This window comes from Crotalus tigris, unplaced genomic scaffold (genome assembly GCF_016545835.1).
Source record: "Crotalus tigris isolate CLP2741 ecotype Arizona unplaced genomic scaffold, ASM1654583v1 scf7180000017782.1332974, whole genome shotgun sequence".
Lineage (NCBI taxonomy): Eukaryota > Metazoa > Chordata > Lepidosauria > Squamata > Viperidae > Crotalus > Crotalus tigris.
In genome coordinates this window covers 4,516-492,102 of record NW_024096632.1, presented here as the reverse complement: position 1 = coordinate 492,102, position 487,587 = coordinate 4,516, and the positions used below count along the sequence as shown (strand labels likewise).

Below are 487,587 nucleotides of genomic sequence, written 5' to 3'. Positions count from 1 at the left end.
CCATTATATCAGATAATTTAGAAACAGCAGCAAGTACAAAGGAAGATATATTTCTGCTCACAATGGTTATCATATGTACTTAAATATATATTAGAATTCAGTCTCCTGGTTTCTAGCTTGGTGCCTTAACTGCCAATTGGATCTCCCTTTCATGTATCATGTACAGTATATAGTTTGAATAGAGTAATATTTGTACAGCATTTTAAGTTTTTTTATAAACTTGTCTCACTAAGACCAAACTTTATTGCTTAATTATGAAGTAGTGACAAAATACTAGCAATTGAACATGAAGATTACATAAACTATGAGTTTATTGTGCTGAACAAACTGTGATAATCCAGCAAAGTAACAAGCAAGCAATTCAAAATCATAGACAGCAACTCTAAATGAATAACAAAGCAACAAACTAGAAAACAGTTGAGGAAAATAGAAAAAGAACTGTACGTTTTTGCAAGCATATCAATTGTGCAGAAATGGCAGAAAAAAATAATATCCAGTCTTATCTACGAGTGACCAATGACAGCAAAGAACAGTCCTATAAAATTTATCTCCCATAAAAATAAACTATATATATAAAAATTTTATGATGATCCTTCTGTTTCAATGGCCACAAGGTTATTTTCAATCTGAAAATGAGGTATAGAAGACCCTGAGAGGTAGTAATGTGTTTTGATTGTTCTACAATATACAGAAAATGTAAGATTTGATCAAAGCTATAAGACCTTAGGAATATGATGCCTGCCCCCACTTGTCAATAATATTTAGTTCATCTCACACTGTTAAGCAGATTCAGAAACTCCAGTATAAGGATACTGATGCTCACACAGACCTCCATATAGATAAAGTTTACTCAATTTTCTTCAGTAATTCATGGTATATTCCCATGTGCAAAATAGGGATTTCCTATTGTATCCACACCATTTCTTAAGATTAAAAATAATACATCCCTTTTCCTGGATGGAGCTTTTGTACATACTAGAATCATGGAATTAGGGAGTGTGGCCTATACCAGTGTTTCTCAGTCTTGGTGAGTTTCCATGTGCAGACTGCAACTCTGCACATGGTAAATTTCCAAGGTTGAGAAACACTGGCCTATGCTATTAAAACCCAAAGTCTAAAGAAGCAAGGCATTTTTGGAGTCTTGAGCAAGTGTTCCTCATCAGTTACTAAATGTTTTATTTCCAGTAATATTCCTTATGTCTCATTCTAAGGAATTTGTTTGGAGGTCAGTTGGCTGCACCCACAAGGAGAAATCTGTATATTCGCATTGTAGTTTGTCTTTTAGGCCACAGCTTGAATAGTCATGACTAAGTCCCATATGCAGTTATTGTACAATTATTTACAAATTAGGGAACATTAAGATACCTAAAATACATTTTTCTTATATGCTCATTTTTACTGATCCCTAATGCAAGGCACTCATATCACCGGAGCAGGTGTTTGTTCTTAACAGTCAATCTTGTGAAGCAGCCAGTAAGTAGCTCTCCTTAGTTGCTTTGACTAACACTAAAGCCATATTGAAGAATGTTTTCCTGAGAATCTACCCCTGGCCCAAATAATGAAACAAGGTTATCAACAGATATTTCCACTGAGGGTAAGACAGGCAGACAAAGAGAGGAAATAAAAAGGAAGAAATCAAAGAAGTCAAAGTATTAATCTCTACATAAGAAGCATTTAAAATAAATCTGGTTGACACTTATTACAAAAAAAATCACATTTGTGAAAAAAATGAAAATACTTGATGAGTATTCTCATATAATCTACTAGTTTTTACACACATACACAGAAACATACACACACTTATTTGTGATTGCATTATGCAAAAAGCTGAGCTTGTTGCGTCCAACCTACAAAGATTCAAGTTTCTTTGAGGGGTGGTTTTAATATGAAACAAATTAATATGTGTTCATTTCCCACAAAGCTCTTTTACAAAAATAGTTCTAATTTGGGTTTTTCCTTGCTTTTGTTTTTGGGAAGACAAAAGTATTTCTTCTGAAAAACAAATGTTGAAAGAAACAGCAAGTTCATCCATTAATAGTCTGGAGGTAGGTCTTGTCAATTGACTAATCCATTTCTTTTTTTAAAAAGTCAATTGAGGTACAGACTTGGACAATAATAGTTAAACACTGCAGTTAATTATTTTTATGTAGTGTCAATGAAGAAAATTATCATTACAAACCTTATGAGCAATTTGGTACAAAAATATATTCAAGTTAATGGTACATTATATAGAAATTTAGCAGAGAAAGGCATAGCATACTTTAAAAAGAAAAAATATTGTAATGCTGGAAAACATTAACAGTATTGTGTTCTTAATTGCAATGAAGTTGACAAAGTAAAAAAAAAAAGATTGGGGGAATGCAGAATTTATCCAATAACAATGTCTTGCATTGTATGCTCATAGCAGCAAATGTTTATATGATTGTTGAGTTCAATGTAAATAACAGAGGTAGTACTGAAAAGTGGGATAATATTGCAGTTGTTAAAAGTGCTGCTTTTTAGTAAAAAAAAAAAAAATGGGGACATAGAACTGGACCAAACTGTCCAGATAAATATCCTATGTCAATGTATATTACTTAAAAGTAATAAGCCCACTTGAGGTACATAGTATTGGCTCTTGAATGGAGATGTATTAGTGAAGATGATAAGGCCATTCCTCTGAAGGAGTGGAATGGGCTGGCAGCACAGTAACAAATCAAACTAAATATCTAAGTTATTTCCCTTGGTTCCAGTATGGTATGATTTAAAATCATTCTGAGGTATTGTTTAAAATTCACTAAAATCCAAATTTTAGTTGCTAAATTTCAGTCCTGAAAGTCTGATGTAAGTCATTTCTAAACAACATGATAATCTCTAGAAAGCAGATTCCACTTCAGGGTGTACATTTCCAAAGAGGGTACTGTTGAGTTCCATTTGATATTACTTCAGCAGATATGTGTATTACTATTATACTATGTCATTTTCCCCTTTTGTTGCAAAGTACCTTTTTTTCTTTTGACTTTTCCTTCCTGATTATCAGCTGAATTAACTGAAACAAATTAATCTTAGATGTGTCTCAAAAGAACAATAACATGAGAAACAAATAAGCACAAATCTAGTCCAAGGCTATCAAAATAGTATCTAAAAGGGCTGTGCATACTTCAAAAATTATTTCAAAGAAGCACTTCTGACCTTCCAAAAATAAACTCTCTGCTGTTCACTAAAGTTATCTATTTCTTTTTGCAAATGTCTACTCAAGCCTAAAAAATTATGCAGCTGCTTTAAAGACCTGACTCATTGAAATTAATGTGAGACAAGCACAACACTAACTGGGTAGTCATTAAAGGCATTTGCATTTTTCTTTCAGGTTGCTTTAATGAACAGCAGAGAGGTGCTGTGCTTGCATGAGGTGTGAAACCCTCCTGAATCATCCTGAAGCATATACAATCCTAGCATCTACATCCTTATCTTTGGTGTTCTAAAGAGGGAATTCACTAAGCCAGGGAGTGGGTGGTCAGAGATGTTGTAAGAACTAGTGTCAAACACCAGTCTTTCCAATTTAAATGCCCATGGTAATCAATATTTTAAAATTATAGGCAGTGCAGTGAACAACTTGAAACCTGCTTCTGAGATTTACTGACCCATTCACCCTTACTTAGCAGCTCAAACTATTAGTAGATTAAAGAAAAATAAGAGAAAACAGTAAGTATATGTTGCGTTGTTAATCTGTGTCCCCCTGTGTTACAGCAGTTTCACGAAACCTGGGACAATGAAGGGATTGTAATAATTATTAATAAGTCCTTTTTAAGGTTATGTGGATTCCTTTCCTCCTCCCCACTCAGGCCAAAGTAGAAGATTGTGGAAACAGAAGTAAGTGGTCATGGCAGTGTCTTCTCTCTTCAAAAGATCCAACTGCTGATGAGGTAGAAATAGAAAAGTGTGGTTTTCTAATCATCTTCTGCTGATTCTTGTGAGGATGTCTCTTCAGGCTGATCCTGGAATAAGCAATCAGAGTAGTAAATTAATTATACAACTATTAAAAATACTTTAAGTTGAAGTGAATAACTGAGCCAGTTCAAACAACTGTATTTTAGCTTAATAAGAGTGAGATAGTCTCAGAACCTATGTCCATATATGCTTCCTTTCTTGCTTTGCAGTATGAAATATAAACCAGGAATTCATTATTACTAACTTTCTCAGAATTACTCAGACTTACTCAGAATGTCGTAGTCAAGTTTCAAAGGGTAACTGAGTTCACACAAACATAATTTGTCTTAGCTTGTTGAAGGAATCACAATGACTGAATTCATGTAAAATACTACATTAAGATTGACAAATTGCATTGTGGATGAAGAAGAAATAGGAAATGTGGCTACATTTTAAGATGTGAGCTAAACTGGAACTGCTAACAATGGGTTACCTCTTGGGGGTGTGTGGAAGGAATCTATGATTGGATTAATTCCTTTGCCCTGTTACACAAATCAAGGGGCCCCACAAAGTCATTAACATATTAACTCATTAGAAACAGTTTTTGCTGTTTTTAAGCTGTTTTCTATAAATACCAGGACTTAGAGATATCTTTCACAATTAATTTCTGCAACTAGAGCAACTATCAGAAGTGCTGTTTCAATTGTAAACTTTAGGTCATACCATTCCCATATCGCTCCTTTTAAAGATATTTGTGAATCTAAATATGGTATGCAGATATGCCTAAGAACAAGCTCACAGAGAAATATAGATGGCAAAAATGACTGTATAAAAGACTTCAGTTTTCAGGTTAAAGAAAAGGCATGTGCATCTCATGTGCATTGTTCTCTTGATATTAATCACATCTTCAGGACTTTTCAACATACAAAATACTTTATGGGCTTATCTCATTTATCCACTCAGCTAAGAATCTTGGAAGCAGGTTACGCTGAGAAATGGAAAGCTGCCCAAGGCCACCCAACAAGCTTCAGAGCTAAGTGTGGATGTGAACTTTGGCCTCTCATATCCCAACCTATCACACCACACATGACAGTACAACAATCTTACAATTCAGCTATTACTGAAATTTTTAACCAAACACCACGCTAACCCTCTGCCTGAAGCTTAAAACACATGTAAGCATAACCCTATTTTTGGAGACAATGTCTAAAATCTAGGTTAACAACACAAAACCAGAAACTGTCAGAGGGCTGTTTTGCTGTCTCTTTCATTCTTAGTCCCAGTCTCCACCCCTACCCTTTTCCTTTGGTCTTAAAATATGTAGGGCTATCTTCTGACCTTGCTCCACTGAGCCATTCTTTTACACTCATTCAATTAATGTGCAGTACCTTTCAGGATATGGGTGGTAAACTGGAGAAAATAAACACTGCTGATAAAAGGGGCTGTTAGAGAGAAGTTGATTTTTATCAAATCCTGCACATCATCTTGTAAGACAGCATGTGAAAAAGATCTAGGATGAATAGGTAAATATTTACCCATATAGCAAACTGAGACCTTTTAAGAATGACCAGCTTATAACAGTCTTCATATTTTAATAGATTTGATTTTCCACATGGCTTCATTTTGTCTGGGTGGCTATAGCTGACACAATTTATAACTCTCTTCCTTTCCCAGGCCACTGCCATACGCCACTCAGCAAAGCCTGCGATACAGCTTGTCTGCATTATGTGACCAAACTTCCATTCATTAGTGTTTGAAACACTTCAGCTGTGAAGGGGATGCTAAATGCTACCATGTGTGACACTACTGCACAAGAGCAGCATGGCGAGAAAAAAAACAACAGTAGGCTTTAATAATTGACCACTGCTTTCTGCAATCCTTTTTCAAAAGGTTTCAAACATTCACCCCCCCCAAAAAGGCTTGAAAAAAAGCTGTAAATCCAGGGAATAAACACAAGTAAAAATGAATGGATGACAGCTTAAAAAATATAACCATAGCAGCATCAAGTCATGAGATTTCACACTGGTTTTGTTTAGTCTGCTCAGGGTTATGTGGGAAATGGGGAAAGCATGAAGCAAAAAGGCCCCCCTGCTAAACTGTGGGCCTCAAATATTTAAGCCAGTAGGTTTATACCTCTTGACTAGGAAACAGGCCATGACCCCAAGATGGTCTCTGGAGAATGAGGCACAAAGATAGATGTAGCATGATCAAAGCCATGGAAAGGCAAAAGAGAGGGAAGCCAAGTGTCAACTAACCCCTGGCCTTATTTTTTCAATTAATATTTAAATTACAAAAAGGCATTCAACTATTACAAAGATATAACATTTTCCATAATCTCATTTCCAGTCACCTTCATACTTCCAGTTTACACAATCACAGAGGATGTATGAATACATAGACAGAAACTGTGGTTGGTATGAATGTTACCTAGTCCTTATGAGTTACTGTTCATTATTTCTACTTATTTTCTAGACTTTTCAAAATATTTCACAACTGTTGTCCAAAGCATTAAGTCAGGAACTTTTGACTTGCCATGGTATAATTTAAATATCAAGTACATCTGAAACTAAATTACTCTGACACATTACTTCCTCTTGCTTTTTCTGATGACACTGCTAGCTAGCTGTTCTATTGTATGTTTCTGTTTCAACTCTTCTGATCTTTACAACTGCCTCTGGACATCATCAGTGGAAATGACATCTTATGCTTAGCCATTGGATTACTGTTATTGGATCTGGCCTACCCAAAAAAAAAAAAAAAAAGATCATGGCTAAATGGGGGCAGGAAGTTAGACATTTCTGTGTCTCTTTGATACCAATTAGTGATCTTCCAGATATTTGCAATCCAGAATTCCTAGCCCTATGAATGGTCACTAGCATCCAAACCTACTGCATTTTCTATTACCAATTTTCAAATACATACAACAAGTCTTTCAGTCTATTTATCTTGTGTGCAGACTCTAAAAAAACTTAGGTCACAAAAATCTGTGCAAGCAGTTGTTCACATACTAGTTGTTCTGGGGTCATATTGTAGCACTAATAAACATTTTAACTAGTATACAGGGAATCTCAAAACTCACAATATGAGTGGTTTAACAATTCTTGAAATAAATTTGAAATTCCTCAACTTCCCCACATGCAGGTGAAGCAGAAAGAACTGGCACCTAGTAGTAGTGGTATTGTTTTCGTTATAGGAGTTAGTTCTTTTATGTATTATTCATGTGAATGGGAAAACAGGGGATTTAAGCCTGTCTGTAGACACCCACATTTTCACATTGCAGAACCTTTGCATGACCTGATACAGATTCAAATTGTAATCTGTGCCATCTCAAATACAATCCATGAATAGAAACTGTAGTCTAATTTTGTCATATCGGCTTGTAGGTATCTAAAACTATGCAAATTATCAAGGTTTTCACATTGCTTCATTAGGAAAGAGGGTCATGCATCAAAAGGGTGGTGATAGGATATTGGATTCAATAGCCTAAACAGTCTTTTTTGAATTGTACAATTCTTTGAAACTGTATAATACCTAAAACCAATTCAAATAAATGATTCAGGAGGACTATATGTCTGAAAGTTGCCCTGAGGTCAAGAAGAATAAACACAGTTGCATTCTGCCTATCTAATCCTCAACACAAATACTAGGGCAACCAAGCTTACTTCCATCCCAAAATAAAGCTTGACCCTGGATTAACATCTCTGTGTGGGATTCCCTTTAATTATTAGCTGCAGCAGCTATCTTTAGAAAGTAGATGTTTGTAATTTGTTCTTACCACATCTGCTCTCAATATGGTTGCTGCAGAATTATACAACAAAACGGGGCCTTTGGAAAGATATTTCTTGTGATCAAGGGTCAGACTAGATCAGGGGTGTCAAACTTGCAACGTCATGTGACGTGTCGTGACTTTTTTTCCATTGCTGGCAATGGGGTGGGCGCAGTTTCGCCATGACGCATCCGGCCCATGGGCCGGCAGTTTGACACCCCTGGACTAGATGGAAGAAAAGGATACAATGGTAGTTACTGCTCCTGTGGCTATATGGCTAGAGGAAAGATCTGCTGAACTCCAACTATTTACTTGAGAGTAAGTATACTTAGAACTGGATTTGAATGCTGCGCTGCATGTATGAAAGAGGTGGGAGGCACATTTTATGCACTAAAACTCACTATATATCTCTCGTCAAATATTAAAGGAATTGCTTTGAAGTAAAAGAGAAAGAGATTGAACACCTAAAGCCAAAAACTGTGCACACATCATTAGGACCTAGCTATGTGAAGACCAAGCTGTCCCTTCCTAGTTAAGCATGCTTACCCATTGGAAAGAGGGCTCAGAAATGTAGATAAAAAGAGTCTTTCAAAGTGGAAATACAGTGACATTATTGTGAGCATTAGTCAAGAAAAATTTCCTAATATTGAACAGCTCACAACATTACATAGTCTACTTAACAGATGAAAATTGAGAATTGCTATAATAGGCTATAATCACATTCTTGCTAGTTTAATGAGAGATACTCTGTTTTTAAGCAAGTGCAGTAAAAATGTTCCTGTTTGTATATTGAATTACTTTTGATGTTATAAATTATGACCATAGCTACAAACTGCTTGAAGAATGCTCAGGGGAAAGATATATCCAAGGTCCAAGACACCTGGAGTGACATGTTCATGAAGAATTTGAATAGTGTGTTGTGGTATTTCCATCTGGGAGAGGGCGGTGTTTTTGAAGTTAAAAAAGCATACAATATAAGCACCACAACAAATCACAATAATAATAATAATAAACATGTGAGATATCCTTGTATAAACACTACAATTAAGTATTTTGATCATAAAGAATGAAACAAGTACACAATCTGTTGCATATAAGTGATATCATTATGCATGTATTGTTATTCACCACTCCTACAGATCCCTGAATGCTTTTTAAAATAGCTGACTACCTTTGTCATTTGTCCCACCGACATATGGACCAGCAGGAAAAAGCAACAAAAGTATGTTTTTGTCCTATACCGGTATAAACTAAAGTGAAGCATAAACATTTGCTAAGTTGCACCCCTTGGCCCACTAGCAAAGCACTAACTACTTTTTTATATAAAGTGTTGTAACAAGAAAAGGGATACAATATTTTCTAGTGCCTACTAGGTGATCCTGTGTGAAAAGATGCTGGGGCCTGAACTTGAGTCCATTTATCTACAAAGTAAATAATGTCCCAGAGCTATGTATCAGCTCTTCACTTTAAATTATTGCTGATGGGCAGAAAGGCAGCCCACTCCTTTACATAATTCCCTTCCAATATTTTGTTCAGCTGGAAAGAGTAAAAATAGCAGTGTCAACTGGTATTTGGCAGCTTTCAGTTCACTGAATACTACTCAGAGTAGTAGTGCTTTTTATCACTAATGGAGTTTTCAGAATAATTACAGAAAAAGTCAAAACACCTAAACATCAGTATTCATAAATGTTTTGATGTGTACTAAATTATGATTTTATTCTTTCAGATAATTAAGAATAGTCATCTATTTACATCCACATATCAAAACATTGAAATAATACAGTACCTAAATGATAAAGATAAGTCTTCATTAAAAATGCATAATAAAATAAATTGGAATCACCAGTAGAAACCCAGTTCTTCCTGATGGAAATTCCATTATAACAGAATTTAGCCCTAGTGAGAATAATAACAAACCAATTGTATAATAGAAATTATGTTACCTTCTTTTTATATTGAAGTGTTCTTATTTATATTTATATAAATATATAAATAAAATAAATAAACCGGAGACAAATTCCTTGTGTGACCAACCACACTTGGCCAATAAAGTATTCTATTCTATTCTATTCTATTCTATTCTATTCTATTCTATTCTATTCTACTCTACTCTTGACCTAAATACAGTGGGGCAAAAAAGTATTTAATCAGCCACCAATTGTGCAAGTTCTCCCACTTAAAAAGATGAGAGAGGCCTGTAATTGTCATCATAGGTAGACCTCAACTATGAGAGACAAAATGAGAAAACAAATCCAGACAATCACATTGTCTGATTTGGAAAGAATTTATTTGCAAATTATGGTGGAAAATAAGTATTTGGTCAATATCAAAAGTTCATCTCAATACTTTGTTATATATCCTTTGTTGGCAATGACAGAGGTCAAATGTTTTCTGTAAGGCTTCACAAGGTTGCTGGTATGTTGGCCCATTCCTCCATGCAGATCTCCTCTAGAGCAGTGATGTTTTGGGGCTGTCACTGGGCAACACGGACTTTCAACTCCCTCCAAAGGTTTTCTATGAGGTTGAGATCTGGAGACTGGCTAGGCCACTCCAGGACCTTGAAATGCTTCTTACGAAGCCACTCCTTCATTGCCCGAGCGGTGTGTTTGGGATCATTGTAATGCTGAAAGACCCAGCCACATTTCATCTTCAATGCCCTTGCTGATGGAAGGAGGTTTGCACTAAAAATCTCACGATACATGGCCCCATTCATTCTTTCCTGTACACGGGTCAGTTGTCCTGATCCCTTTGCAGAGAAACAGCCCCAAAGCATGATGTTGCCACCCCCATGCTTCACAGTATGTATGGTGTTCTTTGGATGCAACTCAGCATTCTCTCTCCTCCAAACACGATGAGTTGTGTTTCTACCAAACAGTTCTACTTTGGTTTCATCTGACCATAGGACATTCTCCCAATCCTCTTCTGGATCATCCAAATGCTCTCTAGCAAACTTCAAACAGGCCCGGACATGTACTGGCTTAAGCAGGGGGACACGTCTGGCACTGCAGGATCTGAGTCCCTGGCGACGTAGTGTGTTACTGATAGTTGCCTTTGTTACATTGGTCCCAGCTCTCTGCAGGTCATTCACTAGGTCCCCCCGTGTGGTTCTGGGATTTTTGCTCACCGTTCTTGTGATCATGTTGACCCCACGGGGTGAGATCTTGCGTGGAGACCCAGATCGAGGGAGATTATCAATGGTCTTGTATGTCTTCCATTTTCTAATTATTGCTCCCACAGTTGATTTCTTCACACCAAGCTGCTTGCCTATTGCAGATTCAGTCTTCCCAGCCTGGTGCAGGTCTACAATTTTGTTTCTGGTGTCCTTCAACAGCTCTTTGCTCTTCACCATAGTGGAGTTTGGAGTGTGACTGTTTAAGGTTGTGGACAGGTGTTTTTTATACTGATAACAAGTTCAAACAGGTGCCATTAATACAGGTAATGAGTGGAGGACAGAGGAGCCTCTTAAAGAAGAAGTTACAGGTCTATGAGAGCCAGAAATCTTGCTTGTTTGTAGGTGACCAAATACTTATTTCCCACCATAATCTGCAAATAAATTCTTTCCAGATCAGACAATGTGATTGTCTGGATTTGTTTTCTCATTTTGTCTCTCATAGTTGAGGTCTACCTATGATGACAATTACAGGCCTCTCTCATCTTTTTAAGTGGGAGAACTTGCACAATTGGTAGCTGACTAAATACTTTTTTGCCCCACTGTATTTAGGAGGGAATATAGTAGTTTGGAGCTCAAGCTACTATAAAGGGGATAACACTGCAATAGATGAAAAACTGCTACTATAGCATTATCTAGGCACAGGCATAAATGTTCCAACCTGGAGCACTATATTTCTTCCCTCCAGCATCCCAGAGAGCAAGACATTAACAAATGATATAATAATGTAGAGAATATTTGAAGGAATTTTTTGTTTTGAATATGCATAAGGGTATCTCAATGGCTATGGTATGGGATGCTAGCAAAGCTTCTATGAGAGAGGTTTTGATTCACATGAATAATGCACATAGGTGCAAACAGGTGAAAAAACATGAAGAGTTGGAAGAAGAGATTAAAGTGAAAGAGAAGGCTTTTATTTTGAATCCATTGGATAACAGGTTAAAGGTTTCTGTAAATATGCTTAAGGAGCAATTTAACATGTTAATGGCTGATCAGGTTGCAATTAATTTAAGTTACATGAAACATAATACATTCTGTAATGCAAATAAGCCTGGTAGGTGGTTGGCTTATCAATTATGGAAGAAACAGAAGTCAAGGATTATAGAGAAAATAGATTATAAAGGTAAAGAGGTTTATCAACAAAATTTGATTAAAAGGATTTTTTAGATTTTTATTCAAAGTTATATGCTAGTGAAAGCATACAAGTTTCAGATATAGAAAAGTATCTACAGGCAGCATATTTTCCTAAACTTTCAAATGATCAATGAGATGAGATGAATTATTTAATTACTTCTGAGGAAATTACTTGGGCGATTAAACAGTTAAAGGTTGGTAAGGCTCCTGGTACAGATGGATTAACAGCAATCTACTATAAAATGTTATCGGAAGAAATGATAGAACCATTAAAGGAAATTTTAATAGTATTTCGTTGGCAACAGAGGTACCTCCATCTTGGAGAAGGGCTTTTATATCGTTGATTCCGAAAGAGGATCAAGATCTTACCCAGCTTAAGAATTATAGACCTATATCTTTTTTGAATACAGATTATAAGATTTTTTTGAAAATATTGGCAAATAGATTAATGCATGTTCTGAAGCAATTGATTCATCGTGATCAATCTGGATTTATAATTGGGAGATATATGAAATATAATGTAAGACAAATTGTTAACCTAATTGAGTATTTGGACAAGAACAATCAAATCCCTGCGGCTTTGATATTTTTGGATGCTGAAAAAGCTTTTGATCAGTTAAATTGGCAATTTTTATTGAGAGTTGTAGAGAAAATGAATTTTGGGGATACATTTTTGTATGCTCTTAAGGCTATATATCAACAACAATTGGCACAAATTATAATTAATGGGGGATTAACAGAAGCATTTAAAATTGAAAAGGGTACAAGACAGGGATGTCCATTATCCCCATTGTTATTTGTTTTAACAATGGAGATTTTACTTATTAAAATTCGTGAATCACCTACAATAAAGGGAATAAAAATAAATAAGAATGATTATAAGTTGAGAGCTTTTGCAGACGATTTGGTTGTGACGTTATCTCAACCGACAGATTCGGTAAGGGATTTGGTTGAAATCATAACCCAATATGGGAAAGTTTCTGGTTTTAAAGTAAATAACAATAAGACTAAAATATTACCGAAAAATATGTCTATGAAGCAAAAGGATATGTTAGCTAAATTAACAGGTTTTGAAATAGTGAAAAAGGTTAAATATTTGGGAGTATATATTACAGCTTCTAATGTTAAATTGTATAAAAATAATTATGAGACATTATGGGTAAAAGTGCAAAAGGATTTAAATGATTGGAAAAAATTACAGTTATCTTTGCTGGGGAGAATCTCAGCGGTTAAAATGAATGTTCTTCCAAAGTTTCTTTTTTTGTTTCAAATGATACCTATCTTGAAAAACGATGCCAACTTGGAGGAATGGAAGAAGGGTATTAACAAGTTTATTTGGGCAGGGAGAAAAACGAAGAGTTAAGTTTAAGATTATATAAGATGCATGGGAAAGAGGAGGACTTAAGGCGCCTAATTTAAAATTGTATTATGATGCGGTGGCTTTAACATTGATTAGTGATTGGCTTAACTTAACAAATAAAAATATACTTCTTCTTGAGGGATGGGATTTATTATATGGATGGCATACATATTTAATTTATAATAAAAAAGTAGATCAGGTTTTTAAATCTCATATTTTAAGAACCTCTTTATTACGTGTCTGGAAGAAGTATTTGTTGTTGTTGTTGTTAATTGCGAAGTCGTGTCCGACCCATCGTGACCCCATGGACAACGTTCCTCCAGGTCTCCCTGTCCTCTACCATCTTCTGGAGTCCATTTGAGTTCTCACCTACTGCTTCAGTGACTCCATCCAGCCATCTCATTCTCTGTCGTCCCATTCTTCTATTGCCCTCAATCTTTCCCAGCATTAGGCCCTTTTCCAGTGAGTCCTTCCTTCTCATTAGGTGGCCAAAGTATTTGAGTTTCAACTTCAGGATCTGGCCTTCTAAAGAGCAGTCAGGGTTGATCTCTTCTAGAACTGACCGGTTTGAACGCCTTGCAGTCCAAGGGACTCGCAGGAGTCTTCTCCAGCACCATAGTTCAAAGGCCTCAATTCTTTGGCGCTCAGCCTTTCTTATGGTCCAACTTTCACAGCCATACATTGCAACTGGGAAAACCATGGCCTGGACTATACGCACTTTTGTTGGCAGGGTGATGTCTCTGCTTTTTAGTATGCTGTCTAGATTTGCCATAGCTTTCCTCCCCAGGAGCAAGCGTCTTTTAATTTCTTGGCTGCAGTCCCCATCTGAGGTGATATTTGAGCCCAGAAAAATAAAATCTGTCACTACCTCCATTTCTTCCCCATCTATTTGCCAGGAATTGAGAGGGCCGGATGCCATGATTTTGGTTTTCTTAATGTTGAGTTTCAAGCCAACTTTTGCACTCTCCTTCTTCACCCGCATCAAGAGGCTCTTTAGTTCCTCTTCACTTTCTGCCATTAGAGTGGTATCATCTGCATATCTTAGGTTGTTGATATTTCTCCCGGCAATCTTAATTCCAACTTTTGATTCATCTAGCCCTGCCTTTCTCATGATGTGCTCTGCATATAAGTTAAATAGGCAGGGCGACAGTATACAGCCTTGCCGGACTCCTTTTCCAATTTTGAACCAATCAGTGGTTCCGTGTTCGGTTCTCACTGTTGCTTCTTGACCCGCATATAGGTTTCTCAAGAGACAAATGAGATGGTCTGGTACTCCCATCTCTTTAAGAACTTGCCACAATTTGTTGTGATCCACACAATCAAAGGCTTTTGCATAGTCAATGAAGCAGAAGTAGATGTTTTTCTGGAACTCCCTAGCTTTCTCCATGATCCAGCGTATGTTGGCAATTTGATCTCTAGTTCCTCTGCCTCTTCGAAATCCTGCCTGTACTTCTGGTAGTTCTCGATCCACATACTGCTGGAGTCTAGCTTGTAGGATTTTAAGCATAACTTTACTAGCATGTGAAATGAGTGCAATGGTGCGATAGTTTGAACATTCTTTGGCATTGCCTTTCTTTGGAATTGGAATGTAAACTGACCTTTTCCAATCCTGTGGCCACTGTTGAGTTTTCCAAATTTGCTGGCAAATTGAGTGTAGCACTTTTACTGCATCGTCTTTTAAGATTTTGAATAGCTCAGCTGGAATACTGTCACCTCCACTAGCTTTGTTGTTGCTCAGATTTTCTAAGGCCCATTTCACTTCACATTCTAGGATGTCTGGTTCGAGGTCAGTGACCATCTCATTGTGGTTATCTGGGATGTTAAGCTCATTCTTGTATAGTTCTTCTGTGTAGTTTTGCCATCTCTTCTTAATCTCTTCTGCCTCTGTTAGGTCCCTGCCATTTTGGTCCTTTATCATGCCCATCTTTGCATGAAACGTTCCCTTCATATCTCCAATTTTCTTGAAGAGATCTCTGGTCCTCCCTATTCTGTTGTTTTCTTCTATTTCTTTGCACTGTTCATTTAAGAAGGCATTCTTATCTCTTCTAGCTACTCTCTGGAATTCTGCATTCAATTGGGTGTATCTTTCTCTTTCTCCCTTGCCTTTCGCTTCCCTTCTTTCCTCAGCTATTTGCAAAGCTTCCCCAGACAGCCATTTGGCTTTCTTACATTTCTTTTTCTTTGGGATGGTTTTAGTTGCTACCTCTTGTACAATGTTGCGAACTTCCATCCATAGTTCTTCAGGCACTCTGTCTATCAGATCTAATTCCTTAAATCTATTTGTCACCTCTACTGTATATTCATCAGGAATATGATTTAGTTCATACCTGAGTGGCCTAGTGCTTTTCCCTACTTTTTTCAATTTAAGCCTAAATTTTGCAACGAGAAGCTCATGATCTGAGCCACAGTCAGCTCCTGGTCTTGTTTTTACTGACTGTATACAGCTTCTCCATCTTTGGCTGCAGAGCACATAGTCAATCTGATTTCTATGTTGACCGTCTGATGATGTCCATGTGTAGAGCCGTCTCTTGGGTTGTTGGAAAAGAGTGTTTGTTATGACCATTGTATTCTCTTGACAAAATTCTATTAGCCTGTGCCCTGCTTCATTTTGTACTCCAAGGCCAAACTTGCCTGTTATTCCGGTTATCTTTTGGCTTCCTACCTTAGCATTCCAATCCCCCATGATGATAAGGACATCATTTTTTGGTGTTAATTCTATAAGGTACTGTAGGGCTTCATAAAACTGGTTAATTTCATCCTCTTCAGCACCAGTGGTTGGAGCATAGATTTGGACTATTGTGATATTGAATGGTTTGCCTTGGATTCGAATTGAGATCATTCTGTCATTTTGTGGATTGTATCCCAGTATTGCTTTTCCTATTCTTTTATTGACTATGAAGGCTACTCCATTTCGTCTGAGGGATTCTTGCCCACAGTAGTATACCTGATGGTCATCTGAGTTAAATTCACCCATTCCTGTCCATTTTAGTTCGCTGATTCCTAAGATGTCGATGTTCAGTCTTGTCATCTCTTTTTTGACTACGTCTAGCTTGCCTTGATTCATGGATCTTACATTCCAGGTTCCTATGGAGAAAAAATCTTTACAGCATCGGACTTTCCTTTCACCACCAGATATATCCACAGCTGAGCGTCCTTTCGGCTTTGGCTCAGTCGCTTCATTCTTTCTGGCGCTACTAGTACTAGCCCTCTGCTCTTCCCCAGTAGCATATTGGACACCTTCCGACCTGAGGGGCTCATCTTCCAGCGTCATATCTTTTTGCCTTTTAGTACTGCCCATGGGGTTTTCATGGCAAAGATACTGGAGTGGTTTGCCATTTCCTTCTCCAGTAGATCAAGAAGTATTATTATAAGTTAAATTATAAAATTCCAATTTGGGGGATTCCTGGACACGTGATAGAGGGGGTATCTAGGGGTGTGACTATGGATAGGATTTCTTATAAAGAATTACTTAGTTTGGTAGGGAAGGACTGGCAATTAAAATCTTTAGCTGAGTTGAAGCAAGAAAATATTGTACACTCTTGTTTTCAGTATAATCAATTGTTAGTCAGGTGGAGTTTAGATCAAAAGGTTGGTATTACTTTAGATGATGTGAATTTGGTAAAACAGATTAAAGATCAAACTCAAGCCCACATAAAGAGAATTTATAATGTTTTAATAGAATTGGATTCTGAAACAGAGTTAGTTAAAATGGGCACAAAATATTCAAGAGCCGATTCTATTGGACACATGGGAGACAATTTGGGTAAGAAATGTAAAATTTACTCAAGCTCAAAATTTAAGAGAAAATTTTTATAAAATGTTTTATAGGTGGCATTTGGATCCTCAAAAGCTATCCTATATGTATCCTAATTTAAGCCCAAATGTTGGAGATGTGGAAGCTTAGATGCAACTTATTTTCATATTTGGTGGACTTGTAGAAATATAAAAGCTTTTTGGATTAAGATTTGGTGGAACATTCAAAAGATTTTTAAGAGAAAGATAAAGTTTACGCCACAATTATTTTTGTTAGGTGTTATTGTAGCTTTTGATGTTAAAGAGATTAATTTGATGTTGAATCTTATAACAGCTGCAAGATTATTGGTGGGACAATATTGGAAGAAAGATTCTTTGCCTACTATGGAAGAATGGATACTCAAGGTGTTTAATTTAGCAGAAATGGCAAAAATTTCCGCTTATTTGAAGGACTACTCACAAGAAAGATATATTTCGGTTTGGAGAAGATGGATAGATTATATTCAGAATAAATATGAGACTAAAAAGTATTATCTAGCTTATGAGTAAATTTCAGATTATTACTAATAGTTTAATATGGTAGAATTTATATTACTCTTAGTTTTATGGTTTAATTATATTATTATTTTTGTATTTAATTTGTTAGTATTTACTTTGAAAAGGAGTTAAAGCATGTTATGGATTTGACTGTTTGTATAGTTAGGTAATGTTAGTTAGATTATGATTGTTTATTTGTAACCCTGTAATCAGCTCTGGGAAGTGGGGGGGGAGGGATTTGGGATAGATATTGCACAAAATCTTTAAAACTTTTAATAAAAAATGATATAATAAGAACACTCTTGTAAGGTGTCTGTCTATCTCTCTCTTTGTGTGTGTGTATAGAGAAAGGCCTGCAAAAGAGGTCTTTGTTGCAGTGGCTTCAGGCCTTATGCCTGCCTTTTTGCAGATCCAAGTCAAGGACTATTTGGCCTCCATTAAGGCCTAGGAAGGGCAATATGATGAGAAATTCTGCTGAGAAGCCACAATAGGCAAAATTCTTGGCTATAAGTACCTGTTTGCCACACTACAGCTAACAACAACAACAAAACAGACTGAGCCAAGAGCTCACCCCAAAGACTAGTTGTATTCAACATTTTAATGACAGATCCTCATGCAAACCTTAACAGAGGCAAAACCAAATTCCAAGCAGGTAAGTACATTAAGCACCAAGTAAAATTCTTAAAAGATTTGACTTCATTCAAGTCTTTACATAGACAGACCTTTTCTGTTTATAAAATGAAGTCAGCACCTTTGCTCACAAGCACTTTCTTGCAGCAGCTAGGATAGTGATTGCGAACCTTTTAGAGACCAAGTGCCCAAACTGCAACCCAAACCCCACTTATTTATTGTCAGGTGCCGGGTGGGCGTGGTCACTGGGTGGACGTGGCTGCAGTGGTCATGGCAGACTGGGTGGACATGCCCAGGGTGGGTGTGGCCACCTTGATGTTGCTTGTGGGGAAGGACGCCTGTGAGGGCTGGGCAAGGTTGGGGGAGATCCAGGGGGTGTCTGGCAAGTGGGATGGTGGGCAGGAGGCGCATCCTGCGGGGTGAGGTGAGGCAGGGCTGGGTGCCATTTCCATTCAGCATTTCTTGCAGACTACTCATGACCCAAACTAGGTAACATCAGCAGTTCCAGAAGAGAATGGGGTTTGTGGAGTGGAGGAGAAGAAAAGGAGAGGAGGAGGGCGGTTGTGTGTTCCTTGGTCGACTATGGGCTTTGTGGCTTTCTTGTAGATGTCTCATGATCATTAGTTCTGATCGTGCCTGGAAACTTCTCTCCAGGACGTCCGGAATTTCCTTCACTGGTAGACCCCCCTAGGGGGTCGAAAGTCACCCTGGAGGAGCGACCACCGAGGAGGAGGCTGGCTTGTAGATAGGGGAGGGCGGCAGCTTCCTCCGAGTCTCCAGCTTCTCCTTAGGGCCAATGGAGCAAAGATCGGCCTGCAACATGGCCGATCACCCTGCTGCACCAGCCGAAAGTCACATCATCATCTAAGCATTAAAGACCCACCACAGATGATCCAGGTGAGACCTCTTTTGTTCCTCTCCATACCCCTGCTGTTTTTGCCTGTATAAGCTGTTTGTGCTATTATTTCCCCATCTGGAGAAAGCGGCTTTAGTAATCGTGGGAACAAACGCGTTTTACAAAAAGGACAGAATAAATAAATATTCATTTTAAAACTATATTCTATTCCTACCTACATTGTGCTGTAGAAAAAACTGTTTTTTGTGTTTTTTGGAGCGGTATTATATCAGCAGAATATTTCTTTTTCTATTCTCCCTTTAAAAGATAGAAAAAAGGGAAAATGGTGTTTGAAGAAGTCTTTTTAGCTCACTGAGGACACCTACTGGTCAAAAGTTAATATTGGATTGTTTATTTGGAGATGAGAGAGCTTTGGCCTTCAAACCGCTTTTCAAGAAAAAAGATAAGTTGAGCTTGCTGTGTGATCTGTGGGGGTGGATAATGTTCAACTGTAACCTTCACTAAAAAGAAAAAGGATTCTTCTTCAACTATTGCTAAAATGGAGAAGCCTCAATCACATTTAAACTGTAAACTTATACTGGAAAAGATCTATGAGGCAAAAGAAAAAATATGTACTACAATAAAAGAGGCTACTACAGAACTAAGAGCCAGAATCTCTACTTTAAAACTTAAAACTGACTCCCAGATTACACTTGACTACTCTACAAAACAGATTATAAAAGAAGAGGTTTTAACTGAGGATAAGGAGAATCTTATTTTGCCTTACAAGCAAGACCAGGAAAAGCAAAGACCGAACTTTGGACTTCTGAAGCAACGAGGCTTTATGGACAAGAGAAACAGAGATTAAATCAGAGATCAAGATGGTCTGTATCGAATCAAGTGACACCACAAGCAACAAAAAGAGACCTATTATTTGGAAGGGAAGCCCTGTTATGGAAATCTACCTGGCAAAAGAGGAAAGCTAGAATAAGATTGAAAAATGAAATTTAAAATTTCTTAAATTGGATTAAAGGCAACCTAGAACTATGGACTGATGTAAGAACTGAGATTTTGAATTTGAAGTAAAAAGATGTCTTAGAGTTGGAGTGAATCAATAACTAATTGAATGTTAATTAAATAAGATGACTTGTTTGTCCTATAACATGTGAAATTTAAACTTTACTTAAAGGATTGAAATGATTTAAAGTTTGATATTAATTTGTTAACTCAAAGAGATTGATTAAGTGAAGGATTAGATATCTATAAAAGAGTTTGATAAGTATATACACTTAGATGTGTCTAGGATAGATAAATATTTTTGTTTAAAAACAAGATATCTTTCTATATAAGGGATTAAAGACAATTTAGAATACTAAGAATGTTCTTTTTAGAATGTTAGGTTTATTTCTATGAAAATTATGATATAATGGAGTGACGAAAATTGAAGAGGTGTTTCAGATTTGAAGTGAACTAATAGTTAATTGAAATTTAATAAGATGATATGATTTTCTGATGATATGGACATTATTAGTTATGATAATTATTTGAAGACTTGAATTTTGTTTAATGGAATGACATGATTTAAGGTATGATATTACTATTTTTTTAGCTTGAAGAGATAGATCAATTGATAAATTTGATAGGTACAGGATAGATTAATATTTTACTCTAAATAAGGGAGATTAATGGAAGAAGAAACAAATAAGATTTTGATAAAATTAAGAAAGTAGAACATATGTGGAAGGGATATTTGAATTGAAAATGTTTTTATTTAAAGTTAATTTGATTATGGTAGAAATTGATGAAGCTTAAAAACAGGTTCAGGTTGAATAAATTTAAGCTAGAATTGGATATTCTAAATATACTATGCTATTTGAGGGAAAAAGAGAGGGAATATTTGATGTATTGATTATATTATGTATATATGTCTTGTTTTAAGATGTTTGATTACCCCAGCACCACGGTGTGTCCTGAACATGTTGCTTTAAGAACTTAAAAAACCAATAAATTTTGTTAAAAAAAAAAGACAGGTCGGGCTATAGTTTGAGGACCCCTGAGCTACAGCTTTGGTGGCTCTGTAGGCAGAGCTGCAAACTTCTCTTCTCTGACAAAGAAGAGAACTTTGAAGCTCTGCCTACAGAGCCACCAAAGCAGCAGGTGGAGTGCTGGAGGCTCAGGGAGGGAAGGCGCTGAAGTGGGCGGTCAGGCCATTGGCAAGAGCAACGTATCTGAGCAGAAAGCGGTCTCGGAACAAGTGGGGCAGGTAAGGAAAGAAATCCTCACCCAGAAATTGCCTTTCTTTCCTTACTTGGCTCCCAGCCCCGTGCCGTTTCTCCTTCGCAAGAAAAAAAAGTTCTATCAGACTTTCTACCTTGAGATCTCGCAAGAAGTTAGAAAGTATGATGGAACTTTTTTTTTTTTTTTTTTACCGATAGTCCCACAAACATGTGGCAAAGGCTGAGAAGCAAACGGAGAAACAGAATGCAGCTGAAAGGCAGGTTAGTAAAAAAACGCTTGGGGGAGGCATTACACACACACAAAATTACCATTTGGCATTCTAAAGACTTTCAGCCCTTCTTCTGCATCGGACCTCAAACTATCCTAAAGAATTCTTAAATGCACATTTTTAAGCTTTAGAAGTTTTAAAAATTATCACTTTGTTAATCACCATGTTTCTCTAAAAAAACCATTAAAACAATTCCCTTTGTATTATTTTACAATGTAATCCACCATATAGTATAGCACATTGCATATTGAACACAGCTGTTGTAAGTTGCTTGCAAATGAGCAAACTGACATTATTTTCTCTTTGTTTATAATTTAACCAAGAATTAACTATAGAATTCACTTGATAGTATCAATTTAATTTTAGTGACTGAGAACAATGATATGGGTATTTCCTGCTCTAAATCCCAAAATAAGTTTGTCCAGATAGAAAAAAGTATCTTACTTACTAGAGGCTTACAAGATGATATGGTATCTTTTCTAACATAAGCTCAGTGCTATTCTTCTGTCATTCTTAATCATTCCTCAGCTTTCATGTGGATGTAATATAATTTAACAGTTTGTATTAATACAAATAAGGAGAACTATTATGAAATTTTCCAGCTACAAGGCAGGAAATCTTCAGGGTCTGTAAGATAGTTTGGGATTTAATATAAAATATATTTAATATAAAATCTCCATAACTTTAAATAAAAAAGCATATGTCCCTAAAGCAAGATTTAGTGAATGCATTTGCTTTCTGCGTGTGAAAACTGAAATATAAGATCTGAAAGGTATAAAGGCATTTCAAATGTATGTTGGAAATGTGAACAACATAAGCAATATTTTATCATGCTTGGTGGACATATAAAAAAGTTGAAAAAAATTGGATTCACATACATTCAGATAGAGGATTTTATGATATAAATGTCAATGATTTACATATCTGCAACCCTCAGAAAGATTTAAACTTAATAAAAGTATTTCTGATTTTGAACACGATAAAACTATATTTGAAATTGAGCTATGTACTAATGGCAAATATCTTATAGCTAAAATGAATGTTTCTGTTAAGATTGGACATAGAAGATGAACAAGTTAAAACTGTATGATAAAATAAAGCTAAAAATTTTGGATATAATAAATAAATGCAGCAACAGGAAAATATGTGGACAAAAGGTTGAAATTTATAGTTTGTTAAGCTCTAAAGAACATTTCTATAAAATGATATATAGATAGCGTTTATCAAAAGAGAGATTGTTAAATATATGTCAACGCTGCTAATATTGAATATTCTTGCTTTGACAAAATATGCAGAACTGTCTGGTACTTTTAGAGTTAATTCAAATGAGAATGAGAGAGGAGAGAAAAACACGCGGAAGGGAAAGGAAGTGAATCTTTGCCCTCCAGGTTAATTGGAAGATGTGAATCATGACTCCAAAATAGGGGAGGGGAAATGCCTGGAATGTATGTGCAAAGGAAGGGAAATTCAGATTGTGGCATTCTCCATGCCGTGCTGACACTCCTTTACACTAATAAAGGCTTTTTAGGTTAAAAAATGCCTGAAAGTTCTTTGAAGTGTTTCATTAGTCAGACATCATGCCAAGATCCACAAATTTCTTAAACCAATTAAGGGGTCCTGGACCCTGGTCACTATTCCTAAACTAAAGGGATAGACTGACAAAATTCAGGAAAGATCTCATTATGGAAGGAGAAAGATGGCTTGAGGCCAGCACTTCGGCAGCAGCAGCTTCCCCAGGGAGGGGAACGACAGCAGCAGCAGCTTCCCCAGTGGCAGCCAGCCAGCCGGGGGAGAAAGAACTCTGGCAGATCTCCCAGCTGGGAGCAAAGACTTCAGAAGCAGAATGGAGAGATAACGAAGTTTTTGGTGAGTCACTGGAAAGAGTTCAAAACCCAGAGGTGAAAAGCAGAAATCAATTCCTGGAGAGAGGAGCCTATACCCCTCCCATTGCACATCAGAAAGCCTTTCAGATCCTGTCTTCCCCTGCCAGGGACCCCAACCCTGAAGAGAGAGGGAAATCCAGTTTAAGGCATCTGCAGCAATGGGGAGATTGGGTTCCCCAGCAGATCTTTGAGCTTGCCACAGCTAATAGAAGCCTTGCAACAGCTTGGGATGGTGCAGAAGCCAGGAGACAAGCAGCTGGTGGGAGACCGACCACAGCAGGGAGATTGGCCACAGCCCCCGAACGTGCAACCCCTGGGCATAAATCTGCAGCCAGGATGGGGCCAGCAGCAACAGCCACAGTGGGGCCCCCAACAACCTATATTTGCACCACTTTTCAGAGCAACCTTCGATGGGGACCCAGAGAAGCTGTTTTTTTTCCTCAACCAAGTGCGTTCTCATTTGAATTGCTGGGCCTATCTCTACCCGAACCCAGGGGCCATGGTCGATGTGATTGCATCCAGCCTAGAGGGAGAAGCATCCGAATGGCTGAACAATTTATATAATGAGCAAGCCCCCAAATTGGAGGACCCCACCTCTTTCTCCTAGAGCCGAGAGAAAATTTGAGGAGCCATCTATTGGTCTTAAGGCAAGAGAACAAATCCACAAAATAAAACAAGCTGGCAGGCCTGCCCTGGAGTATGTGTGGGAATTTTGCAAAATAGCAGGTCGAATAGAGGGGTGGCCTGAACAATCCCTAATCCATCACTTCATTGAGGGATTAGACAATCACCTCTCTCAGGCCTGCATCGATAGAGCCGTACCTGATCAGCTGCAAGAATGGTACCAGGCAGCAGTGAAGCTAGACATTCAGCTCGCCTGCTATAAGAAGCCTCCGCCACCTGAATCCGAGCAGCCGCCAGAGCAACTCAGACAGCAATCACCCCCATGAAAACCTCCAACTATTGCGATGGCTGAGAGACCCAGACCACCTGCAGGCCCGTCAAATAAGTGTTTTTGGTGTGGACAAGAGGGACATCGAGCGGCAACCTGTCCAGTCCCCTACCCCCGACTGCAGAGCAGACCGGAACCAGCGGTGAGAAGGAAACCTGCCCAGTGGCTAACGAGAGAAAAATCCAACCGGGTCACGCAAGAACCTGTTGCCCAGATTACACCCCCCACACAGGAGGACTCCGGGACTCTGGGTGGACCCGCCCCATCGCTCCTTTGACAGCGACGATGAAGGAGAGAACGACTCGATGGTGAGTCGACAAATCCTGTCTTTTTCACTGGCCACCAAACTTATAATTCCTAAGTCTGGGGCACAAATGGACTTAAATGTGTTAATTGATTCTGGATGCACCCGCTGCATTATTAGTCAGCCATTTGCCATGAAAATGGGCATACGGGCAAAACAGTTTTCCAAACCTGTGAGGTTTGAGCAAGCCGATGGCTCCCTGATGGGAGGGACTCTTGTTACACAATTAACTGAGCCCTTAAGCCTAGAAATAGGTGTGCACTGGGAATTTATTCACTTCCTAGTGGCTCCAAAAATGACTGAGACTGTGATCCTAGGGCTAGCCTGGTTGGACAAATGGAAGCCATTTATCTGGTGGGAGAAAGGAATGAGAACTGTGAGACTACCTATAAGGCTAAACTTCCCACTGATTCAACCAAAGTTGCAGAACACCTTAGGCCACCCAATGAGCGAGCGCACATGGCTACCTCACCACCGCCGAGTGAACCACTCATCCCCAATGAATACCGGGACCTGGTGGAGGCATTTAGTGAAAAAGAATGCTATGCCCTGCCCCCTCACAGACCCAATGACTGCTCCATTGAACTGGTGCCAGGAGCCAAACTCCCACGCCTGAGAATGTATGCTATGTCCCCCCCTTGAAATGGAGGAGATGCAGCGATACATGAACAAAAACCTAGCAAGGGGGTTCATCGAATCGGCCAAATCTACCGTGGGAGCCCCTGTGTTGTTCAAAGAGAAAAAAGATGGATCTCTTTGTCTCTGTGTAGACTATAAGGGTCTCAACACTGTGAGTGTGGAAAATAAATATCCCCTCCCCCTCCTAAAGGACTTATTAACCCATCTGGCTAAGGAGAGTATCTTCACCAAATTAGACCTGAGAGAGGCATATTACTGGGTGAGAATAAAAGAGGGAGATGAGTGGAAAACTGTCTTCAACTGTCCTATGGGGAGCTATCAGTTCAAAGTCATACCACTTGGACTAAAGGGGGCCCCAGCCATATTTATGCAGTTGCTTAATGAGGTCCTACATGATCACTTGTACAAAGGGGTTATGGTGTATCTTGATGATATCCTGATATACAGCATGAATATGACTGATCACATAAAGCTGGTGAGAGAAATGTTAAAGAAGCTATTGAATGCCAAGCTTTATGCCAAATTGTCAAAATGTGAATTTTACCAGACCCGATTAGATTACCTTGGCTACAGAATTTCCAACGAGGGTATTGAAATGGATCCAGCCAAGGTGAAAGCTATAATTGAATGGCAGCCCCCAAAGACTTGCAAACAGCTCCAGAGCTTTCTGGGTTTTGCCAACTTTTATCATCAATTCATCCCCTCTTTTGCTGAGATTGCCCTACCCCTTACAGAACTACTCAAAACAGGCAAAGGAGGAGGGAAGCCACGATCAGGCCAACCACTAGCATGGACAAGTGGAGATGGGCAATCTTTGAGAAAGAGGCCTTCGCGATTAGGTGGGCGCTATTAAACTGACGACACTATCTAGAAGGGAGCAAGGTGCCATTTGAAATATGAACAGATCACAAAAATCTAGAAACACTGAAAACTCCCCACAAATTGTCCCCAAAGCAAGTGCGGTGGGCACAGTACTTTAACCACTTCAATGTCACTCTAAAGTACAGGAGGAAAAAACTTCCTGGCTGATGCGCTATCCCGGTTACCCCAATACAAAAGCGAACGGGAGGATAATGAGGCAATTATCCCCAATCCACAAACTGTCGCTCAATTTACGCCTCACAGGGTCCCCAATCTTGACGGCCCTGGGGTAAAGAAAATAAAATAAGAGCTCCTCACCGATCAATGGTTCAAAGATAATCAAACCTCCCTAACGTGCAGGGATGGCTTAGCTTACAAAGGGGGGAAACTATATTTGCCAGAAGCCCTCCGTCTTTATGCTCTCAAACACAGCCATGATGTAAAACAGGCTGGACACTTTGGATATTTGAAAACCCTACATCTCACCCGCTGGCAATTTTGGTGGCTGGGGCTGAAAAGGGATGTGGAAAACTATGTAAAAAGTTGTACTATATGTGCCACAATGAAAAGAATCCCAGGGAAAATTCCTAGATTACTGCAACCTGTGGCAGACCCTTCTCAACCATGGGAAGAAATACTATGGACTTTATAGTAGACCTACCTGAAAGTAGAGGAAATACTGTCATCTGGACTGTGATAGACCTGTTTTCGAAGCAGGCTCATTTCATCGCCTGCAAAGGACTCCCATCTGCCCAAATTGTTCCTGAAACATATCTACCGGCTGCATGGTGCCCCTAAGCAAATAATTTCGGACGGGGGGGGGGTCGAGTTCACAGCGAAGCTTTGGAGGAGTTTTCTTAAATTAATTGGATCATCTCAAGGTTTATCATCTGCTTTTCATCCTGCCACCAATGGGGCTGCAGAATCCGCTAACAAAATGGTGGAGCAATATTTTAGATGCTACGTTTCTTACCAACAGACGAACTGGACTGACCTCCTCCCTTTTGCAGAGGTGGCGTACAATAATTCTGTGCACAGCAGCACTGGCTACATGCCTTTCAGAGTGGCCACAGGAAAAGAGTTCAGCCCAATACCTGAATACCCTCAGTTGCCCTCCACTTCCCAGACACTTGACCAATGGGTGAGGGGGTGGGAGGAAGTTTGGAGAAACACAAAAACTGCTTTAAAAAAGACTTTTGAAACCTATAAAAAGCAGGCTGATAGAAAGAGGGCTCCCCAAAGAACATTCCAAGTTGGGGAAAAGGTTTATTTGTCAACTAAATATTTATGCCTCAAATTGCCCAGCAAGAAATTGGGACCAAAATTCTTGGGGCCTTTCCCCATAGTAAGGACCATCAATCCAGTCACCGTAGAACTAAAACTCCCTAGACTTTTAGGGAGAATTCACCCAGTCTTTCACTGCAGCTTGTTGAAACCTTATCGGGGCTCCACTTTAAGACCTCCCCCAAAGAAGGCACCTGGGCCCCCGTAGTTGCAGGACAGACCCACTATGAAGTGAAATATATTCTTGACTCTAGAATTTTTAAAGGGAAATTGCAGTACCTAGTACAATGGAAGGGATACCCGTTGTCTGAAGCCACCTGGGTGAAATCCAGTGAGGTGAAAGCTGACAGGCTCGTCAAAAGGTTTCATGCGAAATACCCCAACAAACCGAAAACTAGTCATTAACTTATGCTTTTGTTTACATTACAGGATCTATCCTTTTTGTAATGGGGGCCGGATGTCAATGCTGCTAATATTGAATATTCTTGCTTTGACAAAATATGCAGAACTGTCTGGTACTTTTAGAGTTAATTCAAATGAGAATGAGAGAGGAGAGAAAAACACGCGGAAGGGAACGGAAATGAATCTTTACCCTCCAGGTTAATTGGAAGATGTGAATCATGACCCCAAAATAGGGGAAGGGAAATGCCTGGAATGTATGTACAAAGGAAGGGAAATTCAGATCTTGGCATTCTCCATGCCATGCTGACACTCCTTTACACTAATAAAGGCTTTTTAGGTTAAAAATGCCTGAAAGTTCTTTGAAGTGTTTCATTAGTCAGACACATGACAATATATATATAGGACTTCTAACCTGCTGGAAATATAAACACCAAGTAGGAACTTTTATTACCTTTGATGGACTTGTAAAAAAGCTAAAAGCTATTGGACTGAAATACATATACATGCTATTGTGCTTGATGGACATACAGTATAAAAAAGATAGAAAATTGATAAAGAGAATTTTAAAGATTAATATTCAATTGAAGCCAGAGCTTCTTTTCAAGAACTAATGGATAAATAGCTAGAAAAAAATAATGGAAGATTATTTCAATATATGATTATATGATGACTAGATTCATAATGGCCAACCCTATTACTGTTCTTTTTTATGGTTCTGGGTTAGCGTTAGGGTTAGGGAACTCAGGAGTCCTTGCACATCTTCTCCAATTCTTCCTGTATCCTCTGATCCTGCACCAGCAAGGATATGGAAATAGGTCAATGACTTCTTTCTGACTGGCAAGACAAGGCAAGGCAAGGCCATAGTGAATGTGACCTGAGCATTGCTGTTAACTGATATTTGAATGAGATGTTTCATGTATGCCAGACCTTGACAATGAATATTGTAATAGCCCACTGTATTTTCAGTCACGTCATATCTCTTTCTAATTTCTTGGAAAATGACTGGGCAGAATTGTCTTACTATCTTGCAGATGACTAATTTCTTTTCGCTTTGTACAACATAGCTGTCTGGGGCAAGCTAATTTGACTTGCAGCTGCCTTTGTGCAATTTGGATCAAAACTGCCCCAATCTTGTCCCAATAGTGATAGGCTTAGTATGTTCATACAATACACTGCGTTTTTAACTAAGGACATATTGTGTGGATGCCACCAACATTTATATTCTTGTAACAGCTGCTAGAAAATGATGCCAAATCTACTTGCAGGGAATTTTTAAGCAAACTATACAGAAACATGCATATGTATTTTATAACAGCAGAAATACAGAAATTTACTTTGCTGGATGAAAACATTTTTCTTCAATCATTTGTTTTCAGATTTAAACTATTCTTGGATTTGTTTTTTTCTCTAACTTGATGTTCTTCAGATAAGGTGGATGTCAGCTCCCATAATCCTATAGACACCACATATGGGAACTGAAGTCCAACATATTCAAGATGGTGGAACTGCGCTCTAGACTATTTTAGGCCACTAATTCAAAGGGCAAAAAAACATTATGGGTATGAAAGCTGGGTATAACATCTCAAAGCCTCATTGATCTCAACTCATTGATGAATATATTTCTGACTTAATTGAAAAAGCATTATAGAAAAAACATCTGTGAAGATATTAGAAAGAAACAGATATTAGAAATATTAGATGGAAAAGGAAGTGACTCTTCAGAAGGCAGCAAAAGATTTATGAACTTCCATGGAGTCCTATGTTTATATTTTTCACTCCTTCCTATTCAGATAACTCAGATTAAGAAGTCTGCATGAGCTCATCTTCTCATTCATTTTGAATATGAACTATATTTGTCTTTAAAAATCATTTTGATAGTAGGAAACAAAAGGGAGTAGTAAAGCACTTGAATGTAAATTATGACAGGATTCACATCCCTCTTAGGTATGTCATCCCTCTCAGGCTTATCCTGTTCTTGTCTATAGAAAACAGTTATGATTGTTTTGGGGCCCAGTTTCTGAAATTCAGAAAGGTTAAAAAAGATTTTAAAAAACAGAACACATTCGTCAGAGTCTGACATCTTGACAATTTGTTTCAAGGTTTTTTCTTTCCTATGCATTTTTGAAAAATATTTCTAAAATGTGTGTTCTTAGTGTTTTCCTTATACTTTTTTCACAGACAGAATATTTAATGAAAAATGGAGAAGAAAGCAGGAAGTGAAAATGTCCCTTGCCTTTTGATACTTTGTTCTGAGATAAATCTTTTTAAAAAATACTGAGAAATAGTTTCAAACTTGATATTTTGGATTAGATTCTATGGTCTGATATTTTGTCAAAAAATTTTCTATTACTAATAATTGTGAGTAGAATTGACATTTCAGTTCTCAAACAAAATAGGGAATATGTTTGGTCATAAATAACTAGAACTGTTTTGGAGAAAAGATAATCACTCAATTTTCAATAAAGCTGCCCTATCATTACTAAACAAATAGTACAGACAATTCCATCATTATTTTTGTAGCACATTATTTAAAAAAACAGTTTGTGACAAATTGAAATTTGTTAGTTTTTGAAAATGTTTTGCTTGAAAGGAGAGTGTGTGGTGAAGAGAAAACTCCAGCCTCCTTGTGAGTACACCAGAGCTGTAGGATATGAGTATCTGTATAGAGTATAGAGACAGTATGGTCTAGTGCAGTGGTGGCAAATCTTTTAGAGATCGAGTGCCCAAACTGCAACCCAAAACCAATTTATGTATCGCTGGATGCCGGGTGGGTGTGGCCCCCCACTGGGTGGGCATGGCTATGGTGGTCACAGCAGACTGGGTGGGCATGGCCAGGATGGGCGTGGCCAGCTTGATGTTGCTCCTGGGAAGGGATGCCTGTGGGGGCCGGGACGGGTTGTGGGAGATTCAGGGGTCTCTGGCAGGTGGGGCAGTGGGCAGGAGGGCATCTTGCTCAGCTGATGGCTTAGGGGAGAAGGGGGTGGCTACACCCCCTACCAAACGCTGCCATCTCATGAAAGCAGGATGAAAAAAAGTTAAACAGAAGAGTGTCTCGTGATGGTTTTCTTCCCTGGGGTGGTGCAGGGGTATGGGGGGAGGCTCCTGAGCCCCGCAGCTCTTCTGAGAGGGGGGAGGAGGAGAGTGGGGAGGGGCTGTGCTGGGATTTGGACTCCTCGTGCCTTCCACTGCCCACCTGTGCTCTTCTGCCGCAGATGTCATGGCTCGACTTGCCCGGAGCTGGGGCATGCTTGAGCATGGGGACACACATGGGGCTGTTGCCTCACTTTATGTGCTATGCCAGTACAGGGCTCGACTGGGTGCAGAGCCTCCTCATGGCTTCTTTCTCCGCAGACATCGGGAGCGCCCACCCCACCTACTGCTCATCCCAGGGCAGCTGCCGCCGTCCTGTGCTCTCCAGCCCGTCCCCAGCTAGCCCTCCTTCTCCATCCTCCTGCTCCTTCTGGGGGTAGACCATGGCTTATTGAGCCGGGCGGAACCTCTCCCTGCATGCGTCCTCAGGTGGAGGAGCCAGGCAGCCACGGTTCTTGCTTCACTCCGGTCTCCAATTGCCCGAGGCCCGAGCTTGGTGCGCCCGGCTAGCCAGCAATGGGCCGGAGAACACGGGATGGCAGCAGGTGTCCTGGGATGAGTGGTAGGTGGGATGGGCGCTCCCAACGTCACCGGGGGAAGAAGCGGTGAGGAGGCTCCTTGCCCAGTCAAGCCCAGCCCCAGCACAGCATGGAAAGCAAGGCAGCAGCACCATGTGCATCTGACCCAACCCTCGCAGAGTGCTGTTCTCCCGCTGCCCCAACCCAACCCTCGCAGAGCCCCAACCCGGTTCCTTACCTCCACCTCGCTTGTTCCGTGGCCTCATGGCAATGGCACTGGGCACAGGCGGCAAAAGGCCAGTTTAGGCATGACACAGTTGTCTGCCACCTCGCATATTGCGCCCAATTCTGGTGCGATGTGGCTCAGCCAAAAGCGACAGTGGAACAAGTGGGCCAGGTTTCGCCCCCACCTGCCACATGGATCGCCCTGCTGCTGCCGTTCAGGGGACTACAGCCCGGGTGGGTGTGGGGCTCTGCACAGTGGGACTGCTGCTTACTTTTGATGGCCCTGATGAGCGCATTGCTGTCCTTGACCATATCCTTCAGAAATTTGTTGGTGCGTTCCAGCTCCTGCTTAGAGCACCAGAGCCGCTTGCAGATGCCTGAACTGTCCAGGTAGCAGTCACTGAACTCTAGTGCCAGCTGTCCCATGGCCATCCTGCCCGGCCCCTCGCGACCTCAGCCCTGGTGGTGCACTAACCTCCCGCAGTGGAGGAGCCGAGGCGGCAGCTGGGGGCAGCTCCAGACAAGGCAGGCGGTGCTTCAGCGGCTGCAGCCGGGCCGGTTGTGAAAGAAGTGAGCAGGACACCCAGTTGGAAGAGCGGTTGGGTAGGGGCGGCTTTGATCCCTCCCCAGCGGGTTGCCCTTTCTTCACCCAGAGTCCTGCACCGGGCACATCCCTCACAGCCACTCCCCTTAAAGTGACAGGCGGCGCTGCTGGGTCTGCCACATGGCCGGGAGGAGGCAGCCAGAGGGCCAAGCAGCTCTGGCCACACCAGCGCTCCAGCCGCAATCCTGGCCTTACGAGCTGCGGGGGGGGCACTGGGCCACAGAACCCGGATGGCCAGCAGTGACGGGAAGCTGGGCTGTCTCCCCGCCATCAACCAATGGCTGGCCAGGGGTTCCAGACATGGGCGGCTGCCCTGCCCTGCTGGGCGCCCCTCTGCAGCCTCGGTTACGAAGGCTCCATCCTCTGCGCAGAGCGAGGCCTGGGTGGTGATGGCCAGATCCCCAGCGTGGCCTCTCCTCCTCCAACTCTGACTAGGTGCTGATAGGGTGGGGCCGCCAGACAGATTGCCAGCCAGGAGTTGGCAGCCTTTTGGGAGAGCAGAACCTCTGTCTGCCCCCGTAGCCAGTGCCTTCTGATCAGGGTTGAGGTGGTCACAGTCAGATTTTGACTTCTGGGGGGCAGGGATGATTGGTGCCCCAAGGAATGGAAAGAGTGGAGCGAACAGTCCCCCGAGCCCTGGCTGAGCCACTGCATGGATCGCCTTGCCACTGCCGTTTCCCATCGCACAGATCGCTCTGCCACCACCATTTCCCTCCACCCCCCGCATGGATTGCCCTGCCACCGCTGCCACTTGGAAAAGTCCTCTGCCGCCTGGATCTATGGCTGCAGAGTGATTTCAATACCTGTTGAATGCACTAGAATTATGTCCTAAAATCCAGACTTTCTCTCAGTTGGTCCAGCAAAAGAACTAGCTACAACTGAGAATGTGAATGGAAATGTGAGGTCCCTATCACCATTGAGATTCTTCCAAACATCTGCTGAAGTGGGAGCAATCTACAAAGTACCTAGCAAATGCAATGAAGGAAAGCTTTATACACAGGGGTGTCAAACTGTTGGCCTGCAGGCCAGTTGCATCATGCAGACGCTGTGCCCACCCCAGCTCCAGCAATACAAAAAAAAGTCACAATACATTGTGACACGTCAAGTGGTGAGTTTGACACCAATGCTTTATAGATTCCTTAGCAGACTGAATTTTGAATTGCTCACATATTTTTTTTCCCTGGGAATTGAAGTTACTAGCAGGATTTAAATAATATTCACCAGTCAACTATATAATATCACAAAATTAATCAATGAAATTTCATAAAATTATTTCACTGAGAGCTCTATCCTTCTTAGCATTTCACCACTGCTAGTACAGAAAAGGCTATCAATTTTTCATCCAAAATGTTATCTTTTTTTTCATTTTAGCAGCTTTATTTCATCCCGAAGCTAAGCTTTATCAAGGAGGTTGCTCACTTACAATTAATTACTAATATTCTAACTTATATTCTATCCCAGTGCTTCTCAACGTTTGTGTGACAGCGACTCCCGTCACACAAACGTGCTGCGCATGCGTGGTGCCGCCCCCATGCGCAGCGCGCATGCGCGGCGGCGCCCCCTGAGGGGGAAAAATGGCGGATCGCCTTGTTTGGCGACCCCCGAGAAATGATCGATCGACCCCAAATGGGGTCGCGACCCATAGGTTGAGAACCGCTGTTCTATCCTATGCCCTTCTCATTAACTTTACTTCAAATGTACACATATCAAATATTTTTCTATTCTAATTTTCAGTAAAGTGAAAATTTTGCACAAAAGTGTAAGATTTCATGACATTATGCCATGTTAGTAAATGGCCAGAAAAGGTTCACATGCTGACTGGCAATTAAATTATATTTATTTTGGAGGTGATTACAGTTTTGAGTTTTCTGATTTCTCATTGCCCCTGGAAATGGAACTTGATTTTGAGCTTCTCTTCCCTATTCATGTAAAAAAAATCTGCAATTGTACTTTAAGATAATCAAACTAAAATAACCATAACCTGCTTCTGTATTTCAAAACAATTAAACAGATCAGAGCATTTCTTGCATATTGTTTGAAATGCAGCAAAAAGAAGTCAGTGGGAATCTAAATTGATAAATTGATAAAATGATATGTCATGGTATATTTTTAGTCTTTGCAAAAGACTTTTTTAAAAAATATGCATATAATTATTTGGTCATTCTTTTGTAAGTACTTGTAAAATGTACATATATTTCCATTCATTTTATAGTAATGATTCAAGTAAAGAAGCACGACAAACTAATACAAGGAATTGAATTAATAATATTTTTTACCTTAGTTGGCTTCTTCTGGACCACTTGCTGTGGCTGCAAAACAACAAAACAAAAATAAAACCAGATGATATATATGTGTATATTAAAATATAATTTAAACAATTTACATAAATAAAACTTGCTATATTTTTTAATGTAATATATCTAGAAAAATGCTATTTTAGCATAATATGCAAGATGGCATATTTATCCTTGCTTACAACTATGCTGATAATCTGATTCATGCATTTACAGTACTGAGGTTTACATAGAATGGCAGGTAATTTGCATATTCTAAATCATGTCTAGTTTAGCTTTAAACATATATACTGTAGATATGCCATACTTAACAGCAGACTGAAATGATTTTATTCTTTGTAGAATTTTGAAATATTTGGTAGTCTGAAAAGATAATATATCACAGGGTGATGTGTGAGAAGTTAATTTTGGACTCAAAATCTCTAATTCAATTCCTTTTGGTTTTGATCAAGTATCAGGAACAGATGTAAATCTTTATGTGACTTATCATTCTGAGTCTTCCTTAAGATTTGTCTAAATCTACTTGGAACCTAAGAGTGGCAACTTTCAGCTTCATGAGTAGCTATTATAGCTGTTAGCCGAGGTGGCGCAGCAGTTAGAGTGCAGTACTGCAGGCCACTTTAGCTGACTGTGTTCAGCAGGTCAGCGGTTCAAATCTCACCGGCTCAAGGTTGACTCAGCCTTCCATCCTTCCGAGGTATGTAAAATGAGGACCCAGATTGTTGGGGGCAATGTAAATATATATATACATTGCTTACTGGTGTACACCGCTTAGAGAGTGCTTGCACTTAAAGCGGTATATAAGTCTCATAAAATAAATAAATAAATATTTTATAAAAGGGTTACCAGATCTATAGTTGAAGTATCTTCTAGAGCAGTGCCCCCTCCCCTTTGGCACCAGAACTGGTTTCGTGGAGGGATGGTTTTGAATTTGCTCACTCACCCGCCACTCACCTCCTAACAAGGCATGACCCAGTACCAGGCCATGGCCTGGTGTTTGGGGACTCTTGTCCTAGAGCAAGAATTAATTGTGTAGTAACGTTACTAGTATGCAGATGATACCACTCTAATGGCAGAAAGTGAAGAGGAACTAAAGAGCCTCTTGATGCGGGTGAAGAAGGAGAGTGCAAAAGTTGGCTTGAAACTCAACATTAAGAAAACCAAAATCATGGCATCCGGCCCTCTCAATTCCTGGCAAATAGATGGGGAAGAAATGGAGTAGTGACAGATTTTATTTTTCTGGGCTCCAAGATCACCTCAGATGGGGACTGCAGCCAAGAAATTAAAAGACACTTGCTCATGGGGAGGAAAGCTATGGCAAATCTAGACAGCATACTAAAAAGCAGAGACATTACCCTGCCAACAAAAGTGCGTATAGTCCAGGCCATGGTTTTCCCAGTTGCAATGTATGGCTGTGAAAGTTGGACCATAAGAAAGGCTGAGCGCCAAAGAATTGAGGCCTTTGAACTATGTTGCTGGAGAAGACTCCTGCGACTCCCTTGGACTGCAAGGCGTTCAAACCGGTCAGTCCTAGAGGAGATCAACCCCGACTGCTCTTTAGAAGGCCAGATCCTGAAGTTGAAACTCAAATACTTTGGCCACCTAATGAGAAGGAAGGACTCACTGGAGAAGGGCCTAATGCTGGGAAAGATTGAGGGCAATAGAAGGAGGGGACGACAGAGAATGAGATGGCTGGATGGAGTCACTGAAGCAGTAGGTGTGAACTTAAATGGACTCCAGAAGATGGTGGAGGACAGGAAGACCTGGAGGAACGTTGTCCATGGGGTCGCGATGGGTCGGACATGACTTCGCAATTAACAACAACAACAACATTACTAGTAGAGAAACATGACAAGGAGCTGAATCTAATATATGCCACAATAATTCACTTTTTACTTAGTTGGTAAAAGGTTTAATTTTGGAATGGCAACTTTAAGAAGTTTGGACTTCAACTCCCAGAATTCTCCAACCAGCATTCTGACTGGGCAATTCTGGGAGCTGAAATCCAGGTATCTTAAAGTTGCTAAGATTGAGAAATCATGCTAGATATCCCATATGAATGACTAAAAAATATTTCCTATTGAAGCTGAGGCTCTCACTGAGTAATTTGTGTATCTCCTACCCCAGCTGAGTACTCTCTGGCTGGCTGAAAATTCTGGGACATAATATCAAAGCACCAGGTTGATAAGCGTTGATCAGTTCATTTTTGTTTTGTTGTTTAGCTCTCACTAACTTGCTACTGATTAAGTAAGCCTCAGGCTTGAGCATCAAGCAAGGTGTTCTGTATATGTCAAGTTCATGAAGTAGTCAGACAGATCTCTATAGAGCAGTGGTTCTCAACCTGTGGGTCTGGACCCCATTTGGGGTCGAACGACCATTTCACGGGGGTCGTCAAACCACGCTGTCCGCCATTTTTTCCCCTTTTCCCCAGCTGTCCTACTCCCTCTTATTGGTGGCCACACCCACTTGGGGGTCACCACAACATGGGGAACTGTATTATGGGGTCACGGCATTAGAAAGGTTGAGAACCACTGCTATAGAGATACAGCTGATACAGTTTACCACATTTATGCTGGGGATATCAAAATAGTGAACTATTTTTTAATACAATCTCTCTGAATACTGCCAAATTTCATAAAAGTGTGTATCGATTTCTTCTGTATGAATGCCTAAGTTGTTAGTGGAAAGTTTAGGATACAATGAATTAAGGTATGGGAATAAGCACAAGGAATAAGCATTCACTGCCATCATAAAAAGAAATGTTTGAGAACTGCCAAGCTCTCATTTGTTCATGGCAAATTTGCTTTAGCAGTTAATATGCAACCAAGATCTATATAATCCCTCATTTCCAATTTTTACAATGGATTTTTGATCATAATGTTATCAAAAACTAAAATTTCTATTATTATGTATCAGCAGTAGCAGCTAAACAATTTCCCCTTGTATGATAGACCCCATTTTTCTTTGTAAAATTAGATAGAATATATGTAATCTAAATTTAGAAACTTATTTACCCCCTCCCCAGCGCATACAGAAAACCTGGATCAGCTTGCTGAAAATATAAAAATGAAATTGTAAAAAAAGTGAGTTTTTCTCAAAATGAGCAGGATAAGGAATAAAAATACAAACAGTGGGGGAAAGGGGGAAGAAGGCAGAACTATTTTATAGAAGAATAACCAAACCATCTCCAATTACAATTCTATGCTTTCTAAATCACAAACAGTAATCTAGTTGGCAAAGCTGTTATCGGAGTTGTTAGGAAAAGCCCTGCATGAGTAAGATTCCTCTAAACTTTGGTCTGCGTCCAAAGTACAATGTTTCCTTTTGCTTTTTTTCCATGAATGGCTGCAGTATTGTGCCTCAGTTCTGGCAGACTACTCTTCTGCAGTCATTCATAAAAATAAAAACAAAACAAAACAAATGCCTACAAAAACTTTCTGAGCCCAGTCTAGAGCCAGTGGGTGCCAGAGGCTGAGAAAACATACTGGCAGCTCCAAGTCTAAACAGCATTTAAGTATTCAAGGATCTGCTTGGTGGTCTGTAAAGTATGAAGAGTTGTGTAGAAGGGCAGCTGGTAGAATTATGTGACACATACTAGGCAGTAAGCCAGAGCTGGCCTTATTTCAAACACTGTCCTTCCTCTCATTGAAGTGTCAGGACCTAATTCATGGAACATTTGGTGAGTTGGCAGCTGTTTCAGAGGATTTCATTGAGTTGCAGTGTGCAGGAGTCACATGAATGCCAGGAACGCTGCCAAGAAAAAGGGGATTTTTGAGCAGTAGAAACCAGTTAGCCTACAAGAATGTACATGGGTTTGATGTGGTTTTGGAATAAATATGTGTACAGGTGTAATCAGCAGGAGAGAGAGGCAAGAGGCAAGCGGGCTTGTATGATCTGGATCTGCATGTGGCTCATTATTGAGATATATCTGGGCTCTAAAAAGCAGTTTGTTGGGTTTAGAAAGAAAAAATATATTTTACCAAACATGTTGTTTGATAAAGTAGACCAGAACCTACTACTGGATAAGATAGAAAAATGTGGGTTAGACAGCATCACCACCAGATGGATTTGTAGCTGGCTGACTGGCCGTACTCAGCATGTGGTCCTCAATGGAACTGCATCTACATGGAGGGAAGTGTGTAGTGGAGTGCCCCAGGGCTCTGTTCTGGGCTCAGTGCTCTTCAACATCTTCATCAATGATTTGGATGAGGGGATAGATGGGGAACTCATCATATGTTCAAATGACACCAAGCTGGCAGGAATAGCCAACACTCCAGAAGATAGGTTTAAAATACAGGAGGATCTTGATGACTTGAACATTGAGCGCTATCTAACAAAATGAAATTCAATGGTGAAAAAAGTAAGGTTTGACATTTAGGCAAGAAAAACCAAATGCACAAGTACAGTATAGGTGGTACCTTGCTCAATAGAGGTAACCATGAGATGGATCTAGGAGTCCTAGTGGACAATCACTTAAATATGAGCCAGGAGTGTGCTGCAGCTGCAAAAAAAGCCAACACAGCTCTAGGATCCATTAACAGAGGGATAGAACCAAGATCATGTGAAGTGTTAATACCACTTTATAATGCCTTGGTAAGGCCACACTTGGAATACTGCATCCAGTTTTGCTCACCACGATGTAAAAAAGATGTTGAGACTCTAGAAAGAATACAGAGAAGAGCAACAAAGATGATTAGGGGACTGGAGGCTAAAACATATAAAAAACAGTTGCTGGAGTTGGATATGTCTAGTTTAATGAAGAGAAGGATGAGAAGTGACATGATATCAATGTTCCAATAGCTCAGGGGTTGCCACAAAGAAGAGGGAGTCAAGCTATTCTCCAAAGCACCTGAAATCCGGACAAGAAGCAATGGATGGAAACTAATCAGAGAAGCAACCTCGAACTAAGGAGAAATTTCCTGACAGTTAGAACAATTAATCAGTGGAACAACCTGCCTCCAGAAATTGTGAATGCTCCAACACTGGAAGTTTTTAAGAAGAGACTGGACAACCATTTGGCTGAAATGATATAGGGTTTCCTTCCTGATCATGGGGGTTGGACTAGAAGACCTCCAAGGTCCCTTCCAACTATTGTTGTTGTTGTTGCTGCTGCTGCTACAAAACTATTATGAATAAACAGAAAAATACTTGAAATTAGCAAATACTCTAATTTTGTGAAGGACAGCCCAAAATCTTTTCATCCTAGCTATTTTGCATTTTCAGGTATGGAATAATAAATCATTAATGCTCAGCAATTTAAAAGGGAAACTGAGACCAGTTACTTATGACTTAGTTCCAAAACTGGACATTCCAGAACTTATTCCAAAACTAGACAAAAGTTGGCGTAGGAATATGAGATATAGATAGAAATGAAAAAAAGACAAGTTATGACAAAGGACCTTTAGAGCATTGAGAATGGGCCTTTTCCAGACACTGCATTGCTCATAAACATCCAGTTACAATAATACTTGTATTATTGAGCAAATAATATAAAGATATTTTATAATGCATTTCAAATATAACATCATTCCTTATTATTACGTTTTGGAAACAGAAACTATATCTCCTGAATGCCAAAGTCCATAAGATGAATGAGGAGAACATTCCCAAGATGCTTTAAAACAGTTTATTCACATATGCATGCTAAGGACTAGCACAGTGGTGGCGAACCTATGGCACGGGTGCCAGAGGAGGCACTCAGAGCCCTCTCTGTGGGCACACGCACTGTCGCCCCAGTCCTAGGCCCTCTGCTGGGTTTTATACAACCTTTTCGCTTTAGGCCTCCGCCGCCATGTACAAAAAAAAAAAAGGTCCAATCAATCAGTCAATTTCAACTTCTCGCTGGAAAAAAAAAGATCTTGCAAAGTTGGAATTGATTGATTGAACTTTTTAGTCCAACCCAGTCTGCTGTTACCACCACAGCCACGCCCACCCGGCACCCGACAATGCATAAGTGGGTTTTGGGTTGCAGTTTGGGCACTCGGTCTCTAAAAGGTTCGCCATCACTGGACTAGCAAATCAAAAGCATTAGTGGGTATGGCGATGTATCTTAAATCAGAGGAGGTTACTCAAATCTCCTCCATAATCTGTTTTGGATTTGCATTTTAGAGTAGTATTTTTCCTTCAAGAGAAAACTAAACAGCTAAAAATTGTAAGATAGCAGTCTTTAATCTTCATCTTCCCTTTTTAAATTTGTAAGCATGAGCGTAATAGTATACATGCAATAGCATCCATATAATAGGGAACTTCAAAAAAGCAATCCGCTACTTAAAATTTTCTTGCCCTAAAGACTGAATTGTTGATCTTTCTGCTGATTATTTTCATTTATCTGATGAAGTAAATCACTTGCATTTTACACCAGATTCTAACAGGAGCTACACCAAAATGGAACTGGATGTCAGAATTCCCAATTGCAAAATCATTCTAGAATGATAATGTTTTGTTCTGCATAGCTGTAATTAAAACCAACTGGCTTTATTCAGAATTCCAAAAAGTTTAAACATGTAGTCAGAGTCTTTTTTAACCTCAGCTTACAGACTAGGTATAATACCATATTTAGCAAAAGATGTATAAAAGATAGGGGTAGCTAAGAAATGTATTTCAGCCATTTAGTAAGTCACAATTACTTTTATTTCTATTTCTTAAAAAAGCCCTGGTTTGTGGAACAAGTAGTTGTAATTTCTGCTTAAATTCTATTTTTTCAGTTTAATACCCAACCTAGTATTCATAAAGCATCACAAGCAAACAGAATATATTGTGAATGAGATTTTTCTATATTTTCATTCTACTTTGCATTATTTTCTAGGTTTTAATTAATGCAAATGATATAAAAGGATTGCCCAACTTATTTTTGTGAGTATATGAAATGACTTCTTCCTATTTTTGTAGGAAATTTCACCATAAGATGGGAAGAGCCATGGTGGCGCAGTGGTTAGAATGTAGTATTGCAGGCTGACTCTGCCCACAGCCGGAGTTTGATTCTGACTGGCTCAAGATTGATTCAGCCTTCCATCCTTCCAAGGTTGGTAAAATGAGGACCCAGATTGTTGGAGGCAATATGCTGACTCTGTAAATCACTTAGAGAAGGCTGTAAAGCACTGTGAAATGGTATATAAATCTAAGTGCTATTGCTATAATGTCTGGAGTTGTACAGTGGGAATATTTATTTATTTATTTATGTGACTTATATACCGCTTTAAGTGCAAGCACTCTCTAAGCGGTGTACACCAGTAAGCAATGCATATATATATTTACATTGCCCCCAACAATCTGGGTCCTCATTTTACCTACCCTGGAAGGATGGAAGGCTGAGTCAACCTATTGTTTGGTCAATTCATATGTGACATTTCTGGGCAAAGCTCGGAAGTTATGCGAGCATTTTAGGGACCCCCAAATTACAATATATTATAATATGTATGCACCTTTTGGAGGGAATAACATTATGGAAAACAATACACCTCAAAATTATTTGTAAGGATACTCTTTACAAATTCAAGTGAACTCTCATAAAAAGCTCATTCAAGGAACCCATTCAAGCAATTAAAAGAGACTAACCAAATTGGTATTGGAAAATACTTTTTTTCTTTCTTTCTTCATTCATTCATTCATTCATTCATTCATTCATTATTTCAATTTATATAATTGCCCTCTCACATAGCAGCTTATACAAAGTTACAATAATACAAATCAATCTAAAATAAAAAAATACAAAAATATTACAAAACAATGCAAAAATTCACAGCTTTAAACAACACTCAGTACAACCACTGTATCAGCTCTACCACATTATCTGAGGCCGATTCTTTTGACGTTACTGGAGAACCTGATCCATCAGTAGAAACAGTAAAAGTGGCCACCATTCCCCTGCCCGATGAGCTGCACATCCCCAGCGAGTGCCAGGATTTAGTAGAGGTGTTTAGCGAGAAAGAATGTGATGACTGTGCCATTGAGATATTATTGGGGGCCAAGCTCCCTAAACCAAAAATGTATGCTATGTCCCCTCTCGAAATGGAGGAACTACAGCAGTATGTGAATAAAAACCTAGCCAGAAGCTTCATTGACCCAGCAAAATCCCAAGTGGGGGCTCCAATTTTATTTAAGGAAAAAAGGACGGGTCGCTGAGGCTCTACATTGGTTATAAAGAGTTAAACTGTGTGAGTGTGGAGAATAAGTACCCCCTCCCCCTCCTGAAGGACCTACCAATCCATCTGGTGAAGGGGCGTATCTTCACCAGACTAGATCTAAGGGAAGCATACTACTGAGTAAGAATAAAAGGAGATGAATGGAAAACTGCATTTAACTGCCCTATGGGAAGTTATCAGTTCAAAGTCATGCCATTTGGACTACAAGGGGCTCCAGCTGTTTTGTAGTGTGCTGCTATGAACGATGTTGTTGTAAGCCATCTCAGCAAAAGGGAGATCAGTCCAGTTCATTTGTTGATAGTCCAAATAGCATAAGGTATTGCTCCACTATCAGCCACCCCATTCGTAGACAGATGGAAAGCTGACAACAACCCCTGCGATGAGCTAATTATTGCCAAAACCCTCTCTAAAACATAGCCGTAAACTGCACACCCGTCAGAGATTATACATTTTGGTGAGCTATGCAATCTATAAATGTGCTTAAGAAACATTTTGGCCAGTTTCTGGGCCGACAGGAGTCCCTTGCAGGTGAAAAAATGAGCCTGCTTCGAAAAAAGATCAATTACAGTACATATTACTGTATTTCCTCTGCTTTCAGGCAACTCAACTATAAAATCCATTGCAATCTCTTTCCATGGCTGGGAAGGATCCGTGATGGGCTGCAATAGTCCAGGGGGGTTCCCTGGAATTCTTTTCATGGTGGCACATGCTGCACAGCTTTTGACATAGTTTTCCACGTCCTTTTTCAAACATGGCCACCAAAACTGCCGGCAAATCAAGTGTAGAATTTTCAAATAGCCAAAGTGTCCGGCTTGTTTCACATCATGACCGTGCTGGAGTGTGTGGAGGCGGACGGTCTCAGGCAAATATAATTTTCCCCCTTTGTAGGCTAATCTATCCCTACAGGTTAGGGATGCTTGGTTGTCTTTAAACCTTTGATCACTGAGGAGTTCTTGCTTCAGCTTTCTTGTCACAGAATCATCGGGGATTGGTTTTTTTCGTGGATTCTCTGTGGTGTTAATTGAGACACAATCTGTGGAGCAGGCATGATCAATTCATTGACTTGTTCTCGCTGGCTCTTATACTGAGGTAATCTGGATAGACTAGAGCATCAGCTAAAAATTCTTTCCTCCTGTATGTACTTTAGGGCAAAATTAAACTGGTTAAAATACTGCGACCATCGTACTTGTTTAGGGGAAAGTTTGTGCAGGGTTTTTAATGCCTCTAAGTTTTTGTGATCAGTCCATACTTCGGTAGGCACTTTGCTCCCTTTTAGGTAGTGCTGCCAGGTTGACAGAGCTTAATGGATTGTGAAGGCTTCTTTCTCCCACACTGCCCACCTCCTCTTGCACTCAGTGAATTTTTTTGAGGTGTAGGCGCAGGGTTGTAGGATTCCTTCATGATTCTTTTGCAAAAGTACTGCTCCGACTGCTACATCGCTAGCATCGGCACAAATTACAAATGTCTCCCCCGGGCAGGGATGCTTTAAGATTGGTTCAACTGCAAACAGTCTCTTTAAGCTCTCAAAGGCAGTTTGACAAATCACAGTCCATGCTAGCGGTTGGCCTGGTCATGGCTTTCCCCCATCTTTACCCATTTTCAATAAGTCTGTGAAAGGTAAAGCAATTTCAGCAAAGGAAGGAATGAATTGCCAATAAAAAGGCACTTTGCTCCCTTCTAGGTAGTGCCGCCAGGTTAACAGAGCCTAACGGCTCTGTACATGCTGCTGGTTCTCAGTTGTCAGAACGAAGACATCCATTGTCACAGCGTTGACAACTATGTTTTTAGGATCTTCATTTTGGCCAATCTATCCCACTGTTGTGTATTGTTGGAATTGTGTCTTTGTTCCAGAGCTGAACAAAAATTATTCTTACTGCTGTAAGCATAAATCTCATTAAATTATTATATTTCTTGTTGATTTTTTCCGACATAACTAAGAAAAGTTGTGCCTAAATTTCAAATTTAAATTCTATGATTTTCTGCATCATATGATGTATATCTTCTCAATACTATTTTTATATATTCATCACATGTGATAAGCCATTCTTTTTTATATATTCATCACATGTGATAAGCCATTTAATATCATAAGATTTGTCTATCTCAGATATTATTGATGGAATTGTATATCATCTATAAACCATTTTATATTAATTTTCTTTTACATTATGATGTGTAACTTTGGATCATTTTCTTCAATAAATAAATGAACACATATAATATTTTTGACCATGTGTAACTGAGTTCCCTTTGTCTAGCTTTGATTTGTATGGAGAACATATAATATTTTATGTCATATTTATGCAGAAATATTGAAAATTCAAAAGGTTTCACAAACTTTTAAACACTTTTGTAATTCCAATATTATAAAATAACAATTTTGATTGTAGAAAAACAAATATTCCAATACAGAATTATTATTTTCAATTGCATTTGTAATATAGTTGAGCTGTCCAGCTTTCTTCCAATAGAAATGATGAGCAAGTATAACCAGTCAATATAGAATAGAGCAGTGGATCTCAACCTTCCTAATGCCGCGACCCTTTAATACAGTTCCTCATGTTGTGGTGACCCCCAACCATAAAATTATTTTTGTTGCTACTTCATAACTGTAATTTTGCTACTGTTATGAATCATAATGTAAATATCTGATATGCGGGATGTATTTTCATTGTTACAAATTGAACATAATTAAAGCATAGTGATTAATACAAAAACAATATGTAATTATATATTGTGAAATATTTATTTCTAATTACAAATAAATGAAATTTTATCTTGAAGCATGGTGTAGCATGGGTAACAGGCTTAATAGAACAACAGTAAACTATATTGCTACATTTTGTGACAGTATGTGTAAAAAGCCAACGTCAGTGTGAAGGTTGAGATTGCTTCTTTCTCACCAAATCAGAAATTCTCGGGGCAGTCTTTGCAAGAGTACAACGAAGATCATCTTCCACAACAAGTCTACTTCTGTATTTAGACTTGATAACCAACTAGCTGGAAAACCTTGTTTCACAAAGATATGTTGTGAATGGGCTTCTGGCAAGTGCAAATGGGGTTCAGGTAGATTTGGAAAGTACGATGAAATTTCGTCTGAAAGCATGTGCAAGTGTTCTTTCACAGAAATTATCATCGTAATCCTTTTGTCTGATTCAATGTCATGTTCCTCAAAGAAAGCAGATAAGGTAGGCAACGTAAATTTTATTTTCATCCAATTTTTTTTGCCAAAGCTGAAGTTTCATTTGGAATGCTTGAATCTTTTCAGACAAATTGAGGCATGTTGCATTTGGTCCTTGCAGTGATAAATTTAACTCATTCAAGATGGCAAAGATGTCAACCAAGTAAGCTATTTTCTGCAGTTCACTTTTATCGCTGAAAAGTGCTTCGAACTGCGGTCTTGCTTTCTGATTAAAAAACGTTTTGAGTTCATCACGAAGCTCAAAAACACGTTTTAAAACTTTTCCTCTCAACAACCATCTCACTTCAGTGTGAAATAGCAGAGCATTGTTTGGCGCATTCAACTCATTGCACAGTTGCGAAAACAGTCGACTGTTTAAACTGCTCGCCTTTACAAAATTGACAGAACTTATGACGCTTTTCATTACTTCTTGTAACTCTTGTGGCAGCGCCTTTGTTGCTAATATTGGCCGATGAATCATACAGTGAGTTCCGATGACTTTTGGTGACTCATTCAGTACCAAATGTTGAAATCCAGATCGACATCCTAGCATAGCTGGAGCACCATCTGTGCAAACACCACAAACCTTTTCCCAAGAGATATTATGCTCTTTCAGAAATGAACCAACTGTGTCAAATACATCACGTACAGTAGTTGTCGTTTCAACAGGTTTGCAAAAAAGAAACTCATCTTTAAAGTCGTCATCATTAATATACCTCACGTAAACCAGTAACTGTGCAGTTTGCAACGTCTATAGATTCATCAAATATTGGAAGTGGAGCAGATTTAATTTCTTGGATTACCTGATCAAGGATATAGCAGACATGTCATCTATTCTTCTGCAGACAGTGTCGTTAGATAAGGAAATTGCACTCAATTTCGCAACAAATTTGTCTCCGATCATAACTCGAACAATGTCTTTGGCCGCTGGCAACAGTAAATCCTCAGCAATGGTATGAGGTTTCATAGCTCTGGTGATTCTGAGTGCCACCAAATATGAAGCTTCAACGGCTCCTACCTTTTGTTTGTGGTACTTGCCACCAGTGTCAAGTCTGGCTTTCTTGAGTTTATCAGCTTTGCTTCTAAAATAGTTGGTATCCTTGCCGGCAAAGCTCGGATGCTTGCTATCAAAATGGCGTTTTAGTTTGTTCGGCTTCATAGATTCGGCTGATAGAACTTCACAACAAATAAGACATTGCGGTTTCTCAATTCCTGCTGTAATTATTGAGGTAAAACCATATTGTAAAAAATCCTCACTATATTTTCTTTTCTTACCGTTCTTCTCTACACGATCCATTGTCATGGAATGGTTTGCTAATGAAAATAATATATAACAATAGCTTTAATAATACAAAAGATGATACATGGCATAGTATCATCTTTCATAGTCAATACAATAGTATCATCTATCATAGTCAATACAATTCATTAAAGTTTCCTCTGATTTGCCATTCTGTGTTGTTGTTTTTACATACTTGTTACTATCACAAGGGGGCAGTATTCACATCAACCACAGCTGAATATAAAAAGACCGATCAGCATCCAGATTAAGTTCCCATGGTACAGACATTATGGTGCCAACCCTGTCACATACACCTGTCATTTCATCTGTTTTTGGCTTAGAATCTTAGATGAAGTAATGAATGTTTCAGGCATTCACCAAATAAACTAGAATTTGTTGTGAGCATCTCCTTAAACACAAACAGCTCATAAGCCGGACCTACCTATATTAGCAACCACATTATTGATGGTGTACCATTTTAAAGATATGATCACATTGGTTCAAGTGAATGAGACGCTCCTATAACCCAAAATGCATGCTTAAAGTGATGTTTGAATCCAGTCATTGCAAAGCAACATTTATGACACAGTGTATGTCCTAAATAAGTCAGTTTGGGGCATACTCAGGAAACTAGGGCCTAATAATATGATGTGTGAACTTATATAGAATATCCTCCCCTTCTGCTTGCAAGGAAACCTGATCTTAACTTGTACTGAGGAAAGCCCAAGTCGCCAATCCATTCAGCCACCTCCTTGAGGGTCCAGGATAAATACAAGGAATCAACCTGACAAAGACCTTTCTCGTTTGCAGCTGGAGTTAGGCGGGAACTCCATACTGAGGAAGGCCTGAGAAGCAGCAGCTCTCAGAGAAAGCAGAGTGTGTCCGGCTTTTCCAGGCTGCTTCTCAATCTTTTCTGATGTCAGATGAACCGGCTGATGCGGCTGGGCCGGGCGTTGCTGGCGGAGTGGCTGTGGGTGCAGGAGGCAGGAACGGCGTCACTGCTGCGGTCAGAGGCAGCCGGAGCAGCTGGTGCAGCTGCCCCCACCCCATACCCTTGCCAGCACTATCGTCCTGCCACCCATCCCGCGCAGCCCTGCTGTGTAGAGTGAGCCCTGCAGCTCCCACACCATCGACCATGTAGGCGCACAGGGTGAGGCGGCAGTGACGCAGGTCCAGCACCGGGTAGGCCACCAGCTGGCCCAGCCTGTGGAAGGTCAGCCACCCGCCGTGCCCCACGCACACCACCTCTGCACCCAGCGCCCGCCGCTGCCCCGCCAGCACCACCTCCGCCTGTCCCATGCAGCCCCGCTGTGCCAAGCGGGCCCTGCGGCTCCCACAGCAGCAGCTGCAATGCACACTGATGGCACAGAGCTTGCAGTTGCCAAGCCAGATGCCAGTGTGGGGCAGCGGGAGGGTGCGGATGGCAGGCAGGCTGAGGCAGCAGCAGGAGTTGCTGGCCAGGTGCTCCAGGGTGGCCACATAGACGCACAGGCCGAGGGAGCGGCGTTGCAAGTCCAGCACCTGGTAGGCCACCAGCTGGCCCAGCCCGTGGAAGGTCAGCCACCCGTGCCCCACGCACGCCACCACCACGCCCAGCACCCACAGCCACCCCACCAGCGCCGCCCGTCCCACGCAGCCCCGTGTAGAGCAGGCCCCGTGGCTCCCACAGCACCGTGGCATTGCCGCTTCCGTCTCCTCCAGGTATCTTTGGGACTACCATTAAAAAGAGGTGGAGAGGGAAATTGTGTCCACCAGGCCTCGCTTCCCCATTGGGCCAAGGATCTCGCAGAGGGCAGGGTAGACTTGACAAATGCCAGTTATTTGAGGAGGGGGTTTCTTTACCACTGCGTTTTCTCCTTCTGACTTGTGGTAAGCCTGGCTGACACAAGATGAGCATGAGGCAGCTGTGCACATGTTTTCCGTGCTTCAGTGCCAGGCTCTCCATGCTGCAGCGTGACATGGAAACCCTGGCTGACACGGGTGCGCACGAGGCAGGAGTGCACATGGACTCCGCTTTTTCGGCAGGGCAGAATTAAGTGCTGCTCCCCACCTCCCACCCCTGGTCCTCTTTTATTTACAAGTAGGAGATGGCGTAGTTGCTCAGCAGGGAGGGGTGCAAAGATCCTGCGAACTCGCCTTTGCTGCAGACAACTTGCACGTGCAACGTTTGCCGGCTGGGTCTTTTGGCATGCTCAGCAGTGCAGAGACAGCCATTAACGACCAGGTCTGGACAATTCCTATTGGCTTTCGAAAGCCAACAGAATAGACTCTATTCAATAGACTCTATTGAATAGAGCCCATTCTATTGGCTTTTGAAAGCCAATAGAATAGAGGGAGTAGCACAGCTCATGGAAAAGTTGAAAAAATCCATCAAAAAAAGGTGCTGGAATGCCATTCTGAGTGTTCTATGAGAAAAAAAGCCCTGGTCTTAGGCGACCCCTCTGAAAGGGTCGTTCGACCCCCAAAGGGGTCGTGACCCACAGGTTGAGAACCGCTGGAATAGAACTAGAAGGGGCCTTAGAGTTCTTCGAGTCCAGCCCCCTGCTCAAGCAGGAGAACTTATGCCTGTGGTGGTGAACCTATGGCATGCGTGCCACAGGTGGCACGCAGAGCCCTCTCTGTGGACACGTGCGCCATCGCTCCAGTCCTAGGCCTTCAGCTGGGTTTTATAAAACCATTTCGCTTTAGGCCTCCACTGCTGTGTGCAAAAAAAAAAGGTTCAATGAATCAATCAATTTCAACTTCTTGCAGGAAGAAAAAGATCTCGCAAAGTTGGAATTGATTGATTGAACTTTTTAATCCTATCCAGTCTGCCGTTACTACCACAGCCATGCCCACCAATGGGCCACGCCCACCCAATGGGCCATGCCCACCCGGCACTTGATGATACATAAGTGGGTTTTCCAGGATCTTCCCAGGTATTGATGTTAGACTGATTGGTTTGTAGTTTCCTGGGTCTGTTTTTTTCCTTTCTTAAAGATGGGAACCACATCAGCCCTTTTCCAGTCCTCAGGTATTTCCCTGGTGCTCTAGGATTTTTGAAAGATATGATGCAATGGTTCTGAGATAACATCTGCCAGCTCCTTTAGTACTCTGGGATGTAATCTGTCGGGTCCTGGTGATTTATATTCATCAAGGTTGGATAGGTGTTCTCTTATCATTTTCTTGCTTATTTTTATTTTTGTTTCTAGTTTGTTTTTTGCAGTGGGTTTTTTTTTTTTTTTTGGTATCTTGGGCTATGATTTCTTTTTGTGTGAAGACTGATGCAAAGTATAAGTTAAGCAGTTCTGCTTTCTCCCTGTTGCCTGTTATTTCCTTGCCATCTTCTCTCTTTAGTGGACCTACAGTTTCCTTGACTTTTTTCTTGTTGCTAATATATTGGAAGAAACTTTTTTTTTTATTATCCTTGATTTCTGTTGCAAGTTTTTATTTGTTCTGAGTTTTTGCTTTCCTGACTTCATCTTTGCATGTTCTGGCTTTCTGCTGATAATTGGCTTTAGTTATTTGACCCTCTTTCCAATTTTTTGTATTTGTCCTTTTTGTCTTTCAGTTTGTCAGAGAGATCTTTGTGCAGCCATGCTGGTTTCTTCTTGAATTTCTTGGTTTTTTTCCCCCAGTGGTATTGTGCTGGATTGGGCTTTTATGATCGCATTCAGGGTTTCCCACACTTCTTGAGTTGTTTTCCCCTTTAGGATTTTCATCCATGGCATCTTTCCTAGATTCTCTCTGAGTTTGTTAAAGTCAGCTCTTTTGAAGTTTAAGACCCTGTTTGGATTGTTTTCTGTTGCTAGTGTTTGTGTTATATTAAATTCCAGTATGACATGGTCTCTTTGCCCAAGCTTCCGGTAACTTCAACTCCCTCTATCACTTCTTCTCTATTAGTAAGAATTAAGTCCAGTATGGCTATATGTCTAGTTCCCTCCTCCACCTTTTGGATGACAAAGTTGTCGGCTAGGTTGGTTAGGAATTTGTTTGATCTACCACTCACTTGCAGAATTTGTCTCCCAGTTGATATCTGGATAGTTGAAGTCACCCTATGATGATCCAGGGCACTGCACAGAGGAAAAACAGTCAACTGGCAGTTCAAACCGCCCTTTATTTGCTCCAATTTTCCCCAAATGCTCCAATGTTTCTGGCAAGCCACAGAACAAAGTAAGACACACAAACCTTGAGCAGCCTCTGGCTGCAAGTAGTTTCACAAGTTTTTTACTCTTCAGGCAGGGAAAGTGTGTGTATGGAACAAGCTGTCCTCCTTCAGGTTTTGACTCACACACAGTTAGATTAGAAGAGTAATTTACTCAAGGCCATGTAGATAACAAGGAAAGAAACATACATCGAAAATCTAACGAGTCTGTGAAAATACAAGCTTGCCTGAGCAGTTTCAGAAGAGAAGCCAAAATTCAATCCAAGGTCTTTGAACACCAAATCAAGTTTGTCAGCCAGTCCAATGGTCAGAGTTTCAGGGTTTCCAAGCAGAAATCACATCACAGGACAAGAGATTAGAGATTGTTTCCAAGATCAGCAACAGCACACAAAACTCCAAGCATTCAGCATTTGTTCCCGACAAATGCCCCTTCCCACAGCATCTCCTTAAGTCTCAATCTCCAGGTGTGCCTTGTGGAGAGGGGTGGGGCACTCTCCTCCCGAGTAGTTGAGCCTGCCTGCATTTTTCCCTCCTTCTCTCCACTCTCTGTGCTCTAGGATCAGGAGGGGGTGGCCCTTGCTCATCATCTGAGCTCTATGTCTCATGTTCATCCTGTCCCAATCCTGAAAGGCCCTGGTCTACCTCAGCCTGCTCTTCCCCACATTCCTCTGAAGCTACAGACACCCCTCCCTCGACCTCCATTGGCTCCAGTTCCAGCTCATTTTCCTCAGCAGATTCAGGCTCCAACAGGGGCATGACACACCCATTACTACTGTGGTATGCTTCCTATACACATTTGTTAACTGGTTGACAAAGAGTTCATCTATTTCTTCTAACTGGTTGGATGGTTTGTAATATACTAACCAATATACAAACTAACCACCATTAAAAATGCCAAACATATTTAATGGATTAGTTTGATGTTTCAAACATATCAAAAATAAATACTTCTTGAGGATTCTTTATGTTATTATTTTGTCCAGAGAACAAGAGAATAAATAATCGAATGCTAAACATCCAATGATTTGAATGCAGCAAATATTTTGGAATTCAGGAAGAATTATTTTGCAGAAAAATATGGACTTAACTATGCTTCAGTTTTATCTTTTGGAAAAGTGGGTACCCATTAATGATTTTATGCCTGTCTCCTTGATATTGGTTATAGTTAGCTGTAGTTCATCCAGAGGGCACCAGTTTATGGAAGGCTGGTTGATGGCATCATATGTTTCATGGCCAAACTATTCCTAGTTGTATCTGAATATTCTCATGGGACTATCATAAATCTTTATTTTTTATTGTTATGTTTGGCTGTTAATATGTTGATTTTATTTTAAATAGATCAATTATGTTTCAGAGGTACTTTATAGCTCCAAACATCAGTATCAGATGGTTTTATAACTTTTTATAATATGTTTTCCACATTTTCTTAAATGAATTAAATCAGAGCTCCCCAATCTTTTGGGCACCAAGGACCAGTTCCGTGGAGAGAGGTTTTTCCATGGACTGGAGGGTGTGTGATTTTGTGTGCTGCCTACATCTCGCGGATGAGACTTTGCTTGTTTGTGCAGACCAGTTGCTGGCATGCTGCGGACTGGACTGGTCCACGGACCGGGGTTTGGGGACCCCTGAATTAAATTATCATTAGATGATGCATGTAATTATTGTTTAATTTAATAGAGGGAGAGATCTAGCTTGAAGACCACTTATTTTCAATTATTTATTTTATCACAGATCTAACAGAGTGGGCATGTCTAGGTCCTCTCCATTGATTTCAGCAGGAATTCCTTGGTACCAAACCATACAAGCTTTTATAAATGAAAGCCATCACTTTAATGTGACCTGGAAATCCATGGTTAACCAATGCAAGACCTCAGGATAGGAATAATTTCATCATAGCAACAAGTGCAGTTCAACAATTTGTAGCTTTTGAGTGTTCTTCAAACAAACAACGTTAGAGTGCACTACAGGCACTAACATTGTAGTGATAATGAGTCATGGTAACCCATTTCTCCATTCTAGAAAATAATGCAATTCGGTCACATCAGTAGAGTAAAAACCCTCTTGATCACAGCATCCAGATGTCCATCCAGCAGTAATCATGGCTCAAGTTGTATCTTTCTCAGAGACAATATTGGTATCACTCAACTTTAGCGTCTTTTGTACCTGACAGCTTCCAAGACATGTGACAGACTTTCAATAGCTGTTTCATCTGGGTCTTGGTTACTAATATAAATATGACTTTCATCAGTATATTGATGGCATTGCACCCTGAATCACCACATGAATTCTCCCATCAGTTTTATATAAAAATTAAGAACCCAGTGGTGCACTACATAAGAGTCTGCCTAGTGGCCCTTTATGGCCACTAACAGAAAATACCCATTGAAATAAGAGAGGAACTATATAGTGCTGCCCAAGTCTCCAACAAAGGATTCTGGGGTACATGATAACAAAAGCCACTGAGGTCTGAAACCACCAAGTGGGGTATGCCATTTCCATAAAGGCTCTGACAAAATTTCTACTAGATAAAGGTAAAGATAAAGATTTCTTCTGTCCAGTCGTATCTTACTCTCATCTCAGTTCTTAGCTGAAGGAGCCAGTGTTTGCTGAAGACAATTCCATGGTCATGTGGCCAGCATGAATATATGCCAAGAATGCTGTTACCTTCCCACTGTAGTGGTATCTATTTATGTACTTATATTTGCATGCTTTCAAACTGCTAGGTTGACAGGAACTGGGGCAAGTAACAGGATCTTACCCCATTGCATAACACTTGAATCTCAAATCCAGGCAGTCAGCTTTTCAGCTGACAAGCTTAGCATCCAAGTCTGAACTCTAACAGAAAAGGATATAGATAATCTATTTCGTCTAGCACAGGCGTCCCCCACCCCCAGTACTGGGCTGCAGCCTGTTTGGAATTGGGCCGCGGAAGTAGCAGTTGAGTGTGCACGTGCATATAGCTACACATGTACGAGCAGTGGTCGAGCATGTGCATGCATATAGCTCCATTTGTGCAAGCAGCGGACATGTGTGCCTACTGCTCATGCAAATGGAATCGCGCACACACATGCATGCCACTTGCATATAACCATCCCCTCTCCCTCTTGCCAGTCTGCTGTGTCTCTAGCATATTTTAAAGTTTGATTTGTATTATGTGCCTCCCCAAGGAAGGCTGGAGATTTGTCAAAATTTGTCACCCAGCGATGGATCTATAAAGGCCTCATAAAAGGCAGCACATCACAACTTCCTTCCAGACTCCTTATATTATGTCTGCAAAGAGGTATTGACCATCTTTCTTTCTTAAACAAGTTTTATTAATTTTCCATTTTTACAAAGCTTCAGGTATTAGGGATTAAGTTATGCTAGTTATAACTCAATCATTTGAAACATTTATCAATAACTTTTGACTTATATGCCTCCAGATCCTGTTTTTAACTTTTATCTGATTTCAATCACAGTATTCCAGTTGACTAAATGTCCATAGTATTTAGGTTTCGGATAGCCCACGGTTCCCTTAATTCAGTGATGGCGAACCTTTTAGAGACTGAGTGCCCAAAAACTGGCCCCACCCCTGTTCCACCCCCTGCCCTGCTCCCATACCTCACCTGTCCGCAGGGCCACTCACCACCTCCAGGGCCCGCTGCATATCGCCCAGCAGTGCCATGGCAGCCACGCCCTTTACCCACGCCCCGCAGCATCAACTGTGTGCGATGGGGCGTGAGGGCAGAGTCTTGTCTATGCTGCCTGGCTGCCATGTCCTTGGCTGCACTGCTCCGCATGGGCCACGCTCAGGGGCGACTCTTCTCCAGGAGGGCTGCTGGTGAGGAAGGTTCACGGGGGGAGGCAAGGCTGGGGCAACGGCATGTGTGCCCACAGAGACAGCTCCAAGTGCCACCTCTGGCACCCATGCCATAGGTTCGCCACCACTGCCTTAGTTCATTACAAAATAGTTATCATGTCTAAAATACACTTATTATTTATTCAAATAAATTCTTAGTTTATTTCACAATCATATTCTATTTCTCATTCTAATATCATCACTTACTAAGTCTAACTCTGGCCTTCCTTTTGTACCAAACAGACTTCCATAGCAGAGCTTTTAAATCCTCGGGTGGATCTCCCTTCATTCCTGCATATGTCATTTGAATCAAGGGAGACCATCCAGTTATCAACTTGTCAAGGAAGCTAGTCCTTTCATAGTCATTAGATTGTTGGCCTGATGGTTTGAGTCTCCATATTTGGCTTAGTATATTTGTTGTGAGTTCAGGCTGATCTTCTTCTGGTTTCAGCTGATTTAGATAAAAAGTCATATTCAATGTTATAGTTGTTATTTGGTCATCTGGGTTATCTGAATTCTCAGTGTACTGTGTACATAAGTCTTTAGCACCTTCTTCAGTTTCTGTTGCTGTTGAAATTGCGGATTCTTTAAATGAAATCAAAGTTTGGGTATTAGAGTTCTGAGTAGATTGTAGCTGGTATTCTTTTTTTCCATCTTTTTTATTTTTTTTATTTTCTAATTTTATTTTTTTTTCATTTTTTTAGTTTTTTTCTTTTAATTTTTTTTATTAAATTTTTGAATTTCTTTTTTTATTGAAAGTTTTTTAAATTTTACAAAACAAATCCCCTCCCCAACCCCCCCCCACCCTCCCATACCCTCCCCCACCTCCCCAAACCTCCCAAACCCTCCCCCAACCTTCCCAGAGCTGAGTACAGGCTTAATTAAAATTTTTCAGAAAAAGAAAAGAAAAACTTAAAACACATATAAATCCTAAACAAATCTAAATACATTAAATTAAATAGGTTATCTTCTCTAAAAAATAATAATTGCAATCATTAAACACATTATAATATACTCTAAACATTTTCTAGTATCATACTTATATTATTATCCATCATTCTGTATAAACTCCCTCCAAAACACAAATTTAAACATTACTTTCTTTGAATATCTATACCTACAATATAAAATCTAATCTCTCCCTCTTTCTTTATCCTAGAACACAAAAATAAACATATAAACCTTCATTATACCATTAAAACTAAATACTCTTTAAATACTTAAACTAAATACTTAAACTTAAAGTTCTTATCTAAGATTTTCATTCAATCTCCATAATCTTCTCTCCTATCAAAAAAAAAAACTTAAAAGACATATAAATCCTAAACAAATCTAGGTACATTTAATTAAACAAGTTATCTTCTCTTAAAAATAATAATAATAATAATAATAATAATAATAATAATAAAACCCCAATCATTAAATACATTATAATACACTCTGAACCTTTTCATATCATACTTATGTTATTATCCATCATTCTTTATAAACTCCCTCCAAAACACAAATTTGAACATTACTGAAAACATTAGAATTCCCTTATACACATTTAAATCTTTACCAATAACAAATTCCATCCACAATAAACACATTCCTTATCAGTCTCTCTTGTCCACAAACCATTAAAATTCCCTTATACACATTTAAATCTTTACCAATAACAAATTCCATCCACAATAAACACATTCCTTATCAGTCTCTCTTGTCCATAAACCTCAAAAGAAGTGCTTTGAAAACTGCCCTTAAAGCGTATTCTTTAAAGTCCACTTTAGTGTTAATTCCTTCTTCTGTTGCCTTTTGGTTTGTAAGTTCATCTGTTGAAGTCAGGCTGCGTTTTGTAGCTTTAAGGTGGCACGTATATATTTCAGTCTGAAATTCATTAGCTCAGTAGTCTCTAAGATTTTTTCAAGTGTAAGTTTGCAGTTAAGCTGTGGGTGGTATTCCTCCATTTCTGTGGTATTTACAGTTAGTCTTTTAGTGGAGGCTATTTTTAATAAAAATCAATAAATGTCCACCTCCACTATAGAGAATTATTTTCACCACCCAACTGTTTCAAGTTCTTATCTTTTTTGATAATGTCAAGGACAAATTTTAGTCTCACAAGTCTCCCAGTCAAAAAAAAAAAATTCACTTGCTGTACCAAATTTCGCCACAAGATGTCCCCAGTAACATGCAAAGTTAAGCTTTTATCCGGTTCAAAAAAGGAAGAAAGAAATATTCCTTTTTTTTCCAGCTTAGCAAACAAGCAAAACAATAAGTCTCTGTAAGAATAAAGAACCTTTTGGGAGCCCAGGTATCCAAAAATTACAAGTCCAGATATTTAGTCATTTAGTCTAGTTGTTCTTTTTTCCCCCTTAGCTTTATATTCCCAGAGTAGGCAGGAGCTGCAAAATTGAGAAGAGGGAAAAAGGTATTTCCAAAGGCTTTTATAGGAAAGTAGTTGGGAAGCAGGAAAGGTAAGGTAAGGTCTCACCCAATTCCTCCACATTATTTTCATCGCGCTTAGTAGTGCTTTTGGCTTTCGGATGATCTTTTCTTCGTCAGCCCAAAGGAGCTACCTCGGATCCAACAGAAGTGCTGCTGCCCTTCTGTGATCAATCGAGAGTCCTCCTCAGCAGTGGTCGCCCCTCCAGGGCGACTTTCAACCCTTTCCAGGATCTTCCAACAGAGAAAAACTGGATGGCAGAGAGAGCAGTGTCCTCATATGCCCGCCGGTGCCGCGATCGCAAACCGGAAGCCCGGTATTGACCATCTTTCTAATCCAAATGGAAATATTCCCTAGCTTTACTCAAGAGCCAGGGGAGGCAGAAATCACCCTAAGCAGCCAAAATAGTCCTTTATAAGAGAAATAAATGATGACTCAGTTACCTCATTAGATTCAGCGAGGAGGATCAAGGCTTTGATGAATCTGAGCAATTTTGTTGGCAAAATGCTGAGCAAAATGGCCTAAACAGCCAAATAGGAGATTTTCCTACCCATTCCTCCCAAGGATATAGTTCAAATATAATTAAAATGTAACTGTTGATGTAGCATCATGCACTCTCATGTTTAATAAATAAAGTCAATTGACACGGATAATGTATAGGATTACTATTCTAAAACAACTGGGGGAGGCATTTGGCTATGGCTATCTCTAGTTAAAACATATTTTAACAACAGCAAAGATAATATCACACTTAATTTTACACATTCCACATAATCCAGCCTAAGAAAAATATTAAGTAAAAGTAAAAGGTCCCCTGTCGGTTTTGTCCAACTCTAGAGGGACAATGCTCATCTCTGAACAACCAGCATTGTCCAAAGATGCTTTTGTGGTCATGTGAGCAGCATGACTATACGCTGAAGGTGCATGGAATGCAGTTACCTTCCCACCGAAATAATACCTATTTATCTACTTGCATTTATATACTTTCAAGCTGCTAGGTTGGCAGGAACTAGGGCAAGTAATGGGAGCTCACTCCGTCACACAATATTTAGGTCTTAAACTGCCAACCTTCAGCCACCACACCTTAGGTTGGCATAGGAATAGGATCTTGGACAGCCTTAGCAATTTCTTTTAAATGGTAGGAACAATCTATTATTATCTGGAAAGTGAGTGGATGAGAGCAAAACTTATCATATAACATGGAGTGTTCTTGCTCCAATTAAGGCTTATCCTTAACCTTTCCTTTTTTTAAAATAATAACACTTAAAATTGTCTAGTTCACTTTAGCATATAAATGAAGTCAAATGAACTACAGGCATGTCCACTGTCATATAAGAAACTTCCTAGGTTGCTTTAAAACTCTTCTTCTTTCTGGAGAGACTGAATTCTCTGGTAGAAATAATATACTACCCCACAGAAAGTCTTAAGAGTAAATATTGTATCATGATTAAAATGTTAGATTAACCCAGATAAAAATCCCCCTCAGCCAATGAATGACTTAGGGCTACTCAAATCTCTGCCAACTCAACCACAGAAAGTCGAAGGGATAGAGTGAGAGGATATCTCCATCCAAGCTATCCTGAGCTCATGAAATAAAAGTGAGACATAAAAATCATCATCATTATCATCGTTGTCGTCATCGATTTTAGCCAAGATTACAGAACTGTGTTCCAAAAAAAACCAACAACACGTTATTGCACAGTTCACCTTCCCTGCAAAAGAAGTATGATTCTTTTGCACCTTTTAGAATCTCATTTAGGTGCTCTCAGGATGGTGCCTAACTGACCATCTTAATGCCCTCTAGGACAATGGAATAGTATCCATATGGTAATAATTTTTGCTTTCTGGAAATATAAACCCATTTGAATTCAGAGACCTAAGCTGAAAAGAGTGGTGTCTTATTACTTACCCTCTTTCCTTATTTGCTTAAACTTTTGCATTCTTTGCTTGAAGCTTCTTTGTAAAAAGAAAAGATGTTCCCCCCTCCCTCCCTGTTTACAGACAGCTATTTGTGGAGAAATCAGAACTGAATTAAATTCATGCAATTATCACATTTACTAGAAAGAAGAATTTAAATTTAAGACAACCTTCCCAGCCCCACAAAACAGGGAAAAGAATAAATTTGATTGACAAATAAATATACATATAAACAAAGACAAAAACCATCTTCAATACAGCTTTCATACTTATTCAGTTTAGGATTGCCAACACCAACTACAAACAATCCTGAAGATCTTTCCCTTCCCATTAAATGTGTGTCTGCATGCATATATATGCCTATATTTGCATGCATATATGAACCTGCAAGAGTCTACATAAAAAAAAAGTTTAGAGCTAGGACATTCTGCCAAAGAATAATAATTGAATATATTGATTAAGAATGAATTGCTGTAAAATTATATGCCCCATACTATAAAATTAATCCCACATCAATAGGCCAAACAATATAAATCTTTCTCACACAACCAGATTTCCCTCCCTCTTTCATAAAGAAACGTCAAAAATGGCATTGAGTTTCTTCAAAGGGAAGGGGAAGATGACTAGGGAAGGGAAGAGAAAATGGAAATTAACTGGATGAGATGAGGTAGAAGAAAGAGATGTAAGGAAAATGTTCTTTATGGTGTTTCAGAAACAGTTACAAATAAACTAAGAGAGAGAGAGAGAGAGAGAGAGAGAGAGAGAGAGAGAGAGAGAGAGAGAGAGCAAGGGCTAATCCTTCTTTTGTTTTCAAAAGCTTCCTTCAATCTTATCACAAGATAATTTTCTCAGTTCATAAAATGATTTCGGAGAAAAACATGTAATTGCTCTCACAATGGGGGATAAAAAAAGTGTTTATATGTGTATGTGAGCTCACATACAGAGAGAATATAAAATGGCTTCTCTTCTTCTCCCATATTTAATTGCTTAGGGTCTAAGGCCTGTGTAATAATGGAAAATAGGTCTTTTATCAAGTTTTTTTTTTTCCTTTAAATTCACCAATTTCAGTGATCAGCTGCTCCTGCTATAAATGTCCTACAAAATGGCCTAGGTTTTTTTTCCCATCAATTTCATAAAATTCTTTCTTAGCGTATTTCCCAGGGGAGAAAAGGGCTAGAAGCATCGTATTCAAATGAACATCTGTGATGCACAACTGCTCTCATGGGAAAGTTGTGTATCATAGCAACATGTAGACAGATCCTATCCAAGGTAAAAGTATTTAAGGCAGCCTATACAGTATATAATATGAAACTATATAAAATGAAAGACACCAAAATCAAAACTCATATTAATCACATGTTGTTAAGACACTATAATTTTGAAATATATATGTTTTTTTAATATATGCCTACATTGAACAGAAGATATGACTCTTCTTTTTGAACACAATGAGGCTAGACATTGTTTTGTTTCATCTGCTATTACAAACTGCTGTTTGTCTGCCTTACCAATTTGGAGCTAATCATGAAGAAGTTAGCTGTGTCTCAAGCTGAAATTTGGTCCACAGATGACTGTTGTCCCAGCTATGACCTCATGAGGAGTTTTTTAGTTGCAATGAAATATTGTTGGCTTACTGGCATGCTTTAGAGATGAGGCAGTCTTTGAACAAGATCCAGAAACTCTTGGTGGCTCAAAATAAATAGTATGGTTTTAATGTGTTTTAGTAGCTATTATCATATTGTACACAGGCTTTCAATAAATTTTTGAGCCCAGTTTGTAGTGCTGATATTAAACTATAAAGGCCCCAATTGCATGAAGCCAAGGCATCTCAATATCACATCCTTTTCTTAAATATGTGCCTGAATTTAGAATCTTCATCAGCTTCCCATCTATCTACATTCCCTTTTCAAAGTCCTGTAATTTAAAAAGGTGGGCAGCATTTACAAAGAAGGCCTTCTAAATTATGACACTCAATTTAGGTGATAGCCTACCTTTTGTGCTTTTTGTGGCATTAGACAACCCCTTTAAAAGTTTTAATTTTTTGCACAAAATGTAATGCCAGGATTCACTAAATATTATGCACATTAGCAAGAACTTATAAAATATCTGGCTTCCCTCCTCTGTTTTCCCCTTGTATTTGAGAAGAAGAGGAAAAAAAACCCCGTAATATTTTTAAGCAGATTCCTGAATTGTGCAATTGTAATGCCACTGTAAGCTAATTTCAATCCTTATATTCTTTTTCTAGTTTATTTTAGTGCAAGAAATTCTTAAAAGAGAGCGTATATCTGGTTAGCATGTTTTCTGACATACAGCAGAAATCTCCTATAGTCAAAATCAGTACTATAGATAGTCCTTGACTTACAACTACATCTGGGACCAGAACACTTAGTTATTGCAAAGTGCCAGGGATACATCAGCATTGTGGTGCTCTGGGGGGAGCAGAGAGGTGCCTCTGAGTGCCACCTCTGGCACGCAAAAACTGGGGGCACAAAAATGGGCCACTGTGCTGCAAGGTGCAAAAACGGCCACCGCCACACTGCGGGGTGCAGATACAAGGTGCTGCACCATGTAAGAATGGGGCAGGGCTAGTGAGTATCATGCAGGCAATAGCCCCACCCCATTTGCAGCAGGTGCTTGCTTGCAACCCCATCATGCATGCACGCATGTAAAATGCTTCCCCCTCCCTTTTCTTCCAGTCCATCAATTTACAATGGTTGGTGACCTCTGCTCTACCACCTCTACTTGAGCTTGCTAGTTGGCCGCTTCGCCTCCTTTGTGCTGGGCAGGGCTTCTGCTCTGGGAGGCGGCGGCCTGATGGACCTGCTGCTGGTGGTGGTGGCACACGTGCCATAGGTTTGCTGCCACTGAACTAGGGGGTTAGCCATTTTGGATCTAATTCTCACTAACAGAGATGAAATGATAGAAGATGTTGAAGCCATAGGAACCTTGGGAGAAAGTGATCATGCAATATTGGAATTCAACATTATGGAAGCACAAACAATAGAACACAGTCAAACTAGAGTCTTGGACTTCAAGAAAGCTAATGTCAGAATCCAATTATACTTCATCTCTAGTTATCAATTATAGAAAACCTCATTTCTGCCTTCTCTGGATTCTGTCATACAAGGAAGGGAAGGGAGTGAACAAAGGGGCTTTATGGCCCTCACTTCCTTCGGTACAACTTCAAAGGGATTGAATGTGGATAGCACCAAAAGGCCTTGTCATAACAAAGGAGGCTATTACCTTTCATATAGTTTTCTCTGAAGTCTCCATCCAGCCGGCAGAAAGGAAAAAGGGTGGGAAATGTAATGCCTGAGACTGTTGCTGGAAGTAGGGGGGGATTGGGTGGGGCTACTGGGAAACCCCTTAAAACCTTGAATGGGAGAGCTTGGACCCCAAGTCCTGTCTAGAACGCCTGCAACCATTTTCTCTTAATAAAGGATTCCTGTTGGAAGAATTATTCCAAGAGTTCTGTCTTCTTAAGAAGCAAAGTGGGGTGGGTCCTTACAGCTAATTTCAATAAACTTAGAGAGGGGCTTGGGAAGGATTCCGCAGATGAGAATCCTCGAGGGGAAAACAACTCAAGAAGCTTGGGAAATTTTGAAAAGTGAGATAATAAAAGCCCAGTCTAGTACAATACCAACAAAGAGGAAAAATAACAGCTCTCAAAAGAAACCAGCATGGCTGCATAAAGAACTCTCTGATAAATTGAAAGATAAAAAGGACAAATATAGAAAGTGGAAAGAGGAACACATAACTAAGTCAGAGTATCAGCAAATAGCCCAAGCCTGCAAAGATGAAGTGAGGAAAGCTAAGGCTCAAAATGAACTAAGGCTTGCGACCAAAGTCAAAAATAACAAAAAAACCTTCTTTCAACATGTAAAAAACAAGAAAAAAGTAAAGGAAATGATTGGTCCATTAGTGGGTGAAAGTGGCAAGAAGGTGACAAGCAACAGGGAGAAAGCAGAACTATTTAACTTGTTTTTCGCATCTGTCTTTACACAAAGGGAAAAAACAGACCAACCAATCAAAAATAGTGCCATAAAAACAGATTAGAAAAACAAGTTAAGATAGGCAAGAAAATGGTAAGTCCTGTCCAGCCTAGACGAGTTCAAATCACCAGGACCAGATGGATTACATCCCAAGGTTTTCAAGGAACTGGCAGATGTGATCTCAAACCACTGAACTATATTTTTCAAAGATCCTGGAGCACTGGGGAACTACCAGAGGTCTGGAAAAGAGCTGATGTAGTACCCATCTTCAAAAAAGGAAAAAAAAATGGATCAGGAAATTACAGACCTATCAGCCTGACCTCAATACCTGGGAACATTCTGGAAAAGATAATCAAACAACGAACCACAAATAGCTAGAGGCAAACAAAGTCATTACTAAAAGCCAACATGGGTTTGTCAAAAACAGATCATGCCAGACAAATCTTACTGCATTCTTTGACCAAGTGACAAAATTAGTGGATCAGAGGAATGGTATGACTATAATTTACTTGGACTTCAGTAAGGCATTTGACAAAGTAGTTCACAACCTACTACTTGATAAGATAGAAAAAGATGGATTAGACAGCATCACCACCAGATGGATTTGTAGCTGGCTAACTGGCTGTACTCAGCGTGTGGTCCTCAATGGAACCGCATGGAGGGAAGTGTGTAGTGGGGTGCCCCAGGGCTCTGTTCTGGGCTCAGTGCTCTTCAACATCTTCATCAATGATTTGGACAAGGGGATAGATGGGGAACTCATCAAATTTGCAGATGACACCAAGGTGGCAGGAATAGCCAACACTCCAGAAGAAAGGCTTAAGATACAGGAGGATCTGGACAGACTTGAACACTGGGCACTATCTAACAAAATGAAATTCAATGGTGAAAAAAAGTAAGGTTCTACATTTAGGCAAGAAAAACCAAATGTACAGGTATAGTATAGGGCAGTGGTGGCGAACCTATGGCACCGCTGCCAGAGGCGGCACTCGGGAGTCCACTCTGTGGGCACACGTGCCATTGCCCCAGCCTTGCCTCTCCCTGTGACACCCTCCTCACCAGTAGCCCTCCTGGAGAAGGGTTGCACCGGAGCGTGGCCCATGCGGAGCAGCGCAGTCAAGGACATGGCAGCCAGGCAGCGTAGACAAGACTCTGCCCTCATGCTCCATTTCGTACAGTTGATGCTGTGGGGTGTGGGCAGAGGGTGTGGCTGCCATGGCACTGTTGGGAGATCTGCAGCGGGCCCTGGAGGTGGTGAGTGGCCCTGCGGGCAGGCGGAACGGGAGCGGAGCTAGTTTTTGGGCACTCAGTCTCTAAAAGGGTCAGCATCACTGGTATAGGGGATACCTTGCTCAATAGTAGTAACTGTGAGAGGGATCTTGGAGTCCTAATGGACAATCATTTAAATATGAGCCAGCAGTGTGCTGAAGCTGCCAAAAAAGCCAACACAGTGCTAGGCTACATTAACAGAGGGATAGAATTAAGATCACATGAAGTATTAATACTACTTTACAATGTCTTGGTAAGGCCACTGCATCCAGTTTTGGACTCTAGAAAGAGTACAGAGAAGAGCAACAAAGATGATTAGAGGTCTGGAGGCTAAAACATAAGGAACGGTTGCTGGAATTGGGTATGTCTAGTTTAATGAAGAGAGGGATGAGGGGGGACATGACAGCAGTGTTCCAATATCTCAGGAGCTGCCACAAAGAAGAGGGAATCAAGCTATTTTCCAAAGCGCCTGAAGGCAGGACAAGAAGCAACGGATGGAAACTAATCAAGGAGAGAAGCAACCTAGAACTAAGGAGAAACTTCCTGACAGTTAGAACAGTTAACCAGTGGAACAACCTGCCTCCAGAAGCAGTAAATGCTCCAACACCGGATGTTTTTAAGAAGAGACTGGACAGCCATTTGTCTATAGGGTTACCTACCTGAGCAGGGGGTTGGATGACCTCCAAGGTCCCTTCCAACTTAATAATAATAATAATAACAACAACAACAACAACAATAATAATAATAATATGATGATGATGATGATGATGATGATAGGCCAAGAAAACAACTTAGAAAAAGATTAACCAAGAAAGTGATCTATTTTTTTTCTGACTGAATTTACAAAAGTAGCTTTTTTAAAGTCTTGAAATATCATGTGCAATGAAATAATGAAAAATGAAAAGAAATAAAATCCTACAATAATACTTGAATGAACTAAAGATTAAGGCTGTTAGAAGTAAAAGGAAGGAATATAAAGTTGATTTATTTGATCATGGTTAAAATAAGCTATGTTGTTGCTATACTTTATGGACTTTTTGCTAACACTGGGACTGAAATTTTAATGTTTTATGCATTTGTCTATAGATGAAGAACTAATCATAATCTTGAAGGGAATGTAGAGTTACTAAATTTGTTACATTTGTTATTTAAAAGTTTGGGAATCACTTCTTTATATATATTTTTCTCTTTTTTATTATATTCTTGCTTTTCTCTTTTTTTCCCCTCTTTTTGTTATACTATTCTTTTTTCTATTTTTCTCTTTAAGTTTAGTTTATATACATTTTATTATTATAAATAATCAAAATTATGCACAATACAACATTTTTAAGCACTAATATATAAGCACTATTATGTAAATGGAATATCACAAAGAGAACACTGCAAAGCAATGTATTAAAATACAGATATACAGTAGTTGTATTTAAATCTCTTATATACTACAGCCAAGAATAAAGGACCTATGCTGCATAAATCTAGTCTACTTTGCCAGCATATACCATCTCCATACCAGGAATCACTTATATCTTATATAAAATATGTGATCCCCCAATGCAGATAATGGATTTCCCAGTGAATTCTACCTATCAGGAATCTAGGGAGAGTTACTTTACATCTTTTATACAGCAATCAAATATAAAACCACAAAATTCCTGTTGAAGGGTTGCCTGACAGTGTTGTCAAGAACAATGGAATATTCTGGGGTTCATTCTCTTTGCTAGCTCTACCTCCTGAATCTCCACTGCTTAAAGAATGTGGCTTCGTGTTAATAATCTCTTTAAACATGCCATCCTAGAATATCTGTGGATTCATTCCAGTTCCAAATGATAGAAAACTTTTGGATGAAGAGAGCAAAATGCTAACAGATTACAAATAAAAGGCAGAGCTACTCAATTCTTATGTTGGTTGCACATATGTCCATCCAGCAAGAGAGCACGTGTTCTATCACTTAATTTTGAAGAGCAGGATGAAGGAACAGCACTGAAGCTTGAAACCGTCACTCAAGCAATATTTTACTTTGAATAGATTTAAATCTCAAGATCCTAATGCATTACATTCTGGGATATTTAAGGAATTTGTTCCTAGCTTCAAAGAGGAGAAAAGAGGAAATCTAGGAAATTACAAACCAAGCAAAAAGAGATCTTGATATAACTGTATGTTAACAAATTACTCCTAAAGTTCTATTGACAGATATTTTATACTTCCTTGAATAAACCTCCTTCTACCTTTAGATATTAATCCCTTCCTCTGCTAACTGCCAGTTAGTTACCAATTAAAAAAACATTCTTGCCTTGACCACCAATTATGAAACTTCTTTTTTATCCAAAAAGCATGAAGATGCTTCTGTTTGTGCTTCTTAATTCAATAAAATAGGCATTTTCAGACCTTAGGTATTTAATTTTCTTCCCCTCCCTTTGTTTTCTTTTTCTGTTTAAAGCTTTATTAGTTTAAAGAGCTAAAAACAAATTCTAAGCCAGTCTACAGCAACATATTATTTGATTAATCAATCTTTTATTGTATTTTTGCAATTAAAGCCTAACATCTTATATTAATGTCAAAAGAATATTTCTTTTTCCTGACTGAGGGGGTTGGACTAGATGACCTCCAAGGTCCCTTCCAACATTATTATTATTACCGATCATCGCACAGTCAGCCAGATGTTCAGACTGGATTTGGCATTTTGTCTACCTATCGAGTCCTTACCCAGGACCTGGGATAGGCAGATGTGGATGTTTGATGGTATTACAGATATCGTCGCAGGATGGAAGCAGTTCCTAATAAGGCCGCCTTTTGCAATTGACTAATAGCGAATTTGTCAATGCCAATGGTGTTCAAGTGGTGCTCCAGTTGTTTTGGGATTGCACCCAAGGAGCCTATGACTATTGGTACTACCCTTGCTTGCTTTTGCCACAGTCTTTCTATTTCTATTTGTAGGTCTTTGTATTTTGTTATCTTCTCCAGTTCTTTCTCTTCTATTCTGCTATCTCCAGGCACTGCCACGTCCACTATCCAGACTTTTTTGTCTTTCTTATCGACAATTGTTAAGTCTGGGGTGTTATGTTGCAGGTGCTTGTCTGTTTGAATTCTGAAGTCCCAGAGCAGTTTAATTTTATCATTTTCTATGACTTTCTCTATTTTATGATCCCACCAGTTTTTGCTTACAGGCAAATGATATTTTTTGCAGATCTTCCAATGCACCATTGTTGCTACTTTGTCATGCCGCTGCTTGTAATCAGTTTGTGCAATCTTCTTGCAACAGCTTACCAAGTGGTCCACTGTTTCTTCAGCTTCTTTGCATAGGCGGCACTTACTGTCTGTTGCTGTCTTCTCAATTTTGACTTTGTATGCATTTGTCCTTAAGGCTTGGTCTTGTGCAGCCAGAATTAGTCCCTCGGTCTCTTTCTTCAATTTTCCTGCTCTTAGCCATTGCCAGGTTTTATTATTATCTGCTTTCCCAGCTATTTTTTTCATGTATTGGCCATGTAGTGCTTTGTCTTCCCATGCCTCTATTCTGTTCTTCATTTGGTCTTTCTTGTAGGCCAGTTTGGTCTCTCCAGTAGTTAGTAAGCCTTCCTGATATACTAATTTCAGTGCATCTTCATCATTGTTCTTCAGATATTCTTCCAAAGCCATTTTTTCTTCTTCAACCATCTGATGTACTTGTAGCATTCCACGCCCACCTATTTGCCTTGGTAGATAAAGTCTATCAATGTCACTGCGTGGATGAAGGGCATGATTCATTGTCATTATTTTTCTGGTCTGCCTATCCATTGCTTTTAGTTCTGCTTGAGTCCAGTCCACTATTCCAGCTGTGTACCTAATGACTGGGATTGCCCAGGTGTTGATTGCCTTTATGGTATTTCCTCCATTGAGTTTGGATTTTAAGATCTTCTTCACTCTCTTGATGTATTCACCTCTAATCTTTTTCTTGACTTCAGTGTGCTTGATGTTGTCAGCTTGAAGGATACCCAAGTATTTGTAGTACTCTTCCTCATCCAGACTCTTAATGTTATTTTCGTGGGGCATCTTGATTCCTTCAGTTTTCATTATTTTTCCTTGTTTGATAGTAAGTGTGGCACATTTGTCCAAGCCAAACTCCATTACAATATCTTGGCTATTATTATTATTACTATTATTGTTATTATTATTATGCACAACAGTTTCTTAGCATTTATCATATTTAAAAAAGTTTCCTTGGATTAGTTTTATTTTATTTATATTGTTTTTCAGCTAAAAATGCTCCTGTTCTTTAAGCTATGACTATTTCTATTACATGAAAGTGATAAGTTTTCAAGTCTCTGAACTTTCTAGGGTGTTGGAGCACCTCAGACTTACTACTACAAGAATTTGAACAGCATGATGGAGCAAATGTTGTGACTGTATTGTGCCAGTATTGTGTGTAAAGCAAATAAGAGTCATTTGTTGAGATGGGCAGCTACAGCAAACAAACAAGCAATAATCCTAGCATCTCATAAGTGAACATGTAGCATCAGTGATGATTCTACAGTTTTCTTCTTTTCCTATTCCATTGTTTTTTTGTTTTCTTTTACTCTTTTCTCCATCATCTTAATTTTGGTGGTATTCTCTATCTGGGACTTGTTTAAATTTAATTGATTAGATCCAATTTGAGGAGGGATTCTATGAGAAATCAACTGAATGCATAATCTTCTTGCTTGCTTAGATATGGGATGGAAGCAAGCCAGAGATAGCTTAACAGCTTAATTCCAGAGCTCTTCTTGAGTCTTTTCTATTAAAAAAAAAAAATCTATTCCTGGCTGTCCAGTATTTCTTTACTTCTGCAGTATGTAAAAAGGGAGAAATCGGCCATTTAATTGCTATTATTTCAATATAGCCAGAAAGCATTTTTAATGGAAATTAAGCTGACACTGACACAGGTAGTCTGTGATTTACAACCTCAATTGAGCCAAAATTTCCATTCCATTCCTCAGGAAGACAGTTGTTAAATGAGTTTTGTTTCATTTTACAAGCATTCTTGCCATAGTTGTTAAATGAATCATTGCAGTTAAGTTAATAAGACAGTTGCTAGGTGAATCTGTTTTGCTTGTCAAAAGATTGCAAAAGGTGATCACATGATCCAAGACACTATAACAGTCATAAATATGAGTCAATTGTCAAGCATCTGAATTTATCAAATGACCGTGGGAATGCTACAATGGTCATAAGTGCAAAAAATGGTCATAAGTCACCTTTTTCACTGCTGCTGTAACTTTGGAAGATCACTAAATGAAATGTCGTAAGTCGAGGACTACCCGTATAGCAGCAGATCACAGCTTTAGAATAAATATTGCCAATTCTGGAGCTGCTACCAGTGACTGACCCTAGGTTTATTATTCTAAGGGTTTGATAATTTATTACTCAAACTGTGCATATGTCTCCACGTAATTCATACAACTTCACGTTTGAGTGTTTATCCATGTGGCTTTCTAGGTAAAATACAGGAATTGTTTACCATTTCCTTTCCCCACATAGTATAAAATGATGCCTTTGCTATTGTAACTAAAAGGATCATTCCTCCATTTGCTGGCATTTAATACATGCAAGTAAAGAAAACACAAAACTGTAAATTCAGAATCACAGTGGAAACATGGAGCATATAAGGAAAATGAACATGAGAAAGTTCAACATTTGAAAGATGAATAGAATCAACTTCACGTTGACAACAGGCATGAGTAAATTACTTGGGCTGGAAATTTGTCACTTTCATTAAGAAGATCATACTGTTTCAGAACATGAAAACTAAAAAAGAAATGGCATTGCTCAGAAAGAATATAGTAAAGACAGTAAAGATAGATAAAGATATGGGAAACAATAAAATCAGTGATCAAAAATATAAATTAGATTTCATAGGAAAAAACCAATGAAGAAGAAGAGGAGGTTGATAAATTTGAAATTGACAGAACATTCAAGCAAGATGTTCTGTTTGTGGTTGAAAGCTAGAATTCCAAAGTTACAAAGAAAATTGTAATGAGGAAATGCAGTTAAACATGACCAAGAAACAAAAATGAAGGAAAATGTCTTATCAATTTTTGCCAGTGATTACTAACACATTCTTCAAACAACCAAAACCTATGCTTCAAACATAGCAATCAAACTGACTGTATTAGTAGTATAGAGAGGTAGAAGAATTCAGTTATAACAACAAAGATGTGGTCAGATCAAGAACTGCTCATATGCAAATTTCAAGTCAAGCTAAAGCAGAAGAATAAAACCAGCCAGTTTTCACAATATGATCTTGAGCATATGCCTATCATTTTCAACATCAGGAATCAATCGGAAGTCCTGAACTCCATTGATAGGAAACCAAAGAAAGTGTGGAATAAAATCAAAGATGTTGTAAAGATGAATGTAGAACAGAATGCCAGAGACCATGAAACAGAGGAAAGAAACTTAGATATCAGGACAGACAATGGACATTGCCAAGAAAGACAAAAAAAAAAAAAAAATCAGAAAGAAACTTAAAAGAATTTCAAAAAGCTGTTAAAAGAAACAGGAAGCAGTATTATGTCTACAAAGACACTGAAGATGGAAAAAGAAGTGGAAAAATAAGGGAAGTATGAGAAGATGTCTAAATTCAGAAGGAACTTTCAACCTTGAATTGGTATACTAAAGAATGTGCTAAAAATACAATAGAGATATCAACATCCAAGATACCTTAGAACAGTGGTTCTCAACCTGTGGGTCAGGACCCCATTTGGGGTTGAACAACCATTTCATGGGGGTCGCCAAACAATGCAGTCCGCCATTTTTTCTCCCTTTTCCTTAGCTGTGCTACTCTCTTGAATAGAGTCTAATTCTATTGGCTTTCAAAAGCCAATAGGAATTGTCCAGGCTGTCTCTGCCCTGCTGAGCCCACCAAAAGTCCCATTCTGCAAACGGTGTTGCACCAGTTGAGTAGTCCTCGACTTACAACCGGTTGAGTAGTCCTCGACTTACGACCGGTTGGGGGGTCACGGCATTAAAAAGGTTGAGAACCACTGCCTTAGAAGATATTCCCTTCTTATTTATACTAGAAAATAAATTTTAAAGTTAGAGGAATTGGGCAAGAAACTGAAGAAGAATCAGTAAAGGCTTTAACCAAACTGTTAAATAATAGGTTCTTGCAGGCATGGACCACACTGATATAATGCAACAAGCCAAGAGTTAAATTCAAGATTATACAAGATATACGGGAAAGAGGAGGACTTAAAGCGCCTAATTTAAAATTGTATTATGATGCGGCGGCTTTAACCTTGATTAGTGATTGGCTCAACTTAAAAAATAAAAATATTCTTTCTCTTGAGGGATGTGATTTATTATATGGATGGCACGCTTATTTAATTTATGATAAAAAAGTTGATCAGGTTTTTAAAACCCATATTTTGAGAGGTTCCTTGTTGCGTGTCTGGAAGAAATATTATTATAGGTTAAATTATAAAATTCCAATTTGGGGGATTCCTGGACACGTGATAGAGGGAGTATCCAGGGGAGTGAATTTGGATAAGATTTCTTATAAGGAATTACTTAGTTTGGTTGGGCAAGATTGGCAATTAAAGTCATTGATTGACTTGAAGCAAGAAAATATTGTACACTCTTGGTTTCATTATAATCAATTATTAGTGAGGTGGAGTTTAGATCAAAAGGTTGGTATCACCTTAGAGGATGTGAATTTGGTAAAACAGATTAAAGATCAAGGTCGAACTCATATAAAAAGAATTTATAATGTTTTAATAGAATTGGATTCTGAAACAGAATTAGTTAAAGACTATGATCAAATGGGCGCAAAATATTCAAGAGCCGATTTTATTGGATACATGGGAGACAATTTGGGTTAGAAATGTAAAATTTACTCAGGCGCAAAATTTAAGAGAAAAATTTTATAAAATGTTTTATAGATGGCATTTAAATCCCCAAAAGTTGTCTCGCATGTATCCGAATTTACAGCCCAAATGTTGGAGATGTGGAGTTGGGTATTATTGTAGATTTTGATGTTAAAGAAATTAATTTGATGTTGAACCTTATAACAGCTGCAAGATTATTGGTGGGGCAATATTGGAAGAAAAACTTATTCCCTACTTTGGAAGAATGGATACTTAAAGTGTCTAATTTAGCAGACATGGCGAAAATCTCCGCCTATTTGAAGGATCATTCACAAGAAAAATATATTATGGTTTGGAGAAGATGGATTGATTACATTCAGAAGAAATATGAGATTGAAAAGTATTATCTTGCTTTTGAGTAGATTCTAGATAATTATTATTAGTTTTAATTATTTTATTATTTTTTGACTTAATTTGTTAATATTTGTTGGGAGAAGGAGTTAAAGTGTGTTATGGTTTTGATTGATAGTATAGTTGATTAATGTTAGTTAGATTATGTTTGTTTATTTTATTTTTTATCCTGTAATCAGCTCTGGGAAGTGGGGGAGGGGGGAAGGGTTGGGGGGTTTATATTGTAATAAATTTATAAAACTTTTAAATAATAAAAAAGAAAGAAAGAATGCAACATGCTTTATTGCTTTATTGTAAGAATAACAGAACTGAACTCAACGGACAAAATGACAGATATTTATACATGCTGCCACTAGGCGGTGACCAATCAGATTCAAACGGTTTTGCCCGCTCAAATATGAACTTCAGTTTCCCTCCAGAACGGTTGGAGACACATTTAAAACTAAACATATTAACAGTCAATCACAATACACAACACCTTTTCACCCTGGACAAATCAATCCCAGTATATTTTATGTATATAATCATTTCAGTATGCTGGTGGATTTTGGGTTCTTTCGGAGCACTGCAAAACCATTTGGGGCTCCCGATCAACTTACTCTTTGGCCTTACCCAGTTGGCCCATGCTGCTAAGTCTGTCCACACCAGGTAGACCGGTGCCACTGTTTTCGGCCAAACCGAGTAAACTGTTTCCACTCACTTCAATTGCCGGCAAACATGGTTCACTGTTCTGTGAAGATTCTGGATCTACTCGTACAGTCTCTGTGGGTCTGACTGATTCGGGAATGTCCACTTCCCTATACAAGTCTATAGTTCTCTCGTCCTCTGAACCCGGATTCTGACTTGCCAGCCGCCACAGCAATTGGTCAATGTGGCATCGTCCAGGGCCATCTCGTAGGATAGTGGCCCTGACACCTTTTTCATAATAACAACCACCCAAGGTGCCCCCTGCCCGTAGTTTCTTGCCCAAACATGCTCACCCAAACATAAATTCCTCAGAGGCTTGGGTTGTGATGTTTCAGCAGCTGCTCTGTCAGGATGGAGATGGTCCAAATTTGTCATTACTCGACGACCCATCTCAGCTCTGCTGGGCTGCAACCTATAGCGGTACTCGGCATTGTGTGCTGGCATAATAGGAAATTGGCCAGGTGATGATGTCGTTTTAAGAGACTCTTTAGTAGATCTCACCATCCGTTCGGCTTGGCCATTGGAGGCTGGATGGAATGGGGCTGAAGTGGTGTGCTTAATCATATTGGCTCTCAGGAAAGACTGGAACTCTGCTGCCATGAATTGTGCCTCATTGTCTGACACAATGGCTCTAGCAGACCACCTGTAGTGAAAACACTGCGTAGCTCCTACATGGTCCTGGCTGTGGTCATAGATTTGGACAGGTACTACCTCTAGCCATTTTGAATAGCTGTCCATGACAATGAGGAATACCTGTCCTTGAAATGGACCTGCAAAATCAATGTGCATGAGAGACCAGGAACTTTGCGTGGTCTCCCAGCAGTGCACTGGTGCTTAAGGCATTTCTGGCCAAGTTTCTTGGCAAACCTTGCAGCTCCTGACTTGAGTCTCAATGTTTTTATCCAACCCTGGCCACCATAAGTAGCTTCGTGCAAGTGGCTTCATTCTGACGATGCTAGGATGCACTTCATGCAGAGATTCTAATACTGCATATTGTGGGGCATTTCAGGAAGGTCCTGGATTTCCAGGATGTGAGCTGCTGGGGCTGAGGCTGGATCTGTTTGAAGTAGGGGCAGTCGGCTGAGTGCATCAGCATGGCCAATTTCCTTGCCAGCTTTGTGAATTAGCCTGTATGAATAGGCAGCCATAAAAATTGACCAACGCAGCATCCTCGGCGATAGGATCTGCGGAGTTTGCCTGTCTGCAGTAAAGAGGCTGAGCAATGGCTTGTGATCAGTGAAAATGGTGAAGGGTTGCTCATATAGAAAATCATGGAATTTCTTAATTCCTGCTACAATAGCGAGAGCTTCCTTGTCTATCTGTGCATAATTTCTCTTTGCAGTGGATAATGTTCTAGAACAGTGGTTCTTAACCTTTTTGAACGAATCACCCCCTTGAGCCAATGAGGAAGTTGTCATCGCCCCCCTCCCTCAACATAACCTCTCAATCACAACATAGGAAATAATTCTTCAACTTATCCAAACACTTTTTTTGTTTTCTTTAAAACTGTCATCAGGACATATCGATGCAAATACTTTATTTCCAGTCTTTTCCCCGTATCTCAACTGTGTGAAAAAAATTGGTGCCACCCGTCACTTTATTCCCAAACTTTGTGATACATGTATTTCATGATTATCTTATTTATTCAAGACACTTAAATGTAATGACCACTGAAAACAAAATTCAATTGCAAGAAAGTGAAATGCCCGAAAAGAAAAACAGTAACATTTAATGACTGAATTACAAGTGAAATTTAAGACGCAAAAAGAAATATAAAAAGGGCATAAGAGCAAACCGCAATGCGGGAACTAAGAATTTCAAGACGAAAACTCTGAAATTAAATTAAGATTCGGGGAAAGTATATATAGTCATGCACACTGTAAAAAAGATTAAAAAGACACAAAGAAAATATAATATCGAACTGGAGTGCACGCTGAAAAAGTACAATACAAAATGTTTTACAGAGCCACTCAGCATGAGATGTTTCGAAAGAAGCATTCCCCCCCTCCATCAGATATACAGCGATTCACTGTACGAAAAAGTCTCAAAAGTGTCCCCAAAACATCTCGCTCCATCACCCCCATATTGCCCCCTTTTCATTCCTTCGCCCCCGCATCGCCCCTTTTCGTTCCATTGCCCCCCTGAAAAATGAAATCGCCCCCTGGGGAGCAATATCGCCCAGGTTAAGAATCACTGTTCTAGAATAATAAGCTATGGGAGCTTCACAGCCATCTGCCATTTTATGACTTAGCACTGCTCTGATGCCATTCAGTGATGCATCATATGCTAACATCATGGACAGTTTCTCATTAAAATGTGCTAGCACGGAGTTAGACGATAGCAGTGATTTGACTGCTCTGAATGCTTTGTCGTGGGTGCTTGCCCAAACACAGGGTGCTTTCTTATCTAAGAGCTGATGGAGTGGCTCGGCCAATGCCGCTTTGTGTGGCAGGAACGAGTGATAGAAATTTAAAAGTCCCAGGAATGCCTGTAATTCCCCTTTTGACTTAGGTCTTGGGGCTTGTTGGATAGCTTTTAGCTTAGTTTCTGATGGGTGAATTCCTGCGGAATCTATTTGAAATCCCAAGAAATCAGTAGAGTCCACTCCTATCTGACATTTTTCCTTCTTTAGCTTCAACCCCGCTTCGTGAAATCGCTGAAGTACAGTTCTGAGGCAATTGGCTAGTACTGCTGCTGATTCACCTGCAATCAGGATGTCATCAAAGTAGGGGCAGACGCCTGGTATATTTTTAAGTGTTTGTTCCATTATACTTTGGAACAATCCTGGGGCAAAACTTACCCTAAACTGCAAAGGATGAACTCTGAATACCCCTCTGTGAGTGATGATTGTCTATGCCTCAGCTGTGGCATCGTCAACTGGCAGTTGTTGGTAGGCTTGCGTGAGGTCAAGTTAGGCGAACACGCGAACTCCTTGAAATGATGCGAGGATGTGACTAACCACAGGCATGGGATAAGCATGTTGCTACAGTGCCTTGTTGATTGTACACTTATAATCGGCACAAATACGGACGTCTCCATTTGACTTTACAGGGATCACTATGGGAGTCTCCCACAGACTACTGTCCACTGCTTGGCGCACTCCTTGTTACACTAATTTGTCCAATTCTGCATGAATTTTTGGTTTAAGTGCAAACGGTACTCTGCACGGTTTGATCCTGATTGGCGTGACAGCTGGATCAAGATGAAGTGATATGGGTGCCCCCTTATATTGCCCTAAGTTAGGACTGAACACATTGGGGTACTCTTGGCATACTGCTGCCAGGTCATCCATCTGAGTGTGATTTATGCCAGTTAATCGGATGCCCAGGGCCTCGAACCAGTCTAATCCTATTAGACTTGTACGTTAAGGGGTCCCTCGAACTCTTTGAATCTGACTCTCACAGTGGCTTTGCCTTTTACTGCAATGCGACATTTTGAAAATCTGTCAGAACAAGGATTGACGGTTTGAGATGAACTCGCTTCTTGCCCTGTCTGCAGATAGAACTGAAAGTCTTATACAAGATAATAGACAGAGCTGACCCTGTGTCTAGTTCCATGAAGCATGGAATTCCTTGTATTTTGACTTTAAGTCTCAGTTTCTCTTTAACAGGGCTCCCATTCTCAGGATGCTTCTCCTTCCTGAACAGTATCCAACCCTATTCTGCCCCAGGGCCCATTTATCTTTCTGCTGGGCATTTGCAGTCTGAGCAACTCTCTGGCAACCTCTACAGATCTGGTGATGTGGTCAAGTTTTCCACAGGCACGGCACATTGCTGTGCGAAACCTGCACTGAGTCCTTTTGTGTTGGCCACCACAGCTTGTGCAACTTTGAGGACTAGTAGTTTGTGTTGTCAGGCAATATCGTCTAACGGTTTCTCTCTGTAACCGGTCGATCTCATCGTCCTCTACCACATCTTCCAGCTCAATGGGCTCTTGGTGTATGGTCACCTGGCTGGGGGGTGTCTTTTGAGGCCGTAGAACCTTCATCCCCCCCCAACGGCGGCCTTGTCTGCCATGATCTCCTTCAAGACATCTTGGAAGGACAGCTTTTCCACAGCAAAGAGACGCTGTTGCAATTCTCTATTCATCAACCTGCATACGAGCCTGTCCCTGAGGCGATCTTCCAGGTCTGGAAAATTACAATGGTGTGATGCTTGGCAGAGTGTGGCCACGAATTCAGCTACCGACTCCCCTGCCTTTTGTTCTCTCTATTCGAATGCTTGGTGCCAAGCAATTACGGAAAGCTTGGGTTTGAAATGTTTTTTCAATTTTTTCTTTAAATCAGCATACGTTACTGATTCGATGCTGGCTGGCGCCACCAAATTTTCTGTCATGTCGTATGTGGCCTGTCCACATACACAGAGCAGGATCGCTGCTTTTAACCTTTCCTTTTTGACCTGGTTGGCCCGCAAGTAGGTGTCTATCCTGGAAATGTAGGAGCTCCACTGTTCTGGGTGGGAGACGTTGAACTCATTGAGTCTGCCCACATTTGCCATGGTGGATTAATGGTGAGATATTGGACCTGCCTTCCTTGCAACGAAGGAATGAACTGTCTGAATCCTGGGGACGGATCCCTCAGGACAACATGCCTCCAGTTCAATTGGCTGGCAGGCAGAGTTGGGACGTGGTCCCACCATGGCTCTGATGCTTGGTCTAAAATCCTGTGATTTCAAAGGGCATCATTCCTTCGGATCCCACCTTCGCCGCCACTGTTAAATAGTGGGTTCTTGCAGGCATGGACCAGACCGATATAATGCAACATGCTTTATTGTAAGAATAACAGAACTGAACTCAACGGACAGACTGACAGATATTTATACATGCTGCCACTAGGTGGCAACCAATCAGATTCAAATGGTTTTGCCCACTCAAATATGAACTTCAGTTTCCATCCAGAACGATTGGAGACATATTTAAAACTAAATACATTAACAGTCAATCACAATACATAACACAAACTGTGCCAGTAAATCTGGAGAATAACACAGTGCATGAATGTCTGTGGAGATTCTCAGTCATCTGGTGGATGATATATTGGAAATATTAGTCTACAAACCAATACCAAAGAGAGTCAAGAGAGTATGTAAGCAATTGCACAATAATTTTCACATACTAGGAATTAATGCTATGCTCTAATATGCCTAATACCCTAACCCTAACCTACATTAAAAATGAGATTTGAGATGTTCAAGTTAGATTTAGAAACGGCCAAGGAGCAAGAGATATTTACTAAAAGATATACCTTCTAATTAAGAAAGCCAATATCAGAAATAAGTTGGTTTGTATTTCGTAGATTATACAGTAAAAGCCTTTGATTGTGTTGACTATATTAAGCTGAGCAGGTGGCAGCCAATGGCTAGGAGTACCTTTGCACACCTTCAGTTGATGTGCCAGTTGCACTCATATTTGGATCAAGAGGCTTTGTTCACAATAACTCATACCCTTGTAACCTCTCTTTTAGATTACTGCAAGAGACTCCACAGGAGTCTGACCCTAAAGATCAGTTTGGCTGCGCTTTCTGCACCAGTTGAAGTAAATGGTGTCATGTATACAACACATGTAACACCACTTCTGCATGAGCTTCAATTCAAGGTGCAGATGCTTTCCTTTAAAACTCTACATGGCTTTGGATTGGCGTACCTGAAAAATCACTTTTGTCCAAGAGTTTTACCCATAGCAGAACGGGTATGCTGCAGTTCCTGTCAGCCAAAGAGTGTCAGCTGATGGGGACTAGAAGGTGGGCTTTTTCTGCAATGGAAGATCTGCCCTTCGGAGATTAGAATGGCCCCAACCCAAACTTTTGTAAAGTCTTAAAAATCTTTAAGGACCCATGTCTGGGGTGCTGAATGTGTCAAGGGCCCCATTTCCTGTCTGTATTGCTAACTGGTCAAGAATCTTGTTTTTATTTAAGGCAATGGAGTTCTATGACAACCACAGAGCTTTCATGGAAGGGAAAAGTTCGGAACCCCGTCCAGAGAAAAAAACAAAGAGACAGGAAGAAATGACAATCAAAGGAGCAGCTAAGCCAAGGAAAGAAGAAGAAATTGAAAATATAAAGACAGAAGAAGTGGTAAGACCAAGAGAACAAAGACAGATAAGAATAACTAGAAGTTTAAGACCTATATATAATTGAAAGAGATGGAGAAGGAAAATTAGATTCTTACACTAAATGTAAATGGATTGAACTCCCCTATAAAAAGGGAAAAAATTTTACATGACTACAAATGTAGTGTCTCCAAGAAATACATATTAAGAAATAACACTACGAACTGTTGGAGCAACCGAAAATTGGGAAATTCATTGTGCATTACCCTAACAAAAGAAAAGAGGAATAGCTGTATACAATAAAAAAATCATGAATCCCAAACAAATCTACGCAGATGAAGAGGGAAGAATATTGATGGTGGAAATAATTATAAACCAAAAACAAGAAAGACCGGAGATGCAGCAAGAAATGGATGAAATATTTAGAATTAATTCAAGTTACGCAAGGAAACACAAATTGTCCAGAGACGTCCATATAAGATTTATGAAGAAAACAACAAGGGATGAGATATTAAGAAGAGTTAGAGATGATCCATTACAATATAAAGATAAAGAAACAGTAGTGCTGAAACAGATTCCCAAGAGAGTAAGGAATAATCGAAGACAATATCATTTCTTGACTACAAAGCTGATTACAAAAGGAGTAAATTTTAGATGGCTGATGCCAGAAGGGATTTTAATCAATTGGAATAATACAAGATATTTATTGGATTCAGTATGGAAGGGAGAGGATTTTGATGAAAGATATAGAGCATTTCTGGGAGAAAGAACACAATATCAACAAGAGGATGGAAAAAGCCAGAAACAGACAAAACAAACAATAGAGGAAACAACTACACAGGTGGAAGAAGAAATAGAGAAGATGAACCAAGAAGATGAGGGAACAGTAAAAGAACAGAGGATTACGAGATCAACAAGACCTAAATATAAGTAAATCAAACCGGAGAAGGAAAATGGAATTTTTTCAGTGAATATAAATGGATTGAATTCCCCATCAAAAAGAAAAAGAATTTTCAAACAATTAAACATTGATATAATTTGTTTACAAGAGACACACATAAAAAACAACATCATAAATTTTTGGAAAATCCAAAACTTGGAAAACTTTATTACACATCAGCTCAACAAAAAAAGGAGGAGGAATTAGATATGTTAAAGAGACAATAGATTCTAAAATGATTTATGCAAATGAAGAAGGAAGAATATTAATGGTAGAAATATTTTTAAATCAAAAACAGATACTTTTGATAGCAATATATGCACCAAATAACAAACAAGAAGAATTTTATCAAAACCTTCACAGAAAAATAGTAGAAATGGAATATCAAAATATAAGCTTAATTGGGGATTTCAATGCAATAGTAGAAGGGACATTAGACTATAAAAGCAGTAAATCAGGGAAACAAGGAAGAAAAAGATTACCTAAGACTTTTTTCAACATGATAGAGGAAATTGGTATACAAGATATCTGGAGAGAAACGAACCCAGGAAAATCACAATACACATTTTATTCTAATAGTCATAAATTTTGGTCCAGAATTTATATGATTTGGATGACGCCTAAATTAAGAGTTAATATGCAGGAAATTGAAAGAGAATTAGATACTTGGGCAGATTATAATCCTTTAAAAATGGTGTGGAAAGGAATGCAGAAAAAATTAAGATGGACTTTGAATCAATCTATATTAAAAGAGAAAGAATTTATAGAATTAGCAACAAAAGAAATGGAATTTTTCTCCAAAGAAAATAAAAAAGAAGATGCAACATTACAAAATGTATGGGATACAGCCAAAGCATATTTCCAAGGCATAGCAAAAACATACATGGTGAAAAAAAATAAAGAGACAACAATGTCAGTTGTTAAGAATTTAAAAAATTAGAACTTGAATTACAAATAAACCCACAAAAGAAAATATTGAAAAGACAAATGGAAATAATAAAATATAAATTAAATTTAATAGAATTAGAAAAATTGGCATAGCAAATTAAAAGGGCAAAGCAAAACTTTTTTGAAAATGCAAACAAACCAGGATGATGGTTAGCTTACAAACTTAAAAAACAGAAGGAGAAAAAAATGATAATTTAGTAGATGAAAAAGGCTGCTTACAATTTAAAAATGAAGCAATAAAAAGATAATTAAAGAATACTATGACAAACTGTATGTCAAGGAAGAAACTCCATGGGAGAAAATGACTCAATATATGGAAGAAAATAATTTACCAAAAATTCCAGAAAACTTCAAGATTATGTTAAATGAATAAAAAACAATGATGGAACTGACAGAGGCAATAAAAAGACAAAAAAAAAAAAATGAAAAAACATCGATACCAGATAGATTCCTGGCAGAGTTTTATAAATGTTTACAAGATGCATTAAGTTCTCCATCGAAAGATGTATATAAGAAACTTTTATTGGACGCAAAACTCGCAAATACATGGACAGAAGCAAATGTTACTTTGATACCAAAAGGGGACTCAGATTTGACCCAGATAAAAAACTATAGATCAATATCACTACTGAATGTAGACTATAAAATCTTCACTTCAATAATAGCTGAGAGGCTGAAAAGATTTTTGACTGAATTAATACACCCAGATCAAAATGGATTTTTGCCAAAGAGACAAATAAAAAATAATTTGAGGGTAATACTAGATATATTGGAATATTATGAACTCCATCCAGGGATACAACTGGCACTAGTATTTTTAGATGCTGAAAAGGCATTTGATAATGTTTCTTGGCAATTTATGATTCAACAACTAAAAACAATGGACTTAGGTCAAAACTTTATAAATATGATTCAGACAATATATCAGAAACAATCAGCAAAAGTGATTGTAAATGAGGATTATACAGAGAATTTTGATATACGCAAAGGCACAAGACAAGGATGTCCATTATCCCCATTGCTATTTATCTTAACTTTGGAAGTTTTAAATAGAAACATTAGGCAAGATCCAGAAATTAAAGGATTGAAAATAAAAGGTGAAATCTACAAACTGCAAGCATTTGCAGATGATTTGGTATTCATTCTAGAGGAACCTTTAGAGACGATTCCTAAACTGTTTGAAAAGATAGAACAATTTGGTGAGTTAGCAGTATTAAAGATAAATAGAGCAAAAACTAAAGTGATAGTAAAGTGATAGATAAACAAAAAAGCAATTATCAGAAAAAATAGAATTGCAAATAGTCAAAAAGGTCAAATACTTGGTAATATATTTGACAGCAAGATGTTCAACAATAAAAGAAGATAATTACATTAAATTGTTAAATCAAATAAAGCTTGATTTGGAAAAATGGAAGAATCTTCAATTGTCGATGTTAGGAAGAATTGCTACGGCGAAAATGAATATATTACCAAAAACACTATTTTTATTTTAAATGATACCTATAAAATTGGATAATTTTTTTTGAAGATTTAAACTCTTTAATTCAAAAATTTATCTGGCAAGGAAAGAAAGCTAGAATTAAACTGAAAATGTTACAAGAAGCCAAGGGAAATGGAGGATTTAGCTTGCCAGATGGGGTTTTATATTATCAAGCATCAGTGTTAACATGGATAAAAGAATGGATAACTCTTAGAAATAAAAGATTGCTGTATTTGGAGGGACATGATCTGCAACTTGGTTGGTAGGCTTTTTTATGGCATGGAAAAAATAAAATACATAAATACTTCCAAAACCACTACATTAGAAATGCACTATTATTAACTTGGGAAAAAATAAAATGTAAAATTTATTTGAAAATTGCAGGATGGCTTTCAACAATGGAACCATTTATACATCCAAATCTAGTCAGTCTCAACAAAATATGGACATACAAAGATATTCTAAATTCTGAAGGGAACTTAAAATTCAGGCAAGAGATGAAAAATCACGGCACCGATTAACATGTTGGTCATATTTACAAACACAAGTCAGATATGATAAAGATATTAAACAGTATGGATGATATAAAGAGCAGACTATGTTTGATCAGACATTATTAACTTCCAATAAAAAATTAATTTAAAAAATGTACAATTTCTTATTACATTTCAAAATGGAAGATGAACAAGTAAAAGAGACAATAATAGCATGGGTAAAGAATTTTGGATATAACATAGACTTAGAGAAGTGGGAAAGTTTATGGAAAAGAAACTATAAACTGACAATATCAGCTTCATATGAAGAAACAATATTAGCAAAAATGTTTAAAAATATGTCAGAGAAATGTTGGAAATGTAAACACAAACCAGGTACTTATTATCATATGTGGTGGACCTGTGTTAAAGCAAGGAGATATTGGACAATAATCCACATTTGGTTAGAAAAATGATTGAACTCTGTACTCTCCTTCATGGACCAAATATCTATTTTTTAAATAATTTATGTTAATTATTTATTAGCAAATTTTATAGAAAAATTACAAGGTAAAAAAGAAATATGTGAAAATTTGTTTTATTTTTTATAATTTTGTACTTTTTTGCATATTTCTTTCTGTTTTTGTACTTTCTATTACATTTGTTAAGAAATAAATAAAAATAATTAAAATTAGGCAGAAATCTTTTGAATTGTCCCATTATTTCAGATATAATAGTGGCATGCATTTTTACCAACTGTACGCATAATCCACAACAGGTTCTTTTTAGTTGTGGTTCTTTTAATTGTGATAAGCTCTCTGAGTTATCCATTATACTGTTATTTGCACACCACCATCAGAAGGACAAGTTAGACCTTTTCTAAACAAATTGTTTAAAATGAATCTGTTCAAATAAAAAGAATAATTTACCGTGGATCAACGTAACAAAAGTTTAAAACTTAACATATTTTATGTTTGGAAGAACTTAGCTATGTTGCCTATTGTGACAAATATATAAATAGCTTGTAGTGATAATCTCTGTATAATTGAAAACCAGAATCAGAAAAATTAAGAGATGTGCTAGATCCAACCACAAGGTTATCTAAGGAGTATTTTGTTCCAATAGAGGCCAGCTAGATCTTAGTGGAAAACTGAGTGCACCAACACCAACCTATTAATATTTCTCTAGATCTGGAATGGAAGATGGAACTGCCAAAAATTCTGGTTATAATATAGCCACCAGCTTAGTCTTGGTTTTCATCTAAAACTCTCTTGTGAAACCAGATTATTTTACATGGAACTTTGAACAATTAATTATTTTTATGTTCAACATGCCTGAAAGGAAAGCTAAAAATAGGTACAGCTTTCAAATAAATTCTGGGTGTAATTTGAACATATGCTGATTGAGGCACTGTTTAAACAGACAAATATTTTATGAGTTTACTCATATGGAATGTAAAATGATCACTGGGGGGGAAAGTTCAAATGATTCAGTGACTACTGAATCCATTTCATAAATAAATACTTAAAAATGACTGAATAATTTCTACAATTGCCATCTGCCCATAATCTAAAGTGTAATTCATGCTATGAAAATTTAACTTTTTTAATAAAACTATTCTATTCTTTTGCGTATAAAAAGTTATTTATTGTAAAATTGCAAAAACTTTCAATAAAAAAAAAAGTTATTGAAACTATCTTACCAGTGGAGAAAATTTTATATATTAATTTGTCTGATCTAGACTGATTCAACATATTTCTACTACAAGTGATTCACAATTGAGCCCAAAAATTAGGTTGTTAAGTAAGAAATTTGTTAACTGAGTTTTGCCCCATTTTATGACTTTTCTTGCTACAGTTGTTAAGTTAATCACTGCAGTTGTTAAATTAGTAACATGGTTGTTAAGTGAATCTGGTTTCCCCACTGACTTTGCTTGTCAGAAAGTCGCAAAAGGTGATCACATGACTCCATTGTGACATTGCAACCATCATAAATATGAGTCAGTTGTCAAGCATCCGAAAGTAAATCATATGATCATGGTGATGCTGCAATGGTCGTAAGTGTGAAAAATGGTCATAAGTCACTTTTTTCAGTGCTGTAGTAACTTTGAATGGTCACTAAATTGATTGTTGTAAGTCGAGGACTACCTATATATCATTCTGAATATAAAAGAGCTATAATGCCTGGTGGGATTTTTTTCATTTGATTTGGTTTTGCAAGCTTTGATAGTTGCCCAAAAAAATTCTGAGGTCTAATCTTTTTGTTTTGTTTTCCAAATTAGGAAGATGAAAATTGTTTGTTTACTCTAAAGGACAGATCAAAAATCTATGGCCAACTGCAGTTAGCTTTAATCATCTCCTGCCTCTGACCACCAATTGTACAAGGTTGACTGTAATTCATCATTAATGTTTGGAAAGCAATACATTTTCCACAATTTTTGCAAATGTCATTTTGTTTTAAGGTTGCCAATAGTGTAACAGGAAATATTACATTCTGAGGGTGAAGTTTCGTTCTCCGAGCTTGTGGGTTGGTTTCCAAACGTTGACATCTTTAGTGGAATTCTGTTCAAAGATGTTTCAGGAATATTGTGTTTTTATCTTTTATACAGTTGTCATTTTGAATTAGCAATATCACATCAACATGTTAGAATATTTGACAACTACAGAAAGAAACCCCTTTATGGATTACCCCCTTTATGGATTACTGCCTTGTCGTGGCGAAGGGGCTTGCGTAACTCAATGAAGCTATAAGCTATGCCGTGCAGGGCCACCCAAGACGGACAGGTTATAGCAGAGAGTTCTGACAAAATGTGATCCACTGGAGAAGGAAATGGCAAACCACTCCAGTATCTTTGCCATGAAAACCCCATGGACAGTTACTAAAAGGAAAAAAGATATGATGCTGGAAGATGAGCCCCTCAGGTCGGAAGGTGTCCAATATGCTACTGGGGAAGAGCAGAGGGCTAGTACTAGTAGCACCAGAAAGAATGAAGCGACTGGGCCAAAGCCGAAAGGACGCTCAGCTGTGGATATATCTGGTGGTGAAAGGAAAGTCCGATGCTGTAAAGATTTTTTCTCCATAGGAACCTGGAATGTAAGATCCATGAATCAAGGCAAGCTAGACGTAGTCAAAAAAGAGATGACAAGACTGAACATCGACATCTTAGGAATCAGCGAACTAAAATGGACAGGAATGGGTGAATTTAACTCAGATGACCATCAGGTATACTACTGTGGGCAAGAATCCCTCAGAAGAAATGGAGTAGCCTTCATAGTCAATAAAAGAATAGGAAAAGCAATACTGGGATACAATCCCCAAAATGACAGAATGATCTCAATTCGAATCCAAGGCAAACCATTCAATATCACAATAGTCCAAATCTATGCCCCAACCACTGGTGCTGAAGAGGATGAAATTGACCGGTTCTATGAAGCCCTACAGCACCTTATAGAATTAACACCAAAAAATGATGTCCTTATCATCATGGGGGATTGGAATGCTAAGGTAGGAAGCCAAAAGATAACCGGAATAACAGGCAAGTTTGGCCTTGGAGTACAAAATGAAGCAGGGCACAGGCTAATAGAATTTTGTCAAGAGAATACGATGGTCATAACAAACACTCTTTTCCAACAACCCAAGAGACGGCTCTACACATGGACATCACCAGACGGTCAACATAGAAATCAGATTGACTATGTGCTCTGCAGCCAAAGATGGAGAAGCTCTATACAGTCAGTAAAAACAAGACCAGGAGCTGACTGTGGCTCAGATCATGAGCTTCTCGTTGCAAAATTTAGGCTTAAATTGAAAAAAGTAGGGAAAAGCACTAGGCCACTCAGGTATGAACTAAATCATATTCCTGATGAATATACAGTAGAGGTGACAAATAGATTTAAGGAATTAGATCTGATAGACAGAGTGCCTGAAGAACTATGGATGGAAGTTCGCAACATTGTACAAGAGGTAGCAACTAAAACCATCCCAAAGAAAAAGAAATGCAAGAAAGCAAAATGGCTGTCTGAGGAAGCTTTGCAAATAGCTGAGGAAAGAAGGGAAGGGAAAGGCAAAGGAGAAAGAGAAAGATACACCCAATTGAATACAGAATTCCAGAGAGTAGCTAGAAGAGATAAGAATGCCTTCTTAAATGAACAGTGCAAAGAAATAGAAGAAAACAACAGAATAGGGAGGACCAGAGATCTCTTCAAGAAAATTGGAGATATGAAGGGAACGTTTCATGCAAAGATGGGCATGATAAAGGACCAAAATGGCAGAGACCTAACAGAGGCAGAAGAGATTAAGAAGAGATGGCAAAACTACACAGAAGAACTATACAAGAATGAGCTTAACATCCCAGATAACCACAATGAGATGGTCACTGACCTCGAACCAGACATCCTAGAATGTGAAGTGAAATGGGCCTTAGAAAATCTGAGCAACAACAAAGCTAGTGGAGGTGACAGTATTCCAGCTGAGCTATTCAAAATCTTAAAAGACGATGCAGTAAAAGTGCTACACTCAATTTGCCAGCAAATTTGGAAAACTCAACAGTGGCCACAGGATTGGAAAAGGTCAGTTTACATTCCAATTCCAAAGAAAGGCAATGCCAAAGAATGTTCAAACTATCGCACCATTGCACTCATTTCACATGCTAGTAAAGTTATGCTTAAAATCCTACAAGCTAGACTCCAGCAGTATGTGGATCGAGAACTACCAGAAGTACAGGCAGGATTTCGAAGAGGCAGAGGAACTAGAGATCAAATTGCCAACATACGCTGGATCATGGAGAAAGCTAGGGAGTTCCAGAAAAACATCTACTTCTGCTTCATTGACTATGCAAAAGCCTTTGATTGTGTGGATCACAACAAATTGTGGCAAGTTCTTAAAGAGATGGGAGTACCAGACCATCTCATTTGTCTCCTGAGAAACCTATATGCGGGTCAAGAAGCAACAGTGAGAACCGAACACGGAACCACTGATTGGTTCAAAATTGGAAAAGGAGTCCGGCAAGGCTGTATACTGTCACCCTGCCTATTTAACTTATATGCAGAGCACATCATGAGAAAGGCAGGGCTAGATGAATGAAAAGTTGGAATTAAGATTGCCGGGAAAAATATCAACAACCTAAGATATGCAGATGATACCACTCTAATGGCAGAAAGTGAAGAGGAACTAAAGAGCCTCTTGATGCGGGTGAAGAAGGAGAGTGCAAAAGTTGGCTTGAAACTCAACATTAAGAAAACCAAAATCATGGCATCCGGCCCTCTCAATTCCTGGCAAATAGATGGGGAAGAAATGGAGGTAGTGACAGATTTTATTTTTCTGGGCTCCAAGATCACCTCAGATGGGGACTGCAGCCAAGAAATTAAAAGACGCTTGCTCCTGGGGAGGAAAGCTATGGCAAATCTAGACAGCATACTAAAAAGCAGAGACATCACCCTGCCAACAAAAGTGCGTATAGTCCAGGCCATGGTTTTCCCAGTTGCAATGTATGGCTGTGAAAGTTGGACCATAAGAAAGGCTGAGCGCAAAAGAATTGAGGCCTTTGAACTATGGTGCTGGAGAAGACTCCTGCGAGTCCCTTGGACTGCAAGGCGTTCAAACCGGTCAGTCCTAGAAGAGATCAACCCCGACTGCTCTTTAGAAGGCCAGATCCTGAAGTTGAAACTCAAGTACTTTGGCCACCTAATGAGAAGGAAGGATTCACTGGAGAAGAGCCTAATGCTGGGAAAGATTGAGGGCAATAGAAGAAGGGGACGACAGAGAATGAGATGGCTGGATGGAGTCACTGAAGCAGTAGGTGTGAATTTAAATGGACTCCAGAAGATGGTAGAGGACAGGAAGACCTGGAGGAACATTGTCCATGGGGTCGCGACGGGTCGGACACGACTTCGCAATTAACAACACAGAAAGAAATAGAAAAAATGATGGTTAAATTATTATGCAGATCACGTTGTATGAATGAGATGACAATGGGTTGGAAATGTGTCTATACTCTGATCACTGCTTTTAGCATTTTGTTTAAAAATATGGTGGAAAGTCTGCCTATTCACTTCTTAATGTTCTCCATGAATAGGTTTTTGCTCCATTATGGCCCAGAATAAGCTTGTTTCCCCTTTGTGAGATACAATATGATAAGTTGTAATTTTCCATAATGTAGACTAACATATAGCTTATGAATGGTAAGGTTTATTCTCTGTTCAGACTACCTAGAGTTAGTATTTTAAAGTATAACCACACTACTACATATCCAAAGCACAGCCATGTTTACACAATGCATGAACTCTGCTAAACAATGACATACACAGCTTCTGGCTTGAAATATGTACCAGGTACTACATTGTACTGATAAATAAGAGAATTGATAAGAGCATACCAAAGAGGTGAGAAATGAATGGGCTGAGTGTTTAGCAAGTTTGGATGACAAGAAGGGCTTAACTAATCTTAAGCATTTAGGTATGATGGCAAATTATAGGTGGACTGTTAGCATGTGACTGACCTGGGCCTGGGAAGGATGGACAAATGGCCAGCGATAGGAATGTATAAAACATGCTGAGATCTGTAATGGTGTGTTCTCTCTTGCTTGTATACTTGGAGATCCACTAGCTTTTGCAAAAGCTCTAATAAAACACTTTGTTATTTCCAACAATTTGAGCATGAACCTTGTTTCTCACATTTGGTGCCCAATGTGGGACTCGAGTAATTCTCGGGAATCCCCTAGCTGGCTCTGGTGGAATTCAGGGGGCATGCCCTGCTGATTTCAGCAGCCTGGAGATCTAACCCACATGGGGGCCTGAGGTCTACTTAAACAAAATATGTAGGAAAGATAACAAAGACAGGAGAAAAGGAATAGGAAAATGGGCTGAGATCAGCCGTGATCGGGTAACTCCATGCATGGACCTAGGTAAGAAAATTCAACAAGTAATTGGGGAAGTATTATTTGGGTAGTCAGGTAGGATTGGTATGTGTCTGAGATTTGGTTGACAAGATATGTGAGACGCATTAGGGATCAATAGGATCCTGGAAATGCAAAACAATTGCGGAGCCCTGATCTGCAGTTCCATACCTCCATGAGGAGATCGGTCAGAGAAAGGTGAAGTGTAATGGTTTGGTTAATTTGGAGTGAACAGAGGTCTCATATACAGGAAAAGACCAGTCATGGGAAACAGGAAAAGTAAACCTTTGAGTGAGGGGACCGATGAGTGAATATACGGATTCCCCCAGAAAGCCCATTGGGACAAATGCTAGCAGGAAGGGATGGACCAAGAAATCCTATTAAAGGCACTAGTGTATTTTGCCCAAAATATGGAAGGTTTGAAGATTGGTTATGTCAAACATTAAACATATACAGTATGTTAATAGAGGTTATATGCTTTTAGATCCCAAGTAGTTAAAAATCAGGGCTTTTTTTCTCATAGAACGCCCAGAATGGAGTTCTGGCACCTTTTTTGGATGGAACCTTCTAGGGTAGGCAAGGCAGGTTTATGACGTGTGTGACTTCCAGCACCTTTTTTTTTTTTTAGAGAAGTGTGAAAGTAGTGTATATGTGTGTTATGTTGTGTCATTTCCAAGACTTCGGAGAGGAGTAAGACCCTCTAATAACAATAAACAAAAAGGCCTTTTTTTAAAAAAAGGGGGGGGGGGATTTGGAAAAATGGAGCTCAATGGCTTGTGAAAATCTTCCTGAAATAATAATAATAATTGGTTGCCTGAAGAAAGCTTGAAATGAAATGTTTGTATGTGAAATTGTTTATGCAAGCAGTTTGAATGGAGGATAAATGTGTGAGTATGCTGATGTGTAAATGCCTGTGTGTGTTGAACCCCCAAACCCCAGGCTGTGAAAGAAACAATAAGTTGCAGATTTTTTTATTGTTGTGAAGTAAGTGGAAAGGCAATAACAAGTGTTTGCAAGGAAATGAGAAAAAGAAATGAGAAAAGTCCCATGGAGGATGTGGAAGAGAAGTTCATGTTAAAATGTGTGTGATTTATTGAAAAGAGAGAAAGGGAAATAACTATTTTGCTAAAAGAATGCTGAGTACGAAAGGAGAGGGTGAGATTTCTGTGTAGTCTTTTAAACATTTTGTTCCTGTCTCCTCTTTAGTGGTTGTTACTTCTTTCTTTTACTCAAGGACTTTGGAAGAGCGAGAGAAGTGTCTGTTCCTTTTAACCATTTTTTTCCTGCTTAGTTAAAACATTGAGCTCTTGCCTGAGAAAGGTGGAGTAAATGTGAAATCTGATACTTGCTTTTGCAGTTTCGATTTGCACTACTTTTGGTCTGCATATGTCTGTTCTGATCATTACAACACAAGTTAGAAAATCAACTAGGATGCCTATCTCCTAGTACAGCCATGTCAAACACAAGGCCCAGGGGCCAGTTGCGGCCCACAAAGTGGTTTCATGTGGCCCGCAAAACCATCCTGGAAACAGTGAGGGAATGGCCCCGATTGCCTTGGCCCTGGCCCAGGCTGGCCGGGAGCCAATGTACAATTTTATGGTGGCCATCTATGCTGAAATGCATTCAGTCTCAGCTCCACAAGGCTGTCTGGAAACAGCAAGGAACCAGGCCCCCACAGGCACCCTTGACACAAACGAAGTAGAGCCGGCCACACCCACCCAGTAGGCCACAGCGACTCCATCCACGCTCACCTGGCCCCCTGAGGGGAACTGCAATGCTGATGCGGCCCTCAATGAAATTGAGTTTGACACCCCTGTCCTAGTGAGTGGAATCTACTTACAAAAAATTTAAGGAAAGATAGTTTGCAATAAGGCAGTTGGAAGAAGTAGGCAAGTATTTTGTTCAACTCGGATGGGGAGAGGAGGCAGTAGAGATAATTGTATTGCTAGACAAAATAAGTCTTAATTGAACAAGAAATAATATTATTTGCAAATAAATGAGCTATGAGGAAAAAACTTGACATTGGAATACAATTTTAATTTTTTTTCTGGAAATCTTTGAGGTTTAAAATTTTTAGTTAAACCTTTGTATACATCAACCTAAACAAATTACTCTGAACGGTTTTGCTTAGATTTGTAAATGTTTTTCATATTAATATTTTTTATTTAATACATAAAATATAAAATACAAAGAAAAAATAGAAATAGGGGATGAAGGGAGGGAAAAGAAAAGAGAAGGTGTGAGGTACAAGGGAAAAGAAAAAAGGGGTGTTGAATTCCGACTCTTTTTAGTACAGTACAAAGTAAAAGCACTCTAGCCTCAACTTTTTGTTTTTACACTTGATTATATAACTAGCCATTTCTAAAACAGCACATCTATCTAATTGACAAAATCAAATTCAAAAATACATTTTTTATCACAAGCACAAAATCCAGAAGTGGTATCCAAATGAAAAACATACTCAAGTATATTCTCTTCTTTAAATGGAATGATCAATTTAACCATTCCTGCCTTACCTTGCTGTGGAAATAGTATATGTTTCTATTTTCCCCTACTAATCTTTGTAAACTATCACCATTTCTATTAACAATGTTAACTTATACTTTCTCAAATTCTTTGAGCTTACTGGGAAAAATACTCCCCCCCCTTTTTAAAGAAAAATGCAAAACTTTCTTTACTTTTCTAAAATCAAAACGTTCTAATACTTTTTTTTCTTTAGCTTCTTAATATACAGGCTTTGAATTTCAATATTGAATTTAGCTCCCACCCTTCAAACTATCCTTATAGAATAATATCTTTTTTTTCTTCCTTTTATAAACATCCATTCGGTTATAAGTATCAAACAAAGAAAAATCCATCCTAGATCCAATTCTCTTAATATGAGTACTCTCAAATAGATTTTCAATAAAATTTCCCTATTTTAAAAGTTACTTAAGCATATATATATAGTGTGTGTGTGTGTGTGTGTGTGTGTGTGTGTGTGTGTGTTTTCTGAGGTTTTCGCAGGTGTTTGTATGTAGGTCTTTGGTTGTTTGGGTTTTCTCCCGCGTAAAATTGGAAGTGTCTTGGCGACGTTTCGACGAAGTCCCATTCGTCATCTTCAGGCTGGTGTTTTCAGCTTCGTGCATCGAGCAGCAATGTGTGGTCTTAGCTGTTTCTTCCTTTTAACTGCCAGTGGGGGTATGAACTGATTGGGTGGGAGCTTGGCTGTGTTCTGATTGGGTGGAGGAGTGTTCTGATTGGTTAGGGGCTTGGCTGTGCTCTGATTGGCTGGGGGTTGGCTGTGCTCTGATTGGCTGGGGGAGTGTTCCGTTTGGTTGTGCTCAGGTTAGTCTGAGTTGCAGAGGGGTTTAAGATTTTGGGCTGCCTTGCTATTTTTTGGCTTCGCGTTCGTGGTCGTACCTCCTCTTCATGGAGGGTGTCAGTTTGTTTCATGTATGGATTGGAGGGGTTTAAAGTGGCTAATGATGCAGCTGTGGTCTGGCTTCTGGTTTGTGGTCGTGCCTCATCATCGGTGTGGCTTTGGGTTTGTTTTTTGCGTGGATGTGTGGTGGTGACATCCTGTGTGGTTTTTGTGAGTGTGGGTCTGGTATCATTTTTTGTGTTAGGGAGTCGTTTGTCAATAAGGGCGGGTTTCCAAATGGCTGGTAGGCGGGAGGTATCATCTTGCTTGTTCATGCTGTGTGGGCGTTTTTCTATCTTGATGGCTTCTCTGATTATTCTGTTATTAAAATGTTCACTTTTGGCAATGGTTCTGGTATTTTTAAAGTCAATTTCATGTCCTGTGGCTTTAAGGGTTGGACCAGGGAAGATGTTGGTTCCTCTTTTTTGACTGAGTTCTTATGTTCTTCAATGCGTGCACTTATTCTTCTGTTGGTTTGTCCGATGTATGTGGTGGGACAAGTGGTGCATGGGATTTCGTATACTCCTTGATTTTCTAATTCAATTTTATCTTTGGGGTTTCTAAGGATGGTGGATATTTTTCTGTTTGTGCAGAATGCTGTTTTGATGTTGTGTTTATGGAGGATCTTACTGATTCTGTCTGTGGTGCCTTTTATGTATGGGAGGAGGGCTTTGCCGTTTTCTTGTTCTTTGTCTTGGATTTTAGTGGGGGTTTCTTTTTGGATTCGGTTTGTAATCTTATTTCTTTGAATCCATTGGATGTTAGTACATTGGTGAGAGTGTGTAGTTCAGTTTTAGGTGATCAACTCTGTAGCCAAGACACTCATCTCCAGAACAAAACGCTTAGCTGACGAACAACACCTAAAACCCGAACTACACACTCTCACCAATGTACTAACATCCAATGGATTCCATAGAAATAAGATTACAAACCTAATCCAAAAAGAAACCCCCACTAAAATCCAAGACAAAGAACAAGAAAACGGCAAAGCCCTCCTCCCATACATAAAAGGCACCACAGACAGAATCAGTAAGATCCTCCATAAACACAACATCAAAACAGCATTCTGCACAAACAGAAAAATATCCACCATCCTTAGAAACCCCAAAGATAAAATTGAATTAGAAAATCAAGGAGTATACGAAATCCCATGCACCACTTGTCCCACCACATACATCGGACAAACCAACAGAAGAATAAGTGCACGCATTGAAGAACATAAGAACTCAGTCAAAAAAGAGGAACCAACATCTTCCCTGGTCCAACACCTTAAAGCCACAGGACATGAAATTGACTTTAAAAATACCAGAACCATTGCCAAAAGTGAACATTTTAATAACAGAATAATCAGAGAAGCCATCGAGATAGAAAAACGCCCACACAGCATGAACAAGCGAGATGATACCTCCCGCCTACCAGCCATTTGGAAACCCGCCCTTATTGACAAACGACTCCCTAACACAAAAAATGATACCAGACCCACACTCACAAAAACCACACAGGATGTCACCACCACACATCCACGCAAAAAACAAACCCAAAGCCACACCGATGACGAGGCACGACCACAAACCAGAAGCCAGACCACAGCTGCATCATTAGCCACTTTAAACCCCTCCAATCCATACATGAAGCAAACTGACACCCTCCATGAAGAGGAGCACGACCACGAACGCGAAGCCAAAAAATAGAAGGCAGCCCAAAATCTCAAACCCCTCTGCAACTCAGACTAACCTGAGCACAACCAAACAGAACACTCCCCCAGCCAATCAGAGCACAGCCAAGCCCCTAACCATTCAGAACACACCTCCACCCAATCAGAACACAGCCAAGCTCCCACCCAATCAGTTCATACCCCCACTGGCAGTTAAAAGGAAGAAACAGCTAAGACCACACATTGCTGCTCAAAGCACGAAGCTGAAAACACCAGCCTGAAGATGACGAATGGGACTTCGTCGAAACGTCGCCAAGACACTTCCAATTTTACGCGGGAGAAAACCCGAACAACCAAAGACCTACATATATATATATATATATATATATATATATATATATATATATATATATATATATATATATGGAATGAATAAAGCGCGTTCACCATCATTACTGAACACACACACACACACACACACACACACACACACACACAGAAAGTTTTCCAGACAGACCGGTCTAATTGATTGCACCTTGGCATTTTGACTACTATACTGCAGTTCTACTTTTTTAAAATAATTTCTTTTGCCTTGCAGCCCCCCAACTAGGGGTGTTAAGCAGGCTCAAGTTGCAACTGTGATCCTCATCAAATGAATCCGAAATAGCTATACTAGTCTCCCACTTAAACCTTTAACTCTTGTCAGCAAAAAGAAATCTGAATACACACACACACGCGCACACACGCACACAAAACATTACATTTTCAAATTTTAAATTGAACATTTCTTTCAATTACACATATTGAACAAAAAAAAAAGTCCATCCTGGTTCCAGTTGTCTCATTAAGTTTAAATCACTCCTTCCTACTTATCTTCTTAGAATAAAATATTTTTCTTGTCTAGAAGTTTTACCCTGGAGTTTCTCTTTATCATGGAATCCTCAGCCTTGTTAATGTTCTTAAAGAGAAGGTCCCAAATTTGTCTTTTTTCATGGTGATCTTCTTTCAGTTGTGTTGTGAGTTTTATATTAACACCATTAATAGTGAAAGTTAGTATCAGATTCTTCCAAAATTGTAATGTGCTGCTCTGCATTTTCTGCCTTTTCAACTATTTGTGAAGTTACAACTATTTGTGAAATTGCCTTGGTAGTATCATAGCATTCTCCACATGTTTGCATCTCAGTAATTTGAGAGGATTTATTATCATCCTTAGAACACAGCTGATCAACAAATTGGCCAATTTTGTTTAAAGACTTTTCAAGAATATCTCTAATACTCTGTACGTCCATCTTGGCTTCCACTTTTAGTCAAGATCAGAAAATTTTTGCCACCCACAGCAGAGAAAGCCAAGCTACAAGTTAGTACAATATTAAACTAAAATCACAGCCTTCATTTTTTTTATATCTCAGTCAGCTTTTTTTTCTTTCTTCACCACACTACCTTATTTAGCTTGCCTTAACAGCCCCTTGTTATTTAAAACAAAGAGAAATCCCTAAAATGGCATGAGTCTTCAAAAAGGCACAGCAGACTGTAACTAAAAGGAGCCTCTTTTTAATTTGGCTTGAAAAGAATAATAGTCTTTGAAGGTGATTAAGAAGGGAAAGGTACAACTTATTGTCTGTTTGAAAGGTGGATTTCAAACATTGGCTTCTTCAAACTTGAACAGATTACAGCCCCTCCCCCCAGCTTTTGGCATGCAGATTGCTTCGGATGCACTCCAGAAGCCATCTGCTGGCTTGCAGATGTTTTGGAGGGTTCTAAAGGAAAGTTATTCAACCCACACTGACCAGGTGGGTCTTAAAAATTGAAGGAATACCAGTCCCTTCAGATTGAAAGGTTGAAGAGCTGCACCCCAGGAAGAAATCCTTTAGAGATCTCTCCCCAGACATGCCACACAGTTTGCTGTCTTCCTGGAAGACAGATTTATAAATGGTTTTAACCTACTTAATGGGAATTTGCTCACATCTGAATGGAATCTGATTTTATTAAAAGCAGATGGGTCATCTAGTCCAACCTCCTGCTCAGGCAGGAAACCCTATACCATTTCACACAAATGATTTCTCCAATCTCTTTTTTAAAACTTCCAGTGTTGGAGCATTCACAACTTCTGCAAGCAGGTTATTACACTGATTAATTGTTCTAACTGTCAGGAAGTTTCTCCTTAGTTCTAGGTTGCTTCTCTCCTTGATTAGTTTCCATCCGTGGCTTCTTGTCCTGCCTTCCAGCGCTATGGAGAATAGCTTGACTCCCTCTTCTTTGTGGCAGCGCCTGAGATTTTGAGCACTACTATCATGTCCCCCCTCGTCCTTCTCTTCATTAAACTAGACATACCCAATTCCAGCAACTATTTCTTATATGTTTTAGCCTCCAGATCTCTAATCATCTTTGTTGCTCTTCTCTGTACTCTTTCTATAGTCTCAACAACTTTTTTACATTGTGGTGACCAAAACTGGATGCAGTATTCAAGTGTGGCCTTACCAAGGCATTGTAAAGTGGTATTAATACTTCAGGTGATCTTGATTCTATCCCTCTGTTAATGCATGTATATACATATATACATATTTGTTCTCAGAGGTTTTCATGGGTGTTTGTATGTAGGTCTTTGGTTATTCGGGTTTTCTCCCGCGTCAAATTGGAAGTGTCTTGGCGACATTTCGATGAAGTCTCATTCGTCATCTTCAGGCTGGTGTTTTCAGCTTCTTGCTTCTGGAAGCAATGTGTGATCATAGCTGTTTCTTCCTTTTAACTGCTAGTGGGGTATGAACTGATTGGATGGGAGCTTGGCTGTGTTCTGATTGGGTGGAGGTGTGTTCTGATTGGTTAGAGGTTTGGCTGTGCTCTGATTGGATGGGGGGTTGGCTGTGCTCTGATTGGATGGGGGAGTGTTCTGTTTGGGTGGGGGCGTTGTGCTCGGGTTAGTCTGAGTTGCAGGGGTATTTGAGATGGGGATCTGTCAGTTTGTTTCATGTACGGATTGGAGGGGTTTAAAGTGGCTAATGATGCAGCTGAAGTCTGGCTTCTGGTTTGTGGTCGTGCCTCATCATCGGTGTGGGTTTCGGTTTGCTTTTTGCGTGGATATGTGATGGTGACATCATGTGTGATTTTCGTGAGTGTGGGTCTGGTGTCATTCTTTGTGTTCGGGACTCGTTTGTCAATAAGGGCAGGTTTCCAAATGGCTGGTAGGCGGGAGGTATCATCTCATTTATTCATGCTGTGTGGGTATTTTTCTATCTTGATGGCTTCTCTGATTATTCTGTTATTAAAGTGTTCAGTTTTGGCGATAGTTCTGGTCTTTTTAAAGTCAATTTCATGTCCTGTGGCTTTAAGGTGTTGGACCAGGGTTGGTTCCTCTTTTTTGACTGAGTTCTTATGTTTGTTCTTCAATGCATGCACTTATTCTTCTGTTGGTTTGTCCGATGTATGTGGTGGGACAAGCGGTGCATGGTATTTCATATACGCCTTGATTTTCTAACTCAATTATGTCTTTGGGGTTTCTTAGGATGGTGGATATTTTTCTGTTTGTGCAGAATGATGTCTTGATGTTGTGTTTGTTGAGGATCTTGCTAATTTTGTCTGTGGTGCCTTTTATGTATGGGAGGAGGGCTTTGCCGTTTTCTTGTCCTATGTCTTGGATTTTAGTGGAAGTTTCTTTTTGAATTAGTTTGGTAATCTTATTTTTTTGGGAATCCATTGGATGTTAGTACATTAGTGAGAGTGTATAGTTCGGTTTTTAGGTGTTGTTCATCAGCTAAGTGTTTTGTTCTGGAGATGAGTGTCTTGGCTACGGAGTTGATCTATAGAGTTGATCTGTGCTGGTTGGTGGTGTGAGAGAGCATGCAGATAGCGGTTTGGTGTGTTTTCTTCTGGTAGATGATGTGTCCTAGGGAGCCATTGGATTTCTTGTAGACTAAGACATCCAGGAAGGGAAGTTGGTCATTAGCTTCTGTTTCCATGGTGAACTGTACTTTGGGGTGTAGGCTGTTGAGGTGTGTGAGGAAGTTGTCCAGTTTTTGTTTACCATGTGGCCAGATTATGAAGATGTCGTCTACGTATCTGAGCCAGAGTTTGGGTTTGTGATCAGATTTTTCTAGAGCTTGGGTTTCAAAGTGTTCCATGTAGAGGTTTGCAATGAAAGGTGAGAGGGGTGATCCCATGGGTGCTCCTTCTATTTGTTTGTATTTTTGTCCGTTATACTGTAGATGAAGTATGTGTTGGATAGGCAGTAGTTGGTCAGATCTAGGATGTGTTTGGGGGGGGGTTATATTTGTTTTGGATAGCTGTGAAGGCTTCTTTGATTGGCACTTGGGTGAAGAGGGAGATGACATCGAAGCTCACGAGTAGGTCGCTGGGCTGTAAGTTTTGTTTCTGTATGATCTCTATGAAATGGAATGAGTTTTTTACATGTGAGGTGATGGATTCTGCATAGGGCTGTAGTTGTTTGGCGAGAAATTTGGCTAGGTTTTGTAGAGGTGAGCCTATGGGAGCTGACTATGGGTTTAAGTGGGGTTCCTTCTTTGTGTATCTTGGGGAGACCATAGAGCTTAGGGCATCTGGATGATTTCTCTCTGGGAATGATTCTTTGCTGGATCTCTTCGCTAATGGGGGAGGCTTTTATTTTGGATCTGGTGGTTTTTTCCAGGTAGGTGGTGGGATCTATGTTTAGGGGTTTGCATGGAGTAGGTTGGTTTGGTAGTCAGATGTGTTCATAACCACCGTGGTGTTGCCCTTGTCTGCTGGTAGGATTATTATGCTGGTGTCTTCTTTCAGGTTACGTAGTGCTGTCTGTTCCTCTTTGGTTAAGTTGCTTTTGGATGGCTTGCTGGTGCAGAGGATGTTGGTGATTTCAAGTCTGATTCTGTTAGCGTCATCGGGGTTGATTTTGGTCAGGCTGGTTTCAACTCCGCATATTATGGTTTCAGTGGGGATGTGTTTGGGAGTGACTGCAAAGTTGAATCCTTTGGAAAGGACATTGGTTTTGGCTTTGGTGAGGATCCTATCTGAGATGTTATGCACTGTTTGTTTCATGTGTGGCTGTGAGGGAGGAGGGTTTTGTTTCTGGCGTTCTTGTAGTCTTCAGAGTTTGTTGGTGTGTGTGTTTGTCTTGAGGGTGGTTTGTGTTTCGGCTCTCCAGATGGCGAATTGTTTGGATTTGTCCCAAAGTGTGGGGTGGATCTTGTTGCTGAGTTTGAGGTGAAGTGTGAGGAGATCTTTGTTGATTCAGTCTAGAAGGAATCTTTTTGTGTGTTTTTTCAATTCTGTTCTTTTCAGGATGTGTTTGGTGGCTGCAGAGTTGGAGTGGAATTTCAATTGGAAACATGCGGGGATTAAATTTTGTTCTCGGCAGTTGCATAGGAATGTGAGGTCACATAAAATGGAAGCTCTTTGGACTTCGAGTTTTTCATAGGTCCTAGTCAGATGGTGGATTTCCTCCCCGTAGAGGTTCAATATTTGTTTTCTGAGGTTTTCGCGGGTGTTTGTATGTAGGTCTTTGGTTACTCGTGTTTTCTCCCGCGTCAAATTGGAAGTGTCTTGGCGACGTTTTGATGAAGTCCCATTCGTCATCTTCAGGCTGGTGTTTTCAGCTTCTTGCTTCTGGAAGCAATGTGTGATCATAGCTGTTTCTTCCTTTTAATTGCTAGTGGGGGTATGAACTGATTGGATGGGAGCTTGGCTGTGTTCTGATTGGTTAGGGGTTTGGCTGAGCTCTGATTGGATGGGGGGTTGGCTGTGCTCTGATTGGATGGGGGAGTGCCAAAGAAGGAACCCCACTTAGACCCATAGTCAGCTCCATAGACTCACCTCTACAAAATCTAGCCAAATTTCTTGCCAAACAACTACAGCCCTATGCAGAATCCATCACTTCACACATAAAAAACTCATTCCATTTCATAGAGATCATAAAGAAACAAAACTTACAGCCCAGCGACCTACTCGTGAGCTTTGATATCATATCCCTCTTCACCCAAGTGCCAATCAAAGAAGCCTTGACAGCTATCCAAAACAAATATAACCCCCCCAAACACATCCTAGATCTGACCAACCACTGCCTATCTAACACATACTTCATCTATAATGAACAAAAATACAAACAAATAGAAGGAGCACCCATGGGATCACCCCTTTCACTTGTCATTGCAAACCTCTACATGGAACACTTTGAAACCCAAGCTCTAGAAAAATCTGATCACAAACCCAAACTCTGGCTCAGATACGTAGACGACACCTTCATAATATGGCCACATGGTAAACAAAAACTGGACAACTTCCTCACACACCTCAACAGCCTTTTTATCCTCAAATTTGTTTTGAAGTCCTGGAGGATAAAGCATCTTTTTTTGTCTTCTTTATTATAATGAGGTTTTGCAGATTTTTTTTGTATTAAATTGTAGTTTTCTTCATTTGTTGCTTTTCTATTTAAGTCACTTTCATTTAATTTATGTTCTGTTGTCTGATTTGTTTGTTTATTCTTTGTTGTCATTTTTTGAGTGTTATTTAGTTGTAGGTTTAAGTTAGAGATATGTTTGTTTATATTGTCAAACTTATTTCTAATATCATCATGGTTTGAAACAATTATCATTTGAATCTGTTGCAGCATTGTGTATATTTTCTCCTGAATGTATTTGTTTTGTCTTGAGTCATTGTTCCTGCAGATCTTTGAAACTCCAAACTAGAGTCTTCAGGAGAAGGTATTGAGTATGGTTTTCTATCACTTTTAGATAGGTGTATATAATAGCCGTTTTATCTCTCCCCTCTAAGTAGTTTTTCATCGGTGTCATAATCTTTTTAATTAGCTTTATCAAGCCAGCCCATCTTAAAACCCAAACAGCCTGATATAATAATAATAATAACAATAATAATAATAATAATAATGATGATGATGATGATGATCATGATGATGATAATGATGATGATGATAAAGATGGAAGGGACCTTGGAAGTAATCTAGTCCAGACATGTCAAACACAAGGCCCGAATATGTATAAGGGGACTTCAATGTCAATGGTATGGGATGCAGGTAAAGCATTTATGCGCGGTGTTTTGATAAAAATGAATAATTTTTATAAGCGAAATCAGATTCAGAAACGTAGAGAACTTGAAGATGAAATTAAATTAAAAGAAAGGGCTTTGATTTTAAATCCTTCTGATGAGAGTATTAAAGAATCTGTAAAGTTATTAAGGTCACAATTTAATATGTTGATAGCAGATCAAGCTGCAACCAACTTATTATTTATGAAACAAAATACATTTTGTAATGCCAATAAGCCTGGGAGATGGTTGGCTTATCAATTAAGAAAGAAACAGAGACAAAGAATAATAGAGAAAATAAACTATAAGGGTAAATTAGTTTCTCAGAAGGAATTGATTAAAAAATCTTTTTTGGATTATTATCAAAACCTATATAAATCTACTAATATACAAATGCTAGATATAAATAAATATTTAGCTGAGGCAAGTTTTCCTAAACTGACTGAGGATCAGAAATATGAAATTAATGGTTTAATTACTAAGGAGGAAATTACCTCAGCAATTCAACAATTGAAATTAGGGAAAGCACCGGGTACGGATGGGTTAACAGCTGTTTATTACAAAGTTCTAATAGAGGAGATGATCCAACCATTACATGATCTTTTTAATGGTATTTTACAGGGTTTAGAGATTCCTCCTTCATGGCGTAGTGCTTTTATATCATTGATTCCAAAGGAGGATCAAGATCTTACCCTACCAAAAAATTACAGGCCTATATCTCTTTTAAATGTGGATTATAAGATATTTGTAAAAATTTTGGTAAATAGGCTTATGAGGGTGGTGCATCATCTTGTGCATAAAGATCAATCAGGATTTATAACAGGAAGGTATATGAAAAATAATGTCAGACAAATTATTAATTTACTAGAATATTTAGACAAGAACAACCAAGTTCCTGCAGGGCTCATATTTTTAGATGCTGAAAAAGCATTTGATCAATTGAATTGGCATTTTATGTTAAGAGTAATGGAAGAAATGAATTTTGGTGAAAAGATATTACAAGCCCTTACGGTAATATATCAAAAACAAACGGCACAACTTATTGTTAATGGAGGTTTGTCGGAGGTTTTTACAATAGAGAAAGGTACTAGACAGGGGTGTCCTTTATCGCCATTGTTGTTTGTTTTAACATTGGAAATATTATTGATCAAAATTCGAGAGTCTCAGGAAATTAAAGGAATATATGTTAATAAAAAAGAATATAAGTTGAGAGCTTTTGCGGATGACTTGGTTGTTACTTTGTCGCAACCTGATTATTCTGTAGTAAACTTATTACAGTTGATTCATCATTATGGTTTGGTCTCGGGTTTTAAGATTAACGTAAATAAGACTAAAATTTTACCTAAAAATATGTCGAGTCAGGAGAAGCAGATTTTGGTCAACTTGACGGGTTTTGAGATTGTTAATAAGGTAAAATATTTGGGGGTGATGCTGTCTGTTTCTAATGCAAAATTATTTAAAAATAATTATGAAAGGTTGTGGGTCAGGGTACAGAAGGACTTGAAGAATTGGGAAAAGTTGCAATTATCCCTCATGGGAAGAATTGCAGTGATAAAAATGAATATTCTACCCAAGTTTCTTTTTTTGTTTCAAATGTTACCAATTTTGAAAAATGAGATTAATTTAAATGAGTGGCAGAAGGGTCTCAACAAATTTATTTGGGCAGGGAAAAAACCAAGGGTTAAGTTTAAAATTATGCAAGACTTCCGTGAGAGGGGTGGACTTAAGGTACCAAATTTGAAATTATATTATGATGCGGTGGTTTTAACATTAATTAGTGATTGGGTAAATTTGACAAATTCTGAGATACTTTACTTAGAGGGATGGGATTTACTTTATGGGTGGCATGCCTATTTAATATTTAATAAAAAAATAGATTGGGCTTTTAAATCTCATATTTTAAGAATTTCTTTACTTAGGATTTGGAGAAAATATTATAAAAGTGATTTTAAAGTACCATTATGGGCTATACCTTGGCATGCGATAGAAGGAATAAAAAGAGGGGTTAAAATGGATATGGTGTCTTATAGACAGTTACTTAAATGGGATGGACAAAACTGGCAATTAAAATCACGGGAAGAGTTAGCACAAGAAAATTTTACTTATTCTTGGTTCCAATATAGGCAATTATTAGATAGATGGAAGATGGATTGTAAGGTGGGTTTTCTTAGAGAAGATGAAAACCTTATTAAGCAACTGAAGGATCAAAGACAAACCCACATTAAGAGAATTTATGGGGTTTTAGTTGAATTGGACTCAGAAACGGAACTAATTAAAGATTGTATGATTAGATGGGCGCAGAATTTTGGTGAGCCAGTTTCATTGGACACCTGGGAAACTATTTGGGTGAGAAATGTCAAATTTACTCAAGCACAGAACTTAAGGGAGAATTTTTATAAAATGTTTTATAGATGGCACCTTGATCCACAAAAAATGTCTTATATGTATCCTGACGTGCAACCCAAATGTTGGAGATGTGGTTATAAGGAGGCTTCTTATTATCATATTTGGTGGTCATGCAGAGAGATAAAAGCATTTTGGATTAAAATATGGTGGAATATCCAGAGAATTTTTAGAAGGAGGGTAAAATTTACTCCGCAATTATTTTTGTTAGGTATTGTTACAGATTGTGATACAAAGGAGGTTGTATTGATGTTAAACTTGATCACAGCCGCTAGGCTGTTAGTAGGACAATACTGGAAGAAGGAATCTTTGCCTACATTGCAGGAATGGTTTCTTAAAGTAGCTTATCTGGCAGAAATGGCAAAGATTTCGGCTTTCTTAAAGCAACAAACGCAAGAGAAGTTTTTTGCTGTTTGGGATAAATGGATAAAATTTATACAATTTAGATTGGGTATACAAAAATATTATATAGTTTTTTCATAAGTTTTATTTTCATATATATTATAGATAATTTTTTATATATATAAATATAAAGTTTTTAATTTAATTTTTATTTTTATTTTTTAAGCCTATATTCTGCTCTGGGAAGCTCAGGGGGGGGGGAAGGGAGGGGTTTTTTTTTTTTTTTGGGGAGGGCTGGGGGATGGGTTTTTTTTTTTTATTTAATATATGTATTGTTTAGTTTTATTTTTCTGTATATGTTGCCTCTTGTTTTGTATTATTTTTCCTTTTTTGTAAAATTTATAAAACTTTCAATAAAAAAAAAAAACACAAGGCCCAGGGGCTGGATGCAGTCTGCGACATGGTTTCATGTGGCCCGCGAAGCCATCCTGGAAATAGTGAAGGAACAGCCCCCACTGCCTTAGCCCTGGCCCAGGCTACCCGGGAGCCAATGTACAATTTTGTGGTAGCCATCTATGCTGAAACGCATTCAGTCTTAGCTCCACAAGGCTATCTGGGAACAGCGAGGAACCAGCCCCTGCCATGTCAGCCTCACCCCCTGGGTGCATGCTGGGGAGGTGTCACCCTTTGTGAGGAATGAAAAAATGCACCATTGCCTGGAAGTGGCCAGCAAATGGTCCTCGCCTACTTCACATATCTGGCTTGATGGGCTCTGGAGGAAGGGTTTCGGCAGGCAGCCGGGCGCTCTCCTCACAGTGCCAAGAGGCTGAGCTAGGTGGCGCAAATCCAAAAAGAAACGCGAGGCCGCCCAGCTCCCAGCCTGCCTGGTTTCAGCAGGCAGCGGGGCGCTCTGCTCACACCGCCAAAAGCTGAGCCGGGTGGCATGAATCTGATGATAAGTGCAATGCTGCCTAACCCCCAGCCTGCCCAGTTTCAGCAGGCAGCAAGGTGCAAAGCTGGTGAGCTTCACATCGCCCAGCTCAACCTCTTGGCGCTGTGAGGAGAGTTCCCCGCTGCCTGCTGAAACCGGGCAGGCTGGGGGCTGGGCGGCATTGCGCAGGTAATCTTGACTCTCACGCTGCTCATGACATCCCCTCCCCCAGAGTCCACCAAGCCAGATATGTGAAGTAGGTGAGGGCCATGTGCTGGCCACTTCCAGGCGATGGTGCATTTCTTCATTCCACATGAAGGGTGACATCTCCCCAGCTGTGTTTCTTGCCTGTTTTTCTCCCTCCCTCATCTCAAATATTTTCCCACCACTCTGTACTTAGGAAGGAAGAAAGGAAAGAAGGAGAGGGAGGGTCTGAGGGAAGTCCTGCCTTAGTCCCTGCTGCCCTTTCACATTCCCCTGGCCCCCTCCTCCTGGTCTCCCATCCTATTGCTAAGGAAGTTTTGGATACAAAGCTGGGTCTCCTCCCATGGAGAGGGAATGGGCCTCCCTCTGACTTTGCCCTTGTATCTATCATGAGCAACCTGGCTAAAGAGAACAAGCACAGCAGCAGCAGCCTTGAGGAGGAGGTAAGTGCAGCTGGTGCCCCCTTGGGGAAGTGGGGCTGGGCTTGGTGCCATGGGTGCTCAAGGGCCAGGCTGGGCATTTGACCTCTGCTGCCCAAGGGTCTGGGCAGCCCGTGCCACCATCCAGCCCCCCCCCCCCGCATGGTCTGAGAGGAACAGTGAAGCTCCTCCAGTGGATCATGCCTTGGCACTTGCCCTGGTCCCACTCATTTCTGCCAGAGACCCTCAGATCTGTCCCATTCCTGCCCAGGCCCCCACAGGCACCCTTGATGTGAACAATTTAGAGCTAGCCACAACCACTCCATCCACGCCCATCCAGCTGTGGTCACACCTACCCGGCCCTCCAAGGGCAACCGCAATGCTGATGCGGCCCTCAGTTAAACTGAGTTTGACATCTCTGATCTAGTCCAACCCCATGCTCAGGCAGGAAACCCTATACCAGTGATGGCGAACCTTTTAGAGACTCAGTGCCCAAACTGCAACCCAAACCCTATTTATTTATTATTGGGTGCTGGATGGGGGTGGCCCAGTGGATGGGCATGACCACTGGGTGGGCATGGCTTCAGTGGTCATGGCAGACTGGGTAGGCATGGCCAGGGTGGGCATGACCACCTTGATGTTGCTCATGGGGAGGGATGCCTGTATGGGTTGGGGAGGGTTGGGGGAGATCCAGGGGGTCACTGGCAGGTGGGACAGTGGGCAGGAGGCTTGTCCTGCGGGATGAGGCAAGACCAGGCAGAAGGCAGGGCAGGGGTGCCATTGCCACAGGGCAAGGCAAGGCAAGGACTGGAGCAGCTGCTGCCTAACACCATTGCCCCCCCACAGCGAGTGCATGGGGGCCAACTGTGTCCATCAGCAGCCACAGCCTGCCGACCCCTTGACCAGAGCACTCTAAGGCTCTGCAGCCCATGTGAATAGCAGCAGGCGGAGTAGGGGAGGGACGATCCGGTATACTGGTTCCTTACCTCCGCCCATGTTGTTCTGTGCCCTTATGGGAGTGGCATTGGGTGCGATGCATGAGGTGGCAAATGGCCGATTTCGGCATGTGGCAATTTGCCGCCTCATGCGTCGCACCCAATGCCACTGCCATGAGGCCACAAAACAAGCCGGACAAAGGTAAGGAACTGGTATACCAGTTTCCTACTATTGCCCAACCTCTTCCGCAGCCTCATGGCAACGGCATTGCGCAGAAGGCAGCAAGCGACTGGTTTCGGTATGGCACGGCTGTTTGCCACCTCACATATTGCACCCAATGCCACTGCAATGTGGCCATGGAACAAATGGGGTAGGTTCCTCCCTCATCTGCCCATTCAGCTACAGCTTTGTTGGCTCTGTAGGCAGAGCTGTGAAGTTCTCTTCTCTGACAGAAACGGAATGCAGCTGAAAGGCAGGTTAGTAAAAAAAAAAACCCTTGGGAAAGGCAAGGGCATCTGGGCGGGAGTGGGCCCAGCAATCTTACCCTGTGCAGCTTTGGCAGGTTTCTGGCAGGGGGAGGGAAGCAACTGGTCTACCACTATGCTAGCGTCGCTGCATTACTTCTCTACTCCATGAACAGGTCCTGCCCCACCCCTCACATGGAGTACCCTGCTCCCACTACTCCCCCCACACCCACGCGGCACCTTCTTTCCAGCTCCAATGTGTCACTTCCTCTGCCGCTATGTAGGACTAAAAATAAAGTTCAATCAATCAACTCCAACTTTGCGAGATTTTTTTTCCGCGAGAAGTTGAAATTGATTGATTGAATTTTTTTTTTGCACACGGTGGTGGAGGCCTAAAGCAAAAAGGTTTTATAAAACTCAGCTTAAAAAGCCACTTGCCCAGGGAGATTTTGATGCAGGTTGCTCATGGACGGGACTGAAAACCTAGGACAGGGGCAATGAAGCGCATGCCCACAGAGAACACTCTGCGTGCCACCTGTGGCACGCGTGCCATAGGTTTGCCACCACGGCCCTATACCATTTCAGACAAATGGCTGTCCAATCTCTTGTTAAAAACTGGAGGCAGGTTGTTCTAACTGTCAGAAAATTTCTCCTTAGTTCTAGGTTGCTTCTCTCTTTGGTTAGTTTCCATCCGTTGCTTCTTGTCCTGCCTTCAGGTGCTTTGGAGAATAGCTTGACTCCCTCTTCTTTGTGGTAGGTTTAATTCGCCACTTCCGTCTATAGAAGACGGTGGGGGTTAATCCCCTTCCTTCTCACTTTGGGAGACTTTTTGCTTCTTGGGGAACTTTTCCAGGAAAACAGATATAAAATAGGAGAGAGAAGATCAAATTCCTCACCCAGTTTCAAGCACGCTGTTCACTGTTGTGCTGGTTAGTACCTTTGGACCAGCCCAAGTAGCTTGGGCTGGTCAACAAAGTGTGACCAGACTTTCTCCTGTCGGGTTAGAAGGCTTCTCCTGAATTGAGCAAAATGTCCACCATTGTTCCAGAATTGTTGGGGCACCCTTCTTTTATTCGCCACCTCTCCAAGATGACTTAAACCCATTTAGGGTCCCCTGGCAGGGCAAAACTAGCCATGGGGTGCGGAGGTCCGCGATCCCACGACCAGGCGCTATGGCACAAAACCAGAATTCTCCCATGAAGTTGCTCTTTTTGTTTTACCTTTTTTTATGTCTTTATATCAGTGTGTGGGACACACTGATTTTAAATATCTAGGAGAAAAAGAGCTCTGGATTTCTAAGAACAAATTACAATATGTAGAAAGAGAGGTAAAATACTTAGGACACTTGATTAATGAAAAAAATAGAAAGATAATACCTGAGAAAATTGAAACAATTGTATTGCAATTGGAGAGGGAAAGAGGCAGCCAGTGGTATTTTTGTCTAAAATGTTAGACCCTGTCTGTCGAGGATGGCCGGATTGTGTTCAAACAGTGGGTCGAATAAAATATCTATCATGCTCAGAGCTCAGCTAAGGTGGAGTGTGCTAATGTCACTATTAAACACACCCTAACCAAATTGAGAATAGAACTGTAACTACCCTGGATGATGTTATTGCCACTGGCCCTTCTCAGAATTAGAACCAGACCCCGAAAAGATATTGAACTTTCACCCTATGAAATGCTGTTTGGTATACCATATATGGAAAAGAAGTCTGAATTCCCAACTATAGTAACTAAAGACAAAGTATTAAGGAATTATATACTTGGGCTGTCCTCTTCCTTGTCTTTTCTCAGGAACCAAGGATTGTTAGCCCAGACATATCCACTCGAGTTTGTGGTCCACAATTTCAGCCTAATAATTGGGTTCTGATCAAAATCTGGTGAGACAAAAAGCTGAGTCCAGCCTAGGATGGGCCCTACCATGTCCTCCTGACAACTGAAACAGCAGTACAAACAAAAGAAAAAGGATGGACGCATTACACCAGAGTGAGAGGACCTGTAGAAGAACCTAAGGAGTGGAGAGTACAACAAGGAGACAACCGTTTAAAATTAGCTATAACTTGAATCTAATGTGACTACTGTTTAATGGGAAATTAATCGCCTGGGTATTATTTACCATATTTATCATTATATGAATTGTGTCTTTGTATCTTTTTAGGAGAAGCTGCTGGCCAATGCTATTAAATCTCAGGAGTTCAGCTGAGACCAAAATAGGACTCCAAACACTGCCAGATGTGCTAGTTCTGTGATTGCAATTGTATTACCGAATGCTGTTGTTGCTATCATTGTTGTGATTGTGGGCCTGTATGTGAGTGTGTTGTCCCATGTGACATAGTAATAATTGAAGAGTGGATATAAAACCAATGTTTTATCCAGAGGAATTCATAATATTAGAGAGTTCCACTCTGGTATCAGATTTAAACACTGTAATTATGTCTGGTAGTCTTGTGTGGGAACCCCTGGAACTCACATCAGAAGAATTATTGGACTTACTACAAGTATGGGGTGGTTAACCAAGTGGTTGAATAGGTTAACCAAGGATTACTATTTGCTGTAGGCGATTGGTGGTTTTTGTGTGGTAACAGTGCTTATAAGGGGAGTAGGATATTTTCATGTCCTTTATAATGTGTCTATTTATGTTATTTTCAAAACAGGAAATTTAGATAGTTTACTCTAAATTTAATTCCTTCCTTTCTTACATTTTCCTTCCCATCTTTGTGCATGAGGGCAGGAGAGTACATACTTACATGTCCAGCTAAGAGAAGATCAAGATTTTTATTTAAAGGTGGGGGACTATTTTTCCTACAAATTGTAGTTTGAGGGCAAGCTAGCATTCCAAAGGAGAAATATATTAGAAATTTAATTCTAATTTGCACATACTTGATTGCAAAATGATGAACTGGGTTTGCTGTTAATAGAATCAGAAACTTCTAACCTTCTTGCCTTTGGCAAAGTGAAAGATAAATACAAATTATATAGGCCAATGCTTCAAAATAGGAAATATATCAGTTTATTCCACACAAAAAAATCCATATTTAAACAATCAATTATCGGTAAAAACACATTTATCATCTAAACAAGCTGTCCTGTAGTTCTAAGGAAAACTAAGCAAGGTATTTGAGAAAAAGAGACCCAAATGAGGGAGTTATATTATTTGTCAACTGACACATTGTAAGAGCAAACTCCAGTCCTTTTTAGCAATGATGATATTACCTAGTTTGGTAATGAAATGAATGCCAGAATAGACAAGGTCAGAGAGCACCAAGGATCACACAGTTCAACCCTGACCTACAAAGATTCTGAACTAAAAATATTCAACATCCCAATTAACAACTAAAAAGCCACACAACCAGGCATCACATAAATAGTATGCACAGAATAGCCCAATGCACACATTCTGGTAGAATGTTCTCTGAGTCTGGGCTCTAGCAAGAGTCCAAAAGTTCAGAAGACTAAACCTCTGATCCCAATAATTGATCAAGATTTGATCCTAAAAATATTATCTTCTACACTATTCTTAATTAACTTTTCAAAATCAGTATCTTATTTCCTCACAGATTAATTTGGATTTAATTGACTATATACTATTCTTGTTTCTGTATTAGGATTACCAAAATCTGAGGTTTTTTATCTTTTTGTTTGCAATTATCATTTTCCCTTAGAGATCCAGAATATGCAATAAAATAAATAATTTTACAGCAATCTTACCAGAAAGTGATGCATAATGGTATCTCACATCATCTAAACAAAAAATATATAACTTATCAAGATACATTTATTTGTATTAGTTAAATTATGGGATTGATATAGGTTAATAGTGTAATAACAAAATCATAATTATCCCATTAATCCATTAAGCATTATGCTCAGGATATAATAAGATAAGAAAAAATAACTTATAATTAAAATAACTGAAGAAAAATTGTACGACTTCCAAATTTTGTTTAGTGTGAATTCCAGTTCACACTGTTAACTATTTTAGAATTGTTAGCAAAATTTTTGAAAAGTTTTTGAGAAATGGTAACAGAACAAAACAGATTGAAAAATAGAAAAGGAGATTAGAAATAATATTGAATTCAAAATCTGAATTATTTTTACATACAAGAAAGGAACTTCATAGTGGGATAAACGCCTGCAAATAACATATGGAAGTGGACAGCTAGGAAACATTTACAGCAGTAACCAAGCATATAATCTATTTATGCAGAACTTGTTTTTAATTTGTATGATGTAGCCTTCATTGAAAATATTTATTTTTTATTTTCCATCTATTCAGGAAACAAATCCTATCAAAGGGTTTATAGATACTGTCAACAAATACAATAAAAGCTTGATTTTATGAACCAAGAAAGGGAGCATAATGTCCATTAAATTAAAATTTATGTAACATAATTATGTAACATAATAAAATTACATATTTCACATACTTTTTACATATAGTAAAGTGTATATGAACTGTACCAACATTGTCCTTACTGCTTCATCAAACAATGAATAAAATTGTTTGAAAAAGCAGATGGAATTCATATTTTGTCCACTGCAATAAGTCTGCAAAAGTCTGGTGTTTTATGCAAAAACACAATTATATTTAAAACCAAAAATAATAACTGTTAGATCCTATCCATAAGCCAGTTTATAGTAATGACCTTGAAGGAGTGGAGAGGAAGAGACATGTTGGAAAAAGTTAATGGGATGGTTTGGCTCCTCTTCTTTCTTTACTTTTATCTGGCCATCTGAGTTAGTATTAGCAGGATGAGGTCGAAATGCTACTGTAATTATACATATATTTTCCCTTCAGCATTTTATTTTGTAGCAAAATATAAACAAACCTAAATTTCATACAAACTTGGTTTCTATTTCTCAACTACCCACAAATACATGAAGTTGGGATCTATTATCCAAAGTGATATAACCCAAATATGACTTCTCCCCCCCCCCCCCAGGAAAATGCCAAGCATTACTCAACTGTCAGGAATTAAGGACACATTCTCAATTTCTATCCATGTACAGCTAGTCCTCAACTTACTATTCATTTAGCGATGGGTCAAAATCTGAAACAAGTGACTTATGACTTGTCCTCATACTTATGACCATTGCAGCATTTCCCCAGTCACACAATCAAAATCTGGGTGCCTGGCAACTGGTATGTATTTACCTATTTTCCTGGAAAAGCTGCTAATAATAAGAGTTAATATTAGGCTAAACGAATGTAGTCAATTTAGGCATCAGGCAGTTTCCTATGTTGTGGATGTTCACAGAGTAATTGTATTAGTTAATAAATATCTGACAGTTGGGACTTTCAATCTATGTCAGCTATACAAGGTGTGTGTTTTCATCTCATGAACGAATACATAAATACAACCTTAGACTACCTTGCTAGCAAGCTCTTAACTGTACATTTTGAACTAAAGTGCCATGGTGACAGAGGTGGTCTCTATAGTTGCTAATCTCGAACCATTTCAAGATTTATAGGCTCATGCTAACAGCTTACATCTGGAAATCCATTAAAGCCAGTACAAAGTATAATGTGCTCCATATGGAAAAAACTACTAAGTGCAAAAACAGGCATTTCCGATGGAAAGTAAATTTTCCAAATGGACACTCTAGAAAATGCACTTTGACAGTGACCTCACTATAGTCAAACACAGCTATCCACTTCAAATCAGAATTGTGTAATTGTTTTCATCAAACAAGGTTGATGCCAAGTTACATGCCAATAAATAAAGTAATTTTTAAAAGATGTGTCCTCTTTAAAACTGCATGTGTACACACACACACATCCCTTTCCATGTTATTTTTCCAAAACATGAAGTAGTGAATGCACATGAATGATTTTTTTGTGTGAATGTGCAGGAATTCTAGCAAAATTATATTCAACGTTACAGTTGTGAAGAATTATATATAATTGTGAAGAATTAACAATTCTTCAGTAATTTTAATAAGATTTGTTATTATTATCTAGGTATGTGAATGAATGCTCTACAATTTTAAAATTATTTTAATGTGAATCTTTGCATACTGGATGCATTATAGCAGGGGTGTCAAACTCAATTTCACTGAGGGCCGCATCAGCATTGTAGTTGCCCGGGGGGGGGCAGGTGGATGTGGCCAGAGTGAGTGCAATCTACTGGGTGGGCATGGATGGAATGGGTGTGGCCTACTGGATGGGCGTGGCCAGTTGTACATCATTTGCATCAAGGGCACCTATGGGGGCCTGGGCAGGAATGGGACAGAATGGCAGAGCGAGGTGGGACCGGGGCAAGTGCCAAGGCATGGTCCACTGGGGCAAGTGCCAAAATGGCTACCACAAAATTGTACATTGGCTCCTGGCCAACCTGAGCCAGGGCCAAGACAGTGGGGGCTGTTCCCTCACTGTTTCCAGGATGACTTGCGGGCCACATGAAACCACTTCGTGGGCCGCATCTGGCCCCTGGGCCTTGTGTTTGACATGTCTGCATTATAGCATTCAGAGCACACATCTCACACCGTCAATCTATGTCACAGGGAATAGCATAAGATTTTTTTGACAGGTATAATTTGCTTGTGTTCCATCAGTATTACTTAGAAAGACATTAACTCTTTTCCTGTGGGCTGTCAATACCCATACTTCTAATAACAATATTCTTTTCAAGTGTAAGCTGTCATGGTTCCGACTGACAGAGACAAATAAAACAGAACTCTGAGGCTTGGAAATTCCTCAATGAACATGTTTATTTAGTCTCCATGGAGACAAAATCTTGACCTGTTACTATTTTAAATGGGGTGGCTCCAGTGTTACTGTGCACTGTATCGTTGTAGGCTACCTCTGCGAAAGGCAGGAGGTCAGCCCAATCAGACTGCTGGTAACTTACATAGCATATGAGGTATTGATCCACCATTGTGATAACTGTCTCAGCAGCTTCATTAGTATTTGGATGAAAAGCTGATGATAGCCCCTGGGAGGACCCAATCATTTTAACAAACTCGCTCCAAAATTTTGCAGTAAACTGGATCCCTCTGTCAGAAATAATCCACTTTGGGCGACCATGGAGTTGGTATATGTGCTTCAAAAATAGTTTGATTAGGTTCTGGGCAGAGGGAAGTCCTGAGCAAGCAATGAAATGCGCCTGTTTGGAAAATAGATCAATCACAGTTCATATTACAGTGTTTCCCTTGCTCTCAGGTAATTCCACTATAAAATCCATGGATATCTCCTCCAAGATTGAGAGGGATCGGCCACTTGCTGCAATAAACCTCATGGTTTTCCAAGATGTCTCTTCATGGTAACACAAGTGGCACAACTCTTAACATAACTCTCAATGTCCCTTTTCACTCATGGCCACCAGAATTGCCTTCGCACCAGATGCAATGTTTTTAAAAATCCAAAGTGATCCACTAGCTTAGTGTCATGACTCCGTTGCAATGCCTGGAGCCTGAGGCCATTTGAGAGGTAAAACTTAGAATAAATAAATAGATTTGTTATCTTTAAACCAGGCACCAGTCTCTAATTTCTCCTTCAATTCCTTTCTTGAACGATCCTCAGGACTAGTAGGGGGTCTCTGTGTGTGCGATCTGGTTGTTATTTGAGAAGGTGATTGCGGTGGAGGAATAATGGAGTTAATTACTTCCTCTCAGTTGCTCTTGAACCGGGGCATTCTAGACAAGGCATCAGCCAAAAAATTCTTACCCCCAAGAACATATTTTAAAGTGAAATTAAAACAGTTGAAGTTCTGAGCCCACCGAACTTGCTTGGGGGAAAATTTATGGGGTCTTGAGAGCCTCCAAATTTTTGTGATCAGTCCATATCTCAAAAGGTATGTCCCCCCCTTCCAAGAAATTACGCCATATCAACAAAGCCCAACATACTGCAAAAGCCTCTTTCTCCCAAACAGTCCACCTCCTCTCAGCATCAGTTAATTTCCAGGAAATGTAAGCACAAGGTTGTAACTCCCCTCTGTGATTTTTTATGTAGGAAAATGGCCCCCACAGCCACATCGCTTGCATCAGCTTGAATGATGAATTGTTGCCCGGGGTCAGGGTGTGTAAGAACTGGTTCAGCTGCAAAGAGTCTCTTTAGTTTTTCGAATGCTGCCTGGCACTCTAATGACCATTGCAATGGCTGACAAGGTTGGATTCCCCCCCCCTTTGCCTGTTTTGAGTAAATTGGTGTTTGGCATGGCTATCTTTGCAAAAGAGAGAATAAATTGATGATAAAAGCAAATCCCAGAAAACTTTGAAGCTGCTTGCGGGTGCGTGGGGGTTACCATTCCAGTACTGTCCATCTCTACCTCCTCATTCGAAATCTGATACCCTAGATAATCTAAGCGGGTCTGGTGAAATTCACATTTTGACAGCTTTGCATACAGTTTGGCTTTCAACAGTCTCTTTAACACCTCACGCACCATTTTGATATGTTCATCCATGGTTTCAGAGTAAATAAGGATGTCATCAAGATAAAATAAAAACCCCTTGTATAAATGGTCATGGAGTACTTGATTTATCAATTGAATAAACACAGCAGGGGGCCCTGCAGTCCAAAAGACATCACTTTAAATTGGAAACTCCCCAATGGGCAATTGGATGCTATTTTCCACTCATCCACCTCCTTGATCTGGATTTGGTAATAAGCTTCTCTTAAATCCACCTTGGTAAAGATTTTTCCTTTAGCCAGGTGGGCTAACGTGTCCTTCATCAGGGGGAGGGGGTACATATTTTCCATGCTGAAAGCATTAAGGGATTTAAAATCGACGCATAATCTAAGAGAGCCATCTTTCTTTTCCTTGAAAAGCACAGGAGCAGCCACAGGTGATTTGGTGGGCTGAATGAAATCCCTAGCTAAGTTTTTATCGATGTACTCTCTTTCATCTCTTTGGGTGTCATACAGTACACCCTTGGTTTAGGAAGTTTGGCATCGGGCAGAATTTCAATAGCACAGTCCTTCTCACTAAATGCTTCTGGCAAATCACAGTACTCAGTGGGGACAAGTTGAGTCCCCTTCAGCCTTTTGGCTACAGTCTTTAGGGTTTCATAAGGTTCTTCTTGCATCTCGCAGATGGCCAGTGTCTTTGTTTTATTGTTAGTGTCAGGTGGGAGGATTCCTGTCCCCAGTTTTTATTTTCGCATTCCCTCCTTCCACCAGATATTAAGATGCCATTTATCCAACCATGCTAACCCCAAAATTACAGCTTTGGTCATCTTGAGAACCACCACAAAATGGATGATTTTCCAATGCCAACCCATTTCCAAATGCACAGGTTTGGTTAGGTGCCTGGCAGGGGCACCTCTGATGAGGAACCTGTCGGCCTCTCAAACCTCATGGGCAAGGGCAATAGCTTGGCCTGGATTCCCAGCTTGAGCACAGTGGGTAACTTAATTAAATACCGAGTGCAACCTGAGTCTATTAGGACATTCAAATTCACGTGAGACCCCATTTTGGGCAATATCAGCCTGGCGGGAATGGCAAAAGAGGGAATGGGCTCACTCACCACGTGGTCCTCCTCACCTTCCTTGTCACTGTCGTATGCTGCCAGCATCTGCTGTGGCTCAGATTGGGGTTTGGCATCAAGCTTGGTGGGAGGGGAGGCTTCGACACCCAAGCCTTGAGGTGCCCAATTGGTTTTCTCTCTTCCCCCCTGGAAGCTCTTTGTGGTTTCACGGCCATGACTGGTGCGCTTCTAGGTTGAGATTGAGGAGCTGGGCACTCCACAGCACGGTGACCCATCTGACTGCACCGGCAGCACTTGATTGGAGCCCTGGCTGGTGCTTGGGAGATGTTTGTGGCTGCAGAGGCTTGGGGACATCGGCCATAGAGGTGTTTTTCTTGGACACGTGGAAGTTTGGGTTTGGTGGTGCTTGACTTTCAGCTCGATGTCCAGCATCACTGCCATATGGTACCACTCATGCAACAGGTTGGGAAGACCTTGAATAATGCAGGCTTGAAGCAAGTTGTGATCTAACCCATTTGAAGTAGTTGATCAGTGACTGCTCAGGCCACTGCCTCAGCCAGTTAGCAATTCTAGTGAATTCATGGACATACTCCTTTGTGGGACAACCCCTTTGCTTCAGGCGGTGGATTTCTTTCTCGGCCAGTAGGACTCGGGATTCATCTTCAAACTGACCCCTCAGTTGCTCCATGAATAGATTAATGTGCAATTCAAGAGCCCCTTCATCGTGGAGGTTGGTCACCCAGTCAACCGCTTCTCCCTCTAAATTTGCCACCACAGCATTCACCATCATAGCTCCATCCAGGTAGGCATAAGCGTAGCGATCTAAATGAGCCCACATCTTGTTTAAGAAGAAGGTCAGCTTCTCAGGATCCCCATCAAAGGTGGGCTTGATGGGAGGTGGCTCAAACCTTGGCGGAACTGCCTGCACCTACTGCTGGGCTTGGGTGGCTTGCTAGGCTTGGACAGCTTGCTGGTCCTGGGGAAGTGGCTGAACCACTCTCTGGACTTCTCTTGACTGGACTCCAGGAGTGGCATCCCGAGGTTGTGGAACAAATGTGGCTGGGACACAGGGCTTGGTATCATAGCCAGTTGGGGGATGGGTGAAGCAACACGGACTCCAGTAGCTGGGATGGAGCTCTGGTGGGGGGGGGGGAAGAGATGGGTAGTTTTGGAATTTCCCCCCACGGCACCCACCTCCTGGGCAACAGGAATTGTATCCCTCACCTCCAGCTGGCCGAACTTCTCCTTCAGCTGTTTGAGTGAGGAGCTATGGATTACAGACTGAAATCTCCACTTGCCAGAGTTGTCCCATCCCATCAACCCTTTTCCTATCTTGCCATCGACAGACGAAGAACCCTGGAATGGCAGCAATAGGAGCTTGTCTCCAGAGGTTACAGGAGCACTTCTGCGCTGAGGGGCAGCCTTGGCTTGGAAGAGGTCTGCTAGGGCTGTAGCTCCTTCCAGCGGTGCCAGCTTCCCAGCTTGGATTAACCTGGCTTTTGGCCAAGCCCCTGCCAGTGACACCTTCTTGGTGGCTGGAGTGCCAGCCTACGCTCCGACAGTCTGAGTCCCGTTGCAGCTAGCAGTGGTTTCAATTTTCTCCTCCATCTCGAGTCTTTGCCAAGTCTTTACCACTCTCTCAAAAGTGAGTAGGTAGGCGGTTGGAGCCCAGCACTCCGAGAAAATGAAGTTTTAAGAGACTTAGTTTAGTGTCATGGTTCTGACAGACAGAGACAAATAAAGCAGAACTCCAAGGCTTGGAAATTCCTCAAAGAACAGGTTTATTAGTTACAAAGTATTGACACATCAAAAGTGAAAATAAGTCTGAAGATACATGTAACAATTCCCCAATACAAAGTTAAGAAATCCCACCCCTAAGGCTATGCAAACAACTACGTTCCCCAATATATCTTCTTGGTGGGCTTTTCACGAAACACCCAGCCTGCAGTCTCAGGAGCAGCCAATGATCTTGGTTCCCATGGGAAAAAAATTATTTAGACTAGCAAAACTCCTGGCAATCCCCCCTCCCTCCTTTCAGTGTATCAACTGAAAATGAATAAGGAAGAGGGTCTCAGCCATGCTCATTTTTAAAGTTGACATAAGCATTCCATGAAAGTCTTGATACCTTAGATAAATTCTGCCACATGTGCAATTAAGTGTACTCATGTGAAGGATATATGCATTATATCAAACATCTAGTATCTTATAGTTTATGGAAATTATTATAGTGAAGTCAAAGATGCCAACAACTTTTAAAACAGATTTATATACCATTTTCATGAGTTTATTGAATGCTAGTTTATGTAACTATGTATTCTGGGATATAATTTTATTTGCATAGTTTTAGTATTTTAATTACTTATATATTTGTCTTTTTGTTATCTGTAAGCTTTCCGGAGTTGTCTTCGAGGAGAAGACAGGCGCATAAAGATTTAATAACTCTCTCTCTCCCCCCCTGTTCCCTCCCCCCTCCCTTGTTCACTCACGTCTCTTACTATTTTTAAAGTTATTTTATGTGTACATATTGCATAGGTACTTTTAACAACTAAGATTGTTCCTTTTATTATTTTTTTATTTTATTGTGCATTTAAGTATTATTCAAAATTTTTCATTTGTGACTGGCAAAGTCCAGTTTGGAAGGACATAATATAAAACTAAACCATGAATCAACTTGTTACACATAAGTTAAGAATTACAAAAGAATTTAAACATTTTGTTCAAATAATTCTGTACCAAAATTTCCAGGAATTTCACTGATTATTTTTTTTAAATCATCACTAAAAACATAGATAGAAGTTTAAAGTTTGGACTAAATAAAAAGTTAAGTAGCCTATTACCTTATAAAAAGCATCAATGTATAGCAGTGATGGCGAACCTTTTAGAGACCGAGTGCCTAAACTGCAACCCAAAACCCACTTATTTATCACTGGGTGCCAGGTGGGCATGGCCCACTGGGTGGGCGTGGCTGTGATGGTCATGGCAGACTTGGTGGGTGTGGCAAAGATGGGCATGGTCAACTTGATGTTGCTCACAGAGAGGGATGCCTGTGAGGGCTGGGCAGGATTGGGGGAGATCCAGGGGGTCTCTGGCATGTGGGGCAGTAGGCAGGAGGCTCATCCTGCAGGGTGAAGTGAGGCAGGGCGAGGCAGGGGCCGGGGCGGCTGCTGCCTGACACCATCAGCCCCCGCACATAGAGGCCAGCGAGCACATGGGGGGTGACAGTGTCTGTCAGCAGCCACAGCCTGCCGGCCCCTCGACCGGCACACTCTGGGGCTCTGCAGCCCACCACCAGCAGTTCAGAGAAGCTGCCTCTGAGCTGGATGGACGGCCGACAGCTGAGGAGGCAATGCAGTGGGTCGTGCCTGGGAAAAGGAGAGCATGCGAGGCCAGGAGGGATGGGGGGAGGGAAACCAGCTGTGCTGGGATGTATCCGGCCATGTGGGACCTCAGCAAGTTAGTTGGTTGAAGAGGGACGGTTGCCATTTCTAGGGCATGGCACGTGTGCCCACAGAGAGGGCTTTGAGTGCTGCCTCTGGCACGCGTGCCATAGGTTCGCCACCACTGATCTATAGGAAGGAACGTATTTCTTCTAAGATGGCACAATCTTTTTTAATCAGGAAGTGTTTATTTTTCAAACACAAGGAAACAGAAAATGGATCAAGCTATTAAAATTCATCCAAATAATTATCTAGACACACAAACACAGATTCATAGATTCTTGATTGCCACTAAAACTGATGGTTGGATTCTATGGTTTAGCAGTATTTATCACTCCGTTATATCTACAGAAGAAATATTATGTATTTGAGCTGCTGTCTTTTATGATTATTAATAGTAAATTACACTTTCCTTGAGTTTTCAATCAATCACCTCTCAAAAGCAGAATACTCATGTCACAATACCTAAAGAATATAAAAAGAAATTATATACAACATCAATAGTGTCTCATAAATTGTAAGGTATATAGACAATACAGGTATCAGCAGTAACTGACAAGGTAATTTTAAATCTAAGTACCCCATTAAAGGACACATTTTTTTTCTAAGTAGGATAAGGATTCTTTCTCTTTCTTTCCTTTTGACACATTATTGCTATTCACACTCAGAAATGTATCCTGAATGTTTAGGCAAATACAATATGATCATTCATACTGGGGGAAATATTGCAAGGAGCTAACCATAAACTGTGCCAGTTTTAATTCTCCCCTCTCATATCTGGCAAGTGTGTCATGTAAATAAGCATATATGGAATACCTCAATGTAAGAGAGAAATCCTATGTAATTCAGGTTCCTGCCCTCTCCCAAATTTAAAGATGAATTTAAAGACATCCAACAGGTGTACCTGTTCAAACTATAATAAGCAGAAGTACAAGGCCAGAAAGTATGCTGGAAGAGGCTAACTAGCACAGTCCCATAATTATCTCATAAATAGGATGCAGTCCCATAATTATATCATAAATAAGATGCAGTCTTCACAAACATGTGAAGGATGTTTGTACTCTCTATAAGTATTATGTTTTATTTCCATACCGCCATTTTTATTTCCATTGTTTTATTCTAGTTATTCCAGCAAAATGAATTCTCTTAAACATAAAAGCTAGAGAGAACATTCCTGTTTCAAAAGTATTTGATGTTTTAAAAATGAACAGGAATGCCAAGTATGTCAAAACCTGGTCTAAACTCCATTTCTGTATTCTTTTTAACTAAATCATGGCCAAACCAATTTTTTTTAATTTTGTGGAAAAGAAAAATGTTCTCGGACTTAAGTTGGGAACTATATACTACATTTGGATCTGAGAGAATTTTATGGTTGCTAATAAGTCCTATAAGAATAGAACAGAAACATTGATGGGACCTACTGTAGCACTGCCAGAAAGAAGGACTGCTATAATAAATTTAATTAACATGTATTAGAAATTGCAATCTTACCACCTGGCAACCACTCTAAATGCAAGAAAAGTAGCATCACAAGCTTATAAAGATTATTTTTATTGTATAGAAAGTTTTATTATTTCTTTTATAAATATATAATATATATTATAAATTATAAATATAATAACTACCTATCTCTACTTAGACACTAACTAATCAGGATTTCACTAATTCCACTTGGCAACCCATTTGTACTTATAACCAATTGTCAAGTGCCCCACAATCATGTGATCACCGTTTGCAATCTTCTCTGCAAACTTTCCCAGAAATTCAATGGTTTCTACTTGGAATTCAGCAGGGAGAAATTTCAACGCCAGAGTGGAGAGACTCTCATTCATCTGTACTGAGCCTCTCCACCCCTGCAACACCTGCACTCCTCACTTTATTACACTATCTCTCTGCTTTGGCATTTTCCCTTATTCGAGACTCCATGTGTTTAACGATCATAACCAGGAGTGCCTGGATTGTGGTAATTGAGGAAAGCAGTCACATAACATCTTGCTTTTTGACTGCTTTGATCAATAAGATCAATAAGATTCTGGTGTCAATTGTGGTTGTAAGTTGAGGTTGAAGTTGAGGCTATTAGTTATTCCAGAATGCAAAGTATCTGGAAGATAATCAGACTCTGAAACCATACTTCTAGTTGGTTTCTAGACAAATTCCATTGTCCAACATACAGTTTAATTCCTGTATGTTGGACATGAGACTTCCTACATCTTTTTTACATTTTACAGGTTATAACATAACTGTACAGGACACAGCACATGCCTGTGCTGCTACCAGACATAGCAATCATTTTTTTAAATAGTAAGTTTATTAAAAATTACAATTAAAAAGATTAAAAACTTTTACAAATTAGGAAAATAAAAGAATAAAAAGAAAAATAAAACATGCATAAAAGAAAAGAACAGAAAAAACAGAAAGGAAAAATAAAATACATTCAAGAAAAAGATATATACAAAGAAATGATTTTCCCTTTCAGAACAAAAAATATAAACAATTATAGTAACCTATCTTTTCTTAAAATGCAATAAATCTCTTTTTCCCATATCCCATTTCTTATCAATCAACAAAGCCTTAACTACAAAGAATTAAGGGGGGGAGGGAAAGGAGAATTACAAAGAAACGGTCTACTTGCTGTCTCTTCATTCCGCTGTGGTTGTTGGCTGTACTTTTAATGGAGCTGTCTCTAGTTCACAATTTCTTCCTTGGAAGTCCCAGGCATAGCAATAACTTTGGTGTGTTCTATTCTGAAAGCACTCAACAGGAATCAAGATTTAGTAAACAGTGCTGCTAAAGTTAAATTGATAATATGATTTATGTATGTAATATGTTTTAGTGGGCTCAGTCAATTGCTGAGAGGGAAGAAAAGAATCAAACTAAAAATTAAACTTAAAGAACTTTTACTTTTAATCTTAATTTATATCTCCTATAAAAGTTTTAAACAAATGCATCTTCCCAAAGAAGGTGAACTTCAGACCTAAATTACAGAAGGTAGAAGTAATTCTATACAATGATGTCTCAGTACTCATCATTAATTGGTTCTAGGAGGTGCATCGAGTACCAAAAACAATGAGTACAAAATAATGAGTTTTCCCATAAGGAATAATGTAGTGAGTCACAAGGTAGTCGAAAATGGCAAGTTCTAGCTTGTGTGTTTAGTACCAAACAAATGATGAGTACCAGGACAAAAGTTTTGCATCAAAATGCATTGAGTACCAAATTCGATGAGTTTCAAAGCAGTTGAGTGTCAAGATAACACTGTACTATAAAAAGGTAATTGCAGTGGAATGTAAGTTGCTGTCAGAGAACAGAGAGTATGAGCATGTAGCGAAAAAACCCTGCTATATAACGTAGCACACTATGAAAGAGAATTAATGGACACTTCTTGAGCAACTTAACAAAGTCTAATTTTGGAGACTGGACCCTGGAAATCTTTCTGCCTCTTAACAATGATGGATCTAGAGATGACACAATGTCTCACAGTACATCCTATTCCATGTGGATGCCAAAAAACTTTTTTCACAGCTTTAGCTAAAAGAAATCTGCTTCACATGCTGTACAGAGGATGCAGAACAGCTACTCAGATTTGCTAGATGCAGTTAGGTGCTCAGACAGAATCATGTTGTACCTTAGAATTGACCTTTACAGTCTGATGAGGAGGTACTGCTATATGTTCAAATTGGGCAGTTATACACACACATACATATACACACACACTAAGTGCCCACAATCATTTAATTAATTAATTAATTAAATTGCATCTGAGGTATTCTGAAAAGTCTTTGTGAAACATATGAATGAGTTCTGTATTCAGAAACTCTATGAAGCTCTTCTTTCTTACACAATGAGTGACTTCTACTTTCACAAAAGCGATAATCTGCTCACAACAGAAGTTAACAAATGATGGTATTTCTCTCCAGATTAGGACTGAAAATTACAGTTTGATTTTTCTGTTGTGTTAATCTATGAACTAGATATTGGGCAATGTAAAGATATTAATAAAATAACGAACAGCTGTTTTTTTACAAGAAGTATCATGGGCCTGGGAAATTTTATTAGTTTGGGAGGCAAGCAGTTCCACAGAAAAGGAACCCCTCTACCAAATATGCCTAGGCCTCTTGATACAGGACATGATCTTCAGCAAGTATTATTTAGCCATCTATACTGGACATGCAGAATGCATAATGGATTCCCTTAATACTTGGGCTCTGAGTTATGTAAAGGCTGCAAATTTGAATTACATTCAGAAACACACAGTTCTGTTAATGCATTAACTCTCTGTTTCAAAGGGCTGACTATGCACTGACATCTTTGTGCTTCTATTTGCAACAGATTCTGCTTTTTATTAAAGGTAGACCTTAGGTTACAACCATTTGTTCAGTGACTGTTCAAAATTGCAACAGCTTTGAACAAATGGCACTTATGACTTGTTCTTGTAATGTTCTTGCATTCAGGTGATCGTGATGTGGTGTTCAACATCTAGTCTGTGATTATGATGTTGCAGCAAGCCATGATCATGTGTTCACAGTTTCCAAAATTCCCTGCCAGCTTCCCACAAAGTCAATGGAGAAGCCAGCAGGAAGTAAGAAATCATAAACATGTGAGGTCCTCACTTAATCAACTGCAAGGTCCTTACTTTATGCTGGCAAGCAGATGTCTGGAATTGCTGTCTGTGTGCAATGGGGTCATGTGACATCACACTTTATGACTATGCCACTTAACTATAAAAAGAGATTACTAAAAGGTAATGACCTGTTTTGAACAGTCCATCAAAGTTAAGCAGGCTAAGGTATAAGTTTCCAGACATTCATATTATATTATTCTTTCTACTATGTTACTTAAGGATTTACATTCTACAATTGAATTTTCATATTTCTGTTATTTATAATCTAACTTTTTTCTGGCTTTGACATACAAATCTTCTTTTTCAACTTTAAAGTGAGTCATGGACAACTGTGGATCAAAAGCATGCAACAGTAAGAATAAACAGTCTTTTTTTAAGAATATAAACCTGCACTTTGCTCTTTCAGACTGAAGTAATACTTTAACACATACCGTATGTATGCATTCCAAGTCTGCTATCTTTTCAGTTTTAGTGCTCTGATTAGCTCCATTTTCCCATGTCTAAAGGTTAACAGGATTTTTTTCTCTCTATTATATGGAATACCTTTCATTTCTGAGACCCTGCTGTGCTAACCTTTTTTAATACACAATTGCTGCTCTGTGGTCTCATGTTAATTAATACCGTTCAATGTTTTCTCTCTGTGTAATATAATCACGGGCTGTACATTAACAGTTTAATGTATTAAACAAGAGGAAGAATTTGGAAGGTTATATACATATTTATCATCTATGTAACAACAAAAGCACATATGCCACATGGATCATGCTGCAGTTACAATAATTTCAGATTTCTTTACGTTTTTAAAAGCAAATAAATGTATTCACATCTGTGTAATGCAGGATTTCAGTTTTTAAATAAAAAAAAATGTAGTTATTCACAGCTCCACAGCAATGTGGGTACTTCTTTCCCTTGCTGTCAAAGGAGAGAGGAAGCAAGACAATGACAAGGTAGCTACAATTCCTTAAATATCTGATGTGGGAGAAGGAGTGGCAGAGCCTGGAAGCAAAGTCAAAAGAGGGATCAGCCTAGAGCAGTGATTCTCAACCTGTGGGTCGGGACCCCATTTGGGGTCGAATGACCATTTCACGGGGGTCGCCAAACCACGCTGTCCGCCATTTTTTTCCCTTTTCCCTAGCTGTCCTACTCCCTCTTATTGGTGGCCACACCCACTTGGGGGTCACCACAACATGGGGAACTGTATTATGGGGTCACGGCATTAGAAAGGTTGAGAACCACTGGCCTAGAGTCTCTACATTGCCACAAGCAGACTATGTCCAACCCCTTTTGAATTCCATCCAACCCTCCTTGAATTGAATTCACACTTATCTAGCGCCAAAGGTTGTTCTGTTAGTTGAGAATAAATTCCTCTGCATTGGCATGAGTAATAGATCATTTTAATTGGAACTTAACATGTGACATATGGCCCTAGTCTTTCCCACATGACATCTTCTCTCCTTTCACCAAAGTGAAGTTGTGTTAAAATTCAAAAATAATTTTACAGTTTTGAATATACATCCATAGGAATTATAATACTAGGTTAGACTCAGTGGTCAACAATGATCAACTTTAATTTTTTTATAAAAAGAAAAACAAAGAAAGCAAGGAAAATAGAAGAATAATATCAAGAAAAAATGTTGATATATAGTGAGCCAAATCCTATACGGTACTTTTATGAAAAAAAGCAGATGTTTATTGGAATAGTCATTCTTTTAATGGACATCTGTGCACTCACTTATGGTTTTTGTACTGGCTTTTATAGCTATTTTTAAGGAAAACTACCCTTTTATACATGCTAAAGCTTAGTCCACACTTTATCTTCAATTTCCCAAGACTGAAGCAGTAATTCAGGATTCAAAGCACTTACACCGTAAGCATTTATAGAGAAGAAAGTGAATAGGTTGTGTGAATATGCTGATGACCTGCCCCCTCCCCCAAGTAGTGTCCTATATTCCTCATTGAGACCATACATATAATAGAACAGTAACTTTATTTTCAAGCAGATACTTTTTAAGGGGGGAACAGAAGATTTTACAATTCTACCAAAGGCAGTCTCTGCTTGCCCATATTACTGTATATACAGTGGTGTAAATAAATAAAGTACAAATTAAAATACTAATATGCTAATAGTAAGAAATATCAACTAGACATAACTGTGATGGAATATAGTAAGGAGTTGGATTCCCAGGAAGGGGGGTGCATTCCAGAGGGGTAAGAAGCAGCTCAATCCAATTACCTGTGAGAAACAGAGAGTAAAGATCGCCCCTCCCTAATAATTCGAAGTATACTGTAGAAGCAGACAGACGAGTGCTCAGTCTGGCAAGATTTTGTCTATAGTTATGAAATAATAAAGAATTCAGCTTGGAAGAATCATCATGTGACAGTAACAATGCTATCTCTAACAGATGCTACAATCATGTAGACCAAAATCACATTAAAACAACAGTTTTTAACATTGAAAGAATGAGATAAATCATGCCTGTAGTGAAAGCATATTCCTAAAATCCTCCCCCCCAACTAGTCCCTATTCATCAATAGACTGTCTTTAGATGACATCCATATTCAGTTCTTGTGTTGTCTAGTGATTTACAGTGTTAAATCATAAAGTGATCTGTGTAACTGGCATCCAACCCCAAACCCTTGCATTTTTCAATGAAGTAATTTTCCACTGCCACACTACAGAAAACCAGATCCAATATACATAAAATTCAACCTAATAATGTTGAACCTCAACAACATGCCAATTTACCACAACAGTCCATCATCAAGACCTATCTCATCAATTCAAATTAATGACACTTCTAAAGTCCACGTCAATATATGCACAATATCTACTCTAATACTAAGAACAAGATTATCAAACCCTCCACTGAGATGGCACAGATCAATCATAAACCCACTACTTACAGAAGCAATAATAACATTTTCTTCCTTAGAAATAAAGGAATTCAAATAATTTCAGAACAAGCTTCTACCTCACCACAAACTGAGCTGGTAGATCAGTCCACAGCCTCATTACTGGAAGGCAACAATGTCTACTAAGCAATAACTATAACTTCCTTAGGCCTGCAAATGCAGCATATTCTGGATTCAGTTCTTGACCTTTTCTTCCAAGTAGTGTATTTAAAGAATATATGTGCCAGTGACATAACCATTGCTTACAGTAAGTTGACAATATCTGTCAAAACTAGCATTTCTTCCCATTACCAAAAAGGTAGAAAAATTAGATAAATGACAACAAGGAAAATGTAAGTTATTTTTCAGGAACTGTCTGTCATACACATCTCAGAAGAATCAATGGATGAGAAGATGGAACAACTACACACAGCACATTGTGAAATAATGCCTAGAGGGGAATGCAAATGCCACAGTTGTTGTTTCTCTTTGAAAGAAATGTTTCTCTTTGAAAGAAATTCTTATGAATGTTTTAAAAACATTCATAAGAAAAATAAAAAAGACAAAGGAAGAGGGGAAAAAAGATGGTAAGAATAGCCAACACTGCAGAAGATAGGTTTAAGATACAGGAGGATCTTGACAAACTTGAATATTGGAATGAGGAATGAGCTCAAGCAACTTCTACCCCTAATTTTTGTTTCTTCATCAGAGATTTATTTTACCTGCCATCATCCAAAGAAAACTGAGAATACTGATAATTACATCTATGTAGCAGGAGTGCAATGAGTTTTAAGTCAAGCAAAACTGATTAATTTTCAAATTTCTGTTTTTGTAGATGCTGATTTTTCACTAGATCAACTTGACAAATCTTGAACACTGGGCTATCTAACAAAATGAAATTCAGTGGTGAAAAAAGTAAGGTTCTACATCTAGGCAAGAAAAATCAAATGCACAAGTACAGTATAGGTGGTATCTTGCCCAATGGAGATAACTGTGAGAGGAATATTGGAGTCCTAATGGACAATCACTTAAATATGAGTCAGCAGTGTGCTGCAGCTGCCCAAAAAACCAACACAGTGCTAGGCTGCATTAACAGAGGGATAGAATCAAGATCACATGAAGTGTTAATACCACTTTATAACACCTTGGTAAGGCCACACTTGGAATACTGCATCCAGTTTTGGTCACCACGATGTAAAAAAGTGTACAGAGAAAGAGCAACAAAGATGATTAGGGGATTGGAGGCTAAAACAAATAAAGAATGGTTGCTGGAATTGGGTATGTCTAGTTTAATGAAGAGAAGGATGAGGGGTGACATGATAGCAGTATTCCAATATCTCAGTGGTTACCACAAAGAAGAGGGAGTCAAGCTATTCTCCAAAGCACCTGAAGGCAGGACAGGAAGCAATAGATGGAAACTAATCAAGGAGAGAACCAAGCTAGAACTTAGGAGAAATTTCTTAGTTCTGGTCTTGCGTTGTAGTGACACGGCCGAGGGATTGTGGGGTTCCAAACCCCATGGCTGGTTTCACCCTGCCAGGGGACCCTAAATGGGTCTAAAGTTGCCCCAGAGAGGTGGCAAAGGAGGGGACCCCCCGATGATCGTGGAATGGTGGCAGTCGATCCGTTTGATCCGGGGGAAGCCCTCCAAACCGACAGGAGAAAGGCTAGCTACACCTGGGTGACTAGCCCAAGCTACCAGCAGCCGAAGTCCAAAAGCATTAACCAAAACAACTGTGAACAGAATGCTTGGAACTGGGTGAGAATATCAATCTTCTCTCTTCTATTTTGTAACTGATTTCCTGGAGAAGATCCCCAAGAAGCAAAAAATCCTCTGAAACTGAGAAGGGAGGGGACCGCACCCCCACCCTTCCATAGATGGAAGCAGTGATTTAATTTTATGGGGGATAGAAATATATTGAAATGAAGTTAATAATACTACAGTCTGGATAAATCTGAAAATTATGAAAACTGTTAAGATTCCACATTTGAAAGAGTATTGATGAAATGACAAGAAAATAATTCTTCATTTTAAAAGTTGGAAAATGAATAGCTACTGACATCTAGTGGAGGATTAGAGCATAGAACAGCAGCTGCATTGATTCAGAAATTATCTAGATGACCAGAAACAAAAAACAACTTGTTTCTTTGAATTTCAGTGACTTCTAGCTAAATAGGGAACAGCTGGGAACAGAGGAAAGAAAATACACTGGGGCATCTACTACAGAGTGAGAACTATACTTGTTTTAAAAATGGCTGACCTTCTGGAATTATAAACACTTACTGAGCTGTGATCTCTAAGTTCAAGAATTGTTTGCAGAAAAAGAAAAACCTTGACTTTTGGCTAATCTTCTAGGGGGGAATTTATTGGAAAGCTCTTAGGTGGTTAAATATTCTGGACTGCAGCACTGGCTAATAATTGTAAGATCCCTGAATTGAAGAACTGTTATAAAATACTACTTTTAGTGGTGTTTTGACAAATGGAAACACACTGGATTATAAAAAACCATATATAAAGATAAGAACTATACAAGATTTGGTTGTTTGGACTTTAAGATTGGCTGGTTTGCAAGGCTAATTACAGAGACTATGGTACCAGTGAAAGACTATCTGGAGAGGGGAGATAAAATGAATATTACATACCTATCTAAAAGTGGCAGGAAACCACATCTAATATCACCTTCTGAAGGCCCCAGCCTGGAACATCAGAGTTCTGCAGGAGCAAAACTCCAAGAGAAGACAAATATTTTCCAGGAGGAAATATATGCAATGCTGCGACAGATTCAAATGACAATAGTCTCAAATCATGATGAGATTAAAAGCAACTTTGATGTCATAAATGAGCACCTCTTTAACCTAAGCTTACAATAAAAAACTCTCAGAAAACAACAACAAAGAATGAACAAACAAACAAGATAACAGAACATAAACCAGAGGACAGTGACCCAAAGAGGGAAGCTACAAATGAAGAGAACCACAGCTTAATACAAACAAAAGAAAACTTGCAAGATTTTGCCACAACAATGGAAATGGAAAAGATATTTTATTTTTCAGGCTTTCAAAATAGACCTAAAGATAGGAAAGAAGATCTAACAAAATGGATTATAGAGCAGCCAAGAGAATCATTAGAGTTTGAAAGACAAAAAATGCACATCCTACCTAACTTGTCTTCCTTATACCCAACAACATTTACAAAAATACAGGAAGAATCCTCTGGCAAGGTGAACACACTGACTTGGAAAGCTAATTGTCAAAAGAAGAAGGCTAGAGTTAGATATAAGAGATTTGATTCGACCTACAGGTGGAGTACTATATGATTAAACACTTGTTTGAATATGGTTAAAAGAATAGATAAATTATGGATGTAAAGGGGCCCCTACAGTAAGAAGGATAAGATATACAAGTAGTATAGCACTTTTTATAATATATGAAATGTAAAAATATTGGGATGATGTATGTGAATGAAAAATTTGGCTATTTAAAGGTAATTAACTTTGAGAAAATTATGACTGATAAGAATGGTCTGAATACAGAGGGGAAATTAAGCTTAAATAAGAATCTTAAAAACAGGACATATAGTGACTTAATAAGATGACTTTTATAAATACAATTGAAATATAATCTGATCAGAAAAGATCTTATATGCTGATGTTACTGTTATTTGTACAAACACAAGAAAAATGTTTATATCTAACTTTGTATGTATTGAAAGTATTAAGAACTATATTTATTTAATGTTGACAAAAGGAGAATACTACTGGAAGAAGAGAAGATCAAGGAAATATATAATTAATTAATATATTGATTATGGAATTATAGAAATTAATTATTATTGTTTTTTAAATATATGAACCCAGACAACATGCTGTTTACTAAGCACTAAAGATTGTTATTGTAAAAAATCAATAAAATATATTTTTTTTAAAAAAAAGAACTTAGGAGAAACTTCCTGACAGTTAGAACAATTAATCAATGGAACAACCTGCCTTCAGAAGTTGTGAATGCTCCAACACTGGAAGCTTTTAAGAAGAGACTAGACAACCATTTGTCTGAAATTGTATAGGGTTTCCTGCCTGAGCAGGGGATTGGACTAGAAGATCTCAAGTTCACTTCCAATTCTATTACTATTAATAATAATAATAATAATCCCCCAGTGAGGCACTACCTTGACGTGGTTGTGGGGCTTGTGTACTCTGAGGAAGATGAGAGCTATGCCAGAGGTTCAACCATACTGGACAGGTCTCATCAGAGGAGTCAGACAAAGAACGTCTCTCCCATAAAAAATATGGTGAGACGTAAATTGCAGAATGCCATACCGGCTCAGACGTCCCCCGGGTTAACAAGGTCCGCGCTAGATATCGGAGTTCCTGGATATCTGGTGAAAAATGGGTTACAGGACTCAGGACTGTTGGCTGAGCAACCAGGGCCAGCAGCTGCAGAACTACTGGAAGAAAAGGTGTTTACCCGTCGCAGATACACAGTGATGGAAAACAAAGAAATAATGATCTGTTACTACAGATCAAGTCCAACAAGAAGAGGATATCTAAAACAAATGCACCAGTTCTGGAAAGAACAACATCCAGAATCAGAAATAACAGAACAGAGACTAGCAGATCAACGCCGATTTATAACACGAAATAAAGTATTCACAGAAACAGAATTGGACGAACTGCAAAGGTTTACCCAGGGCAAAGAAATCAAAGCCTTACCAGAAGTAATTCAGAATGTAGAGGCAAACCAGGGGGAGTTGGCAGTGAAGGAATCCAGCAGAGATATACAACTGTTCTCATTTGGAAACCAGGCACCTCTTCCTCAGGAAGAACAAAACCCTCTAACTAAAGAAATAAAAGAATTGAAACAAAGAATAACTGAGCATCTAGAACAGCACAAAAACAACAGAATAAGGCTACCTGCATTGAAGCTTGTTCCAAAGAAACAGCTAGCACAAGCATTAAAAGATGCAAATACTGCAATATCAAGTATAAGCACCAATTCACTGCAAGAAACAAACCAACTAATGTACAGCACAGCTGCAGTTATAACAGAATACCTGGGATGCAAAATCAACAAAGAAGAAAAACAAACAAACAGTGCACCAGAAAAATGGAAGGTTAGACTAGAAAATAAGATCAGCAAGTTAAGATCACATGCAAGCAAGCTAGAACAGATGAAAGAAAAGAAGCTGAAGAACAAGAAGACCAAAGAATACCTAATCAAGAAATACCACTTAGAAACAAGGAAGATCAAGGAAGCACTGGAAATAATAAAGCAACAAATAACAGCTATAGCCAGGAAAATCAGTAGATATGAAGCTCGAATTGCAAACTATAGGCAGAACCTCCAATTTCAATCCAATCAGAAACGTTTCTACCAATCCATCAATGGAGAAACTGCAAGGAATCAGTCAGTACCTGACAAGGAAGAAACAGTGCAGTTCTGGAAGCAGATATGGGATAACCCAAAGAAATACAACAAGGATGCGGCTTGGTTAAAAGAGGTGGATGCAAATAAAACAGAAGTTGAAATGAAAGAACTAGTAATAACAACAAAAATGGTAGAAAAAAGAGCAAAGAAAATCAAAAATTGGTCAGCACCAGGTGAAGATGAACTGCATGGGTTTTGGTTGAAACATCTAACTGTTATACACCCACTCATTGCCAAACAGTTCAACAATATACTACAAGGAGGAGAAATTGAAAAGTGGCTAACAACTGGGAAAACCTACCTAATAATGAAAAATCCAGCAAAAGGGGCAACACCAGGTAACTACAGGCCAATTACCTGCTTACCAACAACTTTCAAATTACTAACTGGTGTGGTAGCTGATGCAGTACAACAGCATCTAGTTGAAAACAATCTCTTTCCACCTGAGCAGAAAGGAAACCGCCCCAATAGCAGAGGAACAAAAGATCAACTCCTAATAGACAAAATGATCTTGGAAAACTGCAAGAGAAGGAAGACCAACCTGAATGTGGCATGGATTGACTACAAAAAGGCATTTGACTCTCTGCCACATGATTGGATAATCAAGTGCCTAGAAATAACAGGAGTCAGTAGAAACATCAGAAAATTTGTGCAAAGATCGATGGCACAATGGAAGACACAGTTGCAGATCAATGGTGAGAGGCTGGGAGAGGTTAATATCAAGAGAGGAATATTTCAAGGAGATTCATTATCACCATTACTATTTGTTATTGCACTGTTTCCTCTGTCAACAATACTGAATAACTCAGGACATGGCTATCAAACATCAAAAACATCTGCCAGACTATCCCACCTCCTTTATATGGATGATCTGAAGCTGTATGGAAAAACATCATCTGAAATAGAATCGCTGCTCAACACTGTCCGTATATATAGCCAAGATATTGTAATGGAGTTTGGCTTGGACAAATGTGCCACACTTACTATCAAACAAGGAAAAATAATGAAAACTGAAGGAATCAAGATGCCCCACGAAAATAACATTAAGAGTCTGGATGAGGAAGAGTACTACAAATACTTGGGTATCCTTCAAGCTGACAACATCAAGCACACTGAAGTCAAGAAAAAGATTAGAGGTGAATACATCAAGAGAGTGAAGAAGATCTTAAAGTCCAAACTCAATGGAGGAAATACCATAAAGGCAATCAACACCTGGGCAATCCCAGTCATTAGGTACACAGCTGGAATAGTGGACTGGACTCAAGCAGAACTAAAAGCAATGGATAGGCAGACCAGAAAAATAATGACAATGAATCATGCCCTTCATCCACGCAGTGACATTGATAGACTTTATCTACCAAGGCAAATAGGTGGGCGTGGAATGCTACAAGTACATCAGATGGTTGAAGAAGAAAAAATGGCTTTGGAAGAATATCTGAAGAACAATGATGAAGATGCACTGAAATTAGTATATCAGGAAGGCTTACTAACTACTGGAGAGACCAAACTGGCCTACAAGAAAGACCAAATGAAGAACAGAATAGAGGCATGGGAAGACAAAGCACTACATGGCCAATACATGAAAAAAATAGCTGGGAAAGCAGATAATAATAAAACCTGGCAATGGCTAAGAGCAGGAAAATTGAAGAAAGAGACCGAGGGACTAATTCTGGCTGCACAAGACCAAGCCTTAAGGACAAATGCATACAAAGTCAAAATTGAGAAGACAGCAACAGACAGTAAGTGCCGCCTATGCAAAGAAGCTGAAGAAACAGTGGACCACTTGGTAAGCTGTTCAAGAAGATTGCACAAACTGATTACAAGCAGCGGCATGACAAAGTAGCAACAATGGTGCATTGGAAGATCTGCAAAAAATATCATTTGCCTGTAAGCAAAAACTGGTGGGATCATAAAATAGAGAAAGTCATAGAAAATGATAAAATTAAACTGCTCTGGGACTTCAGAATTCAAACAGACAAGCACCTGCAACATAACCCCAGACTTAACAATTGTCGATAAGAAAGACAAAAAAGTCTGGATAGTGGACGTGGCAGTGCCTGGAGATAGCAGAATAGAAGAGAAAGAACTGGAGAAGATAACAAAATACAAAGACCTACAAATAGAAATAGAAAGACTGTGGCAAAAGCAAGCAAGGGTAGTACCAATAGTCATAGGCTCCTTGGGTGCAATCCCAAAACAAATGGAGCACCACTTGAACACAATTGGCATTGACAAATTCGCTATTAGTCAATTGCAAAAGGCGGCCTTATTAGGAACTGCTTCCATCCTGCAACGATATCTGTAATACCATCAAACATCCACATCTGCCTATCCCAGGTCCTGGGTAAGGACTCGACAAAATGCCAAATCCAGTCTGAACATCTGGCTGACTGTGCGATGATCCATAATAATAATAATAATTTCCACTCATTGCTGATGTATGAAATTACCAACTGCTGTGGGCCTTGAAAAGAATCTGAGAGAAAAATGAAAGACTTGCTGTAGGCATGTTATATAATTTAATCTTGCAAGTCTGATTGTGTTCCTCCTTTTGTCTCTTTTATAACCATGTAAATTAGGGAGATGATTGCACATACTTACCTTTCCTGGATTTCTCATTTCTTTTGCTAATATCTGCCCTTTCTCCCCCAAGGCAATTCACTTTACTCTGTACATTAGAGTAAGGTTGAGTAGGTTGGAAATACCAAATCTTACAAAAGATTTAAACTGATTTTCTACACATACACAAAACCTGTATCTGCGATGCATGATGATGATGATGATGATGATGATGATGATGATAATACCGTACCCCACTGCTCAGGCAGGAAACCCTATACCATTTCAGATAAATGGCTGTCCAGTCTCTTCTTAAAAACTTCCAGTGTTGGAGCATTCACAGCTTCTACGTTGCTTCTCTCTTTGGTTAGTTTCCATCCATTGCTTCTTGTCCTGCCTTCAGGTGCTTTGGAGAATAGCTTGACACCCTCTTCTTTGAGGCAGCCCCTGAGATATTGGAACACTGCTATCATGTCACCCCTCATTCTTCTCTTCATTAAACTAGACATACCCAATTCCAGCAACCATTCCTTATATTTTTTAGCTTCCAGTCCCCTAATCATCTTTGTTGCTCTTCTCTGTACTCTTTTCTAGAATCTCAACATCTTTTTTACATCATGGTGACTAAAATTGGATGCAATATTCCAAGTGTGACCTTACCAAGGCATTGTAAAATGGTATTAACACTTCATGTGATCTTGATTCTATCCCTCGGTTAATGCAGCCTAACATTGTGTTGGCTTTTTTGGTAGCTGCAGCACACTGCTTGCTCATGTTTAAGTAATTGTCCATTAGGACTCCGAGATCCCTCTCGCAGTTACCACCTATATTAGGTACCAAGTACCACCATACTGTATCTGTGCATTTGGTTTTTCTTGCCTAAATGTAGTGGTGGTGATGCTGTCTAGCAGAACTCTTGGAAATGATCTCTTCCAACAGGAACTTTTATTAAGAGAAATTGATAGCAGGTATAATAGACAGGATCTGAGGGATTTCCTTACAAATTGATGTTTTAAAGCAGTGGTTCTCAACCTGTGGGTCGGGATCCCATTTGGGGTCGAACGACCATTTCATGGGGGTCGCCAAACAACGCAGTCCGCCATTTTTTTCCCCTTTTCCTTAGCTGTGCTACTCCCTTTTATTCTATTGGCTTTTGAAAGCCAATAGAATAGACTCTCTTGAATAGAGTCTAATTCGATTAGCTTTCAAAAGCCAATAGGAATTGTCCAAGCTGTCTCTGCCCTTCTGAGCCCACCAAAAGTCCCATTCTGCAAACGGTGCTGCACCAGTTGAGTAGTCCTCGACTTACGACCGGTTGGGTAGTCCTCGACTTACAACCGGTTGGGGGTCACGGCATTAAAAAGGTTGAGAACCACTGTTTTAAAGTGTGCCTAAGCAGTTCCCACCCCACAGTACTTCCAGGCGATTCAGACCGGCAGATTTCTAGGTGTTAAATCCAGGAAAGATAACATCAATCTGTACACAATCATTCAACAGCTCCTCACACTTATTTTGATGATGGATAAATAAGCCAGATTCCGGAGGCTGTATCTTTTCACCCCCTTTTCCCTAGCTGGCCGGTAAGGAGGAGAAGTTCAGAGGGACGTAGGATAAAAGGCTAATGGTTACATTGTGATGGTTAGCAGATCCGAGGCGAATAAACAAAAGATTACTTTGTAGTGAATAGAGGAAGTGAAAGTAATAAAACCCTCATGCATACTCACCCTCCCCCTTAGGAGTATGGCAGGATCCAGGAGAGGATAAGAATTAGTTTTCTATCAGAGAAGATAGATAGAAAGGAAATATAACTGGATGCAGACACTGGATGCAGTATTCCAAGTGTGGCCTTACCAAGGCATTGTAAAGTGGTATTAACACTTCATGTAATCTTGATTCTATCCTTTGGTTAATGCAGCCTAACATTGTGTTGGCTTTTTTGGCAGCTGCAGCAACTGCTGGCTCATATTTAAGTGATTGTCCACTAGGACTCCGAGATCCCTCTCACAGTTACCATCTATGTTAGGTACCAAGTGCCACCATACTATATCTGCACATTTGGCTTTTCTTGCCTAAATGTACTGGTGGTGATGCTGTCTAACCCACATTTTTATATCTTATGAAGTAGTAGGTTGTGGTCCACTTTATCAAACGCCTTACTGAAGTCCAAGTAAATTATATCCACAGCATTCCTCCGGTCCACTAATTTTGTCACTTGGTCAAAGAATGAAATAAGATTTGTCTGGCATGATCTGTTTTTGAAAAACCCATGTTGGCTTTTGGTAATGACTTTGTTTGCCTCTAAGTGTTTGCTGATTTATTGCTTGATTATCTTTTCCAAAATCTTCCCAGGTATTGAGGTCAGGCTGATAGGTCTGTAGTTTCTTGGATTCGGTTTTTTCCTTTTTTGAAGATAGGAACTACATCAGCTTTTTTCCAGTCCTCTGGTAGTTCCCCAGTGCTCCAGGATCTGAAAGATATAGTTCAGTAGTTCTGAGATCACATCTGCCAATTCCTTCAGAACCTTGGAGTGTAATCTATGTAGTCCTGGTGATTTGAACTCATCTAGGGTGAATAGGTGCTCACTTACCATTTTCTTGCCTATCTTGTGTTTCTAATCTGTTTTTTACGGTACTGTTTTTGATAAGTCGGACTGTTTTTTCCCTTTGTATAAAGACGATACAAAAAATGAGTCAAATAGTTTTGCTTTCTCCCTGTTGCTTGTTAACTTCTTGCCATTTTCTCCCATTAATGAACCAATCATTTCCTTAACCTTTTTCTTGTTTTTTTACATGTTGAAAGAAGCTTTTTTTTGTTATTTTTGACTTTTGTCACAAGCCTTAGTTCATTTTGAGCCTTAGCTTTCCTCACTTCATCTTTGCAGGCTCGGGTGTTTGCTGATATTCTGCCTTAGTTATGTGCCCCTCTTTCCACTTTTTATATTTGTCCTTTTTGTCTTTCAATTTTTCAGAGTGTTCTTTATGCAGCCATGCTGGTTTCTTTTGAGAGCTGTTATTTTTCTTCTTTGTTGGTATTGTGCTAGAATGGGCTTTTATAATCTCACTTTTCAAAATTTCCCAAGCTTCTTGAGTTGTTTTCCCCTTGAGGAATGTCATCCATGGAATCCTTCCCAAGCTCTAAGTTTATTGAAATTAGCTTTCTTGAAGTCCAAGACTCTAGATTGACTCTGTTCTATTCCTTGTGCTTCCATAATGTTGAATTCCAATATTGCATGATCATTGCCCACCAAGGTTCCTGTGGCTTCAACACCTTCTATCATTTCATCTCTGTTATTGAGAATTAGGTCTAATATGGCTGATCCCCTAGTTCCCTTCTCTACTTTTTGGGAGACAAAGTTGTCTGCTAGGTTTGTCAGAATCTGTTTGATCTTCCACTTGGTACAGAGTCTCCCAGTTGATGTCAGGGTACTTAAAGTCCCTCATTACTATTGTGATGTGCTTCCTACATACCTTAGCTGACTAGCAAAAAGTTCATCTATTTCCTCAGTTTGGTTGGGTAGCCTATAGTATTCACCTATGGCAATGTCATCCCCCCCTTTTTATATTGACCCAAATGCATTTGAGACAGTTTTCATCATTGCTGTGCTCTATTTTTGTAGAGATGTAGTTATTTCTTATATAGAGAGCAATTCTACCTCCTCTTATGTGGTCTGTTTCTTTTAAATAATTTAAATCCCTCTAGCTGTGTGTTCCATTTGTGGGTTTCGTCCCATCAAGTTTCCGTAATGGCAACAATATCATATCTGTCCTCATTTACCTGAATAAGGATGACTAATTCTAAAAGTTCTTACATATAATAAATCAAATAAATTTCAATGAGGTTGGATAGACTTATACATGTTTACCCAGAATAAAAATTCTAATAGATTCTTAATGTTCAAAAATTAGATTATTAATTTTGTCTACAATCTTAACAGACTTGGTGGAAAGCCTTATTGATGTCTATGGAGCTTACTTTACAATAAATAACTACTTTAGAATAAATAAGTCTTTATTGAACATTTTAAGTCAATTTTTGTTCATTTTAAGTAACAAAAACACTCATGAAGTTAGTTTAGCATATATGTTTGCAATACTAAATAAAATTATCCAATCACATAACTTACAAAAGTGCTTGTTAAGCTATGAACCCCAGGGTCTTTAGGACCACTACATGCTTCTAACTTGCTAACCATGCAGGAGGGAGAGAGGGGAGAATTTTGAATCCACAATTGTCCTTATCAGTGTGAGAACCGGAGCTCTTGAAGAGTTGTTTTGGCAAACTAAAGTTTCTTCTCCAAATAATTACTGAGCAATGTATTTGACAATGTGACCTGAACCTGTCAGAGAAAAAGAGAAAGTTTCACCCTTTAAATTAACTTCTTCCCGCCATTTTCTCCGAGCTAGCTTTTCTTTAACCCTGCTGGTTTTTATTTGCTCAATAAAATAGACATTAGAGAATGCAATGGTTCTGGTGTTTTCTTTGGTTGGGCTTTTGAGCTGAGGTTGATACTAAGCTAGCTCTCTGAACAAATCCAATTCTATTGAGGGGTCCTGAATCCCTACGCCCCTCTGAAAGCCCCAGAGGGGTGGTGAAGACTCAGGAGAAGATGCCTGAAATGGAGAAGCCGGCTGGGGCCAGGTCAGGATCGATCAGCGGGACTCCAGCTGGGGCCAAGGGCAGCTTCATAACCCCACCAGCCTCAACATGATACAAGGAGCAAGTTGAATGGAGGGAGCTGGCCCCAGAGTGGATGGGGGAAGCAGCAATGTTCAATCAGCCCGAAGTAGAGAAGTGGAGAGAGGACTGATGGAGAGCCATTGAAGCTGAACTCCGATCATACTGTCCCCATGCTGAGGGGGGCAGGGGGGCTTGAGTGATGGATGCGTGAAGCCCCAGGGTGGGAGACCCCTGAGGAGTGCTCCTTGCCCAGGTGTGGCAGTCAATGGGTGGAGCATTTGAGGTGTCAGTTCAGCAGCTTGGAGATCCGTGGAGGGGAGTCGATCCCACAACTGGATCCCCGACATCGAGTGGGTTCAGGTCTGACCCTGAAGCCAGAGCTGGCCCCTTCACCCCAATACTCGATGGCAGCAGCATCCAAGACTTCGGGGGGGACAGTTAGCCTGCCACCTAGGCTGCCTTCATCGCCTGGTCTGAGCTCGGGACAAAGAGCCCACAGCCCACCACCAGAACTTGTTCCTCAGCGTGGAGGAGTAGGCTGGCAACCCCCGCTGGGGCCCAGGTATGGGCTCCAACCAGGGATGTACCAATGGCGGAACATGGATGCAAAGACTCAGCCAGCATCAGCACCAATACCGGTACCCAGGCCACCTCCTGCCCCACTGCTGAGGGTGACATTCAATGGGAGCTCAGAGAAGCTGGCATTCTTCCTGAACAAATTCTAGATCAGTATAGGGATGACTACCTGGATGACATGGCCTGAGTGGATATTGTCATGGCGAATCTTGAAGGGGAGGCAGCGAGTGGGCGACCATCTTCCATGATGAAGCTGCCCCTGAGTTGGCAGATCCAGATGCTTTTCTCTGTGGTCTCAGAGCCCGGTTTAGGGACCCCACGCAGACCCAGCAGACGAGCTGGAAGTCTGGAAGGTCAAGCAGGGGACAAACCCATGGTTGAATACATTCGAGACTTCAGGCGGATCACAGGGAGACTGAGCCACTGGTCAGACCAGCTCCTGACCCAGTACTTTCGAGAGAGGCTGAGCCATGACCTATTCCACAGGCCGCAACTCAAGTCATTGAGGACTCCCCTTCCAAAAGTGGACTGGATGGAACTCCAACCAAAGATGAACTGCTGATGGTCCTTTATGACAGCAAGAGTGAGGGCCAACATGACCCAATGGTGAGTGGGCCAGTAAACAACTTTGAGGTTAGCTTGGGCATCAAAACATCCCACTCAGGGGCAAGGGGAGTGGTTAAAGACCTTGTGGACTTTAACAGGTTAAAAAACCTGTGAAGCTCAAACATGTTGATGGTTCGCTGATAGGAGGCAGGGCTGCTTCCCATCTGACTGAGCCAGTGCAACTGAATTAGGAGAGCACCAGGAGACCATTCACTTCATGGGTGCCCCAAAGATGGCAGATGACATGATCCTGGGCCTAGCTTGGCTAGCCAAATGGGGACCCCGAATCTATTGGGAGAGGGTCATGAGGCAGATGATCATGGGGAAGCATGCCTCGAGCTCCCAGAAAAAAAGGGGAGAAATGCCCAGGAAGGTAAAGGGGATGAAGAGAGCTCCTGAGTGCAGCAAGGGAGCATTGGAGGAAGGGGAGGGACTGCAATCCATACTGAGGAAGTACTGAAACCATCTGGAAGTGTTCAGCGAGAAGGAATGCGAGGTCCTGTTCCTCCCCATCACCCCTCAGACTGTGCCATAGAGATCCTGTCCAGGGCAAAACTCCCCAAACCAAAGATGTATTCCATGACTCCAAAGGAATTGAAGGAGCTGAGGGAGTACATTGACCAGAACTTAGTGAGGGAGGTTATTCAAACCGCAAAATCTTGAGTCGTGGCCCCAGTACTCTTTAAAGAAAATAAAGATGGATTGCTTAGATTGCGCATGGATTTTTGCGGAATTAACGGAGTGTGAGTGGAAAACATGTACCTCCCTCCCCCTCATGAAGGACATGCTAGGCCACTTAGCCAAGAGGAAGATATTCATGAAACTAGACCTGAGGGAGGTGCACTACAGAGTGAGAATTAAAGAAAGCGATGAGTGGAAAATGGCATTCAATTCCCCCTTGGGGAGCTACCAGTTCAAAGTGATGCAAGTTTCACAAATCTAAACTGGACTACTTGGGCTACATGTGATGGAATAGAGAAGTACCTGGGGAAGGTGAAATCCATCTTGGAGTGGCACACACCTCACACCTATAAGCAGCTGCAATGTTTCCTGGAGTTTGCAAACTTCTACCGACAATTCACCCCCTCTTTTGCCAAGATTGCTCTGCCGATCACTGAGCTGTTAAAGACTGGGAAGGGGGGAATAGAAATCTCGGCCGAATCCACCCTTGAACTGGACAATGGAATGCCAAGCGGCATTCGAGAAATTGAAGGGACTATTCGCTGCTGAACCAATGCTGAAGCACCCTAACCCAGAGGAACCTTTTGTGATTCAGGCAAATGCTAGTGACATGGCTGTGGGAGCTGTCCTTCTCCAGCGCAATGAAGGGGGGGACTTGCAGCCATTCACATACACCTCCCGAAAGCTGAACAAAACAAAGTGGAGATGGGCAGTGTGGGAGAAAGAGGCTTTTGTAATACAGTGGGCGCTACTAAACTGGAGACAGTTCCTGTAAGAGAGCAAGATCCTTTTCAAAGTGTGGATTGATCACAAAACTTTAAGAGGACCTGAAAATCCCCACAAGTTTTGTCCTAAGCAGGTCAGGTGGGAGCAGTATTTCAAGAGGTTCAACTCTGAACTGAAATACATACCTGGGGGGAAGAACTTCCTGGCTTATGCCCTGTCCCACATGCCTCAGTACAAAAGCACTCAGCAAGAGGTGGTGAGTTTCATCATTCCTGATAGGCAACAAGTGGCACAAGCCACAAACCAAGGACAGGAGAGAAAAAGGAGTTCACCTTGCCAATGCATTTGCTCAGAAGCTGAAGCAGGAATTGCAAACCGACATGTGGTTTGGTGATTATCAGCCCAAATTAACCATAAGGGAGGGGTTGGCATGGAAAGGGGACACGTTGTATGTACCAGGCTGCCTTCAGCTGCATGATGCCAAGCAGGCAGGTCACATTGGCTTCCTGAAAACACTACACCTGGTGAATCATCAGTTCTGGTGGCCAAAGATGAAGGACATTAAGAGTTACATGGGGAACTGTGCTGTTTGTGCCGCCAGCAAAAGACTGCCAGAGAAAAGTCCGGGACTTCTATAGCAGGTGGCCGACCCAACTACACCATGGGAGGAGATAGCCATGGACTTTATAGTAGATCTACCGGAGAGTTGGTGGGAGCACCATGATTTGGACCATGATAGATTCTGTTTTCCAAGCAAGCTCATTTCATCGTCTGTACCAGTCTCCCCTCAGTGCAGAAGCTGGCGAAGATGTTCTTGCAACACATCTACCAATTGCACAGAGTGCCTAAGTGAATCATTTCAGATTGGGGAGATCCAGTTTACAGCCAAGTTCTGGAAAGAGTTTGTGAGGATTATCACCTCTGCGTTTCATCTGTGTACAAATGGATCTGCAGAACAAGCCAATGCTATAGTGGAGCAGTACTTGCATTACTATGTCAACTACACCGCTTAGAGAGTGCTTGCACTTAAAGCAGTATATAAGTCTCATAAATAAATAAATAAATAAACTACCAGCAAACGAACTGGGCAGAGTTGTTGCCATTTGCGGAAGTGGTGTATAACAATACAGTGCATAGCAGCACTGGGTTCACCCCTTTTAAGTTATATCAGGGGTGGATTTTGTGCCAATACCAGAGTGCCCACACTCCTCAAGTGCCCTGAGTGACTGGGTAGGTTTGTTCCAGCGGGTCTGGAGTGATGTGAAGAAAGCTTTAGTCAAAGCAAGTGAGAGTCAGAAAACACAGGCAGATAAGAAATGGACTCCCTAGGAGATGTTCCATATAGGGGAATAAGGTGTATTTGTCTACAAAGTATCTTAAGCTGAGACAAAGTTGCAAGAGCTAGGGTCAAAGTACATAGGTACTTTCCTCATAGTGAAAGTCATTAATCCGGTGACAGTAGAGCTAAAATTGTCACAGTGGTTGGGTAACATGCACTGGTGTTCCATTGTAGCTTATTGAAGCCATACAAGGAATCCACACTGAGGCCAGTAGGGATGGCAGCTCTCGCCCCAATAGTGGTAGAAGGGGAAATGCATTATGAAGTTAAGTGAATCCTCGATTCCAGAATCCACAAGGGGAAATTGCAGTACTTAATCCAATGGGAAGGTTACCCAATGTCAGAATCTAGGTGAATGAAGGCACAATATGTAAGCACAAATTGTTTGGTAAAATAGTTCCACAAAAAGTACTCCCAGAAACTGGGACCAGCGCAAGATTAGTGAGCATTAATGTGTATTTTTTTTTGTTTTCCAGGTTCCCTTTCCTTCCTAGGAGGGCAACCTATCAAGCTACGAACCCCATGGTCTTTAGGACCACTATATGCTTCTAACTTGCCAACAGTGCGGGAGAGAGAAAGGGGAGAATTTTGCATCCACAGATGTCCTTATCAGTGTGCAAACCAGAGCTCTTGAAGAGTTGTTTTGGCAAACTAAAGTTTCTTCTCCAAATAATTACTGAACAATGTATTGGACAATCTGACCTGAACCTGTCAGAGAGGGGAGGGAAAGTTTCACTCTTTAAATTAACTGCTTCCCACAATTTCCTCAGAGCTAGCTTTCCTTTAACCCTGCTGGTTTGTATCTGCTCAATAAAGTATGCATTAGAGCAGGGGTTCCCAACCCCTGATCCATGGACCAGTACTAAGCCGTGGCATGCCAGCAACTGGTCCGCACAAACAAGCAAAGCCTCATCCGCGAGATGCAGGCAGCACACAAAACCACGCTGGAAATATCCATGCAATTATTTTTAGCATCACATTGTAATATAGTATTAAAAATGAAAATTTACACCATGATGGGAACATTAAGTTACTTTTCTATAGGCATGCTTGCTGCATCAGAATCCATTTCATGTAGAAAGCATAATTCCTGAACTATGCAAAACTATCATCCGCTACATAAGGAAAGAAGAATGTGAAAAGATGAGGGATTTTTTGCAGGTCAATAATACAATTTATTATACAAGACTTTATAATACAAGAATTGAGGCCTTTGAACTATGGTGCTGGAGAAGACTCCTGCAAGTCCCCTGGACTGCAAGGCATTCAAACCAGTCAGTCCTAGAAGAGATCAACCCTGACTGCTCTTTAGAAGGCCAGATCCTGAAGTTGAAACTCAAATACTTTGGCCACCCAATGAGAAGGAAGGACTCACTGGAGAAGGGCCTAATGCTGGGAAAGATTGAGGGCAATAGAAGAATGGGACGACAGAGAATGAGATGGCTGGATGGAGTCACTGAAGCAGTAGATGTGAACTTAAATGGACTCTAGAAGATGGTAGAGGACAGGAAGACCTGGAGGAACGTTGTCCATGGGGTCGCGATGGGTCGGACACGACTTCGCAATTAACAACAACAACAATACAATTTAATTAGTATAATAATCTTCTGTTGCTCTAGTACATAAGAATCATCATTTTGGTGATACAGGTACTACCATACCCTGGCAAACCCTTGTAAGAATCAAATAATATGTGACAATAAAGTCCTTAATTGAGAGAACATTTGAGTTACTAAGGTATTTGATGCTAATTTTACCACAATGGAGTCAGAGAATTTTTTTTGAATAAAACCTGTTTGTTTCTGATCTTGTGGATTCCAGCCTCCTATATTCACTACTTCTAACAAAACTGAGGAATCCCATCTTTCATATAGGGTAGCTCTGAAATTTTAAGTCTGGGTCTCTTTCTTCCACCAACTTCTTGCAATAAAATCACATAGATAGTAAATATAAAATTATTGATAATTTAGTGCAAGACGAGAAGGCATTCAGGTCAAACTCAACATGCTACTGAGGATGTCTATGGAGATTCTCAGTCATCCAGGTCATAGTTATTCCAAAGATGCTATTTCACAAAGCAACTAGACTTTCTTATTTTTCTTTGAAGACATTTCACTTCTCATCCAAGAAGCTTCTGACTGGATGGTGGGGAATGGAAGGATTTATACTCCTTGCAGGCAGCTGGTCATTTGCATTCTTTTAGACAGTCATTGATGCCACCTGGATGTTTATCTGTGTCATCAGGGTTACATGAGTAGTGCAAATGGCTGTGGAGCCTTCTTGGAACTGTTGAAAGGGCTGTGTTGTAGACTGAAGGTAGTTCATGTCATATCCCTTCCCCTATGGGAGGGATTTTGACATAGATGGCCTCTTTGACCGCTCTTTCAAACCAGTGATACTCTCTGTCCAAAATGTGGATTTTGCTGTCTTTGAAAGAGTGGCCTTTGTCTTTTAAATGCTGATGGACTGCTGAATCTTTTTTTTTTTTTATAAATACATTTTTATTCAAATTTTTTTTAAAAATTTACAAAAACAAAACAACCCTTCCCCAAACCTCCCCAACCCTCCCATTCCCTCCCCCGACCTTCCCAGAGCTGAATATAGGCTTAATTAAAATTTCTTCAAAAAATCTTTAAAAAGATATAAACCATGAATAAATCTAAATACATTAATTAAACAAATTATAAAATAATTAACAATAATATATATAGAAAAACATAAATACCAAGAGAAAAATACTTAAAAGGAAAAAGAATAAAGAGGAAGAAAAAAGAAAAAGATAAAAGAAAGTATAATAAAAGTAAAAAGTAAAAATAAAAAAAATAAAGTCTATATTTTAAATTTTAAATATAAGTTATTAAAAAACTAAATAATATTTTTATATCCAACTTATATTATATAAAATCTATCCATTTTTTCCATACCACAAAATCCTTCTCTTGCGATTGATCCTTCAAAAAAGCCGAAATCTTTGCCATTTCCGCCAAATAAGAAACTTTAAAAAACCATTCTTGCAAAGTAGGCAAAGATTCCTTCTTCCAACATTGCCCTACTAACAACCTTGCGACTGTAATTAAATTTAACATCAATGTGGTCTCTTTAGTATCACAATCAATAACAATACCTAATAAAAACAATTGTGGGGTAAATTTTACCCTCCTTCTAAAAATTCTTTGAATATTCCACCATATCTTAATCCAAAAAGCTTTTATATTTTTACACGACCACCAGATATGATAGTGGACTGCTGAATCTTGATGGGTTTGTTCTATGTTGTGCCATGCATTTATGAAATGGTTGTTTTGTTTTCCAATGTACAAATGGCTACAAATAACTCACTGCATTGTACTGCATATACCATGTTGCTCAGTTTGTGGCTGGGTGTTTTATCCTTGCCGTGGACAAGGATGTTGCGTTGGCTGAGGATCCTACTGAGCTTTTCCAACATGGCGATATTCCTGCAACGTATGGAATGACTACGTTGCTTCATTTATTGTTTTCTTCTTTAAAAGAAAGAAGAAAACAATAAATGAAGCAACGTAGTCATTCCATACATTGCAGGAATATCAGAAAAGCTCAGGAGGATCTTCAGCCAACACAGCATATGTGCACACTTCAAACCCAAGAAGCTTGCTCACCCCAAGTAGAAAAGACCCAGTCTATGATTTCTGGGAATCAAGACACAGATTCAGTGTCTTCATTTATCTTACCAGAAATCAGCTAATAAAATCATCCATTTAAAAAAAACAACTCCAAATCTAATTGTACATGAGCTAAATTCTGAGGCCACAATACTATGAAGTAAACAATTTCAGTATTTTTCATGTATAACCATACACAATCTTTATATGCACTGAAGATACCACTGTCATGTTTTAATAAGTTGTCCCAATGTCTCCTACTCCATGTAAACTTAAAATAATATATTCAGTAAAAATCAAAACAAAAAAGCAGAGATAGGATGAAGAAAAAGGAAAACATGGCTCTTCTCTGAAACAGAAAATCTGATTCTCTCACTAAGACTACTTATTAGTCTGTTTTATTAGTGGTGAAAAGATCCCATTAAGGCCTCAGCTCTATCAAACAGCAGACCAAGACCATGAATGGCACCTATCATAGGCCAGACCAAATCCATGATTAGATGAAATTTGCCAAAGGGCCTTTGTAGCTGAGAAAATGCCTACTCCACAGAGGAATGCAGAAAATTCCTAGGAGCACAGGCCTTTCTTTGTTTGCAGTCTGGTGTTATTCTGTAGGAAATAAAAGCACACAAAAAAGAACTTAGATGCAATGAGTATTTGAAGAAAATGTCCAAGGCATTATTTAAAACTTGCTATTTTATAAAAGTGTATCAATTTTGTTTGGAATCAATTTGAAAAATGTTTTTCTCAAATTGCCATCCATTAATTTAAATGTTTCTTTTACAGAAATACCATATTTCCTTTTCTTGCTATTTGCCTAAATTAAATTAATGAATGCATTAGACTAGTCTTTTAATTACAAACCACAGGTTGTCTGCCAAGTATTAATTCTGCATCTATGCTGCTTTCTAGCTGTCTATATCAGGTTAACATTAAAATAATGTGTGACACTTCTTTACACCAATCAGATGTAACAAACATTTTATTGGGGAAGTTTATTCTCACCAAACAGTATAAAACTGATTGTGTAACTAACAAAAATGCACAATTACTGAAGAAAAACAAAAACCACTACTTCAGTTGACCACTTAGCCTTAGAAAAGGGGCGTTGTCCTACCTGAACACCTTTTCTCAGTATGGAGATGGAGAATCCACCAATGGGTTAGCTCTGTCTTCCTGCCCATTAGACTAAGTCAGCCAAACTTGTCATGCCCGTCCTGGACCAGGGCACACCCAGTCTTGACGAGGGTGAAAGCCACTGACGATAGTCCAACATGTTGGCTCCCAGACCCCTAACACTGGTGCTGACAGACCCTAAGGGGTGGGAGTGGATTCTCCATCTTCATGCTGAGAAAAGGCATTCAGGTAAGACAACGCCCCTTCTCCAGCATAGGAGATGGAGATCCACCAATGGGACATACCAAAGCCTCACTGTCCCTATGGGAGGGAAGCAGTCAGGACCGGTGTCTCATTTGTTGGAGGACCCTCCGACCAAAGGAGGCGTCCGCAGAGGCAAACTTGCCCAGCTTATAATGCCTCACAAATGAGGAAGACAAAGATCATGTCGCTGCCCTACAAACGTCCTCGATGGACGCCTGTGTGGCCCATGCTGCAGAGGTCACAGCACTGCGAGTTGAATGTGCCGTGACATGACTTGGAACTGACAAGGAATGCAACTGGTACGCCCCCGCAATGCAAGCCCTGATCCATCTGCATATAGTTGAGGCAGACACCTTCTGTCCCATACAGGAATGGTAAAAGGAAATGAAGAGGGCTTCAGACATGCGGAAGGTCGCTGTTCGCTTGATATAATAGCGTAACACCCTGCGAACGTCCAGTGTGTGCCATTGTTGTTTCAAATCATGAGACGGATTAGGACACAAATCCGGCAATACAATCTCCTGGACCCTATGAAAAAAGGTGTTGACCTTGGGAATGAAGGTAGGGTCCAAGCGAAGGACCACCCAGTTCTGGTAAAAGACACAGAGGTCATCCCTGACAGATAGTGCCGCAAGCTCAGAGATTCTCCTGGCTGATGTGATAGTGACCAGGAAGGCAACCTTGAGAGATAAGGACCGCAGAGCATAAACAGGCTCAAACAGCAGCTTGGTGAGGGCCTTTAGGACCCACGGCAACTCCCAAGAGGGCTACCTATGAACCATGGGAGTTAGGATCCCCTGGAGACGGGAATCAGGAGAAGAATCTCAGGAGTTGGGAGTTCGCTGGAGAAGTGAACAAGTCTAAGACCAGTTGGCCGAACCTCTCTGATATCTCTCTGAAGAGGTCCAGGTATAGGCGCCATTTGGAATGATCCAAGGTCAACCTGCTTAAAAAGTCCGCCTGTCGATTTGCCTCCTCTGAGATGTGCTCGGCCCTGAGGGAGGAAAGGTTGGTCTCTGCCCAGGAGCCCAACAACTGGGCCTTGGCCATGAGGGACCTGGACTGGTACCCCCTTGCCAGTTCACATGGGCCTTTGCTGCCACGTTGTCCATGAGGACTAGCACGTGTTGTCCCACGACCGTGTTGCGGAAGCGGCGGAGAGCCAGATGTATGGCTCTGAGCTCCAACCAATTGATATTGTGTCAAAGGTCTGCTCGAGACCATCGTCCCTGAGCCAACTGAGACTGAAGGTGCACTCCCCAGACAAACAGACTGGTGTCTGTTGTAAGTGTGAGCCGGATAGGTTCCTTGAAGAATGACCCTCTGGCTACCGCTAATGAGGACCACCACCGGAGGGACTGGAGGGTCTGAGAGGGAACCCTTACCTGTTGGTTGGATGAGCTGGTGCCCAATCTTTGAAAAGGGAGCAAGAACCACTGGGAGGTTCCTGGAATGCAGTTTGGCCCAAGACAATATTGCAATGCACAAAATCATCTTCCCTAAGAGTTGGGAAAGCATGACCAGTGTCACTACACTCTTTCTGCATACCTTGAGGACCAGAGTTCGGATGCTGTCCTGACGTTCCTGGGAGAAGTAGACCTGGCAACAGACTGTGTCTATGATGGCACCTAGGTGTAGGAGTCGGGTCGAGGGAACTGTCTGGCTCTTTTGAAAGTTCACCGAGAACCCGTGTTCCTGGAGGACCTTGATCGACAATGTGAGGTCCGACTGGGCAGCTGGGAGGGAGGACGACTGGATGAGAATGTTGTCCAGATAGCATTGAATGCATACTGGCAACAGTCTCAAGTGTGTGGCAAGCACTGCCAGGATTTTGGTAAACACCCTTGGAGCTGACGAAAGGCCGAACGGCAGGGCTTTGTACTGGTAATGATGGCCCATATAACAGAACTTGAGGAGCTGCCGGTGGTCGGGGGAAAAGGGGATGTGGAGATATGCTTCTGTGAGGTCTAAGGACATCAGGAAGTCTCCGTTCCTTACGCTGCCCAAGATGGACTGGAGCGTTTGCATCTTGAATTTCCGGTATGCAATATGGGAGTTCAGACCCTTGAGGTCGAGAATCACCCTCCATCCTCTCAAGGCCATGGGGACCACAAAGAGGATGGAATAGAATCCCCACCCCTGTTCACCAGCCAGCACCGGTTCTATGGCTCTTATCTCCAAGAGATGTCGAATGGCCTCTTGCATGAGGCCCTTTTTGACTGGGTTCTTTGATTACAAGCAAGAAATGAAGCACCCTGGTGGGTTGGACACGAATTCTAGGGACAGACCATATCGGATGGTTTGGAGGACCCAGGAGTCTGTGGTGGTGACTTCCCTCTGGTGGGCAAAAAGAGTTAGTCTGCCACCTATGGGAGGCGCGAACCGAGAGTCACTTGGCCCTTTTAAAAGGGTAACCCCCCCCCGAAAGGGCCGCTTGCCCTGATACTACTGCCTGGGTCTGGAGCCCGATCTGTCAGATGGGTGGTCCTGTCTGGCCGTGAAAGGACGGGGGGCGGGGCTATGTGGAACCCGAGCTTGTCCCTGACCGAAAGGATTGCCTGCGGGCATATGGGTTAGCATGCCTGTCAGCCCGCCTGCTGAAGTGGGTCATCACTTCCGCTTATCCTTATTCTCGGTCAAATAAGGTGCTAGGGCCTCTCCAAGCAGCTGACCACCCTGATAAGGGGCCGTAGCCAAACACCACTTGGATTTGGCATCAGCTTGCCAATGCTTGAGCCACAGCAGTCGTTGTGCTTTGATATTGGAGGCTATGGTCCTAGAAGAAAATTTGGCTGCGTGCAGTGTTGCATCGGAGACATACTCTGATGCTGCAACCAATTTGCTCAGGTCTTGGTGTGTGCGTACCTCCTCTGGAGGGAGCCTGGCCTGGAGTTGACGGAGCCAGAGGAGAGAGGTCCTGGCAAAGAAAGAAGTGCATGTAGCTTCTCTTACTGCCCACGCCGCTGCCTGGTGAGTCCTGCGGAAGGCCAAGTCCCATCTCCTGTCCTCAGTCTTCAATGCCTCGGCCATATCCTCTGACACCACAGACAAGGACAAGAGAGGGGCCAATGGTTCATCCACCGTTGGCACCTCGAGAGCGTCAGCCAAGTCTGGTGTTGCACTGAACAGTTTTCTGTCTGTTCCCCCCAGAGAAGGGAAGGTGCCAGATGAAGCCCATTGCTTCCGAATGGCATTCAGGAATAGAGGGGGACAGGGAACATGGTGCTGAGTCATGACAGGCTCAGAAAACATCAGACTTGGATCTGAACTGGTTGAAGGGTCTGGCTGAGGAATCCGATCAGGACCTATGTTAACGATCATGCTGGCCTTGCTAAGTAGTGGCAAGAAAAGGGCGGGGTTAAAGAGACCTCCAAATGGCAGGGGGTCTGGGGGGGTCTTCCTCCTCCAACAATGGTATGTCTGGTTGGTCGTGCTCCACAGGACATGAGGTCTTGCTATAAGAGGATCGGGATGGCGAGGGAGGACCATAGTACTTGGGTGCTCCCGACTGGAGAAGATATGATGGGGGCATGGATGCAACTGACTTGGGTCTGGGCATATGATAAGACCTGGCGGCAAGATCCCGGTTGACTGCTTGGGAGATTAAAGCCTGAAGGTGATCAGTGGAATGAATGGTTCCTTGAGGCTCATCTACCCTGAGCCTAGCAGCTGTGGGAGTGAAAGTGGCCTCTGGGCCTGAATATGGGACCCGCGGTGCCAATGATGGTTGGTGGATGATTGGATCCTCATTCTCCCCATAGGAAGGGAGGTTTGTGGGAATCCCCACCAGGGACCAAACCCCTTGAGCAGAGGTGGAAGACCCTAGCAGGAGGTCAAAGACCGAGGACTCTGTCCGCTCCGCCTCTGCCCTGGCCTGCCTCTGCGCTTTGGAAAATTCCTTCTCCAGAGCCTGGTGCCTCCTGCTATCCTGTTTTTCTGGCAGTTTGGAAGTCTTCCTTCCTGAAATGGTGTTTGCCTTGGCCTTGATCTTGCCAGCCGCCTCCTGTTTGGAGGACTTATGCCTCTTTTGGCTAATGGATGAAGAGGTGGTATCTTGAGGTTGGGGCACCGTGATGTCATCCATCCTAAGGTGAGATATCTCAGGTTGTGCTGAGAGAGAACTTGAACCTATGGAGCCAAGTACAAAGAGTGACAGTGAATTGTCTGGCAGATTAGGCTAGTATGGCTGGAGCAGGCATTATTGTTCATCCTGCTCCCCTGGCCACCGGATCGGTAGATATCCGTTAGTGGTCAGTCGTGTCTATGGCCGCGGCAAAATCATATGTGTGATGACAGCCAGCTTGCTCGTAGAGTGTTTGGTGGTGACAATGCCAAAAGTGGTGAGTGTCAGTGCAGTGAGTTGAATCTACGGAGGCGGCAAAATCACATTTGTGATGACAGCCAGCACACGCGTAGCCCGCAGGATGGTCAGATCAATAGAATGCGGTACTAGCTGAGGCCTATGGCTCAGGATTTGTAGGCCCAGTGTCTAATATGCATTTGAAACAACGGCGTTCCTTTAAAAAGATGTTTTGTTTTGTGTCCTAGGAGGAACTTTCAACCACTACCAATGGATTAAGAATCCTCCAAGTGTAAGGTAAGTGTTCCAACCACTAGGCCTCTCTCTTCAGGAAGGGATCGGCTCCGGCTATTCAGGCCCTCCAAAATGGCAGCAGTGGTCGCCACAGCCCCTGCTAGGCTGGGACTGGAATGAGCTAGAGGCTCCCACGGGTTGCCCAACCTCCTGAAGAGGACGGTCATCCTTCTATGCAAGGAAAGAGGGGAAAGTGTGAGCCCTCAGCAAATTTCACCGGTGGCAGTGGCAGGCCATGCAGTGGCCAAAATGGCGGCCGCCTACCGGGCTGTGAAGAACCAGCAAGAAATTAGAGGAATGCAGGGCTGAGGAAGCAAAGGGAAAAACCGCAAGCCCTCAAGGAGAAGCTGATCGACAGCGGTGGCATACCACGCGGCTGCCAAAATGGTGGCCGCAACAATCTGGCCACAAAAAGGGAGTCTGCGTAGGCTATGTGACAATGCAGGGGGCCCCCGGGCTGAAGCACTGATCTCAGCACTTCGTAATGGCAAACGGAGTGAATGGCTCGACTGTGGAGGAGCAGAAGCCTCCGCTCTGTCGAGAAGCTCTGTGGGAAGAATCCTAGCCTCCAGCAGTCAGTCCGGAGCAGCGCTGATCCCAGCGCTGCTGAAATGACTGTGGAGATAAAGGAGAATCCAACAATGGAAAGGCAATGTACAACCTGCTATTAGGGAGCCAAGATTGTCACGTCCATCTGGGCTGCAGACTAAGTCAAGACTGGGTGTGTCCTGGTCCAGGACAGGCGTGGCAAGTTTGGCTGACTTAGTCTAATGGGCAGGAAGACAGAGCTAACCCATTGGTGGATTCTCCATCTCCTATGCTGGAGAAGCACTGGATTTTCACTATCAGTATTTTGTTTTACTAACTTCTGCAGTAAAATAAATATAGCTATACTATCTCTAATATGGATTTACAAATTCAATAACTACTTTATCAGAATAATATAAAAGATAGTGTGTTAATAATACGATATTTCAATCTGAAGTGGGAATTCTGAAAAGCTATCTGAAATTTTCATAATCCTTTAACTTTGTTTGCTTGCATTTCCCCCCTAGATATCTAATTCATTTGACAAATCAAGTACCAGGGCTTTTTTTGTCATAGAATGCCCCGGAACAGAGTTCTGGCACCTTTTTTTGATGGATTTTCCAGAGTTGCGTTCTTTTCCTATTGTTTCCCTTCCAATCCTTGTTTGTTTTTGAAAATGACCCACTGGTGATATGGTGCAAGCAGGGTCCCCTCTGGCGCTGTCTGCCTCCTCCAGGAGGAGCCATGAGGTACCAGAGCACCACAGCCAGAGTGTAGTGGTGGCTTGATTGCCTGGGTCAGACCATGTAGTGTGGAAGCCGATGGTGACGATGGGAGACATATAAACATTAAAAGTAATCTGTTCACTGACAAAGTTTCAACTTTAATTTATTTCAAGTCAATATCTATATTAAACTCTAAATGTAAATTTTTTTCACCTTGTTTGACAACTTCTTAAAAATAATTCAATCTTTTACAAGCAACCAAATTTTGTTTTATTGGGCCAATTTCATTCCACATAGAAAGCTGACATTTCTACTCATTAAACTAAATGGGTATGCCAGTGGTAAATGTCCCAAAAGATTAATAAAATGCCTTCTTGTAATTTAAAGCCACACAGTGCATGGTAACATTAATAGTATTAACTTAATAATACTATTATTATTGAACAAAATCCTAGTCTTTTAGATACACTAAAAATTGAAGGGTTTTTTTTTTTTCAACTATAAAGGATAGGCAAGGCGGGTTGTATGACGTGTATGAGTTCCGGCACTTTTTTTTTTTTTTTTTTACAAAAAAAGGACTGTCAGGAACAATATGTGATTATTCAGCTATCAAAATCATGTTTAGAGGATTAGATTCTAGAGCAAGTTTCTTCCACTAAGTAAACCATGTATTCCTGTTCTTTAGTTTGTCTCTTTTTAAAAATCTATTACTGATTCATGAAATGTCTATTTTGTTATATTTCATGTTGCTTAAGATTTTTTCCAATGTAGAAAGGATAAATTTTGTTCCAGATATAATATGAAATGTTTATATACATCTATTTGATAGGCCAAGTAAGAATGAAAAGAGATATAGATTATCCTCAACTTATAACAGTTCAATTAGTGACTGTTCGAAGTTACAACAGCACTGAAAAAAATGACTTATGACCATTTTTCACACTTATGACCACTGCAGCATCCCTATGGGCATGTGATTTACATTCAGATGCTTGACAACTGATTCACATTTATGACAATTGCAGTGTCTCAGATCAGCTTTTGCAACCTTCTGATAAGCAAAGTCAATGGGGAAACCAGATTCATTTAATAACCGTGTTACTAATTTAACAACTGCTGTGATTCACTAAACAAATGTGGCAAGAAAGGTTGTAAAATGAAGCAAAACTCAACAAATTTCTCATTCAGCAACATAAATTTTGGGCTCAATTGAGGTCATAGGTTGAGGACTATGTGTATTTCTCCAGTTATTGTTTTGCTATTTTGTACCATCTCTATTTTGATAATCCCAGAACCAATGATTCTGCTAGATAATATTTCAAGGAAACTAGATGTTTTTACAGGTGCACCATCTTCTTCTATGTATCAGTGTTCAATCTGTTATTTTTAGAAACTCCTGCTTAACTAAGAACAATTCTTAGTCTCATAATATGAAGTGATATTAACCTTTCTCTTTCAAATCAGAAGAACGCCAACTGCAGAGCACAATTAATAAAAACCAAACATATAGAAATTGTGCAATCATATTGCTATGATTGATTTGTTACTCTTTCTGAATAATTCATTCTATTCTATACACTTTCAATTGATAATAGAAAGACTGATCTCCAAGCAGATCAATAGGTAGCTGTGGTGGCTCAGTGGTTAGAATACAGTATAAGGTTGACTCAATCTTTCATCCTTCCAAGGTTGGTAAAATGAAGACCCAGATTGTTGCGGGCAATACGCTGACTCTGTGGACTGGTTAGAGTGTGCTGTAAAGTACCATGAAGTGGTATACTTATAACTCTACTTGCTAGGTAAAAAAGTTCAGGTACATATATTAGTCTTTCTTTCTATTTTCTATCAGTAGCTGATAATACTTCAACATATTCCTGGCATACATTCTCATACACATTATATAGAGGAACATTTTATGTCAGATTTTAGAAAGCGACACAGCTTCATTCCAATTTACTTTTCAGACATACCTGCTTTAAAATTATTTTTGTTTTGTTTGTGTGTTTATGTGATTTGTAATTAACAATGAGATAATGATTATCTGACTATTTAAAATACTACTTCTGTGCTACTATATATTTTTGATACAATAAAACTGATATGTATGCTATAACCATAAAAATAATATCAGTGAAAAACTTGCTGCAAAATGATTCCAGTTTCTTCAATTAGCACTTTTGGAAACAGCGGCAGAACCACAGTTTTACACCACAGTATACATTTTGCAAATATTAGGGTTGGACAATGCTTCTGATTTCAATCCCCACAAGATGCTCTGGCTCATGGGAATGTACCATCTGCTTCCATCAACTGTACTGTACAAAACAGCTTACATTCATCTTACATTCATTAGTCAATCAGCAGCAATCCTGAGCTATATGAACAAATGGTCTGCCTCATATATGGTGGAATATGGTGGTTTCATATATTCCTCAAGCTTTATTGAAATATATCTTCTTCTGCTTTAAATAGAAGAATACATATTTGAATGATTCCTACAAACTGTTCTTTTTCTACATGTGCATAAAATTAGCAAATATCTTTGCAAATTTTATTTTAAAATTATTTAATTATTTTGAAAAAAAATGAAGAAACATTTGATGAGACTATGCAGGCTTCATATTCAACATTTGATAATTTTGATCCTGAAGATTTACATATAGCAGAAATACTGCTATAGGAGCCTTTTCAAACAAGGAGACTCCATATGTTTGTTCTTCTGAGGTTCTCAATATTTATGGACTAATAAGATACATGTGGAATGTTAACAACCTATTAGAGGTATTCTCTGAAAGGGGTGTTAGGATGGAGTTTGCTAATCACAAAAATTTGCTCCCTCAGAAGCAAAATTAGTGAAGCTAGTCTCTACCTTAGCAACACTTCTAAATTCTCAGGATGTCTACTATCTCACTTTATCTTTTTCCAAACAAAATACTAAACTTGTTTTATTTCTAAGAATGTTTAAAAGGCCTACATTGAACCTACAACTTAAGTATAAATTAGATATGAAACTTGTGCTTTGTTTAGTAGCATGCTGAATTTTTCATTTATATATTTTCAATTAGATAGAGAAAAAACTAGTATAATCTAAAAACAGGCATAAATATTAAATTCAAATTAAAGAAAAAAACTAAAATTATATAGAACTACTTTTGGCTTAAGGTTAACCATAAAACAATTTTAGAAAAAAAGGGATGGTCTTAACTGTTTTATTAGTTTGAAAAACTAAAATACCCAGCATTTTAAAATCAGTTTTTAACTAAAGGGTATAGCCATGAATATCCTCTAAACCAGGGCATTTCAAACTTTTTACCGATTGTACCACTTTTAGGATATGGCAATATTCGAGTACCACCTAGCAAGGTGTCAAAAACTTGATGACCAAAAAAAAAAAAAAAAAAAACCCTGTTCAAAGTTGCAATTGCACTGAAATGACTTATGACCATTTTTCACACTTATGACCATTGCAGCATGCTCAGGGTCATGTGATTTATATTTGGATGCTTGGCAACTGATTCATATTTATAATGGTCAGTGTTCCAGGGTCATGTGATCCCCTTCTGCAACCTTTTGACAAGCAAAGTCAATGGCAGAGCTGCTGGTGGCCAAGTGCTAAGACAGAACTTCCTTTCCTCCCTCCCTTCCCTGCTTCCCTTTTTCTCATTCCCATCTCCTTCTGAAGGAAGAATTTGAACCCCCCCCCATATTTTCCCTCTTCCATATATTGATCAAACAAGGAAAGGCCTTCAGAGACAGAAACTGCTGAGTGAACTAGCTTAAAAAGGCGCATTCCCCTTTAAGAATTAGCTACTGGCTAGAAAGGAAAGTAAGGAGCGCAGCCCACACTTAAGGAACAAAAAAAAGTAAGTACTGGCTGCCGGCTAAGGCAGCCTCCCCAAATGGCTCCATTCATAAGTAAAGGAATGCTACAGGCAAAATCCATTCAGGAGAAAAATACTTCAAAATCCCTTGCAGCAAAACTTACAGCCAACAACAGCAGAGCAATAGAAGCTAACACAAGACATCAGCCAAATAGAAATTGCCAAACACTCCTTAAGAACACAAAGCCCTCATATTGTACAGTCTTGGTTTCAGTATAATCAATTGTTGGTTAGGTGGAAGTTAGATCAAAAGGTTGGTATTACCTTAATGGATGAGAATTTGGTAAAACAGATTAAAGATCAAAATCGAGCGCATATAAGGAGAATTTATAATGCTTTAATAGAATTGGATTCAGAAATGGATTTAGTTAAAGATTGTATGGTAAAATGGGCCCAAAATATTCAAGAACCGATTCCATTGGATATATGGGAGGTAATTTGGGTTAGAAATGTAAAATTTATCCAGGCCCAAAATTTAAGAGAAAATTTTTACAAAATGTTTTATAGATGGCATCTGGATCCTAAAACGTTGTCTTGTATGTATCCCAATTTACAGCCCAAATGTTGGAGATGTGGTAGCTTGGATGCTACTTATTTTCATATTTGGTGGACTTGTAGAAATATAAAAGCTTTTTGGATTAAGATTTGGTGGAACATTCAAAAGACTTTTAGGAGAAAGATAAAGTTTACCTCACAATTATTTTTATTGGGTGTTATTGTAGATTGTGATGCTAAAGAAATTAATTTGATGTTGAACTTGATAACAGCTGCAAGGTTATTGGTAGGGCAATATTGGAAGAAGGATTGCTTGCCTACTATAGAAGAATGGACGCTTAAAGTGTCAAATTTAGCAGAAATGGCGAAAATTTCTGCTTACTTGAAGGATCATTCACAAGAAAGATACATTTCGGTCTGGAGAAGATGGATAGATTATATTCAAAATAAATATGGGACTAAAAAGTTCCATTTAGTTTATGAGTAAATTTTAGAGTATTATTATTATTAATAGGTTATTATAGTTGAATTTTTATTAGTTTTATTATTATTTTTAGTATTAGTATTGTTTAACAATTTGGATATTGTATTGTTTAATAATATTGACTTGTTTATATTATTATGTTTATTTTTAATTTGTTTATACATATACTTATGTTAAAGGGGAGTTAAAGCGCATTATGGACTTGGTTATTTATACAGTTGGTTAATGTTAGTTAGAGTTTGATTATTATATTTGTACCCTGTACTCAGCTCTGGGAAGTGGGGGAGGGAGGGGGGGTTAGGGTGGGGGGTTTTGGGGGTATATACTGTAATTTTTATAAAACCTTTCAATAAAAAAAAAGAACACAAAGCCCTCATTGCACAAATCCCAGAACTTCAAAGTCACAGAAGTACATAAGAATGTTTCCACTTTCCATCTCCTTCCCTCCTCCGTGCCTCACCTCCAGCCGTTGTTGCCTTTTTTCATTCCTCTTAGAGGGTGACCCCTCCTCCGCTGCATTTCTTGCCTGTTTGCTGCTGCCAGCACAGATGGCTGCCACAGCAGTTGTAGATCAGCTCACAGCCAGCCTGCTTGATCTCCTCTCCTCTCCCCCTCCCCTCCTTCTTCCCCTTCGTGCAGCTGACTCTGCCTCCTCCCAAGGCTGCTGATTTTTTCTCTCTCTCCCTCTCCTGCCCAAACTGCCTCCTTTTATAGGTATTCTTGTCTCCGCCCCCTCCTCCTTTCTCATGGGGGAGGGTGAGCCAGAAGTGAGCCTGGGGCCTTTGCAGCTCCAGAGGACTCTCTCACTGCAAGTCCTTGCCTGTGCTGGCTTTTTCCCTCCCCCATTAAACTTGGCTAGGCAGGGCTGCATACCTCCTGCCATTCATTAATGTACCACAAGTGGTACGCGTACCACCGGTTGAAAAGCCCTGCTCTAAACCATGGGTATCAAACTCGCCATGTCATGTGACATATCACGACATATTGTGACTCTTTTTGCATTGCCAATAATGGAATGGGTGCTGCTTCAGTATGATGAAACCGGCTCATAGCCGGCAGAATGAACTGAACAGCCTGCTCTAAACTGAACATGTTACTGTTACCACCTGCCCTAAAGTGTTTGATGAAATAAGAGCAGACATAATGTTCATTCCATCAGAAGCCAGATTCTCATGTTGCAAAAGACGTCTGTTAATTTAGCCCAAACCTTTTATTTTGTTTGTTTAAAATCAAAATGAAATATTATCTATTTACTATGCACAATTATTTTCAAGTTGTAAAGATGATTAAATAAGCAATACTATAAGTTCTGAAATCCTGAAGTCCATGAAATTCTCATCTAAATGCATTGAGTATTGTTTAATAATATTGACTTCCTTCCCATATCTCTTAAATTTCTGTATTTCATTGGTTTTAAAGGTTTTTCTCAATGTGTCTAAATTTCAATGTTTCCTCATAAAACTGGCTATAGACTTTTATATTGTTGGTTTTCCACCTCCAAGCTAGAATGAAGGAAGAGCAAAGCGACAGTAAAACTGCTGAAGACTAATTTTGCATTTGCATTTACCTAAAACCTAATAAAATGCTATTTGGTTTGGTGACTAATGTTCTCATGCTTTTCAAAATCATAATGAAGTTGTAAACTGTTTTTTAATGGTTTGCAAGTGTTACTCATATTACTAGCTATATAAAACACCCATTTTACTATTTCTGGTAGATATCCATTTATAAAGTAATGAGATGGATATGAAAGAACAGAGTATCTTTTAAACATACCAGCAGACTGCTTAACAAAGGTGTGCTAATTACCTATTTTCTCTGTTAGGTTAAATACAGATTTTTAAAAATCAAATAATGTAAATATATGACTCAGTGATACAGCACATGGTCTACATATAAAAGGTTTTAGACATATTTCCGGAAAAGGTTATGAACATCTGGACAGATGATTGCCAATAATCATTCAATAGCCATCCATTGCCCAGCATGATAGTACTTGGCCTTGTTTCAGTATTTTTTTTTATTAAAATTTTTATAAACATTTTACAATAAAATCCCTCCCCACCTCTCTCCCTCCCCCTCCCATTAACCCTCCTCCCCTTCCCAGAGCTGAGTACAGAGCTAAAAACAACAAAAAAGAACATAAAAAAATTAAATAAAGATCAATCAATTATACATAAATCCTAAAAAAAAATTTAAAACCCCTTTAACTCCATTAAAATAAAATCAACAAATCTAACCATAACAACTTTATACAACAAATTATTCAAAAGCTAAATAATACTTTCTAATCCCATATTTGTTCTGAACAAAATTTACCCATCTTTTCCATACAGAGTTGTATCTCTCTTGTGAATGGTCTTTCAGATAAGCCGATATTTTTGCCATTTTGATAAATAAGAAACTTTAAAGAACCATTCCTCTAAAGTAGGCAAGGAGTCTTTTCTCCAATATTGCCCAATCAATAACCTTGCTGCCGTAATAAAATTCAACATTAAAATAATCTCTTTACTATCACAATCTTCAATAATACCTAACAAAAATAGTTGTGGTGTAAATTTTATCCTTCTATTAAAAATTTTTTGAATATTCCACCAAATCTTAATCCAAAAAGCCTTTATATTTCTACAAGACCACCAAATATGATAATAGGTTGCATCCATACAACCACATCTCCAACATTTGGGCTGTAAATTAGAATACATACGAGACATCTTTTGTGGATCAAGGTGCCATCTATAAAACATTTTATAAAAATTTTCTTGTAAATTTTGAGCTTGGGTAAACTTAACATTCCTAACCCAAATTATCTCCCATGTGTCTAATAGAATCGGTTCTTCAAAATTTTGAGCCCACTTAACTATACAATCCTTAACTAATTCTGTTTCTGAATCCAATTCCACCAAGGCATTATAATAATAATAATATAATCAGCAAAATCTCTAATGTTAAAACAAACAACAATGGAGACAGAGGACACCCCTGTCTTGTACCCTTTTCAATTTGAAAAACCTCAGATAAGCCTCCGTTAATTATAAGTTGCGCTGATTGTTTTTGATAAATACTTCTAAAAGCTTGCAAAAATTTTTCCCCAAAATTCATTTCTTCAACCAATCTCAGCATAAATTGCCAATTCAACTGATCAAAAGTTTTTTCCGCATCTAAAAAGATCAAACCCGCAGGGATCTGGTTGTTTTTGTCCAAGTATTCAATTAAGTTAATAATTTGTCTAACATTATTCTTCATATACCTCCCAGTTATAAAACCAGTCTGGTCTGTGTGTATAATTTGACTCAATACAACCATAAGTCTATTCACCAAGATCTTTGAAAAAATTTTATAATCTGTATTCAAAAGAGATATAGGTCTATAATTCTTAGGTAGAGTAAGATCTTGATCCTCTTTTGGAATCAAAGATATAAAAGCCCTTCTCCAAGATGGAGGTACCTCCAAGCCTAATAAAATACTATTAAAAAGTTCCTTTAAAGGCTCAATCATCTCCTCATGTAAAGTTTTATAATAAATTGATGTCAATCCATCCATGCCAGGTGCTTTACCAACTTTTAATTGTTTAATTGCCTTAACAATTTCCTGTGAAGTGATTAGCCCATTAATCTCTTCTCTTTGATCATTTGTTAGTCTAGGAAAATGAGCATCTTGTAGATATTTATCTATATCCAAACTCTGAACCTTCTGGCCCATATATAATTTTGTATAAAAATCTAGAAAAGATTTTTTTATCAATTCTTTCTGAAAAACCACTTTACCATTATAATTTATTTTATCTATAATTCTCGTCCTCTGTTTTTTCCTTAACTGATAAGCTAACCACCTACCTGGTTTATTTGCATTACAAAATGTATTATGTTTCATGAAACTTAAGTTGGTTGCAACCTGGTCAACCATTAACATATTAAATTATGATTTAAGCAAATTTATAGAAGCCTTAACATTCTTATCCGAAGGATTCATAATTAATATTTTTTTCTTTTATTTTAATCTCCTCCTCCAATTCTTTACATTTTTGCATTTGTTTTCGCCTATAAGAATTATTCATTTGAATAAAAAAAAACCCGCATATAGGCCTTACTTGCATCCCAAACCATTGCCATTGAAGTTCCCTTAGACATGTTTAAAGTAAAAAATTCTTTTAGATATTCTCTAAGTTTCAATACATTCACTTCATATCTAAATAGATTTTCATTCAACCTCCATGATCTCCTTTCCTCCTTTTCAGGAGTTAGTTCCAACCATACAGGGCTGTGGTCAGTAAGTGTCCTTGGAAAAATTTTTACATTTTTAACACTCAAGTATAAGTCCGTGGTAATCAGGAAAAAGTCAGTTCTTGAAAACGATTGGTGCCTATCAGAAAAGAAAGTAAAGTTCCTATCATCTATGTTGCACTCCCGCCAAATATCTATCAATTCCAAATCTTCTTTCAGTTCAAAAAAAGCCTTTGGTAATTTAGCTTGCTTGAAGAAAGTGGACAATCCTTTCTTATCTTTATATGTATCCAAAACACCATTCCAATCTCCCATCAAAATCACAGATTTATAATCCAATAAAATCAATTTTTGATATAAAAACTTATAAAACTGTTCTTGTTGATGATTAGGGGCATACAAACCCACTACAAGCAATTTCTTTCCATATAACATTACTTCAATCATAACATATCTTCCTTGAGAATCTGACACGTTGTTCTTAACATACATAACAACACCCCCTTTTTTCTCTGGAGCAGAAGATGCAAAATGAGAACCCAATCAGGCATTTATCAAATATTTTTGATCCTTCGAAGTAATATGAGTTTCCTGTAAACAAACGATGTCATTATTATGTTGCTTCAAATAATGGAATATTTTCTTCCGTTTCTGAGGAGAATTTAAGCCATTAACATTCCAGGTCAGGAACTTTACCATCTCCTCCAGCTGCAAGCCTGGAGAAGACTGCTTGAAGATCTAACATCGAGGATCGAATCGAAGATCTCTTAGGTCTTGCTCCTCCCACAGGTTCAGAAACTGATTCTTGAGTAGACTCTTTTGTATCCATCTCATGTTGCTCTTTTTCTCTTCGTCTATGAGCTGCTCGGGTCATTCTCTGCTCTTTCACCTCAACAGACTGTGGGACAGCCTGTGATTTTCCAGCTTTCATTAAAGCAGCATTTTCAACCAATTGTTCTCCCTCTTTCACTTCATGAACTTTGAGACGTAAGGATGGTGGTGAGCATGCTCCCAGGACCGACATATAAAACTCTGTAGCCTTTGCAACTGTATTAAGTCTATAACGTGTCCCCACTTGGCTCACCACAATTCCAATTGGAATATCCCATCTAAATGGAATCTGCCGCTTTTTAAGCTCCTCTGATAAAAAGGCAAAGTCTTTCCTTCTTCTTAAAATTTTAGATGGAATCTCCTTTAAAATTATCACATCCTGAGCAGCAATCTGAAATCTCTGATTATAAAATGCTTGTATCACTTCATTACGTAGAGATCTTTTTCCAAAATAAGCCACCACATCTCTTGGTAAGAACACAAGGTAGTTCCCAAGATGGATACCTGTGTACTACCGGAGGTCTGGTGTTGAAGACTCCTTTCATAAAGGATCGGACCCTGGGATGATGGGACAGTGGAGTGGCGTTGGCAGAGGTGAACACCGTGGAAAGAGTGGCCACCTGTCTACGCAAGGTGTTGGGCGCTAAGCCTTTATCCACTCCATCCATGAGGTATTCAAGAATCACTGGAATAGTGACAGAAAAGATAGACAAACCCTTACAGGTACACCAGTCACAGAAGTTCTTCCAAGTAGCATCATAGATTCGGTTCGTCGCCGGCCATCTGGAAGCTTGGATCATAGCTATCACCCTTGAAGAGTAAGATCCGCACATCAGGAACTGGCGCTCAGATGCCAGATGGCTAGTTGTAGCCACTGTGGGTCCGGATGGCATATGGCCCCCTGTGTTAGAATTATCCTCTCTGGAGGGATTTGCCAAGGGGGGGCTACGGCAAGGTTCACGAGATCCATGAACCATGGACGCCTCGGCCAATACGAGGCCACAAGGATTAGCTCCACCTGTTCCTGTAACAGCTTCCTGATGACGGCCGGGATCAAGGGAAGGGGTGGAAATGCATATAGAAGGCCCACCGGCCAAGGGCTGCGGAGGGCATCTGCTCCTTCCGAACCCTGGGATGGGTACCGAGATAGAAACCGGGGAAGCTGGGTGTTCTTGGGGATGCAAACAGGTCGACTTTGGGCCGACCGAAACAGTGAGTTATCTCCCGAAAGAGATGGGGATGTAGACGCCACTCTGAATGATCTATCGTAGATCGACTCAGAAAATCTGCCTGGTCGTTTTCCACCCCTGAAATGTGTTCCGCCTTTAGGGACAACAGATTCTGTTTCGCCCATGACCCCAGACACTGGGCCTCGGACATTAGAATCCGCGATCGAGTGCCGCCCTGCCTGTTGACATGGGCCTTTGCCGCCACGTTGTCTGTCAGAACCAGCACGTGGCGGCCCGCCAACCTCTCGTGGAAATGGCGAAGTGCTAGGTATATGGCTCTGAGCTCTAACCAATTGATATTTTTCTTGAGATCCCGTTGAGACCACCGTCCCTGGGCGAATTGGGATTGCAGATTTGCACCCCATCCAAACAGACTGGCGTCTGTGGTCAAGGTTACCCGAGTCGGTTCTCTGAACAGCGATCCTTTGGACAGTGCTGGGGGCAACCACCAGATGAGGGACGTGAGTGTCTATGGTGGGACTCGCACCCTCTGTGGAAAACATGCTACACCCCATTTCTGGTAAGGGAGTAGAAACCACTGTAGTTGTCTCGTATGAAGCCTGGCCCAAGGCACTATGGCAATACATGAGATCAGTTTCCCTAACAGCTGTGACAGTAGGAGCAGGGTTACACATTTCTCCTTGCGCACCCTGGTGACCATCGTACGTATGCTGAGCTGACGCTCCTGAGACAGGAAAACTCGGCACTGGCTGGTGTCTATTATTGCACCTAGGTGGAGCAAACGGTTTGTTGGGATCAGATGGCTCTTTGGGAAGTTGATCATAAATCCATGATCCTGGAGTGTCTTGATCGTCAGTGCCACGTCTGAATGGGTGTTCAGTGCCAAGGACGACTGGATTAGGATATCGTCCAAGTAGCACTGAACGCGGACTGGTACCAACCTGAGCTGTGTGGCGAGAACCGCCAGGATTTTGGTGAAAACCCTTGGAGCTGACAATAGGCCAAATGGCAGGGCCCTGTACTGATAGTGATGGTTGGAATACCTGAATCTGAGGAAACGCCTGTGATTTGGATGTATGGGAACGTGCAGGTAAGCTTCTGTCAGATCTATGGATGTAAGAAAATCCCCCGGCGGAATACTGCCCAGAATAGAATGAAGAGATTGCATCTTGAATTTTTGGTAAATTAGGTACCGATTTAGAGCCTTGAGGTCTAGGATCACCCTCCACCCTCCTGAGGGTTTTGGTACCACGAACAGGATGGAGTAGAAACACAGTCCCCATTGATCTAGGGGTACCCGCTCTATTGCCTCTATGTTTAACAGATGACAAATGGCCTCCTCCATGAGACCTTGTTTCACGGGATTTCTGGATAGGGGGCATGAGATGAAGCGCCGAGGGGGGAGTGTGAGGAACTCCAGAGACAGTCCGTCTCTGATAGTGGTTAGAACCCAATTGTCCGTGGTGGTACTTTCCCATTTGTGGAAATATAGTGCCAGTCTTCCGCCAATGGGAGGAATCCGCTTCAAGTCACTTTGACTTTCGGAAAGGACGAGCTCCTCTGCCGCGAAAGGGCCGCTTAGCCTGGAATTGTGGCTTTGGCTTGTCTCTGTAGCCGGACCAGTCCGATGAGCGGTCTGGCCCTGCTTGAAAGGGCCGATACCCGCTCCGTGTCTGAGCCAGACTTGAACGACGGACGCCGGTTGTATGGAGAAAAACATCTGCCCGTTTTTTTGACAACATGAGCTAGTACTTTCAACTTTTCTTTGTTTTCAGTCAGATAAGGATTGAGAGCCTCTCCAAAAGGGCGACCCTTTTGATATGGTGCCGCAGCTACTCTCCATTTGTGCCTGGTATCGGCCTTCCAATTTTTTAGCCAGAACAACCGGCGTGCGGCCACGTTGGAAGCTATGGCCCAAGCCGAATATTTGGCCGACTGCAGAGACACATCCGTCATGTATTCCAGTGCGGCCCTTAGTTTAGTGACATCCTGGTGAACCCTTACCTCGTCTGGGGATAATCTGGCCTGTAATCACCTGAGCCAGATTAATGCAATTCTAGCGAAAAAGGAGTTAGATGTTGAGGCTCTTATAGCCCAAGTCGATGCCTGATGGGTCCTTTTGAGGGAAATCTCAGACTTCTTGTCCTCAGCCTTAAGGGCCTCTGACATATCTCCTGGGATTTTGGTGTCTGACAGTATGGGGGCGAGAGCCTCGTCTACACTCGGAACTTCGAGGACATCATTGAGGTAAGGGACCGTATCTAAGAGCTTACGATCTAATCCCCCAAGAGCAGAGAAACTTCCAGGAGATCCCCACTGATTCTGAATGGATTTGAGAAACATAGGGGGGCAAGGTATCTGTAGGTTCTTCTTGACCGGTTCCAGAAACAGTGGGTCAGAACTCTGTCCAGAGTCCTGATCGGTCGTCTGTGGTTTCACGGGTTTAATTTTTCCGGTGACATAGGCCTTTTGTAAAAGAGGATAGAAGGAATTTGGATTAAACACCCCTACCATAGGAGTGGCCTCCGCCTGAATGTCTTCCCTGTCTGACCACATGCCTTCTTCCAGAATCTGAGCGGATAAATACGATATCTCGCTCCCTTCAGATTGAGGTGGAGAACCGTGATCTGAGATCACATACTCCCTGAGATGCCTAGTTTCCGTGGGCATAGGGGGGGTTGACGGTCCTTGGACCGGAATGGCCCTCCCTGAAGCCGCCATTGCCTGAGCCACTGCCTGTGAGATCATGGCTTGGAACTGGACAGTAAATGAAGGATGTTCGGGGCTCCGAAGGCCCACCACCGTCGGCGTGAAAGATGCTGAAGGGATTGAAGGAGGGATGACTGTAGTAACCTCCCCCTAAGACCCACAAGACACTGAGGAAGGTCCTGGCTATGCAGCTGGAATTGAATCTTGGACCTGTAATCTCAATTCTCGGTCAAAGAGGGACAGATGGTCCCGTTCATATCCCAGCAAGGAACCCTGGTCCAGGGTCTGCTCGGGAGACCAAGCCTGTGTAAAAGGGGAAGGTCGATGCTCCCCTGATGTGGATGCAAGAGGAGGTGAGGGGATAAGCTGCGTCTCTCCTGTCTGCCGCTGGGCTTTGGAGAATTGTCGCTCCAGCGCCCTGTGTCTGCTATCTGCTTGCTTGTCATCGGCCTTAGAGGTCCATTTGACCTTGGCCTTGGCTTTTACAGGTGTATCCAGACTGGATGGCTTGCGTTTTATATTTCCACTGGAGGTGGAAGCCTGTGAAACGGTGTTATCCGCCATATTATCTGCCATATTGAAATAAACAATAGGAAATAAACAACAGGTGTTCACCAGGAGATCCCTGGATCAGTCCTGTTCTGCAGGAGAAGAAAGGGCAGGTTTTCACCAGGAGATCCCTGGATCGGCCCTTGGTCTGCAGGAGAAAGGAAGGCCATGGCCCACCTGGGTGGTACAGGCCTGCACGAGGGTCTGTGAGGTCCGGCCCGCCATTAAGCATGGAGTCACTACACGATATAAGCCGCGCTACGCTCAGGGGCTGTCCTCCCCATTCAATTTTTCAGGCCCACTGTAATAGAGACAATTTGGCCGAAAAGGTATCAAATATCAATTAAAGATAAGTCTATATATGAATATAGATACATATCTTGTTTATTTTAATTCTGTTTTATTTTAATTGATTTTTATTTATTTTTTATTTTATTTTATTTTTTGACCCTCATGTCTCACTTAGTGACAGCTAGGACAGTAAGTGCTGCCACTATGCAGACAGTGAAAACAGGCAAGGCAAGCAGCCGTCCAATCTGTTGGAACTGGATATTTAAAAGGTACTGGTAAGTCACACAGTCTGGAATATTACCAGATAAAATGGAGTGAGAGACTCAAGGTATTTTCCCTATGTCCACTAGGTAACCTGAGATGGTGCCTATTAAGCAGCTGAAGCACGAGGTAATGAAGATCTAAAGGAATGTAATTAGAACTCCTATTCCCCCCCCCAACTTAGGGAGAATCACCAAATAAGTAAGTTACTTTGTGACTGAAAAGGCTGTAATTAGGACAAAGCAGTCAATTTAATGTGTGCGATCGGGCCGAGCCCAAAATGGCGGCCGAGACGATCTAATGAGAGATAAAACAAGCTGAGAGAAAAGATCCTCTCCTGCAAGTAATCTGATAATAAGCTCTTTTAGTCAAACAGTTCACCTGCTGTTTTTTGTTTTTTTTTTGGGTTTTTTGGGTAATTTACAGCTGACAATCAACAGTAACAAGGAAATACTTGAGTAGTGTGAGGATCGAGCCTTCTAGAGGCTCAAAATGGCGCCCGCAGGTTGTTTGAACTGGTAATAAACCTAAGAAGGTGATTTCAGTTTTCAGCTGAAAATTAGTAGTTTAAAGCTTCGCATTCACAGCGAAGATCCTGGGAGGGGGTGGGGGAGGTGGATTGTAATGAGGAGGCAGCAATCTACGATCAGCTGTCTGCCTCTGAAAAACTCACGGAGAAGGGAATTGATTAAGAGAGAAGAAATGGTGCAGCACTGAGCTCAGAGCTGAACCAATCCCTCCCCAAAGAAGGAAAAAAAGGATAGAGAAACCATGAATGGCAATAACTACCTTTCTGAATCTAAATTAGGAGCCAAATTCTCATGTGTCTTCAGGGCTGAGACCAAACGAAACTGGGGCATGGTCAGACCCTGCAGAGGCGTGGCAACTTTGATTGTTTGGTCTGATTGGGCTAGAAGACTAAATCAACCCATCCTTGGAGTCTACATTCCTTTACATGCTGGAGAAAGTTCTTATCTTAATGTTCCAAGATTCCTTAGACTTGAGAGAATCAAGTGGTGAAGAACATCACAGCATATCATTTCTGGTGTAGTGCCATCTTTTGATTAGATGTAAATAGATATTATAAAGATGATCCTTGCCATTCTTTCCATTCTCTTATTCTGAGCCAGATTGAAAGTGCAATAAGTCTTTCTTGGGCTCTGCCTTAAAGCTGCCCCATATTAACTGGCTTAATACAACCCTATTTAATAATCTGTTCCTTTGTAGAACCACAATGTGACAAATAGAAAATCTAGTAGAAGAATTAGAAAAATTAGTGATCTAAGAATGACAAATCAGGGATTAAGATCACAGAAGGCTAAAGGGATTAGGAATGGGTTTAGGTAGAAGATAAGAAATGGCAGGAAGACCCATCTTAGCAAAATACCCTGACAATCAAAAGAAAGAACATAGAAATATAAATGGGCACAAATGTCAGAGGTGAAAGATATGTAAAGTTATATATAACTTGAAATACCAGGACAAAAATTTTTGCTTAGATGTCTATTAGTACTCTCTATTAAGTACAATATATTTTACTATTATTTGATAAACACAGCTGAAATGGATGCTGATTAAGGAGGCTTAAGAATCTCCAAATGTGGTGAATTGTGTAGACTTCTTGGGAGATTAGTTGCTTATTTTTTCAGTTAGCAAAATTTTTTTTGTAGAGAAAAAAAGATTTATAAAAAAAATCTACAACAGAAAAAAGAATGCTGACTGCTAGCGGACAGACTGGCTGCATACAAGATACAGCTTCAATAGGTACCAGCACTCAGCCAACCTTTATCATCTCCAGAAAGTTCAGCAGGGTCTGAACTGGTTAGCACTTGGATAGAAGATTATGAAGTATCAGGGCCAAGACTTGGGCTATTTGAAAAAAATAATAAAAAAAACATAGTAAGCTACTTATATCCTGTTGCCCAGAAAACTATATGCAGACAATACTAGGAATACAACTTATCTAAAGGGAGTTTTTAACCTTATCTCCATTTCTTGTTTCATTTAATGTAGCTAAACTGTATAAATACAACTATGTAATATCAAATCAATTATTTAGAAATCAGACAAAAAACATGGTGCCAGTTTGAGTCTGCTGGGTCTTTAAAAATCTACTCCCAGCAAATAAACCTTTTTAAATAAATAAAAGCTAATTTTAAAGGACATATTTTATTAAAACAACAATTAAACTCTATATGGGTATTTTAAGAACAATCTACATAGGCTCATTTGTTTGGATAACAAGACCTAAAGCCAAAAATCTATTCAAAGAAAAAATTGCCCCTTCATTACATTAGAGAAAGAATGGTGAGCACGTCTCTTCATTTGTACTGAAACAAGATTTAATCTTAAAGGTTTAAGGACAGTCTACCTCTAAAGAGCCAATTGCTTATATTTCTACATGCCTTCCACCACTTAAGTGAAGAAGTTACTGAATGATGCCATTGTGCACAAAACTTAATTCAACAGATTTCTTGGAAAGGATAAGAGAAGCAGAAGACTTGAGTAGAGAAGATGTATCATCCCTGCCATTTCAAAACAAAAGTAAAGTAGTATGTGATGGGAATAATCTTAGAATAGCATTCTACAATCTGTTGTCCTTCATGTCTGCTGGACTGCACCTTATAGTATCTTCAGCCAGGATATGCAGAGCATCACCTTGAGTAAAGCTAGATGACAGAACTATTGTTATTCAGAACTGACAGGACTAAGTTTGATGACAAACCATCTGACTTGATATCAGGCAACTTCCCATCATCAATCATTGTAAAGATGTGACACAATTTTAAAAAGAGAGTAGCTCAATTCACATGGAAGCACATTAGACAGCCAACTGAGTCTGAAAGTGTGGTTTCTCTGGGCTCCTCAATACTTCTTTTCCTCAGCATACTAATGTGCCTTGGCACAGAACTTAACAGTTTCTGTTGATAACTATAAATAAACTACAAACAAACCCAATCTAAAACTGTCAGATTTATGCATAAGTCCATTTTGACTTCATATTTGAGTCAGGCAAGATCCCATTTTAAAAAGAGCTTAGACACACCTCAGAACCCTTGCATCAGAGAAAACTGAGCCTGCAGCCTGTTTAAAAATGTTCACAGCTTCATGCAGACTGGTAAAAAGATTGCCAAGGTAGCCTTGAAAACACATTCACATATCTGACACAAAGAGGTACTACTATATTTCTCAAAGGTTTTCCTGTGCTGACAGCAATTAGAAAGTTCAACTGTAATTTCACCCCTTGTTCAAGCAGGACCTTGTCTCACTTTAAACAGGAAATAGAGACTGAGCTAGCAGAACCTGAATATAATGGAAGTCTGTGATGGTAGTGTAGGTAGCACAGCCATCAATATAAATCTGTCATAGACGTATTCTTGGAGGAGGAACTTACATATGCTACAGAGTCAACAATTTCTGATGGTACTAAATTTATGGCCTTTGAGAAATAAGAAGTCTTTGAACCAACACTGCCTTTGAAAATATACAAGATGTGCGTGTGCATGTATGTGTGCGGAAGCTGGCATTATTAGAGATCATAATTCATATCTTATTAAAGGATTTCAAATAGAAGAATAGATGGTTTCAATGCTACTGTTATAAGATGTAATTGCTTCGTTGTTCATGAAAAGAGACAGGTGAACACATCATTTTTCCATATTTCTGACTATGGCATTAAAATAGCTAAGAGTTTTTAGGAGAATTATGGTCTAGGAATTACCTTTGTGAAGTTCTCATTGCAAGGGAGGGAGGAAGGAAGATAGGAAGATGTGTCTATTGATTAAACTATTTCCTTTCCAATGCAATGGAGTTTTTTTTTTCAATTGTAGCATATTTCTCTGAAGCTACCTGGTTGATGTTCGCTTGATGCTGTCAATTGTTTTTCTTAATAGTATCAGCTGAAAACATTATTTATATTATTTGCTCATACATTGGTTGTTTTTTTAAATCTGCTTTGCTATGGATTGTTAATTTGTTTCGTATTATCTATTATCTTTTTAGATTTATTGTATTTGTCTTTCTTCTTTTGTTTCTGCCCATTCCATTAGGTCTAAGAAGCACATGCTCAAGCTCTCACCTGAATGGTGGGGCCTAGGAAGCAGGCCATCCAACTCCTGCCCTCTGAAACACCCCAGCCCCCAAGATTTGGTTGATCCCATCGCTTCTGACATTTCAGAAAACTTTTTAAAACTGCGGGTATTTTTCCTGGCATTGGGTATTTGAAAGTCCAATGAGTCCATGAAATTGACATGTCATCTGTGGATTTATGTTGTCTTTGGTTATATGCTACAAGAAGTTATAACATAAAAAAATGTAGATATTTATTTAAATCAGTTAATTCATTCAGTGTTATCAGTAGTGTATAAGTCTGGAATCACATAAAAAATATAGAGTTTTAAACAATATGAAACATTTTTCACCTGAAGCCAAAATGACCACAGAGATGGGTCCATGTCTGCAAAATTCATGTTGTGCACAAATTGTTTGATCTCAACTTCATTAAAATGATTCACCAGCTGATGGTAAAACTTTTATATGTACTCAGCAGGTTCTCAAGCACATCATGATTAGCTTTCCTGGCAAAACAAGGAAACAATTTTAACAATGATAAAAGGAATTATTACATCATCACAGAAGATCGGGAGTTCTGACTGCTTTCTACTTTGATTGTTTTGAATATTGGAGTTATCTTTTCCTGATGCATTGTATGTATTATGGTTCTTTGTTTTTTGTTATTTGTATTACTTTTGTTCACTGCCTTTAACATTAATATTTGCCTAGATACATTTCAGTAATTCTAGTGACATATATAGTCAAAAAAGAAAATAAATAAAACTAGCTTTTGTGAGAATTACCAAATAATGTGTACTACATAAATGGCTCAGGTATGTCAATATTATACCAAGCACTACAGCTTATCAAATGGTGATTTACCTGGCAGGCACAACTTATCTGCCTCATCTAAGAAAAAAAGATTTTTTTTAGATTTATTTAGCATGTATTTAGTTTGGTCGGGCTCTACCAATAGATGAAACTATGTCCACTTAATGTAAAATATGCATTCTATGGATGAAAAACTGAAGGAAATACTATTTTGTTCCATCAAAGCAGTAGGTGAAATATGTTCTCGTGGAATCATAATAATGGATATACCACGTAATTCTGAAAAAATCAGATGTACATTTTTAATAATTATTACCATTATGAGTAAAGCAATATGAAAATGCCTTAGGCTGAATAGGTTCGCTAGCTAAATACTGCCCATTCTTATTAGTAGCTGCTCTCTTTCAAATATTTTTCTAACATTTGCTCTCAATAAAGTTTTTAATTGATGGCACTAGGATTAAGCCAGAGTTTTTGTAATAATTTTAGAAACCATGGTCAGGATATACCCATGGTGGCGAACCTATGGCACGAGTGCCATAGGTGGCACACAGAGCCCTCTCTGTGGGCACGCACGCTATTGCCCCAGTCCTAGGCCTTCAGCTGGGTTTTATAAAACCTTTTTGCGTTAGGCCTCCACCGCCATGTGCAAAAAAAAAAAGGTTCAATCAATTTAAAAATTGGAAAAATTGATTGAATTGAGTAATTTAACTTTTTAGTCCAACCCACTCTGCCATTACCATCTCAGCCACACCCACCCAATGGGCCATGCCCACCTGGCACCCGATGATACATAAGTGGGTTTTGGGTTGTAGTTTGGACACTCGGTCTCTAAAAGGTTCGCCATCACTGGGATATACCTTTACATTTAGTTAGTATAAACTGATATTTCTATATATCTTCTACAGTTAGTCTCATATGCATGCTACATCCACCTATAAAACATGAGTTTTTTTTAAAAAAAAACAGCCATCGATAAGCCACATCAGATATCTGTTATCAAAGACTCTCATATTTTGTTAGGTAGATAAATATTTTGTGGCCACAGCATTCAGAGCTAAACATTAATTCTACACACACACACACACACACACACACACACACACACACACACACATAATACAATTAATAATTCTATATAATTCTATATACAGCAAAACAATAAAACAAGTAGAACCAGTATACTGCCATAATGTAAAACAGAATATATTTCTGTTCATTAAGTATGGATTACCTGGGTCAAGGATGAAACAATAGTTGCAATGACTACTTCCATAATGACTACTTTCCTCTTTTAAATTTTAGCATATTATTGGAAGTGGTTTAGACTACAGTAAATGAATAAACTGCTCAGTGTCACTATGTATTATTTTTAAAACATTTTTCAAAATTTACCTAATAGAAGGTTTCCTATGTTCTACCACTAGCTGATTAACTGAATGACTCAAACCCGTAAAATCACAATTGGGCCTGCAATCTTTCAGCTGGCAGGACAAATTCAAAAAAATTTTCTGTGAGAAATGACTGTACTATAAAAAGAATGATTTTTTTAGCCTGTCATTTCTCTCTCGATGTTGGCACTAACTCCTTTCCTAGGCCTCCTGCCATATTTCAAGAGTACTGTATGAATCATACTCATGTGGGTCACCTCACTGCCAAATACTCTTTTCAGCAGCTACCAAGTCAAGTTTCTCTCAGCTCTTTGCCAATTGTAATGTCCTTCAGCCAAGACTCTCAAGTGTTATGTGTCAGTAGGAGGATTTCCCTGCATACCTTTAACCCTCATGTAGAAAATAAGGAAACCACTTGTTATAAAATGGTAATTATGTAAGTTAATCAGGTGTATATGAAAGCATAGTTTTAAAGGCAAAAAAATGAGGCAAAGAACAGAGAAGCAGATATAAATATGGAGCCCTTTTCATTCAGACTTGTTTCATCTAAGATGGTTGTCTAATTTTCATATCTGGGTTGGAAACATCCAACTGACCATTAGACGGGAGCAGAAAGATATAAAATTCTAATTCCCCATTTTATGACAGAAATCTTACATCCACTGACAAGTACATATAGATATGGATACTATATGTATGCATATTACTGATTCATACACCCTGCTCTCATTAACCCTGTGATTTCCATAAGAATTGCTGCTCAATTTTCCTAAAGAGAAAGCAATGAAAAGAAGAAAAATTATAAACATAGATGGAGGCATTTTTTACTTTATAAAGAAATTCAAAGCTTTTTCTTAGATAAGGAAAGGGTGCATACAAAAGATACTGTGTTGCAGTTGTATGTAGACTAGAAAGAATCAAGAATTGTAACTATAGCTTCTTCTCTTCTATCTCTAGATAAAGCTCTCATTTCTCAAAATTGCTTCTTGAATCACAATAAACCTTCCCTCGTTAATAAAAGTATCTCAGTCTACACTACAAGGAAAAGGAATACTTTATTAGTTATGGCAATATAATAAATATTTGTAGGATATAAACTAGTTTAGTGGTCATACTGCTGAAACAGGAAGGAAGATGGAGGCAATATTTTCTTCTATTGGAACAATTGTAAAATTGTTTTGAATTCACCATATCCACACTTGGTGAACACTAAATCAGTCTGAGACAGAATTTAAAGATTAATGCACAACTTATTCAAAGTCAAGGAAGTGGAGAAGTTGCTGTGAATGATTATCCAGCTCACTTTGCAGGCTGACAAAAAGATTTGGCTACTTCCTGCAAATTACCTTTTGCAATCCTTTTGAAAAGCTAGGAATATGGAAATTTAATACTCTTAATAACCCCTTCCAGTCATGGTTGCATTCCAGGAAGAATGAAAATAAATGCCTATGTTTTCTCTCAGTTTAACCTACTAATACGTTCTCAAAGAGAACAGTGTTGTCTAAACATACAGACACAGCTGACAGATCAAACTAGAAATAGGGCAAATTATTTTTGATTTTTACATGTAAAACAGTGTATGTTTTTCCCTTCTACGGAACCATCTGTCCATTTGCAAAAAAAGGCAATATAACATAACTACAAGTGCAAAGTTTTATGTTTTAAGGTACACTTATAAATTAAAACGAACCACAGAATTTGCTTTAAACCTAAATGGTAAACATACTATTCTCAAAAACATCTTCTTTCCCTAACAGGCCAACCAGCCTGATTTATTTTTTATTGTCTCAGCTAATAGCCTCATAGTAAACCTGTGACCAAAATATAGTCCATAATTTATCTCAAGTAATCTACTGCAGATTTTGGAGCAATCCTTAACCTTGTTCTTACAGGACCTTAGTCTATAACTGTCACTGAGATATTTATGGACCATCACAAAATAGCAAGCTGGAGAGAACTATCCCAAATTTTCATTCATTTCAAAAATGGAAACTCTATACCAGACATGTCAAACTTGCGACGTCATGTAACATATCGGAGCTTTTTCGCCATTGCCGGCAATGGTGTGGGCACGGCTCCGGTATGATGAAACCGGCCCGCGGGCCGACAGTTTGACACTCCTGCTCTATACCATTAACTTAGACAAAAAAGAAGTCCAGAAAGAGCACAAAATTGTAATTATAATATCAAGATGAAATCAATTCTCTGAATAATCAATTGCAAGTATCTTCATGTTTATTTGTCCTTAAAAGCATTATAATAAATGTTGTGCAGCCCTTCTACTTTTTCCGTGTTATATTCAATTAAAAATTATTATACAGAAAATGAGACTTTCCAGTATTGCTCAAATCACATTTAGTTGCAAGACTAAATCTACAACTCAAAAGAAGCATTTAAAGCAATGCAGGCAATAAAATCACCCCACTTAGTTTGGGAAATACTAATGTAGCTATGTAATCTATAATTTGCAAAATTATTAACAGTCCTTATCTATATTTAGTCAATACCACATGCTGACTTCAAGCAAGCAAAGAATTAATAATAGTATTTAACTTTTACTAAGCTAAATTACTAAAACATAAACATTAATTATTTTAATTATGTCACTGGTAAGAACATAAATGAATTGTACCACATATAATGCATCTTGTAGTCTGTATTACACTATAAAGTAATTAAATTGAAAAATGAAAAATATGTGGTTTTATAGTAATAGATGACACACACCAAATTACTCAACTCTAACAGATATCATTCAATATTAGTGTATAACAGTTTTTTTTCACAGCTGCTCCATATGTACTATATTAAAAATTACAGATAACTTGACAAAACACCCAAGCAGCCATCTTCTGGTATTTTTAGTTACAAGTTAACATAAGGGTCAATAGTACAATTTATACTTTAAAAATAATTTCATTATAATAGATCTTTTAGCTTGTCACATATTTGAAACTTGGGTCATACATCTAAGAGCTGTGGTGATGCAGGCTACTTCTGCTGACTGCCAGCTGCCAGCAGTTTGGCAGTTCGATTCTCACTGGCTCAAGGTTGACTCATCCTTCCACCCTTCCAAGGTCGGTAAACGGTAAAATGAGGACCTAGATTGTTGGGGAGGCAATATGCTGACCCTGTAAACTGCTTATAGAGGATTGTAAAGCACTTTGAAGCAATATATAAGTCTAAGTGCTATTGCTATTGTTATCTAGTAATCATAGATAGTGGATAACAATAGAATACAAAGAAATACCATCAGTTAAATATAATTTGGCACCAATTAATTAACCCTGCCTTTAAAAAGTCAAATTTTAACATATGTGAAAAGGTGAGTAATAAAGGCGATATCGCTAGTCCTCAGCTTTTGACCCCAATTGAACCCAAAATTTCTGTTGCTAGGCAATAGTTATTACTTGGTTTTTGCACCATTTTACAACCTTTCTTGCCACAGTGAATCACTGCAGTTGTTAAGTTAGTAACATGGGTATTAAGTGAATCTGGCTTCCCCAGTAATTTTTCTTATCAAAAAGTGATCACATGACCATGGGGATGCTGCAATGATTATAAGTGTGAAAGATAGTCATAAGTCATTTTTTTCAGTACCATTATAACTTCTAATGGTCATTAAATGAATGGTTGTAAATCTAAAGCTATCTGTATACAAGACATCTAAAAAGGTATTTCATATTCATGGGTAACCATTCCTAACTTTAGAAAAAGAATCATGCAGATTCTCCAAAGATGCTTTCATCTCTGATTGTTACATATCAGCCCCTACATTCACCTATCTCAAAAAAACAAACAAAAAAAGCCTGAATCTGTCTTGACTCAGGACCTTCAACAAAACTATACAAAAAGACAGTGCTTTTGCTTAACAAAGTAGATATTCATATCTGCAAAATGCATATATACCTTTAAAGTTTAAATTCAAAATTATTTTCTGGCTGCTATTGAAATACTCCAGAGAGAAGAGAACCAGTCTTGTTATAATGTAATGAATATTTGTAGAGTTGTAAAGCAGAAGTTTAATTAACTTCAGTGGGAGAAATAAAGCAACTTTAATTTCAATGAATGTACTGAAATTATATTTCAATATTTCAAAATTATTTAAATTTTAGTTTAAATGTTCTACACCAGTGCTTCTCAACGTTTGTGTGACGGCGACCCCTGTCACACAAACGTTCTGCGCATGCGTGGCGCCGCGCGCATGCGCGGCGCGCCCCCACGCGCGACACGTGTGCGCGGCGGCGCCCCGTGCACGACGTGCGTGCGCGGCGGCGCCCCCGTGTGCGACGTGCATGCGCGGCGGCGCCCCCGTGCACGGCACGCGTGCACGGCGCCGCCCCCGTGTGCGTCGCGTGTGCACGGCGCCGCAAAAAATGGCGGAACGCCACCTTTGGCGACCCCTGAAAAATGGTCGATCGACCCCAAATGGGGTCGCGACCCATAGGTTGAGAACCGCTGTTCTACACTTTAACTTTGCACTTTAACTGCAAAGGTAGGAATGATAAAGAACAAAAATGGTAGAGAATAACAAAAGCAAAGAGATTAAGAGGACGGGGCAAGAATACACAAAGAACTATACAGGAAAATTCTTAATGACACTGATAACCACAATTGTATGATTGCCGGCCTTGAGCCAGACATCCTGGAGTGCAAAGTTAAATGGGCCGTAGGAAGCATTACTAACAAAGCTAGTGGAGGTGACAATATTCCAGCTAAAATCCGAAAAGATGATGCTGTTAAAGTGCTGCATTTAATATGTTAGCAAATTTGGAAAATGCAACAGTGGCCACAGGATTGGAAAACTTCCGTTTATGTTCCAATCCCAAAGAATGTTCAAATTATTGTATAATTTCGCTCATTTCACATGCTAGCAAGATTATGCTCAAAATCCTATAAGCTAGGCATCAACTGTATGTGAACCAAAAACTATGAGAAGTATAAAGCTGGATTTCAAAGAGGCAGAGAAACTAGAGATCAAATTGCCAACATTTGCTAGATTATGTATAAATAACATTAGCATTTAGACTTATATACTAATACTACTAATACTAATACTACTAATAATAAAGTTGGAAGGGACCTTGGAGGTCATCTAGACCAGGGCTTTTCAACCTTTTCACCCATTGTGCTACTTTTAGGATATGGCAATATCCAAGTACCACCAGTCGCCTAGCAAGGTGTCAAAAGCAAGGTGTATGTGGTTTTTATTCCCCCTGTCTGCTGGGTGGTTGTAGCAGATTTTGGTCACTTCACATGACCCTGGGACACTGTGACGGTCATAAATATGAATCAGTTGCCACGCATCTGAATGTAAATCACAAAACCCTGGAGATAAGGCAACATTCCAGCTGATTGGTGCTTCTTCAGGGCTCAGCAGAAGCACCAGGATCAGTGCCGAGCTCCAGCTGGAGCCTGGCACTGATCCTGGCGCTTCCACTGAACCCTGACAGCCCTGCAGCTCCAGCCATCTCTCGCTCAGGCTTGTGCGGTGCTGCCACCGGTTCAGCTCATTCCCCTCCCCCGCTACCACTTTTCTAGGATGGTTGCATACTACCTGCCAGGTGCCAATGTACCACAAGTGGTACCCGTACCGCTGGTTGAAAAGCCCTGATCTAGACCAACCCCCTGCTCAGGCAGGAAACCCTATACCATTTCAGACAAATGGCTTTCCAGTTTCTTCTTAAAAACTTCCAGTGTTGGAGCATTCACCACTTCTGGAGGCAGGTTGTTCCACTGGTTAATTGTTCTAACTCAGTGGTTCTCAACCTGTGGGTCGGGACCCCATTTGGGGTCGAACAACCATTTCACGGGGGTCGCCAAACAACGCAGTCCGCCATTTTTTTCCTCTTTTCTTTGGCCATGCCCCTGGCACCCAGTGATGTATAAGTGGTTGGGGGTCACCACAACATGGGGAACTGTATTATGGGGTCGCGGCATTAGAAAGGTTGAGAACCACTGTTCTAACTGTTAGGAAGTTTCTCCTTCTTCTAGGTTGCTTCTCTCCTTGATTAGTTTCCATCCGTTGCTTCTTGTCTTGCCTTCAGGCACCTTGGAAAATAGCGTGACTCCCTCTTCTTTGTGGCAGCCCCTGAGATATTGGAATACTGCTATCATGTCCCTCCTCGTCCTTCTCTTCATTAAACTATACATACCCAATTCCAGCAGCCTTTCCTTATATGCTTTGGCCTCCAGTCTCCTAATCATCTTTGTTGCTCTTCTCTGTACTCTTTCTAGTGCCCCATAGTTCTTTAGAGCACTCTCTGAGAGACTTACAGTGTCAGCATATTGCCCTCAACAATATGGGTTCTAATTTTATTGACTTCAGAAGGACGGAAGGCTGAGTCAATCTTGAGCCTATTAGGATCGAACTCCAGATTGTGGGCAGAGTTTGCCTGCAATATTGTATTCTAACCACTGTGCCACCAGGGCTCCTGGGGAAAACTTCCTGCACAAGGAGGTTCCAGAAAAATATCTAATTCTGCTTCACTGACAATGTTAAAGCCTTTGATTGTGTTGAGCACAACAAACTATGGCAAGTTTTTTAAGAGATGGGAGTCCCAGACTCCCTTACCTATCTCCTATGAAACCTCTATGTGGGTCAAGAAGCAACAGTTAGAACTGGACATGGAATAACTCATTGCTTCAAAATGGGGAAAAGAGTACAACAACACTGTCACCCTCCTTATTTAATTTATATGCAGAGTACATCATGTGAAATGCCAATCTGGATGAATCATAAGCCAGAATTAAGATTGCTGGGAGAAATATCAACAACCTCAAATATGCAGTGAAGAGGAACTAAAGAGCCTTTTGATGAGGGTGAAAGAGGAGAGTGCAAAAGTTGGCTTGAAATTCAACATTTTAAAATTAAGATCATGGCATCCAGTTCCATCACTTCCTGGCAAATAGAAGGGGAAGAAATGGAAGCAGTGACATATTTTATTTTCTTGGGCTCCAAGATCACTGCAGACATTGACTACAGCTATGAAATTAAAAGAAGCTTTCTCCATGGGAGGAAAGCTAAGGCAAACTTAGACAGCATATTAAAAAGCAGAGGCATTACCTTGCTGACAAAGACCTGTATAGTCAAAGCTATGATTTTCCCAGTAGTAATGTATGACTGTGAGAATTGGGACCATAAGGAAGGCTGAGTGCTGAAGAATTGATGCTTTTGAATTGTGCTGGAGAAGACTCTTGAGACTCTCTTGGACTGCCAGGAGATCAAATCAATCAATCCTAAAGTAAATTAATGCTGGCTGTTCTTTGGAAGGAAAGATAATGAAGCTGAAGCTCAAATACTTTGGCTACTAAAGGCAAAAGGAAAAGGAGACAGCAGAAGATAAGATGGTTAGATAGTGTCATCGATCCAAGGAACATAAATTTGGGCAAACTCCAAGAGACAGTGGAGGGCAGGGGAGCCTGGGCACCACGGTCCATTGGGTGTGAAGATCCATCTTAGCGACAGAACAACAAACAACAGCATTTTAATTATTCTGATACTTTTAAACTCATCCTGGTTTAAAAGATAATTAGAATTTAATAGTAACCTTTTCTTCCACACTTTTTTCAGATTTATATATTTTCCCCTCCTAAGCAGAAGAAAATTTTGTGAAATTCTCATAAATAGGATATGGTATTTATGTCTTGTAAATACAAGAGAGCTGATATGTTAGATCAATTCCTTCTGATATTCAGTCCAAGACCAGAGTCATTTTTTTTCTATCAAGATCAACTTGATTTTACCTGTTAGGGCAGTGGTTCTCAACCTGTGGGCTGGGACCCCATTTGGAGTCGAACGACCATTTCATGGGGGTCGCCAAACAACGCAGTCCGCCATTTTTTTCCACTTTTCCTTAGCTGTGCTACTCCCTTTTATTCTATTGGCTTTTGAAAGCCTATAGAATAGACTCTCTTGAATAGAGTGTAATTCTATTGGCTTTCAAAAGCGAATAAGAATTGTCCAGGCTGTGTCTGCCCTGCTGAGCCCACCAAAAGTCCCATTCTGCAAACGGTGCTGCACCAGTTGAGTAGCCCTCGACTTACGACCGGTTGAGTAGTCCTCGACTTACGACCAGTTGGGGGGTCGCAGCATTAAAAAGGTTGAGAGCCACTGTGTTAGAGGTAATACATCATCTGAGCCAAAATTATTCTCTTTTTTCTTCTTTCCTCTTTTTTACTCATTTGTACTTTTCCTTCTTAAGGAAAGATAGATTTCTGTTTTATGCCAGAAGATTAAATTGATTGTCAGTAAAAACACTTTGAGATTAAGTCAAGCCTTATTCAATTTAATTCCTATGGAGGTCTGAAAATTGGAGAAACCAAAGTGAAAGCTCATTGGGCTAAAAACCTACTAAAGTCATCCTTGGTATCTTGCCCTTGTCAGTTATTTTTTTAAAAAAAAGTTGCCCTAACCCATAAATTATCAATTTTCCTGTAATATGGAAGACTGACACATTCTTCTGCATACATATGGAAAATTTGGAGCAGTTTAGGCAAACATGAGAAAAGCTGTTCCTTTAAGGGGTTTACAGTGTTTTTCTGTTATTGCCTGATTCTACAACTCTGATACATAAGGAACTCTTTTTAAAACTTCTTTGTTTTGAAAGCAACCTGTCAGGCAGCATGGGACAGGAAAGGTTTGAGTTAACAAGCCACAAGTTTAACTCATCAGATTTTCTTCCAATTATGGCATTGATGTTCAAGTTAATTATTTAGAAAATATGCTGGATATATAAAAGAAGAAGCCAAAACAAAATTTAATCAAAGAAACCCTTGCCTCTTAACTGTTACCAGTTATAATTCTGTAGTGCAGAAAATATGTTCACTGAATATCTAAAGGACCTGGACTATGATCCAATATATTATAAAGAATTTATTGAGCTATAAACAGGGATGATTTAATTGCCTGATCCAGTAGTTAATAAACACTTTTAAAAGTCCAGAAAATTCCACAAACTAGAAAAGAGAAAATATATTTTAATAATTGTTGTTTTCCTAGAACTTTAAATACTAGTTTAAAACTTGATTCAGACTGTTTTGTTTTCAACTAATGCATTGTTTTCACAATTCTCCCTACTAAAATTATATGAATGAAACTTAAAAATGCTTGCCTTTGGTTAGAACTTTTTGATTATTTTCAATATGTTTCTACTTTGTTCTATTTCTGACCAGCTGAATCAGGGGACTGATTTGTTTCACTGCAGTCAATGTCAGAACAGCTACAAATATCTGAGTAAGGGCTTCCTCTCTTGCTGTAGCTGCTGACTGTTTGAGCATTAATAGAAAAAAATGGCTCCAAACCAGTAGGCAAAAGCAAGAAAAATAGTGCAGGATGCTAATACAAGCAACTTAAAAGGCCAGGAAATGCACACACAGAGAGACACTCTCTTTCCTCTCTCTTTCTTTATCTGAGTAAAGTTTATTTATTTATTTATTACATTTCTATACTGTCCATTTATCTTTGCCTAGCTCCTGCTCACCTACCAGTTTGAAAGCATGCAAATGTGAGTAGATAAATAGGTACCACTTTGATGGGGAAGAAACAGCACTCCGCCAATGTTATGCTGGCCACATGATTGCAGAAATGTCTTCAGACAGCACTGGCTTATGACCTTGAAACAGAGATAAGCATCACCCCCTATAGTCGGCAACGACTAGGGGACTAAAATCTGCAGGGAGTACTTTTCTTCCTTCCTTCCTTCCATCTGACTAATACAGCAATTCTGAGTGGCTTACAATATAATAAAAAAATTAAAAGATTGCCTTTTATAGGTACCCTACACCTTTCTATGTTACTTACCTCTGGGTGGAGAAAGAAAAGTATAACTATGTAGGAATACAAGAATCAATAATGTCTGGCTATTTATACTTTTTGGGTGCAATACCTATGAAGGACATACAAGTTGATTGATATACACTACATCAGACATGTCAAACACAAGGCCCGGGGGCCGGATGCAACCCGGATGAAACACCTCTGTTTCCAGGATGGCTTCATGGGCCACATGAAACCATCCTGGAAACAGTAAGGGAACAGCCCCGCTGCCTTGGCTCTGGCCCAGGCCGGCCAGGAGCCAATGTACAATTTTGTGGTGGCCATCTATGCTAAAACGCATTCAGTCTTAGCTCCACAAGGCCGTCTGAAAACCAGCCCCTGCCGCATCGGCCCCACCCCCTGGATGCATGCTGGGGAGGTTTCACCCTTTGTGAGGAATGAAAAAAATGCCCCATTGCTTGGAAGTGGCCAGCAAATGGCCCTCGCCTACTTCACATATGCGGCTTGATGGGCTCCAGGGGAGGTGTTTCGGCAGGTAATGGGGCACTCTCCTCACAGCCCCAAGAGGTGAGCCGGGTGGTGCAAAACTGATGAGAAGTGCAGTGCTGCCTAGTCCCCAATCTGCCCAGTTTCAGCAGGCAGCAAGGTGCAAAGCTGGCGAGCTTCACACCACACTGCTCAATCTCTCAGCGCTGTGCAGAGAGCGCCCTGCTGCCTGCCGAAACCAGGCAGGCTGGGGGCTGGGCAGCATCACGCTTCTTTTTGGATTCGCACTGCTGGTTCAGCCTCTTGGTGCTGTGAGGAGAGCGCCCCACTGCCTGCCGAGACTGGGCAGGCTGGGGGCTGGGCGGTGTCACACTTCTTTTCAGATTCGCATCGCGTGGTTTAGCCTCTCAGTGCTGTGAGGAGAATATCCCTCTGCCTGCCGAAACCAGGCAGGCTGGGGGCTGCCTAGCATTGCGCAGGTAACATTGACTCTCACGCTACTCATGGCATCCCCTCCCCCAGAGCCCACCAAGCTAGATTTGGGAAGTAGGTGAGGGCCATGTGCTGGCTACTTCCAGACAATGGTGCATTTCTTCATTCCTCACGAAGGGCGATACCTCCCCAGCTGCTTTTCTTGCCTGTTTTTCTCCCTCCCTCATCTCAAATATTTTCCCACCACTCGGTACTTAGGAAGGAAGAAAGGAAAGAAGGAAAGAAGGAGAGGGAAGATCTGAGGGAAGTCCTGCCTTAGTCCTGCCCTGCAGCCCTTTTACCATTCCCTTGTCCCCTCCTCCTAGCCTATCCTGGGGGTCTCCCATCCTATTGCTAAGGAAGCTTTGGATACAAAGCTGGGTCTCCTCCCATGGAGAGGGAATGGGCCTCCCTCTGACTTTGCCCTCGTACCCATCATGAGCAACCTGGCTAAGGAGAGCAAGCACAGCAGCAGAAGCCTTGAGGAGGAGGTAAGTGCAGCTGGTGCCCCCTTGGGGAAGTGGGGCTGGGCTTGATGCTGCGGGTGCTTGAGGGCCAGGCCAGGGGTTTGACCTCTGCTGCCCATGGCTCCGGGCAGCCCGTACCACCATCCATCCCCCCGCATGGCATAAGAGGAACGGTGAGGCTCCTCCAGTGGACCATGCCTAGGCACTTGCCCTGGTTCCACCCCCTTCTGCCAGAGACCCTCAGATCTGTCCCACTCCTGCCCAGGCCCCCACAGGCATCCTTGATGCGAACAATGTAGAGTTGGCCATGCCCACCCACTCCATCCATGCCCACGCAGTAGGCCACACCCACCCTGGCCACACCCACCCAGCCCCCCAAGGGCAACCGCAATGCTGATGCGGCCCTCAATGAAATTGAGTTTGACACCCCTGCACTACATGAATATACCGAAAACAGTATTCTGCTGAAAGAATCTTCGTGTGTGTGTGTGTGTGTGAGACACACACACACACACACACACACACAGAGAGAGAGAGAGAGAGAGAGAGAGAGAGAGAGACTCAATGATACCAAATAATTTATGAAAGATAGGCTCATTATATTTTTTTCCTAAATAGACCTTTAATAGTTGATATAAGTATGTACACATTTCTAAATACACAGAACCAAAAAGAGAAAGATATGCACTATAATATAATTTGTTCCTTTCATCAAAAAACATCAGCCAGAATGGTTTTTCCTTAAAATAAATATTTGCTTTTAACTAGTAATGGAAAAATGCCTTAATTAAAAGGCAACTGGCTATCTTGCAAGCCTTTAATTTTTGGATGCAATGACTATGAAGGAGATGATCCAGGCATACAGTAGGTACTTCCCAGTTGCTAGGAGACAGGAATAAATTTTATAAAGTATCATTACAAAGGCTGATAACTTTTAAATTCATGATTAATCTAAGAAATATGACAAGTCATTTAAATGCCTCTTTTAAGCAAAAGAATAACCAATGCAACAATAACAAAAATGCTGGTCTTCTTTTAAATGAAGAATGCTTTCAGAATATACTGCATAAGGAATGAAGTAAAATAAATGTAGATTTTTGAACCAATTTAGGCCTACTGAAGGCACATGTATAGATCTTATCATGCCAGATACTGCATCATATGAGGGCATATCATCTTACAAGTGGTTGCTTTAAAAGTTAACTGTTTTACATCCTTTTTATAAGATGTCCTCATTCTGAAGATAAAGTTCACAGTAAACCTGTCTGTCTCCTTCTGATATGCATTTTTAAAAATACCCCCTCATCAGAAACACACTCTTTAAAGTATTAACAGATGTGTTTTTAAGGACCTTACTATGTCCTCTAAACTTCCACATGGATTGTGTCCTGCATGGATGGCAAAACATTTCAACTTTTAAAGTCAATATAAAATGTTGCTCTGCTTTTCTTTTGTGCACTTTTTCCCCACTAAAATAATATACAAGTTATGGTACTTTTCCCTGGGAAATGCCTCTCTCTTTATCTATTGTGACCTTAAGTCAGTGTCAAAGGTTTGTGAATGAGTTTCAGATCGAGTAAGTGGCACTTCCCATCCTTAGCTGTCTACATTGTTTATAATCACTAGAATACTTTTGGTCAACCACGATAAAACAAACATTCCTTCCTAAGCATTTTCTGCTTTTCTTTGACAGCATATAACTAATTCAAACTAATGCTGAAAAATACAACAGCATTTGCCTGCTGCTATAAAATAGATCTTTAAATTAATTTATGCCCAAGAGCTTGCTTTCACTCATGACACCTGGTTTTTATATGTGTATATTTGCTACATGTAGCTAGAGGTGTGCTTAATCTACAGAAAAGGTCTTATCTGTGGAATTTGGGGGGGGGGGAAGGTAGAGGAAGTTTTGTTTTGCCTATAAGCAGCCACCCTAAGCCTTGAAAATTCAGTTATTTTCTGGCAATTTCAATTTCTCAGTATGAACAAATGAAACTGAGCTGAGACTCCCAAGTAAAACCTAGTAAAATGTTATTCCTTAATCTGGAGTAAATTAACCTGATAAAATTCTCTTCCCCCCCCCCCTCCTTTTAAAAAAGAGAAACAATATAATTCTGTTGCCTATGATGACCTTAAAACTCTGTCATCCCCTTATAAATTGTTACACATACCTAGGAAAGCTGATCACTACCTACCCACTAATGCTACTGTTCTGTTCTGTATTATTAGATTATATTACATTACATTACTACACAACACTACATTACACACAACATCACACCACACCACATTCTTATATACCAGTACTGTTATGAAGAAGATAGTGAGCATTTAGTTTTGTGAAGGTGGCTTTGTTTATTTTATTCATCCTTCCTGCTATAAACTCTTGTGTCCAGCCTCAAGACTCTTGAGTTATTTCTGACAAGCAAAAATGCATATTTAGTCATGTTCCTGACAACTCAAAGGTTATCTGCTCAACCTTCACACATGCCCTTGTAAAAGCCATCTAAGAGATCCAAAGAAGTCTTATCTGGCTCAGAGTATCTCCAGCAGAGTGCAGTGATACACTGCGAAGTTTAAGTTCAGTGTTAGAAAGCAAAGTAAAACAGCTCTCACAGGAAGAGAGAAAATGAAGAAAGAGAGAAAGAAGCAAGAGTATCCAAGCTACCAACCTTACTAACATTTTTACTGATAAATCTTTTTAACAAGAAACTGTGGAAAAACGAAAAACAAAAGCTGGAATGTGGAGATATCTTGCAGTTTGGGGAAAAATATTCCTAAACACACTAACATTCAAACATGCTTAGGCTTCTTTGTCTTAAGTACATAAAAAAAAAAACACAATCACATTTTTATATTAATAATCATTTATCTACTATTACCATTGTTTTTGCAATAGAGAAACAATGTTTTCCAAAAGAAATCTGTACTCAGATGGAGGTTCTAACCTCTATCTGATATGTTAAAGGATGTCAATTGGCAAACAGTAGTTAATTCACTGAAAATCAAAAGCTATTGCCGCTTTAGCAGAACCTCTAAATCAGCAGTTCTCAACCTGTGGGTCGCGACCCCTTTGGGGGTCGAACGACCCTTTCACAGGGGTCACCTAAAACCATCGGAAAATACATATTTCCGATGGTCTTAGGAACCGAGACACTGCCAAAACTGCCGCCGCTGCCTCAGGAACGTGCAGTGGATGAGCCAAGGAAAGGAACTGAATGAGGAGAGAGGGTGTGCCCACCTGCGTGTTTGTGTGTGTATTTGTGTAGAGTCGCTATTTTCAACTCCCAATATTACAAAGAAAAAAAAAGATTGACGTGAATAAAATGTGGTGGAAGACAAGCGCTGTGTGTGTGTGTGTGTGTGTGTGTGTGTGTGTGCGTGCGCGCAGTGTTAATCATATTCTTTCCCTCATCACACACCTTGAGCCGCGACGCCAATAACCGTCTGCTCTCAGTTTGTGACGAACAGGGCTCTTCTCTCTTTTTCCATCCCTGCTTCGAGCGAAACATTGAAAACCGTACAATACCGAGAGGTTCGCGTCCCGCTGGCAAGGCTCAGGGGAAGCGCCAGGATCAGCGCCACTTTCTGCACGATCGGTGCTTCTTCTAGACCGGGAGAGCTCAGGGGAAGTGCCAGGATCAGCCCCCCTTTCCGCCTGATTGGTGCTTCTCCTAGACCGGGAGAGCTCAGGGGAAGCGCCAGGATCAGCATCCCTTTCCGCCTGATCAGTGCTTCTCCGAGGCCAGGAGAGCTCAGCCCCTTTCTGCCTGATTGGTACTTCTTCTAGACTGGGAGAGTTCAGGGGAAGCACCAGGATCAGCGCCTCTTTCTGCCTGATCGGTGCTTCTCTGAGGCCAGGAGAGCTCAGGGGAAGCACTAGGATCAGCGCCCCTTTCTGCCTAATCGGCACTTCTCCGAGGCTGGGAGAGCTCAGGGGAAGCGCCAGGATCAGCGCCTCTTTCTGCCTGATTGGTGCTTCTCCGAGGCCGGGAGAGCTCAGGGGAAACGCCAGGATCAGCTCCCCTTTCTGCCTGATCGGTGCTTCTCCGAGGCTGGGAGAGCTCAGGGAAGCACTAGGATCAGCTCCCCTTTCTGCCTGATTTGCGTTTTTTCCAGAGCTCATCCTGGTGCTTCTCCTGAGCCCTGAAGAAGCACCAATCTCCTGGAAAGCGGCATTGTTCCCAGTGCATCTGCTGAACCCTGAAGAAGCACCTATCACCTGCAAAGCAACATTGATCCAGGCCAGCGCACTCACACACACACAAACATGTGCGAGTAGTTACACCTGAAGGCGTTTCAGCATTCAACTATGGCTCCCAGTCCTGTGGCGCCTCATTGGCTCAGGCCAGCCGTCTGCCAGAATCTATATCCCATGATTGGCTGGCTCCCTCAATACGTCCCTCCCTTGCAGAAAGGGTTTGGCTCTTCATGCCGGCTTGCCTCCTCACGGGGCTCCTGATACTGTAGGCCCCGCTAGCCAGGAAGGCACACCAGAGTCCCAGCTGCCGGTAAGGTGATCAACCGACTCTTCTCCCATTGCCCACTCTGCCCAGCTCGAGCCTGGCTGGAGCAGCATTGGTGCTTCCAAAGGTGGCCACTTCAAAGTCACATGGGCAGCCCTCGGCCGCTCCCCTCCCCTCCGCGCATCCAAATCGATCCCCAATCAGAGAGAGAGGGAGGGAGGGAGGGAGGAAGGGAAGGAGGAAGAGAGGGAGGGAGGAAGGGAAGGAGGAAGAGAGGGAGGGAGAAAGAGCGAAAGAGGGAGAAAGAGAGGGAGAGAGATCCTGGAACAATGTGACCATCATAAATATCAATCAGTATCCAAGCATCAAAATGTAAATCACATGACCCTGGGGATGTTGCAACAGTCATAAGTGTGAAAAATGGTCATAAGTCACTTTTTTCAGTAAACAGTCACTAAGCAAACTGTTGTAAGTCAAGGACTATCAGTACTTTATCACTTTTTTCCAATTTTTGGGGGGGGGTCAAGTTTTTGACACCTCGCTAGGAGACTGATGGTGCTCAAATGTTGCCATATTCTAAAAGTGGTACAATCGATGAAAAGGTTGAAAAGCCCTGATCTAAATAATATTATCAGTAGGAGTGAATTGTTTTTCCAACAAGATTGGAAATACTTTTATTTTTAATGTGATGGTGTAATAAATTCTAATCCAGGAACTCTCAGTTTCATTGCTTAATTTTCTTTCCATCTTACTGCTTATCTTCAAACCCAGTTTGTTTTTGTGATTAATCACTATGCTTTAATTATGTTCAATTTGTAACAATGAAAATACATCCTGCATATCAGATATTTACATTACGATTCATAACAGTAGCAAAATCACAGTTATGAAGTAGCAACAAAAATAATTTTATGGTTGGGGGTCACCACAACATGAGGAACTGTATTAAAGGGTCACGGCATTAGGAAGGTTGAGAACCACTGCTCTAAATACTAAAAGATGAAGTCAGATCAGCATTCTAGGCAATACCAAGTCAAAAGGCTAGAAATATGGCAAACAACAGAAAAAGAAGATTCTAAACAAGCTAGCAAATATGAAGACGATCACAGTAGTCCAAAACATTTGGAAGGTTCAATTTATATAACTACTTATTTATTTATTTTATTTTTGCTGCTCATCTCATTGCAAAGTGACCAAAAAGGGAGACTTAAGAGAATGTACAACATCCTTAATTACACATACTAGCAAAATAATACTAAGAATCACTCTACATAGATTAGAGCCCTATATGTAAAGAAAATTTCCAGATATTCAAGCTGATTTCAAAGAATGGTAAGGAACAATGCTGATGCATGATGGATATTGAGAAAGCCAAAGAATATCCAGAAGAAGTCAACATAGGTAGTCCTCAACTTATGACCACAATTGAGCCCAACATTTCTGTTGATAAGTGAGACAGTTAAGTGAATTTTGCCCCATTTTATGACCTTTCTTGCCACAGTTGTTAACTGAATTATTGCCATTGTTAAGTTAGTAACACAGTTGTAAAGTAATCTGGCTTCCCCATTGACTTTGCTTGCCAGAAGGTCACAAAAGGAGATCACCTGACCCACCCCCAGGACACTGCAACTGTCATAAATATGAACCAGTTGCCAAGGGTCCAAATTTTGATCACGTGATCATGGGGATGCTTCAATGATCATAAGTGTGAAAAATGGTCATAAGTGACTTTTTTCAGTGCCACTGTAACTTCAAACAATCACTAAACAAATGGTTGTAAGTCGAGGACTACCTGTATGTGCTTCATTGATAATAGAAAGGCCTTTGATTGTGTTGATCATGTTATGGGAACTCCAAAACAACTCAGGAAGCCACAATACAGATAGAACATGGTAAAACACACTAGATCAAAGTTGGTAAAGATGTGAGATAAGAGTATGTACTCTATTTATTCAACCTATATGCTGAATACATATCGAAGGATGCTGAATTCGAAAAAGATGAGTATCAATTACTTGTGCTATGTTGATATAGTACTATGAAAGTCAAAAAATGCAAATGATCTGGAGGGTCCAATAACAAAAGTTAAGGAACACAGTTAAATATGGGTTTACAATTAAATATGAAGATCAAACTAATATGCTAATTTATTCTAATGTTCAGCAACCAACCCTTGAACTGACTATGAAGATATTGAAGTGATGAATAGTTTTCTCTTTTAGGATTGTATAATAAAAGTAAAGGAACCAGCAGTTAAAAAATACTCTGCGGGATTAGTACTTGGTGGGTGCTAACGAAGGCCTTGGAAAGAATGGGGATGTGTTTATACTTACAAAGATCAGAATCATGTAGACAATAAATTTCCCTGTGATACTGCATAGAAGTGAAATTTGAACTTGGAACAAGCATGATAGAAAGAATATTGACACTTCTGAGAAACATTCCTTTATCCAAGATTCTCAAAAAATAGCCAAGAAAGAAAATTAGTGGATCATAGAGAAAAAAAATCACTCAAGGCTTAAATGACCAGGTTCAAATTATCGTATTTTTGAGCACATTATATAGTGATCCAGTTCCCTAATGAAGTTAATATTGCTGGGTTAAGTTGAAGGAAAGAGAAGATGAGAAGAACCAGCAGGAAGATGGATGGATTTAATTGTAGTGGCAATCAATGCACCACTGGAAGACCTAAAGGGCTAGGATGGGGACAGATCATTCTTGAGGAGGCCTATCTATACAGTTGCTAAGTTTCAACAGTGATTTGATAGAACATAATCAATTGACCACTACTGCTTTTTATTTTAAATTTGGCACATACCTTACAGTTTTATTTTCACCATTACAGAACGTAAGTTTCTTGCCTCTTATATAGTGCTTTCCACAGAGAGAGCAAGAAGGGTCAACTGGCAAAACCAACATTGTAAAACTGCAAGGCTTGCCCCTTTCCTATGTGCATTACACATTGCATTACAATAGGGCATGGAACTCCAGGAGTGTCTTCATTCTGACAAAAACAGCAGGATCCTGCAGGTGTCACTAGTCTTCCACAGTCCTATAGCACATTATACCATACTTCTTCAGTGAAGGAAACAACATTATTATATGTTTTTCATGATAACGACAGATTTCAATTGATTTTCATAATAATAGCAGATTTCAATTAATTTTAGCACCTCCCCTGCTTAAGAGCAATTTATAGAGAAGTAACAAAGCCACTGCCTGCCAGATCATTAAAGGGTTACTCTGTTCCAATACCCGTGCTCCCCTATAAGCCTAGAATATGGCAAATGAAGAAAAAGAAGAAAAATCACTAGTGTTGTATTTTTTATAACATTTATATAGAATCCCATCTTAAAACAAACTCAGGATAGTTGCTAATCAAAAATTAAAAGATAAAGATAGCAGTTGCCAGCAGTTGGAAATAACAGGATCTTCACCACGTATGATAACATTTAATGCTGTTATGCAGGATAACATTTTTCCCATGGTGAAGCGTGGAACATATTGTGAAACACTGAAAATCAAGAAGTGAAAAAGGGTCACTAGTTTTCAGCAGAGAAATTTCACTGGTTGCGTTTTTTGCATTCTAGCTAAACATCAGACTTCATGCAAAAAGCAACCCTTCCTGAATAAATGAATACTGAATAAGGTTTTTTATATCTAGGATAATGCAGAATATAAAATAGCATCTGAACTTTTAATATATTTTTAATCCTGTAAATCATTATATTTATTATTACTACTGTTACATAATTGGATACATTTGTGAACTCCTGAATATGACATAGCCATGCCTAGAAACAGACTCTTCACTTTTGTGTAACCTTATGACCTTTCCTATGATTCTTATTGTTTTCCTTTTGGTCTGTTTCTTACCTTTAATGAAGTCAAAATGTAAAGCCTTCTTTAAACCCTGATAAGTAACAATGACAAGTGTTGATTGTTTAACTACTGCAGTTTGCTGTAGGCTAAACATAAAACCCAACTAGCCTAGAATCCTTATCTTAAATGTTGATTACTTCAAGCCATGACAACTAATCCATAAGTGGAGATAAAACTCCTTTTCTTGATGGTATTGTAAGAACACTAAACATAAACCTGTATTTTTGTTTCCTGTTTATTTACTAACAGACAAACCTAAATGCCATTTAAAAATAATTATACAGTATGAAAAATGGGAGACATAAATACGGTAAGATTGGTTTTACCTAAGTATCATGTCATTTTTTTTCTTGGTTTTTGCTTAACTTGGTATATGAACTTTTTCCACTGTAATATTTAAACAAGGATTTAAACTTAGTGTGCTGTGTAAACTAAGATAGCCGTAATAAATCATGATTAAATATATCATGGCTTCACAAGACATTACATAAGAAATTAAAAGTAGATCAATTATTTGTAGATACATTTTATCAAAGCTTTGTATCAAATGGCACATGACAAGTCTAACAGCATAATCCTGTATCTACTCAAACAATGTGTACCACTGAGTTCAATGTGTACCCAGTGAGTATAACATTGTTCCTTATTTGTAGCACAAGGAATGCTATGTCTTTAATACTTTTCCTGTCTGCTCAAAGTACCTCTCCATTATTTTACCCAGGACAACAGACAAAAGAACCTTTTCTTTCTTTCTTTCTTTCTTTCTTTCTTTCTTTCTTTCTTTCTTTCTTTCTTTCTTTCTTTCTTTCTTTCTTTCTTCTTCTTTCTTCCTTTCTTCCTTCCTTCCTTCCTTCCTTCCTTCTTTTCTTTCCCTCTTTCTCTGTCCTCTGCATGTGTATGAATTTTAGAGACATTGTCTCAAATCAAAAGATACTTTATTTTTAGCATTCCAATTAAATGATTGGAAAATAAGGTTTGAATTTATTTCCAGAAGCATTCCTTAAGTTTTGAATGATAAATTTAAAAGTTGATGGATAAATAAGCTTAAGGGTAAACTTGGAGAGTTGTTTTATTTGACCAATTTGACTTATTAGGTTGCTAATTTTATCTGTCTTTTCCTTTTTGTCTCCATAACAGTGGAAATCTTGGGCTGCCCTACAACTTCCAGACCTAAAGAAGAATCAATGTAATCTTTCTTTATCATGCTACAGAAAACCTGTGTATATTAACCTGTTCTTTGACCAATGAAATACCCTTTTATTAAGGGTGAAATTGAAAATACCTAAGATTGGTGGTCTTCTGTTTACTAAAAAAAAAAAGAAAACCAACTGAAAGGAAGGCTTGGGAAAGTGCAGCCCTGCTGTTCACGTCAACATTCCGCCCCTTCTACTTTTCCCAAGGTCTCAGGCAGAAAATCCTTTTTTTTTTTTTTGTTCTTATCAGTTCAAACAAGAACAATGAATTCCTCAAGCCCACAAGAATGTGACAAGGTGCCAACAAAGCCAACCAGGAAAGTGATGTATGGTCTATAGGCTTTAGCAGCTCTAATAAATCACTTCTTGATCTAGCACTACAAGGAATGAGCTCAAGCAACTTCCACCCCTAATTTTTGTTTCTTCATCAGAGATTTATTTTACCTACCATCATCCAAAGAAAACTGAGCATACTGATAATTACATCTATGTAGCAGGAGTGCAATGAGTTTTAAGTCAAGCAAAACTGATTAATTTTCAAATTTCTGTTTTTGTAGATGCTGATTTTTCACTAGATCAACTTGACAAATCTTGAACACTGGGCGCTATCTAACAAAATGAAATTCAATGGTGAAAAAAGTAAGGTTCTACATTTAGGCAAGAAAAACCAAATGCACAGATATAGTATAGGGTGTACCTTGCTCAACAGTAGTAACTGTGAGAGGGACCTCGGAGTCCTAGTGGACAATCACCTAAATATGAGCCAGCAGTGTGCTGCAGCTGCCAAAAGGGCCAACACAGTGCTAGGCTGCATTAACAGAGAGATAGAATCAAGATCACGTGAAGTGTTAATACCACTTTACAATGCCTTGGTAAGGCCACACTTGGAATGCTGCATCCAGTTTTGGTCACCACGATGTAAAAAAGATGTTGAGACTCTAGAAAGAGTACAGAGAAGAGCAACAAAGATGATTAGGGGACTGGAGACTAAAACATATAAGGAACGGCTGCTGGAATTGAGTATGTCTAGTTTAATGAAGAGAAGGACGAGGGGGGACATGATAGCAGTCTTCCAATATCTCAGGGGCTGCCACAAAGAAGAGGGTGTCAAGCTATTTTCCAAGTCGCTTGAAGGCAGAACAAGAAACAACGGGTGGAAACTAAGCAAGGAGAGAAGCAACCTAGAACTAAGGAGAAACTTCCTGACAGTTAGAACAATTAACTAGTGGAACAACCTGCCTCCAGAAGCGGTGAATGCTCCAACACTGGAGGTTTTTAAGAAGAGACTGGACAACCATTTGTTCAAAATGGTATAGGGTTTCCTGCCTGAGCAGGGGGTTGGACTAGATGACCTCCAAGGTCCCTTCCAACTTTACTATTATTATTGTTATTGTTATTATATATTTTACTATTTTTAAGACCTTGGTTTCAGGATACATGATATTTTTTCTTTAAAATTATATGATTTTTAATAAATTTAAGAATGTCCCGAAATGTACTATAACTGAATACTTTCATTTCCAAGAAGTAACTTCAGTAGATTGTGAATCTCATTAAACAGACTGCTGAAAAAAAATATTGATTAGTGACATTCATTCATTAGAAAGTTCTCAGGTCATAGTTTATAGAATGGCTATTTTCTATTATTCATTGAAAAATATTTAGGTTTTGTGTACAAAATTACAAAACAGGTTGAATTTATAGAAAGACTATTAGCATGCAGTGAAATTGTTCATCCTCTATATCAGAAAGAAATTGGAAACTTCAAAAACTTCAAAAACAATAATGCCACTTGTATTGATCCTCTTAGCAGCTGTTATGCACAATGATTGCCATGGAAATCCAATAATGTTTCATTTGATAGCAATCTTAAAAAAGAACTTCACGTATACTTTTTCACTTATATAAAAACCAACCAACTAAAAATAAATATTAATCACTGATACATTAGGTAAATGATGAAATCCATGGAATTTTAGAACACATTAATTGTAATGTTCTAATACCAAAAAGTTGTTATAAATGGAAACATGATCAGATGTTACACTTTTTGTTGCTATAGAAGTTTTTATGACCACTCAAATGAATGATTTAGAAAGATTCATGCATCTTTACTGCATCTACTATCTTCTTTACCATTATTGTACGATCATAAAATGATGGGACAAACATGCCAAATTCCTACATTCAATGGAAATATCAATGGCCACCATCCACTCTATTGTTTTCTTATTGCTGGAGCAGAAAGATGAAGGCAACTTGAGCAAAGTTTTTATAGCATACAATTTACTGGGTCCTTGTGAGAAGGATATAAGTCATACTGTATGTATTACTTTCTCTTTATTTCTTCTACTTGATTTTATTTCTGTTTTTAACACAGCCACGAGCATAAAGCAAGTGATTTTGCCTAAGATGGAGCGTTGACTTACCTGAACGCCTTTTCTCAGCACAGAGATGGATAATCCACGCAGTGGGTTGAGACTGTATTCCTGGCCAATCAGATCAGTCAGCCAAAGTTGCCACGCCTGTCCTGGACCACGATTTCCCAGTCTTGACACGAGTGCAGCCATTGACTGACAGTAAGACGTTTTGGCTCAACTAAATATACCCTATTATCCTAGTCTATAAGGATGGGTGTGGATTATCCATCTCCGTGCTGAGAAAAGGCGTTCAGGTAAGTCAACGCCCCTTCTCCAGCACTGGAGATGGATAATCCACGCAATGGGACATACCAAAGCCTATAGTCCCTTGGGTTGGGGAATAGACTGGTCCCGTGTGTAACTTTGGTCTAGAACCTGCTGGAGAACCCTCCTACCGAAGGAGCCTCTGCAGAGGAGTACTTGTCGATTTTGTAATGGTGAATGAATGGAGAGGGCGAGGCCCAAGTGGCTGCCCTGCATACTTCTTCAATAGAAGCCTGCATGGCCCATGCTGCTGAGGTGGCAGCGCTCCTTGTGGAGTGGGCCGTGATATGCTTGGGGACTTGCAAGGACTCCGCCTGGTATGCCCCAGTGATGCATGCCCTAATCCACCTACCGATGGTAGAGGACGAGACCTTCCGGCCCCTAGTAGCGGGGTGGAAGGATATGAAAAGCGCTTCCGAGTGTCGGAATTCTGCTGTGCGCGAAATGTAATGTCTTAGTGCCCTTCGTACGTCCAAGGTGTGCCATTGTTGCTCCAGGGGATGAGCTGAGTTTGGACAGAAGTCTGGTAGGACTATTTCCTGTGATCTGTGAAAAAAGGAGTTGACCTTTGGAATGAAGGAAGGGTCTATTCTTAGGACTACCTTGTCCCTGTGAAAGTGACACAGGTCCTTCCTCATTGAGAGAGAAGCTAACTCAGATATCCGTCGAGCTGACGTGATAGCTACTAAGAATGCTACCTTATGGGTCAGGTAGCGAATGTCACATGTTTTGAGTGGTTCGAAGGGCACTCTGGTAAGAGCTTGTAGTACTCGTGGTAGTTCCCACGATGGATACCTGTGCACGGTTGGCGGTCTGATATTCGCAGCCCCCTTGAGAAAGGATCGTATTAAGGGATGCTTGCCCAAGGATTCATCGGAGCTGGCAGAAAATATAGTTGAGAGGGCGGCGATTTGCCTGCGCAGCGTGTTTGGCGAGAGGTCCCTCTCTAGGCCATCTAGTAAAAATTCTAGGATCTTGGGAACCGTGATCCCTTCGAGTAACAATTCCTGTTTAGAGTACCATGATTGGAAGCTTCTCCACGTGGCCTCGTAGATACGGTTCGTGGAGGGGCGCCTTGATGCCTGTATGACCCTAATTACACCCTGTGAGCAAGCCCCCTTGGCTAAAATTGACCGTTCAAGAGCCAGACGGCTAGTTGTAGCCATTGTGGCTCTGGGTGGGAGATCTCCCCCTGCTTGAGGGAGATCCTCTCCGGAGGAATCCGCCATGGATTCGTGCGGGAGAGACTCCTCAGGTCTGCGAACCAAGGTCTCCTTGGCCAATAAGGGGCCACAAGGATTACCCTGGCTCTTTCCCGCAGAATCTTGCGTACTACCGCCGGAAGGAGAGGTAAGGGTGGAAACGCGTACAGGAGTCCCCTTGGCCATGGGCTCCGTAACGCATCCGTCTGCTCTGCTTCCCTGGATGGGAATCGGGAGAAGAAGCGAGTTAGGTGGGCATTGGAAGGAGAGGCAAATAGGTCCACCTGGGGAAGCCTGAAGCGGTGACAGATTTCCCTGAAGATCTTCGGGTGTAGTTGCCACTCCGAGTGATCTATTGTTGATCTGCTCAACAGATCTGCTTGGATGTTTGCCTCCCCCGATATGTGGTCGGCCTTTATGGAGGTCAGATTTTGTTCTGCCCAAGCCCCCAGTAGGAGGGCCTCGGCTGAGAGCGAGCGAGAGTGTGTGCCCCCCTGACGGTTTATGTGGGCCTTGGCTGTCACATTGTCTGTCAGGACCAGTACGTGCCTGCTTTTTATGCTGCTGTGGAAATGCCTTAACGCTAGGTGAATAGCCCGCAGCTCGAGCCAGTTTATGTTGTATCGGAGATCCACTGCTGACTAGTGGCCCTGTGTCCACTTGGTCCCCAAGTGGGCTCCCCAGCCAAATAAACTCGCATCTGTTGTGACTACTACTCTGTCTGGTTCCCTGAAGGGGGACCCCCTGATGAGAGCTGGAGATAGCCACCACCTGAGGGAGTGTTGTACTCTCAGAGGTATGCCTACCCTCTTCCGGGATGCACTGATTTGCTGTCTCTGAAATGGGAGCATGAACCACTGCAGTTCTCTTGAGTGCAGCCTTGCCCAAGGAACTATTGCTATGGTCAATATTATCTTCCCTGGCAGCTGGGAGAGGCAGACCAGCGTCACTGACTGACCGCGGCTTACCTGTTTTACGGCTTTCCTTATGCTGCTGAGGCGTTCCTGTGATAGGTACATCTTGCACTCCTCTGTGTCTATGACCGCTCCCAGATGGAGTATTCTCGTAGTTGGGGTTAGGTGGCTCTTTGAAAAGTTCACTGAGAAGCCGTGGTCCTGCAGCAGCTTTATCACTGACTTTAGGTCCGCCTGAGATTGTTGGGTGGACGATGACTGGATTAGAATATCGTCCAGGTAGCACTGGACTCTGATCGGGACGTTTCTTAGGTGTGCTGCCAGAACCACCAGAATCTTGGTGAACACCCTGGGCACTGATGACAGGCCGAATGGAAGTGCCCTGTATTGAAAATGTTGCCCCCTGTAGGCGAACCGTAGAAAGCGGTGGTGAGCCAGAGAGATAGGGATGTGCAAGTATGCCTCTGTGAGGTCAATCGATGCCAGAAAATCCCCTTTCCTTACGCTTCCAAGGATGGAGCGTAGTGTCTGCATTTTGAATTTGCGGTATTTTATGTAGAAATTTAGCCTTTTTAGATCCAGAATGGCTCTCCAACCCCCCAAGGGTTTTGGGACCACGAAGAGGATAGAATAAAATCCCTGGTCTCTCTGGTTCATAGGCACCGGTTCTATGGCCCGTATGTTTAGAAGGTGCTGAACGGCCTCGTTCATGAGCCTTCTCTTTGTTGGGTTTGTGGGACAGGGGCATGGGCGGAAGCGGTTCGGGGGCTTTGAGAGAAATTCTAGAGATAGACCATGACGTATGGTGTTCCTGACCCATACGTCCGTGGTGGTCTCTTCCCACTGGGGAGCAAACCCTGCTAGTCTGCCCCCTATGGGAAGGTCTGGGTGGGAGTCATCTGGTACGGTGGAAGGGGTGGTTGTTCCCCCGAAAGGGCCGTCTTCCCTGTGTTTGCCTATTTCTTGTGTTCTGTCTGTCCCCCTGCCTTTCCCTATCCTGTCTAGCTTGGAAGGGTTGGGAATTTTGGAAGTAGTTGACCCTGGTTTCTGTACGAAAGGATTGTTTCCTTCCCCAGGAGCCGGGTCTCTTGTCCTGCCTTTTAAGCATGTGTTTAAGGACCTTGCGCTTGTCCTTGTTCTCTGTCAGGTACGGCGTTAGTGCCTAACCAAACAGCTTTGCCCCTTGGTACGGAGCCGAAGCCAATTTCCACTTGGATTTGGTATCCGCCTGCCAGTTCTTTAGCCAGAGGAGGCGCCTGCTCGTGTTGTTTGCCGCCATTGCCTTGGCTGAAAACCTGGTCTCTAAAAGTGTCGCGTCCAACGCATATTCCATGGCCGCTACCATTTTGCTGAGTTCCTGGTGAGTGCATACGTCCTCCATGGGAACCCGGCCCTATAACTCATGGAGCCAACAGAGTGAAAAAGGACGCTCTGGTGAAAAAGGACGCGGAGGTAGTCACCCTGGTAGCCCAAGCTATTGCCTGGTGCGTTCTCCTGTAGTTGGACTCACTCTTTCGGTCCTCGGCTTTAAGAGCCTCAGCAAAATCTCCTGATATGGCCGTGTCCGATATCAGGGGACCTATGGGTTCGTCCACTACCGGCACCCCCAATGTTCCCTCTAGCTCCCTTGCTACGTTAAATAGCTTCCTCTCCGCATTGCTAGGAAGAGATAGGGAGGTTGGCGCTGCCCACTGTTTTCTTGTTGTGTTTAGGAACATGGTCGGGCATGGTATGCGGTATTGAGTGGTTACCTTTTCGGCGAACGTTGGCTCAGCCTCCGTGTCAACTGTGACAGACTCCGCTGGTGTCCCATGCCCCAGATGGGCTGTGGCCTCAGCCTTGCGCAGAATGGTAACAAAAAGAGAAGGGTTAAACAGGCCGCTGAAGGACGGCCCTTGAGGTGAGGTGTCCTCCTCTTCCTCAGACATTTGAATCCTTTGTGATGTACCTGGCTGGTCCAGGTAAGCTTCCTCTGAGACCGACGAGTCTGAGAAGGAGGAGAGGTCCTGATGGTCCTCCGTTTCCTCCCGATGCCTCGTTCTAAGTCCTAGAGGCTTGGCTTTGGAAGTTTGAGCCCTGGCCTCAAATGCATGGTCCACTGCCTGTGCTATTAGGGTAGCTAGCAGATCCCCCGTCAATGCAGAAGGAGTAACCATTGCCTGTGACCCTGCAGGTGCTGTGGTTAGCATGGTCCTCGGGGTTTCCTGTAACCTCCGTGGGGAGGGGGATCGGGAGAGCGATGAGAACTCGCCTATCCCGCCCTCTGTTTGGGACTGTGATGAGTTCCCTAATGACCAAACGCCCCGTGGGGATGTAGGGAGACCCAGCAGTAGATCGGGACCTATCCCCCCATTCTGCCTATTTTTAATTCTGGCCCTTTTCTGGGCTCTGTTGAACTCCTTTTCTAGGGCTTGGTGTCTTCTGATTGCCTGTTTGTCAGCCTTCTTTGATGACTTCCTTGCAGCCTTTCTAGGGGCTGCAGAGGATTCCGAATCCTCTGAAGCGGGTGCTCCAGAGGATGAAGGCAGGGCTCCAGTGGAGGGAATGATTGCTTCCTCCATTCTCCACTAACGCCGGGCCGCGATAGGGGGGACCCAGGTAGTAGGAGAGCTCCAACTTTGAGTAAGGACAGGCGCACTACTGGGGGCGTCTGGAACTCAGGAGCAGACTCTGCAAAATTGTCAGAGTTAGTCACTGTGCACGGATAAGAACAGGCACGCTAATGGGAATGCCTGGAACCCGGCTTGACTATGGTGGGTAAGGACAGGCACGCGACTGGGGATGCCTGGAACCCACCACTAAAGCCAGAAGCGTACGGGCCACTAATGGGGGACCCGAAGTCCGGAAGGAGCCAAAGGCAACTAAACACAGTTAGTTATGAAAGGTTCTTATTTACTTTGGATTGAAGACACCAAGTCCTGGAACAAGCAGCTATGTGTCTGATTTGACTGTCTCTAAATGAATAATAGAAGCTCTAGTATCCTAGTACTGCTTGCCTATTCATTTACTCCAGCGGCTGGACCTAGGCTTCTCAGGGAGCCTTGGATCCCCTGCTTGCACAAAATATGGCCGCCGCTTCCAGGACATGTGTTAAAGAAGCAGGAGACTACTGCGTCTGTGCTAAAAAGGCTGCCGGTGCCACATGCGGTTGTAACAAAGAGCCGCGCGTGCTCCCAGCTGCCCAGACAATGGTGCCTCGTTTAAAAGACCCTGAGCAGCCTGGTGAGTGAAAGAAACTGCTCCTTCGCTCGCCAGCTGTTTCCCGTAATCAATCTCCCTCCCAGCATGCGTCCCCTTTGTCTTCCGCTTCCCTCGCTAATTGCTTGCCTTTCTGTCTTTTTTTTTTTTTTAAACGCAAGGGGTTGCCCGAGCCTCCCCGTTTGTTTAAGGCGGCTGCCGGCTGCTCCGGCTGTGGGAAGGTGGTTGGAGTTTGGGTGAGGGAGGGGAGTTAGGGAATTCCCCCTTTTAAGTGAGGGTGGTTTCCCCTGTAGGGAATCTGACTTCCTGAGTCTTACAATTTAGCAAGGGAATTTTAGAGTAATCAATTAAATTGAATTACATTATCTCTAATTAACTTTTAAACTAAGCAATTTCAGCTACTAGAAAAAAATCCCCCCAATGGAAAGGAACTATACCTGCCCAGGAGCCAAAGTTGTACGTCTGTCTGTGTGGCCAGATCAGTCAAGACTGGGAAATCGTGGTTCAGGACAGGCGTGGCAACTTTGGCTGACTGATCTGATTGGCCAGGAATACAGTCTCAACCCACTGTGTGGATTATCCATCTCCAGTGCTGGAGAACTACATTATCTCTCCTGATTTACCAGTCCATTGGTTTTTCTATGAAACAATATAAACACATGATACAGTAATCCTGAAATGCAATTCTGACTTTCCCCCCCCCCCCAATCATTGGCCAAATTCTACAAGGCAGTTTGAATACATTAGCTCTTCTGATACCTATACTTTTCCTAAGAGTTTTTTTTGGGGGGGACAGGAAACCAAAAGTGTAAAGTATATGCAACTTTCACTACAAAGTGACACTAAAGAAAAAGATTGAATCCTTCCTTTCCAGCTTTCATTCTAAACATGCCAGGGGCATTGACCATTTAGCTACATTTGAGGAAGATAGAAATGGTGATCAATCACAAGCTTCCTGTGAGGTACATCGTTTGGCTCATGGACTGAACTTAAAAGTTGAAGAGCCTTGAACTTTTTATTTATTTTCAATGAGGAGCTCAGCAATTCAATCAATGAATCATCCTGTATTTTAATGGAAATAGAATATACTTTAAATAACAGGTTCCCACCTGGTCCTTACAACCACTTGAAGGAGGTATGATAAAACCGGGGAGATTCCATGAGTAATAAAATGGCCAAGTAAATATTAACTAAGAATATATGAACTATTTAGCTACTGTTTCTAATTCAATTTTATTCCTCAGCTCTGCTGTATGGATGCATAGAAAGGTTGCTAAAAACAATATACTATAATACTGCATTTAACAATAATGCCTAAATACTAACCTTCTCATTTTGCAGCTTTTGATGTGATTAACTACAATTCCAGAATTATGAAAGGGCACCTACTTGTAGAAAACAATGCTAACATTTCCAAAAATTTATAAATTATTTTGATTAACACGCTTAGTTATTTAATTTAGATCTCATTTTATATTTCTTCTAAAATTCAAGATGATACAAGTTGAGTATTGCGAAAAATTGTTTCATTAGAACCTATTTTATTATTACTTCTTGAAAAATGAAATGTTTCATTATCTGAAGTCTGAAATTTAGCCTATTATTCCATTACATACCCCTTATTATCATTTAAACTTATTGCTATATACATTCTTACCTCGGTGCTTTGTCCTAGTATTTATATGTGCCAATGCTATGCTAATGAAGCGTACATAAAACATATCCCACCCGACCCCATGATTCCTACCTAAAACATATAATTCCTGAACAGGCAAAGGAATGTTTGGAAGCTTGAATGATAAAAATGTACGATATATGTAAAGGAAGAATAGAAGACTTGCCAGTTAGGGTTTTTTTGCACAAAAAAATATTTGCAAGCTGTTCTAGTGGTAGAATCAAATATTAAGATATAATTTAATTGAAATTTTGGGTGTTAGCTCAACAGATTTTGTTACATTATTGTAAAATAAAACAGCAAAAATAAGTAATGATACAGTATGCTATTTATGCAGACTTGGCTATAGCTTCAATAGCATCAATTTTGTTTGCTAATATTACATTTAATTATTTTGTTTCATACCTTCTTGAAAAAAAATTAAACCCTGTAACCCTGTAAGCTTATTACAGGAGAAGCCAAGCCCACTAACAAGAGTCTCGATTGAAATCAAAGTCTCAAATACTTCAATTTTTCTTAGAAAATTCATATGCAAACAGATGAAAAGCATATCTGTTCAATGTTTAGACACCAATCTTTTTTTAATTCTTATTTTTAATTATGCTGTTATGAATCCTAATATATTTTATTGTTTCAATACAATAATATTTATATGTTATTAAATATTATTTATCTTTTATTAAATAGCTTACAATACTGAAAATAGAGAAGAGAGAAAACATATTCTTTCAATGTTAATTATAGTTTATCTGGAGCATGGGTTGCTTTTCAATTTCTCTAGAAAATTCAAAGAAGGAAAAGCACTCAATGGGCCCATCGAACATGGCATCTTAATTATGACTTCACATGTTCCATTGTGGAGTTCTGGCATAGATTGTAATTTTCATGGCAAAGTCCTCCTGAGTTCTGAATTAAGCTGAATTCAACATTGACCTATAATAGTTTATGAAAACTATTTAAGATGTTCCCCTTTAAAAAAATTCCAGGTGGCTTCCGGTTCCGGGTTGCAATGTGTGCAGTTGTACGGAGACACTCTTCTCTTCGCTGGCTGCTTTCCCTCTGCTGGTAGACCCTTAATCGGGTCGAAAAGTCACCATGGAGGGGCGACTACCGATGAGGAGGACTCTCATCAATCGCGGGGGGAGGCGGCAGCTCCTTCTGCGGTCCGAGGCAGCTCCTCAGGGCCAATGGAGAAAAGATCGGCCAGTAACATGGCCAATTGTTTAGCTGCACCAGCCGAAAGTCAAAAGAAAACCTAAACGTTAAGAAACCACCATGGATGATCCGGGTGAGACCTTTCCCTCTCTCTCTTTGCCCTAATTACTCTCCTGTTAAAAGCCTTCTGGAATTATTTCTCTGCTTTGAAAGAGGTGCCTTTGTCTACCCGGGAAAAAGAACTTTAACAAAAGAAGAAAAGAAAAAAAAGTTAACTTCTTATTGACTATTTTTATTTTTGGTCACTTTGGGGTCCTAGAAAAAGCCCTATCATAGAACTTTATTATTATATCTATTGTTTAAGCTGAAGAATATTGTTTTCCTATTTCTTGGATTTATTTTTTTAAAGGGATAAATCTTTATTGTTTGAAGAAAAAAAACTTCATTGGAAGCCAAAAAAGAGATTTTACAGCTTACTGAGGGCATCTTGTGGCAAAAATTATTACTGCAACTATATTTCCTCTGTTTTTTGAGGTTGGGTTTGACCTTCAAATGATGATAAAAGCAAAAAGATAAAGGATTTGAAACAGCTGGGTGGTGAAGTTGCTTACTAGTAATTGTGGAGGTGGATAAGTGCTGACTGTTTCCATGTGTTGACTGTTAGTAAATATAATCTCCTCTAAAAAAGCAAAAGACTATCTCACCACTGAAATGGAGGAATTTCATCCACAGCTTGCTTATGAACTTACATTAGAAGCAGTTTTAGAAGCAACAGTATATATGAAATCTTGGAGAAACATTAAAGATGACATCTCTGAACCACAAATTGAATCTCAAACCCTAATGGATCAATCTACAGGTTAAGGGACTAGCTCTAGAGAGGCCTATATGCAGCAATATACACAACTTAAAGAGACACGAAGAACAAGTAACTGAGCAAATGGATGTTAATCTACAATTTATGGAGAATTTTGAAGATCAAAGAATGACTCTGATACACTTGCAGTGTTAAAAGTAACAGGAACCGACTCTCAGATACGAATTACTGAGAATAGTGACATTGTGGATAATCAACTTGTGACTATAACATGGAAAAAAACTGTCAACACTATACAGATGATATTGGAAGAAGGGAAAGAGAACTTGGCCCAGATTGAAGTATTGATAAGTACCCTCACTCAAATATTGAGATTCGACGATATAGAAGTTCTATTATGGAAACCGGACTGGCACAGAAAGAAAGCCAGAGTTAGATTTAAAAATGTGATTTAAAACTTTACTTGGGTAAATAAGGCTTTAGAGATCTTGACTGAATAAAGATTAATCAAATACGTGAACTTAGTAAGAAGATGCTTTTCTGTATTAATATGCTTGTTGTGGATCTAACAATTATTTGGATCAGATTTAAACTTTATTGAGTGGGTTAAGAGAGTTTTTCAGAGATATAGATTGATTGATAGATTATAGATTTAAAATATAGAAATGTATTTTTTGGAGTAATATTCTTATCTCTAGGAAGGATAGCTATTTGGTAATGGAAGGAGAATAAGAGGGATTTCTGATAAAAGAAGAAATGGTATTAATAAATGAGTTACTAGATTGAAAAATAGAATACTTGTAGAAAATATAAGAATGTTATGGTTGAAATAATATGTATATTTTATAGATAAGGATTATGCTAAGGAAAAAGGGAAAGGAGGGACACTCTAAGTGTTAATAATATGTTTATTTAAAAGCCAAATTGGAATATGGTAATTGTAAATAGTAAAGCTTAAAAACAGGATTTGGATTTATATAGATGAAATGTTATTGATGATTGTTCTGATTGATTGAATTTTATTGAAAAATATATTAATTTGAATATATTATATTATTTGAGGGAAATAGAGAGGGAGTTTCTAATGATTTAACCTGAGTTATATATGTATGATTTTGGTTTTGGATGATTGATTACCCCATCACCACGTTGTTTCTCAAGCACCTTATTGTAAAAATAAAAAAATCAATAAAACTTCTTTTTTAAAAAAATCCAGGTGTTATGATGTCTAGTATAATAATTTCAAAGTTGAGGTCTTCCATTTGAAACCTACACAGTTTTCTGCAACATATTCAAATGAATGTTTTTATTTTTATTCTATTTATGCATATATATAGCCAATAAAAAGTCTAAGGGACATTAATTGTGTGCACATACAAAAAAGCCTTACTGAAATAAAATAAAATATCAAATATAAATCCATAAAAGCAAGAAGATTCAAAGATATAGGAAGATTTTCATAGTTGAAAATGTTTTCAAATTATTAGACTCCAGCATAAATTCACTTCCTTTTCACATGGATGTCATCAAGGCATTCCAGACACAAAAGAATACTATATGTCCATCCATTCAAGATAGAACATCCCTGAGTTACTGATTTAAACCAGAGGCAAACCAGGATGGGACATTTTTTAAAATATTTTTCAACTAATTGTACAATTATCTTTAAAACCAGTAATTTTTCAACAGCCATTTTTCATCTAGAATAAAACTCTAGAATAGAATACAGCTGGAGGAGACGTTGGAGGTCTTCTAGTCCAGCCCCTTGCTCAAGCAGGAGAACCTATACCATCTCAGACAAGTGTTGGAGTGCCCACTTCTGGTGGCAAGCTGTTCCACTGGTTAATTGTCCTCACTGTCAGGAAGTTTCTCCTTAATTCCAGGTTGCTTCTCTCTTTGGTCAGTTTCCAACCGTTGTTTCTTGTCCTGCCTTCTGGTGTTTTGGAGAATAACGTGACCCCCTCTTCTTTGTGGCAGCCCCTCAAATACTGGAATACTGCTATCATGTCTACCCTATTTCTTTTTTTTAGACTAGCCAAACCCAAGTCCTACAGCCGTTCTTCGTATATTTTAGTCTCCAGGCCTTTGATCATCTTAGTTGCTCTTCTCTGAATTTTTCCCAACTCTCAACATCTTTTTTGTGATATGGTGACCAAAATTGGCTGCAGGATTCCAGGTGTGGTCTTATTAGGGTTTTATAAAGTGGTACTAATACTTCTCGTGATCTTGATTCTATGCCTCTGTTTATACAACCCAGGATTGTATTAGCTTTTTTGAAGGCTGCTGCACACAGCTGGCTCATGGTCAAGTGATCGTCCACTAGGACTCCAAGGTCCCTCTGACATTGATAAGCTAAGCTATCAGCAGATTCACCTTATTGACTGTTTCTATTTATTTTTCTTCCTTTATTTTCCCAGCCTCCTCACAACCTTTCCTCTCTCCCAAAGATCATGTCTCTTTCTTTTCCAGTCCAACCCTACCACCCCCAAAAAGAAAATCAGGAGATTGAACATTCTGGTTTTCTGTTCCTGGGGTGGACCTTTCATCAACTTGGCAGGGCTCAAGTGTTGCAGCCCCAGATTCACCTCCTCCTTCCTTTCTCCAGAGGGCCCAATTCTGGCTGCAGAGCCCTCATCTATTACTTCTAATTTCACAACAATGTTTTATGATTATATTTTAAAAATTAACATATCATAACAGGCTGTCAATCCTTGAACAATAAAGAAGTATCAGTATGAATGTGCCTCCTGATGACTTCATACCCATGTCCTTTTTCTTGGAAACATCAAGTAATATGCCATTGTCTTTTTCCAAGTTTTTTTTAACTTCCCAGTCTAGCATCCAGATCTAAATTCCTTGGTGTCCCCCACTCATATCATATCCAAGGCCTAAGAGGTTTGGTCAGATGCTCCTTATAAACTGTAAATAAAGATGGAAATCCATCACTATGCTAGTGGAAATCTCTAATGTAAGAGGATTTTATTTGTCTTCTGTTTTTCCTTCAGACTGCTGCAGAGTTCTATCACTAAAGATATCTTATTAAATAAGATCTTTCATTAGATCTCATTAAATAACCCAAAGCAACTACTCTTAGAAAAACCAGTCGGTGGCTGCATCCACATATCACACCAAGCCAACACTCATTGTTACAATATCTCACAATATTTGGGTTCACACAAAAGCAAAATAGGTGAAGAAACCACATTACGGTTCAGGATTAGCTGTGAATTAGTCACAGGATCATTGTACAATTTTTTTTCTTTGTCTAACATTAACATTCAAACATAAACATATCAGAAGATTATCCCCTGGACCATTAATCAGAAATAAAAGATTTGAGGGTTGAAAAGAGCCATTTAGTCCAGTCCCCCCATGCTACAAAAATGTTATTGAGGTATCCTTAGCCTTCTCTTTTCAGAATTAAACATTCCCATTTCTTTCTAAAAAGCTTAATTCCAACTGTGTAGCCGAGTTTAAGATCGGCTTGTGGAGGTAGGCTAAAGTTGCTGTCTTACTGAAAACTGGCAAAGACCCAGACAATTCAAAAAATTATCAACCAATATCACTCCTCTGCCATCTCTGCAAGGCACTGGAATAGATGATTCTCAACTGCATCTCAAAATTTACTGATGACAAGATCATAAGGAAGCAAGCAGGCTTTAGACAGCGGAGGTCATGTTGTGGCCAAATCCTAAACCGCGCGACATATTGAGCATGGTTTCAAAAGAAAGGTAATGGAATGGCTTTCATCTATCTAACTGCAACATATGACACTGTTAACCGTAGGATATTGCTACACATTAAATAATATCACTGGAGATAATAAGCTTACCAAGGCCATTGACAGCGTCCTCCAGAACTGGGATTTTATGTGACACTGAATTATAAGAACATTAAATGGAGGATGCAGAAGAACCAGCTGCCTCAAGGAAGTGTATTGTCTACAACATTGTATAACATATATACAAATGATCAACCAGTCCCTGACAACACACGTCTATTCATCTATGTGGACAATACAGCAGTGGCAGCACAAGGATCAGCTTTTGATGAGGTAGCAGAATACTTATGGTAGCACTTTAAGAATTAGGATGGTATTACACCAGTGATAGTCAACCTGGTCCCTATCGCCCACTAGTGGGCATTCCAGCTTTCCTGGTGGGCGGTAGGGGTTCAATCGAGCCATTTAAATTTTCGGATCCATCGAGCCCTCCGATAGGCTCACAGAGCTTTCCAGCAGGCGCGGGGTGTTAGCCTCAGCTGTGCGACCCCCCACAAAGCTCTCAGAGGCCAGAGAGCCTCGCCAAAGCGCGCCGTCGTCACGAGGCTCCCATCGACTTCCTCGACGATCCAGATCGCAGCAGAGGCTGCGCAACGAGATAAAACTGCAAGTGCCTTATTTTCAGCTCCGGGGGGTGGAAATTAAAGACACAATGAACAACAAGCTTCCCCTTAGGCCCCTCAAGGCTGAGAAGGCCCGGCCGAAATACAAGAAGCCACTAATTTTGGCGCGGCCGCCATTTTGAGAGTCGCACAGAGCCCTCAGTCATAGAGGTTTCAGGCATCTCTGACAAGAACCAGGGTCTCTCTTCATCCTGCTGTGACAGGCACAGATCGGGGGCAAACCAGACTCCACTGGGCATTCCCTCAAGACCAAGGTAGAGGCCATAAAGGCCTTCTCTTCATTCCTGCTTGCCCAGGACAGAAAGTCGGTGGCACGGCCACCATTTTGAGAGCCACACAGAGCCCTCAGTCATAGAGGTTTCAGGCATCTCTGACAAGAACCAGGCTCTCTCTTCATCCTGCTGTGACAGGCATGTATCGGGGGCAAACCAGACTCCACTGGGCATTCCCTCAAGACCAAGGTAGAGGCCATGTCTCAAAAAAAGAAATATGCTCGTGGCTATTTGCCAGAGTATCTGAAGATGGGTTTCATAGAATCTGTTGTAAATAAACAACACCCAATGTGTTTATTATATCATAAAACATTATCAATGAGGCAATGAAGCCAAGTCGATTGCGAGAACATCTTTCTACAAAGCATCCAAATGATAAGAACAAGCCCATTGAATATTTTCAGGAAATATATAAAAAAATTCAAAATCATTCAACAATCATTGCATCATTTAAGAAACAACATGCAGTGAACGAAGATGGATTAATTTGCGCTTATCGCATTTCACAATTAATTGCAAAAAGTGGTAAAAGCTATAATATTGGAGAAACAGTAATAATACCCTCTATAAAATAATTTATTTCAACAGTAATGCATCAGGATATACCTGAAAATTTAAAAACGTTGCCCCTAAGCGATAGCACAGTAAAGCGACGAATTGATGAAATGGTAGTTAATGTTGAAAAAAACTGATAAGTATTCTCCAAAACACTTCATTTTCTATGCAATTGGACGAGTCTACCACTGCAGATAATAATGCTTTATTGATGGCATAGGTACGTTATTTTGATGAAAACAATACATTACAAGAAGAAATGCTATTCGCAATAAATCTCATTACAGATACAAGAGGATTATCTATATTTAATACTGTGAAATCATACTTTACAAAAAATAATATTCCTTTGAATAATATTGTTGCATGTGCTACTGATGGAGCACCATCAATGGTAGGTTGCTATCGTAGATTTGTTGCTTATTTGAAGGAAGAAGTGCCAAATGTTTTATGTATTCATTGTGTGGTGCACAGACAACATCTTGTAGGAAAACATCTAAGTACAACTCTCCATTCATCATTAAATATAATAATTCGAGCCATAAACAAGATCAAATCCAAACCAAAAAATGATAGAATGTTTCGACAACTTTGCCAGGACAATAATGAAGATTTTATTACGTTACTTTTGCACACAGAAGTTCTGTGGCTGTCAAAGGGTACATCTTTGGCTCGTTTTGTAGCATTATATGATAGTGTCATACAATTTTTTGAAAGTAATAATGAGACCAATCTGTGTCAATAGTTAAAAACAGTAAAGAATGATGCCTTTTATTTGGCAGATATTTTCAAGAGATTTCATGATGTCAATTTGCAGCTTCAGGGAGCTAATAAGACACTTATAGGTTGCCAAAGTATTGTCTCATTATTTATTGACAAACTTGAACTACTTCATTATAATCTATTGAAGAGAGAATTTCATCAGTTTCCTGAATTATCATCTATAAAAGATGATGTAACTCCAGAGGATATTGACAGATTTAGTAGCCACCTCAACGAACTTAAATTGGACATGGAAAAACGATTTGAAGATATTTTGAAATTGAAGGTGTATGACTGGATGAAAAATCCTTTTACTGCAAATATTGAAGAGGCTGATATAACTTGCCAAGAAGAACTGTTGGAAATTAGATATGATGAAGAAAGTAAACATAAATTTGATAGTGGTGGATATGAAAACCTATGGCAAAGTAAAAAAATGCCTGCCTTATATCCAAATATGTGGAAAATGATATTCAGTTTATTGATACCTTTCCCTACCTCATATCTTGTGGAATCAGGCTTTAGTGTTGTTAATCATATTATGACCAAAGAAAGAAACCGCCTGAATATTTCCGAAAGAGGAGACCTTCATTTGTTCCTTACAAAAATTGAGCCAGATATCCAGTATTTAGTTTCGCAGCATCAGTCTCGGGGATCTCATTAATAATTTAATTAATTAAATGTAATTTCATCAGACTTCCTGTTTCTATAGTGGGGCAAAAAAGTATTTAGTCAGCCACCAATTGTGCAAGTTCTCCCACTTAAAAAGATGAGAGAGGCCTGTAATTGTCATCATAGGTAGACCTCAACTATGAGAGACAAAACGAGAAAACAAATCCAGACAATCACATTGTCTGATTTGGAAAGAATTTATTTGCAAATTATGGTGGAAAATAAGTATGTGGTCACCTACAAACAAGCAAGATTTCTGGCTCTCATAGACCTGTAACTTCTTCTTTAAGAGGCTCCTCTGTCCTCCACCCATTACCTGTATTAATGGCACCTGTTTGAACTTGTTATCAGTATAAAAGACACCTGTCCACAACCTCAGTCACACTCCAAACTCCACTATGGTGAAGACCAAAGAGCTGTTGAAGGACTCCAGAAACAAAATTGTAGACCTGCACCAGGCTGGGAAGACTGAATCTGCAATAGGAAAGCAGCTTGGTGTGAAGAAATCAACTGTGGGAGCAATAATTAGAAAATGGAAGACATACAAGACCACTGATAATCTCCCTCGATCTGGGTCTCCACGCAAGATCTCACCCCGTGGGGTCAACATGATCACAAGAACGGTGAGCAAAAACCCCAGAACCACACGGGGGGACCTAGTGAATGACCTGCAGAGAGCTGGGACCAACGTAACAAAGGCAACCATCAGTAATACCCTACGCTGCCAGGGACTCAGATCCTGCAGTGCCAGATGTGTCCCCCTGCTTAAGCCAGTACATGTCCGGGCCTGTCTGAAGTTTGCTAGAGAGCATTTGAATGATCCAGAAGAGGATTGGGAGAATGTCATATGGTCAGATGAAACCAAAGTAGAACTGTTTGGTAGAAACACAACTCGTCGTGTTTGGTAAGTAATTATTATTATATGCTTTAACTTGCTATAACTCTGCTTTATAAATTTTATAAAGTAAAGTTACTTCCCTACTTTATAAATCACCATTACTGTGGAACAGATGGGCGGTTAGAAAATTTTACTACTAACAGAGATACAAAAGTGGGCGGTAGGTATAAAAAGGTTGACTACCCCTGTATTACACCATCAACAATTTAAAGCCCAACCCAAATAAGATCCAATTGTGTGCTTTCCACCTCCGAAATTAAGATGCAAAGAAAGAGTTGGATGTTACATGGCAAAGGAACCAACTACAGCACTGTCCAACATCGCAGTATCTCAGCATGGCACTCAACAGTATGCTGTCTTTTAAACAGCATTGCCTGAGCATTAAGGCTAAAGTCTGCTTGAGGAACTATATCATCAGGAAATTGATAAACTACATGTGGGGAGCTCAACCATACATTGCACACACCAGCTTTGGCCTTCAGCATCTCTGCAGCAGAGTATGCTACTCAGCGTAGGGTACATCTTACATGTGAAACATGTTGATATCACTGTCAAGGAAGCAGTACGCTTAGTGACAGGGAGTCTCAAATCTAGACCAATAGAGAAAATATATCCTCTCGCTGGCATTGCTCCACCTAAGATCAGGAGAGAAGTTGCGGCAGATGCTGAGAGAACTAAGCAAGAGAATGACCCTCGGCATCCTCTGAATGGATATAAGGCCCAAGCTCACCAATTCAGATCTACAAAAAGCTTTATGGCAAGAAAAACATTCTTAAAGGTATACAAGAACAAAATTGAATTAAAAGATGGAGGAAGGGAACTTTCAAGCAAGGAATAATATTAAAGGAAGATATGGTTGAAGGATATGATCTCCCTTATAGGTTGAGAGTTAGAGTGTCTAAGTAGTAAAACCAATATGTTCAAGTGGAGGCTCTTAGCAGATAATAGCATGCTGTATGAATGCAGAGAGATGCAGACCCCAGCCCATCTGCTGTTATGTCAGCTTCTACCAGAAACATGTACCAATAATGACTTATTTTTGGCCAACAACAAAGCCAGAAAGGTGCTTCATTCTGGCAGTTTAAAGTTTGACCTAGACATGGAAGAGAAAGTTCCAAACACTCTGATCATTCTTCTTGCCCTTTTCTGATGTTTCATAATAATCAAAGTAACATCTTTTTTTTCTTCTTTTTCTCTTTCTGTTTTTTATACATAATGGAGTTAAAGTACTTAACAATTTGTTTATTGAATGTAATCATATTTGTTTGAGGTTTATTTGAGTTTAAAAGTTTTTTCTTTTAAGTTCTAGTTAACCCTGTATTCAGCTCTGGGAAGAATGAGGGAGGGTTTTGGGGTGGGTTGGGAGGGATTGGGAAAGGGGTTTTTATTGTAAAATTGTAAAAATTTATAATAAAAAAATAATAATAATAATCAAAGTAACATCTTACCAAAGCAGAATAAAATGTGTTACTTCCCTGACTTGAAAATTGTACTTCTGATGCAATCTAAAAAAATAATTAGCTTTCTGTTGCTATTGTTTTTGGATCCAAGACCGAATCTTGTGGGACCCCATTCAAATACTTCTTTCCAGACTGATGAGGAATTGTTGAGCAATTTTTTTATAATTTTGAATCCAGCTATGTATTCACTTGTCATGCACATATTCAATTTCCTAGCCAAATGCCATGGGATATTTTGTTAAATGTGAAATCAAGATAGCAAGAACTAGCAGATCAAATGAAGATTATTCCCATATTTTTATAGACTGGTATTATTATAATGTAAGGTATGGTATAATCAGTGGAACAGCTTGCCTCCAGAAGTTGTGAATGCTCCAACACTGAAAGTTTTAAAGAAGAGATTGGACAATCATTTCCTGCCTGAGCAGAAGGTTTGACTAGAAGACCTCCAAGGTCCCTTCCAATTCTGTTATTACTTTGAGTACTATTGTTATATTCTTTCAATTTAATATCCCACATTACATTTACCATGTACTTTTATAGTTTCAGTATAAAAGAATGTCCATATGTGGATCAATAATATATGTAAAGATCCTAGTATTGTACATTTTAATACTATGTTAGTAATATTACCTTTTATATCCTATGTTATGTTATCATGATTAGATTATTAGGGGAATGGACAAAATGTTTAATATTTTATGTTATCTTAAATTGATATAGAAGCTTTGGCAGCATCACAGATTAGCTAAGGGGAATAACTGTCAGTGCATTTCTCTGCACTTTGTAAGTCTTGAAAGTTGCATACTTCATCTATGATCCTTGCAAATAGCACATTTTAGAATCCAATGGGTGAGGTAAACAAAAAAAATTTCTGCTTTCAGCAGTGAGCTATCAACTGTCACAGCTGTTCTCTTTATCTGATTGCAGGGTCTATCTGCATAATATTTGACCTCCAGAGATTCACTGTCCTGTTTTATTATTACTACTACTACTTTCCTCCTCCTCTTCTTCCCCAATGTTCAAGCATGCGTTTCTTCAACTTATATAGAGTCGATTCTGAATTTCAAGACAGAATAAATTCTGCTAGTTCGTGGCTGTCATGCTCATCAACTGAGCTTGCTCCTTTGTTTGATTCTTTTCCTTTTGGATGGTTGTTTCCTCTGTCAAATCCTGTTCTTTGATCTGAAACAACTTTATCCTTTCTCGTGAGCTGATGTGTGGCACTTGCTACATTAATCCTCTGATTTTATCTTAAAAGAAAAGAGGTGTCATTGGTGCTTTCTGACTTGCTTGTTTTCTTGCAGATGTTTCATTACCCTAACTAGGCAACATCATCAGTGCTAGTAAGAAGTGCTGTTTACTGTCACTTTATATTCTGGTGTCTTGCCTATCTGCGTGGGTGGGGGCAGTCTTAGGGATTCTTTGGTTGGGCTGTTTACTAATGGCTCTGTGAGCACGCGCGCCGTCGCCCCAGTCCTAGACCTTCAGTCTCATCCATGAGCAACCTGCATCAATACCTGCGCAAGGTAAGGTTGCCATGCCTGCCCCCGCCTCCCCCAAGCTTTTTTTTTACGAACCTGCCTTTCAGCTGCATTCCATTTCTCCATTCGCTTCTCAGCTTTTGCCACGTGGGACTATCGGTAAAAAAAAAAAAGTTCCATCATACTTTCTAACTTCTCACAAGATCTCAAGAAGTTAGAAAGTCTGATGGAACTTTTTTTTTAACCCATGGCCGGAGGCAAACAGCCATGACGCAAGAGGCGGCAAATGGCTGCAGCTGGAAACAAACAGCCACATCATGCTGAAACCGGCCATTTGCCACCTCCTGCCCATTGCCGCTGCCATGAGGCATTGGGTGTGACACATGAGGCGGCAAACAGCCATGTTGTGCTGAAACCGAGGGGCCAGCAGGCTGTAGCTGCTGATGGACACAGTTGGCCCCCATGAGCTCACTGTGTGCAGGGGGTGATGGTATCAGGCAGCAGCCACCCCGGCCCCTGCCTCGCCTTGTCTTGCCCTGAGGCAATGGCAAGGCTATTTGCCTCCAGCCATGGGCATATGTTGCTTTGCTCATCGAGGCTGTGTGCCTTTGGCCACGGCCATTTGCCACCTCGTGCATTGCAGCTGTGTGCCTCTGGCCACGGCCATTTGCCACCTCGCGCATCACACCCAATGCTGCTGCCATGAGGCCACAGAACAAGACGGGCAGTGCTGATACTTTGTAGCCAATAAATATGTTCTTAAAGGACGCCTCAGAGTTCTGTTTTAGTTGGCTTCATCTATCAGAACCATGACATTAAACCAAGACTCCTTAAAAATTTATACTTGGGGTCCTGAGCCCTAGTCACCTACCTAATTCTGTAGGAGGACAATAAAGACTCAGGGAAGAAATGGAGAGAAGACGAGAGTTGTCCTCTGGCCTCAGTGCGACAATGGTGACCAGAATGCAGGCTATCGCCCAGGCTAAGAGTGTGGCTTCTGTTGCTAGAGCTGCTGAGGCAGAGCTCCCACTAATTTTGTCCCATGGCCTTTGTTCACCTATACTGAGAAAGGTGAAGCGGCAAACTGGCTGGGATGAATCAGGGGAGTGGAGGTACCTGATCTCCCTCCATGGCCAATCCGTCAAGAGTTTGAGAGGAATCTGATCAACTTGAAGTGGGAGTTGTGGAGTTGACTACTCACCGCCTGATGAGACTGCAAGAGCTCCCCAATGCTCCTACCTTGCCAGCGAAGCCCGCACTCAATCACAATGGCTCGTGATGCTTCACCGCTACCCCGGCCAGTCTTGTCATTGAGTCCAATGCACAGGCAGAGCATTTCATGATGTAGTTCTCCCCTGGCTCCAGTGCCAGCGACCAGGTATGCAACAAGCCTACTGGAGATAACGACCTGGAGACCCACCTCCTATCAAACCCATGTTTGATGGAGATCCTGAGAAGCTGTCTTTCTTCCTGAGCCAAGTGTGGGCTCACCTGAACTGCTACACTCCTGCCTACCCCAATAGGGCCAGGATGGTCAATGCCATGGCAGCGAACCTAGAGGGGGAAGCAGCCGAGTGGGTGACCATCCTACATGATGAACAAGCACCAGAACTGTGGAAAATCAATCTATTTATGGGTGAACTGAGAGCCAATTCAGCCAATTAGAGCACAGCCAACCCCCCAGCCAATCAGAGCACAGCCAAACCCCTAACCAATCAGAACACACCTCCACCCAATCAGAACACAGCCAGGCTCCCACCCAATCAGTTCATACCTCCACTGGCAGTTAAAAGAAAGAAACAGCTAAGACCACACATTGCTCCTCGAAGCACGAAGCTGAAAACACCAGCCTGAAGATGACGAATGGGACTTCGTCAAAATGTCGCCAAGACACTTCCAATTTTACGTGGGAGAAAACCCGAATAACCAAAGACCTACATAAAAACACCCGCGAAAATCTCAGAAAACAAATACACACACACACACATACTTTTCTTGAATTCAGTCACATTTAAGTATCTAACATAGTGGTTTTCAACCTTTCTAATGGCGCGACCCCATAATACAGTTCCCCATGTTGTGGTGACCCCCAACCACTTATACATCACTGGGTGCCAGGGGCATGGCCAAAGAAAAGAGGAAACAAATGGCGGACTGCGTTGTTTGGCGACCCCCGTGAAATGGTTGTTCGACCCCAAATGGGGTCCCAACCCACAGGTTGAGAACCACTGATCTAACACATTTAATCCCTCTTAGAGTGGTGTGTTTCAAATTTTTCTAATTCTTTAACCATATTCAAACACGTTTCTTTTTTAAGTATTTTCTCTGATATGTCCCATCATCTATTTTCTTAGTTTCCATCTTAATCTTTTTTCTTTGCCCAGAATCTTTCTTAATCAATGTACTGTGCTGGATCAAAAAGTTTTCCCATATGATCGTAGGTGTTACTGTAGATGTAGAAAGTAAATCAATGTCTCTATCATGAGCATTTGCCCTCTTCTTTTTATTAGAAGTCCTTTTCCTTCCTCTTCTCTCCACCTTTTTTGTCATTTTTTGTCTCTTCGTCAAATCCTTTCTCTTGTCTTCAAATTTGTTTTGTGATGTTAAAATGTAAGTTGTCTTTTCTTCCACTTGAATTAAATCATGCTCTTTTATTTTGTGAAAGTCCATCTTTAAATCTTTTTCCTCAAATTTATATTCAATAATCTCTGCTGTGTTCTCCTGAGGGTTTTTTTGAAGTGAAATTAAATTGGAGATAAGTTGATTTATACTTTCAAAGTTATTTTATATTTCTTTGTGGTTTGAGATCATTGTCCTTTGAATGGATTGCAGCGTATCATATATTTACTCTTGTAAAATATCCATTGTTTCTGTAAATATCACTTTATCTAAGCGGCTGTGTTTATTAAGACTTTGAAGGCCACAAGCAGAGATTTTATGGTCCTCATCCACCAGTAGGTGTCAGCGTTGGATCATTTTTCAGTTCTTTCTAGTCTTTTTCCTCCTTAAAGAGTTAGATTCGCCGCTTCCAATAACCAAAAAGGGGGGGAATCCCTCCCCTTTTCACTCTCGGAGGTATTTTTGCTTCTTGGGAGTTCTCTTTTTCAGGAAAATAAGTAGGATAGAGAAAATTAGTTCTTACCCAGCTTCAAACGCACTGTTTACAATCAGCTTAAGTAGAGCTTCTTGACTTCCGTTTGCTTGCAGCTAGGGCTAGACAATGGAGTTAGTTAGCCTTTCTCCTGTTGGTTTCTGGGAGGCTTCTCCTGGACTGATCAAAGAGACCGCTGTCTCTCCTAGATCCCTGGGACTACCTTCCTTCATTGCCACCTCTCCAGGGTGGCTTCTGGCCCATTTAGGGTCCCCAAACAGGAAGAAATTCAGCTGAAGAGCTCGGCATCCTGAATTTCTCAGCTAATTGCACTGCTTGCCGGAACAGGAAGTCAGGATCTGTTTTCTTTTGGGCAGGTCTGACTGTCAAATCTGCAATGAACCTGAATGAAGGCATTTGGCTCGTTTTCAGTTGCAACCAGAATGGAAGGGTGGTAGTGGAATTTTTCTGCTAGCTTAAACAATTCTCTGTCCCATGGGAACCAAGATCATTTCTGTTTATTCTGCTTTTTAGACTGGGAGGCTCAGCTTTCTATTAGAAACCCCATCAAACTAATCTATTGGGAAACATAGTTGATTGCATAGCAATGGGGTGGGAAGTTTAACTTTGCATACTGTAACTTTTTGGAGGGAACTTTAGTCTTGGTTTCACTTTTGATAGTGCCGATACTTTATAGGCAATAAATATGTTCTTAAAGGAAACCTCAAGCTGTTCTGTTTTAGTTGGTCCTCATCTATTGGAACCATGACATTAAAAAAAAAAGATCATAGTCACTTTGCATCATTATTTCTCAGTAAATGTATAGCCGGATCTCAACCACACTGTATGTAGTTCAGTCAACAACTTCAGTATGAAATTTTTAAAATAAATTTGACAACAATAAGGCACATTCAATACATACAAACAATTGTGTTGCACCCATTTTTTCTGTTTAGAGTTTAGATTCTTCCTTTAATCTGTATTTTTAATAGTGCATTATTTTTTCTGGTTACAGAAGCTCCTAGTAGATATATTTATTAACTTGATTGTCTCTGATCTTGCTGAAGGCAAGTCTAAGTGGCTTACAATATTGATAAAAGTACCATATAACTAAGAGCATTAAAACAATAGAGATCTTAACTGTAAGATTCAGTTAAAATTAAATTGTCCAAGATGATGAGGAACTGAGCAAAGTGAGCATGGGAAGGTAGTGGGTGTTATCTAATCCACCAGCCACCTCCAGAGTGCCACACCTCCACTGGTGCCCCAGGCTAGTTGGCAATGCCCCAGAATTGATTTTATCACCATTAACATGTTACAATATGGTTTGGATCAGTTGTAAGTGAATGGAAAGGACATTTCAAAGAGTTAATCCAAAGAAACTTAGTTAAGATTATAAAGGCAAAAATATAGGGATCCCAATTTATCTTAATTAAATTAATTGATGTTCCAGTCAAACTCCATTAAGTTAATATATCAGATCCAGTCACTCTTTTAACTACATACAAGACTACACATTCTATCTAATTTTCAAATTTGTGTAAATTAGTAACTTAACAGACACAAAACAATCACTAGGCTGATTTGCCAATATTTTTAATGCTTCATTACAAAGTAGCTGAAATGTCAAAAATTCTGAAATGGACTTCCTCTTAATTTTTTTTTTATTTAAAAAGTTTTATTAACAATTACATAATAAACCCAATAACCCACTCCCCTACCCCCGTACCCCCCACACTTCCCGGAACCAAATACAGGGTATATCAAACATATTAAACATAATCTAATTAAGTTAACAAATATATTAATCATAAGCTAAACAAGTTTAATAATTTATACAACAATTAATATCATACTTAATCCTTAACTCCCTTTAAACCTTATTATTAATAATACTTATTTTTAATCATAAAATAAATGGACCTTTTCAGTTCCATATTTAATCTGAATATAATCTATCCATCTTCTCCATACCATAATATATTTTTCTTGTGTATGATCCTTTAAATAAGCAGAAATTTTAGCCATTTCTGCCAAATTGGAAACCTTAAATATCCATTCTTCTAATGTAGGCAACGAATCTTTCTTCCAATATTGACCTATCAATAACCTTGCCGCTGTAATTAAATTCAACATTAAAATAGTTTCTTTAACATCAAAATCCTCAAAACTTCCTAATAAAAATAGTTGAGGAGTAAACTTTATCTTCCTTTTAAAAATATTTTGAATGTTCCACCAAATCATAATCCAAAAAGCCTTAATATTTTTACAAGTCCACCAAATATGAAAATAAGTTGCATCAGAACTACCACATCTCCAACATTTGGGCTGTAAATTAGGATACATACAAGACAACTTTTTAGGATCCAAATGCCACCTATAAAACATTTTATAAAAATTTTTTCTTAAATTTTGAGCCTGTGTAAATTTAACATTTCTAATCCAAATTATCTCCCATAAATCCAATGGGATTGGTTCCTGAATATTCTGAGCCCATTTCACCATACAATCTTTAACCAATTCCGTTTCCGAATCCAATTCTATTAAGATATTATAAATTCTTTTTATATGAGCCTTGTTCTGATCTTTAATCTGTATTATCAGATTTTCATCTCCTAATGTTATCCCCACTTTCTTGTCTAAAGTCCACCTGTCCACTATTTGTAAATATTGAAACCATGACTGTAAAATGTTCTCTTGTCTTAATACCTCCAAAGACTTTAATTGCCAGTCATTACCTGACCATATAAGTCAGTGGTTCTCAACCTGTGGGTAAGGACCCCATTTGGGGTCGAACGACCATTTCACGGGGGTCGCCAAACCATGCTGTCCGCCATTTTTTTCCCTTTTCCCTAGCTGTCCTACTCCCTCTTATTGGTGGCCACACTCACTTGGGGGTCACCACAACATGGGGAACTGTATTATGGGGTCACGGCATTAGAAAGGTTGAGAATCACTGATATAAGTAATTCTTTATACAAAATTTTTCCAAAATTCATTCCCTTCGATATCCCCTCTATTGCGTGTCCAGGAATCCCCCAAATAGGTATTTTATAATTTAACCTATAATAATACTTCTTCCAAACTCGAAGTAGGGCACTTCTTAAAATATGCGATTTAAAAGCCCAATCAACTTTCTTATTAAAAATTAAGTATGCATGCCAACCATATAATAAATCCCACCCTTCAAGAGAAAGAATATTTTTATTTGTTAAATTAAGCCAGTCACTTATCAAAGTTAATGCGGCTGCATCATAATATAATTTCAAATTAGGTGCTTTAAGCCCTCCTCTTTCACGAGCATCTTGCAAAATCTTAAACCTCACCCTTGGTTTCTTCCCAGCCCAAATAAATTTATTGATACCTTTCTGCCACTCATCCAAATTAGCATCTTTTTTTAAAATAGGTATCATTTGAAACAAAAAAAGAAACTTTGGTAGAACATTCATTTTTACAGCTGAAATTCTCCCCAACAACGACAGTTGTAATTTTTTCCAATCATTTAAATCCTTTTGTACTTTTGTCCATAATACTCCATAATTATTCTTATATAATTTTCCATTAGAAGCAGTTATAAACACTCCCAAATATTTAACCTTCTTCACTATCAGAAAACCTGTAAGTCTAACTAAAGTTTCATTATCCTTCTCAGTCATATTCTTAGATAATATCTTAGTCTTATTGTTATTAACTTTAAAACCAGAAACTTTTCCACATTGAGTTATAAGTTCCAATAGATAACTAACCAATTGAATCGGTTGTTGTAAAGTTAAAACCAAATCATCTGCAAAAGCTCTCAATCTATAATCATTATTATTTATTTTTATTCCCTTAAGTAGTGTAGACTCTAGAATTTGAATTAACAAAATCTCCATTGTCAACACAAATAACAAAGGAGATAATGGACAACCTTGTCTTGTATTCCTCTTAATTTTTATATTTTATCAAGACGTGGTCTTTTTATCAATTACTTAATTAGAATGCAATTAATGGGGCAAGCAGTAGTAACATGAGCAGATGTACCATAATTTATTAAAGAATAATAATACCAACAATATTCTGGGACAGGAAAGACAATTAACTCTTTCCTATAACATCATCTCCCTCCCCCAATGAAAATGTTCCATCCAAACTATTAACAGTCACCCATAGCTGAAAATTGATTGGTAATTGAGAGAATCGGAGAGAATTGAGGAATTGGAGAATGCTTTTGAAAGTATGTAAGCAGAAAGGGCCTTACTCCCCTTTTCTTTAGAAATTGGGGCTATGGTAGAACATATATTCTGCAGGTAATAGGTTCTAGTTTTAAACTCTAATACCTAAGAAAGACTGGTCAGAAACAGCTCAGCCACTCCAGTCAACACAGTCAAAACTGTAATAGGATGACTGACAGGAGTTTGCTTCATTTGGTCAACTGTAACACAACTTCGGCTGTTATTATAACATGCAGAAAATCTGGCTGCTAGTAAGAGTTGAGAGGGAAGAAAGATGAATGGATAAATTAGGCTAATGGGAGGGCCCTTGCCCTCCATGTTCTGTTTCACTATAATAGCACAGAATGATTGACAACTTATGATACATTTCTTGACTAGGCTTTAGGAGACCAGCACACCAAACAAGCCCTGAAATAGTTCTAATAGTTATAGTATTGCAGTTCCTATCTTTTAAAGGGCTATAGATGTTCACACTGCAAGACAGATATACTAGTCAGTTGCTACACTATTTATTAATATAAAGTATATTCAAAAGTATGATAACCAGTTACATTTTAAAGAAACTAGATTAAAAAAAAATGATTGAGACCTTCACCCTGAAGTGGTAAAGATACATACAAGATGGATTTTAAAACACACAGTGCTGAGATATTTCATGTTATTTAGTAAGAGTAAAAGATTAATAGTGCTTTCTTGTAAACATGGGATTATAAGTACTTTTCATACAGGATATATAATCTGGATACATATTTTAAATGCTTTTAACATTAAAAAAGAAAAATGTTTCATTTGGTGAAATAGGAATTAATATGTACATACCAATACTATTCCATGAAATATATAAACCAAATCTACTACAAAAGCATAGCAAATTTAATTGTTTAGAAGATAATAACGAAACCCATCCAAAGCTATAACCTTTCACTTCTAAATATAGTCCTCCTATTGTACTTATTTTTCCAGAGAAGAATCAAGGCAACTTTTGATTGCAAACATGACAGACTTTCTCAAATATGTTTTTGCTAGAATATATATGATGTTGATACAGGTAGTCCTCGGGTTACAAGTGTAATGGAGCCTGCCCATTCCACTCATAACTTGAAAACTCGTAGAGTGAATCTTGCACCTCGAACGAGATCACTCCTATGCTTGTTAAAACGCATGCAGCTTGTTAAGTGAACATGAGGGTGGGAAAAGTCATGGCGGGCCTAGTACTGAAACAGGCCCCCAAGGCCTCCCCGACCCACTAAGATACCTCATGCTTACCCTTCCCTTCCTGCCGTGATGGACTCACCTGGAAAAGATCCGTCTCCTCTCTGCTGCAGTTCCTGCTGCTGCCCTGATCTGAGGATAGCGAATGCTTCTGTGTTCCCCCGCGGCACGATCCGGGTTCTGGAGGCCTTTTCCAGGCTGCTGCCGCCCAAAAACGGGCTGCCATAGGACTACATAAGTATCCCCCAGCCTCAGATCCGGGCAGCAGCAGCCTGGAAAAGGCCTCCGGAGCCTGAGTTGGGGCACCGGGGGGCACGGAAGCGTTTGCTGGCCTCAGATCCAGGCAGCAGTAGCCTGGAAAATGCTTCCGGAGCCTGGATAGGGACATGGGGGGAAAGGGGGGTATATACAAGCAAATCCTTATTATTTTCACCTTGTAATTCCCTATCACATACAGTCCTCAACTTACGAACACAATTGAATCCAAAATTTATGTTGCTAAGTGAGAAATTGCTACATGAGTATTGCCCCATTTTATGACTTTTCTTGCCACATTTGTTAACTGAATCACTGCAGTTGTTAAATTAGTAGCATGGTTATTAGTGAATCTGGTTTCTCCATTGACTTTGCTTGTCAGAAGGTTGCAAAAGGTGTGTCAATGCTACTAACATCGGACATTCTTGCTTTGACAATATATGAAGATGCAGCCAATTTCCCCTTAACTTGTGTGTTGCTTTTAGAGTTAGAATTAGATGATACTGGGGGGGGGGGGAGGAAGAACGTGTATGGGAATTAGTTTGACATAACATCATAGTAGAGTGATTTTCAAGGTTTTTTGTAATAAGAGATGGTAAGACATGGTGGGTTGAAGAATTGGTGGGAAAGGGGCATTGTCTTACCTGAACACCTTTTCTCAGCAGGATGATGTAGAATCCACCTGATGGGTTCATGACATCCTTCCAGCCCAACAGACTAGGTCAAAACTTTGGCCACACCTCTCCTTTGGGCGTGACTCCAGTTTTGATTGAGACGAGAGTTGCTTGTTGCCTAGACTATCTGTATGGGGGTGTGTGGATTCTACATCATTCTGCTGAGAAAAGGCGTTCAGGTAAGACAATGCCCCTTCTCCAGCAGGATGGCTGTAGAATCCACCTGATGGGACATACCAAAGCCCTCATGTCCCCTTGGGAGGGAGAGTCTAGGCCACTGGATCCTGAGCAGAGGCAACCTGCTGTAGCACTCTTCTACCAAAGGCAGCATCCGCTGCCGCAAAGGAGTCCACACGGTAATGTTTAACGAACACGGAGGGAGAAGACCAAGTTGCGGCCCTACAAATCTCTTCCACCGAGGCTTGTGTGGACCACGTGGCCAATGTGGCAGAGCTGCGTGTTGAGTGAGCTGTCACGTGTAGGGGCACAGGAATTGCCTGAGATGTATAGGCTTGGGCTATACAAGCTCTGATCCACCTACCTATAGTTGAAGATGAAACTTTCTTCCCCATAGTCGATGGTTGGAAGGAAACAAATAGAGCTTCCGACTTATGGAAGGAAGAAGTACATTTTACGTAGTAACACAGAGCTCTACGCATGTCTAGCTTGTGCCATCGATGTTCTAGCCTGTGCGTGGGTTTTGGACAGAAATTGGGAAGAATTAGTTCTTGAGATCTGTGGAAGATGCTGTTTACCTTTGGGATGAACGCAGGGTCCGGTCTGAGGACCACCTTGTCCCTGAAAAAGGTTCATAGATCTTTTCTGACTGATAATGCTGCTAATTCTGAGATTCTTCTAGCTGAAGTGATAGCAACTAGAAAGGCTACCTTTAAGGATAGATGGTGGAAAGAGCATGAATTGAGAGGCTCGAATGGGGTTGTTGTCAAGGCTTGTAGAACCTTAGGCAAGTCCCAAGAAGGATACCTATGTACAACAGGGGGTCTGGTATTGACTGCTCCCTTTAGAAAGGCGCTAATCGCCGGGAGTTGAGACAGGGGACTTGAATTGTCACAGGAAAGTACTGTTGAGAGGGCCGCTAACTGCCTACGAATGGTGTTGGCTGATAGGCCCTTATTTAGTCCTTCTAACAAGTAGTCTAAGATATTCGGAATATTAACCAAGAGTGGATCTAAGTAATGTATTGAGCACCACCTGCAGAACCCTTTCCATGTAGCGTCGTAGATCCTGTTTGTCGAAGGGCGCCTTGATGCTTGAATGATTGATATCACCCCAGGTGGGTAGGATTGCTTGGCTAAACTTTGCCGCTCAAGTGCCAAGCGGCTAGTTGCAGCCACTGAGGGTCTGCATGTAAGAGTTTGCCCTGACTGAGGATCACTCAGTCCGGGGGAATCCTCCACAGGGGTGATATCGAGAGATCCACAAGGTCAGCAAACCACGGATGCCGTGGCCAATGTGGAGCAATCAAGACTACTTCTGCCCCTTCCAGGATCAACTTGCGTATGGTTGCCGGTATCAATGGGAGTGGTGGAAAGGCGTACAGGAGTTGCGCCGGCCACTGACATCAGAGACTGTCCGTTCCCTCCGTTCCCGGTGTCGGGAATCTGGAGAAGAACCTGGGTAGTTGTGTGTTCTTCGGGGTGGCAAATAGGTCCAGGTGCGGTTGACCGAACCTCCACGAGATCTCCTCGAACAGAGCCGGGTCCAGACGCCATTCCGCATGGTCCACTTTGGCTCTGCTCAGGGAGTCTGCCTGGAGATTTGCCTCCCCTGAAATGTGTTCCACCCTGATGGAACCCAAATTTGACTCTGCCCACCGAGCTAGGGCCGATGCTTCCTGCATCAGTTCCCAGGATCGTGTTCCTCCCTCCTTGTTGACATGGGCCTTTGCTGCCACGTTGTTGGTTATAACGAGAACATGTTTTCCCATTACTAGGTGGGAGAATCAACCGAGAGCCAGGTGTATGGCCCGAAATTCCAGCCAATTGATGCTGTGAAGAAGATCCGATTGTTTCCATTGATCCTGAGTTGGTGAGTTCCCAGATGGGCTCCCCACCCGAATATACTCGCATCTGTCGTGAGAATGACCCGGGTCGGTTCCCTGAATATGTTTCCCCTGAGCATTGCAGGTGATATCCACCAATTTAGGGACCTCAGTAAGTGAGGTGGGACTAAGACCCTCCTGTTGGAAGTACTGAGATTCCTTCTCTGATAAGGGAGGAGGAGCCACTGTAACTGTCTTGAGTGGAGTCTTGCCCATGGGACAATGCCCATGCAAGATATCATTTTCCCCAGGAGTTTTGATAGCTGTGCCAGAGACACTTTCTTTTCTCTTTGAACCTGATGAACCAGCTTCGAGATGCTGATTCGATGCTCCTGGGAAAGATATACCCTGCAACGGGATGAGTCTATTACTGCTCCCAGATGCTGAAGCTTTCTTGTGGGAGTGAGATGGCTTTTTTCGAAATTGACTGAAAATCCGTGATTCTGCAAGGTGCGGATTGTGGTTTGAACATCTAATTTCACTTGCTTGTGTGAGCTGGATTGGATTAAAATGTCGTCCAGATAGAACTGTACGTGCACCAGCATCAACCTGAGATGGGCCGCTATGACTGCTAGAATCTTGGTAAATACCCTTGGGGCTGAGGAGAGTCCGAAGGGTAGGGGCCTGTACTGGTAATGCCGGTGGGCGTAGGCAAATCTAAGGAATTTGCGGTATTTGGGATGGATGGGAATATGCAGGTACGCCTCCGTGAGATCTATTGAGGATAGCAGGTCTCCCTTCCTGATACTGGCTAATATGGACTTTAGGGACTGCATTTTGAACCTCCTGTAGCTTACATAATAATTCAGGCTCTTTAGGTCCAGTATCGCCCTCCATCCTCCTGAGGTCTTTGGGATCATGAAAAGGATGGAGTACAATCCTTTCCTTTTCTCCTCCTTTGGTACCCTTTCTATGGCCTGAACTGACAAAAGGTGTGCAATGGCCTAGGTTACCAACCTTGCTTTGGATGTGTTCCTGGAGAGGGGGCACCTGATGAAGTGGTTTGGTGGAGGAGAGTAAAACTCTAAGGTGAGACCGTGCCTGATTGTTTCCAATACCCAGGCGTCGGTGGTGGTCTGCTCTCAGACCTCGCTGAACCTCCCTAACCGATCCCCTATGGGAGAGTCTTGTCTGGCGTCACTTGGAACGTTTAAAGGGTCGGCTTCCCGATCCCCTGAAGGGACGCCTGGATTGGAATTGGCCTCTGGTTCCCATATTTGGGCGATCCTGGGAACGATCCTGTCTGGGATAGAAGGATTGTGAGCCTCTAGACCAGTCCCAGGATTGCCCTGATCAAAAGGGCTGTCTCCACTCCCAGGAGCTGCCAGGACGGAATCCCTGTCTACGGAATTCTTGTGGATTTTTCCTATCTAATTTCTTTGATGGGTGGACAAGGATCTTTCTTTTGTCCCTGCTTTCACTTACATGTGGATCCAAAATGGACCCAAACAAGAGTGACCCACTGTATTTGGAGGTTGCTAGATGCCACTTGGCTTTTAGATCTGTTTTCCAATTCTTGAGCCACAGTAGTCTGCGAGAGGCCACTGTGGCTGCTATTGATCTTGCTGCGTATTTGGTTGCGTGTAGTGAGGCATCCGCCATGTATTGTGAAGCAGCTAGTATTTTGGCCAAAGTTTGGTGAGATCTGACCTGATCAGGAGGTACAGTGGTTTGCAACTCGCGAAGCCACATAATACAGGCCCTGGCGAAGAACAACGAGGAAGTTGCCGCCTTAGCCGCCCAGGCTACGGCCATGTGGGCGCGACGGAGGGAGTGTTCGAACTTCTTGTCTTCCGCTTTCAAAGCTTCTGCCATGTCCCCTGGAATAGCAGACGTGGAAAACAATGAAATCAGGGGACTGTCTACTGTGGGGACATCCAGCAAGTCGGAAAAGGAGGGAGCCACATTAAATAACTTCCTCTCCACGCTGTTAGGCATAGGTGGTGTTACTAAGGAAGACCATTGTTCCTCTACAGAGGAGCGGAATACCTCGGGACAAGGGATGTACTTGTCCTGTGCTACTTTTTTGGCAAAAAGGGGGTTAGCCTCCTTACTTGTGGAAGGATTCTCCTCCTGAACTGAAGTTAGATTGACCGTGGAAACTGCCTTGATTAACAGGGATTTAAGAAGAGCTGGGTCAAAGAGGCTAGAGTTTGTTGCCTGCTCAGGAGTGGTCCCCTCGTCCTCCAAAAGGGGCATGTCAGTCATGTCCAGGTCTATTGATTCCCCCTCTCCTATTTGAGAGGAGGTCTCAGATATATTTGTATCAGGAGTCTTGTTCCGCCCTTTAAAGGATGGATGAAAGGCTACTTGTCCTTTAGAGGCCATAAATTGGGAGAAAGCATCTTGCGTGAATGCTTGAAATTGGGCCGACCATAAGTCTTCCTGAGCTCTGTCGTTAGTTACAGGCCTGGGGAGGGTATGGTTTGGTGAGGATGCTGGTGATGAGGAATGAGGGGAATCCTTCTGTTTGGTTTCCCCCAGAGGAGACCAAGTTCTGAGGACTTCCTGGGAAGTAGGCTCTGGTATAGGGGCCTCCAATGGGGCAGGGGAAAACCCTGTCACTCTCATTGGATCTGATTCTCTGGGTCCTGGAGAATTGTCTTTCCAGTGCCAAATGTCTCCTCGAGGCCTCTCGCTCAGCTGTTTTGGAGGGTCCCTTCTGCGCAATATGTTTTGTTTTGACCTTCTTCCCCCCCACTTCAGATTCTGTGGATCTGCGCTTTTGTTGTTGTGGGGGCCCTGTGTAGCTGAATGCAAGACACTGTCTGCCATTGTGTCCAGGTACCCCGAGTAGGCAATACCTGGAATGGGGGAAAAAACAGACACGCAGATCAATTACAGAGTATGGAGGCTGCAAGCCTGACTCTGAAAGCAAACAATGGCCAGACAGACAGGTACAAGGAAATGTCCTGTAAGGCCGGTGCAAAAGGTCACCTTAAAGAACAGCTGGGATTAATTGAAAATTCCCTCACACTCCTTCACCAAGGTTAGTTATTAGCAATAACACAGGTTTATTAAGAGGTGATTGGATGGAAAATTGTATTGTCCCCCGTTCTATGGGCTGTTAAAAAACAGACCCGAGGGAGTGAAGTCTTCACTCTCCCTCATATATATATATGAGAGAGAGTGAAGACTTCACTCCCTCGGGTCTGTTTTTTAACAGACAATAGAACGGGGGACAATACAACCTGCTCTCAAGGAAGGAAGAAGGTGCCTGAGAGAAAACTCCGGGTGGTTGACCCACCTAAAATGGAGGATAGCAGTGAGCACACTCAAAATGGCGATGAGGGAGAAGGCCACGCCCCCTAACTGCCAACTGTCAGAAAGCCACGAGGCTAAAATGGCGATTTCAGGCCTTGGAACAACACCCGAGTGAGGTAAATTGCAGGGTGGTCTCAGGAGTGGGGGGGGGTCAAGTAGATCCCCTTTTACTGGTTATCGCTCTTATTTGCCAACGGGAGTGATCCGCGGTTCTGCCGGATGTTCCGGAGACCGCGGAGACCTTCGCGCCTCAGCTGAGAGGAAAAAGGCTCTTTCCCAACGAGGAGGCCTGTGAAAATCCCTGTCTGGTAGAAAACGGTGATCCGCGGACCTGCCAGTCATTCCGGGGGCCGCAGGAGCCGCGCGTCTCAGCTGTTTTGTTTGCCGAAAAGAGCAAGGCTAAATCAATAAAGGGCCGTCTCTCCGTGCGATCTGCACAGATACGCTCACCACAATGATTCAAACGGAAAGGCTCGGCGCTCCGAGTCAGCAACCGGGATCGTCCTCCTGTGCTCACTCAGAAACCAGGGATCAGATGACTGCCAAATTAAAGGTAAATATAGAATTTTTTGACTATCTGCGGAGCTAAATTTTCTGCTGCTAACAGGCTTCGAAACTAAGTCAAAACTGGAGTCACGCCCAAAGGAGGGGTGTGGCCAAAGTTTTCACCTCGTCTGTTGGGCTAGAAGGCTGTCATGAACCCATCAGGTGGATTCTACAGCCATCCTGCTGGAGAAGCCAGCATTTCAAATTAATTGGAGAATGTGATTTATGACTGTTAGTTAGAGGAGGGAATTGTGCTTTGATACTACATGCTTAGGAGAGGGGAATCCAGATTTCGGCTTCGACCATGTACATGCTGATGCCATGCTACTCAAATAAAGATTTTTTAAAGTAAACAATGCCTCGAAGTTCTTTGAAGAGTTTCATCTTTCGGAACCATGACATTAAGCTGAAATCTACAAACTTTCCCTCCTTCGTGGATTACTGCCTTATCGTGGTGAAGGGGTTGCGTAAGTCAATGAAGCTATGAGCTATGTTGTGCAGGGCCACCCAAGATGGACATAGCAGAGAGGGGTGACAAAATGTGATCCACTGGAGAAGGAAATGGAAAACCACTCCAGTATCTTTGCCACGAAAACCCCATGGACAGTACCAAAAGGCAAAAGATATGATACTGGAAGATGAGCCCCTCAGGTCGGAAGGTGTCCAATATGCTACTGGGGAAGAGTAGAGGGCTAGTATTAGTAGAGTGAAGTGACTGGGCCAAAGCCGAAAGGACGCTCAGCTGTGGATGCATCTGGTAGTGAAAGGAAAGTCCGATGCTGTAAAGATCTTTTCTCCATAGGAACCTGGAATGTAAGATCCATGAATCAAGGCAAACTGGATGTAGTCAAACAAGAGATGACAAAACTGAACATCGACGTCTTAGGAATCGGCGAACTAAAATGGACAGGAATGGGTGAATTTAATTCAGAGGACCATCAGGTATACTACTGCAGGCAAGAATCCCTCAGAAGAAATGGAGTAGCCTTCGTGGTCAATAAAAGAGTAGGAAAAGCAATACTGGGATACAATCCCCAAAATGACAGAATAATCTCAGTGTGAATCCAAGGCAAACCATTCATTATCACAGTAGTCCAAGTCTATGCCCCAACCACTGGTGCTGAAGAGGATGAAATTGACCTGTTCTATGAAGCCCCACAGCACTTTATAGAATCAACACCAAAAAATGATGTCCTTATCATCATGGGGGATTGGAATGCTAAAGTAGGAAGCCAAAAGATAACTGGAATAACAGGCAAGTTTGTCCTTGGAGTACAAAATGAAGCAGGGTACAGGCTGATAGAATTTTGTCAAGAGAATACGATGGTCATAGCAAACACTCTTTTCCAACAACCCAAGAGACGGCTCTACACACGGACATCACCAGACGGTCAATACAGAAATCAGATTGACCATGTGCTCTGCAGCCGAAGATGGAGAAGCTCTATAAAGTCAGTAAAAACAAGACCATGGGCTGACTGTGGCTCAGATCATGAGCTTCTTGTTGCAAAATTTAGGCTTAAACTGAAGAAAGTAGGGAAAAACACTAGGTATGAACTAAATCATATCCCTAATGAATATACAGTAGAGGTGACAAATAAATTTAAGGAATTAGATGTGATAGACAGAGTGCCTGAAGAACTATGGATGGAGGTTCGCAACATTGTACAAGAGGTAGCAACTAAAGACATCCCAAAGAAAAATGCAACAAAGCAAAATGGCTGTCTGAGGAAGCTTTGCAAATAGCTGAGGAAAGAAGGGAAGCGAAAGGCAAGGGAGAAAGAGAAAGGTACACTCAGTTGAATGCAGAATTCCAGAGAATAGCTAGAATAGCTAGAAGAGATAAGAATGCCCTCTTAAATAAACAGTGGAAAGAAATAGAAGAAAACAATAGAATAGGGAGAACCAGAGATCTCTTCAAGAAAATTGGAGATATGAAGGGAAAGTTTCATGCAAAGATGGGCATGATAAAGGACCAAAATGGCAGGGACCTAACAGAGGCAGAAGAGATTAAGAAGAGGTGACAAAATTACACAGAAGAACTATACAAGAACAAGCTTAGCGTCCCTGATAACCACGATGGGGTGGTCACTGACCTCGAGCCAGACATCCTAGAATGTGAAGTGAAATGGGCGTTAGGAAATCTGAGCAACAACAAAGCCAGACATCCTAGAACCGTGGTGGCGAACCTATGGCACGCGTGCCACAGTTGGCATGCTGAGCCCTCTCTGTGGCCACACATGCTGTTGCCCCATTCCTAGACCTTCAGCTGAGTATTATAAAACCTTTTCATTTTAGACTTCCACTGCCGTGTTAAAAAAAAGGTTAAATCAATCAATTTCAACTTCTTGCGGGAAAAAAAGATCTTGCAAAGTTGGAATTGATTGATTGAACTTTTTAGTCCCACCCAGTCTGCCGTTACCACCACAACCACACCCACCCAATGGGCCCCGCCCACCCAATGGGCCATGCCCACCCAGCACCCGATGATACATGTGGGTTTTGGGTTGCACTTTGGACACTCTAGAAGGTCTCTAAAAGGTTCACCATATCTGTCCTAGAATGTGAAGTGAAATGGACCTTAGGAAAGCTGAGCAACAACAAAGCTAGTGCAGGTGACAGTATTCCATCTTAAAAGACAATGCAGTAAAAGTGCTACACTCAATTTGTCAGCAAATTTGGAAAATTCAATAGTGGCCACAGGACTGGAAAAGGTCAGTTTACATTCCAATTCCAAAGAAAGGCAATGCCATAGAATGTTCAAACTATCACACCATTGCACTCATTTCACATGCAAGTAAAGTTATGCTTAAAATCCTACAAGCTAGACTCCAGCAGTATGTGGATCGAGAACTTCCAGAAGTACAGGCAGGATTTCGAAGAGGCAGAGGAACTAGAGATCAAATTGCCAACATATGCTGGATCATGAGGAAAGCTAGGGAGTTCCAGAAAAACATCTACTTCTGCTTCATTGACTATGCTAAAGTCTTTGATTGTGTGGTTCACAACAAATTGTGGCAAGTTCTTAAAGAGATGGGAGTACCAGACCATCTCATTTGTCTCCTGAGAAACCTATATGCGGGTCAAGAAGCAACAGTGAGAACCGAACACGGAACCACTGATTGGTTCAAAATTGGAAAAGGAATTCGGCAAGGCTGTATACTGTCACCCTGCCTATTTAACTTATATGCAGAGCACATCATGAGAAAGGCAGGGCTAGATGAATGAAAAGTTGGAATTAAGATTGCCGGGAAAAATATCAACAACCTAAGATATGCAGATGATACCACTCTAATGGCAGAAAGTGAAGAGGAACTAAAGAGCCTCTTGATGCGGGTGAAGAAGGAGAGTGCAAAAGTTGGCTTGAAACTCAACATTAAGAAAACCAAAATCATGGCATCCGGCCCTCTCAATTCCTGGCAAATAGATGGGGAAGAAATGGAGGTAGTGACAGATTTTATTTTTCTGGGCTCCAAGATCACCTCAGATGGGGACTGCAGCCAAGAAATTAAAAGACGCTTGCTCCTGGGGAGGAAAGCTATGGCAAATCTAGACAGCATACTAAAAAGCAGAGACATCACCCTGCCAACAAAAGTGCGTATAGTCCAGGCCATGGTTTTCCCAGTTGCAATGTATGGCTGTGAAAGTTGGACCATAAGAAAGGCTGAGCGCAAAAGAATTGAGGCCTTTGAACTATGGTGCTGGAGAAGACTCCTGCGAGTCCCTTGGACTGCAAGGCGTTCAAACCGGTCAGTCCTAGAAGAGATCAACCCCAACTGCTCTTTAGAGGGCCAGATCCTGAAGTTGAAAGTCAAGTACTTTGGCCACCTAATGAGAAGCAAGGACTCATTGGAGAAGAGCCTAATGCTGGGAAAGATTGAGGGCAATAGAAGAAGGGGACGACAGAGAATGAAGTGGCTGGATGGAGTCACTGAAGCAGTAGGTGTGAGCTTAAATGGACTCCAGAAGACGGCAGAGGACGGGAAGGCCTGGAGGAACGTTGTCCATGGGGTCGTGATGGGTTGGACACGACCTCACAACAACAACAACAAACTTTCCAAACTATTTAGGGGTCCTGAGCCACAGTCGCTGTCCCTAGACTTGGGGGATAAACTGACAAAGATTCAGGGAAGAATTCATCATAGACGAAGACAAATTCCCTGAAGCCAGCTTCCCAGCAACAGCTGCTACCCCAGGGGGGAAGGGACAGAAAGCAAGCCGGTAGAGAAGGAGCTTTCGTAGGCCTCCCACCTGGGAGCAAGACCCAAGCAGCTGGGAGAGTTGATTTGGTCGTCAGATTGGGGCAAGCCCAAAGGAGACGCCAGATGCCTTGAGATGGCCTTTCCACCCTCAAGGAGTTCAAAGGCAGATGAGGTGAGCTACCATGAAGGGATTCCCATATATCGCATTCCCCAGACCGGTGGAGAGGTGCCAGATTGTCTGCCACTGAGGATTTGGGTGAGTGGAAATACCTGTCTGCAGCTGGTAGTCAGTCAGTGAAAAATTTGGCATAAAAATTTGAAGAACTAGAAGTGAGAAGCAGAGAACAACTCCTGCTGAGAGAGGACACCAGCCCCTCCCTCACAGATCAGACAGCCTTCCAGCCCCTGGAGTCCCCTGCCAGGCCTCCAGCCCCACAGAGAGAGAGAACCCCCATCTGGGGAGTTTGGCAGCCCCTGCAGGTGGAAGGTCAGCAACCTCTGAGCTTGCAGCAGCTAATAGAGGCTTTGCAATAGCTTGGGGTGGTGCAGGAGCCAGGAGATCAGCAGCTGGTGGGAGGACGACTGCAATAAGGAGGTTGGTCGCTGCCCCGATCGCAAGCAACTGCTGAGGGGTCCACAAATGAGGGAGGTCCAGCAACAACCCCCTCCGAGGCCTCAGGGGGCCCTACAGCAATTGAAGATAACACAGTTCCTGGCAGGCCAACAGCAAGGGGAATGGCAACAACCCCCACCCATCCAGTAACCATTGAGGGGCCTACAGCAGCAGAGGGTGCCACAACTCCCTGCTGGCCAACAGCAGGGAGGACAACAGCAGCCCCCACCAGACAGCAACCTTTGAGAGACCCTCCAGCAACTCAGGAAGCCAGTACTGCAGCTATTGAAACCACAGCAGGGGGGTTGGCCACAGCCCCAAGACGTACAACCCCTGGGAATATGGCAGCAACCAGGGTGGGGCCAGCAGCAACTGGGGGTGCAATAGCCACAGTGGGGGCCCCAGCAGTCAATGATTGCTCCACCTTTCAGAGCAACCTTCAATGAGGATGCAGAGAAGCTATTTTTTTCTCAACCAAGTGCGCTCTCATTTGAACTGCTGGGCCTATCTCTACTCGGACCCAGGCGCTATGGTCAATGTGATTACATTTAGCTTAGAGGGAGAGGTATCTGAATGGCTGAACAATTTATATAATGAGCAAGCCCCCAAATTGGAGGACCCCCACTTTTTCCTCTTAGGACTGAGAGGAAGATTTGAGGATCGATCCATTGCCCTCAAAGCAGAAAAACAAATCCATAAAATAAAACAAGCCGGCAGGCCTGCTCTGGAGTACATATAAGAGTTTTGCAAATTAGCCGGTCAGATAGAGAGGTGGCCTGAGTAGTCCATAGTCCATCACTTCAGAGAAGGGTTGGATGACCACCTCTCTCAGGTCTGCATCTATCGAGTAGTACCTGATCAGCTGCAAGAATGGTACCAGGCAGCGGTAAGGCTAGACATTCAGCTCGCCCGCTATAAGAAGTCGAACCAAAGCCAAAGCAACCCAAACAGCAACCCCCCCCCAAAATGCCAATTGCTGCAACTGCTGAATGACCTAGGCCACCTGCAGGCCCGCCAATCAAGTGCTTCCGATGTGGACAGCAGGGACATCAAGCAACAAACTGTCCAGTCCCCTACCTCTGACAGCAGAACAGACTGGGACCAGCAGCGAGAAAGAAACCTGCCCAGCAGCCAACGAGAGAAAAATCCAACTGGATCACACAGGAACATGTTGCCCAGGTTACATCCCCCACACAGGAGGAGACCGGGACTCAGACTGGATCCTGCTCTATTGTCTTTCGACAGTGACAATGAAGGAGAGAACAACCCGATAGTGAGTCGACACATTCCACCTTTCTCACTGCCTACCAAACTCATAATCCCTAAGTCGGGGGCACAGGTAGACTTAAAGTCCTAGTCGATTCCTGATGTGTCATTAGCTTGCCATTTGCCATGAAATTGGGCAAATGGCAAGCCCGTGAGGTTTGAGCAAGCCAATGGCTCCCTGATGGGAGAGACTTTAGTCACACAATTAACTGAACCCCTACGTCTAGAAATGGGAGAGCACTGGGAGTTTATTCGCTTCCTGGTGGCTCCAAAAATGACTGAGGCTGTGATCCTAGGATTAGTATGGTTGGACAAATGGAAGCCGTTTATCTGGTGGGAGAAAGGAATGAGAACTGTGAGACTACCTATAGATCCTAAACCCCCCACTGATTCAACCGACATTACAGAAAACTTTAGGCCCCCTAATGGGCGAGCGCACATGGCTGCCTCATCATCACCAAGTGCTTTCTAGGTTTTGCCAATGTCTGTTGTCAATTCATCCCCCCCTTTGCTGAGATTACCTTACCCCTTACAGAACTACTCAAAACAGGCAAAGTAGGAGGGAAGCCGCGACCGAGCCAACCACTAGCATGGACAATGGGCTGTCAAACAGCTTTTGAGAATTTTAAAAGACTTTTGCTGTTGAACTGGTAATAAAACACCCCTGTGCAGGGGAGCCCTTTGTAATTCAAGCTGACGCCAGCAACATGGCTGTTGGAGCTGTATTACTGCAAAAGAACAAAAATGGGGTCTTGCAACCCTGAGCCTAAACCTCTAATTTACTGAAAGCGAAAGGAGATGGGCAATCTGGGAGAAGGAGGCCTTCGCAATTAGGTGGGGGCTATTAAACTAGCGACACTATCTAGAAGGGAACAAGGTGCCTTTTGAAGTATGGACAGATCACAAAAATCTAGAAGCACTGAAAACTCCCCACAAATTGTCCCCAAAGCAAGTGCGGTGGGCACAGTACTTTAACCATTTCAACTTCACTCTAAAGCACATACTGGGAGGAAAAAACGTCCTAGCTGATTCGCTATCAAGATTGCCCCAATACAAATGTGAATGCGAAGAGGTTAACAAGGCAATTATCTCCAATCCACAAACTGCTCTCAACTCATGCTCCACAAGGCCCCTAATCCTGATGACCCTGGGGCAAAGAAAATAAAACAAGAGCTCCTCCCCAATCAATGGTTCAAAGACAATCAAACCTCCCTAACACGCAGGGATGGTTTGGCTTACATCGTAGTAGAGTGCTTTTCAAGATTTTTTGTAATAAGAGATGATAAGACATGGCGGGTTGAAGAACTGGTGGGAAAGCCAGCATTTGAAACTAATGGGAGAATGTGATTTATGACTGTTAGAGGAGGGAATTGTGCTTTGATGCTATGTGCTTAGGGGAGGGGAATCCAGATTTCGGCTTCGACCATGTACGTGCTGATGCCATGCTACTCGAATAAAGATTCTTTAAATTAAATAATGCCTCAAAGTTCTTGGAAGAGTTTCATCTGTCGGAACCATGACAAGGTGATCACGTGACCATAGGACACTGCATCCATCATAAATGTGAGACAATTATCAGGCATCCGATTGTAAATCACATGACTATAGGGATGCTTCAATGGTCACAAATGTGAAAAAAAGTCATAAGTCACTTTTTTCAGTGCCGTTGTAATTTTGAACAGTCATTAAATAAACTATTGTAAGTTGAGGACTACCTGTATTAACCATATTGAACAAAAATAAGCTCCATGCACTATTCTGACCATGAGAAGGTATGTAATTAGATAGTAACCCAGTCTTTCTATCAAAGTCTAACAGAAGTAAACTAGCTGCAAGCTTCCAGTGCAGAGACTAAAAATTAACATGTTGTGAAAATAACAGATAAAATTTCAAAAGTATTTTTAACCACAATGCTGCAATTGGCATCCAAGGAATAATGAAAAAGGTAGGATGCTAGCTAATCACTGCTGATCATTAATGCTATTATTAACATTTAAAGCATTGCAAAGTAGATAGCAAAAAATACTGAGCATTTTTATTGAAGTATCTTTGTCTATAAAAGAACTTGTCCAAGTGTTGGACTTCCGGTGGCATTTGCCGCGCCGATGGCGGCTTTCTTCTAGCCACCCACCCTGGGATTGCATAAAAGTCTGCGGAGACAGTGAAAATCAGCTGTTCTGCGGCTTAAAACCTCTTTCCTTGGAAGAAGAGGAAGAGGAGAGCTTCTTGGGTAAAGGTAGAGCTCCCCTGGACTCCCATACTTCAGAGAGGTCGGAGGGTAAGAGCTCCCTTGGAGCCCGAGTTTAACTCTACATTCCAGGTCGTCTTTGTTCCGAAATTTAGGAACAAAGCTAGACGCCGCTTCCACATCTGCTTCTTAAAGTGAGCTTGTGAGTATTTAAAAGCAGACGGAGCTGACCAGGAGAAATTAGATTTGTGATTATCTGGGACTTTAACTCCTGAAAAGTATCTTCTCCAATTTTTTTCCCTTTTTTTGAAGAAGAAAAAGGGAAAGCGATAGAAGTTAAAGATGGCGCTTGGCTTTCTTGTTTGAAGGTTTTGCAACAAAGTTAATAGACTGTTCTACATACAAGGCAAGAATTTCTTTTTTGTCTTTGGGAATTCATTTTTTCCTTTTTTGATTTTATAATATAAGGCTGTGAATTTATAAAAATGGCTTCAAAATGTTTTGCTTCCTCGGTTCCTAAAGCTTCTATTTCCTCTCTGATAACACAGACTGTCTCTCAGCCTATGACACCCCCTCCTTCTCCTCCTCCACCTGCATTTTCACTTAAAGATTTACAAGAAGCTTTAAAAAAACTGCTTTAGATATTAAAGAGGAGGTAGCTGATCTTTTGGATAATAAAATGACTTCGGAGAGGGCTGTAATGGCAGAATTATTGGAAGAAAAAAACAGAGAAATGAGAGAGGACATAATGTTTGCATTTCAAGGACTTGCGATGCATGTTGAGAGACTTGATGATAGATTGGATGAGGTGACGGAAAATGCAGCGAAATTGGAAAGCAGAGTTGATGAGGTTGAGAATAAGATAGATATGACACAGGCCTTCCGGTGGTTCCAGCGATGACGAATGGCGGCGTTTTATAAAGCCGCCCGTTCCTGGTGCGTGTAAAAGCCGCGGGACTTTGACAATCAGCTGTCCCGCGGCTTAAATCTCCTCCCTGGGAAAAAGGGAGGAGGAGAGCTCTCAGGTAGAGGTAAGAGCTCCCCTGGATTCCTGTTATTTTGGGGATCGGAGGGTAGAGCTCCCTCGGAGCCTGAGCAACTCCGCGTTCCAGGGAGACTTCATTCTGAAGCTTTTGGGATGAAGCAAGTTGCCGCTTCCACATCTGCTTTTTTTTCCAGTTGCTTGTGAGTATTTGAAAGCAGACGGAGCAGACCAGGAGAGACTGTGCTTAAGTTTGATGGTCACCTCTTCCTCTTCCTTTTCTTTTGTTCACTTTCCCTTTAGAAGAAAGGGAAAGTGAAAAGTAAAATGGCGATCGTCTTTCTTGCCTGATTTGCATTACAGAGTAAAACCTGGATACAGATTAACTCTTTAAATACAGAAGTAAGAATTTGGCTTTTATTCTTTCCTCTTTTTTTCTCTATTTTTTTTTCTCTTTTTTTTAAGAATACTTAAAAGAACTGTGCCCTTTTTTTTTTCAATAAGAATCTTTCTTCTTGGAACTTAAGAAAATGGCTTCAAAACGTCTGCCTCCCGCCCCTAAGGTTCCTATTTCTTCTCCAATGCCTCAGCCTGCATCTCAGAAACCAAAATCACCTCCACCTTCTCCTCCTCCTCCTGCAATTTCTCTTAATGATTTACAAGATGCTTTAAAACAGCATGCCTTGGATATTAAGGAGGAGGTAAAAGATCTTATAATTGCAGAGAGGGCTAATACAGAAGAATTATTGGAGAAAAAGAATAAACAAGTAAGAGACCATATCCTTCTGGCCTTTCAGGGCTTAGCCCTGCACATAGAAAGGATTGATGACCAGATGGAAAAGATTACTGAAAATGCATCAAGGATGGAATTTAGAATGCAGGAGGTAGAGAACAAGATAGAAATTACACAGGATGAACAAATCATTTCACAATATAGGGAGATGGAACACGCATTGCGTATCAGAGGCCTGAGGGATAACCCTCAGGAAGACTTAAAGATGCTTATTGTGAAAGATATTGCTCCTAATATTGGCTGGCGGCCTGAAATAATTGAGAATGAGATAGAAAAATTTTTTAGAGTTAATTCACGGGTTGCTAGACAGAGAAATCTACCAAGAGATGTGGTTATTTATTTTTCTAGAAGATCTATCCGTAATGAAATTATACAGGCCTTTTTACAAACAAAAGTTTCAAATTGCTGATCAAGACGTGATAATTTTAAAAGAGATACCTCCAAAAATTTTAAGAGCCAGAAAAGATTTTACTTTCTTGTCTGATGAGTTGAAACATCGTCAAATTCAGTTCAGATGGGAGATTCCAAGAGGAATAATAGTAAATTATGAAGGGATACGTCACAGATTAACTACTGTTTCCAAAGCAAGAGATTTTTATCAGTCTATCTTAAAAGCAAGATTGTCACCACCTCCACAAATAAGGATGACGGAAGAGTCTCTTATGGCAGGAGCCTCATCAATGATGGTTATGGAACAAGCTGCACCGAATTCTGACATAAAAGAGCAAAGGATGACACGAGCTGCCCATAAACGTAAAGAAAAAGAGCAGTTGCAGAAGAGTGGTGAAAGTTTGGTTGTTACAGAGCCTGTGGGAGGGGCAAGACCAAAAAGATCCTCGACAGCAGATCTGCAGGCCATGCTCCAGAGGCTCCAGGCTGGTGGAGATGGTCAGGTTCCTGACCTGGAATGTTAATGGCTTAAACGTGCCCCAGAAACGAAGAAAGATTTTCCATTATTTGAAACAACATAATAATGATTTGATATGTTTGCAGGAGACTCATATAACTTTAAAGGATTCTAAATTCTTGATGAATTCCCGTCTGGGCACACATTTTACTGCTCCAGCCCCTGGGAAAAAAGGGGGAGTGGTAATTTATGTGAAGAAAACTTTTTCAGCTAAACTAATTGAGGCTGATTCTGAAGGAAGATATCTTTTTGTGGAATTATTATTACAAGGCCGAAAGGTTCTTATTGTTGGACTATATGCTCCCAATCAACAACAGAAACAATTTTATAAGTTGCTGCATGGCAAGATATCTCAGTTGGATTATAAATCGGTAATTTTGATGGGTGACTGGAATGGGGTTTTAGACCCAACTATAGACAAAAGAAGTTCCTCTAAAACTTTTATTCAAACTAAATTACCTATGACTTTCTTTGATTTGAAGGAAGAATTGGAGCTTATTGATATTTGGCGAGAAAGGAATACAAGTGATAGAGACTTTACCTTTTATTCTGATAGACACCAGTCATTTTCAAGGATTGATTTTTTTTTGATTACTAGTGACTTCCTCCCTAGAGTGAGGAAGGTGAAAATTTTTCCTAGAACATTGTCAGATCATAGTCCGGTGTGGATGGAGTTATATTCGGAAGACGGGAATAGAAGATCCTGGAGATTGAATGAGAACTTATTTAATCGGGAGGAGTTCGTACAAAAGTGTAAAGAACATTTAAAGGACTTTTTTACTATAAATATGAATAAGGGAACATCGATGTCTATGGTGTGGGACGCTAGTAAAGCATATATGAGGGGAATTTTGATTCAATTGAATAAAGTTTTTAGGGAAAAAGGGTCACAAAGACGTAGAGAAATAGAAGAAGAGATCAAATCAAAAGAACAAGAGTTGGTTCTTAACCCTACTGATAATAATTTAAAGGTATCTATAAAGATGCTTAAGGAACAATTTAACATGTTGATGGCAGATCAGGTGGCTACCAATCTGTCGTACATGAGACATAATACTTTTTGCAATGCGAATAAGCCTGGGAGGTGGTTGGCTTATCAGTTACGAAAGAAACAGAAAGCTAGAATTATAGAGAAAGTAAAATATAAAGGTACTGAGGTTTTTCAGTAAGATTTTATTAGAAAAAGCTTTTTGGACTTTTACACAAAATTATATTCAAGTGATAATATAAGGGGTCTGGATATAGATAAATATTTACAATCAGTACATTTTCCTAGACTTTCAGAGGAACAACAAAATGGGATGAATAGTTCAATTACTGTGGAGGAAATTGGTCTAGCTATTAAGCAGTTAAAGGTTGGAAAGTCTCCTGGAACAGATGGACTGACTTCTAGGTATTATAAGATCTTATCTGAAGAGATGATAGAGCCATTAAAGGAACTCTTTAATAGTATTTTGTTGGGTATGCAAGTTCCTCCTTCTTGGAAAAGAGCCTTTATATCACTGATTCCGAAGGAAGATCAGGATCTTACAGAGCCTAAGAATTATAGGCCAATTTCATTATTGAATGTTGATTATAAGATCTTTACAAAAATTTTGGCAAATAGATTAATGCAGGTTATGAAAGACTTGATTCATAGTGATCAAGCAGGATTTATAACAGGGAGATATATGAAACATAATGTTAGACAAATTATTAACTTAATTGAGTACTTGGATAAGAATAATCAGATTCCTGTGGCTTTTATCTTTTTGGACGCTGAAAAAGCTTTTGATCAATTGGACTGGCAATTTTTATTTTCTTTGGTAGAGAAAATGAATTTTGGGGATAATTTTTTACATGCACTTAAAGCTATATATCAGCAGCAATCTGCACAAATTGTTGTAAATGGGGGATTGACTGAGAATTTTAATATTCAAAAAGGGACAAGACAAGGATGTCCATTATCCCCATTGTTATTTGTTTTAACATTGGAAATTTTACTGATTCAGATTCGGGAATCGAAGTTAATTAAGGGTGTAAAGATAAGGAAGAATGAGTATAAATTGCGGGCATTTGCGGATGATTTGGTTTTAATTTTGGAACAGCCGAATCAGGCGATTGATGGTTTATTAGAACTTATAACACAGTATGGGAATGTTTCTGGTTTTAAAGTTAATAATTATAAGACTAAGATATTATCTAAGAATATGTCAGTTAAAGAAAGGGAAAGTTTGATTAAAGCCACAGGTTTTCAGATGGTAAAAAAGGTTAAATACTTGGGAGTATATCTAACTGCTTCAAATGGAAAATTGTATAAGAACAATTACGAACCACTATGGGCAAAAGTCCAAAAGGATTTAATAGATTGGAAAAAATTGCAATTGTCATTGTTGGGGAGAATTTCAGCTGTAAAAATGAATGTTCTACCAAAGTTTCTTTTTTTGTTTCAGATGATACCTATTCTTAAAAAAGAGGCAAATTTGGAGGAATGGCAAAAGGGTATCAATAATTTTATATGGGCCGGGAAGAAACCAAGGGTTAAATTTAAGATATTACAGGATGCTCGAGAAAGAGGGGGACTTAAGGCACCTAATTTGAAATTATATTATGATGCAGCCGCCCTAACTTGGTTAAGTGATTGGCTTAACTTAACAAATATGGATATTCTTTTTTTGGAAGGATGGGATTTAATATACGGTTGGCATGCATATTTAATTTTTAATAAGAAAGTTGATCGGACTTTTAAATCACATATTTTGAGGAATGCCTTACTTCGTGTTTGGAAGAAGTATTATTATAGATTAAATTATAAAATACCTATCTGGGGGATTCCCAGACATGCAATTGAGGGAACCTCTAAGGGGACAAATTTTGATAAAATTTCATACAAAGAATTGTTAATTTGTTCTGGTTCGAATTGGCATTTGAAATCCCTAGATGTATTAAGGCAGCAAAATATTCTACAGTCATGGTTTCAATATTTACAAATAATGGATAGATGGACTGTAGACAAGAAAGAGGGAATAACACTAGAAGATAGACAATTGGTTATTCAGATTAAAAACCAAGGTCCGGCTCATATAAAAAGAATATATAATGTTTTATTAGAGTTAGATTCGGAAACAGAATTGGTTAAAGATTGTATGATTAAATGGGCTCAGAATATACAGGAGCCGATCTCATTGGATTTATGGGAGATAATTTGGATAAGAAATGTTAAATTTACACAAGCTCAAAATTTGAGAGAAAATTTTTATAAAATGTTTTATAGATGGCATTTAGATCCTAAAAAATTATCTTGTATGTATTCCAACATACAGCCCAAATGTTGGAGATGTGGCAATAATGATGCGACATACTTTCATATTTGGTGGAATTGTAAAAAAGTAAAGGCTTTTTGGATTATGATTTGGTGGAACATTCAAAAGATTTTTAGAAAAAAGATAAAGTTTACTCCTCAACTATTTTTACTTGGTATTTTTGTTGACTTAAATGAAAAAGAAACTACTTTGATGTTGAATTTATTAACTGCAGCAAGGTTACTAGTAGGTTTATATTGGAAGAAAGATTCTTTGCCTACTTTAGAAGAATGGATATTTAAAGTATCTAGTTTTGCAGAAATGGCAAAAATTTCTGCTTATTTAAAGGATCATACACAAGAAAGATATATTACTGTATGGGGAAGGTGGATAGATTATATTCAGAAAAAATATGGAATTAAAAAGTTTTATTTATTTTATGAATGAATATCAAATATTATAGAGAATTGTTTTATAGGTTATGGAGTTAAAGGTTAATTATGATATTTTTTTTCTTTCTTTTTTTTCTTTTTTCTTAATCATTGTAATTTTCCTTTTTTTTCTAACCCTGTATTCTGCTCTGGGAAGTGAAGGGAGGGGTGGGTGGGAGGGAGGGTAAGGGGGGGTTTCTATTCTAAAATTTTATTGTATTTTTATAAATGATTGTATGTTTTAAAAAAATAAAAATTTTCAATTAAAAAGAAAAAAAAGAAAAAAAAAGATACGACACAGGATGAATTAATTATCTCACAGTATAGGGACATGAAATTTGCGCTGCGTATTAGAGGTTTGAAAGAAAATCCGCAAGAAGACCTAAAAGAGTTAGTGGTTAAAGATATTGTTTTTAATTTGGGATGGAGACCAGAGGAAATCCTGAATGAGATTGAAAAAAATTTTAGGGTTAATTCATGGATTGCCAGACAAAGAAATCTACCTAGAGATGAGGTCATTTATTTCTCCAGAAGATCAATTCGTAATGAAATTGTACAAGCTTTTTACAAACAGAGGTTTCAAATTGCAGCTCAAGATGTTATAATTTTAAAAGAAATACCTCCAAAACTTTTAAGAAAAAGAAAAGAGTTTGCTTTTTTATCTGAGGAGCTTAAACGTCGTCAAATTCAGTTCCGATGGGAGATTCCAGCTTGGATAGTGGTGAATCATGCAGGAACGCGTTATAGATTAAATACAGTTTTAAACGCAAAAGATTTTTATTCCTCCGTTCTGAAGGCAGATTCGCCCTTATCTCCGCAAGCTAATAAAACTGGAGAAGAGCAAACAACTGGAGGTGCGACTTCATTGATTGCTAGAGAATCACAAGGGGAACCTGCTGAACAGAGTCTGGAGATAAAAGAACAAAGGATGACTCATGCTGCACATAAACGTAGAGAGAAAGATCAGAAGCAGAAGACCAGTGAAATAACAGAAGGAACCATTACTATAGAGCCTGTGGGAGGAGCAAGACCAAAAAGATCTTCAACAGCTGATCTTCAAGTTATGCTTCAGAGGCTTCAGGCCACTAGAAATGGCAGTTTCTGACATGGAATGTTAATGGCCTGAATTCACCACAGAAAAGGAAAAAAGTATTTCACTATCTGAAACAACATAATAATGATGTAGTATGTTTGCAAGAGACTCATATAACTTTGAAAGACTCTAAATATTTGATAAATTCTTGTTTGGGATCGCATTTCATAGCTTCAGCTCCAGGGAAAAAAGGGGGAGTTGTAATTTATGTGAAAAAAAACTTATTGGCTAAACTAATTGACTCTGACTCTCAAGGAAGATATGTTATTATTGATTTAGTACTATAAGGCAAGAAATTCCTTATTGTTGGATTATATGCTCCTAATCAGCAATAGAAACAATTTTATAAGTTTTTGCATGGAAAAATAACTCAGTTGGATTATAAATCTGTTATTTTGATGGGAGATTGGAATGGAGTTCTGGATTCAAGGAAGGATAAAAAGGGTTCTTTTAAAACTTTTAATCAAACTAAATTACCCAAAGCCTTTTTTGATATGAAAGATGATCTGGAACTCATTGACATTTGGTGAGAAAGGAATTCAAATGACAGAGACTTTACTTTTTATTCGGACAGACACCAATCATTTTCTAGGATTGATTTTTTTTTAATTACTACTGATCTTTTTTTCCAGGGTTAAAAAAGTCAAGATTTTTCCTAGGACATTGTCTGATCATAGTCCTGTGTGGTTGGAGCTATTTGTGGAAGACGGAAATGGAAGATCTTGGAGATTGAATGAAAATTTATTTACACGGGAGGAGCTGGTACAGAAATGTAGAGAATATTTGAAGGAATTTTTTGTCTTGAATATAAATAAGGGTACTTCAATGTCTATGGTGTGGGATGTTAGCAAAGCTTACATGAGGGGAATTTTGATTTATATGAATAATGCTCTTAGGTCTAAATTGATACAAAAATGTAAAGAAATAGAAGAAGAGATTAAATTAAAAGAAAAGGCTTTTATCTTGAATCCAACAGATAATAAGTTAAAGGCTTCTATAAACATGCTCAAGGCGCAATTTAATATGTTAATGGCAGACCAGGTTGCGACTAATTTGCGCTATATGAGACATAATACCTTTTGCAATGAAAACAAGCCTGGGAAGTGGTTGGCTTATCAATTACATAAGACACAGAAGGCAAGAATTATAGAGAAAGTAAAATACAAAGGTAGTGAGGTCTATCAACAGAATTTGATTAAAAAGAGTTTTTTAGATTTTTATACAAAATTATATGCTAGCGATAAAATACTTGCTTTAGATGTAGAGAAGTATCTACAATCAGTACATTTTCCTAAACTTTCTAATGAACAACAAAATGTGATGAATTGTTTAATTACTTCAGAGGAAATTGGTTTAGCTATTAAGCAGTTAAAGGTGGGAAAGGACCCAGGTAAAGATGGAGTAATGGCACAGTATTATAAAATGTTATCTGAAGAGATGATAGAGCCATTAAAAGAACTTTTTAATAGTATTTTGCTGGGAGCTCCGGTTCCTCCTTCCTGGAGAAGGGCTTTTATATCATTGATCCCGAAGGAGGATCAAGATCTTACTGAACCTAAGAATTATAGACCTATATTTCTTTTAAATACAGATTATAAGATTTTTTCTAAAATTTTGGCAAATAGATTAATGCAGGTCATGAAGGATTTAATTCATAGTGATCAGTCTGGATTTATAACAGGAAGATATATGAAATATAATGTAAGACAAATCCTTAACTTAATTGAGTATTTGGATAAGAATAATCAGATCCCTGTGGCTTTTATATTTTTGGATGCTGAGAAAGCTTTTGATCAATTAGATTAGCAATTTTTATTTTCACTTATAGAGAAAATGAATTTTGGAGATAAGTTTCTATATGCTCTCAAGGCTATATATCAACAACAGTCTGCTCAAATTATTATTAATGGGGGATTGACAGAGACTTTTAATATTGAAAAGGGTACAAGACAAGGATGTCCATTATCCCCATTGTTATTCGTTTTAACAATGGAGATTTTGTTAATTCAGATTTGAGAGTCAACCGTACTTAAGGGAATAAAAATAAATAAGAATGAGTATAGATTGAGAGCTTTTGCAGATGATTTGGTTTTAAATTTATTACAACCGACTCAATCGGTTAGTCATTTGTTGGAACTTATAATTCAATATGGGAAAGTTTCTGGTTTTAAAGTAAATAATAATAAGACTAAAATATTATCTAAAAATATGACTGAGAGGGAAAATGAAATTTTAGTTAAACTTACGGGTTTTCAGATAGTGAAGAAGGTTAAATATTTGGGAGTATATATAACTGCTTCTAATGGAAAATTATATAAGAATAATTATGAATTATTATGGACAAAAGTACAAAAGGATTTAAATGATTGGAAAAAATTACAACTGTCGTTGTTGGGGAGAATTTCAGCTGTAAAAATGAATGTTCTACCAAAGTTTCTTTTTTTGTTTCAAATGATACCTATTTTTAAAAAAGATGCTAATTTGGACGAGTGGCAGAAGGGTATCAATAAATTTATTTGGGCTGGGAAGAAACCAAGGGTGAAGTTTAAGATTTTGCAAGATGCTCAAGAAAGAGGAGGGCTAAAAGCACCTAATTTGAAATTATATTATGATGCAGCCACATTAACTTTGATAAGTGATTGGCTTAATTTAACAAATAAAAATATTCTTTCTCTTGAAGGGTGGGATTTATTATATGGTTGGCATGCATATCTAATTTTTAATAAGAAAGTAGATCGGGCTTTTAAATCGCATATTTTAAGAAATGCCTTACTTCGAGTCTGGAAGAAGTATTATTACAGGTTAAATTACAAAATACCTATTTGGGGGATTCCTGGACATGCAATTGAGGGGATTTCTAAGGGGATGAATTTTGAAAAAATTCCATATAAAGAATTACTTATTTGGTCAGGTACTGACTGGCAATTAAAATCTTTAGATGTATTAAGGCAAGAAAATATTTTACAGTCATGGTTCCAGTATTTACAAATAGTGGATAGGTGGACTTTAGATAAGAAAGTTGGAATAACATTAGGAGATGAAAATCTGGTAATTCAGATTAAAGATCAGAATCAGGCCCACATAAAAAGAATTTATAATGCGTTAATAGAATTGGACTTGGAAACGGATTTGTTTAAAGATTGTATGGTTAAATGGGCTCAGAATATCCAGGAACCGATTCCATTGGATTTATGGGAGATAATTTGGATTAGAAATGTTAAATTTACACAGGCTCAAAATTTAAGGGAAAATTTTTACAAAATGTTTTACAGGTGGCATTTGGATACTAAAAAGTTGTCTTGTATGTATCCTAATTTACAGCCTAAATGTTGGAGATGCGGTAGTTCTGACGCAACTTATTTTCATGTTTGGTGGACATTAAGGATTTTTGCATTATGATTTGGTGGGACATTCAAAAGATTTTTAAAAGGAAGATAAAGTTTACTCCTCAACTATTTTTACTAGGGATTTTTGAGGATTTTGACGTTAAAGAAACTATTTTAATGTTGAATTTAGTAACAGCAGCAAGGCTATTGGTAGGTCAATATTGGAAGAAAGATTCCTTGCCTACTATAGAAGAATGGACATTTAAGGTTTCTAATTTAGCAGAAATGGCTAAAAATTCTGTTTATTTAAAGGATCATACACAAGAAAGATATATTATGGTATGGAGAAGATGGATAGATTATATTCAGATTAAATATGGAACTAAAAAGTTCCATTTATTTTATGATTAAATTTTAAATAATAATTACTATTAATAGCATTTTATAATGGAAATTATTTAGTTTATTTATTGTTATTATGGTTGTTGTTGTTGTTGTTAATTGCGAAGTCGTGTCCAACCCATCGCGACCCCATGGACAATGTTCCTCCAGGTCTTCCTGTCCTCTACCATCTTCTGGAGTCCATTTAAGTTCACACCTACTGCTTCAGTGACTCCATCCAGCCATCTCATTCTCTGTCGTCCCCTTCTTCTATTGCCCTCAATCTTTCCCAGCATTAGGCCTTCTCCAGTGAGTCCTTCCTTCTCATTAGGTGGCCAAAGTATTTGAGTTTCAACTTCAGGATCTGGCCTTCTAAAGAGCAGTCGGGGTTGATCTCTTCTAGGACTGACCGGTTTGAACGCCTTGCAGTCCAAGGGACTCGCAGGAGTCTTCTCCAGCCCCATAGTTCAAAGGCCTCAATTCTTTGGCGCTCAGCCTTTCTTATGGTCCAACTTTCACAGCCATACATTGCAACTGGGAAAACCATGGCCTGGACTATACGCACTTTTGTTGGCAGGGTGATGTCTCTGCTTTTTAATATGCTGTCTAGATTTGCCATAGCTTTCCTCCCCAGGAGCAAGCGTCTTTTAATTTCTTGGCTGCAGTCCCCATCTGAGGTGATCTTGGAGCCCAGGAAGATAAAATCTGTCACTACCTCCATTTCTTCCCCATCTATTTGCCAGGAATTGAGAGGGCCGGATGCCATGATCTTGGTTTTCTTAATGTTGAGTTTCAAGCCAACTTTGCACTCTCCTTCTTCACCCGCATCAAGAGGCTCTTTAGTTCCTCTTCACTTTCTGCCATTAGAGTGGTATCATCTGCATATCTTAGGTTGTTGATATTTCTCCCGGCAATCTTAATTCCAACTTTTGTTTCATCTAGCCCTGCCTTTCTCATGATGTGCTCTGCATATAAGTTTAATAGGCAGGGCGACAGTATACAGCCTTGCCGGACTCCTTTTCCAATTTTGAACCAATCAGTGGTTCCGTGTCCAGTTCTCACTGTTGCTTCTTGACCGGCATATAGGTTTCTCAAGAGACAAATAAGATGGTCTGGTATTCCCATCTCTTTAAGAACTTGCCACATTTTGTTGTGATCCACACAATCAAAGGCTTTTGCATAGTCAATGAAGCAGAAGTAGATGTTTTTCTGGAACTCCCTAGCTTTCTCCATTATCCAGCGTATGTTGGCAATTTGATCTCTAGTTCCTCTGCCTCTTCGAAATCCTGCCTGTACTTCTGGTAGTTCTCGATCCACATACTGCTGGAGTCTAGCTTGTAGGATTTTAAGCATAACTTTACTAGCATGTGAAATGAGTGCAATGGTGCGATAGTTTGAACATTCTTTGGCATTGCCTTTCTTTGGAATTGGAATGTAAATTGACCTTTTCCAATCCTGTGGCCACTGTTGAGTTTTCCAAATTTGCTGGCAAATTGAGTGTAGCACTTTTACTGCATCATCTTTTAGGATTTTGAATAGCTGAGCTGGAATACTGTCACCTCCACTAGCTTTGTTGTTGCTCAGATTTTCTAAGGCCCATTTCACTTCACATTCTAGGATATCTGGTTCGAAGTCAGTGACCATCTCATTGTGGTTATCTGGGATGTTAAGCTCATTCTTGTATAGTTCTTCTGTGTAGTTTTGCCATCTCTTCTTAATCTCTTCTGCCTCTGTTAGGTCCCTGCCATTTTGGTCCTTTATCCTGCCCATCTTTGCATGAAACGTTCCCTTCATATCTCCAATTTTCTTGAAGAGATCTTTGGTCCTCCCTATTCTGTTGTTTTCTTCTATTTCTTTGCACTGTTCATTTAAGAAGGCATTCTTATCTCTTCTAGCTACTCTCTGGAATTCTGCATTCAATTGGGTGTATCTTTCTCTTTCTCCCTTGCCTTTCGCTTCCCTTCTTTCCTCAGCTATTTGCAAAGCTTCCTCAGACACCCATTTTGCTTTCTTGCATTTCTTTTTCTTTGGGATGGTTTTAGTTGCTACCTCTTGTACAATGTTGCGAACTTCCATCCATAGTTCTTCAGGCACTCTGTCTATCAGATCTAATTCCTTAAATCTATTTGTCACCTCTACTGTATATTCATTAGGAATATGATTTATTCATACCTGAGTGGCCTAGTGCTTTTCCCTACTTTTTTTAATTTAAGCCTAAATTTTGCAACGAGAAGCTCATGATCTGAGCCACAGTCAGCTCCTGGTCTTGTTTTTACTGACTGTATAGAGCTTCTCCATCTTTGGCTGCAGAGTACATAGTCAATCTGATTTCTATGTTGACCGTCTGGTGATGTCCATGTGTAGAGCCGTCTCTTGGGTTGTTGGAAAAGAGTGTTTGTTATGACCATCGTATTCTCTTGACAAAATTCTATTAGCCTGTGCCCTGCTTCATTTTGTACTCCAAGGCCAAACTTGCCTGTTATTCCGGTTATCTTTTGGCTTCCTACCTTAGTATTCCAATCCCCCATGATGATAAGGACATCATTTTTTGGTGTTAATTCTATAAGGTGCTGTAGGGCTTCATAGAACCGGTCAATTTCATCCTCTTCAGCACCAGTGGTTGGGGCATAGATTTGGATAATTGTGATATTGAATGGTTTGCCTTGGATTCGAATTGAGATCATTCTGTCATTTTGGGGATTGTATCCCAGTATTGCTTTTCCTATTCTTTTATTAACTATGAAGGCTACTCCATTTCTTCTGAGGGATTCTTGCCCACAGTAGTATACCTGATGGTCATCTGAGTTAAATTCACCCATTCCTGTCCATTTTAGTTCGCTGATTCCTAAGATCTCGATGTTCAGTCTTGTCATCTCTTTTTTGATTACGTCTAGCTTGCCTTGATTCATGGATCTTACATTCCAGGTTCCTATGGAGAAAAAATCTTTACAGCATCGGACTTTCCTTTCACCACCAGATATATCCACAGCTGAGCATCCTTTCGGCTTTGGCCCAGTCGCTTCATTCTTTCTGGCGCTACTAGTACTAGCCCTCTGCTCTTCCCAGTAGCATATTGGACACCTTCCGACCTGAGGGGCTCATCTTCCAGCGTCATATCTTTTTTCCTTTTAGTACTGTCCATGGGGTTTTCATGGCAAAGATACTGGAGTGGTTTGCCATTTCCTTCTCCAGTGGATCACATTTTGTCTGAACTCTCTGCTATGACCTGTCTGTCTTGGGTGGCCCTGCACGGCATAGCTTATAGCTTCATTGAGTTACACAAGCCCCTTCATCACAACAAGGCAGTAATCCATAAAGGGGTGTTATTATGGTACTTTATAATAATTGTTTTAAAATGGACTTGTTTATAATATTATGATATTAAGGTTTAAAGGGAGTTAAGGGTTAAGTATGAATTTAGTTACTGTATAATTTGTTAAATTTAATTAGATTTTGTTTAATATGTTTGTAATAACCCTATACTTGGCTCTGGGAAGTGGGGGGCAGGGGGTGGGGGTGGGTGGGTTTGAGGGTTAAAAAATTTTTTTGTTAATTGTTAATAAAACTTTTTCAATAAAAAAAAGAAGAACTTGTCCAACTGTTAATGATTTAATTTCTGATTTGTAGACTGAGTGTTTAGGCCAGTGGTGGCGAACCTATGGCAAACATGCCACAGGTGGCACGCAGAGCCCTCTCTGTGGGCACGTGCGCCGTTGGCCCAGTCCTAGGCCTTCAGTCCCATCCATGAGCAACCTGCATCAATACCCATGCAGGGTAAGGTTGCCACGCCTGCCCTGCCTCCCCCAAGCATTTTTTTTATGAACCTGCCTTTCAGCTGCATTCCATTTCTCCGTTTGCTTCTCAGTCTTTGCTGTGTGTTTGTGGGACTATCAGTAAAAAAAAAAAAAGTTCCATCAGACTTTCTAACTTCTCGTGAGATCTCAAGAAATTAGAAAGTCTGATGGAACTTTTTTTTTAACCCATGGCCGGAGGCAAACAGCCACGATGCATGAGCAGCAAATAGCCACAGCTGGAGGCAAACAGCCGCAACGCGCAAGGTGGCAAATAGCCGCAGCTGGAGACAAGCAGTCACATTGTACTGAAACCGGCCGTTTGCCGCCTCCTGCCCACTGCCGCTGCCATAAGGCATTGGGTGCAACGCGCGAGGCGGCAAACAGTTATGTCGCGCTGAAACCGAGGGGCCAGCAGGGTGTGGCTGCTGATGGACACAGTTGGCCCCCATGTGCTCGCTGTGTGCGGGGGGTGATGGTATCAGGCAGCCTGAGGCAATGGCAAGGCTATTTGCCTCCAGCCATGGGTATTTGCTGCCTTGCTCATTACAGCTCTGTGTCTTTGGCCACGGCCATTTGCCGCCTCACGCATTGCACCCAATGCTGCTGCCATGAGGTCGTGGAACAAGACAGGCAGAGGTAAGGAACCGGTATACGGGCAAGATGGCAAATGGCGGCAGCCAGAGGCAAACAGTCACGTTGTGCTGAAACCGGCCGTTTGCCACCTCCTGCCCAATGCTGCTGCCATGAGGCCGCTGAACAAGCCGGGCGATGGTAAAAAAACCTCAAACAGTCATGTCACGTCGAAATCGTAAGGCCGGCAGGCTGTGGCTGCTAATGGACACAGTTGGCCCCCATGTGCTTGCTGTGTGCGGGAGCTGATGATGTCAGGCAGCAGCCGCCCTGGCCCCTGCCTCACCTTGCCTCACCTCGCAGGACAAACCTCCTGCCCACCGTCCCACCCACCAGAGACTCTCTGGATCTCCCCCAACCCGGCCTGGGCCCCACAGATTTCCTCCCAAGAGCAACAATGAGATGGCCATGCCCACCACAGCCATGCCCATCCAGTCTGCCATGACCACCACAGCCATGCCCACCCAATGGGCCACGTCCACCCAATGGGCCACACCCACCCAATGGGCCACGCCCACCTGGCACCTAATGATACATAAGCGGGTTTTGGATTGCCGTTTGGGTACTCAGTCTCTAAAAGGTTCACCATCACTGGTTTAGGCACATACCTGGATTTAGGCATTTAGTGTTGCACTGCAATTCACATCTTGATTTGAGAGGACTTTAGACCAGATTTTAAATTCAAACTTGACTTTAAAATTTCATTTCTTTTTCTGATGGGATAAATGGGGCGTTGTCTTACCTGAACGCTTTTTCTCAGCATGATGATGGAGAATCCACAAATGGGTTTACTTTGTCTTCCTGCCCAATCGACTAAGTCTGACAAAGTTACTACCCAGTTACACAAAGGCGAAGCAGCAGACGATAGTCCGATGTGTTGGCTCTTCCTACCCCCGACACAGGACCTGATAAGACACTGAAGGGGTGGGTGTGGATTCTCCATCCTCATGCTGAGAAAAGGCGTTCAGGTAAGACAACGTCCCTTCTCCAGAACCTGAGGAACCTCCAATGGTCAGAAAGGATGGGGACATGCAAGTATGCTTCCGTGAGATCAATGGATGTCAGGAAATTGCCCTTCTGATGCTGGCCAGAATAGATTGGAGCGTCTGCATCTTGAATTTTTTGTAGATTAGATGGGAATTTAGCCCCTTCAGATCGAGTATAGCTCTCCATCCTCCTGAGGCCTTTGGTACCACGAAGAGGATGGAGTAGAAGCCTTTTTTGAATTGTCCAGCTGGCACCGGTTTTATGGCCCTTATCTCTAAGAGGTGGCATATGGCCTCATTTATGAGTCTCAGCTTGGCCGGATCCTGTGGAGTTGGGCAAGAAATAAAACGTTCTGGGGGTCGGGACAAAAATTCTAGAGACAGGCCGTACCTGATGGTGTTGAGTACCCAAGCATCTGTAGTGGTGGCCTCCCATTTGTGGATGAAGAGGGACAATCTGCCACCTATGGGGGGGCCTCCCTGGAGTCACTTATTTCTTCTAAAGGGACGACCTCCCATGCCTCGAAAGAGCCGCTTGAACTGGAACTGTTGTCTGGGCCTAGGACCAGAATGTTCCGATTGGCAGTCAGGCCTGGGAGGAAAGGAGAGGGGAGGCTGAGTCCACTCCGATCCTGATCCCGAACGAAATGGCTGTCTGTGGAAGTACGGGTTAGACCTTCTGTCCACCCATCTGGTAAGGTGGGACATCACCTTATGCTTGTCTCGGTTCTCCACTAGGTAAGGGTTGAAAGCCTCAATGAACAAATGTCCACCAGTGTAAGGGGCAGTAGCTAAGCGCCACTTTGACTTTAAGTCCGCTTGCCATTGCTTGAGCCATAGGAGCCTGCGAGCTGTTATGTTTGAGGCTATGGCTCGGGATGAGAACCTGGCAGCGTGTAGTGATGCACCCGCCATGTATTCCGATGTTGCCACTAATCTACCCAGGTTCTGGTGGGCGCGTACCTGTTCCTGGGGAATCATGGCCTGGAGCTCTCGAAGCCATATGATGGAGGTTCTGGCAAAGAAAGAGGTGGATGCCTTTGCCGACCATGCAGAGGCTTGGTGAGACCTGCGTGGGGAAAACTCGGATTTTCTGTCCTCCACTCTTAAAGTTTCAGGCATGTCCCCTAACACGGTGGAGGAGGAAAAGAGCAGTTTTAGGGATTCATCCACAACCGGGACCTCCAGGAGTTCTGACAAGGCGGGGGCGACATTGAAGAGCTTCTTGTCTGTTCCCCCTGGTGCGGGGGAGTGCCAATACCATTGTTTCCTAATGGTATTCAGAAAGAAGGGGGGCAAGGGATATGCCTCTGGGTAACAGTAGGCTCAGAGAACAGTGGATTTGGGTCTTGGCTGGTAGTAGGAACCAGTGGAGGCTCCTGATCAGAGCTAATTTTGGCAGAGCTGCTTGCCTTGAGCAGTAGTGATTTAAACCAACGTTGGGTCAAATAAGCCTACAAAAGGGGAAGGTTCCGGAGATGATTCCTCATCTTCCGATAACTGTATGTCCCTTGACTCATATTCCTCAGAGTATGACTTTGTCTTGAGAGAACCGGTCAGAGGAAACAGAACACAGATATTCTAGGGGCTCTGTTTGGTAGTAAGATGTTGCCATTGGTGCCGCAGATTCAGACCCTGGCCTCTGGTGGAATGAGGAGGCCATGCCCTGGGCAAATGCTTGGGCAACTAAGGCCTGAAACTGTTCTGGCCACACCCTGTGAGAGTCAATGGGACGGAGTCCAGCTGCTGTGGGCATGAATGTGGCCTCCAGCCCTGGCTGAGTCCTGGGCGAAGGAGCCACCCATTGAGGGCATGGTCCCTGGTTGAGGGGCATCACCTCCCCCTGTCTGACCTCCCCTTCCAGAAACCATGCCCATTGGACTAGGGAATTGGAGGAGGGGAGTTGTGGATTAAAGAGCGAACCCTCAGCCGGTGCCAGGGGAGCCTGGACCATTCTGCTTGCATTTTGTTTTTGAGCCTTGGAGAACTGCCTTTCCAAGGCAAGGTGCCTCCTGCTGGCCTCCTTCTCAGCCACCTTAGAGAGTGTTTTGCTCGAGATAGCCTTGGCTTTGGCCTTAAGCTTCTCTTCTGCCTCCAGTTTGGAGGACTTGCGCTTCTTTTTGGTGGGAGTGCCAGGAGCACCGTGTGCAATCTGAGGTGCTGCGTTGTCTGCTATCACAACAGAGATCTCTCAGTGTTGTTCTGAGAAGGATCTCAAGATATGGGAGCAAAGCGCTGGGTGTAACTGTGTGCCCAGACGCTGGAAAGAGCCAGCGATTGTTCTAGACAACTAGGACTCTCATGCACTTGTAATGGTCCTGATGGCTGTGAAATGCCTGAAAATGCCCTCACGGCGTAGTGGTCAGGTGTACAGTGGTGGCAAAACCACAATTGGTCAGTGCCAGCACACACATATCTCACACAGTGGCGGCAAATCACCTTAGTGATAAGTGCCTGCTCACTAAACCTAGGTGGTGGTGGCAGGGCCAAAAGGTGGGCCAGCACACTTTAATATTGTGAAAAATGAGGGAGGGATCCTGTTGAGGCCTGGACTAAGGGTTGCACTACAAGGCAAAAGGAGTAAAAGGCAAAAGAGAGAGGCCTCTGGGCTCAATTTCCTATGTATTCCTCTGGGCAACAGTAGGCTTGACCTCCCTGAGGAGTAAGGTTTGCTGTAGTCTGGAAAGGAAATTGAATCCCTCCATTGTCAGATCACAAAGCAAGCCAACAGACCTAAAATGGTGCCCACCTACTGAGGGCGTTTTAAGAGCACCCTGACTCCTCAGGAATGTGAGTGTCAATCAGGGGTTAAACGTTAAGGAAACACCTGATGCGATAGCCGCTGGCCTTAATTGAGCTGCCGGTGGAACAGAAATGGAGAAAATTGGTTTCAAATTTAATGGGGCGGCTGTTCTCGCGGCACGCAAAATGGCAGCTGCGACGAGCACACCAAAAATAGGACAGCAGCGGAGGCTTCAGGTTGAATGCTCAGCTGGCCTGTGGATGGCCGCAGCATGCCCCGTGGAGCCCGCTGCCCAGCTGTGCTGCGGACAGACGGCTGTGCACTTTCCTGAAGCCGATACTCAGCCGGATTGCTGATATTCATCAGCACAGCTTGCTAATTAGCCGCTGACAACAGCCTGGGGCAGCTGTGGCCTCAAGTTGTAATGAATTGGGGAAGGGAAGAACACTGTTGGGAGGATTATCGCAGCACTGATCGCAGCACTGTAATGAAAAAATTTAGAGAATCCACAAATGGAAAGTTCATACAACCTGCTAGAAAGGTCTGACCCTGGAGCCAACAACTACTGTGTCCTGCTGAGCATAAGACTAAGTCGTAACTAGGGTGGTACTAGCCCAGGAGGAGGCATGGCAACTTTGTCAGACTTAGGAAGATGAAGTAAACCCATTCGTGGATTCTCCATCCTCATGCTGGAGAATATTAATATTTCATGCTGTATATCCATTTATTTTTTAAAAACCAAAGAAAATAAGTAATGCCTTCTCTACACAACATATAGGAAATCATTTAAAGAGCCTTCATCTTATATACGTTTAATTGTAAAACAAGTTTATATTACTGTCATTTTATGCATTTAATGCACCAAAATAACTTACAAAAACCTAAACATTTGTACTTTATGTAATCTTCAAGAGACTCTTCTTCAACCTGCTGTTCATCCAGACACTTGCTGGGAATTCTGGATTTAACATTTAAAATGGATCTAAAGTGTATCAGATTAGAGTACATTGTTTTAAATTGCATCTTTGTTCTTTACTGTTATTTATTTAGATTTTATTTATTCATATTTTTTTCCTGCCTTTATTATTTTTATAAATGTCAAAGCCAGCAAATATACCTAATACTTCTTTCTCTTCCTATTTTTGCCATAACAATCGTGTGTATTGGATTGGGCTGAAAGACAGTGACTGGCCCAAAGTCACCCAGCTGGCCTTTATGGCTAAAGCAGGATTAGAACTCATTCTAATGCCATCCTTGTTTCTAGCCTGATGCCTTAACCACTAGACCAAACTGGGTCTCTTACCTTGCCTATTTGTATTGAACTAGAAATAAAACTCCATATTCTCTATCTATCATCTACTTTTACTTAGAAATGATCAGGCTCTCATGAATTTTTGGGCCTAACCTACAAGAGGTATTTTTTGCCATTAAAAGCAAGAAATAACCATTATGAAAGAAATCCAGCACAGACTTTCAACACATGATGCTTAAAATGTGTTAATTCCCAATAAGCTATTAACTTAGGTTGAATGTCACATTTGGATTTATAAGTATAGAACACCATGAGTTCATGCAACTTGTCTTTTTATTATCATATAACTGAAAACAGATCTCTGAATTGGAAGGAAGGAAGGAAGGAAGGAAGGAAGGAAGGAAGGAAGGAAGGAAGGAAGGAAGGAAGGAAGGAAGGAAGGAAGGAAACCACTCCTAAAAAAACTTTGAGGAGATATGAACAGTTTTCAGTTCAGAAAATCTAGGTACCAATAAAAATTAGCAGTGGCTATGAAGGTATAAAAACACTGTCAATTGAGTCACTAATTCAGTTGCTTTAAATAGAGGTAATAGTACTGCAAACAAAACAAAAATGACATTTTTACTTTAGGATAGGTCAGGGGTAGGCAACCCAAAACACTCAAAGAGCTACTTGGACCTGTTTCCCACCAAAAACAAAACACTGGGAGCCACAAAACCCTTTTGATATCTAAAAGGAAGATAACACCGCATATATCCTTTTTTACCTTATACACACACACACACACGGCACCACGGACAGAATCAGCAAGATCCTCCATAAACACAACATCAAAACAGCATTCTGCACAAACAGAAAAATATTCACCATCCTGAGAAACCCCAAAGATAAAACTGAGTTAGAAAATCAAGGAGTATATGAAATCCCATGCACCACTTGTCCCAACACATACATCGGACAAACCAACAGAAGAATAAGTGCACGCATTGAAGAACATAAGAACTCAGTCAAAAAAGAGGAACCAACATCTTCCCTGGTCCAACACGTTAAAGCCACAGGACATGAAATTGATTTTAAAAATACCAGAACTATCGCCAAAACTGAACATTTTAATAACAGAATAAACAGAGAAGCCATCGAGATAGAAAAACGCCCACACAGCATGAACAAACGAGATGATACCTCCCGCCTACCAGCCATTTTAAAACCCACCCTTATTGACAAACGAATGACACCAGACCCACACTCACAAAAACCACACAGGATGTCAACACCACACATCCACGCAAAAAGCAAACCCAAAGCCACACCGATGATGAGGCACGACCACAAACCAGAAGCCAGACCACAGCTGTATCATTAGCCACTTTAAACCCCTCCAATCCATACATGAAGCAAACTGACACCCACCATGAAGATGAGGCACGACCACGAACGCAAAGCCAAAAAATAGCAATGCAGTTCACCATTTTAAACCCCCCTGCAACTCAGACTAACCTGAGCACAACAGAGTCCCCGCCCAAGCAGAACACTCCCCCATCCAATCAGAGCACAGCCAACCCCCCATCCAATCAGAGCACAGCCAAACCCCTAACCAATCAGAACACACCTCCACCCAATCAGAACACAGCCAAGCTCCCACCCAATCAGTTCATACCTCCACTGGCAGTTAAAAGGAAGAAACAGCTAAGACCACACATTGCTCCTCGAAGCATGACGCTGAAAACACCAGCCTGAAGATGACGAATGGGACTTCGTCAAAACGTCGCCAAGACACTTCCGATATATGAAGTGTTATCTTCATTTTAGATATCAAAAGGGTCTCTGTGTCTCTCTCTATCTCCCTCTCTCTCCCTCTCTTTCTTTCTGCCCTTGGTCTGCCAGTCCTCTTCCCCCACTCTCTCCCTATCTCTCTCTCTCTCTTTCCTCTCTCTCTCTCTCCTTCCCTCACTCTCTCTCTCTCTCTCTTTCTCCCCCCCTCTCCCTCTCTCCGATCTTCTGCTCACCTGACAAGCTGGCTTCAAGCTGTTCTCCAACAAGCTCAGAGGTAGGCAATCTCGGCTCTTTTATGACTCATGGACTTCAATTCCCAGAATTCCTGAGTCAGCATAGCTGGGCTAGCTATCTCTCTCCTTCCCTTCCTGCTTCCTGCAGAGATGCAGCAAAGGGAGGAGCCACGCCCAAAAAGATTTTCAGCTTGTCGGAGAACACAGTGAGTCCACTCTCTTTTACACACACATACACACACACACACACACACACACACATACATACAAACACACACATAAACACAAACACAGAGACAGAGAGAGAGAGAGAGAAGCAGGGAAGCGCAAGTGCCTCTCTCTGTCTCTCTCTGCAAATGGCAGAGGAGGCTGGGAGCCACAGGGGAAGGCTCAAAGAGCCACATGTGGCTTCGGAGCCGCAGGTTGCCAACCTTTGGGATAGGTAAACCAACCCTCTATATCAGCGGTTCTCAACTTATGGGTCGCAACCCCATTTGGGGTCGATCAACCATTTCACGGGGGTCGCCAAGCAAGGCTGTCCGCCATTTTTTCCCCTTTTCCGGCGGGTGCCTTACCTCCCTTGGGCTGGGCTAGCTGGTGGCCCAGCCAGTGGTCGGCCTGCTCTGTCTCTGCCGCTTGCCAGCTATGCCTCGGCCAGCGCAGGGGGCAGCACCATGCATGTGCAGCACTCCCGGGCAGGGAAAGTCCTTGACTTACGACCGGTTGGGTAGTCCTTGACTTACGACCAGTTTAGTCCTCGACTTATGAGCAGTTTAGTCCTTGACCTACGACTGGTTGGGGGTCACGGCATTAAAAAGGTTGAGAACCACTGCTCTATATAATTCTATCAGTAATTGTTGAAAATGTGTAATACAGCTAAATCACTCTATATTATATATAACAAATAAAATGAAGTACTGTACTTCATTTCCAATTACTATCCAAAATTAAACTACATGCCACTTATTATATATGAAACAGGATCTAATTTTTATATTTGAAAGTCTATGAAATTTATATACAATTGACAATATTGCACAGAACTAAATAAATTTGAGAGGAGGCAGGGTTATCATTTGGTTTTAAAACTATATATTTGTATCTCATTGAAATCAATAGTTAGTATGAATCATCTAGTCTGAAGTAAGACCAAAATGCTTATCTTTTCAATAATACAGTAATAGGTTTATGTGAAACTAATGTATTGAAGCCAAATGTTAGTACATTATTGGCTCTTCATAATGAATGAACACTTGAGTTTTTGTAAGATGCCTTGATGTTCTTCAGTCAAGCATAGAAGCCAAATAACTCATTCCCATAGTATATTTTCAAGACATATTATTTTACTGGAAAAATAATACATTTTACAATACAATTATGAATTTGTGTACACTTCTACTACCATGTTTCCCCGCAAGTAAGACCTACCCTAAAAATAAGCCCTTGGGGGGGGCTAATATAAGCCCCGCCCCAAAAATAAGCCCTAGTTTGGGGCGAGGCACACACCTAAAAATCAAGCTAGGGCGGGGGTGGGGGGTGGAGCTCCCCCACGCGCCCCGCACCCACTTACCTTGCAGCCAGGCTTCTCCTCGCTGGCCCACATCTTCAGCTGCAGAATGAAGCTGCTCCTACGGCCCAGAAGAAGTGGGCCATATGGGCGGGGGCTGTCAGTGCTGGAGGTGAGTGGAAAAGACAACCCTCCCCTGAAAATAAGACCTTACCTCTTTCGGAGGTAAAAATGCTCTTTGTATACTCTAATACAAATAGGGTGCTCCTTCCTAAGCTCCTTCCTAAGCTCTTTCAGCAGAGAACAATTTTAGATGCACATATTCTCATGAGAGCTCTGACATGCATAATGAATTACTATATTAATGAGATTTACTCAATCACAGAACATAGAACCATAGGGCTGGAAGGGACCTTGGCGATCTTCTAGTCCAGCCCACTGCTCAAGGCAGGATCATGTAATTATATGTTATATATTCAGACTAACGTATACAATGGCATAATTTTTTATCCCCGTATTCTCTGGGTGCTTCATAATATTTAAGAAAGAAAAAAAAAAAGATAGAATACAGCTCCTCAATAATTGATATACATCATCAATTGATAGCTCAACATGAGGATAAGCTATTTCTATTCTACAGTGTGGCAATAAGAGCCAGTTTTGTCTAGTGGCCAGTCTAAAAAGCAAGGCACTGTGAGTTCAAGTCCCACCTTAGTCACAGAAGCCAGCTGGGTGATCTTGGGCCAGTCACACTCTCTTAGCCCAACTCACCTCACATGGTTGTTGTGGGAAAAATATGAGGAGGAAGGTGATATATGTTTGCCGCCTTAAATTATTTGTAAAAATATTATAAATTTATGTGAAAGAGTATGTATTTCAAAAAGCTAATCCATTCAAATAATTGTTCAGCATGATTGTGTATGAAAATTATGTTATAAATGGAGTACTGTAGTTCACAAAGGATTTTCAAGATTACAGCTGATGATATTAAAGCAGGCTTTTTTTCCCTCCCCCCCCCAGTTTATTTCTCTGCCATGTTCTTTCATTTTGTGCTGCTTTGGTATTTTTTTATTGTATTAAAGGTTTTTAATAATTTGTAAACCATTTGGAGTCACAGGGAGTCAGGCAGCATATAACTTTAACAAATTATCATCATCATCTTTGTATAGAAAAGTCTGTCTGCATCTATCAGTTTGATAAAAGCATATTTTCTCCATTTATTGGTACAAACCGAAATAACTACAAAATTCATACATTGTCCTTTTGTTCTCCAGAAAGAATATTTCAATATACTGTTAAACATTATTTTTAAAACCAGACTATTAAACAGTATCATATATATGATTGTTGAGGTGGAATAAAATAGGAGAACAGTCCCATTCTATGTGTGTTATCTCATCTCTAGTCTAGAGCAGGGCTTTTCAACCGGTGGTACATGTACCACCTGTGGTACTTTGCCACGTGGCAGGTGGTATGCGACTGCTAGCCAAGTGTAGCAGGGAGGGGAATGAGCTGAAGCAACCCAAGCCTGAAGGAGAGGCAGCTGCAGAACTATCTGGGCTCGGCAGAAGCCCCAGGAGCTGGTAGGGCTCCAGATGATTGGCACTTCCGGAAGCAGCGTGGAGCTGGAGGTGAACTGAAGAAAAGGGGGGGAGAGGAGAGGCTATAAAAGGAGATGGTTTGGGCAGGAAAGAGAAAAAAAGACAACAGGGAAAGAGAAGGAGAGGTCAGCAGGTAGGGAGGAAACAGGGACAGGGAAGAAGCAGCAGCTATTGCTGGAAGAAAAGGTCCCCTGTTTCATTTTCTCCAGCCAGGAGAATGCAATCAGCACTGATGAAATGAAAAGCCAGCATGTCGGAAAGGAGGTGGGTTTATTTAGTTCTGGATCAGCTGGCAGCTTGATTGGGTTACTATAAGGATTTTTGTACAGTTTTTATAGCATTTTGTAATCCAGAGGCTCCTTTGTGTGCTTTAGTTATTGGAATATTTTAGTCTATATTTTAGGCTAGCAATGAGTTCAAAGTGTTAACTTCCATAGGTTTAATCCCTTTAAACAAATATAATTAGTTTTACCCCCTTATTTTGAGTCTGTCTATGGCTTTTAGAAAGTTTTCTTTGAAGGTAAACAGGCTTAATTTAAGGCTAAAGCTTTTTGCAATTGCCAGAGTCTCGGATTGCAACATTGTGACCCCTGACATGCCAGAGGCAGCTTAAAGAAAAAAAATCAGAGTTTATGTGTTGCTTTATTATGTGAGCCTTTCTTGCTTTGCACTTGATTCCTGTGTCTTTAAGGGTACAGGGAAGGGATTGGGAGGGGGTTGCATTCTTACTACACTGTGGAAAGAGCTCAGAAGGGAGAGAGGAAGAAGGGCCGACCAGCTAGCTCAGGGGCCTACAAACTTAGCAACTTTAAGACCTATGGACTTCAACTCCCAAAATTCCTCATCCAGTCATGTCTTAAAAGTGCCAAATTTGAAGACTGCTGAGCTAGCTGGTAATGGTGCATATTAATAAACATGGATAAATTTGTCATATATTTGTCAGTGCAAAGGGAAAGTGATTCAGCAAAGGAACAGCCACCAAAGAAATTAAAACTGGTACTTTTTTCCTTTTTTTCTATGGTTTGTAATATTTTATTAGATTATAGAATAAAATACAAAAATACAAAAGCAAATAGTAGGACACAGTGGGGAGGAAAAAGGGGGGAAAGTGAAGGGGAGAAGGGAAAAAGAACAGGCTTCCTCTGCTGCAGTAGAAGGAAGCATTAACATTGAACCTCAACTTTTTACTTTTCCATAATATTATAAACTAGCCATTTCTATAAATAAATCTAATCAGTAAAACCCAAACCCCGCCCTTTTTAGTCATCAAGTTTTTGACATCTTGCTAAGCAATGGTGGTACTCAAATATTGTCATGTCCTAAAAGTGGTACAATCTGTGAAAAGGTTGAAAAGCCCTGGTCTAGAGTACAAGCACATAGGGTTTTTTTAGGCTGGGAGTTGTGCTTCCGCTTTGAGTAACATAACAAGGACTGTACTCTCAACAAAAAAATGCATTGGCTTTGACAAAACTAAGTAAGATTTAACCTAATTTTAATTAGTTTTATATGTACCTTCTTAAACTCTGGTAAATAAATTAACAAATAAAAAAAACAATAGCTGAAGTCTTGGCAGAGAGCTTAACAATGATTAGGAGTCTACATATTAACGCAGACATTCTTCTCCCAGTGATTTGTAATTCTTGGCTTCAACTTGGAAGAAAAATTGCAGCATTTTGACTCTTACTTTTTGATAAATCAAGTTTTAACATGGAGATGTCAGGGGAAAATCTGTGTGTACTGTCATTGTCTGTCCTATCACTTTATCTGATATCCCGAAGAAACTTCCTCTTTTAGAGCTATAAGCTCCTCTTCGTTTTATAAGAGGAATGGTGGAGCTGTTACCTGCCTGTTGAGATGTTATTTTAGATTTCCCCACGCTATTTGGACAATGGCAATAGTTTGTGCTACAAAAGAAGCTATAGTGACAGGAATGGCTCTGACATGACTAATATGCCCTGAATCAAGCATCCACAAAGCAAAATTCTAAACTCTACTGATAGGATGTTAGGATGCATGTGAGAGAATGAACCCAAACTAAACTTAATAAACACATCTGCTTTAGCTACACTATCCCTACTTTAAAAATTATGCAACAATTTTACACTGTTGTGAAGATGTAAACCTTGATTTAAAGAATGGCTTGAAAACCCAAGTTCACTTTGCTTAAGCCAATTTTTTCTGAGATAGCCCAAAGAGGATAAATAATATAAACCAATGATTTGTTTGGTATGAGTTTCTTAACTCTGAGGCAGAGTTGTCCCTGGACACTATGGAAAGAAACAAAGGAGTTTTGTTTATTAACCTTATCTTTGCATACTCTGTTTGAATTTTATCCTCTTTCATAATCACTTTCCGATGTCGGATAAACCCCCCTTTAACCTTTGTAACTGAATTACCCAACGAACTATCTCATTCTCTTTTTTAAAAAAGCAAGAGCTGAGGTTCATTTATGCTGATATAGACTCACACAACTATTTCCACTCAATAAATAAAGAAAAGTCTCTGAGCAAATTAGAGTCTAAAGGTAGGAAACCGTGGTTACTCTTCACGAGCCTTCTTTCAACACCTTCATTGAGCAGTGCTTGCAGTTTTCAGAGGTCCAGTAAAAAAAAACATTAATTAGCTCCCGCAGACCACTTTATGTACCTATATTTACATATACAATGACATGTGCAATCTAGTATCTATTATCACAAAATCTGTATACTACCCATACTATTTGCTGAAGAGGTAACAAAACATCCGGTCTTTTCCTCCTACTACCAATGCGGTAGCCACAAAGAAGAGCATGCTTCGGCCACCAAAGATCTCTAAGAAAGTTAGAGTATGATTGGGGATAGTGATGAAGAGAATACGTTATAGCAACCAGGAGCACAAAAAGGCTGCAACATCAGGCACACAGAACTGCTGTTTGTATTCCCTACAAACATCTATCTTCCTAATCTACTCTACCCAAATGTGTTTGGATTACAGATCCTAGGGTTCCCAGCCAGTATAATTAACAGACGTCTTGCAGTTGTGATATAACAAATTTGATGAGGCAATTAGGCAAGGTTAATCTACAAATATAGAGAATGTATATGTATATACTAGGAAGATGGGAGATGATTTACTCTAAGACTGGAACTACCATTCTCTCTTCCACTTCAGATATTACTGTCTGCTGTCTGCAGCTTTCTGAAACTGGCCTCATGCAGTGCCCTAGAATATGGTGTGAATCCAGGCTATTAACTAAGTATATCAATAATTAAAGCCAGGTTAGGATCCACTAGGAGATGAATTAAGTAGAAAATAGCAATGAATTTAAACAAATAAAAATGACATAACCATCTATATTAATACTATGTTTGGAGGATGAAATAGCCATAGTTATAAATGTAAAGTAGTATTTACCCATTTCCTGGGTCGGCCTCTTGGTCGTTTTTCTCCAGTGGCTTCTGCTTTCTGTAAAAACAAAGGTACATAATATAGATCCAAATTATTTTTATTTCTAATTACATTATTAGACAACCCTGGTGTTGGGGTAACTAGTGCCTACTTCCTGCAACACTGTTATTTTTATTTATCTACTGATTAGATGGGAGCCACCAAGAAATATTATCTATTTTACTCTTTCTCCCCCATTCTCTATTCTTTCCCTTTTTCCCTTATGGAGAAAGGCTGAGCTCATCCTTTCATGAAACAGAATGAAAAGTTCATTGTTTAAGGAAGGAAATGGCTTTTTTAAAAAAATGATAGACTATTCACTGTGATCTTCATGTGTCTAGACTATTGATAAGAATGTATGGAAAGCAAATCAACATTCTTGACAAAAATATCTTTGGATGTATCTGTTTAAAGAACTTTTCTTTGTTTGTGGGCCAAAACAAACTCAAAATGTTAGCAATGGTTGCTAACAAAAAAGCTGGGACTAGAGGAATGTAGGAAGATCAGAAAACATACTGTCTATACATAAATTGTACGTTATACTATTCAGAGCATATTCAAAAGATACATTTATTTAAAAGGTCATTTCAATCCATCTTCCTCCTCTCCAATTCTAAATATGATTTTGGTGCTAAGCACTAGTATTAATTCAAATCCTACAAATTAAAAAATGAATTTAATTGAATTAATATGGTATCTTGCATGAACACTTCAGTTTTTCTTACCTTTCCAATTCATTTGCAAACATGGATAAAAAAACAGTTTAAAATGTTGAATACTTATACCATTTATATTCTGTTATTATTCAAAAGGAAATTTCCTTTAAAGGTTAACACATTGTACAAAACTATACTACTTGTTTGAATAAGGGCTCTAGCTGGGTTTACACATAGCACAATCGCATCAGCCAATGTTTAACTTCTATAATGGATGTATTCATAAACATGCTAAGCCATGGCTTGCTTAGCTGCAATTCAATAAATAATAATTTGGTGGGTTCATATAAATTCTAACACAGATGTTTTTTAAAAAACAAATTGGTTGGATTGATAACATACCAAAGCAAATCTTAACTAATTATACCATGACTAAGGGCAATATGTGAAGCCACTCCTGACTCCAATGATAACCATTAAATATTCACACAGGACTACAGCCTTAAGATTTAAGCAGCACTTCTCCTGCATTACTTAATAAACAATAGCCCTATAAGTTAATATTATTGACTTCAGGAAAGGTGATATGAAAGGTGATTGTCTGGGATGTTTTGGAGGTATTCAGGGGTCTTGCTCCACACATTACCAGACGTGAGATGCTATTTCTTATGTTGGGCAGCAGGAAGGGTCAGCTGGGTCTGCTGCTATTGTACCAGCCTTCTTGCTGCATAGTGACTTCCCTACCTGAGCTGCTCAACTCTGTGGCTGGGCTGGTGGTTCCCTGGACTCATGGTCCTGGAGAACCTCAGTCATCATCCCTGGCCTCAGGATCAGAGGTAGATCAGAAGTTAGTAGCCATTTGTCGAATTGTCCAGGGCCCAACTCATCGTAGTGGTGACATACCTATCTGGTTTTTGGATCAGCGCAATGGCAGAGCTTTATGGATTTGGGGGAAATATTAATTTCTCCTCTGCCAGAGGCAGATCACTAATTGATAAGTTTCCAATTCTTGAGTGCCACCCTCCTTCATTGCTTGGGTCCACCCCAAACAACCAATGTATCCGATTATTCTGAAGAAGCTGGTACTCGGACTGACTAAAGTCTTAGTGACCAAATGGAATAGTAGAGCAGTGGTAGCTTTGGATTGGATTGTGGCTAAATGGCCTCTCCATGGTTCCCGATATTTCCTATAGTATATGATGGAACTGAGGGAACTAAAGCAGCTAGAGTGTTGCTGATAAAAGACAAAGAGCAAAGACAACTGGGCATGCTATTAGAGTCTGCCTTATGGTGGTAGGGGTGGCAAAACGTAATTATTTCTTCACCCTTATTGGATCTCCCGATAGTCCACTGTGATTGACTTACCGGGCGCATCTCTGTACATGCCTCCAATCTCCTCTCCAAAGTCTAATTTGGAGAAGGATTAGCCAGTCTGTGGCACCTCTGGGGAGACAGAACAGTGAGTCCAGGGGCTATTGGAGATGCATACAGGAAGCAGCAGGCTTCAGCTTGACAGAGCAACTGCAGCTGGAACGACTGGATGGACAGCCAGTGAGATCAGGCAGAGGGAGTCACAGCTGCAGCAAGAAAGCCTGAGGCTCTAGGTGGGAAGCGAGTACAGCTGCCAGTGGCCAGCACAGATGAGAAAGAAGAGTTACCTCCTCTCCCCAAACAAAGGGTATCCAGGGCTAAGGGGTGACAGGAACAATGCCAGTCAGCCAGGCTACTCATGAGGCAGCAGCCTCGCCCATCATGAGAGGCTGTACCAGCATTAACTATTTAAGCTTGTCCAAAGAGAAGGTTGATGCTGAAATGTTGTCTTACTTCATATTCCTGCTTTGTTGTGTTTCTTGCCTTGAACTGATAATTTGGACCTCTGGTTTGTGCCTTGACCTTGTGCCTTGCCAGGTGATTAATTCAAGCCTTTGGGACTCTTGCCTTGTCAAGTGCCTTTGTTCTGGCTTCTGCCTGGCTTCAGAGGTTGAGACCGCTCCTCTTGCTGGCTCCTTAGAGCTCTGGTGGGACTTCGAAGGGCTGAGTTATTCTGACTTCGAAGGGTTTTTGTTATTCAGGAAGTACTGGGGACTGTATATTTGGGCTCAGGCCGCTCAATAAAAACCTTTAACATACTGCTATGTGTGGGTGTGTGAGCGGGGCAGCACACCCACTAGCCCTGTTACAGGAAACTTGGTCCCTTCTTGGAAGAAGAATACCAAAGTTCACCTACAGGGTTGCTGTGAATAATATGCTGTACATCTGGCAGACAAAGCGGCTCCCATTTGCTCTGTATTAGACTTCAGCCTTAAAACAGAATCAGTATAGGTGGAGGGGGCTACATCTTGCAAGGAGGAAGAGGAGTTTGAGAAATTTGAGCATGTGGAACATGAGGATAGGGCTCTCTCAGCTGCTAGTTTGGCCATAATATACAGATGACACCCAGCTTTATACCTCTACCTCAGGCCCTCTTGAGTGAAACTGTGGATATCCTATTCCAGTGGAACTTGATGGGCAACACAAGTTCTGACTTAACCCTAGCAAAACTGGTGGCTGTGGTAGTATTTGGACCCTCCCGAGACAAGGTTCTTCACTCCTTAGTTCTAGATGGGTGCTACTATTCAGACAGACCTAATATGCAATCTGGGATCCTCCTTGACTCACAACTCCTGTTCGAAGAGCAGGTGGCAATTGTGGTTAAGAGAACCTTTGCACACCTTTCAGTACTGCACCAGTTGCACCCATTCCTGGACCAGGAGGCCTTGTTCATTATCGCCTATGCCCACATAACCTCTCACCTAGATTACGGCAATGTACTCTATATAGGGTTGTCCCTGAAAAGCACTTGAGAATTTCAGTTGGTTCAGAATGCAACTCCACATTAATAAATGGTGCTGGACATACAGCACATGTAACACAGTTATGAGAATTGTATTGGCTAGCAATATATTTCTAGGTACAATTCAAATGCTGGTCACCTTTAAAGTCTTAAATAGCTTGAGACCAGGTTACCTGAGGGACCATCTTTTTCCAAGAGTCTCTATGTGTTCAATTCTATTTAGCTGCCTGGGCATGCTGCAAATCCCATCAGCCAAAGAAAGTCAGCTGACAAGGAATAGAAGACGGGCCTTTTCTGCAGTAGCCCCTGTTCTGTGGAATATTTTCCTTTTAGAAATTAGAATAGCCCCAACCCTGTTAACCTTTTGTAAGGCTTTAAAAACTTGGCTATGTATAGGTAGTCCTTGACTTATGACCACAATTGAGCCCAAAATTTCTGTTGTTAAGTGAGACATTTGTTAAATGAGTTTTGCCCCATTTTAAGACCTTTCTTGCCCCAGTTAAGAGAATCACTGACATTGTTAAGTTAGTAACCTGGTTGTTAAGTGAATCTGGCTTCCCCACTGACTTTACTTATCAGAGGTTTGCAAAAGGTGATTGCATGACCTTGGGATACAGCAATGCTCGTAAGTGTGAACCATCTTAATTTTTGATCACATGATCATGAGGATGCTCCAAAGACTGTAACTGTGAAAAACGATCATAAGTCACTTTTTTCAATGCCATTGTAACTTTGAACAGTCACTAAATGAATTGTTGTGAGTCGAGGACTATCTGTATCTCAGCCTTGGGCTGCAAATGTGTTACAGGTCCCATTCTTAGCTTTGTTAATTATCTTGGCTGCTGTATATATTTATTTTGAATGTTTTTATTGTTTAAATGTTTAATTGTTTTTATATTTTTAGAACTTTAAGTAGCACAGAGTCATTGGTTAAGATGAGAGGCTATAGAAATAAAATGACTATTTATCTGTTTTTCTTTTAGTACTTTAACACCCTATTCTTTCAGTTCCTACTGAAAATCGATGCCTTGTAAAAGGAATTCTGATACATTTGAAAATACTGCAGCAGTTTTCTACAGTTCCTTGATACTATAAATATAAATATCTATAGCCCATTATAAGGAAGAAACATGTGAAAATATAACAGCACAAAATTAGAGGATAACATGTCATTTAAAATGTTTTTATAAAATCTTCATATTCAATCATAAATAGCACTTCATAGTATAAATGCCATTTTCTTAAGATACCATATTCAAACAACCTGGATAAGGAAACATATCTGTATTAACAATTTATCACATGAAACTCAGTGATTATTGCTTAAAATATTTCAGCAATCACTCCTCAGTCCAATTGTCTAGACATGACATCTAGAATCAAGTTAGGTAGATTAATCCTGAAAGCGTTTTTAAGGTACATCTCAATTTCTATTCAAAATCTGAATTACTACCTTTTACTCCCTTCTATATAATATGGAAAAATATGTGTAGGCTGTCCTAGAAGATAATTTCAAAAATCTGAAAGATCTGTAAATGGTAGCAAAGAGAAAAAGAAAACACTATTCCCATCTAATGATCAACTGGATTTTAGCAGCCCACATTTGACAGCCCATCCTTGACTATCCATTTCAGTACAATTTGATAACTCCTAAATTACTATTTGCCAACACTGAATTTTTTGTACAATAAGGTTAGGCTTGATGGATATTTAAGGTGTTTGTTTATGACAACTATGTGCTGTTTATTAAAAAAATGTTTATTTTCTGTAAATGGGAAGATGGTGGCCTTACAGGGAAAATCCTGAAATAGTTAATCCTTTGAAATTAAAAAAAAAAATTCAAACCACTTGCTATTTCCAGTGAAGAAAAAGTTATTATTTATTCTCCAATGAAAAACTGTGGAAAGAAACACAAGCAAGACTGCTTTGTGAAGCTATGCATCTTTGAGAGAAAAGGAATGCAAATAACAAATCTAACAGTGTTGCATTGCATTCCATTATTGTAAAAAATACTGAAGTTAAAAACCGAATACGAACACTTCTGATTTATACAAGTGGGAAAACTAAAATGTTACAACCTCACTTCAGGCCAGCAACTGGATATACTAAATTAATTTAATTCATTGTAGTACAGATATTCTCAAAAACACTTAAAGTACTGTATCTAAAAGTGTTATTTCAAATCAGATAATTTACCTGACCCAATCCTATCTCATATTTTCATGTAAAAAACAGGTTTCTGTTGAGAATGCATGTTTTTTTAAAAAAAACAATTACTGTAATGCATATCTTTTCCAGAGTGATAATTGTGTTATCCTTTTGCACAAATTCCTGAGACTCTCCTTTAATAGTCAAAACAGTTCTTCAAATATAATGTATTCATCTGTCATCTGTCAAGATGGACTTTAGAAATCTTTGGAGCTTCACCCTAACTAGTATTTAAAACAAATGACTGTTACAGTATCATGACTGAAAAATAAAGATATCTAAAAAGAGAAGGAGAATTTGGTCTTAGTGGAATGTTTCCCCTAAAATAATCATAACAGCAATTTTCTACCACTGAATAGTCTCTTGGTGGAAAACTCTTTTGATTACAGGATGTAGTTTTCAGATTAGACTTTATTCAGAGGGATAAGAAAGATAATGATATATTCCAGTTCAAAAAAAGAGGAAAGGGAAGACAGAGATTTCACAACAGAGTGATAATATATTTCCAGCAATCCTACTGGTGTTACCTGAAAGTAAGGCCCAATGAATTTATTTCATTTATTCCCAAGTGACCATAGTCAATGCAAACATTCTTAAAGGTACATTAAAGTAAGAACAACAAGCATCCAAATAAATGTTTCTGAAACCATATGTATATTCCTCAGTAGCAGCATTATTATACAACTAACTGATATAACTGTATAAGAGGAATGTGGATGAGTTCAAAGGAATTAGTCAGGCAAAGGCATTCATTAAGTTCTTTCTCAATTGTCTCAAGTAGGATCTTAAAACAAAGATATTATTTTCACAGGGGAAACCTCAAGGCAACCTCAGCATGCTCCAAATTTCAAACCTCTTTGAACAAAAAGCCAGAACCTATTGCTGCATCTCTTTTCCTACTGCCAAACATAAAACTGTGTATTTCAAGAAATTATTTTTTGCGATCCCCTACCAAGGATGTAGTTTAAAATCAAAAATAGATACAAGAAAGAAAGACCTTTCACTAGCAAAATACAGTTGGTCCTCGACTTGCAACCGCGATTGAATCCAAAATTTGTTTGGAAGTGAGACAGTTGCTAAGTGAGTTTTGCCCCATTTCACAACCTTTCTTGCAACAGTTGTTAAGTGAATTATTGCAGTTGTTTAGTTAGTAACACAATTGTTAAGTGAATTTGGCTTCCCCATTGACTTTGTCAGAAGGTCGCAAAAGGGGATCATGTGATCCCAGGACACTGCAACCATCATAAATATGAGTCAGTTGCCAAGTGTCTGAATTCTGATCACGTGAACATGGGGATGCTGCAACGGTTGTTAAGTGTGAAAGATGGTCATAAGTCACCTTTTTCAGTGCTGTTGTAATGTTGAAAAGTCACTAAATGAAGTATTGTAAGTTGAGGATTATCTGTATCAAAAATTCCTTTTTTCCATTACAGATGTATTAAACCTAGACTATCAACCTTCTTCAGTCATATTCAATGTCTCAAATTTTAAAACTTACAGCTTCATGAATCTTTTTTCAGGTATTAAGGTTTATGTCTTCATCAGAGGTTTAGTCACACAGTAACCATGATTTATGGTATACCTGCATAATCAATTCACTGTATTTTCTGTTCTCTTAACATCCTGATAAGGTGAGTTACATTCTCACATATGGGTGAACTAGATGAAACCTGACTTCATTCAATATGTAACATACTTTCCCATTAACAGCAAAAAGACAAGAGGAAAAAATTCTTAATTAGTTAAACTGTTTACCTATGTTTTTCTTTTGGAAGCAAACAAGATCTGATTAATGTTCTTTTAATCAGTTCATAATTCTACAAAGATTTAGTCTAAATAATAGCTGAAGAAAATGACTGCTATCATTTAAACATGTTCAGATAGACAGAATACTAAAAATGACATGATTCCAGAGTCTGCAATCATCATGTATTAGTAACTTATACTATAACATTTGGCAGAATAATGCATTTACCATTTACCACTAGGTTTACCATTTTAGATTCTCCACTACTCTCTAGGCAGTAGGATGACCACATGAAAATATTTTGCATGAGTCAGTTACATTGGCATCCAACTTCAAGCTTCAGAATCATGGTAAAGAAGTATACTGTATTCTGTTTATAAAAATAAAATCTGCCTCTTACTCATAAGCCTATATCTAAGTTACCGTGTTTCCACCGAAAATAAGACTGGGTCTTACTTTTTTTTTTATTTTTTTGTTTGCCTCCAAAAGAAGCACCTGATCTCATTTTCGGGAGATGTCTTACTCACTTCTGACACCGACAGCCCCGCCAAGCAAGTCCAGTTTGTCTGTGGCCAAAGGAGCAGCTTCATTCTCCAGCTACATTCCGGCCTGCATTTTGCAGTCAGGCCTTTCCGGAAGACCTCTACAGCCGAGCACTGAGCTATGGATTCAATTCATAGCTCGGTTCTGCAAGACCTCTGCAGCCAAGAACTAAGCTATGGATTCAATCTATAGCTCGGTTCTTGGCTGCACAGGCCTTCTGGAAAGGCCTGTGACTGAGAAATGCAGGCCTGGCTGCAGAAGATGCCACAGAAGAAGTGGGCCAGTGAGGAGAGGCCTGGCTGCCAGGTAAATGGGTGTGGGGCACATGGGGCAGATTCACACCCCAACCCTAGCTTGATTTTTAGGTGTGCATTGCCCCAAAACTAGGACTTATTTTGGGATATAGCTTATATTAGGCCCACCCTCAAAAATCAAGCTAGGGCTTATTTTCAGGGTAGGCCTTACTTTCAGGGAAACGCGGTACTAAGAAAAGAGTTGCACAATAGCACTACCAAAAGACTACCAATCACAGTCAAACTGGAACAGAGCGAAGGCTGCCTGCATGGTTACATACAAATTAGCACATGCTAAAGTAATCAAATCATTGCTTTAACAGACAGGGCTTGCTTTGCTTTATAAGATTACATTTCTGATTGATTTTAATAACTATCACCAGTATGTGAATATGGTTATGAACTATGCACAAGTCAACGTAATCTTATTTCTTGTTTTATTATGTGCGAAACTCTATGGGTCCACCATTTTCTATTTACCAGCATGGTCATAGCTATGGTACAATGTCATTTTTAAGGGCATATCAAGATTAAGTATTGTTTAGTAACTAACAGAGGAAGAATTAATATTGTATAGCACCTCAAGATTTATCCTGGCAAAAGCTATAAATTACAGGCACGTTTGGAATTAAAAGAAACATGCTAACAAAAGCAGGTCTAGAAGTGTTTTATTAGGGGGTGGAGAAATCATTGTTCTAAAAAAAAAGAGAGAGAGCAGCTAAAACTCTGCATCTTCCTTCTCTCTATGTTTGTAAATTTAACCACAAAAGAGGGGATCGGTTTCTTTTCCTGGCCCAAATATAAATAAATGGCAGTCTACATACAGATGTGATCTATGCTTGCAAATTAGGCTTCTTCTTCAATGCCTCGTTGTGGGTAGTGTGGATGATACTGAAGAATGGAAAAGACAATATAATATGCTGGTGATATTCACAGTTTAGGCTGTTTATTTTAATTGACTAATGAATAAAAGGCACATACACATTTCAGAGACAATAGACATATGTAATCTCCACATTTTTTCTCAAAACAGTTTTAATTTTTGACAGTTAATTATGAGAGCTCACTTCCAAAAAAAACAATTTGTAACACAATACCCAAATGTATATCTTCATTCTAAAAAAAATCAACTGTATTTTATCAAGCACAAAGAATATGAACTATAAATCTAAAAATCTAGAATATGACCCATAAGATATCTATATTTGTTTTAGAAGCTAAACAATTTCCCTCAAATATTTAAAAACTACATTTTTGAACAGCAACATAAGAATTTGTTCAGTGACAGAAACATCTGAATTAGAACAGTGTTATCCTGCTTCCCATCTTTCTTGTTTTACCTCTTATTTGATTCCTTCGTGAACTTAAAACTTTAAAAGAGCTAATACTGCTGCTGTTCTTTTAGAAAGCCCTCTTAATTATACATTCATTTAGTTGTGGGTTTTATATTACTGTTTTTATGGGTTATTCCCTGGAATTTGTGCAGCAGACATGAAACAAACTACTCATTAGGTCCTGCAGCATTTTTGTATTGTCAAGTTTCACACTACTAATTTCCTAACAAGCTCAATTTGTTTTAAATGCCTCCCAGGCCCGATTTCTAAGTCTACCAGAAGCTGTGTAAGCTTTAAAAAACTGCAGCAAGAAATTTAAAATATACATCACTGAGCATTCCAGAACAATCCCAATAGATTTAATGGAATTTTCTGTAAAATATAACAAAGATCCATATCATTCACATATATATATATCATATAGACACACACACACACACACACACACACACACACACACAGAGAGAGAGAGAGATTTTTAATTATGAAGTGTAAGAGTTCACAATTAATCATGAGCTTCTTTATTTGCCTGTCTGAATTCTAAAAGTATACATTTATCTTATAATACATTTCAATTATTTTACTTTGAGAAAGAAGCCACCTATTTATCATAAATTTTGGCAACATTTCATTACCTACAGAATCCAGTTTTATGGTAAAATAATTTTAGCAGTGACAACTCCTGCTTTCAGATCTAGGTTGGAAATAAACATATATGTGTGTTTTAAGCTTATTTAATAGCCATAACTCAGACCAATAAAAAGCATACAGTTACAATTAACAATAATATATTTTCCTAAGAATTCAATATACCAAATGTGCACATTGTTACTTTGTATACACTGAAATTCCAAAGTGAGTTATAATTTTTAAAGGTCCAAAAAGATAAAGCACTTCTATAATTTATACATCTTTGTATACATCTATACTTTATAATTTGTCCGTTACACTTTAAAATTTGTTTATTAACTGCTTTAACAATAGAAAGGCACAATATAAATTATTTAAACATAGTTTTTCCATTAGAGCAAAGAAACTGAATTCATATAAATATACTTTTATAAAAACAGATCTATTTCCCAAATAGATGATAATTAGGATAGAGAACCATGCATATATAAAAGTAATTATCTATTCCTCAACATTCTTAGAAATAAATCTTCAAAAACAGGCAAATAGTTCTTTTATTAAGTAGATATTTAACCCACAAAAGAAAAACTTACCCAATAGTCACTACTGTAAATTCAATAATTATTGCAGAATATATTTTGAAAGATATATTTTAGAAGATTTTTGAAAATCTAGATATTTATTGGCAGAATCCACTTACAACTTCTTGCATACAATCTTTTTCAATCATTGTAAGTTGAAAGTAAAGCTGCCTCTTCTGTGACAACCATTATACAACTCCTGTGCTTCAAAGAGCCATAGCATCTAGTAAATGGTATATTTTTAACACAAAACAGGTAACATCTGCAGAGTAAAATTATTCTATTATTAAAACAATCAACAATTTTAAAAATAACATCTTTGAATTATGAACAAAAGTGTAGCCATTCCTTTGTAAACATCTCTAAACTCCTAGTTCTTTCTAAATCAACTTAGTATTATAAAATAATCATAGAAATACATTAATTAACATTTATGTATATGCACAATCCTAAACCTATTTGTTCTGCATTTAATAGAATCAATAGTTAGGATTATCCTGAGAGCTGATTAATTTCTAAATTTATAAATCTCAAATATTGCTTGCTATAAACATGATAACTGCTTATTATAAAGACTAGAAGTATAAGTTTTGTGATGTGGAGTAATAACAGATTCACTAATTGGGTTTACGTATCATGTTATTATTTAAATTACTGGCATTTGTTGAGTAAACTATTATATAGGGGTGTTAAAAATATCACTAAGTCATCAGCGATTTACAAAATCATAGAGAATGATTTTACATATCACACTGAACCAAAATCAAATACATTAGAGATAGTTTGACTTACAACTACTTACTGATTGTTTAAGTTATGGCAGACCTCCCTAGGGATACTTACAACCTGATTTCAAAGTTCTGAAAGCCAGTTCCCCCCCCCCAGTAATTATGTGATATTTTGGGTGCTTGATGACCGACCTACTTTTACGACTGTAGCATCCTGAGATCACTTTACTACATTTTACAGCAGTTTTGCCCCAAACTGGTATTTACTTCCAGTTTTTCGCAAACCTAGCCCATACAAATCACTGATTCACTTATTTAAAAACCATCACAAAAAAAGTCATAAAATTGGGTTGATCATGTGGGTGACCCATATTACAACCATGATGGGCAGGCTCCTTTACAGTAATAAGTTGAGGATATTATGGTTCATCAAGATACTTATATTGTTCAATTTTCTGTTTCCCCAGTGGCCAGCTATGGGCCTAAGGAAAACCTATAGCAGAATGTGAAAACCCTCCAGAAATTGTCATTAAATTTCGGGGGGGGGGGAATTACATTTTACAGATTTACAAAAAAAAATCAAGTAATTTACACCATGGATAGCTGTGTCCTTTTGTAAGTTCAGTCTTTTCCCACCTGGTTCCCTCCATAAATTTTGGAATATTTGTTACCAACCTACAAGACAATGGTCATGAAATTCTGGGAAGAAATAAAGAAGACTGATTTATTTTTTCATTAAAGCTATTTCCGTTAGTAGTCACTACTACATTTTGTTACAAGAAATGTCACTGACTAATCATTGCATGTCTTATATTGCCTTCTATCCATTTTATTGGATGACTGTGGGATTATGACTTTTAGCAGTATAAAACCTATTCATTTCCTTAGTATCATCTTTAATTTTATATCACCCTATTGTATCACCTTACCTGGACTCTCGTTTGGGGGGGGGATTAAAGTTACAGATTATTTTTGTTGTGTTTGTCTGCACTTTTTCTACAATATTCTTTTTTAAAATAGATGTGCCAGTGAAATATATTTGGTATTTTAAATTCCATTTACAAAAATGGGGAGGAAAAGGGGATGGGGAAATGCAAAAGAATAATATAAAGTTTTCTGTACTGAAACTCAAAGGAGCTAAATTAAAGAAAGACAAAAACACTGTCAGTCCTTATATTTTAAAAAAGCATTTATCTAGGTTGCTATGGTAATTCGTAATGTCAACATTATTAACAATATCAAAACTGGTGTGCATATATTAAAAAGTGCTAAAACAAGAAGAATATCACATCTGTATAACAATAACAGTATTTGTGTTTTTGTTTCTGATGTATTTGTAAATGAAAACCATTGATGGTAGCAACTGGTCTACCAAACATGATTCATGATGTTTCAAAATTACTTAAAATTGAGGTCAGCAGTATCTTATAAAGAAACTGTAAAAAGCAAACCACTATACTATGCATTTGTCCATGATTTTTTAAAATAAAAACAGTTTTTTTTCTTTGGTATTATGTGGTATTATGGTTTGGAACCTGTTAAATAAAAAAAAATGTTTTGAGACAAAGTGGATTACTTCAATGAACTAGTCAATTCATGCTTCCTTCCCTTGACAACATTCAGAATGCAACAATTGTTCAAAATGTGGTGTTTCTCCCCTCCCCAAAATATACTTCCTAACTCAAGCAAGGAATATAGAGGATAGTCTGGTATTCAACCCTGATGTCTGATGAGGATGATAATAAGGATGATCAGTGTATAAACATATATCCTGATACCCATCAATGTATTACTGAGCTTATACCTAACTATATAGTTAACAAAACATTAGAGTAATAATTTGCCTAGGTATATTAATTTTTTTCAGAATATGAACATTTAATGTTAGATACTAACAATAGTAGAATTTATTTAATAGTAGTAAACAGGGTTCATATATAGTGAAATCCTGAATTTGTAAACTAAACATATGTAGAAGCTATGGGGGGGGGTGAGGGAGGATTGCTTCTCATATGTCCAAGAAACTCCTCTAACATTCCTGCCTGAAATATTATTAAAATGGCCCAAACCCCACACAGTGCAAAGATTAAATGTGAAACTGTTTAGACAATAACTAAAAAATAGGAGGTAATGAAAGCAAATCTTTTGTTCTGGACTACTCTTACCTTCTGAGCTGCTTTAGAGGGACTCTTGTTTTTGCTTCCTTTAGGTCTTCCTCTTGGTCTTTTGGGAGATGGCTCTCCTGTAGGTTCCTAAAAACAGAAAACACACTGTTGTCCCAAAAAAACTCAACACAAATCTAAATACAAGCAACAGAACTTAAAGTCAACAAGTGACTCAAATTTACAGTGAAAGAGAATGTTAAACATGGGAAATAACAGTATATGTTTATCTGCAGTAATTAAAATGTTTCTCCCTAGCAGCTTGAGCTCCATGGAAAAACAATGAAAAAGTATATCAGATACATTTTTCCCAACCGAATACACCTAAGAAGATTATGTTTTGTCATTCTAATCAGTGGAGGTTCTTCCCACTCACTTGATAATTGTTTATTAAATATACATTTGTAATCACTTGAGACTGGGATTCCAACCTTAAAGAACCTTTAAGGGATATTTTTTTCTCTCGTTATGAAAGTTACCAAAATGAGCTTTGCTTTGTTCTGTAGTTTACAATCCATTTTGTCTAGCTTAATGGAATCTATATATTGTACAGTATGTGGGGGCTCTGCATGTTCTGGCCTGATGAGAAAACAATTTAAAGTTTATAGTATGACTAAGATTCAGAGTATATCAAATCAGTTTTTGTTCAGATATTTTGTTCCCCAATAGTTTCTGTTTGATCATAAACAGAAGACTTGTTTAAATATGTAGGATTCCCGTTTTCAGAATTCAAATGTTTATTTAATGAATCATATAGACTAAAAGAAAGAAAACATCCACTTTCAAATATCGAACATTTTATTTAGATTACAGGATGAAATTCAACTAATTAAGTGCAGTTGTGAATGGTCTTAAAACTCTGGTACATTCTTTAGGTTGCAAAAGAAATTAAGTCTGTAACCCTATACACACTTACCTGGGACTAAAACCCAGTGTTTAGTGAGGCTTACTTCTGGGCAAGCATGCATAGAATTTTACTGCACTGCTGTATAACTGACATAATTTAAAAAATCAAGCCAGATAGCTATAATGTTCAGCATTGACTGGGAGAGAAGCATTTTTTTCTGAGTACACTGTATTTCATAAAATATCCCATTTTCAAACCAGAATCTTCCAATACCACACACTTTTAAAAATAAACTGGTACTGGTGATGGGAAATTTTGCTACGCCTGGGGGAGGGGAACACTGAAATGATAGTTTAACAAACATAATACAAGGAATGTGTGTGTGTGTTTGTTTATACCCTCCTTTCGTATATTTATTGCTTTACTGTTGGGGATATGAAAAGAAAAATAGAGTAAGTGTGAGGTTCTAGCTAATGATCACTCCCAACAGCGTCGCAAATTTAAGGGAACCCCCCCACTTTGAGGTATTTTACATTTCAGGTTTCAGATCAGTTTGCCGACCATCTGATTTGCTCTAAAGGAAGTGGTTTGATGCTAATGAATGAAAAAAAAATTATGCCGCGGAAGTCAGCTTTAAATGCACTTAGTAGGCAACTCCTATTGCTGATAGCTGCCTCGGAGGAAATGGAAACCAATCCAAACAACAACAGAAAAAGTTCTCCATGCTGCTGGGCAGCGTTACAACGGCAACCTTAATTGGTTGCATCCGCAGAGAATCTCTCTCTCCACATGACTTGAAGGACAACTCGGGTATCCCCGTAGCCTGTTTACTTTGCCAAATGTAGCGCATAGTAGTTATGGATTTCACCTCGTGGAAAAAAAAGGGAATGCCCAGGACTCAAATGTCCAACGAGCACTCACATAGCCCTAAACCACGAAGCACTATTTCTCACACAGAGTAATCAGTTTCCTGGAGGGGAGGGGGACCAGACTAAGCCTCGAGGAAGTCAAACCTACAAAATGCAAAGTAAACACGCAGCCAACAATGATTCACCCTTTGAATCACACATTTGGGGAGTCTGACCCCCCCCTCCCGGCCACGATGGGAGGGGGTGAAGTCGGATGGTACCAGAGGCGGCGGCAGCCACTGCGAGACCAGCTAGAAGACACATGGCACAAAGATTGAGACGTAGCGAAGACAGCCCTGACTCCCATTCTTCTTTTCAGTCCGCTCACAGGCTCAGATTTAAACTTTGCTCGAAACTAGCCCTTGAGCGCTGGTTGGTGGGACCGGAGCCGCTCCGCGTTACAGAGTAAAACCACACAATAAAGGCAAAGATAAGTTTTCGCCAGTTCAAAAGAAACAAACGCGCGCGCTCTCGCTCGCACATTTCTCCCTCTTTCATGCGCGCGCGTGCACACACACAAACACATTCCGCTCCTTCCTCTTGCCAGTGGGATTTGCAGCTCTGACCCACTTCGTTACAATTGCTAGAGAGCAAAGAAACCCGTTGTGGCCGCCACAACACTTTTACATCTACCAACACACACCGCCAATGCTGAGAAGCTTGCAAGGCACGTGCGCGCCCAATTCTCACATATCTCTGCTCTAGTCTAGATTAGCTAGAGAAATTACTGACTTGGGGCTGTTTCCTGGGTCTCCCTCGTCCCCTCTTCGGCGGTTCGGCGGTGGCAGGTTGTTCCTTGGAAGCCGCGGAAGAAGTCGAAGGCTGCCCGGCTCCGTCACCTCGTGCGCTCATCGTGACTCCTCGCTGCCTTTCAGCTTCTCGGCAGGCTCTCGGATCGCTCACGCTCTGTTAGGCACCTTGGAAAAACGGGAGGATTTAAAGGCGACCCCGTCCGCTTGCAACCCCACGGCAGGACCGGCAGCACCGCTATCTCTATCACCACCACGCCGGACGTCCTGGTGCTGCCAAAAGGAGAGGAGAAAGGGAGGAGGAGGAGGAGGAGAAGCAGAGGAGGAGGGAGATGATGATGATGGTGGTGGCGGCGGCGGCGGCAGCAGCAGTGCCGGCCAGTGAGGCTGGTGCTGGCGGTGGCGGCAGCAGAAGGAGGCGGAGGGGGAAATCTCCCCTTTTTACAATTTAGCGCATGGATGGAAATGCAGGAAGATGGAGCTGCTGACTTTTTTGTTTTGAGCAAAAGTGGAGGGAGTGGAAAGAGAAGCGCTTGAAATGCTAGGAGAGAGCAGGAACAGTGGGTCGGTGGGCGGGCCGGCGGGAACGCTCCTTTTACGAGCGCAAAGCAAGTGGGGGCTCCGCAGACTTCGCTGCGTTCAGCGAGAACCCGAGTTAGAGAAGGCACTCGGAAAAGTGTATAACCCAGCGCGCCTTTCGGCTGGGCTGAAACCAGATCGTGCACGTTGGGAGATCACACCGACACAAGAGAGAGAAAAGGAGAAAGAGAAAGCCTCCGAGAGGTTTATGCGTTTTGCCTCCGTAATGATATGACGAAAGAGAACAGCCGGCAAGAGAATGGAAACGCTAGGAGATGCCTATCCGCGATATGTAACCTGCGTTAAAAAAGAAAGAAAGAAAAATCTTTTGCCCTGGGTTGGAAAGAAACCGGAGGCAACAAGAGGGGAGGGGAGGCCACCGTGAGGAGCGGGAGGAGGAGGAGACAAAACCAGAGAAAGGGAGAAAAAATAGATGGCTGGACCTAGACCAAATACTGTAATGCAGTACATTAAAAACAGCAATCACACCTCAAAGAATGTGTCCTTCAAAGATGGTACCTGACCAAAGTTGTGCTGCCCAACTTTAAAGTATAAAATGGCTGAATTGGTTGAACAGAACCAAATATACCAGGTTTCCTCATGCAGATGGCTTTTCCCTCCAAATTGCTGCCAGGATTATTTTTCTTGGAAGAAATACTCAGCTTTACTAAAACAAAAGTTCAGTATATAGTTCCAGAAAAATTATTTGAATGTGAAATAATTAGCACATAAAATGTCATTTGAATACATGCCACCATCTTTTCAAACCAAGCAGCAAAAATGGTTGAATAAGTTCACTTCCAATCTGTAAAACTCAAATACAAGCACAATTTTATGGCCTCCCTGGCTAATGTATAATAATAGCAGAAACCACAATAGTAACATTTCCTTTGATTTAGAAAATTCTCAAGATCAAGCAGGGATTAACTCCCAACTGAAGTCCTTTTCCATGATAATGAGAGCAAGAGAGAAGGCTTGTTTGCCTTCATATAGCCACACAAAGCAGGCCAGCATGTTTCTTCTATATGGTAATACATCTCAATCACTCAGATGTGATGAGAAGGGAGCAAAAGCAATTGGTGGCTTATTTTGAGCAGCACACATAATTCTTTGCACATAAAAAAATCAAAGCCACACTTCAGTCGGATGCCAGTGTTGGGGTCTGTTTCTAGCAAGGCAACTTTAGAAATTGCTTGTCCTCTCATTTGGGGTTATTTTTTTTCACAGTTTGAACATGTGTAAAAATTACAGCCTGGTTTTTGGTCACTTCTTTCTTATGATTATCAGTTACTAACCTTATCATAGTTAAGGGAATTGATAGGGTTTTCTTGATTCCTATGAATGCCTAAAACAAACAGTTAAAAGACATATAACCAAGCAACTCTCCCTTAGCTGGTTAATTCTGTGCAATTCTAAACCAAACTTAAATATTACATTCTTAAGAAGGATGCACTAGACACATTTGACTAATATTGATTATCTGGCCTATTTCTGTTCTGCTGTGCTATGATGCTAGCTTTAATTAACTACACTACAGAGTGGAAGGGGCAGAATTCCGCTTGTTTTCCTGGTTATACTAGTTTGTTTCAGTGCCTTCTAGATCATGTGATGGGATTAGATTTGGGACTTTGGATTGAAGTGATAGTGATCTTTGCTGAACCACTCCAGAAAGTGATGCTGGGGGACTCTGTTTGACACCTGGATCTACAAGATTCCATCTCATCCCCCCATGCCATTCATAGCTACATAACATTATTCATGCAATATGAAATTCCATTGGCATGATGATTCTATTTACTAACTCATCCATTGCCAAAGAAACTATCAGTATTCTAGCATCCTGTCACCATGAAAAAGAACCATTACCTGGCAGTGTTCTTATATCAGTGATGGCAAACCTTTGAAAGACCGAGTGCCCAAACTGCAACACAAAACCCACTTATGTATCGTCGGGTGCCAGCCGGGTGTGGCCCATTGGGTGGGTGTGGCTAATTGGGTGGGCGTGGCCCATTGGGTTGGCATGGCTGTGGTGGTCATGGCAGACTGAGTGGGCGTGGCCACCTTGATGTTGCTCGGGAGGGACACCTGTGGGGGCCAGGCAGGTTTGGGGAAGATCCAGGGGGTCTCTGGCAGGTGAGACAGTGGGCAGGAGGCTCGTCTTGAGGGGTGAGGTGGGGCAGGGCAGGGGTGCCATTGCTGCGAGGCAGGGGCCGGGCCGTCTGCTGCCTGACACCATTGGCCCCCGCACACAGCGAGCGGATGGGGGCTGTGTTCATCAGCAGCCACAGCCTGCCGGCCCCTTGGTTTCAGCGCAACATGGCTGTTTGCCACCTTGCGTGTCACACCCAATGCAGCTGCCATGAGGCCGTGGAACAAGCCGGGCAGAGGTAAGGAACAGGTATACTGGTTTCTTACTGCCACCCAGCTTGTTCCACAGCCTCATGGCAGCGGCACTGGACATGAGACGGCAAACAGCTGGTTTCAGCATGACATGGCTATTTGCCTCTGGCCGTGGCCGCTTGCTACCTCATGTGTCGCACCCACCCCCATCGCAAATCTTTCCAGAAACTCACCGCAAAGGATTCCCAGCACAAAGGATACCAGCACAACTCCCAGGAGCCAGAGGGACACTTCATGGCAGTGGCACTGGACAGGAGGTGGCAAACAGCCAGTTTCGGCATGACGTGGCTGTTTGCCTCCATTCACAGCCATTTGCCACCTCACGCATCGCATCCAATGCTACTGCCATGAGGCCGCGGAACAAGCCAGGTGGAGGTAAGGAACCAGTATACCGGTTTCTTACCATCACCAGGTTTGTTCTACGGTCTCATGGCAGCGGCATTGGGCAGGAGGCGGCAAATGGCCAGTTTCGGTGCGATGTGTCTATTTGCCTCTGGCAGCGGCCATTTGCCGCCTCCTGCCCAATGCCACTGCCATGAGGCCATGGAACAAGCTGGGCGGAGGTAAGGAACTGGTATACCGGTTTCTTACTGCCACCCGGCTTATTCCGCGGCCTCATGGTAGCAGCATTGGGCAGGAGGTAGCAAATGGCCGGTTTCAGCGTGACTCAGCTGTTTGCCGCCTTGCGTATTGCGCCCAATGCTCCTGTAATGCGGCTCGGTCAAAAGCGGCTGTGGAAGAAGTGGGGCAGGTTCCCCCTCCCCACCTGCTGCACAGATCATCCTGCTGTCACCACCATTCCCCCCATCTGCCGCACAGATTGCCCTGCTGCTGCCATTCTTCCTCCACCCCCCACACAGATCGCCCTGCCCAAACTTTCCACACCGCCTTCCTCCCCTCCACTGCCCCCCCTAAAATCTTAAGAAGGGCTTTTGATCATCTTGCACATTTTATTCACTGCCTAAACTCCGCGATTCTCACCCCTGCAGAGTTTTACTGTGGGAGGCAGGAGTCACTCCATGCAGAAAGGAAAGCGCTCCTCTCCCAAGCTGGAGGGCAAACTTTGGCTGCCCCCAACTCAGAGGTTCCCCTTCCAACGTGTGCTTAATTTGGCCTCCTGAAAGAAGCCAGGCTTCCCCTTCCCCAGCTGCTCATGCCAAAGCGTCCCTTAGCTAAGGGGAGATGGGAAGGCAGAGGGGAGCAGCCATTCTCACAAAAGCACCACAAACCTGCGCAAAGAGAACTCAATGCTTTGCTGAGTTTCATCCCGTTGCTGCACTAAAACCTGGGGAGTGCCGAAACTCACTTGCAAGTCCGGGGCGCTGGAATTTCCTGGTATAGCCAGGCCAAGCCATGCTGCCAGGCTTCCCAGTGGCCAGCAGAAGGGAGATGATGGCAAGAGTGATCTTTTTCTCCATTCCTTCCCTGGCCCTTGAGCTCATCTCGACACCATTTTCTCTGCGATGCTTCTGGCTTCTCACCTCTCCCCGCCCAGTTCTTGCAGCTGCTCCCTGACTCCTGGTGCAGAGAAAGAGAGTGGAAGCACTGGTGCACATGGAGAGAGGGAGGGGAGCAGCCTGGCCCCGCGTCCCTCTGGGACGATGGCGCGTGTGCCCACAGGGACGGCTCTGCATGCCACCTGTGGCACGCGTGCCATAGGTTTGCCACCATGGTCTTATATCATCAGCTATCACTGGATTAAAACATGCCTGATATGGCATTTGTACAATTATGACCAGTAGACAATTTCAACTCTTCCTGTACTAGTCTAATATGGTGTCAGTATATGTCCATGTCTCGGTTACTTTCCTGTCTTGAATATTCCAATATGATCTACATGGGATTATATTTGAAAAATGTATTGTGCAAAATGCACTAGTTAAACTATTAACAAGTGAACAGAAAGAGAGAGGGAGGGGAGAGCGAGGAATTCTGAATAGGTTATCCAAGTTGATAGTGAAAGACAGCATTCTGATATTTCTGTTTCCAATAATGTTATAGGTATTTTTTTGAACAATTATATTTATTGTGAGTACAGCATCAACAGATACTACCAGCCTCAAAGACTCCAGCCCACAAAAAGGCAAAGCTCTTTCATGTCCATATTGACTGCTGGAGACAACCTAGACATGTCTATATAGTTTTCTAGAAGTGATTCAACGCCTTCTGCCCATGCTTAATTTTAAAAATAATTATCAATATCAATATCTAGTAACGCTTAATGCCTGATTTATAAAAGTTATTCTGAAGTTTATCTGATGTCTTAACTTCTTTGGATCACAAGGGATTTTTAAATTTTGAGTTTTGAAAATGAAATCTTCCATTTTTAATATTGCCTGTTTTCTTGTTTTTTTTTTCAATATTGTTGCTTAAAATACTGTTGCATAAAACCAAGCCCAGTTTTTCTTGCTGAATGAAGCTTAAGTGTATATGTTATTTTAGTTATTGTGCTAGTCAAAATATATGAGAGAAGGGAACCATACCTGGTGGAGAAGTCAGATCAGCCTCCAGTTGCTTAGGTTGGCTGACTGATGTCATGGGTGAGACTAATGCAAAGAGTCCCTAGTGTCCTCCAAAAGCACCATCCTATGATAATCACTAATTTCTCTGTGCAGAAAGAGGCAAGAAGAATTTTTTTCTTTCTTTCTTCATAAAGAAAAAACATGAATTAGCTAGACCCATGGTGGCGAACCTATGGCATGCGTGCCACAGGTGGCACACAGAGCCCTCTCTGTGGGCACGCGCACCATCGCCCCAGTCCTAGGCCTTCAGCTGGGTTTTATAAAACCATTTCACTTTAGGCCTCCGCCACTATGTGCTAAAAAAAAAAAAGGGTTCAATCAATCAATCAATTTCAACTTCTTGCGGGAAAACAAAATCTCACAAAGTTGGAATTGATTGATAGAATTTTTTAGTCCCACTCAGTCTGCTGTTACCACCACAGCCATGCCCACCCAATGGGCCACACCCACCCAATGGGCCATGCCTACCCGGCACCCGATGATACATAAATGGGTTTTGGGTTGCAGTTTGGGCACTCGGTCTCTAAAAGGTTCGCCATCACTGAGCTAGACAATACTTCCTAAATAGTCTACTTGAAGCACTTTTATCCAGCATTTTTGTACCTTCCAAAAGATTCCAGAGTATAAACTTGAAATCTTTCATTTCAAAGCAAGTTCTCTTCATTATGTTCAACAATCATCTTTCTAGTCCCTGTTTGCCAAAATATTATTTGCAGATTACTTTACTGTAGTGTTCTTCTTCAGATTGATGAGGCAACTTGTTTTGACCTTTATGTAGTGAACAAATCTATAGGCTTTCTCAACATGGACTCATTTCTAGAATGAACCTGATGCTATGAAAGTGGTTCTTCTTTCTGATTCTGGATTAATGTTCTTCAGATGCACTTGCACTATCTATATTAAGAGACCTTTCAAGGATATATTTGATCCTATTTTTTACACTAAGTGGTCTGAAGAAGTTTAAAACAGTGACTCTGGTGTCTATTAAGTTAGAAGAATTGTAATCAGAAGTCATTACAAAAATAGATGATATACATAATGCTTTTATGTGAGGGATATTCTTAAATGTTAGTATATTTCTTGAAAATAAAGACACCTAATTATCTAAAAGTATAGTCCTAAAAGTACAATTTCATAAAACTTGCTTTATCCATAAAATATCTCTATTAGTAATTACTTTGTTCTTTAAATTAAATAACTGCTACTTTAGTACAGAGAACAGGTAGTCCTTGACTTACGACCATAATGGAGGCTACTCATCACAATTGCCAGTTGTGATGGTTATAAAACTTTACAATCTTTTTTGAAGGGGTGATTAAGCAAACCAGTTGTTCACTATGGGTGTGGTTTTGCTGAAAACCAGAAACAAATGCTGGTCATAAAATGAGGTCACGTGAGTGTAGGACATTGCAGATGTCTATAAATGTGGCTCGGTTGCCAAATGTGAAAAATTCAGTCACATGACTGGGAAGAGCAACCATGGGAACTTCAAATCCAGGTTGTAAGTAGTCCCCAGGTAGGTCTATTGTAATTTTGAACTGCCTCTAAGTGACCAGTTGCAAGTCAAGAACTACCTGTAGTTTGGTGTAGTGATTAAGGCATCAGGCTAGAAACCAGGAAATCATGGTTCTAATTCCACATTAGTGTCCTTGGGCCAGTCACTTTCTCTCAGTCATAGGAAGAAAGCACCTATGCAAAACCATTTCTGAAATATCTTGCCAAGAAAACTGCAGGGACTTTTCCAGGCTGTCTCCAAGAATTGAATACAATTGAATGGGGGAGGGGGACCCACTTCAGCACAAATATAAAAAGCAGCCTGCATTCTACTCTAAAGAATTTATACTCCTTAAATATTTAAAAAGATACATTAATCTGTTCACACAACACATAAATGTCTTACGTATTTAGGGAATATGAAAAGAATTACATTTCTATTAACATCTGTTGTATCATTTACAATATTTTAATTTGTAGATTCTATGCGTCAAGTCAATGTTGACTCTTAGATACCATGCAGATTAACCTTCTCTTGATGAATTGTCCTCAGTGTAACAGACAGTTTGGTCTAGTAGTTAAGGCATTAGGCTAAAAACAAGAAGACCTTGAGTTCTAGTGCTGCCTTAGTCATGAAAGCCAGCTGGTGACTTTGGACCAGTTGCTGTCTCTCAGCCCAACTCATTTCACAGGGTTGTTATTTTAGTGAAAATAAGAGGAGGAAGGTATATTGGATATGTTTGCCCTTTGAGTTTTTTATAAAAATAATAAAGGTAGAATACAAATAAATAAAAATAAAAAAATCTTCAGATCTTCCAACAGTATACCTATTGGAATTGGAATTGATTCCATCCATCTTGCTGCTTTGACATTTGTTTTCCTAGTATTACGGACTTCTCAAGGAAGTCTTCAATAATATGTTCAAAATATGATAATTTATACCTCAAGTGAGAGCTCAGGATTTATTTGATTATCTGTTTGGTTTTTTTTGGATATTCATAGTTTTCTCAAGCATCTTCTCCAACACCAAAGTTGAAAAGAGTCACTATTCTTTCTATTTTGCTTGTTCAAAATCTGATGTTTGCTTTTGTGGAGTGTCACAGGGGAAACTCTTACTTACTCAATTATTAAATTATTAGGTACAATGTCAATGAATTATTGTCATTTAGTGATATTTAATACTACAATTATGTTAATTATGTCTATGTATTTTGATTTTTTTTTTCTTTTTGCTGTGGATGTGGGCACCATTTGATTAAAAGGGAATTTCTGAATATGAACAGATCTGGTAAAGGAATCGGAATTGGAATCGGAATCAGAGTAGAATAGGAATAGGAATAGAAATAGAATAGAATAGAATAGAATAGAATAGAATAGACCAGCACACTCTGAGGCTCCACAGCCCGCTGCAAATACCAGGCCAGCCCTCCAGCAGCAGGCGGAGTAGGGGAGGGAGGATCTGGTATACTGGTTCCTTACCTCCGCCTGGCTTGTTCTGCAGCCTTATGGCAGCAGCTTTGGGCGCGATGCAGGAGGCAGCAAATAGCCGGTTTTGGCATGACGTGGCTATTTGCTGCAGGCCACAGCCATTTGCCGCCTCACGCATTGCACCCAATGCCACTGCCATGAGGCCATGGAACAAGCTGGGCAGAGGTAAGGAACTGGTATACTGATGTCTTACCGTCACTCGACTTGTTCCGCGGCTTCATGGTAGCGGCATTGCACAGTAGGCGGCAAACGACTGGTTCTGGCATGGTGCGGTTGTTTGCCGCATCGCGTATTGCGCCCAATGCCGCTGCAATGTGGCTTGGCCAAAAGCAGCCATGGAACAAGTGGGGCAGGTTCTCCCCTCACCTGCCCATTCAGCTACAGCTTTGGTGGCTCTGTAGGCAGAGCTGCGAAGTTCTCTTCTCTGGAAGAAACAGAATGCACCTGAAAGGCAAGTTAGTAAAAAAAAACCTTGGGGGAGGCGAGGGCGTCTGGGCAGGAGTGGGCCTGGGAATCTTACCCTGCGTGACTTCGGCAGGTGTTTGGCAGGGGGAGGGAAGCAACTGGTCTACCACCATGCTAGCGCTGCTGCAGTGCTTCTCTACCCCATGAACAGGCCTCGCCCTACCCCTCACATGGAGCATCCTGCTCCCGCCACTCCCCCATCCCCACGCGGCACCTTCTTTCTAGCTCCGATGCATCACTTCCTCCGCTACTGTGTGGGACTAAAAATAAAGTTCAATCAATTCCAACTTTGCGAGATCTTTTTTTTCCCTGCAAGAAGTTGAAATTAATTGATTTAGTTTTTTTTTTTTTTTGCACACAGTGGCGGAGGCCTAAAGCAAAAAGGATTTATAAAACCCAGCTTAAAAAGCCACTTGCCCAGGGATGCAGGTTGTTCATAGACAGGACTGAAGGCCTAGGACTGGGGCAATGGCGCACGTGCCCACAGAGAGGGCTCTGCGTGCCACCTGTGGCACACATGCCATAGGTTTGCCACCACGGAACTAGACATACCCAATTCCAGCAGCTGTTCTTTATGTTTTTGTCTTCAGTCCCATGATCATCTTTGTTGCTCTTCTCTGCACTCTTTCTAGAGTCTCTTTTTACATCGTGATGACCAAAACTGGATGCAGTATTCCAAGTGTGGCCTTACTAAGGCATTATAAAGTAGTATTAACACTTCATGTGATCTTTATTCTATCGCTATGCAGCCTAGAACTGTGTTGGCATTTTTGGCAGCTGCAGCATACTGCTGGCTCATATTTAAGTCTTGAATCGAACTCCCACCCAAAATTGAGACCAGAGTAGTATTATGTCATTTCAGGTCTGTACATTCAATTCTCTTGTTTTTAGCAGTGAAAGAAAACAGTACCACACAGAGCATACTTAACTATTTTCAATAAGCAACAAAGTATTGCCATGAATTGCAAACACCAGTCTGGAGTACTTAGTTCAGAGTTTCAATCAGCTAGAATCAAGGTCTGTTCAAAGAAGGTTTCAGAAGAAGGAGAAACATTGTTTTGTTTTGACACCTTCCTCCACTGCAATATTGCCCTGAAAATGTCAGTTTGGGGATATATTGCTACATGGCTGAAGAGAAGGTTTTAGATGCCTTGGGGAAACTGCAGTATGCTAGTTTGGGCAAGTCTTAAGTTTATTTATTCATTGCATAAGAACATGCCAAAGGGGGAGGCAGGAAAAATGGCAGGTCCTGAGAAATGGAAGTGCAGGAATTATTTTCTCTTAACAGCTGGCTAATCGAGGTGCTGTATAGTTCTGCATTTTTCCTTGGAGTTCTGAATGTGTCCATAATCCTGTTCCCCTCTACTTCCCCCTTCATTATCTGGTAGCTGTGATTGACAAGTACTAATTGCACCTACGGCAGCAAAGAGAAGGAGAGGGCACCCTTTCTCCGTTTCTTCATTACTCTGCTGTCTCCCTGGAACATGTAAGAACGCCTTGGTGCATGGCAATAAGGTTTTCCCCTGCTATTTTCCTTGTGACCCTCAGAATCAGGTAAGCAGGTGCAGCTGTCATCATTCTTTAGCTTGGATTGTAACAAGATTCAGTAAAGAATGATGAGAGAAATGATTTCAATTTGGAATACACATGTGTGTTACCAGTGTGCCAAGTTAAGTAGTTAAATTGCTTTGGAAATTGGAAGATGTCAAAATTTCCTATTTGTGTGACAGTAGTAAGTAAATATGTTAGAACATTCTAACGCAATGATGGGTTTCCAAACTTGTGCCAAAAATACCATTTCTACTTCTTAATATAGCTTGGAGGCATCCCCACGTCACCGCAAAGGCTTCCTGGGAATTCAAATGCAGCACGATGAGGCTCCTTCATTATCTGTACTCCCCAAGACTCATACCAACAAAGGTAAACATATGGCATCCATTTGAGCTATTAAGTAACATAATGTATTTTTCCTAATATTTACACTAAAGATATTTTTATGTTTTACCAGTAAACAAAAGGCAACAGTAAAGCAGCTCCTTATACAGTATAATAATTCAGTAGTTGTTAAAATACATTCTTAGGAAATATGCACACTATCTTATGCCCATTTTAAAAAGAACATCTTGTACTACAACACAATGTATCATCTTGGTGATTTTAAAATATGAGCAATACATACTTTGAAGTATACAGATGTGAAATAAACACGTCATTATTATAGGCTTAAGCAACAAAATATCAATGAGGTGTGGCTCTAGTACAAATTTTGCTTCAGGTTCACTTTGTACCTTTATCCACCCCCATTAATTATATAACAAGGACAGCCCCACACAGTGGTTAATTTTCCTTTCATTTTATCATGGCTTCTATTTAACGCCCTTGCAAATAAACTGCTTTGGGATAAACAGCAGCTTCTGCTTGTCTCTTCTAAGCTTACTAGACATGGGCAGCTATAGTTTAAGGCAAGATTTCTAGAGTGGAGTTGTTTGAAGAATGTCACTTTATGGATATATAGACATATTTTTCCGCTGGTTGGAATGAAAGAACTAATGATAGAAAAGGACTGTGACTTAAGAAAAGTCAAAATATGGAAACAGGTTTCCAGAAGCACCTCTGTGCAATATAGACTTGCCATTTACGCCAGAGATAAGCAACAGTAATTCAAGAGACATGCCCTTCGCTGTACTTTTATAGACTCAAGAACTCCAGCAGTTTTTGCTACCAAAACATAGTTATAAAATGGTGGCTGTCCCAGCAGCCTTTGGCATTTTTAATTTGAATAATTCCCCAAAGAAGTATTAAGCCTTTAGCAGGTGTAATACAACTATTGGCAGTAAAACAAAACCAGAAACCCATATGGAACAAATAGTGATGTCAATGCCTAATCTATCTTCTGTCTGTTGTCATGGTTTTGATAGATGAGACCAGTAGAAATAAGAACTCTGAGGCAACTGCTTTCCTCAAAGAATAGTTTTAATGGCTACATAATATCTGCACGAACAAAGGTGAAACCAAGACTTAAAGTTCCCTCCCCCCAAGGTTACAATGTAACAAGTTGAACTTTCCACCCGTTATATGTCATAAATCACAATTCCCAATTAACTACTTTGGCGGGCTTTCTAACGGAAGCTCCAGCCCGCCAAAACTTAGGTAGCTTGACCTTGGTTCCCACAAGAAAGTATGACTAAACTAAAAGAACACATCTCCCCCCCTCCCCTTGCTGTAGCAACCGAAAATGAAGTAAAGATGGCTGTGGCCAGAATTGTTTGAAGGTTGACAGTTGGATCCTCTAAAGAAGAGAGAAATCCTGTAGGTAAAAAAGGAGCTAGAGTCAGGAATGTTTATCATAAAATTTACGTATTAATCTGTCAGCTTTTATATCAGTACTTTTTCCCTGGTGGTCTCTGATAGTGGGTAACCGTTCCACTGCACTAGATACTGTAACTTTCCCTTGTACAACCTTGAATCAAGGATTCATTTTATTTCATAATGAGTTTCCCCCTCCATGACAAGAGGACCAGATGCCTGCTTGGGAAGAGGTCTCAGTGAGGACCCTCTGTAGTAACAGGCTGCGGTGGAACACAGGGTGAACTTTCCCTAAAAGGTGAGGGAGCTTTAATTCCACAGTAACTGGATTTATAATCCGCACTATGGGGAAAGGTCCAAGGAATTTTGGTCCCAACTTTTTACTAGGAAGCTTGAGTCTTAGATATTTTGTGGAGAGGTAAACTTTTTCACCCATACAAAATTGTCTTTGGGGAACCCTCCTCTTGTCTGCTTGCTCTTTGTAAATTTTTGAGGCTTTTGTTAGAGCCGCTTTCGCATTGTCCCAAACAGTTTTCCAAGAAGTCACCCATTAATCTAAAATTTGAGAAGCAGGAGGGTCCTGAGGGAGTTCAGGCATGGGAATGAATGCCCTACCAGTAGCTATTTTAAAAGGAGTGAGTCCAGTGCTGCTATATACTGTGTTATTGTAAGCCACCTCAGCAAAGGAGATCAGCCCATGTTGTTTGTTGGTAGTCCATATAACACCTAATATATTGTTCTACCATAGAGTTAGCTTTTTCAGCAATCCCATTAGTAGATGGATGAAAAGCCGATGACAAACCCTGCGTGGACCCGTTAAGTTTCAGAAAGTCTCTCTAGAACTTGGCAGTGAATTGCACCCCCTTATCGGAAGTAATCCGCATTGGAGATCCATAGATATGTTTGAGAAACATTCTTGCCAGCTTCTTTGCAGAGGGAAGACTGTTGAAGTGTACTTGTTTAGTAAAAAGCTCAATCACAGTCCATATTACCGTATTTTCCCTACTTTCCGGTAATTCCACAATAAAATCCATTGCAATTTCTTCCCAGGGTTGGGAAGGGTTAGCAACTCACTGCAATGATCCAGGGGGCTTACCTGACGTTTTTTCATTTTGCACAATTTGCACAGCTTTTCACATAATTCTCAACATCTTTCTTTAGTCCTGGCCACCAAAATTGCCATCAAATTAAATGTAAGGTTTTTACGTAGCCACAGTGACCTGCTTGCTTGCTATTGTGGCTGCATTGGAGGGCCTAAACTCTGAGGGTTTCTTTTTTTAAAAAAAAATATATATTTTATTGGTTTTATAGTTTTAACAAAAAGTATTTAAGACACACCGTGGTATTTGAGTAAACAAAGATTCCAACATAAAATCACACAAAAACAGCTCAACTTAATACATTCGCTATCATCTCTCTATTTCCCTCAAATAACATAATAAATTTAATATATTTCATTTCTATCATAAATTTATATTACTACTAAACCTGTTTTTAAAACTTTATCAATTTTAATTACCATAATCAGATAATGTTTTACATCAACATATTATCACTTCAAATATCTCTTCCAAATATATTCAAGCTCTTAATCTCTCTCATCCCTCTTTTTATCACCAATCTTATTTATTTCTTTTTCCAATAATAACTAGCTTAGTTTTTTTTAAAAGACAATATTAAACCTTGCTTCATTTCAATTCATTACACCAACTTCGAATTCCATTCAATTAATTATCACATCTTATCAAATCATATTATTATACACAAAAAATTCTTAATTAATTAAACATTACACATGTATATAGTTATAGTTTTCTTACTTCTAAGTCTAAATCATTATCCTTAACCTTTCCGCATGTAAATCCATTTTTGTTGCTTGTAATAATCTTTAACTTAATTCATTTCCAATCATTAAACAAACCAAATTCCATCCAATTAATTATCATACCATATCAAAACATATTATTATACACAAAAATCTCCTAATTAATTAAACATTTCAAAATTCCAGTCTAAGAAACTCAATATTTTTTCATTTTCAGTACATAATTTCCCTCTAAATCAATCTATTATTCCAAGGAGTGCATTCTTAGTCTCTATAAAGCCAAGTTTCTTTTTTCACTCCACATTTAATTTTCATATTTCCATACCAAACAAATTTCCATAAAACAAAAAAAATCATCAAACTAAACACACATGAATATAATTGTAAATTCTTACTTCTAAGTCTAAATCATTATTCTTAAAAGAATCCATAGATTTCTCTTGATTTTATGGGGGTGGAAGCCATTGCCCAGGACACCTCCAAAGGAGGGTGCCTGCTCAAAGAGGCCTGGCTCTCAGACGCAGGCTCGATTAACTGACACACAGAATTGCACCTGGCATACCAGGCATTAAAAATACATGAGGAACAAGCCAGGATGCGGACGGCACTTGCAAGGAGGAGGACTAAGGAAAGTAATAGCCTTATGGAGAGAGGACGGGATCCACGATGAGCTGCTGGAGCCAGGGGGGAGGAAGAACGGCGACCAGAGAAAAACAACATGGTTTGCAAAAAGGAGAAGGAGAAGAGAGATGAGCAACTGCCAATCTGGTGTGGCCGGTGGGAAAGCAATCCCAAGAACACTCCCAGGGGAATACCGATGTACCAGATGAGGACAAGGCAGCAAAGGGCAAGAGCATCGCAGAACATATGTGTGTTTGCAGACAGGGGACGACCGGCTGAGTATGGACGAGAGAGACCTGGGGGTGAGCCAGCAGCCGTGTCGGTCGATCGGGTGCAGATGGGATACACCTGCACACTGGAGTGTAGATGGCAGAGTAGAACCAAGAGCAGGGTGACAGCCAGTCCAGCCGAATGAGTGCAGACGGGATGGAGGAACAGGATAAGTCTGAGCACACTCATAGCCATACAGGAAGGAAAGTTGGAGGAAACAGGGCTGGCAAGGATAGGCAGCGAAGGGCCAGAGCCACAGGTAGATGAACGCGACAAAAAAGAGGAGGGTGATAAAAAGGCAATGACGATGCCGGACCCGGACGGGCAGCTCCGAATGATCACGAGGGGGCAGTTGGGAGACACATCAATGGTAGCGGCATTAGGAAAGATAGGGTTGGGAAGGATGGGAGGGAGTCTGGGAGTGAGTCAGCAGGCAACCCAGCTGACTGAAGGCAGATGAGGTGGAGGAACAGGATGCAGCTGCATGGACGCACATCCTGACATAAAGGGAAATTGGGAGAAATAGGGCCAACAGGGATAGATGGTGGAAGGTCAGACAAATGGGTGGATCAACACAAACAGGAGGGGAGCGGCAATGGAAAGGCATCAATGATGCCGGACCCGGCCATACGGCCCAAAATGCTTACGGGGAGAGGGGTGGAGGGCACATTGATGGTAATGGCACCAGGAAGGATAAGACTGATGAGGGGAGGGAGTGAATCTGAGGGCGAGTCAGCAGGTAGGCGGATGAGGCGGAGGGACAGGATGCATCCGTGCATGCTCACATCCAGGCCCAAAGAAAGACCAGAGGAAATAGGGCCCAGAGAGACAGATAGTGGAAGGCAAGAACAGCGGGTGGATCAACGGGGTAAGAAAGAGACGGGGAAGCAGTGTAGGGGCACTGATAGTGCCGGATTTGAGCGCCCAGCCCAGAATGACCATGGGGAGACAGTTGGCAGATCCATCTACGGCAACAGCGTTAGGAAGGATAGGGTCGGCAAGGATGAGAGGGAGTGAATTCAGGAGCGAGCCGGCAGGTAGCCCAGATGATTGTAGACAGACAGGATGGAGGAGCAAGGCAGGGCTGTGTGCGCACACACCCGGATGTGAAGGGAAACTGGAGGAAACAGTGGCAGACAGGAGCAACAGGTAGACAAATGGGATGGAAAAGAGGAGAACAGCATTGGAATGGCATCTGTGCCACCGGATCTGGACATGCGGCCCAAAATGAGTACGGGGGAGCGGCTAGAAGGCATACTAATGACAACAACGTCAGGAAGGAGAAGATTGACAAGGATGGGAGGGGAAAAGGTGGTGGAATTGGAGTGCAAAAAAGGGCAGGCAGGACAATTAAGGCAATTACGGTCAGTCAGGATGAAAGGCCCTATCACACAGTCAATTAGTAAGCAACTAGGTTAGCAAGGCTTATAAGAGAACTTTCCACCCCCAACACTTCACTCTGAAGACGCTGACAGTGGATCAGCGAAAGCTAAGCTTGTTTTAATATTGTAAATAGTTATTTGTATTGTTTTAAACTTTTTCGCAATAAACAGCTGATTTATCTCCCTCCCGGAGTTCGAGGATTGTATACTATTGAACAGATATGCCTTACAGCCACAATTGAGTCCAAACGTTTTTTTGCTGTGAACAATTTAATTAGAACAAGAGCCAGAAAGTAACTGCTCTTCTTACAGGAAAATGTAAACAGAGTTTGTCTTAATCGGGATTTAATTGAGGAAAAGGTTGTCTTGAATGAGCAAGATAGGCTGAAAAGTTGAGAGAAATAAATGAAATATGGTCGAATCAATGCAATTCCAAACTATGGTTTGTTCGATTGTTTACAATATTCTTTTCTGAAGTGTATGATAAAAGAAAGAATTCAGTAAGCATACTTCAAATATGTTTTAGGTTGTTTTCTAAAAATCTATGCTATCCAATAGAGAAATGGTGATACTATACTATATCTCATGTATAGTAGGCAAAAAATAAGATTCCACTTTCCCCATCATGAATAATAAAGGGGGCAGGGCTCCCAAGGGTGAACAAGTAATAAAATAATTGTTTAAGCTGCCTAGAGTAGCCCCATGGCTAGATGGGCAGCAAATAAATTTAACAAATAAATAAAGACATTAAGTTTACAGAAAGGGAAATTATGTTTATCTAGGTGTTCCAAAAAGAAATAGAATACTCTGAGAGGGCAGAGGAGATCTGTGAATTAAACAACTTTTATGTACTATTATCTAATTTTGCAAAGATGTTCAGATATCAAAGAACTAATGGTCCACAGGCTTTACATTACAAGCATGCAACTAACATAGTTAACTTCTTGGATTCTTATTTTCTACGTGTAATAATTTTTCAAAAGTTCACTTTTACAGTATTTGTCAACTGCAGCGAGTTGCTTTGGAACGCAGCAATAGATGAAAATCTAAATAATTATATACATATGAAATTTGTTGCAGATTCTTTTTTTCTTTCCTTGTAATATATTTTCACTTTTTTATGCAACAGTGGTCAATTTGGTTGTAAGGCATCACAGTCAAACTTGTATTCTTATTATTTGGCATTTTATTTATTCATTTTCTATTTCTCAGAAGAGTTATAGTATTACTGCCACTTTGTTTGACAGATACTTAGTATTTCAGTCATTACTACTTGGATTCCTTTATTTGTTCACTACAAGTAAAAACTTCCTGCTAATGCTTTCAGGTGAGTATGTGCAAAGGCTTCTCAAGGCATCCATGAAATTTTAGAACTCAGCAATACTATGATTCTTCAGCTGAACTTCAACATCAAGCATATGCTAGATGTTTAGTCTTTGAGATGTGTTAAGATAAAACATAATTTCCTTGGGGGAAGAGACCCAACTGCAAAAATCCAGACAACCATGAGATGGCAGCAAATTGCTAAGAAAATAAGGATGCTTGTTGGGGAGGGGAGGGAGTGATTGATTATTTTTTCAATGTTTGAATTAGAAGGCTATAGGCCGGGGGTGTCAAACTGCCGGCCCATAGGCCGGATGCGTCATGCCAAAACCACTCCTACCTCAGCTCCGGCAATGGGGGAAAAGTCGCAACATGTCATGTGACATTGCGAGTTTGACACCCCTACTGTAGATATAGGACAAATATATATTTTGTTAGAAAGCCAATGCCTGAAGGCAAACATAAAACAGCAGTATCACTGTATGACATAGTCTAAGAATAAAAAAAATATGAAGAAAGTCTGAAAAGAAATAAAGAAAAAGAGTGAAGTCAGAGATATATCCAATGACTTCTACACTCCACTGTAGGAAGAATTTATCTCAATATTAAATAAGCATCACACTTTAAGTTAAGCTTTCTCTCTGTAAACTGAACATTCAACTATATATTTGTTACTGCTCTTGAGAAATTTACCAGAGTTAAGAAAAAGATCAGCTGCAAATGCAAGTTTTGAGTTTAAGTTTACTTTTCTTCAGTTCCATTGAGGGCAATATTCTCTAGGGTTTAAAAATACCCCAAATTCTTATAAATTGAAATCCATTAGACATAGATAATTCCATAATAATATGGAATTATTACAATACAAACATTATGTTTTCTTTTAAATTATATAGTATTTATTAGCAGTTTTGATTAAGGTATATTTGACCACTTTCTGTCCTTGCAAAGATCTGAGGTTCTAATATAGATATGATGAAAACATAAATATAAAAATGAAGAGTACCTGTAACACTCTTCTATGTATTTGCAATATTCTTCTATAATGCAGGTGGGGGCAAGGAAGCCAGCTGAACTATGTCATTTGTATTTCTAAAACAGAGGAAATATATTGCCCAAACAAAATAAGACAAGATACAAATTTATTTCTTAGCCTGTATACATATTTTATTTTAAGCACTAAGCACTAAGAGTAATTTATAAATGTGTCAAATAGAATAGAGGGATTTCAAAGATTACTTCCTATTGTGAGTTTCAGGAAAGTAGATGTGAATATGGATATAAATATTGCACAAATAATCAATTCAAAGGCATAACCCAATCCAGTAATGGTACTCTTTTATATATATGAGAAAATCTGTAAGCACAATTTTTCAATTAAATATTTTTCCTTTTTCCTTTCCTTTTTTCTTACTAGTATTTCCTTTAGTACAGCAGTTCTCAACCTGTGGGTTGCGACCCCTTTTGGGGTCGAACAACCGTTTCACAGGGGTCACCTAAGACCATTGGAAAACACATATTTCCGATGGTATTAGGAACCGAGACACCTCTCCGCATCTATCTCCGCATGGCCTCCTCCACCACTTGCAGAAAGAGAGACAGAGAGGCACTTTCACTTCCCTTCTCTCTCTCTCTCTCTCAGGCGGACTAACCTCCTGCAGGGCTCCTGATTGGCCCTGCGCCCGGGTGCCCCACCCCCTGGGAGAAGCACGGCCAGGGCCTCATGGCTTGGAGCCGCCCGGAGAAGCCCTCGGATCCCTGCTGGGAGCGGCCCACTGAAGGCTCCGCTGAGCGGGCCAGCCCTCCTGCAAGCCGCAGCCCAAGGGAGACCAGCCCCTGCAATCCCCACCCAGCCCAACCATTGGACCTGCTGGCCGGGAAGGTGCGCCGGAATCCAGGCTGCTGGGAAGGAAGAAGGAGATGCAGCAAAGGTAGGAGAGGAGAGCCACCTCCTGGGGCCCAGCACTGGCAGTGGCTTTCTTGCCCTCCCCTTCCTCCTCCCCTTCTTCCTCTTACTGCCCCCAAGGTGGCTCGGGCGGGCACCGGGGCAAGAGGGAGTGCCTGGGGGGAGCAGCTGGGCTGGATGAGAGGCTGGCAGGGGCCGTGCAGCACCAGTCCCCACTGCAGCTCCATTGGATGGGCAAAGGGCGAGACCGGGCAGCACGGAGTTCCGGCTAGGGCGACTGCTTCCTCACCCTCCTCCTCTCCTTCCTCCTGCTGCCCCCCCAGGTGGCTCGGGTGGGCGCTGCCTCCACTGCGGCTCCATAGATGGGCAGAGGGTGAGGTCGGGCAGCGTGGAGTCCCAGCGGGGGCAGCAGCCGGGCCGGGGGTGGCAGGGACCCCAACAATGCTGCCCTGTTGCTGCCGCTGCCGTCGGAGCTGCTGCCTCCCATCCTACTCCCCCTCCCCGCCCGTTCGGCTGGGGACCCCCAACGATACTGCCATAAGAGAGAGAGAGAGAGAGGAAAGAGAGAGAAACAGAGGAAAAGAGGAAAGAGAGAGAGAGAAAGAGAAAGAGGGAGGAAACAGAGAAAGAGAAAGAGGAAAGAGAGAAAGAGAGAGGAAAGAGACTGCCTTCCCAGTCGCCAAGAAAGGGAAAAAAGAGAGCTGTGAGTGAGTTCCCCTTTCTGCCTCGTTGCTGGAAGCTTTTTTTTTTAAATGACCGCTTGTTCAGAACTCCTTGGGGCTTGTTTGCATGAGCTTGTGGCAGATCAGTAAATAAAGGGGTGGGGGAGCCAAACGGTCCAAGGCTTTTGCACCCTGAATGCGTGGACACTGCTTTTATGATTTGCCACCCCCCCTCTTCCTGCCCTGCTTGGGCAATGCGCTGCTGCTGCTTCTACTGCTGCAGCTGCTGCTGGCTGAGTTGAGCTGAGCTGTGGCGCTGAGCCGATCCCCACACCTCCTGGCCATGCTCCACCCCCGGCTGCCCTCCATGCCGCACCAGGGCCTCCCCTGCGCTGCCCGGCCTGGCTCCCTCGCCCTCGGAGGGCATCTCTGTGTGTCTCCAGACCTTACTGGACTACCATCCCCAGCAGCCCTAAAAAGCACTGTGGAAGAGTGGGGAATGCTGGGAGTTGCAGTTCATCACCATCTGGAAAAACATGACTCTCCAAAGATCGATCAATCCTTCCTTCCTTCCATCCATCCATCTCCTTCCCTTCCCCTTCAATCTCTCCTTGCTTCTTTCCTTTCCCCCTCAATCTCCTTCCTTCTCCATCTCCTTCCTTTCCCCTTCAATCTTCCTTCCTTCCATCTCCATCCTTCCCCCTTCAATCTCTCTCTCTCCTTCCTTCCTTCCTTCCTTCCTTCCTTCCTTCCTTCCTTCCTTCCTTCCTTCCTTCCTTCCTTTCCCCTTCAATCTTCCTTCCTTCCTTCCATCTCCATCCCTTCCCCTTCAATCTCTCTTCTTCCTTCCTTCCTTCCTTCCTTCCTTCCTTCCTTCCTTCCTTCCTTCCTTCCCTTCCCCTTCAATCTCTCCTTCCTTCCTTTCCCCCTCAATCTCCTTCCTCCTCCATCTCCTTCCTTTCCCCTTCAATCTTCCTTCCTTCCTTCCACCTCCATCCCTTCCCCTTCAATCTCTCTCTCTCTCCTTCCTTCCTTCCTTTCCCCTTCAATCTTCCTTCCTTCCTTCCATCTCCATCCCTTTCCCTTCAATCTCTCTCTCCTTCCTTCCTTCCTTCCTTCCCCTTCAATCTCCCTTCACTCCATCTCCATCTCCATCCCTTTCCCTTCAATCTCTCTCCTTCCTTCCTGTTCAATCTCCTTCCTTCTCCATCTCCTTCCTTTCCCCTTCAATCTTTCTTCCTTCCATCTCCATCTCCATCCCTTCCCCTTCAATCTCTTTCTCCTTCCTTCCTTCCTTTCCCCTTCAATCTCCTTCCTTTCCCCTTCAATCTTCCTTCCTTCCATCTCCATCTCCATCCCTTCCCCTTCAATCTCTTTCTCCTTCCTTCCTTCCTTTCCCCTTCAATCTCCTTCCTTTTCCCTTCAATCTTCCTTCCTTCCTTTCCCCTTCAATCTCCTTCCTTCTCCATCTCCTTCCTTTCCCCTTCAATCTTCCTTCCTTCCTTCCCCTTCCCTCCCTCCCAACATTTTTGAGCAAGGAAGAGTAAGCTTCTCCATCGAGCATTGCTACATTGTTTTTGTGGTTAATCACTATGCTTTAATTATGTTCACTTCGTAACAATGAAAATACACCCTGCATATCAGATATTTACATTAATATTCATAACAGTAGCAAAATTACAGTTATGAAGTAGCAACGAAAATAATTTTATGGTGGGGGTCACCACAACATGAGGAACTGTATTAAGGGGTCACTGCATTAGAAAGATTGAGAACCACTGCTTTAATATACTTTTCCTTAACTGGATAGTCTTTCAATATCACATTAACCAACACCACTGATTGGATTTGAATTATGAAGTTTATAGTTTAAATAAGCTTTGAAGGAAACAAGTTGCAACACAACATAATGGTTTGCTGAAACTTTTTAAGTAGGAGGTAATAATAGACTTTCTTAGGGGTAAAAAGCAAAGAGCCAATTTTATCGAATGTAAGTTTGTTGGTTAGGTTATATTGGTTAGGTTATATTGGAGGTTATATTTGTTGGTTAGGTTATATTGGTTATATTGTGTTTATTATGGATGAATGGTTGTTTAAAAGAAATATACACCTCAGTGAGGTGAAGATGGATAAATTATATGTAGAGCAAATATGGGTTATGATATGGGTTTAAAATGCATTATGCAGATTATGAATTATTTATAGTTTTTAATTTGGAAATGCTTACATTGTTATTTTTTTTTCCTTTTTTGTATTTGAGTTAAAGTATATTATCGATTTTATTATTTGTATAGTTGGATAAGTTTATTTAGAATTTGTTTGTTTATTTGTAACCCTGTAACCAGCTCTGGGAAGTGAGGGGGGGAGGGAGGGAAGGGGTTATGTTAGGGGGGGATATTGTTTAAAACTTGTATAAAACTTTTCAATAAAAATAAAAAATATCACATTAACCAGCACCACTGATTGGATTTGAATTATAAAGTTTATAGTTTAAATAAGCTTTGAAGGAAACAAGTTGCAGAATGCTATCTAAATGATACTGTAATAATTTTGTAGCTTCACAAACAATGGGGAATCTAAAAACTGCAACAAGTTAGCAGTGTTTGTATTTATACAGAGTATGTGAGTGTAGCTTCCTATAACCTGGTTTGATCTGCATTAGGTCTGCATTTGTTTATATTTGACTAATTTGAAATGATAATTAATTTGAAATGATACATTTCAGTTTGCTTGCTTTTTTTTTTTTTTAAACATTACTGTAGGATGAATGTTGTTCTAAAAGTATCACATTCTTTAGCTTTTTTTGGGGGGGGAGAGACTTTAATAAAGCCCTTTTAACTTCAGAGTATAGCTGCAGCTGTAGGAATAAGCATGCAACCCATGTTTTATTGGTTTTTTCCTAATAACTTACTATGAAAGCACTATTCTAAAGATATAGATCTTTCTGTATTAAAGAAACAAGTTTGGAGCATTCGGTCACAAGAATGAAGTCTAATAAATATACCCACTTAATTAACCCTTTCCTTTTTGAGGAGATCAAAGTGTACTCTTTTGTAATAACCATTTCAGAAATTTGCCTTGCAAAAAAGTTTAGTGCAACTCTCCAGACTTTGACAGAGAGGATGCTTGTTTTATATGATATGAACAAGCTGTCCACAGTACAGAGATGAGACATTTTCTGAGAATGTGGTAACATGTCTTGTATCATAAAGAAAGGATTGAAGGCAGGCATGATCATCACATTGCTTCCAATCCAATTTAAATCTGTCAGGTGGTATATTAACTAAAAATCAAAAAGAAACATTATAAATGGTCATTTGCATAAATTCTAAGCTTGTATGTAAATATGTTTTAATATTAAGAAAATTATATTTTATTATTATATTACAACTAAGAGAATTAGGTTGCAAATAATGTTATCATCAAACTATTTGGTTTAACAGTACTTGTGGTTAGGCAAAATTATCACTAGCACTTAGTACTTAGACTTATATACCCACTTCATAGTACTTTACAGCCCTCTCTAAGCACAGTTTACAGAGTCAGCATATTGTCCTCAACAATCTGGGTCCTCATTTTATTGACCTCGGAAGGATGGAAGGCTGAGTCAACCTTCCATCAGTTGGTCAGAATTGAACTCCTGGAGCAGTGAGTTAGACTGCAATACTGGTTAGAGAGGCAGAGACAGACATAGACACAAATTCTTGAATTTTCAGATAAAGATTACTAGGCTATATATACAACAACTTGTACCAGCCTCCACTGCAGTAACTCAAGTAGTCAGCATGCATATATCCTGGACTGCACTTAACTATTATGTCATACAGATAGACCTCAATTTACATGTTTAGTAACTGTTTGAAACTACAACACTGAAAAAACTGATTTATGATAATTTTTCACAATTATGACCATTGCATGGTCCCATGATCAAAATTCAGATGCTTGGCAACTGGCATGCATTTATGATGGTTGCATTATCCTAGGGTCATGTGGTCACCTTTTGCAACCTTCTGACAAGCAAAGTCAATGGAGAAGCTGGATTCATTTAACAACCATGTTATTAACAACTGCAATGATTCACTTAACAATTATGGCAAGAAGGGTCATAAAATAGGGCAAAATTAATATCTGTCTTGCTTAGCAATGGAAATTTTGGACTCTGTTGTAAGTTGAGTACTACCTGTATAATATTATTACCCAAATGAATATATTAGTTTCTTGTGTATTTGGACAACACTGGTAATGATCATCAGCCTATGATGAGATAAAACTTGAGCCTGTGATGTAGAAGGGGGGCTGATTATCTGTGGTGGCCCATTAGGATATTCTCAAGGTTCCCATCCATCCTTCCCTGCTGACAATGGCTATTCTATTCTATTCTATTCTATTCTATTCTATTCTATTCTATTCTATTCTATTCTATTCTATTCTATTCTATTCTAGGTCCATGCAATTTAAGCAGATAGCAGATGCTTGGGGAATCCTCACTACTTTCCCCAATTTCTTAAATGACCCAGTTTCTCAAAGATTCTGCAGTCAGAATCTTACTGACCTATCTGAGTTATAAAGCTAATGATTCTTTTTAATTCTGAACTGAAATACTATGATTGCTGACATTTCCAAAAGCAGAGGGTCTTTTAAAAAGCTGTAGTGGCTTGAACATTGATAGAGCAGGGAGAAAGAATGGAGGGGGAAGCCCAAATTTCCTAGTAATTTCAAGTAGTTGCTTGTTCCTGGCACCTTTATGATGTATGGATATGTATTCAGTTATAACCCTATATAATCTTTAAGGCCAAGATAGTTGCCCATTCCTGATTCATACCTTTGTTATTGCATTCAGATGAGATTAAAGATCTTTCCCATTATTTTGTTAATTGCTGTTTGATGAAAGAAATTGTGACAACTCTTGTTTAATTAATGAACAGAGCTATCAAGTCATTCTACCAGAAGAGATTTGTTTCGGTTTTTGACAAGAATATCAACATTCTGACAACAGTTCTCTTTTCAAAATAGCATAGACCAAAGTGATTCAAATTTATACGGCTGACATTAAAATTTAAAGTACCTTAATAATTAAGTATTTTTATTATCAGTTTATATATTTTATCCTTAGTTCACAAATCATTGGGTGATAACAGAAATCAGACTAGAAAAATTTTATATTTAATTTGAATTTTGCAATCTTGTAATTATTTAATATTTTTATAAATTCATTTGCCATATATTTTATCTGCAACAAAATATATTTCATGTGACATCCAAACATTGATGTCATCTTTGTGTCATCAGCATGCTTTATCTGCCTTGCTTCCATTTACCTCTAATCCTTTTAACTCCAAACACCCAGAAAAATCAACGAAGTTCTCCAAGTGTATAAATATTCTGAATAATGTGTTTTTTGACATTTTGATAATTTTTATTGTTTTTCCTTCCAATCAAAGTTCACCTTCCAAAATCTTCTACTTGTCATGACATATGTGCAGTTGTTTCATATAATGCATATGTTCCCTTTAAAAAAAATACAATGAAATTCAGGAATTTCAAAATGCTAAAATTAGCCTTTGGGAAATTGGTCCACACCATGTCTCTCCCTGCTTTTTTATCTCAGTACTATGATAAAGTATTTCTGATAGTTCCTTGTTTGAAGTCTCTTGCAAGGTGTGCATTCACAAGCATTTGTTCATTAGGTCTAGAGAAGCAGAAGCATTGCTAAAATTGCCAGTGCTGAGCACTCACAAGTACTGGAAAAAATAATAGGAGTACAGAGCTGAGTGGCTGGGTCATCTCAGTTGTACTCGAAAGGGAGGTAGGGTATAAAAGGGAGAAACTGAGTTTACAACACTCATCAGAGATAGAATCGGAAGTGTGGATATAACAACCTGGAGTAAAGCTCTGGGTTTCATCCAAGAAATACCTTTTAGAAGTTGCCTGTTTAAATAACATTAACTTCAGTCTAAAGGAGGCTAGACTTAGCAACAGAAAAATAACCTAGAATGATTAATTAACCAGAAGTCAGATAACTACTTTGTTTAAAAGGTTGATCTCTAAGAATTAATTAATTCAAGTTGAAACATTGTTTACCAATATTAGTATTCTATTTAATACAGTGAATTACTTCAGCTGACCTTAAATTGAATAACAAATATTCCTTTAATCTTGTTTTTAAGTATCAGACCATTGACTGACTCTACGTATATTCTCCCCACCTTCTACTAGGTCACATTATTAAAAACAACAACTACAACAACAGAAGAGTTCCAAATCAGGAAAAAGATTTGGTAGTGGCAATGCTATCAGGAATTCTGTATACCTCCCTAGAGGAATATATTTCTCATTATTCCTTAAGGAATACCTACTGGTTCTGGGCAAGAGCTTATAAAAACAGTAAACGTGCTTTTAAATTTAAATTTTAAACATTGCAAAGAATATGCAAATATATATTACTTTTATTATCAACTCAGCACAATGATTCTCTGTAAATCAGTGGTTCGTAACCTTTTTAATGCCGCGGCCCCCAACCGGTTGTAAGTCGAGGACTACTCAACCGGTCATAAGTCGAGGACTACTCAACTGGTGCAGCACCATTTGCAGAATGGGACTTTTGGCAGGCTTAGCCAAGCAGAGACAGCCTGGACAATTCCTATTGGCTTTTGAAAGCCAATAGAATTAGACTCTATTCAAGAGAGTCTATTCTATTGGCTTTCAAAAGCCAATAGAATAAAAGGGAGTAGCACAGTTAAGGAAAAGGGGGGGGGAAATGGCGGACTGCGTTGTTTGGCGACCCCCGTGAAATGATCATTCGACCTCCAAATGGGGTCCCGACCCACAGGTTGAGAACCACTGCTGTAAATGCATTCAAAATCTTTAATCTGGTCCATTTGCCTAAGCTGACCAGCAATTATATCCAGATTTCTGTTAAATGTTAGTCAATTTCAATTTTGTACCTCCTATAGCTGATATAATCATAGTTTTTCCAATTTTACTCTTTCTAAAGTTGGATGCAGTCATAACATCTGCATATGTAACTGAATATGATGCAATGTGAAGACTGCACTTCAATGTTTCTGAATGTAAGATTATGCACTTATGCACAAGTGTGAAAGCAAACAAAATGCTGGGATGCATCACTAGAGGGATCACCATCAAGAAAATGGAAGTCCTAATCTCACTATATTGGGCTTTTAGTCAGACCTCATTTAAAATACTGTGTCCAGTTCTGGACACCTCACTTTAAAAAAATATTGATTAGATTTAGCAAGTCCAGAGTCCAGCAACAAAAATGGTGCATGGTCTGAGGGGCAAACATGTCAGGAGGAACTAAATGTGTACAGCCAGGAGGACAGAAAGGAAATGAGGGACGTGATTGAAACCTTTAGATTTATTAAGGGTATAAATAAGGCTCTAGAACAGTGATGGCGAACCTTTTAGACACCGAGTGCCCAAAAACCACCCCGCCCCCCACCCTACCCCTGCCCCACCCACCCCATCCTGTTCCGTCCCACCCACCCACAGTGTCACCTACCGCCTCCATGGCCCACCGCAGCAGATCGCCCAGGCAGCTCTGCAGCACCGTGGTGGCCATGCCCTCTGCCTGCGCTCCGCAGCATCATCTGTGCGCAACAGGGCATGAAGACGGAGTCTTGTCCCTGCTGCCCAGCTGCCATGTCCTTGGCTGCACTGTGCCTGGCTGTGCCTGGGAATGACTCTCCTCTGGGGGGGGCTGCTGGTGAGGGGGGGTACGGGGGGAGGCAGGGCTGGGGTGACAGCACATGTGCCCGCAGAGAGGGCTCTGAGTGCCGCCTCTGGAACGCGTGCCATAGGTTCGCTACTTCTGCTCTAGAAGGTACTATTTTTTATATTAAGCAAAAATCAAGAATGTGGGAGCATAACCTCAAACTGACAGGAGGGAAGTTCAAAATTAATGTTAGAAAGTATTACTTCACAAAAAGAATGAAGTGGAAGCTTGGAACCAACTTCCAGCATAATGGGCCAATCATCTGTAACTGAGTTTAAACATACTTGGATTTAAACACATGTCCATCATCTGACAAAAATGAAGAAATAAATAAAAATATAAAAATAATTAAAAATAAATAAATTACAATAATAAAAATAATAAATTAAAAAGAAAACAAACACAAACACAAAGGGCAGACTCGATGGACCACAGGGTCTTTTTCTGCCATCAGTTTTCTATATTTCTATATGAAATTATGATATCACTAGGTACTATGATATTGAAACCTAGTTTATTTATATCCAAAATAGATTAAAACAAAATTTCAAAATATTTGTACCTTATTGGTTCAGCATCTTTAAAATTTTTAATTTATATCCTATTTAATTTTTATGGGAGATTAACAATGAATCACAAGTGTGAGAGTAAGATTTTCAAAAAAAATTCCAGAAGACAGTAGTGGAAAATCATTCCAACATTGTTGCCAAATAACTGTTGGAAGTTAAATCTGGTTGGAGTCTTATCCCAAGCCAGGAGAGAAATGCAGGCAGAGGAAAATAAATTCGAGGCAGGCTGTAACTGAAAGAACATTTATTGGCCCAGAGACAGCAGTGACAATAGCAAGCATTTCTGGCTGCAGCTGGCAAATTGGTCTGGAGAGTAGATAGTTTTTATATATTTGAGGGGCTTTGTAATTGAGATGTCTGGGTCTGTGTGTTTTTTATTATTTCTGTTGCAAAATTTGTATTATGGTCTGTGACCAGCCCTAAAGGTAAAGGGGAAATGAAAATCCTAGGTGTTTGTCTCCCTGATCTAATCCTGTCAGCCTAATTTTGTCAGTTTCAGCTCTTCATCTATTCTGCCATTTATTTGGAGATTGCTTTAGCCAAGTTCGATTTTACAATGTATACATTGTTATAAGAACAAAACTTAGTTTCCTTAAGCTTTGTCTGCAAGCTGTTTTAGTGGAGGAAAGAACTCCCATCGTGGAAAGGAAAAAGAAGTAAAATCTGCCCACCAATTGCTGACACCTTCACCAGGGATCCTTTGAACCTGCACTAAGAAGGATCACCTGCATCTTGCAAATAAATATTCAGTGACAGAGGGCAAGATTCAATATTGCCGGAGACCATGCCATTATCTTGATTAGTTTTGTGGACAAAAATTACTTGTTTCGGAATGAACGGTTACTTTAACAGCTACGTCCGCGGCCGCTCCTCGCTGAACTCTATCTGCTAACTGGACCAGCCTTCCAGCGACGAGATTACGAGGTCCGGTCGGGGAAGGGTGGAGAGGCGAAGAGGGATCGTCAGTCTACATGCCAGAACCGATCGATCTCTCCCGGCGGTTGTGTGTCAAGTGCTCAGAGCAGCCTCCAGTTGGCGCCAGGCATCTTTGCGTTTTTTGCGCGGCAATGCCAAGTAGGCCACTGCGATGACGCTGAAGAGGAGGAGAAGGGAAGGACTGGCACTCGCTTGCCTGACACGGGAGACCTTGCCAAAAAGGGCGCGAGGCGGACGCCTCCGGCGCCTCCCAGACGATTCTTTAAAACAAGTCGGCGTGGTTTTGGCTCGGAACGCGGGTGGGCTTCCTTAGGACTGACCACAGAGCCTTCTTTTTCCCCCTTTCCGAGGGAAGGGAGCGCTAGGAAAGCCGAGGGGGCTTGACTGAGCGCTCTAGAGACTAGTTGAGACGCTTCTCGCCTCGACCCCCCAACAGCCTCCGCGGCCTTTGAAGTGTTCAGCCCCTCCACTTGAAGGGAGATCGATTACAGAACAGGCACAAAGGCACCGCTGCCTTAAACTTATTTTCCCACGATCTGACCGCGGCAACTTCGCGGCAGGAAAAAATGGACGCCAGTTTCCCACCCACCTCTCCTCCGTTAACAAATCAATATATTAGTAGCCCTCTAATTTTTTAAATAGACGCGGAAAATCCAGCCCAGGATAATGTGCAATGTCTCCAAAAATACTTAAGAGTACGGAAAAGGCAAAAGTTAAATTAAAATGCAAATTGGCTCTGCCTCTTCTCACCACTCAAAGCGCCAAGTCACATGGGTGCAATAGAACACACACACACACACACACATTCATTCATTCCTTCGTTCATTCATTCATTCATTTTTGGCGCCCAATCGGATTGGGGGCGCGGAAAATGATGTTGAGGACAGGCGGTTTACTTATCACAAGGCGGGGGCCTGTCCGGGCGTGCTTGGAGGCCAGAGACAGGGCACGCTCTTTTCCTTTTTGTCGAGAACAGCATTTGTGACCATGATGATGCTAATGGTGTTTGGACGGGCTACCGGAGGAGCGGTGGGGTTTAGAGCAGATGAACGGAATGAAAACACACCCGAACGCGCCGACAGGAAAATCCTTTCACAGCGGGCTGCTGTCTTTCTCCCTCCCCCCCCCCCAAATTATGATTGAGTTTGAATGATTAAGCGTGAGGCTGCTTCCTGAGCAAGTCTACAAAAATCTTGCCCCATGGAGATGATGGGAATTTTATCAGGCCTACTTGCCAGCTTTAAGTTAATTAAATTGCAATATGGATCCAGAACTTATTTAGTTTGAGTTATAGAAGAGAACTTCATTTTTTTAGGCTGCAAAGTTAGGTCCTAGCAATTTTCATTGTAATGTGTAAAGACACCATGAATCCCTACTGTTTTGTGTTAATGTTATTCCTAGATTGCAATTTAAAGCAAAGTGCTTGGTTTGCATTTATCCAGCATCTTTGCTGCCTTCTCAATGTCTTATCTCAATTTGGAATAAAAGATATGCTGGGGGGAATTAAAATGGAAGGTAGCTGCTTTGGAATTGCATTCAGACCATAAGAAAGGCTGAGCGCCAAAGAATTGAGGCCTTTGAACTATGGTGCTGGAGAAGACTCCTGCGAGTCCCTTGGACTGCAAGGCGTTCAAACCGGTCAGTTCTAGAAGAGATCAACCCCGACTGCTCTTTAGAAGGCCAGATCCTGAAGCTGAAACTCAAATACTTTGGCCACCTAATGAGAAGGAAGGAGTCACTGGAGAAGGGCCTAATGCTGGGAAAGATTGAGGGCAATAGAAGAAGGGGACGACAGAGAGTGAGATGGCTGGATGGAGTCACTGAAGCAGTAGCTGTGAACTTAAATGGACTCCAGAAGATGGTAGAGGACAGGAAGACCTGGAGGAACATTGTCCATGGGGTCGCGATGAGTCAGACATGACTTCACAATTAACAACAACAACAAATCTGTAGCTAGATGTAGTTTACTCAATCTAGTTTTCTGGATTCCAGTCATACTAAATCATAAACATATTGCCTGGATTTATGCAAAGTGCTGTTGAAGGAAGTCTTCATCGTGGTTCAGTCCAAGCAGGGAATAAGCAACATGGCGACTGCTTTAGAAAGAGGGTTGCAGTTTATTGAAGAGGAGAACCAGACAGAAAGATGGCTCTGGAAGAAAAGAGGGAAAGCACACGTAGGGAGTGGGTTTTTATACCCTCTGGGGCTCTTGAGGTTGTTTCCTGTTCCTCTTTGAGGTTTTGTATTTCCTGTGTCATGTATTTTGACCCGAGTCTGAGTGTGCCCCTTTAGCATCTGTGGGTTAATCCTATTATTTCCTGTCTTAGAGTTTGGGTGGGGTATGTAGATTTTAGGTGTCTTTGTCTTCTTAATCTTCTAGCTTCAACCTTCCTTATTTATATCTACATTTCTACAGAGCTGGTGTCTGCTTGGGGGAGGAAGACTTGGGGCTATTAAGAAAAAAATTGGACATGCTTTTCTGCCTCTTTAAGATTCTTTGAGGAAACATAATATTCTCCCTTTTAATATTTCCTCTGGAGGGCTGACTTCCCACAGTGCTTCACTCAAATTTAGTTGTTTAATTTGTGGTTTAGTGTGTTATGCATGCATATATGCTTATATGCATATAGCATATAAATTGAAATAAAAATGTCTTAAGACAGAGAAGAGAAAAAGTTTTATCTAATGTATATTTTCTTAGGTAGTGTGACAAAAGCCACACTAAAAAAACCCTTATGGGTGAAAACAGGAAAATGCAGCTGCCAAAGCAAAAGACAGGATATAAATGTTTAATAAATTAAACATTTTAATAAAATAAAATCTGTATTCTGCAATTGTCAACCACATGCTACCAATGCAACCAGAAGGAAATAGAGCTCTTAAAAGGTGGAGAGGACTGATGAATGAGATTTGTAGCCTGGTTGGAACTCTTAATTTGGAATCTGTAAATTGAGAGGTAGGTCTGGAATATTGGTGTATAATACTTGGAGATTATCAGGAAAGCTCTAGAGCAGGGAGGGGTGTCAAACTCAATTTCATTGAGGGCCACATCAGCATTGTGGTTGCTCTCAGGGTGAATGGGTGTGGTCAGGGTGGGCACAGCCTACTAGGTGGGCATGGCTAGGGTGGGTGTGGCCTACTGGATGGACATGGCCAGCTCAATGTTGCTTGTGTCAGGGGTGCCTGTGGGTGGGCAGGACTGGGACAGATCTGAGGGTCTCTGGCAGAGTGGGATGGGACCGGGGCAAGCGCCAGGGAATGGTCCACTGGAGGAGCCTCACCGTCCCTCTCAGACCATGGGTGGGAGCTGGATGATGGTGCAGGCTGCCTGGAGCTCTAGGCAGCAGAGGTCAAATGCCCAGCCCATGGCACCTAGCCCAGCCCCACTTCCCCAAAAGGGTGCCCAGCTGCTGTGCTTGCTCTCCTTAGCCAGGTTGCTCATGGTGGGCAAAGTCAGAGGGAGACCCACTCCCTCTCCATGCGAGGAAACCCAACTTTGTAATCAAAGCATCCTTAATGATAGGATGGGCGACCCCCAGGATAGGCCAAGAGGAGGGGGCAAGAGGATGGCGAAAGGGCAGCAGGGCAGGACTAAGGCAGGACTTTCCTCAGACTCTCTCTCCCTCTCATTCCAATCTTCCTTCTGTAGGAATCAGTGCTCAATCATTGCAGGGTGCAAATATGTCTGACTGCTTTCACAGTGTTTATTTCCTTATATACAGGTATTCAAATAGCATAAAGTAAGATGGCATCAGCATAGCAGTTCTATTGGTGAAACCCCTTGCCAATCCTTAAGAGGCCCCAGCCAGGGAGCAGTTTCTACCACATCCTGTTGATGTAACCAGGCTGATATCATGTGAACCAGGGGATATCATGTACCAGCCTGGGGTATTTCCCTACATTGCCATGGTGATGTGAATGGTTGAGATCGTGTAGAGAGAAGAGGCACGCAGGCATTGGAAGGGCAGTTTGCTGCTCACAATCTCTACCTGGCCCCCATCTCTCCTTCCTTCCTTCCTTCCTTCCTTCCTTCCTTCCTTCCTTCCTTCCTTCCTTCCTTCCTTCCTTCCTTCCTTCCTTTCTTCTGAACAGAGTGGCAGGAAAATATTTGAGATGAGGGAGGGAAAAAAACAGGCAAGAAATGCAGCTGAGGAAGTGTCACCCTTCGTGAGGAATGAAGAAATGCTCTCCTCACAACGCCAAGAGGCTGAGCTGGGCGGTGCGAATCTGACAAGAAGCACAACACTACCCAGCCCCCAGCCTGCCCAGTTTCAGGAGGCAGTAGGGCGCCTTCCTCACAGTATCAAGAAGCAGGGCTGGATGGGGTGAAGCTGGCAGGCTGGGGGCTGGGGGGTGTTGCACAGGTAACGTCAATTCTCATGCTGCTCACAGCATCCCTTCTCCCGGAGCCCACCAGGCCAGATATGTGAAGTAGTTGAGGACCATTTTTCTGGCCACTTCCAGGCGATGGGGCATTTCTTCATTCCTCACGAAGGGTGACACCTCCCCAGCGCATGCCCATGGGGTGGGGCTGATGCACCGGGGGCTGGTTCCTCACTGTTTCCAGGATGGCCTTGAGCTAAGACTGAATGTGTTCCAGCATGGATGGCCACCACAAAGTTGTACATTGGTTCCTGGCCAGCCTGGGCCAGGGCCAAGGCAGCGGGGGCCGTTCCCTCATTGTTTCCAGGATGGCTTTGTGGGCCACATGAAACCACTTCACAAGCTGGGCCGTGTGTTTGACATGTCTGCTCTAGAGTTTTGAGCACTAATCCTCTGTCTCTATCTTTTTCTCTTGGGTGTAAATAGGTGCATTTGTGAAGAGGTCCTTTGTGTTTATTGTGGAGGTTATGGTTTTCATGTAATTTAAGAACATTTAATTTGATGGAGTTAATATTTTTTTACTGAATTGAAGTCCTTCATCTCACTGGAAGATTCTGATCCAATGAACAGCCATTACTTCATATTGGTGTTAATCTGTTCTTTGTTCTTAACATTTACATCTCATTGGTTTATAGGTGAAAAGATCTTTTATATGTATTTTAATATAGACAATACACCAATGGAATACGTGGAAAGGAAGAAGAAATGTGCACATCTTAAATGGAATAAAGTTATATTTAAAACTTAGAAAATTATTATTACTTTGCCTATAGAGAAAAATGAGATGAGAAGCAGAATAGACAAAGATATATTATAATGGACAGTATACTATATTGAACAGATTAAGATTAGTAATTTGTTTATATGGGCCGAATCCATAATGTTAAACTATAAAATAATTGATTTAGACAGTAATCCACTATAAATAAGCAAAGAAAATTATTTCTATAAAGCTGAAGAACACAATTGTGCCAAGACTTTATACTTCTTTACAAAAAAAACAATGAGAAAAAAATATTAAATACTTAAATTACCATGTTTATATTCAAATTATATTCTAGAAAGAAGGAAGGATACACTTGTGTGCAAATCATAAAATTGGAAAACATGGGCATGGGATATATTTGTAAAGGGTAGTGGGGGGAGATAACATCATCCATTCCAGTGCTCAGGAAATAACAAGTGGTGTATACTGGCAGTAGGCCAAGCATGAACTGTCAATCTACCCTTTGTTTCTCCTAAGATAACCGTTTTTCACCTTTGTACCTGGGGATAGATAGAGAACCTGAAGAGCTGTGATACCACAAAGGTTCCCATACAAACATGAAAAGAAAACATGAGTTAGTTTGTGATGAAAGATACTCCCTCCCACTAATGTCAATTGCTGATGACTTCATGAACTTGTTCAGGTAATTTTGGAGGATTTTTTTAACTAATCAGTTTGGGTGTATTGGTTAAGGTACTGACCTAGAAACCATGAGTGTCAGAATCCAATTATATTTAATTTCTATCTACCTACTCTGATAAAAAACCAATTCTTAATCTCTTCTGGATTCTGTCATACTACAGAAGGGGAGGAGGGTAAGCATGGGGGTTTTATGACTCCCACTTCCTTCATTAACTACAAAGTGACCGGGTGTTGATTCTCTTCGAAAGGACTAACCATAACAACGCGGCCATCACCTTTCATCCTACTCTCTCTGAAGTTCTCTCCTTTGCCGGCAGTGAGGGAAAAGGGGGAAATACAATGCCTGGGATCTGGGAAAAGAGAGGCTAAGTGATTGTGCCGACAGAGCGGACTGACGGATTGAATCGCCCGGAAGAACTGTGGGGTGGGGGCTGCTTGGGAACACTTTAAAACATTGAATGGTGGGAAAGGAATCCTCAGATCCTGTCTAGCATGCCTGCAATCAGTTTCTCTTAATAAAGATTCCTGTTGGAAGAGACATTCCAAGAGTTCTGTCTTCTTAAGATGTAAAGTGAGATGGGTCCTTACATTAGACAGGATCTGCAAAAATAGTCCACCTGGAAGGGAGAACCTTGCCGGGGGACTTTGAAAAAAAAATACCTTGTCAGACAACGGAGCAGGGAAGGGAGAAAGCTTCCTGGAGAGGGAGCCGCTGCCCCGACTGAAAACCTGCCAGATGTCAGGATCTGAGAGGTCAGATTCCTTAGGAGAAGAGGTGGTAGAGACACGTAACCACAAACCTTGGTGGTCAATGGGCATTGGAAAGAAAGGCGAGTGGGAAAAGAAATCAAGAAAGGTGACCCTGAGATGGGGGGGCCAACCAACCAGAATGGAAGCAGGAGATGGGGAAATCCCTGTACACAAGAGGAAGGAAGCTGGGCACTGCACTCGAGCTGGATCCTAGAGAAAGCTATCGACTTGATGAAGAGAACCCTCAGCTCCCTAGGAGAGGAGAATTCTGAGCCATACGGCCGCACCAGCTCCTGGAGCTGCAACTGGAGAGACACCGAGGGGGGAATTGGAACCTACAACCTCAAGGATGTCCGCTGATCCAGTAGTCCCCACTCTCCGCCGACCCGCAGATGGCGATCTGGATGGAAGACAATACCACCAACAATGAAGGCACTGATCCATTCAAAGACTCCTGCTGCTGGACGTGAGCTTCAAGGGGGAGCCGACACGCTTGGGATTTTTCCTAACCCAAGTCCTCAGCTACATGGAGGAATATGGGCAGCACATCCCCAGCGACAAAGCCCGTATCTGGATCGTGCAATCTGCTCTGGATGGGCCGGCCACAGATTGAGTGGTGAATTTGCATGACTCCAATGCCGCAGAGCTCAATGACTTCAACCATTTCATGTCCTCTCTGAGAAGGCGATTTGAGGACCCCCTGGCTGATCACAAAGCCTGCAAAGGGATCAAAATGATGAGGCAAGGGAAACACCCGTTAGCCGAATATACACAAGAATTCCGGGTCATTGCCAGCAAACTGAACTGGCCGAAATGTTCCTTAGACATTTCAAAGATGGCCTAAACTTCAACCTATATGACACTTGCCTGTCCCGAGGGGACCGACACCAACTTGAGGAATGGTACGTCCTGGCAGCTACTGAAGAGGCACCGATGAGGAAAACAATGGAGCCGTTCACCACCTGAGTCAACACACGAACCAGTGAAACCATCGGCTATGGCCAAAAAGCAGATGGGTTGTTTCAAATGTGGGAGAGAGGGGCATCGGGCTATAGAATGCTGCTTGAAAGTCCCCCAGGACAACCCAGACAGATCACCGGCCAGCAAATCCGGGAAGTCTCCAGCTAAGCCAAAATAATCTGCCATGAGAGTGATAGAGGCTGTGGAATCACCTATCTCTGCCCATCGTGGGGAAAGAACTTCAGCCTACACCGCAGGGCTGTTGGATGCCTCAGATGACAGCTCAGAGGGTGAACCCCTGGTAAGTGGACCCACCGCACCCCTCCTCAAGACAGTGACTATATTAATTACCCTCATGCCCGAAGCTGTCAAGGTGAAAGCCTTAATAGATTCTGGCTGTACCTGCTGCCTCATTAGCCCAACACTAGTGGGGAATTTGGGCATTCCGTCGAGGAGGCTAGAACAACCAATCTCATTTGGCCAGTTAGATGGGTCCATAGCAGGGGGGGGGGTGCGTGCCAGCTACCCTAGCCACTTTACCAATCCATCTCTCCCTGGGCAACCATAAGGAAGACATAACGTTTGTAGTGACCCTAGGCATGGAATGCCCAATGATCCTAAGGATGGAATGGTTAAAAAAATGGAACACCTGGAGGATGGCAGAAATCAATTTCCCAAAAGGGGACCCTATGGACTTAAAACCCCAAAGGGATCTACCAAAATTAAGAACGGAAAAAGCATCCATGGGAGAAGAAAAGGCTACCAGAAATACCAGAAGAATACAGAGATCTTGCTGAAGTTTTCAGTGAGGAGAGGGTGGATGAACTTCCCCCCACCGACCCACGGACTGTGCCATAGAATTCAAGCCTGGAGCAAAACTCCCAAAGCCCAGATTATACTCCATGAGCCCAAAGGAGAAGGAGGAAATGGAAAGATTCATAAAGAAAAACCTAGAAAGGGAGTTCATTGAACCAGCCAAGCCTAAAGTGGCTGCTCCGGTCCTCTTTAAAGAGAAGAAAGACAGCTCTTTACGCTTATGCATGGATTATAGGCTCCTAAATACAATCAGTGAAAGCAACCTATACCCCCCTACCCCTCATGAAGGACATGTTATCCTACCTCTCGAAAGGAATTTTTTTTACTAAACTAGATCTAAGGGAAGCGTACTACCGCATGAGAATTAAGGAAGGGAATGAATGGAAGACCACATTTAACTGCCCAATGGGGTGCTATCAATTCAAAGTCTTGCCATTTGGATTACAACCCCCCCCCACAGTATTTATGCAATTAATCAATGAGGTACTAAGGGAGCACCTATTTAAGGGGGTCCTGGTTTACTTACACAACATTCTTATCTTTACCGAATCAAAAGAGGAACATGTCAACCTAGTCAGAGCAGTTTTAAAGAAACTGCGAGCTGCCCACCTATATGCCAAACTATCGAAATGCGAATTCCACCAAGAAAGAATAGACTACCTAGGTTATCGCATATCCCCACAGGGCATTGAAATGGACCCAGAGAAAGTCAGAGCAGTATTAGAATGGGCACCATCTCGCACAAGAAAGCAACTGCAAAGTTTCCTGGGTTTTGCAAACTTTTACCGCCAATTCATCCCCTCATTTGCCCAGATAGCCCTGCCCCTCACAAACTTACTAAAAACGAAGGGAGCATCCTCAGTAAAACCTAGCCAGCCACTAAAATGGACAATGGAGTGCCAAGCGGCATTTGAGAGATTAAAGAGAGTCTTTTCTGCCGAACCAGTACTGAGGCCCCCAGACATAGATAAGCCCTTCATAATACAGGCAGATGCAAGCGATGTGGCAGTGGGGGCTGTAATATTACAAGAAAATGACGAAGGGGTATTGCAACCCTGTGCGTATACATCCAAGAAACTCACTGAAATGGAACAGCACTGGCCCATGTGGGAGAAAGAGGCATACGGAATACGTTGGTCATTACTCACGTGGCGCCAGTTCCTTGAAGGCAATAAAGTCCCTTTCCAGGTGTGGACAGACCACAAAAATTTGGAAGCCGTGAAAATATCCAGGAAGCTTAACCCCAAGCAAGCCCACCGGTCCCAGCATTTTCACCAATTCCACTTTACACTCAAGCATTTGCCAGGGGGAAAGAACTTCCTGACAGATGTATTATCTCGCATGCCCCAATATAACAGCACACGAGCCACCGACTCCAGTAACCACCAGAGCCCAAGCTAAAATAAAACTGCAGCTGGGTAGCCAAACCGGAATTGAATTCCAGAAAAGTTTAGAAACAGACAAATGGTTCCAGAAAAATAAACACGTGTGCACAATGAAAGACAGACTGCCTTGAATGGGGGAAAAGTTATATATACCAACCACCCAAAGAGTCACATTCATGCAGCTTTGCCATGACACAAAATCACCAGGGCATTTTGGATTTGTAAAAACTTTACACTTAATTAAACGGCAATTTAATTAATTAAATTAAACAGTTCCAGCTCCTGCTGTTCCTGAGTTTCCTGTGGTTCCAGCTCCTGCTGTTCCTGAGTTCCCTGCTGTTCCAGCTCCTTCTGTTCCTGAGTTTCCTGTGGATCCAGGTTCCTTTGTTCCTGAAAATTTTTGGGTTCCAGTTTTTCTGATCCAGAAGTTCCTTTGGTTCCAGTTTCTCCTACAGGAAGAAGACCTTGTCTTGCTGAGAGACAAGGACGCATACCAGAACTCTTGGCCCATGGGACTTGTGCACCGGGCCCCACCCAGTTCTGATGAACTAGTTTGCCAAGTTGAGGTCCAGATCGTGAAGCCACGTGAGTTAGATTGTGACTCAAAGACTCTTGCATCAGACTGATCATCGACCTGGTCCTGTTGCTGAAGAAGACCGAACTGGAAGATTGAACCTCAAACTATGTATTGTGTAGCCCTTAAGGCAATATATCAACAACAATCTGCACAAATCATAGTTAATGGGGGTTTAACAGAAGCATTTAAAATTGAAAAGGGTACAAGACAGGGATGTCCTTTATCCCCATTGTTATTTGTTTTAACAATGGAGATTTTACTTATTAAAATTCGGGAGTCACCTAGAATAAAGGGAATAAAAATAAATAAGAATGATTATAGGTTGAGAGCTTTTGCTGATGATTTGGTTGTGACATTATCTCAACCGACAGACTCTGTTAGGGACTTGGTAAAAATTTTAACCCAGTATGGGAAGGTTTCTGGTTTTAAGGTAAATACTAATAAGAGTAAAATATTATCGAAAAATATGTCTATGAAGGAAAAGGATGTTTTGATTAAATTAACAGGTTTTGAAATAGTGAGAAAGGTTAAATATTTAGGAGTATATATTACAGCTTCTAATGTTAAATTGTATAAAAATAATTATGAGACCATTATGGGCAAAAGTGCAAAAGGACTTAAGTGACTGGAAAAAACTACAATTATCTTTGTTGGGGAGAATTTCAGCAGTTAAAATGAATATTCTTCCAAAGTTTCTCTTTTTTTGTTTCAAATGATACCTATTTTGAAGAAAGATGCTAATTTGGAGGAATGGCAGAAGGGGATTAATAAGTTCATTTGGGCAGGGAAAAAGCCAAGAGTTAAATTTAAGATTATACAAGATATACAGGAAAGAGGAGGACTTAAGGCGCCTAATCTAAAATTGTGGTGGCCTTAACCTTGATTAGTGATTGGCTCAACTTAACAAATAAAAATATCCTTTCTCTTGAGGGATGGGATTTATTATATGGATGGCACACTTATTTAATTTATGATAAAAAAGTTGATCAGGTTTTTAAAACCCATATTTTGTGAAGTGCCTTGTTGCATGTCTGGAAGAAATATTATTATAGGTTAAATTATAAAATCCCAGTTTGGGGGATTCCTGGACACGCGATAGAGGGAGTATCTAGGGGAGTGAATTTGGATAAGGTTTCTTATAAAGAATTACTTAGTTTGGTTGGGCAAGATTGGCAATTAAAGTCTCTGATTGAGTTGAAGCAAGAAAATATTGTACACTCTTTGTTTCATTATAATCAATTGTTAGCGAGGTGGAGTTTAGATCAAAAGGTTGGTATTACTTTAGAGGATATGAATTTGGTAAAACAGATTAAAGATCAAGGTCGAGCTCATATAAAAAGAATTTATAATGCTTTAATAGAATTGGATTCTGAAACAGAATTAGTTAAAGACTGTATGATCAAATGGGTGCAAAATATTCAAGAGCCGATTTTATTGGATACATGGGAGACAATTTGGGTTAGAAATGTAAAATTCACTCAAGCGCAAAATTTAAAAGAAAATTTTTATAAAATGTTTTATAGATGGCATTTGGATCCTCAAAAGTTGTCCTGCATGTATCCGAATTTACAGCCCAAATGTTGGAGATGTGGAAATTTAGATGCAACTTATTTTCATATTTGGTGGACTTGTAGAGATATTAAAGCTTTTTGGATTAAGATTTGGTGGAATATTCAAAAGATTTTTAAGAGAAAGATAAAGTTTACTCTGCAATTATTTTTGTTGGGTATTATTGTAGGTTTTGATGTTAAAGAAACTAATTTGATGCTGAACCTTATAACAGCTGCAAGATTATTGGTGGGGCAATATTGGAAGAAAAACTTATTGCCTACTCTGGAAGAATGGATACTTAAAGTGTCTAATTTAGCAGAAATGGCGAAAATCTCCGCCTATTTGAAGGATCATTCACAAGAAAAATATATTATGGTTTGGAGAAGATGGATTGATTACATTCAGAAGAAATATGAGATTGAAAATTATTATCTTGCTTTTGAGTAGATCTTAGATAATTATTATTAGTTTTAATTATTTTATTATTTTTGACTTAATTTGTTAATATTTGTTTTGAGAAGGAGTTAAAGTGTATTATGGTTTTGATTGATAGTATAGTTGGTTTATGTTAGTTAGATTATGTTTGTTTATTTTATTTTTTATCCTGTAATCAGCTCTGGGAAGTGGGGGAGGGGGGAAGGGGTGGGGGGGTTATATTGTAATAAATTTATAAAACTTTTTAAATAAAAAAACTATGTATTGTGTACCTCATGATTGCATTGTTTGATGTAACACCTTGTTTATCTCTGTTATACTTGTGCATGTTTTGTATTTACCGTATAGTTATGCATGTTTTGATACCATGCTTTGCCTATTTTAGTTAATAGTCAGTTAGCAATGAGAATTGCATGCTTTAATGCTATGTTTTTTGCTTATTCTAGTTAGTTAGTAGTGGAAATGTATATTTTCAAGCAGGGAGTGTGCTGGATCGGCCATTAGATGAGAACTATATGTTAGAATGTCTGGCATTTAAAGGGTTAAGTACTTGTCTCCTTAAGAGATGGCTTATGGGTAATGTAGTTTTAGCTGTTCAGTGAATCCTATGTTAACAAGTCAATGGGAAGGGCTACTAAGTTCATCACAGGATATCCTGGCTACGTGCCAGTTCATAAAGAAGCCTTTGTATCATCCAGCCACATGGCTTCTAGCCCGTGGGTTGGAAGCTCTATCTCCAACATGTGAGATTACCCAGAAGAGGGGAAATCTATTGTCAATTTACCTGTGGAATGAGTAATAATGCTGAATATGTTTCTAGATACATCTCTACATAATCGTGAGTTATTGTTTTGAGGATTCCTGGAAATAAAGTGATATTTCTTTTACTTGTTTCACCGAGTGAACTGCCTGTTTCGATGGAATTAAAGCAGCCTATTCTGTCTGGGCCAGATCAGTAAATTGACTTCATGAACTTGTTCAGGTAATTTTGGAGGATTTTTTTAACCAATCAGTTTGGGTGTATTGGTTAAAGTACTGACTTAGAAACCATGAGACTGAATTCTAGTCCCCCCTTAGGCATGAAAGCTGACTAGGTGACTTTGGACTAATCACTGTCTCTTTTAATCCAGCCCTCTTCACAGGATTGTTGTTGTGAGAAAAATAGGAGGAAGCATGATATTATGTATGTTCGCTATCTTGACTTATAAAATAATAAGTGGTGAGATAAACATCAAATATATCCCAGGGTCAGGGTTCCCTGTCCTAATGAGCCGAAAATTAATCAGGCCCAGGTAAAGTTTGTCAGGGTGTGCTGGACCAGATTGTAGCCAGCTTAGAAGTTAAGAACTGTGTTAGAGTATTTAACATTTACAGGGTTAATGTATTATTGAGAGAACTTTATATAAGAACATGTAGCATTTAAAGGATTAAACGCCGTTTCCTTAAGAGATGGCCTCTGGGAAATGTAGTCCAGTTGTTAGCTAATCCTATAGTATCTTGACAGTGGGAGGAGTTAAAGAGTTTATTGCAAGACATCCTGGTTATGTGCCAGGTTGTAAAAAAGCTTTGTCTATTCAACCATGCTGCACGCACCAACTAGCAGCTGTAACCGCACATAGCTGAGATGGAGTATTATCCCTTTTTACCTATGAAAAATGGACAGATATGGTTAAGACCGGATGGATCTACAGCAGAGTAAGTCTCTGCTTAGAATTCCTGGACAACAAATATTTGTGTAAACCCATTTCATTGAGTTATACTTTCTGGATTCTGGAGCTACAAAAGCACCTTGGTTCTGGGAGCCAGAACACAGGGAATGGCATCAGGCAATGGACTTGTTTATACTTCTTTTCTTTCCCTCTATAAATCCTGACATCTGAAAGAACAAACCATCTACTTCAGTACTTCTCAACGTTCTTTACCATGGACCCCATTTACATTTTGTGGCAATGGACCACGGCCACGAACCACCAAGACTTAAGGTTGAAATATTAACATTTCTTCATGCCTTTGCAGATCCCCTGTGATGACATCGTGACTCCCCCAGGGGTCCATGAGAACCACTGATCTGCTTTATAGAAGACAAGCAGTATCTAATCTAGAATTGGATCTGGAAGATATTTAATAGTCATTCTAATTAATGAAAATGTTTGGTTGCCAATATGCTGAATGTATTTTTAAAAACATGCAAAAAATTTTCTATTGACATTGGTTAAAAATATGTAAAATTTGTAAATAAATATATCATAAGACTTAAAGAGAAAAACTGCTAATAAATCACTTTCTAAAGTATATTTAAAATTAAGGAAGTTGGGGATGAGTTTTGAGAAAGGACTTAATGTAGAATATTTCTTCTTCATATGATTAAACCCCAGAACAGTAAAATGTACACCACACTCTTCTGAATTGTAATGAACAATTGCTAAAATTGGGGGGGGGGGTTGGGGGGATATTTTAATCTTAAGGCATTGCTCACTAGTGAGTTTTGGAATTCATCTGTTTGTTTTTCCTTTATATCTCTTGTTATTCCTATAAGTAGTGTTTATTAATTTATTAAATTTATATGTCCTCTCCTTCTTATCGATAAGGTGACCCTCAGTGATATGCATTCTGTGCATCATTAACTGGATAGAATGGGATTGTTGTGATTGTTTACAACTTTAATAATAAGTGGGGACAGCCTTCAAAGCTGGCTTTTAGAAGTCTTCCAACATCTTAACAATAGGAACACCAGGGTCATGTGACTAAGAGGGAGAGAGAAATAGGGCTTAAGAGTGGAGCAGTCAGCTGCTCCATACTTGTCCTTTAGGCATGCAATTGGATTTTTTTTCTGAATTGTTTTCACTGCAGCCTCTAGCTAATTTGGCCAGTTTTCAAACTCAACCTATCTTTGCTGGCTTCTCCTGCAATATCAAAGTTTGTCTTTTCTGGCTTCTGGTTTGCGATCGCGGTGCTGGCGGACGCTATGAGGGGACCGCTCTCTCCGCCGTCCAGTTTTCCTTCGTCGGGCAACCCTGAAAAGGGTCGAAAGTCACCCTGGAGGGGCGACGACCATGAGGAGGACCCTCGACAGATCGTGGAAGGGCAGCAGTCCTTCCGTTTGATCTGAGGCAGCTCCTTTGGACTGACGGAGAAAAGATCGGCCATCAACATGGCTGATCACTAAGCTGTACCAGCAGAAAGCCAAAGTCACCACCAAGCACAACAAAAGCACTGCGGAGGAATTGGGTGAGACCTTACCTTACCTTTCTTTTATCCCAACTACCTTCCTGTAAAAGCCTCTTGAAATTCCTCCCCCCCCTTTAATATCGCGCCATCTGCCTACTTTGGAAAAATAAAGCTTTGAAAAGAAAAGAACAACTAAACTAAACAAATAACTGGACTTGCACTTTTTGGTATATTTGGGGTCCCCAAAAGTTCCTATTTCTATGAGGACCTATTACCTTATCAACTTGTTAAGTTGAAAAAAAAAATAAACTGGATAAAAGCCTAATTTGAGTTTGGAAAAAGACTTTACATGCTATCGGGGACATCTTGAGGTGAAACCTGGTATAGCAAGTGAATTTTTTTCCCTTTGGACTGTGAGACCTGTCTATAGCCCGGATTTGTCCTTGGTACTATCTAAAAAAGATAAGAATTTGAAACAGCTGGGTGGTGAAAACAACTTTTAAGAATAGTGGAGGTGGACATGCACTGACTTTTATCAAAAACAGCCTCCACTAAAGGACTATATGTAAACATCATAGAAATGGAGGAACACTACCCACAACTTAACTATAAACTTATACTTGAAATATTCCTTGAAGTTACTGAGCTAATGAATTCCAGATTGAAAGAAAAAGGTGCCACCCTAAATTTACAAAATGAAGCCCAGATTTTAACTGATGAACCTACAATTCAAAAAGCCACAGAAGAGCACCAATTACAATCTACTGAGAACTTTGATAGTCAAACCTTGATTTCAACTAAAAAATCTGCAATTCAAAAAGCAACAGAAACTGAAGAAAGTAACACTAAGATGGAGGATGCTGAAAATCAAAAGTACAGCATATTGAGAACCTAGACAACCTAGACAACCAAACAACAATCACAACATTGGACATGACTTCTTACTTAAGCCAGATGAAAATGGAAGAAGAAGAAGACCAGACTGAATTGACAACAAATATACTAAACCAAACATGAACTATTTGAACTATTAGGCCAACAATCCAATGATTACAAAGGGGCCAGTTCCTTTGAAAAATTGATAACTGGATGGTCTCCCTTGATTCAAATAACATGTGTGGGAATGAAGGGAGATCTACCTGAGGATTTAAAGGCACTAATATGGAAGCCTGCTTGGCACAAAAAGAAAGCTAGAGTCAGATTTAAAAAATGGGATCTTTTGTCTTATAATGGAAGAGCCTAAAATTTTACTTAATGGGCTGAGGAGATTTTTAAAAATATTAATTGATTTAATATTTAGGACTTAGATTTACAATATTTTATTAGTAAGTGATGAGGTACTAGGATGAGAAATAGAATATATTTGTGAAATAAAGTAAGAATCTATTTAAGTAAACATTATGTGTATTTTAGATATGACAACTATTTCGTAATGAAATAAGGGAAATTTGGGTTACCTGAAATCTAAATACTATGGATATTAAGCTAAATTGGAACACTGTAATTGAAATTAGGTAAACTTTTAAAACAGGATATGGATATGGATAAGTTAAAATATATTGATAAATGTCTTAACTGATCGAATTATAATTAGCAATGTATTAATTTGAATGTGATATAATAATCAAGGGAAATAGAGAGGGATTTTTAATGATGTAACCTGAGATATGTACGAAAGATATTGTTATTGGACTATTGATTACCGAATCATCATGCTGCTTCCTTAATATTTGGATTTTTGTAAAACTGGAAAATTAATAAAACTGTTTTTTTTAAAAAGTTTGTCTTTTCTGAACATTATTATGATAATAGACAGGGAGTCCCACTCTACTGTTGATGAATGTTGTTAAAATAATGTAGTGGCAGTGGTGGCTATCCCCCTTTTCTTCTCTTAAAAAGCTTCTTTTTTGCAGCTACTTGTGCTCTATAAGAATTCTGTCTCGCATTCTGTTGAATGCTAAGTCACAATGGGCAGGATTTGGTTTTCACTTAGCACATTGTCTTGAGTTTTGTAGCCCATGCTTTATGACTTTAGAGCATTGTTAAAAACATCCATTTGTCAAGAGTCAGTGAACCATGGTTATAGACACTGTAACTGAGAATGTTATTGAATCAAATTTCATGTGCAAGCAATTAGGATGGTGGCACAAGTTCCTTGTGCCTGTTCAAAGAAGCAGGATGGCTTCTTTTCACTGGGACCACCAGAAGGTTGTTAGGTCTTTATCTTGGGAAAATGCTACTTTTCTTAAATGAGCCCCTTTTAAAGTGCCAATTTTCTTACATTTCTTAAGCAGGAAATATAGATTCAATAGTCCTGCTATTGCCTTATTTGATCACTGATAAATATCTGAGAAGAAGATAAGAAAGTACTGCACCTAATTTCAAAGACTTAAAAATGAAGACCTATCTATTTACCTAGTCTTTACTCCATATTTATTTTCTCTGAGATTTTTTTTTTAGGCTGCACTCATATATACAAACCTTTCAAACTTGGGGCTTGGCAATTGTGGTCCCAATTTATAAAAAGGGAAAGAGAGATGACCCTGCCAATTACAGACCAATAAGTCTGCTAAATATAATCAGCAAACTCTATGCCAAACACCTCAAGATAAATTAAAGGAGTGGCCAGATCTTGAGAACATGATTGCCGAAGAACAAGTCGGGTTTAGAGAGAGGAGAGGCATCATAGATCAGTGCTTAGTTCTTCATCATTTGATTGAAAAATATGCGTCAGATAGACCTGTATCATTATATGCTGCCTTTATAGATCTTAATGCAGCTTTTGACACAGTTACAAGGACTAAGCTATGGAAGAAGCTGGAAGCTGCCTCAATTGATCACAGACTCCTCCATCTGTTATGTGCCTTACATACCAAAACATCCCTCAGGGTGAGGTGTAATATGCAAGAGTCTCTCTCGAGGTCAGTTGAAACTCAAAAGGGGGTTAAATGGGTGCATATTGCCCCCCTTGCTCTTCAATTTTTACATAAATGATATGGTAAAATGGTTAAATAATCCTAATTACCACCCCCAAAAAATAGGTGACCAAAGCATTGCTCTGCTGCTCTATGTAGATGACGCTGTGATTCTCTCCAAGACTCCAGTTGGCCTTAAACGAGCCTTGCGAGCCCTTGTCCAGTATTGCAAATATAATAAACTGGACATAAATTATGAGAAAATAAAGGTTATGGCTTTTGCAAAAAGGCCAAAATGGTATTCATGGTATTTAAATAGCCACAAAATAGAGCAGGTAACCACCTTTAAGTACCTAGGGGTGGTCATCCATGCCACTGGCTCACAAAAAGCCCATGGAGAATACGCGGCTGCCTCTGGTCAACGATCAGCGAATGCCATTCTTAAATTTTTCCGCACAAAGGGAGGACACTATGTTCCAGCTGCAATTAAGCTCTTTCTGGCCAAGTCGCTAGCACAACTTCTCTACGGGACCTTGCTTGGACCCTCAGCTTTGTGTTTTACATCACTAGAAAGAGTTCAATCCAAATTTATCAGAACAATTCACCAGATGCTGCACTGTCTCCCAAACACACTTCTGCGCCTGGAGACAGGATTGATAAAAGTTGAAGCAAGAATCTGTATAGCTTCCTTAAACATCTGGCTAAAGCTTAATTGCTTTCCACAAGGCCTTGCTCCATTAATTCTTCAAGATAAATTCTCCTCTTCATGGATCAAGGCAGTCAAGTCTAACCTTGCCAAACTAGGCTTCTCGCCAGCCTCAATTCTCAAATTGGACTATGACCAAGAAAACAAACCTTGTGTCAAAGGATAGAGGACATCGAGAGGCAAGCGGACTTAGGTATGGCTCTGCTGTTTCTGGCTCCAGACTCTATTAGATACGTGGTTATACCTGCTGGGTATCTTAGTTAGTTGGAGTCAGTAAACCACTGGAAAGCATTCTCGCTTGCACGATGCCATGCGTTTCCATCAGCCATCCTATATGGCAAGTATAAAGACAACATTGGCAGAAAGACTCTGCTCCTATGGCTCAGGAGAGGTGGAGACCATTGGACACATACTCCTTCGATGTTCCTTCTATAGAGCTATTCGGAAAAACCATATCCTCCCCATAATTGATAGGTATCCTGGTTGTTCAGAAAGTATTTATCTCCAGTGGCTGCTTAAGGACGAGCAGGCAGGTGGCTAGATTCTGCACAGCAGCATTGAGGATTTGTCAGAAACATAAACAAACATTTTAGATCTTTTTAATAATCTTTTACAATTAATTTTATTATGTGTTGTAATCCAGCATTAGACTATATTCAATGTATTTTTTATTGTCAGGTCAGTATGATTCAGTTTTTCTGAAGGTAGCTAGTTTTTGTTATACTGTCTGTAAAACTAGGCAGACCTTGGTCACCCATTGATTACATCATTAATTGTAATATATTGCTATGTCTTCTTGTGTTCGGTTCTGTTTAGTTTTGTTTTATTTGAATGTTTAATTTATGTATTGGCCCTTGGCTGTAATAATAAATTGCTTGATTGGAATTTCAAACTTGGAATTTGTCCAAATTGATAATTGTTTATGTTGGCTATAAGTGATGGGATTTGTAATCTAGAGGGAAAGGCTGCTAGATATAGAATTAAAAACTGTACTAAATTCATTGGGACTTTATATACCCATATAGTGGGTTTGTACTGAATTGAGACCTGTTTTTAATTGTATGGATGCTCACCAGGATCTGTTGTTTGTTCTTATTAGGTTCCATTTCAACTAATGTTAATGTATTCTATCCTTTGCCTCATCTTCCTTAATTACAAGTTTTGATAGTTTCAATAGCTATTTCTTCCAGAGCAATTTACTGTGTCTCAAAACTTACAAAATTACATTTCCATTCCATTCCTCCTCTTCTCCAGTAGTAATAAGTTTCGTTTTTGTTGTCTTTTGCACACGCACTATCAGCATCATAGTATAATCTATGATTTGTTTTCCTTTCTCCTTAAGTTCAATCATTTACTAAAAAGGCATTCCTGTTATATTAGTATGAAAAAATTCCATTAAGCTTAATTTGTACTAAGTAGGTATAATCATATTCTAATTCTGTCATATTGAATTGCATCCAGTATGACTTATTGGGTGACACCTGGACTACACCTATGAACTTCAACAGCATAAACATAGTTATGATCAAGGACTATATCAGGGATTTCATGGGTCTATTTTAAACATGAATGTAAAAGGTAGCGACATCTGACTGCCTTGTCAACTTGGAACAACTTGTGCCTGGCTGACATTTGTATGGGACATTTGTATGGGAGAATCCCAGTGAATTCCAGCACAAGAATGAAAAATAGAAAAAGCTTCCCTGAAAAAATAAAAATTGATAGTGAACTATGCCCATATAAGTTTTAAGGAAACTACAGGAATGTGACCATGAAATCATCAAGAGCTGATCTTGACTCAAAGGAAACTTTATATTCTTTTAATAGGGACTGAACACACTTGGCTACTGTAGTTCTGGTTTGCTTGCCCTTTCTTTATTCCCTTTAGGGAGGTCATAATTTAGTTTGTCTTCAATTACTTATTGAATTATTCTATTTGACTTATTGCTATGACTACAGCCCTATGCAGGCATTTGCTTGTACTTTCATAGAGACAAATGAGGCTGTGACACGTGCTTGTGTATATATGCATACTTTGTCTTTAACATCTCTGGATATATACCTTTCTACAAAGTTCTTTGTATAAGTAATACAAAAACTGCTGACTGCATTTATATGAAACATAATTTTGTTTGCATTTGGGAAAATTAATACAGTTCTTTCAATTTGATTTTCAAAATATTGCATGGAACATAAAATTAACATAGCATTTGGATTTAAACATTCATTTTTTAAAAATTTAATTATTTAAATTTAAATTAGATACAGACTATATGATTATAATTTATATTAGTGTCATTATAATTATTCTATGAAACTTCATTTAACTTCAGGTAACGAAATTATCTCCTATTTTAAATTCAAGAAATTGTGCTTTTCCATAATTTAAATTCATAATTTTGGGGCTTCGGACTTTCTTATATAACAACCTTTTTGGCATTTAAGGATTACAAGTACTTGATATATTGATAAATGCAAATATATTACAATATATCTCTATTTAGTCTTCTTTTCTCATAGCTAAACTTTCTCAGTTCCTTCAGTTTTTTTTATAAACAAGTTTTATTGGTTTTTTTAGCTTTTACATCAAAGTGCTGGAGAAACATTGTGGTGATGGGGTAATCAATCATCCAAAGACAAAGTCATATATATATATAACACAAATTAATTCATTAAATGTTCCCTCTCTGTTTCCCTCAAATAGTGTAACATATTTAGGTTAATCCATTTTCACATTACATCTATGTAGATCCAAATCCTGTTTTTAAACTTTATTGATTTAGAATTACCATAATCCAATTTCATCTTGAATAAACATATTATTAGCACTTCAAGTATCCTTTCTAAAATACACATAATATTCCAACAATAACATTCTAATATTTCCAAATATATTCTATTTCTTAGTCTAATAAGTCATTGATTAATACCAATTTTTTCTTATCACAAATCTCTCTTATTTCTTCTTCCACTACAAAATAGTTATCCTAGTTAAGATAAAAAATATTACTCTACTCTGTTTTGTATATAAATCTATCAGTCAATCTATTTTCATAACAAAACAAGAAAGACAAAAAACCCCATTTCAGTCCATTAGGTAAGATTTAAATCTCATCCGAATAATTATCATATCTAAAAATACATATTGTTACACAAAATATCATCTTGCTAACTTCACATACTCAGTTAATTGTTAAATCAGTCCAAATATCTAAAGCCTCTATTATCACAATCCATTTTCTTATTCTCATTCCATTACAAGGTAATTTTCATACATAAAATAAACATATTATTTCAAAAGATACATTCTTACTCTATTTCAGATATATATTCTACTAATCACAAGTTTTCCTCTCGCTTCTAAGTCTGAGTCTTAAACCTTAGATCAATCCATATCTCTAAAAGTCCTTTTTAACCCATTACATGTAATTTTGGATCTCTTTTTTCAGTCTTATTCTGGCTTTCTTTTTGTGCCAAGCAGGTTTCCATAACAGAGACTCTATTTCAACAAATAGATCTTCTTTTATTCCTTGTGATATCATTTGGGTCAAAGGAAGAGATCCCATCCTCTGTTTTAGGAGCCTGACTCCTTTGTGGTTAGATCCTTGTTGCTTTAAAAATTCAAGTCTCAGTGTTTGGTTCAGCTCCGTAAGACATTCAGTTGTGTCCGGTTTTGTAGTTAGTAGTTGGTTATCAAAGTTGTCATAGTCCTCAGTAAATTGTGTTTGTACATCAATTCCTGATTGTTTTTGGAATTGTATATAATTTAATTAAAGTTACCTTTTGAACATCAACAATCTTAACAGGTTGCATGTGAGGTGATATGAATTCCTCTTTGGTGTTGGTTAATTCCTCTTCTGGTATATTTTGGCCTATAGGATAGTCAGTTGAAGTCTGAAAGTCAGTTTGGAAATTTGAAATAGGGTTTCTGACTCTTATTTCTGTAGTAATCTCTTTTATTTTAGCGCATACTTGCTCAGTAGCTTCATGAATTTTTCCAGGATAAGTTTACAGTTAAGTTAATAATAATAATAGTAGTAGTAGTAGTAATAATAATAATAATAATAATAAAGTTGGAAGGGACCTTGGAGGTCATCTAGTCCAACCCTCTGCTCAGGCAGGAAACCCTATACCATCTCAGACAAATGGCTGTCCAGTCTCTTCTTAAAAACTTCTAGTGTTGGAGCATTCACCACTTCTGGAGGCGGGTTGTTCCACTGGTTAATTGTTCTAACTGTCAGGAAGTTTCTCCTTAGTTTTAGGTTGCTTCTCTCCTTGCTTAGTTTCCACCCGTTGCTTCTTGTCCTGCCTTCAGGTGCCTTGGAAAATAGTTTGACTCCCTCTTCTTTGTGGCAGCCCCTGAGATATTGGAAGACTGCTATCATGTCCCCCCTCATCCTTCTCTTCATTAAACTAGACATACCCAATTCCAGCAGCCATTCCTTATATGCTTTAGCCTCCAGTCCCCTAATCATCTTTGTTGCTCTTCTCTGTACTCTTTCTAGAGTCTCAACATCTTTTTTACATCGTGGTGACCAAAACTGGATGCAGTATTCCAAGTGTGGCCTTACCAAGGCATTGTAAAGTGGTATTAACACTTCACATGATCTTGATTCTGTCCCTCTGTTAATGCAGCCTAGCACTGTGTTGGCCTTTTTGGCAGCTGCAGCACACTGCTGGCTCATATTTAGGTGATTGTCCACTAGGACTCCGAGGTCCCTCTCACAGCTACCACTATTGAGCAAGGAACCCCCTATACTATACCTGTGCAAGTTGTAAATAGAGTTTCTCCATTTCAATGGTAGTTAGAAGCAATCATTTTATCTTTTAGTGGAGGCTATATTTAATAACAGTTAACCAATGTCCACCTCCACAGTTTCTAACAACTGCATCAACTTCTTTATCTTTTCTCTTTTATAGTAATTTGAAGGTCAAAACCAACCTCAATTTCAAACAAAAGTAGGCAATTGCAATATTAAATTTCACCACAAAATGTCCTCAGTGGGTTATAGAATCTTTTCTCAGACAGCAATAAAATGATTTTTTTTCTTTTTTTAGAAAGAAAATAGAAAAAGAAATATTCTCCAGGTAAATTAGATCATGTAATAGAGCACTGTAAGGGTTTTTTGGGACCCCAGAGTAGATACAAGTAAACTATAATCATTAAAGTTAGTTATTCTGTCCTTTTATTCAGCGCTTTTCTTCCCACGCAAACAAACGCCTCTCTCTCAAGGCAGGGAAATAATTCCGAAAGGCTTTTTACAGGAAAAAAAAGTAGGGTGAAGAGAGGAGAAGGAAAGGTCTCACCTGGATCATCCACAGTGGTTCTTTATGCTTAGATGTTCTTGTGACTTTCGGCTGGTGCAACTGCATGATCGGCCATCTTGCTGGGCGATCTTTGCTCCGCCGGCCCTAAGGAGTTAGCTGGAGCTGCGGGAGAAGCTGCCACCCTCCCACAGTCACCAAAAAGCCTCCTTATCGGTGGTCGCCCCTGCAGGGTGACTTTCAACCCACTTCAGGGTCTACCGGCGAAGAAGAACCGGCTGGTGAAGAGACGACTCTCTTTGCGCGACCCCTGTTGCCGTAAACCGGAACCGGAAGTCAGTTCCTTCAGTTTTTTTCATAGGACTTACTTAGTTTCTAATCACTGCTCATCCACATTGACTATATCTGAATATATTTTCAACTTTGTCTGAAATCTTTTTAAAATATAATGCCCAGAACTGGACACAATACTGATCTGATGATCAAATCAAATTATTTCATATGATTTAAAAATTTCCTTTCTTATGCAACAAATTTACAAACTGAATATGAGTCAATGATATATTCAACCATTATTCCAAGTTTCTTTTTTTTCCATGTACCATTACCAAGTTATGTACCTTCCATTCTTTACCTATATATTTAATTTCTGTTTCCTAAATGAAGAAGTCTGCATTTAGAATAACAGAGTTGGAAGGGACCTTGAAGATCATCCAGTCCAACCAGTGGTGGGATTCAAATACCTGAACAACCGGTTCTATTATGTGATGCACGCCTGGGCCTCCGATGCCTAGAACAGACTTCCAGAAATGGCATCAACGCACTTCCAGTGGGCCGTTCTAGGCCTGGGAGACCTCCTCCAGGCCTCTCATGCCTCCTCCAGGCCTCCGAGGCCTAGAACAGACTTCCAGAAGTGTTATCCATGCACTTCCAGTGGGCCATTCTAGGCCTGGGAGGCCTCTGAGGCCTAGACTGGACTTCCAGAAGCCAGCCGGTTCTCCGAATTCAGGTAAATTTAGCTACCTGTTCTCCCGAACCGGTACAAACTGGCTGAATCCTACCACTGAGTCCAACCCCTTGCTCAAGCAGGAGTTCCTATACCATTTCTGACAAGTGGTTGTACAGTTTCTTCTTGAAAGCTTCCAGTGATGGAGCACCCATGATTTCTGAAGGCAAGCTATTCCATTGAGTGATTGTTCTCACCATCAGAAAATTTCTCTTTATTTCTAGTTTAAATCTCTCCTTGATCAGTTTCCATTCATTGTCTGGCCTTCGGGTGCTTTGGAAAATAAGTTGCCCCCCTGTTATCTGTGACAACCCCGCAAATATTGGAACACTGCTGTCATGTCACCCCTGGTCCTTCACTAGATTAGCTATGCCCAGTTCTTGTAACAGTTCTTTATATGTTTTAGCCTCCAGCCTCCTAATCATCTTTGTTGCTCTTCTCTGCACTTTTTATAGAGTCTCGACATCTTTTTTGTTGTGTGGTAACCAAACCTGGATGCAGTATTCTAGGTGTCGCTTTACTAAGGCTTTACAGAGCAGTACTAGTACCTCACATGATCTTGATTCAATCTATCTGTTAATGCAGTTTAGGATTGCATTGGCTTGTTTGGCAACTGCCGCACACTGCTGGCTCATATTTAATTCATTTTTCTCTGTTAAATGTTAATGCTGGCCTATTTCTCTATCTTACAAGAATGTTCTTATTTTTTTTGTCCTCTTTAAATATTAGCTATCTCAACCAATTCTATGTCATCTACAAATGTGATAAGCATTTCCTCCATCTTCTGACATTTCTCTGATGAGACGTTATTGATTAGCACCATTTGAGTGCAATTTTTTTATAACATGTTTTTATTGGTATTCCAGTTTTACATTTAAATATTTGGAAAGCAACGTGACGATTTGGTAATCAATAGTACAATAACAAAATCTTTAGTACATATCTCAGGTTACATCATCAAAAAAAATTCCTTCTCTATTTCCCTTAACATTTGCTATATCATATTTAAGCTAGTAAATTTCTAATTATAACAAGCTCAGTTAAAACATTCATTATTATATTTTTACTTATACACATCCATATCCTGTATTAAATTTTGCCTAATTTTTTATTTTTTATTACAATATTCCAATTTAACCTTTAATATCCATAGTGTTTAAATTTCGGGTAACCCAGATTTCCTTTATTTCACTATATAAAAATTATAATATCTAAAATACACCTGTTACTTACTTGGATATATTCTTATTTTATTTCATAAACATTTTCTATTTCTCATCCTGATATATCACTATTTATTATTAGAGTATTCTTCATTGTCTCAAATCCATTGTCTGTGTTATCTGGGCTAAACAATAATTCGAAGCTATTCCCTAATAATTAATTTTCATTTCCCTTATAAATCTAAATCCTCAGTATTAGACCAATTAATCCCTTATTTTTTACCATTTTCCAACAATAATTAACTCTAATAACCATATTCCCTTCATCTCAAAATCTCCCTTTAGCCCATTAGTTAAGACTTTAGGATGCTCTCTAATAAATAAAAAAACCCCATTTTTAAAATCTAACTCTAGCTTTCTTTTTATGCCAATCAGGCTTCCATACCTTTAGATCATCAGATGGATCTTCCTTCATTCTTGTACATGTTACTTGGATCAAAGGAGACCATCTAGTGATCAATTTTCCAGAGGAATTGGCCCATTTGTGGTCATTAAGTTGTCACCCTGGTAACCCAGATCCCCATATTTGCTCTAACATATTTATCTTCAATTCAGTCTGGTCTTGCTCCTCAGGTTTCTTCTGGTCTAAGTAAAAAGTCATGTCCAATTTTATGGTTGTTGTTTGATTGTCTAGATTTTCAGTAAGCTGTACTTGTTGATCTTTAGCAGCCTCCATCTTGGTATTACTTTCTTCCTCTTCTGTTGTTTTTTGGGTTGTAGATTCTTTAGTTGCAATGAGGATTTGGTTGTCTAGATTTTCAGTACATTGTACATGTTGTTCTTTAAAGTCCTCTGTCTTGGTATTAATTTTGTCTGCTTCTGTTGTTTTTTGAATTGTGAATTCTTTGGTTGCAATCAGGATTTTACTTTGTAAATTTAAGCTAGCGCCTTTGTTTCTCAGTCCAGCTTTAATTATCTCAGTAGCTTCAAGATTTTTTCAAGTATAAGTTTGTAATTAAGTGAAGTTTGTTTCTGGTCCTCCTCCATTTCTGATGTAGTTGTAGGTCAGACATGTCAAACACAAGGCCCGGGTGCCAGATGCGGCCTGCAAAGTGGTTTCATGTGGCCCGCGAAGCCATCCTGGAAATAGTGAAGGAACGGCTCCCCCTGCCTTGGCCCTGGCCCAGGCCGGCCGGGAGGGAGGAAGTCAATGTACAATTTTGTGGTGGCCATCTATGCTGAAATGCATTCAGTCTTAGCTCCACAAGGCCATCTGGAAACAGCAAGGAACCAGCCCCTGCCACATCGGCCCCGCCCCCTGGGTGCATGCTGGAGAGATGGCACCCTTTGTGAGGAATGAAGAAATGCACCATCGCCTGGAAGTAGCCAGAAAATGGCCCTGGCCTACTTCACATATCCGGCTTGATGGGCTCTGGGGGACGGGTTTCGGCAGGCAGCGGAGCGCTCTCCTCACATCGCCAAGAGGCTGAGCTGGGTGGCATGAATCTGTTGAGAAGTGCAATGCTGCCTAGCCCCCAGCCTGCCCAGTTTCAGCAGGCAGCAAGGTGCAAAGCTGGTGAGCTTCGCACTGCCTGGCTCAACCTTTCGGCACTGTGAGAAGAGCACCCCGCTGCCTGCTGAGACCGGGGAGGCTGGGGGTTGGGCGGCATTGCATAGGTAACGTTGACTCTCACATTGCTCATGGCATCCCCTCCCCCAAAGCACACCAAGCCAGATATGTGAAGTAGGTGAGGGCCATGTGCTGGCCACTTCCAGGTGATGGTGCATTTCTTCATTCCTCATGAAGGGTGACACCTCCCCAGCTGCATTTCTTGCCTGTTTTTCTCCCTCCCTCATCTCAAATATTTTCCCATCACTCGGTACTTAGGAAGGAAGGAAAGAAGGAAAGGAAAGGAAAGGAAAGGAAAGGAAAGGGAGGGTCTGAGGGAAGTCCTGCCTTAGTCCTGCCCTGCTGCCCTTTCACCATCCCCTTGCCCCCTCCTCCTGGTCTATCCTGGGAGTCTCCCATCCTATTGCTAAGGAAGTTTTGGATACAAAGCCGGGTCTCCTCCCATGGAGAGGGAATGGGCCTCCCTCTGATTTTGCCCTCGTACCCATGAACAACCTGGCTAAGGAGAACAAGCCCAGCAGCAGCAGCCTTGAGGAGGAAGTAAGTGCAGCTGGGTGCCTCCTTGGGGAAGTGGGGCTGGGCTTGGTGCCGTGGGTGCTCGAGGGCCAGGCTGGGCGTTTGACCTCTGCTGCCCAGGGCTCCAGGCAGCCTGCATCACCATCCAGCCGCCCTGCATGGCCTGAGAGGAACAGTGAGGCTCTTCCAGTGGCCCATGCCTTAGCACTTGCCCTGGTCCCACCCCCTTCTGCCAGAGACTCTCAGATCTGTTCCACTCCTGCCCAGGCCCCCATAGGCACCATTGACGTGAATGATGTAGAGCTGGCCACGCCCACCCAGTAGGCCACACCCACTCCATCCACATCCACCCAGTAGGCTGCACCCACCCTGGCCACACACACCCACCCCCCCTCAAGGGCAACCGCAATGATGATTGAGAATGAATTTGAGTTTGACACCCCTGATTTAGTAGTTCTTTTCAAGGCTTTATTTTCCCAAGTAGTCAGACGCTGCCAATTTTAGAGGGTGGGAGGAAAGCGTTCCCTTCCCTCTCTCCTTGCAGCGGGAAGAAATTTCAAGAAGCTTTTAACAGGAAAAATTCTTAGGATAGAAAGAAGGTTGGACCTCACCCAATTCCTCCACGGTGCTTTCGAAGTGCTTGTTAGTAGTTTTGACATCGGTTGGTAGCGGCTTGGTGATGTGCCATGTTAATGTCTGATCTTTTCCCCATCAGTTCAAAGAGTTGCCTGGGATCAAATGGGAGAGCTGTCGCTCTTCCGCGATCGCCCGGGAGTCCTCTTTATGCTCGTCGCCCCTCCAGGGCAACTTCTGACCCTTTTCAGGGTCCCCCGGCAGGAGAAAACCAGACAGTGGAGGGAGCAATCATTTTGCACATCTGCAAGAGACACGATCGCAAACCAGAAGCCCACCATTTAAGTGCAATTTTCAAGCCAACTTTATCTCTATCAAATGAAATTAATTTCATTCCTCCTTGGCCCTATATCTGCCCTGGAATTTAGAAGATTTTTCTGAATATTTGCCTAACAATAGATGTAATTCATTAAAATATAATTGCTTATATGCATTTAGGTTAATTTTACTTTAACACATTTAGTTTTATATCTAGTTTGTCATAATTTTTTAATATTCATTCACCAATAAATATATTCAATTTATTTTCTTCACAACTAAAATATTTTCTTTAAGAAATGACATGCATCATTTTGTCATAAACTTTTCTTCACAAAATCTTTTTGTTTTAATAATGAAAAATCTCAAAATTGATAAATGTGTTTCATGCATTTCAGAATGATGCCAGTTTTTGCAGAAAAGTTAATGAATCTTTCATTCAGCAGTCTGTGTAATATTACTTGCTACATTTTAATGCATTTTCCATAAATGTATCACTCATGTATAGATAAACATTGAGATAACTTTTAAAAGCAATGTCATTACAGTTTTGCTTAGCAAAGGTTTAGATAATAAAGTGTTTATGACAAACACTGACCTTTAAAATTACCCTAATAAAAAATAAAAACAAAAGATACTGATGGTATCAGAAAACTCTATTTTGGTAGCATACTGTTTCCAGTTACTTCCTTATCAGCATTGTTTAAATTAACTGTGACTAAAATATGCTATATCCTTTCTTTCAATTAACTTTTCATTCATTCAGAAATTCAGTGGGGCTTATCCTGTAATGGGACTCTTCATTCTTCAAAGAGTTCAGCTTCCCTGCCAGAGTTTTCAACTAGTCAGACAGGAAAAGACTGAGATTAAACCCCAAGGAATTATAGTAATCACCAGACTTACTTGTAACCATAACACTTTTGCACTTATAGAATATGTACAGAGATATTTTGCAGACCTCAGGATATCTAGTGCTGCAAACGTTCTTGACTTGATTTCCTATATTATCCAGGGTGATTATCTTACATTATTCCAAAATGGTAAATTGGTATGAATAGTGGACAAAATGACATTTTAACATGTAATGTCCCAACTCATTAAGAAGCCAGAATGAAAAAGTAGTGTAATCAGCAAAACTAAGCAAGTCTCACTTAGCCAATGGTCATGCTAGTTAGGGACAAGAGTAGCTACAGTTCAACAAATTTCGAGGTCACCAGGTTAAAGAAGGCACTGTCATAAAAAGGCAAGCCAATTTATGAGTTTAGTTTTCAAAAACACATTGTTATGTTAAATTTTATCAGGAAAACCAATATCACTCTGAATCTTTAGAATTGTTTTTCAATTTTGGATATTTTTTCATTATTTTTTAAAGAAAAATCTACATTAAAATTACCATTTTCTTCTACCACCACCACCCACCCACCCATACACTTTTTAAAAAAATTAATTTCCAGTGGAGACTAGGTTTTTGTTAGTGAAAAATATATTTATTTCCAGGATTTATATTAAATAAAGTTTCTATAGTTTATTTGTTGCAACATTTTTCCATAATGATTACAAAAGCAAAAGAATTGTCCTTGGATTTATTTAAGGATGAGCCAAGAGCAATTAACTGTTGCTTCTCTTTGGGACCTAATACAGCTCAATAAAGCAACATATTGTTTGCTCCAATTTGGCTTAACATTATATGTGAATATGTTCTCCAAACTGGAGACCCCCAAATGACCAGTCCAACTGACCGATGTAGGAGTGCAGCCCCAGAACATGGGAAAGGTGTATTTTAGTTTTAAGAAATCCAAATGTAAAGCTTTGTTATGTTGAAACATCCTAGTAGTGTGCAGTTTAGGAGCTACAGTATATAATCAATAAGATTCAATAAATTAGTGTATTTTATGCAGTTGCTGAAGTCTCATAAGGATTTAATTCATTGGCATAATTCAGTGTTTCCCAAACTTGACAATTTTAAGGCATGTGGACTTCAACTCCCACAATTCCACAGCCAGCGTTGCTGGCTGTGGAATTGTGGGAGTTGAAGTCCTCATGCCTTAAAATTGTCAAGTTTGGGAAACACTGGCATAATTAATTCAAATGGCATAATTCATTTTATTCTGTAGTAGTCCTAGTCTCTGTGATTGGGCAAACCTTATTCCTATGAAGCCAATATTCCAGAACGTTACTGTTAAAAAGAAGTACAGTCATTGAATGATAGAAACAGTTAATTACATCATTACTGTTTCAAGCAAAAGTGTTTCACTAGCTCTGATCTGTAGCATCAATGAAGGTCTTCATGATAAGTGTGCAGCTAGGAGAATTTTTATATAGCAATGCAGATGTGGGGTTTTTTTTTAATAGTTCTCAATTCAACATCATCAGGCTTCTAGCTCACAAAGGAACCTTGTCATGCATATGGCTCCTACATGGCTCAGACTTTTCCTATTTGTAGAACAGCTTCTCTTCTATAATCTTAACTGGGAGTTACTTTCTGCAAAAAGGAACTTCTTTAAGTGGTATTATGAAAAGACGCCCACTTGGGACATATTCATTAGTAGCACCAACACTTTGGAATTCCCTGCCAGTTTTGTCATTTTGTTTTATTATTTTTTTTTATTATTTTATTTTATTATTTATGACTGCTCATCACACAGCAATACCATACAATGTTAAAACAACAATTTAAAAATCCAAACTATAACATCCAAAGTCAAAATAATAATCCCAATTTTAGAAACAGCCTTAACTAGCAAAGCTTGTCTAACCGCTAGGTAAGATCATCCATCACCATGGGACAAGGTATCACCAATATGTTGTTGATACCCAGCTACATATGTCTGTTTAAAGTGACATGAGTGATGCAGTGGATGTTCTTTCATGGTGTATGGAGACAATGGGGATCCAGATGGGGAATGACAGATTTCAACCGATAAGATGGAGTGGTTGTGGGTGGGTCTGCTGCATCGAGGAGTTTTCAAGTTGTGTTTTGGATGGAATTGCACTACCCCAAACAGATCCAGTGCATAACTTGGAGGTCCTCTTGAACACACCCAAGAAAGCAGATGGCAGCTGTAGCCAGGAGGGCCTTTGTCCAACTTTGTGCCAGTTATGCCACTTCCTTGACAGGGAGGCTCTCCAGTTACTCATGCCCTGGTCATCTTGCGATTGGATTATTGCAATGCACTTTACATGAAAAGTATCTTGAAGCTTCAACTGGTACAGTTACACAAGCCATATTGGGTGCCCAAAGAAGGGCACATATAACACCCTTGCTCCACAGACTGCATTGGGTGCCAGTTTGCTTCTGGATCCAATTCAAGGTGTTGAATTTTATAAAGCTCTACATAGCATGGGGCCAGGCTATATTTTTTACTATTTCCTTTAACTAGAATAATTTACATAAAAAGTAGTGCACATAACCTCATCAGATATGAGTTAGTCTCCAAAATAGTCAAAACTTACATGCACACATTAAATATAATTAATTTTATATACACTTATTCAATATACATCCTCATAAGAAGTTGAGCTTATGTCTGCAGTGCTGGGTTGTCTTCCATGTAAGGACTTTTCATTACTGTTAGGGGAAAGCTGGATGTTGCCCCATTGTAGATTTTTAGGCTGTTCTGCAGTCCGATATACAGAGTTTTCACCCAAAGCAGTTACTTTATTAATGCCTGATATTTAATAAATGCATTTCTTTGAACAAAATATATAACAAAATATAGCAATGGATGGAAACTAACCAAGGAGAGAACACTAATTAACTAAGGAGAAATTTCCTGACCGTGAAATAATCAACCAGTGGAATAGCTTGCCTTCAAAAATTGTGGGTGCTACATCACTGGAGATTTTAAAGAAGAAATTGGACAACCATTTGTCTGAAATGGAATAGGGTCTCCTGCTTGAGCAGTGAATTGGACTCCAAGTTTCCTTCCAACTCTGATGTTCTATATATTATTTTGAAGATGATGGTGATGGTGATGACTTGATACATAGATAAAAATGCCAAATCCAATATAACCATCTGGTTGATTGTGTGACCAACAAAAATAACAACACCAACAGTAATGACTCAATGCCCAAATCCAGTCTAACCTGTGCTGATTGTGTGGCCAGCCATAAAAAATAGTTGTCATGGTTCCGACTAATGAAACACTTCAAAGAACTTCCAGGCATTTTATCCTAAAAAAGTCTTTTTATTTATGTGACAAAATGTCGGCACAGGCATGATGAAAAGGAATGCTAAGATCTGAAATTCCCACCCACCGAGCAGTTATTTTTGCTAGCATTCCCCTCCCTTATTTTGCTGTCATGATTTACATTCTCCAATTAGTTTGAAGGGCAAAGGTTCTCTTCTGTCCTCTTTCGAGGGCTTTTCCCTCCTCCCTCATTCCTCTCTGAATTAACTCTAAAAGTGCCAGACAGTTCAGCATAATTTGTCAAAGCAAGAATATTCAGTATTAGCAGCGTTGACAATAGTAGTCTACATAACTCATTTTTTTTATTCAATAGTAGGGAAGAGTTTTTTCTATTTTTTAAATCCCATGAATGTTCTAAACAAAATAAAGAGCAGCAATAATCTACAGATGGAAGAAAGCATGACACAACATGCTGAATTTTAGAAGAAAGAAAAAGGGTTATCATAAAAAAGAAGGCTGATTATTTAAATCTTCTTCCTTCTATAAACGGCAGAGAACAGAGATTAGCAAGAGGCCCATGCCACAGGAATGGCCTTCTCTTCTGAAACCCTGTTTTTTTTGGGGTACCATTTGCTAATTAATTCCTGACCACAAATACCATGATTAATTATATCCTGACTGTGAGTAGTGTCATTTTCCAGAAATGACATTTTTCTCTTTATACAGCATATACATATTCTGAAAGGGGGGGGGGTTCAAATTAATCATGAGAATCATACAATAAACAAAATTAATGAGTTTTTTATACCCAACTTTTCCTATTTTTGTCTTCCATGTGTAGGGTTAATGTTGAGACAGCCCTTGTTGGAATCCTTCAGTTCATTTGTTGAGAAGGGGCTGGTTAAGTGGAACCAAGCCCCACAAGAGTATTTAGGGACAGAGTTAGCCCACAGAAGGACCAATTATTAAGGGAATTGCATGCATTGAAAAAAGTTTCCATCTCTGAATGATGAAGAAGATTAATGGACTTTCCAGGATGTACAGACCTTTATTATATTCAACTAGTGCTGGCTGATTAGTAAAATCCTATATCTTTGGCAATGGCCAAATTCTGCTTTGCTGCCTTTAAGGTCAGAAGCTAAATTCTGACTCCTTCCCTTGTCTGTTGCCTGTAGATATGCTGAAGCTCAGATCAGCAGTTTTAGATCATAATAGCAACCTCCCAATCTGGTCAGTAGAGAAGAACCAGAGCTGACAAGAACATCTAGAGGACCATATGTTGCTTGCTCCTGTATTACTAGTTTAGTGGAGTGTTCTCTATTGTATAATGATTTACATACCTATTTACATAACTTGCTTTAATCAAAATCAATATTTTCTGCAAATCATATTTAAAGCATTTATAGTTATTGAAAGGGAACCTAAATAATTATTATGCTAGTTTGTCTTCAGCATAACTGATTTCCATGTTCTTTAAATTAGTGATAATCCAGTTTTTTCAGTTCTAGCTTTTAAACCTTGTGAAACTTTTTTCAAATAGACACATTTAATAATTCATAATTCTTGGTACAGCTGCAAATATATCACTTGAACAAAGCCTCCAGGGCTGGCAGACTTTCAATGTAATATATGGAATATGGTGTAATTTAGGATAGTAGAAAATATTTTGGGTAACATACTTCCAAATCTACATACATTGTTAATTATTGATAGGGAGGTGAGACAGATGACAGTATCTTGTGGCCAAATATTGGCTAAGTACTATTTTGGATTATGTAATACAAAACATTCTTTTAGAGGTCTGAGATGCACACCTTCAGTGGATATCATTAGTAGCAATGGAACAGGGTGAGCTGTATTAAAATTGTTTTTATATAAAAATAGCAAATCCATCACTTATTTTCCATGTCACAGGCTATACATATTGCTAAAATAATATTCAGCCTTATTCAAAGCATCTTTTTTGATTAATGCAAAACCATAACAATCCCTTGTAAATTAATGTCACACACTATAGTTAAGAAAATAAATTACAAGATTTGTATTTGAACAAATTCAATACAACTATTTCAAATTGAAACTACTTTTGATTATTTTAAGAAAAAAAATATATAAAAGTCTAGAAGAAGAGCCTTTTCTAGATGCTCATGGTGCCCATCCTCTACAGTATCATCCTTCTGTAGGTCAGAAAATGGCCCCACCTTGCTGATCCAGAATCCAAGAAACTACAGGCTAATTAACCTGACATCAATACCTGGGAAAATCCTAGAAAAGATGCATTTGTGAGCATCTAGAAATGAACAAGGCAATTAATAGAAGCCAGAATGAGTTTGTTAAAAACATCCTGCCTTCTTTGACAAAGTAACTAAATTAGTGGAAAAGGGAAATATAGTTTACTTACTCAGTAAGACATTTGACAGAGTAGACCACAGCTATTTCTTGGTAAAATAGAACAGTGCAGGATAGACAGTACCATCATTAGATGGATTCGCAATTGACTGATCAACTGATTACATGAGTAGTCCTCAACTGAACTACATCTACATGGAGGAAAGGAGGGAAGCATGCAGTGGGATACCCTGAGGTTCTGTCTTAGGCCCAATACTCTTCAACATCTTGTTAAATGACCTAGATGAGAGCATAGACGGGAAATTCATCAAATTTTCAGATGATACCAAGCCGGGGTATCTAATAGCTAATAGCTATTAGCTAATGCTGTAGATTATAGACTTTAGATTCAAAAGGACCTTGACATATTGAACACTGTGCCCTGTCCAACAAAATGCAATTCAGTGGTGAGAAAAGTAAGGTCTTACACATAGGCAAAACCTCCCAAATGTACAGATATATAATAGGTGGTGCCGAGCTCAATAGTAGCAACTGTGAGAGGGATCAAGATGTCCTAGTAGACCACCATTTAAATATGAGCTAGAAGTGTGCTGTAGCTCCCAAAAATCTATTGCAGTCCTAGCTTGAATCAACAGTTTCAAGATCATGTGATAGTATTGCTTTATACTGCATTGATGAAATCACACTTGGAATACTGAATCTAAATGTGGTAACCATGATATAAAAAGTTGTTGAGAACCTAGAAAGAGTGCAGAACAGGGCAACAAAGACAATAAGGGATCTGGAGGCTAAACCATATGATGAATGATTGAGAAAACTAGGTATGTCTAGTCTATCAAAGAGAAGGAATAGAGGTGATATGATAACAGTCTTCCAATATTTGAGGGGCTGCCACAGGGAAGAGGAAGTCAACTTATTATCCAAAATACCTGAGCGCATGACAATGGGTAGAAGATCATTAAAAGAGATCCAATCTAGAACTAAGAAAAAATTACCTGACAGTGAGAATAATTAATCAGTGAAATGGGCTGGCTCCAGGAGTTATGGGTGTTCCATCACTGGAGATTTTCAAGAAGATACTGGACATTCATTTTCCCAGAATGGTATAGGACAGTGGTTCTCAACCTATGGGTCGGGACCCCATTTGGGGTCGAAGACCATTTCACGGGGGTCGCCAAACAAGGCTGTCCACCGTTTTTTCCCCCTTTTCCTTGGCCACGTCCCTGGCACCCGGTGATGTATAAGTGGTTGGGGGTCACCACAACATGGGGAACTGTATTATGGGGTCGCGGCATTAGAAAGGTTGGGAACCACTGGTATAGGATCTCCTTCCATGGTCCTTAGTAGTAGTAAAGTAAAGTTGGAAGGGACCTTGGAGGTCATCTAGTCCAACCCCCTGCTTGGGCAGGAAACCCTACACCATTTCGGACAAATGGCTGTCCAGTCTCTTCTTAAAAACTTCCAGTGTTGGAGCATTTACTGCTTCTGGAGGCAAGCTGTTCCACTGATTAATTGTTCTCACTGTCAGGAAGTTTCTCCTTAGTTCTAGGTTGCTTCTCTCCTTGATTAGTTTCCACCCGTTGCTTCTTGTCCTGCCTTCAGGTGCTTTGGAAAATAGCTTAATTCCCTCTTCTTTATGGCAGCCCCTGAGATATTGGAATACTGCTATCATGTCCCCCCTTGTCCTTCTCTTCGTTAAACTAGACATACCCAATTCTAGCAACCGTTCCTTATATGTTTTAGCCTCCAGTCCCCTAATCATCTTTGTTGCTCTTCTCTGTACTCTTTCTAGAGTCTCAACATCTTTTTTACATCGTGGTGACCAAAACTGGATGCAGTATTCCAAGTGTGGCCTTACCAAGGCATTGAAGAGTGGTATTAATACTTCACGTGATCTTGATTCTATCCCTCTGTTAATGCAGCCTAGCACTGTGTTGGCCTTTTTGGCAGCTGCAGCACACTGCTGGCTCATATTTAGGTGATTGTCTACTAGGACTCCGAGGTCCCTCTCACAGTTACTACTATTGAGCATGGTGCCACCTATGCTGTACTTGTGCATTTGGTTTTTCTTGCCTAAATGTAGAACCTTGCTTTTTTCACCATTGAATTTCATTTTGTTAGTTAGTGCCCAGTGTTCAAGTCTGTCCAGATCCTTCTGTATCTTAAGCCTGTCTTCTGGAGTGTTGGCTATTCCTGCCAGCTTGGTGTCGTCTGCAAATTTGATGAGTTCCCCATCTATCCCTTCATCCAAATCGTTGATGAAGATGTTGAAGAGTACTGGGCCCAGAACAGAGCCCTGGGGCACCCCACTACACACTTCCCTCCATATAGATGCAGTTCCATTGAGGACCACTCGCTGAGTACGGCCGGTCAGCCAGCTACGGATCCATCTGGTGGTGGTTCTGTCTACCCCACATTTTTCTATCTTGTCAAGTAGTAGGTTGTGATCTACTTTATCAAATGCCTTACTGAAGTCCAAGTAAATTATGTCCACAGCATTCCTCTGATCCACTAATTTTGTCACTTGGTCAAAGAATGCAATAAGATTTGTCTGGCATGATCTATTTTTGACAAACCCATGTTGGCTTTTAGTAATGACTTTGTTTGCCTCTAGGTGTTCGTTGATTCGTTGTTTGATTATCTTTTCCAGGATCTTCCCAGGTATTGAGGTCAGGCTGATAGGTCTGTAATTTCCTGGATCCATTTTTTTTCCTTTTTTGAGGATGGGAACTACATCAGCTCTTTTCCAGTCCTCTGGTAGTTCCCCTGTGTTCCAGGATCTTTGAAAAATATAGTTCAGTGGCTCTGATATCACATCTGCCAGTTCCTTGAGAACTCTGGGGTGTAATCCATCTGGTCCTGGCGATTTGAACTCATCTAGGCTGGACAGGTGCTCACTAACCATTTTCTTGCCTATCTTAACTTGTGTTTCTGTTTTGTTTTTTATGGCACTATTTTTGATAGGTTAGTCTATTTTTTCCCTTTGTGTAAAGACAGATGTAAAAAATGAGTTAAATAGTTCTGCTTTCTCCCTGTTGCTTGTCATCTTCTTGCCACTCCCACCCACTAATGGACCAATCATTTCCTTCACTTTTTTCTTGTTTTTTACATGTTGAAAGAAGCTTTTTTTGTTATTTTTGACTTTGGTCGCAAGCCTTAGTTCATTTTGAGCCTTGGCTTTCTTCACTTCATCTTTGCAGGCTCGGGCTATTTGCTGATATTCTGACTTAGTTATGTTCCCCTCTTTCCACTTTCTATACTTGTCCTTTTTATCTTTCAATTTGTCAGAGAGTTCTTTATGCAGCCATGCTGGTTTCTTTTGAGAGCTGTTTTTTTCTTCTTTGTTGGTATTGTGCTAGACTGTGCTTTTATTATCTCATTTTTCAAAATTTCTCAAGCTTCTTGAGTTGTTTTCCCCTTGAGGATTCTCATCCATGGAATCCTTCCCAAACCCTCTCTAAGTTTATTGAAATTAGCTCTCTTGAAGTCCAAGACTCTAGTTTGACTGTGTTCTATTGGTTGTGCTTCTATAATGTTGAATTCTAATATTGCATGATCACTTCCTCCCAGGGTTCCTATGGCTTCAACACCATCTATCATTTCATCTCTGTTAGTGAGAATTAGATCCAAAATGGCTAATCCCCTAGTTCCCTTCTCTATTTTTTGGGAGACAAAGTTGTCTGCTAGGTTTGCCAGGAACCTGTTTGATCTTCCACTTGGTGCGGAGTTTGTCTCCCAGTTGATGTCAGGGTAGTTAAAGTCCCCCATTACTATTGTGATGTGCTTCCTACATACCTTAGTTAGCTGACTAGCAAAAAGTTCATCTATTCCCTCTGTTTGGTTGGGTGGTCTGTAGTATACACCTATGGTAATGTCATTCCCCCCCCTTTTATATTGACCCAAATGCATTCAAGACAGTTTTTATCATTATTGTACTCTATTTCTGTGGAGATGTAGTTATTTCTTATATAGAGAGCAACTCCACCTCCTCTTTTATTTGGTCTGTTTCTTTTAAATAATTTGAATCCCTCTAGCTGTGTGTTCCATGTGTGGGTTTCATCCCACCATGTTTCCGTAATGGCAACAATATCGTATCTGCCCTCATTAACCTGAATTTCTAGTTCACCCTGTTTGCTGTTCATGCTCTGTGCATTGGTGTATAAACATTTGAGTCCTTTATGGGTGGCCCTGTGTTTCCTTTCTACATAACCTGTGTGGTGCCTGAGTTCCCCTATTGTCTTACCACCTATTTGGTTAGTGCACTTTATGTGGCACTCGCTATTAGAGGCTTCATTTTGCTTGATAGCAAGGTTGGTATTCTTGTCCACACGCACATCTATGCTACATGCACTGATAGCCCTATAGTTTTTAAATTGCCGGGGACAGGGTTGTTCCGTATCAATTAACTCCCTGTCCCCGCTGTTTAGTTTAAATTTCCCTCCAGAAAATCTGTAAATTTATAGCCGAGTAACTCAGTCCCTTTTTTTGATGGATGCAAACCATCTCTTTTGTACATCTTTTGATTGGACCAGCTACTAACATTGTGATTAATATATCCAAAGCCTTCTCCTTTACACCTTCTGCCAATTCCTTCAAGGTTCCTTCCAATCCTCTTATTCTATGTTCTATGACCTTCTGTAAGCCTTTGCTAACTTGCTTTTGTGCCAGAGCTTGGCCAGCCCCTACTCTGGCATGTGTCAGAGCCCATCTCCTGAGGATGTTAATGAATGCTTTATGATTCTGGATGTTTTATTTATTTTTTTGTCTATTTTTATTGGTCTGCCTAGAATCACATATACAGTATGAGATGTGCAGCAATATAAATTTATTTAATGGACTAATGTATAAACTTCAGGGTTTCCAAAATTTATTTTAGGCACTTTTATAATCTTGGGCTTCTTCAAGATTTCTTTTCTAATGATAGAGTCATAATCCATAATCCCATGCTGCTTCTAAAACTCCTCTCACTTGGTTAATAGCCTGAAGGGTTGCTATTGAAAAAACATTATTTCAAAGCTTCCTATGCTTGGTTGAACTGATCATGCAATCCTTTGGATCCATGTTCAATTAACCATGTAAAGTCTAGTTGGAAGTCTGGTATGTGAGATTTTAATTTATTGCTAGATTTTGGTTTAGACAGTTCTGGCAAACTCAGCTAATTCAATTCATTTACTTGCAACAAAACAAACCCTTGGGTTAAGATGTATTTCTAGTCTGAAAGTATAGATGACTTTTTCCCATGCCCACAGAAATTTTCCATGAAGGAAAACTGCTAAAGCAATTCCACGGCTTGCCACTACCAAAAAAAAAAAAAAAAATCAAAATTAATCTACTCCTGATTCCAGGTACATTATTGCTTTTTATTTCTATTTTTATACTGTCTTATTTTGAGGAAGAGGAAACTCAGGGCAGCGAACATACCTCTTCCCTCCTGTTTCCCCCAAAACAACAACCCTGTGGGGTGGGCTGAAAGAGAGTGACTGTCCTAAAGTCATACAGTGGCTTTCATTCTAAGGGGGTTCTAGAAGTTTCATAGTCTCCTGGTTTCTAGGCCAGCAGCTTAGCCACTACACCAAGCTTATTCTCATCACTGCTCATTTTCCTTTTTTTAAGAACAAAAACTATTATTTTCTCTTCTTTAAAAACATTGTGAACCTAAGATGAGATATGTTATGGTGTTTTAAAATAGCTTGCTCACTATTTTTTAAATAAGTTACAATGTATTGTAAAAGCTATAATGCCCTGCTATGACTCTTCTTTCCATCTTCTTTACACACTGGAGGTCAAAGATAAAACTACATGGAACAGCTGCTCAGACCTTACCAGGGTCGTTTACATTAGGCTGGTTTTTCTTCAGAAACTCATAATTTAAACAAATGGTTGTGTCCATTTTAATCATTTTTGTCCTACTTTGAAGTATTTCCCCCAACATGAGTATTGCCCCTTTCAGAATTACGTTTAGCTTTACAAATTGGACAGCTCTACTCTGTCTTACTAAACACAGCTGTTTGTATAACATAAACATTGTTTTAGAACATGGATGAAGAGTTCCAAGAAAAGAGCTTCAAGTGTTTTAAACATATAGTCAGGGTTTGCTTGCTATCTATGGCTTCTAGTAGCTAGTGTGGCATTGGGCAAAGAGAATCCCTTAAATCTCATCTGTACAAAAAGATCCTTGGGTGATCTGGGGCAGGCCTTCTCAGAGTCCATTCCATTCCTTTCCCAGGTCTGCAATCCAGGATCCTATAATTTCCTACTTTGCAAGATGGTTTTGTGTAACTGAATATAAGTGTTGCATTGCCCTTCAATTACTCTATGGCCAACAAGTTATCATTGAACATTCAGTGTAAGTACCTCAGTAGCAAATCACATTAGAGGCAGGTGACAAGAGAGGGCAGATTACTGTACCAGAAATCCCTTTCCTGGAAATTTCCAGTATATCCATGCTGACATGTACAGGCCAGCTTTTGGTACATGTTATTTATATATTATTTTTAAAATTATATCTCACTCTTTTGTGTCAAGTCTTTTCTCTCACACTGGTTGTGCTCCTGGAGTGTTATTTATAGGATAAACTTGCTTCTCGGGACAATTTTTGTACACCTGTAGCTCAATGCATTTCTCCTCCCTTTTTCTCACTCAATAATAACACAGTATTATAGACCCCTTAAAACTCACAAAGGCTGTTTGTTCTTGGAAAGAACCAAGGAACATTGTTTTTAACAATGCCTGATTGCTAAATATCTATCAGTCATATCTATTATTTTATGGTTTTCCAGACTTTGTCGAACTACAATTTAGGATTTTTCACTAGTGACCATGTTGGATAAGCTGGTGTGTGTGTGTGTGTGTGTGTGTGTGTGTGTGTGTATGTGTGTGTGTGTGTGTGTGTGTGTGTAATACAGCAAGTCTAAATGGGTCCATTGCTGCTGTAGACTATAGGAAGAAATGGAGGAAAGGTAAGAGGTGGGTAAAGCCAGCTTGTTCTTGCCACAGATGGGAATATTCGACAGAATATTCCTCACTGCCCAGTGCCATTTCCTTTCATTTAAACATGTGAAAGATTGCTTTGAAGTCCTACTGTCCATTTCAATACTTAAATTATCATTTGATTCCTATGACCAGATTTGATATATAATGTCACTATGATGTGACTTGTCATTTTATATTTATACCTTTTTTGGAATGTTACTGCCCCCATGTGGAAAAGACAAAAGCTATCAAGACATTGAATCAAATATATTCTGGGGCTGTAGTCCTTGAGAGAGGAGAACCATGTTAATATATGGTAGCCCAAAATCAGAACATGAGTTATAGTACCTTTTTCAACTAACAATATGTTGCAATATTTACATATAGCAGTGGCTTTTTCAATGTGCCACTCCACTATCAGTATGTTAGAAACCAAAATGATAAAATTTCCAGTTGAAGAATGCCCTAAGATTTAATTCCATACCAGTTATTTTGCAGCCTAAAACAAAACTAACTTCTATGTCCTTGAATCAACGCTGGCAGTTATGTCCCATTATTAAGATGAGAGAGGGTGGGAGTGATCTGGTAAGGGCTTTCAGGAGTTGAGGGACTGCAGTAGCTCTAAGCATGCCATCCATGCCACCAGACCAGAGAAGGTAGAGAAAGAAGAGGCACTAACCTGCTCTTTTTTTGTGACTCTCTAATGGAGCAATGTAATAGGACAGCACCCTTTATTAGAAATAGCCTTGGGAATTGTATGCACAGCTTTCTGCCATTCTCAGTTTCCATCATTTGCCCTCTGAAGTAACCATTCTTGAGTGGAGGGCTAGCCCCAGTCACATATGCATTACTAAAAATTCATTTTTATTTTCATTCCTATTATTGTTAACATTGAAAGTAGAGGTTGTAAAAGCGTAATTTCCTTTAAAATGTATTTCCTTCCTGGAGATGTCCTTATTCTTCCTCTTTTCCATTTATCTTCATTCAAATCTTTTGCATCTTCTCAAGTCTTTGACTTTTCAGTTTACTATTCTGCTGTATAAGTTGCCATTTCATAAAGGCTTTACTAGCATCTCATACTTATATCAATCCCTTAAGTTTGCTTTAAAAAATTCCCTTTATAGTTGATTTCTTTAATAGTTATATTTTTTGTAATCTTCCATAATTGATCTTTTTGTAGAAAAGTATAATTTAGCCTCCACCTATAAATTCTAATTTTTCCTTTATATTTTAAAGTCACTGGGTATCTGAAAAGGTCTTTGGCAATATCTTCACTTTTTATTTTAACAAAATTTTTAGAAATCCAAATCATATCTATTCTTGAAAAAGACCTGTGTCTTTCAGAGAAATATGTATATTCTTTAGAGTCACCATTCTTATGTCACCATATATCTATAAGCTCAAACTTGTCCATCATTTCAAAAAATATTTTGTATAATTTGCCTTGTGCTGTTTTAATTCTTTTCACAGAAATTCTATATTTTTGTGGGCAAACAACTCCATTTCAATCTCCCAAGAGGCACCAATTTTTATATTGCAAGTTTATTAATTTTTCCATAAGTCTTTGAAAAATATTGCTTGTTATCATTTGGGGTGTATATTCCTAATATCATAGTCAGGGTTTCATTCAAATTAATTTCAACTCTCATGTATCTGCCATGGTCATCAGTCAATATCAGTATTGGTTATAATTTTGGGTTTATATACAAAACAACTCCATTTTTTCTTACCTGCTCCTGAGGAAATACATTTTTATCCTAAAATTTAATAAATCAAATATTTTTGTCTGTTATTCTTACATGTGTTCCCTATAAACAAATTATCTCTTATTTTAGCTTTTTCAAATAGTGTAATAACTTTTTCCTTTTAGTCTGGCATTTGCCCCATTTATATTCCACATTAGGCGTTTAAAATCCATATTTATGTCAGAAACTTAGAAATGTCTATACAGAGAGTCCTTGACTTACAACCATTCATTTAGTGACCATATGAAATTACAACAGCACTGAAAAAAGTGACTTATGACCAGTTTTCACACTTATGATCATTACAGCATCCCCATGGTCACATGAGCAAAATTCAGGCACTTGAAAACTGGCCTGAATTTATGACAGTTGCACTGTCCAATGGTCATGTGATCACCATTTGTAAAATTTCCAGCTGGCTTCTGACAAATAAAGTCAATGGGGGAAGCCAGATTCACTTAACAACCACGATTCACTTAACAATTGCAGTGATTTGCTTAACAACTAGGACAAAAAAGGGCAAAAAAATGGAACATAAGTCACTTAACATCTGTTTTGTTTAACAATGGAAATTTTTCTTTGCCTTATCACATGTCCATCATAAATGATAAAAAGTCCCTTCTTTACATTTACATTTCAAATATTCATTTGAAATACCTTTATACCAGCGGTTCTCAACCTGTGGGTCGCGACCCCATTTGGGGTCAAACGACCATTTCACGGGGGTCACCAAACAAAGCAGTCCACCATTTTCCCCCCCTTTTCCTTAGCTCTGCTACTCCCTCTTATTCTATTGGCTTTTGAAAGCCAATAGAATAGATTCTATTGAAAAGACTCTATTCTATTGGCTTTCGAAAACCAATAGGAATTGTCCAGACCTGGTCATTAATGGCTGTCACTGCACTGCTGAGCACACCAAAAGATCCAGCCCGAAAACATTGCACATGCAAGTTGTCTGCAGCAAAGGTAAGTTTGCAGGAACTTTTCAATCCTCCCTGCTGAGCAACTACGCCATCTCCTACTTGTAAGTAAAAGAGGACCAGGGGTGGGAGGTGGGGAGCAGCACTTAATTCGGTCCTGCCGAAAAAGCGGAGTCCATGTGCACTCCTGCCTCGTGCTCACCCGTGTCAGCCAGGCTCTCCATGTCGTGCTACTACATGGAGAACCTGGTAATGAAGCACGGAAAACATGTGCTCACCTGCCTCGTGCTCACCTCGTGCGCCATCGGTGTGCATTGCGGCTGCTGCTGTGGGAGCCACGGGGCTCGCTTGACACAGCGCGGCTGTGCGGGAAAGGTGGTGGCAGAGGTGCTGGCGGGGCCGGTGGCTGACCTTCCTTGGGCTGGGCCAGCTGGTGGCCTAGCTGGTGCTGAACCTGCGCTGCCACTGCCTCACCCTGTGTGCCTACATGGCCGCCCTGGAGCGCCTGGCCCACAATGCTTGCCGCCGCCTCAGCCTGCCCGCAGCCTGCACCCTCCCACCGCCCTGCATTGGCGTCTGGCTCAGCAACCGCAAGCTGTGCACCATCAGTGTGGCGTGCAGCTGGTGCTGTGGGAGCTGAGGGGCCCGCTCTACATAGCGGGCCTGTGCGGGGTGGGCAGCGGGGCTGGCGGGATGGCTGCAGGCTGGGGTATGGGGGTGGGGTGGCTGCACCAGCCACTCCAGCTCTGGGGGGAGGCAGCCACCGATGCCCCCCATGCCTCACACATCATACTCTTAGGAACCTGTCTCACTTTAAACACCCCCTAAAATTCTGCATTCAGGCAGGCTTCCAGAGTTCAGCCAGCAGGATGCAGGTAACCCCTCCCCCCTGTCCTGCCGCCTCCCATGGCACTGCGCCGCTCCGCGTCCTGCACCTTAAGCTGGCATCCCCAATGGCCACTGACACGCTCCCTGCCGCCGGCGACCATGCAAGCCCTGGCAATTGCTCCAGCCAAAAAAGTGGGTGGCTGGGAGGCCGCCGCTGCGCCGATCTTCTGCGCCCATCAGCTGGCTACACCCTGAATGTGAGCTTGTCAGCTGGGAGGTCTGGTGATGGAGCCGGCCAGCATGGAGGGCGATGGGGAGATGGCGGCTCGGTGGGCGGGTTCCCGCCTGCCCATGAATGTTGGGCCCACGGGGCTCAACACAGAGTCGACGGTCCAACATAACTTCCCTCCTCGGATGTCCTTTTCCCCCCCTCAAGCATCAACAGGAGGTTGCAGACAACTCAGTCAACCGGTGCAAGAAGCCCTGGAATGGCCACTCCAGGGTGCCTGGTTGCAGTGCTGGATGTCTTTTGCTCTTCCTAGAAGCCGGTGGCAAGAGAAAAAAGTCATTCAAACTTCAAGGTAGCTACTGAATACCTATTCACACTTTTTTTCCTTTTTTTTTTTTTGAGTACTTGTCTGCCAACCCATCCCATCTGTAAAAGAAAAAGTCTTCCACCTAAGCATAACTTTTAAGGATTTTAAGGATCTTTGAGCGAAAGAGAAGGAGATAGAAATAGAGAGAGGGAGAGAAAGAGGGAAAGAGAAATAGAGAGAGGGAGAGAGAGAAAGAGAAAGAGAGAGTGACAGGGAGAGAGAGAAGGAGAAAGAGGGAGAAAGGGAGAGAGAAAGAAAGGGAGACAGAGGGAGAGAAAGGGAGAGAGAGAGAAAAAAGGGAGACAGGGAGAGAAAGAGGGAGAGAGAGAGGGAGAGAGAAAGAAAGGAAGAGAGGGAGAGAAATAGAGGGGGGAGAGAGGGAGAGAGAGGGAGAGAGAGAAAAAGGGAGAAAGAGGGAGAGAGAAAGGGAGAGAAAGAAAGGAAGAGGGAGGGAGAGAGAAAGAGAGGGAGAGAGAAAGAAAGGGAGAGGGAGAGAGAAAGAAAGGGAGAGGGAGAGAGAAAGAAAGGGAGAGGGAGAGAGAAATGGGGAGAGAGGGAGAGAGAGAGAAAGAGGGAGACAGAGAAGGAGAGAAAAAGAAAGAGGGACAGAGAGATTAAATTAGTAACATGGTTGTTAAGTGAATCTGGTTTCCCCCATTAACGTTGCTTGTCAGAAGGTTGCAAAAGGGGATCATGTGACCCTGGAACAATGTGACCATAAATATGAATCAGTTGCCAAGCATCGAAATGTAAATCACATGACCCTGGGGATGCTGCAACGGTCATAAGTGTGAAAAATCGTCATAAGTCACTTTTTCAGTGCCGTTGTAACTTTGAACAGTTACACTAAGCTTGGCTCTCCACCAGGCTCTCTGCCAGAGCCTCCTCCCCTCCCTGGGCAATGGTGCGGAGCTGCTTGTGCGTCCTTGGCAGCGCCTCCCCCCTTCAATCTCCTTCCTTCTCCATCTCCTTCCTTTCCCCTTCAATCTTCCTTCCTTCCTTCCTTCTTTCCTTCCCCCTTCAATCTCCTTCCTCCTCCATCTCCTTCCTTTCCCCTTCAATCTTCCTTCAATCCTTCCATCTCCATCCCTTCCCCTTCAATCTCTCTCCTTCCTTCCTTCCTCCCTCCCTTCCTTCCCCCTTCAATCTCCTTCCTTCTCCATCTCCTTCCTTTCCCCTTCAATCTTCCTTCCTTCCTTCCATCTCCATCTCCCTCCCTTCCCCTTCAATCTCTCTCTTTCTTTCTTTCCTTCCTTCCTTCATTCTTTCCTTCCCCCTTCAATCTCCTTCCTCCTCCATCTCCTTCCTTTCCCCTTCAATCCTTCCTTCCTTCCATCTCCATCCCTTCCCCTTCAATTTCTCTCCTTCCTTCCTTCCTTCCTTCCTTCCTTCCCCCTTCAATCTCCTTCCTTCTCCATCTCCTTCCTTTCCCCTTCAGTCTTCCTTCCTTCCATCTCCATCTCCATCCCTTCCCCTTCAATCTCTCCTTCCTTCCTTCCTTCCTTCCTTCCTTCCTTCCTTCCTTCCTTCCTTCCTTCCTTCCTTCCTTCCTTCTTTCCTTCCCCCTTCAATCTCCTTCCTTCTCCACCTCCCTCCTTTCCCCTTCAGTCTTCCTTCCTTCCATCTCCATCTCCATCCCTTCCCCTTCAATCTCTCTCTTCTTCCTTCCTTCTTTCCTTCCCCCTTCAATCTCCTTTCTTCTCCATCTCCTTCCTTTCCCCTTCAATCTTCCTTCCTTCCTTCCCCTTCCCTCCCTCCCAACATTTTTGAGCAAGGAAGAATAAGCTTCTCCATTGAGCATTTGCTATATTGTTTTTGTGATTAATCACTATGCTTTAATTATGTTCAATTTGTAACAATGAAAATACACCCTGCATATCAGTTATTTACATTATGATTCATAACAGTAGCAAAATTGTAGTTATGAAATAGCAACAAAAATAATTTTATGGTTGAGGATCACCACAACATGAGGAACTGTATTAAGGGGTCGCGGCATTAGAAAGGTTGAGAACCACTGCTTTATACATTCTAGATAACTTATCTGGTGTTAAATACCAGGAATACATCATTTTGTAATTTTTTTCTTTTAGGTTATAATTTAATGTGTATTTTAAGCCTTTTATCCACATATTCTCCCATTGTTCAGACATTGCATTATACCCAAAATTCCTTGCCCACTGGATCATACACTGTTTTCTTGTGGAAAACGAAAGGAACTTTTATGAATTCCAGAGGGTTTAGCAGAGAGATTTATTGCGCAGGTTCAGAAGCTATAGAGACAAGCAATTCTGAACCCCGAGGGCGGATTCAGACTACAATTTTATACTTTCCCTTTCTCAGGAACAAAGGAACACACATAGAAATCTACATTGTATTACATTAGGTTAGTTTCTCATGGGCATACAATGGACAGTTTTGCTACATACATTGTTTCCAAGTGCAATGCGCATTTGGTTAGTCACATATTGCTAACACAGCTTTACTCCAGAAATTATGCAGACACATCATTATTTTAGTGATTTTTCATTATTATTATTCCACATTATTCCCCCCTTTGGAAGTTTTCCTGCTTAAACTTCCATCATTCTACCTCCAATTCAGGATCTTTAGTGGGCAACATGTTGTATTCCCATAGAGCTAACATTGTTTCATGTTTTGCAGTTAATTGGGCTGTACTTTCTGAGATTCTTCGAATCATTGCTACAACACAGGGGACTAAGCAGGGAATCAAAATACATCCTAGAATTAACAAGACTGCTATAACTATGATGGTTTGTAGGCCTGGTAACTTTGGCCACCATCCTGAAAATACGTCTTCCAGATTAAATCCTTTCCAGGTTTGCACTGGAACATGAGCTAGTTTGACCATTTTATCTGTTATGTCCTTCAACACTTTTCCACTTTCATCTATTTTGATGCAACAGTTTGTTAGGTTGAATTTTCCACATACCCCTCCTTCTTTGGCCAACAGATAGTCCAAGGCTAACCTATTTTGCATAATATATGTCCTGGATTTCACATTTTCTTTGGCCAATTCAGTTAGTCCCTTCACAGTCTCATTAGTGATTAACTCTACAACTGCTTCTAACCTGATGAGCCTGTTGAGCATATAAATAGGGGTACGGTATCCATACATTCCATCCTCAGCTCAAGTAGCCAGACCATAAACTAGGATAATGCAGCAAGGTGGCCATTCATGTTCTTGCCAAGTGCATTGGGTGTGTGCACTTAATTCCCTTCTTTGTCTTATATTGCCAACTTCATCATAGATGGGAACTCCAAGAACTTACTTAGTTTTTAATGGTAACAGGAAAAATCCTGGTCGAATTATTCCCAATACACAAGATCCACACCAGTTCTTAGGTAGTTGTCTGTATGCCATTTTTCCGCAAATCCAGTACATTCCATCTGGGGCTAGCCAAAGGAGACTGGTATTTGTGGGGTCTTTTAGATATGGCATCCCAGATATGTTAGTAAGGGCATAATGATCTATAGTAGTGGTTTCGTTGGTTCCAGACCACCATTTACTGTTTTCCCAAGTCCCTGTGCATAGGAGGTCACCTACTGCTACACAAGATTCTGTTTTGTTTAAAAAGAATTAATATCTTCTCCACTTATTATTTTAATAAAAGGAGAGAGGGGGGAAAAATGGCGGAGGAATCCTGTTTCTTTGTCTGAAAGGACACTGTTAAGAAAGACTTTCACTTTCAATTGGTAACAGAGTTTAAATAATGTAACGGACTTTGCTTATTTAAAGAGTCAGCTTTTTTTCCTTATGTATGGGGGATTGTTTTATCCCCTTATTCCATTCTGTTATAAGAAGTGGCCTTTAAAAAAAAAATTTGAAAATGGCTTCAAAATGTCCTGGAATTTCTTCTCTTCCTAAAGGCTCAATTTCTTCTCTTGTAATTCAGACTGTACAGCAATCTAAGCCTAAGTCTCCTCCACCCTCCCCCCCCCCACCTCAGGCACTCACACTTAAAGATTTACAGGAGGCTTTACAGGAGGCTTTGGAGAAAACTGCACAACAGATTAAACAAGAGACAGCAGAGCTTTTGGAGCAGAAAAATAATGAGATGAGAGAAGATATAGTGCTGGCTCTCCAAGGACTTGCAGCTCATGTAGAACATCTTGATGAGCATGTGGATGAGGTGATGGAAAGTGTTGAAAGATTAGAGGATAGAGTTGAAAAAGTTGAAAATAATGTTGATGCAGCACAGAATGAAATTATTATGTCTCAATACAGAGATATGGAATATGCTTTGCGAATAAGAGGATTGAAGGAGAGATGCAAGAGAATCTGAAAGAAGAAATTGCAGCAGAATTAGCCTCCATTTTGGGATGTGAACCTGAAGAAATGTTGAAAGAGATAGAAATTTTTTTTAGAGTTAACTCATGGGTTGTGAGGCAGAGAAATTTACCAAGAGATGTGGTTATTTATTTTTCAATAAGATCACTTCATAATGAAATTATACAGGCTTTTTATAAGAAGAGATTTCAAATTGCAGCTCAAGATGTTATAATTTTAAAAGAAATACCTCTAAAAATTCTTAGAAAAAGAAAGGACTTTGCTTTTCTGGTTGAGGAGCTTAAGAAACGACAGATTCAGTTTAGATGGGATGTACCTGTTGGCATAGTGGTGAATTATGTTGGGACACGTTGCAGACTTAACACAATTTTAAAGGCAAGAGATTTTTATGTTTCTGTTCTGAAGGCAGGTGCACCACCATCTCCACGATCTAAAAGAAATGAAGGCAAGTCTGAAGGACAGTTGGCTGTAGGAGCAATGTCATTAGTAGAAGAATTGTTGGTTGAATCTATGCAGCAGTGTTTGGAAATAAAAGCAGACCCAAAGGAACAGAGAATGACTCATGCAGCCCATAAACGTAAAGAAAAAGAACAACAAAAGGTAGATGTTGGAGCTTCAACACAAGTAGTTACCTCAGAGCCAGTAGGAGAAACAAGACCGAAGAGGTCATCGACTGCAGATTTACATGCAGTGTTCCGAAGGCTTCAGGTCACTAAAGATGGCAAAGTTCCTGACATGGAATGTTAATGGTTTGAATTCACCACAGAAAAGAAAGAAAGTATTTCATAATTTGAAACAACATAAGAATGATGTTATATGTTTGCAAGAGACTCATATTGCTTTAAATGATCAAAAGTATTTGATTAACTCTCGGCTGAGAGTACAGTTTTTAGCCTCTGCTTTGCAGAAAAAAGGAGTAGTTATTTATGTGAGGAAAGATTTATCGCCGAAGTTAATTGATTCGGACCCACAAGAAAGATATGTTATTATTGATTTATTATTAAATGGTAAGAGATGTCTTATCATTGGATTATATGCTCCTAATCAACAACAAAAATATTTTATAACATGATACATCAGAAACTAACTCAATTAGATTATAATTCGGTTATTTATTTATTTAATTTTTTATTGAAAATTTTTAAATTTTACAAAACAATACGGTTCCCTTCCCCGAGCCCCCAACCCTCCCATGCCCTCCCCCGACCTTCCCAGAGCTGAATATAGGCTTAATTAATTTTTTTATTTTATTTTATTGAAAATTTTTAAATTTTACAAAGGTTATTATGATGGGTGATTGGAATGGTGTTTTAGATTCAAGTAAAGACAAGAAGGGTTCTTTCAAATCTCCTAATCATGCAAAATTACCTAAAGTTTTTTTTTTTTATTTGAAGGATGATTTGGAACTTAGAGACATTTGGCAAGAACAGAATACTGAAGAAAGAGACTTCACTTTTTTTTCAGACAGGCATCAATCGTATTCCAGAATTGACTTTTTTAAATTACTAATGATCTTTTTTCTAGGGTGAAGAATGCCAAGATATTCCCTAGAATATTGTCAGACCATAGTCCTGTATGGTTGGACTTATCCACTGAAGACGGGAATAGAAGGACTTGGAGACTGAATGAAAATTTATTTAGACATGAGGGGAACCTACAGAAATGTAGAGATTACTTAAAGGAATTTTTTCTTTTGAATATGCATAAGGGTACTTCGATGCCAATGGTATGGGATGCCAGTAAAGCATATATGAGAGGGGTTCTGATTTATATGAATAATGCACATAGGCGCAAACAGACGCAGAAACATAAAGAGTTGGAAGAAGAGATTAAATGTAAGGAGAAGGCTCTTGTTTTAAATCCAGTGGACAATAGTTTAAAGGTTTCTATAACTGTGCTTAAGGAGCAATTTAATATGTTAATAGCTGATCAGATTGCAATTAATTTGTGGTATATGAAACATAATATATTTTGTAATGCAAATAAACCTGGTAGGTGGTTGGCTTACCAACTACGAAAGAAACAGAAATCAAGGATTATAGAGAAAATAAATTATAAAGGTAAAGAAGTATATCAACAAAATTTGATTAAAAGGAGTTTTTTATACTTTTATTCAAAGTTATATGCTAGTGAAAGTATACAAGTTTCAGATATAGAAAAGTATTTATAGGATGCACATTTTCCTAGACTTTCAAATGATCGATGAGATGAGATGAATGGTTTAATTACTTCTGAAGAGATTATTTGGGCAATTAAGCAATTAAAGGTTGGTAAGGCTCCAGGTACAGATGGATTAACAGCAATTTATTATAAAATGTTATCTGAAGAAATGATAGAAACATTGAAGGAACTTTTTAATAATATTCTGTTAGGAGCAGAGGTACCTCCATCTTGGAAAAGGGCATTTATATCATTGATCCCAAAGGAGGATCAAGATTTGACTCAGCCTAAAAATTATAGACCTGTATCTCTTTTGAATACAGATTATAAGATTTTTTTCAAAAATATTGGCAAAAGATTAATGCAAGTTTTGAAGCAATTGATCCATAGTGGTCAATCTGGATTTATAACTGGAAGATATATGAAATATAATGTAAGACAAATTGTTAATCTAATTGAGTACTTGGACAAGAACAATCAAATCCCTGCGGCTTTGATATTTTTGGATGCTGAAAAAGCTTTTGATCAATTAGATTGGCAATTTTTATTGAGAGTAGTAGAGAAAATGAATTTTGGGGATAAATTTTTGCATGCTCTTAAGGCTATATATCAACAACAATCTGCACAAATTATAATTAATGGGGGATTAACAGAAGCATTTAACATTGAAAAGGGTACTAGACAGGGATGTCCTTTATCCCCATTGTTATTTGTTTTAACAATGGAGATTTTACTTATTAAAATTCGAGAATCACCTAGAATAAAGGGAATAAAAATAAATAAGAATGATTATAAGTTGAGAGCTTTTGCTGATGATTTGGTTGTGACATTATCTCAACTGACAGACTCGGTTAGGAATCTGGTTGAAATTTTAACTCAGTATGGGAAGGTCTCTGGTTTCAAGGTAAATAATAATAAGACTAAAATATTATCGAAAAATATGTCTATGAAGAAAAAGGATATCTTGGTTAAATTAACAGGTTTTGAAATAGTGAGAAAGGTTAAATATTTAGGAGTATAAATTACAGCTTCTAATGTTAAACTGTATAAAAATAATTATGAGACATTATGGGTTAAAGTGCAAAAGGATTTAAATGATTGGAAAAAATTACAGTTATCTTTGTTGGGGAGAATCTCAGCAGTTAAAATGAATATTCTTCCAAAGTTTCTTTTCTTGTTTCAAATGATACCTATTTTGAAGAAAGATGTTAATTTGGAGGAATGGTGGAAGGGGATTAATAAATTTATTTGGGCAGGGAAAAAACCAAGAGTTAAGATTATACAAGATGCATGGGAAAGAGGAGGACTTAAGGTGCCTAATTTAAAATTGTATTATGATGTGGTGGTTTTAACCCTGATTAGTGATTGGCTCAACTTAACAAATAAAAATATCCTTTCTCTTGAGGGATGGGATTTATTATATGGATGGCATGCATATTTAATTTATGACAAAAAAAGTGGATCAGGTTTTTAAATCCCACATTTTGAGAAGTGCTTTGTTGCGTGTCTGGAAGAAGTATTATTATAAGTTAAATTATAAGATTCCAATTTGGGGGATTCCTGGACATGCGATAGAGGGAATATCTAGGGGAGTGAATTTGGATAGGATTTCTTATAAGGAATTACTTAGTTTGGTAAGGAAGGATTGGCAACTAAAGTCTTTAACTGAGCTGAAGCAAGAAAATATTGTACACTCTTGGTTTCAGTATAATCAATTGTTAGTTAGGTGGAGTTTAGATCAAAAGGTTGGTATTACTTTAGAGGATGTGAATTTGTAAAACAGATTAAAGATCAAACTCGAGCCCATATAAAGAGAATTTATAATATTTTAATAGAATTGGATTCTGAAATGGAGTTAGTTAAAGATTGTATGGGCTCAAAATATTCAAGAGCCGATTTTATTGGATACATGGGAGACAATTTGGGTTAGAAATGTACAATTTACCCAAGTGCAAAATTTAAGAGAATTTTTTTATAAAATGTTTTATAGATGGCATTTGGATCCCCAAAAATTGTCCCGCATGTATCCAAATTTACAGCCTAAATGTTGGAGATGTCGAAGTTTAGATGCAACCTATTTTCATATTTGGTGGACTTGTAGAGATATAAAAGCTTTTTGGATTAAGATTTGGTGGAATATTCAAAAGATTTTTAAGAGAAAGATAAAGTTTACTCCGCAATTATTTTTGTTGGGTATTATGGTAGATTTTGATGATAAACAAATTAATTTGATGCTGAATCTTATAACAGCTGCAAGATTATTGGTGGGGCAATATTGGAAGAAAAATTCTTTGCCTACTATGGAAGAATGGATATTTAAGGTGTCTAATTTAGCAGAAATGGTGAAAATCTCCACCTATTTGAAGGACCATTCACAAGAAAAATATATTTCAGTCTGGAGAAGATGGATTGATTACATTCAAAAGAAATATGAGACTGAAAAATATTATCTTGCTTATGAGTAGATTTTAGATTATTATTAATAGTTTAATATGGTTGAATTTATATTATTTTTAGTGTTATGGTTTAATTATATTATTATTTTTGTTTTTAATTAGTTACATTTGTTTTGAAAAGGAGTTAAAGTATGTTATAGATTGATTGATAGTATAGTCGGGTAATGTTTGTTAGATTATGATTGTTTATTTGTTACCCTGTAATCAGCTCTGGGAAGTGGGGAAGGGGTGGGAGGGGTTTGGGTTATATTGTATTAAATTTGTAAAACTTTTAATAATAAAAAAAGATTCTGTTTTGTTCCTTGAGTAACATACATGTCCTACCAAGTTGGAAGTGAAAGTCCAATCACCATCTTTCCCGCTTGTATAGGTTAAACTATTATTCTCAGACATTTCTAGTACCTTGGTATAATTTAACTCTTGTGCCATCCATGGCCATTTTTCTCCCATATTTGTTCCAGCACATACAAAACAGTTAGACACATCTAAAGTATGGGCAATATCTTCAGCCAACTTAACAAAGATATTGGTTATGTGTCTAGGTATTTCAGGAATATTTATTTTCTCCATTTCCTCATAATATGACCAAAATAATGGTTTTTGTTCTGATCTTTTGGTTGCAGTTATAATTTTGACTTCCACCTCTGACATTGGGTCGTAGCCATTGGCATCTATTCCTATCCCAAACATCCAATTTCATCTTTCCCATCTATTTTGTTCCAGGAACCAATTGCCATTCTTGACTGTGAGAGCCACCAAATTACAGTTAACCGTTCCACAGGAGTCTACTTTTGTATTATTCTTTTCAAACAAGATGTGCTCCATCTCCTTTGGGTCTTGGGTATGCCACTTAATACATGACCACCACTTACATCTGCCCAAGGAGATTGCACACCCGTCTGGTGGGCACAAGTCCTTATGGTTTGGGATATAGCTGTGGATATAACTGATCCCTCCGCAACCATTTATTGCAGCCCAATAATTAGCTGCCTTACAAACATCAAAGGTGACGCTAAAATTGGAGTGTGGGTTGGATTTCCATTGGGAGATCCCTAATAGTGCCTGGTCCCCAGAGCCCCCTCTTGTTCTATGTGTTTGGATTTTTAAGGTCCAATGATCAGGATCAGACTTTGGGTTATAACACTGATCTTGGACCCCTTTTCTACAAACTTTATATGTAGTTCTATTGTATGTACAGGAGCTAGGGGAGCTATCTTGGCACCCTTCTGGTTTCATTGTATAATAAATCAAAGTCTTACTTATCTGGCTTCCTTGTTTTGTAATCTTGATGCAGTTTTGACAACCCTGGTTTCCCTGTGTTTTTGTTCTTTCTTTGTGTGTGTATAGTCCCCATATTAAATAACTAACAGATATTATGAGCTGTAGAATCCTCATATCTTCCACCGTGCGTAAAGAGACAGCTTCTGGCGCGTCTCAGCAAGGTTTGTTGTTCACACCGTGTGTTGAGAACCCATTGCCGGTAGGGTTCGACAGGGTGTATTTCTTGTAAATTTCAACACCAAAGGTTTGTCCGTTTTATCACCTTGTAAGTTACTGGATCGGCAGGTGCAACTGCTTTCAATCTACTCCAGTGGATCCAGGACTTTCCTTCCAAGCTTTTCACTGCCAAAGGAGAACACATGACAATAGTAAATGGTCCTTTCCATCTTGGGCTCAAGGGGTCTGATTTCCAGTGTTTCACCCATACTCTATGTCCTGGTTTGAACCCATGTGTTGCCGTGACCACTGGAGGGGGTTGTTGTTCCATCATATAATGGCACAAATTTGAAACAGCTAAACTATGAAGCTGTAACTGATGTAACAATTTCTGTTGGTCTATTCTCCCCTTATGAGCCAAGTCCGGCCAACCCTGACTGTCAGGTTTAAATAGACAAGAGGGACAGCCAAACATGAGCTCATAAAGGCTAAGTTGTAATTTAGTGCGGGGGGCCAGTCTGATTGCATACAAAACCATAGGCAAAACATCTGGCTAATGGAGATGAGTTTCCAAACAAAATTTGGTAATAAGGGTTTTAATCATGCGATTAGCACCTTCCACCCTACCAGCTGATTGGGGGTGAAAGGCACAGTGAAATCTCCACTTAATTCCTAATGCCTGGGCTAAAGCCTTGTTAATTTGGTGTACAAACTCAGGGCCATTATCTGATGAAATCCTAGAAGGGCAACCAAATCTAGGAATAATTTCTTTTAGAAAGATTCTGGCAACCTGTATAACTTTCTTATTTACAGTTGGAAAGGCTTCAATCCACCCTGAATAGGTATCGATTATAACTAACAGGGCTACATATTTCTTACTTCTAGGCATATCAGTAAAATCAACAACAACATAGTCCATTGGAAAATAAGCGATTGGTTGTTGACCAGGTGATACTATTGGTCCTTGGCATGCATTGCTTTGGGCACAAATGGAACATCGAGAACATACTTGGGCTGTTAGCGAAGAAGCAAAGGGAAGATAGAAAAATCATTCAAGCTGTTGTAATAATGCAGTCTTTCCCAAATGATGTTGCTTATGGGCCTGAAAAATAAGGGGGCAGGCAAGCGCCAGAAGAACAGCAATGTGTCCATCGGGAAGGGTGTACCAGCCTTTAACCAGTTCGGCTTGTACATCTTGCTTTAACTTTTGGCTTTCCTCTTTCATATATGTAGGAACAAGTTGTTCTAAATAAGTATCTAAATACATGAACCTGGTGACATCCGACTGGAGAGGGAGGCCTTCTAACGCAGCTCTCTTGGCTTCTTTGTCTGCCTTCCTATTGCCCTGGGTAATAAGGCTTGAGTCTTTTTGATGTCCAGGACAAAGGATGATCACAACTTTGGACGGCAATTGAGCTTCCTTAATAAGTCTTTTAATCAAAGTTGCATATTGGATGATCTTGCCTGTGGAGTCCAAATATCCTCTCTCTTTGTAGATTGCTGCATATGCGTGAATTGTCAAAAATGCATATTTACTGTCCGTATATACATTTAAAATCATTCCTGCAGCTATTTCTAATGCTTGGGTTAAGGCATATAATTCTGCAAATTGTGCACTTGCTTGGCTAGGTAATTGTGCTGATTCTACAGTTGCAGTTTGAGAAACAATTGCATAACCAGAGTATCTAATTCCTTGATCCATAAAGCTGGATCCATCAGTAAACCACTGAAAGTCTGGATTATGCAATGGTTGGTCCGTAAGGTCAGGTCTGCAAGAATATTGTAGTTCTATTGTTTGCATGCAGTTATGCACGGGCATAATTGAGTCTGGTATTGGCATGAGAGTGGCAGGATTGAGAGTAGAGCACTGTTGCAGTGTAACTTGTGGATTTTCTGATAAAAGGGCCTGTATCTTATGCATCCTTTGATTGCTAATCCATAAATGTCCTTTATTGTCAATAATTGTCTGCAGGGCATGACTAGTACAAACAGCCACCGGAGCTGAAAAGGTTAACTTATTTGTCTCCTGTAGTAACAGCATAACTGCTGCTAGAATTTTTAAACATTGTGGCCAACCTTGAGCCTTCATATCTAACTGTTTTGACAGATAAGCGACTGGGTGATTCCAATTTCTCTGCTTTTGGGTAAGGACTCCTAAAGCCACATTCTGTCTCACATGGACATAAAGTGAAAATGGCCTAGATATATCAGGTAGTCCTAGAGCTGGTGCTGTAGTAAGAGCCTGTTGAAGGTGTTTCGTTGCTCGGGTCTGTTCTTGTTGCCACAAAAGGGGTTACTTTTCTGGTCCCCTTAAAACTTGGTATAATGGTTTAGCTGTGAGAGCGAAGTTAGGAATCCAAATTCTACAGAAGCCTGTAATTCCCAAAAAGGCTCTAACTTCCTGTTTTGTTTGGGGAATGGGAATCTGTAACACAGCTTGCTTTCTCTGGGGGCCCAGAGTTCTTTGTCCTTGTGATAGTTCATAGCCTAAATACATTACAGTCATTTGAACTAATTGTACTTTCTTTCTGGACGCTCTGTAGCCACAGTCTTGTAACATTTGAAGCAGTCTAGATGTGTTTTTAAAGCAATCCTCCCTGTTTTATCCAGTTATCATAACATCATCCACATATTGAAGGCAACAGTCTTCTTGTCTGACTAACTGTAAATATGCAAGATCTTGGGCTAAGTCTTGACCAAAACATGTAGGTGAATTCTTAAAGCCTTGTGGTAGTCTAGTCCAGGTATATTGAGTCTTAACTTGTGTCTTTGGATTAGTCCATTCAAATGCAAAGATTGGCTGACAATTCTCAGCTAAAGATATGGTGAAAAATGCATCCTTTAAGTCCACAACTGAAAACCATTTAGCGGATGCAGGTATTGTACTCAAAAGAATATATGGATTAGGAACAGTCGCGTGTAGGGTCAAGGTCAACTTATTAACGGGGCATAGATCTTGTGCCAGTCTCCACTGTCCGTTGGGCTTATGAACAGGTAGAATTGCAGTGTTCCAGGGTGACTGAATTTTTCTAATGATTTTTGCTATCAAGTATTTTTGGATTAATTCTTGAATGGCAATTGCAGCCTCTGAAGTACAATATCATTGGGGCACCCTAACAGGATATGCCTGGGGTTTTAGTTACACCATAATGGGCGTGGCAAATTTTGCAAATCCAGGGGGGTTGTCCTCCGCCCACAGGAGTGGGACATTAAACTGCTGCCACTTATTATCTCCTACTTCCTCTTTTTCTGTCATTATCATTAAACACCATATTTCTTCCACTGGGTGGCACACTTCCATTAATTGTTTCCCATGGTCAACAGATATTGTTGCTTTTAACTTAGTAAGCAAGTCTCTCCCCAAATAGCTCACCTTTTTCTCCACCTTGAAACCAGACCTTTTACTCAATGTATCACCATGTTGGGAGGATATATTCTTGATCATATTGTTGTTTTTTGTTTATTTATTTTAAAACTTGCTAGAACCCCAAACTCATTTAATTTCCTCAACATATATTCTATCTCATTTGGGGGGCCTGTATGAATATAGCCAAGTTGTCAGCAAATGCCCTCAATTTGTAAACTTCTTTCTTGATATTTATACCCATTATTCTCTCATCTTGCCTAATGTCTCTATTTAAAACTTCCAACACTAAAATAAACAACAAGGGAGACAAGGGCATCCTTGCCTTGTACCCTTTTGAATGTCACATGGATCAGTTAAATCACCATTAAATAACATTTTTGCTTGCTGTGACGTGTAAATAGCTTTAACTCTTTGAATAAAGCTCTATCCAAAGTCTACTTCTTCCAGGACTTTAAACACAAAAGTCCAATTTAAATTGTCAAAGGCCTTCTCTGCATCTAAGAATATTAAAGCTGCCTGTTTCTCATTGTGGTATTGTAAGTATTCTGTCAGAATCCAGTTATATTTCATTTCTATCTATCTTCTCTGATATAAAACCAATTCTTACTCTCTCCTGGATTCTGTCACACTACTAAGGGGGAGGGGAGTATGCATGGGGGTTTTGTTACTTTCACTTCCTTTATTCACTACAAAGTAACCTTTTGTTGATTTGTTTTGGATCTGCTAACCATAACAATGTAGCCATTTGCCTTTCATCCTATGCTCCTCTGAACTTCTCCTCCTTTACTAGCCAGCAAGAGAAAGGGGGGGAGAAGAGGCAGCATCTGGGATCTGTGTGAGGAGATGTTGTATGATTGTGCCAACGGAGCCTGACTGATATTATCTCTCCTGGAGTTGACACCTAGAAATCTGCCAGTTTGAATCGCCTGGAAGAACTGCGGGGTGGGGGGGGCTGCTTAGGGACATTTTAAAACATCGAATTGTAAGGGAATCCCTCAGATCCTGTCTATCATGCCCACAATCAGTTTCTTTTAATAAAAGTTCCTTTTGGAAGACACCATTTCTTTTGTGTATTGGGTTTCGTGGCATTGAAGCAACACACAAGTTGTTAACCAAGTTCTTCTTTATTTGTTCCACGTTACCACTCAGCAACCCAACAGGCTTGCAGGCCTTTTATAATTTTTCCCACATCCAATCATAAATCCCATTTATTTGCGCCTTGCGCCTGCGCACAAGACTGGCGCCAACCAGTCTGGTCTGGCAGCTTTTAAGGTTGCCCAGGACAATTTGCAACATTTCTAGGCTTGCTGAGTTTCCTCATCAAGTCCAGGACACAACACCCCTAAATAAAACACACAACTATATATACAATTACATTTGTTTCCTGGCAGGGAAAAGAGGAATTCCTCTGCCCAGTACAGAGGCCAAATACCTTTATAATAATAAGGTTAACTTAAACAAAATGCTCTCCAAAATTATAATTAGTGTATTTACGCTCTACCAAGTGTAGATCACCATCACCCAGTTATAGACCAGCAAGGTTCCTTTGTGATGACAGAAACCTCACATAATCTCCCAGGTGCTTGGGAGGGGCCTTAGTCCTTTGCAACCTATGCAAGGTCAGGGAGGGTACCTGGTCTGTCAGCTCACCTGCCCGGCTAGACAGTCCAGGACTTTTACTTAATGGTGCCTGGCCTACTGGCCTGTCTGGTAGGCTCGATAGACCAGGACTTTGATGCCCATGGATGGCAGGTGACGCACGTCACAGCGGACTGGCTGAGTCTCCTGAACTCCAGCCAGGTTCCCTCAAAGGTGAGGAAATCCCCAAGCCCAATGGTGGAGTGGAGTTCTCCTCTTCCACCATGGACTGCTCTTGGAAACATTGTCCCTCGAGCCCACAACCAGTCTCGGACATGACCTGCATTGCAGCCATGCCCCAATAGTTCCAGTCTCCCGTGTATGTGGCCGAGGTGCCAGAGTCAGGAGCCGCCTCTATGGCAAACCCCCTCTCAGGAGAATTCCTGTTCAGAGCACTAGCTGATGTGCGGGCCACCCCCCGGGGTGACTCCCTGTTCAGAGCAATAGCTAAATCGTGAGGATGCCGTTGCTCCTCCACTGGGGCATCAACAACAACCTGCAGAAATCCCCAGGCACAGTAAGCCTGGTTCCCAGAATTTTGATCTGAAGTGTGACCTTGTTCCTGGTCCCCCTCCTCCCCCAAGAACAGATCCAGGAGTGGAAATGTTGGGGAACAACCGCCAGCACAGTTGGTCAATATGATGCCGAAGGATGCGGCCATCTCCCAAGGTCACTTCATATGATAGTGGCCCTAAGATCTTGTAGACAATAGCTGTGACCCAGAGAGGTCCAGGACCATATTTCCTTGCCCACCTGAAGTCTCCTAGATGTCCGCGGCTGTGACACCTGTGAAGCCACCCGGTGTGGGTGCAGTCTGTCCAACTTCGTGATGAGGCGGTGACCCCAGTGGAGTTCAGCTGGGCTCTTGCCAGTGGCCGTGCATGGTGTGGTATGATGTACAAGAAGAAAATCTGCTAACCTGAAAGATTAAGAATCTGCTACCATGCATGATTCTTTTGAGTGCATCTTTAGTGATGCGCACCATCCGTTCGGCTTGCCCGTTGGTTGAAGGGTGGAAAGGAGCTGATGTTGTGTGCCAGATCAAGTTGGCCTATAGGAAACTCAAAAGACATAAATTGGGGGCCATTGTCAGAGACGAGGACATCAGGAAGCCCATGGGTAGCAAAGATTCCTCTCAACACCTGGATGGTTCTAGCAGTAGTAGTGGAGGAGACAGGTACAACCTCTAGCCACTTGGAATGGCTATCCACCAGGATAAGGAAAAATTGTCCCTGAAACGGCCCAGCATAATCTAAATGTACCCTTGACCAAGGGGTTTGTGTCTCCTCCCACCTGTGTACAGGGGCCTGAGGCATTTCAGGCCATGACTGTTGGCACACCTGGCACCCATGCACCTGGGCCTCAATAGCTTTATCGAGCCCAGGCCACCAAAGATGGCTGCGTGCAAGCGCTTTCATGCGCACAATGCCCAGATGTCCCTCATGCAGAGAGGACAAGACTTTAGACCTCAGTGAGGCTGAGATAACTACTCTACTACCCCATAACAGGCACCCCTTAAATGTAGACAGTTCGTGCCTTCTTTGCCAGAAGTTTTGAAACGCAGCATCTGGACACGTGTCAGGCCATCCTGATAAGACCCATGTTAGTACGTGTGTAAGCATGTGATCAGTGGCAGTTTCTGCAGCCACGTCCCTAGCATTGAGAGGAGATTCAGGTAACTTCTGAATGGAGAGAATGTGAATAGCAGGAGCAGGATCTGCCTCTATTTGTTTGAGAGGTAATCTGCTGAGGCTGTCAGCATGGCCCATCTCTTTTCCAGGTTTGTGAATGAGTGAGTAATCATATGCTGATAGGAAAATTGCCCATCTCAGCATATGTGGGGAAATAATGTGTGGTGTCTGTTTGTTAGTAGTAAACAAACCCAGCAGAGGCTTATAGACCATGAAATGGTGGCCATATAAGAAATCATGGAATTTCTTTATGCCAGACACTATGGCCAAGGCGTCTCTGTCAATCTGAGCGTAATTCCGCTCCGCAGATGACAGAATCCTTGAATAATAGGCTATAGGCACTTGTGTCCCATCAGCCTTCAGGTGGCTAAGTACTGCTCCCACCCCATAAGGAGATGCATCGCATGCGGTGCACACAGTCAATTGCTCATTGAAATGCGCTAAAACAGCATTTGAAGAGAGCAAGGACTTAACCTCATTGAAACTCCTTTCATGGACTTTAGTCCACTGCCATGGAGCCTGTTTGTCTAAGAACCGGTATAACGGTTCTGCCACTGCAGCCTTATGTGGGAGAAATGTGTGATAGAAGTTTAAAAGCCACAAGAAAGCTTGCAGCTCGCTCTTGCACTTGGGACTTGAGGCCTGCTGAATCGCTTGAAACTTTGGGTTCAGCAGGGTGGATGTCTTGAGCATCATTCCTGAAACCTAAGAAATCAGTGGAAGTGACTCCTATTTTGCATTTATCTTGCTTCAATTTAAGGCCTGCTTGGTGGAAACAAAGCAAAACAGCCCTTAATCTTTCAGCAAGATTTTGAGATGACTCCCCAGCAATGAGAATGTCATCGAAGTAGGGACAGACCCCAGGAATACCACGAAGTGTGCGTTCCATAACACTTTGAAATATGCCAGGGGCTACATTAACCCCAAACTGCAGTCTTTTAATCTTAAAGACCCCTCTATGTGTTACAATTGTCTGTGCCTCTGCAGTTGCCTCATCAACAGGTAGCTGTTGATAGGCCTGTGCCAAATCAAGTTTTGCAAAAAGGCACCCCCCTTTGAGGGAGGCCAGAATGTGACTTATCACAGGCACTGGATATGCGTGCTGTTGCAATGCTTTATTCAGTGTACACTTATAGTCTGCGCATATGTGGACTTCTTCATTAGCCTTTAAAGGCGTTACTATGGGTGTTTCCCGTGGACTAGAGTCCACAGGTTCTAAGATGCCCTGCTGGAGCAGTTTGTCCAGCTCTGCATCTATCTTGCTTTTGAGAGCAAAAGGCACCCTTCTAGGCTTGATCCTGATAAGCGTGATAGTTGGGTCTAAACATAATGCAATGGAAGGCCCCTTGTAGGAGCCAAGCTCTGAGCTAAACACATCAGCAAACTCCTTGCAAATGTCTGCAAGGCCCAACGTTTGCGAGCTGTGAAGCCCAGTCACTTGGATTCCAAGGGCCTCAAACCAATCGAGTCCAATAAGACTCGTGCATTCACCCACAACTACCATCACATCTAGGAAGCCCTCAAAAGCCTTATGCTGCACCTTGAGCATAGCCTCCCCTTTCACACTGACTTTGGAATTCTGGAAGTCAGTGAGGATTAATTCGATGGCTTGAGTCTGACTTGGAAGCCACTACTACTACAAATCCTTTTGAATGTGTCAAGTGAAATGATTGATAGAGCAAACCCTGTGTCCAACTCCATTGATAAGGGAACCCCTTGCAACTTCATGTCAATGTGAAGTTTTTTTTAAGGGGTTTGTGTGTGCCTGTCCTCAGAATACTCCTGCACAATGTGCAGAAACCCACCCTGTGTTGGCTGGGGACCCTGGTACCTTTCTGAAACAATTCTTCCCGAGATTGCGCCTGCTGGCGACCCAAGCAGACGGAGGCAATGTGGCCTTGCTTACTACATGCCCAGCAAATGGCAGAGCGGAACCGGCAGTCTATTTGCTTGTGGCATCCACTGCATCTGAGACACTGAAGAGCTGCTGGGACCTTGTCTGGCTTCTCTCGCGGCCATCATGCTGCAGGCTGGTGCAGTCGGTCCACCTCTTCCTCCAGGTCCAGATCTTGAACTTCTTGGGCGTCCTCTCGATGGACAGTTTCTCATGAGTCTCAAGGCCTTCATAGCGCCGCCTGCTGCCTCTTCAGCTGCAACTTCACGCAAGACATCTTGGAAGGTGACTTCAGCTTTGGCAAAGATTTTTTGTTGAGCTCTCTGCTTCTAAGGCCACAGACGAAACGGTCTCTTAAATGTTCTTCCAGGTCCTTGAATTCACAAGGCCTGGCAGCTTGTCTCAAAGCAGCAAAGAATTCCGCAGCAGACTCACCAGACTTCTGGTCTCTCTGCTCAAAAGCGTGCCTCCAAGCAATTACAGATAGCTTCGGATGAAAGTGATCCAACATGTTCTTCAGATCTGTGTAGGTCACAGACTCAAGCGGTGCAGGAGCTACTAAATTTTCAGCCACATTGAAAGTGTCCTGACCTCAGAAACACAGCAGGGTAGCTGCCTTCAAACCGTCTTCTTGAACCTGGTTAACTCGCAGGTAGTTTTCTACCCGGGTCACGTAAGAGTTTCAACACTCCGGGTGAGACATATTGAATTCGGACAGCCAGCCAATCTTCGACATTACTGGCTTCTCTTAGCCTCACTGCAACTCCGGCTGGGAAGAGGCCCGTTTGCCAAGCCCACCTCCAGCGTTTGCATACTGGCAGATGAGTGCAGATCTGGGTGCCGACTTCCCAGCTTCCAGCTCTTTTTGTAGAGGCTAGGTTCTTCGAGTTGTCTTCTTCTTTGCAGCGATCCCACCTTCATCACCACTTTTGTGTATTGGGGTTTTGTGGCATTGAAGCAACACACAAGTTGTTAACCAAGTTCTTCTTTATTTGTTCCACGTTACCACTCAGCAACCCAACAGGCTCGCAGGCCTCTTATAGTTTTTCCCACATCCAATCATAAATCCCATTTATTCGTGCCTTGCACCTGCGGTCAAGACCGGCGCCAACCAGTCTGGACCCAGGAAGCTTTTAAGGTTGCCCAGAACTATTTGCAACATTTCTGGGCTTGCTGAGTTTCCTCAACAAGCCCAGGACACAACAGTTTCCAAGAGTTCTGCTTTCTTTCTTTTCTTTTTTAATTTTATTTATAATACAATTAAAAAAAACATTAGATATAACGTGACATTCCAGTATATACATTCTTATCAAATTATTCCACATTTTACAATCAGTTCTTCATCTCTGAATATACATCTAAATTTTATATACAATACTTACTCTAAAATTACATATATTTCTATCTTAACACCCTCCTATAATCCCAACTATCCTCCTTGAATCCCTCCTGCAGTAAAATTTATCCCAGGTTTAGAAATAAACTGATCTACATTTGTCTTGCAATACCATTGTGAGCCTGTCCATTTCCGCACATGATAATATTTTATATAGTGTCTCTTCCTCTGTGGGAATTTCTTTGCTCTTCCATTTTTGCGCGAACGCAAGCCTAGCTGCAGTCAAGACATGTAACAGCAAATAGATTGTTCCCTTATTGTATTTCTCCGTAGTTATTCCCAACAGGAAAAGTTCAGGTTTTAACTCTAAGTCCAACATTAATATATCTTTCAGCCATCTTCGTATCCTATTCCAATACTCATAGGCCTTTGGGCATTCCCACCACATATGATAATATGATCTTATTGCTGTTTTACATTTCCAGCATAAAGGTGAGATATTTGGACCCATTTTGGCTAGCCTTATGGATGGGAAGTGCCATCTATAAAACATCTTGTAGAGATTTTCCTTGTACGAGGTAGCTAGAGTGAGTTTCCTATTTCTTTCCCACAATTCTTGCCAAATATGCAGATCAATACTGAAACCAAAATCCCTACTCCAAATTAGCATAGTCTCCTTGATCTGTTCTTCGTACATTGCCTGATCTAAAAGAAAGTGGTATATTTTTTAATCATTTTATTCTCGGGCCATAATAATATTTTGTCTAGTTCTGTCGGTTCTATTTTTATACACCACTCTTTTTTGTCTTTTCTATATCTTGCTTGTAGTTGAAGGTATGCCCACCATTCTAATTCTATCCCTGCATCTTGAAGGTTTTTCCTCAATTTTAATTCTCCTCTCTCATCTAATATGTTTTTATAAGCTATCACATTCCCTAACTGGATAATCCTTGGGTATATATACATTTCTAATGTTGAAATCCCATTGGCTCGAGAAAGAGGGGGACTTAAGGCACCTAATTTGAAATTATATTATGATGCAGCCGCTTTAACATGGTTAAGTGACTGGCTTAATTTAACAAATATGGATATTCTCTTTTTGGAAGGCTGGGATTTAATATATGGTTGGCATGCATACTTAATTTTTAATAAAAAAGTCAATCAGACTTTTAAATCACATATTTTGAGGAATGCCCTACTTTGTGTTTGGAAAAAGTATTATTATAGATTAAATTATAAAATACCTATCTGGGGGATTCCCAGACATGTAATTGAGGGAACTTCTAAGGGGATAAATTTTGATAAAATTTCGTATAAAGAATTGTTAATCTGGTCTGGTTTGAATTGGCATTTGAAATCCCTAGATGTATTAAGGCAGGAAAATATTCTACAGTCATGGTTTCAATACTTACAAATAGTGGATAGATGGACTGTAGATAAGAAAGAGGGAATAACATTAGAAGATAAACAATTGGTTATTCAGATTAAAAACCAGAGTCCGGCTCATATAAAAAGAATTTACAATGTGTTATTAGAGTTAGACTCGGAAACAGAACTGGTTAAAGATTGTATGATTAAATGGGCTCAGAATATACAGGAACCGATCTCATTGGACTTATGGGAGACAATTAGGACTAGAAATGTTAAATTTACACAAGCTCAAAATTTGAGAGAAAATTTTTATAAAATGTTTTATAGATGGCATTTAGATCCTAAAAAAATATCTTGTATGTATCCTAATATACAGTCTAAATGTTGGAGATGTGGTAATAATGATGCGACATATTTTCATATTTGGTGGAATTGTAAAAAAGTAAAGGCTTTTTGGATTATGATTTGGTGGAACATTCAAAAGATTTTTAGAAGGAAGATAAAGTTTACTCCTCAACTATTTTTACTGGGTATTTTCATTGATTTAAATGAAAAAGAAACTACCTTGATGTTGAATTTAGTAACTGCAGCAAGGTTATTAGTAGGTTTATACTGGAAGAAAGATTCTTTGCCTACTTTAGAAGAATGGATATTTAAAGTATCTAGTTTTGCAGAAATGGCAAAAATTTCTGCTTATTTAAAGGATCATACACAAGAAAGATATATCATTGTATGGAGAAGATGGATAGATTATATTCAGAAAAAGTATGGAATTAAAAAGTTTCATTTATTTTATGAATGAATATTATAACAAATATTATAGAGAATTGTCTTATAGGTTATGGAGTTAAAGGTTAATTATGATATTTTCCTTTTTTCTTTTCTTTTTCTTTTTTTTCCTTTTCTTTTCTTTTTTATTATTATAAATTTTGTTATTATTAACCCTGTATTCTGCTCTGGGAAGTGAAGGGAGGGGGGTTGGGGGTGGGAGGGAGGGTAAGGGGGGGGGTAAGTGTAGTATAGATAATGGTTGTTTATAGGAGTGTGGCCCGGGCACTCCCCTTATGCTGCGTTCATGGGTTTGATAGGGATGAGAGGAGAGAAGGTGTAGAGAGGAAGTAGGGTATTGAGAGGAGAGGGGGAGGGGAAAAGAGTAGGAGGGGAGGAGAGAAAGAGGAGGGAAGTAGGGAATGTTTTAAGAAAGGGTGGACGCGGCCTGGGGGGAAGGGGCGGGTTGCACCAATGGTTATGAATTTATCTCATTTTAAAATTGTATTGTATTTTTATAATGTTTAAATGGAAAAAATAAAAATTTTCAATAATAATAAAAAAAAAGAAATCCAATTGGGAACTTGCCTATAATTCTGTTGCCGGATTTTGGTCCATACATCTATTAACGCCCGTCTGATGTAGTGCCTCCAGAAGTACTGGTGAACTTTATGTTTCTCGTCCCATAACATAGCGTGCCATCCAGTCTGCATGTCATGACCTTCCAATTTTAATAATCTCCAGTTTTCCAGTCGAGTCCAATCCTGCACCCATAGTAAGATTGTAGATTGATAGTATTTTTCCAGGTCAGGGAGGCTGAGACCTCCCCTTTCCTTAGCATCCTGTAATAATTTTAATTTAATCCTTGCTTTTTTTCCTTGCCAAATGAATTTAAGTATGGATTGGTTGAAATTTCGAAAGAATTCCTTTTCTAATTTAATTGGTATACATTGAAATAGAAATAATATTTTAGGTAATACGTTCATTTTGATTACAGCAATTCTATCCATAAAAGAGAGCTGAAGGTTTGTCCAGGTATCCAAGTCCGTTTTAATCTGTTCCATTAATTTATCATAATTGTCTCTTTTAATTGTCATATACCTAACTGTTAATTGTATCCCTAAGTATCTTATTTTCTTGTGATCTGAATGCCTAATCTAATGCCTAATGCTAGTTCATTTTTCTGTGTTCTAATCATATTCTTCACGAGCATTTTAGTTTTTTCCTTATTTATCTTTAGGCCTGTCATTTCACCATATTCACCCAGTACTTCCATTAGCCTTATCCCTGATTGTAATGGCTCTTCGATTATAAAAACAAGATCGTCAGCAAAGGCTTGCAATTTGAAAATTTCTCTCTTGATCTCTAAACCTTTAATCTGCTCATCTTTCCGAATCATTCTGTTTAGTATCTCCAGGGATAATATAAACAATAGTGAAGATAACGGACAGCCTTGCCTTGTACCTTTTTGGATTTGAAAACTTTTAGTAGTTTCTCCATTAATTATCACTTTAGCTATCTGTTTGGAATAAATCGCTTTGAACATGTTTATGAAATTCTCCCCAAAATCCATGTATTCCAGTTGGTTAAATATAAAATCCCATTTCACATTGTTGAATGCTTTTTGTGCATCGAGAAAGATTAGTCCCATTTGTTTTTCATTGTGAGCTTCATAATATTCCAATACGTCCAATATGATCCTGACATTATTTCTTATGTATCTTTTGGGTAGAAAACCATTTTGATCCGTATGTATGAATTTTACTAAGAATCTTTCAACCCGTTTAGCCATTATGGCCATGAAAATTTTATAGTCTGAATTTAATAGTGAAATGGGCCTATAGCTTTTAATGAGTGCCAAATCCAAATTATCCTTGGGGATCAAAGTGATAGTTGCTTCTTCCCATGAGGTCAGAATTTTCACGTTCTTCAGAACCTCGTTGAATAGATCTATTAATATTGGACTTAGAGATTCTTGCATAATTTTGTATATTTCTATTGGTAAACCATCCAAACCTGGGGCTTTATTGTTTTTTGTTTTTTAATTGCCTCAGATAGTTCCAAAGGTGTTATCTCTTTGTTTAACATATTTTTAATCTCTTCTGGAACTTTCAGTAGATCAGCTAATTGCAAGTATTTTAGTATATCATCATTATTTTTCCGTTCTACATCTTTATATAATTTCTTATAAAACTCATAGGCCACCATTTTCTTCCTTTCATTCTGATATACCAATGGTTCTCAACCTTTCTAATGCCGCGACCCCATAATACAGTTCCCCATGTTGTGATGACCCCCAACCACTTATACATCACCGGGTGCCAGGGGCGTGGCCAAAGAAAAGGGGGGAAAAATGGCAGACAGCCTTGTTTGGCGACCCCCGTGAAATGGTCGTTCGACCCCAAATGGGGTCCCGACCCACAGGTTGAGAACCACTGTGATATACCATCTCTCCTTTTTCATTGTATAGTTTGCTAATCCTCTTTTTTGTCGTTATGTTTCTTTATTCTGTAGGCCAACCATCTACCTGCTTTCTTAAGATGTGGTTGAAGTGGGTCCTTACATATTCAATGATATTCAAAATAGTCCTCACATTATCTCAGACTTGAATTAATTCTGTACAATGTGTCCAGTTCTATATCTATATTTCTTTGTCCAATTCCAAAAGCTTTCTTAAAGATTCAACAATCTCTTTCTAATATTTTCAGTAGGTTCTTCTTGTAATTGCTCTCAATATCAAGCAAATTTCTTTCTCTCTTAATTCCAATAGTGCTGCACACTGTATAGATTTTTTCTGTTTCTTGCTTTATTATTTCTGTCTTATTTTCCAAAATTTCTATTTTTTTCTTTAATTTGATTCATTTTTCCACTAATCTGTATAACAGATTCTTCAAAGTTTGTATTCTTCTTTTCTTCCATATTTGCAAAGCTTTTCATCAGTCTCTCTTCAAAGGTAACCACATATCTGTTAACCAAAGCAGTCACAGATGCAGTTACAGATTCAGTCACTGATGCTGTGACATTCTTCCCCAATTCTTCAAACATCCTTTGTAAATTTTTTGTTGTAATCCCTTTTTTTGTTCTGTTGTTAATGATACTCCCCTCCCTTCTCTGATTTTTGCTGCTTTCCTAGTCATAGCCTTTTTGCTTTTTAATTTGCAATCCAGAAAAGAGAAATTAAAAATAGAAATTTTTTCCCCTCTTTATCTGTTATTAATACAGTTCAATATTTTCCAGTTCTATAATCGCACAATCTTTCATAATGTTCCCTTATATCTCTGTTTAATTAAATCAACCAAACATCTTTCTTAGTTTAAACAGTTTCATTCCCACAGAGAAAAATATTATTTATTTAACTAATGCATCCTTTAAGATGAATAATTTTCCACATTTGACTATTCCCGTCTTCTGTTTAAAATCATGGTTCAAATTCTTGGCAAGCTTTTTGCTTTTAATTCTTTTAAAGTCATATAATTATTTCTTTACTTTTTATTTTAATCCTGCTCACACAATGAAGAAACACTTATCAAGTGCCTTAGGTAATCACCAAGCAGCTTAGAAGAGCTCTGTAACTTTTACAATTTTTTCTGTTCAAACATGCACTAGAAAATGGAGTTTGGGGCAAACTCAGTATTTTTTAGCAGGCTCCACTTGAGGTTGTGGGTATGCATTTTCTTCTGCTGCTCCCTAGTGCTTTACTCATGAATCACCTATACGCTCCCTTGAGATCCTGCCAGTTTTCTTGCAAGGAGCTTCTTTTAGAAACACAAGTGGGCAAAAAAACCGAGGCATGTTTGCTTTCAAGAGAAATACATAAAAGGGCAGAAGTGTTAGACAATTAAGGAGGTTGTTTGCCATTATTTATGTAGTACGGATATCAGATATGGCAGAAAAGACATGCTTCAGGTCCCATCTGTTAGGGAACTACACTTGGCGGGCTTAAGGAGGAAGGCTTCCTTATGGAACCTGTCTTCCAAACTGAGGTCAGCTCCTTACCTACTTATTTTCCAGAAGCCCCTAAAGACATGGCTTTGTTATCAGGCTCTCAGTGGAAGTGGCCCTCTTGTTAATCTAATCTTATGTGTTTTATGCTTTAATTAAATGGTGCTTTTTGACATTTGTACTGTTTTATATCTTTGTTGTATGCTATCCAAAGAAATTTTTATTAGATGGGTGACCATATAAATTTGATATATAAATAAATAAATGTGCATTGTGTGGATTGAATGTGCTATGTAAATCCAAGCACATTAGAGAAAGAATTTGTAATTGAGGACCCAGGAGGAGATCTGGGGAGAAGATTCAATGGTTTAAAAAAAATGCAGCATTTGGAATGGACGATCAGACCAAACATTTGTAAAGGCAGCTTGGCAAAGACATTGGAATTTAACGAAACTCAGGAAAGAGTTATTTTTCCTTCTTTCAGTTGTTCTCTCTGGTTTAGGCTAAAAGAAAACTTGAGGTGAAAGTATTGCAGCTGTCTAATGGAATTAGCCTATCAAAGTTGTGATAAGCATCACTTGTGTGGATCATAAGTAAGGGAGGGATATAGTTAAGAACTTATGAAAAGAAATGCCTCATAGGGCATTGTACACATTAGAAATAAACATATTAAAAGCACCATAACAAATAAATATCTCTATAATTTGAATAAGGATAAGATTTATATGTCTGGAAAGTTGCTGTCTCTTTTTCTACCATCCAACAAAATATTTTTTTTTACCTTAGCTGCAGTATGAATTTCCAAGGGTTAACTGTTAGAAAAAAAAATAACAGGCTAAAACCTGAACATTGCAATAAATCTGTTGTTTGTCAAAGCAACTGTCTATGTTTCCAATATAATATGGCACACTGATTTACTTAAGCAAAACTTTAAAATTATACTTGAGCAAAAATTTAAAAACTTAATACCAAAACTTCAGAAGGGAACAAATAAGGAGCAAATTCAGTAATTCACTGTTCTTCCCAATTTTTCTTTAAAAAGGTGTTTTTTCTAATTGAGACCAATTATATAGGATTCTTTAAAACCAGCTTTAACCCTGTAAGCATGACTGAAGGCTGAGACAGCTTTCAGTCCTATACAGTATTGGCCAAAATTGGGGAAACCTTTTGGGAAAAGTGTACATTTGAGGTTTGATGGCTAATAACACCACTTTTTGTTAGAGTAATACCATAAAATTATATATCAATGGAAAGATAATTTAATCAAGAGTTTGTTCAATTATCTGTATTCTATGAAATGTTATAGCCAAATAACCAGAAAAAGGAAGCACAACTTGCTTAGGTTGATATCAGGTGCCTTTCCTTCATCTGATTGTGGCCAATGAGCATGAGTGTTTAGAGAGCCAATCAAGTGTCATCTTGTTTTGGAATGAGACAATCAGATCACAGTAGGATTCAGTTATTGATGTCATGTATTGAAGCTGAGAGGAGGACATTTGTCAGTGTGTTATGTGATTGCTATCAAGTTGGTTGGGGTTTTTCGTGTTCTTTCATTTAGTGAGCTTGTAAAATGTAATAAAATTAAAGTAATGGTGTAAAAAGCAATGTAAAATAGTATTCTTAAGTGAACAAGGCTACAGTTATAAAGAAATTAGAAGAAAAATTGGTGAAAACTTAACCAAAGGTGACATTTCTACGTTTTTGAAGAAGTATAAGGAGAGTCAGTCACTACAAAACCACACTGGTAAAGGCAGGAAAAGATGCACAACAGCAAGTGATGCTAGAAGAATTAAGAGACTGTGCCTACGTGACATAAGAAAATCATCTGGGTGTATACAAGATGAAATGGCACAATGCAATGTGAAGTTGAGTGCAAGGACTGTTCGGCGCAGACTACAGGAATTTGGCCTAAAATTTAGAATTCCACGAAAAAAGCCACTTTTATCTCTCAAACAAAGGTTGAAAAGACTAAACTGGGCTAAAACCCATGTTACCTAGACAGAGGAACAATGGGACAGTATTATTTGGAGTGATGAGACCAAGATCTCCCTGTTTGTAGTGATGACATAAAATATGTAAGGAGACGAATCGGAGAAGATTTGCATCCTGATTGCATTACATGTACCGTGAAACACCCAGTCAGTGTTATGATCTGAGGTTGTATGACATCAAAAAGTGTGGGCAGAATTTGTGTGATTAATGGGAATATAAATGGCCAAAAATACCTCAATGAAATACTTGAACCCAAACTGAAGTCTTCCGCACATGGTCTTTTCCAAGACAATGAAGCATTTATATTTCAACAGGATTCAGCTCCATGTCATGTTGCTGCTGTGTGCAAAAAGTGGTTTCAAGATAATCATATTCCACTGCTGGAATGACCTGGGAATAGCCCAGACCTTAACCCAATTGCAAATCTATTGAGCTGACTAAAGAAACTTGTTAGTCAGAAGCAACCCAGCAATAAAAACCAGTTAATAGAAGCAATCATTCAATCTTGGTTTCACATTATAACAGCTGCAGAACTAAAGGACTTGGTTCATTCCATGGGAAGATGTTGAAAGGCCATAATTCATGCTAAAGGTTACCCAGCTAAGTATTAACTGACATGGTGATAATTTTTGTATATCTCATTTTTTCTACGTGTTTCACTTTTCTTCTTTATAACTGCTGTTCTAATAGCAAATCCTTCATAAAAGTTATTGTATTACATTCTTGATTAAATTATCTTTCCATTGATATATAATTTTATGGTACTACTCCAAAACAAGTGGTGTTATTAGCTATCAAACCTCAAATGTACACTTTTCCCAAAAGGTTTCCACAATTTTGGCCTCTATCGTAGATTCAGAGTTCTTCCAAATATGTCACCAAGTTTCATTCTAGAGTTCTAATATCAAAGCAGAATAGCCACAGAATTTTCTCTAAGGAGCGGCAGGAAGGAGATCTCAGATTGGAATCTGATTTATTCTATGCCTCCTAATATCCCTTGCTAAGACTGCACTAACAGGCAGAAGACACAATCCACTAACAACATTATCTATCATGGAATGGTTTGTTTCTGAAATATCCTCCTTAGAGCTGAATTATAGGCATGATCTAATCGATGATAAAGTCATGTATGTCCCTTGAAGAACCAGTTTAACCTCACCATTAAAGTCAGAGGATTTTAAATGTGTTTAACTTTGTCTGGATTACACATTGCATGTATTTCATCCAAAGTCAAACACTGAGAAGGAAATCCTCTTTTTCCTCCTTTTCTACTACGTGTGTCCTTAGCCATACTGAAACAAGTATACATGTGAGAATAATTTTATGCATGTAAACCTAAAAGTAAACATTCTGTGGAACAATATAATTCTAACATCGGAACTGTTTTAAGTCAGTATTTCAGATTTCCCAATAAGTTTGATCCTGAATAAAGTACATAATGAATGTAATTCCCCCTCCCACTGCTTTTTGTATGTCAGTGTTAACATCAGGCTGTTTGATGAAAGGATTTTAGTTAGTAATTTATATCCTATTCTCACCCATTATGATTCTTTTTCTGCTACCTTCGGAAATGTTACTATTTTCATATTACAACTGCCTAGCTGATCTGGCTTTTCCCTCCTATCTTTTCTGCCTACTTTTTTCCACCATACATTTCATTCAATATTGTTGAACTTCTTGCCATACAAATGACATCCAGAAACTTGCCATATATAGTCATCTTAATGATTTCAGCAATTTATTTCATGTCTGGGCTTTGAACCACAATGTAAGTGCTAAAGAGTCACGTAGAGTTTTCAAGCATATTTTCCAGCTTTCTCTTTCTATTTTTATGTATGCTCTCCACTTAATGGATTTCATTGGCTCTAGCTTTGCAGAGAACCTAAATATAGCTTCTGACAAAGCATGAGGGGGCAATGTATTCATATAATGCAAAAAGAGATTCATCAATATATAAGCAATTCTAATTAGCAAGAAAATGGTAATATGAACCTTGACACTTGGGTACATCTGGCTAAGGACTTTACTTCTCTGCTGAACTTTATGTGCAAAATTTAGAATTCATTAGTCTCATAGACACTGATTTTCTGCAGTAATCATTTCTGGACTTTCCTATTTCCTTTTAATTATTCCAATGTGATCAGGAAAGAGCATATCCTAAGGTCAGATATTGCTGAGTAAAATTCTAAGGTATTTATTTATTTGTAAAATTTATTGGCTGCCCATCTTACCACAAGATAACTCTGGGCAGATTAGTAAATTTCACTAATCCAGGGAAACGCAGTGAAATCCTTGCACTTCATTATTTTAATATTATCTAGCCTGTGGTTTTATAGTTACTTTCAACACTGTGAAAATCTTGAAAAGTAAAGCCTTTTTTATTTTTGATAACAGTCTATGTATCTTGATTTAAGTCTTGCAAGTATGTTATCAAAGTCAACAACTTTACTGCTAATCTCCAAAGCCAAGTGGTTTTGTGGATGCAGTATTACTTTATCAACTATATGTGAAAATAGGAGAGTAGTGGTTCAGTTGTCTGACCATTCCCTAGGCAGCATTTCTTGGTCCATTCTCCCAAGATCTTTCCCACATATCATTACAGTTCCAAAACATAGGCATTGCCACAGAATGTAGCAGCTACGAAACTCAATAGTATGTACTTCATAGAAATGAATAATTAATGAATAAGACAAGCCAATCAAGTGAACAAATTCTGATTGGACAAAATGTTCCTAAAAATATTTTGGTGCCAAACCATGGTGGGCTTTATAGGTAACAATCAGCACTTTGAACTGTATTTAGAAGCTAATAGAAAGCCAGTGTAGGGCACAAATATGTTTGTGTGGCAAGTGTCAGTGAGTAAACAGGTTACTGCATTTTGGATGAATTGAACTTTCCTATGTTATTCAACAGGAATACTTGCAGTAGTCCAGCCACATGAATAATTGTTGAGCCTATAAACATATTGACAAAAATTTTGTAATACTACAAGGTTAATAAGATATCATCCTATAATAAGGTTATTGAGAGCCATGGAGGTGACCTTAGAGAATATATGCAGAGACAGTTACAAAAACATGTACAGAAGCATGCTTTAAGCCCAGAAAATAAAGAAAACATTAGGAAACAACTCAGACTGCCTTTACTCTAACTTCTTTGGGGATAAGAAGAAGGGAAGGGAAGCAGTTAGTTTTTCAAGACTGTTTCCATATATCAGTGATAGCGAACCTTTTAGAGACTGAGTACCCCAAAACCACCCCCCTCCCCTGTCCCCGCTCCACCGTGCCCGCTGGACCACCCACCACCTCCATGGTCTGCCACAGATCATCCAGGCAGCCCAGCAGCACCATGGTGGCCATACTCTCTGCCCATGCCCTGCAGTATTATCTGCGTGCGATGGGGTGCAAGGGCGGAGTCTTGTCCCCTCTGCCTGGCTACCATGTCCTTGGCCGCACAGTATTGTGTGGGCTGAGCCCAGGAACGACTCTCCTCCGGAGGGCTGCTGGTGAGGAGGGGGTCATGGGAGGAGGTGGGGCTGGGGCAACAGTGCGTGTGCCCACAGAGAGGGCTCCGAGTGCTGCCTTTGGTATGCGTGCCATAGGTTCGCCACCACTGCCATATATCAATAAAAGGCAGTTCTAGTCAAATTTGCAGAGTTGGAAGGAAGGATAAACAATAATAGTTGTTTCCATATAGGACACAAAACATACACTGTAGTAATATTTTATAACGGGCTTACAAATGGACCTACTCTACAATACTTCTGTTTTATTTCATGTCATTAGAAGCTCTATCTACTCCTTTCAGAGAGTGCAGAATAGGGGTTTTGAAGTCCTATGGAAAAGTAACTATTATTGGCTTCTGTCAGTGTGCAAGAATTTATGAACTGGAATAGCCATAGCAACGAACCAGCCAATGGAAACTGTTATTTAATTGAGACACAGGATTGGCTGTGTGAGGCATGTGATCCAGCATAGGTCTTGGTGTGCCTTAGTCTTCCCTGTGTCCTGATCTCCTGAGTTAGTTGTTGTTGTTCTCTACCACGTTGCCAAGAACTGAATGAAACTGTATGTATCATGTTTATATATATTTTATAGATAAAGTTTTTCTAAACTATGCCTCCTGCTCATTTTGAATGGGTGCTTAATTTTTGGGCTTATTTTTGAACTGGAAAGCTGTAAAACTCTTAACAAGTTATGGGCCCAGATCCCAGCCAGCCCTTGCACATAGTTCTGACTGAAGAAAAAGATTGAAACTCAACAAGGGGCTGTAATTAAGCTGAAGGACTGCCTGAGTTAAGAAAAGAAAAATGCTGCTCAGCTGAAGGCTTGCAGAATGGCTAGTTTAAAGGAGAGCTCTCTGCCTCAACTGGGACAAAAGAATTATCTTATTTGGGCTGCAAAAATGGAATGCTTCCTAAAGGCTAAGGAGCTCTAGGATATTGTAATTAATCCACCCCAGGGGCAATTAGCATCTGCAGATCAACGGAGGCATGGTAAGGCACTGGCTTACATCATCTTAAGTGTGGAAGATGAACATGTCAGTGCTGCTAACATCGGATGTTCTTGCTTTGACAACATATGGAGATGCAGCCATTTTCCTTCTTATGTTTTATTCTTAGAATTAGAGTTGGAATTAAATGATACTGGGTGGGAGGAGGAGGAATGTGTATGGGAGTTAGTTAGACATAACAATATTGTAATAGTGTGAGAACCAAGGTTTTTTGAAATAGAGATGATAAGAAATGGCAAATTGGAGAACAAGAGGGAAAGCCTGCATTTCAAACTAATTTGAAAATGTGATTTATGACAATTAGAAGAGGGAATTGTGCTTGATAGTATGTGCTCAGGGGAGGGGAATTCAGATTTTGGCTTTGCTATTGTGGGAAGTCAGCCCCCCAGAAAAGGAAATATTAAAAAGGCAGAAAAATATATTTCCTCAAAGGATCTTAAAGAGGCAGAAAAGCATGCCCAATTTTCCTTAATAGCCCCAAGTCTCCCTTCCCCATGCAGAAACCAGCTATGTAGAAATGCAGATGGAGGCCCCAGCTAGAAAATCAAGAAGACAAAGAAACCTAAAATCTACATACCCCACCCAAACTCTAAGACAGGACATAATAGGATTAACACAGAGACACCAAAGGGTACCCTCAGACTCAGGTCAAGGTTCATGCCACAGGAAGCAAGTCCAAACAAAAGGCTTCAGAGGATATAAAAACCCACTCCCCACATGTACTGACCCCTTTTTTCTCTCTTTTCTGCCAGAACCACCTTCCTGTCTGGCTCTCCTCTTCAATAAACTGCAACCTTCTTTCTAAAGCAGTCACCATGTTGTTTATCCCCGGCTTGGACTGAACCATGATGACGACTTTTCTTTCAACAATTTGGCACCCCAGATGGGACTCCAAGCTACCCTCTCCAATAGACTGAGACTGGTAAGCCCCATCTTGCTGGCAGCAGACCCCTTGTGTCTGTGGATGGGTTTCCCAGGCCCTGCCCATGTGGAGCCAGGGTAGTAAAGGGAGTTTGGGGTTTGAGCTCAAGGGCTGCTTTGGAAAGAAAGTGAAGGTGAGTACCTCTAAATTTTAACTTTAAAGTTCAGGGGAGTGAGAGAAATTGTGTGTGTGTGTGTGTGTGTGTGTGTGTGTGTGTGTGTGTGTGAGTGAGAAAATCCTTTTTTCCCAATCACAGTTGGATTTTTCTCCCTCTGGTCTTTCCTAACTGCAGAAAGGATCTGTTCAAGTGGCAGTCCCTGGAAAGCATGGGGGTTTGGCCAGAGCGCAGGATCTTTTGTTAGGGAAAAGGGAGAAGCTGTGTGAAAATGGAATGGAATGAGTGAATGAGAATTGGATTTGGGCAACCAAATGGGAAGGCCCTGTAAACAAAGCTCATCTGTAGGAGGGGCCCATAGTAATGCACAAAGCACAGGTCCTCCCAGATCTCTCCTGAAAACTGACAGGTGGGATAATAGAAGGAGGCCGTGTACCTGTTGCGGCAGGTCTTCCTCGGACTCTTTTTTGGTCTGCAAAGTGACAGCAGGGAGTTCTCTAGGTAGGAAGATCCCATACTTCATTTAGGGAACCAAAGTCTTCCTGGGCAATTTTTTTAGTGCCCAAAAACTGACAGGCGGGACAGCAGGGATAGTGTCACTAAGAGTGGCTGGGAAGTGCCACTAGGGACCGACTAAGCCAATTGAACCCCACATCATAAGGGGAACATGGGTAGCTGTAGTTCAAGGGTGGGAATTAGGTCACCTATTGGAGATTTGCTCGAGGTGTGGGACGAGAGGCGAGTGCCTGTCCTGGATGGTATGAAAAAGGAAGCAAGTAAGAGAAATATGTGAAGAAAGGGCTTTGCTCAGGGCTTTGCTGGGAAACCAATTTGGCTAAATAAGGGTACTTAAAGGGAAAATAAGAAATAGTGATTCTCTCTCTCTCTCTCTCTCTCTCTCTCTCTCTCCTTTTTATGCAACCACGCGGTATGTATAAGATTTGTGCCTTCCCTAATTTGAGTTAACTGAGATTTATGGTGGGAATGACTAGGATGTGTAAAACTAAAACTTCTGTTTCCTTTTCCTTTCTCTTGTCTTTGTGTATATGTGTGTCAAAGTCTCTGTGTGTGAGGTAAATGTGACTGTTCATTGTCTCTAATTGAAAGAGAAAAGAATTTTAAAATTCTGCTAGAAATTCTGCTTAAAATAAGCTACCAAAAGGAAAATACCCTCACTCTGTTTGTCTGGCCAACAAACAGAGTGAAGAAAAATGTGTTTGTTTTTCTTCTTCCTTTCTCTCTCTGTATTCTTAAGAACAGCCCAAAGTTACCAGGAGGGAATGTTTTAAGTTCATCTGCTGGAAAAGTTTTACTTATGTGTTGTAAATGAGTTTTATCTGTCTATCCTTTTCCTGAGACATGACCAGCATTTTTCAAGTTGCAATTCCTTAAGTCTTTAATATGTTACAAATGTTCAAGTTCAGAAGTGAAACCTTTCATTTATGTTCTCTTACCAGAATCCAGCTTTCTTTTGTCCTCATCTGTAATTTCCTCATTTTGTCTGCCTATCTGTTTCTTTAACCACTGCAGTATTAATGCCTTTTCAAATGCTGCCTGCAAGCTACCCCCCATCTACTTCTCTTTTTTCTGATCCTCTGTTCTCCGTATGCCTTTGTCTGCCTCTCCTGGGAGAGTCCACCCAGAAAGGGAGGAGATCTTGTTCTCATGTCTTTCAGCCCTACACAGATGATCCCCCCCCACCTCTGGAAGCAGAGCACACTGACCCAGATGTTGCCGCCATCCATTTGAGCCATGGAATTGGGTTTTGAATCCAGCCATCCACTAAAAAGCCACCATGCAACCTGAGTGGAACATCTTCCCAAATCCTACCATTCCCCCAAATGCCTGTGAAAGCTACAGATGAAGTGTAAGGAGTCTTGGAGCCATTGGTCCCCATGTGAAGCCTTAGAAGAAAGGGGGGAGGGTGGAAACTCATTGTAAAGTTTTCTTTCTTGCCCCATTTGTATTGTAACTATCCAGTTGAATGTATTTATGGAGTGATAGCATGTGGGAATAGTTGGCACAACAAGTACTGAACACCTTGGGACTTCTGTCTGGTGGGAGGGAAAATTTATCCAGGATGGTTGTATTGCCTGTTTTGTAGAAGCAGCTGCACACACACACACACACACACACACACACACACACACCATTCAGAATCACATTGAGTCCAACCCCTCCACCTGCCTTCAGTAAAGTTCCCCAGGCTGGTTTTTGCTCTGTGGCTCCAAAGCTTTGCATGTACAATTTCCTGCAAATTCCAAGGGGGAGGGAACCAGGCCCCTCAGGTGATTTGCAATTCATATGCCCTGACTGAGGAAGTAGCAAGAAAGAGATCTCCAAACCTAAGCCCCGAATATCTTGCACTGGTGGACTCACTATGTCCAATTTAAAGAAAATTTAATAGCCTGGCTTGCATATTGGCTAACCTCAATTGGACATCACTAACCTAGATGCACAGAACTAAGAGTTAAGGCAGGAAACAACACTTGAAAATGGGTAGCCAGTGGTTATGTACTGAGGCAACCCATGGCTGTGAAGAATTTTGGGAAGAATGTGCAAACCTGACTGGAAGCTCAAAATGACATCCAACATTTGAAAATAATTGGCACAGAATATTGGAAACTATAAATTTCTTTTCCACCTAACAAACTTTTTGCCATGACTTTTAGAACTTTATGGGTTGGAAGCTCCCCCTTTGGGAGCCACTGCAGGGATCTTTTTCTGCTGCCTCCATTAGTGTCTTCCCCTCTTCTTTTTTGTGGCTTAACAGTTTAAATGCTTGTCTACCAAGTATCCCAGATCAGATCAATTTTAATCTTGTGCCAGTAAAAGTGTGTCACCCACACTATTATGGCACAAAGGGGGGATTGTAGGAAGTCAGCCCCCCAGAGAAGGAAATATTGAAAGGGCAGAAAAATATATTTCTTCAAAGGATCTTAAAGAGGCAGAAAAATATTCCTGGTTTTTCTTAATAGCCCCAGGTCTCCCTCCCCCAAGCAGAAGCCAGCTCTGTAGAAATGCAGATGGAGGCCCCAGCTAGAAGATCAAGAAGACAAAGAGACCTAAAATCTACATACCCCACCCAAACTCTAAGACAGGACATAATAGGATTAACACAGAGATACCAAAGGGCACACTCAGACTCAGGTCAAAGTTCATGCCACAGGAAGCAAAAACCCACTCCTCATATATGCTGACCCCTTTTTTCTCTCTTTTCTACTAGAACCATCTTCCTGTCTGGCTCTCCTCTTCAATAAACTGCAACCTTCTTTCTAAAGCATTTGCCATGTTGTTTATCCCCGGCTTGGACTGAACCATGATGAAGACTTTTCTTCCAACACTATGTACATGCCGGAGCTATGCTACTTGAATAAAGATTCTTTAAGGTAAACAATGCCTTGAAGTTCTTTGAAGAGCTTCATCTGTCAGAACCATGATAGAACAATTCTTAAATGTAGCTCTCTTAAAAACTGCAAAAGAAGTTTGGTTGAAGTTGAAAAGCATGCATGTGAGTGCTTCAGTATGCAATATAGTGCAATTATCAAGGCAATCGTACAGAGCCCGGCTGCTGCCACATGAGAGCATAGAAGAGCATTTATTCCACATGCAGAAACTATTTGTTGAATTAGAACAGTGAGGAATGCAGATTCCTGAATCTCAGAAGGTGTTGTTGGTACTAAATAGTCTTGATGAAATGTGGGCCATCGTTTCAGCTGTTTTTGAATGCAGACCAGAACAGGAATTAAGTATGGAAGCACTTAAAGCCTGTTTGTTTTCTGAAGAAAGAAACACCACAAGGAGAAATTCCAGAGATGGTGGTTCAAAGAGCAGAGAGAGCAGAGCAGCAGACTGCCTGTCTGCAGAGATCGGACTACATCTCAGCAAAAAATTCTCAAGAGGAAAGAACAGGAGAAAAAGACATGCTTCATTTGTGGAGCTGAAACTCATTTAAAGAAAGATTGTTTACAAGGAAGAAAAGCAGAACTTGGACAAGCTGCTGTTGCAAAAGTTAGCTATTGTAATAGCAGAGACAAATAGTTAATAGACAATGGGGCTAGTCAAACAAATGTTAATAATTCTAAGTTGTTTTCCAGATTGGATTCAACTGGAGGAGATGCAGTGGCCTTAGCAAATGGCCAGAAGGCAAAAGTAATGGGGAAAGGCAGTGCTGATTCCATGTCTGGAGGAAAGGTTTAATAATGTATTATGTGTGCCTGAAATAGAGCATAATTTACTGTCTCCAGTCTTGACAAACATGGGTTTGAGACCACATTTGTAAATGGGAATTGTCTCATAAAAAGAAATGGGAATGTATGTGCACAGGGCATAAAACAGGCTAATCATTATGTGCTGCAGACACAAAAGATTAAATGTGCCCAAACATTTGGTAATGTGGCACAACATGATTCATGCATTCATCTCTTGCACAGAAAGCTTGGCCATGCCAGCTTCAGAGTGTTGCATAGGATGCCAGAGTTTGCAGAGGGATTAACCTTGAAAGGGTGTAAGGCATACTTAGACTGTGCAGTATGTAAATCATCGAAATCCAAGGTGTTCCCAGTAAGCAAGAAGAGCACAAGGCAGACAACAAGAGTTCTAGAGCTGGAACATGCAGATTTAGTAGACCAATGCAAGCCAGCTTTGGAGGAGCCAGATATGCGCTGGTCATTGTAGATGATTTCAGCAGATTTGGTTCCTGTTATTTGCTGAAAAGCAAAACAGAGATACTGCAGAAGTTCAAGCAATGGGTGAGCTTTGCAGAAAGAAGATATAGGCAACAGGTATGCCAGCTGCAAACTGACGGGTTCAGAATTCATGTAAGCAAGTTTTCAACAGTAGTCGGGGCAGCTAGGAATACGACATAATTGCACAAATCCATACACAGCAGCTGAGAATGGTGTGGCTGAAAGACGGAATGTAGTCTTGCAGACCATGAAAGACTCACTGCTGGAGGTTTCTGTTCTGAGCAGGTCGTATTAGGGCGAAGCCATGTTGACTGTGAATTGTTTGGTCAATAGGCTGTGGAGTTCCTCAATAAATGATACTCCATATGTTGTGCTATATAGGAGAAAGCCATTTCTGGCATATTTAAGGGTGTTTGGAAGCAATGCATGGGTTCATATTCCAAAGGCAATTAGGAGAAAAGGGCAACCAAAGGCTAGAAAACTCAAGTTTATGGGCTATGAGCTATCAAAGCTATCAAAGAGCTATCGTTTTAGTGATGGGAGCAGAAGGATAGTAATTTCCAGATCTGCTAGCTTTGCAGAGCAGAATTGGGACAGAATTGATGCCAATTCTGGAAATGATCCACTTAGTGATGGTGATCCACTTAGTGATGGTGATTCACTTAGTGATGGTGTCAGTGTTCAGGGAGGAGAAGCTGAAAAAGAGCAAGAAAAGGAGTCAGAAGAAGATGGTGACTCTGATGTGAAGCAGGAAAGGATTGACAGTCAAGAGCAGTCAATGCCACAGAGGTCAGAGCGAAGGAACAAAGGGATTCCATCTGACAAGTATTCTGCTAGGAAAGTAAGGGTGTTTAATGTGTGGCATGAGCCAAGAAACTATCAGGAAGTATTGGCACTATCCAAAGTGGAACAAGTGAAGTGGAAAGAGGCCATGGACAAAGAAATGAAATCCATGGATGAACATAAAGTGTTCATTTCTATGACTTTGTCACAAGGCTACAAGGCTATAGGATGTAAATGGAAAAAGAAAGTGTTACCCAACAATGAAATCCAATATAAGGCAAGATTAGTGGCATAGGGGTTTTTGCAGAAGAAAAATGTGCACTATGATGAGGTACTATAATTTCCGGCGTATAAGACGACTCGGCGTATAAGACGACCCCCGACTTCGGAGCCGATTTGCATGCTTAGAAAGTCATCTTATATGCTGGAAACTACCGTAATTTCCAGCATATAAGACGACTTGGCGTATAAGACGACCCCCGACTTCAGAGCTGATTTGCATGCTTAGAAAGTCATCTTATATGCTGGAAAATGCAGTATTTGTACCAAAGGTAAAAAAGTGAAACCATAAGGTTGGCACTAGCATTGGCAATGGCACGTGGTCATAAAATTTGGCACTCTGATATAATCACAGCATTCCTCAATGGAGGAAGAAATTTACATGGTTCAAGCACCAGGGTATGAAAGTAAAAAGCCTGGCACTGTGGATAAACTGAACAAGGCCATTTATGGGCTGAAGCAATCAGCCAGAAACTAGAACATCTGTAAGGCTGATGGTTGCATATATGCTGCAAGATTCCATGGTGGGGATTGCCAATTATTGCAATCCCCACCTATGCTAGATCCTTCATTGCAAAGGATCTAGCATAGGTGAAGGAATTTGCTAATCAGTTAGAGATAAAGTTTGAGCTGAAAAGACTGGGTGAAATATAAAACTATTTTGGTGTAGAGATACAAAAAACTGAGAAAGATGGCTATGTTCTCAGTCAAAGAAGGAAAACTGAACAGCTGTTAGAGAAATACAACATGAAGGATTGTAATTCTGCTCCAACACCTATGAGCATAGATTTTCATAACACTTTGAGTGAGGACAAAAGTAAAGCCTGTGATCAGGAGATATATCAGTCAGCATTAGGGACCTTGTTATATCTGTCACAGTGGTCCAGACCAGACATAGCTTGTACAGTAGACATCTTAAGTCGCTTTACTGTTGCACCAACACAGTTGCATTGAATGGATATGAAAAGAATTCTCAGGTATTTGAAGGGAATTGTGAATTTGGGTCTTCAAATACAGGTCTCTGAAGAATTAAAGTTAAAATGTTATGTTGACAGTAATTATGCCAATGATGTGCAAACCAGAAAGTCCAATTCTGGCTTTCTGGCATTATTTGGAGGGACTTTGATTGGATGGAAACCCAGAAAAAAAACTATAGCTATTTCTACTGCGGAGGCAGAATTTATTGCTCTGTCTGAACTTTGTTCAGAGGTAACCTGGTATGTACAGGATTTAAGTATAGAAGTTAAATAAGCTGTAACAGTATTTGAAGATAACGCTCCTTGCATTAAAATGGCAACAGGTGACAGAGTGAAAAGTAGAAGCAAGCATGTGGACATTAAGTATTGTAACGTCAGAGAAGCCATCAAAAGTAAACTAATTCCCTTGCTTCATTGTTCTTCAGATGACAATCTGGCAGATGTAATGACCAAGCCATTGGGTTTTTTTTCTTTGGTGGTCGGAGGGTGAGAGCTCCCATGGAGTCTGAGGTGTTCTCCACATTCCAGGATGCCTTTGCTCTAATTTTTTTGGGGGGGCAAAGCTAGACGCTGCTTACACATCTGCTTTCAAAATGAACTTGTGAGTAAAATTTAAAGCAGACAGAGCTGACCAGGGAGATTACATCTGTGATTATTTTGAGACTTTAACTCTGGAAAAGATTTCATCTTCTCTCTTTTCTTATTTGAGAGGGGTGAAAAATGGCGCTGAGATGTTGTTTTTAAGAGTGAAAGGACCGGAATTTCAATTTGAAACAATGTAACAGCTTTCTTTTTTCTTCTTCTTTTTTATTTACACAGGGGGCTTTTGTCTTTTTTCCCCTCCTTTTGTCTTCTTTTTTCTCTCTCTCTCTTTGTTAAAGGTTTTATAAGATTTTAAGAGCTTTTTTTTTTTTTTTTAAGATGGCTTCAAAGCATTTTGGAGCTTTTGTTTCTAAAGCCTCAATCTCCTCTTCGGTAATGCAGACAGCTCAGCAAGTCGAGTCTAAATTTCCACCACTTTTCTCAGCTTTACCAACAGTTTTACCTAAAGACTTACAGGACGCTTTGGAAGATAGTGTACGACGGATTGAAAAAGAGATAAGTGAAATTATTGAAAACAAATTTAGGAAATTGAGAGAAGATATAGCGTCTGTGCTTCAGAAGTTTGCTGATCACATAGATCGTTTGGATCAGCGTATTGATGTTGCTGTAGAAAATTTTGAAAAATTGGAAGATAAAATAGAAAATAAGGTGGAAATAATTCAGGATGAAATTACTATGTTACAATACAGAAGTATGGAGTCTGCTTTAAGAATAAGGGGAATGCAGGAAAATAATCAAGAAGATTTGAGACAAGTGGTTGCTAAGGATATAGCTCTTATTTTGGAATCCGAGCCTGAAGAAATATTCAGAGAGACAGAAAAAGTTTTTAGGGTTAATTCAAGGGTTGCAAGACAGAGGAATCTGCCACGAGATGTGGTTATTTATTTTTTTAGTAGATCACTTCGTAATAAAATTTTACAAGCCTTTTACAAGCAGAGATTTCAAATTGCAGCCCAGGATGTTATACTTCTGAAAGAACTACCTTCAAGAATTCTCAAAGTAAGAAAGCATTTTGCTTTTCTGGTTGATGAGCTTAAGAGGTGACAGATTCGTTTCAGATGGGAGATACCGGCTGGAATAGTGGTGAATTATGTGGGGACACGCTACAGACTTGATACAATTTTAAAAGCGAAAGATTTTTATACTTCTATTTTGAAGGCAGGCTCTTTATTACCTACAGCTGAGATATTAGAAGAAAAGTTGGAAGAGCAATTGATAGAAGATATGCAGGTTAAACCTTTGCAACAATCTCTCTTGACAGAAGATTCATTAATGAAATTGAGTACTTGTGGAGCTTTTAGAAGTAAAATAAAGCTGGAAGAAAAGCTGGAAGAGCAGCTGATTGAAGAAAATATGCAGGTTGAACCTTTGCAGCAGTCCTCCTTAACAGAAGATTCATCAAAGAAATTGGGCATGACTCACGCAGCTTTTAGAATTGAGGTATTAGAAGAAAAGTTGGAAGAGCAACTGATAGAAGATTTGCAGGTTAAACCTTTGCAACAATCTCCTTTGACAGAAGATTCATTAATGAAATTGAGTACTTGTGGAGCTTTTAGAAGTAAAATAAAGGTGGAAGAAAAGCTGGAAGAGCAGCTGATTGAAGAAAATATGCAGGTTGAACCTTTGCAGCAGTCCTCCTTAACAGAAGATTCATCAAAGAAATTGGGCATGACTCGCGCAGCTTTTAGAATTGAGGTATTAGAAGAAAAGTTGGAAGAGCAACTGATAGAAGATTTGCAGGTTAAACCTTTGCAACAATCTCCTTTGACAGAAGATTCATTAATGAAATTGAGTACTTGTGGAGCTTTTAGAAGTAAGACAAAGGTGGAAGAAAAGCCGGAAGAGCAGCTGATTGAAGAAAATATGCAGGTTGTACCTTTGCAGCAGTCCTCTTTAACAGAAGATTTATCAAAGAAATTGGGCATGACTCGTGCAGTTTTTAGAAGTAAAATAATGGAAGAGCAGAAGGTTCTTCGTCATATTCTAAGCAATAGATAATAGAAGGAGAAGTTGGAATATCAGCCGGCTAGTTATAAGGAGTTTTGTTAAATCTTTGTTATTTAGGGGAAAGTTTAAATTTATGATCTTTGCCTGGGAGAAGACATTTATAGGCTTTAATCTAGGGATTTAATATCTGAGAGTATTTACTATAATTTTTAAGAAACGTATAAAGTTAAATTTTTGTTCTTTAGGGGAAAGTTTAAAAGCTTAAAATTATGATTTCTGCTCGAGAGAATAGTTGATAGGTTTTAATTTGGTGATTTAATATTTGAGAGTACTTATGATATATTATGATATATTAAAAGTGGATAAGAATGTTGTAAGGTTTTGATTTGGGAGAAAAGGTTATTACAAAATTTATTTGGGTCTGGGGGGGAAAGAGTTAAGAGCTAAGTTTATATTGTTCAAAAAAAATACACATCTCAGTGTGGAGAAGGTGGATAAATTATATGAAGAATAAATATGGGATTTAATGGATAAATTACGATTAGAGTAGATATGATTAAAAGTATTGTTTGGATTATGAATAATTTTCGTTTTACTTATTGTGATTTAGTTTGTATTAGTTAAAGTTAAAATAAATATGGGATTTAATGGGTAAACTTTGATTAGAGTAGAGATGATTAAAAGTATTGTTTTGATTACGAACAATTTTTGTTTTAAATTTGGCATTATTTGATTTTGATAATTGATTTTCTTTAATTTGTTTAAACTTGTTTTGTATTTGAGTTAAAGTAACTTATTGATTTTGTTATTTGTATAGTTGGATAGGTTTAGTTAGATTTAGTTTGCATTAGTTAAAGTTAAGTAGATTTTGTTTAATATGCTTGAAAAAAATGGGTAAACTTTGATTAGAGTAGATATGATTAAAAGTATTGTCTTGATTATGAACAATTTTTGTTTTAAATTTGGCATTATTTGATTTTGATAGTTGATTTTCTTTAATTTGTTTAAATTTGTTTTGTATTTGAGTTAAAGTAACTTATTGATTTTGTTATTTGCATAGTTGGATAGGTTTAGTTAGATTTAGTTTGTATTAGTTAAAGTTAAGTAGATTTTGTTTAATATGTTTGAAAACCCTGTGCCAAGCTCTGGGAAGTGGGGGGGAGGGGAGGTCGGGGTGGATGGGTCTTTGGGACTGGGAGGGAGGGGGAGGGTTGGGGTGGGGGGGGTAGGTAGGTTAGATGATAGGATTAAAGTAAGATAATAAGGGATAACTTATGAGAGAGATGTTGCTTGGGCATTTCCCCGGTACTGGATCCGAAGAGAGATGAGAGAGGAGGAGAAAGGTTAGGGAGGAAGTAGGATGGTGAGAGGAGAGGGGGAGGGGAGAGAGAGGTGAGGGGAGGGGAGGGAGAAGGAGGAGGGAAGTAAGGGAGAGTATAAGAGGGGCGGATGCAGTTTCGGGGGGGGCAAGCGACATCTAGGTGTATTCATTCTATCTTGTCAAATGTGAAATTTCTTCTTTTTTGTTTATGTAATTGATAATTGAAAAATAAAAACTTTTTTGGAAAAAAAAAGTAAACTAATTCCCTTGCTTCATTGTTCTTCAGATGACAATCTGGCAGATGTAATGACCAAGCCATTGGGTGGAGTACACCATGGGAAGAGTATTAAATTATTTGGTTTTATGTCTATTCCAGTCATAAAGGGAGGAGTGTCAGTGTGCAAGAATTTATGAACTGGAATAGTCATAGCAACAAACCAGCCAATAGGAACTGTTATTTAATTGAGACACAGGATTGGCTGTGTGCGGCATGTGATCCAGCCTAGGCGTGTCTTAGTCTTCCTTGTGTCCTTATTTCCTGAGTTAGTTGTTGTTCTCTACCAGGTTGCCAAGAACTGAATGAAACTATGTATCATGTTTATATATATTTTATAGATACAGTTTTTCTAAACTATGCCTCTTGCTCATTTTGAATGTGTGCTTAATTTTTGGACTTATTTTTGGGCTTTATTTTTACAGCTGGAAAGCTGTAAAACTAACAGCTTCAATAACCAGTTATTCTTTTATTGAATAAGAGAATAAACAGTTATGATAAACTTTGCATGCTATCAATAAGAATAGTTCCAATCTGCCTTCTTACATGCTCAATGTAAATCTAAGCTGTAGGGAGTTGGGGAGGGCAAGTAGAGTGTCAGCTTTTTTCAACATAGTTCAGGCTGTTAGACACAAAAATAGTCACAAATTGAAATCCACTCTGAGTTACAAATAGAAAAGAAGTTTATTAGACTTCACAACAAAGTCTAAAAAAAAAAAAACAGTTTGCAAAGCGTGGTGGATTCAGGAAGGCAATGCAATGTAGCCAATCATTGAACCACACCCCAAATTCCAAAATCACATATTATTATACATCCTATCGCGACGCCCCATTCCCTCCCCCATGGCCCCATTGGCTTAGGCTTTGGAGGTTACAATCTAGCAGAAGCGCCTAAACAGAATACATTCCAGTAGGGGTACCAGGTACCAAAAGGTACTTAAAAACAATTCCTAGATGGTGACTTACACTGGGCCCCATGGTAATTCCTGTTCTCCCCCCTTCCTCCACCTGAGGCTTGTATGTTCCCTATATACTCAAAGCATCTACTCAGGCAATTGATTATACAATGATAATTATAAAATATAAACTATGATTATATGATAATACTAAAAGTATATATATTTTTATTTTTAAATTTCCCCCACAAGGCTGAACACATGAACAACTCTTTTTGGAATTTTTTATTTACTCATCCATTTAGATGTGCTTTTAATTTGTGATTCTAATGTCTTTTCATATTCTGCAAAATTAGTTTCTCCATTGATTTGTGTAAGGTTATACATTTTTCTCTCTAGTGATTCCTTCTGATTACTGTGTATTATTCCTTCTACAGTACTTTGGACAATATTCTTAATGAGAGGGATGAGACAGGGTAAAAACATTAATCCCATAATGATTATCATAAGCATGAATAAAGCTTGCTTCCAATTTCTAAAAATTCCCCCTAAAAATCCCTCTTCATCTAAAAGACCAGTCCAAGTCTGGACTGGAACATGTACAAGTTGTCTCATTTCAGTGGTTAATTGCTTCACCACTGTACCTGTTTCATCTATTTGTAAGCAACAATTAGTTAAATTAAACTTCCCACATACCCCTCCTTCTTTAGCTAATATATAATCTAATGCTAATCTATTTTGATACACAGCCACTCTAAGCTTATCAGTAGTTTTTGCCAAAATATTTAAAGCAGTATCTATTTTTCTTCCAACTAATTCTAATACAGCCTGTAATCTTATTATTCTGTTTAACATATAAATGGGCGTTCTATATCCTCAAGATCCAAATAGCAGGCCCATAGACACACACGATCTTTTCTGGAATCCACTCATTTCCTCTCATTGTTTCAACATTACATGGAATATCTATCCCAAATCCATAATTTACTACTTCAGCATGGTTCTTAGTGATTTCCAACTCCATTGTATTAGTTCCGTATATTCTGTTAAATTTGGTAATACCACTACATCCTGGATAACCCCCTCCAATGTAATCACACACACAACTCCACCCTGAACATTTAACAGATCTCCCACAAGGTGAACATTGATTGGGGTTCCCATTTGCAAAGTTCAAATTAGTGGGACTATATTTATGATTTTGTTTATATGCTGAGATCCAACTAGAATGTAAGGACCCACCCCACTTTGCATCTTAAGAAGACAGAACTCTTGGAATAATTCTTCCAACAGGCATCCTTTATTTTTTTTTTCAAAGATAATTTTTATTAAATTTTTGAAATTTTACAAAAACAAAACAATCTTCCCCCCAACCTCCCCAACCCTCCCATTCCCTTCCCTGACTTTCCCAGAGCTGAATATAGGCTTAATTAAAATTTCATCAAAAAATCTTTAAAAAGATATAAACCATAAATGAATCTAACATTAGTTAGAAATCTAAATACATTAATTAGAAAAATTATAAAATAATTAACAATAGTATATATATATAAAAAAACATAAATACAAAAAATGATATTTTTTATATCCAATTTATATTGTATAAAATTTATCCATTTTTCCCATACCGTAAAGAATTTCTCTTGTGATTGATCCTTCAAGAAAGCCGAAATCTTTGCCATTTCCGCCATTTCCGCCAAATAAGAAACTTTAAGAAACTACTCTTGCAAAGTAGGCAAAGATTCCTTTTTCCAACATTGCCCTACTAACAACCTTGCAGCTGTAATTAAATTTAACATCAATATAATCTCCTTAGTATCACAATCAGTAACGATACCTAACAAAAACAATTGTGGGATAAATTTTACCCTCCTTCTAAAAATTCTTTGAATATTCCACCATATCTTAATTCAAAAGGCTTTTATATTTTTACACGACCACCAGATATGATAATAAGTAGCATCCAAACATCCACATCTCCAACATTTAGGCTGTAAGTCAGGATACATACGAGACATTTTTTGTGGATCAAGGTGCCATCTGTAAAACATTTTATAAAAATTCTCCCTTAAATTCTGGGCTTGTGTAAATTTAACATTTCTCACCCAAATAGTTTCCCAAGTATCTAATAAAACTGGTTCACCAAAATTTTGTGCCCATTTAATCATACATTCTTTAACTAATTCTGCTTCTGAATCCAATTCTACTAACACCCCACAAATTCTCTTAATGTGAGTTCATCTTTGATCTTTTACTTGTTTTAAAAAATTCTCATCTTCTCTAAGCAAACCCACATTACAATCTACCTTCCATCTATCCACAATTTGTCTGTACTGAAACCATGAATATATAATATTTTCTTGTGCTAAATCTTCCAAAGATTTTAACTGCCAATTTTTACCATCCCATCTAAGTAATTGTGCATAAGAAACACTATCCATCTTAACTCCTCTCCTTATCCCCTCTATCGCATGCCATGGTATGGCCCATAATGGAATTTTAGAATCAGTTCTATAATATTTCCTCCAAACCCAAAGTAGAGAAATCCTTAAAATATGAGATTTAAAGACCCTGTCAACCTTTTTATTAAAAAGTAAATAGGCATGCCATCCAAAAAGTAAATCCCAACCCTCCAAGAGGAGTATTTCTACATTTGTTAAGTTAACCCATCAAAATACAATTTCAAGTTCGGTACCTTGAGTCCACCTCTCTCACGAATATCTTGTATAATTTTAAGTTTTACTCTTGGTTTTTTCCCTGCCCAGATAAATTTGTTGATACCTTTCTGCCATTCATTTAAATTAACCTCGTTCTTTAAAATAGGTATCATTTGAAATAAAAAAAGAAACTTTGGCAGAACATTCATTTTAATCGCCGCAATTCTTCCCAGAAGAAATAATTGCAAATTCTCCCAATTTTTCAAATCTCTTTGTATCTTGACCCACAGCTTTTCATAATTATTTTTATACAGTTTTGCATTAGAGACAGATAAAGTAACCCCCAAATATTTTACCTTATCAACAACCTCAAAATCTTGATTATTTTTATCTAAATATTCTAATAAATTAATGATTTGTCTGACATTATTCTTCATATGTATCAAAATCCCTCGCATGAAGGCTTTACCTGCATCCCATACCATAGACATTGAAGTTCCCTTATGCATATTTAAAACAAAATAATCCTTTAAATGCTCCTTTAATTTTTGGACATTCTTTTCTTGTCTAAATAAGTTTTCATTCATCCTCCACGATCTCCTCTCCTCTTTTTCATCAACCAACTCCATCCAAACTGGACTATGGTCCGTCAGTGTCCTAGGAAAAAATTTAACATTCTTTACCCTAAAATATAAGTCAGTTGTGATCAAGAAAAAGTCAATTCTTGAAAAAGATTGGTGTCTATCTGAAAAGAAAGTGAAGTCTCTCTCCTCCTGATTACGTTCACGCCAACAATCTCTCAGCTCCCAGTCCTCTTTCGATTCAAAAAAGGCTTTAGGTAATTTAGCCTGTTTGAAAGAAGTAGAAGATCCTTTTTTGTCTCTTTGAGTATCTAACACACCATTCCAGTCTCCCATTAATATAACAGATCTATAATCCAACAAAGTTAATTTCTGGTGTAGCAATCTATAAAATTGTTCCTGTTGTTGATTTGGTGCGTACAATCCCACTATAAGTACTTTCTTACCATATAAGGCAACTTCAATCATAACATATCTCCCTTGAAGATCAGATTCTATCAAACAGGCTGATAAGTTTTGCTTAACATAAATAACTACTCTCCCTTTTTTCCCAGGAGCAGAAGATACAAAATGAGATCCCAAGCGAGCATTAACTAAATATTTTTGATCTTTAGGTGTAATATGTGTTTCCTGCAAACAAATAATATCATTATTGTGTTGCTTTAAGTAATGAAAGATTTTCTTTCTCTTTTGGGGGGAATTAAGGCCATTAGCATTCCAGGTCAGGAGCTTTACCATATCCCTTAACCAGAAGCCTGGAGAAGACTGCTTGAAGATCTGCCATTGAAGAATATGCTGCAGAACTCTTGGGTCTTGCTCCTCCCACTGGCAGTGAAACAATTTCTTGAAGAGATTCTTTAACTTCTTTCTTCTGTTGTTCCTTTTCCTTACGTCTATGTGCTGCACGGGTCATTCTTTGCTCTTTGATCTCTGTTTGAGGCATCCTTTATTAAGAGAAAATGGTTGCAGGCGTTCTAGACAGGACTTGGGGTCCAAGCTCTCCCATTCAAGGTTTTAAGGGGTTCCCCAGTAGCACCACCCAATCACTCCCTTCTTCCAGCGATAGTCTCAGGCATTACACTCCCACCCCCTTTTCCTTACTGCCGGCTGGATGGAGACTTCAGAGAGAACTACATGAAAGCTAATAGCCCCATTCTTCTGGTTAGTCCTTTTGGCAATATCCACATTCAGTCTTTTTGAAGTGTACTGAAGGAAGTGAGGGCCATAAAGCCCCTTTGTTCACCCCCTTCCCTTCACCATATGGCAGAATCCAGGGAAGGCAGAAATGGGGTTTTCTATAGTTGATAACTAGAGATGAAATATAATTGGATTCTGACATCCTGCCCCCTTAAAAAAAAAGACAGATCCACCTGAAAGAAAACAAAACAGGTATAAAAGTTAGTCAGGCTTGTTAGAGTACTATGTGTGAAACTTCTTTAATAGCTTCAGGGCTCTGACATGACGTTTATGGACCCATTCATTTTGTGAGGCAGGGAGGTGTTTCCAGGCAACTAGGTACTGAGTCGCTCCATGATATCTCCTAGAGCAGTGGTTCTCAACCTGTGGGTCGGGACCCCATTTGGGGTCGAACGACCATTTCACAGGGGTCGCCAAACAAGGCTGTCCGCCATTTTTTCCCTTTTCCCTAGCTGTCCTACTCCCTCTTATTGGTGGCCACACCCACTTGGGGATCACCACAACATGGGGAACTGTATTATGGGGTCACGGCATTAGAAAGGTTGAGAACCACTGTCCTAGAGTCAAGGATTTCCTTTATTTCTAAATGTTGTTCGCCCTCCACCATGATTGGAGATGGGGGGGGGATTTTTGGCCATAAAGGTGACTGATGCTCTCTTTTCAGCAAGCTGCAATGAAAAATTGGGTGTATTTGCATGAGATTTTTGGGTAATTCTAATTCTACTGTTACTGGGTTTATGATTCTTTTAATTGGAAAAGGCCCTATATATTTTGGTCCAAGTTTTTTACAGGGCTGTAGGGACTTTAGGTATTTTGTAGATAAGTACACCATTTCTCCTATAATGAATTGTGTAGGCTCAACCCTTTTTTTATCGGCTTGTGCTTTGTATGCCTGCCTAGCTTCATCTAGTGCTTTTCTAACTATTGGCCAGGTGTCTTGTAATTGCTCCATCCATTCTTTCAGTGATGGGATCATTGGTTCGTTTGGGGTTAATTCTGGCATAGGGTTGAAACTTTGACTGTTGGCTATTTGAAAAGGAGTGTAACCTGTGCTGGAGTGGACTGCATTATTGTAGGCAACTTCTGCAAAAGGGAGTAAGTCCGTCCAATCATTTTGCTGGAAATTCAAAAAACATCTCAAATATTGCTCAAGTACTGAGTTCATTTTTTCAGCTCCCCCCCTCATTCCCCTGAGGGTGGTGGCTGGATGTCAGTCCCTGAGTGGTTCCTAAAAGGGATAAAAATTCCTTTCAAAATGCAGACGTAAATTGCACTCCCCTATCAGAGATGATGCGTTGGGGTGCCCCATGCAATCTATAAATGTGCTGGACGAAAAGTTTTGCTAAGGCTTTTGCAGTGGGAATCTTTTGGCAAGGGATAAAGTGCACCTGTTTGGAAAACAAGTCCGTGACCGTCCAGACAACAGTATTCCCATTGCTTTCTGGCAATTCCACTATAAAATCTATGGCTATTTCCCTCCAGGGGGCTGAGGGATTTGCCACTGTTTGTAATAGTCCTGGCAATTTCCCTTGCAACCTCTTTGCAGTAGCACATTTTGGGCAGCTGGCTACATAACTTTCTATGTCCTTTTTTATTGATGGCCACCAAAACTGCCGTTTAATTAAGTGTAAAGTTTTTACAAATCCAAAATGCCCTGCTGATTTTGTGTCATGGCAAAGCTGCATGAAAGTGACTCTTTGGGTTGTTGGTATATATACCTTTTCCCCTACCGAAGGCAACCCATCTCTCATTGTGCACACATTTTTGTTTTTTTGGAACCATTCATCTGTTTCCAAACTTTTCCGGAATTCAATTCCAGTTTGGCTGTCCAGTTGTGGTTTTAATTTAGCTTGGGTTCTTGTGGTTACTGGTGCTGCCAGTTGTGACTCTGCCATCATTGGTTTAGAGTCTGTGTTCGTGCACTGTTATATTGGGGCATGCAAGTTCTTTCTCCCTGGTAAATGTTTGAGCTTAAATTGGAACTGGTGAAAATGCTGGGACCAGCGGGCTTGTTTGGGATTGAGTTTCCTGGGCGCTTTCAGGGCTTCCAAATTTTTGTGATCAGTCCACACCTGGAAGGGGATTTTGTTGCCTTCCAGGAACTGTCGCCACGTGAGTAATGCCCAATGTATCCCGTATGCCTCCTTCTCCCATACGGGCCAGCGCTGTTCTGTTTCCGTGAGTTTCTTGGATGTATATGCACAGGGCTGCAATACCCCATCATCGTTTTCTTGTAATAGAACAGCCCCCACTGTCACATCACTTGCATCTGCCTGTATTACGAAGGGCTTATCCATGTCTGGATGCCTTAGTACTGGTTCGGCAGAAAAAAGTCTCTTTAGTCTCTCAAACGCTGCTTGGCACTCCATTGTCCATGTTAGTGGCTGGCTAGGTTTTACTGAGGATGCTCCCTTCGTTTTTAGTAAGTTAGTGAGGGGCAGTGCTATCTGGACAAATGAGGGGATGAATTGGCGGTAAAAGTTTGCAAAGCCCAGGAAACTTTGTAGTTGCTTTCTTGTGCGGGGTGGTGCCCAATCTAATACTGCTCTGACCTTCTTTGGGTCCATTTAAATGCCCTGGGGGGATATGCGATAACCTAGGTAGTCTATCCTTTCCTGGTGGAATTCGCATTTTGAGAGTTTGGCATATAGGTGGGCGGCTCGCAGTTTCTTTAAAACCACTCTGACAAGGTTGACATGTTCCTCTTTTGTTTCGGTGAAGATAAGAATGTCGTTCAAGTAAACAAGGACCCCCTTAAACAGGTGCTCCCTTAGAATGTCATTGATTAATTGCATAAAGACTGCAGGGCCCCCTTGTAATCCAAATGGCAAGACTTTGAATTGATAGCACCCCATGGGGCAGTTAAATGCAGTCTTCCATTCGTCCCCTTCCTTAATTCTCACGCGATAGTAAGCTTCCCTTAGGTCTAATTTAGAAAAAAATTTCCCTTTCGAGAGGTGTGACAGCATGTCTTTCATGAGGGGCAGAGGGTATAGGTTGCTTTCACTGATTGTATTCAGGGCCCTATAATCCACGCATAAGCGTAAAGAGCCATCCTTCTCTCTAAAGAGGACTGGGGCAGCCACTTTAGGCTTGGCTGGCTCGATGAACCCTCTCTCTAGGGTTTTTTTTATGAATCTTTCCATTTCCTCCTTCTCCTTTGGGCTCATGGAGTATAATCTGGACTTTGGGAGTTTTGCCCCAGGCTTGAATTCAATGGCACAGTCTGTGGGTCGGTGGGGGGGGGGGAGCTCATCCGCCCTCTCCTCACTGAAAACTTCAGCAAGGTCTCTGTATTCCTCTGGTATTTCTGTTACTCCCTTTTCCTCTCCCCTGGATGCTTTTTCTATTCTTGATTCTGGTAGCCCCCTTTGAGATTTTAAGTCCATAGGGTCCCCCTTCAGGAATTTGATTTCTGTCATCCTCCAATTTACCCAGGGGTTCCATTTTTTTAACCATTCCATCCCTAGGATCATTGGGCATTCCATGCCTGGGGTCACCACAAATGTTATGTCCTCCTCATGTTTGCCCAGGTAGAGGTGTATTGTAGAGTGGTTAGGGTAGCTGGCACCCCCTCCTGCTATGGATCCATCTAACTGGCCAAATGAGATTGGTTGTTCTAGTCTCCTCGACGGAATGCGCAGATTCCCCACTAGTGTCGGACTAATGAGGCAGCGGGAGCAGCCAGAATCTATTAAGGCTTTCACCTTCACAGCTTCGGGCATGGGGGGAATTAATATAGTCACTGTCTTGAGGATGGGTGCAATGTGTCCACTTACCAGGGGTTCGCCCTCTGAGCTGTCATCTGAGGTGTCCACCGGCCCTGCAGTGTAGGCTGCAATTCTTTCCCCCTGATGAGCAGAGGTGGGGGGTTCCACAATTTCCATCATTCTCATGGCAGTTTCTTTTGGCTTAGCTGGAGACTTTCCAGATTTGCTGATTGGGGATCTGTCTGGGTTGTGCTGGGGGGCTTTGGAGCGGCATTCTACAGCTCAATGCCGTTCTCTTCCGCACTTGAAACACCCCATTTGCTTCTTGGATGTAGCCAATGGTTTCACTGGTTCGTGTGTCAACTCAGGCGGGGAGCGGCTCCATTGTTTTCCTCGGCGGTGTCTCTTCAATATGTTGATCTCTGCTTCCTCTGCCAAGACGTACCATTCCTCAAGTTGGTGTGGGTCCCCTCAGGGCAGGCAAGCGTCATATAGGTCATAATTTAGTCCGTCTTTGAAATGGCTAAGGAGGATGTCTTCTGGCCAGTTCAGTTTGCTGGCAATGGCCCGGAATTCTTGTGTATATTCAGCCACCGGACGTTTGCCTTGCCTCATCGTTTTTATCCTTTCGTGGGCTTTGCGATCAGCCAGGGGGTCTTCAAATTGTCTTCTCAGAGAGGACATGAAACGGTTGAAGTCGTTGAGTTCTGGGGCACTGGAGTCGTGCAAGTTCACCACCCAATCTGCAGCCGGTCCGTCCAGGGCAGATTGCACAATCCGGTTGCGGGCTTTGTCGCTGGGGATGTCCCGCCCGTATTCCTCCATATATCTGAGGATTTGGGTTAGGAAAAACCCTAAGCTTGTTGGCTCCCCTTTGAATTTCACCTCCAAATTCATCTTGGACATCTTGGAATGGATCGGTGCCTCTGTTGTTGGTGGTAGTGTCTTCCATCCAGATCTCCATCTGTGGTTCGGTAGGGGGTGGGGACTACTGGATCAGCAGATGTCCCCGGGGCTGCAGGTTCCACTTCCCCCTCGGTGTCTCTCCCTTTGCGGCTCCAGGAGCTGGGGCAGCCGTAGGGCTCAGGATTCTCCTCTCCTAGGGAGCTGAGAGTTCTCTTCATCAGGTCAATAGCTTTCTCTAGGATCCAATCTGAGTACAGTGCCCAGCTTTCTCCCTCTTCACTTGCGTGCAGGGATTTCTCCATCTCCTGCTTCCATTCTGGTTGCTTGGCCCCCCGTCTCAGGGTCATCTTTCTTGATTCCTTTCCCCACTCACTTTTCTTTCCAATGCCCATTGACCAGCGAGGCTTGTGGTCCCATGTCTCCACCACTTCTTCTCCTGAGGAATCTGACCTCTCGGATCCCAACATCCGGCAAGGTTCCAGTTGGGGCAATGGCTGTCTTTCCAGGGAGTTTTCCCCCTTTCTTGCTCCATTGTCTGACATGGTAATTTTTTGCAAAATCCCCCGGCAAGGGTCTCCCTTCCAGGTGGATTAATTTTGAAAGTCCTGTCTAATGTAAGGACCCACCCCACTTTGCATCTTAAGAAGACAGAACTCTTGGAATAATTCTTCCAACAGGCATCCTATATTAAGAGAAAATGGTTGCAGGCATTCTAGACAGGACTTGGGGTCCAAGCTCTCCCATTCAAGGTTTTAAGGGGTTCCCCAGTAGCACCACCCAATCACCCCCTTCTTCCAGCGACAGTCTCAGGCATTACACTCCCACCCCCTTTTCCTTACTGCTGGCTGGATGGAGACTTCAGAGAGAACTGCATGAAAGGTAATAGCCCCATTCTTCTGGTTAGTCCTTTTGGCGATATCCACATTTAGTCTCTTTGAAGTGTACTGAAGGAAGTGAGAGCCATAAAGCCCCTTTGTTCACCCCCTTCCCTTCACCGTATGGCAGAATCCAGGGAAGGCAGAAATGGGGTTTTCTATAGTTGATAACTAGAGATGAAATATAATTGGATTCTGACATAGAGTCTCCACACTTTGTTGCAAGAGGAGATAAACTTAATATTGTACAGGCATCAAACCGTATTAAAGCCTTTTCTGTCCCTTTTTCTAATATTTTTGTGGAATTAACGTATATTAATCTTCCTTCACCTTCAGGTCTCTGTCTCACTCCTGTTTTAGCTACACCTACATATATACTAAAATTGAAATATGTTGGCATTGATGGATCATAACGTTGTATCTTCTTGTCTTCTCCCTTACAAACTGAATATTGTGTGTTATTTAATTGACACGTTGATTGAAATATACATCCCTTAGGTGCTTGGGTATGATATGCCAAGGTTTTAATTACTGCATTCCCTTTGGTGGCGTTCGTAATGCAGGCTTCACATCCTTCTGTTTTTGTTGCTCTCCTATATCATTCTCTAGAAAGGGAGAGATAGATAACCATGGACAAATATACAACACTAAGGATTTGCATTTTAGTCACTCTTCCTCTATATCCAAACTATGATATTTTCTAAAGGCTTCTCGTTGTTCGTCCTGGACTAGTTAAATTGAAGGAGTATCTTCTAAAATATATCTTACCACTCCAGTCAATATCTCAGTATATTCCTCAAAAGGTTTCAATTTCTTCTCAATGAGTACTATATCACATGGTCCAAAATGTTGAGGGTAAAATTTACCCCACAATTGTTTTTGTTAGGTATTGTTACTGATTGTGATGCTATGGAAGTTATATTGATGTTAAATTTGATTACGGCCGCTAGGCTGTTAGTAGGGCAATATTGGAAGAAGGAATCTTTGCCTACCTTGCAAGAGTGGTTTTTAAAAGTTTCTTATTTGGCGGAAATGGCAAAGATTTCGGCTTTCTTAAAGGAGCAATCGCAAGAGAAATTCTTTGCGGTATGGGAAAAATGGATAAATTTTATACAATATAAATTGGATATAAAAATATCATTTAGCTTTCTAATAACTTGTATATAAATTTTAATATTTTATAAATTGTACTTTTTTATATCTCTTTTCTTCTTTGTCTTTTTTCTTTTTTATTATCTTTTTTTCTTTCAAGTACTTTTTCCTTTTAATACGTATGCTTTTTTTACATATATTTTATTGTTAATTACTTTATAAATTGTTTATGTAAGGTATTTAGATATATTTATGACTTATATTTTTTTCAATTTTTTTAAGATTCTTAAAAATTTTAATTAAGCCTATACTCAGCTCTGGGAAGATCGGGAGGGATGGAGAGGGAGGGTTGGGGTGGGTGGGCGAGGGTTGGTTTTTTTTTGGTTTTTTTTGCTTTTTGTAAAAATATCTAAAAATTTTCAATTAAAAAAAAAACAAAAACAAAATGTTCTTCACATCCGGTATGTCTTACACAGTCAATACAATGGAAACAACAATAACAATCAATATAGCATTTACAGTCACAGTACCAACACATCAGGTAAGTGATTAAGTTCTTGAATCTCTCGAGGCTGTTGGGATTTTGGGCACAATATGGATGTGAATTTGTTCCTGGTTCGGCATGCAATCACAAGTCCTATAAGAGAAAGAAAAATAGTAAACCCTAATCCCACCCTGTCATATAGATCTGGTTTGGACATTCGGTTACTGTCCCTTGAGAGTGATTTTTAAAGGTTCTGGATTTGGAACACAGGTCCACTGTTCTTTTGGTTCAGCTACTGGTCCCTTCACTCATGTGTAGTGGGTCCACCCTTTTTCTTTCGTCCAGACTGCGGCTTCAGAGGTTAGCAACACTTGGAATGATCCTTCCCACTTAGGTTGCAGTTTTTCCTCCTTCCACGTTCAGATCAGGATCCACTTTCCCACCTCAAACCTGTGGACAGGAAATTTCAAAGGGGGTGTTTGGATCAGCAAGCCTTGTTTCCTGAGATAAGACAAAGCAGAAAACAGCCCCAGTATCTAATTCTTTATAAACATGTCATTGGTTTTCATATTGTGGAATTTCCCACTTGAAATAATTTAAAATCAACTTGAATGCATTGAAATAGCCTCACCATTAGATGTTATAGAGCATTTTATGTATTTGTCTACATATCATATAACCAACCATATATTAACCATGGAAAAGTATCAATTATCCCTCCCCTAGCCATTCCTTTTGTCCGTATTTACAAACACATTGCTTAGTAAAGAGCCAACAAAGGAGCGCTCACCAAACTCTGCTTGAGTTTGTTTGCATACAAATCTTTATTCAAAACAACATAGCTCATTTATAATCCCAAAATTTTTCTCAACTCCTTCGTTTTAAACAAGGGTTGAATTACAATTCCTTCAATTCTCTTAGATATTATGTTTTTATCAGTATGTCCTGCATACAGACATAAAAACATAAAAAATAAAACAACAGTATAGGTGTATTCAAGTTCTCCTCATATTTCATTACTATAAGAATGGGTATTAAATTTCACATCCACCCCACCTTCCTCCTAAAGCAGAATTCCAAACAGAAAAAAAAGTTAAAACGAGCAGCCTCCCCTTCTCTCTCTCTCTCTCTCTCTCTCTCTCTCTCTCTCTCTCTCTCTCTCTCTCTCTCTCTCTCTATCTATCTATCTATCTCTTAAAGCAACACAGCAGCTGAAAACGAAAGGGGGGGGGAGAAGAAGTTTTGCGAAAAATCTCACCACTAAAAAAAAAAAAAGTCTTCTCTCCTTCACATGCATTTGCCATCTGCAGTTTACAATTTCTTTCACAGCCTGGGAGGGAGTGGGTGGGGAAGAAACTCACTCACACACACACACACACACACACACACACACACAGAGAGAGAGAGAGAGAGAGAGAGAGAGAGAGAGAGAGAGAGAGAGAGACAGACAGACAGACAGACAGACAGACATACAGACAGACAGACAGGATCATATCCACACATTCACTTCCTTTCAAACTGCTTGTATAAACACTTTCACATACAGATATTTCATTTCTTTCTCTTGACAAATCAATAACTATTATTATAATTTCAAGGAGCTGTTCAAAAGCCAATGCACTCTTTTCCCTCCCCTAGTAAAAACTGTCATCTTCTTCCCACACTGAATAAACTTGCTGCTCTCTCTCGTGTTTAGGGCAATCTTCTTTTAAAAGTGGCCCTTCATTCCACATCCAAAGCACTTTCTCTCCCTATTCTGGAATTCACCTTGAAATTCCCCAAATCCCCTTCCTCTACTCCCATTAACATACTGGTTCCTTTCACCCCTCCTATATCTTGTCTCAAAGGGACTCTGCTTATCCCCAAACTCTCTTCTAGGAGGTTTTTCCTGCTTCATCACTTGCTGTACTGTTGCTACCATCATCTTACTTTTCTGCCTTACTCTCTCTGTATCCCTCTGAACATACACTTTCCTCCTTCTCTGGCTGTTGTTGGGGCCAGGTTCCAATTCCTCCCACCAAACAAAGCAACACAAATTCACCATATCTTCTTTAGTCAAATTTAATCTATCAATTATCTTATTATAAGGCGACTTACCCCAATTACTTAATAGGAGTCCTAAAGGACTCCCTGTATCTATGCTCAACCTAGGATTCTTCCTAATTTTCTTCACACATTTCCTTTTGGGAACACTCCGAGAATTGCCCATACTGGTTTACCGTACTGTTATCTTATCCTTACCAACCTAATGAGACCACCTTTTGCTTCACCAAGCTCCTGCTTCTCCCTTTTTCTCCACCAATCCTCTCATGAGGGTATGGCAAAAACTAAAGGGTCAGCTCCCACACCATCTTGCTACCCCCTGTGGTACTTGGGACGTCTAATGTACTCCTCTCACAGATCTCAGATTCAAACAGTCCTCCCCCAACCGCCTAAGTGGTTTTTTGTATCTGGCCACCCCAGATTTTACTCACCTAGGTTCATGCACAAAGTTACCCGATTTTTCCTGAGGCCGGCTATCTCTATTCCTGGTTCCCTCACCCTTCGTTTCTATTTGCAACTTCTATTTAGGTTCGTAGGGATCTAGGGTTCGTTCAGCACCCACCACTCCTGGAGTTCGAAGCTGGACTGTCGAACTCGACAGGGCATGCCTTCCACATTGTCCTCCAAGCTAGGGAGTCCCAAACAAAATCCCATTGAGTCCCGGGTTTCGGCACCAAAATTGTTAGACACAAAAATAGTCACAAATTGAAACCCACTCTGAGTTACAAATAGAAAAGAAGTTTATTAGACTTCACAACAAAGTCTAAAAAAAATAATGGTTTGCAAAGCATGGTGGATTCAGGAAGGCAATGCAATGTAGCCAAGCACTGAACCACACCCCAAATTCCAAAATCACATATTATTATACATCCTATCGCGATGCCCCATTCCCTCTCCCATGGCCCCATTGGCTTAGGCTTTGGAGGTTACAATCTATCAAAAGCGCCTAAACAGAATACATTCCAGTAGGGGTACTCTTATGTCCCGAGCCTTGCAAACGGCTCAGGCGTTTGCAGGCAGTCCCGGGCAGGTGCAAAGCTGCCCGGGACCAGACAGGCTGTCGCCAGCGCTGTGCGCATGCGCGGATGCTGGCGCGGGAAAAGTATCGCATTTACCCGGGAAATGTCTATATAAGAAGCTGGGAGGTTTTGGGAGCTGCTGAAGCCATCTACTTGTAAGCTGAACGCAGAATAAAGAAAACTGAGAACTTCAACTGCTTCTCGTGTCTGCTTCCCGCCAAGGACTCAACACTGGCGACGAGGATGGGATTGCCTTACACCGCCTGGAAAGGAAGAAGTGTAAGCTTACCCAAGTGAGTCCTGAGCGGCGGAACGGCGTCGACTCGGCAGCTACCCGCCAATCCAGTGCGCATTCGGGGGTAGGCTGGCTGATAGACCCGTCTCCTGAAGATGGCGAAAATCGGAAGGCTTTCGGAATTCGACGTCTCACATCCAGAGCGGTGGGAGTCATACGTAGCCAGGGTGGAGAACTACTTCAAGGCAAACCAAGTGAGGGAAGAGAGCTTGAAGGCTGCCACCCTGCTTTGTGTTTGCGGTCAAGACGCCTTCGACATCGCAGAAAACCTTGCAGCACCTGTTCCAGTAGAGTCTGTCAGCTACGCAGATCTGAAGAAGCTACTGAAGGAGCACTTCCACCCCAAGATGTCCGTCATCGCATGGCGCCACACCTTCGAGCAGAGGAATCAATGGCCCGGTGAGTCGGCCAAAGAATTCATCGCCGCATTACGGAAGGCCGCCAAGCACTGCGAGTTCAAAGACCTCGAAGAACGACTGAGGGACCGATTCGTGTGCGGGTTAAGGCATCGAGATCTACAACAGAGACTTTTCGCTAAAGAAGAATTGTCCTACCAAGATGCCTTAAGGGAAGTCACCGCAGAAGAAGCAGCAGGCGGCGCTGTCAAGAACATGCGGCCGATCAGAAACAGTCCAGAGGTTGCATCCGTGCACCAGGAAGACGTCCAAAGAAACTCCGAGGAGGATCCGGACGAGGAAGTCGACCGTCTCCACCCCACGAAGGAAGAAAAACAGAAGGGAAGCTCTTCAGCTCCGCTCAAGTGCATCGGCTGTGGAGGTCGCCACAGGAGAACCGACTGCAAGTTCCGCTCCGCTACCTGCCGGGCATGCGGCAAACAAGGACACATTGCAGCTGTGTGTCTGGGCCAACGAAAGGTACAACCTCAGGAAGAACTGCGCCTGAAAGGTACCAGATTCCCCAGCCAGAATAGGGTAGGGTTTTGCGCTTCGCGAAGAAGCATCCTTAGGACAGGCACACACAAGCCCATTAAGAAAAAGCTGTCACTCAAGGTGAAGCTACAAGGGGTTCCATTATCTATGGAACTAGACACAGGGTCTGCCTTTTCAATTATCTCCTTGCATACATTTAGGAAGATTTGTTCCGGTAGTGGAACTCAGGCCAAGTTAAGGCCTTCTGACATTGTGTTAACAGATTTTCAAAATTCAAGAGTGTGTGTTAAGGGGGAGGCCACCCTTAACGTGCAATACAAGAGTTTTGAAGGTCCACTAGACTTATTAGTAGTAGGGGGTGAACGAACAAGTCTCATAGGACTCGATTGGTTTGAGGCCCTGGGGATACACGTCACAGGACTCAACAGTTTACAAACACTCGACCTACAGGAAGTCTGCAAAGAATTTGCAGATGTTTTCAGCCCCCAGCTGGGCACATTCAAAGGACCCCCTGTGTCCTTAAAGCTAGACCCCACTGTCACTCCCATTAGAATTAAAGCAAGAAGGGTCCCTTTTGCTTTAAAGAGTAAAATTGACACTGAGTTAGACAAACTGATTCAACAGGGAATCCTAGAACCTGTTGATTCCAGTCCTTGGGAGACCCCCATTGTCACGCCTCTAAAGGCAAATGGGGACATTCGCATTTGTGCTGACTACAAATGCACTCTGAATAAGGCATTGCAGCAACATGCCTATCCTGTTCCTGTGGTCAGTCATATTCTGGCCTCCCTCAAGGGGGGGCGCGTTTTTGCAAAGCTTGACCTAGCTCAAGCGTATCAACAGCTGCCTGTTGATGATGATGATGCTATAGCTCAGACTATTGTGACCCACAGGGGAGCCTTTAAGGTAAAAAGGCTGCAGTTTGGAGTGAATGTCGCTCCTGGGATTTTCCAAAGCGTAATGGAAAACACACTGCGGGGCATACCAGGGGGTTTGCCCCTACTTTGATGATGTCTTAATTGCAGGAGACTCCACACACATTCTAGCTGAAAGGCTAAGAGCTGTTCTGTTAAGATTCAGGAAATCAGGCCTCAAGCTCAAAAAAGACAAATGCAAGATTGGGGTGCCTTCTACTGAATTTCTGGGGTTCAAAATTGATGCTGCTGGGATTCACCCTGCTGAATCCAAACTGACTGCTATTTTAGAAGCACCTAGGCCAAAGTCCAAGGCCGAACTTCAGGCCTTCCTGGGCCTCCTGAATTTCTACAATTCTTTTCTTCCACAAAAAGCTAGTGTAGCTGAGCCTCTTCACAGGCTACTAGACAAGCAAGCAGTGTGGCAGTGGTCACAAACGCATGAGGGTTGTTTTAACAAAGTCAAGGCTTTGCTCACTTCTAACAGTGTACTTGCACATTTCAACGAGTCCCTTCCTGTGTGCATCGCTTGTGATGCGTCCCCTTACGGGGTTGGAGCTGTCCTGAGCCACCTCAGGTCTGATGGAACTCAGGTTCCTGTTGCATATTACTCCAGAACATTGTCTTCTGCTGAGCGCAACTACGCTCAGATAGACAGGGAGGCTCTGGCTGTTGTTGCTGGAATTAAAAAATTCCATGACTTTCTATATGGCAGGCACTTCACGGTCTTCACTGACCATAAGCCTCTGCTGGGACTGTTTACCACACGTAAGCAGACTCCCCAAATCATTTCCCCTAGAATGCTTAGGTGGTCTATTTTTTTGTCTGCATATGATTTTTCTTTACTCCACAAGCCTGGAAAAGAAATGGGCCATGCTGATGGCCTCAGTAGATTGCCTCTGCCAGTAGTAGAAGCTGACCCTGCGCCAGCTGTCAACATTCTATCAATCCAAGCCTTGCCCGAGCTCCCTCTTAGTGCCAGGGATGTTGCCGCTGAATCAGGTACAGATCACACACTTTCACGTGTCCGTTCCTGGGTTTTGTCTGGTTGGCCTGAGCACTGCCCTAGTCCTGAGTTTCAGAGTTTCTGGTCCAAAAGGAACGAGCTGTCCCTTTCTCAGGGTTGTCTGCTTTGGGGAAACAGAGTTGTCATTCCCACCTCAATGAGGACTAGGGTCTTAGAATCCCTCCACGAGGGTCATCCTGGCATTGTTCGTATGAAGGCTCTTGCGCGCAGCCACTTGTGGTGGCCTGGTTTAGATAAAGATATTGAGGCTAAGGTGCATGCATGCCACCTGTGCCAACGATCTCGCCCAGAGATGCCCCAAGCTCCCGTGCATAGATGGGAGGAAACACAGTCCCCATGGTCTAGGGTGCACATTGACTACGCTGGACCCTTTCAGGGCCAGTTCTTCTTGGTCCTTGTTGACAGCCATTCGAAATGGCTTGAGGTTGTACCTGTCTCATCCACCACCACTGCAAAGACTATTCAGGTACTGAGGGGGATTTTTGCTGCACACGGGCTGCCAGATGTCATTGTGTCCGACAACGGCCCTCAATTCACTTCCTCCGAATTCCAAGCTTTCTTACAGGCAAACATGATTCGTCATGCCACGTCTGCACCCTTCCACCCGTCCACCAACGGTATGGCTGAACGTATGGTGCGCATCACAAAGGACGCATTGAAAAGACTCACCTACGGGGACTGGCATCACAGGTTGGCTGACTTTCTCCTTTCTTATCGCACCACACCGTCCACTTCTACAGGGAGAAGCCCAGCTGAACTTCGTTGGGGGCGTCAACTTACTACTAAACTTGACCGGTTGCATCCGGACAGACTGCCTTCATCTACCTCACATCCTAGGGCACCTAGACAAATACTTGTGGGTGCCCCGGTTTGGGCTCGCAATTACGGGCCTGGTCATACATGGGTCCCCGCTTCTATTTCCAGGGTCACAGGTCCTCTCTCCTACGAGGTAGCCCTGGACAACGGTCGTGTCCTGCGTCGGCACATCGACCAACTCCGCCCTCGGCGGGACTTTTCAGATGAGACTCCTGGGTCTTTTCCAGGGGGGGAGGGGGACCCTTTGGAGCAAAGGGAAGGGCATGAGCTGCTGCCCATCTCCACTGATGGAGCCACAAACGGCCCATCCCAGGGTTCCGCGAGAGCTCCGAACAAGAATTCTATGAGCCTACCTAATTACCAGGCATCCACGCCTACTCCAGCCAGGGAGTCACCCCGGGGGCATACTCACTTTCCACACACATCACACAGCACTCCAGTCACGGAGGATACCCGGGGGCATCCCAACAAATCATTCCCCGCAAGAGAGCTGGCACACAATCCCCAAGGTTGGCCTGACCTTACCCCAAATCCTACAGGGGGTCAAACATACAGGGAGGTGGTCGAGGAACCAAGTCCCGACTACAACACCTCTAGCCCAAATCAGGGAGTAACTGAGTTTTGGGAAAGTACAGAAACCCACACAAGCCCGGACACAGAACGGGGTTCAGGGAATGGTCAGCCTCCTGACAGGTCTTGGATGGACCTAGGAGGTTCAACAGAGACGCCCAGCAGTGGCTATCACTTCAAGGGGCCCGAGGGTCTACAGCTAGGCAGGTCAACCAGGTCACAAAGTGACAGAAGCCCTGGCCTGACGAGCCCGGTGGGCGAGCAAGCAGGCCAGGCAGCGGGGCACAGTCCTTGGAAGGCACCAAGGCAAAATAAGGAGAACAGGCTCACATCTCCCTCCAGTCAGGGAACTCATGCTAGTAACCCAGAGCTGAGAAGGTCACAGAGAGCAAAGAAGTCTCCTAAATACTTAGAGGATTACATAACATTGCTGGCTAAACAAAAGCCAGGTAACGATAGGAGCACTGAGAAGCAGAACACTGCATAAAATAAATGTTTATATGTTGGTAGTAGTTTTAGCCCGGGGGAAAGGGGTGTTATGTCCCGAGCCTTGCAAACGGCTCGGGCGTTTGCAGGCAGTCCCGGGCAGGTGCAAAGCTGCCCGGGACCAGACAGGCTGTCGCCAGCGCCGTGCGCATGCGCGGGTGCTGGCGTGGGAAAAGTATCGCATTTACCCGGGAAATGTCTATATAAGAAGCTGGGAGGTTTTGGGAGCTGCTGAAGCCATCTACTTGTAAGCTGAACGCAGAATAAAGAAAACTGAGAACTTCAACTGCTTCTCGTGTCTGCTTCCTGCCAAGGACTCAACAGGTACCAGGTACCAAAAGGTGCTTAAAAACAATTCCTAGATGGTGACTCACACTGGGCCCCATGGTAATTCCTGTTCTCCCCCCTTCCTCCACCTGAGGCTTGTATGTTCCCTATATACTCAAAGCATCTACTCAGGCAATTGATTATACAATGATAATTATAAAATATAAACTATGATTATATGATAATACTAAAAGTATATATATTTTTATTTTTAAATTTCCCCCACAAGGCTGAACACATGAACAACTCTTTTTGGAATTTTTTATTGAGCATCACTCATCCATTTAGATGTGCTTTTAATTTGTGATTTTAACATAGTATAACCAACTTGTTAGCAAGGGAAAAGCAAGTTGACAGGTCATTAAAAACATTTATGCATCATGTCAAGCCATTAAAAGTATGTTTTAGTGCTCAATGTACAGATTATGAAACTAGAAACCTTTATTAAGCCTTCAGGATATTACATTATTAGAAGACTGAACCACCACAAACATTAGTTTCAATATAGTAGTTTAGAGATTAAAAAGCAAGTTCCCCCTTCTCAATGAAAATGCATTACCCCAAAATGAACAAAACAATAAACAATTTCATTAAAATTGCAGATGCTAATTTATATGCAGAGGCGGAAAGGTAGAAATAATTACTGCAACTGAAAGCAAAATACAGTGCCTATTAGTATATCAGATAAAATTATAACAAGGAAACTGGTGTAATTGCAGTTTGCTATGGTAAGAATTAAAAAATATATTCTTTAAAAGGGACAAAAAACAAAAGAAAAAAGGTATATGATCTTAAGAAGGAACAAATAGTTTAAACTTCCACAATCCGTATGATAATATCAGTGCAGATAAAAGTAGTAATCTATTAGGCAAAAATGTTTCAATATGGTTAAAATTATCCATAATTGTAATTTTTTTCATTTATTATGTTACATTTTCAGCCATATTTTTAAATGCTAAAAGATATTTATAGACTTTCAGTGTTTCTTTAATAATAGTTGACAATGAGAATTAAATCAATGTTTTATGCTGTATGTATTTACATGCTTTAAAAACACAGACAGTAAATTGACAAAACAATTATTAGGTGATAGCCCCATTTCATCAAAATATTTATTGAACATTGTAATCAAGGACAGTAGCACCTACTGCTTACCATGTGGCATCTATACCATCCAGAAAGCTTACAATTACACCAGGTAATTTTGGAAAAGTGGAGCACCACTTATTTCTTAGCCATTTCTTTGGCAAGAAAGTATTGTGAAATTTACAGCTAGCTCTTATCTTTTGCACTGTTATGTTTCTCACTCATCATTTATCCAATTGTGTTTTTTCCCCCTTTTGCCTGGGATAAGGAATTACAAGATTTAGGTCTTCTTTTAGGTCAGCTTGAAAATTATTATTGGGCCCCACTGAAATACTGGCAAATGTTAGAATTCCCATTTGAACAGTTTCGGTACCTGCACTTAATACTGCAGGACATGTTTGGAAAATACAGGGCTGTAGATATAATTTACTCATGATAAGCTTACATTTTGGGATAATCCCAGTTTTAGAGTAGTGTCTCTGTTTTGGGCCTCTCAGATCATTAATACTTTGAATTAATTTAGCTCTGAGTAAATGCTTTTCAAAACTTATTTAGAAATAGAAAGAAAGTCAAGTTTAATTTACCTCAGAATACAGGTAATCCCCGAGTTGCAAGTGTTCCCTTAGCGAACGTTTGAAGTTACGTGATAAGCGACCCCAGTGCTTACAAGCAAATCCCAAAATTACGAATATTGCCACACCACGGCAGTCGTTCACCCTTACAAGCGACCGCAATGGCACTGCAACATTCACCCTGGTTATTCCCTCCCTTCCATTCCCACCCCTGGTCTCCCTAGGTACGTGGTGGTAAACCTATGGCACGTGTGCCACAGGTGGCACACAGAACCCTCTCTGTGGGCACGCACGCCATTGCCCCAGTCCTAGGCCTTCAGTCCTGTCCATGAGTAATCTACATCAAAATATCCCTGGGCAAGTGGCTTTTTAAGCTGGGTTTTATAAAACCTTTTTGCTTTAGGCCTCTGCCGCCATGTGCAAAAAAAATAATTCAATCAATTTCAACTTCTCGCGGGGAAAAAAAAGATCTTGCAAAGTTAGAACTGATTGATTGAACTTTATTTTTAGTCCCACACAGCGGCGGAGGAAGTGACACATTGGAGCTGGAAAGAAGGTGCCGCGTGGGGGTGGGGGGAGCAGCGGGAGCAGGGTGCTCCACGCGAGGGGTGGGGCGGGGCCTGTGCATGGGGTAGAGAAGCAATGCAGCGGGGCTAGCATAGTGATAGATCAGTTGCTTCCCTCCCTCTGCCAGACACCTGCCGAAGCTGCGCAGGGTAAGATTCCCGGGCTCACTCCTGCTCAGATGCCCTCGCCTCCCTCAAGGATTTTTTTACTAACCTGCCTTTCAGCTGCATTCTGTTTCTGTCAGAGAAGAGAACTTCATAGCTCTGCATACAGAGCAACCAAAGCTGTAGCTGAATGAGCAGGTGAGGGGGAAACCTGCCCCACTTGTTCCACGGCCACTTTTGGCCGGGCTGCATTGCAACGGCATTGAGCACAAGACATGAGGTGGCAAACAGCCACACCCTGCTGAAACCAGCTGTTTGCCGCCTCCTGCGCAATGCTGCTGCCATGAGGCCATGGAACAAGTCGGGCAATGGTAAGAAACCGGTATACCAGTTCCTTACCTCTGCCCGGCTTGGTCCGTGGCTTCATGGCAGTGGCATTGAGTGTGATGTGTGAGGCAGCAAATGGCCGCCACCTGTAGCAAACAGCCACGTCATGCTGAAACCAGCCATTTGCCACCTCGCGCATCACGTCCAATGCCGCTGCCATAGGCCGTGGAACAAGCTGGGCAGAGATAAGGAATGGTATACCAGCTCCCCCTTCCCCTACTCCACTTGCTGCTGGAGGGCTTGCCTGGTATTTGCAGTGGACTGCGGAGCCTCAGAGTGTGCCAGTCAAGGGGCCAGCAGGCTCTGGCTGCTGATGGACACAGTTGGTCCCCATGTGCTCGCTGTGTGCGGGGGCTGATGGTATCAGGCAGCAGCCACTCCGATACCTGCTTTGCCTTGCCTTGCCTTGCCCTGTGGCAATGGCACCCCTGCCATGCCCCCTGCCTGGTCTCGCCTCACCCCACAGGATGAGCCTCCTGCCCACCATCTCACCTGCCAGTGACCCCCTGGATCTCCCCCAATCCTGCCCAACCCCCACAGGCATCCCTCCCCATGAGCAACATCGAGGTGGCCATGCCCATCCCGGCCACGCTCACCCAGTCTGCCATGACTACTGCAGCCACGCCCACCCACTGGGCCATGCCCACCCAGCACCTGATGATAAATAAGTGGCGTTTGGGTTGCAGTTTGGGCACTCGGTCTCTAAAAGGTTCGCCATCACTGCCCTAGGTGTTAGGCCTTCAATACTTACCGTACGAAGATCAAGATCCTTCGCTTTCTTGGCTGCTCCAGTCCTTCGGTGCATTCACAGAGAATGGAGGCCTAAAGTAATGCAAGATCATGCTAGATCAGTGGCACAAGTTCTCACACTACTGATCTCGCATGATCTCATGGTACTTTAGGTCTCTGTTCTCTGCAGAGGGTGTCATTTCCATGTGCCTCTGGAGGCTGGATCCAGATGCCGGAGGCCTTTTCTATGCTGCTTGTGCCTAGATCTGAAGCCGGGGGAGGCTTCTACATGCATCTGGATGCCTGATCTGGGCATTATAGACCTAGTGATGGAACAGGCCCACAAGGCCTCCCTGACCCACTAAGATACCTCATGCTTCCCCCTCCGTTCATGCCACGCCGGACTCACCTTGAAAAGATCTGTCTCATCTCTGCCACAGTTCCTGCTGCCACCTGGAAGTGAGGCTGGGAAACACTTCTGCATGCCTTCAGAGGCTGGATCCAGACACCAGAGGCCTTTTCCAGGCTGCTGCCACCAAGATCTGAGGCCAGGGAATGCTTCCGTGGCCCTCCGGATGTTGGATTGGAGCATTGGAGGCCTTTTCCAAGTTGCTGCCATCTGAATCTGAGGCTGAGGGACACTTCTGTGGCTCTCCGGATGCCCGATCCAGGCGCCGGAGGCCTTTTTCAAGCTGCTGCCACCCGGATCTAAGAACAGGGGATGTTTTGCGGCCCTTCAGATGCCCAATTAGGGCATTGGAGGCCTTTTCCAGGCTGCTGCTGCCTGGAAATGGGCCTCTGGAGGGCTGCCGAAGCATCCCTGGCCTCAGATCTGGGCAGCAGCAGCCTGGAAAAGGCCTCTGGTGTCTGGATCCAGCCTCTGAAGGCATGCAGAAGTGTTTCCCAGCCTCACTTCCAGGTGGCAGCAGGAACTGTGGCAGAGATGAGACAGATCTTTTCAAGGTGAGTCCGGCGTGGCATGAATGGAGGGGGAAGCATGAGGTATCTTAGTGGGTCAGGGAGGCCTTGTGGGCCTGTTCCATCACTAGGCTCTCCATGGCCTTCCCCACCCTGAGATACCTTATGCTCACTTAACAAGCTGCTTGCATTTTAACAAGCAGGGAGTGATCTCATTCAAGGTATGAGATTCACTCCTATGAGTTTCAAGTTACAGATGGAATGGAGAGGCTCCATTCCATTCGTAACTCAAGGACTCCCTATACTTTTTTGTGGCTTATTCAGCTTAGGCCCTTGCTATATGGTTTATTTGATCTACACATTATTGCTACCATTAAAGTTGCATGTACATTCAAAAAAACTGTCTGTGCGTCATAAGCCGGTAACCCCCCTTTTTAGGGGACTGAGGAACATTGCTGAAATTGATATTATTTTTGTGACCTTTAAAATGATGAGTTCAAACAATAACCCAATACTTTCAGATCTAAGAAGGGCTCTTAAAAAGAGAGCACACCAAACATTCCTTCACGATCTTGGGTAGCTTTCTATCTCACAATGAGGCATTAACATTGTCCCTGATCCATCACATTAGCTGCCTCCTATAGTAGCTGCTCAAAGGAAGCAAGAGGAACAAGGATCCAGCCCATAAATAGCATCTTCAAGACCACCGTATCCACTTCATCAGAGGTCACAGCTCAAAAAATATCCCAGGTAATGAAAAAAGATGATGATTGCACCCTACCCAAGATTTAAGCAAATCTAAGCTAAATGTCAGCAAAATAGTGTGCTAATTGATCACAGATCCCTGATGTAGGTCTTTCCTAATAGGTAATTGCAGCCTCAAGATTAATTGCTGATGCAATAAGAGGGGAGAAGTAATGGTGCTTTGCTTCTCTTACCACTATGGAATAGGCCCAAATGTGGCTACATATTCATGCTTGGTCAGATTGTCTTCTGGATGTTTCCATCATTGATCTTATTAGGGCTTCTGTTGCTTTATTTCCCACAGGTTATCAGTAAACTAAGGAGCCATCAGGAATGATCCAACAGAGATTGCTTGAGGGATAGTTTGTCAAAAGCTTGGGTCATCTTATCATGCCAAAAGTGAATCAGGCCTTTAACAAATTCATTTGCTCCCCAAACACTTGTTGGAAGTTATCTAGATTCATGAGGTATCAGAGGTGGGATATATAATCAGCTGCATCTAAATCAGGAAGTGATCTGACCATGCAAAGGGCTGATGGTAATGACCTTCTCATCCAGATCACAAAGCAATGGCAAGATTCAAAGAGTGCTGGCTTATATGTATTGGGCCTGAGATTTCCATGGAGACCATGAATTCATGCGTTTGATTTGATCTGGTATCCCTAACATGTAGGTGGAACTCCCCCAATACCAAAGGTATGGAATTTCCACTATCAGTTCAACAGTCAGATCCAGAAGCCAGAGATGAACCCAGCTAAGCAACAAGATGGCTAGTACACCAATGGGTTCCCTAGCTTGATTCTATAGGACAATTCAACACATAAGCACTCGCATCCTATCATAAGAACAGAAACATTGTTGCAGAAAAGATCTCTTGAAAGATGAAATCACTCCCTCTCAGTGCATTGAGGCTGATGCAGGACCTGAAACTAAGTCAGGCAAACTTCTGAGAGAGGAATATCATCACTCTTGTTCAGTCAGTTGTAAGTAATATATGCCAGGCCTACCCACTAATTTATCATTAATCATAAATGGATATGGTCTTATGACAGACCTGTATTCAAATCCTACTCCAAGGACAGGTGCACTAATCATTCAAGTATCAGGTCCCCATATACTGTAGATTAGCACAAAGAACTAATGTTCCCTAGATTTAATATATCTAAAAAGTTGCTCCCATTTTTGTTCCTGCTAGGCTGCAGAGGACAATGCCTGATTAGAACAGATTCATTTTGGTTTCTTGTAGTACTATCACCAATTACCACAACTCTGTCTTGTAAGTGTTGTAACTTCTCTGCTATTCAGGAATCTACCTATTTACTGTAGTTAAGATTTCCAGTGTCATTTTTTCTGCTTTGCAGACTCAGCATCTCCTTCTTAGGTGAGTGCTTGAAAAACTGATTGATTCAGAGTATCTTCTATCTTTTGCTTCTGGTTACTTTTAGTCTGATCTTTCATTGGACTTTCTTCTTTACAATGAATGGCTGCTTTTGTTAATTTCTGCTTCTCTTTGATTTTCATCTTCTTACATGCTTTTCCATTTTATGGTTGTGTTGATCCATCAATTCTGTTGCACTCATTTCTTTTTTCAAAAAGTTGCATAATAAAAAAAATAAAAAGCATGTGATAGAAGTGTGTATACCAGCACATTATCATCAGTTCCCACAGCAAAAAGGCTACACAGTCTCACTGTTTATTAAGGAGCAAATAAGGAGTAGTTGAGACAGAACACACTGATGAAGAGCAATTGCAGGTTCAAATACTCATACCTTCATTTAAAAGTCCTCAAATAGAAGCACACTGGGTGCTGACAATCAAAACAGAGTGCATTAAATGGGTTGAAACAATGATTTGCTTCAGTAAAAAATAGCTTTTAAAAATCCTTCATTTTCTTTGGAATTTTGTTTTATGCAAGCCTTACATTTTTCAGTAGAAATAAGAATGTTTACCAGTATTTTTAAAGACCACTTTTTTATAAAACATAATCCAAAATTGGCATCCTAAACTGCTTCTATCCCTTCCCCACTTATGCAGCATTAGCATGCTATGAAACACACCCTTCTCCTAATCATGATATCACCCTTTGCACCAAATCAACTGTCAAGCTGGTAACGTGGGTGGTCCAATCTAGTCAGGGCTGAAGTTGACAGCTGAACTCAGCTTTAGCAGCAACAGGCCCAACAGGAGAAGGTAGGAATGACAAGGTTTATACTATGGAATGTTTTGCTAAATCAGCCATGGAGAAGAGTAGAGAGGAAAATTGGCTGCTGGCAAGCATCCTTAGCCTTTCTTAACAACAGCTTGTTAAATTAAAATAAAGAGAGGGGCAGGAAAAATATCTCCAGCTACCAGTGGCAGGGGAAGCTTTATTTACACAGGTAATATGTTATTTATCATACAGAAGAAAGGAATGAATGCCACATTTACCTCAGGAATTATTCATTTCCCTCATTAAAATCAATGATTAAATTCCGACTTTCTAGCTATGTATGAGATTTATCTGTCTTGTAAAAGTCAAGCACCACAGTCCCATGAACGGGAAAATAATTAATGTTGTTGTTAGTTGCGAAGTCGTGTCCGATCCATCATGACCTCATGGACAATGTTCCTCCAGGCCTTCCTGTCCTCTACCATCTTCTGCAGTCCATTTAAGCTCATGCCTACTGCTTCAGTGACTCCATCCAGCCACCTCATTTTCTGTCATCCCCTTCTTCTATTGCCCTCAATCTTTCCCAGCATTAGGCTCTTCTCCAGTGAATCCTTCCTTCTCATGAGGTGGCCAAAGTACTTGAGTTTCAACTTCAGGATCTGGCCTTCTAAAGAGCAGTCGGGGTTGATCTCTTCTAGGACTGACCGGTTTCAACGCCTTGCAGTCCAAGGGACTCGCAGGAGTCTTCTCCAGCACCATAGTTCAAAGGCCTCAATTCTTTTGCGCTCAGCCTTTCTTATGGTCCAACTTTCACAGCCATACAGTGCAACTGGGAAAACCATGGCCTTGACTATACATACTTTTGTTGGTAGGGTGATGTCTCTGCTTTTTAGTATGCTGTCTAGATTTGCCATAGCTTTCCTCCCCAGGAGCAAGCATCTTTTAATTTCTTGGCTGCAGTCCCCATCTGTGGTGATCTTGGAGCCCAGGAAGATAAAATCTGTCACTACCTCCATTTCTTCCCCATCTATTTGCCAGGAATTGAGAGGGCTGGATGTCATGATCTTGGTTTTCTTAATATTGAATTTCAAGCCAACTTTTGCACTCTCCTTCTTCACCCGCATCAAGAGGTTCTTTAGTTCCTCTTCACTTTCTGCCATTAGAGTGGTATCATCTGCATATCTTAGGTTGTTGATATTTCTCCCAGCAATCTTAATTCCAACTTTTGATTCTGCCTTTCTCATGATGTGTTCTACATATAAGTTAAATAGGCAGGGCGACAGAATACAGCCTTGCCGGATTCCTTTCCCAATTTTGAACCAATCTGTGGTTCCATGTTCAGTTCTCACTTTTGCTTCTTGACCCACATATAGGTTTCTCAAGAGACAAATAAGATGGTTTGGTACTCCCATCTCTTTAAGAACTTGCCACAATTTGTTGTGATCCACACAAGTAAAGGTTTAGCATAGTCAATGAAGCAGAAGTAGATGTTTTTCTGGAACTCCCTAGCTTTTTCCATGATCCAGCGTATGTTGGCAATTTGATCTCTAGTTCCTCTGCCTCTTCGAAATCCTGCCTGTACTTCTGGAAGTTCTCGATCCACATACTGCTGGAGTTTAGCTTGTAGGATTTTAAGCATAACTTTACTTGCATGTGAAATGAGTGCAATGGTGTGATAGTTTGAAAATTCTATGGCATTGCCTTTCTTTGGAATTGGAATGTAAACTGACCTTTTTCAATCCTGTGGCCACTGATGAGTTTTCCAAATTTGCTAGCAAATTGAGTGTAGCACTTTTACTGCATCGTCTTTTAAGATTTTGAATAGCTTAGCTGGAATACTGTCACCTCCACTAGCTTTGTTGTTGCTCAACTTTCCTAAGGCCCATTTCACTTCACATTCTAGGATGTCTGGCTTGAGGTCACTGACCACCCCATCATGGTTATCAGGGAAGTTAAGCTCGTTCTTGTATAGTTCTTCTGTGTAATTTTGCCACCTTATCTTAATCTCTTCTGCCTCTGTTAGGTCCCTGCCATTTTGGTCTTTATCATACCCATCTTTGCATGAAACGTTCCCTTCATATCTCCAATTTTCTTGAAGAGATCTCTGGTTCTCCCTATTCTGTTGTTCTCTTCTATTTCTTTGCACTGTTCATTTAAAAGAACATTCTTATCTCTTCTAGCTATTCTCTGAAATTCTGCATTCAATTAGGTGTATCTTTCTCTTTCTCCCTTGCCTTTCACTTCCCTTCTTTCCTCAGCTATTTGCAAAGCTCCCTCAGACAACCATTTTGCTTTCTTGCATTTCTTTTTCTTTGGGATGGTTTTAGTTGCTACCTCTTGTACAATGTTGTGAACCTCCGTCCATAGTTCTTCAGGCACTCTATCTATCAGATCTAATTCCTTAAATCTATTTGTCACCTCTACTATATATTCATCAGGGATATGATTTAGTTCATACCTGAGTGGCCTAGTGCTTTTCTCTACTTTCTTCAATTTAAGCCTAAATTTTGTAATGAGAAGCTCGTGATTTGAGCCACAGTCAGCTCCTGGTCTTGTTTTTACTGACTTTATAGAGCTTCTCCATCTTCGGCTGCAGAGCACATAGTCAATCTGATTTCTGTGTTGACCGTCTGGTGATGTCCATGTGTAGAGCCGTCTCTTGGGTTGTTGGAAAAGAGTGTTTGCTATGACCATCATATTCTCTTGACAAAATTCTATCAGCCTCTGCCCTGCTTCATTTTGTACTTCAAGGCCAAACTTGCCTGTTATTCCGTTTATCTTTTGGCTTCCGACTTTAGCATTCCAATCCCCCATGATGATAAGGACATCTTTTTTTGGTGTTGATTCTATAAGGTGCTGTGGGATTTCATAGAACTGGTCAATTTCATCCTCTTCATCACCAGTGGTTGGGGGATAGACTTGGTCTACTGTGATATTGAATAACTAATACCACAATACTAATACTAATGCCAATACTAAACTAATACCAGTACCAGAAAAGCACCTTAGTCCAGCTAAATTAACTTTCATAACAAATGCCTTGGTATTAAGGTGGAATAGCATTTATTTGTGTATGTTTAATGATCAGTGCCAATTAGCTCAAAAGAATTCAAATTAGCAAAACTTTAGGAATAAATTAAACAAAACAAGACAAAATAAAACAGAAATAGTGGGATTGGTTTGTTGGTTTATAGGAGAAAGACAAGAAATGTTTCAATATAAATCAAAAGTTAAGAAGGCTTCTTTGCTATGGAAACAAAGTCTCCACAAGGAAGAGGTAGAATTTGAGAGTGTGACGCATCTACTATACAAACAGCTAATTACCTCAACTCTGAGTGCCACCTTTCATTCAAGAAAAACACAGGAAACCCATGAATTTAAAAATGTGAAAAAACTGTTAATTTATGAATGAGTAAATTAGTATCAGAATTTCTTTAAATTCTTCCTTGTTTCCAGTTCCAGTGTACAAATTGTGTAGGCTGCGGGAGAGTTGGTGACAGTGGTCATCTTGGGACCCAAAGACACAGGGTTCCATTGGCTCTGTTTAGCCCTGCACCTTAAACAAACCTTCAGTTGCCTCAATAGCAGTTATAGTGGACAAGAAGCATTGACTGACTTTCATCTAGCCATGATAAAAAGTGTTTTCCAGGCAATTTTGTACTTAGAAATTGCTTATGGCAGAAACTCAGAACTAGAAAAGTTGTTTTTCTGTAGAGAAAATTCAAATAGTGTATATCTGCTCTAGGGCTAAACTGTAGGCCTTTTCCTCCTTGATCCTCAGGTCTCCAGAAACATTGCTATTCTCTTTCCAGTCTTGAGACTGGGAGACATTTGCTTATAATGGTATTGACTAACTTAATATAACTAAGAGTTTTCTGGATTTACAGATCCTGCTAGTACAGGAGGTAGGAGCTTTGACCAGGAGCACTTTTGCACAATTATATCTTGTGTACCAATTGTGATTATTCCTGGAATGGGATGCTTTGACCACAACCATCTCACATGGAGCTGCCCATGAATACCATTCAGAAGCTAAAGCTCGTATAAAATGCAGTGGCTCAGATAGTTATGGAAGTGCCCACTTTTGCTCATATGACTCTTCTATTTCAAGATTACCATGGATTGCCAGCTAACCATTTTATCTTTCCAACGGAGCAATTGAGTCTTTATACTTACATAGTTTTGTGATTTAAATACACTATATTTCTACCAAAATACACTAGAAACATTACACAAAAATAGTAAGTAACTTTGAGATTTTGCCAGTTTTAGGCCATCTCTTTTAGTGACTTGAGGTTGAAAGATATAACTGAAAGTTTGCACGAACAAGATTCAAATATCTCCATTTTAAAAGGTTCACTGCATGTGATTAAATGACCCTCAACTGCCTGAACCTCTGGATAGTTGGACATTTCTGTGTGACATTGTTCCCATACTCCAATCCTTCTAAACTGTTTTGAAGTTGGCTCTGCTCTGGAACACTGAACACAGTCAGGAAACATCATGAGCCAATCACTGATCATCCAGATCAGTGTTTCTCAATTTCAGAGCCTTTAAGATGTGTGGGCTTCAACCCCCAGGATTCCCTGCCTCTGGGAGTTGAAATCCACATGTCTTGAAGAGGGTCCAGATGATCAACAGTGCAAAATTTTTCATTTAGTCAAAGTCTCATCTCCTGGGTTATGGCAGCACCTGAAATAATTCAATTCCCTTGACCCTTCTCCACACAAATGAGAGAAGAGTAAATTAGTAGCCTACTTGGATTGCATCCAGTTCAGTCAGAGTCGTCAATGCACAGTGCTTTGCTTCCTATGTTGTAGCCCCCACCTCCCTCCCCCAGTTCCACAACTTAATTAAAGTTAAGACAGTTCCACAAAGCAAAACATCATCACTTTGCCATCTTTAAAATGTACGTTTTACTGGACAGTTCCATTTAGCTGGATATAAAGTGGATTAGTTGATTCTCTTAAAATGAACTAAAACGTATTTCCAATAACTCAGAGTTTATCTATAGAACTCTACATCTTGCAAGTACTTAAAAAAGAGTAAGCAGTGCTTTTTGACAAAGATGCTGCTACTATCACATACATGCAGCATTATTTGAAAACAAATTATGTCTTTTTGCTTAAGAGTTGTATCTTTTAATTTAGTCAGTGAAACTTGTTTGATTAATAAATGATGAGTACTTCAACTGAAAGAGATCCCTAATAAAACACAATGGTCAGGCTGCCAGTGAAATGCACGGGGCAAGTTTGGCTGTAACTTTTAGCAGAAATAGCAAAACTGCTGCTAAAAGTCTGTTCCTCTGGTCCAGGGCAGCAACCTCCAAGAACAGATGGAATCCTGGGATGAAAGAAGACTGATGGGGCTTGTGTAAATTACAGCCCAGAAAGTTCAAGCAATGGAGGGATTTGTTTTGCTGTTTCTAATCCCTTCTGCATAGGGTCTGAATGCTTCAATTGCTGAAATACAGTAAGGTGGCCAGGGCATCGTCCCCACACATACCAAACTAGAAAAGAGGAGGGGAGAAAATTTATCATGAAAAAAAGAGGGCAAAGAATACATATTAAAATAAAGAAATTGGAGTGTTAATTCATGTGTTAATAAATTGCTTCAGTCTGGACAACTACAACAGTAACAGAAACTGATCAAAGCAATGCTAAGATGGAACTTCCAGAGGATTTACGACAATACACTGAGATTTCAGATAATCTAGATGATCCAAAAACAACTACAACATCGAACATGAACTTTCATTTACTTCAGTTGAAACTAGAAGAAGACCAATCAGAACACATGATAAACACATCAATTCAGATATGGAGACTTAAACCATTGGGTCAACAATTTAACGACTGTGAAGGGACTGGCTTCCTTGATAGGCTGATGACTGAATGGTCTCACCTGTTTCAAATGATATATCCAGGAAGGAAGGGAGAGCCATTTGAGGCTCAAAAAGCATTTTTATGGAACCTGGTTTGGCATAAAAGGAAGGCCAGAGTTAGATTTTTTTTAAAAAATGGTTTTCTTTGTTTGATATCTAATGGAAGAGTTTTAAACTTTATCTAATGAGCTAAGGGGATTTTAAAATATATTATTGGATTTAATAGTTAGACTTATACCTATAAGGGAAATAAATTAGTTATTTAAATAATTGTTTTGAACTATAAATAGAAGATGGATTCAGAGGATATAGGTTATTTTATGAGTAAGCGATGATATTAAAATGAGAATTAGAATATGATGGTGAAATAAATTAAGAATTTATTGGAATAAACAATAAGTGTATCTTAGAGATGATACTATTTTGTATGAATTAAGGGAACCGTGGGCTATTCGAAATCTAAATATTATTGGACAGTAAGCCAACTTAAATACTCTAATTGAAACCAGACAAAAGTTAAAAACAGGATTTGGAGATATACAATGTAAAAGCTGTTTATAAATGTTTTAAATGATTGAGTTATAATTAGCAATCTACCAATTTGAATTTGTTATAATAATAATAGTAAAGTTGGAAGGGACCTTGGAGGTCATCTAGTCCAACCCCCTACTCAGGCAGGAAACCCTATACCATTTCGGATAAATGGCTGTCCAGTCTCTTCTTAAAAACCTCCATTCACCGCTTCTGGAGGCAGGTTGTTCCACTGGTTAATGGTTCTGCCAGGAAGTTTCTCCTTAGTTCTAGGTTGCTTCTCTCCTTGCTTAGTTTCCACCCGTTGCTTCTTGTCCTGCTTTCAGGTGCCTTGGAAAATAGCTTGATTAAGGGAAACAGGAAATTTTTGATGATGTAAACTGATATATGTATGGATAAGCGTATTATTGGATTATGTATTACCCAACTACCATGTTGCGTCCTTAAATACCTGAAGGTTTGTAAAAATGGAAAATTAATAAAACTTGTTATATATATAAAAAAATTGCTTCAGTCTGTATGAGATTTTAAACCCATCCAAATTCACAACAACTACCTTTCTTAGAAAAACAACAGGAAGCTATTTAAATCCCCTTTATGGATGAGAAGGGCCAAACCAGAATTCACATGTAACCTTGTCCTAATAATACAGAGCTGCTCAGCTCTGCTGTGTACATGTTAACCAGAAGGTCTGAATCAGGAAACCTTTGTGCATGAGCCCTTCCAGATACCAGAACACTCGCATTTCTTGTACTTTACAAATTCCTGATGATTGGATCACTGCAACATCACTGAACCATCCTAAAATATGAAATATAAAACTACAATCTGGAGATTGGGAATGATACATGGATTGTGGGGGTGGTTGTTGGACGTTGAAAGCCATGAATTGAGCCACAGCCTGGGCTATCATGGACTGAAGGTAGTCCGGATTTAGAGTCTGGTACTCAGAGGGGCGAAGCCCTGCTGCAGTGGGGGTGAATGTGGCCTGAGGGCCCAAATTAAGGGTTTCCTGGCCAGTCAAACCTGTCCCTGGAGACACTGTTGTGGCTGATTCTGGTTGGGAAATTCCCCTGGGGGGAGACCAGGCCCCTGGGGCTGAGGCACAATGTGAGGAAAGGGGTTCAAAAATGGACCTTCCCGTTGTGCCTGTTTGAGCTGGGGAGGCTGCCCTCTGTGGATTAGTTGTTTCCCTGCTTGACTTGGCTCGCTTGGAATTATTCTTTCCACTTGCCTCAGTAGGATGTTTCCTCTTGGCCGCCTCGTTGGTAGACTTTTCTGCCATGATGAATCTGCTTTGGGCTCAACCTCAGCAAAAATGCCCCCCCTCAGCGTTGTAAACTTACTAAGGGAGCCCAGCAGAGATGATCCGGCCCAGTGAGGGGGGTGGGCAATGGGGGGTTGGTAGGCAGTGCGTCCTTCCGGAACGAGCTTGCCCTCCCCAATCCGATCTGCCTTGAAAGGTTCGTCAATTTTAGAGGCCTCTGCCTCAGATTGTCAGAAACTGCCTTCTGGAATGTTCCTGCAGGCAGTCTGGGCCTCTGTAATTCTCAAAATGGCGGCCGGGAGGTGATTCAAAATGGCAGTCGCAGCTCTGCGCGCCAAAAAACGGCCGTTGGAAGGAAGGCCTATGAGGCCTGAGGCCTAAGCTGCGATGAGCCCTTGTTCCAGAGAATCGCCTGGGCTCCTAGCGCAGCGGAGGGTGTTTTGGATGGTCAGCTGGGAGGCGCTGAGACTGGCCTAGGCCCGATAAGGCCTTCAGGTCTCAGAAAGTTAGTTCGTCATTGATACCCTCTCCTTTGCCTTACGATGATCTGCAGAGGCCGAGGGACCTAAAAAGGCTCCCTCCAGGCCTGGCAACCTTAGTTGCCGCTTGCGGAGCCCCCCAGTCGATCAACAAGGCTTACCCTTGCCTCCGGAGCCGCGGGCAGTCAGTGAGTCAAGAAGGAGTCCTCCGACAAACAGCTGACAGTGGGAGAATCGACCAGGCGGCAGCTGGAGTTTCGGAGCTTCCGGAGCTGCAGTAAGTTATAAGAGTCAGAATAGAGCTTGGCTCTGTTAGCAGCAATTCAAGGAAGCTCTCAGAAGAGGAGAGGAAAAAAAGGGTCTATGGATGCCCAGCCTGTCAGCCCGGCCGGGCAGTCGGGTGAGGATGATTCCAATCGCTGGAAAATTTCTTTATATTAATGAAATTAATTAATGAAATTAATTAAATAATGAAAAATGAGGAGTTAGAGCTAGGCTAACAGAAATAAGAAAAAGGGAAAATACACAGTCTTCTGCTCCAGGAGCAAAGAAAAAAATGCATCTTAGAGCAAAGAGACTAAGTCTAAAACTGGGGTGCAGTTGGCACAGAGGGGGCGGTACTAAATTTCAGACTTAGTCTAATTGGAGCAGATAGATTAAGACAACCCATCCGTGGGTTCTCCATCCAATCATGCTGGAGAATTCCTTTTTTCATTGCCTTTCCTTCTACCTACCAGGTTAGGTTTCTTCCATGTCTGGAGAAAAGCCCTTAAATGAAGCTATATCACATAAAAGTAAGTGATCATGCATCAGTCTCAGAATGACTAGTAGGAGGTCTGTAAGTTATAGTAAAAAAAAGAAAAGAAAATCAAAATGATGGCCATAATGGTGCAATCAAAGCTCCCTTATATGCAATGCACATAAGCTATAGGAAGAGCTTCAACCACACCATTGTGGTTGCTGTCTTGACTTTTAAAAATCATATCCTGAGGATATCTCATTGGTGATAATATAATCTACCAGCAATGCTACTTTGTCACCATAATACAAAACCATGTCTTGCCGAATTTCCACTATGATATGAATTTTATTGGAATAACAGAATTTAGAAGACTACATAAAAAGCATTTAGCTTATTCTGCAAACTATTGTAAGATTGATGCATTAACAGTGCAAAACTTCTTGAAGACACAGAACTCATGGAAGGTCAGCATGTACACAAACTCAATGAATGTGTTTTAAAAGTCAATTCTGATCATTTTCCATACACTGAATCTGTCAAAGATGAAAAAGTAAATTAGCAGGATTTTCTAAAGTTCATTTAAAAAGTGCATTATTTCATAGTAATTATCCTAAAGTAATTAGCCCTTTGAAATAATTAGCAAGCTCATATTTAAGAGAATAAGCTAAGCTGTTTTAAGAAAAATATATTCTAACCCCCTTTTATCTATCTGCCCAGCTATCTGTCTGTCTGTCTGTCTATCTATCTATCTATCTATCTATCTATCTATCTATCTATCTATCTATCTATCATCTATCTTTCTCATAGACACTTCTATTTTTATAACATATTTATAGGTCCACTTCAAACAGAAGTCTTCCTATCTTGAAAGTTTTTAAAAGGCTTTTCAGATCTTTTAGCAGACTGCCACTTTCAGCCTTCAGAACTTCTAGTGGACTGCCACCTTCAGCCTTGTGAAGTAACAGTCAAAGGAATTGGTAGTTAGGCATTAGTGGGTTCAGAGTTGAATGTGGTTTTCTACTTATGTTTGCCAATATTTGTTTTGAAAAGAGGCCAGAGAGATTTTTACAGCTGGAATGAAGTGGAAGAGAAGCCCATGAGATGTGTTCTAACTTCTGGCTTTTCCAGTACCAATGTGATAAAGCAAGTTGTACCCGTTACATGTTGCTGTTAAGAACTCCATTATTTTCTATAAGAACCTTCATTCTAAAACATGGATATAACAAACAGACAAAAATCTATTCAGATTAATGTAGAAAGTCTGACAACACCACATTAAATACATACCAGGGATGGAGGGAGGAATTACATTTACCATTTTCAACTCACTTCAGACAGGATATCCAGCCAAACATTAACCTGATAGGGCAGAGACTACAGTTAAAGTTCAGGAAACATAACATTCTTCCCTCTTCACCTTCCTACTTGTTTGATAACAGATCCATGTGTGAGATTTTTTTATATCTTACTTATGTTGGAAAGCATACTTAACCATTTCTTTGTAAGATGTATTTCTCGTACCAGATTTTATAGCCATGAGAGAAAAGATATAATATAGAAATATTTTTAATAATAGTGAAAATTATATCCTGTGACTCCCCCTCTACCTGCAGTTCTTCATATTTTTGTCTTCCACATTGACTTGTCATTAATAAAAATGTCAAGAAGTTAACAAATTGTTATAAGGGTCTTGCTATTTGGTAGGATAGTAAAACTAAATTAGCCAGGCCAGTCATTAGATACAGTAATCAACAAAGATACTTGTCTTCCCCATTACATGCAAAAAGCAAGATCAGCTGACCCTGTCTCTGCTGAATGAGCAAGTGAAGTTTTCTTAAACATACCATATGCTATTTGTTTTTCATTTCTGATTCTTCCCAATATTCATGGTCATATAATAGAAGCTAACAAATTAAGACAGGCAGACTCTAAAAACAACAGAGCAAAAGAAGAGGGGTGGAGCACAAAGTCTGAAGGGTAGACTTTGTTAATCTTGGCCAATCAGTTTTGCCTGGATAGCTCTTTCAAGGACACAAACAGAAAAATGGAAACATTCTTCCTTTTTTAAAAACAATATTTTATTACGTTTTATAAAGGTAAAGAAAGGGTAAGGTCAATATAGGTAATGGGATTCAGGGTAAGGTTCAGGGGAGGGGTTGGGACAGGGGTAGGTACAACAATGGGGTTGCCCCCAATAACATTTCAAGCTTTAGCAAACAAACTATCGTCTGGATACAGGTATTCAGTGGGAGTGATTAATATAATAAAAGTCGTCGTAGTCAGCAAAAGTAACTATAATTATAAACCGTGTCAATTAATCAATAAACATCAATACTCTTAATAAGCCTCACAATTATTTTTCATTAACTCATTTTGCTAACCATTGATAGAAATTTTCCCATGTTTTAAAATAGACTGTAAGGACCCACCCCACTTTGCATCTTAAGAAGACAGAACTCTTGGAATATTTCTTCCAACAGGCATCCTTTATTAAGAGAAAATGGTTGCAGGCGTTCTAGACAGGACCTGGGACCCAAGCCCTACAGTTCAAGGTTTTAAGGGGTCCCCAGCAGCCCCACCCCACCATCTTTCCAGTGACAATCCCAGGCGTTACATTTCCACCCCCTTTTTCCTCACTGCCAGTGAAAGGGAGACTTCAGAGAGGAGTAGATGAAAGCTGATGGCCCCATTGTTATGATTTAGTCCTTTTGGTGGTATCCACATTCAATCCCTTTGAAGTTGCACCGAAGGAAGTGAGGGCTATAAAACCCTTTTGTTCACCCCCCCTTCCCCTTCATCGTATGACAGAATCCAGAGAGGGCAGAAATGGGGTTTTCCATAGTCGATAACTAGAGATGAAATATAATTGGATTCTGATATAGACTGAATCTTCTTTCTCTTTAATCTCTAGGGTTAGTCTGTCCATTTCTGCACATTATAAGATTTTCCTAATTATAATTTCATCAGATGGTACATTCTCATTTTTCCAATATTGGGCAAATGCTATTCTCGCAGCTGTCAATATATGTAGTATTAAATACTCATTTTCTTTGCCATAGTTAGATCCTAGTATTCATAACAGAAACAATTCTGGCTTAAATTCTATCTGTATTTTGGTTATCTTTTCCAACCATATATGAATCTTAAATCAAAATTTCTTTGCACTAGGACATACCCACCAGATATGGTAATAGGTACCTGGCTTTTGTTTACATTTCCAACAATCATTCAAAACATTTTTAAACATTTTTGCTAACCTTACAGGTTTTCTTTATAGGAAGTTGCTTTAGTCAATATTTCTATGCCATAACTTTTGCCAAGCTTCTAAGTCTATAGAATATCTGATGTTTTTTGTCCAAACCATCATTGTCTCTTTTACTTGTTCTTCTTCCATCTTCCATTTTAGCAGAAATCTATAAAGTTTCTTAATCAGATTTTCATCTGTTTTCAAGAGTATTTGGTCAAATTCTATCTGTTCTTTATAAAATCCCGATGCCTTTAAATCTTTCTCATATCTTGTTTGAATTTGTAAGTAAGGCCACCAAGATAAATCAATACCTTGTTGTTGTAGATCTTGCCTGTCTTTAAGTTTTCCATCCTTATCCAAAATGTCTTTGTAAGTAACGAGTTTATCATAATTGATTAAATTTGGGTAAGCAAAAGTTTCCATTGTTGAAAGCCACTCTGGTATTTTAATATAATTTTTTGTTTTATTCTCTCCCATTCTAAAAGTAGTACATTCCTTATAGCATGGTTTTGAAAATATATGTGTATTTTATTTTTCCCATACCACAGAAAGGCATGCCAACCCATTGTAGGTCATGCCCCTCTAGGTAAAGGAGTCTTTTATTTCTCAGTGTATCCATTCTTTGATCCATGGTAAAATGGCTGTTTGATAATAGAGTCTCCAATCCGGGAGTCCAAATCCTCCCCTATCTTTAGCTTCTTGTAGCATTTTAACTTTAATTCGTGCTTTCTTCCCTTGCCATATAAATCTTAGTATTGTTGCATTTAAGTCATCAAAGAATATCTTCCCCAGTTTTACAGAAATTGTTTTAAATTAAAAAAAAGTAGTTTTGGAAGGATACTCATCTTCACTGTTGCTATTCATCCTAGCAGTGATAGTTGGAGATTTTTCCACTTTTCCAAATCTGATTTTATTTGTTTCAACAATCTTTCATAATTGTCTTCTTTTAGTGTTGTGCATCTTGGTGTTAAGTAAATGCCTAAATATTTCACTTTTTTAACTATTTGGAGATTTGTCTTTTTTGTAAGATAGGTTTTCTGTTTGTCTGTTAGATTTTTTGTTAATACTTTAGTCTTTTCTCTGTTTATTTTCAAACCAGACACTTCTCCAAATTTTTCTATTTTCTGCAACAATTTAGTAGATGTTTCTAGTGACTCTTCTAGAATAAAAAACAAATCATCTGCAAAAGCTTGTAATTTATATTTTTGATCTTTTATCTCCAAACCTTTTATTTCCGTGTCCTGCCTGATATTTCTAGCCAATACTTCCAATGTTAAAATAAATAAAAAGGGGGATAATGGACATCCCTGTCTTGTGCCTTTTTTGATATCAAAGCTTTCTGTATAATCGCCATTTAACAGTATCCTAGCAGTTTGTTTGTTATAGATTGCTTGAATTGCATTTATAAAATTGTTGCCAAAGTCCGTTTCCCTCAGCTGATGGAACATAAATTGCCAGTTTAAGTTGTCAAAAGCTTTTTGCGCATCAAGAAATATCAGCGCCATCTGCTTCCCTGGATGATTTTCATAATATTCCAAGACATTTAAGATGATCCTTAAGTTATTTTTTATTTGTTTTTTAGGTAGGAAACCATTTTGATCTGTATGAATAAATTCTGTCAGAAATTTCTTCATTCTTTCCGCCATTATTGAAGCAAAGATTTTATAATCCAGGTTTAATAATGATATTGGTCTATAGTTTTTTATTTGTGTAAGATCGGTGTCTTATTTGGGTGTCAAAGTAATATTAGTTTCCATCCACAAGTTTGGTATTTTTGTCTCTGAAAAAAATTCATTACACAGTTCCTTCAAAATCGAGCTTAATAAGTCCTGGAGTGCTATATAAAATTCTGCAGGAAGTCCTTCTGGGCCTGGAGTCTTGTCTTTTTTTTTTTTTTTTGCCTTTTAATGGCTTCTGTAATCTCCATCATTGATATTTTCCAATTTAGTATATTTCTAATATTCTCCGGGACTTTTGGCAGATCGCTTTCTTTCATGTAAGCCTGTATTTCCTCTTTAGAGACCACCTCTGTCTTATAAAGTATCTTGTAATAGGCCTTAATAATCTGTTTCATTGCATCATTATGAAAGTGTAGCTCTCCTTTTGAGTCTTTATCAGTCTTTTTTCCTTTTCTTTCCTATATGCCAACCATCTTCCTGGCTTATTGGCATTTTCAGAAAAGTGCTGTTTAAATCGTTTGATCTGCTGTGCCAAAATATCCATCTCGGCCAAGTTTAATTTATGTTTTATTATCTCCATTTGTTTCTTAAGGATTTTCTTTTGTGGGTCAATTTGTAACTCAGATTCCAAGTTTTTAAGTTCTTCTCTCAAGTTTAACTGTAGTTGTTTCTTTTCTTTGTTCTTTTTGGCAGTGTATGTTATAGCCAAGCCTCTAAAGTATACTTTGGCCATATCCCAGACATTTTGGAGGGAGGTTTCTTCTTTCCTGTTTATTTTAAAGAAGAATTCCATTTCCCTTGTCACTAATTGTAGAAATTTTCTTTCAGTATAGATTTATTCAGAGACCATCTTAATTTTTTCTTAGTGCCTTTCCAGATCATTTTTATTGGGTTATGGTCTGCCCAGACATTAGTTTCTATCTCAATCTCTTGTATTATCGTTTTCAAATCATAAGATGTCCATATCATGTCAATTCTAGACCATGATTTATGCCTGTTTGAATAAAATGTATATTGGGACTTTTCTGGATTCATCTCTCTCCATATATCTTGAATAGACAGTTCTTTCATTTTTTAAAAGGCTTTAGGTAAAGTATTTCCCCCTTTTCTCCCTTGTTTATGGTTTTTATAGTCCCGGGTTGAATCTGCTATTGCATTGAAGTCTCCCAGTATACAAAGATTTTTATAGTTTAAGTCCATTATTTTATTATGTAGTTGGTAGTAAAATTGCTCGTTTATCATTAGGTGCGTATATTGCAACCATCAGTATCTGTTTTTGATCGACCATACTTTCCACCATTAATATTCTCCCCTCTTCAGCTACATAAACTTGTTTAGGGTTCATCTTTTCTTTTATGTAGAGGGCTATACCTCTTTTCTTTTGGGGTACAAGTGTAAAATAAAGCTTGCCCATTTTCGGTTGTTCTAGAATTCTAGCATGTTGTCTCTTAATATGTGTTTCTTGTAGGCAAATTATGTCCATTTTTAACTTTTGTAGTTTAGAAAAAGTTTTTCTCTTCTTTGGGGGAGAATTTGATCCATTTATATTTATTGATAAAATTCCAATATCCTCCATGGCTTTAGTTGTATCTGGATCTCAGTCTTCTAGGCGAACTTATCTGTCTCTGGTGTCTCGGTCTTGTTTCTACCTCTGGGGTAGTCTTTTTAACTTCTTCCTCCTCTAGTTGTTCAGACGCTCCTACAGCCCCATCTCCTCTTGTTTCTTAGGTTCAGGATCCCCTTTTTCCAAAAAAGTTCTATGCTTATCAAAGAATTTCACTGCTTTAAGTGAGGTATCCAATCTGTATCTTTTTGAGTCCCTTCGAGCCTCTCTTATCCTTCTAGGAATTTGCTTAAGGACTAGTATTTCTTTTTCTTTGTATTTTAAGGGTTGATCTCTTACTATTCTCAAAATCTAATCTTGGATAGATCTTTTAAGAAATCTAACTGTTAGAATCCCTTCCGCCAGCAGTGAGGAAAAGGGGGTGGAAATGTAACGCCTGGGATTGTCACTGGAAGGATGGTGGGGTGGGGTGGGGTTACTGGGAACCCCTTAAAACCTTGAACCATAGGGCTTGGCCCCCAAGTCCTGCCTAGAACGCCTGCAACCATTTTCTCTTAATAAAGGATGCCTGTTGGAAGAAATATTCCAAGAGTTCTGTCTTCTTAAGATGCAAAGTGGGGTGGGTCCTTACATTAGACAGGACTTGCAGAATTAGTCCACCTGGAAGGGAGAACCTTGCCGGGGGACTTTGCAAAAATTACCATGTCAGATGGCGGAGCAAGGAAGGGAGAAAACTCCCTGGAAAGGGAGCCGCTGCCCTAACTGAAACCTTGCCAGATGTCGGGATCTGAGAGGTCAGATTCCTCAGGAGAAGAGGTGGTGGAGACACATAACCACAAACCTCGGTGGTCAATGGGCATTGGAAAGAAAGGCGAGTGCGAAAAGAAATCAAGAAAGATGACCCTGAGACAGGGGGTCAACCAATCAGAATGGAAGCAGAAGATGGGGAAATCCCTGTACGCAAGCAAAGAGGATGGAAGCTGGGCACCGCACTCAAGCTGGATCCTAGAGAAAGCTATCGACTTGATGAAGAGAACCCTCAGCTCTCTAGGAGAGGAGAATTCTGATCCCTACGGCTGCACCAGCTCCTGGAGCCACAACTGGAGAGACATCGAGGGGGAATTGGAACCTATAACCCCAGGGATGTCCGCTGATCCAGTAGTCCCCACTCTCTGCTGACCCGCAGATGGCAATCTGGATGGAAGACAATACCACCAACAATGAAGGCACCGATCCATTCAAAGACTCCCGTTGCTGGACATGAGATTCAAGGGGGAGCCGACACGCTTGGGATTTTTCCTAACCCAAGACCTCAGCTACATGGAGGAATACGGGCGGCACATCCCCAGAGACAAAGCCCGTATCAGGATCATGCAATCTGCTCTGGACGGGCCAGCCACAGACTGAGTGATGAATTTGCATGACTCCAATGCCCCAGAGCTAGACGACTTCAACCGTTTCATGTCCTCTCTGAGAAGGTGATTTGAGGACCCCCTGGCTGATCGCAAAGCCTGCGAAAGGATCAAAACGATGAGGCAAGGCAAACGCCTGGTAGCCGAATATACACAAGAATTCTGGGTCATTGCCAGCAAACTGAACTGGCCAGAAGACATCTTCCTTAGCCATTTCAAAGATGGCCTAAACTTCGACCTATATGATGCTTGCCTGCCCCGAGGGGACCCACACCAACTCGATGAATGGTACGCCCTGGCAGAGGAAGCATAGATCGACCTACTGAAGAGGCACCGCCGAGGAAAACAATGGAGCCGCTCACCGCCTGAGTCAATGCGCGAACCAGTGTAACTATCGGCTATGGCCAAGAAGCAAATGGGGTATTTCAAGTGCAGGAGAGAGGGGCATCGGGTTGTAGAATGCCGCTCAAAAGCCCCCCAGCACAACCCAGACAGATCACTGGCCAGCAAATCTGGGAAGTCTCCAGCTAAGCCAAAAGAACCTGCCATGAGAATGATGGAGACCGTGGAATCCTCTACCTCTGCTCATCGGGGGGGAAAGAACTCCAGCCTACATCACAGGACCAGTGGACGCCTCAGACGACAGCTCGGAGGGCGAACCCCTGGTAAGTGGATCCATTGCACCCATCCTCAAGACAGTGACTATATTAATTTTCCCCATGTCCGAAGCTGACAAGGTGAAAGCCTTAATAGACTCTGGCTGCACCCGCAGCCTCATTAGCCCGACGCTAGTGGGAAACCTGGGCATTCCATCAAGGAGACTGGAACAACCAATCTTATTTGGCCAGTTAGATGGGTCCATAGCGGGGGGGGGCAGTTACCCTAGCCACTTTACCAATCCACCTCTCCCTGGGCAAACATGAGGAAGACATAACGTTTGTAGTGACCCCAGGCATGAAATGCCCGATGATCCTAGGGATGGAATGGTTAAAGAAATGGAACCCCTGGGTGAATTGGAGGACGGCAGAAATCAACTTCCTGAAAGGGGATCCTATGGACTTAAAACCCCAAGGGGATCTACCAAAATTAAGAACGGAAAAAGCATCCATGGGAGAGGAAAAGGGGCTACTAGAAATACCAGAGGAATACAGAGATCTTGCTGAAGTTTTCAGTGAGGAGAGGGCAGATGAGCTTCCCCCCCACCGACCCACAGACTGTGTCATAGAATTAAAGCCCGCAGCAAAACTCCCAAAGCCCAGATTATACTCCATGAACCCAAAGGAGAAGGAGGAAATGGAAAGATTCATAAAGAAAAACCTAGAAAGGGGGTTCATTGAACCTGCCAAGCCTAAAGTGGCTGCTCCGGTCCTCTTTAGAGAGAAGAAGGACAGCTCTTTATGCTTATGCGTGGATTATAGGCTCCCAAATACAATCAGTGACAGCAACCTATACCCCCTACCCCTCATGAAGGACATGTTATCCCACCTCTCGAAACGAATTTTTTTTTTTACTAAACTAGATCTAAGGGAAGCGTACTATCACTAGAGAATTAAGGAAGGGGATGAATGGAAGACCACATTTAACTGCCCAATGGGGTGCTATCAATTCAAAGTCTTGACATTTGGATTACAAGGGGGCCCTGCAGTCTTTATGCAATTAATCAATGACGTACTAAGGGGGCACCTATTTAAGGGGGTCCTGCTTTACTTAGACGACATTCTTATCTTCACCGAATCAAAAGAGGAACATGTCAACCTAGTCAGAGCAGTTTTAAAGAAACTGCGAGCCACCCATCTATATGCCAAACTATCGAAATGTGAATTCCACCAGGAAAGGATAGACTACCTAGGTTATCGCATATCCCCATAGGACATTGAAATGGACCCAGAAAAGGTCAGAGCAGTATTAGATTGGGCACCACCCCGCACAAGAAAGCAACTACAAAGTTTCCTGGGCTTTGCAAACTTTTACCGCCAATTCATCCCCTCATTTGTCCAGATAGCACTGCCCCTCACTAACTTACTAAAAACGAAGGGAGCATCCTCAGTAAAACCTAGCCAGCCACTAACATGGACAATGGAGTGCCAAGCAGCGTTTGAGAGACTAAAGAGACTTTTTTCTGCTGAACCAGTACTAAGGCATCCAGACATGGATAAGCCCTTTGTAATACAGGCAGATGCAAGTGATGTGACAGTGGGGGCTGTTCTATTACAAGAAAACGATGATGGGGTATTGCAGCCCTGTGCATATACATCCAAGAAACTCACCAAAACGGAACAGCGCTGGCCTGTGTGGGAGAAAGAGGTATACGGGATTCGGTGGTCATTACTCATGTGGTGCCAATTCCTTGAAGGCAATAAAATCCCTTTCCAGGTGTGGACAGACCACAAAAATTTGGAAGCCTTGAAAACACCCAGGAAGCTCAACTCCAAGCAAACCCGCTGGTCCCAGCATTTTCACCAATTCCACTTTACGCTCAAGCATTTGCTGGGGGGAAAGCATACCCCAATATAACAGCACATGAGCCACCGACTCTAAACTGATGATGGTGGAATCACAACTGGCAGCACCAGTAACCACCAGAGCCCAAGCTAAATTAAAACCACAGCTGGGTAGCCAAACCGGAATTGAATTCCGGAAAAGTTTGGAAACAGATGAATGGTTCCAGAAAAATAAACACGTGTGCACAATGAAAGATGGACTGCCTTGGATGGGGGAAAAGTTGTATATACCAACAACCCAAAGAGTCACATTCATGCAGCTTTGCCACGACACAAAATCAGCAGGGCATTTTGGATTTGTAAAAACATTACACTTAATTAAACGGCAATTTGGGTGGCCATCCATGAAAAAAGACATAGAAAGTTACGTGGCCAGCTGCCCAAAGTGTGCAACTGCCAAGAGGTTGCAAGGGAAATCGCCTGGACTGTTACAAACAGTGGCAAATCCCTCAGCCCCCTGGAGGGAAATAGCCATGGATTTTATAGTTGAATTACCAGAAAGCAATGGAAATACTGTTGTCAATTTCATGTCCTGTAGCTTTAAGATGCTGGAAGAATGTTGCTGATTTTATCTGTGGTGCCTTTGATGTAGGGGAGGAGGGCGATGTCATTGTACTGTTCTATGTCTCAGTCCTTGGGGGGTGTTTCCCTTTGGATTAGGTTGGTAATAGTATTTCTTTGGAATCCGTTGGAGATTAATGCGTTTGTGAGAGTGTGTAATTCAGTTTTCAGGTGGTCTTTTTCGGCTAGGCGTTTGGTTCTGGAGATGAGGCTCTTGGCTACGGAGTTGATCTGTGCAGGGTGGTGGTGGGATTGTGCGTTTAAGTAGCGGTTGGTGTGTGTTTTTTTCCAGTAGATGGTGTGTCCTAGGGAGCAATTCTCCACAAACACAATATCAAGACAGCCTTCGGCACTGACCAAAAAATAGCCAACATCTTAAGAAACCCCAAAGACATGATCCAGCTAGAAAACCAAGGAGTCTATGAAATACCATACAAAATCTGCCCAGCTACATACATTGGACAAACTAATAGGAGAATAAATGCATGCATCGCAGAACACAAGAACGCAGTCAGAAAAGAAGAAAAAACTTCCTCCCTCTTCCAGCAACTTAAAGCCACAGGACATGAAATTGATTTTGAAGGAATCAAACTAATCTCCAAAACTGAACGCCACAACAAGAAAATAATTATGGAAGCCATCGAAATAGAAAAACACCCCCACAACATGAATAAACGTGACGATACCTCCCACCTACCAGACATCTGGAAACTAGCCCTAATCAACAAATGAGTCCTAGCCATGAAAACTGACACCAGATCCAGAACAACACAGTACGCCACCACCATTCACCCTCACCAGACCCAAACCCAAGCCCAAACCCATCCCTCAGACGAAATGCAACCACCATCCAGAAGCCAAACCACGACGACATCACCAGCTGCTGCACCTCCCTCCGACCCCCACACAAAGCAAACGGACACACGCCATGAACACAGAGCTAGACTGCAAACTCAGAGCCAAACCAAAGCCCGGTATGTTACTTCACAGCCTTCAGCCCTGGACATCACATCACAGAACTCAGGAGGCTACAACATCAAAACTCAGAATGTTACAACACAGCCAACCACCCAAGATGGTGCAACACAGAACTCAGGATACCACTACACTAGATCTCAGGATGTCATCACACAACCCATTACACAGGTCGTTACAACATAAAAGAGTAATGGGCACACAGCCAGCATCTCAACTACTCAGGATGTTACAAAACAGCCAAACAATCCACAAACAATAACTCCTACACAGCCAACCAATCCACCTACAGCAACTAAGCAAGCACTCCACACACACACACCAATATATATAGAGAGACGGCAGCTCCGATCACACTTTGCTCGCACAAGCACGAAGCCGAAAACCCCAGCCTGAAGATGACGAGTGGGACCTCATCGAAACGTCACCAAGATCCTCTCAATCTTACACGGGAAAAGACTCGAATACACCAAGACCTGCATACCTATAATCTACAATACACACACACACACACGCGCGCGCGCGTGCGTGCGTGTGTGTGTGTGTGTGTGTGTGTAGGTCTTTGGTTATTCAGGTTTTCTCCCACATAAAATTGGGAGTGTCATAAGTGTCTTGGCGACGTTTCGACGAAGTCCCATTCGTCATCTTCAGGCTGGTGTTTTCGGCTTCATGCTTCTAGGAGAAATGTGTGATCGTAGCTGTTTCTTCCTTTTAACTGCCAGTGGGGGTATGAACTGATTGGATGGGAGCTTGGCTGTGTTCTCATTGGGTGGAGGTGTGTTCTGATTGGTTAGGAGCTTGGCTGTGCTCTGATTGGATGGGGGGTTGTTTGGCTTCACATTTGTGGTCGTGCCTTATCTTCATGGTGGGTGTCAGTTTGCTTCATGTATGGATTGGAGAGGTTTAAAGTGGCTAATGATGCAGCTGTGGTCTGGCTTCTGGTTTGTGCTCATGCCTCAGCATCGGTGTGGGTTTAGGTTTGCTTTCTGCGTGGATGTGTGGTGGTGACATCCTGTGTGGTTTTCGTGAGTGTGGGTCTGGTGTCATTCTTTGGGTTAGGGATTCGTTGTCAATAAGGGCAGGTTTCCAAACAAATCCCCACTGAAACCAGCCTGACCAAAATCAACCCCGATGACGCTAACAGAATCAGACCTGAAATCACCAATATCCTCTGCACCAGTAAGCCACCCAAAAGCAACTTACCCAAAGAGGAACAGACAGCATTACTTAACCTGAAAGAAGACACCAGCATAATAATCCTACCAGCAGACAAAGGCAACGCCACGGTGGTTATGAACACATCTGACTACCAAACCAAATTAATCAACCTACTCCAAGACTCCACATACAAACCCCTAAACACAGATCCCACCACCTACCTGGAAAAAACCACCAGATCCAAAATAAAAGCCTCCCCCATTAGGGAAGAGATCCAGTAAAGAATCATTCCCAGAGAGAAATCATCCAGATGCCCTAAGCTCTATGGTCTCCCCAACATACACAAAGAAGGAACCCCACTTAGACCCATAGTCAGCTCCATAGGCTCACCTCTACAAAACCTATCCAAATTTCTCACCAAACAACTACAGCCCTATGCAGAATCCATCACCTCACATGTAAAAAACTCATCCCAGTTCATAGAGATCATAAAGAAACAAAACTTACAGCCCAGTGACCTACTCGTGAGCTTCGATGCCATATCTCTCTTCACCCAAGTGCCAATCAAAGAAGCCTTGACAGCTATCCAAAACAAATATAACCCCCCAAAACACATCCTAGATCTGACCAACCACTGCCTATCCAGCACATCTATAATGGACAAAAATACAAACAAATATAAGGAGCACCCATGGGATCACCCCTCTCACCTGTCATTGCAAACCTCTACATGGAACACTTTAAAACCCAAGCTCTAGAAAAATCTGATCACAAACCCAAACTCTGGCTCAGATACGTAGACGACACCTTCATAATCTGGCCACATGGGGAAGAAAAACTGGACAACTTCCTCACACACCTCAACAGCCTACATCCCAAAATACAGTTCACCATGGAAACAGAAGCTAATAACCAACTTCCCTTCCTGGATGTCTTAGTCTACAAGAAATCCAATGGCTCCCTAGGACACACCATCTACCAGAAGAAAACACACACAAACTGCTATCTGCACACTTTCTCACACCACCACCCAGCACAGATCAACTCCATAGCCAAGACACTTATCTCCAGAACAAAGCGCTTAGCTGATGAACAACACCTAAAAGCCGAACTACACACTCTCACCAATGTACTAACATCCAATGGATTCCAAAGAAATAAGATTACCAACCTAATCCAAAAAGAAACCCCCACTAAAATCCAAGACAGAGAACAAGAAAACAGCAAAGCCCTCCCCAATACATAAAAGGCACCACAGACAGAATCAGCAAGATCCTCCACAAACACAACATCAAGACAGCATTCTGCACAAACAGAAAAATATCCACCATCCTAAGATACCCCAAAGACAAAATTGAGTTAGAAAATCAAGCAGTATATGAAATCCCATGCACCGCTTGTCCCACCACATACATTGGACAAACCAACAGAAGAATAGGTGCACGCATTGAAGAACATAAGAATTCAGTCAAAAAAGAGGAACCAACCTCTTCCCTGGTCCAACACCTTAAAGCCACAGGACATGAAATTGACTTTAAAAAGACCAGAACTATCACCAAAACTGAACACTTTAATAACAGAATAATCAGAGAAGCCATTGAGATAGAAAAATACCCACACAGCATGAATAAATGAGATGATATCTCGCACCTACCAGCCATTTGGAAACCCTCCCTTATTGACAAATGAGTCCCTAACACAAAGAATGACACCAGACCCACACTCACGAAAAGCACACAGGATGTCACCACCACACATCCACGCAAAAAGCAAACCCAAACCCACACCGATGCTAAGGCACGAGCACAAACCAGAAGTCAGACCACAGCTGCATCATTAGCCACTTTAAACCCCTTCAATCCATACATGAAGCAAACTGACACCCATCATGAAGATAAGGCACGACCACGAACGCGAAGCCAAACAACAGCAACGCAGCTCACCATGTCAAATACCCCTGCAACTCAGGCTAACCCGAGCACAACAAAGCCCCCACTCAAACAGAACACTCCCACAGCCAATCAGAGCACAGCCAACCCCCCATCCAATCAGATGAACTGTGGGGTGGGGTTTGCCTAGGGACACTTTAAAATGTCGATCTATAAGGGAATCCCTGAGATCCTGTCTATTATGCCTGCTATCAACTATTCTTAATAAAAGTGTGATTGGAGCTGCCGTCTCTCTATATATATTGTGTGTGTGTGTGGAGTGCTGGCTTAGTTGCTGTAGGTGGATTGGTTGGCTGTGTAGGAGTTATTGTTTGTGGATTGTTTGGCTGTTTTGTAACATCCTGAGTAGTTGAGGTGCTGGCTGTATATATATATGTATCTAATGACCTTAAAAATTCAAATCCTGAGTGATGCCATGTAGTAAAAACAAATAAATATGAACACCAGGATAATATCAAACTAGGATTTGTTTAATAAAATGCTGAGCTTTCGTCAGCCAGCACTGCCGACATCATCAGAGCATAAAAACAAGTCAATGGGAGTTCCCTTTTTATAATGCTGGCCGATTCTGTGCACGGCTCCTGGACCTAGTCATCGGTCCATCTGATATCTCTGATTGTTTCATTCTTGGAAGGCACGTAATCACTGTTCCTTTGATGGTTTTTAAAGCCACAGTTCCCTTATCCACTTTTTTTTCCAATCCCCTCACTTGTGCATCCCCCGCTGTCTGTTATTGCACTACTAACTTCTAGGGCTGCCGCTCCCCCTTTCTCCTTCTTTTTGCCCATTGCTTTCTTTGTATGTATCCAATTACCCAGATTCGTTGTTCCCTCCTCTCCCTTTTTGATCGTTTCCCTCATCTGCTCACAGCTATCTGCTGTAGTCTCAATGATTTTTAGGGATGCTGCTCCCCCCTCCTCTTTTTCCCCAACCATTGATTTGCTCGTGTGTCTCTAACCACCCCCTTGTGCTACACACTTTCGCTCATTTCCTCTCCTCGCCTCTACCCCAAGGCATAACCGTTCCGTCCCTGGCAGGCTGTTAGCAGGATGTGTATCCAATAAAACCCTCTTGCTTTTTCGCCCCATTGCTCCTGCGCATGTGTGAGTGTTTACAAATGGTCCATCAAACGGCTCTGAATGTTTGTCCAGGAAGGCTCTAGCACACCCGTTCCTGTCTCCACTCTTCTGTTGGAAGACCCGTTAGCGAGAGAGAGAAGGGGGGGGGATAAGAAACAGGAACAACGAGACGACCAATCCCCAGGAGTTTACACACGGGCAAGGAAGGCGGCAGGGCTGGTAAATAGAAGAACGGAGCTTGAAGCACACACGCAAGACAGCGCAGCAATACAGAGGCAAGCTAAGACAATTGAAGGGGTGGGGATAGACAACTGGGAGCGGATGAACAGCTTTAGGATGAGGATCGTTGGAATTAGTGTTGCTGTTATGATAAGAGTTTTGAGCATTATAGGAGATTTATGTTTTTTAGGAAATCATTTCTGTGAGTCTGTGTGATTGCAACAACTAGGCTGAGGCCTAACCACCACCCCTCAAACAGAGATAGTGAGTAGGATAACTGGTATTGGGGTTTGTGATAGGGTTAGTGAGGTTGAGATGTATATGATTAATAGTATGAATCGAAGGAGTATTATTGTTTCAATGCACATGAGCGCTAGTATAAGATGTTTGTGTTGTATAGATAGACTTAGGACAGTAGTTATAAAGGCTATAGCTAGGATAGTTTTGATTAATTCCACTATTGGGGCTTATTAGCTAAGTTCTTTTGAGTTGAAATCAAATGTCTAGTTAGACTACCCCAACACTCTGTCTATTCTAACCTGCCTTGAAGTCATTCGTATACAAGGCCTTGTGTTAGAATAACTAGGAGAGCAGTGGTTATAGTTGTAGTAGTGATTGTTGGGTTTGTGTTAATGCTTCAAGAGATGGGTAGGAGTAGGATAATCTCTAGATCAAATAGGATGAATAAGATTGCAACTAGAAAGAATTGGATGGAGATGGGGGAGCGTGCATTACCTAGCAGGTCGAATCCGCACTCGTAGGGGGAGAGTTTGTTAATATCTGGTTTTGTTGGTATTGGGGTGTTGATATATAGGAGGGTTGCTGTTGCTATGGTTATAATGGTAAGGAGTGTGAGGCTAATTATTTCTTCCCTTGGGGGCCCTTATGCTTGGAAGGCATTTATACTTATATACTAAAGCCCAGGAAGAAGAATACTTCTGATGTAATAAATAGAATTATGCCATATTGTATGTGTTTTTGTACGCCCAAAGTGTGATGTCCTTGGTAGGTGCCCTCTCAAATGACATCCCATCATCATTGAACAAGGGTGAGTATAAGGGTTAGATACCCCAATTTTAGTACTAATGTTGTGGCAGTGTGGAATCATAAGGCTAGTCCTGAGGCTAGTAGTAGTGAGCCTGTGGTCAGAGGTCAGGGGCTTGGATCGACTATGTGGTATTGGTGTAGTTGGTGGGTCATTAGGTATTTTCTTGTAAATAAAGGATAATTAGAAGGACAAAAACATAAGCCTGGATGCAGGCTACTGCTAGTTCTAGGAGCGTTAAGTAGGAATAGTAGGGTTAATGATAGTGAGCTGATAGAGATATAGGTATTAATAAGGTTGATGGTGGCAGAACTTACTATTGTTATAAGGAGGTGGCCAGCAGTAATGTTGGCTGTGAGTCGCACCCCTAGTGCGATAGGTCGTATTAGTAGACTAACAATTTCAATCAGGATTATGAACGGGATCAGCGGAGTTGGGGAGCCCTCTGGTAGGAGGTGAGCTAGTGTTAGGGATAACTTATTTTTTAGGCCAGTGATAACAGTGGCTAGTCATAGGGGGAGGGCTAGGGCTATGTTTATTGATAGTTGGGAGGTTGATGTGAAGGTGTACGGTAGTAGGCTTAGTAGGTTGGATAATAGGACTATAAGGATAAGACCAGCTAGTAGGCTAGATCATTTTTGTCCTTTTGGGGTGAGTTGACTTGTCATGTTCAATATAAATATTTTTAGGAACCAGGTGATGGCGGTTGTTATGTGATTTCCGAGAAGACTTCTGGTTCCAGATCACGGCGCTCGCAGCTGCGCAAGGAGACTGCTCTCCTCGCCAGCTGATTCTCCTCTGCCAGTAGACCCTTAATCGGGTCAAAAAGCCGCCTTGGAGGGGCGGCTACCAGTGAGGAGGTCCTCGTCATCCTTGGGAGAGCGGCAGCTTCTTCCAAGGACCGAGATTGCTCCTTTGGGCCAACGGTGGAAAGAGTGGCCAGTAAAATGGCTGCTCACCTAGCTGCTGAAACCAGAAGTCAGAAGAACATCTAAGCACAGGAACCACCATGGCTGAGCCGGGTGAGACTTTTTTCTCTTCCTCTCTTGGTTCTCCTTTGTGTGTGTGTGTGTGTGCCTGTAAAAAGCACTTTTGAAATCATTTCCCTGCTCTGAGAAGGCGTCATTGGTGAGTGTGGGAAAAAGAAGCTTATGGATTGAATTAATTTAAAATGACTTTTTTTCTCTCTCTATTTTTATTTTATTTGTTATTCACTTTGGGGTCTTGGAAAATCTTTTTAATATTGAATATTGAATTTACTATTAGACTTTGTCTACATTTGAAGAATTCTCCTTTTTTCTACGTTTTTTAATCTTGTTAATGATATTTCTGGTGTCTGGGAGGAAATTTTATATTCTACTGAGGACACCTTGTGGATAAAGTTAAAGTTGCACTATTTCTTTTTCTGTTAGTGAGACTGGCTTTGACCTTCAGACTACCATAAAAAGGAAAAGACAAAGAAATTCAACAGCTGTATTTGTGGGGGTGATTAAATGTTCTTTGAACACAGCCTCTAGTAAAGATACAGATTGTTTCTAATTTTTCGTTGAAATGGAAAAATCTAATGTTCAACTTGACTATTAACTTATACTGGAAAAACTTTATAAAGCTACTGACCAAATACGTTTCCAAATAAAAGAGTGTACTATGGCAATAAAAAACAGACATTTTGCTTTGAATTTACAAATTGACCCCCAGACTACATCTGAGTATTTTATAGATAAAAAAACAACAGAAGCGGAATCAACTATGATTAAAGAAGATTCTACCTTACTTTATATGCATGCTGATGAGATCTCCGAGGAGCCAAAAAGAACTGTAACTGAACCACTTACAACTTTAAAATTAACAGGAATGAACAGACAAGCTCAACTAACTGAAAACTATGGCAGCTTGGATAAGTATCTATTAACTACAAAATTGGGCATAACTGAGCCTGTTATTCAACAGTTTCAAATGTGGAGACTTGACTCTTTAAAACAACAAGGGATTACTTACAAACGAGCTAGGTCTTTAAAACAGAAAAGGAGACGCTCTTGTTTGACTCAAAGGATACTACAAGGCATAAAAAGTGATTTATTCATTGATATAGAGTCAGTGTTATGGAAACCTGTTTGGCATAAAAGGAAACCTAGAATAAGATTTAAGAGTTTTTACTTAAGGCTCTATATATTGGATTTTAAGGCTTACTAGATATGGATTGATTTATGGCTTAAGATGGTTAAATAAGATGTTAGAGTGAATAAAAATTAATTAAAGATTTGAATTTAATAAGAAGATGTTTGTCTATATATTAATATGTTTGTTGTGGTAATAGTAATTTTGGGAGGAGGTTAAAGGAGTTTGACACAGATATTGAGGGAGTGATAGTTTTTTCTTTTCTCTCTTTTCTTTTTTTTATTAAAAAGTTTTATTAAAATTACAATATTAACCCACCCAAAATCCCCCCTCTCCCTCCCACACTTCCCAGAGCTGAATACAGGGTTACAAATATGATAATCATAATCTAACTAACATTACCAACTATATAAATAACGAAATCCATAATGCGCTTTAACTCCCCTTTAACATAAATGTAAGCAAATTAAAAGTGAACATAATAATAATGAGAACATAAACAAATTAAGATCCTAATTATTAAACAATACAGTCCCCAAATAATTAAACAATACTAATACAAAAAATAATAATAATTTCATAATAATACTCTAAAATTCACTCATAAGCTAAATGAAAATTTTTAGTCCCATATTTATTCTGAATATAATTTATCCATCTTCTCCAGACCAAAATGTATCTTTCTTGTGAATGATCCTTCAAATAAGCAGAAATCTTAGCCATTTCTGCTAAATTTGACACTTTAATCGTCCATTCTTCTATAGTAGGCAAGCAAACCTTCTTCCAATATTGCCCTACTAATAACCTTGCAGTTGTTTTCAAATTCAACATCAAATTAATTTCTTTAACATCACAATCTGTAATAACACCCAGTAAAAATAATTGTGGGGTAAACTTTATCTTTCTCTTTCTCTTTTTTCTTTTTTGAATTAATATTTTTATTATTAGGAATGATAGCTATTTTGTAATGGAAGAAGAATAAGAAAAAAAGAAATGATATTAACAAATGTTTATTGATTATGTTAAGGAAAAAGGGAATGGGGAGACACCCGAAGTGTTAATTATGTATTTAGATTAGCAATATGGAAGATAATAACTGAAATAGTAAAGCTTTATACAGGATTTGGACTTATTTAGATGAAATGTTACTGATTAAGAAAAAAGAAGGAATGATATTAATAAATGAATATCGATTGTGTTAATGGAAAAAAAAGATAGGTATGGAGAGACATTTGGAGTGTTAATTATGTATTTATGTTACCAATATGGAATATTGCAATTGAAATAGTAAAGCTTAATATAGGATTTGGATCTATTTAGATGAAATCTTATTGATGACTGTTTTGACTGACTTAGTTGTACTGAAATACATTAATTTGAATATAATATACTACTAGAGGGAATAGAGAGGGGTGCTTTTCTTTTTTAATTTGATCTTTATGAGTATGACTTTGTATTTGGACAATTGATTGCCCTGCCACCACAGTGATTCTTAAGCACTGGTTTGTAAAATGAAAAAACTAATAAAACTTATTTTAAAATAAAAATATTACTCAGAACTGAGTTTTAGTTAAAGTTTGATTTAGTGAGTATCCTGTAAATAGCGGGAATCTTTTGGCTTGGCTGGGGACTTCCCAGATTTCCTGGCTGAGCGGTCTGGGTTGTGCTGAGAGGCTTTCAAGCGGCATTCTATGGCCCAATGCCCCTCTTTCCCGCATTTGAAACAGCCTGTTGACTTCTTGGCTGTAGCCGGTGGTTTCGCTGGCTCGTGCATCAGCTCAGGCAGCAAGCAGCCCCATGGTTTTCCTTGGCAGTGCCTCTTCAGTAGGTCGATATCTGCTTCCTTTGCCAGGACGTTCCATCCATCAAGTTGGTATGGGTCCCCCAGGGCAAGCAAGCATCATACAGGTCGTAATTTAGGCCGTCTTTGAAATGGCTAAGGAGGATGTCTTCCGACCAGTTCAGCTTGCTGGCAATGGTCCTGAATTCTTGTGCATATTCGGCTACCGGGCATCTGCCCTGCCTCACTGTTTTGATTCTTTTGCGGGCTTTGTGATCAGCCAGGGGGTCCTCAAATTGCCTTCTCAGAGAGGACATGAAACGGTTGAAGTTGTTGAGCTCTGGGCGTTGGAATCATGCAAGTTCACCACCCAATCTGGGGCCGGTCCATCCAGAGCAGATTGCATTATACGGATATGGGCTTTGTTGCTGGGGATGTCCTGCCCGTAGTCTTCCATGTAGCTGAGGACTTGGGTTAGGAAAAACCCCAGGCGTGGCTGCTCCCTCTTGAATTTCGTGTCCAGCGGCGGGAATCTTTGAATGGATGGTGCCTTTGCCATTGGCGGTATTGTCTTCCATCCTGATCGCCATCTGCGGGTTGGTGGGGAGTGGGGGCTGCTGAAGTGGTAGCTGCTGGTTTAACGGACGTCCCCGGGACTCCCCCTCAGTGTCTCTCCAGCTGCAGCTCCAGGTGCTGGTGTGGCAGCAGGGCTCAGATTTCTCCTCCCCTAGAGAGCCAAGGGTTCTTTTCATCAAGTCAATAGCTTTCTCTAGGATCCAGTTCGAGTGTTGTCCAGAACTTCCTTCCTCTTCGCTAATGTGCAGGGATTTCTCCATCTCCTGCTTCCATTCTGGTTGGTGGCTGCCCCGTCTCAGGGTCACCTTTCTCAATCTCTTTTCTCACTCGCCTTTCTTTCCAATGCCCATTGACCATCGAGGTTTGTGGTTGCACATCTCCACCACCTCTTCTCCTGAGGGGTATGACATTTTGGATCCCAACAGCTGGCAGGATCTTGGTCGGGAGGAAGGCTCCCTTTCCACGGGGTTTTCTTCCTTCTCTGCCTGGTCGTCTGACATTGTAATTTTTGCAAAGTCCCCCGGTAAGGTTCTCTCTTCCAGGTTGACTATTACTGCAGATCCTGTCTAATGTAAGGACCCACTTCAATCCACATCTTAAGAAAGCAGAACTCTTGGAAAGAATTTCTTCCAACAGGAACTTTTATTAAGAATAGTTGATTGCAGGCATAATAGACAGGATCTGAGGGATTCCCTTATAGATTGACATTTTAAAGTGTCCCTAAGCAAACCCCACCCCACAGTTCATCTGGGCGGTTCAGACTGGCAAATCCCCAGGTGTTAAAGCCATCGATGGGAAAGGAAAGATAACATCAGTCCGGCTCCGTTTGTACACGATCAGTCCACAGCTCTTCACACCTCATTTTGAGGATGGAGAAATAAACCAGGTCCCGGGGGTTTGTATCTCTTCCCCCCCTTTTCCTAGCTGCCCAGTAGGGAGGAGAAGTTCAGAGAGGTGCATAGTATAGGAGGCAATTTGTTACATTGTAATGGTTAGCAGATAACGAAGGTGAATAAACAAAAGGTTACTTTCTAGTGAATAGAGGAAATGAAATTAATAAACCCGCATGCATATTCCCCCTCCCCCTTGGGAATGGCAGAATCCAGGGAAGAGTAAGAATTGGTTTTAGATCAGAGGAGACAGATAGAAAGGAAATATAACTGGATTCTGACACCATACATGATAATAATATCTGACATCTATCTGACATATTTTTAAACATTTTTGCCAATCTTGCTGATGGCAAGTGTCATCTATAAAACATTTTATATAAATTTTCTTCATAAGAAGCTGCCATTGTCAGTTTATAATTTCTTTCCCACAAGTTTTGCCATTTTTCTAATTCTATAATACATTCAAAGTTCTTTGCCCATGTTATCATTGTTTCTTTAACTTGTTCATCTTCCATTTTCAAATTCAATAAAAATTTATAAATTGTCTTAATTAGTTTCTCATCAGAGGTTAATAATGTCTGATCAAACAAGGTCTGCTCTTTATAAAATCCATACAGTTTGACATCTTTATCATATCTAACTTGCATTAATAAGTATGTCCACCATGATAGATCTACACCCTGATTTTCCATCTCGTGTTTAGATTTTAAATTCCCTTTATTTTTATAAAAAAAATTTAAATATATTTTTATGTCCATATTTTCTCAAAGTTAACTAAATTTGGATGTATAAATGCTTCCATTGTTGAAAGCCATCCTGGTATTTTCAAATATATTTTACATTTTATTTTTTCCCATGTTAATAGTAATGCGTTTCTTATATAGTGGTTCTGAAAGTACTTATGCATTTTATTTTTCCCATACCATAAAAAGGTGTGCCAACCAAGTTGTAAGTCATGTCCCTCCAAATATAACAACTTTTTGTTTCTGAGAGTTATCCATTCTTTTACCCATGATAATACAGATGCTTGATAATATAAAACCTCCATTTTTCTTATCTTCTGTAGCATTTTCAATTTAATTCTAGCTTTCTTTCCTTGCCAAATAAATTTCAAAATTAATGAATTTAAGTCTTAAAAAAAATTTCTCTAGTTTTATAGGTATCATTTGAAATAGAAACAGTATTTTTGGTAGTATATTCATTTCACCGACAATTCCTAACATCAACAATTGCAAGTTTTTCCATTTTTCCAAGTCCAATCTTATTTGGTTCAATAGTTTTATATAGTTATCTTCTTTTATCATTTATCTTGCTGTTAAATATATTCCCAAGTATTTAACCTTTTTAACTATTTGTAGTTCTATTTTTTCTGACATTTGGGGTTTTTTTTTTTTTTGCTTATCTGTGAGATTTTTAACTATCACTTAGTTTTTTCTCTGTTTATTTTCAGACCTGCTATGTCTCCATACTGTTCTATCTTTTCCAATAATTTAGGAATCATCTCTAAAGGTTTTTCTAAGATAAATACCAAGTCATCTGCAAATGCTTGTAATTTATAAGTTTCACTTTTTATTTCTAGTCCTTTAATTTCTATATCTTGTCTAATATTTCTGTTTAAAACTTCCAAAGTTAAGATAAATAACAATGGAGATAGTGGACATCCTTGTCTTGTACCTTTTCTTATCTCAAAATTCTCCGTGTAGTTTCTGTTCACAATCACTTTTGCTGTTTGTTTGTGGTATATTGTTTCAATCATATTTATAAAATTTTGACCAAAGTCCATTATTTTTAGTTGTTGAGTCATAAATTGCTAAGAAACATTATCAAACACCTTTTGGGCATCTAAAATATTAGTGCCAATTGTTTCCCTGGATGCAGTTCATAGTATTCCAATATGTCCATTGTAACTCTTAGATTATTTTTAATTTGTCTCTTTGGTAAAAATCCATTTTGATCTGGATGTATAAATGCAGTTAAAAATCTTTTCATCTCTCTGCTATTACTGAAGTAAAAAATTTATAATCCACATTTAGTAATGATATCAGTCTATAATTTTTTATCTGAGTCAAATCTGAATGTTCTTTTGTTATTAAAGTAATATTTGCTTCTGTCCTTGGAAGTTTAGCTTCCAATAAACATTCATTACACATATCTTTCCACAATGCACTTAATGTGTCCTATAGGCATTTATATAACTCTGCCAGTAGCCCATCTGGTCCCGGTGTTTTTTCTTTTTCTTTTTTCTTTTTGTCTTCTTATAGCATCTGTTAATTCCATCATTGCTATTTTTTCATTTAACATGATTTTAATTTTTTTTAAATTTTTGGTAAATTATTCTTTTTCAAATATTGAATAGTTTTCTCCCATGAAATTTCTTTTATATCATACAGTTTCTCATAGTATTCTTTAATTATCTTTTTTATTTCTTTGTTTTTAAATTGTAAAGAGCCTTTTTCATCTACTGAATTATTTATCTGTTTTTTCTCCTTCTGTTTTCTAAGTTTATAGGCTAACCATCTTCCTGGTTTGTTTGCATTTTCAAAAAAAATTGTTTTGCTCTTTTAACTTGCTGTGCCAATTTTTCTGATTCCATTAAATTGAATTTATGTTTTATTATTTCCATTTGTTTTTTCAATATTTTCTTTTGTGGATTTATTTGTAATTCTAATTCTAGCTTTTTAAATTCTTCCCTTAATAGTATATATTGTTTTCTTTTTTCTTTGTTTTTTTTCTGCAATACATGTTATAGCTACACCTCTAAAGTATGCTTTGGCTGTATCCCATACATTTTGTAATGTTGTATCTTCTTTTTTGTTTCCTTTAAAAAAGAACTCCATTTCTCTTGTTGCTAATTCTATGAATTCTTTTTCTTTTAAAATGGATGAATTCAATGTCCATCTTAATTTTTTTTGTATTCCTTTCCATGTGATTTTTAAAGGATTATGATCTGTCCATGTACCTAATTCTATCTCAATCTCCTGCATATTGATCCTTAATTCAGGTGTCATCCAAATCATGTCAATTTTGGACCAAAATTTATGACTATTTGAATAGAATGTATATTGTAATTTGTTCGGATTAGTTTTCCTCCAAATATCTTGTACCCCAATTTCCTCTATCATATTAAAAAAAAGTCTTAGGTAGTCTTTTTTTTCCACTTTTTCCTATTTTATTGGTTTTAATTAATCCAGTGTCCCATCTACTATTGCGTTAAAGTCTCCTATTAAACAAATATTTTAGTTTTCCATTTCTGTTATTTTTCTATGGAGATTTCGATAGAATTCTTGTTTATTATTTGGTGCATGTATTGCTAACAAAAGTGTTTGTTTTTGATGTAGAAATATTTCTATCATCACAATTCTTCCCTCTTCATCTGAATAAATCATTTTAAAATCTATTGTCTCTTTAACATATACAGCTACTCCTCTTTTTTTCTTTTGTGCTAATGCATAATAGAGTTTCCCAATTTTTGGATATTCCAAGAATTTATAATATTACTTTTATATGTATCTCTTGCAAACAAATTATATCAATATTTAATTTCTATAATTTTTTGAAGATTTTATTTCTTTTTGATGGAGAATTTAGTTCATTTATGTTTAGTGAAAAAAATCTGTTTTCTTTCTCCATTTTGTTTACTTATATTTAGGTTTTGTTGATCTTGTAGTCCTCTGCTCCCTTATCATTCCCTCACTCTCTTGATCAGGCTTCTCTTTCTCTTCTTCTGTTTGTAAAGTTGTTTCCTCTGCTGTTCTATCTGTTTCTTTTCATTAATCATTTCTTTACATTTTTTACAGTGTTCACAGTAGAAAATGGTCATCTTTTTTAAACTACTAAAGTATATTCAATATTCTCAATATTTCTCTTTTAATATTCTCTAAGAACTGAGACATTGTAAGTTTATCATACCACTGAACCTATTAATCAATCATATTTTAGCCAAAGTAGAAACAGCTCCTCCTCCTTTTTGGTGGGGGATCGGTACCTTAGGGCAAGAATTTTTAGATAACTGTAATTTTATGTCCACTTTGGGAAATTTTACAAAATTTTGCAAGTTACTGTTATTAAGGTTTAAATATATGGCCTATTGATATATATAAGAGGAAAAAAATCTCTGAAGTTGGATGCTTTTTTCATTTTCACTTCACACTGTCATCCAACACTCAATAAATTAGTGTGAAGAAGTAATCACTAGTTCTCCCTCCTTCCTCTAGTTCAGTTATTTTGAGGATCACTAGGACTAGCTGTGTGAGTCCATCATTAGAGAATCCAGGATCTTTGAAAAATATAGTTCAATGGTTCTGAGATCACATCTGCCAATCCTTGAGAACCCTGGGTGTAATCCATCTGGTCTCAGTGATTTGAACTCGTCTGGGCTGGACAGGTGTTCACTTACCGTTTTCTTGACTATCTTAACTTGTGTTTCTATTCTGTTTTTTATGGCACTATTTTTGGTAGGTTGGTCTGTTTTTTCCCTTTGTGTAAAGACAGATGCAAAAAATGAGTTAAATAGTTCTGCTTTCTCCCTGTTGCTTGTCACCTTCTTGCCACTTTCACCCACTAATGGACCAATAATTTCCTTCACTTTTTTCTTGTTTTTTACATTTTGAAAGAAGCTTTTTTTGTTATTTTTTACTTTGGTCGCAAGCCTTAGTTCATTTTGAGCCTTGGCTTTCCTCACTTCATCTTTGGATGCTCGGGCTATTTGCTGATATTCTGACTTAGTTATGTGCCCCTCTTTCCACTTTCTATACTTGTCCTTTTTATCTTTCAATTTATCAGAGAGTTCTTTATGCAGCCGTGCTGGTTTCTTTTGAGAGCTGTTATTTTTCCTCTTTGTTGGTATTGTGCTAGACTGGGCTTTTATTATCTCATTTTTCAAAATTTCCCAAGCTTCTTGAGTTGTTTTCCTCTCGAGGATTCTCATCCATCCCAAGCCCTCTCTAAGTTTATTGAAATTAGCTCTCTTGAAGTCCAAGACTCTAGTTTGACTGTGTTCTATTGCTTGTGCTTCCATAATGTTGAATTCCAATATTGCATGATCACTTCTTCCCAGGGTTCCTCTGGCTTCAACACCTTCTATTATTTCATCTCTGTTAGTGAGAATTAGATCCAAAATGGCTAATCCCCTAGTTTCCTTCTCTACTTTTTGGGAGACAAAGTTATCTGCTAGGTTTGCCAAGAACCTGTTTGATCTTCCACTTGGTGCAGAGTTTGTTTCCCAGTTGATGTCAGGGTAGTTAAAGTCCCCTATTACTATTGTGATGTGCTTCCTGCATACCTTAGTTAGCTGACTAGCAAAAAGTTCATCTATTTCCTCTGTTTGGTTGGGTGGTCTGTAGTATACACCTATGGCAATGTCATTTTCCCCCCTTTTATATTGACCCAAATGCATTCAAGACATTCAAGTTTTTATCATTGTTGTGCTCTATTTCTGTAGAGATGTAGTTATTTCTTATAGAGAGAGCAACTCCACCTCCTCTTTTATTTGGTCTGTTTCTTTTAAATAATTTAAATCCCTTTAGCTGTGTGTTCCATGTGTGGGTTTCATCCCACCATGTTTCCGTAATGGTAACAATATCATATCTGCCCTCATTAACCTGAATTTCTAGTTCACCCTGTTTGCTGTTCATACTCTGTGCATTGGTGTATAGACATCTGAGTCCTTTATGACTGGCCCTGTGTTTACTTTCTACATAACCTGTGTGGTGCCTGAGTTCCCCTATTGTCTTACTACCTATTTGGTTAGTGCACTTTGTGTGGCACTCGCTATTAGAGGCTTGATTTTGCTTGACAGCAAGGTTGGTATTCTTGTTCACACACACATCTATGTTACATGTACTGATAGCCCTATGATTTTTAGATTGGTGGGGACAGGGATGTTCTGTATCAATTAACCCACTGTTCCTGCTGTTTAGTTTAAATTTTCCTCCAGAAAATCTGTGAATTTATAGCCAAGTAACTCAGTCCCTTTCTTTGATGGATGCAAACCATCTCTTTTGTACATCTTTTCATTGGACCAGCTACAGACATCATGACTAATATATCCAAAGCCTTCCCCTTTACACCACTCCTTTAGCCACATATTGAATTGTGCTATGCGCTGGCCTTTTCCATTTTGCTCCTTATACACTGGTAAAACCTCTGAGAAAGTAAGCCTACAGCCTATTCTGCTAAGTTCCTTCCCCAAGCTCTGGAAATCGTTCTGCACAGAGAGTACATCTTTTTGGGACAGATCATTAGTGTGAAGATGTATGATAGCCTCCACATCACAGTCCTTGTGATATAATTAATTAATTATATCTGATACCTAAATTTATTTGAAGCATATTATTTTAAAATAATTTGTTTTTCAAATGGGATGTTATCTTAGATTCAGAGAAAATACAAATTACTTTTTGAGGGGGAAATCAGAGTAATGTTCAATTTGAATAAATATAGTAATAGACAAATTAATTGATAGGTAGTTCCAGAGCTTTTTTTGTCATAGAACACCCGGAACAGAGTTCCGGCACCTTTTTTGGATGGAACCTTATAGGGTAGGCAAGGTGGGTTGCATGACATGTGTGAGTTCTGACACCTTTTTTTAAAAAAAAAAAAAAAGCACTGGGTAGTTCAAAACAGATATCTTTCTCAACAGTTACAACAATAAACAAATACTTTGCAATTTCTTCAGTAGTGCTCATGGAAAATAGCATTCATATTAAAGTTTGTCACTGGGTAATTATAGATCCTCTCTGTAATGTATTGAGTAAACTTATGAAACAGGTTGCTGGAGTCTGTGTAGGAACGGTTAGCTGACCATGTGGTTTGCCAGCCAGACTTTCTGTCTACAGACTAGTTAGTATGCATTTAAGCGGGAGAATACTGTAATCTGATTGGTTGCCACCTCCTGAACTGAGTGTATAAAAAGGGTGGAGCATGTGCTTTTCAGTTTCAGTTTTGCCTTTGCTATAAAGAGAGTTCTGTTTACCTTGCTTCCTCTTCAATGCCGCAACAAACAGCAAACATAACATTGGCGACGAAGATGGGATCATGTTGCCGCAATCTGAAGAGCTGAGTCACTGCGGGGTCAGGCCTAGCGAGCGCTTGGTCAGAATGGCATTCCACCCCCCCTCACTCTATCCTGCCGGTACGGAAACGCTGGAGGAGAGTGCTTCCAAGGCTTCGCCCTGGAAGTCCCACAGAAGCCTGCGCAGCATGAGGCATTGAAAAGGCTGCGAAGAACTCACCATGGCGAAGATCAGGAAACTCTCCAAATTTGACATCACTCATCCAGAGAGGTGGAGCTCCTACGTCACGAGAGTTGAAAATTACCTGCGGGTAAACCAAGTTTGAGATGATGGATTGAAGGCCGCAATGCTTCTGTGTGTTTGTAGTCAAGCAACTTTCGATATTGCAGAGAACTTGGTTGCACAGCATCGCTTGAGTCTATTGCATACTCAGAACTGAAGAAGATGCTCAAAGAACATTTTGAACCCAAGTTTTCGGTCATTGCTTGGTGGCACACCTTCAAACAGCGAGACCAACACCCTTGTGAGTCCACCGCTGAATTCATAGCCTCCTTCACCAAGCAGCCCGGCTATGCAAGTTCAAAGACCTTGAGGAAAGGCTGTGGAACCATTTAGTTTGTGGTCTAAGGAGTCGGGAGCTGCAACAGAAGATCTATTTCATTTCAAGATGCATTGAGGGAGATCACGGCCGAAGAAGCAGCAGATGGAGCTGTTAAGGCCTTGCGGCTCTTCAAGAACCCTCCTTGCACAGAGCCCATCCACCAAGACAATGTTAAGTGAGTCGAAGACTCCGAATCAGACCACGAAGTCGATTGGTCACAGCAACCTCCAGAAAGAAGGCCTCAATGACATGTTGACAAGGCAGTTTCCTTCTCTCAATGCATCGGGTGTGGGAGCCGACACAAACAAGCTTTGTCGGTTCTGCACAGCACCTTGCCGGGCATGTGGCAAGCAAGGCCACATCACCACCATTTGTTTGGATCGCAAGAAAGAACACTCATCAGAAGAGTTGCCTTGGAAAAGTACCGGGGCCCCCAGACAAAACAGGATGGGCTGTTGCACTAGTAGAAGAAGCATGTTTAGGACAGGGGCCCACTGCCCATTAAAGAAAAAATTGCATCTCAAAGTCAAGTTGCAAGGAATTCCTTCTGATATGGAGTTGGACACGGGGTCCGTTGTATCAATAATTTCCCAAATGACACTCCAGCAAATTTGTAGTCAAAGCGGCAAGCGAGTTAAATTCAGGCCATCGAACCTTGTCCTAACCGATTTCCAAAATTCCTGCATGAAAGTCAAGGGGGAGGCCATACTCAGGGTGCAGTTCAGGAACTTTGAGAGTCCCCTGGAAGTCGTTGTCATTGAGGGCAACCACACTAGCCTCATCGGTCTTGATTGGTTTGAGGTGTTGGGAATTCAAGTGACCGGATTAAATAGTTTACAGACTTCGAGCCTCTCAGCAGTTTGCAAAGAGTTTGCTAATGTTTTTAGCCCGGAGTTGGGGGAATACAAGGGTCCCCCAATTACCCTCCGGGTTGATCCTACTATAGCACCGATAAGGATTAAGCCTCATCGGGTGCCTTTTGTCCTGAAGCAGAGAATCAATGCAGAGATGGACAAACTGTTGCAGCAAGGCATTTTGGAGCAGTGGAAAGCAGTCCATGGGAAACTCCCATTGTCACGCCACTTAAGGCCAATGGAGAAGTCTGCATTTGTGCCGACTATAAATGCATGCTAAACAAAGCTCTCCAGCAGCACTCCTATCCAGTGCCTGTAGTTAGCCACATCTTGGCTTCACTACAGGGAGGTCACGTTTTCACCAAATTAAATTTGGCCCAGGCCTATCAGCAGCTGCTGGTGGATGACGCCACGGCTGAGGCCCAAACCATAGTAACCCACAGGGGAGTCTTCAAGGTGCGATGGTTACAGTTCAGGGTTAATGTAGCCCCAGGCATTTTTCAGAGTGTAATAGAGCACACACTTTGCAATATTCCAGGTGTATGCCCATATTTCGATGATGTCCTCATAGCCAGGGAATCAGTCGAAAACCTTGCTGACAGGGTCCGGGCCATCTTGCAGCATTTCCACGAAGTGGGTCTGAAACTCAAACAAGATAAATGCAAAATTGGAGTCACTTCCACAGAGTTCCTGGGGTTTCATATAGATGCCGAAGGCATTCATCCTGCTGAATCCAAGCTCAAAGCAATTCAGCAGGCACCTAGTCCAAAGATGAAGGGAGAGCATCAGGCCTTCCTGGGACTCCTAAATTTCTATCATGCATTTCTCCCCCACAAGCCACAGTGGCAGAGCTGTTACACCGGCTCTTGGACAAACAGGCCCAATGGAAGTGGACGAGTGTCCACAAGTGGAGTTTTGCAGCAGTTAAAGCCTTGTTGTCATCAAATGCAGTGTTGGCTCATTTCAATGAGCAGTTGCCAGTAAACATCACGTATGATGCATCCCCGCACGGGATTGGAGCTGTATTAAGCCATCTTAGTGCTGATGGGACACAAGTCCCTATAGCCTATTACTCCGGGACCCTTTCTGCAGCAGAGCAGAGTTATGTGTAAATAGACAGAGAGGCATTGGCCATTGTGGCAGGCATAAAAAAGTTTCATGACTTTTTGTATGGCCGCCATTTTACGGTCTTCACTGACCACAAGCCACTTCTGGGGTTGTTCACTATGAACAAGCAGACACGCCAGATTATCTCTCCTAGAATGTTGAGATGGTTAATATTCTTATCTGCTTATGATTATTGCCTGGTTCACAAACCAGGTAAAGAAATGGGCCATGCAGACGGCCTTACTAGATTGCCTCTACAGTTATTAGAGTCAGATCCTGCTCCAGCTAACCATATCCTGGCTATCCAGGATTTGCCAGTCTCCCCTTAATGCAGGGGATGTAGCTGCTGAGACAGCTTCAGACAACATGCTGAGCTGCGTGTTAAACTGGGTGCTCACAGGATGGCTGGAAACGTGTCCAGGCCCTAACTTTCAGAGTTTTTGGAGAAAGAAGAGCGAGTTATCCACTCATAAGGGTTGTATTTAGGTTGTAATCCCAACCTCACTGAGGGCTAGAGTCCTTGATTCTCTGCATGAGGGACATCCAGGAATAGTCCAGATGAAGGCATTTGCGCACAGCTACCTTTGGTGGCCTGGGCTCGATAAAGACATTGAGGCCCAGGTCCACAGGTGCCTCATTTGCCAGCACTCAAGGCCAGAGATGCCACATGCCTCAGTCCACAGATGGGAAACAACACAAACCCCATGGTCACAGAGTCATATTGATTTTGGAGACCCCTTTCAGAGGCAACTCTTCCTCATTGTCGTGGATAGCCATTCCAAGTGGCTAGAGGTCATTCCAGTGTCCACTATGACCACTGCCAGGACCATCCAGGTGCTGCGAGGCATCTTTGCAATGCATGGGCTCCCAGATGTCATAGTCTCAGACAATGGGTCATAATTTACTTCTGCAGAGTTTCAATCCTTTTTAAGGGCGAATATGATTAGGCATGCCCCTTCGGCTCCTTTTCACCCGGCCTCTAACGGCCAAGCAGAGCACATGGTCAGAACAATCAAGGAATCCTTGAAGAGGATCACAACTGGAAATTGGCACCATAGGTTGGCAGATTTCTTACTCTGCCAACGCATAACGCCCTGCACTTCTATGGGCAAAAGCCCAGCTTACTTAAGATGGGGGCGATGCCTAATCATGAAACTGGACCGCTTACATTCAGACAAGGTTGCTTCACAAGTGCAGCAGCCTAAGGCACCGAGGCACTTGCAAATGAGTAACCCAGTTTGGGCACACAACTATGGGCAAGGGACACTGTTGGTGGCAGCTGTGGTTTGCAAGGTGTCAGAGCCGCTCTCATATGAAGTGGCCCTGGAAGATGGTCATGTGCTTTGCAGGCACATTGACCAGCTGTGACAGAGGCTACCATGCCACTCTTCCACTCCTGACTCTGCTCTCGCGGGGGGGGGGAACTTGATTGCGATCGTGCATCTGAGTCTCTCAGCAAAAGTGGGACCTTGCAATTGCTGAATGGGGGTTTTGCAAACAAGACTGCTCCTAACTCAGGCACTGTGTCCATGGGACATTGCTCTCAATCGGTTTTTCATGCCAATCCGGTGGGTTCCATCTCACCGCAGGACACTGGCTCAGGCCTACCGGAACAGGCCAGCCAAAGAGAATTGGACACAGGCTTGGGTCTACCAGAACAGGCCAGCCTCAGTGAATTGGCTCTACCCGTGTCGGACGGGTCACAGAGCCCCGGTCTGCCGAGCTTGGCAGGCAAGCTTGCAGATCGGGGGCTAACAGCAGCTCCGAGGCATTCAGAGTGGGCAAAAAGACCACCGAAACATTTAAAAGACCACATAAGATTTTTGTCATTGCAAACTTAAATGCTTATGTATTTTTCTTGCAAACCTGAATACTTACGTGTTTTCTTGTAACTGAAATGCTTAAGTGTTCTTGATTTGGGAACAGTGTAATGTCATGCTTGTGTACCAGTGTATGCCATTATGCCTTTGAATATCTGTAATCTTTGTACAATTCAACAAGAGTTGTTTGTGTCAAAGATCTAGGTGGGAGGGGTGTAATGTATTGAGTAAACTTATGAAACAGGTTGCTGGAGTCTGTGTAGGAACAGTGAGCTGACCACATGGTTTGCCAGCCAGACTTTCTGTCTACAGACTAGTAAGTATGCATTTAAGCAGGAGAATACTGTAATCTGATTGGTTGCTGCCTCCTGAGCTGAGTGTATAAAAAGGGGTGGAGCATGTGCTTTTCGTATGGCTGTGAAAGTTGTACCATACGAAAGGCTGAGCGCGGATACAAAGAGACTTGAAAAATTGGGAGAAGTTGCAATTATCTCTTTTGGGAAGAATTGCGGCGATTAAAATGAATGTCCTGCCTAAATTCCTTTTCTTATTTCAAATGATACCTATTTTAAAGAATGAGGTCAATTTAAATGAATGGCAGAAAGGTATCAATAAATTTATCTGGGCGGGGAAAAAACCAAGAGTAAAGCTTAAAATTATACAAGATATTCGTGAGAGAGGTGGACTCAAGGTACCGAATTTGAAATTGTATTATGATGCTGTGGCCTTAACATTAATTAGTGATTGGGTTAATTTAACAAATGTAGAAATACTCCTCTTGGAGGGTTGGGATTTACTTTTTGGATGGCATGCCTATTTAATTTTTAATAAAAAAGTTGACCGGGTTTTTAAATCCCATATTATAAGGATTTCTCTACTTCGGGTTTGGAGGAAATATTATAGAAGTGATTCTAAAATACCATTATGGGCTATACCTTGGCATGCGATAGAGGGGATAAGGAGAGGAGTTAAGATGGATAGTGTTTCTTATGCACAATTGCTTAGATGGGATGGTAAAATTTGGCAGTTAAAATCTTTGGAAGATTTAGCGCAAGAAAATATTATATATTCATGGTTTCAGTACAGACAAATAGCGGACAGATGGAAGATAGATCATAATGTGGGCTTGCTTAGAGAAGATGAAAATTTTGTTAAACAAGTAAAAGATCAAAGACGAACTCATATTAAGAGAATTTATGGGTTGCTAGTAGAATTGGACTCAGAACCAGAATTAATTAAAGAATGTATGATTAAATGGGCACAAAATTTTGGTGAACCAGTTCTACTAGATACCTGGGAAATCATCTGGGTGAGAAATGTTAAATTTACACAAGCCCAGAACTTAAGGGAGAATTTTTATAAAATGTTTTATAGATGGCACCTTGATCCACAAAAAATGTCTCATATGTATCCCGACTTACAGCCCAAATGTTGAAGATGTGGTTGTTTGGATGCTACTTATTACCATATTTGGTGGTCGTGTAAAAATATAAAAGCCTTTTGGATTAAGATATGGTGGAATATTCAAAGAATTTTTAGAAGGAGGGTAAAATTTACCCCACAATTGTTTTTGCTAGGTATTGTTACCGATTGTGATACTAAGAAGGTTATATTGATGTTAAATTTAATTACAGCCGCAAGGTTGTTAGTAGGGCAATACTGGAAGAAGGAATCTTTGCCTACTTTGCAAGAGTGGTTTTTTAAAGTATCCTATCTGGCGGAAATGGCAAAGATTTCGGCTTTTTTAAAGGATCAATCGCAAGAGAAGTTTTTTGTGGTATGGGAAAAATGGATAGATTTTATATACAACATAAGTTGGATATAAAAAAATATTACTTAGTTTATCAATAATTTATATACAAATTTTAATATTTTATAGATTGTATTATTTTTTCTTTTTCTTTATATGTTTTATTATTATTTTACTTTCTTATATTTCTTTACTTCTTTCTTTCTCTTTATTCTTCTTTTTTTAAGTATCTTCTTTTTCTTTTTTTTTCTTTAATATTTATCTCTTATATATATATATATATTATTGTTAATTATTCTATTAGTAGTTTAAGTAATGTATTTAGACTTATCTATGGTTTATATATATATATATTTTTTAAGAATTCAAGAAAATTTAATTAAGCCTATATTCAGCTCTGGGAAAGTTGAGGGAGGGAGTGGGAGGGTTGGGGTGGGTTGGGGAGGGTTGTTCTTTCTTATTTTGTAAAATTTTAAAAATTTTCAATAAAAAAAAAAAAGAAAGGCTGAGCGCCAAAGAATTGAGGCCTTTGAACTATGGTGCTGGAGAAGACTCCTGCGAGTCCCTTGGACTGCCAGGCGTTCAAACCGGTCAGTCCTAGAAGAGATCAACCCCGACTGCTCTTTAGAAGGCCAGATCCTGAAGTTGAAACTCAAATACTTTGGCCACCTAATAAGAAGGAAGGACTCACTGGAGAAGGGCCTAATGCTGGGAAAGATTGAGGGCAATAGAAGAAGGGGACGACAGAGAATGAGATGGCTGGATGGAGTCACTGAAGCAGTAGGTGTGGACTTAAATGGACTCCAGAAGATAGTAGAGGACAGGAAGACCTGGAGGAACGTTGTTCATAGGGTCGCGATGGGTTGGACACGACTTTGCAATTAACAACAACAACAACAAATGTGCTTTTCAGTTTCGGTTTTGCCTTTGCAATAAAGAGAGTTCTGTTTCACCTGCTGCCTCTTCAATGCCACAACGAACAACAAACATAACACTGTCCATACATAAATGTACAATAACAAAATAGTTAAATGAATAAATAACTTCCCTTTCAAAGACACTGAAAGTGTGAATGTTCTATCATTAGCTGAAAATTTAGCTTTTATGAACAGATTTTAAATGATTGCTCAAGTTTACCTTCTATCTCAAATACAATGAATGAACATCATCACTTTGGAAGCAACCACTGGAACTCCACCTGTTTTAGCCCAAATAACTGTCTAAATGACCTCTGTGTCAATTCTAAAAATCATGTTAATAAAAAATACCCCAAGGAAACTGAGAAACAATATGACATTTTCAAATTCTTTATCAAGCCTTTTTAAAGAGCCCCTTGGCTTTTTAAGTTGTGTATTTATATCCTTAAGTGATGAGCTCATCTTTAAAGTAGCAGATCCAGTTAATGTGCTCTGCCACAAACATATGCCTATTGGTCCTAAGAAACTAACAAGTCAACTGTCTGGTTAATGTTTTCCTATTAATGCACACAAATACATTAAGTTAAGCCTTCTTTTCATCCTGGTAAATACTTGGCAATACAGATGCCCTTCATCTGTAATCATAAGGAATTAGTGCAATAAAATAATTTCATAGGTAGTGTTACCTATCAGTTGCCTTATTTGGATAAAGAAGAAGCAAGACTTAGAGATTACAATTAAAATAAAATGAAATAAAGAAAGCCAAATATGTATTAATGATAAACCTTGAGGGTCCAAATCCCATTCCTCAATCATACACATATTTTTAAAACTGCAATCATAGATAGAAAATCCACGTTGAATTGAATTTAGACAATGTGCAGTCAGTCTCAGGACCACAACACTCAACAATATTTCTTGAACCAGACCCTAACCCCAAAAGTAAGATGTAGAAGAATAATATATTATTTAAAGAAATCTAAATATAAGAAAGCCACCACACCTCAATTAATGTATGAATTCATCTTCATATCATTTAATGAAAATGAAAAGGTGACTTGCATTCATAGCCAAAAATGTAGAGGTTGCAAATGCTACCTGCAAATATTTATGGAATTTTTGTTTTAACACATTTCTCTGTAAGAAATAAACATTTGCTGAGGCAAACAGAGATTAAAGATAAAACAGTTCCTACTTTCATATTCACTATCCAGAACCTCCTTAGACTGTAATCCAGTCAACTTAAAAAGTACGGAATAGGGTACAAACTTTAGGTTCTCAAGAATTCTTCATCAGGTAAAATGATAAACAAAGCAAAAAGAATGGATGAGAAAGAAGTAAATTATGTAATATAAATTTTGAATTATAAAGCAAAGAATGGAAGTCCAAATTCCAATAATAATAATAATAATAATAATAATAATAATAATAATAATTGAAGAAAGAGACCGAGGGACTAATTCTGGCTGCACAAGACCAAGCCTTAAGGAAAAAAGCATACAAAGTCAAAATTGAGAAGACAGCAACAGACAGTAAGTGCCGCCTATGCAAAGAAGCTGAAGAAACAGTGGACCACTTGGTAAGCTGTTGAAAGAAGATTGCACAAACTGATTACAAGCAGCAGCATGACAAAGTAGCAACAATGGTGCATTGGAAGATCTGCAAAAAATATCATTTGCCTGTAAGCAAAAACTGATGGGATCATAAAATAGAGAAAGTCATAGAAAATGATAAAATTAAACTGCTCTGGGACTTCAGAATTCAACAGACAAGCACCTGCAACATAACACCCCAGACTTAACAATTGTCGATAAGAAAGGCAAAAAAGTCTGGATAGTGGACGTGGCAGTGCCTGGAGATAGCAGAATAGAAGAGAAAGAACTGGAGAAGATAACAAAATACAAAAACCTACAAATAGAAATAGAAAGACTGTGGCAAAAGCAAGCAAGGGTAGTACCAATAGTCATAGGCTCCTTGGGTGCAATCCCAAAACAACTGGAGCATCACTTGAACACAACTCGCATTGACAAATTCGCTATTAGTCAATTGCAAAAGGCGGCCTTATTAGGAACTGCTTCCATCCTGCGACGATATCTGTAATACCATCAAACATCCACATCTGCCTATCCCAGGTCCTGGGTAAGGACTCGATAGGTAGACAAAATGCCAAATCCAGTCTGAACATCTGGCTGACTGTGCGACGATCGATAATAATAATAATAATAATAATAATAATAATAATAATAATAATAATAATAATAGACAAATTCGCTATTAGTCAATTGCAAAAGGCGGCCTTATTAGGAACTGCTTCCATCCTGCAACGATACCTGTAATTCCATCAAACATCCACATCTGCCTATCCCAGGTCCTGGGTAAGGACTCGATAGGTAGACAAAATGCCAAGTCTAGTCTGAACATCTGGCTGACTGTGCAATGATCAATAATAATAATAATAATAATAATTAAAAGTTGGAAGGGATCTTGGAGGTCATCCAGTCCAGCCCCAGGCTCAGGAAGGAAACCCTATACCATTTCAGACAAATGGCTGTCCAGTTTCTTCTTAAAAACTTCCAGTGTGGAGCATTCACAGCTTCTGGAGGCAGGTTAACTGCACGCAATTGAATCAATCAGGCCCGATAACGAGATCAAGGAGCCGTGCGCAAACCTTGACACGCCTATAAAGGACTCTCTCATTCTCTGGCGCGCTAGCCCTGAAGATGCCGGCAGGTGACGGCGAAAGCTTGGCGCTTTTTAATTGAACTTTTATAGTTTTAATTAATTAAAAACTTTTACAGTTTTATTACCCTGGTGTTCATTTTATCTTTTTACCATATATATATATATATATATATATATATATATATATATATATATATATATATATATGGTTAATAACACTAAAAATATGAACCCTGGGAATATTCATGTTTAAAATATGAACCTCGGAGTAACCCACCACCCCACGAACTAGTGCCACAGACAACATGTGTCACCCTCCCCTATATCTGCAATGTCTCGGAGGCTACAGCGAGAATTTTGGCGCCATATAATATAAAAGTAGCACACAGACCCAACCAAACGCTACGGGCTGCCATTATGCGCCCCAAGGACCCGCTCCCCAGCATGGAAAGATCGGCAGCCATATATAAGATCGAAAAGGGGCGAGCAGCACTCCCAGATATGGGTTCATATGGCGGAATTGGGCCACCGCTTTAACTTTAACGAGGTATGCATCTTAGCAAGTGACAGTACAAAGGGAGGCCGCCTGCTTAAAGAGGCATGGCTCTCCAATAGAATCTCCATTAACCGGCAC

The 487,587-nt window shown here is 40.3% G+C and overlaps 1 protein-coding gene and 2 pseudogenes across 2 annotated transcripts; 1 reads left to right on the top strand and 2 right to left on the bottom strand.

The window, feature by feature from the left end:
- Positions 1-293: 293 nt before the first annotated feature.
- HMGA2 (high mobility group AT-hook 2) lies at positions 294-289,936 on the bottom strand. 2 transcript variants are annotated; one of them, XM_039342254.1, is made up of 5 exons: positions 289,157-289,932; positions 286,673-286,759; positions 272,922-272,972; positions 34,635-34,667; positions 294-3,974 (listed from the first exon to the last, which is right to left on the bottom strand). In XM_039342254.1, exons 1-5 carry the CDS (start codon positions 289,274-289,276, stop codon positions 3,927-3,929), a joined length of 339 nt encoding a protein of 112 aa, XP_039198188.1. In that variant the 5' UTR covers positions 289,277-289,932; the 3' UTR covers positions 294-3,926. The 2 variants fall into 2 exon arrangements, with proteins under 2 accessions (XP_039198188.1, XP_039198189.1); XM_039342255.1 differs by lacking the exons at positions 294-3,974; positions 34,635-34,667 and adding an exon at positions 264,295-264,442 and having other exon boundaries at positions 289,157-289,936.
- Positions 289,937-427,307: 137,371 nt separating this feature from the next.
- LOC120307450 lies at positions 427,308-435,046 on the top strand (annotated as a pseudogene).
- Positions 435,047-464,564: 29,518 nt separating this feature from the next.
- On the bottom strand, positions 464,565-466,627 carry LOC120307449 (annotated as a pseudogene).
- Positions 466,628-487,587: the final 20,960 nt, after the last annotated feature.

Excerpts from the sequence above, each read along its gene's own strand:
- HMGA2 (XM_039342255.1), bottom strand. The coding sequence starts at position 289,276 with ATGAGCGCACGAGGTGACGGAGCCGGGCAGCCTTCGACTTCTTCCGCG. Across the intron at positions 272,973-286,672 it reads CCTCTAAAGCAGCTCAGAAG|AAAGCAGAAGCCACTGGAGA; the intron begins GTAAGAGTAGTC and ends TTGTTTTTACAG. Across the intron at positions 264,443-272,921 it reads GAGGCCGACCCAGGAAATGG|TGGTTAAGGCATCAGGCTAG; the intron begins GTAAATACTACT and ends AGTTTGGTCTAG.